Raw genomic sequence first — 576,716 nt, forward strand, 5'->3', positions numbered from 1 at the left:
TAACTTGACTTTTTTTTTTCCTGATTATAAAAGTAAAATATGCCCATTGGGGGAAAAAGAGACAAGCATTAAACAAACAAACAAACAAAACCTGTTACCATTCATAATCCCACACCCTATTTCACATCGGCGTTTAGGCATATTCCCTCCAGTCTTTCTCAATACGTCATTTTTGCAAGGACTCTGCTTTTTTTCACAACATACGAACATGCCTTTGTCTTAAAAAACTCACTCAAAGTACCATTCAAATACTGCTAGATATTTCATCACATGTGTGAGCAACAGTGGCTGTAGAACTCCAAAGAGTTCTACAGTAAGGAAATAAAATGCAGAAAGTCCAAAAGTAAAGCTGGATGTTGCCAAACACTACGTGGCCAACTAGCCCAGCAGGGCCCCCCAGCGGGACCGACAACCCTCTTCCTTCACTCTTGGTCTCCCCGCCCCGTCCCATCCCCACAACTCCCTCCCTTTTTTGCCCCCCTTCCTTCCCTGCTGAACTTGCTTTATGGCTCATCCTGGGAGAACAGCAGAGACTCAAATCCTTGCTGGCATCAAACTGGAAACAGCGCAGACTCGGCCTGAGGGCAGGCCTCCCACACACACCCCCGCAGCCCCAGCGCCTGCGGTTACTTCCTCATACACTCCTTCACAGCCTGAAACTGGGCCAAACCCACAGGCCGTTTTGAAATGTAGGACATTTCTCTCCCCCTCCGCGATACTGGGCGCCCATTAGCCCCGAAGCCCCACTCCTTCCTTCTCGCAGGCTCTTTCAATCCACTATACCCTTAAAACCTATTTTCAAAAAAGGGTTCAAAGCTGAGTAGGTACTTTAGTGACTAATAAGCAAGCAAAAGCTTCAGCTCAAGGGAGGAATGCTCCAACTGTGCAACCCCTGGAATCAGGGAGCAGTGGGAGAAGACGGGGTGGGGTGAGGATGGAGGGCTCCGCGCGAGGCCCACCGAGGGCTTTGGGTTTCGAGGGGGTCGCAAGGCCCCCGAAGGTGGCGTCTGGCAGGGTTCCCTCTCCCCGCCCCCCCGCCGTCCTCTGTGCCAGGCCCAGGCATCGCTTCGGGAGACCCCAGCTCGGGCGGCCGCAGAGGTCGGGATCGGGCCGCGCTGGGCGCTTCGGCCGCGGGTAGATGGGGTGGGTTGGGGGGGCCGGGAGGTCCCGGGCCGCGGTTCCCGGGAGCGCCGGCGCGAATGGGGGGCGCCGGGAAAATCCCCGCGGCGGGCGGGGCGCAGGAACTTGGCGGCCTCGCTGGGCGGGGCGCGGGCGCCGGGAGGGGCTGGCCTGGGCGCGGCGGCCGAGCCGGGCTCTCCTGCCGCCCGGGACGCGCCGCCGCCGCCGCCGCCGCCGCTCTGGAAGAGGCAGGCCCCAGCGCCCTGCGCTCGCCATGGCCACCTAGGCGGCGACGTGAGCGGCTTGGCGACCCCGCGCCGGGGCCGGGCCGCGCCCAGAGCGCCGCTGAGGCCGCAGCGCCCAGAGCCCCGGGCCATGCGGCCGCCGCCTCTGTTACTACTGCCGCTGCTGTTACTGCTCAGTAGCTGCGGCGCAGCGACGCCCCCGGCAGGTAAGCGGGGCCTGGGCCCCCCACCCACCCAGAGGCCGGCCGGAACCGTTGTCGCACGGGTGGGTGTCAGCGGGGAGCCCGGAGTAGGTGGGGTGCCCACGGGAACCCCGATAGGTTGGGGGTAAACGGGGGTGTCCCTAGCAGCTGGGGTCCGCAGGGAACCTGGATCGGTTGAGGGGCTACAGGGCTGCCCCGATCGGGCGGGGTCCGCGGGGAGCCCGAAGTGGGTGTGGGGTGGTAGGGGAGAATTCCGGGCAGTCTCGGGGCGTGGAGGTGGCGCAGCGGGAGGAGCCGCTGGACGCCGTTCGCCTCTCCCGGCGCCCTGGACATCGCTGGCAGGAAGGAGGGGCTCAAGCTGCCCCTGCCTGAATCTGGACACACGCTAGCTCCTTCTCTCCCACCCCCGCGCCGCCGCCCAAACTCCAGCGCGGCCCGACTCCGAATGTCTCAAAATGAACAAAGGAAAAACCGAATCCAGGGCTCGAGGAAAGGCCGCCTCTGCGGGCCACAGCGTCTTCTCCTGGGCCGCCTGAACGTAGCCCCGTCTGGCACGTCCTCCCCAGTGGCCTGAGCTGGAAGCAGGTCCCAGGCCTGCCTTCCTGGCAGCTGCGTGCCGTGGAGGCCAGCCACCGGCAGGGACCTCCGTCTTGGAGGTTGTGACTGTAACTCAGTCTTACTGTGGCCGGGTGTGTTTGATATCGGTGTGAAACCCCGATGGGGAACGGATAGATGGGGGGGGAAGGGGGCGGGGCGGGGCTGCGCTGCGCTCGGGGCAGGACCCAGAAATGTCGCGTTGCGGGTAAGGAGGTCGGTCAGCTGAACCAGACTGTTAATCCCAGCTCCGTTCCCATCTGGACGGCCCTTTAGCTGAGATCGGCCATCTGCTTACCTCTGACACTAACTGACCATACTTATGAGCGAAAGAGAAAAACTACAAAAAAAAGAGAGAAAGAAAGAGAAAACAATGGCAAAGGTGGATGTGTGAGAACATTCTGTGCATGTCCACGTGTTTGTGTTTTGCTGGGTTCTTTCCTGTAGAAAAGCCGGCATCATAGATTGGGTAACACTTAAGAAGTCTCAAGAATTTAGAAGTTTCCTCCCACTTGAATTCTCAAGGTGTTGTTTGCGTTTGTTTCTTTTATCAGCATCCCTTGCTAAAGCCCTTAAATGCCGTAGATCCTGGCTGAGGGGAGCCTTGCATATGGGGATGTGTGCTCCTGGTTAAATGGCTGTTTCCCCTGGGAGTCGGACAGATGGGTTTGAATCTCGACTCCGCTCCTCCCCAGCTTCAAGCCTTGAACAACCTATGTCTGCCCCTTCCCTGCTTCCTTCACATGAGATTTGGGCACTCGTAAAATGTTAGTAATTGCCCAAGGTGGTCCTAGGTCCATCTTTCTAGTGATTATCTTTGATTGTATTCTGCAAAAGTTTGGGTCTCTGTGATGCATTGGAAATAAGCTGGCCCTTCACCACAGATCCTTTGCAAAGCAGCACCACATTATACTAATCTGTTTTTTGTGACTATTTGAAATTTTGCATAGTAAACAATTGAAAACTAACCGGGATATTTTTAAGAGAAACTCTTTGTTGGTCAAAACACAAAGTGAAAAGATTAACGATTATATAGTAAACGGGTAGTAAGTAGAAAAATTTCCAGACTTCTCCATAATTTACAGGTGTCCTTCAGTAGTCACGTAATTGCTTTTATGGTCAGAGGGGGGAAAAATACAAGTACTGGAAACAAAATTTTTAAAGGGGCACTTGCAATATCTACCCCTTCGAGTTGTTGGAAGGATAACATATGTAAAATACCGGACCTGACCCAATCTGTAGTAGGTGGTGCTTTAGATAGAAGCTAATCAAAGCATTAAAGTGCAGTAAGTCAACCCACTCTTTAGTAATTTAATTACCCGAATGTTGAAGAATTAAGACTTCTATTTGTAATTGTCATAGCTGCTGCTTATTGTCTAGCAGATTGGAATGTCCTTAGGCCACAAAATTTTCTCACCATGACTTGCTGGCTTGAACATCGAAAGCTTCTCAGAGCTTAGAGACCACTGAGAAAAACCATAAATCCCCGACCACATAAAAACCATTGCAGATAAATGTGTATTAAGTAACTCCTGTTTGTCCATAATCTCAACAGTGGAAACTACTATGTAACTGGAATGTTTGGGGGCAAACTCTATAAATGATAGTAATGTCCACCATTTAATGGGCTACTCTTTTAAGTCAGACAAGCTGTTAAGTGCTTTCTACGCATGATCTCTCCTAATTTCCTCACCCATATTTTGAAGTGGATAAGAGCCCCATTTTACTCCCTGGGAAACCAAACCATCCTTTATAGGAAGAGACAATTGGTCTAGGTAAATAAGCTGATGTCCAGTATTTACAGACGAGAGCAGCTTCCTGGTTATGGGTGAGGATTCAGGGAATGTCTTTTTGACTTCTCCTCATCTGCAGGGAGGTGAGATCATTGATGTTCATCATAATGACCCAGCCATGGGAAGATTCTGAAGGGTGTTCGATTGTCAAGATTAAATGATTAGGGCTTCCCTGGTGGCACAGTGGTTGAGAGTCCGCCTGCTGATGCAGGGGACGCGGGTTCGTGCCCCGGTCCGGGAAGATCCCACATGCCGCGGAGCGGCTGGGCCCGTGAGCCATGACCGCTGAGCCTGCGCGTCCGGAGCCTGTGCTCCGCAACGGGAGAGGCCACAGCAGTGAGAGGCCCGCGTAACGCAAAAAAAAAAAAGATTAAATGATTAATTTTGATGTTAGCAGTACTTTATTTTATTATCTGTGTGTGATGTGTGTTTATCAAACTATGCTGTTAAGACCCAGGAGAGACTATTCTTAAAAATGTATAAAATCTCAAACACCTGGATCCAGGGTGGATCGGAGGTGACCGGTTGGGGCAGGAAGGTGGAACAGAAGGAGCTGTGGTTGTGAGGTACAGAGGACACACTTGGCACCTCCCTAGGTTATCTCTTCTTACCATTAACAGTTATTGAACCATTGCCCCAAAGACCATGGAGAAACAAGTAGAGTGGGGCTTTGTACACGCTACTTAGGACTGTGAGCTTTTATCTTGTAGGAGCTGGGGTGTCATTAAAGGCCTGGTGTCCACCTCCAGGGACTGTATTAGTTTCCTGTTGTTGCTGGAACGAATGACTACCAACTTGGCACCTCAAACATGTTCGTCGCCTAACTAATTGGCCATCAGGCGATTTTGCTGTAAAAGATAAAATAACTGGTTGATAGTTTGGTTTCAAGCGGTTGAAATGTGTCAGCAGCATTTCTTCCAGTTAGTGAAGTTACTGATGACTTTATCGAGCTGACCGATGATGATGATTTTGTTTCTGATTTTGAAACACACTACCCTGGAAGAGAAAGAGACCAACGGCCTTAAAGGTGCAGCGTTGAACCAACGTTTCCCATAGAACTAAACGTTTCTCAAGGGACACGTGACAATGTGCCAAGACCACACAATAGCGTAGAGGCTTTCACAACGCAGTACAAAGCTCAGTTACAAACATGCATCCCAGTGTTCAGAAACTGACACCTCGCTTAATGCAATATGAAATCTTAGTGAAAAAGAGAAAGCATGAAACAAGTCAATAAGCACAAAACAAAACAAAACAAAACAACGTATAATATGATGAACGAAAGACTTTGAAGACAAGGGCTTTGTAAAGCCCGCAAAATAAAATCAGTTGTTTGCGCAGCATTGCCATGCATCTACACACATTTTCAATGGATTCAAATATTTTGTATTTTGCAATAAAGTCTTCTAAGTTTCGTCATCACTTTTCATGTTTCATTATGTCTTATGCACTGTCTCTCTTTTATTTTTCATTATTTTACTTTTTAGAGCTAAATCGCCTCATGGCAAATTAGTTATTTGGCAAAAATGTTTGCAGTGAAAATGCTGTGGCAAAAATGTCTACGGCAAAGAAGCTTATGGTGAAGATGCCTAGAACCAAATTTAGTGTCTTGCAGTTCAGGAGGTCAACAGTCAGATGCAGCTTTCACTGGGCTAAAATCAAGGTGTTGTAGCGATGTGCTCCTTTCTGAGGGTTCTAGGGGAAGAATCACTTCCTTGCCTTTTCCAGCTTCTAGACAAACATCCTTGTGGTGACATCGGGTCCACCCAAATACTCCAGGATAATCTGTTTTTAAGTCTTCTGATTTGGACTCTAAATTTCTTTTTTTTTTTTAATTTTTTTAACATCTTTATTGGAGTATAATTGCTTTACAATGGTGCATTAGTTTCTGCTTTATAACAAAGTGAATCAGCCATACATATACATACATCCCCATATCTCCTCCCTCTTGCGTCTCCCTCCCTCCCACCCTTCCTATCCCACCCCTCTAGGTGGTCACAAAGCACCAAGCTGATCTCCCTGCGCTATGCAGCTGCTTCCCACTAGCTATCTATTTTACATTTGGTAGTGTATATATGTCCATGCCACTCTCTCACTTTGTCCCAGCTTACCCTTCCCCCTCCCCGTGTCCTCAAGTCCATTCTCTACATCTGCGTCTTTATTCCTGTCCTGTCCATAGGTTCTTCAGAAACATTTTTTTTTTTAGATTCCATATATATATATGTTAGCATATGGTATTTGTTTTTCTCTTTCTGACTTCCTTCACTCTGTATGACAGTCTCTAGGTCCATCCACCTTACTACAAATAACTCAGTTTCGTTTCTTTTTATGGATGAGTAATAGTGCATTGTATATATGTGCCACATCTTCTTTATCCATTCATCTGTCGATGGACACTTAGGTTGCTTCCATGTCCTGGCTATTGTAAATAGAGCTGCAGTGAACATTGTGGTACATGACTCTTTTTGAATTATAGTTTTCTTAGGGTATATGCCCAGTAGTGGGATTGCTGGGTCATATGGTAGTTCTATTTTTAGTTTTTTTGAGGAACTTCCATGCTGTTCTCCATAGTGGCTGTATCAGTTTACATTCCCACCAACAGTGCAAGAGGGTTCCCTTTTCTCCCCACCCTCTCCAGCATTTATTGTTTGTAGATTTTTTGATGATGGCCATTCTGACCAGTGTGAGGTGATACCTCATTGTAGTTTTGATTTGCATTTCTCTAATGATTAGTGATGTTGAGCATCCTTTCATGTGTTTGTTGGCAATCTGTATATCTTCTTTGGAGAAATGTCTGTTTAGGTCTTCTGCCCATTTTTGGATTGGGTTGTTTGTTTGGGGTTTTTTTAAAACTAAATTTATTTATTTTACTTATTTATTATTTTTTAGCTGTGCTGGGTTTTCGTTGCTTCATGTGGGCTTTCTCTAGTTGCGGTGAGCAGGGGCTACCCTTCGTTACAGTGTACAGGCTTCTCATTGCGGTGGCTTCTCTTGTTGCAGAGCACAGGCTCTAGGCAGACAGGCTTCAGTAGTTGTGGCACGCAGGCTCTATAGAGCAGGCTCGGTAATTGTGGCACACGGGCTTAGTTGCTCCGCGGCATGTGGGATCTTCCCAGACCAGGGCTCGAACCCGTGTCCCCTGCATTGGCAGGCAGATTCTTAAGCACTGTGCCAACAGGGAAGCCCCGGTTGTTTGATATTGAGCTGCATGAGCTGCTTGTATATTTTGGAGGTTAATCCTTTGTCAGTTGCTTCGTTTGAAAATATTTTCTCCCATTCTGAGGGTTGTCTTTTTGTCTTGTTTATGGTTTCCTTTGCTGTGCAAAAGCTTTTAAGTTTCATTAGGTCCCATTTGTTTATTTTTGTTTTTATTTCCATTTCTCTAGGAGGCGGGTCAAAAAGGATCTTGCTGTGATTTATGTAATAGAGTGTTCTGCCTATGTTTTCCTCTAAGAGTTTTATAGTGTCTGGCCTTACATTTAGGTCTTTAATCCATTTGGAGTTTATTCCTGTGTATGGCATTAGGGAGTGTTCTAATTTCATTCTTTTACATGAAGCTGTCCAGTTATCCCAGACCCACTTATTGAAGAGACTGTCTTTTCTCCATTGTATATTCTTGCCTCCTTTATCAAAGATAAGGTGACCATATGTGCATGGGTTTATCTCTGGGCTTTCTATCGTGTTCCATTGATCTATATTTCTGTTTTTGTGCCAGTACCATACTGTCTTGATTACTGTAGCTTTGTAGTATAGCCTGAAGTCAGGGAGCCTGATTCCTCCAGGTCCGTTTTTCTTTCTCAGGATTGCTTTGGCTACTCGGGGTCTTTTGTGTTTCCATACAAATTGTGAAATTTTTTGTTCTAGTTCTGTGAAAAATGCCATTGGTAGTTTAATAGAGATTGCATTGAATCTGTAGATTGCTTTGGGTAGTATAGTCATCTTCACAATGTTGATTCTTCCAATCCAAGAACATGGTATATCTCTCCATCTGTTTGTATCACCTTTAATTTCTTTCATCAGTATCTTATAGTTTTCTGCATACAGGTCTTTTGTCTCCTTAGGTAGGTTTATTCCTAGGTATTTTATTCTTTTTGTTGCAATGGTAAATAGGAGTGTTTCCTTAATTTCTCTTTCAGATTTTTCATCATTAGTGTATAGGAATGCAAGAGATTTCTGTGCATTAATTTTGTATCCTTCTACTTTACCAAATTCATTAATTAGCTCTAGTAGTTTTCTGGTATCATCTTTAGGATTCTCTATGTATAGTATCATGTCGTCTGCAAACAGTGACAGTTTTACTTCGAATATGTTGAATAATAGTGGTGAGAGTGGGCAGCCTTGTCTTGTTCCTGATCTTAGTGGAAATGGTTTCAGTTTTTCACCATTGAGAGCAATGTTGACTATGGGTTTGTCATATATGGCCTTTATTATGTTGAGGTAAGTTCCCTCTATGCCTACTTTCTGGAGGGTCTTTATCATAAATGGGTGTTAAATTTTGTCAAAAGCTTTTTCTGCATCTATTGACATGATCATATGGTTTTTCTCCTTCAATTTGTTAATATGGTTCATCACATTGATTGATTTGCATATATTGAAAAATCCTTGCATTCCTGGGATAAACCCCACTTGATCATGGTGTATGATCCTTTAAATGTGCTGTTGGATACTGTTTGCTAGTATTTTGTTGAGGACTTTTGCATCTATGTTCATCAGTGATATTGGCCTGTAGTTTTCTTTTTTTGTGGCATGTTTGTCTGGTTTGGATATCAGGGTGATGGTGACCTTGTAGAATAAATTTGGGAGTATTTCCTCCCTCTGCTATATTTTGGAAGAGTTTGAGAAGGATAGGTGTTAGCTCTTCTCTAAATGTTTGATAGAATTTGCCTGTGAAGCCATCTGGTCCTGGGCTTTTGTTTGTTGGAAGATTTTTAATCACAGTTTCAATTTCAGTGCTTGTGATTGGTCTGTTTGTATTTTCTATTTCTTCCTGGTTCAGGTTGTCCATTTCTTCCAGGTTGTCCATTTTATTGGCATATAGCTGTTTGTAGTAAGCTCTCATGATCCTTTGTATTTTTGCAGTGTCAGTTGTTACTTCCCCTTTTTCATTTCTAATTCTATTGATTTGAGTCTTCTTCCTTTTTTTCTTGATGAGTCTGGCTAATGGTTTATCAATTTCGTTTATCTTCTCAAAGAACCAGCTTTTAGTTTTATTGATCTTTGCTATCATTTCCTTCATTTCGTTTTCACTTCTTTCTGATCTGATCTTTATGATTTCTTTCCTTCTGCTAACTTTGGGTTTTTTTTGTTCTTTCTCTAATTGCTTTAGCTGTAAGTTTACATTGTTTATTTGAGATGTTTCTTGTTTCTTGAGGTAGGATTGTATTGCTATACACTTCCCTCTTAGAACTGCTTTTGCTGCATCTCATAGGTTTTGGGTCATCATGTTTTCATTGTCATTTGTTTCTAGGTATTTTTTGATTTCCTCTTTGATTTCTTCAGTGATCTCTTGTTTATTTAGTAGTGTACTGTTTAGTCTCCATGTGTTTGGTTTTTTAACAGACTTTTTCCTGTAATTGATATCTAGTCTCATAGTGTTGTGGTCAGAAAAGATACTTGATACAATTTCAGTTTTCTTAAATTTTCCAAGGCTTGATTTGTGACCCAAGATATGATCTATCCTGGAGAATGTTCCATGAGCACTTGAGAAGAAAGTGTAATCTGCTGTTTTTGGATAGAATGTCCTATGAATATCAATTAAGTCCATGTTGTTTAATGTATCATTTAAAGCTCGTGTTTCCTTATTTATTTTCATTTTGGATGATCTGTCCATTGGTGAAAGTGGGGTGTTAAAGTCTCCTACTATGATTGTGTTACTGTCAATCTCCTCTTTTATGGCTGTTAGCATTTGCCTTATGTATTATGGTGCTCCTATGTTGGGTGCATAAATATTTACAATTGTTATATCTTCCTCTTGGATTGATCCCTTGATCATTATGTAGTGTCCTTCTTTGTCTCTTGTATTAGTCTTTACTTTAAAGTCTATTTTGTCTGGTATGAGTATTGCTACTCCAGCTTTCTTTTGATTTCCATTTGCGTGGAATATCTTTTTTCCATCCCCTCACCTTCAGTCTGTATGTGTCCCTACGTCTGAAGTTAGTCTCTTGTAGACAGCATATGTATGGGTCTTGTTTCTGTATCCATTCAGCCAGTCTATGTCTTTTGGTGGGAGCATTTAATCCATTTACATTTAAGGTAGTTATTGATATGAATGTTCCTATTACCATTTTCTTAATTCTTTTGGGCTTGTTATTGTAAGTCTTTTCCTTCTCTTGTGTTTCCTGCCTAGAGAAGTTTCTTTAGCATTTGTTTGTAGAGCTGGTTTGGTGGTGCTGAATTCTCTTCGCTTTTGCTTGTCTGTAAAGATTTTAATTTCTCTGTTGAATCTGAATGAGATCCTTGCTGGGTAGAGTAATCTTGGTTGTAGGTTTTTCCCTTTCACCATTTTAAATATGTCCTGTCTCTCCCTTCTGGCTTGCAGAGTTTCTGCTGAAAGATCAGCTGTTAACCTTATGGGGATTCCCTTGTATGTTAATTGTTGCTTTTCCCTTGCTGCTTTTAATCTTTTTTCTTTGAATTTAATTTTTGATAATTGTATTAATATGTGTCTTGGTGTGTTTCTCCTTGGATTTATCCTGTATGGGACTCTCTGCATTTCCTGGACTTTATTGACTATTTCCTTACCCATCTTAGGGAAGTTTTCAACTATAATCTCTTCAAATATTTTCTCAGTCCCTTTTTTTTTCTCTTCTTCTTCTGGGACCCCTGTAATTCGAATGTTGGTGCGTTTAATGTTGTCCCAGTGGTCTCTGAGATTGTCCTCAACTCTTTTCATTCTTTTTTCTTTATCCTGCCCTGTGGTAGTCATTTCCAGTATTTTATCTTCCAGGTCACTTATCTGTTCTTCTGCCTCAGTTATTCTGCTATTAATTCCTCCTAGAGAATTTTTAATTTCATTGATTGTGTTGTTCATCATTGTTTGTTTGCTCTTTAGTTCTTCTAGGTCCTTGTTAAACGGTTTTTGTATTTTCTCCATTCTATTTCCAAGATTTTGGATCATCTTTAATATCATTACTGTGAATTCTTTTTCAGGTAGACAGCCTATTTTCTCTTCATTTGTTAGGTCTGGTGGGTTTTTCCCTTGCTTCTTCATCTGCTGTGTATTTCTCTGTCTTGTCATTTTGCCTAACTTACTGTGTTTGGGGTCTCCTTTTCACAGGCTGCAGGTTTGTAGTTCCTGTTGTTTTTGGTGTTTGTCCCCAGTGACTAAGGTTGGTTCAGTGGGTTGTGTAGGCTTCCTGGTGGAGGCGAGTGGCACCTATGTTTTGGTGGATGTGGCTGGATCTTGTCTTTCTGGTGGGCAGGCCCACGTCTGGTTGTGTGTTTTGGGGTGCCTGTGATCCTATTATGATTTTAGGCAGCCTGTCTGCTAATGGGTGGGGTTGTGTTCCTGTCTTGCTAGTTGTTTGGCATGGGGTGTCCAGCAGTGTAGCTTGCTAGTCGTTGAGTGGAGCTGGGTCTTAGCGTTGAGATGGAGATCTCTGGGAGAGCTTTCGCTGTTTGATATTACTTGGAGCTGGGAGGTCTCTGGTGAACCAGTGTCCTGAGCTTGGCTCTCCCACCTCAGAGGCTCAGGCCTGACACCTGGCCGAGCACCAAGACCCTGTCAGCCACACGGCTGTGCACGCCCTGCGTCCTCCTCAGAACCCTAAGTTTCATCCCCTCCCAAAGATATCTGTGTCCTGTGAATACATTAGGACACAGACATCTTTGGGAGGGGCCACTGTTCTGCCTACAGCAGGGTCATACCATTGAACACAGTGATCAGCATGGGGCTGGGCCCTCTGTTGCTGATCACTGAAGGCAGGGTCTGGGTATTGGGTTGCGGCTCGCCACCTGCAGAAGCAGCCATCCATCAGATCACCCTGAAATGGGCACGTCTTAAAATTCACACTTAGGCAGCAGTGTCTGGTTTGCCTTTCATTCGTGGTCCTGCATTTGCCCCTCACTCCATCTCTGGGAGAGATGGTATCATTTCATTATTCATGGGAAAACTGAGGCTCAGGTGGGGTCGTGGTAGGATCCCATGGCTCTAGGTGGCAGGATCAGGATTCCAGCCAAAGCCCTTTGTCCAGAAATTCTCTTCCCTTCCCACAGAGCCTTTGTCAGCACTGTTGACAGAAGGTGCTATGGCCCTAAGTATATTGACCCTTTAGAGCCATCCAGATAAGTCCATGGTCCAGAGTTATACCCACTCCCTGCCTCAGCCACTGAGACCAGAGAAAAGGCAGGACTTACACATAAAGCAAGGAAGAGAAAGAGAGACAGAGATTAGCGTGGGTTTCGGGTGGACAAATGCAACCCTGAGGACACAGAAACTGGCTACATAATCCCTGAAGCAACTCAGGCCGCTGGGCTGCAAGCCACTCGCTCCCCAGATCCTGCGTGCCTGGTCCTCCAGGCACTAGGGATGAAACAGCCCCCACGTGTGGCAACACCCAGCCCTCCTGGAGCTCGCTGCTCTAGTGTTGGGGGAGACTGTCAGTGAGCTGCTAGCAAGGAGGAGAGGAAACGATCACGTGGTGCTCGCACTGTTCTCAGCACCGCATGTGAAACCCACTCATTCCTCATAATAACCCTTTGAAGTCTGCACTGTTTTCGTTTCCATTTCGCAGGGGAGGCAACCAGGCACAGAGAGGGAAACAGCTTGCTCAAGGTCCCGCACAGAGCGCGTGGCTTTGAAACCAGGCAGTCAAGTTCTGGAATCCATGCCTCTCACCACCGGGGTGTAAACAAAGGACGCAGGTGGTGGGAAAGCTAGGAGAAAAGGAAAGCAGGGATCGGGAGTCCCCTGCTCTGGGCTTCGTAGGCAGGAAGCTGCTCAGATAAGGTGGCATCTGAGCAGAGACATGAAGGGAGCGGGGGAGAGAGCCTGGCACAGGGGGAGAGAGGCTCCAGAGAAGGGCAGCAGCAAGGGCAAGGCGAGGTGGGAGGGTTCCCGGCGCTTCCCAGGAACAAGGTGGAGGCCACGGGAGGCCGTGGAGGGACGGGCCTCCTGAGAGGCGTGCAGGGCCGGGGTTGAAGCTGTTGGTGTTAATGAGTGGGCAGCCTCTGGTACTTCACTGTGAAATCTACAGCCGTAAGACTCATTTTCTTCTCTGAATGTGGTGAGACAGGGGAGTCCAAGAAACTCAAATACGAGAGCAAAACTGCAGGTTCTCTCTCCACACCTCAGTAAAATGAAAGTTGAAGAAAGTGGAAGGCTCATCCGGAGACCCCAGCTTTTCCAGAAGGCTTTCTTCTGGTCCACATGCCAGCTGGGGTGGAAGACTTCACTGGCCCCCTGCCGCGCCCTTTCTCAGCTGAATGTTTAGACGGGGGGAGGGTGCCAGGAGAAGGGCGGAGGGGGCGGGAATGCCTCTGGCCCCTCCCCAGAGATGGGGAGATGGGAGGAGCCCTGGGACAGGCCGAATAAGGGTCCCCAAAGGTGTCCACATCCTCATCCCCGGAACCTGTGACCACGTTATCTTACATGGCAAAAGGGATTTGGCAGACGTGATTAAATTAGGGGTCCTGAGCTGGGGAGATTATCCTGGATTGTCGGGCTCTGTGGGCCCAGTGCAATCACAAGGGTCCTTGGAAGATGGGAGAGGGAGGCAAGAGAGTCAGAACCAAAGAGACGGCAGCACAAGAAAGACTCAGCCCAGCATTGCCGGAGGCAGAGGCCATGAGCCAAAGAATGTGAGCAGCTTCTAGGCAAGGAAAAAGGCAAGCTTCCAGAAGGAACAGAGCCCTGCCGACACCTTGACATGGGCCCAGTGAGACCTACTGCAAACTTCTGACCTCCAGAGCTGTAAGGGCATAAATCTGGGTTGTTTTAAGACACTACATTTGGGGTCATTTCTTTCAACATCAGTAGGAAACTGGGGACTTCCCTGGTGGCGCAGTGGTTAAGAATCCACCTGCCAGTGCAGGGGACACGGGTTTGAGCCCTGGACCGGGAAGATCCCACATGCCGCGGAGCAGCTAAGCCCGTGCACCACAACCACTGAGCCTGTGCTCTAGAGCCCGCGAGCCACAACTACTGAGCCTGTGTACTGCAACTACTGAAGCCCGCGCGCCTAGAGCCCTTGCTCCGCAACAAGAGAAGCCACCGCAATGAGAAGCCCACGCACCACAACAAAGAGTAGCCCCAGCTCGCCACAACTAGGAGAAAGCCCGCATGCAATGAAAATCCAATACAGCCAAAAATTAATTAATTAATTAATTGTTTAAAACTAGGAATCTAATATAGACAGTAGAAGGTCTCCGGTATGCTCTGATGGGTGCCCAGCCCCAACCAAGCACTCACCCCTGAGACCCTGCGCATCCCTCCCTGGAAGCAGAACTTCATTTCTCAGCTCAGCTTTGGCATCCACTGGGCTATAGCAGCCACAGTGAGCGGGATGGGCCTGACCAGGAGACCAGCCTCCCGCCATGCTGCGCCTTTGGCCCAGCTTCCATGAGGCCTGGTATGAGTTGGCAGCAGTGCTGGTGAGCTGCTTGAATTAAGATCTAGAATGGAGGTCAGCCCAAGGTCACAGCTGTGAAGACAGTGGACATTCTGTAAGTAAACAAGTGGCCACAGACTCTAGGTAATGTACCTTTCAGAAGAGAGCAGCGGGCCAGGCTATCAGCTGATCCGGGCATCCTTCTTTGAGCTTGGATGCGTTTACTGAAATTGTGTGGTTTGAGTTTCCTGCTTTGAATTCTGGAACGGCATGTTTTTCAAACTTTACTTTCCACCTCTGGGTGTTTCTCATTAATGTTTTTTTTTTTTGTCTGCTGCGTCGGGTCTTTGTTGCTGTGCGTGGGCTTTCTCTAGTTGCAGCGAGCGGGGGCTACTCTTTGTTGCACAGGCTTCTCATTGCGGTGGCTTGAGCACGGGTTCTAGGCATGCAGGCTTCAGTAGTTGCAGCACACGGGCCCTACAGCTCACGGGCTTCAGTAGTTGTGGCGTTCAGGCTTAGTTGCTCTGTGGCATGTGGGATCCTCCCGGACCGGGGATCGAACCCATGTCCCCTGCGTTGGCAGGCGGATACTTTACCACTGCGCCACCAGGGAAGTCCCCATTAATCTTTAAATCTCAGAGAAAGTCTATCATTACGGTCTGTTTTCTAACTAGAGCAAAGGCTCCCGTGCGGGCAGCCTCTAGCCCAATCCTATAAAGCACCTGTTTGGGGTTGTGTCTCCCAGGTCACCCCGAAAAGGGGGATTCAGATCTTGGTGGCAGTTCCCTGGGGAATGTGTTATTCTGTTGTTTGTAGTTCTCAAACTTCAGTGTGCATGAGAATCAGCTGGGAAGCTTGTTGAAAATGCAGAACTCCTGGTCTGGGGTGGAGCCTGGGAATCTGCATTTTAACTTCAGTGCTTGCGATGTTGGGGGGGGTCTTTGAGAAACACAGCGACTCTGATGAAGCCCAGAAGACAAGTCCTCACCCTCCCAGGTGTCTGTGGGCTTTGCATGCCTGGTTTGGGGTATGTTTCTGTGTGTGTGTGTGTGTGTGTGTGTGTGTGTGTGTGTGTGCGCACGCGCGCGCGCACCCATGTTTGTGGACGTTTACCAAACACTCCTTTGGTATAAGTCTGGGTCTAATGCATGTCAAGTAGTCATCAAGTTAACTTTCTCCACGGCCTTCTGCAGTCTACTGTTACTTATTCCTTACTCCTGACGAAGAAACAGAAGCCCGGGCTGTTAAGTTACCCACACTTACTAAACGTAAAACAGGCATTCTGGTTCAGCCAGACCCCATACCCAGGACCCATTCATAAGGACTGGAACCTGCAAGTGGAAAGGCATCCCCAAGCCCCCCTTTTTCCCATGGTCTGTGTCAGTGGTGCCGTCTTTAGTCAAAGGCTAAAGGAGTAGGGGAGAATGGGTAATACCAAAAACCGAGGCGTAATGGGAAGGAAATCCAAAAGAGGGGATATATGTATATGTATGGCTGATTCATTTTGCTGTACAGTAGAAACTAACACAGCATTGTAAAGCAACTATACTCCAATAGCAATTAGTTAAAAAAACAAACAAACAAAAAAAACCAAGGCGTAGGAATGGTCTGGTAGAGTGCATTGGAATATTTTTGTAATCGATTTTTCTCCTCTTGACCCTCCCTTTCTCTCCCGCCTCTCCCCCCTTCTCTTATTCTCTGTCCCCGTCAAGACACCCCCTTCCAGCTGCCTGCTCCTCGAAACCTGAAGGTTCACCTGTACAACGCCCAGCAGGCTCTGAGCTGGGAGCCCGTGTCCCTGAACAATGATGCAAGGCCGGTGGTCTACCAGGTGCAGTATAAATAGTAAGCGACATTTCTGTTGGCATTCTTACTGGGAGCTGGGGTTGGGAGGTTGTTACGGAACCTGAGGCCAGCTGCCTGTTCTTGCCTCTTGGCAGGATTGTAAGCAAATCCATGGGAAGCAGATAGTTCTCTTGTACTTTTTACATCTCCAAGGACAGAGATTTCACAACACCCCATGTATCTGAAGGCTGAAAGGACCCTGGCCATCAGAGAACTCAGCTCTCTAACCACATGACTGCTTAGTTTGGTGAAAGTTGATTCATCAGTTTCAAGAGAAGATGTATAAAAAGCCTTCCTGTCTTGAAAGGGCAAGAGGCATCTTTTGGTCTTCATCTCTTTCAAGTGTCAAAATCTGGTTTATTTAGGCTTGTGGGCCAAATTTGGTCTAATAAGGAAGTTATTCATCTAATGAACTATTAATTCTCAGTTTCTAAGCTGGTGTTCCATTTTGCATTTTTTTCCGGCCCCTCATTCTGTCTCTAACCTTCTTTTCAAGCTTTTTTACAGTTTGCCATCACTTGATTTGCAGTATAGACACATAGGGGAAGAAGAAAGGCAAAATCCAAGTCCTTGTTTACCTTGTTAAATGAATTAAGTGGAGACTAAGTTAAAATTATTGTGGGAATTCCCTTGCGGTCCAGTGGTTAGGATTCCACTCTTCCAATACACAGGGCGTGAGTTCAATCCCTGGTCGGGGAACAAAGATCCTGCATGCCACACGGTGCACACACACACAAAAAATTGTCGGCTAAGTCATGTTTAGATTACTAAATAAGCAAAATTAAAAAAAATAGGAATGCTAGGGGCTTCCCTGGTGGCGCAGTGGTTGAGAGTCCGCCTGCCGATGCAGGGGACACGGGTTCGTGCCCCGGTCCAGGAAGATCCCACATACCGCGGAGCGGCTGGGCCTGTGAGCCATGGCCGCTGAGCCTGCGAGTCCGGAGCCTGTGCTCCGCAATGGGAGAGACCACAGCAGTGAGAGGCCCGCATACCGAAAAAAAAAAAAAAAAGGAATGCTCAGTGCTTTTGAGAATGTGGCTGGTGGATGCAGTGCTGGATCAGGATCAATTATGAGCAAGGCCCCCTTAGAAAATAATTCTACTCTTCACTTACAGTCGTAGGGATTTCCATGTTACTTTCATCCTAGGCAGACAATACGACCCCCCCATCAGGAAAAAAAACCAAACTTTTATTCATGAAGATATACTGATACATTGAAGTGTCTATTCATGTCCATTAGCAGGAAGGTGGCAAACTGTGTCAAGTTTTAACTTATGGATGAACCGTTAGGTGACCAGTAAAAAGGGTAGTTATGTGTCACATGACAGCAGGTGCAACTGTATGCGACATGGAATGAGTCTGTGGTCAAGAGCAGGCAGGCAATGTAGAAAAATTACAGATGGTTAATTTGTTAGAGGAGTAGTTTCCAGATGACTTCGTTTTCATCGTGAACTGTCCATTGTAACAATACTTGCTTAACAAAAATAAATTCTGAACTGGGATTTGAGTACTATCTCTGGATTGCATTTATCTATTTCTTAAGTAATTATAAATTACAAACATGATCATCTGTAATAAAAGGACCAGTCCATGAGGACCGGCTACATAATTTGCAGGGCCCGGTGCAAAATGAAAACATAGGGCCCCTTGTGCAAAAACTATTGGGAATTTCAGGATGGTAAAGCAGAGCTTCAAACCAGGTGCCCTCCTAGGAGTACAGCTTTGTGCCACTGCGCAGGTCACGTGCCCATGAAGCTGGCCCTGCTCGGCATTGAGTAAATATGGTATCCTAGAGCCACACAAGAAGATTTCAGTAAGGGGAAGTTACAGCTGATCTGTTGACTAGCATTCCTTAGCCTTGACTGGGGAAGTACATTTGTGGGTTGACAGAGCACCTCTAAATATTAGAAGTATTTGTTAAAGCCTTTGACAGTTTCACATCACAGACCAACCTGTTTCACTGTTTTCTATTTGGAAAGCATTTTGTAGATATTTTGCCAGGTTAGAGGTTGGTTTGGGATGTGATGTGTTGAATGCGAATGTCCCTATTTGTAAAAGCTGAGGGGGTCACTGAAAACTCAAACAGAAGCTAATTTTGTTTTCTTTTCCAATTACAGATTTGATCATGGAAGAGGGCCTTTGCTTTTTTTGTCGGTTTGTTTCTAGGTACTTTAACATGTTTAGGACATTTTAGTTACATTAAATAATTTAATTTTGAGGCTCCTGGGACTTAAAAGTTTCCATTCTGTTTCTCTCCAGTAAAACATCACTATAATTATAAATAAACGTGCCTCTGTTTTTTGACAGTCACAGTAGCAAAGCCAAAATTACATAGAGCACTTTGTGGGAAAATTTTAAGTTTAAATCAGAAGTTGCAGATCATGTGGCCTAAAGTCTGTGTTTGGTCACAGTGTTTAATTTTCTTTTTCCAATTAGTGCCCACATTTAAACATCTGGAGAGTTCACTTAAAAAAAAAAAAGAACCGAATTTCTGTTTGTTCTTGAAAATAAAAACAGGCAGACAGCAGGGCCCTTTCTAGGTCACACCCCACTTGCCCAGTCTTCCCAATGCATTTTTTAAATTTCATTGTTTTATAATTTTAATAGCAATACATTTTCTTTATAGAAAATGTGGAAAATCCAGAAAAGTAAAAAGAATAAACTTAAAACGACCTGCTGTCCAAGAAAAATCACTATTCTCATTTTAGCGTATTTCTCTCTAGACATTTTTTTCTAAATACACGCAGTTGTTTGCAAATGTGCCTGCATGTGTGTAAGACTGAAACAAAACGGGCTACGCTTCTGGGTCCTGTTTCCTTGTTTTCTTTCCTTTTAACTTAATGTAGTTAAGCATGTAGCCACTTTTTTCATACAGTTATTTCTGTGTGAACATTTTTATTCTATGTTCTGTTATATGATGTATCACTCAGGATTTTTTAAACTTTTCCTCACTCACGAGTGGTATAAATAGTTGACAGTTCGTGACTGTTATAAGTAATGTCCTCAAACATAAACTGTGTCGGATTGTTTTCTTACATTTCTGGCCGATGACTTGCTGGGTTCAAAGGGAAAAAACTTCATCATTTTTGGAAGTGATGTAACAGAGGCTGGACAGTGAAATCATTGGTTGCCCAGGTGTTTAACAGACATTTAGATGGTGGTTACTAGGCACCAGGCCCTGATCCAGGCACTTTCCTGGTGTCCACTGTTTCAACTGTCAGGACAACCCTGAGAGTCAGATGCTATAGTTCATCCCATCTTATAGATAAGAAGACTGAGGAACAGAGAAGTGAAGTAACTGGGATTTGAACCCAGGTAATCTGGCCCCAGAGTCCATGTGTTTAATCATTATGCTGTTCTCCCTCTCATGATGAGGTTGCTTTCAAAATTAGGTAAAAGGGACAGAGGCCATCCACATGAGTACATTGCCAGGAGCCAGGACTACTTGCTGGGTAAGGCTCAGACTGGCTGATTCAACATAAGCCTGGGCAAGAGGGTGGGAGTCCAGACATGGGGCAGTGCCATGCTCGTGAGGCTGTGTCCATTTCATTATCCATTTAAATGGGGCCCACAGCACCTTATTTTTGTCCTTTGCAATTAGATGGGGAGGCCACCTTCCAGAACTCCACTTCCCCCCACCCCCGCAAACTGCTGACCTTCATGTGTCAGCTCTCATTTAAATTTGTGTCAGCTCTCATTTAAATTTGGATGGCTTATGCCCTTTTAAACACCTTTTTTGAGAAACACTTTTAAAAAGTAGTTCTGAAATTCAGCGGATTTCTGTGTATTGATTTTGTAACCTGCAACTTCACCAAATTCAATGATGAGCTCTAGTAGTTTTCTGGTAGCGTCTTTAGGATTTTCTATGTATAGTATCATGTTATCTGCAAACAGTGACAGTTTAACTTCTTTTCGAATTTGGATTCCTTTTATTTCTTTTTCTTCTCTGATTGGCTAGGACTTCCAAAACTATGTTGAATAAAAGGAGCGAGAGTGGACCTCCTTGCCTTGTTCCTGACCTTAGAGGAAATGCTTTCAGCTTTTCACCCTTGAGTCTGATGTTAGCTGTAGGTTTGTCATATATGGCCTTTATTATGTTGAGGTAGGTTCCCTCTGTGCCCACTTTCTGGAGAGTTTTTATCATACATGGGTGTTGAATTTTCTCAAAAGCTTTTTCTACATCTATTGAAATGATCATGTGGTTTTTATTCTTCAATTTGTTGATTTGGTGTATCACACTGATTGAGTTGCGTATATTGAAAAACCCTTGCATCCCTGGGATAAATCCGAAAGGGGCAAGCTTGGAGGTGAGGGGAGGAGATGGAACATGGGTGGTCAGTTCCCTGGCAAATCAGGGAGAGGGCCTTTTGCCCCAGTTCAACAACTGGGATTGACAGGGAGAAGGTTATAGTACCTTTAAGTATCTGTATAACTTAAAAAAAAAAACACTTACCCCCTTGTGAAGCACAGCACCCCCAGACTGAGAGGGGCTGCCTGTGGTTTGTGGTCCCTTCCCCATTAGGGCCTGTGGCCCCAGGGCGTGGAGTATGGTGGGCGTCTTCTGTGGAATCCCTGGCCACATGTGGCTTTCATCTGGTCACCCGCCACATTAGCAGAAGATAAGTCTCCAGGCAGGGTCAGAGGTACACTTAGAAGCACATGTGTTGTGTGAGAGCTGGTGGCCGTGACCCCCTCAGCCTCATTTCTCCTGTCTCCCCTGGCCTTGCTTTCCAGGCCAGAGTTGCTGTCCAGGGCACAGCCTGTCCCTAGAGGGGACAGTGCCTGCTGCCGCACTACTGAGGCTTCTAGAGCTACCTCCCTGCCTTTCCTCAAGTCAGTCACCTAAGGACAGAGCTCAGAGTCAGCGGGTAGAATCCCACGTGGGCAGGTGGCATTGGGCCTCTGGGGAATGCATTCTCACTTACAAGGATGCATGGCCTTACATTTGGCAAAGTTTTCATGTGGCCAAGACTCTCTTTAAATGGGCAGCTATGGGGTAAAAACAAACTCTACACCAGCAGGAAGTATGGGTATGGTTTGTATGAACACAGTATCATACATATAACACCTATAACAGCCTAAGACATAGGCTACAGAGGCTGAGTTTGAAGCATTAAAATCAACTGTAGAACAAAACGGCAGAAAATGTTTGCAAATCATATATCTGATAAGGGACTTGTATCCAGAATGTATAAAGAACTCTTACAACTCAAAATTAAAAGGCAAATAACCCAATTAAAATATAGACAAAGGATTTGAGTAGACAGTTCTCCAAAGAAGATATGCAAATAGCCGATAAGCACGTGAAAAGATACTCAACATCATTAGTCACCAGGGAAAATACAGCCACTTGGATGGCTACAATAAAAAAGGCATGGGCTTCCCTGGTGGTGCTGTGGTTAAGAATCCGCCTGCCAATGCAGGGAACACGAGTTCGAGCCCTGGTCCAGGAAGATCCCACATGCCGCGGAGCAACTAAGCCTGTGCGCCACAACTACTGAGCCTGCGCTCTAGAGCCTGCAAGCCACAACTACTGAGCCTGTGTACTACAACTACTGAAGCCCGCGCGCCTAGAGCCCTTGCTCCACAACAAGAGAAGCCACTGCAATGAGAAGCCTGCGCACCGCAATGAAGAGTAGCCCCTGCTCGACACAACTAGAGAAAGCCCGTGTGCAGCAATGAAGACCCAATGCAGCCAAAAATAAATAAATTTATTTTAAAAATAAAATAAAAAAGGCATAATAACAAGTGTTGGTGACGATAAGGAGAAATTGGAACCCTCATACATTGTGGGTGGGAATGTAAAATGGTGCAGCTACTCAGGAAATCAGTTAAAAATAGAGTTACCATATGACCCAGCAAGTCCACTCCTAGGTATACACCCCACAGAACTGAACATAAGTTCACAAAGAAATTTACATGTGAATATTCTTAGCATTATTCACAATAGCCAAAAAGTGGAGACAACCCAGGTGCCCATCAGCAGATCAGTGGATAAACTAAATGTGGTATGTACATACAATGGGACATTATCTGGTCATAAGAAGGGATGAAGTACTGATACATGCTACAACATGTATCACGCTTGAAAACATACTAAGTAAAACAGGCTAAGTGAAGGGCACTCGTCACAAAAGACCACATAGTTCATGATTGTATTTCTGTGAAATGTCCAGAACAGGCAAATCCAGAGATAGAAAGTATATCAGTGGTACCGTGCTTGGGGGGTGGAGGAAGTGGAGAGCGACTGCTGTAGGTGCAGGGTTTTTAGGGGATGATGAACGTGTCCTGAAATGGATTGTGCTGAGGCTGCACACCCGTGTGAATTTACTGAAATCCATTTTAAATGGGGGTAGTGGTACCACTTTCAATGGGGGTAGTGTATGGTATGTGAGCAATGTCTCAATCAAAAACATCGAATTAAAATCTCATCTCTGGGGCTTCCCTGGTGGCGCAGTGGTTGAGAGTCCGCCTGCCGATGCAGGGGACGTAGGTTCGTGCCCCGGTCCGGGAAGATCCCACATGCCACGGAGCGGCTGGGCCCGTGAGCCATGGCCGCTGAGCCTGCACGTCTGTAGCCTGTGCTCCGCAACAGGAGAGGCCACAGCAGTGAGAGGCCCGCGTACCGCAAAAAAAAAATAAATAAAATAAAATATAAATAAATAAAAACTCATCTCTGGGGAAACTGTTAATATGTGATCAAAGAGAGACTTGTGCAAAGTAAAATCCTTCTTCCCTTTGCAGCAGCACTAGTAGTACCTGGTATGACGTCAACAGAAAAGACAGCAGGGTGGATTGTACGAACCGCACCGGGACAGAGTGCAACTTTACCGCAAACAGCCTCTCGGAGGGCTTCCCACGGCATTTCAACATCACTCTACGCCTCCGAGCTAAGCTGGGGGACCTCGTCTCTGCCTGGGTAGAGGCGCCTTGGTTCGAACACTATCGGAATGGTAAGACGACTTGGGTACAAACTTCCTTTAACGTTTGCAGGTTTTCTTCATTTTCCTCTTCGCTGAGCGGTACTGACTCCACGCCCCTCCGTCCTGCTTCTCACCCTAAATAACCAGCCCCCAGGTGGGTATGATCGTCAAACCCGAGTACTGACCACGGAAGCTGGGGCTAGGGGAGGGTGATTTGCTAGGCCTGGGAGTTGTCAAACCGCAGCCTGCAGGTCAAAATCCTGCCCACCAACTGGTTTTTGTAAAGTTTTATTGGAAAGAAAATGTGTTATATATGTACAATGGAATGCTACTCAGCCATAAAAAAGAATGAAATAATGCCATTTGCAGCAACATGGTTGGACCTAGAGATTATCATATAAGTGAAGTAAGTCAGAGGAAGAAATATTGTATGATATCACTTACATGGGGTATCTAAAAAAATGATACAAATGAACTTATTTACAAAACAGAAACAGACTCACAGACACAGAGAAAAAACTTATGGTTACCCAAGTGGAAAGGGGGGGAGGGATAAATTTGGAGTATGGGATTAAGATATACACACTACTATATATAAAATAAACAACAAGGACCTACTGTATAGCACAGGGAACTTGTAATAACCTATAATGGAAAAGAATCTGAAAAAGAATACATGTATAACTGAATCACTTTGCTGTACACCTGAAACTAACACAATATTGTAAATCAACTATACTTCAATTTAAAAAAAAGAAGTTTTATCGGAATGCAGTTTCCCCATCTTTTCATATACTGTCTATGGCTGCTTCCAAGCTGCAACAGGCGAGCTGAGTAGTCGCAACAGGGGCTGCATGGCCAGTCAGAGCCTCAACTCACTCTGGTGCTTTACTGAGAAAGTCTGCTAACCTTTGTGCTGGAGGGAATACTAGCATATTGGCTTCACTGATCACTGTTACATGGCACAACTTCTTTTACGTTCAGGAATGATTTTAGTTCAGCCTTGAACAGTACCTGGCACATAGGAGAAAATATCTGTGGAATGATTGAATGAACAGATATGCTCCCAGATGTTGGAAGGGAGCATGAGAGTCGTCAGACACTAGTTTATAGATGTGTTCCTTCAATTATTCATTTTTCACATGGTCAGCCATGCCTAATGTTTCTCCGGTGTCTATGCAAACACAAAGTATGGAACTTCGTGGGATCCTGATTCAAATTAAACAAAGGTATAAGACAATTGGGGAAATGTGATCACTGTCTAGATCTTTGATGATTTATAAAGCAATTGTTGCTAATATACTTTAGGTGTTGTAATGGTATTTTGTTATTTTTTTTAAAAAGGCGGAGAGTCTGGTCTTTTCAAGATACATACTGAAGTATTTACAGATGCAATGATGTAATGTCTGAGATTCCTTCAGAATAATCCAGAGAGTGGGAGGGGCAAGGTGGTCCTTACAAGGTGGATGGGCACAGGAGAAACAAAACTGGTCAGGACTTGATGGTTGCTTTAAAGTTGGGTGATGAGTACATGAGCTTTCTTTACAGTCTTCTCTCTACTTTCTATATGTTTGAAATTTTCTGTAATAGAAGCTAAGAAAGGGACTTTCCTGGTGGTGCAGTGGTTAAGACTCCACACTCCCAGCACAGGGGGCCCGGGTTTGATCCCTGGTCAGGGAACTAGATCCTACAATGTAGCGTGCCACAACTAAGAGTTCACATACCGCAACTAAGACCCAGCACAACCAAGATAAATAAATAAATTTTTTTAAATTATTTTTTAAAAAAAGGTTTTTGCTGGCAATTTGAGGATGGTACGGTACGAGAAGACAGTGCAGTCCCTGCTGGCTGGTCTTCTGTGGACAAGTTATTTGTCCTTGAGTGGAGAACCATCACACATCTGAGCTATCAAGCATTACCTAAGTGGGAATTAGTGGAGAAAAAAGTAATGGCGGTATCGGAAGCAGGACCTGTCATCAAGTTGCTGGTCCAGAGTCAGCCAGCTGCTGCTCTCTCTCCTCCCGGCCAGAGTTGGGCAGCCATGTCCTCGGTTAGTTACTGGTGGGGAGTCACTGGTAAACTTCAAGACAGTGGTGTTCTCAGAGCCCATCGCTGCTTTCAGCACTTGCGGTCAATCAGGATGGGTAACCAACTTGAAGATGCTTTACTGAGGGTAGAGGGATGAGATGGTGCCTGAAGGGGGCAGGCTTTGGCATCACATAAACTTGGGTTCAAATCCCAACACTGCCACTTACCGGCTGTTACTCTGGGCAAGTAATGTCCCTCTGGGCTTCAGTTTCCCCCTCTGGGAAATGGGGATGGCCCTCTGTGGTTGTTACATAGATCTGTGTGGACACGGATGTAAAGTCCGTGTTGCCAGGTTTAGAGTGATCGCTCAGTCTGTGGACACTGCTATCAGTAATGACCCATAGATCCACTGAGCCCTCCTTCAGGGCCCAGAGAAAAGGCAGACTGTCCGCCTTCGAGAGACAGACTCATCACGTTGGTATCAGATTCTCCATCTGGCATGCCCTTCAGAAAGGCAGGTCTTTCGGTGCTGACCTTTCAGCGGTTAAGTGATTAGTCATCCAGGCTCCCATGCCCACTCCGGTGGGTAAGTCACAGAAAAGTCTAGAGAATCTGCTCAGCGGGGCCCTGGGCCTGCAGGTCCACATGTTGTTCCATGCTCCAGTCACTTTGCTTTCAAAAGCGTAGCTTGAAGACGTGAGTGCCAGCATCTGTGAGCGGGTTTAATGAGAGCTTTTTGTTACCCACAGCTAATCCACTAACATCGCTGTGGCTTGAGGTGGGCCAGGCCCGACCCTGTATCTGTCTGGACTTAGTTCCTCCACCAGAACAAAGGAGATCAGAGGGCATGAGTGCAAACCCTGCAGGGACCAGTTACTTTTACAGAGAGAGAAAGGTGACCAGAACACATGCCTAACCCTCCCCAACCTGGGAGAGCCCAGGGTGGAGTGTGGAAGCGAGAGAGAGAAATCCAGCCCCACTTTGGTGAACGCAGAACTGGTCACCGTGATATGATCATCTGTGTGTATAGAAGGTGCAGAAACAGGCCTCTTAGAACTTGGAGGACACAATCTGTATTTTGATCTGAGTTCCTCTGGTTAATTATACAATTTAAATGCTCACCTGATAAATGCCGTAATCTTCCTTCTAAGAGCATATTATGAGCCATAGTCCTTGGCTGTCCTGTGACTTATATGAAAAGCCTTAACAAATAGATGTATGATGGTAATATTTCTCAGTTATTATATTTAATCATTGTATTAGAAAAAGCTAGAAAGATACACGTATTTAAAAGTTTTTAAACACCACTTTTGGTGGGCTAACAAAATCTTTTCCCTCTCTGCATGAAAATTTGACTTTTGGTTAACCTTCCAGCTCTCTGGAAACCTGACAAAGGTGGCATATGAACCACGTTATTTTTTTTTTTCTTTTCCTTTTTTTATTGGGATATAGTTGTTTTACAATGTTGTGTTAGTTTCTACTATACAGCGAAGTGAATTAGAGTTCCCCATGCTATACAGGAGGTTCTTGTTATCTATTTTATACATATTAGTGTATATATGTCAATCCCAATCTCCCAATTCATCACACCATCACCCTGCCACTTCCCCCCTTGGTGTCCATCCGTTTGTTCTCTACATCTGTATTTCTGCCTTGCTAACCGGTTCATCTGTACCATTTTCTAGATTCCACATATATGCGTTAATACACGATATTTGTTTTTCTCTTTTTGACTTACTAGCATTGCTTATGGTCAGAAGGACCTCTGGTTGGTAAATAGCACTTCAACCAGGCCAGTCTTAACCACCTGGTAGGAAACCGTGTCTGGGGCATTGCTGAGTGAAGGGGTTCTTGTAACTTGGGCATGTCCCTTGTGGGGACTCTGGAAACTCTTCTTGTAGAATTGTGATGAGAAATACTGGCTCTTGTGGTTGAGCCAGGGAGTGCCCTGTACCTGCCCGATCCTTGCACCTGAGCTGTCTCCTGGGGGTGGGCAGGCGCGGCCATGTGGACAACTGTGAGGACCCCTCCTTCCGCGAAGGCCAGAAACCCCTGGGGCCACTCTGTAGCTCCACTGGGCTACCTGCCCTGGAGCCTTCCAAGTAAATCTGGTGCCCAGAACAGCCTCTGGTAGTCTGAATGCAATCTCATGGCATATATAAATATATGCATGTGTGTACCATACTAAATATAATTACATGTACAATATACATATTCTGTATATATATATGATGTACATGTGTATGTATATATATGTATCTACGTATATACATAGACTGATGGATTGATTTTGTTTGTAATTCTATTTCAGCCACCATCGGGCCTCCAGAAGACATCTGGGTGACCCCAGAAGAAGGTTCCCTTATCATCAGCTTTTCTTCTCCCTTTGAGGTCCCTGCCTCCGTGGCCTTTTTTTGGTATTATGTCTACTACTGGGAAAAGGGAGGAAGCAAACAGGCAAGAGCATTTTTCTTCTTTGTTTTTGATTTTCATTTCTTTGGAGTTTCTGGATAGCAAAAGAAAGTCTACTTTAAAGTGGCCGAGGACACCAGGGTGTCCCAGTATCCCCTTAGGGGCTGAGCCTTAGCGGTTTTGATCTTTCCCTTCAGGACCTCTGCTTCTACTCACTGTGCTGAGACTCCCCTCCCACCAGACCCATCTGCAGGGCCCTCTCTGCCTGGTATCACATGGTCCCCATGGTCTGGGTCTGGACTCAGCCGGTGCCCATGGTGCCTTTGCCACACTCTGGAGTTTGGGGAGCTTCTGTGGGCCTGTTTCTACAGCAATGAATTTACTACTGCAGTCTGCAAGGTTTAACTATATGAATTCTCTGGTTTGCATGGTTTGCAAAGAGGGCAATATGAATAGGTGAAAAGTCTACTGGAAGGAGAGAGAGTGTTCTAGGGAGAAGGGCCAGTAGGTTGGAAAAGGCTCGGCACATTTGGGGAACTGCACGTGCTCGGATCCTTTAGAAATGCAGGCCACGTGAGGGGCTGGGGCAGGGTAGGGTTGACAAAGGTGGGTCAGACCAAAAGGGGTCTGGTCAGCCCTGGGTAGCACAAGAAAAAACTGACGGCCTTTAATCACCTCCAGTATCTGATTATCCAAGCTACATTCTTTTTCCTCTATTTTTTGGCCACGCCACACGGCATGCGGAATCTTAGTTCCCCAACCAGGGATCGAACCCACACCTCCTGCAGTGGAAGCGTGGAGTCGTAACCACTGGACCACCAGGGAAGTCCCTCCAAGCTACATTTAGTGATGTTTTACTACCTGTGTAAATTCGTGATTTCCTAAGTTCAACATTATTATAATTTTTTATAAGAATAAGAGCTTATGTTTATCCAGAGCTTTCTTTGTGTCTGGCACCTGGCCCAGGCACTTTAGATACATCATCTCATTTAACCTTTACACCCACCTGTTTCACAGAGAGGGAAACCAAGTGGTTAAGTAACTAGCCCAAGGCCAGCAACTGACAGCAAAGCAGAGGAGACATCTAGCCTCAAGGTCCATGCTCTTAATTGCTGTTTCTCTCCCACATAGTTGATGTTTGCACTTGCTCTTCATTTCTTTGTGGTGAGTGTAAAAACACCGAGGAAGGCAAAACTCACTGAGAACAGACTCTTAGCAAATAGGGAAGAAAGAAATAATCGTTTCCAGGGACCGGAAATCCTGAGGTCAAGGTCTGGTCAACTGGAATAGAGAACGCCTGGAAGAATGCAGAAGGGATTCCCCTTTCTCCCTTTCAGCCAGAGCATGTATACTTTGGACTTTCATGAACAAAAGATTCTGGGGCTAAAGTAACTCTGAAAGCCACCTGTACGATCTCCTTTCCAGCTGTGAGTCCGTATGTCAGGGGTCCCCAAGTCCAACCCCTAGATTTGCTCGAAGGATGCATGGGACTCAGTGTATAGTTGTACTCGAGGCTGTGATTTATTCCAGAGAAAAGACACAAAACAAACTCAGCAAAGGGAAGAGGCACATGGGGCAAAGTCTAAAGGAATCCAGGCATAAGCTTCCGAGTCTTCCCCTGGAAGTCACCCAGGACACACTTAACAACAAGAGTGACGTGACAGCACGTGTGAAATCTTATCTACCAGAGAAGCTCGTTAGAGGCTCAGTGCCCAGGGCTTTTACTGGGGGCTGGTCACACAGGCACCCTCTGCCCAACATAGACACCAAAACTCCAGACTCCCAGAGGGAGAGCAGGTGTTCAGCATAAAGAGCATTGTTTATACAGGAAACCACCCTTATCAGTCAGGGAATGGCGGAAACACTGCTCAAATCCAAGTCCCAGATGCCAGCCTTGGGTCAGCCTTGCAAGCAAGCCTTTCTAAGGACAGCGGTCTCAGGCCTGCATGGTAGCTCTTCTCCGCAGTCTGTGATTCTAACTTTTGGAATAGCCAACTGGCTGCCAAAATAAACTACTCAAAAAGAATGTTGTCCTTAAAATTGCTTTATGTGACATCAGGAGTAAAACTGTTTCTCCTCTGCCATGGCAGTCATCATTTCAAATCGGAGGGAAAAAAAATTAAAACTCATCTCTAATCCTACTATTCAAATATAATATGATCATTTTGTATTTTTAAAAATAAGATCATGGGACTTCCCTGGCGGCCCAGTGGTTAAGACTCCGCACTTCCACTGCATGGGGCGCGGGTTCAATCCCTGGTCGGGGAACTTAGGTCCCGCAGCGTGGCCAAATAAATAAATAATAAGATGATGTTCTATATACTGTTGAAAATTCTGCCTTTTTTCAGTCAACATACGTAAGCAGCTTCACCTCCATGTTCCGGAGTGTGTGTGATATTCCACCATTTCAAATGGCTATAGTATATTCTACTGTAGTATCTCAAAATCAGAAAGCAGTCCTGGGGCTTCCCTGGTGGCGCAGTGGTTGAGAGTCCGCCTGCCGATGCAGGGGACACAGGTTCGTGCCCCGGTCCGGGAAGATCCCACATGCCGCGGAGCGGCTAGGCCCGTGAGCCATGGCCGCTGAGCCTGTGCGTCCGGAGCCTGTGCTCCGCAACGGGAGAGGCCACAGCAGTGAGAGGCCCGCGTACTGCAAAAAAAAAAAAAAAAAAAAATCCGCCTGTCAATGCAGAGGACACAGGTTCAATCCCTGGTCCGGGAAGATCCCACATGCATACCTCAGAGCTACAGAGGCCACACACCGCAACTACTGAAGCCCGCACGCCTAGAGCCCATGCTCCGCAACAAGAGAAGCCACCGCAGTGAGAAGCCCGCGCACCGCGCAAAGAGTAGACCCCGCCCGCCGCAACTAGAGAAAGCCCGCACGCAGCAACGAAGACCCACAGCAGACAAAAAAAAAAAAAAAAAAATGAAAGCAGTCCTTTATGAGAAATCCTATATAGCCGTAATATAGTGTTTTTTTTTCTCCTTTCCCTGTGGAACAGTGACAGTTTGTCTGAGGTGAGAGTGAGGAACCATTGACTGACCATGTGGAGGTGACAAGACCCGAGGGAGGGTAGCAGCAGGGAGGGAAGGAGGGGACAGAATCCGCTAAGAATTTGGGACCCAACTCTTTCCTGATGACATAAATCACTCAGATCATTTTGACCAAAACTATAAAAGGAGTCAGCACATTTCAGTGAAAACCAGAAGCAGATTGGGAACCAAAGGAACATTATCTCCTAGAATGACTTTTTTCCTTTATTTGTTGACTAACTTCAAGTATCTAGATGAGATTAACCATGAAATACAAAATGTTCCTTTGAAAGGAGAAAATTTCGTCCTAGAAACTGGGATTTGCTAAATTCCAGCTTTGGACCCTCCATTGCTGTGATGGGGCTTCGGTTGGGCCCTCGGACCTCACAGCCAGAAACACAGCTCTAATGCCATCAGCATCTTTCTTGACGTTCCTCACCAATTTTCACATATAAAATTTGTCTGCTATAAGCATATGTGATACACATAAAATTGGTATTGTTTGTTTAGAAACAGAATTACCTTCTTCTTTGGTTATTGTGTTCAGTGTGAATTTGAGGAAACATTGGAGAAGATGGAAGGGGCTTGACCATATCTATGTGGGTGATTTTCAGGTGTGGTTCTTGGTGTATTTTACGTAGGTGACACACCGTTTCAGGAGCAACTTCATCACGTTGAATGATTTAAAACCCTTAAGAGTATACTGTTTCCAACTCAAGGCAGAACTGTTTTTGGCAAAAGAAAACATCTCTAGACCTGGGCATTTAAGCAACATATCTTGCTCCGAAACAACAGTGGATGGTAATGTATGCTTTCTTAAGTCCTTTCTGAGATGGGAACAGAACACTCCTAAAATAGTGCAATCAGGGATTCCTTATTAGGTGGAGGGTGGTGAGAGTGCGGAGACCCAGAGAGAAGGGGCTAGGACAGCACTTCACTGTAGACATAACAAGCTCGTGCTGAAGTCTCCAGTAGCAAGAGCTGCCAGACAGCTAACACTTGCTTTGTTTTAGGCTTGCCTTTACTAGCTATTAATTAAAGCATACAGGGCTGGGTGGAGGAGGGGCAGTATCCATCCAGTTTACTGGGACTCTATTTATTGCAGTGGTGGCTGAGAACTCTATTTATTGCAGTGGTGGCTGAAAAATTACCCGATGTTTGTATCATATGTAGGATGGTCATCTTGTTCACTTTTATGTCACCTGTTTAGCCGCTACCAAGCTTCAACAAGTCATCCTGATCTCTATGGGAACCTTTTTGTTGCTGTCAGTGCTGGTGGGGGCCTGTCTCTTCCTGGTACTGAAATACAGAGGCCTGGTTAAATACTGGTTTCACTCTGCACCAAGCATCCCATCACAAATAGAAGAGGTATGTGTGTACACATTTAAAAGGGTGACATGTCAGCCTTTCATGCCCCCCTGGTAACGCCTAAGAGTAGAGCAGTGGACAAAGCCATGACACTGAGATTTGTGTTAAAAGCAGCACTTGGTTCTTTGTACACCCATGTTCATAGCAGCATTATTCACAACGGCCAAAAGGTAGAAACAACCCAAGTGTCCATCGACAGATGAATGTATAAATAAAATGTGGTGGGAGTTCCCTGGCAGTCCAGTGGTTACGACTCGGCGCTTTCACTGCTCTGGCCTCGGGTTCAATCCCTGGTCAGGGAACTACGATCCTGCAAGCCACAGGTGCAGCCAGAAAAACAAGAGAGAGATGTGGTGTATACATATGAATGGAATATTACTCAGCCTTAAAAAGGAAGGGAATTCTGAGACATGCAACAACATGGATGAACCTTGAGGACATTATGATAAGGGAAATAAATTAGTCACAAAAAGACAAATACTACATGATTCCACTTATATGAGGTGCTTAGAGTACTCACATTCACAGAACCAGAATGTAGAATAGTGGTTGCCAGGGTCCGGAGGGAGGGAGGAAATGGGCAGTGAGTGTTTAACGGGGACAGTTTCAGTTTTGCAAAATGAAAAATGTTCTAGGGACTTCCCTGGTGGTCCAGTGGTTAAGACTCCACACTCCCAATGCAGGGGGCCCGGGTTCAATCCCTGGTCAGGGAACTAGATCCCACATGCTGCAACTAAGACCCGGCACAGCCAAATAAATAAATTAATTAATTAAAAAGTTCTAGAGACAGATGGTGGTGATCATTGCCCAACAATGTGAATAGACTTTACACTACTGAGCTGTACACTTAAAAATGGTTAAGATGGTAAATTTTATGTTATGTGTATTTTACCACAATTAAAAAAAAATTGGGGGGCAACTTCCCTGGTGGTCCAGTGGCTAAGACTCGGCACTCCCAATGCAGGGGGTCAGGGTTAAATCCCCGGGGTTCAGGGACCTAGATCCCACATGCCGCCACGAAGATCCCACATGCGGCAACTAAGACCCGGCACAGCCAAATACATTAATTAATTAATTAGTTAAATAAAGTAAAAATTTTTTTTTTAATTTTTTTAATGGCACGAGGTTGGCCAAAAGGTGGCCTGGTCTGGCCCGGACAGGAGATCGGCCGCAGTAGGTCCCTCTGGAGACAACACGAGAGTCCCGGGCTTTTGGAGCCTGGCTGGAGGGGACATGGACCAGTGGGGACAGCAGTCAAGAGCATGAGCTTTGGGTCAGACAGTGTGCAGGCAGGAGGATTCTAGAGTAAACACCCAGAGCCGTGAGTTCAAAGCCTTGCACGCCGAGTACACAGGGGATGTTACTAGTATTTTAAAGGATTTAAGAAAGAAAAGTGGAGTGGGTAGGTCTTATGGAAAGTCCTGTTTTCCTGCCCAGCTCCAGCGACCCCCTGAGGCTCTGCGAGGGAACCAGGCCCTCTGAGGAGACAGCCGGGACGTTCTTGGGATCAGAAGCTAGCTGATACAAGCATATTTGGAACCATTTGCTTCTGGGGGTTTATCATTCTGCAGTAAGATCAGGGTCAAAGTACTGGAAACAGAACCTTATGTTGTTGTATCTAGTCTGTAAAGACAGAGTGGTGCTTCTAGAAAGAGCTATAGTCACTTGTTTTCCTTCATCTGTCATGAGGTGTTTAAAGTACACAGACGTTATGCGAAGCACATGTTAAATTCCCTACTGGAACCTCCATACAAATGCTGCAGGATTCCACTTCTATCAAGAATCTAAATAGAATAATAGTCAAACTCATAGAAGCAGAGAGTAGCACAGTGGTTACCAGGGGCCAGGCGGCAGGAGGAGCGGGGAGTTGCTTTCAAATGGTATAAAGTTTCAGTTATGCAAGATGAATAAGTTCTGGTTTCTGCTGTACAACATTGTGCCTGTAGGTAGTACTGTGTTGTGCACTTAAAACTGTGTGAAGAAGGTAGAACTCATGTTAGATGTTCTTACCACAAAAAAAAAAAAAAAAAAAAAAAACCTTCCCTGGTTAATACTGTCACAACGTAACAGGTCTCAACTCAGAATTTTACTTGCATCAATAATTTCTGTCTCGGGACTTTCCTGGTGGTCCAGTGGTTAAGGCTCTGAGCTTCCACTGCAGAGGGCACAGGTTCAATCCCTGGACAGGGAACTAAGATCCCGCATTCCACGTGGCACAGGCAAAAAATTTAAAAAACAAACGAACAAATAACTCTGTCTCACAGAACTAGCAGCAGGACCCCAGTAAGTGAATTTAGTACTAGTTGTTCCTTTGGTGCTTGAATCTAAAACATAAAGTGTTTCGGTTCACTTTTCTGAGAAAGTGTGAAAAGTCTATATCAAAGGTCACTGAAGTTACATGAGAACAATGAATCAGGTTTCACTTATATTTTTGAGGTTTCACAAGTGCGCGTGATTCGTGGTTATTCGTCTTCTCATCAGCCAGCTCTAAGCTGACCGTATTTCAGTATCGTTCAGCATTTCCAAGAGCCAGGCAGTTGGTTCTTGGTAACTTGGTAATTGATGGCTAAGCGCAGAACCAAGGCAGGAGGGCCAGGGCAAGTTAAGGCCTGTGGACCGGCACTTTGCCTTGAGGACCTGCGCTTTCTGGTTCGCCCAGGGCTGCATAGCACAGATCCTCTGCACCCCGTGTGTTGTGTGAAGTAGAACCAACCAGTGGGTGGAGTGGCTGAGAAAAATGCTTGTGAACTTTCCCTCTTTGCCCCCATGGTAGTTGAACAAGAGGCTCCATTTCCTCCTTCCCTGAAAAGTTAGAATTCCAGAGACATTTTAGGATTGATAATCCACAAGCCCTCATCCAGTGCAGCAAGTCAGAACTTGCTTTTCCTGAGTTACGCTGCCCTTTCGTGCTTTCAGAGTATTCCCTGGGTTGGCCCTTGGATTCGTGTGAGTTATTGAGATGGGGGGTGAACAGGGGTCCGGTTTTAGAAGTTACTTCGTTGGTGGACAGAATTGGAAGTTATACCTGAATGAAATAGGATTATGCCAACTAAAACTAAAGTATGAAGTTCTGGTATTTGGAACTGCTAAACAAATTATGATAATGGTGTTCAACCTTTTCAAGTATTTAAAGGATCCAGCTCAGCCCATCTTAGACGCCTTGGACAAGGACAGCTCGCCAAAGGATGATGCCTGGGACTCTGTGTCCATCGTGTCGTTTCCAGAGAATAAGCAAGAAGACATTCTCCAAAACACTTTGAACCAAAGCACGGATCCAAGCCACCAGCCCGTGGAAGGAGGACCCTGAGACAGTGAAGCTGCGGATGTGCCTGTCAGGACTTGATGGAGCCCACGACTCCTTATTCCTGTCATGAAAAGACCCGGGGGTGCCTGGGGAGAGGTCCTGGGTCCTGTGGGAGAGAAAAACTTACTTTTTTTAAACTAAGAATTTCCTAAATCCTACAAGTTTCTAGCCCGATTCTACATACCAAAAAAATTAAGGTTTCTCTTAAACACTAAAAAGGCCCATAATTATTTGTTATCAAAATGGCTGTGGCACCCCTCTGATACTTTGTACATTGTGGGTGGGGCCAGGCGGTCAGGAGACGGGGTCCTCTCCTGGCTATGGCAAGGAGCTTGGGCCCCTTGGGCAGGTCACCTAAGCTGTCCCAGCCTCTCCCTGTAACAAGGGACACTGAGTGTCCTGGCTTAAAATGTGATTAATCCTGTAAATAGTTTCCTATTAATTTAAGGGTCATTTTTTTCTTTTCAAGCTAGAAGTAAAAGACTGTATAGTTAACTTTTTAAAAGTCTGTGAAGTTTTTCCTCTTCACCTTCTTTATTTTGGTCTATTTTCTGCAAAGTTTCAACTTTTAAAAATGACTATATCTAAATTTTTGTTTTCTTAAATAACACCCAGTAGAGCTACCCAGAGGCCTCATGGTCACACAGCAAGAAATTTTGACCTGTGTCACTTGATTCCTCGAAAAGTTAGGAAGGGGATTCTCAGAAGCTGCATCAGCGCTGCATTTGTACGTGATATGTCACACGTGTTGAGCAAGGCATGTAAAGAGAACTAGGCAATGGGCAATAGTGATGGCCACTGGGCCTGCAAGTCTTCTGATGATGCAAGTACTGATGGGTTATTTTGTTCAGAGGATATTAATTAAAAGTCCATTTATATGGGGGCTTCCCTGGTGGTCCAGTGGTTAAGACTCCACACTCCCAATGCAGGGGGGCCTGGGTTCGATCCCTGGTCAGGGAACTTCATCCCACATGCCGCAACTAAAAGATCCTGCGTGCCACAACTAAGACCCGGCACAGCCAAATAAATAAATAAAAGGAAATATATTCTAAAAAATAAAATCCATATATATGACTCTTAACGTTTAGGAGATGGATGCGTAGCTTCACTCCTCCCCTCCAACACGCACACAAAGTGACATGTTGCCGTAAGGTTGCTTGAGAAAGAAGCCCCTACTGGCAGCCTAACCTTGACAGTGGGAAGAGGCGATGCTGACAGGAGGTACATGAAGCTTCCAGCACCGGTCGATGGAACCACCTTCTGTGTCTCTGTTGGGGCCCTGTGCCTCTGGTGAGGAATTGGCTCTTGGGCTGACTTTCTAACCAATCATTGTGCACCCTTCCATCCAGGGTGACATGAGAGAAAAGGACACCCACCCACCCCCAGGCGAGTCCCCTTGTGAGATGTCTATTGATTAGGTGCACCTTGCGTTGGGACAGGTTTGGAGAAAGAGTTAGTAGAGGGAAATGGTAAAGACCTCCCTCAAATCATTTAGGAAATGTAAGATAGAAGAGCTTCCTCTGTTGGGCCACACGAAGCAGCCCAGCGAGGAGAGGAGGACATGTATACAGCAGGAAGAGAACCGGTTAAGAGTTTGAACCCAGCAGAAAGGGGGACAGATCAGCTCTGTTAGGAATAAGCTCTTCTGTGCCACCCTCCATAAAAGGAGGTGCCAGCTAGTCGGGGGCAAGCAGGCTGGCCGTGGGGACCAGATTCCGATAAGGCTGAACTGGGTTCAGGGTGGAATCAGTCCAGTGTCCTGGGGCAGACTGGGGTTCAGGCTCAGAAAGGCCCTTCTTAATTGCAGGCAGCAGCTTCAGTGAGTGACAGACTCAGAGCCCAAGCCCAGGGCCAGCACTATTTCCAGGTGCCACTCAAGGGCCAAACTCTACAAGGTTATTGCTTTATAGGGGAGGGGCTACAGGGGCCAAACTCTACAAGGTTATTGCTTTATAGGGGAGGGGCTACACTGACACCCAACTGGGTTCACCAAGCGTCCAACCATGCTTCTCCTCTCAGGCCCGCGCCATCCTTCCTCAGTAAGCATCCCCAGGGGGCATGGGGCTGGCCTGTTATCCAGCCCCAGGGAGAAAGGACAGGAATTATTTGAGCAAGTAAGATACTCCTTTTTAATAGTAGTTTCCAAAAAGAAACACCTGGTTCTACTTTGTCAAATAAATGACTAAGCAATGGGATTAATACTTATACTAACTTGGGACATTAATTTCTAGTCAAGCTAAGTACATAATCATGTTTGAGCTGGAAAAAGTCTATAAATTACCTGTAACAGGGCAAACTGCCGCCCACATGCCAAATCCAGCCTGCTCCCTGTTTTTGTACAGGCTGTAAGCTAAAAATAGTTTTTACATCTTTAAATGGTTGAAAAAATCAAAAGAAGAATAATATTTCATCACACATGAAAAGTATATGAAATTTACATTTGAGTGTCCATAAGTAAACTTTTATTGGGACCCTATGGCTGCTTTTGCGCTACCAGGCAGAATTGAGTAGTTGCAAGAGACTGTTTGCCTACAAAGCCTAAAATATTTACTACCTGAACGCTTACAGAAAGAGTTTGATGACCCCTGATCTGTACAATGCAGTGTTCATTGTATAGGAGAAAACAGACTCACTTCCATTATTTAGGTTTATACAGTTACAGAAGGTCCCTACAAGACCCCATTTGATACCGAGACTGTTTAATTCAAGGTTCATATATTATACGGGAGGAGGGGTATTTGATTCTTGCATGTATTCTATAAAGCACATTATGGACTATGTACCCTGGATACAATTTAGGAGTATGAAGATCAATGGAGGAAAGTAGGCCCTACATCAATAATAGGTCACCCAGAGACGATGGGTGAGTTGGATCAAGGACGCTGCCATTCCATAATGTACCGTTATGTGAATTAGATAAGACACCCATCTTTCAAGACACTTTGATTTGTGCCACGAATTTTCTTTTTAAGTGAACGTGCCATCTCCTGCGCCTCAGTGTGAATAGCGCCCCCTGGGGGTTCTGCAGTGCTCAGCTTGCAGATTGCAGACAACTTCAGCGCCCTGGGACAGGAAGCTGCTGGGTGAAGCCCTCTTGTTCTGGATGGTGCCAAGGCCAGCAGGGCGAGGAGCTGAGGGACATGGCGGTGGAGAGGGGAGGCCCCCAGGGGGGAGTTGGAGGAGGGATAGGGTCAGAGAAGGGAGACTGTCTCCATATCTGTAGGTCACTGGCTGGTGTACTGTAACTGGAGAAACTGCTGCTGCCCTCTCACCAGAAACTACCAGCGTGGAGAACGGCACAGGTCCTAGCCCGTGATTGGGGCATCTGCCTTTGTGACTTTTATTTCATTTACCATCACTTATCTCTGTCCATAGTGTTTTTTAGAAGTCTGCATAGTCACAAGTTATGCTGCTTTCAACTACTGGGAAACAACTGTGTATCCCTAAGGTGCCCCAGGGCCCTCCAAAATAACTTTGCTTTATGCCAGAAAGCCTGTATTTTAGGCGAGAACATCCTAAACCGTCCCAACTGTTTGGTGAGAGTTCGAATCCACACAGGCATCTCCCCGTGGAGCAGTCAGACCTCCCACTCCTCAGTGCTCACAGGCTCTCCTAAGAAGCAACAGCTCTCTGATGGGGATACAGTAAAAGTGACCTCTTCCTCCTTGCTTCCAGCTTGTGGTGAGGGAAGATGGCCAGCTGCCTCGGGAGGGCACCGAAGCTGGTCAGAGTGTATACTTGGAGCAGCACTTGGCTCCGGGGAGGGATCTGGTCAGTGCCATTTGCCGACACTCTAGGAAGACTGAGATGCCACCTAAAATTTCAAACCGATAATGAAATACAGGCAGGAGTGGCTTCTCCAGGCCCCCCGTTTATTAAAAAAAGGGGGGAGGCAGACCCCCCCCAGGGTTTCTTTACGTACATACCCCTGGTTAAAACATAATCGCTTGCAAAAGACATTAACTACTTTTCCCTTGTAATTAAATAGTGCTGTGAATAACAATTTATAATAAATATGAATTGGACTTGTTTCACTTTTGCATTCAAATGAATAGAACTATTTGATATCGTCCCTGTAGATAATAAGTGTACTTTTTGTAGTTGAGAGAATGAGAGAAGGCCTAAGTCCTCCAAGAACTGATGAGTCCACATAGGACTCTGAGGCCCTTGCCAATGGGCAAGTAAAGGGCCTGGCATAAAATTCAATTAACCAATTAAACCGATATGCTTCTTTACTAGCTCCTTTCTGAAGTGTTGCTGTGAACCTTAGTATGACTGTGTGTAACTCCAGCTACCCCAAACACTTCTCAAGTGGCCAGCCCCATGCTACAACTAAAAGATGAACACAGCACCAATAGTTAGGGCCATGTGTACGTTTGTATAGGTTGTGCACTGCACAACCCCAGGGGTGCCATTTACATACACAGAATACAAATGTATTTGGTTCCTTTGAGATTTAGAATTTCCTTATGAAAAACTGTCAAAATTAATGGTAAGGGGGCTTCCCTGGTGGCGCGGTGGTTGAGAGTCCGCCTGCCGATGCAGGGGACACGGGTTCTGCCCCGGTCCGAGAAGATGCCACATGCCGCGGAGTGGCTGGGCCCGTGAGCCATGGCCGCTGAGCCTGCGCGTCCGGAGCCTGTGCTCCGCAACGGGAGAGGCCACGGCAGTGAGAGGCCCGCGTACCGCAAAAAAAAAAAAAAAAAAAAAAAAAAAATTAATGTTAAGGTTTCCATGCTAACTTGCAAAATCAGTTTTAAAACTTATTACACACCAAAAAGCCACTAGTAGACTTTAGATGGTAACATGAATTTCTTTTTACTCTGTTTTCCGGCGATTTTCTAGAGAATATTCCTTTTCATAATGAAATAATGGGAATTCCCTGGCAGTCCAGTGGTTAGGACTCCGAGCATCCCCTGCAGGGGGCACGGGTTCGATTGCTGGTCGGGGAACTAAGATCCCGCAAGCCATGCAGGGCAGCCAAAATAAATAAATAAAATAAAATTTGATGAAATAATGTTACAAATTTTGTATAAAATGAAAGCTCAGTGCTCTGGTCCAAGAGACACTGGGATGGAAGAGACTGAAAACAGGCAGATTTCAGGATAAGGTTATATACTCACCCTCCCCCCACATCTGGGTTTTTCTTCAACCAGACAAGAAGCATTTATATATGTAAAGATTATAATTTGTTACACACAAATTGTATATCTCCTCTGTCATATCACAGGGCCACTTTAGTTCAAGTCTACATACTGCTGTTAGTAAAAATTACAACGAACATGTTCTGTTTGACTTATTAATCAGTCTCTCTCCACACAAGGTACTTTAATAATTATAAAGGAGAAAAATAGCTACTTTACAGTGGAGATACCTGGTGGACACCACCTTGGGCATCAAGGCAGGCAAAGTTAAAATCACCAGTACTGGGACAGATGTGTGCTTGCTTTGATGTCCTGAAAACATAAGCTCTGTGTTATTCCTGCCCGAACTGTATAACCAGAATCTACTCCTGATGGGACATCAGACAAACCAAAATTGAGGGGCATTCTACACAACAGCTGGTCTGCATTCTTCAAAAATACCTAGTCATGGGCTTCCCTGGTGGCACAGTGGCTAAGAATCCACCTGCCAATGCAGGGGACACAGGTTCGAGCCCTGGTCCAGGAAGATCCCACATGTCACAGAGCAACTAAGCCCGTGTGCCACAACTACTGAGCCTGTGCTCTAGAGTTCGCAAGCCACAACTACTGAGTCCACGTGCCACAACTACTGAAGACCGTGCGCCTAGAGCCCATGCTCCGCAACAAGAGAAGCCACAACAATGAGAAGCCCACACACTGCAACGAAGAGTAGCCCCTACTCGCCGCAACTAGAGAAAGTCCACAGCAATGAAGACCCAACACAGCCAAAAATAAAAACAAACAAATAAATAAATGTATTTAAAAAAAAGAAAAAGAAAACCTAGTCATGAATGACAAAGGTTGAAGTTGTCCAAAGTTAAGAGCCACTAAAGGGCCATGACAACTAAATGCAATGTGTGATCACGGACTGGATTCTGGAACTGAAAATAACTTATTTTTCTTTACTATAAATCATACTAGTGGGGCACTTGGCAAAATGTGAATGAAGTGCTTAGTGCTGTATCAACGTTAACTTCCTGATTTTGGTATTGTACAGCAGTTGTGATTTGGGGAAATATACACGGAACTATTCAAGGGTGAAGAGCCATCCTGTCAGCAGCATATTGTCAAATGTCTCAGAAAAAAAACAGACTAAATCAAGTGCGGTAAAATGTCAACCTTTGGGGAATCTAAAGTTTATACAGGAATTCTCTGAGTTATTTTTGTAACTTTCCTGTAAGTCTGAAGTTATTTCAAAATAAAGTTATTCAATCTCTACGTTGATAACTTCCATAACAGGAAGTAAATACACTTAGCCTCATACTGAATCCCTTTTTGTCACCTGGACAAGGTGCTCCTAAATCAAAGATCTGGTGATCTCTGCACTGACATTATCCATGGGGGTCTAGAAGGTTTGCCCTGCCACACTGACATGTAGAAATTTAAAATATCCTATTTGCTGCAGCTTAAAGAATTGAAGAGGCATATACTATCATCTAAAAACCCTACGTAGCAGTTTGAATCGTGGCGCAACGAAGCTGTAGGCGGCAGGTTCTCACTGGGTGTCTGACTAGTACTTTCTCTGCCTTGCTTGTTTGAGCTTCAGCAGAATTTGAAATGGCTGGCGGCAAGGCTGGGAAGGACTCCAGAAAGGCCAAGACAAAGGCGGTTTCCCGCTCGCAGAGAGGAAATACGGTGGGCCGTATTCATGGACACCTGAAATCTAGGGAGACCATCCATGGACGTGTGAGCGTGACTGCCGCTGTGTACAGCGCAGCCATTCTGGAATACCTTACCGTGGAGGTACTTGAATTGGCAGGAAATGCATCAAAAGACCAGAAGGTAAAGCGTGTTACCCTTCGTCGCTTGCAACTTGCTATTCGTGGAGATGAAGACTTGGACTCTCTCATCAAGACTACGATTGCTGGTGGTGGTGTCATTCCACACATCCACAAATCTCTGGGAAGAAAGGACAACAGAAGACTGTCTAAAGGATGCCTGGATTCCTTATTATCTCAGGACTCCACATACTCTAACAGCTGTCCAGTGCTGGTGATTCCAGTGTACTGTATCTCTGTGAAAAACACAATTTTGCCTTTTTGTAATTCTGTTTGAGCAAGTTGGAAGTTTAATTAGTTTTCCAATCAACCAAATTTCTGCATTCTAGGCTTAACCATATTTAAGTGTTACTGTGGCTTCAAAGAAGCTATTGATTCTGAAGTAGTGGGTTTTGATTGAGATGACTGTTTTTAAAAAACTGTTTGGATTTTAATTGTGATGTAGAAGTTACAGTAACAAACATTGGGTTTTGTACTGACATTATTTCCACTCTGGTGGATAAGCTCAATAAAGGTCATATCCACCCCCAAAATAAAATAAAACAAAATAAATGTTTAAAAATTAAAAAATTAAAACCCTATGTAAAATGACTTAAGCTGTGTTAAATCTGCTACCAAAAAAAAAAAAAAAGTACTGGCAGGTTCAAAACAAAAACCAACCGACTCCAGATTCTTTTTAAGGTGGCATGCCACCTTGTGACAAAAGGCCAAAAAGCCATCAAATGAGGAAGGAAAAACCACTGCAGGCAAAGCCACCAGGGAAAGAAGGACCCAGCTTTATTGATCACTTACTGTTTCCAGGCACCACGAGGCATTCCCTCATGTTAATTCTCAAACCACACTTACAGAGAGACAAACAGCCTCGGGGTCACATAGCTAATAAATAGCAGTGGCAGAATTAGGGAAAAGCAAATCAACCTGAATTTATAGTCCCCCAAGAATCCCAGCTCCAACACCAGAAATCTCCAGTAACAATGCAACTGGAAATACTCTTCCTCCTCTCTCCATCCTCATCTTTTCTCTTCTGCATGTCAGGCTGGCCACTGGCTTTTCCCAAGATCACAACATCCACACCTAAGTTTCCCTGTCCTTTTAATTCCCTGCATTCTATCTATTCTTCTAAAGTCACCAGAGCAGCAGTTTCCCCAAATTTTATTTCTCAACATGTTCCAGGAGATAAATTTCCAGGACTCAAGGATGGAAAACACCAAAGAATTGACACTTCCTTCCTGAAAACATACAAGACATAGTGTATAAAAAGCTCTAAGAAAAAAACTTTACAGGAAAAAAAATGTTTTAATCTAGTCCAGCCAAGGGTCTCCCAAGGTTCTCTGACCAGCGCACACTTTTTCCTAAAGCAACACCAAGGTTCTAGGGCTGCTCGGGAAATGCTGACTGTGAGAAGAGCAGGACTTCGCCCTCAGGAAGAAAGGGCCTGAGCTGTGATTCCGATCCATGGGCAAGTCACTTCACCTCTCCAGATAAAAGCTCCTACATCCAATTGTGAGAATGGAATGAGACAATACACAGCACATAGAAAGTTCTCAATACAAGTTAGCAATCAGCATTGAGCAGAAAAATGACATGACGAAATAGGGCCCTCCAGTGGGAAGATTTAGCTGACGGCAGAGTATTAAATGAGGAAAGAAATGATGGACCATGATAGGAATGATGATGAAAAAATGCTATGCTAAAGGAAGATCAGGTCAATCAGAGTTCTTTATAAACTGCGGTCGAACTTCATTATTTGCAAGTTCACTTACTCGATAAAACATTTATCTGTAACTCCCAAGTCAATACTCGTGGCACGCCCTGGTCATTTTCGGATATGCTTTGAGTGGTAATTGAGGTCGCCTGTCCCACAGATCCCCAGCTGAGGTGGAACGAGATGAAGCTCTGCCTTCTTGTTTCAGCTCTCATGCTGTAATGTGTCCTTTCCACAGCCTATTTTGTGCCACCTTTTTCACATTTTTATGTCTTGTTACTGATTTCACTGTGTAAAATGACCCCCAAGACTGGAATGGGCCTTACAGAAAAAATGCATGAGTTAGAAGCTTCCTTGGGGCATATGTTATAGTGCTGCTTTGAGCTCAAGCTTATGAATCAACTATATTAAACAAGGATTGTTTTTTTCTTTTTACTAGTTATCCAATACACAGTTATATTCAAGTGTCTCCAATTGTTCCAATAATATCCTTTGCAGTTTGGGGGGGTTTCTTGTTTTGGTTTTTTTTTTTAATACATCTTTATTGGAGTATAATTGCTTCACAATACCGAGTTAGTTTCGGTTGCACAACAAAGCCAATCAGCCATATGCATACACATGTCCCCATATCCCCTGCCTCTCGAGCCTCCCTCCCACCCTCCCTATCCCACCCCTCTAGGTCATCGCAAAGCACAGACCAGATCTCCCTGTGCTATGCTGCTGCTTCCCACAAGCCAACTATTTTACATTCAGTAGTGTGTATGTCAATGCTACCCTCACTTCACCTCAGCCTCGCCCTCCCACCCCATATCATCAAGTCCATTCTCTATGTCTACCTCTTTATTCCTGCCCTGCAACTAGGTTCAGCAGTACCATTTTTTTTAAGATTCCATATATATGCGTTAGCATACGGTATTTGTTTTTCTCTTTCTGACTTACTTCACTCTGTATGAGTCTCTAGGTCCATCCACCTTACTACAAATAACTCAATTTTGTTGCTTTTTATGGCTGAGTAATATTCCATTGTATAAATGTGCCACATCTTCTTTAACCATTCATCTGTTGATGGACATTTAGGTTGGTTCCATGACCTGGCTATTGTAAATAGTGCTGCAATGAACATTGTGGTGCATGTCTCTTTTTGAATTATGGTTTTCTAACGGTATATGCCAGGTAGTGGGATTGCTGGGCCATATGGTAATTCTATTTTTATAATTCTATTTTATGAAATTTCTCTCATCAATGTTTTATAGTTTTCTGAGTACAAGTCTTTTGCCTCCTTAGGCAGGTTTATTCTTAGGTATTTTATTCTTTTTGTTCCAATGGTAAATGGGAGTGTTTCCTTAATTTCTATTTCTGATTTTTTGTTGTTGGTGTATAGGAATGCCAGAGATTTCTGTGCATTGATCTTGTATCCTGCAACCTTACCAAATTCATTGATTAGTTCTAGTAGTTTTCTGGTGGCACCTTTAGGATTTTCTATGTATATTATCATGTCATTGGCAAATAATGAGTTTTACTACTTCTCTTCCAATTTGTATTCCTTTTACTTCTGTTTCTTCTCTGATTGCCATGGCTAGGACTTCCAAAAGTATGTCGAATAAGAGTAGCGAGAGTGGACATCCTTGTCTTGCTCCTGATCTTAGAGGAAATGCTTTCAGTTTTTTGCCATTGAGTATGATGCTTGCTGTGGGTTTGTCATATATGGCCTTTATTATGTTGAGGGAGGTTCCCTCTATGCCCATTTTCTGGAGAGTTTTTATCATAAATGGGTGTTGAGTTTTGTCAAAAGCTTTTTCTGCATCTACTGAGATGATCATATGGTTTTTATTCCTTAATTTGTTACTGTGGTGTATCACATTGATTGATTTGAGTATACTTAAGAATCCTTGCATCCCGGGGATAAATCCCACTAGAGATCATGGTGTATGATCCTTTTAATGTGCTGTTGGATTCTGTTTGCTAGTTGAGGATTTTGTTCAGGATTTTTGCATCTATGTTCAGCAGTGGTATTGGTCTATAATTTTCTTTTTTTGTGGTATCTTTTTCTGGTTTTGGTATCAGGGTGATGGTGGCTTCGTAGAATGAATTTGGGAGTGTTTCTCCCTCTGCAATTTTTTGGAAGAGTTTGAGAAGGACTGGTGTTAGCTCTTCTCTAAATGTTTGATAGAATTTGCCTGTGAAACCATGTGGTCCTGGACTTTTGTTTGTTGGAAGATTTTTAATTATGGTTTCAATTTCATTACTTGTGATAGGCCTGTTTATATTTTCTAATTCTTCCTGGTTCAGTCTTGGAACATTGTACCTTTCCAAGAATTTGTCCATTTCTTTGTGGCTGTCCATTTTATTGGCATATAGTTGTTTGTAGTAGTCTCTTATAATCCATTGTATTTCTGCAATGTCAGTTGTGATTTCTCCTTTTTCATTTCTAATTTTCTTGATTTGCATCCTCTCCCTTTTTTTCTTGATGAGTCTGGCTAAGGGTTTATCAATTTTGCTTATCTTCTCAAAGAACCAGCTTTTAGTTTTATTAATCTTTGCTGTTTTCTTCATTTCTATTTCATTTATTTCTGCTCTGATCTTTATGATTTCTTTCCCTCTAATGACTTTGGGTTTTCTTTGTTCTTCTTTCTCTAGTTGTTTTAAGTGTAGAGTTGGATTGTTTATTTGAGATTTTTCTTGTTTCTTGAGGTGAGATTGAATTGCTATAAACTTCCCTCTTAGAACTGCTTTTGCTGCTTCCCATAGGTTTTGGGTCATCATGTTTTCATTGTCATTTGTTTCTATGTATTTTTTAATTTCTTCTTTGATTTCTTCAGTGATCTCTTGGTTATTTAGTAGTGCACTGTTTAGCCTCCATGTATTGTTTTTTACAGTTTTTTTCCTGTAATTGATTTCCAGTCACATAGCGTTGTGGTCAGAAAAGATGCTTAATACAATTACAATTTTCTTAAATTTTCTGAGGCTTGATTTGTGACCCAAGATATGATCTATCCTGGAGAATGTTCCGTGTGCACTTGAGAAGAAAGTGTATTCTGCCACTTTTCGGTGGAATATTCTACAAATACCAATTAGATCTGGTCTATTGTGTCATTTAAAGCTCGTGTTTCCTTATTTATTTTCTGTTTGGATGATCTATTTGGTGTAAGTGGTTTCATGGCTGTTAGCACTTGCCTTACGTATTGAGGTGCTCCTATGTTGGGTGCATAAACATTTATAATTGTTGTATCTTCTTCTTGGATTGATCCTTTGATCATTATGTAGTGTCCCTCCTTATCTCTTGTAACAGTCTTTATTTTAAAGTCTATTTTATCTGATACAAGTATTGCTACTCCAACTTTCTTTTTATTTCCATTTGCATGGAATATCTTTTTCCGTCCCTTCACTTTCAGTCTATATGTGTCCCTAGGTCTGAAGTGGGTCTCTTGTAGACAGCATATATATGGGTCTTGTTTTTGTATCCATTCAGCCAGTCTGTCTTTTGGTTGGGGCATTTATCCACTTACATTCAAAGTTATTATCAATATGTATGTTCCTATTACTATTTTCTTAATTGTTTTGGGTTTGTTTTTGTGGGTCTTTTTCTTCTCTTGTGTTTCCCGCTTAGAGAAATTTCTTTAGCATTTGTTGTAAAGTTGTTTGGTGGTGCTGAATTCTCTTCGCTTTTCTTTGAAAAGATTTTGACTTCTCTGTTGAATCTGAATGAGATCCTTGCTGGGTAGAGTAATCTTGGTTGTAGGTTTTTCTCTTTCATCACTTTAAGTATATCCTGCCACTCCCTTCTGGCCTGCAGAGTTTCCACTGAAAAATCAGCTGATAACCTTATGGGGATTCCTTTGTGTGTTATTTTTTTTTTCCCTTGCTGCTTTTAATATAGTTTCTTTGAATTTAATTTTTGTTAGTTTGATTAACATGTGTCTTGGTGTGTTTTTCCTGGGGTTTATCCTGTATGGGACTCTTTGTGCTTCCTGGACTTGGGTATTTCCTTACCCATATTAGGGAAGTTTTCCACTATAATCTCTTCAAATATTTTCTCAGACCTTTTCTTTTTCTCTTCTTCTTCTGGGACCCCTATAATTCGAATGTTGGTGCATTTAGTGTTGTCCCAGAGGTCTCTGAGATTGTCTTCAATTCTTTTCATTCTTTTTGATTTTTCTCCTCAGCAGTTATTTCCACCACTTTGTCTTCCAGCTCACTTATTCATTCTGCCTCCGTTATTCTGTTATTGATTCCTTCTAGTGTATTTTTCATTTCAGTTATTGTGTTGTTCACCTCTGTTTGTTTGTTCTTTAGTTCTTCTAGATCTTTGTTAAACATTTCTTTTATTTTCTCAATCCACACTTCCATTCTATTTCCAAGATTCTGGATCATCTTTACTATCATTACTCTGAAATCTTTTTCAGGTAGATTGACTATTTCCTCTTCATTTATTTGGTCTTGTAAGTTTTTACCTTGCTCCTTCATCTGTGACACTTTTGCCATCTCAATTTATTTATTTATTTTTTTAAAGATGTTGGGGGTAGGAGTTTATTAATTTTTTTGCTGCGTTGGGTCCCCGTTTCTGTGCGAGGGCTTTCTCTAGTTGTGGCAAGCGGGCGCCACTCTTCATCGCAGTGCACGGGCCTCTCACTATCGCAGCCTCTCTTGTTGAGAAGCACGGGCTCCAGACGCGCAGGCTCAGTAGTTGTGGCTCACGGGTCTAGTTGCTCCACGGCACGTGGGATCTTCCCAGACCAGGGCTCGAACCGTGTCCCCGTGCATTAGCAGGCAGATTCTCAACCACTGCACCACCAGGGAAGCCCTCAATTTTTTTTTTAATGTGTGGGATTGTGTTCCTGTCTTACTGGTTGTTTGGCCTGAGGCTTCCAACACTGGGGATTGTAGGCTATTGGGTAGAGCTGGGTCTTGGTGCTGAGATGAGGAACTCCATGAGACCTCACTCCAATGAATATTCCCTCGGGTCTGAGGTTCTCTGTTAGTCCAGTGGTTTGGACTCGGAGCTCCCACTGCAGGAGCCTAGGCCTGACCCTGGGCTCGTGAACCGACATCCTGCAAGCCACCTGGGGCAGCAAAAAAAAAAATGAAGTAAAAAATAAAATAGACTAGGAAACTAACAGATATTTTAGGAAGAATATAAAAATAAAAATATAGACGAATCAACAACCGGAAGGTATATCAGTACTACAATAGTAAAAAAGAGGAGGAGGGAAAAGAAAGAAAAAAAACAAAACAAAACGGGGTAAAGGCCTTGGCTGTGGAGGGCAGGGTGTAAGCAAGGGTGAGGTTTCGGTGGTGGCAGGGCCAATGCTCAGGACCCACAGGGCTGGAAAAGGCCCTGGGGGCTGGGGGTGGGGTGGGGCTTAGGCTCAAGGAACAGAAGGGGCCCAGGCGTGCCCCCCACCCCTGGTCTCAGATGACGGGAGACCTCACCTGGGAGCCCAGCAAGCTTTCTGAGCCCGAGTGGGCAGGGCAATCGTCCTCTGCTCCTCTCCTGCTCCTCCTGGAGCGCCCCTCCCCCCGCCTCTCCTTAACTCCCCTCAGCCTCCTTCCTATGCCCCCAGGACCAATGTGGCCAGGGGGAGCGGTGGGGGGGGGGCTTGGAGGGCAGGGGACCAGCCTGGGAGCTCATTAGGCTCCCCGGACCTGAGTGGGTGGGGAAAACACCCTCCGCTCCTCTCCTGGTCCTCCTGGAGGGCCCCTCCCACCTGCCTCTCCTGATCTCCCCAGCCTCCTTCCTATGCTCCCAGGACCAATGTGGCAGGGGAGTGGAGGGGGCCTTGGAGGGCAGGGGACTGGCCTGGGAGCTCAGCGGGCTCCCAGGGCCTGAGTGGGTGGGGCAAATGCCCTCCACTCCTCCCAGAGGGTCCCTCCTGCCTACCTCTCCTGAACTCCCCGGCCTCAGGGGCGTGGATGCTGTCTGGCCTCCACTTCTCCTCCCCGTTCTGCCCCCACCACATCCCTATCGGTTCACTTGGGGGTTCCTCCCATCTCCTTGGGCATCAGGGTCCCCCATCAGCGGCCGGCAGGCACCCTAGTTGTGGGGAGACGCTAATTCGGCATCTTCCCACACTGCCATCTTGACTCTGCCCCAGGAGACCTTTTTATTAAGGGAATCACATGTATCTTTAAATGGTTACAAAGGACCCTATTCTAACTCACAATGTCTGATAGGAGTGGATACTAACATTATCTTTTTTAATGAGGAAACAAACAGGGAAATTAAGTGATTTGCTCACAATTAAAACAAATTCATGACAGAGTCAAAAACAGAAAAAACTGCCACTAGGCCTTCTGGATGGCCTTCATTAGCCTTCACATTAGCATTTCACAAATCTGAGTATAATATAGTTCTCCTGGAAATTTCCTGCTGGTCCAGTGGTTAGGACTCTGTGCTTTCACTGCCGAGGGCCCAGGTTCGATCCTTGGTCAGGGAGTTAGGATCCCACAAGCCGCATGGCATGCTCCACCGCCCCCCCCAAAAAATATATATATATATTTCTCTTTATTTTATAAAAGGAAACTGCTTCTTTGACCAGGTCCACTTGAGTAACTGCAAAATGAACAGCCAACCCACTTTTATAGTTCATTTTCTCCAACAGATTTAACAATACTAGAATGTGTGAGAAGTAATATTTATTGCAAGAGGTTAGAAGGGAGTGGAAACAAGTAATCAGTCTTAAAATTTGTTGGAAGCAAGACACAGGTTTTTTTTGAGGAAAAAACAACAAAGAAAGAAGTAATTAAACAAGATGGTATCTAGACAAAGGCACAGCATTCCACAACTGCTTCATGCTCTGTGCACAGTAAATCCTCAGAGAGGAGAGACATTAAGCAAAATAAGGCTTATATTAGAAGCTGCATATAATACCACTGATATTATTCTGTCTTACAACAAAAGGCTCTAGAAAAATCCCTCTGGAGGAAAAAAGTACAACACAAAACCTGTATAACAAAGGAAAGCAAAAGTAGAAATAAAGACCCAACTATCCCTCTGAAATCTCTCACGGGAATACACTCAGTGCAAATACAGTATTTCAAACTCAGCAAAAGAAGTTTTTGACTGGAGTAAGAACTTGCAGGTTAAAGATGTATTCTGCAGGAAGAGTTCACCTAAAGCTTGAGAGCTAGAGCAAAAAGATACTTGCAGTCAGTAACTGAGTGGATGAAATGCCTAATTTTTCACTAGGTCATAATAATCCCCTTTGGGAAGAAGTGCTTTATCTTGAAACTAATTGTTCCACTTTTTGTTATATGGTTCATGCTTTTAAGCTGCAGTTGTCTCAAACTTGCTTGATATAGAATTTTGTAATGTCAGATAATAGTAGGCTGTCAAAAGAGAACCATTTAAGCTGCTTTTGTAAGAAGCACGTTGCTGAGCTGCCTTACAGTCGTTTTACATCAACCATATAAAACTGAGCTTATCTGATCATGTATTAACCCTTCTCAAATAAAGTCATATGAGAGGAATTGTTTTTAAAAGAGGCTTTCAAACTAGTCCTTCAGGCATTTTTAAAAATCTTCATATAAAAGTCCACTTTATACATAAGAACAAACATTTTTCCTTTAAAAAAAAAATCTCATTTTTAAGCCAAAATAAATTACAACTTGCTGAAATACCTTTTTTAATGGCTCAGCACTTATTTCAGGTATATGGAGCTGTATTTTTTGCACATTTTGAAAATTAGAGATACTGAGACAAAGTAGTTAACTCTATAATTAGGTGATGATACAACCCTGGCTCAGGGAACAGATTAAGCTTTAAGTCTTCAAGAATAAAAAAACCAACACAGATCATCTCATCTATATAGTCTTATACTATGTACATATTAACAATCTATTCAATGAAAAAAAAAGGACAGAAATTTCATAAAATTATTTCAAAACTCAGAGCATAAAAGTGTAAAGAAACAAAACATTTAATGTACAATCTATTCCATTTGGCAATGTGTAAATTATATTGAGAGATAAAAACTTATCTACAAATAGAATATAACAAAAGGAAAATGTGATTTGAGAAGTGATCTCAGGTCCATAGCTCTTCAGTTCTTCCAAATTTATAGATCAGAGTGCTAGAAAGATATTAAAATAAATCATGAGGTAAAATCACATAGAAACGCAAAAGAGAATTTATTTTCTAAATATGCTTTGATGGGTACCTCACTGATCCCTTTGTATCAATTTCTAAAATTAAAGATTGTGGTGGTGTTGGTCTGAATTTGCTTGTTTTATAAAGCAGTTTGTTGACCTTGATGGTTGAGCTTAATTGAATATCTTTTCTTAAAGCCTGAAGTTACTAGATAGGTCACTTGTAAGGAAAGGGGGCATTTCTCATAGTAGCCGGCATGAGGGCCACTCACATCTCTACGATCCTACAATGTCTGAGCTACAAACACTGAAGCATCCTAACAGACCATGTTGAAATTCTTCGTTCATTTAACAAATAATTACTGTACAGAGTACTGGCTGGGCACCAGGCACCTAGCTAAGCACTGGGAATGTGACTGTGAGTCAAAACAAGACAAATGTGCTCACTAATGGGAGACAATCAAATTCCAACTCAATGACACACATGGTACCAAGAGAGGGAAATACAAGGATCTGATCTAGTTAGAGGTCAAGAAGGTTTTCCTGAGGAAGTAGTGACTGAACTGAGATCTAAAAGAAGAGTGGGAATTATCTCAGCAAGGTATAAGGGAAGGAGCGGGGCAGAGATGGGACACTCTGGCAATGTGAGTTTGAGCTGTGGGTATGCTGGAGGTGGTAGATTTGAAATGTCAGCCACCCAAGAGGGGATAAGTAAGAATCTGGATATGTGGTTTAGACATGGAGATAGACAGCTGTGACTCACTGGCATATAGGCAATAACTGAAGTCCCAAGCAAAAAGGACCTCACCTAGAGAAAGAACGAGTTGAGAAGAGGCTTAGAACAGAATCTTAAGAAACTTCAAAAGTTAGCGGCCAGAGGGTGGAGGATCAGCCTGCAAAGGAAACAGAGGAAGAGTGGCCGGAGAAGTAGGAGTGCACTCTGGTGCTTAGAAAAGGCCTGGCACACAGGAAGCACACAGCTGGCTGGATAACTTGCCAGCCTCTGGGCATAGCGCATCGCTGATGCAGTGGTCACTGCCCATGTGAGCACAGGCCTTTAAACATACAAGGTTTCTGTTCATCCAACTGTCATTTATATAGACTCCTCTACCACTACAAATGGCTGAATCTGAATTTAAACTTGATCTCTCAACAGTGCCTAAGGTATCTTCATGAAAATTCACTGTATTCCCAGAAGGCTGTCAGTCACATGCCAAGAAATACAATCACAAGGCAGCAGAAACTGTCGAACATCTTTAAAAACCAAGAGTGTCCAAGGCCACAGTGCAATAAGAGGGAACCCAGGCAGGGCACAGTGGTCTCCCGGAGTTGAGGAAACAGAGTTGAGAGTTCAGGGAGGCCAAGCGGCTGGAGTGTGCAAGGCGGGATACAGAGAACTAGAGAGGGGGAGCCCAGGAGATCGGTAGGGGGTTCCCTTTGAGGCTTCTGCCAAGTGCTGACAGCAGATGCATGTGAGGAAACTACCCAAGAAAAGGGCAGGAATCACTGGAAAGAACAATTCCCAAAGCTCCCACAGGGCTGGGAAGACTTCAGAATCTCATAGCAGAGTGGAAAACCTCAGACTACGTGGAGAATCAGGAAGAATACTCAAAAGTGTACTGCCTTAGTAAGGGGGACATATTAATTCCAGACTAAAGCTGCTTTGGTCCTGCCTAACGAAGCTTAAAAGCAAAACTTGAAAGGATTGAACTGTTTCCAAGTGACTGAGCTGCATCCAGAACAAAGCTCAAAAGCATTTAAAGGAATACCACAAAGTCCAGCCCCCAATCAGCTTCATGCAAAGAAGCAAACAGGGGAAAAGAGATCCAGAATGAAAAAAATAAGTAGAAATAATCAATAGGAACAGACTAAGAATTGACACAATTAGACAAGGACACTGAAATAGTTATAAACATACTTCATATGTTCAAGAAGGCAGAGGAAAGCATAAGTATGTTAGGGAGATACATGGAAATTGTTTTAAAAAAAATCAAGCTAATAGAGATGAAAAATACAATGTCTAAGATGAAAAACATACTGGATGGGAGTCATAGCAGATTAGACATGACAGAGGTAGAGATTAGTGAACTTAAAGATTTAACTATCCCAAATGAAATACAGAGAGAAAACAAGAAAAGAGAATACTTGATGGAGTGATGGGGTAAGAGTAGGGGTGGAGAGGTAGGGCAAAAAAAACCATGAAAAGAACTAAGCACCAGTGAGCTGTGGGATGACTTCCCACAGCCTAATATACATGTAATTGGAAGCCAGAAGGGCAGGGTGGACAGAAAAAAATATCTGAAGAAATAATGTCCGAAAAGATTCCCAATTTGATGAAAACTATAAATCCGCAGATCCAAGCAACTCAATGAACCCCAAACAGAAGAAATATGAAGAAAACTACACGACAGCACACCATAATCAAATTGCTTAAAATCAATGACAAAAACAAATTTCTTCAAGGCTTAGATCTTAATGCTTTTGTGAGAGGGGTATGGGGTAAGGGATATAATTTTATAAATGATGCCTAAAATACCTATTTTTACACTAAAAGACATTTCATTCTGGAAAGCAAAGGTTACAGGGCCTCATTTTGGAAGCTTTTTAGAAGATTGCCCCTAAAAAATACTTTTGATATTCTTTTATTTTTATACTTACTTTAAGTTATCTTAAAAACTTAATACAAAACCCAATTCACCAACCAGGTTTTGTATACGACAGGCATAGTATGTATTAATTCTAATTTCTTTTTTTCTTATTTTATGAAAGGTACATGATATGGTTTCTTAACAAAACACAGGCTATGGAAGCAGCAGTCTGGGTTCAAATCCCCGTTCTGCGTTTGCTAGCTAAGCGGCCTTAAGTAAGCTCTGAGTCTTATTTCCTCATGTATAAAACGGGAGCACCACCTGTTTTACATACTTAAGATAATTAAGTGGGAATTTAAAAGGTAACATATATAAAGCATCTAGCTGAGGTCTTGGCACATAGCAGGGCCCCTAATTAAATGGCTTGTGTACGCTTTTATGCAATAGTAGAATTTTCACCTTTTAAAAGAAGTTCTATACATTGTAACTAATCCAAGAGATTTATACATGTTCCAGTGCCTATGCTGCTCTTATAATAAAGATGATGTTTCTATAAATGTTACAGGTGTATAGTTAAAAAATTAGGCAACTTACCTAAAAAATATAAGTGCATTTTGAAAAAACACAGCTAGTCCTGGATAAACATCAGTATCTGCACACACAAAGTAAAACAGATCAGATAATTACAAAAGGCAAACGGCAGTAACTAAGTATTCATGCCATTCATAATGACATGCTCTGTATATTATAAAACACTACTATTATTAACTCTAAGAAATCTACAATGAAATTGAAGTAAGAAAATGACAATCTCATTCTCCCAATACAAAGGATTACTCTCACTCTGGATTAAAGACAATGAAATTATTAGGTTTTCTTTTTGTCTAAAGTAGTTGCTATGGTTTTAGCTGCATCGGAACTGCCGAGGAAGCAGCAGCTCACCCCTTCACTTCCTATGGCCAATACAGAAACACACAATGTTAGAAAGATACAAATTAAATTTTTGATGATGTAACAGTCTGTTCATTTTATTTTCTTTCATGAATTCAGGAGTTTTATTGCACAAATCTGACATATATGAAAAGAATCATTATAATTCATCATCATATTCTCCTGGAGAAAACAGCCCCTATCTTCATAGGAAGGAAAAAGAAAAATTTGGAAATTACTCAAATTTTTGTGGATATTTAACTTTTATAAAACTATCAATGTTGATTAAAAATACTAGTTGAGGGCTTCCCTGGTGGCGCAGTGGTTGAGAGTCTGCCTGCCGATGCAGGGGACACAGGTTCGTGCCCTGGTCCGGGAAGATCCCACATGCTGCGGAGCGGCTGGGCCTGTGAGCCATGGCCGCTGAGCCTGCGCGTCCGGAGCCTGTGCTCCGCAATGGGAGAGGCCATAGCAGTGAGAGGCTCGCATACCGCAAAAAAAAAAAAAAAAAAAAATACTAGTTGGGATGAAGAAATATTCAATTTGTAGCCTTTGATATCATAGCAAACAATATAGATGCATGGTTAAAAGCCCCAAGTTTGAGCAATACCCCTGGATTTGAATCCTAACTCTACCACTGACTAAATGTATGACCATGGGCAAATTATTTAACCTCATTATGCCTTACTTTCCTCATCTGTAAAATGGGCATTGTAACAGCACCTGCCCCACAGAGTGTGAGATGTGGACTATGCATAGTGCTCAGAACAGTTCCTGGCTCATAAAGTGCTATATAAATGTTAGCTGCTGCTATGATTATTAACAGTTCCAGAAAAATCTGTACAGTAAAAGATTTGAAATATGTGTTAGAAATGCTCTCTGAAGTCAGTTTACAAACTAAAAAGTATATATAATGAGCAACGCTGTAGAAATATGAAGGTGAGATCCATAATTGAGAAATTTCTCAGTATGTACTAGTTCTTTAAAGATTAAGATACGACCACTGAGGGAATTCCGTGGGTCCAGTGGTTAGGACTCTGCACTCTCACTACCAAGGGCACGGGTTCCATCCCTTGTTGGGGAACCAAGATCCCCCAAGCTGCGTGGCACAGCCCCCAGAAAAAAGAAAGAAAGTAAAAAAAGTACTTTCCCTCAAATAAGCTTCATGCTAGAACTGTGTGCTCCAGGGTATTTTTAATTAACTAAAATAACACATTTTAGAGTAGTATTAATTAAACATTAGACAACCACTGTCCTCTTGTACTGACTTATTTTGTGCAAAATGAAAGACAAAGGTATTCCCAAATCTTATACTGATCAATCTATGATACTTAAGGGATCCTATCAAGATATTAAAAGGTCAGTTGTGGGTCAGGACAAGATGTGACAGTTAAGCAGAGTGACAAAGAGATTCCAAAGATAGAGGCATCAGAAGATGAATAAACTGTTATCTGAAACTTATTCCTGTCTTTGGAGTGAAGGGAGAGCCAGTGAAAGAGGTTCTTCTGATGCTTCCAGAAGCACATGCTGAGACTGGGTCCTGCTTTTCAAAACCTCTCGCCATCCCCGTGATGAAAAGCTATGGTGAGTGGAACAGTCACAAAACTCAGAATGGTATACTAAGAGCTCACTCCATTGCATCACCAGTTTCAACATGAAGGCTACACACGTCTTCAGTCTTGCACTTAAAAAACTCCCCTTGTGAACTGACAGTGCTTCTCAGCACCTCTGCCCCCTAAAAAACAAAAATCAAAAAACAAAAAAAACCCTCCCCTTGTACCTATGAATGAAAAATTAGAGGTTGGGGTTGGAGAGAAGACGTATCAGTGGACAGAAAGATACTGGGGTCCACAACGCCTTACCTTGAAAACCTTGGGGCAAGGTATGTTTTGGAACTCAGGATTTTTCAGATTTAAAAATGGTAACACAGGGGGACTTCCCTGGTGGCTCAGTGGTTAAGAATCCACCTGCCAATGCAGGGGACACAGGTTTGAGCCCTGGTCCGGGAAGATCCCACATGCCACGGAGCAACTAAGCCCGTGCGCCACAACTACTGAGCCTGAGCTCTAGAGCCCGCGAGCCACAACTACTGAGCCCACGTGCCACAATTACAGAAGCCCACGCACCTAGAGCCCATGCTCTGCAACAAGAGAAGCCACAGCAATGAGAAGCCTGCGCACCACAACGAAGAGTAGCCCCCACACCCTGCAACTAGAGGAAGCCCATGCACAGCAACAAAGACCCAACGCAGCCAAAAATAAATAAATAAATAAATTTATTAAAAAAAAGAAAAACGGTAACACAGGGCATAATATTACATAGCACCCCCAACTATGTTTGGACCAGCATCCCACAATCAAATACAACCACATTCCTCTAATAAAACATTTGAATACTTATTAAATGAAATAAAGACTATAATGAGCCCTGGATCATTAGGTCAGGTTTTGCTGCCAAACTGGTTATGAAAAACCTGACCTTCAGCACTTTTGTGGATTTTAGAATTGTGTATAAGGGGCTGTAGCCCTGTACAGATTTCTCACTTTTACCACTACAACACTCAGTAAAAGGCCTCTGGTATAGAGCCCGGCTATCTGGGGTAAGGAAGGAAATCAGAACCTCTAGAGACAGCTGAGAGTTACCTGGTCTTGTCAGTGGCTTGGTTTTCCTAACGAGGCTATCCCACTGCACTAAATGACCCCACTGAGAAGTTTTATTAAATAATTTATATCTTCAAACAGAGACTTACCTTCAAGCTAAATGAATTATTAAACTAAATTTTACTCCACGGGGAGTTGACAGACTAAGCCAAATATAAAGGACATATCTGAATCTTTCCTATGAAATAAAAGAGGAATAAATACTTACTTTGGGTAACATATGCACCAAAAAGAATCCACATAGAAGCAATAAGTGACCCAAACATCAACATGAAACCAATGAAGAGCCAAACTCGAGCACCTGTGTGAAAAATAGGCTTTATGATTTTGCTCATTTCTACAGCTCTATGCCTTAGGAATACATAACACTAGAACACTGCTCATCTAATATATGCTATGCCTATCAAAGACAGTCACGTATTTATATACACCTGCTAAAACATTTAACTGAATGAAGATTGAAAAAAAGAAACTAAAACTAAAAGGTGTTAAGCGATACTTGGAAAGGGAAAAAGGGTAAGTTACCATTCTACTGGCTAGAGAAACTAACAGCTGAGTTAACTAAAGTAGGAAAGCTTCAGAAGTAATTATTTGACTAAACTGATTAATTAAACCCTAACTGAGGGCTTCCCTGGTGGCGCAGTGGTTGAGAGTCCTCCTGCCAATGCAGGGGACACGGGTTCGTGCCCTGGTCCGGGAGGATCCCACTATGCCACGGAGTGGCTGGGCCCGTGAGCCATGGCTGCTGAGCCTGCGCGTCCAGAGCCTGTGCTCCGCAATGGGAGAGGCCACAACAGTGAGACGCCCGCGTAACGCAAAAAAAAAAAAAAACAAAAAAAAAACCCTAACTGAAAAATTACCGTGTTGTATATATTATCAAAGTAATTGCTCTATTAGAAGTAGCAAATGTATTTCAGATAGCCATTACCACACAGGAATGAGAGAATGCAAATGAATAAGGACCATATGACTTCTTTTCATCAACGTTAATATCATGGTACTACTCAACATGGTACTAACAGCAACCATATATTCAATCTCTCTTATTCAGCCAAACTGTACCACATACCCTTGAAAAGTTCAAGGACAAAAGTATCTCTTCAACCCCCTACTGTATAGAATTTTAGAAGTTATACAACAGAATCTCAATAAAGTGATCATCTGGACACCTGAGTAGATTCAATACATTTTCAGGAAAGCAAGTTAGCATTTGTGCCAGACCCTGATCACAGGTATATTGACAGCCTGTCACCCTATGGAAGGGGAATATAGCTCCCCTGAAGTGAAAATAAAATCCAAGCCAATTTCCATAATAGCTAAATTTGCCTCAATTTCAGATATTCTGTTACTAACTGAACAGAAATTCATATATTTTAGACACCAGATATACAGGAAGCTCAAAGCTCAGAATGAGTAGAACAGCTGATATTTGAGAGAAATGGGTCCCTAGGTTATCTAAGTTTTAATACTAAGCAGATCTCCAGAAATATACAACAATGTTTACTTCCTTGGAGGAAAACATCCTCCAAATTCAATCACAGCTTTTACCTAAAGTGAATGAAAGGAAGTATCAAAAATCCTTGTAATTATTTTCCTTCATGTCCTTTATATATGACCACACAAAAATTTTTTAACAAAACTGAACAAGAAAAAAACTCCCCTTGAAAAATGAGTACACTTTTGTTTAGCAAAAAATAAAAAACTGTAACATTTTCCCTTTTTTGCTTTGACTACCAGGAAGCTCAGTCAAGGTTAATAATTAAGAGTATCCATTTTGTCCTAGAGTCTAAGTATCAATACATGATCTTCTTTCTACCTAGTTCCTGTTCCTTCTTATTTAACAATTCCATTTGTAGTATATCTATTATGTTAATAACACTTTCCTGCAAATTCCTCTGGGAATTAAATGGGAATAAATTACACACAAACCATTTAATTAGTATGAAAGCTTAGTGTGGCAAGAGCTGAGCATGCCTACAAGATAGTTTGCCCTGAATTTTTGAAGCACTAGACAGAACTTGCACTAAAGGTACCACGTATAAACGTAAACTGATGTAAACTGACTGTGAATTTTAACTGGGTAAGAAGTAATCGTGGAATAAAATGTTATAGTCACTACTGAGAGTAAAAAGTATGGGCTTTGGAACCAGACAGACCCAAGGCACATACAAGTTCTACCTCTAAGCTAAAAAGTTTTGGATAAGTTACAATGAAATTTTCTACAGAAAATAGATAATAGTAACATAATCCACAGCAATGCCTGTGGAATATTTTTGAAAGAAAAATGATCAAATACGTTAATGTGTGCTCTATGCACAACATCACTTGCTAATACATGCTTTTTTATTCTTTATTCTCACTCATTCCTGACATTACCTGCTGAAGCTGGGGCACAAGGCATGCATGTGTGTGTAAACATGCATGCACAGACACACACAATGCACTTTTAACTTGGGTTCATCTGTCATTTATCACTATTCCCATCCTCTCCCATTCTTCAAGGATCACAATGGAAGTGAAATTTTAAAATGTGCATCAGCATTTAAAGCATCAGGTACAAAAGAAAGCTAATTTGTTCCCCTGTAACTGGCTTACTTCACTTAGCATAATGTCCTCCAGGTTCACCTCTGTTGTCACATATGGCAGGATTTCCTTCTTTTTTAAGGCCCATTCCCCTTATGCGAGGTATCTAAGAGAGTCAAATTCATAGAAACAGAGGGTACAGTAGTGGTTGCCAGGAGCTAGGAGAGGGGGAAGTGGGAGTTGCTGTTCAACAAGTATAAAGTTTCAGCTACACAAGATGAATAAGCTCTAGAGTGCTGTACGACACTGTGCCTATAGTTAGCAATATGGTATTGTGCATTTAAAATTGTGTTGAGAGGAGATCTCATGTTTAGTGTTCTTACAAAAAAAATAAATTTTTTTTAAAGCTAAGCTCGTCAGCTCCTTGATTTGGTTTAATGTCTTATGATACTTTATGATTCCATTTATATGAGATTCTAGAAAAGGCAAAACTACAGTGATAGAAAGCAGATCAGTGGTGGCCAGGAGGTGGGGGAAAGGGGATTAACTACAAAGAGATATGAGGGAACTTTCCGGAGTAATGGAAATATTCTATATCATGATTGTAGTGGCAGTTACACAACTGTATACATTTGTCAAAACTCATCGACCTGTACGCTTTAAATTGAATTTTATTTTATATTTTATATAAGTTATCCTCAAATACACTGACACATATATATATATATATATATATATATATATATATATATATATATATGATACTGTAGACAAAGAGACTAAATGATTCTCGACTGGATACAAACATAGCATGGTGGCCAAGATCATGGGCTCTGGAACCAGATTGTCAGTGTTCAAATCCTGGTCCCACCACTTACTTGCTTTATGACTTTGGACAAGTTACTTAAGCTCTCTGTGCCTTAGTTCCTTAATCTAAAACTGAGGACAAGAGTGGTTACCTTATAGGACTATTGTGACAATTAATTGAGTTAATATGTGTAGAGCATTCAGGACAGTCTTTGGTACACACTAAGTATTCTACAAGTACTTGCTATTATTCTTAACCATCCTTCAAACTTCCTTCCCCACCTACTCCAAATTCCTGCTATAACCACAAGTCACCCCTCCTAGTTCTTAAAGGCTGGAAATAGAATGTCTAGTCCTGAGCTTTTTATATACAGCATGGAAATTCCACTAAAAACAAACCCCTGGATTCTAACAGAATGTGTTATAATCTGAACAAAAGAAAAATACTGTTGGATGACAAACCAAAAAAAATTCAAACTAAAAAAAATATGTATATGTAAACAAACAGCATGTTTCTTCGAAATACTTCTGTTGTAGCCTATGGGTGGTTACTCAGGTGATCAGAACTGAATGTGAAAAACACTGTAGTCCTAGGTTTGATCTCTTAATGTGTCCATACTTTGCTATTCAGTAATCACAGTCAGCCATCTTGTAAGTAATATTATTGGTCAACATTTGGGATAAGAATAAATCCATCATTAACACAGGAACAGTCAAGATCCATTGATTTTGCATGGTTACATTTTATCTATATACTATGGGCAATATAACATGACAAAAACCAGTAACCTCTGGCAGTAACTTTAACTTTCTTAAAGTTCTAAATAACACAGGAACTTTTTTTAAAAGTAAATTTTTAAAAATCCTACATAATCATTAATCATCCCTAAATAAAGACTCACTAGAGGCTTTGTTTTTTCTGCTGATAAATCCCTCTTTTGCCAGCATACATTAACAACTCAAAGTGCCCTTACCTGTTCTTCCTAAACAGCCGCTTTCATAGCTGTCACCTCTCACCTGAGCATTGGACACGGCATTTATCCTAGAACAATACAAAATCATCTAATAAGCTTTCATGCTGCTAAAATATTCAGAGATATTTATATATCATTTAGAAGGGAAGCATTTCCTATCTAAAGCCAGTATCTGAATAACTGAACATTATCTTTTAATTTAAATATCCTAGTGGATAGAAATACTATGCTAGTCTTATTTTCCTAAAGTAGACCCAGAAAACATACTTAATTTTTTTTAAATATCAATGTTTTCTATATATTGGTAATAAATATGTTGAAAACAAAATTAAGAAAACATTTCCATTTATAATAACATCAAACAAAAACATACTTAATTTTAAGGGATTACTATCACTTGTCTCCAAAGATGATGAAAGAGACCAATTTTCTGAGTTCTTTGTCTATTTTATTTTATATTTATACATGAATGACCCACCATGAGTTACCCCATTTTAAGGTTCTCATTATAACCAAGAGTTCAAAAGTTTCTCTTTGTGTTAAAAGTCAAGTGATTTTCTCTCATCCATTTCTCAAATTCAGAGAACATTTGGTATAATAAATAGGCCTACTTTATTCAGCTTCTCTTTCCATTCTTGTTAGAGCGGGTATATTTGTAGCAGGAATTGTCTTTTCTAAGCATCCTGAATGAATATAAGTAGTTCCATCTTCTACAATTTACCTTTTTGAAGCTCCTGACAGTATAAGAAAATTATGTAATCTTAATGTTTAACATATTTTTTTAAATTATTAAAAGACATCCATGAAAAGCTTCCAAACTCTTTTATGAAGTGAGATAATGGCTAAACCTAAATATGATTTAATAAAAAAGGAAAGCCATAGATCAATCTCATTTAAGGCCAGTCCTGCCCTCCCTCCAATACTGGCAAATACAGTTAAGTGACACACTTAAAAAAAATAACACTCCATGGTAAAAGCTGAATGTATTAGATACTCAGTGCTCCGTGGTGACCTAAATGAGAAGGAAATCTGGAAAAGAGAGGATATATGTATACGTATAGCTGATTCACTTTGCTGTACAATATAAACTAACACAATATTGTAAAGCAACTATACTCCAATAAAAATAATAAATTTTAAAAAGGATTAAAAAAAAGTTGGATGTATTAGAGTATTCAAGGATGACTTCCTACTAAAAAATCTAGAAATATAACATACTTCATTAAACCTAAGATGCCAATGATTTTTAAGATGCACCATTATTTTTTTATACTGCCAAGAAGGAAAAAATATTATGAATTATAAGATACCAATGACCACAAGAAGCACACTGATATTCAAAGATATTAAAATACAAAAAAAATCTTAAGATCTATAAAACATAGTAATTTGTCAGTTTAACAAATATAAGAACAAAAATCACATGATAATCTTTATAAAGTATAATAAAATTATCTGACTAAATTCAACACTTTTTTAAAAAAAATTTTTATTGGAGTATAGTTGATTTACAATGTTGCGTTAGTTTCAGGTGTACAGCAAAATGAATCTGTTATACATATACATATATCCACTCTTTTTTTTTTTAGATTCTTTTCCCATATAGGCCATTACAGAGTACTGAGTAGAGTTCCCTACGCTATACAGCAAGTTCTTATTAGTTATCTATATTATATATAGTAGTGTGTATATGTCAGTCTCAATCTCCCAATTAATCTCTCCCCCCCAAATTCAACACTCATTCTTGATTTTAAAAATCTTAATAAAATGGCAATATAGATATACACACATATATTTATCATGTTAAAGAAGAATCAATCAATGAAATTAAAAAGTTATTCCAGATAGCATTAAACTTTGAGGAAAAAATGTTTTTAGAAAAATAATCTTGAATTGAGAATTACCTTCATACTTACATGAAGAAAGCCAATGTGGAAAATACACCACATGTGTGAAAGGCATGGTTCAGCTGTTCTGGCTTAGGATATACCACGGCTGCATCAATCATTATCCACCAACCTGTAAAAAACTTAAGAAAGAACCCATGTCATTAAAATAACACTAACACTTTGGCTTAGCATGATACTGTTCCTTAACATTCCATGTTTTCTATGGACCATATAATTGAAACATAAAATATGTCTACTTTGAGGTTTAGATGTTGAACTATAAAAAAACAAGAATTCCTTGTTTACTTATTCTTTATAGCATATGAGGTGAATCTAATCAAATCCGTGTAAGATTCAAGTTCTGCTCTTAATGCAAGATGAAAATTTTATTACCTAGGAATGAATTTTCTGCTTCTTTTAACCACTATAAAATTATATACAACCAAAGCTCTCTTAACTAACCTCCAACTAACCAGCTCCCTGATTACCTGATGTGTTTCACTCTCTCGTTCATATTAAAAACAATGTGGAACATTCTTTTTTAATATGCCCAAGCACTTTTGCTTCCACAAATGAGCTCCCATGTCTCCAAAAAATATCTACGCTTGCTATAATTTTAATTATGTAATTTGATTAAATACTGCAAAACTGACTAAACATGAGTTTGCAAAATGTAATGTTTCTATGTAAACTAAGCTGAATAGAACTAAAGTAGACAAGTTACTAAGGAATTTCATAGACAAATTAAGTGCAGGCGAGGTGACCACAGAGAGCAAGAAAAACTTGGAAACACCTAAAAGAATTCTGCATGCATACTGCTTCACAATTCTAAGATGTTATGGAAAAACCTGAACAAACTTTTTGGCCACCCCAATATCTTTAGCTCCTGCTCCACTTTATTTCTTTATTTATCTTTTCTATTGAACTTCAGGTATAGAACCATATACTGGAAAAGATTAATTTAAATTAAGTGGAACATATACTGAAATTTGCTTCAAAAAGTGCAGTGGGGGCAGCGAGTACTTGATGGAATGCTAAAGCAAGATTGGTCATGATCTGACTTTTTTTTGAAGCTCAATGATAAGTACAGGGGGTGAGAGAGGACTCTATACCATTCTCTCTATTTTTGTGTATACTATTGATATTTTCAATAATAAAACGTTTTTTAAAAAATATTGGAAAGAAAATTAAGCAGTAGTTTCCTCCACAAATTTCTTCCTCTCGCTTCCTGCCTGTGCTGTGGCTGGGGTATGAAGATGGCAACCCTTCCCTAAAGGGCTGCAGGGCTTCAGTTCTAATGCAGCCTAAGGTTGTTACTACTGTCTGCACATCCTGAATTTCAATGAGTCACAACAATATTATTAGTTACATCAAATTCTGAGCCTTTGAGGATCCTAAAGGAATGACACATATTACATAACTTACTTAAAAAACTACTGCCTTCAAAAACTGTATTATCATGGGTATTCACAGTTCAAAGGAATCAAGATTAATTTTCAGGGCAAAAAGTGAAGTATAGGGCTTCCCTGGTGGCACAGTGGTTGAGAGTCCGCCTGCCGATGCAGGGGATGCGGGTTCGTGCCCTGGTCCAGGAAGATCCCACATGCCGCAGAGCGGCTGGGCCCGTGAGCCATGGCCGCTGAGCCTGCGCGTCCGGAGCCTGTGCTCCGCAACGGGAGAGGCCACAACAGTGAGAGGCCCGTGTACCGTAAAAAAAAAAAAAAAAAAAAGTGAAGTATAAATGTCACCAACCAGGCTTTTTCACTTACCAATATACCTGCTACTACAGAAGCCACTGCATTTCTTCTCTCACTCCAGTCGATACATTCACATTCTGGCCAACGGAAATTATCTAGGAAGCCTGCCATTTTCACCACTTAAGCATGGACTTTTCATTAAATACTATATTCTACAAATAAAAAGACAAAAATAATCGATCTAAGGAAATGTTTTTAAGAAGTGAAATATCTTACTCCTTTCTTAAAGCTTTAAACACAAATTTAACTTTAGGTCTAAATCTACTATAGTTAAGAAGAAAAATTCAATACTACAATGAATATCTATTGAGATATACATAAGACTGTCCTAGGACACAGAAGGAGCTTACTATTTGTTAAATGAGCATGGAGATTTTAAAACATGTCTGTCATAGAGAATGGACTTGAGGACATGGGGCGGGGTGGGGGGAACCTGGGATGAAGTGAGAGTAGCATCAACATATATATACTACCAAATGTAAAATAGATAGCTAGTGGGAAGCAGCAGCACAGCACAGGGAGATCAGCTCGGTGCTTTGCGACAATCTAGAGTGGTGGGATGGGGGGGGAGGGAGGCTCAAGAGGGAGGGGATATAGGAATATATGTATGCATATGGTTGATTCTCTTTGTTGTACAACGGAAACTAACACAGCATTGTAAAGCAATTATACTCCAATAAAGACGTATTAAAAAAGTAAAGTGTCTGCAAAGCCTTTGACACTTCTCCAATTGAGAGGTGGATCTATGTCCCTACCTTTGAATTTAGGTCAACAAAAAAGGCTGGTTCACCGATAAAGTAGAGAAAGTGATGCTATGTAACTCTGCCACACAACTTCTCAGACTAGATCATAAAAGACAATGCAGCTTGCAGGTGGTTCTCTGGAACACTAACACTAGAGCCCTGAGTTGCTTTGTAAAAAATCCAAGGCCACAGTGCTGTGAGGAGACCACGTAGAGGTGTTCTGGCCCACGGTTCCAGGTGGTGGCCCAGCCGCCACCTGCCAGATGTGACTGCTGCTCCGGTTACTAGCATTACTCCCACATTTTAAGACTTCCCTGACGAGGCCCCAGGTATACGGAGCGGACACACGTCATCCTGGCTATGCCCGTTCCAAATTCCTGACCCACAGGAACGGTAAGCATAATAAAATGGCTGTTTTAAACTACTAAGTTCTAGAGTTATCTGTATGCAGCAATAGATAACTGGAAGGAGAAAAATCACATGCATAAAAAACTAAATAAGGGTACAGCATGCTGTGCAAATTTTCAAAACAAAGAGAGTATGTTCAGATGTGATGATTCAGGAACACCTTAAGTTCCAGAAAGAAAAGGGGGAAAAAAAAACTCTTTTAAAGCACTAAAGAGTGCTGAAAAGCAGGCAGAAACTGGAGGTCATTTACCCCTTGAAAGAAAACACAATGAGCAAGATCCACTTTAATACAGCTTTTCCCCCTGAAGAATCCCCTAACCTCTCACTCCCAGCCAAGTGAGTCCCTGTGGTGCAGAATAGCTAAAACTTGAGCAAAAAATCAGTCTTTCTGGCTTCAGGTATCAGTGGATGCAGTTCAGGATGACAAGAGCAGCTGGAAATTGAAGGGCAAATCTTGGAATGGGGTAAGTCACAAGAGGGAGCCCCAAACACTAATATAAACTCTCTTAAATCCTGACTAATCCCTGAACAGCACATGCATGAAGGAGATTCCAAGGACCTCAGCAGAAAAAAATATCTGGAAGGCTAAAAGTACTAAACAGATTTCAGCTGCTATCCCCTGCAAGGCATTTTGGAATTTGAGTTCCACCAGGTCAGAGATTAGTAAACACCTTGGGATTTCCACACACTCCAACAAAGTATAAAACCAAATCTCCACAATTTCAGGGTGATGAGTCAGTATTTTAATTGCCTGTTAGAACAAAAAGTAACACTCTTTAGATGAAGATAACTGATCCAGAGTGTCTATAATGTATCATCCACAATGTCCAATATACAGTTGACCCCTGAACAACACAGGTTTGAACTATGCAGATGCACGTATATGTGGATTTTTTTCACTAAATACATACTACAGTACTACACAATCCATGGTTGGTTGAACCCACAGATGCAGAACTGCAGATACGGAGGACCAATGTATAGTTAAACATGAATTTCTGACTGCACAGAAGGTCAGCACCCCTAACCCCTGTTTTGTTCGAGGGTCAACTGTATAGTTTAAAAAAAAAATTACTTGACTTTTACAGAAGCAGAAAAAATGTGGTTTATCTTCAAGGAGGAAAAAAAAGCAGTCAATAGAAACAGACCCCCCCATAATTCAGATATTGAAAATTAGCAGACAATGACTTTAAAGCAGCCAGTATAAACACATCAAAGACAAAGGAACATGGTCAAAATAACTGAGTTAATGGAGAATCTCAGTAGAGAAACTTTAAAATGTAAATTTTATGACTGAAAATTATAATATTTGAAATTTAAAATTAACTAGATGGGCTCAGTAGGAGATCAGAGACAGTAGAAGAAAAGTACAGTAAGCTTGAAGAAAGATCAAAAGAAATTATACTATCTAGAGAACAGGTTTTTTTTCTTTTTAATTAGGGGGAAAAAATGAATAAAGCTTAAGGAAACTTAGGAACACTAATAACTGGTCTAACATATGTTTAATTGGGTCCCAGAAAAATAAAAGAATCAGGAAGAAAAAATATTTAAAGAAATAATGGCTGATAATTTCCCAAATTTGGTGAAAAATAATAATTTGCAAATCCAGGAAGCTCAGCAAACTCCAAGGAGGACAAACACAAGGAAAACATCATAATAAAACTGCTGAAAACCAGAGATAAAAAGAAACAAAGCAACATTAGGGGGAAAAAATAATCAACACATTACATACAGGGGTAGTAGAACAATATGTATGATGGCTGACTTCTCATCAAAAACAATGGAGGCCAGAAGAAAATGGAAGGACATTTTTTGACGTGCTTTTAAGAAAAGCAATCATGAGAATTCCCTGGCGGTCCAGTGGTTAGGACTCCATGCTCTCACTGCCGAGGGCCCGGGTTCAATCCCTCGTCAAGGAACTAAACTCCCACAGGCCACTCAGCACGGCCCAAAATCAATCTCAAATGCTATATCCAGCAAAAGTATTCCTCAAAAGTGAGGGTGATGGAAGTTCTACCCCTATCTATCTACCCAAGAGAAATGAAAACATATGTCTACACAAAAACTTGTACACAAATGTTCATAGCAGCATTACTCATAACTAAGCAGTGCAGCAACCCAACATATGTCAATTAATGAATGAATAAATAAAATGTGGGATACCATACAATGGAATACAAATTCATCAATAAAAAGGAAATACTGATACATGATACAACACAGATGAACCTCATAAACATTACGCTAAGTGAAAGACAACCACGTATGGTATATTCCATTTATATAAAATGTCCAGATGAGGCAAATCTATACACAGAAAGTAAATCAGCTGTTGCCTAGTGATGGGCAGGGGAGAGCGGAGTGTAATAGGGAGTGAGTACTCATAGGCATAAGGTTATAAAATTAGACTGTGGCGATTACTGCACATAAATATACTAAAAATCACTGAACTGTACACTTAAAACAGGTGACTTATCGTATCTTTATTGTATCTCAAAAAAGCTTTTTTTAAATGAGGATAAAATAAAAATATTTTCAGGTAAACAAAAACTAAGATAATTCATCATCAAATCTGCACTAAACAATGCTAAAGGAAATTCTTCAGGTTAAAGGGAGATGACACCAGATTAATCTCAGATCTATAGGAAGGAATGAAGAATACCAGAAATAATCAATATGTGGGTAAATATAAAAGACTATTTTTTATTCCTTCTCTTTATTTAAGACAACTATTTAAAGCAAAAATTATAACATTGTAAAGGATATCCACAAAGATAAACTTTCTAAATAGCATGTCAGTTACATTTTCAAATAATATGCTTAAATATGGATTTAAGTGAAATACCTCTAAATTTAAAGTAATGGGTCTAACTGTTAATCTGAAAAGAAGTACTATAAATATACTACAGAAGGTCCAAACACTGGAAACACAGACTGGGAGACAATATTTTCAAAACAAGTATCTGACAAAGGATTTGTACCTACAATATAGAAAGAACTCTTAAAGATTAATAATAAAAAAAAAACAAAATATAGGCAATAAAAAGTGTGCACGAGAGTTGAACAGACTTGAAATGGGCAAAGGACTTAAAAAGACAATGACCAAAAAGCATCTAAATAGGTATTCAACATCATTAGTCATCAGGGAAATGCAAAATTAAAGAAATATCATCACATCCACTAGAATGGTTAAGATTAAAAAGACTGACTGTTGGAAGCAGAACAACTGGAAATCTCATACATTTCTGGTTGCGGTTTCTTACAAAGTTAAAAATAATCCTCCCTATAACCCAGCAACTCCATCCCTAAGTATTTACCAAGGGAAGTAAAAACATATGTCCACACACAAAAAGACTTTTACAAGAAAGTTTATAGCAGGTTTATTCATATTAGTAGCAAACTGAAACAACCAAAATATTCATCAACAGAAGAATGGATAAACAAATTATGATGGATTCATTCAATGGAATACTATTCAGCAACAAAAAATGATGAACGATATATATAACCACACAGAAAAAAATATCTCAAAAACCTGATTTATGTGAAAGAAGGCAAACACAAAGTAGTATATACTGTATGATGCCATTTAAAATGAAACTTAGGAAGAGGCAAAACTAATCAATAGTCCCAGAGATCAGAACAGTGGTTGCCAATAGGGGCTGAGGACTGACTACAAGGGAACTTTTTTGGGGTGATAATAATGTTCTATATCTTGGATGGGATAGTGATTATGCAGGTACATTTATTTATCAAAAGTTACTGAAGTGTACACTTAAGATCTGTGTATTTTACAGTATGTAAATTTTACCCACAAAAAAGATTTAAAAATTTCATCATTTAGATATGCTTCAGCTGCACTAAAGCCTTACTATGTACGCATTATGGGCACATTTTATCAAGATAGCCTGCAGACACAGAGATGAACTGTTATCAAAGATTAAATATTAACTGGTTAAAAACAAGTTTAGGGAAGGTCACCATGAATTTAAGACAATGTCTGAAGGTTAAAACAAAAGTCATGGGACTTTCCTGGTGGCACAGTGCTTAAGAATCCACCTGCCAATGCAGGGGACACGGGTTTGAGCCCTGGTCTGCGAAGATCCCACATGCCGCGGAACAACTAAGCCCGCACACTACAACCACTAAGCCTACGTTCTAGAGCCCACGAGCCACAACTACTGAAGCTTGCGCACCTAGAGCCTGTGCACTGAAACAAAGAGAAGCCACCCCAGTGAGAAGCCCACGTACTGCAACGAAGAGTAGCCCCCGGCTTGCCACAACTAGAGAAAGCCCGTGAACAGCAACAAAGACCCAACGCAGCCAAAGATAAATAAATAAATTTATTTTTTTTAAAGTGACATTATAAAAACAAAAGTCATGTTTCCTATTATAAAAGTCATTTTGCATATATTAACCTATTTATAAATAGTTCTATAAGCAGAAAACATACAGTTGTCCCTCAGTATGTACAGGGGATTGGTTCCAGGACCCCCCTCGGATACCAAAATCTGTGGATGCTTAAGTCCCTTATATAAAATAGCATACTATTTGCATATAACCTCCTTTATATACTTTAATATCATCTCCAGATTACTTATAATACTTAATACAATGTAAATACTATGTAAATAGTTATAAATACAATGTAAATGCCCTGTAAATAGCTGCCAGCACTCAGCAAACTCAAGTTTTGCTTTTTGGAACATTCTGGAATTTTTTTTTTCCTGAGTATTTTTGATCCCTGGTCGGTTGAATCCGTGGATGTGTAACCCAAGGATACAGAGGGCTATTTCCACACACTAATTTCTGAAATGTCATGGTCTTCTCCCTCCTGGAGCTTAAATTGGAGGGTCAGGGGTTTGGGTGGGGCAGAGAAACATCAAAATAATACAAACAGTTACTATGAAGGAAATGCACGTGATCCTGATACAAAATAAGGGAGACCTATTTGAGAATGGTCAGGGAATGCCTCTCTAAAGAGGCAACACGTGCTAAAATTTTAAAACACCCTGAAATTTAAAAGCTGAGTAAAGTTAATTAGATTAAGGAAAAGCAAAAGAGGCAGAGCAGAGAGAGGGAAGATTACATACAAAAGCCACTAAGTCCCTTTGATACTAGCAAGGAAGAATTAGCTGGTACCAAAGAGAATAAGACTATAGTAAGTTAGGGGAGGAAGTGGCTTGGAATAAATATGGAGAGAGACAGGTAAGTACCAGATCACCTTGCAGATTGATGTGGACTTCATGATGGATTTGGGGTTTCACCAAGTGCAACGGGAAACCAAGTGAAGAACATTAGGATAAAAGGAGCAAAGGCACCAAGATGGTCACTATGGTAAACATTTAGGAGAGGGCTAGTATATTAAGAACTAACACTCTGAACTTAGAAGACTGACTTTCATATGGGTTTTCTTATTGATATTTACCAAAAAATAAGCACATTTTATCATGACAGTCTTGATTTAATAACAGCAATCGACAATACTAACACTGATCCCCTGGCTTAAAGTGGAGATAAGTATACAATATTTAACTTAAGATAATAGGCCTTTAGAGACTTAATGAAGGCAAAGACTACTTAGAGGAAATCTAAATGTTCAATAATAGAATAAATGTTTAAGTAAAATAGTTTACTTAATGCAGACATTTAAAAATCTATTTCTGAGGGACTTCCCTGGTGATCCAGTGGTTAAGACTCCATGCTTCCAATGCAGGGGGTGCAGGTTCAATCCCTGGTCGAGGAACTAAGATCCCACATGCCACGGGGCGTGGCCACAAAAAAAATTTTTTTTTAATCTATTTTTGAAAACCATTTAATGGCATGAGTAAATGGTAATGACTAATACCAAGTGAAAAAAACAGGTTATTAAAACTGTATCTAGGGCTTCCCTGGTGGCGTAGTGGTTAAGAATCTGCCTGCCAATGCAGGGGACACGGGTTCGAGCCCTGGTCCAAGAAGATCCCACATGCTGCAGAACAACTAAGCCCATGCGCCACAACTACTGAGCCTGTGCTCTAGAGCCCGCGAGCCCCAACTGCTGAGCCTGTGTGCCACAACTACTGAAGCCCGCGCGCCTAGAGCCCGTGCTCTGCAACAAGAGAAGCCACCGCGATAAGAAGCCTGTGCACCACAACAAAGAGTAGCCCCTGATCTCCACAACCAGAGAAAGCCCGCACGCAGCAACGAAGACCCAACACAGACAAAAATAAATAAATAAATTAAATAAAATAATTTTTAAATGTATCTATAGCATTATTTCCTTTTTAGAAAAAAGAATTAATAGTATATATATATATAAACACATACATGCATAAAAATATTGGAAGGACGAACACCAGTACTTTCATAATATTATTTTATATATGGGTCACAGGATGGTGTGTTTGTTTTGCTTTCTATTTTCAAAGTTTGCTGCACTGAGCATGAATTACATTTTTTTTAATGCAAAGTGATTTTAAAAGTTATTGTAATTAACACAATGAATTGTTGATTCATGCCTGTTGAGAAACCTCTTATATAATGTACTCTGTCTGTAACTATTTTAAATAAACTTAAACTTTTTTGAGATCAAGGAAATTACTGGTATGTTCTCCCGCAAAACTGACCCAGGTACCAATTTTTAAAAAAACAAGATTATTGAACTGAAATAATGGACCCACAAGTCCTATAATACATTAGATAGCAATTATTCCTATTACTAGAGAGGCAACTCTTTATAAAAGGAAATGAGTCCTTTTTAGAGAGCATTTTAAGTGATTCAACTGTGAAAATTGCAAACACTCAGTTTAGGAAACCAAAGGATAGCTGCAAAAAGCAAGAGGAGAAAACAACTACACACTTTAACATATAAACATGGTCTGAGTGATTTCCATATGCATCAAAGTCCAAATAACATACCTAATTCAAAATTTTTTCTTTTGACCAAACTTTCATGTTACCATCTGTTTGTTCATCCAGCTCTTCACTAGTTGTTAAATGCTACAAATGTTAGGCGCTGTGTATACAAAAATGATTAAGACAATCAATGTAGAAAACAGTCTAGTTAGGGACATTGTCAGAAGAATAAATAACTGCATTATAAAATGTGCTATACTATACATACACAAAAGGGCTATAATAGAAATATGAAAAGAGTGTTATAGGACACTACTTCCCGGGAAGAGTTGAGGAAAGTTTGATAAAGGAAGAATAAACTTGGCTGGGTTTTAAAGCAAGAAGAGGAGTTTGACAGATGAAAAAGAAGGAATAAAATATGTGAAATTATGTAGGGCCACAAGAGAACAGGGTAGAGTTTAAGGTATTTCAAAGAGTGATGCGATTAACATGTTTGGGACAAGATCATCAAGGATTTTTCAGCCTACACAAATTTGACCTCTAATCTCTAAGCCAAGGGATTAGCAAACTTCTGGAAAGAACCAGATAGTGTACATCTTTAGTTTTGCAGGCCAAACAATCTCTGTCACGACTACTTAACTCTGCTGTTGTAGCATAAAAGCAGCCATAAACAATATGTGACCTAATGAGCATGGCTGTATTCCAATAAAACTTAAATTTACAAAACAGGCAGCAGACCACCAGACTTGGCCCACAGCTCATAGTCTGCAGGCCCCTGCTCTAAGCACTAGGAAACTACCAGAGGCTTGTAAGCAGGGAAGTGACAAAATCAGCTCTGCGATTTAGAAAGACAATTCTGGTGGCAGCAGTATGGAGGAGGACTGAAGGAAAATGTTAAAGACACCCTCTAGAAAGGAAGAGAATAAGGATGTAAACTGAGGCCATACTCATACAGGCTAAAGAAAAGGTTTTTATTTGAGAAATATTGATGTGGTATTATCAACAAGCAAGGAAGAGCTAAGAATGACTGTTTGGGTACCCAACGGCTGGAAAGACACCATTAACCAAAATAGGGAGGGGAGCAAGGGAGAGTTTGAGCATAATGTGTTTGATATGACTGAAGGACATCCAGGTGGAAATGTATGTAAGACAGATGTACAGAAACCACTGAAAGAGTGGTTTAAAGCAGAAATACAGATTACAGGCTGATAGTAATTAAGTGGTAACTGAAGTCACAGGAGCAGCTAGGGTATCTCAAGGAGAAAATATGGAAGAGGGCTGAGGACTGATTCAGTGTTCATCTCTGACTCACTCTCTTCCTTCCTTGCATTACTGTCTGCCAGGCATTACAGCAGACTTACATATACAATGGTATTTAATCAGCACAAAACTCTTCTAGATCATGAATGAAATATTTACAGAACATGTCCTACAAGCAAGGCACTGTGGGGAAAATAAAGATGAATAAAACTTGGCCCTCATCATCAGATTTACAAACTGGCAGAGAAATCAATTAACACCTTTTAAAATTAAATTACAATTTGTATCATTAAAAAATCTGGGGGAATTCCCTGGCGGGTCAGTGGTTAGGACTCCCAAGCTTCCACTGCAGGGGGCACGGGTTTGATCCCTGATCGGGGAACTAAGATCCTGCATGCCACATGCTGCAGCCAATAAATAAATAAATAAGTTAGCAAAAAAAATCCAGAAATTAAATTTAAATATCGTGCAAGGCATTAGGTCTACATAGCCAGAGCAAAACAGCTGACTCAAATTAAACAAAAATAAAATCTACATCTTCCCTACTACTACTACTATTACTATTACTAGTGGCTCTTAGCTATAGGGTGCTTACAGGTTACAGGCAACTCTACTCCATCCTCAGAAAAACTCTTTTCATAGAGGATTCCCTTGAATCCTCACAAATACTCTAAGGCAGTTACTATTATCTCGCATTACTAAAAAGGTTTACAGAGTAACTAGCCCAAGGTCACACAGCTAGCAAGAAAGAAAGCCAGGATTCCACTGAAGTTCACATCTGATTCCAAACCTGTGCTCATGACCAATACACTGTACTGCTGCCAGACAGTTTCACAGCATTTCTCTCATTTCCATTTCGTGAGGAGAAAGTTACTATTCTACTGCCTGCGGTGAAGAAAGCAAGAAGAACGAGATGGAAGAGAAAGAGCCCCAATTTAGATGAATACTGTGATCACCTGGAAACAGAAGACAGCAGTCCAGTGAGGTCTACAATGACAGTGGTGATTACTGTTGATTCACAACTTGACAAAGCAGTCTGGAGAATACAGTTTTTCTTCTTAGGTTGCTATAAGCCTGGTGTCTAGGTAGTCACAGTGTGAATATTTTATAGGCCTTAAAATCCAACAGTATGATTATTCAGAGAGCTAAGCATTTTTGGAAAGACATTTTACATAATCTCAGGATGCTTATTTGCCTTCTGACTTGTAAATCATCTATAACAAGAATAAAATTTAGTAGGTACCACCAATTTTCATAAAAGATTTAAATCTAAAAACCAAAGTAAAAGACAGGGAGCACAGGGGGTTTCTTTTCTTTAATATTTATTTATTTATTTTGGCTGCATTGGGTCTTCGTTGCTGCGCACGGGCTTTCTCTAGTTATGGCGAGCGGGGGCTAGCTACTCTTCCTTGCGGTGCGCGGGTTTCTCATTGCAGTGGCTTCTCTTGTTGCGAGTGTGGGCTCTAGGCATGTGGGCTTCAGTAGTTGTGGCAAAAGGGCTCAGTAGTTGCGGCTCACGGGCTCTAGAGCGCAGGCTCAGTAGTTGTGGTGCAGGTTGTTGAAATGATGATATTGTTGAAAGTGAAGGATGATATGGGGACCTCCCTGGCTGTCTAGTGGTTAAGACTCCGTGCTTCCACTTCAGGGGCACAGGTTCGACCCCTGGAAGGGGAACTAAGATCCCACATCCCTCATGCCTCATGGCACGGCCACCAAAAATATAAATAAATAAAATAAAATTTAAAAAGATATGACTTGGGCTTCCCTGGTGGCGCAGTGGTTGAGAGTCCGCCTGCCGATGCAGGGGACGTGGGTTCGTGCCCCCGTCCGGGAGGATCCCACATGCCGCAGAGCAGCTGGGCCCGTGAGCCATGGCTGCTGAGCCTGCACGTCCGGAGCCTGTGCTCCGCAACGGGAGAGGCCACAACAGTGAGAGGCCCTCGTACCGCAAAAAAAAATAATAATAATAAAAAGATATGACTTCCATGACCTCCTGACTCCACGGCCAGATCTAATCCCCTTAGTACTTCATTATTAATCTTGTTATTTGATTAATACATACCTTCCCCTGAAGAGAGTAAAATCCACAAAGGACATTCCATGCCCATTTTTGCTCAATGTAGTTCTCCCAGAGCCTAGCACAGTGGCCTGGCATACAATAGGCACTCAAATACTTGTTGAATGACTATTTCGTCTTTCAAATTTTGAAATGCAATACCTGTCTCATTATCCTGTCACAAAAATAAAAACAGTCTACTTCTTTATACCTAGGTTTATTTAAACTGATAATCTGTAGACGCTGGTAAAAAGAAGCATCATTTCAATGAGGGAAATAAATCTTGCCAGGACAATATATTAAAACATATTATTTCTTTTTTTTGGCCGCACCGCATGGCATGCAGAACTTCCCCGACCAGGGATCGAACCCATGCCCCCTGCAGTGGAAGCGCAGAGTCTTAACCACTGGACTATCAGAGAAGTCCCTAAAACATATTATTTCTTAAAACCATTCTCCCTGCTTCCTCAAGTCCAGATCCTGCCAGAATTTTCTAAAACTCAGACCGGATTGTGCCTTTCATCAAAAACTTCCAACAGCCTGAGATAAAGTCCAAAAGATACAGGGTACTTACAGTCTCCCCTATTATAGCTTTCTTACCTCCTACTATCTTGATGTACTCTTTACTCCAGCCACAAAGAAATAAAAGGGAGAAGGTAGCCAGTACTTATTGAATACCTACTGTTAGGAAAACTGCTAAATAATTTTAATATATTTATTTACATATTTCTATATCTATTTCTATATGTCTATCTATGTCCTTGGAATGCCCCTTTCATCTCTTTGTCTGCAGACAAACTCCCAATTCAACCTTCAGGACACACATCAGCCAAGTTTGGAAATAACTGAACCAGATTACATCAAGGATCCCTTCCGTTGCTAAGATTCTGAGAACCATGACCCTTCTAGTAATGAAGCAGTCTCCAAGAGCGATATGAACTAGAAAGTTCAAAAGATTTCATCATTAATTTCATCTACGTCAAAACATACAATTAACAAACCAAGTGAAATGTGTAAACCTTTATTGATCCTGGTTTCCAAAAAAAAAATTTTTTTAAGGCAGTCTGGGCCAACTGGGTAAATCTGAATACAGGTCAGACAGAGAATATTACAGAATTATTTTCCCAGATGTGATAATGATAGTATTGTGGTTACGTAAAGAGAATGACCTTGTTAGGAGATGCATTCTTACATATTTAGGGGTGAGGTGTCGATGTCAGCAACATATGATCAAATGGTTAAGGAAAAAAAAAGTAAAGCAAATATGGCAAAATGTTAAAATGTTGAATGTACTGTTCAATTTTTCTGTATGTTTAAATTTTTTTATAATAAAAAGTTGAAAAAATAGAAAGCCATTACTATCATGAATTGCCACCTAAAAAAGATGACTGCTACACAATCCCAGAGCTGATCCAGCCATGGCAAAACTTCACTCACTCTCTGAGGCCATCTTTACCTAGGTTTCCCAGAAGAAGCCATGCTTAGGCATCTTTGCATCCTCTGGGATTGCTCAGAAAATTACTCCCCAGTTCAGAGACACTGGCTCCAGGGTCACAGCTTTGAACCACACAGGTGAAAGGGAACCCACCTGGCAAGCAGTACTGCGATGCCAAAGGCCTAGAGTAAGAACATTTCTAAGGGGCTCAAAGGAAGTGGATGCCTTGAAGTACCAATTATCCTCCTCCAGCATTAGCCGCCATGCAGGCAGCTAACAGTACAGGCTTTGGAGTTAGCACTGGCCTGGGCCCTCTCCTACCTTCAGCCTCTTCCCAGCTGTGCCTACTTGGCCATGTTCATTTATCCATTCCACTTTTAATGGAAGAGTCGCTGTGTGACAGGCACTGTTCAAGCTTTAAATGTCCTTGGGCTACGGTCCTCTGAGGTGTAAACTGGGGATATGACAGCACATCCCTCAGTAAGTGAGAATTAATAAGAAAAGCAGTGTCCAGCACATGTGATCACTCAATGCTATCAAGCACTACCTACCAAGAAGATGGTTCACATACATACGACTGCTTTTGTAGAGGGCACTCTGCTCCTGGCAGTACTGCCATTACTATTTGGAAGAGAAAAACGATTACCATCTCTGGGTGATGATGGCAGATGTACATAGCACCTCATTCTGCTCCCTCTTGAAACTTCACGAAAACTGCAATCAATAAAAGGAGTTTTTAAAAAGTCATAAACTCCTAACGATAGGGAAAACAGAAGATGAAACAATAGCAATAAAATTTTGAAAGCTGGAAAGCAGATGGACATGGTAACTGACTTAGCACACCCAAGAAAGCCGAATTCCCAAGCCAGTGGTGGGGAAAGCTGAGAACCAACACAGTGACAACTTGGGAGGAAGCAGGAAGAAAAGTCAGATCCCAGAACCAGTCCCTTTTCTCGTCATGGTACTGGCAACTGCTTCTTCCATATCCTGGCAGAAATCTGAGGCTTTTTCCCCCCTATGTCTTGTGTTCTGGACTGGGGGATACCAGGCACAACAGAAGATGCAGGTATCATACTGAAAACTGGACAGAAGGGACCTCTGTTCCTCTGTTCTGGTGCAGAAGACTAGCAGCCAGATCCTTTCCTTCCAGATAAGAATCTGGAAAGCTATGCAGAGACAGAAAACAAAATCACTATAACCTCAGAGATAAGAGAACATATTGCATTTTAAAGCAAGAATAGGATGCTATCATAAGAAACATTCAGAGACTAAAAAATAGCTTTGAAAAATAAAAACATAACTGTGGAATTTTTTTTTAATCCAAATACAAAGGTTGAGAAATAAAAGTTAAGAAAATCTAGCAGTGCGAATTCCCCGGTGGTCCAGTGGTTAAGACTCTGCTCCTTTATTGCCAAGGGTGTGGGTTTGATCCCTGGTCGGGGAACTAAGATCTCACAAGCCACGTGGTGCCCCCAACCCCCCAAAATCTAGCAGTAAGTAGGTGGAAAACAGAAGAAAACAGGTAAGAAAATTAGAAGACCTTTAAAAGGTTCACATCTAAATAAGAGGTGTTTCAGGAGACACTATAGAGAATACAAGGGAGAAAAATAACAAAATATTCAGGAAAATCTCTCCAGAATAGAAAGTACTGTATTTCCAGATTTAAAGGGCCCATCAGATACTCAACCTAATGGATGAAAATAGACCCACGCTAAGACAGGCCATTTTAAATTTCAAACAACTGGAGTCAAAGCAGAAATTAGTCTGCAGAAATTAAAAACAAAACAAAACAAAAACAAATAGCAGAAACTAACACAACACTGTAAAGCAATTATACGCCAATAAAAATTAATTTAAAAAAAACAGGTCAAATACAAAGGATCAGGAATCATAATACTTTGGAATTCTCAGCAACACGAGAAGCAAGATGACAATGGACCAATTACTTCAAAATTCTGAAAGAAAATTACTTCCAACTAAAATTCTATTACCAGCCAAAATATCAGTCAAGTATGAGGATAGAATCAAAACATATTCAGACAGGCAACGTCTCCAAGAAAACGTAACTCTTCTTGTCAAGAAGCTACTGGAGTTTGAGTGCCACCGGAGAGAGTAAATCAACGAAAGAGAATACAGGAAAGATCCCCACACAGGAGAGGTAAAGAGGATCCAGCTATGCCCCAGACAAGGACAACCAGGCCAGACTGAAGCAGTGTAACCAGGTACTATGCCAGCTTTTTTTTTTTTTTAAGTTTTTATTTATTTATGGCATGCAGGATCTTAGTTCCCCAACCAGGGGTCAAACCCGTGGCCCCTGCAGTGGAAGTGCAGTCTTTTTTTTGTTTTTAATACATCTTTATTGGAGTATAATTGCTTCACAATACCGTGTTAGTTTCTGTTGTACAGCAAAGTGAATCAGCCATATGCATACATATATCCCCATATCCCCTCCCTCTTGAGCCTCCCTCCCACCCTCCCATCTCACCCTGCTAGGTCGTCGCAAAGCACTGAGCTGATCTCCCTGTGCTATGCGGCTGCTTCCCACTAGCTATTTTACATTTGGTAGTGTATATATGTCCATGCTACTCTCCCGCCACCCCACCTCCGTGTCCTCAAGTCCATTCTCTATGTCTAAGTCTTCATTCCTGCCCTGCCACTAGGTTCATCAGTACCGTTTTTTTTTTTTAGATTCCATATATATGTGTTAGCATATGGTATTTGTTTTTCTCTTTCTGACTTACTTCGCTCTGTATGACAGACTCTAGGTCCATCCACCTCACTACAAATAACTCATCATTTCTTTTTATGGTTGAATAGTATTCCATTGTATATATGTGCCACATCTTCTTTATCTATTCATCTGTCAATGGACATTTAGTCTGGGAAGTGCAGAGTCTTAACCACTGGACCACCAGGGAAGTCCCTATCCAGCTTTTTAACCTGAGGACTGAATGCCCCATGAACCTGACCCAGATTCCTATCTGTACTCAGCTGTGCTTGGCTTGATCTTGATCATATGCTGGTGCAGTTCCTGCTTTCCTTCTGAACCCTGCAGCCTGCATCAGCAAAGGACATTCACTTCCTTCATAGAAGGTTCTACTTTGACCTACACTGATCACTGCATGCAGGCCACGGTGAGCAGCCTACTCCCTCAGTCTGTATTTCTGCCATCTTTCCAGTATTTGGTGCACACTAGAGCCCTCTGATGCCCTGACTGGAGTGAACACCGTAGCCAAGACTCCCTCGTAACACTGCCCACTGACCTCCTGAGAAAGGGCCCCTGTCAGGGAAACAGGGAAGCTGAAGCCATTCCGTCCTGCTCATCTTTCCTGGAAGCTTTCATCTAAAAGTGACAATATTGTCCTTTCCTTACACAGTCAGGTTTGTGCTTACAATTATGGAACAAATTTTTAATCTCAAATTGAGAAAGCGCTAGCATTTTCTAATAAGCCTGTTTGGACCTCATCTGTGCTCTGAGGAAAATAACTTTGTTATCACAGTTTATTTAATGAACAATCCACTGTTAATAAAGACACAGTTTATAGTCCTGTAAGGTTTCAGTTTAACTGCAGAAATTAATAAGGTGTTATGATTTTATAGTCTGGTAGAAATGATTAATCACAAGGTATTATGATTTTGTTGCCCTCTGGAACATTAACCAATTATATCTAACTCAGCAATTTTATTGAGACATTCCTTTCCCTATGGACTACACAGATATCTATTTCTTAAATCCTCTTAAAACCAGTCCTTTGTGGGACTTCCCTGGTGGTCTAGTGGTTAAGAACCCACCTTCCAATGCAGGGGACTCGGGTTCGATCCTGACTGGGGAACTAAGATCCCACATGCCGCAGGGCAACTAAGCCTGCGCGGCAACTAGTGAGAAACCCTAAACAAAGAGCCCTGTGCACTGCAATGAAGATCCAGTGCAGCCAAAAAAAAAAACAGTTCTTTGTGGCACTCTCAATAACTATAAAATAAAACTTTGAAACATGCTATGTGTATGAGAATTTTGTTTTGTTTTTAACACTTCACTCAAAACTAAATATACTGTTTATGTGTAAATATTTATATACGTGTGCATATATGTACATGTGTATATTTATGTATTTATGTGTAAAGCTTATTTAAAATTTATTTATTTTCTTCTTCGCCGCGTTGGGTCTTTATTGTTGCTCTCGGGCTTTCTCTAGTTGCAGCGAGCGGGGGCTACTCTTCGTTGTGGTGCGTGGGCTTCTCACTGCGGTGGCTTCTCTTGTTGCGGAGCACAGGCTTTAGGCGCACGGGCTTCAGTAGTTGTGGCACGTGGGCTCAGTAGTCGTGGCTCGCAGGCTCTAGAATGCAGGCTCAGTAGTTGTGGCTCGCGGGCTCTAGAGAGCAGGCTCAGTAATTGTGGTGCACGGGTTTAGCTGCTCCGCGACATATGGGATCTTCCTGGACCAGGGCTCGAACCCGTGTCCCCCGCACTGGCAGGCAGATTCTTAACCACTGCGCCAGCATGCAGGCCCTGTAAAGCTTATTTTAAAAAGCAAGGGAAAGATTGGAATTCCCTGGCGGTCCAGTGGTTGGGACTCGGCGCTTTTAGTACCAAGGGCCCGGGTTCGATCCCTGATCGGGGAGCTAAAGTCCCACAAGCTGCGCGGCATGGCCAAAAAACAAAACAAAATGAAAGCAAGAAAAAGATTAATTTAAAAAATCAGGGTAGAGGCCACCTCTGGAAGAAAGATCTAAATGTTTCATTTCTTAATTTGGTTGTAGATACAATGTTGATCATTGCAATAGTATTATTTAAATTATATATTTATATATATTCTGTACACGTTTTTTGGTACCTGAGATACATTTTGCAACAAAAGAACATCTGTTACTGTTGGATATTCCAGGGGATTACCACAGGAGGGTATTACACGGCCTCTGCTCAAATTTTCTCTTCCTTAAGGCCTTCTGTATTCATTCCTGCCAAGCTAATCAAATGAGTCAATATAACCTTAAAGTCAACACCATTAAGTGGTAACAAGGTTAATAAATTAACCATTATTTAACCTGGTCCTCAAAATTTTTTTGATCCAGTCTCTAAATACAAAAAGACACACAGATTCTAAGAAATGCATTTAAATCAAGCAAATTAACTACTGCTTTTAAATTATAAAATCCTTCAAGTTACAAAAAAAGATTCCTGGTAAAAAGAGCACTACCTGAAACTTATCCAACAATGCCCAAAAGATTTTCTTGCAGTAAGTCTTTTAATGGCTAAAACCCAGAAACAACCAAACGTCCATCATTAAGGGACCAATAAAATATATTAGAGTATATCTAAACAGCTGCATACTGTACAGCACTTTAAAAATGAGGTAGGTGCACACTGATATGGAGACGTGTCCTTATATTAAGTCAGTTGCCCAACAGTATCACGGTACTAACCCCTCCTAGGGACTGGAATTCAGGATGCAAAGTAAAGAAACAAGGAATTCTAACTTTTCACTTGATATACTTCTGTGCTGTTTCAATTTTTACTTGATATTATTCTGTAACATTACAAAAAGAGTTTACAACCTGCATATATTACCGTAATCATTTACAAAGGGCAGATAAGGATAAACTAATAAGATAAATTCTTTACCTCGCACTCCAGAAGTGAATTCAGAAATGACCAGCCAGTAATGGGCCAAGAAGGATGGGGGAGGGGAAGGCGTGTCTCCGGAAGAGGAACACTGCATCCTCTCCGTGCTCTCATTAACCCAGCTTTTCCTGTCGGGTCGATATTCAAGATAACTTTTGATGTTCATTTTAAGGACGAAGAGGCTTGCAACACTATTATCGGCAAAAAAATGTCTAATGTTTGTTCTACGTCTGAAAACTACGTTTGTCTGAAGATGATGGAAAAGAAGTGTAACAATCCTGGGAGTAAGAGGCTTGGTAATTGTTAAGGAAAGGAATTTATAGCGCAGGTAGGTGAACAGTTTGAGAGAAGAGGTGGGACACTCCGAAGAGAAATCCCAACACACACAAACACACACACACGCGCGCGGCGCCAGCAGCGGGGAGGGAGCGAGCACAGTCGATCTCAGCACTGCTTGGGCTTCAAAAGGTCATATATTTACCTTTCAAACTAAGCACCTTCCATTGATTAACTCGGAAGCCAATTTATTGGTTAAAAACCAAAATGGTCTTCCCCAGCACAACTACCTTTGCTACATGGGCAACTCTCTGCTGCTCTTTATCTAAAAAGGCACGAACACTTTATGATTAATACGCGAAAGAAGGTTGACCCTCTTCCATTTCCATTTCACACCTCTGTACCTGACTCTCCTACGGAGAGACTCGGAAAAGAGCGCCGAACACTGAAAACATTCCCAGCCATGGTTCAGAGCAAACGGGAGGGGCGACGAAGCACCTGAGTGGCCCCCTGACGCCCCGTGCGGGCCGCACATCGTCTCCCCACCGCCCGTCGCCCCGGGAAGCTGACAGGCTCAAGACGGAAACCTTTCCAGACCTTCCAGGGAAGCAATTCGATGGTGAGACAACGTGGCGGTGCGGCCCGCTCCGGCCGAGCGCCAGCCACCCTCGCCCGAGGGGACGCGGGCTAGTGCGGAGGGGGCGGCGGCGGCCCCCGCCCCGCAGAACGCCCGGACGCCCCGCGGACCCGCTCCGCCCGGCGGCGCCTCTCACCGGAGAGGCCGGGCAGGGCATCGCCGCACCTCGCAGGCCGGGCCGGACGAACCGGGGGTGCCTTCCTACGCGCGGGCGGCAAGCGCCAGCCCCTCGCACGCCCCAAACCGGCCTCCCGCACTCACCCGGCTTACCCGACGTCCAAGCCGACACCAGGCGCGAGCGCAGAGGAGGAGGCGGCTAAGCCGCGGCAGAGCCGGGGTCCTCGGCTCCACCTCAGCCCCCGGGAGCCGGTAGCAGTCCGCGGGCGAAAGGCGAGGGCGCCGGCGGGGCGGGGCGCGGCGCCGTGCGCACCGCAGCAGCCAATCCGCGCGCAGCAAGTGGCCGGCCGGGGCGGGGCGGGGCTCTAGGGGCGGGGCGAGGACGCCACGGGGCGGAGCGAGGGCTCCCGGGTTTTGCCGGCTCTCCGGGAGCTGGCGGCCAGGTTTGGCGTCTGTAAATTAGCGGACGCGTATACCTGGCCACTCATGTTGTCTTCCGGATGGCAGCACAGCTGCGTTCCTGCTCAGGGACTTCAAGTGCAGCATCCGTGAGATCACGTGCAGGGGGAGCCCAAGACCCAGGGGCAGGGGCTCTCTTTGCCTACAGGCCCAGCGGCGTTGACCACCAGCTGCCCAGTGTAGGGCACGTGCTCCAAGAGGGTTCTCAGGAACTGAAGGTCTGTAAAGATGTCCTTTTCTAATCCCCGCCACTCAGAAATGGAGGCCTAGAAAGGTGAAGTTACTTGTCCAAGGCTACCAACTAGTACTGTAACCCGAGGTTACCAACACAACTAACTAGTCTGATTCTGTCCTGAAGCTTTTCCCGGCCATCCACCAGATTTTGTTTTTCTTATTGTCAGGTCTCTTCCTACTGTATCCTTTAAAGACGCTACATCTTGAATTTTCAATGTAACTTCAACAGCCTTTGCAAGCCCCGTCTGTCTAAATTTCCTACGGAATATAAAATGTCATTTAGTTGCTTGGGGGAAAGGCATTGTGTAAGTCCAGTTATTATCAATAGAAATCTAAAAAAGCTTTTACCTGAAGTATAATAAAATAAAAGGTTTTGTGTCCCAAGTTATCACAAAAGGCCATCCTCTTCTACTCCTGTTACTCCTATAACTCTTATACGTGTAAGAGGAACAATCCCTAGTTTTTGATATTTTTTCCACTATCTCTCAGTTCTCATTTTCATGGATACTATTTTTCTATCTTTTATATTTTATATACACTTGCAGTTACATTACCCATCATCCTGATAACATGTGCTAGGATCTAGGTGCCCAATAAATATTTGTTGAATACATTACTTTTAAAATATGTGCAACCTTAAAATTAGTTAAATTGCTGACCTATGAAAGTTGACTTTTTAAAATAAGTTTTTAGGGACTTCCCTGGCTGTCCAGAGGTTGGAACTCTGTGCTTCCACTGCGAGGGATGCAGATTCGATCCCTGGTCGGGGAACTAGGATCCCGCAGGCCACAGTGTGGCCAAAAAGTAAGTAAATAAATAAAAGGTTTCAAAATCTATCTTCTTGCGGAGCATAGGCTCCGGACGCGCAGGCTCAGTGGCCATGGCTCACGGCCTAGGCACTCCGCGGCATGTGGGATCTTCCCGGACCGGGGCACAAACCTGTATCCCCTGCATCAGCAGGCGGACTCTCAACCACTGTGCCACCAGGGAAGCCCTTCTTTTTTGATTATTGTATTAGGGTTAGGTTTGGCTGCATGAAGCAGGGGAAGACAACCAGAAAATAAGAGTGGCTTAAACAAAAATTGGTATTTCCCTCTCAAGTTTTAGAAGTCCAAAGTTAGCCTAGAGCTGGCCTGGCACTTCATGGAGACAGATGCAGCATCCTTGTTGCAGCCAAGAAAGTCACACATGTATTTATTTGTGCTTTCAAATATACTTGTATTTGGAAGATATCAGCCTCCATTCCCAATGTCACTTCATGGTCTAAGAGAGCTGCTGGAGCTCTAGCCATTATACTTGCATTCCAACCAGAAGGTGAGAGGACAAAGGGAACATGCCCTCTCTTTAAGAACCTTTCCCTGGACTTCCCTGGTGGTCCAGTGGTTAAGAATCCACCTGCCAATGCAGGGGACGAAGGTTTGATCCCTGGTCAGGAAACTAAGATCCCACATGCCACAGCTACAGAGCCCTCACGCCTCAAGGAAAGGTCCCGCATGCTACAACTAAGACCCGACGCAGCCATAAATAAATAAATAAAGTGGTTGTACTATTTTTTAAAAAAAGAACCTTTCCCAAAGTTCGCATATACCATTTCTGCTTTCATTCTGCTGGCAAAAACTTAGTCACTTGGCTACACTAAACTGGAAGGGAGGCTAGAAAATGCAGTTTCAGTACTGAGGAAGAAAGGAAGAATAGATACTGGGGGACAAGTAGAAGTTTCTACCATAGTCTCAAATCTCATCACTGTTTAAAACATTAAGTATTTTAAGATTCTACTAGATGTTTTACCTTTATTACAGAAGAGTATCTGAGAACAAATGCTTACCCCCATTTATGAAGAAGGATGTTACTGTTGACCTGCCATTAGGATGCACGTGCTTTGAGTTGCCTTCCCAGACGTGAGGGGGGCCTTGCACTAATGCAGCTTGTTTCTCTATCATTCTGTAAGCCTCTCCTTCACAGAGAGTCAAACATGTATGTAGCTATGCTTTCAAAAATATGGGCATTTGAAAGATATTGGGATTAAGTTGCTGATGTCAACATTTCAGTGTCAGCATTTCAAATGTACTGATTTGAGTCTTTAGTAAACTTGCCGATCAGCTTTAAAAAAACTCCACATATGCCCTCATTCAGTTGGTATTCGATTATCTCTCTACCTAAGCGTATTTTCTTAAATTCCTATTACCTCCTAGATTCTGGAGTCTTTGTGACTTTAGGACCATTTTCAGGTTTGGGCCAGGACAGGTTCTAAAAGACCTACTTCACCTAAAACTGGACAGGTAGAATCCAGTCCAGTTGGTTCAAACCTACTAAGAGAAAGGAACAATCCAGGCTGTCCTTCACACCAGGTCCCACAGGTTCTGGTTTGTTCTTACTTTCTTGAGGCTGCTTCATGAACTTACTGTAATGGATGGCATTCATGTCCCATCTTTTAAGTACACCAAAGTATACTGCAGGAGCTATGTTATGTAAAGCATATTGTGTAACCATGTACTTCCCAAAATACTGTCTTTCTCTGTAAGCTTATTGGGTTGTGAAACAAAAAGACTTCCTGTTAGTAAGTCAGTTAGAACTGTTGTATTTGGATGAAGTTGACTTAAGACTAAGATTACATTCCTTTGGATCTTAAATGACCCTCTCCTAAAAGGATGGATATTCAGTATCAGTCATCTAGGTAAAAGATGGTCTTTTAGAGGGAAAACAGGATACCAAAGCTTGGAAGATCATTTGATTTAGGCAGAAGAGGAAACACTTCTTTCTGGAGTCTAGACTCTGATGACAGTGGATACATTTATCATTTGGTTTCTTTCAGTTACAAATAACATAAAAAAACAGTCTCAAACTGGCTTTTTAGAATAGTAAAAACAAACAAACAAACAAACAAAAAACCTAGTTTTAGAACAGAAAAAGGGGGACATAATCTCAGTTTAAATAGAGATACGTACAGAGAAAATGAGAAGTATGATACTCTCACAAATGAGTCAGGATTTTTTATGTGTCATGGTAAAATAACCATCTATGTTGTGACACAGGAAGAGGTGGTGATGAAATATTACAAGTACTGTATGTCAAGGATATATTCAGACACCAGTGTTTAAAAGACTGATACGGAGACAAATTCTTCAGTGGGTAACAGGGAACAGAGGATGGGTCAGAAAAATATACAGTAGTATAGTAGTATAAGAAGCCATAAAGGGACTTCCCTGGTGGCGCAGTGGTTAAGAATCTACTTGCCACAGGTTCAATCCCTGGTCCAAGAAGATTCCACATGCATCACAACTACTGAAGCCCGGGCACTCAAGGGCCCACGTGCCACAACTACTGAGCCCGCGTGCTGCAGCTACTGAAGCCGGCACGCCTAGAGCCTGTGCTCCACAACAAGAGAAGCCACCGCAATTAGAGCCCACACACTGCAACAAAGAGTAGACCCCACTCGCCACAACTAGAGAAAGCCTGCATGCCACAACTAGAGAAAGCCCGCATGCAGCAACAAAGACCCAATGCAGCCAAAAATAAATAAAATTTTTTAAAAAGAAGCCCTAAAGAAGTTAGATGGAAGGTCTCTGGGGACAGTATAAGACAGAAATACAATAGGTGACCCCAAAATTAATAAATCATTTCAACATGTAATTTTTATAATATAGATTGACTTTAATTATACTAGAAGGGTAACACATATGAAATGTTTTTTAAACAATGCTTATTGATGAAATTAATGAGATTACTGAGTTTCATGTATGTCTTCTGTATTAGTTATCTATTGCTATCTAGCAAATTATCCCAAAACATCAGCAACTTGAAACATCAACTATTTATCTATAATCTTGTACAATTTCTGAGGGTCAGGAATCTGAGAGCAGCTTAGTTGAGTTGTTCTGGCTCAGGACTCCTTATGAGCTTATAATAAAACTGTCAGCTGGGGCTGCAAACATCTGAAGACTTGCCTGAGGATCTGCTTCCCATAAAGCTTACTTACATGGCTGTTGGCTGGAGACCTTGGTTCCTGGGTACATGTGCCTCTCCACAAGGCTGCCTCAAGATATAGCAACTGACTTCACTCAGAGTGACTGATCTGAGAGAGAGTGAGAGCAGGAAGCTTCTAGCCTCAGAAGAGATATACCATCACGTTTGCTATATTCTGTTGGTCATACAGAGCATACCATCATGTTTGCTCTATTGTGGGAGAGCGCTACACAAAAAAATGTGAATATCAGAAAGGGGATTTTTAGGGGCCATCTTGGACACTAGCTATGACCTCCACTAATTTAATAACACTTGCTTCTAAATTAAAAGGGATCTCTGATCTCCACTGGTACATATTTGCCTTCAGCACTGCAAATGCAAACTCCAGTAGGCATGTAGTACTGGTAATTCTAATGCCATAAGCCATGGTGCCATGTTTTTCTAAAATGAGGTACAACTCTTGGTAATATTCCCAAGAAAATGAAGTACAATTTTCACAGTAGTTGTATTTATGGAAAAAAATGAGTGTATTTAAAATCATGCAAAATTATGTCATATTTGTATGTAAAATATGATCCCATTCTAGGCTTAGATGACTATAAACAGAGTATTCACTCACATGAATGTCTGGTGGGACATTTGAATGTTGAGCAGGACACGGAACAATTCCTCATTTTGGTCAACCACCTGTACATTGCAAAACACCCGACATCCCTGGCCTCACCTCCTGAATGCCTGTGGTCAGGGGTGATATTTGAAATACTTAACAACTAGGGACTTCCCTGGTGGCACAGTGGTTAAGAATCCGCCTGCCAATGCAGGGGACATGGGTTCAAGCCCTGGTCTGTGAAGATTCCACGTGCCACGGAGAAACTAAGCCCATGCGCCACAACTACTGAGCCTGCGCTCTAAAGCCCGCAAGCCACAACTACTGAGCCCACGTGCCACAACTACTGAAGCCTGCGCACCTGGAGCCTGTGTTCCGCAACAAGAGAAGCCACTGCAATGAGAAGTCCATGCACCGCAATGAAGAGTAGCCCCTACTCGCTGCAACTAGAGAAAGCCCATGCAACACAACAAAAACCCAATGCAGCCAAAAAAAATAAAAGAAGAAGAAGAAAAAAAAGAAATACTCAACAACTAGGGTTCACAGAGATAGCAAACAAATGTATGGCTACCAAGGGGGAAAGGGGGAGGGAGAAAGGGGGAGGGGGAAAGGGGAGGGGGAGAGGGGGAGGGGGAGGAATTGGGAGATAAGGATTGATACATATACACTACTGATACTATGTATAAAATAGATAACTAATGAGAACATATTGTATAGCACAAGGAGCTCTACTTAATGCACTGTGGTGACCTGAATGGGAAGGAAGTCCAAAAGGGAGGGGATACATGTATATGTATGGCTGATTCATTTTGCTGTACAGTAGAAACTGACACAGCATTGTAAAGCAGCTATACTCCAATAAAAATTAATAAAAATAAATCTAGGATTCCATGGACTTACCAACCAATCAGAATAGGTTCCAGCCAGCATGACATACTGGTCCAAATGGGCTAAACAGAAGCTCGGCCAGTAGTGCCCCTCTAATCACCTTGTCAACTGAAAATTCTCCCACAAATTTCCAAAACATCCTCTCGGGGGCAGTAATGCCTCTGCTGAGAACCACTGATTTACCACTGAGGACCGCACCCTGCACCCAGCACTTCATGTTCATCTTCTCAAAGGATTACAACAATCCTGCATTTGACAGGTGAGAAAACAGAAGCCCAAGAAGGTCTCATAGCTAGCAAGTGGAAAACCCTGGATCTGAGTTCAAGTCGCTCGAGCTCTGAAGCCCATTCATTTCCTCTCCCCTACATCACATTTCCTCTTGCTCGTCGGTGTTACAGTTAGTCAGGGAGGCAGGGACCTCGAGGGAAATAAAGGACAAGAATAATAATGCAGCTAGAAAACACACTGAATCCTACCTACTATACAGCACAGGGAGCTCTACTCCATACATATAGTAATGACCTATATGGAGAAGGAAGTTTTAAAAAGAGTGGATATATGTGTATGCATAACTGATTCACTTTGCTGTACACCTGAAACTAACATAACATTGTAAATCAACTATACTCCAATAAAAATTAAAATTAAAAAAAACCCGCACACTGAATGCAAAGCAGCCCCAGGAACCTCAGTGTCTGGAGTTCTGGAATCTTCACTCAGTAATGTGATCTGCTCCAGTTTCCTCTCTGCCAACACCATAGCTTGGTGTGTGGGTAACAACAGGGATCTGGAATCAGACCAACTATAGTCAGTCTGGATTCAAATCCCAACTCTGCCACTTCCTAGCTGCATGCCAAGTTATTTCATCTGTGCCTTAGTTTCTCCGTCTCTCAGAAACAGTTAATAATAATACCTATGTCATAGGATTGTCGTGAAGATTAAGTTAGTTAACGTAAGGAAGGTGTTAAACAAGTGTGGGCTTTTGTCGCCTTCTCTGTATCTCATACCTCATGGCTCGTTATTACGCCCCATCACCTTCCTGATTCATGATGACTTCAGCTTGCGTTTGCCCTCTCGATGCCTTGTCATCTGTCTTTGTGCAAACTTGCACTGCTATTTAATTCATTTGCTCCGTATTGGTTAGTTCTACTTTCCATGAGAGCATACAACAATCTCATGCTGGTTTAACAGATAATGAGATAGAGCTATATGTGTTGAATTGGAAAAATCTTGAAGCTATATCAATAGGCAGGTGAAGAAAAACATAAGAATATGTATAGTGTGCTCACATTTGTGTATTTTTGTGAAAGCAGTGGAGAGACAGTGTGGGTATGTAAATCACATACAGTTGACCCTTCAACCACTCAGGCGTTAGGGGTGCTGTGCAGTCAAAAATCCAAGGATAACTTGGATTTGGTTTCACATCCCAGATTCAACCAACTGCGAATCGTGCAGTACTGTAGTACACATTTATTGAAAAAAAATCCACATATAAGTGAACCTGCACAGTTCAAACCTGTGTTGTTTGAGGGTCAGCTGTGCAGAAATTTTTGAAAGGATATTGTGGTATCAGGTAATGGCCCCCCCAAATATGTCCTAATCCCAGAATCTCTGAATATGTTATGTTACATAGCAAAGGGAAATTAAATTTGCAAATGGAATTAACGTTGCTAATCAACTTTTTTTTTCATTTTTAATTTAATTTTTATTTTGTATTGGAGTATAGTTGACTTACAATGTTGTGTTAGTTTCAGGCGTACAGCAAAGTGGTTCAATTATACATATACATATACCCACTCCTTTTTAGATTCTTTTCCCATATAGGTTATTACAGAATATTGAGTAGAGTTCCATGTGCTATACAGTAGGTCCTTGTTGATTATCTATTTTATACATAGTAGCATGTATATTCAACTGACTTTATTTTTTTAAATTAATTAATTAATTTATTTATTTATTTTTGGCTGCTTTGGGTCTTTGTTGCTGTGCACGGGCTATCTCTAGTTGCGACGAGCGGGGCTACTCTTCGTTGAGGTGCACGGGCTTCTCGTCGTGGTGGCCTCTCGTTGCAGAGCACAGGCTCCAGGCATGCAGGCTTCAGTAGTTGTGGCACATGGGCTCAGTAGTTGTGGCTCACGGGCTCTAGAGTGCAGGCTCAGTAGTTGTGGCGCACGGGCTTAGTTGCTCCGCAGCACGTGGGATCCTCCCGGACCAGGGCTTGAACCCATGTCCCCTGCACTGGCAGGCGGATCCTTAACCACTGTGCCACCAGGGAAGCCCCTCAACTGACTTTAAAATAGGGAGATTATGCTGGGTGATCTGGATAGGCCCAGTGTCACCACAAAAGTCCTTAAAAGTGAGAGAGGGAGGCAGGATAGTCAGAATCGTGTGACATGAGAAGGACTCCACCTGCTGTTGCTGGCTTTGAAGACAGAAGAAGGGGCTACAAGCCAAGGATACAGGCAGCCTCTAGAAGCTGAAACAGCAAGGAATCAGATACTTCTCTAGAGCCTCCAGAAGGAATGAAGCCCTGCCAGCACTTTGATTTTAGCCCAGTAAGATCCACCTTGGACTTCTGGCCTCTAGAACTGTAAGATTATAAATTTGTGTTGTTTAAGCCTCTAAGTTTGCAGTCATTTGTTACAGCACCCATAATACAGATAAGCAAGAAATTGTTGATGAGGATTAGATCTGGGAAGTAGGCTCAGGAGGTCTGGATCTGGGGGAGTCTGGGGTAAAGAGGAACTCACTTGTTTATTGCCTATCCTTTTTCATTGATTGGATTTTTTACTATATACAGACAAATTTTAAAAATAATCTTTTTCCCCCAAATAAAGAACCTTACCTATTGAACTATGTAACACCTCATCATCCAGTTGATGATGATTGGCCCTGTCCTCAGGCCAATGGCTTTGGCCCCTGTGGGACTGTGGGCAGGCAGGCACTGTAATCGATACATTTAGAATGAGTATCTTCCAAACCTGTCAGGATACTCAAGTCCATAAAAGTGGGACCCAGAGGCATGCACACGTGCTCTGCCTTCCTCTGCCAGCTCCCTGTGTTCAGAAGGCCATGGAATCATGACTTCTTAGGATGCTTTTTCTTAGGGTTGGAGAAAAGAAAGAGAAGAGAGGGCAGGTAGGTTCCCTAGACCTCAGTTTCCCCACAGGCTGTGGGCAACAGGATGTGTAACAGGAAACAATGGGAATTGACATCGCAACTACTGCTTGATCACCTGCTGAGTTTTAAAGTAAAAAGTCTGTATATGTCATTAAAGACCACTCTGTCTCAGTCATTTTCACAAAATGTGCATTTGTTTTTATCTAGTTTTTCTCCACATTGTGGATTCTTGTTTAGGTAAGGCCACTGCTCAGTTTGGTAAGAGTAGCTATCTGTTGTAAGAAAGACACAGTAACAAAGGCCTGGGAATACTAGCAAAGTTTCGTGGGGTTTTGGCAGAAATTGGTAAGTAATAATCAATTTTTGCTGCAGCCATAAAAGCATCTAAAATAAAATTCTTAAAACATTGGCAGTCATTTCTCTGCTTAACACAATTTAAAATAGTTCTCGGTGTGTGTGTGTGTGTATGTGTGTGTGTGTGTGTGTGTGTGTGTGTGTGTGTGATGAATTGGGAGATTGGGATTGACATATATACACTAATATGTATAAAGTGGATAACTAATAAGAACCTACTATATAAAAAAATAAAGAAAATTTAAAACTCCAAAAAAAAATTAAAACATAAAATAAAATAGTTCTCATTTCCTATGCTTCTGAAGATATTTCTTGCCTATAGAAAAGTAGCAAGCAACCTACCAAAGGCAGAACCCCTCTGCGTTGTCCTTTACTGTTTACTTTTCTTAATAAAAGCTTTCATATGCCATAAAATTCACTCCTTTAAAAGGCACAGTTCCATGGTTCTTGGGACTTCCCTGGCGGCCCAGCGGTTAAGACTCCCCCTTCCGCTGCAGGAGGCGCGCGTTTGATCCCCGGTCAGGGAACTAAGGTCCACCATGCCGCGTGGCGTGGCCAAAAAAATAAAAATAATAAAAAAATAAAAGGCACAATTCCGTGGTTCTCACTATGTTCACAGAGTTGTACAACCACTACCACAGTCAATTTCAGAACATTTTCATCACCCCCCAAAAGAAAACCTGTCACCATTAGCAGTCACTCATTTCCTTACAGCCCTAGGCAAGCACTGATCTACTTTCTGTCTCTGCAGACTGGCCTACTCTGGACTTTTCATACAAATGGAATCATACAATTTGTGGTCTTTCTTGACTGCCTTCTACATTTTCATTTAAAGCCTGCAGCTAGCTGAAGATGTGACAGAGAAATTTCAGTCAATGCAGGAAACTGACTGAAACTGGCAAGATTTGCTTTGAAATCAATACTTCCCCAAGAGAAGAACTATGGAACTTTTTTTTCAACAAATCTTAAAAATAATAAAAACTTCTGTCTATTATTATATTAGCACAACAGGGTACATAATTTAATACTTAGGATGGAGTGCTCATCGCGTTTCATTAACCACACAGGATTCTTCACGTACAATAGATCACTGAATCCTCATAAGAAGCATTCCTGTTTACACCTGAGAAACCTGTAGGTCCGTGAGGTTTGGTCACGGATCATACACCTACAAAGTGGCAGAGCTGAAAGTTTAATGAGTCCACGTGCCCCAGGCCCTACAATCTAGTGTATAGTGCCTGTTTATCCCCAAACCATGAAATTCCCATGATCTCATCCGTATCGGTCACATTTCTTAGTTGCAAATGGCAGTCCTACCTCTAGCTGGATTAAGCAGAAAAGGGATTTATTAAAGGACACTGGAAGTTTGGGGAGGGTGGAGAAAGTGGCTCAAGGTTGTTTCCAGGAACAATGCCTAAAACCACACTGAAGAACTGGGCTGGTGAAAAAAACACAGGAATGGCTGTGGCCACCATGCACTAGAAGCCAGGAACTTGAGTGCCACTGCCACCAGCACTGACGCCACTTCTGGGCCAGCAGTTCCACCTGGCAGCCACTGCCTTCCTGTACCAGCCAAGTGCAACTTTCACAGAGAAGCAACGCATTTCCTCCCATGCCTCATTCTGAACACATGTCTCCCAAGGACAAGTCTTGTTGGCAGTCTAGGTCAGGCACCCATTTCTGAGCATATTTAAGTGAACTAGGATTTTCTCTCCTGCCAAGACCAACTTCAAAGGTCTGACTTCCTGTGCTAAGAACCACATCCTCCCCAGATGAATGACAGATGCCGTCATCAATATGGGTGGACTATTTGGAAGATGATGGCCAACCAAAAGTACAACAATTGTCTACTATCCATTTAAGCAAAGCTCACTGGGAATCTTGGGGCTCGGCTGGGCCAATCATGGCATAAACTGTGGTTGAATGGAGGAGCTGAGAGGATGAGGCCATGGAACCCGGTTCCCCTGCAGGATAAAACCACAGAGAGCACAGAGGCCCAGCTATAAATGCCAAAGCCAAGTTGCCACTGGACCATATGCTCCTCAATACAAGGTCCTCTTGGTGCACCAGGAAAGACCTCCCACCCCCTACACACATAACTGTGAGTAGGTCTCTTGTAACAATCTTAATCTTACTGGAGTGTATTCAGATGTTATCTGTCCTGTTGAAACCTTCAGGTAGGATCTGCCACTTAGTGGGGCTGGGGGGACATCAATCACCTAGGGAAGATGTGGGTCTTTGAACAGGAAGCCAGACCTTTGAAATCAGTCTTGGCAGTAAAGGAAGTCCCTTAAGACAGCAGTCACCAACCTTTCTGGCACCAGGGACCGGTTTTGTGGAAGACAAGTTTTCCATGGACTGGGGCGGCGGGGGTGGGGAGGGGATGGTTCAGGGCTCAGGCGGTAATGTGAGTGATGGGGAGCGGTGGGGAGCGGTGGGGGCGGTGGGGAGCGGTGGGGGCGGTGGCGAGCGGTGGGGAGCGGTGGGGAGCGATGGGGAGCGGTGGGAGCGGTGGGGGCGGTGGCGAGCGGTGGGGAGCGGTGGGGAGCGGTGGGGGCGGTGGGGAGCGGTGGGGAGCAATGGGGAGCAATGGGGAGCGGTGGGGAGCGGTGGGAGCGATGGGGAGCGGCAGATGAAGCTTCGCTCGCTCGCCCGCTGCTCACCTCCTGCTGTGCAGCCCGGTTCCTAACAGACCTCGGCCCGCTACTGGTCCGCAGTCTGGGGGTCGGGGACCCCTGCCTTAAGACCTTACTTTCCTAGCCTAGATGTGGGGGAGGAGAGGCATGCTGAGGGCACTTGAGGGCCCTGCCAAAAGTGGAAGAGGGGTGGGCTCTTTCCCTCCCCAGCAGGCTGGGGAGTGGGCTCCGAGGCAAACTGGAGAGGTTCACAAGCTTTATCATCCCATCCTAGGGACTGTCTTCCTTTCTTTTCTGTCATCCCTGAGCCTTGAGGAAAGCTGTGTTTGGATGTTCCAGTCTGGTCTCAGCCAGGCAAGAGGTATTATGACAACACCTCTGGGTCTGCCCTTAGGCCAGAGAAGGAGAGGAAGCCTAGTACCCCCGCCCAGCCCCCGCCCCTGGAGCTAGGTCGCAGTGGTAGCAGGAATACCAAGCAAAGTGAGTATCTGAGGGCTACATTTGGGGGTGAGGCATCCTTTTGCTGCACCCCACCCCAGTTACTGATTTCTGAGAATCCAGATGGTGGAATGGTGGCTTGCCTTGCAGGACTTCAGTAACCGTACGTTGAATGAACAGAACTTTGTCGAAAAGGAAAATCAGTATTTCTAGGAACAGGCAAATCAGCATGAGTTGTGCCTGAGAGGTATTGGAAATGTCCCAGAAGGTGGCTGAGGCCCAGGGATGGGGACTCAGGCAGTTGGTAGCAGGGAACTATGGCCCCAGCCATAGAGACAACGTTACAGGGGACACCCATCTCTAGGAGGGGTACCCCCAAACCAGGGCTATATCCTGGGAGCACGATGAAGAAAATGAATAATAATGTAGTAGTTCTATCAAGGAACTTAAAACTATAGTCCTGAGGGACCAGACTACTGACTGAGGCCGAACCTCAGGCACACAGAACAAGGACACAACTCAGAGATAAAAGCCTGTGATCTGTGATCTGAGGATCTATCCTCAAGCTGTTGGGTCACCAACATCCATGAGATGTTACGGAAAAACCGGAACAAACTTTTTGGCTAACACAATACATCAAAACAGAGGTAAGTGTCAGATTCCTATTCCACAAACTCCAATGAACCAGCCCAAATCTTTTTTTCTGGCCTGGAACGTAGTTATTTAAATAAGTGAATCTGTTTTTACATAGGCAAATTTGCCTTCTTAACAAGAATAGTCAAAAAAAAAAAAAAAGAATAGTCCATGTTTCAGTCAGTTTTAACATTATCCATAAAAAAGACAAAAAAGATTAACTTAGATGGCCAGGCAAAAATATGCTTTTTATTACTATTAGTTGTTTATAGAACAATCATTAAAATTAACTTTAATCATTAAAATTAACTTTATTAATTAACCTTATTAACTTTATTAATATAGACAACATTTACAAACATAAAGTGTGCTGTGCTGAAATTAGGAATTACTGGAGTTTCCTGATAACTTTGACTTCTCATTATCTAATAGCAAAAATGGTTTCATTCATATATGTTGCTGAAATGTAATTAGGTATCTAATTCTAATATTTAACAAGATTCACAGAATCATAGCCTTCTAAAATGTTTTGGAACTATAGCTTTTATTATAAACTCTTATTTCACACTGTTCACAATTGTATTTAGAATAATATATCATTGCAGAAGCTAATGATAACTCATTCAATAAAGTAATGACATATGCCAATTAATGCCCCATCATGTAAGCAGAAAGGTCTGAAATTTCCTTTTGAAGATGTAATTTTATTTAACTATCACACACTTTACAAAATAACTTGTTCTTCCAAAATCAGAGGGGCAAGTGACATGCTTCTGAGGCACTTCCATAGTACAGCACTCCGAATTAAATAAGGAAACAGACCTGCTCCTTTTGACCACTCTCCATTATCCTCTAGTTGCCCGATTCTGTGAATAGGCAGTTACACAAACCTAAAGAAGTCAGGTCTTTCTGAAAGTGGTTGAGACACAATCTCATGGATGTCAATCTCCTGTCATTTGCCAAAGGTGCAAGTGGGTACCTATCTTTGTTTATTAAAGGGTTCCTAAGACAGGAAATTGGATCCCTAAGACAGTAAACTGAGATTTTCATATCACTGAAAAAGCCTCTGGGGAGTTTGATACATAACAAAGAAAGGCTTCAGGTAGGTTTATGTAAACCTAACACTTCAACTCTGATTAGAGATGAAGCCAAAGGTGAAATCTTGTTTCCATTGAGCCCAAGGATTTTTTTTTTCCCCCACCTCTGAAAGGTCAGAAAATACTTTCAAACTCTTTAAAAGTGGACATTGGAGTCTATTTCTAGAATAGCTAAATCAGCTAGCTTGGCAGATGGATCTGCGCTGCTAATGGCTCATGAAGTTAGGCAGGAAAAAGTACAACCAAGATATTTAGTGGTCTCTTTATTCAGTACGCAGAGAGAAGGGCTTTATAAAAAAGAAGAGTGTCATAACTCCACTAGGCTAATTTTCTTATCCTAACATTTCCAACCATATAGAGAATGTCCCAAAAGTCTTAGAAAAATTTGTGCTTTAATAACCTCAGGTGTATAAATGCAGCAAACTTGTGAAAAACATACATTATTTGGAGGTTTAGTTGCCTACATTCCATACTTTTCATTTTGTGACCTTTCATGATACATTCTTAGTTGTTGTTGAAGTACCTATGTTTGAAGATGGCAAACAATAAATGTTTTTAAATTAGAGTTTAAAACTGCACTAAGACTTTGGAATACCCTTTATGATTCCCAGCCTGAGTCCCTATCCTAACTCCTTTCACCTGATGACCGACATTTACGAACTGAAATGTACTAAATTGTTTCCTTAAAAGTAAGTTCTCCTCTTGTTTTGCCATATCCTCAGAGCAAAGCTGGTTGAATATTTCTCTGACTTAGTTTCTTACAGCTCTCTCATCTACACATCACTGGAGACGTGACTTGTTTTGTGAAAAGTACAGAGGCACACAGTTCTCAGACTCTTGTGTTACAGAAAGAAATCTCAGCCTCTATGTGTGATGTCAGTACTACTGAAAATGATTGGGGGCAGTTCTGTGAGCAACGAGATGGTCATGTTTTAATAAATTGCCACACATTCATCCAGTTAAAGAAACCTGTCTTGACTCCAGGTGTTTTCTCTCCTTCTCCCTGATCAAAGTTATTTGGGTTTTTATCTGTGACTTCTTGTGTTTTTATAAGCGTCTCATATATTTCCTGGGCTCTGGCAATTTCTTTCTGTGCATCAAAATGGACTTTTTGCCTGGTCAGAAGGGGAACAATTAAATTAAAGTCATTAATTCGCTTGTTTAGTTTTTTGATGTTTTCTTGAAACTGCTCACAAACTTGGTTCCACTGTTTCTGTTCAGTTGGTGTCATTGGATTCCCAAGTTTTTTCCTTGACACTAAAATTGCCTCTCTGAGTTGATCAATAGTATCCTTTATTTCCTTTTGCATTAGGATCCATTCTGGTTGGTATCCATTATCTATCAATATTCTGTTCAGGTTGTGAGTCATGGGATCAATATATGAACAGCCAGAAAATTTTTTTAGAGGTTTTCCTTTCCCACTGAGATTGTCAAAGTCTCCTTTTGCCATTGATTCCTGAATGAGATCCTCCACCAAACGTTCTATTGCTTGAGTTATCTTTTGTTCCTTACTGTGTCTTACGTCTTTAACAGTTATACTATTGGTGAAATACTGGCTTTGCAGTTTCTGCTTTTGGTATTCCATCACTTGCTCAGTTGCACGGTCTGCTCTAAATTGCCTATACTGCTTCTCTCGTTGACTTGGAGTCCCAAAACCAATACCCTCAAAACTTAAATAATGCCGGTGTTGGGGTGTGTTATATTTGAATTTTTTTTCTTCTTCTTCTGTTTCTTCAACTTTACTCTGCCTGGCATTTGTTTGTTCTATCACGTGGGAAAGCACCTTCCTATAAGCTTCTTCGATCCTTATAAATGTTGCAGAATCAGCAGTATTAGAGCCACCATCTGGATGGTATTGCTTGGCAAGCTTATGAAAAGATTCCCTGACGTCATCTGCAGAGCATCCTTCATCCAGATTCAGCAGCCTATAATATTCTCTCATATTCTTTTTGGATTTATGAGTTGACATCATTCTAGTTCTAATGACACCAAGATATGGACCCATTTTCATTCGATTAGGAATCACTGAAGCATTTATCAGATGAGATCTTAAGATTTGAGCCATCATCACATACACTGTGTTCATTATTGTACCCAGAGTTCTTCCTAGCAATGATCTATAAAACGACAACAAATATAGGGTGAAGACAGTTGTATTATCAGCTAAATTCATATTTTCAGCAATAAGGATTAAATTACAGTACAACAAGGGGTAGTTCTTTCTAATGTTGCTGCCAAAATTCTTGTAGCTATATTCCATTTATGTTAGCAGAGAAATGGAAGTTGATGATGCTTTGCATTAACATATTATGATATAATCTGGATTCTACTCCTCACTAACTAACCACAGAATTTTAGAGCTGGCAAGTTCTGAGAGATCATCTAGTCCAATCTTCTCATTTTGTGAGAAAATGTAGGCCCAGAAGGTTAAGCAACATAACCAAGTCCCACAGCAAGTTGTAAGCAAAATGGTTAGGGTTAGGGCACAATAAGCCCCTTGCTTAATTGTCTGTATCCCCAGCAGATTATAAATTTCATTGGCACCACCATTTCTTTAGTTAGTGAGTGTATCATTGTCTTTATCGTCCCAAGGAGTCCTGTCATGAGAAGACATACGTGAAACAATCAGAGAACATGACAAAGTATGTACCTAGTCTGACACTAAATTGAATAGAATCAAGTGTCCAAAAGACTTTAAGCTCTACAGCTTGTTAGGAAGGAGCTATCTGCTGCATGCCGGAAAACCAAGATGAAAGGTGAGGCCTCCCAATATGTTCGCTATTATTTTAAAAATGCACGGTATAGGGCTTCCCTGGTGGTGCAGTGGTTAAGAATCCGCCTGCCAATGCAGGGGACACGGGTTCGAGCCCTGGTCCAGGAAGATCCCACATGCTGCGGAGCAACTAAGCCTGTGCGCCACAACTACTGAGCCCACGTGCCACAACTACTGAAGCCTGCGCACCTAGAGCCCGTGCTCTGCAACAAGAAGCCACCGCAATGAGAAGCCCGTGCACTGCAACCAAGAGTAGCCCCCACTCGCCACAACTAGAGAAAGCCTGCAGGCAGCAACGAACACCCAACACAGCCAAACATAAATAAATTTATTTAAAAAAAAAAACAACACGGTAGGGCTTCCCTGGCGGCGCAGTGGTTGGGAGTCCTCCTGCCGATGCAGGGGACACGGGTTCGTGCCCCGGTCCGGGAGGATCCCACATGCCGCGGAGCGGCTGCGCCCGTGAGCCACAGCCGCTGGGCCTGCGCGTCCGGAGCCTGTGCTCCGCAACGGGAGAGGCCACAGCGGTGAGAGGCCCACGTACCGCAAAATAAAAAAAAACCCAAAACAAAAAGCACGGTATAGTAGAGAAGAAAGTCTTGTGCACAGATAATGGCAGTTAAATGCTGGAAGTGGTTTAACTGAAAACAATATTTTGATGTATAAACGCTAAAACTGAGCTCCTGGGGACTCCACAATTTTCCGGACAATTGGGGTCTGGGAGTTTCAGAGTTGATTGGGATACTAGTGATTGTGCGAACTGTGACCGTCGCGGGGGAGTGGTCAGTCCCAACCCGGGACACGCCCCGCCCCGCCCCGCCCCCTACTCACCTCAGATGCTGGGAAGGGGCTCAGCGGCTCCCGCCCCCATGCTACGCCTGTGCGCATGCGTATGCGATGGGCCCTTCACTCCTCAGGCTTCCCCGCTGTGGCCGGGGGCAAGTGTCTCCGCTGGACTAGACCACGTGCGTTTTACACTGAGGGAACCCTCGGGGTGCGGAGGGCAGTATTATACCTAAGAGGAACAGATGTCCTACCTTATCAGGGAACCCCAGAATCTCTTTTATTAAACCAACTCTTCCCAAGAGGACACGAGCAGGACATTTCAAGATGATACGCCACTCCCCAGACAATCTGCTCCGCCTCCGCCTCCACCTCGAGTGGGAGGTGGATCGATCGACGGGGATTCTGGGAGCTGTAGTTTGCCGGGAAGTGCGGCGCGCGCAGAACTCTGCCGCGCGCCTGCGCCTGCGCCTGCCAAGAGGAAGGCGCGGGTAGAGCCGGGCTCCGAGAAGGTCGCCGTGCAGGTGGTGGAGACATATAGGAGTTACCGTAGGCGAATGTAGGTTGGGATCCTTCAAGTCCTAGTGGGTCGGAGGGCAGTGGCCCTCGGTAAATTGTTTTTTGAGGAGGGCAAGACAAGTCCGTTTCCCCGAACAGGACCTGAACAGCCTCTTCGGCTCTGCAGCCGGGGACACCAGCGCAGAGACGAGGAAACTACCCAGCCCAGAAAGATCTAGCTCACCCGGGTTAGAAACCTAGTCTTTCATTAGTTCAAGAACGTAGTGAGCAGCTCACTCTGCCTGGCGTTGGTAGGGGGTAAGCACAGTCGAAGACAATTAAATTAGGTGTTTCCTGGCTTTAAGTTCAGCCACTATCATGGGGATTTACTTTCCCCCCCTACTGTACGAGGAGATAATTGTAAAAAAAGAAAGAAGAAAGAAAGCGGCAGAAACTTGGGGAGTCAGAGCTGAGTTGAAAATCCTGTTGCTTACACTTGCCTTTTTTCTGTGTCTGTTTATCTGTAAAATGAAGGTACCAACTAATGGTAAACTGTATTTAGCAGTTACTTTTGGCCAAGCACTGTGCTAAATGCTCTATGTATAGTCTTTTCAAATCCTTACAACAGACCTGTGAGGTAATTGCTATTGTTTTCCCCATTTTACTGATGATGAAATAATAATTGCATCGAACTCACTGAGTTTTTGTGAGAATTACACAATGTACGTATGCCACTTTGCACAATGCCTGGCACATTAAATATATTTGTTATGATTGTGTCTCCTAAAAGAAGCCAGAAATAGGTACTAGCCTAGAAAGACTTCTGAGTTATAGACAGTGTAATAATTTGTTACCTTCTATGTAGGTGTGCAGAAAATGGTTAAATTCTTATTCGGAAGTATTTCCTTATAAGCAAACAATGAGCGTAGAAGAACTGTGCGAAAGAAAATGTTTCTACAAGTTTTAACTCTTCTAGCCAACATTTTAAACAAAGCTATAAAAGGGTAAAAAAGCAGAAACACAGTTTTAGAAACACCCGTACTTATATAGCACTTTGCATTTTACAATGCACTCATCACAAATGCCATTTTGATGTTCGCATTTTATAAGTAACTATACTTTAACCGCGAGCAGTTAAGTGACTTGGTTAAGTGACTAGACTCTGTAAGTTACTGGGACTCTAAGTCCATTTTCTGTTTTCAGAATGTCAATTCTATAGTGTGATTCTGTACATGTAGAAGGTGAATTGGAGTCAGCTGAGTTATCAGTAAAGCACGCTTTCAGCTGCAAAGTGTAAATTAGCTAACTGACTTGGGGGATTATTTTTCTTATTTATATGAAATGGTGGAGGTAGGCAGTTTCTGGTATTGGTTCAGCTACCAAGAGTTGCTTTACCATTTTCTCTGTTTCTCCATGTATGTATTTCTTTCTGAATTATTTAAAAGTAATTGCATATATTATGTTCCTTTACCCAAAGTACTTCAGTATTTTAAAGTAATTGCATATATTATGTTCCTTTACCCCAAAGTACATCAGTATTTAAAAATAATTACATGTTCTACGTCACTTTACCCTAAAGTACTTAAGTATTTGTTTCCTCAAAACAAGGGCGTTCTCTTACATCATCCTAGCACTGTTATCAAATTCAGCAGATTTAACATAGATACAATATTATTATTTATTTTTTTTGGCCATGCCACCTGGCTTGTGGGATCTGGGATCTTAGTTTCCCTCACCAGGGATGGAACCAGTGCCCCCTGCAGTGGAAGCGCAGAACCCTAACAACTGGACTGCCAGGGAATCCGCAACCCATGGACTTTTTTTTTTTTTTTTTTTAAACCGGTACGCGGGCCTCTCACTGTTGCGGCCTCTCCCGTTGCGGAGCACAGGCTCCGGACGCGCAGGCTCAGCACCCATGGCTCACGGGCCCAGCCGCTCCGCGGAATGTGGGATCTTCCCGGACTAGGGCACGAGCCCGTGTCCCCTGCATTGGCAGGCGGACTCTCAACCACTGCGCCACCGGAGAAGCCCCCCCTTCCCCATGGACTTTTAAGTCAGCAGGTCTTCCTCAGTTTAGTTATGGGAAGAAAGAGTCCACCATTTGAAAATATAGTTCTCATTAAAACAGGAAAAAGAAACAAGTAAAAGAATTAAAATATAGTTCTTTTCTTTTTTTTTTTTTGGCTGTGCTGGGTCTTTGTTGCTGCCTGTGGGCTTTCTCTAGTTGCGGCAAGTGGGCTTCTCATTGCAGTGGCTTCTCTTGTGGAGCACGGGCTCTAGGCATGCAGGCTTCAGTAGTTGTGGCTATGTGGGATCTTCCCGGACTAGGGCTCAAACCCGTGTCCCCTACATTGGCAGGCAGATTCTTAACCACTGCGCCACCAGTGAAGTCCTAGTTCTTTTCCTTGTAGAAGGTGCCTGCATACTCTGCAGTCAACAGTCCTAAAGATTATAAGAAGTGATCAGAGGATCACATTTAGAGTCAGAACCAAACACGTAGGTTGACTAGCATTTTTTTTGTTTTAATTTTGGCTGTGCCGCTTGTTGGCAGTTCCCTCGGCCAGGGATTGAACCCAGGCCATGGTGAAAGCGCCGAATTCTAACCACTAAACCACCAGGGAATTCCTGGTTGACTAGCGTTTTTAATGTGATCATGCTACCTCGCTTATTTGAACTCCATAGACTATTTTTTTAAAGATTTATTTATTATTTATTTATTTTTGGCTGCATCAGGTCCTAGTTGTGGCATGCGCGATCTTCACTGAGGCATGCGGGATCTTTTGTTGTGGCGCGCACACTCTTCATTGTAGTGCGTGGGCTTCTCTCTAGTGGTGGCGTGCGGCTTTTCTCTCTCTAGTTGTGGTGCGCAGGTTCCAGGGTACGTGAGCTCTGTAGTCCGCAGCACACGGGCTCTAGTTGAGGCACATGAGCTCAGTAGTTGTGGCGCGGGCTTAGTTGCTCCGCAGCATGTGGGATCTTAGTTCCCTAACTAGGAATCGAACCAGAATCCTTACATTGTAAGGCAGATTCTTTACCACTGGACTACCAGGGAAGTACTTCCACAGACTTTTAAAAACCTGTTCATTTTCTATATAAAATTGTTAACCACTTTAAGGTTATGTCATGATTCAAATCAACATGCTTGAACCTCAGTCTATTATTTTCCACAAAGTCTAATTATTACCTCCAGTCTGTCAGCCGGGTTGTAGTATAATCTTACACATAAGGGCTGGTTTTAAATTAAAGTGTGTTGGCTTAGATGTGTGTGACATTTCCTAGTCTGGAACATCTTTTTCATAATTCCATGCTCTCAGAATAGAGTTGAGCATTTTGAAACAAATTTCCCCATAAACAAGGGAGGGTAGAGAATTGGCATGAATTTAGTTAGCACACCAAAACTTAATCATTAATTCTGTTTCTGAGTGGGTGGGAAATAGATGTGTGATATTTTTTAAAAGTTACCAGAAAACAAATTTTCTTACCTTATAGTTATATTAAATACTTCACTGAGCTACTGCAAGAAGCATGGCACTACAAAAGTAACCTCTTTTCTCTTTGTACTCTCAGATGTAGTTTCACACTTTGACTAAAGCAAGTGAGGGCTCGAGACTTCCCTGGTGGTCCAGTGGTTAAGTCTCCGAGATCCCAATGCAGGGCGCCCAGGTTCGATCCCTGGTCAGGGAACTAGATCCCACATGCATGCTGCAACTAAGAAGTCTTCATGCTGTAACTAAAGATCCCGCATGCCGCAACGGAGATGCCACAACTAAGACCTGCTGCAGCCAAAATAAATAAATATTAAAAAAAGAAAATTAAGCAAGTGAGGACTCTGTTTTAATCCATCTGTTTCTTCTTTTCCCCTTTCTTTCATTTGCTGGTTCTGTAGTAACTGCAAAGAAGTTGATTTATTTCCAATAACTGTGGTGCCGTAGTAACCAAAATCATACTCCCCTGAAGATTGATTTATCGTTCCATTTGCATCCTAAAATCACATATTTTTCAGTGATGTTTGCGAATCTTATCTTCTGAAGCTACAATTCCCAGAAGCACTATGAAATATGCTTCTCAATTCATTCACTATGAAATATGATTCTCAGTTCATTCACTATGAAATATGATTCTCAATTCATCTGAATTAATTTTTTTGTTTATTTTATTGAAATAGAGTTGAGGTACAGTATTATGTTAGTTTGAGTGTATTAATTCATTTTTTACTCTATTTGATCAAGGAAGAGTTGGCTGTAGGCAGTGTCAGCTTTAAAAGAAAGACAACGAGGGAATTCCCTGGTGGCCTAATGGTTAGGTTTCAGTGCTTTCACTGCGGAGGCCTGGGTTTTATCTCTGGTCCAGCATGCTGCACGGTGTGGCCAAAATTTTTTTTAAAAAGGCAGTAGATTAACTTAATTAGCATAACAAAGACCTAAAGGCTAGGGGTGTTGGGAAAAGGTACCCAGGAAAAGAGGAGATTCACACTCATTGAGATATTTTTCCGTTTTCCCTCTTCGCAGGTGGGTTACCCAGTTATTGAACCATTCTAAGGTGGTCAGTAAGGGCCACACACAGGATTTGTGGACATTTGCTAATGGAAAACTGCCTTTCCCAACCCAGGATGCCAGTTTCCATATTTGGCATCGAATTAACATGTTGATTTATTGTCATTTGAGCCTGAATTATCTGCATTTGACTGGTGCTGATCTCTAGTGCCTTCTGTTCCTTGGAACTATGAATAATGTATATACCTCACTCTACTTGCAGGCTACTAATAGGGAAACAAATGCACATCAGCTGCCTGAGAATCAAGATTTGAATTGATTCCAACCCATATTATATTTACCCAACCTGTTTATCAAAATCACCGCTTTACAGCACAACACTATGTTTTTCTCATCCTTCAAAATTTGTTTCCAGCTTTATTGAGGTATAATTGACAAAAATTGTATACATGTAAGGTGCACAACTTGATAATTTCGTATATGTATAATTGTGAAATAATCATCACAACCATGCTAATTAACAAACTAACATATCATCACCTCACATAGTTACCGTTTTCTTTTTCTTTTCTTTCTTTCCTTTTTTGAGATTCCCAACTGCAGGGTGGAAAGCCTTCATCAATCCTTGGGAAACCTGGGACTTCATTTATAGGTAAAGAATTTTTATCTGAAGTTAAGATCCATTACGTTCTTTTTCTCTTATGCATTGGGTTTGTTCAACAATTAAAGTCCTGTGTGATCCGAATTCCCCTGGTATCTACTACCATGTACATTCATTATCTTTGGCTTTAAACATTTTGGCTCTGATGTGTCTGGATGTGAATCTTTTTGAGTTTATCCTGCTTGGAGTTCATGGAGCTTCTTGGATGGTAAATGAATGTTTTTCCATAAAATTTGGGATGTTCTCAGCCATTATTTCTTCAATTGTTTTTCTCATCCCTTTCTCTCCTTCTGACACCCCCATTATGCATTTGATGGTGTATTTAATGGTGTCAGATTTCTCTGAGGCTCTGTTTATTTTTCTTCATTCGTTTTTCTCCCTGTTCCTCAGGTTGGATAATCTCTATTTGATCTATCTTCAAGTTCACCATTTCTTCTGCCAGCTCAAATCTACTACTGAGAGGACTTCCCTGGTGGTCCATTGGTAAAGAATCCGCTTTCCAATGCTGGGGACTCGGGTTCGATCCCTGGTTGGGGAACTAAGATCCCACATGCTGCAGGGCAACTACCGAGCCCATGCTCTCTAGAGCCCACATGCTGCAACTACTGAGCTCTCACGCTCTGGAGCCTGTGCACACAACTAGAGAGAAGCCCGTGAACCACAACAAAGAGCCTGTGTGCCGCAACAAAAGATCCCGCATGCCACAACTAAGACCCAACATGGCCTAATAAATAAAATTAATTAATTAATTAGTTAAAAATATAAAAATAAAAACTTAAAAAAAACCCCAAATCTACTGAGTCCCTCTAGTGAAGTTTTCATTTCAAATGTTATATTTTTTAACTTCAGAATTTCTATTTGAATCTTTTAAAATAATTTCTATCTCTTTATTAATATTCTATATTTGATGAGACATTTTCATGATACCGTCTTTTAATTCTTTTTTTAAATATTTATTTATTTATTTAGGCTGTGCCAGGTCTTAAGTTGCGGCACGTGGGATTTTTGTTTTGGCATGTGGGATCTTTAGTTGCGGCATATGAACTTACCCACTGGACCACCAGGGAAGTCCCCCGTCTTTTAATTCTTTGTACATATTTATAATGGCTGCTTTGAAGTCTTTGCAAAGTGCACCATTCAGGCCCCTTCAAAGGCAGTTTTTATTACCTACTTTTTTTCCTGTATATGGGTCACACTTTCCTGTTTTTTGCATGTCTTGTAGTTTTTTGTTGAAAATTGGACATTTTATGTAATATATTGTAGCAACTTTGGATACTGATTTCCCCCCTCTAAAGGTGGTTGTTATTTACTTTGTTGTCTGTTTGTCTAGTGAATTGGCTGAACTAATTCTGCCAAGTCTATTTCTCCACAATGTGTAGCCTCTGATGTTCTTGCTCAGATATTCCCCTCTTGCTTTTCTGTTTTTTTTGTTTTGTTTTTTTGTTTTGTTTTTTTGCGGTACGCGGGCCTCTCACTGTTGTGGCCTCTCCCGTTGCGGAGCACAGGCTCCGGACGCGCAGGCTTAGCGGCCATGGCTTACGGGCTCAGCCGCTCCGCGGCATGTGGGATCTTCCCGGACCAGGGCACGAACCCGTGTCCCCTGCATCGGCAGGCGGACTCCCAACCACCGTGCCACCAGGGAAGCCCTTGCTTTTCTGTTTTAACATGGCTATTTAGGGGTTGCCTCTGCGTGGGAATAAGACACTTATTGGGCAAAGGTTGTGCTTAAGCCCTCCTAGCCAGTTAGATTTTTGCTCTTTACCGTTGTATGTGTGTGTGGCTATCATGGTTCAGGGAATTTATGTTTTTGCCTTATGTTCAGCCAGGGAATCATAACTTGGAGGTTTCCTCTCTGATCGTTCCTGAAAGGGCACAGCCTTGGACATGCACACAGTTTTCAGACTGCCAGGGATGAGTATGGTATTTTTAGGCCTGGCTTCCTGGAAGTTGCTTCTGGGTCAGAGTAGCTTGTTGGTGAACCAACGTTAGTAAGAGATCGTGTTTAAGCCTCTTGTGCCCGTGAGGCTTCTGCCCTGTATGGGCAGTTCTGTGTGACTTGGGGAACACTTTCAAGTTTGCTCACGTCCTGCTCTGATTGCTCCTGAGTAGGTGCAACCTGCTGTGTGCACATGATTTTCCCAAACTCAGAGTTGACTAGATTCCAGGAGGGTGCTTCTTGGCCGTCTCTTTCCCTGATTAACTCCTTGCTTTGCCGTTGTGTCCTGACAGATCTATTCAAGTGAAGCAGAGTGTTAAGTACATGTGCCCTGGATCCATACTGCCTTTGTTCAAATCTTGGATATGCCTAGCACTCGATGAATGTTCTTGGGCAAGTGACTTAACTCCTCTGTGCCTCAGTTTCCTCATTTATAAAAAGGGAGGGATGGTGGTATCCACCTGGTAATATTGCTGTATGGATTCAAAGAGCTAATGTTGTAAAGGATGTGGTGAGCACTGTGTCAGGGTTTGTTTTGAATTCAGTGTTTCAATAGTCAGAATCAGGAACTTGGAGGCTCTTTCCTTCTTTTGGGCTAATCTGAATTCGAGCAGAGTAGTGTTTGATGACTCTCTTCAGATTTGAACTGGGAGGGCCTAGAGCAGAGTTCTCACCCTATAGTGTTCAAAAGAGTGACTTGAGGAGCTTCTTAATAATTCCAGATGCTGCCTCTAGAGATTCTAACTCTGTGGTGCTGCAGAGAGCCAGAATCTGTATCTTTAATGCATTTTCAGATGATACTGATGCAGGGGTTCCATTGACCACATCTGAGGCAAACTGAGTAGACCCTGAGATCTGCAGTGCCAGGACAGCCCCTACAATAAAGAACTATCAGGCCCCAAATGTCAATAATGCTGAGGATCGGGGATTCTGCTGTGGACCATTTTTTCTCTCTTTTCTCTTTTTCCTGTATTTCCCCCTAGATCTATTATGATGTGCTAGAGTTGGTAATCAAGGAATAGAAGAATGTTGGAACTAGAGGGGACCTTCGAAATCATGTAGTCTTACTCATCTGAGAGAGAAAAATGACATGCCCAAGGCCATACAGTTAGTGGCAGAGTCTACTGCGCGATGTTTTCCTATGACCCTCCCCATCCAGAGGACAAACATGCTGAAGTGCTGCAGAAGGAAAAGAAGTGCTAGAGTATTTGCATGTCGGCTTGGCACATAGCTTTCTAAATTAACAATCTCAACTCTAGGAGAAATTGTTTCAAAATGTAGTTAGTAGTTCCAGACTGTTGTTAAGTCATTCGTTAGATTTTCTTTTCTAATTTATTTGTTTTATTTATTTATTTTTGGTTCCATTGGGCCTTTGTTGCTATGTGTGGGCTTTCTCTAGTCACCACGAGCGGGGGCTACTCTTCATTGCCGTGCATGGGCTTCTCATTGCGGTGGTTTCTCTTCTTGCGTAGCACGGGCTCGAGGCGCGCGAGCTTCAGTAGTTGTGGCACGCAGGCTCAGTAGCTGTGGAGCACAGGCTCTAGAGCGCAGGCTCAGTAGTTGTGGTGCATGGGCTTAGCTGCTCCGCAGCATGTGGGGTCTTCCTGGACCAGAGCTCGAACCCGTGTCCCCTGCATTGGCAGGCAGATTCTTAACCACTGTGCCGCCGGGGAAGCCCCATTTATTAGATATTTAAACATATTCTTTGTGTCCAAATCATCAGCTGACAAAAGTGTTAAGAATAAGAAATAATTTCTCAGCAAGCCTTTATTGCTGCCTCCTTCAGCTCTGGGGCAGGTTTGGGTACTTCTCTTCATATTATAAGATGTCAATGAAAAATGGACATTTTGCCGAAGATTAGAGGACACGGAGGGGAGGGTTCCATTCAAAGCCACCAAGCAAAACTTCCTAAAAGTTGCCTGTAGGCATCCTGTTCTCCTGCCTTACACCTCTCATCTCCTTCCTTCTCCCTGCCTTGCCTCTGAAATGCGCTCCAAGTTTCAAAACTTCATGTAGAAAATAGAATCACTGAAGTTTGCCATCCACCCAGCCTCTCAAGGACCATTTATTATCCTCAACTGGGTGCCTTGTGAAGGTGGGAGATGGGATGATGGTGTCTGTCTCATTTCCAATGCCGAGGGGTTTCTCAAAGGATTCAAACCACAAAACATTTCTCTTCTCTTCTCTAGGTACAGGAGTAAAATTCTGCTAGTAAGAAAAATCAGATTTTTTTCTCCAAACCATTAACGTGACAAAAATACTAAAACAAAGTAACAATGACAGAATGTTCTTAATCAATAAATTCTCCATTTAAAAGGCCGTGATCAGCATAAAAACAATTCACACAAACTTTAGGATCTTGATTACATCTGAAAATTTCAGGAAGAGGGTCCAAGAGTTTCATTTGAACCACTACTTATAAGAGCAAAAAAAGGCAGGGGGAATCAAATAACTACAGGAGATTGAAGAAATAAATTATGAGGCATCCTATCCTCTACAGCCTGTAAAAAGATTGACATGGATCTCTAGGCAAAGCCATGGAAAGATGGCCATTGTATTTTGTGAATAAATAAATATTGCTAAATTATGTTTGAAAGGGATGAACCACTTTTCACTACCAGCATATTGGTGATTGCCTGTTACTCTACACACACCCTTGATAATGCATTGAGTTAGTAATCTCTCTCTTATTTAAAAAAAATATTTATTATTTATTTATTTTGGTTGCACTGGGTCTTAGTTGTAGCAGGTGGGCTCCTTAGTTGTGGCATGCGAACTCTTAGTTGTGGCATGTATGTGGGATCTAGTTCCCTGGCCAGGGATCAAACCCGGGGCCCCTGCATTGGGAGTGCAGAGTCTTAACCACTGCACACCAGGGAAGTCCAGGTAATCTCTTTTTAATTTTTGCTAGTCTGACAGACTCATATGCACATATCTGTGTGTTCATGCACGCGTGCATGCCCACACATGCGTAAAATCTCTTTATTCTAATTGCTAATGAGAAATGAGTAAAATCTGTTTACCATCCAAATTCTTTTTTCCTCAAAGGCTCTCCAGAGATTTATTTATTTATTATTATTATTTTTAACATCTTTATTGGAGTATAATTGCTTTATAATGGTGTGTTAGTTTCTGCTTTATAACAGAGTGAATCAGCTATACATATACATATATCCCCATATCTCCTCCCTCTTGCATCTCCCTCTAGGTGGTCCCAAAGCACCGAGCTGATCTCCCTGTGTTATGCGGCTGCTTCCCACTAGCTATCTGTTTTACATTTGGTAGTGTATATATGTCCATGCCACTCTCTCACTTCGTCCCAGCTTACCCTTCCCCCTCCCTGTGTCCTCAAGTCCATTCTCCACGTCTCCGTCTTTATTCCTGTCCTGCCCCTAGGTTCTTCAGAACCTTTTTTTTTTTTAGATTCCATATATGTGTGTTAGCATATGGTTTTTTTTTTTTTTTTTTTTTTTTTGCGGTACTCGGGCCTCTCACTGTTGTGGCCTCTCCCGTTGCGGAGCACAGGCTCCGGACGTGCAAGCTCAGCGGCCGTGGCTCACGGGCCCAGCCGCTCCGCGGCATGGGGGATCCTCCTGGACCGGGGCACGAACCCGTGTCCCCTGCATCGGCAGGCGGACTCTCAACCACTGAGCCACCAGGGAAGCCCCTATTTTTAGTTTTTTAAGGAACCTCCATACTGTTCTCCATAGTGGCTTTATCCATTTACATTCCCACCAACAGTGCAAGAGGGTTCCCTTTTCTCCACACCCTCTCCAGCATTTATTGTTTGTGGATTTTTTGATGATGGCCATTCTGACTGGTGTGAGGTGATACCTCATTGTGGTTTTGATTTGCATTTCTCTAATGATTAGTGACCATCCAAATTCTTGAAGGATCAGTTTGTCTACTCTTCTAGTGCACAAAGCTGATGGGATAAAATTAGTTACTTTGATTTGTTTTGAAACTTTCTCTGCCCTGGCGGCAAAGGCCTATTTGAAGGGTGCTAAGAAAAGAAAAATAGAAGAGGAGAAAACATTTCCTAAATGTTCCTCATTCTCTGAGGTCAGTATTATCCTGACACCAAAGCCAGACAAAGACATTACAAGAAAAGAAAACTACAGACTAATATGCTTTATGAATATAGATGAAAAAATTTCAACAAAATACTAACAAGTCAAATCCAGCAGCATATTAAAAGATTATACACCATGACCAAGAGAGACATTCTAGGAAAACAAGGATGGTTTAGTATATGAAAATCAATTAAGCTACCATATTGATAGAATGAAAGGAAAAAAGAAACACATGATCATCTCAATTGATGCAGAAAAAGCATTTAACAGTATCTAACTCTCATTCATAATAAAAACACCCAACAAACAAGGACTAGGAAGGAACTTCCTCAATCTAGTTAAGGGTATCTACTAAAATCCACTTAAAAGGAAAGATTGAAAACTTGTTCCCCTAGCAACAAGACAGGATGTCAGCTCTCACCACTTATATTTAGCACTTTCTTTTTTTTTTTTTTTTTGCGGTACGCGGGCCTCTCACTGTTGTGGCCTCTCCCGTTGCGGAGCACAGGCTCCGGACGCGCAGGCTCAGCGGCCATGGCTCACGGGCCCAGCTGCTCTGCGGCATGTGGGATCTTCCCGGACTGGGGCACGAACCCGTGTCCCCTGCATCGGCAGGTGGACTCTCAACCACTGCGCCAACCAGGGAAGCCCTCTATTTAGCATTTTGCTTTAAGTTTTAACCAGGTAAATTAGACAAGAAAAAGAAATAAAAGACATATTTTTTTTTTTTTTTTTTTTTTGCGGTACTCGGGCCTCTCACTGTTGTGGCCTCTCCGGCTGCGGAGCACAGGCTCCGGACGCGCAGGCTCAGCGGCCATGGCTCACGGGCCCAGCCGCTCCGCGGCATGTGGGATCTTCCCAGACCGGGGCACGAACCCGTGTCCCCTGCATCGGCAGGCGGACTCTCAACCACTGCGCCACCAGAGAAGCCCAAAGACATATTTTATTTGGGAAAAAAGTGGGAAAGAAAGAAGTAGAACTGCATTTCCAATGACATTATCTTCTATATAGAAAATCCTAAAGGGTTGATAAAGACACTGCAAGACTTAATAAATGAGCTCAGCGAAGTTGCAGGATACGAGGTCAAAATACAAACGTAAGTTGTATTTCTATAAACTAGCACTGAAAAAGCTGAAAAATAAATTAACAATTCCATTTAAAATAGCATCAAAATGAAAAAAGAAAACAATTAGGAATAAACGTTACCAGGGAGGTATAAGACACTAAAAATTATAAAATAATACACTACTGAATGTAAAATAGATAGCTATTGGGGAAGCAGCCGCATAGCACAGGGAGATCAGTTCAGTGCAGTGCTTTGTGACCACCTAGAGGTGTGGGATAGGGAGAGTGGGAGGGAGACACAAGAGGGCAGGGATATGGGGTTATATGTATCCGTATAGCTGATTCAGTTTGTTATATAGCAGCAACTAACACAACAATGTAAAGCAATTATACTCCAATAAAGATGTTAAAAAATTATAAAATATTGCTGGAAGAAATGAAAGAAGACCCAAGTAAATGGAAAGACATCCTGTGTTCATTGATTGGAAGATTTAATATTGTTAAGATGGCAATACTCTCCAAATTAATCTTCAGTTTAAAATAAATTCCTTTCAAGATCTCAGTCGGCCTTTCTGAAAAAAGTTGACAAGCTGATCATGAATTTATATGGCAATTCAAGGAACACAGAATATAAAAAATACTCTCGAAAAAGAAGAACAGGGGACTTCCCTGGTGGTCCAGTGGGTAAGACTCCGTGCTCCCAATGCAGAGGGCCTGGATTCTATCCCTGGTCGGGAACGAGATCCCGCATGTATGCAGCAACTAAGAGTTCGAATGCCACAACTAAAGATCCTGCACACCGCAACTAAGACCAGGCACAGCCTAAATAAATATTTTTTAAAAAAAGAAAAAAAAAAAGTTAGAGAAGTCACACTTCCTGATTTCAAAACTCACTACAAAGCTACAGTAATCAAGACTTTGTGGTACTGGCATAAGGATAGACATATAGATAAATGGAATATAATTGAGAGTCCAGAAATAAACTCATACATTTATGGTCAAGTGATTTTTGACAAGGATGCCAAGACAATTAAATGGGGGAAAGAATAGATTTTTCAATAAATGTTGCTGGGACAACTGTATATCCACTTGCAAATGAATGAAGTCGAACCCTTGCTTCACATTATATACAAAAATGAACTTGGGATGGATCAAATATAGGAGCTGAAACTATAAAACTTTTAGAAGGAAACATAGGTGTAAACCTTTGTGACCTTGCATTTGACAATGATTTCTTAGATATGATACCGAAAGCACAAGTAACAAAAGAAAAAATAGAAAAATTGGACTTCATCAAAATTAAAAATATTTGTGCTTCAAAGAATACCATTGAGAAACTGAAAACACAAGCCACATAAAGTGAGAAAAAATTTTCAAATCATGTATCTGATAAGGGTCTAGTATCCAGAATATATAAAGGACTCTTACAACTCATTAATAAAAAGACATTTAACTCAGTTTTAAAATGAGCAAAGAATTTGAATAGACATTTCACCAAAGAAGACATACAAATGGCCACTAAAACATTAAAAGATGCTTAGTCATTAGGGAAATGTAAATCAAAACCACAGTGGGATACCCCTTCATACCCCTGGAATGGCTATAATCAAAATGATAGACAATAGCAAGTGTTGGTGAGGATGTGGAAAAATCAGAACCCTTATATATTGATGATGGGAACGTAAAATGGAACAGCCCCTTTAGAAGACAGTTTGCAGTTTCTTGAAAGGTTAAACATGGAGTTACCAATGATTCAGCAGTTCTACTCCTACCTATTTACCCAAGAGTACTGGAAACATGCTTCCACACAAAAACTTGTACATGAGTATTCACAGCCACATTATTCATGATAGCCCCAAAGTAGAAACAACCCACATGTTCATCAACTGACGAATGGATAAACAAAATGTGATATATCCATACAGTGGAATATTATTCAGTCATAAGAATGTATGTGGTACCAATACATATTACAACATGCATGGACCTTACAAACATTATGCTAAGTGGAAGAAGCAAAACACTAAGGTGAGTGAATGCTAACGGATAGGGGTTTCTTTTTGGAGTGATGTGAATGTTCTGGAATTAGATAGTAGTGATGGTTGTACAACTTTGTTCATACTCTAAAAATCACCGAATTGTACACTTTAAAAGTATAGTGTGTGAATTATATCTCAGTGAAAAATCAGAAGTGTTAATTTTTTTGTGTTAAGAAATTAGAGTATATTTGATATTTTATATAGTTGAATATTTAGAAACTCACACCTAATAGAATTCTGGGACAGTCTTAAACTATAATTGAAAATGTGTAATTGAGTAATTTAGACTTTGATTTGAAATTGAAATCTTCCTAAGTTTATATACATTATTAGCATATCTAAGAGAATTTTAGCCATTAACTTATTTTGTAAGTTTAATGTATCATAGTAATACTCAGGCTTTTTATTTTCTTAAGTCAGATAATAGAAGTATTTGGAAAGGAAAACAAATATAGAAAACTTAAAATTCAGCCTCAAATGTTTTCATTTGTTAATGGAATCAACTATTTTTTAAAATATTTATTTATTTGTATCAGGTCTCAGTTGCGGCTCACAGGCTCCTTAGTTGCACCATGTGAACTCTTAGTTGCGGCATGCATGTGGGATCTAGTTCCTTAACCAGGGATTGAACCCAGGCCTCCTGCATTGGGAGTGCAGAGTCTTAACCACTGCACCATCAGGGAAGTCCCTGGAATCAACTGTTAACTAAAGTTCCCTTAACAATGACAGTAAACGTTTGTTAAACTTATAAATAAGATAATAAGATATGTAAGCTGAATTTCAATACTGTAACTTTAATAAATTAATTATTAGTTTTAAAAAGCAAAATATGCCTGAAAAATCTCCCCTTTCTTTTCTGCCCCCCTCCTTTGCTGGGGCGACAGAACAGAGTTACTTGTGTCCTCATAGAGATAGTCTATACATAAGCGTGCTTGTTTACTCCCACCTTTTAATTCTCTCCCTTCTTCAGAATGACCTCTATGAATAGCCAACCCTGGACGGTTGTTGGGCTGGTCCTTCGCTTTGAGTGGCTGGAAGATGGCACTGCAGTGACAGCTGTCAGGCCCAGTAGGCCATCTGTGAACTTGCACCTCAGATTTGCAGATAATAGTTGTTAGGGGCTGAATTGGGCCCTTCAAAGAAGTGATGAAGTTAAAATGAGGCCATTAGGGTGGGCCCTAATCCAGTCTGACTGGTGTCCTACAAGGAGGAAGAAATCTGGATGTAGAAAGTGAAACAGGAGGGAAGGGGGCAGAGCACAACCTTTAAAAGAATGATATAGCCATAGGACATGACAAAAACTGGTTAGAACTAACTAGATCCAAGATGGTGGAAGATTTGACTTCCAGTGGACCTTGAGCCTCATCATACACTCATTGTAATACATTAGCGTAAGGTAAGTGACACACCCACCAGTGCCACGACAGTTCTGAGGCCAACCATCAAAGACCAGAAAGTGGGCTGTGGCCCAATTCCTGGAAATCTCTGCCCCTTCCCCAAAATAGTTGGAATAATCCTCCCACTCATTAGCCTATGAAATTACCCAGCCCATAAAAACTAACCTTGCAGGCTCTAGAGCGCAGGCTCAGTAGTTGTGGCGCACGGGCTTATTAGTTGTTCCGCAGCATGTGGGATCTTCCTGGATCAGCGCTCGAACCCATGTCCCTTGAATGAGCAGGCAGATTCTTATCCACTGTGCCACTGGGGAAGTCCCAAACCTGTCAACAAATTGATCTTGGACTTCCAGCCTCCAGAACTGTCAGAAAATAATATCCGTTGTTTAAGACACCCAGTCTGTGGTATTTTGTTATAGCAGTCCTAGCAAAGTAATACAACAGTTCTCTTTGATCTCATGCATTCTTTCAGTGGACTTCAGGAATTTGTATTATCCAAGCTGTTTCCTCTCAGATGGAAAACTCTGAAAGCAAGTTGAAGTTTTAGCTTTCTCCTTTCCCTCTTGCAGACATGCCCAGTCCTACAGGTCTCACCCTGGGGCTGCTGCTGCCTCTTCCCCTTTGAACTTTATTCTTTCCTTATTTTGCACACCTAGCACTTATCCTGAATCTTACAGGATGCTGTAAACACCCTCAGGGCTTCAAACGGAGGCACAGTTGAAAAGGCTGATTTGCCGTGAGAATAAGATTATTCTCTTATTTGTAGAGAATAAGAAATAACTTATTTACAAAACTGGAGGTTTTCCAGTGCTTGGCTTTCAGCACACCCTAATAGCTTTGTCAGCTGATTTTTTTTTTTTTTTCCATGTGGGATCTTAGTTCCCTCACCAGGGATCGAACCCATGCCCCCTGCATTGGGAGCATAGAGTCTTAACACTGGACCACCAGAGAAGTCCCTTAGCTGAATATTTAATTAAACATGATTTTTAAATGATAGATCTTGTTTCATTTTGGTTTTGCTTGTAACAGAAGCAGTCAAGGAATTGAGTGATACTGCTACACAAAACTTTTTTTTTTTGGCTGCGGTCTCGTTGCTGCCTGCGGGCTTTTCTCTGGTTGCGGTGAGCGGGGCTTCTCTTCATTGAGGTGTGCGGGCTTCTCATTGCAGTGGCTTCTCTTGTTGCAGAGCCGGCCCTAGAGCACGTGGGCTTCAGTAGTTGCAGTGCACGGGCTCAGTAGTTGTGGCGCATGGGCTTAGCTGCTCTGTGGTGTGTGGGATTTTCCCAGACCAGGGATGGAACCCGTGTCCCCTGCATTGGCAGGCGGACTCTTAACCACTGCAACACCAGGGAAGTCCCCCAAACTCTTTTTTTCCTATAAATTTTTGGAGGTTAGTGGTGCAGAAAAATTTAAAATGCAATTTGACTTTCATTGTCCACAAATATTTCAATTCATGAAACTTAAAAAAATGAAATCGATTTGGAATATTAAAATTTTCATGCAATGCTTTATTGCAATGCTCAGAATACAGATGGGGCTCGGGAGTTAGCATTTTTAATAAGTTTACCCAGGGAACTACCAGGTTAACAGATGGAGGCTTTGAGGATTAGGATTGCTATGCTGATGTATAGTCTTTAGTATGGTTTGGAAACCAGGGCGGGTGGGGTGGGGTGACTGTGGGGCTCCCGGGCATGGAGGCCTCTTTGTGCCCCCCTTTCCTTGTAGACCAGACTCCAGCCTCCATGACCTTCCCTGAGTTCCAAAGGGCAGATTCGTACAGTTGCTCATCAAGGGAGGAGCAGCCAAGAAACCGCCTGAGGTGAGATTAAAGGGACCAGAGAAGCTCATCCAGATTAAGAGACCCACTGCCTGAGACCCTGCTCACACCCTCATCTAACCCCACCCTTGGAGTATTGTCATAAAACTCCTCATCAGATCCTCCTGGGTTGGGACACATTTTTCGAGACAGCAGCCCGTTCTGTCCCCCTTTGCCTGGCAAAGCAATAAAGCTATCCTTTTCTATTTCCCCCAAAGCTCTTTCCGAGATCTGATTTGACAGCGGTGCGAAGAGGCCGAGCTTTTGGCATCAGTTTCCGTGACAAAGTGTGCAAGTCCTATCTGTATTCATTTAAGTGACTTCATGCTGAACGTGAAGTATTTTAAATGTAAGCTTGATGCATTTTATAACATAAGATTACATGTAATCTTGATGTATTTCAAAAACTATGAATTAATCTTTCTTCGGTAACTGAGAAGTTGTATCTCTCTTTTTTGGGGAACAGTTTTATTGAATATAATTCATATGCCACAGAATTCACCCATTTAAAGAGTACAATTCAGGGCTTCCCTGGTGGCGCAGTGGTTGAGAGTCCGCCTGCCGATGCAGGGGACGCGGGTTCGTGCCCCGGTCCGGGAGGATCCCACATGCCGCGGAGCGGCTGGGCCCGTGAGCCATGGCCGCTGAGCCTGCGCGTCCGGAGCCTGTGCTCCACAACGGGAGAGGCCACAACAGTGAGAGGCCCGCGTACCGCAAAAAAATAAATAAATAAAAAAAATAAAGAGTACAATTCAATGGCTTAGGTGTGTTCACGGGGTGGTGCAACTATCACACCATCGATTTTATTATATTCTCGTTACCCCCAAAGAAACATTGCATCCTTTAGTCATCATCTCCAAATACCTCTATCCCCACAGCCCTGGGCAACTATTAATCTCCTTGGTGTGTCAGGATTTGCTTATTCTGGACATGCCATATAAATGGACTCCTACACGTGCAGTCATGTGACTGGCTTCTTTCACTTAGCATAACGTTGTAAGGTTGGTCCACGTTGTAGGGTGTATCAGTATCTTCCCTTTTCACGGCAGAGTAATATTTCATTGTATGGATAGTCTACATTTTATTTTTCAATTCATTAGCTGGCGGACATTTGGATTATTTCTGCTTATGGCCTTGTGTTGTGGTTAATGTAAGCTTTACATGGCTTGAGAAAGAATGGCTATAAGGCTGTCTAAAAGAGAATAGTGATGGAAGAGGTAAAATTTATGTATTAGATAATTGGTAAAAAGCAGTTCAGGGAGATAAAGAAGCCAGGAGGAACTATCAGCAGAACGTGAACTTAAAAAGAAAAAACAAACAACTGGAATTTTATTAATCTTCCTGAACCACTTGCAGCTGCATCTATCAGGTGACCTGTGGAGCTGGACCTCTGTCAAATGGGGGCTGCTGAGCACGGGAATCCCTTGTTGTCTGGGGCATCCACCATTGTGTGAGAGGCAGTTTTTCTCGTGACAGCCCAAAGACCATTTTCCTGTTTTCTTTGACCCCCGGCCATGAGAGCAGGGTGAGAGACCTAGACTTGACCAATCAGATAATCCTGCCTGGGCAAGTGACCCAGAGATAGATAGAGGCATTCTGAGTGCATTTTGATTGCGGGAGCAGCTACAAATTGAATGCTCACTGAAGTAGGGCCGAAGGAGCTGATGTGGCCGTGGCAGCAGTGTCCTTGCCAGTCTCTTCCTGGGCGTGATTTTGGCCGTGGTTCTGGCTGCTTAGCATGGGACAATAGCCAAGAAAATTCTGAAAATAAGTAATGAGGAGGGACTAGCTGTACCAGTCGTTAAATTTTATTATAATTAAATACCATATTGTACTTTATTTATTTATTTTTGGCCGTGCCACGTGGCTTGCGGGATCTTACTTCCCCAATCAGGGATTGAACCTGGGTCCTCAGCAGTGAAAGTGCCGAGTTCTAACTACAGGACTGCCAGGGAATTCCCTGTACTTGAGTTATTTTTAAAGTTCATGTGCAGTAGTTAAAAATGGTAAAAAATTTAAGAAGGAACATTTAGAGACTAAAATCTCTTAGAAATTATTATAACATTCCTCTTTAGAACATTTGGCTTACTTATCATTTTAGAACTCGCATTTGAATCCTTTTTTGATTGTTGTGTGTAACCAGCAGAACTGATTAACAGTTGAACCCTCTTTCCCCTATCCACCCCGTATCTTTCTACCTGAACACGATGTAGGGGCTCATTTGTTTTACTCCTGCTTACACAAATAGAAACAGAGACATCTATAATAAAAGACAAATATCCATATTTATTACATTAATAAAAAACTAACATATTTTCACCCTTCTATGCATTGTCTTTTTCATAACTTAAATGACCTTTTGAGTATCATAAACCAACAGCTGCTCACACACTCAACATGTCCAAATAATATTGTTTATCACAAACTAGACAGTAGGACACCCTTTCAGCTGACTCCTCTGTCCTTTCAGTATCATCCCTGCTACTTTCAACTTTTTTTTTTTGGTTTCTGTCAACCACATATTTCAGACACACTTTGATTCTTCCTATCTGAAGATACTGAATCAGCTACCTTCCATGGTGTCCAGGTTCCTTTTAGTGGATATTAGTGTCTAAATAAGGGCTGGAAAATTGTATTTCTAAAGTCATAAACTCTTATTGATTTTTCTAATTTACCCTGGTACCAGCTTCTACTTTTATTACAGTATATGATTTTATCAACCAATAACATTTTCCTTTATATCTTCTAACTTTCTAAAAACTTCATAGGATAGTTTGGCATATACATAATAGCTTATTATGTTGAGTGAGCTCTCTAGAAAAAAGTGAGTCAATTGTTTCTGCAGCAAAGACACCTATGTAAAATGATGTACCTGGACATCATTTGATGACAGTTGCTGACTACAGTCAAGGAGAGGTAGGGTAATGTCGGCCAGCTGCCTGGGGAAACTGACTTGCACCAGAGGCAGTGATGAGGGTCTCTTGGCAAAGGTGTCTGTCCTTTTTTCTGGCACTCTGCTTCTCTTGACCCTCTTTCCTGTATTAAGGCGAGAGTTTACTCTCTTCTGTATATAACTACTGTAAGAGTCCTGTGCCGTTAAGTTTTGAGTTTAAACTCCAAGGAAGGACTTGAACAGGGCTTCAAGGTACCCTTCCAGTAAGGTGCCCCCCTGTTGGGCAGGCAGAGCTCTCAGGCCACCCTGAAGGTGGCTCAGCAGTCTAAGGCTGGCTGGCTGCCTATGGGCCAGGTGGCCATTCCCTGTTTGCTCAGCGATGACAGAAATGTGGTCCTATGTGTAGGGTCATGCACATGTGGCCCAGTATGGCAACCTAGACCTCCCAGTTCCAGAACTGCATATCCACATTAGAAATGACTGGCTGGAGTGGGAAATCATGCAGTCCCATTATACTCTTTACTAGTCTGAGTAGATTGCCTTCCATCCTCCCAAACTGTGAAGCGAAAATCTGGGTGTTACAAAAATTGTCAATTATTATAGGAATGTGTAATGATATTTCAAAGTACAAAGAACACTATCCCTCAGAAATGGGAACTACCTCAAAATTTTATGACACCAACTTAGGATCAGAATAATTAGAGAAGTCTCAATTCAGATCAGTACAGATATACAATATGGGGAAGAGATATTAACTTATTAGACTTATTAGCTCTTCGAAAACGAATATATAAGAAAGATTAAGTTTTGGTATCTTATTTGGCTGAAAGTAAAAGGAATTCTGAATGCCTGTTTTGATGATGAACAAAAAGGCCCCAAACAGGTAAAACCTGAAAGACCACTGGAAGCAATACATATATGTCTTAGATGTCTTTCAGGCTGAGTCCACGATAGAAGTCACCCTGCAAGCAGCTAGAATTCTTTCAAAGCTGGCTCCATTCTTGGATTAGGATGCTTCATTCCTCTTTGACCCAACAGATCTTGCCATTTTCTCCAAGCCGTACAGTTCCACTGGCCACCAGCTGGAGGGCTGAGGGAAATATTTTATGTTCTGCTAATTTTACTCTTTCAGATAGAGTTTCAACAGTGTCACCCCTCTTCACCGGAACAGCTTCTTGTAAAATAATTTGTCCAGCATCTACATCTTCCTGGAAAAGAAAAATGAGAAAGTTTTGAACATTACTTCTGCCAAGTACAATTTACATTAAATACTAATAAGATTTTGGTAGAAAGAGACATACTCACAGCTACAAAGTGCACGGTGCACCCAGTGACGGTGACCCCGGCATCCAGGACTTGTTCATGGGCATTTGAACCCTTAAACGAAGGGAGCAAGGATGGGTGGATGTTGAGCATTTTCCCTGGAAATTAATTAAAACATAGTGGTCAGAATTAAAAAACCCTATGTATTCTGTCAAAGGAACATACACTTTCCTGTCTAGAATCAGGAGTCAATAGGAGCAAGGTTTTTCTAGGATGGGTGTTTTCTTTGTCAAAGACAGAAATGAGGAAAAGTGAAACACACGTTCTCATCCAAGGGGGCCCTGGGAGCAGCAGGTTTCTGCCTTGCACAGCTGAAGACACACCAAGGGGCTTCTGAACAGGCGCCTGCACTGACTCAAAGCTGGATGGGAGGGGTTCTAATCTGGATCATAGGGCTCTTGAAGAAAATTCAGCTCGTCCCTGGCACATAATATTAGAAAGACAGGAGGTTCCTGCGTAGTGTCTATGTGCTTGACTTCTAACCATGAAGTGGCATGTTCACATGTGACTAATCCACAGATGCCGGATTAGTCAGTCTGTGTGCCTTATGTCACCAAAAGCATTGCCTGTGGTATATTACACCACAAGTGCTCTAACTATATTCACTTAAGAAAACAAACTCTCCGAAGAGGAAATACATTTATTGACCAAATATGTGCACAAAAAAGAACCACAGGAAGCAGTCAAAACTTCTGCGGGAAAGGCATTAACAGCAGACACTATGTTATCTGGCAACAATGCCTTCCTTTCCATCTTCTGGCAATGGCTCACAGTTCCTCAGAAGAGGAACTCTATTTTGGGATACAGAGAGTCACCTTCTCTTGCTTCTAAACAAGTAAAAAAGTCTCTTCCCAATATTTATCCAGAAGATGAAATAATATGTTTGCAGTAATGTGAAACCAACCTAAGCTACATTAGAAACCGTAATTACAGCAGGCCAAAGAAAACTGATAGAGACAGCAGGATAATAAATCATTATTCTTTGGGCTAAAGGCAAAGGAAATTCAGTTATGACGTGTGTCAGAATAAACCGTCACAGTAAATACCATAACTGGGATTGTTTGGCAAGTTCACCACCCTATAGCCCATTTTCAGTCAATTCCTCAATGTAGTATCAAACTATTTTTGCTTACCATTCCATTTTCTGACAAAGGGGCCAGATAAAATTCTCATGAATCCTGCAAGACAGACTATGTCTGTGGAGAACTCTTCAAGGACTTGGTCTACTGTAGTGTCAAATGCTGCACGATTTTTATATAATTTATGATTAATTACCTAGAATAGAAAAAGATAAGTACAATCCATTTCCAACAAATTACCAAAAATAATTTAAAACTCAACCTTTATATAGACTATACTTCACCTCCTTCTGAAGATACACTTGATGTCAAGAATTAAGGAATGGACAGGATGAATATAAAGGCAAGCCCAGCACCCACCCCAAATCCAGGCATCCAAAGAACACCTGGGGGCAGATTATGAGTGTAAGTAATCTTGAAAGATACTTTTCAAAGTAACTTACCCTGGTGGGAATTCCGGCTCTTTCTGCTTTATCTAAGCCAGACACTGCAGCTTTGTTGGAGATCACAACAACAATGTGTGCAGAGCTACTTGGCTCCCTAGTACTGTCTATGAGAGCTTGGAGGTTTGATCCTGAAAAAGGGAGAAAAGCACAGGTGAGTGCACACTTCTTTAAAACGTTTATACCATTTTGAATAGGGAATGGTCAAGATTTTTGAATAAAAATGTCTTAGAAAAGATTGGCAAAATATGTGAGGCTTTAAAATTCCGTTCCTCTTAGAATAATGGATTAGTATCTTACAAAAACATAGGCACTCCTGGTTCAAGGACACGTAATTGCTCCTGCAAAATAATATGATTTAGCAGACCAGTAGAAACAGTATAACATGATTTTAAGACTGATTGATGAGGAATAAGCTGCTTAATTAAGCAAAAAAATCAACCCTCTGAAGAAGAATAAACCACTATGACCCTTACAGTAGTTTCTTTGCTTTACCATCAACTTGGGTCTAAAGTATATTGAAACCTTAAAATAGACTTGTAAAGCAATTATACTTCTGGGAAAGTTAACCTAAAGAAATAACCAGCTATGCACTTACAAACTTATTGTATATTTAAAAGAATGTTCATAGCAATGTTACTTAAAACAGTGGACGGAATTCCCTGGCCGTCCAGTGGTTAGGACTCTGCTCTCACTGCTGAGGGCCTGGGTTCAATCTCTGGTCAGGGAACTAAGATCCCACAAGCTGCATGGCATGGTGCAAATAAAAAAAATAAAAGGAAAAAAGAATCATACTATATCCATCCATATGAGAGAATACAATGCTCTTAGGACTTTACCCCACTGTCCGCAGAGTCAAACACAAATTTTGTATTGTTACTATTAACAATTTAAAAAAGCCTCAACTGTCCTAAGACTTTTCAACTACAAAGCTATGATTCAAAAGAAGTTGGAATTTCCATTCTGTCTTTTCTAGCTTCTCTCTCTTCAACCATCTTCCCCACACCCTCTACTCTTCCTTTAGAAGCTGCTTCAAATGCCTGAGAAAGTGGAAAGACGGAGGATGTAGAAAAGATAACACTCCTTAATGATACCTAGGCCCCAGTACTGAGAGTGTTCTCAGAGTCGGAAGGAGGGTTTTTTTTTGGGGGGGGGTGGTGTGGGTGTGAGAAAAGGAAGAGCATTTCTACAGCTCTATAGTAAAGAGGAAGCCACATCTCACCTGTCCCAGATATTAAGACAGCTACTCTTGCCTTTTTTGGTTGAACAGAGACATGATTTTTCAGGGTGCCATTCTCCAATACTGATCTATTTATTTGCATGGTTTCAATCAGATGCTTGACTTTCACACGAGGAGAACCTTTGTTTCAAACACACCCAATAAATAAAAAAAAGAACAACTGTGAATTAACAGTAATATGGAAAGAGAAGTGTTCTATAAAAACTTTAGAGTACTGTATTTTATTCTGAAAATAAGATATGCAAGGACTAAAATAATACGTTCGCTTCACTTATCGTCACTCATTCATACAAACTTCCTGATGGTGAACATATATAACTGCCCACTTCAACTAAAAGGTACAGCACTATATCTAAACATAAAGTGGATATGTTACTGCCTGCCAGTGTTCTGTCTCCCCTTTCCCGCAAGTCTTGCATCCACAATAGTGCTATGACCTCTTGGCTTCAAGGGTAGGCATGTGACCCAAGCAAGGCTATTCAAAGACTCGATATAGGATGTTGAGAAAGAGAGGGCCTCTCTTACTGCAATGTGAGTTGAAGGATGTGGGCTCAAGACATCTTTCCGGTATTTGGAGAGCCTGCCTGAAAGTGAAAGCCACACAATAAAGGGATGAAAGGCAGATACAGACAAAATTAACAAGCCTTGACATCTCTGTTAGAGAAACTGAGTTGGTTTTCTGTCAATCTGCCAATTTCTAGTACTTCTAACAGAGTTCTAAGTCATACACAGTACTGGTCAGGGTGCTTGCTCACTACTCCTTGAATTGAGCTGAACCACAAAGCAGAGCCTGAGACAAGGTCTTACATGCGAGGTGATTACTTTGGGAAGTGATCCTAGGGAACCAGAATGAGGATGGGCAAGAGCCAATATAAGAGTGTGTTATTAAACTGGTAACCACTGTGGGCAATTGGGGCTTGATTCCACTGAGACCCTCAAAGGAGCCAAGTAGACTGCCTCAGAACCGCTCCCTTCTTCTGTCCCTAAAGTGGGCATTTATTCACTAGTTCTCACCCCGCTGGTCAAGGGCTGTCCTGCAGGGTGTAGTTGTGCATATGTGACTGCTACACAGAGGTGTCAGAGCCCTGAGGCAGAAATGAAGAGATGCATGGTATTACTGGCATAGGTGTTTTCATGTTACAGCTGCGTAAAGATAGTTGCCTATCAATGGCTTGAAACAGAGCAACTAAATAAGGAACAGTTACCTTCAGGACATGCAACCACTCTGCCGATCACCCAGGCTTCTTCCTTGTGCTGCTGAATATCCTGCAGAATCTGCTGTGTCAGATCCCTTGATACCACGAGGGCAGCCCCAATCCCACAGTTAAATGTTCTGGCCATCTCTTCTTCAGAGAGGTGTCCTTCCTGCTGTAACCACGAGAAGATCCTGGGGATCCTCCAGGTCTGGGCATCTGAAAACAGGCAAGAGTTGTTCAATTAACCTATTATTGACACAAAGTATAGAAGTATGTACATATACAAACCTATGGAAATTAAAACCAGCACTGCTATTTTATAGAGGGTAAAACTATAAACGGGCCTTTCAGAAGTTTTTTTGGGATCCATTTGTACCTCAGGCATTAAGAACACTTTTCTTGTCACACTTGGCCAGTATTCACGATTGAGTGAAGTTTTGTGCTGCGTTAACTAACTAGATTCTTAGAAATCCCCTAATGAATTAGATGCTCTAATGGCTGAATTCCAGTAAAGGTCGGCATACTACCCTTTTGTGAATGTGAAAAAAAAAAAATCTAGATTTAGGTGTAAGAACCTATCCTCTAATACAACAAAAATCTCTAATAAAAAATTTTAGGTAATACCTATATAGACACACACATAAAATTCTTTTTTTTTTTTTTTTTGGCCCTGCTGCATGGCTTGCAGGATCTTAGTTCCCTGACCAGGGACTGAAACCGGCCATTGCAGTGAAACCACTGAGCCCTAACCACTGGACCACCAGGGAATTCCCAACCAATAAGGTTCCTGAAACAGCAATCTTCACTCATTGTCTCTGTATCTCTGCCATCACCCCCCGCTCCAATATATGGGGGGGTGGTATCTATCCTCACCAAGCTGCTTTTTGACACTGCTAACCAGTGTCATGTTGAAATCCTTGCTCGGAGTTGATACTTTCACATGGTTTACTGCCTGATTTTGACTATTCTTTTTTTAGAAATTCTACCTCTGCCAAACTTTAAGGTGGGTGGAATATTGAGGAACAACCTTTTGGTCCCTCCTATTCTCTTTGTGATTAACTATTACTATCTGCATATAAGTACCCAACTTAACTTCTGCTCACAAAAACACTACAATAAATACTTCAAAGATGTAAAACACTGTATTTCCACTTCCTATTCCAAATCTACTCACCTACTAAACTAGAAACTTGGGACTTCTTTTTTCCTTCTGAGCACAAAATGGTTCTCCAATCTGTTTCCCTTCTCTATGCCTTGGTTCAGGTCTCCTTTATCCCCTGCACAGACTATTTAATAACTACCACTTCCCTTCCCAGCATGTTCCTGATTCCATCTTGATAGAGCTTGAGCTTACTGACCCCCTTGGAGAATCTGCTTAAAGAATTTCATCTAAGTCAATTACATGAGGACTTTATGCCTTATAAACATGGCTAATGAAGCGAGAAAAGGTGGAAAAGGTCAGTCCTATTTTTTTCCACAAGAAGCCCCAATGATCTGAGAATTTTCCAGGTAGGGACTTCCCTGGTGGTCCAGTGGCTAAGACTGCACTCCCAATGCTGGGCGCCCGGGTTTGATCCCTTGTCAGGGAACTAGATCCTATATGCCACAACTAAGAGTTCGCATGCCAAAACTAAAGATTCTGCATGCCACAACTAAAAAGATCCTGCATGCCGCAACTACGACCTGGCACAGCCAAATAAATAAATATAATATTAAAAAAAAGAATTTTCCACATAATCATATGTGTACTAACTACCCATAAAGTTTCCTTCCACAGTGTATTTTTTCTCATAACAGTTTTCTGAGCAAACGTTCTTTTTAGCAATCTTACCTAAATCCACCCCAAATTTCTGAGGTAGGACTCTGGGGATGTTTTCTAGCAATCCCCCACCGGTAATATGTGCAAAGGCCTTAACATGTCCTGAACGCAGGACAGGTAACAGTGAATGGCTGTAGATTCTGGTTGGAGTTAGAAGTAAATCACCTGTATATTAGGAAGATGAGACAAAAACTTAGTCTATGAATATAAAACCAAAACATACGCAGTTTGTTCCATTCTAACTTTAAGTAACGAAAGCCTAACCCAACTAAGTGGTTGCTCAGACATTCCCAAGCAGGAGAGTTTAAATGTGAGTATGTTTACCTAAGGCCTGGCCACCACAGCCATCAGGTGCTGGAGAGGAGTACTGAAGGGAAGATTTCGCTACAATTTTCCTCACAAGGCTAAATCCATTGCTGTGAAGACCAGATGAAGCTATTCCAATAACAGCGTCCCCTTCAGTGATTCTTTCCAGGTGAGGGAGTTTCTGATCCCGCTCCATTGCACCAACGGCAAAACCGGCTAGATCATACTCTCCAGGAGGGTACATGTCAGGCATTTCTGCCGTTTCACCTCCTGGCAGAAAGAGAAAACAAGAGCAAAGAAATCACCAAATATTATAAACCTGTCTAGGAAGTAGTGACACCAGCTACTCTTCATATGAACAATTAAACAAAAGCTGTATTCCGCAAACATCTAAGCATGATTTCAGGGGAAATAGTGCTAATTTCCACAAAGGGTGAGTATAGCCTCCAAACATCATTATTTTTACGGGATGAATACTCAGTTGAATATAACACCATTTCTCTAGCAGTTAGTTTCAGAAATGCTTTCACCTATATTTGATCTTTACAATCACTCTATGTTCCAATAATGGTACAGGCTTAGAGAAGTGATTTAATAGACCTGCCTAACTCTAAATGCCCTGGCCTGAAAAATATGTCATAGTTCATACTACCACGATACTGTGTAAAGACACGGTCTAGGCAGGCAGATCCGAATTAGGAACTGTTCTCAAAGATGGCTGAAAGGCAAGTTTGGCTTTGGGGACATACCTGTCCACAGAAATGGTAATATAAAATAGGTAGTTTTGTTCCTTGGTCAACCTACAAATTAATTGTGTTCAAAATCCTCATGTATGTATTTAATATTTCTGTAAACCTTGGGTACATTTTATTCTTAGTGTCATTTCTGTGGGAAAATAAGGCTTAAGTTAAGACTCAGAAAGCCAAGACCCGATCTGCCTCTGCTGCAGGGCCATAAGGAGGAAACAGCCCCCTACCCTGTCTGTCCAGGAGGCCACTGAGAGAGATGGGAGTGAAATGGTGGCTAAGGATCAGGGAGAAGATAAGGCCTGGGCGATGGTGGAGTATGAGTCTCAGTCTGGGGACCAAGCCTTGAGGGGAGGGTTCGAGGGCACAAAGGTCTAAGTTGTCCTTAGGTGGTGTCATCTATACTTTACTTGCCTCGTCTTGTGACACACAGTTTGTCTCGTTAGGTATACTGGTAACCGATCATGTTTGTACATAGGGCTGAAATACATAAGAAGGATGTGTGATTAAAATGGATGATCATACCGAGGAGAGCACATCCGGCTTTTTTACAAGCTTTAGCAATTCCAGCAACAACAGCTTCAGCTGTACTGGGGTCAAGTTTTCCACAGGAAAAGTAATCGAGGAAAAAGAGGGGCTCCGCTCCTTGTGCCAGAATATCATTTACACACATCGCAACCAAATCTTGGCCAATGGTTTCATGTTTATGGCACTGCTGGGCAATCTACGGAAGAATATAAACATCCACATAAGAGAATAAACTCCAACCTATATCTTGTCAATTATCAGTGGAGGCTAACAATATTACCGACTTTTGGCTAGGTGCTCTGAACACCTAAAGACAAAAGAACACTAAATTCCGATAAGCTACTTGGTCCGAAAGTATTCCCTTTTTTCCCCTAAGATAACCCTTCTATCCGGATATAGTCTCACCAACACTGTGTTATTAGAAACACATAGCTATTGTAGCCAACTGTATGATTACTTGGTGTGGTTCTCTTTAGTGCATATATGTCAAGAGGGGAAAGATATGTATTTTATTTGTTTATTTATTTATGGCTGCATTGGGTCTTCGTTGCTGCACGTGGGCTGTTGTGGCGAGCGGGGGCTATTCTTCATCGCGCCACATTGCAGTGGCTTCTCTTGTTGCGGAGCACGGGCTCTAGGCGTGCGGGCTTCAGTAGTTGTGCCATGCAGGCTCAGTAGTTGTGGCTTGCGTGCTCTAGAGTGCAGGCTCAGGAGCTGTGGCTCACAGGCTTAGCTGCTCTGCGGCATGTGGGATCTTCCTGGACCAGGGCTTGAACCCTTGTCCCCTGCATTGGCAGGCGGATTCTTAACCACTGCGCCACCAGGGAAGTCCCGAAAGATATGTATTTGATACACAGTAAATTCTTTCATGTCTTTCATAAAAGGCCTTTACTCACATAGGTGTCTGATTACCTTCAGTTTAGTTCCAACGCCGTCTGTTCCACAGGCCAGAAGAGGATCGTTGAAACCGGCTGCTTTCAAATCAAAAAGACCAGCAAAACCTCCAAGATCAACATCACAGCCTGTTGGAGAGAAAATTAATTACTTGCTGCATTTCAACAGCAAAGAGTTGATCAAGAAAGCAGATATTAAAGGGGTATACATATCCTTTTGAGTTTAAGGTCATGGGTAAGAAATGCTTTTAGTGTTAGAGATAAGAAAGCCGAACACTATGAGTTTGGCTTAAATGGGGCAAGACTTACAGCAACTTGGCATTAATCTGGAACATTTTCCTCAGTAAACTACAAAGCACAAATCAATACACAATGTTTGTCACAGTTAATGAACTAGCAAAGGACAGGCCCTGACTTACCTGGTCTGGAGGTGGCTTTTGCTAAAGGCTTAATTTTCTTGACCAGCATATTTCCAGCTGCAATATCTACCCCAGAGTCCTTGTAAGTCAGGCCCCTAAAGAGTTTAAAAAAACAAAGACATCACCTAAATGCCAGGGAAGAATTATTTTAACCTTAACATATTATTTAAAGCAGAAGATATCACTAGTGATTTTCATATCCCCCAATACGCTGGGCCATATCCAGAGATTTTGATTTAGCTGGTCTAGGGCAGGTCCTAGGAATTGAAATGTGTTTAAACAACCTCCTCAGTTGATCATCACTATTTGGAACTTCACTATTTGTAACTACCTCTCTAACTTAACTATTTCTTCCAGAAGTACTTGTCACAGGCAGTTAAATATACCAATATTTGGCCGTAATATTTCTCTGTTCAATTTTGGTATGGGAAGGAAAGGAGTGCCAAAACGGAGTCAAAAAAGTGGAAATTAGGATTATAAGGACTCTACAAAGAAATCCTCAATAATGAAACTGAGCCCTTACTGCAATAATAGAGAACTGTATGTTTCCTTATAACTAAAGACAGCAAGAAATAAGATTTAAAAAACTCCAAAAAAAGCAAAACCAGGTAATGATATTCAGTGCATCATTTCCATCTATAATAGTGCCAACAAGTTGGAACAGTACATTTAGAGATCAAGTTTATAAATGGCAATGTGACTTCATTAGTCTTGCCTTACAAAAATGACAACTCTGGATTAGTGGGATTCAGGGATACGTGAAGAAATATGTCAAGTTTTATTAGAAGCAAGGTGCCAGGGTACAGACTTGAGAGAAATGTGGCAGTTAACTCCAATAAAGTTAGCAGTCTGGGGTCATGCTTATATAGGAAACGAAGTTCTACTGGTTAAAAACAACTCTTTTGTCAGGTAGCAATTGGCACTGTAGCCTCTCATCTTCTTCATCTTTGAAGAATCAGATGAATATTAAGATTTCAAGTCACTTGAAATAGGTCATTTCAATAGAATCTAGTCATTTTAAAATAAAAAATAAAATTTTAGCATGGTATTTTAATGTTCAAAAAAATTCCATTATTTAACCTTAAAAAATTTGCCTATCAGTAACAATGTAACTTGAATTAAGTTGCTAAAAATTTCTCATTTTGTCCTAAAACATATTTATTTCTCATAGATGAACTCAATGAGCAATAGTAATTGTGATGAGATCAAAATACCCACATTTGCAGTTAATAGTTCATTGATTTTACAAAGGAATAGTTAGTTGTATATGACAATAAATGAATCAATAAAGGGTTTACAAAATACATTTCAGTAATAAATATAAATGCAGTGACCAAATGAGATGGCCAAAATTTATAGTACAATCAAATAAAGTTGCCAAGTTAGACAACCAATATTTTCATCCTGAATTCTTTGACAAAATCATGAACTAAGATAAATACAACAGGGATTTCTCTGGTGGAACAGTGGTTAAGAATCTGCCTGCCAATGCAGGGACACAGGTTTGTGCCCTGGACCAGGAAGATCCCACATGCGTGGAGCAGCTAAGGCCGGGCGCCACAGCTACTGAACCTGTGTTCTAGAGCCTGAGAGCCACAACTGCTAAGCCCGTGTGCCACAACTACTGAAGCCTGTGCACCTAGAGCCCGTTCTCTGTAACAAGAAGCCTGCGCACCACAACAAAGAATAGCCCCTACTCGCCACAACTAGAGAAAGCCCACGTGCAGCAATGAAGACTCAATGCAGCCAAAACTAAATAAGTAAATAAATAAATTTATTAAAAAAAGATAAATACAACAGTAATATATAAATATATGATAACTCAAGGAAAAAAATCCCTTCCCCCTTCTTTATTGATGAATAATTGACAACTGATTGCATATATCTAAAACGTACAATGTGAAAAAATCTTTCAACAGCACTGATCTTATTGAGCTTTTCAAACATGAGCTACCATGAAGTTTTTTCCATTTCATTTGAATATTGCTGTAACTAGTAGTTTCAATTCAAACTAAATGCAAATCAAAATCAGATCAGTCGGGCTTCCCTGGTGGCACAGTGGTTAAGAATCCACCTGCAGATGCAGGGGACACGGGTTCGAGCCCTGGTCTGGGAAGATACCACATGCCACGGAGCACCTAAGCCCATGAGCCACAACTACTAAGCCTGCACTCTAGAACCTGCGAGCCACAACTGCTGAAGCCTGCACACCTACAACCTGTGCTCCGCAGCAAGAGAAGCCACCGCAATGAGAAGCCCGAGCACCGCAACGAAGAGTAGCCCCCCCACCACAACTAGAGAAAGCCCACACCAGCAACGAAGACCCAACGCAGCCAAAAATAAAATAAATAAATAATTTATATATATATAAAAAAATCAGATCAGTCTCATAGAGTTAAGAATACAGAATGACTTAGTACAGGGTTAATGGAGTTTTCTACATCACCATTTATGCCAGTTCTGAAGCTGTGCTATAATCACCTTGGTCAGAAGTTTACCTGGGCTGCTGGAGGAAAGCTATGGCACGATAGCCAATGTCCTTCCTGTAAATGGCCCCCTCAAACTTTATAGCAGCTAGTCCTTTCTTGGCTTCTTCAAGGGCTGAGATGAGATTTTCCCGGATGGCCGTTACTGTAAGGACCCTACCCCCGTTAGTCACCACTTTGCCATCTTTTAGGGCAGTGCCTGCTTGAAACACCTCTAGTCCTAAAGCTTGAGCCTCAGGAAACCCTGTAAGAGAGCATATTTGACATATCAATTGCAGTAATAATATTCTACACTGTGGCTTATAATTTCCAGAAGTTTTTTTTTTAAATAAAATCTTTATTTCACTTAAATGAATTTTCACAAGAATCCTATCAGAAAGGAATTAATGTAATATTATAGTAAATACAGCCTTTCTCCTAAGAACAGTCTGTTCCGCTCTAGGGTGATAACTGTATTACTAAAACCTTGTGTTATCATAAATCTCATGTAAGAGTGATTATTTCAATAAGGAAGGAAAAAAAAAGCTAAGCCCTGAGAAGTTTGAAACTAGAAGCATAAAGTTATTTTCTCCCGAAAAGTTAAAAAAAAAAAATTAACAAAACCTAAACATCATGAATAAATCCTGCATTTTTTTTTTTTTTTTTGCGGTACGCGGGCCTCTCACTGTTGTGGCCTCTCCTGTTGCGGAGCACAGGCTCTGGACGCGCAGGCTCAGCGGCCATGGCTCATGGGTGCAGCCGCTCCACGGCATGTGGGATCTTCCCGGATGGGGGCACGAAGCCATGTCCCCTGCAATGGCAGGCGGACTCTCAACCACTGCGCCACCAGGGAAGCCCTAAATCCTGCATTTGATCACATTTTTTACTGAAGAGTAAAAGAATATCTTTTTGCTTTATCATAGCCAACTAAATAAAGTTGCTTTCTTCTTTAAAAAAACCAATAAGATCATTGCAATGCAAAACATATTCTTTTCCCTAATACAACAATTGTAAAATTTTAAGACAAATATGATTTAAATTAGGTTTAGGGCTCAGCCTAAAAGAAAATCCCTGGCTTCATTTTTTCTTTTGGCTGCGTTGGGTCTTTGTTGCTGTGTGCGGGCTTTCTCTAGTTGCAGTGAGTGGGCTCAGTAGTTGTGATGCACGGGCTCTACGGCATGCAGGCTTCAGTAGTTGTGGCTTGTGGGCTCTAGAGCACACACTCAGTAGTTGTGGTGCACAGGCTTAGTTGCTCCGTGGCAAGTGGGATCTTCACGGACCAGGGATCGAATCCGTGTCCCCTGCACTGGCAGGCAGATTCTTAACTACTGTGTCACCAGGGAAGTCCCCTGCTTCATTTTCTTTTGAATTAGTTTTAAGATCTCACATATATATTTTACATTTAAAATATTATTAGACTGTGTTTTCTAAATTCTGAAATGACCAACACGGACAGTTTATAAAAAGACAACCTCTTAATTAAAAAGAAATTTTTTTTCCTTATTAATTAATTTATTTTTGGCTGAGTTGGGTCTTTGCTGCTGTGTGCGGGCTTCCTCTAGTTGTGGTGAGCAGGGGCTAGTCTTTATTGTGGTGCACGGGTTTCTCATTAAGGTGGTTTCTCTTGTTGTGGAGCACGGGCTCTAAGCTCATGGGCTCTAGAGCACAGGCTCAACAGTTGTGGTGCACAGGCTTAGTTGCTCCGTGGCATGTGGGATCTTCCCGGACCAGGGCTCGAACAGATGTCCCCTGCATTGGCAGGCGGATTCTTATCCACTGTGCCAGCAGGGAAGTCCCCCCCAAAAAACTTTCATATCCCTAGTTTGTCCTTTTCCATTTCTCTTTTAGCACCATATTTGGTAATCTGTTAATACACATCTTCCTTAGGTGTTTTTTATTTTTTGCTGTATCAAATTTTCTTTAAAACATTTTTTTATTGTAGTTGTTTATAATATCGTGTCTTCTCTACGTGTTTTTATTTTTTCAAAATATTTATATATTATTTATTTATTTTGGCTGCTCTGGGTCTTAGTTGTGGCATGCAGGCTCTTAGTTGTGGCACGCGTGAGGGATCTAGTTCCCTGACCAGGGATCGAACCTGGGCCCACTGTATTAGGAGCACAGTCTTACCCACTGGACCACCAGGGAGGTCCCCCCAGGTGTTTTTATAACATAGGGGCGTTCAGTCACAGGTACTCAAGTATGTGGTGGTATCAGTAACACCCAATATTGGGGTGTCAGAAATAACTATGACACTTGTCACCCCAATCTTAGGGAAATTTCACCAATACAAAAGATCTTGATTCTATCCCTTTCCTTTCTCCATTTTAAAAGGCAATCAGCTCCTAACTGCCCAGCTGCCATGTGTGGGACGCACAGGGCAATGGACTTACTGTCTGGGTAAGACAGAAATAGGGTGTTTGAATCAAACACAGTATTGGGGTATTAAGACTTACTGTCTGGGTAAGACAGAAATAGGGTGTTTGAATCAAACACAGTATTGGGGTATTAAAATCCCTAGCAGGCTGCCAAATGACAGCCTGCTAGGGATTTTAAAGGTCTGGTGTTGGCCTTATCGTGCTGGAACTTATTTAGCATTTTAAAACACTGCTTTATCTAACATCATTTAACTAGATGCCTCACCTCCTATAAGGAGAAACAGAAGAGAAGGCTATACTTCTGAAACTTTTAATTCTGCCATCAAAGTGACCATGGGGTGCACTGCAAACTGGGGGGTTAATTTGTGATCATTCAGAGATCAAGCCCTGAAATTTTCTCCTTGATGTAATTTATATTAAAGTTCCTCCAACTCTCATACATTCCTATTATCTTCTTGGCTCTTGGAGGATGGACGAGAAAAGCAGCACTGGGTGATTCTCTGGAAACTTAGCTAGGCCCACTTAAGTCTTCGCTGTGCAGGAAGAGAAACGGACGGCAGTTCTTTAAATACAGTAATTTTGGATATCTGGACACCCGTATCCAACAAGCAACATGCTTATGTTAGAAACCCCTAAAAGGTTACTGATGTCTCTAAACCCTTAAAAGGAACACAACATTGAATGGGACAAAGGCCTACTGTGGTACTGGTCACCTGTCACATTGCAATCCAACCTTTTGTTCTCTGATATTCACCTGTTATCTCTACACCCTTGGTGTAGTCTCCTGGATAACCTTTACTTGCCATGACCACAGTTACGGCAGTGCGGTTGTCAAGCCAAACAGGCAGAGATGTGCAGAGCAGGCCATCTAAGGTAGACTGAATCACTTCATAAAGGTCACTTTTAAGAAGTGGGAGGATCACCTGGAAAAACATAATCAACATGGCAACTAAGAGAAACTTCAGTTGTCCTTAGACATTTTATTCACTGGGATACCAGAACTTGCATATGTTTCTCAAAGGTAATTATTTCAAGGCTGATAAATCCTAAGATTAAAACAGCACACATATTCTACAAAGTAACACTTTATATTATTATCTTTATTACTTACTTGGCACTCTGGATCACCAAAACGGCAATTAAACTCCAGAACTTTTGGGCCATCCTTGGTCAGCATTATACCAGCATAGAGGATACCTTCGTTAAAAAATGGAAAAAAAAAAAAGAGTCTATAATGAAGACACTGTATTGTGACTATGAAAATCAGAATATAAACTTATAGTACTGAAAGTTTTGGAATGGCCGTAACAAATGTTATAACAGTGGTCAATTAAAAAAAGAAAATGGTGGGCTTCCCTGGTGGCACTGTGGTTAAGAATCCACCTGCCAATGCAGGGGACACGGGTTCAAGCCCTGCTGGGAAGATCCCACAGGCCGCAGAGCAACTAAGCCCATGTACCACATCTACCGAGCCTGCGCTCTAGAGCCCGTGAGCCACAACTACTGAGCCTGTGTGCCACAACTACTGAAGCCCAGGCACCTAGAGCCCAAGCTCCGCAACAAGAGAAGCCACCGCAATGAGAACCCCGCGCACCGCAACGAAGAGTAGTCCGTGCTTGCAGCAACTAGAAAAAGCCGTGTGCAGCAACAAAGACCCAATGTGGCCAAAAATAAATAATAATAAATATATTTATAAAAAAAGAAAATGTTGCAAACTTACTTTATAAATAATGTCCACAATGACATCAATGCTTACCTGTGTATGGCACACCCTCCTGCTGCATGCCATCCACTGTCTTCTGAAGAATAGTATTTTTAATTTTTAGCAACAAATCCTTAGAAACCTAGGGAACATAGAGACTTATTTAAATGTAACTGGTATTTAACTGAAAAAGTCCTCGCCCACACTGAGGCTCCTTTGTATACTTATAGTATATTCTATGCATACCTCATTAGCCTATAAATTGAGAATCTAGAGTTTATAAATTAATTGTAGAAATTATTGCACATGCATGCTGCAACTAAGAGTCCACATGCTGCAACTGAGACCCAGTGCAGCCAAAATAAATAAGTAAACAATTTTTTTTAAGTAAAAAATATACGTAAATAAAATCACTTTTACCAAATGGTAGTTTTAATACACAAAGTCTAAAGTAAACCCTGTTTGGTTTTTAATCTACTTAAGAAAAATATCTAAAAGGCACTATATTATTAGCACAAACAATTATAACTATCAGCAGTGAAAGGAAATGGGTGAGTTTCTGAAGTGCTAATTTATTTATAATATGCTCAATGCATATTTTTCATAAACATTGTCAAGGAATTGTTTGGAAACATGCTCTATCCATTATGAAGTAGAAAGACTAGAAGAACAAATGGTAGTCTGACCTGGTTCTCAATTCACCATACCCACTCTTACTGAGCACTTGTGTATAGGGCCCTGGATATCCAATGATGAATAAGGAGGGGCTAGAAGGATCTGTTCAATCGATACTTAAGTTAGTTCCTCAAAGGCTTTTAGAAAAGGTTAGTTTTAGAGTGAGACCAGAAGAGACACTTTTCATTTACTAGGAAAACCAATTTGCTGATTAGTAATATCATTTACAGAAAAAAAAACAGAAAGTGCCTAAGAGCTCTTTGAGAAGACCAAAAAATGACTACTGAACTTCAGCTGAGCCTCTGTGAAGTACCTGAGGCGCTGGACAATAGGCTCCCATTCCCCCTGTGTTGGGGCCCTGATCTCCCTCCAGCAATCGCTTATGGTCCTGTGCTGGGGGCATGGGGGCCACAGTCTTTCCATCAGTGAAGCACAGACACTGTAGAGAAAACAAACGGTCCACTTAACCTTAAATGCCAAAAAGTAAAAAAATAATTTAATGAGAACTATATGTACCTTAACTCTAATTAGAGGAAAAGTTTTCTTTTTTAAAGTAAAATGATTTAAAACATAAATAACCCTAAGTTTCCTAGATCGAGAATCAAAAGATCCTGTATACTCTGTTCTGAAGGATCTGTAATTTTTGAGCTAGGTTGGGGGGGCGCGGAAATCAAGCTACTCTCAAAGTAAAAAATTTCAACCTTTCCCCTGTTTAAATAATGGGTGATATAAATCCAATTTGCCTACTGCTACACTGGGGATGATGTAAGTCCAATTTGCCTACTGCTACACTGGGGATGATTAAAAGAAGATAAATTCTTCGGACTTCCCTGGCGGTGCAGTAGTTAAGAATCTGCCTGCCAATGCAGGGGACACGGGTTCGAACCCTGTTCTGGGAAGATCCCATATGCTGCGGAGAAAACTAAGCCCATGTGCCACAACTACTGAGCCTGTGCTCTAGAGCCTGCGAGCCACAACTGAGCCTGAAAACCACAATCACTGAGGCCATGTGCCACAACTATCGAAGCCTGCACACCTAGAGCCCGTGCTCTGCAACAAGAGAAGCCACCGCAATGAGAAGCCCGCGCACTGCAACAAAGAGTAGCTCCGCAGCTCTCAGCAACTAGAAAAAGCCCGCGCAGCAACAGACCCAATGCAGCCAAAAATAAATAAGTTTATATATTTTAAAAAAAGAAGATAAATTCTTTTTTCATTTGTATCTGAAATACTAAACGTATACAAATTCCTGTGTAACTGCTCAGGTTATGCTCTTGGATGAAGCGACCAGAGTAAACCAAGCCTTTTTTGGGATCATAGGTCAGATAACACAGCTTATACTCTGTAAAAGTCCAAAAGATGAATATACATACAGACACCTCTTCTCCTTCAAGAAGTTCTTCAATGACAGTTGTTTCTCCAGCTTCTCCAAAAGCTTTATCCTTATTGTCGATAAAAACAAAACAAAGAGAAATAAATTATAAGCTTTTATTATTTACTTAATTGGCTGTTGTCATTTTGCACCATTTGTATTACGAACCAACGCACTAGTATTATAATTTCTCTTTCTCTCTCTGAAAGCTGCAAAGGAACATATATGAATGTTTCCTATTTTTATTTTATTTATTTATTTGTGGCTGCATTGGGTCTTCATTGGTGCACACAGGCTTTTCTCTGGTTGCCCCGAGTGGGGGCTACTCTTCATCGTGGTGCACGGGCTTCAGTAGTTGTGGCTCGCGGGCTCTAGAGCGCAGGCTCGGTAGTTGTGGTGCACGGGCTTAGTTGCTCTGCGGCATGTGAGATCTTCCCGGACCAGGGCTCGAACCCGTGTCCCCTGCACTGGCAGTCGGATTCTTAACCACCGTGCACAAGGGAAGCCCGAATGTTTCCTATTTTCAGAGTTGCAATGATGTAGAGTTAGCACTGGTACAGATGAGATGAACACATCATTTAAACTCTTCTGGGGGTCCAGCTTTCCAGTTTCAAATAAGGTTAACAGAAAAACAGATGTTTTCATCATTACCATTTAACTCTATTTCTGACTTATAATTATGTTTGCTTACAATAATTATACTAATGTCTGTGAAAACAGATTTCCACAAGGGGGAGAAACCCACAACAACCAAGAAGGATCATAAAAAGCAAAGTATATTAATTCATTGCTTCACTTTTCTTAGACCTGAGACACAAAGGATAAATACTTTTTTTGTCCTCATGGATTGTTGAGTGTTTATTTATATGTTCTGTAGTCTGAGGACTTTCTACCTTTCAGAGCAGACAACAAAGGATGCTAAACAGAACTTACTTGCAAAGAACAGAATCATAGTTTAGCCATCAGTGTAGATGTGTAACAACCCTTTTACAGAGATGGATTATAATACATAGTACTATGAAAAATAACTGTTTGCTATACGTTTTCCTTGCCTTGAGGAATATTTGTAAGCTTAACAGTATTTATTTATCCAGTGTGACTAGAAAATTATAAACTTTTTAAGAGCGATCAACTTACCTGCATAATCTCCTGTACAGCTTTGCAGGCCTCTTCTTTGCTCTTTGCGACAACTACCCCTTTCCCAGCTGCAAGACCACTGGCCTTCACAACCAAAGCAGGGAAGTCTGCACTGTGAAGACAAAGTAAATTTCAATATCCAATAAATCTTTAAGATTCAAAAGTTTAAAATGCTTTGGCATTGTGTAATAATATGCTATAGCAACAACTGAAAAGCAGAAAAAAAAAACCTGCTAACACCATTTTGATGTACTTCCTGCCAGGATTTTTTTTCCTATGTATTTCTTTATAGTTGTGGTCATATGGTATATACAGTTTTGCTTTTCTCACTTACCATGAGATCATATAAGCAAAATCTTTGGGGGAAAACAGCACTTGCATAGCATGCATATGGAATGACCTTTTAAGATACAATATAAAGTAATGAATCATGCTCTCCTTCAAGTAAAAGATGTAGCTGTATAAGACCAATATAAGCATGGATACACAGATCATTTCTCCAAGTACACATAAGAAACTGTTGTTGGTAGTTCCTTCTGTTGAGTAGAACTGGAGATCTAGAAGGAGACTTACCCAAAGTAAGTAACAAAATTGTTACTTGGAAGGTATCTGGCTACTAGGAAATAATAAAATTCAATGTAGGATGAAGAAAAAACAAAGAATGAAACTGACCCAACTAAAAAGAAAACATACCAGGTAAAAAGGAAAAGTGTCAACAAAAATAGGGGGCAAAGGCATGTATCTACCAACATTCATTTATTGCTCAATGTTCTCCATATAATAGAGAACAGGATGTTTAATTTTAAGATTTAGGATTGAACAGTGGTGGCAGAAGGCCAAGTGATGATTCCTCACTCTAGTTAATTATTGATGAAAAAAATCACCATCCTTTATGTGTCAATTTGGCTAAGAGGGAATGCCTATACAACCAAATGTATCCTTTTCCCCTAGAAACTATTCAGCAACAAACATTAAAAAAATTTATCTTAAAAAAAAAATTTTATCTTTCTGCAAGGCCGCAAGAGTAAATCCCATTTTATTTTGATGTTGGAAAAAGGCAGTCTACATCCTATGAGTTTTCCCCTAGAATTATCTTACTATAAACTCGTAACATAAAAGTGACCCGTATATTCAAATATCATATAACAAGTGCCCTTCACAGGCTATCTTCTATTTACCTCATAATGAAGCAGCAGGCTTCTTCAGCTTTGGTGAAAGCTCTCCACTGTGCAGTTGGGATTCCATGTCGGTCCATAAACTCTTTGGCAAACCTCTTGCTGGACTCTAACTGAGCTGCTTCTGCTGTGGGGCCAAAGCACCGCACTCCTGCAGATGTCAGGCTCCCAACAATTCCTAGGGATGGAAACAAGCAGCCGTAGCCCAGCTCTCTGCAGGGCCTTTTCATTCTGAAGAATTAGGATCAGGCTAAATATACATTGAGATGAAGCAAATGGCAGAGAATAACTACGTTTTTCATGTTTTATATAGGATATAAACAAAATGCTACTGACACATGATTCAAATCCAACAAAAATCATGTGTGATATTCAAATACATGGATTATTAAATAGACACCAGAATAGAGCAGAATAAAAACAAAATATTTCCTACAGCTGCAAATTTGATCTCTCATTCAAATTTAGTCTTATTATTCATACTACTGATGCTTGGGGGGGGGAATCCTGGAATCCATAAATTTCAAGAGGGTGAAAGCTTTTTCAGTGTATTATATTAGAAATCCTCATCTGTAAAATGTATTAGATGAGATGATCTCCAAGCTCCTGTTAGCACGGTGTATACCATAATAATAAACAGCAATGAACTTTACCAGCAGCCAGAGGTGCCTCTGGTCCAACAACTACAAATTCAATTTTCTCATCTTTGCAGAACTGTGCAAGGGCAGTGTGATCACTGATTGAGATGTCTGTGAAAAGAAAAAAGAAACAAACCCACCTTGTTTATAAAAACATTCTTTAAGTTAACTGTCTATCTGAAATGTAAGTACTATACTTTGGTATGCCTATTAATTGTTGGTTTTCTTTTACTGGTACAGATGGGTTTCACCATGAGAAATTCAGAGCACAGTACATCAGGCTAACCAACAAAGCTCAGTTCTCTGCTTTGTTATCACTACAGTGATAGCAGAGAACTGAGTAAGTGTTCCAAGAGCTATACTTTCTTGACTATGGTGTTCATGTTGCCAGTGCTGATTGTAAACAAAAAAGTGTACCAGAGAATATACTCAGAAACTGGTCTTTTAAATGTCATTCATTCAAGATTTACTGAGAACTGCTATATGCTAGATACTGTCCTAGTCACCAGGTTAAGATGTAAACACAAACAGGGTCCCTATATTTAAGATGCTTATATTTCACTGTGGGAATGTTGAGTTATAAATATCCAAGCAAAATAATACAAAGTGTGAACAATTAGGCAAATCTGATGTGAGGTAAACTGGGAGGCTATTTCTGATTAAGCCAGAAAGGGTCTCTTTGCAAAGACGTTTAAGCTAAGAACTGAAGGATGACTTTTAAGACCTAGCTCACTTCTCCAATGTACAAGCCAGGTAAATTTTCTTTCTTGATGGGAGTTCTAAGTAGTAGTAGGATCAACCATATATTAATCATGAGTAGGTTCTATAGGCGCTCTTCTGCTTCACTGTTATTTGGGCCACCATTCTTAAGCTGGCTGAAGTCTCTGTACATATGTGGTATTTGTGATGTGTAGGGGATAAGTGCAGAAAAGGCAGAGTTCTCAATCTACAGGAACTGCCTGAGTGGGATAAGGATGGAGTACCATGCACTCTGGGTTAGTAGCTGCAAACACAACTGGGCTGAACAGAGCCAACTACCTCAGCACAGCAAAGGGTGGCAAGAGGAAGATGACACACCTAACCTGTCACTACAAGTGATAGCAGCCTCATGACAATATTGGGAGATTTTCATGGGCTGGTCTGTATAACATCAATTGCATCTAGATAAAATGTGCCATTTCTTTAAAAAAAAAATACAATACCTCACTCCCAGAGTTAAGATCCCAGGGAAGCAGATATTTTCTTATCTTTTTCTTATTATTTTTGCTCCTATGTACACAATTATCTTCTCCCAGTTGGTACCTTGCTGGGTCTATGTTCTCTCCATAAATATTATGTGCCACGTAGGGTACTAGGCACATTGCACACAGTGCAAAATAAGACAGGAGACATGGGACTTCCCTGGTGGTGCAGTGGTTAAGAATCTCCCTGCCAATGCAGGGACACTGGTTTGAGCCCTGGTCCTAGAAGATCCCACATGCCACGGAGCAACTAAGCCCATGCACCACAACTGCCGAGCCTGTGCTCTAGAGCCCGTGAGCCACAACTACTGAAGCCTGTGCACCTAGAGCCTGCGCTCTGCAACAAGGAAGTCACCGCAATGAGAAGGCCATTCACCGCAACAAAGTGTAGACCCCGCTCGCCACAACAAGAGAAAGCCCATGCGCAGCAACAAAGACCCATCGCACCCAAAAATAAATAAATAAATTTATTTAAAAAAAGACATGCGACTTCCTTGCCCTCATGCAGTTTACATTCTAGAGCTTATGTTCTAGGAGGAAAATGAAGATAGGAGACAGACAAAAGTAAAAGAAGATACAGATAATAGTCCATGATTGAAAACAAATGAATTGGGGGGTGAACATGCTTTACTTAGAAAGTTTAGGAAAGTCCTCTTTGAGATGCTAACATAAGTTGAGACCTGAATGATGAAGAGCCAGTCATGCTAGGAGTGAGAACAAAGTCCAAGGCAGCTCTGTTTGGGATACTGGCAGGACTGCATGGTTAGGGCACAGTGAAAAGAAAACAAGGGCTATAAAAGATCAGGCTGGAAAGGCCAGCAGAGGCCAGATCACAGAGGGTTTCGTAAGGACAGTAGTTTGAGTTTTATACTGACTACTATGAGAAGTCACTGAAGAATTTAGTGCAGCATAAGAACCGATCATCTTTTCCTATTTACCGGTGGAAGAGATGAAGGCTGAGATCTATTATGGAGTAAGAATTGCCAGAACTTACATTTAATAGCACTGCTCAATTTTGCATTCCCCAAAATACACACCAAAACACCTTTAACCTATATTAGGCATTTTGTAACTTTTTCAGTGGACGTGTTTTGTAAGGTTTAAAATAATCTAAGGTAAGAAAATGATACACTCTGAACAACAGGATACCTTAAATTACAACATATGGCAAGTATTCAAATTACCACATAAATTTCTGGGTTAAAAAAAGCATTCAAATCTGAACAGCAATTGACCTTTATAAAGAAGAGATGTGAGTGACAGTTTTATCATTTATAATCGTTCACTTTTACTTCAAAAAAATGATTACCAGTGTTCGAAATCTTTTCAGAGCAGGCAGTGCCTGCATTTCCTGGGGTAACTAACACTTGTTTGACATGATTAGACTGTGCAAGTTTCCAGGCCAGAGTATGTTCCCTTCCTCCATTGCCAATTACAAGTACTCGGGCTGCCATTGCTCAGTCTGCAAAGCAGGAATTCAGCAGGAAAATGAAAGCTGCAGAAAGAAAACCACAGTTGATAGTTTAGAATACATATACTTTAGAAACCACGATTTCTAAATATGATTTAAGTAGTTATTTGTAATCATACAAATAACATTTTATCCCAGCAATTCATTTGTGAAAAACTAGGATTCATAATTTGAGAAATATGACTGTGTACTCTTAAGGATTAGAGCAGTACTTTAAAGCTCCTTATTGCATTAAAACAAAATCTATGAACAATCACCCTTCTTTGGGCTTCACTTTTATTTATTTATTTTGGCCGTACTGGGTCTTAGCTACGGCATGTGGGATCTTTGTTGCGGCATGCGGAATCTTTTAGTTGCAGCATGCAGAGTGCTGGCTGTGGCATGCAATGCGGGATACAGCTACCCGGACCAGGGATTGAACCCTGGCCCCCTGCATTGGGAGGGCAGACTCCCACCCACTGGGCCACCAGGAAGTCCCTGGGCTTCGCTTTTAGAAGATTTAAAAGTCATCAAATCTCAGTTAAAAATGAAAATGTTTTAACTTTAGACACCAAATTTGAAAATAACTGTTTTTAAACCTTTAGTCTTATAAATAATAGACTTTAAAGTTACAATAAATTCAAAGAAATGTTTAAGACTAGAGCCCATAAAGGGTCAAATAGTAAATATTTTCTGAGGGCCATATAGTCTGTGTTGCAATTACTGAACTCTGCCACTGTAGTATGAAAGCTGCCTTGGACAAGAGACAAATGTGGCCTGGCTGTGTCCAGTAAAAACTTACATAAATAGGCAGTTGGCTGTAGGTCATAGTTTGCCTACTTCTTCTCTAAGTAACAGGAAGCTATCAGAGGTTTATAAAGCATAACTGTGGCTGTGTTTCCATAAAACTGTATTTATGGACACTGCAATTTGAATTTTGTATAACTGTCATGTGTCACAGAAACATCACTTTTCCTTTTCTTCCCACAAACATTTAACAATGTAAAAACTATTCTTATTTGGTGGACTGTACAACAACAGGTAGTAGGAAGGATTGGCACAAGAGCAGTAGTTTGCTGACCCCTATTTAATAAGTTAGTGCAATATGCCAGAAAATTGGTAGAGAAGGCAAAAATCAAATTTGAACACGTCTTGCTTAGTTCTGGCATTTGATCCTGGGCAGGATAGGCAACTATCTCTCAAGCTAACAGTGTGACCCTGGTTAAGCTCTTACTACCTGCAATTCAATTTCTTCACATCATAAAAGGTGGAATTAAGAGAATTTGTCTTATGAGGCCTAGTAAGAATTGAAATGACATTTATAAACAATTAGTACAATTTCTTACACTCAGCAGTAGTAAATGCTAACCTGCTATATTTTATTTATTACTTTTGCCAAATTGATGCTTTAGGGAGAGAAAGAAATTCTAACAAGAAAAAAAAAGCCAAAGGAATGAATAACTTGTCACATTCATTTACTGATTTTCAGAAGACATGTAATTATGTAGAAGGCGAACTGATAACAGGAAAAACTGAAATCAGTTACTTCTCGTGAGATGCTAGCATTACACGTTTAAAGAAAAATATAATTTGCTAATATAAAGAAGATTTTTTGAGCACTAACTTCGTGCCAGATGCTATTCTAAATGCTTTTCACGAATTACTTCACTTAATCTTAAGAATTCTGTGAGGCAGATAGGATTACCATGCCCTCTTCGCAGATAAATAAGTAAGGCTCAGTTAGGTTATGTAACTTGCTGCAGGTCACATAGATAAGTGGGGATGTAGCCTGGATTCCAACGGAACCAATTTTGCTTCAGATACTCTTTAACAGTTGAAAATATGAGGAAGAAAAAAATTACTAAATTATCATCTCGGAGAAAAACACTATTTTAGCTTACTGGAAAAGACTTGCCGCGTGTATCGACATATCTAAAATGAACGTATCTTTAAATTTAGAGAAAACATTTATGTTTAGTTTGAATAAGAGGGTCAGTGAAGGGAAATTATCCTGATTACTGCCGCGGATCTCTGAAATAGGATTAGGACTCAGCCTGAGGGAATCTACACCCAGGAGTGGCTAGGAGGCCGCCAGCCAGAGTTGCCTAGGTTTGAGTTAAGGAGTTAAGACTTCCTAGCTGGGATACCTTGAGGGACTTAATTGGGCCTCAATCATCTAAATGGGTAACACGAGGAGAATTAGAGAGCCAGGAAAAGCCATTTCAAAGGACTTGGTGAATTGGGACTTCCCTGGCGGTCCAGTGGTTAAGACTCTGCGCTTCCACTGCAGGGGGCCTGGATTCCATCCCTAGTCAGGGAACTTAGATACCGCATGCTGTGCAGCATTGCCAAAAAAAAGAAAACAAAACAAAACAAAGGACTTGGTGAATAAAATAAGGTAGAAACCAACTACAAAATGGGACTAAGTAATCTGCTAGAGACAAACGATGCAAAATGAGAAAATATGCAATTTAGGTGCATGACCTAAAAAACCTAAAAAAGCAGAGAGATGCAAAAAGGCCCTGACACCTTACAAAGCAGAGAAAGTGATAGATACAATGTAAACCTCAGTTAAAACTGAAAAGCACATGGCCAACCCTCACCCATTGCGATTAAAAATAAGAGGACAATCCCTACCGCCAAACCAGTTCCTACAGTTTCATCCAATTCCTGATAGTAATCCCCAAACCAAACCATAAATGTAGTTTCCTGAAAAGCGGAGGAAACTTACCCACGGACCCAAAGCTCTCTGGGCGCTCGCACTTAGACCCTCGCTGCGCGCTCTGAGCCCACCCTCCCGCCGCGCGCCGGAAGTCGGCCGATGGGATCCGGCGCGCACGCCCCCCGCCCACCCGCCCCGCCCCCGGCTGGCTTCGCTTCCCCATTGGTCGGTGTGGCCAGTGGGCCCCACCGCGAGGTAATCGAGAGTGATTCCCTCCCGCTCTCGGGCGCGGCCTGAACCTCCCCCAGAGCAAAGCTCGCAAGCCCTAGCGAGTTTACAATGTAACACTGTAGGGTCAGGTGCCACGTAACGTCTCTTCGCTTCTTCCAGAGCCTCCTGAGCTCTGAGGAGGGGGAGCACCAAAATGCTTAACCCATGTTCAGCTAATTGTGTGTTGCTCACGAGTCAGGACTGACCAGCTACCGTGCAAAAGTCTCGTGACACGCCTGGCTCCTGACGAGATTAAAATGCACCAAGGTTTGAACACACGTGGTTCAGGACCTCTGGCCTAATGCTAAAACGAAAAAAAAAGCCGAGGCCAATAATAGGATGCCACGGGAGGCAGATGGCGGTAAAAACGTATTCTTCGTATGGGGGCAAGCGCTGATTAATGTTTTCCCGGATGGATCTCCCTGCCGAAACTCGGTGCCATCCGGGACAGTACCCGGTCAAACACCATGTTGCCCTCCTTGCTCCCTTTCCTCACGGAATTTAATTTAGGGTGTTTAGTGACCAAAATAAACCTCTTAAGGCCCCCAAACACTGTTGAAGACTGACAGCCTAAGCTGACAGTCGCCTCTAGAGAGACTTCTCCTGTAATGGCGCCTGCGTCAGTCACTAACATGGCGGACATAGTCGTGCGCGGCGCAAACGTCAGCAGCTCTACCCCAGACGCTCAGAAACAGCGGAGGAGAGCGGGGCCGTGCTCACTGATTGGTTCAGAGGCGGAGCGTGCCGGACTGGGCGCTCCCACAGGAGCCAATCAGGACGGCTAGAGACGGAATTGGCCGCTGCGCCTCCTCCCGAGGCATGCTGGGAGCCTGGAGGACTAGTGAGGAGGAGTTGAGAGAACGGAGCGGACGCCATGGCGACCAACATCGAGCAGATTTTTAGGTCTTTCGTGGTCAGTAAATTCCGGGAAATTCAACAGGAGCTTTCAAGGTAAACTCTTCCCAGGCTCTTCTGCTCCCAAGGGACCGATAGGGCCTCACGTAGCCGTCCGTGGCACCTTTCTTCAGGGACGCTGTCGTTCCTCGTCTCAGGCCCGGCTACAGCCCCGCCTGGGCCTGGGATCCATTTTCCGGCCCCCCCCCCCCCCGTCCGCTCCCTCCCTTCCCAGCGAGGAACTTCGCCCTTTCCGAGGTAATCCCAGGCTCCCTCTTCTAGAACCGAGTTAGGATGCTCAGGCTTCTCCCCCGTTTGGTCATTCCCTACCATTTAGCTACTGTAGGCCTGGTTGTCCACCAGGGACGGGCCTAGTTCCTTCCTCAGCTCCTCAGCCGCCGCGGCGCTTCCCCTCCCCCTCTCTGCCTCCGCGGATTTCGCCGGCCGGTGTCTTTGACCGGAAAGGGGTCTAACGGCCGTTTCTTGGGTAATCTTAAATCCGCTTTATTATTGCAAGCTTCAGACCATTTGGGGGTCGGGATCCTTTAATTAGATTATTTGGGTCCTACTGTTCTGTGGCTTCCACCAGGTAGCATTCTAATAGTTTAATAGATGGGAAGTTTAAATTAAAACAGCTCAAATTAATGTTAGCTACTTTGACAGAATATTCGAGGTGAGGATGGAAGGGGACTTTGCATTAGTGGTAATTTTTTTAATTTAGTCAGCGGAAAGTGGACTTCATGTGTAGCTCTAAATATTTTTGCCGCCCCTGACCCAATTGACATATTTGACCAACACGCTACTTTTGTCATTGCTACTGGTTTACCCTTGCTTCCCCACAATTTGAATGGGAAGAGATTTTCAAAGAAATACTTGCTTACTCAGAAACGAAAATCGCGTGGGTCATGTTATTCAGTGATTGCCTTTTTGCTTTGTATAACGTAAATATTTGTTCCGAGTTCAAATGTATTTGCTGGTTGTATTTTAAAAGTTGAGAGCAAGAACCACACGTAACGTGAATTTGAAAATCAGCCGAAAACGCATTTGTAAACTGAGCGCTCAAATTAACATAAGGTTACTGGGGCAGTGATACAGTATTGCTGTAATATTTTTCCAGGGTATATTGTTATTTCATTGGGAAATAGATCTTCTCATTGATTTAGTTGCTTTTTAAAATTTTGTTATATGCTGGTTATTTTTAGGATGATGATAAACGACCTGAGTTAAGGGAATATAATTTTCCTGAAAACTTTTTTATAGTTGCATATATTAAGTAGTTGTGTTTGCTGGTTGTAATGTCTTTTTTCTATACCTTTTAAAATTCAGTTTTTGTATTAGAAGTGTTATTGTCGTGGAAAGTTTAGGAAAAAAGAGGAAAGAAAATTTTAAAACACCACATGGTTATTGATCTTCATGTTCTTTCATTTTTTCCTTGTGCATACAGATGCACATATTTTGTCAAGTGTGATCATCTTGTTGTGTGTTGGTTGTTTTTTTCACCTATATATTGTGAACACGTTTGTGTTTTATCAGTCTCGGTAGTCTTTGAAACATTTTTCATGGCTCCATAGAATTCTGTTGTAGGATTGTATTGATGGATATTTAGTTGCTTTGAAATTTCCACTCCTTTGCAGCAGTTCAGTAAGCATCCTCACAGCTTTAAGATGATTACTTTGTTATAGACTGACAGGTTTTTTTTTTTAGCCCTACTTTTCTGATTTTTAAATCGTGGCCTTTTTAGTAAGGTACGCACTGTGAAAGTGCTTAGGAAAAATGTAAAAGAGCTCCAGGAAGAGAGTTTAAAAAGAATATTAGATAAAGCAGTTTATTACTAAGGGAATATTTAGCTTCTTTTCAAATACTATGCTATATATTGTCAGTATTAAAAGAAGTTTTTGATTATTTGCCATTTCGGTGAACTATAGTTCCTTTTTTTCTCACTTTTATGAATATGGGTTTGGGTGAGGAGACTGACTTTTAGACAGTTTAAGTTATTATATATAGATGGTTGAGTGTGAGCTCTGGTTTTGAATACCAGCTTTACCTCTTAATTAGATGTATGATGTACAGCTAGGTTTTTTTGTCTTCTCTGTGCCTCATTTTCCTCGTTTAAATAATCAGAAAAATAGTGCTGATCTTAGAGTTTTGTTAGGATAAATGAGTTTAAAAATGTAGAACCGTGCAACCCTAATTAATAGTTAATAAATGTTAAATACTGCTATTGTATGACTAATTGTATTAGAAAACCAAATGTTTTTTAATAACACTTGGTTAACTACTGAATTTTTTTGGGTTTTGACCAGACTTTTATCAGGTAGTGGAGCATAATTGTCGACCCATTTTGCTACCTAAAATTTAAGTTACATTAAGTCAAACGTGCTGTTTAAAGTATTTTTCAAAACAATTTTGTAAATTTACACAAAATAGTACAAAAGACTAAGTAAATGATATGTTTTTATGTCTGTTAAGATTCTTCTGTTCCCGTGAATTGAAAATATGTTAAGTGATTCATTTACTGTTATTATAAATGAGTTGTTTTACATGATTTTTGATAACTGGGTGAAAATTATATAAATGTATTTTTCCTTTTCAACATTATGGCATTTCAGCAAGTCTGATCAGTCTAAACCTGATCCAGTGCTACAAGTTACCGTTTTGACTTAATGTGTCAGTGGCTAAAGTTGTGTTCCTTGATACTGCTGATGGTGATTGTGATACTTGCACAAGTGTGGCTTTACTGTGGCTATAGCTTCTACCATAATGTTAGGTCATGTATTTTTCTTTGGTTTTGTGATTGTGATCTTAATAATAATTTTCCTCCCCTGAGAGAAATATGCTGGTTGGGGAGTATTTTGTTAAAAAAAAAAAAAAAAAAAGATGAGCTTAGAAACCTGTTTGAAAGACTTTTTCTTAACTTTCCCAGTTCTGAAAACTTTAATCGTGTGAAAATAAAAATGTACCAACTGTAAGTAGATAGTGTTAAGGAAGCACTTTTGATGGGGAATAGCATACAAAATAAATAAAAAATGGTGAAGTGTACAAATAAGATTGTTTTAATCAGTTGAGTTACAAATATTAATTTATTATATGGCATGATAAAAATATTAATGAATTTTGGTAACTTTTCTTGTGAAGTGGAAGGAGTGAAGGCCAGCTCAATGGTGAAACAAATACACCTATTGAAGGAAACCAGGCAGGTGATGCAGCTGCTTCTGCCAGGAGCCTACCAAATGAAGAAATAGTTCAGAAGATAGAGGAAGTACTTTCTGGGGTCTTAGATACGGAACTACGATATAAGCCAGGTAAGTTGGAGATAATCAGTTGTCTTGAAAACTTGAAGATTTTTTTTTAATAGTTGACAGTAGTATTTCTTGATTGCAGAGTATTTAAGATGTTCATTAGATTTAAAACTTCAGTAAGTTTAATTTTTAGTTTAATTGATTTACTGAAGATTTTCTTAAGTATTTTTTTGAAAATACAATTGTAATGGAACCATGAGCATCGATGCATTTGTTTACTTTGCTGGTGGAATATAACTATCTTTGTTTGGTTTAGTCTTACAGTGCCTCAGTGCCAGGATTTTGAATGTAGGTTTTCATTGAACAGTTGTATAAATGTCCGTTTTGGAAGGTACAGGAGTCCGGACCATATCTGTAATGATTCTAAAACCCTGGAAGGTTTTATTTTAAAGCTCAAGATTAGAGATGATCTTGTTTTTGTGTCTACTCCTCTTAAAGGTGCAATGAATGGAGAGGAATCATTGCTGGATATTTAGCATTTGGGGAATTGATTAAATAATTGATGCTTAGAAATGAAGGATTTGTGATCAGCCACAAAAATAACAATATTGTTTAGTTTTGTAAATGGGGGGCCATGGTATGGGTTTTGTTTTTTTTTATTTTTAGTATAGAGTATGGTTAAAAAAAATAGCATGGACTGTAGCCTTGCTTAGATTCATGGCTCTAGCAACTTTTTCTTGAAGTATAATGTAGCTAACGTTTGGTACATAATAAACAATTAGTGGAAAATGATTAATTTTGCTTTGGAAGAGGTCTTGTCATGTGTTGATTTGCTTTTTCCATAATCTTGGTGACCTGGATTTCCGATCACCTAAGATCACTAAGGTTTATCTAATATGATATTGGCATTAGAGTAAATCTCATCTGGTTACAAAGTGGATTATAAACCACTTTTTCTTTTAGATATGCAGATTGAAATGTTCTTAAGTTACATGTTAAGGGCTGTACGAATTTTCTTCTTCAAATGACTTTATTATCATTTTTAAAGTAGAAACATTAAAAAAAATTACTTCTTAGTAATTTAGAAGAGTATTGGGGGGAAGATGTTATTTTTATTAGAATGCAACATGGGTGAAAATTCAGGTTCCGTATTTTACATTTGTTGTTCAGACCTTATACTATAAAAGCAATCTCTAGCATTTGCTGAGGGCTTACTTGGTGCCAGGCATTATTCAGTGTACTTTGTATGTTTTAACTGAGTTCGTCCTCTAACTCTGGAAGACAGAGTGTCAGCGGTTTGGCCACGTCTATTCATTTAGTGAGTGGTGAATTGATTCAGTATCCAAAAGCAGACAGTGTGTTCCAGAGCTGGTGCCATGTTGCTTTCTGTATAAATAAGGATGATAAAATAGTTACAAAAGTTTTTTAACGTGTGTTTTTGTGGAAATTCTTAGAGTTAATAATATGAAAGATATTCATCATAACTGTAGTTTAAAAGTAATTTGCTGTATAGTGAGAGCTGGAGAAAGTAATTGTTTTAAATGAACTTAGTAAAAACACATCTTAATGTAATTCTAAAAGTTTTTGTAATAAATTAAGAAATTATTTTTAACCCAGGCTTCAGTTGTAAAAGAAGTATTGGAAAAGTGTCAGTCTTCAGATAACTGGTTTATGGAAAATAGTTTATTTAGTAACCTTTTGTTTAACAAGAAGTGTTATGGTATCTTAACATGGATTGTAAGTTTTGGTTTATACGACTTACCTAAATCTATTTTGGGGGATATTTGACAAAATTAATTTTCCTAAATTTCAGACTTGAAGGAGGCTTCCAGAAAAAGTAGATGTGTATCTGTACAAACAGATCCTACTGATGAAATACCTACCAAAAAGTCGAAGAAACATAAAAAGCACAAAAATAAAAAGAAGAAAAAGAAGAAAGAAAAGGAAAAAAAGTATAAAAGACAGCCAGAAGAATCTGAATCAAAGCCGAAATCACATCATGACGGGAACGTAGATTTAGAATCAGATTCCTTTTTGAAGTTTGATTCTGAACCTTCAGAAATGGCACTGGAGCATCCTGTAAGAGCGTTCGGCCTATCTGACACCAGTGAGTCTCCTGCACTTGTGCTAGAACCTCCTGTAGTATCTATGGAGGTATTAGAGCCACACACCTTAGAAATTCTGAAGCCAGCTACAAAAACTGCAGAACTGTCAGTTGCATCTACATCAGTAGTTTCAGTGCAGTCAGAGCAGTCTGTAGCAGTAATGCTGGAACCATCCACGACAAAGATTCTGGATTCCTTTGCAACAGCACCAGTGCCTACTACAACAGTAGTGCTAAAGTCATCTGAGCCGGTTGTGACAATGTCAGTGGAGTGTCAGGTGAAGCCTGGGCTGAAATCTTTGGAGAGCACACCTCCAGAGCCATCAAAGATCATGTTGTTAGAGCCTCCAGTAGCAAAAGTGCTAGAGCCATCAGAAACCCTTGTGTCATCAGAGACACCTACTCAGGTGCACCCTGAGTCAAGCACATCAACAACAATGGATTTTCCAGAGTCATCGGCAACTGAAGTGCTAAGATTGCCAGAGCAGCCTGTAGAAGTACCATCGGAGATTGCAGATTCATCCATGACAAGACCGCAGGAGATGCTGGAGCTGCCCAAGACCACAGCGTTGGAGCTGCAGGAGTCGTCGGTGGCCTCAGCGATGGAGTTGCCGGGGCCACCTGCGACCTCCATGCTGGAGTTGCAGGGGCCCCCTGTGACTCCAGTGCTGGAGTTACCTGGGCCCTCTGCTACCCCGGTGCCAGAGTTGCCAGGGCCCCTTTCTACCCCAGTGCCTGAGTTGCTAGGGCCCCCTGCGACAGCAGTGCCTGAGTTGCCGGGGCCCTCTGTGACGTCAGTGCCACAGTTGTCGCAGGAATTGCCAGGGCTTCCAGCATCATCCATGGGGTTGGAGCCACCACAGGAGGTACCAGAGCCACCTGTGATGGCACAGGAGTTGCCAGGGCTGCCTGTGGTGACAGCAGCAGTAGAGCTGCCAGGGCAGCCTGTGGTTACAGTAGCAATGGAGTTGACCGAACAACCTGTGACGACGACAGAGTTGGAGCAGCCTGTGGGGATGACAACGGTGGAACATCCTGGGCAGCCTGAGGTGACGACGGCAACAGGGTTGCTGGGGCAGCCTGAGGCAGCAATGGTGCTGGAGTTGCCAGGACAGCCAGTGGCAACGACAGCGCTGGAGTTGCCAGGGCAGTCTTCGGTGACTGGGGTGCCAGAGTTGCCAGGGCTGCCTTCGGCAACTAGGGCACTGGAGTTGTCGGGGCAGCCTGTGGCAACTGGGGCACTGGAGTTGCCTGGGCAGCTCATGGCAGCTGGGGCACTGGAGTTCTCGGGGCAGTCTGGGGCAGCTGGAGCACTGGAGCTTTTGGGGCAGCCTTTGGCAACAGGGGTGCTGGAGTTGCCAGGGCAGCCTGGGGCGCCAGAGTTGCCTGGGCAGCCTGTGGCAACTGTGGCGCTGGAGATCTCTGTTCAGTCTGTGGTGACAACAACGGAGCTGTCAACGATGACCGTGTCGCAGTCCCTGGAGGTGCCCTCGACGACAGCGCTGGAGTCGTATAATACGGTAGCACAGGAGCTGCCTACTACATTAGTGGGGGAGACTTCTGTAACAGTAGGAGTGGATCCCTTGATGGCCCAAGAATCCCATATGTTAGCTTCTAACACCATGGAGACCCATATGTTAGCATCCAACACCATGGACTCCCAAATGCTAGCGTCCAACACCATGGACTCCCAGATGCTAGCGTCCAACACCATGGACTCCCAGATGTTAGCCTCTAGCACCATGGACTCCCAGATGTTAGCAACCAGCTCCATGGACTCCCAGATGTTAGCAACCAGCTCCATGGACTCCCAGATGTTAGCAACCAGCTCCATGGACTCCCAGATGTTAGCAACCAGCTCCATGGACTCCCAGATGTTAGCAACCAGCTCCATGGACTCCCAGATGTTAGCAACCAGCTCCATGGACTCCCAGATGTTAGCAACCAGCTCCATGGACTCCCAGATGTTAGCAACCAGCACCATGGACTCCCAGATGTTAGCAACCAGCTCCATGGACTCCCAGATGTTAGCCACTAGCTCTATGGATTCCCAGATGTTAGCATCTGGTACTATGGACTCTCAGATGTTAGCTTCCGGCACCATGGATGCTCAGATGTTAGCGTCTGGTACCATGGATGCTCAGATGTTAGCATCTAGTACCCAAGATTCTGCTATGTTGGGTTCAAAATCTCCTGATCCCTACAGGTTAGCTCAGGATCCTTACAGGTTAGCTCAAGATCCCTATAGGTTAGGTCATGACCCTTATAGGCTAGGTCATGATGCCTACAGGTTAGGGCAAGACCCCTATAGATTAGGCCATGATCCCTACAGACTAACTCCTGATCCCTATAGGATGTCACCTAGACCCTATAGGATAGCACCCAGGTCCTATAGAATAGCTCCCAGGCCATATAGGTTAGCACCTAGACCCCTGATGTTAGCATCTAGACGTTCTATGATGATGTCCTATGCTGCAGAACGTTCCATGATGTCATCTTACGAACGCTCTATGATGTCTTATGAGCGGTCTATGATGTCCCCTATGGCTGAACGCTCTATGATGTCAGCCTATGAGCGCTCTATGATGTCAGCTTATGAGCGCTCTATGATGTCCCCTATGGCTGAGCGCTCTATGATGTCAGCTTATGAACGCTCTATGATGTCAGCTTATGAGCGCTCCATGATGTCCCCGATGGCTGACCGATCTATGATGTCCATGGGTGCTGACCGGTCTATGATGTCTTCATACTCTGCTGCTGACCGGTCTATGATGTCATCGTACTCTGCAGCTGATCGATCTATGATGTCATCTTATACTGCTGATCGTTCAATGATGTCTATGGCAGCTGATTCTTACACCGATTCTTACACTGATACATATACGGAGGCATATATGGTGCCACCTTTGCCTCCTGAAGAGCCTCCAACAATGCCACCATTGCCACCTGAAGAGCCACCAATGACACCGCCATTGCCTCCTGAGGAACCACCAGAGGGTCCAGCATTACCCACTGAGCAGTCAGCATTAACAGCTGAAAATACTTGGCCTACTGAGGTGCCAGCATTACCTCCTGAAGAGTCTGTGTCGCTGCCTGAACCTCCTGTGAGTCAAAGTGAGATTTCAGAGCCTTCAGCAGTGCTTGCTAATTATTCAGCGTCAGCATCAGAGCCTTCAATGTTAGCATCAGAGGCTTCCATGACTGTTCCAGAAGCACCACTGGAGCCAGAGTCTTTGGTCACATCAACACCTGTAGAGTCTGCTGCTGTAGCAGAAGAGCATGAAATTATTCCAGAAAGACCAGTGACTTATATGGTGTCGGAAACTCCCACAACATCAGGTGAACCGACTGTGTTAACATCAGAGCCTTCTGTTATGTCAGAGGCGGCAGAAACTTTTGATTCCATGAGGGCTTCAGGACATGTTGCCTCAGAGGTATCTATGTCCCTGCTGGAGGCAGCAGTACCTATTCCAGAGCCATCCCAGAGCACTGTAGATCTGCCAGCCATGGCTGTCTCAGAGCTACCAGCTGTGGCTGTCCCAGAGCAACCAGCTGTGGCTGTCCCAGAGCAACCAGCTGGAACTGTCTCAGAGCCACCAGCCATGGCTGTTCCAGAGCCACAGGCTGAGGCTGTGCCAGACCCAGCGGCTGTGGCTGTCCAGGACCCACCGGCTGAGGCTGTCCCAGAGCCCCTGGCCTTGTCTGAGCCAGAGCATATTACCGTTCCTGTGCCAGTTGTTTCTGCCCTGGAGCCTACTGTGCCTGTCCTGGAACCAGCGGTGTCAGTCTTTCAACCTAACGTGATTGTTTCAGAACCATCTATTTGTGTCCAAGAATCTACTGTGACAATTTCAGAGCCTCCTGTCACTCTCTCAGAGCAGACTCAAGTAATACCCACTGAGATGGTTTTAGAGTCTACACCAATGATACTGGAGTCTAACGTTATAAAAGGAATGAATTTACTGTCTGGCGATCAAAATCTTGCTCCAGAGATTAGCATGCAGGAGATTCCCATGCATTCAGACGAAGAGCCACATGCTGAAGGACACCTGAAGAGTGATTCTTATGAAACTGAAAGTGGTATGAATATAGACCTTAATATAAATAATCACTTAATTGCTAAAGAGATGGAACATAACACAGTGTCTGCTGCCAGCACTGGTGCTGTTGGTGAAACTGGTGAAGAGAAGATTTTGCCCACCAATGAGACTAAACAATGCACAGTATTGGATACCTGTCCTACTGTTAGTGAAACTGATGTAGGAGGGACTCTGTCTTCTACTGGTTCCCTTGCTCTTGAACCTGATGCACTGGGAACTGGTAAGGGTCTTGAATTTGCCACAGCATCTGCTTTCAGTTCAATTAGTAAATATGATGTTGAAGTATCGTTAACTACTCAAGATACTGAACATGACATGGTAATTTCCACCAGCCCCAGTGGTGGTAGTGAAGCTGACATAGAGGGACCTTTACCTGCTAAAGACATTCATCCTGATATACCAGCTAATAATAACTTTGTCAGTAAGGATGCAGAAAGATCATTACCTATACAGGAGAGTGACCAGACATTAGCAGTGGCTCTCAGTCCTAAAGAAAGTAGTGGAGAAGATAAAGAAGTACCTCTCCCTACTAAAGAGATACTGTCTGATTCAGGATTTTCTGCCAACATTGATGATATTAATGAAGCTGATTTAGTGAGACCATTACTTCCTAAGGACATGGAACGTCTTACAAGCCTTAGAGCTGGTATTGAAGGACCTTTACTTGCAAGTGAAGTTGAACGGGATAAATCTGCTGCCAGTCCAGTTGTAATTAGTATACCAGAAAGAGCTTCAGAGTCGTCTTCAGAGGAAAAAGATGATTATGAAATTTTTGTAAAAGTTAAGGACACACATGAAAAAAGCAAGAAAAATAAGAACCGTGACAAAGGTGAGAAAGAGAAGAAAAGGGACTCTTCGTTAAGATCTCGAAGTAAGCGTTCCAAGTCTTCTGAACACAAATCGCGAAAGCGCACCAGTGAATCTCGTTCTAGGGCAAGGAAGAGATCATCGAAGTCCAAGTCTCATCGCTCTCAAACACGTTCACGGTCACGATCAAGACGCAGAAGGAGGAGCAGCAGGTCAAGATCAAAGTCTAGAGGAAGGCGATCTGTATCAAAAGAGAAGCGCAAAAGATCGCCAAAGCACAGATCCAAGTCCAGGGAAAGAAAAAGAAAAAGATCAAGCTCCAGGGATAACCGGAAAACAGGTAGAGCTCGGAGTCGCACCCCAAGCCGTCGGAGCCGGAGTCACACTCCGAGTCGTCGAAGAAGATCTAGATCTGGGGGAAGAAGGAGCTTCAGCATCTCCCCGAGCCGACGGAGCCGCACCCCCAGCCGAAGGAGTCGCACCCCGAGCCGAAGGAGTCGCACCCCGAGCCGACGGAGCCGCACCCCGAGCCGACGGAGCCGCACCCCGAGCCGACGGAGCCGCACCCCGAGCCGTCGGAGAAGATCAAGATCTGTGGTAAGAAGACGAAGCTTCAGTATATCACCAGTCAGATTAAGGCGATCACGAACACCCTTGAGAAGAAGGTTTAGCAGGTCTCCCATCCGCCGTAAACGATCCAGGTCTTCTGAAAGAGGCAGATCACCTAAACGTCTGACGGATCTGAGTGAGTCATTTAAAAATTTAATGGTATTAGAGAATGATTTAAAGCTGAGTTTTTTTCTGTGAGTCAAATGGAATATTTGGGGTTATTGGTTTAGGATAAATATTTCTATCTTTAAATTTTTGTAGTTAGGTTTAGCTTCTGTTTAGAAAATGTAGGAATAAGTACATTTGTAATTAGCGTTTAAAAGACCTGCTTTGGAGTAAATTAGAACCAAGGTATTTCCATGCTTGAATGCTTTCTTTTTGCTTTAACCATATTCCATAACTAAAAATGGCAGGTAGAAGTCCAGTTAAAGACAAGGCTGGTATCTGCTCAGGTTGTTATTGTATGTATTCCAACATAAATTCTTGCAGATAAGCCTAAAATCAAATGTTTCTTTTTTAATAAGTTACATGTCTTAAACTGGCAATACAGTACTGTTAAATGTTTGTGAAAATAATTCTGATTGGTATAATGGGTGATGGAAGTGAGTAGGGAATTTTGCATATGGGGAGTTAAAGTGATTTCAGTCTGCCTTTTAAAAGATGAAGTGTTCTAATTTCTCCTAATTTTAAAAAGTGTGCAGAGGTGATTAAAACTTGATGGATCATGCGTGACTACCTGTAATAATAATGGATAATTTATCATTATCCCAGTGGATTGGACATTTCCAGGTCAGAGTTGTCTAAAGAAAAAGATCTTAACAGAACCGCAAGGGAGAATGCATTCAGTTCAACAAATGTTTCTGAGTTCTTTTTTTATTCAAAGCAAAAAACAGTATATAATTTCTGGAGTGATTACAAGTTAGTACAAGAGACACAGATAAAATGCATATATGTCTCTTTTACCAAATAGTAAAACTACCAAAAAGAGTAGAATGTGATGATTGCTGTAATTACTGGTATAGATTAGGTACTTTGGGAGCACGGTGGAGAGGAATGTTAAATTCTGACTTAAGACTTGTTACTTTGAAGAGGTGGCAGTTTTGAACTTGGGCTCAAAGAGTGCTTTAAAATGTTGTCCGAGATTAGAAGGAAAGTAATTTAAGGGGCGTGATAGTTGTGGAAAATAAAGTAGGTTTGGGCAGGTGTGTGTCTTAATGTGTGTGGCAGAGTGATCATTATAGTTGTGTAGTCTAGCTATTTTGTATAGTGTTTGAATGGTAAGCTAAATGTGGACTTAATTCTTTTTTAAATATGGGGCATTTGTTTTAAAACTTTGAGCCAAAGAGTGATTTCATCACAGCTGTAAGTTAGGGCAGAAGATTGATGCCTTTAATTTTGTTAGCATATGAAACATTAGATAATACAAAATGTACAGCCTTTTAGGAAAACTGCTTCTTATATATTCCTCTTGCAGATAAGGCTCAGTTACTTGAAATAGCCAAAGCTAATGCAGCTGCCATGTGTGCTAAGGCTGGTGTTCCTTTACCGCCAAACCTAAAGCCTGCACCTCCACCTTCAATAGAAGAGAAAGTTGCTAAAAAATCAGGAGGAGCTACTATAGAAGAACTAACTGAGGTAAGCTAGACAGAATTTGTCATTCTTAAATGGATTATTCCAGTGATGTTGACTCTGGAGCGTGCCAAAACCCGAATTGTGGGCTGAACTGATAATGGCTGGCACCGAGTGGCCAAAACCCGAAATACAGACGTGGCAGCGGCAGAAGCTCTATTTAGCAGGCCATTATCCGGGATGGCTAAGCTCCGCTAGCTAAAAGTTACTTCCCATTACTTTTGCTTTCCAGTTTTAGAAGCCAAACTGACTGAGGAGTGGGACGGTTCGTTTGAATGGAGGAGGTGTTGAGTGAGCAACACGCAGAAGCTCGCCTACAGTTTCGTTTCCATTCACGACGTGTTCACTGATCGCCACGAGTGTACTGCATATACGCAAAGACACAGACAATCTTCAGAAATGATCTTTTGCCACCGGAGCTTGGAAATTAATGAGAATAGCTGGCCATTGCCTGAAAGGAACTTCTTTCGCATCAACATTTCGGGTTTTGGCTGTTTGGTACCAGCCATTGGTGATAATGGCCGGCCATTATCAGTTCTTCCTGCGGTTCGGGTTTTGGCAGTAACATATATATTTTAAACACACTTATTTTTGTTTTTAAGAATTTGATCTTTTAAATTGAGGCTTTTTTTTTTTGTCTTTTGGCTTTATTTTATTAAAAAAATTTTTTTTTGGAGGACGCTGAAATATTGCTGCTAGGATCCAGAAATACCACATTGTTTCAGATATTGAAACTTGTTATTGGCTAGCCTTATGCCAGCCTGCCACTGTCAATATATTCTATTCCCCTTGGTTACAAGCTTGGTATATTCTGTGTTTTTGGCTATATGAGCTTTTTATCCTATTAAAATATTTTCAATTGATAAGGGATATGACAGACTCTACTGCTAGTATAGAGACATGTCCACCCAAATTTACTCTGACCTTTTTATAAAGCCAGGTAATGGAGTCGGTTCCTTTGCTTCTCAAGGCGGAATTGACTTTGCTTTATGTGTCAGACCTCATCAATTGCACCCTCCCCATCATGCCTTATATTCCATTCTTGAGTTCTGTTCCTTTAGAGACTCAACCTACAAAACATTTATGGAAAGACATGCTATCATCTAACCCAGTTGCAAGTGTTTGAGATTTTATTTAGCCATACATTTGGGGATCATATAGTTTCTTAATCTGTTTCCTTACTTAGATTTATTACAATTTTTTTTTTAAGTTTAAGGACCTAGTGAAGGCTTCTGTTGCTTGCTTATCAAATCCAAGCTCCTTATCCAAAACCTTGTGAACACTTAGTGTTTCCCTATATATTTTAGCCTCATCTTCAGCCCTCTGTCCCTTCTAAGTTTTTTCTCACCTCTTTACCACTACCTGACTAGGGTGACTTTCTTTTCCTTTCCCTGCTAATCCTTGTTCGTAACTATGAAAATCTGGCTTAGAACTCTGCGAGGAATATTCCTTGATTATCAGATTCTGCCTGATTCTGTTCTCTTAAGCTTTTGTTCTTTGAGCACTTATGTACTCAGTTTGTATTATATCAGTTTGCACTTGTTAATTGTGTTGCTCTGTAAAAGCGTTCCTCAATTATCTCATGTGTATGTATTCCGTCTATTGAACTAGATTGTAAGCTCCTTGAGAGCAGGGACCATGTCTTTTACTTTATTTTTTTTGTATTCCCTGGACAGTGCCCAGTACAGTGCTCTGCACATAGTAGGTGCTCAATAAATGTTGTTAACTGACTGACCAGCTAGAGTGTGTTTAAATAGTAACCAGTAAGCTAAGTTACATATCTGTAACCTATCATTAATCTTGTTTTACCTTTGAAAATTGATATTATGTGGTTTTGATTCTTTTAAGAAATTACATGTTACTCTGCATAAAGTGTAAGGTTTATCTTTTGTTTGTTTTTACTTTTTTAAGAAATGCAAACAGATTGCACAGAGTAAAGAAGATGATGATGTAATAGTGAATAAACCTCATGTTTCGGATGAAGAGGAAGAAGAACCTCCTTTTTATCATCATCCTTTTAAACTCAGTGAACCCAAACCCATTTTTTTCAATCTGAATGTGAGTATTCGTGTTTCTAGACTAGTGAAACAGCACAACTTGTAGAACTGTTTAAGTAAAATTCAAATGGAATTTAGTTTTTAATTTAGGTTAAATACTGTGTGAAATAATGAACAAAGTCATTTTCAGATTATGTTGAACATCTATTGAGTTTTAATTAAGCAAAACATTATTTTTTAGATTGCTGCAGCAAAGCCAACTCCACCAAAAAGCCAGGTAACATTAACAAAAGAATTCCCTGTGTCATCTGGATCTCAACATCGGAAAAAAGAAGCAGATAGTGTTTATGGAGAATGGGTTCCTGTAGAGAAAAATGGTGAAGAAAACAAAGATGATGATAATGTTTTCAGCAGCAGTTTGCCCTCTGAGGTAAGTAAAAGGAATATTATGTATTTTTTTCCTTTTATATACCTGAATCTGCATTTTATTGTTATTTTATATCTGATTTGGATTCTGTTTCACTCTTCTTAGGGCCGGGTTAAACGGCAGGGCCGGGTTAGACGACAGATGAAACAACCCGCAGCTTCTCATTTGACAGTAACTCGATGCAATTCACTTTGTGGAACCAAGCCACAAAGTGAAAAGCATCGAATTGCAGAGAACAGTGTTATCACATCCCTACCCAACATTGGGCCCTCCTTGCACTTGTGGGAAGGTAGCCCAAGGTACAACTATTTAGCTTCCCGTTTTGCTTCAAGGCTCTATAGCTCTAGATTTTGGTGGTAGCAAATTTATTGGGTGGAGGGATTGAGCAGAGAGAGGCAGATCCTCAGGTTCAACACAAGAACTGGATTGGAAAAGGCGTTGTAGGCTGATGTGAGCATCTTGGATACATAGCCCATTGCCCTTAAATAATGGTTTCTATTTCTCTGGGTTGTTTGTCAGATAGCCTTTAATTTTAATTATTTTCCCTTCCCTATGCTACCTTGGCCCTTTGGATTCTTGTGTTTAACCTAATGTTCAGCCTTGGTACTCCATTTCCCTTCTCCTTCCCCTTTTTGCTACTATTAAAAGTTGGAGAAGTGGAATTCACACCTTGAAATTTCCAGGAGGCTATAGTTGTATCTTGTCAAAATGACGCGGTAATAATGCCAAGTGTCAAAACAGCCCCATTAAAATGCCGCCTGATTAAATAATGTGCTGCTAAATATAGTGCACATGAAAACAGCAAGACTGTATATATATGTAAATATATATATATATATCTGTATCTTTGTATGTATCTCTGTATCTGTACCTTTGCTGTATCTTTTAATAAACAGTTTACTTTTATTTAACTTGTTGTGCAAAATCACGCTTGGGGGATCTGGGAGGGTGGAGACTTACTAGGGGGGTGGGAGTTTTAAATGATACCATAGACTAGTCATCACCTCTTGCCCTTCGTTTCCAAAGCCCAGACATTTGTCCAAGGACTGGATTAGATATCTGATGCCCTTACAATGTAGGAATTCTTCCCCAGCTCCTTTCCTTGCAGTTCTGGGATATGTGGGTCAGAGAGACCTGTACTCTTCACATACAGGTTCACTTTATTGGCCATATCATCGTCGTCCAATAAACACCTCTGATAATACAAATAAACAAATTCTGTTTATAAAGTTAAAAGTGAACAGAACCCAAATCAGAAACTTTGATAGTATTTTTTTTCCCCTGGGCTATTCACAGGTGACATTTTCACTGTGGTTTTCTTTTTACCTGTGGCATTTGAAAAGAGAGCAAGTTATATACAATGAAGCTGGACATAACTAGCCAGTGCAACTTACAGTCACTGTTGATGATCTATATTTACATGGGGGTCAACAATTGAAGCAAGTTATACCATCACCAGTGAGGGAGAGGATAGATAGCTTGTTGGGACAGTTTTTAGAGAAGCCAGTTGAATAGCTCAGTTGCTAATTCCCAAATCAAGCTACCTGCACATTTCAAGAGGGAAAGGTTAACTGACATTTGTAACTGACTTAAATCTTGTAGAGGCTGAATATAAACCATGGTGAGAGGGCTGAACAGACTGACTTAGAAATTCTGATACATACGCTTTTAGTAATTGCTTGAAGATTAAGCAATTAACAGAAAAAAAACATAAGGGAATTATTTATGTGAGAAAAATTTTCCAACAGAGTGAAGCCCTATAAATATTGCAAAATTCCAAGGGATTTTCCTGGGAAGATAAGTGACCATAACTATTTTGACTTCAGTTGAACATCGGGAGAGTGCTTAGTGAATCCTGGTGATTATGGTTCTTATTGATTGAGAGCTTATGTGTAAATATATATATTTCAGTATTTAGCCATTTTCAGCTTTAACACTAAAACCGTGGTGCCTTACATTGTCTGTCATCAACAGTGGTTGTCAGATTTGAATGAAAAGTTGGGGGGAATTATTCCAGAGAAATCCTACGGGGGAGTAGGTGGGTATTCAGATTTTATAATAAGTAAAGGAGCCTTTTATTAAAGCAGGAGGGGAAAAAAAGTTTTGTTCATGAAGCAGATTTCTCCTGTGGGGAGGATATATACAGCTATTTGATATCAGAACTCTAAGCTAGTTTCTTAGATGATTAGACTAAAAAAAATATATGTTAACTATAATTTCAAATAAAACAATCCCAAAATTTTAGGAAGGGACAGAATTTTGCTCTTGCTTTCAGGTCTTCGTGCTTTTACCTAGCAGTAATATGAAACACCTAGAGGAAATGTTCATAATATAAAATGTTTAGTTCCATTTATTTAGCTGTATCTTATAAATATATTTGTAAGATTAATGTTCTATATTCCAATGTTTGTAGAATACTATTGGTGACATTTTATGGGAGCATTGACTCTTGATTCCCTGTCAGGGGTTGAAATAAAGAATTTATAGAGAAAAGGAAAGTTCTTCTAAATGGTCAACATTTTAACTGAATAGTACTTTTAATTTTTTTTACCTGTTAGTCTTTTTCATTTTAATAAATGTAAACGGAATTTGCGGTTCTTTAGTTTTGAGCATGAAACATTTAGGCAAAGATCACAGATTTGATCTCAGCTTTGCTATGATCCTTAATCCCCCCAATTGTTTTGCACATGAGTGCTCTTTGACATAAGTATGAGTGGATAAACGTGGATGGATCAGCATAAATCCATATCTTACGGAATATCAACTCATCAGACTGTGTGCCCTACTGCCATAGCATCGTCTTCCTACCCAGAAGCCAACCAGCATCATCCTCAGTAAGGAGTGGCTGCAGAACCTTGATCATATTTGTGTCAATTTGATTTATAAATGAAATCAAAAGTGTTGGAAAACATTTTAAAAATTGTCCTCGGGGGCATTAATTCTTGGTAATAAAGTTAGCAAAGACTTATTGGGTAGAAGATATAAATGTAGTCTCTGACGTAAAATTTCCTTGGGTTAACTATTTATCATAAATGTCCAGAGGTAGCTTGTCATTAAGTCTAGTGATTGTTTACATGTTAGGACAGTTTTTGTCTCTGGCAACTGTGCTTGATTTGTTACTATTGAAGAATATTTCCCTGTCCAGTGGAGCTAAAATTCCCTTATATTTAGAAGCTCTAAATTTTTGAAGTTTAGGAAAGCTGAGTTCTTGTGGTAAGACGAAAATTTTAATTGAAAATAAAACTAGGTCCTGGCAGTGCTAGCATGTGTTAAGTACAGCTTTGTTGTTCATTCTTCTCTCCTTAGATTCTCTTAGGTGATTAACATGGAATTTCTTTACCATTTAATGATTTATCTGTTTCTTATTATGATTCATTTGGATTAAATGTACAAGTTAACTAAGAGTTGCACTAAGGAATTTTATGTGAAATAATGAAAAGGTTCATAAATCAGTTTTTAAAACCAAGCCACGTAACAACTTTACGTTGTTACGTACTTTACGTAACAACTTTACGTAGTGTGTATTTAGTGTGGCTTTTGTTTCTGTCGTTTTCATTTTCTACGTGAACCTCTTTGTATTTTATTAATTTTAGCTAAATATTTTAAAATCATGTTTTGTATGCAGGTTAGGTGCTTTCTCTTTAATTCTATTTTCTTACAATTAAAAATTTCCTTTTTTACCATCTTTTAATTTGAGATACCTGCAGTTACCTCTGTAGAAAATAATTTGCCTATTACAGGGATTATTTTTTCCTTACCTGACTGACCACCTTCTAATGTCTTTAGTTCTTTTATATACTTTCATTGACTTTATAGGAAATACTTAAGATAATTGTTCTATTTATATAAACAGTTGGGTTAACAAAGGGGGGAGGTAAATTGACTTAGAAGGGTTTTTTAAATGAAGATATAGAAGGTACACAGTTACAACTTAGGCCATGAAATGCATGTTACATGGTGTCAATTATATGTGTTTCATTAGTCCTGACAACTTTTTAGGTTATAGAAGTAGTAATCTGCTGTGTTACTGATGTAGAGGGCTGAAATAACTTGGACAGGTTTTTATTAATGTGAGAAGTGGAATTATAATTGAGGATAGTCTTTTATGTGGATTTCACCTTTTAGAACAAGTCCTAGGGAGAAGGAAATTAAACATTTCCCCCCATTATAATACTTAGAGTATTACTACACATTACATAGAAAGTCTGTCTTGTATTAGTGGAAATAAATAAGGCTTGATGATAGTTTGATAACAGTATTCTGTACAGTTTAAGATAATTTCCCCCCCAGTTTTTAGCATTCTAAAACTTTTAGCATCATTTTGGTACCTTTTACACATTACTGTTTTTGAGCAACATTAAAAGATGATTAAGACTCTAAAGCCCTGCTACACTGTATAGTTTACTATATACTATATATGCACAAATGCTATACAGTCCAATACAGTAGTCATTAAGTGAACCACTGAAAAATCAGTTCTTTAATTGCACTAGACACATTTCAAGTGCTCATTAGCTTTCACTGTAGAAAATTCTGTTGGACAGTGCTGTTCTAAAGGGTAGCTGTGATATTTTATGAGTGTTTTAATACTGATGCATAACATTTGGTGTAGTCCTTGAATATTACTGCTTTGGGGCTTTTTATTGCATATCCTGAGTTACCTTGAAAACCTGGAAATATGCTTTTTGATACAAACTCTTGAGAATCCTTAAGAGATTAAGATAATCCTGATTGATTATACTTTGAGTATATTTTTCCACATTAAAAAGTATGAATATGAAATTAATAGTCAAATTACTATTTGTTAATACAGTTTTGACATGAACTTACAGCTCATTTGGTAAGCCTGTTGAAGAATAAATGAAGTTGTATTAGGAAAAAACTAGTTGTAATTTTATCTAAAGTAAATTTACATTAAATCCCAATGTTGATATATTAAATAAATACTATTTAAATAAATAAATAAAAATTCCTTTCAAAGTGAGATGTGAATTTAACGTATAATATTACTGAGATTTGAATGAAGTTTCATCCTGAGGATGATGATGGGGTATTTAGGTTACCTACTTACTTAATAAAGGTTAAAAGAGAAAAAAGTATGAAGATATAAAAATGTCTTCAGAAGGAAGAATTCAGAGATAGGTATGTTAATTTGCTTTCCAGTTGGGAAGAAGTAATTTTATTCTAGAAAAGTTGGGAGTTTTCGGAGCCATCTTAACTACATTTTTATGGCTAATTTACAGATGGAAATTGGGGGATCGGAGCTTGGGGTGGTAATGGGTAGGTGCATTTTCCTCAGTATCTCCTCTGTGTTTTGACTTTTTAGAATAAAAACATTATTTTATACCTAAATACTCTAACACTTAGATTTGTAGATGGGTATGAAACCTGGAGTAATTCTGGCAAGGTTAAAGAACAGTACTTGAGATATATTTAGTGGGCTTTCAAAAATTACTTCGATGATCTTAACATCTAAGGCCAAAGGAATGTACATTTTGAACTAAGATATCTGGGTTCCCACTTAAAGTCCCAGCAGGTGATCACAACTGTAATAGAAGTGAAAAGTGAACCTACTAAGTTTTCTAGTGTTTCAATCTGGCTTTGCTTATATAGCCCCAGAAATATTCTAATTAGTGTGGATAATTTACTAAGTTGACTAAGAAATTAGGACCTTTCATAAATGAGATATGTAAGCAGTCTAATAAACAGTTACAGAATGAATTCAGATTAATTCTGCTTTCATTTTAAGAAGGCAAATATATAGAAATCTGTACCTTCTGGTACCTTGTGGAAGAAAAATTGAGTTTTGCTAAAGGAATCTTACTAGGTGATTCAGCAAGATAACTAAGAATGATGGAGTGATTAAGGGGTTCTGAAGATAGGAAAAAGGAAGATTACTAATCTTTATGCATGAGGTATAATTATTCTCTCAAAGTCATACACCCTTCTCAACTATATAGGTCTTATTTTTAAAAGAAGTATTTCATACTCAACTACACAGTCAAATTACAGGTAACCTTAGTTTAGCTTTTTAAAAAAACCTGTGTTATTTTACTGACTTCCTTGTATTTGTCACATCCATGCAGTACTTACTAGTCATTCTTTGTAAGTGAATTTAGGAATACTTCATGTCAGATAAGCGTTTTCCAAAAATGAATTTTCTTGGGTGAAATACTAGAAAATATTAATGGGTTAAGTAGTGTTAGAAGAAAAACAAGTATTAAGAATTGGTGAGTTGACACACATCAGTCAACCTAACCTCTTAATGTTAGAACCAAAAACATCAAATTTTTCTTTCTCTGGTTGAGCCCTCCACAAATTTGGCAAATACGGTATTTGCTCTAAAGATTATCCTTAAAAATTTCTTGGACATTATGATACTTCTTAAAAAGTTAAGTCCCATCTGCTTAGCTTAAGCTTTTTACAAGTAGAATATGAGCTTTGAAAAGGAGGACCTAAGACATTTCAAACGTATTTTAAGTGCTTCAATTAATTATGTACCCCACAGAAATATTTTAACTTCCACCATAAATGTACATAAACTGAAAACAAAAGATCCACTTACTTATATAGTAAATATATTCTTTGAAGAAACCCGAGTTCCTAAGACCAAACTATATGAACAACTGCAAGTAGGTGAAAACATGTGCAGACAGACGAGTGAAGGAACGATCACTGATGTGATAGTGGTTTTCTGCTTATTTAAGAACCTTGCTTATTGCTTTTGAGGGTTATGCTGAGAAGTAGGGTAAAATGAAAAATGCTAATGAGTTACAAAATTAATTGTTCAAAAATTCGCATTTATTATAAATGACTGTTTTGTTAGTGAAGGCCAGAGATTAAGTTCTTCATGGAACTTTCTATGATTGTAATTTGATGTAGTAGAAAGAAGTCGGATTTTAGGTTGAGTTCAACTGCTGCCTGATACTTTGTAATTTACCTTAAACAATCCTTGTCTGTTTTTCAAGGTTAGTTTCTTCTCCCTACTTTACAAAATTTTAATCTATAAAACTTATTTTGTTTTTGACATGAAGCAACTAAAGATATGAGCATTTTTCAGAATTTAGGGGGTCTGTTGTTATTTGAGATAATTATCTGTATTTTCTTTCTTAGCCTGTGGACATCTCTACAGCAATGAGTGAGCGGGCACTTGCTCAGAAAAGACTCAGCGAGAATGCATTTGACCTTGAAGCTATGAGCATGTTAAATCGTGCTCAGGAACGGGTATGTAGCAGTTTTAATGTCTACATGATCATTTATCTAGCAAGCTCACTTAAAGTGATTTGGGGCTTGATCATTCAGTATATGTTGTGTACTGTGGGGCAGGAGCTGTTTCTTGAGAGAATAAAAATAGAAAAAATTATCTGCCCTCATAGAATTTATAATCTAATGTATAAAAATAGCTAAGTGCCCATAATAGCCCTGTGAGGTGTATTGAGTTTCCACTTTCCATCTGAGAAGACAGGTAAAGAGTGGCTAAATGAGGCCCAAGGTCACAAAACTAGTTAAGTAGGGAACTGGGATCCAAACCCAGACAGTCTGAATCCAGAGTCTGTGCTTTTTTAACAGTAGACAGCGGCTCCATAGGCTGCTTTTCTATGGTAAATATATGGAAGCAGTAAGTACATGTTCAGAGAGAAAATAAATTGACTGACAATACCGGGTGTTCAGTAAATATACTTTGAATGAATGACAGCTAATTCTTTAGTTATCACAGTGTTTGAACAATTTCCTATGTTTATTATTCTCTAACTATGTATCTTGAATTTATTCTCGATTTGTAACACTTCAAAGAAAGTAATTAAAAATTGAGGTTGTCAAATTAGCATGCGTTTATGAGATATGTAAGCAGGAGGGCAAGGATCCTTTGCCATATGAGTGATTTTCTATATTTTTCATGTATCCGTGTGATACTTTGAAGAATGAGTGTCAGCTGTGCTTTTTAGTTGTTAGCGATATCTCAAATTTTATCAGTGGGATCCACTGAGCAGTTACTGAATTGCTGCTTTGGAATGTTTAGGAAAACAATTTTAAAGATGTACAAATTCAGTATACTGTTTTTGAAAAGTTGAATATTTAAGTTTGTTATTAAGCCTTTTTGGGAACTAAGTAAACCATTTCATTTAGGGAATTAAATTAATACCAGTAGCACTTTAACTAGAGAAGTAATTTTACTTAATTGAGGCCTCTTCTTTTCTTCAGATTGATGCCTGGGCTCAGCTGAACTCTATTCCTGGCCAGTTCACAGGAAGTACGGGAGTACAGGTTCTGACACAAGAACAGTTGGCCAATACTGGTGCCCAGGCCTGGATTAAAAAGGTACACAACATATGCACATACAAAAGTGTCCATGTACAAAGTTAAAATTTTTAAGAAAATGTTTTATTAAAAGTGCAGAAAGAGGCCAGTGAATCTAACCAATTTCATGGTAAATTTGCTATGTGTATATATATCCTCCAGGATGGACACTGAAGATGGATCGATTGATGAGACAATGGCTAATGTATAAATATGGCTCAAGAGCCACTTAATTTATATCCTGCTGCTCCTGGGTTTTGTGGGGGTGGTTTTTTAAACTGTGTTTTGAATGCTAACAGTGTATATCAGGTGCTGTTCAGAATATTCCACAGTTCCTGTTGGACAACCAATCTAATGATTTCAAAGCAGTGGTTCTCAGATTTTTTCTCATCATGGGATACTTTATTACAGGTTTATTTTTGGTGCACTGCCCCCAAGAGCCTTCTGCCACCTGATTTTCCGTTCCTCTATTCCTGTGCCCTTCTTCCCCTCTTCCTTAGTGCCTGCGCCCTCCTGTAAGCTCCCTTGGCCCCTAGTCCTCATTCCTGTTGTGATCTCCAGCCCCAGGTCCCCATGGTTGTCAGCTGTTGGTTACAGCACGTGGTTGGGAGGCCCCAGTGTTAGTGCTGCATGTGGTGATCTTGCCAGGGGTCTGGAAAGCTGGGGAGGATGGCTGAAGTGTTGGGTGGGCAGTGCTGAAGGGTGGGGAATCGGGTGGGACGGGGATGGCGAATACTATCTGTGGACCACCATTTAGGCCCTGGTGGCCTCTGGTGATCCACAGGTTCAATTTGAGAACCGCTGATCTCGTGAAAAAACAGGATATGTAAGACCTAAATTCAAGGGAGAGGACGGACGCCTCGTGCTGTGAAGATGTAGGTGCTCCTGGTTTCAGATTCCTCCTGCAGTGAGACGTGTGCACTCCACCTACGGCTGCCTCGTTGTTGGGGGAGTCTTAGGTGGTTACAGAGGGCTTTCTGAAGAAAATGTATTCTGGTGAAGGGAGTGGCTTGGTTGGATGGGTGATGGGGAAATTTGTTTCAGGAGTACTGGCAGCATAGCAGTGCTGAAACTGGGAGGCTGTGTGGTCTAATGGATTGGGAAGGTTTCTTTATCCTGCTGTACTCCTGACTCCTTTTGTGATTGTGGCAAGTAATTACTTGGAATTTCAGTCTGCAAGTGCCTTCTTCCTGCCTCGCAGGGTGGTGATCAGTAATGGGATGGGTACCTATAGAAAACTGCTGAGAGTGCCAGTGAGTGAGCTGAATTTCTGAAAAGTCATATTTTTTGTTGCTTTGGACCTTTTAATCTCATAACTTTTTTTTTCAATTTTGATAGCATTATCTCTGGTGATCTTCTTATTAACAAATTAATGTAAAGCATATCCTTACTTTGCCTGCCCCCCTTTTTGGGGGAGGGGGGAATAGTTGCACCAATATGTATATAGTGAGTACACAATCAAGTTGGTTAAAAAAATTACAACTTACTTAGTTTACTAGGGGTTGATGTTGGAAAAAAGATGAAAATCTAGCAAAATATTTTTAAGCTTGAATTAGTTTTGGACTAATTATATTACAGTATTTAAGATACCAAAGTGATTCATGTAGTGCTTGAAAAATGGCTTTCATCTCATTGGGAATAATTATAAATGTACATCTATTTCTTTAACAATTTTAGTTCTTTAATACTATTTAATGTTGAAGTTGAGTACTCCATATTTCAGAAAGTTAGACTTGAAGTTTATGTGGGTGTTTAGCACATAATAATTAAATAGTCATGTACATTACTAGGTAGAAACTTCAGAATGTGATTCCATTGCAAAGTTGGTCTTCATTTGTACAGTGAAGTTCGGATCCATATATAATGCTACAGACTTCTAAACGTCATCGCTTTAACATAACTCTTACAAAATGATTAAATTGGTTCCCTGTAAACTTTCCCTTAATTTTTTTTGATTTCCAGTCTTGTAGACAGTTGGCAGATTTTAAATAATTTACATCATTTAAAATGTAGACATAAGTCATTTTTGATAAGTTATCACAAGAGAAAGATGTGTTCATTCATCAGACCAAATTTTTAAATAATTATAGAAGAAAGCAGTGTTTTCAGTTCCATTTGTATGTTACTGAACAATATATGCTGCTAATGTCAGTTAAGGCCAGGAACATTTTATTTATAAAAATGAGCAAAAACATGGAAAAAGTCATTAGGCAGCTAGAAATTTAACATTCATCTTCACTGTCAAGTATCACAAACTGTCTACTTGTTTCATTTAGAAAATTTTTTCAGAATGTTCATTTGGTGTTTTCTTGCCTTGCTGTAGGCCAGCACCCTCTTTTAATGTTACAGAGTACATGGAATGCCAACATTCTCCATATTCTTTTTTACTTTGCTGCAGTGTATTCTTAGATGAAAAAGTATGAGACTTTATTATTAGTAAAAAAAAATTTAAATGGTTGTTGATTTGAAAGAAGCTTTATTTTCTGGAATGAAATGATTTGGACATGACGTGATGAATATTGTTTACTTTTGTAGTCTCATTAATTAGCTTTTTGTTGAACTGTATACACACTGGTGTAAAGATTTGAAGATATTAGAGAATGGAAACAAAATCGGAAACCTGCGTTATTGGGGATTTGTATTATACTCTGCACAGTTGCCCTTTTTTTTAGGAGTGTTTCCTGGAAAAGAGGGGCGGATGAACCTGGAAGTAAGTAAAAGTAATTTTAGGTGTGTAGCAACAAGGCAGTTGGTATCCAAGCATCAGCTAACTTTTCTCTGTCCACCAACACTGCATGGCCTGCACCAAGTAAGGAACTGAACCAGGGGTATGTTTTTACCTCCACAGCTGCCTCCTTCCATCAGAGTACCATGTTGAACTTAATGTCTAGTCACACTTCATTGGCATGTTTTCTCCCCAGCAGATAATTAAAAAGCTGGGAAAAAATAACAGTACACAGTTTTACTATGGTGTAAAAACCAAGATTTAAAAATTCAGTATTAACTTATCAGTAGAGGAGATTAATGTATACTATTTCTAGAGCTACCAAAAGTTTTGACTGCCTCTGTTGATAAGTTAATGACTTTTGCTTACATTTGCTAGAGAATGTAAATCTAGACTGTTTAATAACAAGGGGAAATAAAACATGATTTGGATATGTATGTTATAAATTTAAAAAAAATGGACATAAAGATCAACAGTAGAATTCAGTGGTTTGTTACATGTACATGGATGCCCTTTAAAAAGAGGCATCACATAGTTCTTAACGTGTGAAAATAACTGTTGACCATGCTAATGTATATAGTTGTGCATCTTACGACATTAAGTGGTTTGCTGCTTTGATGGAAATTATGGTTCAGTGGGTTGGATACAAGAGAGATGACTGTTCACAGAATAACCTGTGAACTTTCACCCCTCTGTATGGAAACTTGTTTCAGGGCCAAATCCTTGTAGCTGTCTTCTTGCCCCGGTCAGTGCCAGCCCTACTATTCACAACACTGCTGCTACCGAGGCCTAGGTATGTAAACGTTTAAGGAGTTTTTTAAAAGTCTTTTTAACATCAAGTTAGGTTTTAAAAGAATTCAAAATTCAGTTTGGTATAATTACAGGGTATTTTATGTGTTATCTTTTTGCTTCATAGGGATTTTCTAAGTAAAAAATTTATACTTGATTTATGGTAGAATGGGGGGAAAAAACTTTGGATGATAACAGTATGCTTCTTCAGTGTCCAGACTATTTCTAAATGATTTCTAGGCTTTATTCATTAACTAGGTACACCTGGGACAATTAATATTATTGACTGTTTTAACATTGCCTTCTTTTTATTTTGCAAGCTAAGAAGAGATACCAGTGAACCTAAATAGTGGACGAAAACAGGAGTGTTCTAATTTTTTTTTGGAGGGGGGCACAAGGGCCACCGTAAAACCTGCTATTTGACTTATTTGACTTTGAAAATACTGTTATGTTTATGTGAAAATAATTAGAACATACACACTACAGTATGTATATAAGTATAGAAGCATTTAATTTCTGTAACTATAACAGATCTAGAAGTAAAATAAGCTTTCTTTCTTTAAAAAGTTGCACTGAGTTTGTAGTCAAATTCTAACTATAAAATGGGGATATTTTACCTTTCTTTCTTTGGATAGGATCAGTTCTTAAGAGCAGCCCCAGTAACTGGAGGAATGGGAGCCGTTTTGATGAGAAAAATGGGCTGGAAAGAAGGAGAAGGATTAGGAAAAAACAAAGAAGGAAATAAGGAACCTATTCTAGTTGATTTTAAGACAGATCGAAAAGGTAAGTTTTTTTAGAATGTTTATTATACCTCCTCTAACATTTAGGATTTCATTACTATCATAAATTCTTCTGATGCCAGTGATCCTGAACTGGAGGCACTTCTTACAGTATATATAGCTTTTTGTTAGGAAAAAAATGTTTAACCCATTTTCAGAAGCTTTATATATAGATGGAGACACTAATTTGAGCGTAAAAGGCAACAACCTTTGTTATGTGCAATATATGATTAAGTTTTTAATTAGATTTCATATTTAGATAGAATTTCCATTTTGTTTTCTCTTGACAGGGAACATGTGCTTGTTTTTGTTTCTAGGATTTATTTTTTCTTTCAAAGATCTTTATCCCACATATTCTCATTTTCCTATTAGAGAGTTCTGTTTAGTCTTCACTTTCTAAACCCCTTTTGCACATCCCTTTTTTCAAGCTCAGTAATTGAGTTCTGTTGGGTTGGGACTGGAGAGTAGACCCACTGCTGACAGCAGTATTACCTCTTCACATTGCATTTCTTCCCTTGGAATAATGTCTATTGTAGAATCACATGGGGCTGCCAGCTAAATGTGATTTCAATAGCTTGTTTAAAGCTGATTTTTAAAAACTGGAAAATTTAAAACTAATTTATTTTCCTTATCTTTGTAATCAGAAAGTTAAGTTGAAGTTAATTCAGTTAAATTACTGTCCTAATGAATTTGGAAACCAACTAGCTCTGACCAAATTATGTATTTTAAAAAATGTTTTGTATCAGAATTTCTACATTGTCATCTACCAAGAATAGTATGTTGCCATTTTATTCCAAATTGGAGAGAATTTATTGTAATAGTGATACTCGGCAATAACACAATCATCCACTAATGCAGCATTAATGCAAACTTTAAATTAGAAAACGACATTGTACTTATTGTCACATTGACATTATACTGCTTATATAAGTTGCATAGATTCTGTGTGTCATAAAAGGTGGTTTATGAGAAGACAACATCTGTGGGTGCATTGCATAATTCCAGGGAATAGTTCCTTTGGAATTGTGCAGTGTGGCCTGGGTTTGGGAAAGCATAGTGGCAGAATTGGCAAAGAACCGGTTGAAAAATTCCCCCTAGGATTTAAATGGAAAGCATTGATTTTAGTTAGGAACGTAGCTAAATAAACCCCTTTTGGAAAGTGAGGCTGAGGCTGTTGGTCTTTTGAGTACATCTCATGTTTGAAGTCAGAAAGGGCTTGTTAGCTGGAAAAAGAAATGGACCCATTTATCCATGAGAGCCTTTCTCACTTTTTTTTGGCCTAAAATCCTCGACTTCTGGGGAACATACTTAAACTGAGCATCATTTTTCAAGGGATGAGAAACCTTTAGAAAATTTGCAAAGAGCCACTACTTTTTAAACTTAGGAAGAAACAGATCTGGAGTTGTTGATAATTATAGCAATTTATGTATTCACATTAACTTTTCTGAAAATTTTAATTTTGTACAATTTCCAGTACTAAGATAAATGAAGACAATGTATAGATTTACGTATTGAAACAACAAAATAGAAGTCAAGATCAAGGGTGGTAGTGGGTGGGTGTTGACTTCTATTTGAGGGCCTGGATTGAGGTTCAGTTTCCTATAGAGGGAGTAGTTGTTTTGCTATACTGTAATTTTAATGCTTTGAAATTTATTCAGTGATCATTGTTTTTTTTTAAGGTCTTGTTGCAGTAGGAGAAAGAGCACAAAAGAGGTCTGGAAACTTCTCTGCCGCAATGAAAGATCTGTCAGGTGAGAGTACAGTTTTGAATTTCTTCTTGTTCCACCTTCCCCTTGAATTCAAGTTTGTTGCCTCAGATGTGGAGATAATTATAACTGGTTATTTTTTTCTCTGCAGGCAAACATCCTGTGTCTGCCTTGATGGAAATCTGTAATAAGAGAAGGTGGCAACCACCTGAATTTCTCTTGGTCCATGATAGTGGCCCTGATCATCGCAAACATTTTCTCTTTAGGGTAAATATGAATTTCTGCATTAATTGTATACATTTGTTAATTTGATAACTTGATGTTAGAGGGTGAGGGATCAGCATTATATGATCACAGGATTAATGTATTGTTTGTGGGTTGGGAGTGTGTATATGTGTATATGCTTTAATGTGACCTGTTAATATCCTATTATTTTTTAAATGTTGGCGGGAAAGATGTGGGCAAAATCTGGTGAACAATTTGTTGACCTTTTCTAGTGGAATGTGGGGAACTAATTGTTTTTATCAGGCTTCCCTCCTGCCGTGTCCCCCCCCCCCCGCCCCCCGCGCTTCAATTTGGAGACCTGCTCTTAATTTGCAGTCAAGTCCCTTTTCCCAAATGATTTGCTTCTTTTAGGGTTGAGATTTATTTGACTTACATGGTATGGGTTTTATATTTTTGTAAATTATCTTTCTAGCATTTAGTGAAAAAATTACAAAGCTAATAGATATTAAAGTTTGATGCTGTTCTTATTGTATGTTTTTCTTGAATAGGTATTGAGAAATGGAAGCCCTTACCAGCCCAATTGTATGTTTTTCTTGAATAGGTATTGATAAATGGAAGCGCTTACCAGCCCAGCTTTGCCAGCCCTAATAAGAAGCATGCTAAAGCCACAGCAGCTACTGTGGTTCTTCAAGCAATGGGCCTTGTACCAAAGGACCTCATGGCTAATGCCACTTGCTTCAGGAGTGCCTCACGTAGATAGATTGAGGTTTTATATTAATCATTTCAGATAATTTTACTCTGCATCAAAATGTATTTCCTCTTTAATGTTGTAAATATTTGGCAATTTAAGACATTGTGTAAAAAGCAATCTGTACAAACATCTCCAGGCTTTGATTTTTGTACCATGGAAATTGTATTTAACCATACAAGGTTTTGGTATGTTTATATTGTTTACCTTAGTGATGTATTTGTTTAAGTGGCTAACATCCAAACGATTGTTTGAAGGCATCCGTAATCTTCAGTGTGGAATGTTAAATAACGCTTTTATACTGTATTTTGTACTATGATGTCAACTCCCCTTACTTATGGCTAGGCTGCTGTAACACTTGCCTGTAGTCAGTGAAGGGCTGTGCACCTTGTACTAGTTCACAATGGGTTCTGCTGGACAGATACTGGGCCAGTGTTATTGAGGTAATCAAGCAAGATCTGTTCCACAGGGCTAACGCCACTGTATCCCCTTTAAATTTTGTAGAGGTTATAAAAAAAAGAAAGTGGTATGTTGTGTGATGGTCAGCACTAAGTCCTGCGTTTCTGTCAAAAGCCACTTGGGCCATGAATGAGAAGGGAGTTAAAATGAAGTCTGACTAGAATTTTACTGCAGAGGCCAAGTACATTTAGTATGGCATTGAGTTGTGATATAGTTTTACTTTGATGTGCATTTTGAATTTCAGCTACACCTAGATAGACGTAAAATGATAATTAAAATGCTGTAACCAACTTATCTAATAAAATCGGCACCCAGCCACTATTTTGTTGACTATGAGAAAGTTTAAGTTTATGTTAATTTTTAGGGTCTGATAGAATATTTCATGTGTATTACAGTGGTATTCATATGCTATGTCTCTAAACTTTATTTTCAAAAGCTTAAGGCCCAAATATAAACTTCTCTGGAATAAATGTGGTGGTTTATTTTCTGTATTACAAAGTGAACACATACTTCTTCACTACTGTTACTTCTTCACCCAATGCTTTTGATTTCTAAGCACTTTTATTTAAGAAAATTTGAATTATATATGTATATATACACACACATACACAAATACCTACAAGAACATATTAAATACTACTTTGTCATGACAGCTGAGCATACTTTACAACTCTTAACCCTATTCTATATGGAATACAAAATACCCTCATCTGAGTTAACATGCATTAAAACAAGTAATATGTATGGAGAATAGAGGAATTGTAAACAGGTAGGAAAACAACTAAGGTGGAAGCGTCAACAATCAGCTCAGTAGATACTGTCTACATTTGTTTTCTACCTTTATAACTAGAACTTGCTAATAATCCTAAGGAAATTGTTAAAGATAGTTTTGCCCTGATGCTGTTAGTCACAATGGCATGAGATAATTGATACTAAGCCTCAACTTCCATTTGCAAGGAAACGCTCAGTTTTCTACCCAATTTATAATTAGGTTAATGGATCTAGAATTTTCATTCAAGGTTTTTGAAGTTTTTTTTTTTTTTTTTTTTTTTTTTTTTTTTGCGGTACGCGGGCCCCTCACTGTTGTGGCCTCTCCCGTTGCGGAGCACAGGCTCTGGACGGGCAGGCTCAGCGGCCACGGCCCACGGGGTCCAGCCGCTCCGTGGCATGTGGGATCCTCCCGGACCGGGCACAAACCCGTGTCCCCTGCATCGGCAGGCGGACGCTCAACCACTGCGCCACCAAGGAAGCCTGGTTTTTGAAGTTTTTAAAAAGTTTATCTTCATATCTGAATATTTAATCAAAAAAGTAAAAACAAATGTTGATTTTGAAACCTTAATCCTATTTACTGCTTAGTGCATGTAATAAAAGTATTGTAAAAGGTTAATGTTTATAAACATTTGAGTATTTTTAAAGCTATATTCCTTTAAACTTCCAAAGTGAACTTTAAAGCCAAAGATACAAGTATCTTGAATTTCCTTGCTAGAAGGCTTTTTTCCTCAAAGATTCCTTTTAGGCTTACTTTGGTGTTCAGGATCTCCAATTATAAATGTAGTCACTCATTGCCACATGCCGTAAAGATGATTTCCCCAGTATCGGTGTTTGACTAAGGTGGTCCAGAGTTTTAGGGTGCAATCCACAGTTGGCAAGCTCCTCATGAACAGCCTCCTGTGGAAATATGTATGCAAGTCAGTAAAAAGCACTGTCAGAGTCCTTGAACACTGATGAGTTTTTAAAATTACCATGGGCTCTTTGACAAATAGATGCCTTATTCAGTAAGGGCAAATTCATTGTTATCATTATCAATAGAAGCTCATCCTAAGAATTTCTGCATAATGACAGCATCCAAAAATAATAATTTTGGTTATTTTTATAAGTCTGGCAAACGGATAAAAATAGTTTTAAAGGTCTCATTACCTCTAAGTAAAAAGCTATATGTCCAAAATTAAAGGCAGATATGTTGTAAAGCAGCTACTTCAGTTATATTAAAGTGTGGATACATATCTAGAAACTGCTGGATCACATGAAACAAGCAGCTCATCCCTCCCCGAATCTAAGAAAAAGTTCTATAGAAAAAAAGGCCTATGCAGCTAAATAAACACCCATAATTATTTATTTACCCCCGCCCCCACAGTAAGCAAGCAGGCACTGTTAGGTTCTGGATCTGAGAGAACAATGAAAACTTGCCTTTTGTTTGGGAAGTTCTTTAGTCAGTGTTGAATACAACAGCCTGAATTCATAAAATTTACCTCACACACAAAAATACTTTATAGTCATTATCCCTTCCCTCTTAGTAATTGTAATTGATAATATTAAACAGTACAGTTTAATAACTTGAAACACCAGTTTGGCTCATCATAAATGACTGACTTCATCCATTTAGTTTGAGAAAACTGCAACTAAATGTGTTTACCAGCTGTCTACTTACCTTATCCAGTACTTTATCCTTTGGTGGGCAGATATTAAATACAGCAGTTGGCTCATGTGTATACAGTCCTGCAGAAAATGACCCACTCTGTGAAGATCTGAGTAGCATAGTCATTGAATGTAGAGAATGAGGCATGATAGGACCTGTAATCTCCAAACTAAATTGATCTCTGTATCCAGAAGGAGCTTGTGTCTTCACGTTTACACTTCGCGCCTTCAAAAATAATTTAAAGAAAATTATGGTCATCTCTCAAGCTTTTGTCCCTAACTAAAAATGTGATCAATAACTTCTCATTTGGGTATTCCTCTCTTTAACAGTTAAGGAACAAAAGTAGTTCATAAGACATCAAAAGAATGTTACATGAGTAAAAAATGTTCAGTAATTCTGTTTCCAGCATCCTCTCCTCCAAGTTATGAGGCTGTCAATTTAAGTATTAGTTCTAGAGAATGTAACTTTAATATGGTATCCTTTCTGATTAATGCACTTTCAATGCATAATATTAGGAAAATAAAAATTAGATTCTGTTGCTATTACCTTCAGCATATGTAACACACATGAAAATTACATGTGTAATTCTTCAACAATATGGGTATATAGTTATTCTTTTCACTTATCCATGATCCAGTTTTTGAGACCACCTATAATTTAACATAACATTCTTGGCTCTATTCTTTCACTGGTTATGAAAGACAAACTTTAAGAAAGCAACTTTTCCTTATGGCAATAATTCAAATATAACTTTTCATATAATTCCTTTGATAATAACTTTATATCAAGGAATTTTTTTACTGGGAGGAAAGAAAAAGAAAATACGCACCATGTAAAAATGTCAGGAGTTACTAAAATACAGAATTTATCGTATCAAAAAAGGAAAAGTATGTCTTTAAAAGCTAGGTTATGAGGATCAGTGTAGAATTTCTTTTTTTTTTTTTTATTACCTTAAGCATTTGCATTGTGGCGCCTCGGAAAGCTATAGGTGATAAGAGGGTTGGTGGAAGTCCTGCCTGGGGACCTGAGGTAGCGATTAAACTCTTACAGTTGATCAAAAAATTTAGCAACGTAAAGGTATTCGTTCCCTTCACCAACACAACAGACTCGGGTCTGTGATCCATTTGTACTTCATGTATCTCTTTACGCCTGGACATGACAATCAAGGAAACTGCAAATGCAAGTCCCGTACCAAAAGGAACAGCAGTTATCTTAATCCTGAATCACCTGGAACCCTCTTCCCCCACTCCAAACTGGAAATGCTCTTGCTAATCCTCTTCACTGCAATTATAAGGCATCTGAATGATCAAAATGATTTTTTTGACCATCTGAATTAGCTAGAAATTGATACCTAACAAAAACTGATTTCTCCTCTAGTCAAAAATATGTTCCAGTTCCCTCACAAACTTAACCAAAATAGAATATTTTCACTTAAAAAAGTTTAATAATTGTTCATGGCTTTTTGGTACTTAGGGGTTTTTTAATGTCATGATGGAGTATCAGTTTTAATATCTTAAAGATAGTTTAAGTTTATAGTTAAATAAAACTGTCAGTCAGTATTACATTGCTCAAGGGAATTCCCCGGCGGTCCAGTGGTTAGGAATCTGCGCTTCCACTTCAGGGGGCAACTGGTCGGGGAACTAAGATCCCGCATGCTGTGTGGCACGGCCAAAAAAAAAAAAAAAATTACATTGCTAACTTAATTCAATGAAAATAAATTCTAGTTAACAGCAACTGAAAGGATACAGCTTGATAGAAAGTACATCTGGTTTTTTAATTTTATCTTGCACACCCATCTCTTCCAGCCAGGAAAAACTTTCTTCTTCATCCTCATCGCTGACTGCTTGCTCCCTAGGAAATAGCTATAGTTAGTCAGGGTTCCCATTTCCTAAAGCTATTTCCTCTACACTGAATCCATAAGTCACCAGATGATGTAAAAGGTTATTTTAATCACATACTCCCCATGTCCCAAGCTTGTTCCAGACGCTTTCCTCTTCTCATGGCCACTTTCTTTTATTAAAGGCAAAGAAAATTCAATACCTACATGAGAAAAGAAAAATGTAACTATGTTTTCTTTAATATAATCTGAAGGAATTAAACAGGCGTGCCCGACTTGTAGAGAGTATATTTGAAAATGAGTTTTTACTCCTGATGTATTAAAGCAGTACTTTTCATGCTTTCTTGACGGCAGCTCACAACACACATATCTCCTTGAAACAAATGGTTCAGGACAATACATAGTCTCACTACATGTGGTACTCTTTCATCAAGTATATACTACTCTATTTCATTTTTTTATAAGGTGCTGAATGAGTCCACTGAATAGATTTCATGACCCACTAATGAGCTGAGCCTCTTTAAGGATCATGTTATCAAAAGGGGGTAGATAATTTGTATTATAAAAGAATTTCTATAGGAGTATATTCAGATTGGGACATTCCAGCTTGATATATGTTTAGAGATCAGAGAAGGGAACACAACTTAAAGCTATGTATAATGGACAGCTTAATTAAACGCTGGAAAAAAAATTAAAAAATGAATAAAATAATTCTTAAAACAATTAGATAAAACTGGTAGAAGATAATTCAACTGCTAAAAGACAGTTCAAATTTTAGCTTTTAAGGAGTGTTTACTATATAGTGTGGTATTCTCACTTTAAACCTATAGTTTTACCTTCGTTTTTCATAGCTTCTCTTATACCTCTAGTTGTAGGAGACATGAGAGCCGTGATTACATCATCTCCTGCTAATCCCGCTGCGCGGAAAAGGATAGTAAACTGATAGGTACAAACGTAGAAATAGGGGCAAAGTTTTGTCTTCAGCAGATTATACAGAGAAGTAAAGCTCACACACCTATGAAGAAAAACATTTTTCTTTAGGCATTGTTAAAACTAACTCAACATCTAAAATAGTTTTTGTATAATTTAATTTGATACTCACCTGATTTAAAACACAAATATTACAGATAATGGTCTGAATTTTTGCCATGACATAGAACTTGGCTTTTTATTAAAGGACTGAAATTGGTCACAGGACTCACTGATGACTTCTAAATACTTTAACGAACAGTGTTTACCATTTAAACACTAGCCATTTTGTCTTTAAACAAAACTTAATTGATAACTGGTTGCTGACTTTTGTTTTTTAAATAAATTTATTTTATTTTATTTATTTTTGGCTGTGTTGGGTCTTTGTTGCTGCGCACGGGCTTTTCTCTGGTTGCAGCAAGCGGGGGGCTACTCTTTGTTGCGGTGCGTGGGCTTCTCATTGCAGTGGCTTCTCTTGTTGCGGAGCACGGGGGCTCTAGGTGTGCGGGCTTCGGTAGCTGCGGCACGCGGGCTTCAGTAGTTGCGGCCCGCCGGCTTAGTTGCTCCGCAGCATGTGGGATCGTCCCGGACCAGGGCTCGAACCCGTGTCCCCTGCATTGGCAGGCGGATTCTTAACCACTTCGCTACCAGGGAAGCCCTGGTTGCTGACTTTTTTAAAGCTTTTTTTTTTTTTTTGCGGTATGCGGGCCTCTCACTGTTGTGGCCTCTCCCATTGCAGAGCACAGGCTCCGGATGCGCAGGCTCAGTGGCCATGGCTCACGGGCCCAGCCGCTCCGCGGCATGTGGGATCTTCCCAGACCGGGGCACGAACCCGTGTCCCCTGCATCGGCAGGCGGACTCTCAACCACTGCACCCCCAGGGAAGCCCTGGTTGCTGACTTTTAATAAGTACCTTCCACTGATGGGAAGGGAAGCAGCTACTGGCAAAAAGTATAACAACGTTAAAGAATTAGGTCTCTATATATTTATCAAACACTTATATATATATTCCACAACTACGTAAAGAGTGAACAAGAGCTGGGAATTCCCTCCCCATCTGGTGGTTAGTACTCTGCGCTTCCACTGCAGGGAGCATGGGTTCGATCCCTTTGGTCAGGGAACTAAGATCCCACAAGCCGTGCAGTGTAGCCAAAAAAAAATTAAAGTTAAAAAAAAGAGTGAATAAGAGCTAAAAAAAGTAAACAATTAACATTTTTTTTCTTTTTGGCTGCACCATGCAGCATGTGGGATCTTAGTTCCCTGACCAGGATTGAACCTGGGCCACAGCAGTGAAAGCGCCAAGTCCCAACCACTGGACCGCCAGGGAATTACCCAAAAGTAAACAATTTAAATGTTAGTTATTACAGTTTAAATAAAATAATTCAGAAGGACACAGAAATCCATCTACTACTGCTCATCTCCACATCATAAATAAAATAAGGAGAAAATACTGCGAAAAGGGGTTGCACAAATTTTTACTAATCTTACCAGTCACTCATTAAAATGTGTTGCAGGGTTTCATCATTTGACCAAGGGTTTGTCTTTCCAGCCATTTTTCTGTCAGCTCCAATACGAGGGAACAATGGTAGCCAAGACAAGGCAGGGTGGAGCCAATAGATAAGGCTCTGCTGGAAGGCACAACGGAGCTCAGTGGAGAGTTTGGGATCCTAAAATACAAAGATGATATTGGACAGTTCTTGCCCCAGTAGAAATACAGAATTTAATTAAAAAGACACTGAATATACCAAACACTTATTCTCAGGATCTTTACTGCTTCCTGTAAGAAAGTGTTAATAACTGTTACAGGGGCTAAAATGTAGTTTATTATTGTTTGGGAAAACCTTCCTTCCCACCCATTACAGTCTGTTAAACCACATACCAGAAGGGATGCTTAGACGCAGATGGGAATATTCGCCTGTCTCTACCATCCTTGAGAACAGTGACTATCACTCTTTATCACCAGGGCGGGTGGTGGTGGTGGGGAGTGGCGGCTGTGGCGGTGGTAGGTGGGTGGCTGGATGTGTGTGTGTGTGCGTGCGTGTGTGTAACACTATATTCAACCCCCTCCCCTCATAGCACTGTTTCAAAAGTAGCCAATAAAAACCGATAATCCCAATCACAAATCATATGGATCTATTTATCAAAAAACATGTACCAAGGCCTCTTTCAGGTAATCTCTTTTAACCTAGTTTGAGTTGATGAGCTGCTTGAAAGTAATGCAATTACATTTCTCTAAAACCTTTCTAGCACTCATTAACTCTTGTAAATTTACAACAGACCATCACCCAGGTGGTAAGAATTAGTGCATTTAAAAAATACAGTATACATTATGTGAGAAAACCAGTAAAATAACCAATCTGTCTTTGCAATCCTACTCCTCAATTGCTTTTCATTTCCTTATGTTTTCTTTCTCAAAAGGCCTTAGAAAAGGATAGTGTAGTTCAAACAATTCCTGCCTGCAGCAGTGACTAATTCTCAGAACAGGTCTATAAATTTAACAGGCAGTTACTAAATCTGATTTAAAAAACAGTATGAAAGCAGCATTTGGGAAACAAAAAATTTCCCAAGCCTCTGTGTCTTTAAATGTCAAAAGAAAAACTTAATGGAAGGAAATATCTCTGATATTTTGCAGAGAAGTACATTTTACACTTAATTTGTTACTTTTAAGCATAGCTATTTTCTTATAGAATTACCTGTATACTTTGAGGCAAAGTAACTTCTGTTGCCCTACAATGCTGGATGACACCTTGAGCCTCTTCCTGTGCTTTCAAATGATCTGCCCAGGTAAAAGGTTGAGAAGAGGCGAAAAGGAGTCGAGTTTTAATACTCCAGTCCACAGGTAACTCAGTACTTTCTGAGGACGGAATATCAGATTCGGAGAATGATACATGAGGAGTCTTTCAGAAAACAAAGAACACAAAAATTAGTAGAGTACCATGGAAAAAACCCCTTCAATCTATAGAATTCATCAACTAACATACTCATGACCACTGAAATTTCAAAATGTTATGAACGGTACAATAAATAACACTGAACATATACTACACACTGTGAAAGAGTCTGGAAAGAGCCACACTAAACCATTAACAGTGATGTTATCTCTGGAAAGTGGGAATTTCTTGTTGAGGCTGGTGGAAGGGCAGGTTTCACTTTTTAGTTTATTATAGTTCTATATAGTTTAGTTACAAGAGACGTACTATTTTCACGATCATGATTTAAAAACATCTACTATTGATACTGCTATCAAAGCAGAAATCTTCCAAGTATTTTTTAAAAAGCACTTTTTAAGCCTCTAAAACTCTGGAACCAGGTCTAAGTTGCTCTTGCAGGTAACTTAGGTTGGGTTCTTAGAGGCCATATTTAAGAAGCATTTGCCGACCTCAAAAATTCCTCCCCAACTGTTTTGCTGTCAAGTCAGTATTCTCCACGTTACAATAATTCTTCTAGATGACATTATTAAAAAATAACGGGGAAGAGGGAACTATTTCCAAGAGACCCAAAGGCCATTTATTTGCAAGGAAGGGAGACTGGGTCTTGGGAACTCTTCTAGCCTGCTCCCATTAGGACAATCTATGCATTTGTTAAACTATCACGAAAGAAGCAGCTGAGGAATGGAATCAAGAAGCGTTTCTGTGTGTATGGTGGTGGTAGGGAGGTTCAGTGATATACCACAACCTGTGGAACTAATTTGGGGATTTGGTTTGAAGATGCAGTGAAGGATTAAGTTCAAAAAGCAGCTGAGCCTGGAGGCACTGGCTCTGAGTGATGAGCTGGAGTTGTCACTACCTACAGAAGAGCGTGAAAACTGTTGGGGGCAGAAAGAAAACCCACATCTACGCCTGCTTTGGCACTCGTGCCATTATAAACATTACCACAACAGAAAAGTCCTTTACCAAGGCTGACGCCTGCCATCTTTTCAACCCTGGTAGAGATGATCACTTGGGGCTCTCTGTGAAACTATTTTCCAAGTAAAACACTTCTGAGAAGTATACACTTATGTTATAAGAATATACACTCTAATGACATTTAAAAAGTATTACCTGGGGTAATTCAGTAACGGCTGTTCTTTCAGGAATCTTCTCTTCCCAGAGCAAATCATTTTCTTGATTAGAATCTAAAAACTGAGGTTAAAAAATGGTCCTTTTAAATTATAAATGATGCTGGAGTTCGCTTTAAACATGTAGACCTTCACCTGGCATACAAGTTTCTCAGCAAGTGCAGGAATTCACGTGAGCGCAAATCAGTATAACAGAGGATTTCACTTGTTTTGTGCCTTAACTTTACTATCAAAATGGACCAAGAAAAGGGCAGGTGATTTGCGCAACTAAGAACTCAGTAATCAATAATCTCAGTTCAAAAGATCCAAAAGGTTGTGGGGTAAGACAAATACTAGTAAATTCTGACCCCATCAATACTCAACATTCCCCCAACCCCAGAACAATTTTGAGCGTGTGAGAAGGCAGGCACTGAATCACGCAGGAAAGAGGGTCCTGTAACCTTCCCATCAAACGGTGGCCTTCCAGGAGTAGTGCCAGGATTACTCGAAGCTCTCTTCCCACTGATCTCCAACCCCCCACCAGACGGCTGCAGCCCAAACTCCCCCGCCGCGCGCCGGGCGGGGCGGCGGGGTCCACTCCTCAGGATGGGAAGGCCCCGCAAGTCCCGCGGCAGCTTGTGAAGCGCACTTCACGCCGCCCCGACCTCGCAGGCAGCCACCCCCAGGGCTCGGGGCCCCCTGAGGCCGCGGGCGGCTTCGGCTTCGCGCCCATTTCGCTCCTGGAACGCAAGAACCCGCCATCTCTACTTCACAGCCGAATCGACCCACGAACTACGAGAGCCCCTCGGCTCCCAGGCACGAAGACACTCACCGGGCCCGGCGCCTCCTGCTGGCCGCGGGACGGCACGCTGGGAGGCTCGGCGGCGGCCCGCGGCCGGTTGTCCAGGCGGGCGAAGGGGTTCCTTCGGGACACGGCCGGGCCGCCGCCGCCTCTGCCCGCTGCCGGGAAAGGGCGGAGGGGCAGCCCGGCCGTCAGGGCGGCGCGGCGGGTCGCCGGCTCGGGCCGCTCCTCGGTCGGAGAGGCGGCCCCAAGGCTCCGGCCCCTTTTCCGTCGGAGCCGCAATGTCTCTGGCGGCCTTTTGAAACTGGGCGAGTAGCCGGGCACCGACAGTGCCATCACGCGCCTCGGAGGCCGAGAACCCGACCCGCAGCAACCCCTGGCGCTTCCCGCGCGCCGCGGCCCCGCCCCGACGTAGCCCCGCCTTCGCGGCGTCTCTCGGCGCGTGTGCCGTACGGCGCTCGCGAGGCCCCGCCCCCGGCTGTGTTCCTCTGAGGCCGAGGGCACGAGAGGGCCCTGGGCCTCGCCGGACGCCGCGTTGGCGGTCTGGTTGGGTCCTCGGCTGTAGTCGCGTCGCCGGGTGCTAGGTGGCTGGGAAGCACGCGGTCCTGCGCACCGGAATAGATGAGCGCTGTTCAAATCCGCAGCAGGGTGTGATGAGCCCCAGGCACGGCGCCAGGATGAAAACGAAACGTCACACTTGAGCTGCCCCTTCGATAAGCTTCCAGAGCGCAGCGGCGACGTCCAGAGCTGGAGGGAGGCCTGGGCCTCCTTCCCCTTCCCCCGCAACAGAGAGCCCCAACAGGAAATCAGCACGCCGGCTACGCAAGCGCAGTCTCCCGCCCCGCTTCCCAAGCATCGGCACTGCAGCCTTCCACGCAAACACTGCAGTGGTCACGGACGAGTTACCGTGATGCTCCCGTTCGATCCTGAGGAAACCCTGGAGTGAATGAATATTTGAAAAAAAAATTTAGCTTTCAATGGGCTAGATCCTTTGAGACTTGAAAATATATTCAAAGTATTAAATTACGACAGCAAAGGATGTTAAAGAAGGAAGGGGTTGAGAATGGAGTTGATAACAAAAGTAATGTTATTTTGACATAGCAAGACTCCAACAGCTTTATCAGAGTAGCGTGGCTTCTGCTGAAAGCAGTCTTCTTCATGTAAAGAATTTTGTAAGAGGCAAATATATAGGAACGATAATTTAAAAGGCTTTCAGAATATTCCCTTTAGATGTTAAATTTTAGAATTGTCTTGAACCGTCTGTACGTTGTTTCCAAATACTTTTCAAATACTTCAGATAATTCTGAGCATCGTGTCTCAGCAGGAAAACGTGCTTAAAAACATAAAAATTTGCTTTTATCTTCCTTGACTTTTCTGAGCAATTTGCAAGGAAACTCTGGCTTCAATACTGGAATAGGTTCATCCAACTGAGGTCTGAGAAAGAACAAAATTAAAATTGAACAACTTGCTTCTTTCTTCCTTGATTTTTCTGAACAACTTCCATGGTAACTTTTGCCTCGTATAGTGGAATGGGTTCATCCAACTGAGGTCTGAGGAAGAATGAAATTATTAGAAATGTCTAGTTAAAGATGAACAGAGCACACAGCATAGTAGTTTAAAGTTGCTATAGTTCAACTCTATTACTTTAAATCAAATTTGTCCATTTCCACTGTTAAAAGCAGTTAAATTTTGAAGGGGGGAAAATACCTATTTTATGCATTCTCTCTTTTTTGATAAACAGATCCAGCTGAAAAAAAAATTGTACTTTCTTGTCAACCTGTAGGTTATTTCAAGTTGCTTTGGAAGGGGTGATGAGGATAAGCAAAGGGTGAGGTACAGTATGGAATGGAGTAAGGAAAACTAACGAACCACGTCTATCTTAGGGAATGCATTCTGGTGTATATACACTTCGAGAAATACTAAAGAGCAGCTATTTATCTAAGCAAAATAATAAAATATGGAGGCAAGAGGTGTACTGAGAAAGCGGAAACAAAAATGGGAATGCCCATTTTATCTCCTGGAGAATAGAAAAATAAACAAGAACAATAATTTGGTCATTTAGCATACCTAAAAACACCAGTTGATAACTTCTCCATCACATCTTTTAAGATACGTAGCTGGAAAGACTGTTAAGGTGGCAACGTAAAGGAGAGAGGAGTAAATAAAACCATTTGATAAGCAGAAGGTACTAGGCAGGTCACCTATTTTTTTTTTTTAATAGAAATTCTGTAAGCTGTCATGTTTACCTCTAAAACAGGAAAATGGGGGAACTGATTTGAGAGAGACGGTGACATAATAGAGCCTAAACTTCTAAGGACAAGAGATGAAAGAAGCCTAATGCCTGTCATAAGTAATGACTAGTGTTATCCCAAATGGATGGTAACAGAATGGGGTCAGGGTTTCATTTTAGCGCCACTTATGTTATTTTTAGTTAAAAAACAATTTTAGCACTTATCTCTCTTACTTTGGGTGCACATTTATTTATTAAACCAGCTAATAAATACATATGCAGGAAAGTTAATAATCTGTGTGTGTAATATACGCCACTAAGAGAATTAAAAAGCAGGGTAAAATTTAAAACTCTAGTCATTTACTTGAAATTATAATATTAGAACTGAGAGTCTATATAACTGCTAGTACAGGAGAATTATTTATGGCATATAATCACACAACTGGAAGGAGATTGCTATGTTAAATCACAAGCAGCAACTGGCTCATGTGTGATGCAACTGAGGGGGTGTGCACAAGTGAGGACTGAAGTCTGATTCAGGAAGTTTAACATTTCATATGAACATGGCACGTTTCAGTATGGTCCATGGATTTGTCAAATAGGTTAAAATCTCATGGTGGGGAGAAAGGGGAGCAGGTGAGAGATTTAAGTTATTAAGTAACGCAGGCTTAGCAGCCAGGCTACCTTCTGACATGAAAGATTCAAAACATACTAACTTATGTTACTTTTAATACATGGTCTCTGTCATTAACATCCCATGGTATTCTTGATAATTACAATGTTATTGAATGTGTCATTATTTAAAGTTGAAATTTAAAGAATTCTTTTAGAAAGTTGAAAATTAAGTTTATTTTCCAAATTTAATATGAAAATATTTAATCAGAAATACATTAAACACACACATTCACTACATTAAGGGGACGTCCTGGTTTTGAAATGTGTACTCTTTAAAACTCAACATATGCAGTATACTAATTAAATATTATTCAACTATTTGAAAGCTCTGTATTAAGTCTGCCATTGCTCTTAGAGGAGGCTGGCCTTTGTACACGTCACGCATTTGTAACAATGCACATTTAATAAAAATAAAGAATGATATTCAGTGAGACAAACATACGGTTGTGCAAGTCTCTTTCTTCACGCACAATTATATTCTATTAAGTAATGAGAACTTATTTTTTATCCACTATATTAAAGTTTTTACCAAGTACAGCTGCCTTTAAAACAGGCGTCTTAGAAATAAAACGTTTATTCTTAAGTTGACCCTGCTCTAAAGAGGTTTGGACCTTTCTTTTGGAACTGCTCTCATATTCTCAAGAAAACTCTTCATTACTTTTACCAAAATGGAATGATCGATTTCATTCACTAGATTTGTTACTGAATCACTTCCATTTAAAAAAATCAAACCCATCTTCATTTGATGAAGATTTCCTAGTATTGATATTCTTAAAAACACCCCACATGGGACTTCCTTGGTGGTCCAGTGGTTAAGACTCTGCCCTTCCAATGCAGGGGAGGCGGGTTCAATTCCTGCTCGGGGAACCAAGATCCCACAAGCCGCGCAGCCAAAAAAAACTCGCCAAAAAACAAAAAAAAACCCCACAAACTCTTAATTTTGGTAACTATTCTGAAATGTTTAACACAATGGCACCACCATAGGAGTAAAGATGCAGCCTGTCAAAGTGATCTGTAATTTCCATAATGCCGGGTTAAAAACGAAGCAAACTCTTCCATGTATTCTATAGTTTCTCATTCAGAAACGAGCGAGACTGCCTGGGTGTGATTCCTGTCCTGCCACTTGCTAGCTACATCCTTAGGCATGTACTAACCTTTCTGTCCTTCAGTTTCTTTACCTGTGACACAGGGATAATGTAGTACTTAACTTTCACAGGGCTGTTTTAATATTTAAATAAATTAATACCTATAAAGCACTGCGAACACTGTTTGGCATGTTCAATGAAAGTTAGTTGCTATTATTATTAATTATTATTATTAAAGAACTTAATGATGAGAATACAAGGTAAATTTCAAGCCAGAAACTCAAGTCAGTAGAAAAAAAGGATATAAAGATATTTTCCCTGTTGTACATTTGACAAATTCCAAACTTCATCATTAAGGAAAGCCACCGTCGCTCCCTTGAGGTAAAGGCAGTGGCTATCTGGAGGATCCAGCTTGGATAGAATGCACAAAGAATGATCAGTTACTGTGAGTTTAATAGCAGAAGAATGATTGGCATCTTCAGCCAGAAAAGCTTTTACACAAATTAAATAATACCCAAATCACAAATAATCAGCACACAAACTTTAATAATAATATGTATACTATAATGTTTTCTTTTCTAATGCATTGTCCAAAATGATGAAACAGCAAGGTCAAATGCAAGGCCAATCTAGAGGTGATGAAGCAGTAGTAGGTATATGTGTGCGGGGGTGTGTGAGAGAGAGATATTTCTCGTTGCTACTCACCAGTCATCTTCATGAGGAAGTTGGAAAATTGGTGAAGATTGGTACATGAGAATTATGGTATTTGCATATCAACCATGATAAAAATACTTGAATTGAATTTTGTTGAGAAATGTAACTTTGGAAGACAATGTGTATACACACACATACACACACACACACATATATAGTAAATTATAATTTGAATTAGGAAATTGTCATAATTTTATATAGAAATATTTTAAGTATATGTCAACAAGAATGTTTGTTACTAAGGAAAAAAATCTTATTTGAAACACTATTAAAAAATTCATGTCACTACTTCCAAACCACTAAATAAAAGTTAAATGAACTCCTTTGCTAAGCACTATATTTCAACATTTGGCCAACAGCTAGAAGTTAAAACAAATAAAGCTACATTTCTTTAAAAATAGGATATAATTCAGAATTTATACAAATTTAGCCACATCTTGCTAAAAGACTTAAGCATTATTCTTTGTTAATTGCATCCTTTTGGTGTATCAGTAATGCTTTATTGTTTCTGATAATACCTGCAGGTTTTCTTCTGTCGTTACCCAGTGGCCTCCAACACCAAGAAGGGTGATGATATCATGTTTATGTGGTAGTAGTTGTAATTTTACAGCTGGTTCATCATCTTTACTATATAATCTCACTTACAAAGGATTTGTTTAAAGAGAGAGAGGGAGAGAGAGAGAAAATGTATTTTATAGTAATCTGATAAAAATTTATTCTTCAAACTAGTTCTCTTTACTTTTTAATGTAGTAACAAGGAAGCATTTTGTATTCAGACACTTAAAATATATTTTTTGCATTAAAACTGGTCATACACTTTAGATTTAATTATAAGTGATATAACTAAAGATAAAAAGTCTATTTTAATTTGAAAATCAGGCAAGATAACAGCACATAACTAAGTCTGATAGTTTCAATCATAACATTGATAGCTTAACACTTTGGGAAAAGTTGACTTCTGAGTAAGGAACTCAGATTCAAGACAGTCATACTGGGACTTCCCTGGTGGCACAGTGGTTAAGAATCCACCTGACAATTCAGGGGACACAGGTTTGAGCCCTGGTCCGGGAAGATCCAACATTCCGCGGAGCAACGAAGTCTGTGCGCCACAACTACTGAGCCTGCGCTCTAGAGCCCGCGTGCCACAACTACTGAAGCCCGCGCGCTTAGAGACCGTGCTCCATAACAAGAGAAGCCACCACAATGAGAAGCCCGCACACTGCAATCAAGAGTAGCCCCGGCTTGCTGTAACTAGAAAAAGCCGTGTGCAGCAACAAAGACCCAATGTAGCCAAACAAACAAACAAAAGACAGTCATATTTTGACATAATTATTGAAATGTCCATTTGAAAAGTTAATGAAGTATACATTCACTTCCACTGAAAGATTTTTCTGAGTTAATTTCGAATCTTGAAAATACTGGCTAAAAAGGAATACATATGGTCATAGCTGTATTCATTATGATTCTTAGGATAGAAGATAAATTCTAACGAAGTATAAACAGAATCCCTTTGCAGGCTTGTGAAACCTGTTCTTTAGGTGTGATGGCACTACCTAAGAGTGTAAAGATTAGGTGTTAAGTAGATATTGGTTAAACTACAGAAGTTCAAGCAAGGTGAAAATGCAACAAAATTCTGTGCACTTTCCAAACAAGGACTGCAGAAGTCTACCATCCAATAGAGGGCAGCCATACATAGCAGAACTGACTAATTAAGCAACTGGCTGAGACCTGAACTAATCTAGGAACCACTGAGGAGATCATGTCTGCAGATTTCTTGTAGAGATACTTAAAGTCCAATGCCTACACTTTAAAAGGCAAGTATGTTCTCTCTTCCAGACAGTGCTTACAATGGGAATAAAATGAAGAAGCGCCAATTTAAATAGAAAAGTTCAAAAATAAAAAAAACGCTACACATCAATTTAATAATATATAAATAAATACTTCCTGGTTATATATTTTTTTTTCCCCAGGAATTCACCCATCACAATAAAAAAACTACAGAGACTACTGATGTAGTGAAGTACCCACCTCCAGCATCTAGGACAATATCTACTCCAAGGCCACCTGTTTCTTCTAAACAGCTTTCAGCAACCTGGGCTTTCCCATTGGACACATCGATCACTCGGGCTGTAAAGGACAGGAAGTCAGGCAATCTGTGTGTGATCAACACAACTCAGAGAAGAAGAGAAAGAAAAGCAAATAAATATTTCTTCTCTGAAATGAATTAAATGGTTGAAGCAATTACTGAATCAAATTATACTTTTTCTCATCTAACCAGTATTGCTAAGGATCAATTTAAATGAAGGAACTGGTATATTCAATAAAATAAAAATATGAGCATTTTGTGGATAATGTGTCCCAACGTTGGTTTGTTGACACAGAGGATTGTTCTTTACAGCTAAAGGATATTTTGCCAGAACTGAGAATCTCTAAACCACAGAGGTACATATATATGAAGATGTGGACTGAAAGATTAAGCAATTTCTTAAGTATGTTCAGATTTAATAGAGTTTAGAGCTAAAAAGTACAAAGATATATTTATGTGATTTGGTACTTCTCTGTTAGAGGCCGTTTTAACCTTTCTCAGTCATAGAGATCCCAGCCCACACCCGCATCTCCCGACTTTGCCCTCCAAAACAAAAAAAAATCCCAAAGGTGAAAAAAAACCCAGGATTATTTGAAGCAGGGTTAGTAAAAATTAAACTAATTTTAACTGGTTGCTTTAATGTGTTAATACAACAAGCCAGTGAGAGAACTAAGAAAAAAAATCTCAATTTGAATTGGCAAACGAAGACACATGTTTATATTTCATTTTTGTATCTTTTAACACCTTCTCAGTAAAGAGAATTCCTCTCAGAGATTCTCAGATTGGAGGTGTTTTCCAGTGGTGACTGAAGTCTCGGGGGATGGAGGTGAGGGTGGGGGGACTCGAGGGAAAGGGGGCTGAAGCACCTCAGAAGGGCAGGGTTAACCAAGAGGGAACCGCTCCCTTCAACAATACTATTCATGCTACCCACCCCCTTCCATTTTCAATCTCTCTTCTACCTTTTTTTTCTTATTTTCCTCCTTTCTCCAGCCCCTGTTTTAACCTTCCTTCCATTTCTTGGTTATCTCTGCCAGAAGCATAACATAACTATGGAAATAACACAGGCTTTACTATTAGGCAGGCTTGGGTTCAAATTCCATTCCAGGCCTAGTGGTACATCTAGTGGTACATCCTTGGACAAGCTAAATTCTGAGATGCTGTTTCCCAGTTAGTTGACACTGGGTTGTTGAGGATTTAAGGAATTATCATCCATATTAACACTCAATGAACCTTACTTTCCTTCCTGCCTGCCCCTCACTTACACTCTGTTCATCTTCTTTTCTCTTCATCTGTTAAACTCCAACATTAATTCAGTTAACTCCAGTCTGTAAAATTCCATTCCTATCTTTCTTCTCTTCTTTTTCAATCTCTATTTTCTTTCTCCTTTCCATATTCATCACTATTCGTATACGTTCAATCTTTTCAAGAGTTCCCCAGCCTCTACCATGTCCTATTTATCCTAAACTATATCTGACCTGGGTTTCTGTGTAAGTGGCTCATCTCCCTTCCTAGTGTATCACAGGAAACAGACAAATTTAGAGGCATATCACTGGGTAAAAGAGGTTGAGAAACATGAAAAGTGATGCAAAAATATATTGATTTATTGACTAAAACCAAAGAGGCATCAGGTGTTTCTCAACCGTGTCAAAGTTCACCTAATTCAAACTTGGGTGAGTTGGTAACAATGAGGCAAAGAAGAAAAAACACTGAAAAATGTAGGTTTAAGAAACAAATCATTAAAATTTAAACTATAACTTATGTAAACTTGGACTTAGCACAGATACTAAGTGCATTTTTTAAATGACATGCATTTGGCATTTTGCAGTTTGTTGGTTGTTTTTTTTTTTTTTTTTTTTTTGCAGTATGCAGGCCTCTCACTGTTGTGGCCTCTCCCGTTGCGGAGCATGGGCTCCGGACGCGCAGGCTCACCGGCCATGGCTCACGGGCCTAGCTGCTCCGCGGCATGTGGGATCTTCCCGGACCGGGGCACGAACCTGTGTCCCCTGCATCGGCAGGCGGACTCACAACCACTGAGCCACCAGGAAAGCCCTGCAGTTTGTTTTACAAGTGCAGTTTTTAAGGTGATATCTCTTCAAAATTTTATGTTTTAAAGTCTGTGTTGAGTACTATTACCCACCTATAGAAGGCCTACATCTTTCAAGACACTGCTTGTCTTCAAGGCTGCACGCTGTTGAAATCACTTTGGCTCCTCTATGGTGTGCTAACTGAATAGCTATTGTTCCAAGTGCCTGTGTGGAAACAAATACACGATGGTGTTATAGATATAGGGCAGAGGCCGTATCTATAGGTTTATAGGTCGTTTAATAAACTGTAATAATTTAGTGCTACCTCAGTATATTTTAAAATGTTGTCTGATAGAAAAAGAAAAAAATACGGATAAGTTTAGAAGTGGAAACATTTGACACACTCTTCCTCAAGAGGGGTGGTGGAAAAGCTATGTGTGCCACAGGCTCTCAGCCAGTCTGACTGCAAGCAGCACACAATTTCAAGGACAGAGGCCGAATTCAGAACACGGCCTTGGAATGAGATAAATGGGCCATTAAGGGCCTTGCCAGCATAATGTACTAAGCTAATTATATAATATCAATACATATGCAAGTCCAGCAACCTCAACTTCAAAAGTTCCATCCTTTTGTTGACCTGTGGAGTAAGTTCAGGGAAACACTACTATCCTGATGTAGGACATAAGGATGAAGCCAATGCTGAAGACAGTTATGCCTTTTTTCCAATGAAAAGCAGGGGAAAAAGCATTTTCATCAACAGCCAGTTAGAAAATAAAACTATAAAATCACCCCAAGTTTTGTGACATTTTCTATTATAATTATATTTTATGTAATCTCTTTTAGTATCTTGAACTATATTTTGAAGATGTAAGTAATATGTTTAAATTAGCACAGTTTTGAGCTTGTGTGATCTATCTATAAATGTAACACCTTAATCACATAAGTGTAAGTATGAGGGATATGATACAAAATTGGCAGGGAGTCCTGGGGTCTGGCTTCAGACTATGAGCTATTTCAGGCTTTGTGTAACAGACATGAATAAAAATGGCTTGTCTGCTTTTTTAAAGTACTAGCAGATTCAAAGTAAAAAGAAACTAAACACAGTAATGCTAACTTTTATCTCCTTGATAAAAGTTGCTTATTTTAGAAAATGGGAGTTTGGTAAATGTATCAGTGAATAAGCTAACTGGCAACAAATTATATTAGCAAATGGATGGCCCATTTCTCAATTCCCTAAGTTTATTTGTATTTTGGTCTGTTTCTTAACAAAACCATTAGCACCTACACTTGCTCCGTCCATTATCAGCACTGACTTTCCAGGAGAGAGATGAGAAAGATAATGCAGAGCTGTATAGGCTCGTACTCCATCCCGAATGGTTCCAGCAGCTTCTGTCCACGCAACTTTTTCTGGTTTGTGAACTACCACAAAGAAAAAGAGGAAACAATCTGTTAGCAAGTCCCATTAGATCTGCTTCCTGGATTTGTTTCCCTCCATCTCTGCTCCCACCATGGCCCTGGTCCAAGCCTACTTCTAGTATCTCTCACCTACATTACAGTTTCTCTGTTTCCATTCTTACCCATGCATACTCCACTTTCAGCATAGGAGTGTGTGTGTGTGTGTGTGTGTGTGTGTGTGTGTGTGCGCGTGTGTGTGTGTGTGTGCGTATTTTTTAAATGTTTTATTGTTAAAGTAAAATGTATGCAGAAAAGTACACGAAATAAAGTACAGCTGGATGAATAAATATGAAGTAACCACCATCCTGGTTGAGAGAGAGGACACAGCCCTCACGCCAACAGCCTCGCCTCTCCGGCCAGAGATGTTTTTTTTTGTTTGTTTGTTTTTTTGTTTTGTTTTGTTTTTTTGCGGTACGCGGGCCTCTCACTGTTGTGGCCTCTCCCATTGCGGAGCACAGGCTCTGGACGTGCAGGCTCAGCGGCCACGGCTCACAGGCCCAGCCGCTCCGCGGCATGTGGGATCTTCCCGGACCAGGGCACGAACCCATGTCCCCTGCATCGGCAGGCGGCTTCTCAACCACTGCGCCACCAGGGAAGCCCCAGAGATGTTTTTTAAAAAAATTGAGATATAATTGACATCAGAGGTCACCACCATTCTAATGTATTTTCTTATTCACCTTCATAGTTTAATAACTCAAGTATCCATTCCTAAACAATATAATTTTGTTTTGCCTGTTTCTGAAATTTATCTAAATGCAATTGTACCATACACATTTTTTCTTTTTTGCTGAACATCGTTTTTTAAGACACATCCTTTCTTGTTACATGTGGCTATAGTATAGTGCTTCCATTTTTTTTTGTTGTTTTTTCGGTACGCGGGCTTCTCACTGTTGTGGCCTCTCCCGTTGCAGAGCACAGACTCCGGACGCAGGCTCAGCGGCCATGGCTCACGGGCCCAGCCGCTCCACGGCATGTGGGATCTTCCTGGACCGGGGCACGAACCCGTGTCCCCTGCATCGGCAGGTAGACTCTCAACCACTGCGCCACCAGGGAAGCCCAGTGCTTCCATTTTTGATGTCTTATGGCAACATCAAATTCCATTTCATAGAATGGATTGGTTATCCACTCTCCAGTCAAGGAACATTTGTGTTTTTTTCCCATTTTTGGTAGTTAAGCATTCTTAACTAAGAATGCTCTTGTATAAAAGTTACTCTTACACTGGTACACAGGTTTTCTCCAGGATATTTACTGAGGAATGGAAATCCCAGCTCCAGGATATATTACCTTCGACTTTATATTTCCAAAGTGGCTGTATGAATTTACTCTCCCACAGCTGCTGTTGTGAACATCCTTGTCAACCCTGGTATTATACATTTTTGCCCATCATATGGATGTGTAATCGTTTCTTACATGTGATCTTATTGATAATTTGCTTTCCCCTGACGACTAATGAAGTTGAGTACCTTTCCGTGTTTGTTGGCCATATGGAATTCCCTTTGTGAAGTGACTGTTCAAGTGTTCTATTAATTTTTCTATTGTTGTTGACTTTTTCTTATTGATTTGTAAAAATTCTTAATATATTCTAGATGATTCATTTGCTTGTTTATGTGTTATAATTATTTTCAACTTTATGGCTTCTCTTTTCAATCTCGTTAGTGGTGTCTTTGAAAAACAGAAGTGTCAGAATGATCTTTTAAAAACATAAATGACATCCTAACACTTCTGTGTTTAAAATTAATCAATGGCTTTCTATTGCACTTGGAACAAAATGCAAACTCCTAATATACTGTAATTTAAGCCATATTAGCTTTATGTTTTCTGACCATTAAGCTGCTCTTTAATATGTTTATTTAATTTTTATTGTTTTTATGTTTGTACACTGAATGTGATTTTTTTCACAGTATAGGCAATACTTTCTCATTTTACCTACAATCAAGTTTATAACACTTTCTGTAGTCTTTACCAGGACTATTTTTCCTCTTATGTCAATAGATTCAGATGGGTTAGCATGGCCAGTCAGCATTGAATTTACCAACTAATTAGTGCCATCTAGTGGGGAAGCAAAGCATCCAAGCACATGATGAAAATGTTCAGACAGACAAGCAAGGCATTAAAAGAGTAAAACAGGGGATATCTCACACAGTACTTTATTCCTTACCAAACTCAAGATAGCTATTTTCCCACTTTTACTGATTATGAAATGGGGTTCAGGGTAATTAATTTGTCTGAGGCCACAAGTTTCAAAGTGTGACTTTAAAGCCCATCTACTCTAACAGTGCATGTTCAATCTATGTAAAATTTATTTATATGGAATTTTTTGGGAACACCTTTCATCATAAGAATTGGGACTACCTATACTTTCATTAGGAAATAACAAATTCAGTGCTTAAAAAATTCTAACAGTAATAAAACTACATTTAAGATTGCAGAGGCTTTAAAATTATATGGTTGGACATGGTTTAACGTTGAGATTCTTGCTTTTGTGTTAGGTGGTACACAAGTGTTTATTATGTCATAAAAACTAAGAAAATAAATAGAAGAGAGCCATGTATGGATCAATAATAACAGTATGTCAGAGCCCAAGAATTACAATTTCAATTCTTTCTACCTCAGGTCCAAAGGAATAATGCTGAAAATGTGTGCCAATTTTTTAAAAATTTAACTTTTATTTTATATTGGAGTATAGTTCACTCACAACATCGTGCTTGTTTCAGGTGTACAGCAAAGTGATCCAGTTATACATATACATATATCCATTCCTTTTCATATTCTTTTCCCATATAGGTCACCAAAGAATACTGAGTAGAGTTCCTTGTGCTATACAGTAGGTCTCTGTTGATCATCTACTTTGTATGTATCAACAGTAGTGTGTATATGTTAATCCGAAACTCCCAGTTTATCTTCCCCCCAAATTTCCTCTTTCGTAACCAGAAGTTTGTTTTCTAAGCCTGTGAGTCTGCTTCTGTTTTGTAAATAAGCTCATTTGTATCATTTTTTTAGATTCCACATATAAGTCACATCATATGATATTTGTCTTTCTCTGTCTGACTGACTTCACTTAGTATGATTATCTCTACGTCCATCCATGTTACTGCAAATGGCATTATTTCCTTCTTTTTTATGGCTGAGTAATATTCCACTGTATATATGTATCACACCTTCTTTATCCATTCCTCTGTTGATGGACATTTAGGTTGCTTCCATGTCTTGGCTATTGTAAATAGTGCTTCAATGAACACTGGGGTGCATGTATCTTTTTGAATTATGGTTTTCTCCAGATTATGCCCAGGAGTGGGATTGCTAGATCATATGGTATTTCTATTTTTAGTTTTTAAGGAACCTCCATATTGTTCTCCATACTGGTTGTACCAATTTACATTCCCACCAACAGTGTAGGAGGATTCCCTTTTCTCCACACCCTCTCCAGCATTTATTATTTGTAGACTTTCTGATGATGGCCATTCTGACTGGTGTGAGGTGATACCTCATTGTAGTTTTGATTTGCAGTTCTCTAATAGTTAGCCATGTTGAACATATTTTCATGTGCTTTTTGGCTATCTGTATGTCTTCTTTGGAGAAATGTCTATTTAGATCTTCTGCCCATTTTTTGATTGGGTTGTTTTTTTGACATTGAGCTGCATGAGCTGTTTGTATGAAAAATAAAATCAGAATGGCTTGAGAACTGAAAGCACAAAAGGTCTGGAAGAATTACTCAACTTTTTACCTTTGTCCTCAACATTTTGAAACAAGATTAATAAGACATCTTTTGGGAGTTGTTTGGAGCCTGGTTCTTTGGTTTGGTAAAAGAACTGACTTACTAGAAGGTGACTGAGTTGTGAGCTTTTATTTTAAAAAATCATCAAATAATTAACAGGAACTAAAATAGAGTCATGAACTAAATTATTCCAGGAACTAAATTATAATTATAACAGGAACTAAATTATTTCTCCCTGCAAATCTTCAGGGGACATACTGAAATTATTTTCTCTTTCATAGAATGTTAGAGCTACAGCAGAGATTAGAGGTTATCTAGTTTGGCATGCTTGTTTAAAGACAAAGTAAAATGTGCCCGGGTCTTGCCTAAAGGTCACACAGTTAGCGGTCATTCTTCTTTTTTTTAATTTGAAGTATAGTTGATTTACAATGTTTCAGGTGTTAGTGGCCATTCTTAAAGTACTTCTTTTAAAGAAACATTTTGTTGTGTTTCCCTTCTAAAGGAATATCTATCAATAGAATTGCTTTCTCTGTATATGTTGGTGGATTTTGGGACTATAATCCTCCTGATTTGTAGGAAAATAAAAGGTCACTTGTGTGGTTCTCTTGTCTTAGATTAAGCTTTATAGCTAGAAAATTTTGATGTTCCAGTTTGCTGTTCTTCTTCTGGTCCATCTTATAATCCTCCAGTGTTCAGCAATGCTTAAGGAAATGCACCTTTTTTATTCTTGGTTTGTTTTTTCAACAGTTAACTTTCTATAACAATTTAATTTAGCTTACTTTATCAAAACTCAAGCCTAGGAATCCAAACTAAAGGTTTTAGTTGACTCCATATTTACAAGGTTCTCAAAAGAACAGGGACAATAAGGGCCCAAGGGGGACTTCCCTGGTGGTCCAATTGGTTAAGAATCTGCCTTCCAACACAGGGGACGCAGGTTCAATCCCTGGTCGAGGAACTAAGATCCCACATGCTGCGGGGCAACTAAGCCCGAACGCCGCAACAACTGAGCCCGCATGCCACAACTAGAGAGAAGCCCACACGCCACACCTAGAGAGGAGTCTGCGCAATGCAACAAAAGATCCCACAAGCCACAACTAAGACCTGATGCAGCCAAAAATAAATAAATAAATAAATATTTTTAAAAAAAGGGCCCAAGGAAATTCTGGGATTAAAAATAGTAGAGCTTCCCATAAAAGAGACAGCAGCCGTCCTCAATTTTCAAACTGCATTATATCAAAATAGTCATGGATCAGAGACTTTCACTGCACGGTATTTGGAAGTGAGATTTATCTTTGAAAGGAAGACACATAGTTGGCTCCATATGTAGGCTTAATATATACATAAATAAGTACAGGCCTCAGACTTCTGGAAAACTGTCTTTTAAAGTTAATTTTTAAGGGACTTACCTGGTGGCACAGTGGTTAGGAATCCGCCTACCAATGCAGGGGACACGGGTTTGAGCCCTGGTCCAGGAAGATCCCACATGCTGCAGAGCAACTAAGCCCGTACACCACAACTACTGAGCCTGCGCTCTAGAGCCCGCAAGCCACAACTACTGAGCCTGCGCGCCACAACTACTGAAGCCTGTATGCCTAGAGCCCGTGTTCCGCAACAAGAGAAGCCACCGCAATGAGAAGCCTGTGCACCGAAACAAAGAGTAGCCTCCTCTCGCCCCAACTAGAGAAAGCCTGCGCGCAGCAATGAAGACCCAACGCATCCAATAAATAAATGAATGAATGAATAAAATTTAATAAAAAATTAATTTTTTTTTTTTTGCAGTATGCGGGCCTCTCACTGTTATGGCATCTCCCGTTGCGGAGCACAGGCTCCGGACGCGCAGGCTCAGTGGCCATGGCTCACGGGTCCAGCCGCTCCGTGGCATGTGGGATCTTCCCGGACCGGGGCACGAACGTGTGTTCCCTGCATCGGCAGGCGGACTCTCAACCACTGCACCACCAGGGAAGCCCAAAAATTAATTTTTAATAAAACAAGATGGTATTACTTGGAAATTTTAGACATAGTAAATGTCATTAATTTAAATATAAATTACTTAACAATTTATAATTTCAAAAATGAAATGCCAAAGATTTCCTACCCTAGTTCAAGTTACTATATAGACTCAAATTTACTACTTTTAATAGTCCAAAATCCAAATTGGCCCATATGGTCTGATTAGCATTTGTATCATTCAAGAAAGAACTTAGGAAAAATTTTAATAAAATAGTTCAAGAACACAAAAGAATGTATAATAACCTATAGATAAGATATGAAAAACAACACGAATCCCAACATAAGGAATAGCCGACTGGCAGTACCACTGTAGTCCCGTGGATCTACTCTGATCACATCCTCTTGCCTTGCCCACAAAGGTAACTTCCACATGACTTTTCATCCCTACCTGTTCCTTATATCCTTAAATAACACATGCTTAATTAAACTTTGTATGTTTTTGAACTTCATAGAAATGAAATGGTATCACACTGTTCGTATCCTTCTGCAACTTGCTTTTTTCACTCAGCACAGTTTGTGAGGTTCATCTGTCTTGATATGTTTGACTGTTATTTATTCATTTTCACTGATGAGTTAATTAGAAATATCTTATCCATTTTCCCAGGAAGAACATTTGGCTGTTTCTCTTTTTATTCCACAATTACAAACCATGCTACTATGAACTCTTGTGCATGTGCTACTGGTACACATCAAGCTTCTCTGGTGTATGAAAGTACCAGTGGAATTACTAGGTCTGAGGTGTTAATACATCATTAATTAGATCATGCTAAGTTATTTTCTAATGCATTTGTACTAATTTACACTCCCAGTGCATAAAAAGTTCTACTGCCCCACATCCTTGCCAACACTTAGGATGGTCAAACTTTATAACTGTCATTCTCATGGATGCATAATGGTATCTCTAAATGGTTTTTTGTTTTTGTTTTTGTTTTTTTGTTTTTTTGCGGTACGCGGGCCTCTCACTGTTGTGGCCTCTCCCGCTGCGGAGCACAGGCTCTGGACGCGCAGGCCCAGCGGCCATGGCTCACGGGCCCAGCCACTCCGCGGCACGTGGGATCCTCCCAGACCGGGGCACGAACCCGTGTCCCCTGCATCGGCAGGCGGACTCTCAACCACTGCGCCACCAGGGAAGCCCTCTAAATGGTTTTAATTTGCTTTCCCCTGATTACTAAGGAGATGCAGCATCTTTTCACTATGGTTTCATGAAGAGTGTCTGTGTTTATACATTTATTCATTTAAATTTAAATATTTAAGAAGTAAATTACTGTAGAAAATTTTTAAATTAACATTTAAGTTACATTGAATACTGGTCAAAAGATATTATCAACAGAAACAAGACTAAGTGTTTTTGAGTCTTTCCTGACTCAGACTCTACATGTATTGTCTAGATTTTATACATTTAAAAATTTCAATTAATAACCAAGAATAAGAAGTAAAAAATTCTGGTTACTGATATAATTTCAGAGCCAAGGAAGAAATGGCTTTTCAAACCTCTTACCATGAGCAGTGTAAGAGAAACTTAAAGGTCTAAATACTGTTTAGCTTGAAAATGAATTTTATGGATACAAAATATAAGCCAGAAGTAGTCATATGTCCACCCAATAGTTATTTCCTAGGTACACTCACAGCAGATAAAAATAAATCATACTGTTACTAAAAGCCACACACATCTGTGAAATAAGGCTTACATGAGTTCCAAAACACTGGACTACCACATACCCAAGTAATGTTCATGTACTCGAACAGCTTCACAAAGTCCAGGGTCTTCAGAATCCAAGGGTAAAATTCCTGAAAATTAAAACGAGAAACTTTAGGGGCACAATCCAAAAATGAATTCACTCCTAATGAGATGCCAGTAAGCATTAGTCTAAATTTTCCTCAGTGGGATTTTTAGGAAGGTTCCAGTACTAGTGTGGAGAAGGGAGAGATTTCAGAACTAAGGAAGGGAAGTAGATAGTTTATTTTCTGATACGAACACTATAATACCTGTACTACCTCTTTCTTTTTCTTCCTCTTCTCTCACCTCTGAATGATGATAAAGACGATGGCTGATGTACAGAACAAAGTCAGAGTCCTGGGGGCATCTGTGCTCCTCATTAAACTTGTCCCTGATTCACGGCTCCCTTCCCAGAGTTTGGTTCTATAGGATAGAACCAAACTCTTGCTTCCAGTAAAATCCCATTTTCCCCTGAGCTAATCTGATTTTATTTTTGGTCTCTTACAAAAAGGATCTTGTTCTTTTTGTTTTTTGTTTTGCAGTACGTGGGCCTCTCACTGTTGTGGCCTCTCCCATTGCGGAGCACAGGCTCCGGACACGCAGGCTCAGAGGCCATGGCTCACGGGTCCACCTGCTCCGCGGCATGTGGGATCTCCCCGGACCGGGGCACAAACCCGTGTCCCCGGCATCGGCAGGCGGACTCTCAACCACTGTGCCACCAGGGAAGCCCCAGGATCTTGAATAATACAATGTCACTGACTTCTTGGGCAGATAATAAAGATAAGATAGAAATAATAAATTCTCAAAGAAAATACCCAAGTCAAAGGCAATTGTGTTAAAAGCTGATGAAAACTTTCCTATAAATTTATTCTTAACAGCTTCAAGCATGCTGTAAAGCTATACATTTTCTAAGTCTATATGAATATTTTCCTATGAATATTTTCTACAGAGAATTGGCAATTTCAAAGACTACTACTAAATGCATACTTTATATTTGTGTGAATGTCTAGGACACAAGTATAAATGTATATTTTTGCAAAATGGTATTAATTATGGATTAAAAAAGAAAACCAATAAATTAAATGTCTCCAGTCAATTTTTAGTTTTACGAGGGTGGTAAGGGAGCAGCTCTGTACAATGCAAGTCGGATGTGGAGAGAAGAGCTTCTATGTAGCCAAGTCAGTCAGTAGTCTTCAAGCAGGTGGACTGTGACTTTTCTTTTCTCTGGAGTCTTCAGTCTAACTATAGACCGGGGTCCTGCCAGTGAAGGGCTGCACCAGGGACAGTAACAACTATGGTCATCTTTCTATCGTATCTACAAATATTGAAAAGTTTTAAACGTTCTGCTATTGTGATCAAACTCCCAATTCTCTTCATCAATGGATATTTGAGAGTAAATTCCAAAACTTAGGTAAGTACTTGTATATGAAGAAAGGTCACACTAAGCATCAGCAATTGTATAGAAAAAAAGAAAAAGAAACAACAGTAAGACAGACGACTTGAAATAGGACTAGGACCTATAACTTACCAGCTACTTCATCACCTGGTTGAAAGAATGATACCTTGCTTCCAACTAAAGAGTGGAGAAAATTAATAATCATTATTTTGAGGTTATTAAATATAACTGAACAATTAAAATGAATTTTAAAAGCCATGGATTAATAAAAAGTCACTAACTCAGAGAAAAAGTTCAGAACTTCTAGGACATTTTGATAGTCTGTAAGGACAGTAGGAAAGAACATATCAAATCTGAATTTTCTCCAATATCTGGGCCATGTGGTTGTTGACACCGTGGAGCAGGATATCTCTCTGTTCAGCTAAGGATGAAGGAATAAAGGAAAATAATCCACTCCACAGCTCTTATGATGATGACATTGGATACACTGGGTTCCACCCCTCCTGAGGCTCGTCCAATCTGTCATTGTTTGAGTTGTAAAATCTCTGACGCACAGTGGGAATTCTGGTTAGAATCACATATAAACTACTTTGATTTGGGATTATGGAAATAAGTTCAGAATGGTGCCAAGAAATTTTGGGGACTATACAGAAGTGATAGTTCCATTTTCTCTTTGTGTGTAGAGAAAAGTCCTATACCATCAGTCAATTCTTTAGAATATTTTTGTTCAAATAGTTACAAAAGGAAATGGGAGGAAAAATCCCAAACCTCCATGAAGGCCTACTTGTGCCCAGCATTTTACCGTGTTATCACATTTAATCTTCATGGCATACCCATTAAGTACCTATTATTACTCCTATTTAACAGACAAGGAAACTGAGGTGCAGCAGTGAAGTAAGGTAGAGCCTGAAATCTGGAAGCGGCGCCTCAGGCTGGCTCTGTCTGCAAAAGGGCCCCAGTTTGCTGCTTCTTTGGATCTCTTCTGTGCCATTATCCCCCAATAATTTTGGCTTCTGTACTTTTCTTTTTCCCTCCTGCTGAGGATTCTTGTCTACCTGAAATCACCCTGATCCTTTTTTCTTGGCTTCCTTCGTACTCCTCTTAATTGTCCCTCAAACAGTGGCATTGCTAAGGGTTCCATGCTGTGTCTCCTTCACCTCAACTCTCTCCCTGGATGAACTCATTACCCTTCTATAGTTTCAAACACAACCTATAAGCTGAGAACTTTCGAATGTAACCAGAATCTTGTAAATCATTTCCTGCTTTTACCTGTTTTTAATTTCCCTGTTCCAGTCAATTATTAAGTTCTGCTGGCTTTACTATTTCTTGAATACATTCACTACGTCTGCCGCCACTGTCTAGGTTATGGACTTTGTCATTTTTTGTTTTTAATTAATTATTTATTTTTGGCTGCACTGGGTCTTCGTTGCTGCGTGCGGGCTTTCTCTAGTTGCGGCGAGGAGGGGCCACTATTCGTTGCGGTGCACGGGCTTCTCATTGCAATGGCTTCTCTTGTCGCGGAGCACAGGCTCTAGGCGCGCGGGCTTCAGTATTTGTGGCATGCGGGCTCTAGAGCGCAGGCTCAGTAGCTGTGGCTCACGGGCTTAGTAGCTGTGGCTCAGTTGCTTTGTGACATGTGGGATCTTCCTGGACCAGGGCTCGAACCTGTGTCCTCTGCACTGGCAGGCGGATTCTTAACCACTGCGCCACCCGGAAGCCTCATGCCGTTTCTTGCCTGTTGGTCTACTACCCAAACAGTCCTCTTGCCTACAGCCTGGTTTGCTTCAAATCCACCCTTCTTATGGCCACTCTAATACTCTCTCTACAACCCAATCTGAGATAGGAGGCTCATCATGAGTCTGGCCCTTGCCTACCCTCTTGTCTCATGTTTTGGGGGGGAAGGAATCAGTGTTCCTATCATCATGAAAAGATTCTGTTCAATATCTTTTATTCTGTGATCTCTGAAGGAGAATTTTCTTGACACAGTGGTTTTTTTCTGCCAAGTACCTTGCCTATGACTCATGCCCAGAACTTAATTTTGCTCTAGTAACACCGAACTCCATAATTCTTACATACATCACGTTATTACCTGCTTCTGCGTCTTTGCTCATGCTATCTTCTCTGCTGAGCGTGATTCTTGGAGAAGAATTCTCCTCCTGCCCACCCCTTACTGTCTGGCTAACTTACTCCAAGAAGCCTTTCCTGTTTCTGCTGGCTGGTTGGGCACCTCTCCTTGGAGCTTTCAGAATGAATCTGCCTATACGTGTTTGTCTGCCTCTCCCCTAGACTGTGAACTCTTGGAGGGCAGGGACTGTCTTATTTATCTTCACATTCCAAGCACTTTGCAAGTGCTCATTAAATGATGAATAAATAAATAAATGAATGAATGAATAATTGATCATCTTCTGGCTATTATAATTCTTATTTTTATTTTCGTACAATCCAAGCAGAAGAGAGGAAATAAAATTATGATTTAGTTATGTTAGAAGATTACATTAAGAGTATCAGATGTATTATAGATTAAATTTACAGATGAAATTCAAATAGTCTAACCCACGTGATAATGCTCATTCATCCACTCACATATGCAAGAAGAGCAACCATAAACTGATTGATCATGAACTATTAGCAGAAAATATGAACACTACGTTTACTCAGAAATTATTTCAAGTCCTTAGGCTTACTGTTCTGCATGTTAAGACCATTATTTACTAAAATTTTTCTTTATTTAAGGCAATCATAAAATATTACTGGTTATTTCTCCCCAGAACCAATTTCAGATGAGCAAACTGTTTACCTTTTAAATACTCCATTTTAGGCATACTTTAAAAATTTAATGTGAACGTAGTTACTGACCATTATATAAATTTTGGCCCAAAGTCAACTTACACAAGTAATTTATGCTGGTCTGCAAATACCATAAAAAGGACAATACTGGTCATTCTATTCAATGTGATTACTCATGGATTTAAATACATAATCTCTAAATATTTACTAAACTGTAATAAGCTCTTCAATTATAAAATACCAATATTGTTCTAGTTTTCTTTTTAATTAAAAAAGGGAAAACACTTCTGCATAATTAACTTTTGTATTTGAAGAAGTGTGTATATTTTATGTGTCAGTAAACCAATTAGCTACCATTTAATTTCTTTTACCTTAGAAAAGGAATACAGATACTTACATCTGTAAACTTACCATCTAACACAATTCCAGCAACTTCTCTCCCAACAGGAAAGAAATCCTTCTCCATCTTCATTTCTGTTAGAAGCTAAATAATGACAAAGGCTTGAATTTATTGTCAAGAATAAATCCGAACCTCTTTCCATACATGAGGAAAGCAGGAGCAAAAACCAAACCACATAAAAAGCAAATATGACTCCATTTTTGGCATCAAGACAAAAAGCAAGTAACTTCACAAAACAGGTTCCTCTATAGAGTAGGAAACCAAGTTTGCTGAGGAATTAGTGGACATTAGGGCTTAGGTATGAGTATTACCATTCAAACCACCATCAACATACTTTAACATCTTTATTCTGCCAAATATGAAGGGAAATTATAGCCAGAACAATTCTCAGTTGGCTAAACACTTTGTACCCGTCACCTCATTTGGGTGGGGTGGGTCTGAGTGTTTCTCACAAGCCTTGGGTTAGGGAGTAGGTGAGAAGTCGTGATGGATATACACAGGGCAACTGCGACATAATCTCAGGCTGGAGTTTCTTCTTTTAAAGGATAAATTATTTATTTATTTTTCATTTGTTTATTTAATTTATTTATTTTTGGCTGCACTGGGTCTTTGTTGGTATGCGCAGGCTTTCTCTAGTTGTGGCGAGTGGGGGCTACTCTTCACTGCGGTGTGCGGGCTTCTCATTGCGATGTCTTCTCTTGTTGTGGAGCCACGGGCTCTAGGCGCACGGGCTTCAGTAGTTGTGGCACTTGGGCTCAGTAGTTGTGGCGCACGGGCTCTAGAGTGCAGGCTCAGTAGTTGTGGCGCACGGGCTTAGTTGCTCTGCGGCATGTGGGATCTTCCTGGACCAGGGATCGAACCCGTGCCCCCTGCACTGGTGGGAGGATTCTTAACCACTGACTACTAGGGAAGTCCAAATTATTTATTTTTGAGAGATTAGTATGTTGTTAGATTCTGACCACATTCAGCATTTGATTTTTAAAGTGACAAGAGTGTACATAGATAAGCCTGTAGTTTAAGCTCCTTTTATACTTTTCTAAAAGTATAAAAGTTACTATACTTTTATAATAATACTAGAGATGCTGAACATATTTGTAGATATGTTAGTATTTTAGGAACAGTAAGTAAAAAGAAATTGAAATAATTTTCTTGTATATTTCCCTTATTTTTCAATTCTTTGATCTCCTATACATACTTCATTGCCAGAAAAGTCTCTTTCTCAATGTGGAACTTTACCCTTTTCCTAAGATGTTCACATAACATTCTTACAGAAATACTCGGTGTTTTACAGTGTTTATTTTTTATGCAGAGCTAAAATCATGGTTATGGCAATTGCACCCTGTTCTCCTTCACTTACCATAAGCATCTTCTCACATTCCTACAGTTTCCATAATCATTATGATTAATAGTTGTTGTAAAATCAAATTTATTTCACTGTAATTTACCATTTCTTTCTGTTAGACATGGAGATAATTTCCTAGACCAGCATTTGAATGGATTTTTTGTAGTTTTATAAAGAACATCTTGGAAGGGCTGAACACAGATCTCTCCAGATAAGGAACTGTAGATTATTCCCAGTGAAAGGACTTCAGGGCATCTCACTAATTCACTTCTCAAGTCATGCTCATGTTACAGAATTGCCCAGTGGAAGCCTATACCTTTGTTCTGTAGTTTCCCTAAATGTGACTTTACTGAAGAAAACTTTTAGATCCCTAGAAGTTATGCTGACATTATAAGCCAATAAGTTAAGGGTCCAATAAAACTATAGTATTCCTCTTTATAAAACTGAGTAAATGGGCCTGCTCTATTTATCATGGCACATTTAACCATACTTTATTTATTTACCATTTGAAGACTTTCCATGTACTTCGTGGTCAATAATGGAAGATTACTGTGGGGTGGTGTGAGGTGGTGTATGAGAGAGAGAGACAAAGAGAAATGACAAGAAGAATATGAACCCTATCAAGACATTGACTAGAAATATCTACAGACTAGAGACTTAATAAATTAATTTTAGGTTTCTAGTTTCTATTTTTACTATATTTAAACAGTCACTTCTTCCTTGATTATAGGCCTTAGTAATTATAAATTCTCAGCTTTTCACAATGTAAAGGAGTTTATAAAATATTTTCATATAATAATATAAAATGCATGACTTCAATTAGGCTAATAATTTACCTTAATATAGAAATACACAAATGAACATTTAATTTTTTCCTAGCTGTTCTATTCTTCTAAGAATGATAATTTCTTCGTACTCAGAAGTCAGTTGTTATTATTATAATTTTTGTACACTAAATATATTGTGAAACTCTCATTTGACTTTTGGCCAAAATAAAAGCACCAATACCTTTGTATTTATACCTTTGTATTTATCTGGCTCAGAGCACAAGCTTTAACTTGAAGCTTCACATAGTTATCCTCTGTAACAGGAAGATTTTCCTAGAACCAAATAATAAAATAATTACACATTCCTTTGAGAATATGCCTTCGTGTCGCAAAAATTTTCACACATAATCGAACAAAATCAAACAGACTCCAAATCTTACACCTAACTTAACTGAAAAAGGAACAAGCAATTATCCTATAGCATATAATACAAAAGAATATAGGGAATTTGGGGGTAAAAATTTTAAAAAGCCTTAGTTAGGGTACATATTTTGAAAAGGTACTTAAGATACTGACAGGGATATATGTGTAGGCAATGAACACAGGATAACGAAGTAGAGCAACAAATACTGTACCTCATTTTAATTTAAATAATCTCAAAGCATCAAACCTTCATGCAGGGATAGCCTTAAACACATACACATAATATATACAGTGTACTGATTATGGAATTTTCTTAATGCTATAAATAAAGTTCGTTAGTGTCATTTATTAATCTCTGCCTTATTTAACATCTTTTTGGACATTTCAGCATGCCCCATGGCACTCTGGGGTCAAAATACAAATTTAATAGAATTTAATTATTCCTCATATTGCACAGCTAGATATAACTTCAAAGGCAAAGATATTTCAGACTCAGGTACTCAATGTCATCCACCAATGACACCAATAATTAAAATGCTTTCTTCAACCCCTGATATGCCCAATATTAGATCAAAAGTTGGCTAGAACAGCTACTTGCACAGTGCCTCCTGTGTTCTATCAAAGGGATCACTGTGTTTAATTTGATATGAACACAATACTCTGGGCTATCCCTTTTTAAAACTCAGATTTGATAATTGGTGATAACACGAATATATTCAACAATATCGATGAATTTGTGGATTTTACTCATGATTGTGTGAACCTGGTGATGATTGCTCCTGAGAGCCAATCAAAACTCTTAGACCTTTCATCCTGACCCAATGGTAGAAACCAAGCTGTCTGAGGTTTAGAGTCCTAACTTAAATGATTTTGGAGCTGTAGAAAGATAACACAGGAAAACTGGACTGTGTTCATGAGCTGGAAATTTTTATTACTACTATGAAATATACAGGCACTATGAAATACATATAGCACTTAGTTTTCATCCCTAAATTTACAGTGCGATAATGACTCTGGCCTGCCACAAACCTTTCAATCACCAATGTATGAAAATTCTACTATCTATGCTTAAAGTGGTAAAAAACTGGAAACCATTTAAGGCTTAGTGAATGAGGTAACTTCGCACAGCTCAGAAGTTAGTGTGAAAAACAATGCTTTTCCACCTCTTTCATTTCCCAATATGAGAGAAAGTATTTTCTCAAATATGCCTACAATCTGAAAACTCACTTTACTGTGGTCTTCAGAATAAACTGGGTTAATTTCGCAACACATAAGACTACTGAAGTTGTTCTGTTTTCCTAATATCTTTTATGCCACCACCCTGAGGACCTAAAAACTCTTTTGTAGCAACTCTTTTAAAAAATATAGTTATACCACAATATGGACCACTGTTTTCACATAAGATTAATTTATAGGGTTTCACTTAAGTAATTTTCACTCATTTAGTTCAACTCAAAATAATTTGTAATAGGCCATTTAAAACTGGGTCTGTCACATATGGAAAATACACTATCTTGTTTCATTTAATGATTAAACAATTTTTCTTACCCTTTCTTGGAACACAAATGTTATTTCTTCACTTGTAGAACTCTGTTGAAAATATAAGCCTTTCATAGTCACCTAAAAACAAAAAAAAGAAAAAATATACATGAAATAAACTAATCAACAAAACGTCTTCCAGATCAAATGAAAGTAAAAATTGAAAAATAGTGCTGGCAAAGGATAAAATGACAACTCTAAGTGTTGTCTTCAAACGAATTCAGGTAATAGTTCTTGAAAGCAATCAAACAAGATAGTATGCAACAATCTCTGGTACGCATTTGAGAATGGGCTTATAGTTCAGCCTTTCACACAAAGGTGAGCATGTGCTTAACTTCACTTTACTGTTCAATAAAAAGTTTGAGATGTACTTGAAAAAATAAAAAAAGCCTTATGCAGGCCAGAGGGATCAATTTTAATAACCAAAGGTGTCAACGAAAGGGCTTTCGAAGTCTTAAAAAAGACCATTAAAAAAGGAAAAAGTGGACAATCAAGACACTCATTGAAACTGTACCCCTAATTCCTCTGTATCAGTTTATAAGCCATTTAATGGAAGTATTTAAACCTGTATTCTGCAGACTTCTTGAAGCACCTCTAAGGATTCACAGCCGTTTCTTTAATGTTCATAGTAATTGTATGACAAGACTATTTTTTAAATGTAAATTTTATAGAAGTACTGTATAAAATACACATAGAAGGGCTTCCCTGGCAGTCCAGTGGTTAAGACTCCGTGCTTCCAATGCAGGGGGTGCAGGTTCGATCCCTGGTCAGGGAACTAAGATCCCATATGCTGAGTGGTGCCGCCAAAAACCCAAACAAACAAGCAAAGGAAAACTTACCAAAAAAAAATTAACTAAAAAAAATACACATAGAAAAGTTCACAGATCCTAAGTGTACAGCTTGCTGAATTTTACAAAGTGTTTGTGGCCTTGTCATAGCAGGAAACACATCACTAGAACTCCAGAAGCTCCCTGGTTCCCCTTCTAGTCACTATTTTCCCCTCCTAAGGACACTCAATATCCGAGTTTTAAGAGCAGGTTAGTTTTGTCTGTTTTTTACTTTATATAAATGAAATCATGCTCCTTTATGTTTAGTTTCTTTCTCTCAGTGTTATGAATTTCACTCATGCTGTTGCCTGTAGTTGTATTTATTTCATTCATTCTCATTGTTATCTGGTATTCCATTCACACCATTGTTATATGGTATGAATAAATAACTATTATCCATTCCACTAAAGATAGACATTTGACTGTTTCCAGTTAAGGCTTTTACAAATTATCCTGCTAAGAACATTCTTGTACATATTTTTTGGTGAAAGTAGTATAGTATTATTGAATTTATTTTACGGATGAGCAAACTGAGACTTACAGAGGCTAAGGCACATACCTGGGGTCTCAGAGCACCCGCTGGGCTACAGCTGAGACAAATCAGGTGCTAACAACTCCAAAGTCATTTTTCTTAACCATTATATTTAATGGTTTTCTATCGAGCTGCTAACGTTAGATGTATCACTTAAAACTAGAATCCTATCTCCTATAGTTTAGGATTGATAATTAAGTGCTTGTTGACAGAACTAGCAACCCAACTTGTAAGGCTCACTGAAAAATGAAAATGTGGGGAAACTTGTCCAGAAATTATTAAAATTTCAAGATGGTGACAGCCAAGCATTTAAACCAAGCCTGAGTCCCTTCTGAGTGTGAGGTCCATTGTGACTGCATAGGTCCCGTGCTCATGAAGCCGGCCCTGAAAGCAGAATCTTAGTGGATCTAATGGAGCTGTATAGTGGATTTTTACTGAGCAGTTCAGTTAATGGTTGCTTTCTAGAAGGTAATAATCAAATGCTGGAACTAAGAGAAATGAGTACACATTCCAGACATTTATAGAAATTATGTATGTAGCATCTATCAACAAAGTACATAAAGAAAAGAAGAGCCAGGTAGGAAGATTAAATTAAGTCTAGCCCTCTGGTTAGAGAAGCCCTCTGGGGTGGGTGTGTGCGTGTGTACATACATCAATATGTTTGCTGGGGTGGAGGGGAGAGGGGAAGAACCTAAGCACAGAACAGAGGCTATGCATTCCCTTTTATAGAAATCTAAGCTCTTCTGCCTAGTTGTCAAGGCTGTCTAGATGCATACCCACTGTCCCTAGTCTATCTTACTCCCCCCATTTTTCCAACACATACCCTGTCTGATCTAGTCAGCATGACTTCACACCATATGGCCACCGCTGTCTCAGGGCTCCAAGGCACTGCCTGCTCTCTGAGACTGCACAGTACTTACGCTATAGATTCTGTGAAGTAAATAAAGCTCAAGTCCTATTCCCTATCTGAAATCACCTCCCAGTGACTTGCAATCTACCCCATCTGTCCCATGCTTCTAGATTTCATTGTTACATACTAACAAACAAAGCCTTGCTTTATTCACTCACTAACTAGTGGGTTTTCCCAGCTATTGCTTCAAAGAATCAATATTCCTTATTACGAAGTAAATAAACCTCTGCTCCTACTCAGTCTGGAGCTACTGGAGTTGCCTTTCTGAGAAATGAAATAATTACACATCAACACCTCGATTTCAAAGTGTCTCCCTTTGTAATTCTGGAAGCCACTGTCTTCCCTGCCCATTGCATCTGAGAACATACGGCATGTCTCCCAGATCAGCAGTCACGTGGATCTCATACTGTATGCACCTCCAGTTTCAAAGACCCTGGAAGCTGTTTGTGTGAACCCCTAGTGTCCCTTAAGACAACTGTTATATACATAATACTGCCAGTATTTTTGGTCTGATCATCCTAAATAGTTCCTCCAAATTAGATTACAATCAATCTGGCTGGTAGAAAAAAGTAATGTTTAGTTGGTCCAATGAGGAAACATGTGGGAGCAAAAAAACCCCTCAAAGTTACAAAGTGAAGAAAGAGAAGTGTTTTTACAAAAGTGGCCAGAAGAAAATTGAGGAACTATTACTTGTTTTGCAACCCCAAAAATGAGTACTAAGCTCTTTTTTTAAAAAAAAATAATTAATTTATTTATTTAGGCTGCGTTGGGTCTTCGTTGCTGCACAAGGGCTTTCTCTAGTTGCAGCGAGTGGGGTTACTCTTCGTTGCGGTGCATGGGCTTCTCATTGCGGTGGCTTCTCTTGTTGCAGAGCATGTGCTCTAGAAGCACAGGCTTCAGTAGCTGTGGCAGGCGGGCTCAGCAACTGTGGCTCTCAGGCTCTAGAGGACAGGCTCAGTAGTTGTGGCGCACGGGCTTAGTTGCTCTGCGGCATGTGGGATCTTCCCAGACCAGGGCTCAAACCCGTGTCTCCTGCACTGGCAGGTGGATTCTTAACCACTGCGCCACCAGGGAAGTCCCAACACTAAGTTCTTAACAGGGAGAAAATGGTAGAATGGATGATATTCAAGTCCCACTAAGTTTCTTAGGCACTGGTCCAGATTAAATGGAACACTTAGTCCACTATTTAACAAAATTTTTATTGAATGTAAAGATATTTGCATACAGAAAATAAAATAACTGAACACCTCATAAAATAAAAGTATAAATTAAATGTATATTATTTATCATGCCATTTCCAAGGATGAATGTTATGCAACCTCAAAATTATATATTCTACTGTAAGCTTTCCTTTATCAAAGAAGAGCTACGGGGCCTCCCTGGTGGTGCAGTGGTTGAGAGTCCACCTGCCGATGCAGGGCACACGGGTTCGTGCCCCGGTCTGGGAACATCTCACATGCTGTGGAGCGGCTGGGCCCGTGAGCCATGACCGTTGAGCCTGCGTGTCTGGAGCCTGTGCTCCGCAACGGGAGAGGCCACAACAGTGACAGGCCCGCGTACCGCAAAAAAAAAAAAAAAAAAAAGTACTACGTAAAACTTTTAAATAAAAATAAATCTGTTTAAAAATATAGGCTGATGTAAAAAGCCCTATAAAAAGCATAAAGATTTTAAAGTTTTCCAGGTACATCTGATTTTAAATATATTTGACATAAGTCCACAAATTGAAGATTATGGTTGTAATACTTTAAATTTTTATAATGGTAACATATTAAAAATTTGGAGAAACAAACATTAAGACCTCTATTTTAAATAATTTTTGGTACAAAGCAGAATAAGGAATTTGCATAAATTAAACATTTACCATAAATAACACCAAGAAAGTAGTTAAAGAAAGTACTATCTTTTAAGGAATTTCTAAAAAAAAAACAATGGGAAGAAATTTCAAATGGTTTCATCTTAGTTATAACAACATGAACTCCACTTGCTGTTCCCCTGCTACACTATGCCCCAAGGAGCTCATCTATTAATAATTGTAAATAAAACCTCTACAGATCATTCCTTATCTACACTTTCAGACCAAAAGTGTTCTGAGTATCAGATCAACCTCAAAATCAATGGACATAAAACTAGACTCGTTTTTTTTCCCCCAAACAAGATTTTGCTGTACCAAACTTCAGTAATCGAGGACATTTTAGAATCTATCATAATTCCTTCCTCTGCATTAAGTTATCAACCATAAGGCTTCCTTTTCCTTTATAATGTCCTGGCTTACCTGCTCATTTTATTTGTTAGCACAAGCGATGGGCTAACACTGCAATGCCTCAGGCTTGCGCTATGGCCACAGGCTGCTGAATGGCTTTCTTTCTTTCCTTCATCCAATACACCTGTTACTCTATGAACAACTTAAGCCTGAAAGTCCAAACTCTTCTTATATGCTCAATTTTCCATTTCTCCTCAACACAAACTTTACAATTTGGTGGCCACTTCAGGTTCGGGATTCAGTTGTTTTTTTTTTGGTGGGGGGATATGCAGGCCTCTCACTGCTGTGGCCTCTCCCGTTGCGGAGCACAGGCTCCGGACGCGCAGGCTCAGCTGCCATGGCTCACGGGCCCAGCCGCTCCGTGGCATGTGGGATCTTCCTGGACCGGGGCACGAACCCGTGTTCCCTGCATCGGCAGGTGGACTCTCAACCACTGTGCCACCAGGGAAGCCTGGGATTCAGTTTTAATGCTTCTAACCCACCCTAATTTATATTTTAAGGAAAGCACAGATACACTGTCAAGCAGCTAGGCTGCCAAAAAAACCAGATGAAGTCAACTCTGAAATGTTGGCCCATCATGCTGGGCCTAGTGTACAGCATTATGATGCTAGCTGGATTGTTAGGGGTAAATCTTCAGTTATATTGAAGAGGTGACAATACTAAGTTTTAACAATGTTCTTACCCATCTGTGGGACTTTTCATACATATCTACATATCACAGAAAGAAGTATGTCAAACCATGTACCCGTAAAACATATGGTCAGCATAATCCAAGTAACTAATGGAGGTTTGGTTCAAATACCATACTTTGCAGGTTGTGGAGGAGACTGGTAGTCCTAACTAGATAGGCCAGCTCTGCTTCTTAAAGAGGAAGGCATATCTCTACATCTTGCAGGCAACAGTCTCTAGAAATCCGTATATTTCAAGGACACTTTAGATAAGCAATGAATACACAGGTGTTTGGCTACACACTGTACTGTTCTCCTGGGTCTGTTACAAGATGGGCATGGGAGACACTGTGATAGTGGCTCATACCTAGCTAAACCTGGAAAGCATTTCTAGCTAATAACATGTATTATGAGAAATTTTTTTTTTTGCGGTACGCGGGCCTCTCACTGTTGTGGCCTCTCCCGCTGCGGAGCACAGGCTCCGGACGCGCAGGCTCAGCAGCCATGGCTCACGGGCCCAGCCGCTCCGCAGCATGTGGGATCCTCCCGGATCGGGGCACGAACCCGTGTCCCCCACATTGGCAGGCGGACTCTCAACCACTGCGCCATCAGGGAAGCCCCTATAAGAACTTTTTATTTCACATTTTAGGTATATGATTTAAAACTTAGGAAAATGCATGAAATTGCAATGGTTCCTCTTACTAGATGGATTTAAACTAGAGGCTGGATACACATTTACAGTGGCATCATAAAGGAGATTCAAGCATCAGTTGAGGGGGTCGAGGGATGAGATGACCATAACAGTCTCTTCTAATTACGAGAATCTAGATTTATATGAACATTATCAAGACATACTCAATTGAATTTATACAAGTGACGCATAATCTTTACAACTCACACAACCTGAGATCTAAAGATAGGTGAAGAATTAGGAAAGGAAAAAAAGTTTTTTTGATATGGGCTTTAGGTGGACGCAACAACAAGAGGCATTTGATTGGATACGTCAAATTGTTGGCTATATATGCAACAAGTGGCTTCAGCAATGACCTCTTCCGAATCGCAAAAGAATTTCTGATTAATTCTCCTGCCTCTAAGAGAGCTTAACTATTGTTATTTGTTGATTTACAAAATACCTTTTCACTTAAGAATTCTTACTAGTAGGACCCCCTTGCTAGTACTGCTGGGAGGTGGGTAGTGGGTTGATTGGGGAAGTGGGATGGTTATTAATTGAAAGATTAGAAATTTTTGCTACAGTTTCTATTTGATGTAGGGCCATTTAATACAGTAAGATCTAGAACGACAGAAACTTAACCTTCATTTATATTTCTGAATTAGCATAATATTTTCCCATATTGTACTACTGGGGAACAATGGAGCCAATGGTGGCATGAATGACAGTCATCCCTTCCTGTGGCTTAATCATGTGACACTGGGACAATGAAGGTGATGAGGAAGACAAGCAATTGAGGGATCCTCCCTATATCTCTAATACATTCTCCCTCTTCTCCAACTGACTTAAGGGATGTTCTCCACAGATTAACATTATTGCAGTTTGTCAACACTTAGTTTTCTAAATCACTATAGGATTTTAAATCAATTCTTACTTCAGATGCAAAGTAGGACATGTAATTTTGATTAAATATTTACTAATAAATTCACAATCAAGGGAAAATAATACACAAGATGTCATCTTTATTATAATGTATAAAAAGAGAAGAAAATTATTTTGCAAAATACTACATTTTAGCATTATGTGGATATGTGTGTTTTTGCTTTTCTACTCATAAAACTGTCATTAGCTCAACGTATACTGTTTATTGGGTCTAGAAAAATCATAAATAAAGCTGTCTTTGAACTATTCTATGTGAAGTTCACAGGAGCAAGAAAACATTTTTATCAATTAAAAAAATATTTCACCAAAAACAACCCCCCAAAACACTGTGATTCCATAGTGAAACATTTTAAGAATTCCCAAGCCTTCCCTTTTTCCTCCTTCAAGGAGGTACACAAATGAACCAAGACACATTACTGTCCAGGGTATAGTACTGGTTCAGAGGCCTATATATTCCTTGAGGTTTTGTGCACTCTTCTTCAATCTAGAACTGTGATTTTGAATGCACAGCACAAAGAGTTGTAAAACTACCAAAATATTTCACTGCAACTGACAGGCAACTTTGCCTTGTATGGTGAACCTTCTCTTTCAAATCTGAATGTCTCATCCTCTGCCATCTAGAGCAGAGGCATCAATAAGTTGAAATTAGTGATAAAAGGTAATAATTAGACACTGCAGTGATTGATGGATACAGTTGAGAAGTCATAACTGACCCTACCCTGAATCCTGGCTTTCCTACTTATTCACTGTATGACTTGGGCTATGTAATTTTAACCCTCTGGGCCTTAGATTCCATATCTATAAAACAGGAATAATAACAGTAGTTACCTCAAAGGGGTACTGTAAGGCTTAAAAAAATACATGCAAAGCCCTCAGTACAATACCTGGCACACAGTAAGTGCTCAATAAACGTTGACTGTTTTTACTATTATTTCTGTAAACTGAGCAGAGAACTTGTAAAATATCAAGAGTTCCAAAGCCCATCTCACAGAGCAGTGAGGGGTTCTGTCCAGAGCAACTTGAGTTTTAACACCTTTTAATTTTGGCCGTGGGCTATGATATCATCTAGATCTGTGCCACTAGCCACCAAGGAGCCCTTGAACTGTGCCCAGTCAGAACTGAGATGTGCTGTTAGTGTAAGATGCACATCAGATTTCGAAGACTTAATATGAAGAAAAAGAGAATGAAGAATATCTCGATTTTAAAATGTCTGATTATGTATCGAAACGATAATATTTTATTTTTTATCTTTGGCCATACCGCGCGGCTTGTGGGATCTTAGTTCCTCAGACCAGGGATGGAACCGGGGCCCTTGGCAGTGAGACCTCGGAGTCCTAACCACTGGACGGCCAGGGAAATCCCGAAATGGCAATATTTTAGACATCCTGGGTTAAATGAAACTTTAAAATTAATTTCATGTTTCTTTTCTTTTTTCTTTCTTTCTTTTTTTTAGACGTGGCTCTCATTAAATCTGCACTCAGAGCTGATGGCGAGCTTGTCAAACTGCAGATTCTCAGGACCGCCCAGACCTACATAATCAGCATCTGCGCTTCAGTATGATTCTGAGGTGGTTCTCACGCACTGCTCCAGTGTTCCTCTGTTGAGCTTACTCTGGAGGACAAACCTGGCCCTACAGTTACATAAATGCGAATACCCTGGCTTTAAGTAAGTGCTCACCGAAAAAGAAAAGTGGAGGAGAAAGCGGCGGGAGGGAAGGAGTAAGGTAGAAAGAAAAAGAAACTCCAAGTAGAGGAACAAAAAGATGCAGGAAGGGGAGAAATCCAACCTGGGAGATTCAGTGGAAGGGAACTTCCAGACTTCTGCCTCCATAAATGTGGAGAGAGATACAAATTGAGGTAAAATCTACCATCCAAACCTGTAAGGACCAGGAAATCGTCAGTCAATTCAAGTCTTACCCGCCCCTCAGCGGCCTCAGCTAAGCGAGGCCTGGGCCCGAGAGATCTGAGGACGGTAACCACCATCCGCCCCAGGGCTCGACGGTTCGCCGGGGAGTCTCCCGCTCTCTCCCCCAAGGCCCGGTTGCCCAAGACACGCAGCACGTTTCTCGGCACTCACCTGCCTCGGAGCGGCTCCAACGGCCTGCACCTTCACCACAGCCACCTTCGAGTCCTTCTGCAGAGGGCCCGCCCCCTCTGGGCCAGGGGCTGTTCCCATTGGCCAGGCCGCTCGTCTGTCTCGGAGGCTCTCGGACCCCCCGAGGCTGTAGGGAACGCCATAGCAACCGAACATGGAACTACATCTCCCGGCATGCTCTACGGCGATGCACTCGGGGCTCCCAATAAATGCGCGAAGTCCTAGTTGCCGAAGGGTTCAGTTTTATGCAAATATCAGTTAAAGACCACACCCTTCCTCGTTCCAACCGTATCCCCATCATCTTCTTTGGACTGTGCCCCGCCTCCCTTTTGCCTCCACATTGTTCTTTCCTTTAACACTTTCCGTTAGTTAGTTGAATGCATCCTAACTAGTGTCTCGCCTCGCACGGCAACGGAGAAATGCACCGAAATCGTGAAACAAAATATGCCTAAGCCCCGTCAGGAATATCCCAGACCTGACGTCTCTAGTTACGCCTTCAGGAAAGGGGATGGGGAGGAAGGAGAGCCCAGGTCACGCCCCCTTTGCACTTGCTGATTGGTTTATTCGGCTGTCACTCCGTCCTCTTTCATTTTTTTCAGCTGCCCCTCCTTTGGTTCCCCGCGGTGGGCGGGGCTAGAGGTAGGGGGCGGTGAGGAGGTGTAGGCCCCTTCTTTCGATTGGTAGATTTTTTGTCCCCACCCACCCGGGGGCGGAGATGGAGGGGTGGATGGGAGCAGGGGAGGCAGCTGAGGGAGATGAGGAGATAGGCGGGAGCGAGGGAGCAAAGGAGGTAGAGAAGAGCGGAGGAGAGGGGAGGGAGCGCAGCTTGGTTGCTCCGTAGTACGGCGGCTCGCAAGGGAGAATCCCGAGCGGGCTCCGGGACGTACGGAGAGGCGGGCGGGCGGGGATGGTGTGCGGGGCTGCGGCTCCTGCGTTCCCTCCCGCTGCGAGTGAGCTGCACTGATTTGTCCCTGGGGCGGCAGCGTGGACCCGCCTGGAGATGAGGTGAGGAGCGGGCTGGACCGCGGCGGCCTGGACCGGGAAGGCGGCAGGGGCGGGGGTCGGCGCGGGGGTCGGCGCGATGGCCGCCTGGGGCGCCCGTTCCCCGGGCCGGTGCGCGTCCCTCCGGGCGCCCTTCACCCTTTGCCACACGGTCGGGAGGCGCGGCACCCGCAAACCCTGTGCCTCGTCCTTCCTATTCTCCCGGGGGCTGCGGTGGGGCGGCCGGCTGGCGGGCGCCGGGAGGCCAGGGCTCCGCGGCGGACTGAGGGGGTGGCGGCTACGGGACGGGCTTCGGGTTGAATGGGCGTCTGCAGCCGTGGCCGGCGAGCGGAGTCCCTCCTTCCTCAGGGTGGACGTGGGGCGGTCGGTCTTTCCAGGGCTGACCTCGCTGCCCTCGGCCGCCTGAGCCTGGCGGGCTGGCCAAGCCTCGCTTCCCCGCCAGCCTCCCGGGGATCCGGAGCTCGCGGGGAGCGGCGTCGCGCCTCCCGCCTTTCTCCCCCGGCCTTGAGTCCCCGGCTCATCCCCTTTTCTCTCTCCTGTGCCTTCAAAATCCCTGTCAGTGAAGGACAGTCAATGCCGTTTGGCCCTGAGTCCTCCTGCTGGGGCTGTCTCTGATGGTATTTAACGGAAAGCGGCTCTCCTTTCAGTGGGAGCGCGTCCCCGGTGTCTGCCGTTCCCCTTCCTTTCTTTACGCACAGACACGGCTTTACGGTGTGGACCGAAGGCACAATTACCGGCTCTTGCTTGAACGAGGAAATGTAATCAGAATCCCCAGGAAAAGGAAACCAACGAGGAATGGGTTGCGCCTTCCTTTACTCCTTGTTTGCCTTTGGATTAGAAGGCAACTTCGTAGATTATATTTCCTATAGACATCTTTTGTTGTGATTCAGACTAAAGGCGTTGCTTTTGAAGAAATAAATTAGCGGCTTCTATGTTGAGTTGAAGGCTATGGAGATTTTTGATGGCCTCTTAATATGAAAGTTTCCTTTAGAACTTTACCATCATCATTGCTATTCTGAAGGCAGCACCAGCCTGAAATTTTAAATACATGCAGACTCCGGACAGATGTGTTTCTTTGTGCTTATCTGCTGGCATCCTACTCTTAATGTTTCCGTGGTCGGAACGAACAGATAATAAAAACAAGTACAATAAAAAGTATAGATCCTAAAAACAAATACCATACCAAAAAATGCATCTGGAAAATCTCAGTTCTGTCAACGGGGAGGCAGTTTTTACTAATCCCTTTGAAAGGATGAAGACCAGGCTCAGAGATCTCATGGATTATGTGGTGGACAGGATCTGAGGGAAGGAACTGGGGCCATGGATCCAGCAGGCCAGCTGGTTTATGTAGTGCTACTCTTAACCTCTGAAATAGGAGGAATGTATTTGTTGGGATACCTTTATTTTTGGATGACTTAAGGTGCAGAAGCTTAAACGCCCCCAAAGTTATGATTTCTACCTGTCACTGAGAACAAAATACTATGTGTTTTTGTTCTCAAATTTTTAATAGTTTACTTGAAACATTTATGTTGTTTTGATGGTTGTTTGCTTATTACTAAAGAAAAAACCATTTTAAAATATTGAGTTCTTTCTGTAGGAGGTTTGTAAAGAACCCAGAAACTTTAGGTAATCTAAATTGAGAAATGAGGGACACTAGTTGAGTGATGGTTTAAAAACTATTTAAAACTTCTTTAAGTAGCTCCAGTAAGGAGCATTTCTGATACAACTTTTTTTTAAAGGCTATTTCTTTATCTAAGAATGTTATCTATTGAAATTGCTGAGGCACATGGTACCTTCACAAAACTCTATTATTATTCTGCCTGAGTAAGAGAGGAAATGAACAAATTTTTGATGTACTTTGGAACCCTGTGGATTGTTCAGATACTAAGCATTGTGAAATAGGGCATAAAATGAGTGGTAGCAAGTTAGTTCCCTGAAATGTTTGTCTCTCTTAGCTAATTTTCTTTTTTGCAGTTGACTAGCAATTTCCTTTTTCTTAATGCTTATCCCTAATATTGGGAGTAAAATTCTGCTTAGGTTCATGTTTTCCCCAAATAACTAGATTAAGGCAAACTCAAATCTATAATGGGGGTTAAGAAGGCGGTGCTGGTAAATCCCTCTACTCTTACTCAGCTTTTTTTTTTTTTTCCGGTACGCGGGCCTCTCACTGTTGCGGCCTCTCCCGTTGCGGAGCACAGGCTCCAGACGTGCAGGCTCAGCGGCCATGGCTCACGGGCCCAGCCGCTCCGTGGCACGTGGGATCTTCCCGAACCGGGGCGCGAACCCGTGTCCCCTGCATCGGCAGGCGGACTCCCAACCACTGCGCCACCAGGGAAGCCCTTACTCAGCTTTTTAATTTGCTAGATTTGTGAATTATAGGGAATTAATTACAGGTCGGTTGGGTTTATATTACTCAGTTCACATTCCACTGCCATAGAGCTTTTCTCTTCTGAATGATCATTCTCTTCTGAATGGTTCCACTTACTGGCGGGTTTCTCAAAGTCTGGACCTCAGAACACTTATATCAGCATTGCCTGAGGTTCTTGCTAAAAATACAGACACCTGGAATCTGATTTCCAGCAAGTCCTCCAGTAAGTTTTCTTGCACAGTAGCGTTGGAGAACCACTGGCATTGTGCTTCCTTCTCACTGAGCGTGTCCTAAGACCATGTTTTGAAGAGGATAGCAAGTTTTTTCAAGAGACAATAACTTTTATCCCTTAGGCTGCTAATAAAAAACTATGACATTCAGGTATGTGACACATCTATAATATAAATTTCAGAAGGGCAGAGACTTTGGTTCATCATTGTACCTCCAATGCCTAGAAGAGTGCCTGGAGGAGCTTCATGAAACACTTGAGTGAATTACATCACAGTGAGGCCACGTCTTTAAACCTTTACTTGTAAAGTTAATCTTATCACTTTGTAGTCATTGATTTTAAGCTTGGAGCCGCAAGTACTGTACCCCAGTCATTTCTGTAAGTTTGGTTGGCTCTGAAAGGAGAGGATCTTTCCCAAGCTTAGACTGCTCAAGGCGATAAGCTGGAAAGAAGGCTCCTAGCAAAATGTTTGCTTAGGCTCAAAATATAAATATAAGTCACAGTATAGTGGTAAATTACTATGTTATCACTACATTAAAATGCCATTTTATAAGCTATGATAAGCCCAACATAATGCAATAAAAATTGGTTTCCAAAAAATGTAGAAAACTGGTATGTTTTCTGATTTTATTTTTCATCCTCGTAACATATGACCTTCGCTCCTTTTTTTCAGAGTCCAGCACAAGACTCAGTCCCATAAATAACAGCTTCTGTTGTGTAGTTGAGGGGATGGATAGTTAAGAGTGCAACATCTAGAGAATATTGGGTTTGACCACACATAGTCTGTGACTTTGATCTAGTCACCTAACCTCTCAGTGCCTCAGGTTTCTCAGCTGAAAATGGGAATAGTTGTAGTAAAATTTAATACTTCTAAGTGCTTGCTTAAGTTCTTCAGATCCATTCATTTAATAAATGGTAGTTACGATGATCATAAAAAGTTGAGGTATATAAAAATATATGAAACTCTAGCTAGTCCGCTCAGTTTTTGTACTACTGTACTTTATGGTAGTAAATAGAAATCCATTGCTTAAAAAAGAAGTCTCTTGCTAATTTCTTGGCACTAAATATGTATAATTTTTAAATTATAACAATAACTAAACATTAAAAGTATTTAATAAAACATCAAGTTCTATGCAAATTTTTTTCTAAATAAAGATAAACCTGTCATCACTTTCAGCTTAATAGTATTATTTCAGAAAGAAACTAATAATCAGTTTAGATAATCCCTTGTATTTTAAAGAATCGCATATTTATGGTAGAACAATTGAAATACAGAACAGCAGAAAGTAGAAAACCATAAAATACTTAGAGGTCCACTACCTGAATACATTTCTCTCCAGACCCTTTTTCTGTGTGCATGTGGCTATTTATATACAGTTTTTGGTAGCAAATATGGGATCCTGCTATACATGATTGTTTTGTAACCTGTACTTTTTTTCTTAACATCTTACATGAATCTTTTCATGTCTGTATAGTCAGTTATAATAGTAGTTGAATAATATTCCATTTTATGGGTCTGTGATAATTTAACCAATTTGTTTTTATTAAACATTAGTTTATTTTTTTCCCACCACTATAATCAGTATCTCTGCAATGACTATCCTCCATGCATCTCTATATATACTTTTGAGATTTTTTATCCTTAGGATAAATTTCTAGAGGTTTGATTGCAGGATCAAAGTGCATGCTATGGTTTAAGAGTTTTTGATACATATTTCCAGTTTGTCATTTTGAAAGGTTGTAGCAATTTACACTGTTAGCATGGTGTATGAGAGTTCCGTTTCCCTCCCCCTTCCTTTTTTTGGGAATGACTTAACCAGTGACAAACCTAGTGAATTGTTTTCATTTTTAGGAAGAAGAATGGGATGTTATTGTGACCAGTTTGATGGTGTGATATGGAAAGTCAGAAAATTCATACACCTGTCACAATGATAGCTAACTTTTTTTTTTTTTTGGCTGTGCTGGGTGGATTGTGGGGTCTTAGTTCCCAGACCAGGGATTGAACCTGTGCCCTCTGCAGTGGAAGCACGGAGTCCTAACCACTGGACCGCCAGGGAATTCCTGATAGCTAACATTTATTGAGTCCGTTTACAACATTTTATAAGCATTAACTCACTTAATTTTCAAAAATTCTCTGTTCTTTAGATGAATATGACTTGGAAACCAAGGTACCTGCAGTTAAGTAACAGAGAGCCAGCAAGTGGCTATGCAGATTTGTTACTCTAGAGCCCAAACTCTTAGCCACAGCGCTGGATTGCCTATTTCCTGCACATGTTGTATGGCACTGGGGGTACTTTTTACATTCCTGATTTCTGTTTTGAAATAACCTAGCAGTTTCTTGGCGTGCATTAATTTATTAAGTAGGTGGGGCACAGATTTGAAGCCCTCTCATTGAGGAGTTCATCGCATAAGTTAGCACATAAACAAGCCTCATGTCCTGTCTAGCACCCACCTCTCAAAGCAGTGTGCTACCCTTTCCTCTGTAGTGGTTTTCCTAAAGCACCCCTGCGTGAGAAACAGGATTAGAGTCACAGAGAACACTAGCGAAATTGGAAAAGGCAGTTTACTTGTGGTGTGGACTTGCCTTGGAAACACGAGACAACGTACAGAAGTGTGATTAGGGAGACAGCCGGGAGTCTGTCCAAACATTTCTGTGTTGGCCAGTTTGGAGATTTGAAGTGCCCAGTGGAAGTTCAGTTCAGGAATGCAAAGGCCTCACTGTAGAGAGCTGTCACCCATCCACTGGGAGACCATTTAAAAAAAAAAACCCTTCTATTCATAAGTGTGATGGTAGAATATCATTAAAGTTTTGTTGCTCATGACTGTAGCCCTCTAACAAGGTGAATTTCCAGTAAGCTAATCTGTTTGAATTCATCATTGCTCTTTTCACCTTTTTCTAGTAGGACTAATGATTGGCAGCTTACCTGACTAGCTTATTGCCCAGAGAGAGGGCTGGTGAAATCATTTTGACTTCAGCTCTCTGGCCTGAGTTTGAGCTGCTCAGTCAGGCAGGACAACCACCGCTCAGTTTTAAGCTGGACACCAAAACCCACTCTCACTGTTGTGAGGGCTGGAGCTCCACCCAGGCCGGGTGGGAGTGGTCCTGGGGGCACTTTACTCCTCATCCAGTGGTGGAGCCAGGAGGTGAACTGAGGGATGCGATAGTTTCGGATTCAGCTGAATTTGAGAAAATATTGTTGGCCAAAAAGCTCATTCGGACTTTTGCATAACATCTTACAGAAAAACCCGAACGAACTTTTTTGTGAACCCAATAACAAGGTCATAGCAGTTGGTCAAAGTTTTTTTTAATCCTTGGTGGTTAAAATTAAACGTCTTCTCCCTAATGCAGCTAAAAAAAAAAGTTAGCTATCATTGTGACAGGTGTATGAATTTTCTGACTTTCCATATCACACCACCAAACTGGTCACAATAACATCCCATTCTTCTTCCTAAAAATGCAAACAGTTCACTAGGTTTGTCACTGGTTAAGTCATTCCCAAAAAAAGGAAGGGGGAGGGAAACGGAACTCTTGTACACCACGCTAATGCAGGAGGGCCAGCTTTGGGTCCTGTGTGCCTTGGTGAACACTTTGACTTATTTCTCTGTCAGGGATGGTTTTGTTCATCCCAGCATTTTGTCTGCAAGTCCTTCTGGTGACTGGTGGATACAGGGAAATGGACAAGGCCAACTGGCTTTTAGTGTCATGCTTTCACCAACCTGGTTACGAAGGACACTGATTCTTATGATAAAACCTTGGAAACAAGGTGTCATCGAGTCATTCGTTGTGTGTGTGTGTGTGTGTGTGTGTGTGTGTAGAGGGCTAATCACCTCTCTCTGAGGCAAATTTCCCGAGCAGTTTTATTCTAACAAGGGTAATGTGTTGTATTATAAGACATTGTATAAACACACACACACACACACACACACACACACACACACACACACACACACACACACACACACACACACACACACACACACACCCATTCCTGTGCATTATCTATAATAAGAGTGTTGTGGAGCCACTGTTTTATAAAAATCAATTCATTTCTGCTGTAATCTTAGGATAATAGATTTTAGAAGCAAGTAATCTTTCAGTTTCTGGAATCATTTGAAACTCAACTGTTCCATTCTTACAGAATTAGGGTATTCCACTTTGATCACTGACATATAAAAGCTGTATAGCTAGTAATGAGAGAAACCTTGAAAAGTTGACCAAAAAATTAGTACCATTCCTGGTATATATACCAAGTTTCAGTAGTTAAAGGTACACCCTCCTTTATTTCTCCTCTTTCTTTCACTTACAATAAATAATATTAAACAAAGTCAGTAAATAATAATATGTCTCTTATAGGTAGTACTGCTTATTTTCAGATACCTTGAGATATTGTCATTAAAATTGCTGTTTTAATATTCTTTAAATGATTAGAGAAATTGAGGAGGGAGAGAACCTGGTAGAGGGGTTGACTAAGGTGTGAGCTCCACGAGACAGGGAGTTTGTCTGCGTTCCTCTCTGCCTTATCCTCAGGGCTTAGAACAGTGTCTGGTGCACAGTGGACACTCAACAGTCGCATGCTGGCATGTTGAATAGATTAGTGTTTGAGGCTCTGTTTACCTGGAGGCCCGAGTCACCCAGGTCAGGTGAGCACTGGAGAGACAGGTGAGGAATAAAGGAGACAGGAGCTGGTTTGGATTTTATTCAGAGTCAGTGGAAGTAGGAAGCCAACATCAGTGGTTTTTTTTGTTTTTTTTTTTTTGTGGTACGTGGGCCTCTCACTGTTGTGGCCTCTCCCGTTGCAGAGCACAGACTCTGGACATACAGGCTCAGCAGCCATGGCTCACGGGCCCAGCCGCTCCGCGGCATGTGAGATCTTCCTGGACCGGGGCACAAACCCGTGTCCCCTGCATCGGCAGGCGGACTCTCAACCACTGCACCAACAGGGAAGCCCCCAACCTCAGTTTTAAGCAGGGGAGTACCTTTTGTTTGAATAGATTCCTCTGGATGTCATGTGGGAGTGGATTGGAGGAGAGCAAGAGAGAAATGTTAAATTGACCCTGCTTTCAGTTATCTGAAAGTTGACATTTCTACCTGGACTTGTACTTTTTCTTTGCCATGAGGGTAATAAGATTTACTCTTTGATGGGGTGAGATGAATAGTGATTTGTATAAACTTTTGAAGTTCTCTGAGGAAAAGAGAACCCCATAAAACCACTATTCTTATGGATCAAATAAAATAAAACAATGTAAAATAAAGATCAGGAATTATTTAACTTTTTAACCATTAATTTAATTGAGGTTATGACTATAGATTTCTGATAGGAAAGATTTTTCGGTTTACATTTTTTGGTGAAAGAAACTTTAAATATATGGAAATGAATCCTTAAAAATAGCTGTTTTATGAATTGAGTGTCTATAGAAGCTATTCATTTTGAGGAAGATCTTATTTGTAAAATGCTAATATTGTCTGTCCAATCTGGTGTTTTAATTAGTATCAAAGGGAGGGAAATACTGCAGTAATTGTAACCTTACGTTACTTCCTTAGTTCTGTTAGTTTTAAACCATAGTCATTATCTATTATCTTTAGTTGTTTTGATCTCATTAGATTAAGTGATATTGCAGTTGTGATTTGGCAATTTAAAAAGTAACATGTTTTTCTTACTACAAAAGCAATACATGTTTATTGAAGAAAACTTTTGGAAATTCAGATAAAGTAGTAAAAGAGCGTATCTGGAATCTCACTGTCCAGAGATAATGACCATTTGTACCCTGTGAGGGATCAGCTTGCTCAAATTACCTAGAAGTTTAGTTGTATTCAGTCTGGGGACATGAAGGCATGTTAGGGACTCTGGGGACTGAAGATGGTCCCATGGATGGGGCAGCCCAGGGCCAGTCTGCCCAGACATTTGTGGCCCTGGGAGGATGCATCTTGGTGCTACTACACCTTCTAGCTTTTTAAGAGAAGCTGGAAATCTAGAAATATGGATTTAATAAGAAATCTCCCAATTTTTATGTTGGCCACAATTTTTAATAACACGCTGGGGTTCAAACAAAGCATACCTGAGGGCTGCATTCAGTCTTTTTTGCCTTGCCAGTTTATAACCTCAGGTATATATAGTTTTGTAGCCTGTGTTTTTCACTTAGTATATTGGAATATATTCCCAAGCCTTAACCGTATGCTACCTCGGCAGTGTGTACCTGTCTACTGTTTCCTTACCAGCATTGGGTAGAACCATCTCAGAAAAAAAAATCTTAGCCAGTTTTATTAGTTTTAACTCGCATTTTTTGGTACTGCTGATGAGTTGAACATTTAAATGCTTGTTGGCCTTATACAGATTTACTTGGTAACCAGCCACCTTGCTAGAACTCTGAGTTCCAGTAGTGCTTTGGTCATTTATTCAGTGCTTCTCAACCTTTCTAACATTATATAATATTTGTACCACATCAGTCCTAGTAATTAGTACTAATGGCAGGCATCATTCCCTAAACCTGAGGGCATCAGTACCTTGAGCACACCTCTAACCCATGTTAAAGATCTACAGGTGAGAAGTTCTGAGTTTGGTCAGTGGCGTAGTGAATGTTTGAGCACGTGCTCTGTGCCTGGCATTGCTCTAGGTGTCCAGCCTTGAACCAAGACAAAGGTCTCAGCTCTCCAAGACCTCATGATTTTTTTCATTTCTTTTGAGTTTTTCATGTAGACCATCATATTTATAAAAGATACTTTTTATTTCTAGAATTTATAATTAATTTTTTGGCTTGTATTTCTTACTGACATGAACTCCCCAAACAGTGGTGAATGCTAGTTACCCTCTCATTTCTTAAATTCAGTTAATTCTCTTAAGTTCTATTAAACTCTAGACTTTGGTGACCATTTCCTTTATTTTGATGATGAGAAAACCAGGGTACAACCCTGGGAATGTGTAATGGGAACTTTTGGAGTGTCTGCCTGACTCAACACGAATCCCTTAACTGTCCTCTAACCTAGACATCCACTCCCCTGCATACTTCTTCATTCCCACAGAAGACACAGAGGATTGAACCAGGTTTAGGGACCCTGACCCAAGGTAGTCCAATCAGTGTCCTTTCCTGGAGATTTGACCTCAGTGTGTTCACGGGCCATAACATAAAAACTTGGGAGTTATAGGCAGTTACGTTCTGCTGTTGTGTCTGGGGACAGATAAAGGTGGTTTGTGGATGGAGAAAATAAAGCAAGTATCTAGAGAGAAGCAGGAAGAGAGAACTACTACCTGAGACTGATAACTTGAAACATCTCTTCCAGTTTTTACTGGAGCTGGTTGCATTCCTGTTCCTGAGTTCTGTGAAGTCCTCCTATATTCTTATGATTACATCCCCCCTCCACCGAACACACGTGTTAGTTGAAGCCAGCTGATGTTGGGTTCTGTTACTCTGATCTAAGCCTTCTCTTCATTTTCAGCTCTATATTCTTTTTATAATCCTACCTCATCTCTTGTATTTCTTGACTATCGTCTGAGGAAGTTGTGAATTTAATATTATTTTCTCCATATAACAGCAACATCAAAAATTAAGGATACACTACTATATATAAGTTAGATGGGACTTCCCTGGTGGCACAGTGGTTAAGAATCCACCTGCCAATGCAGGGGACATGGGTTTGATCCCTGGTCCGGGAAGATTCCACATGCCACGTAGCAAGTAAACCCATGCACCACGACTACTGAGCCTGTACTCTAAAGCCCGCGAGCCACAACTACTGAGTCCACATGCCACAAATACTGAAGCCCGAATGCTCTAGGGCCTGCATGCTGCAACTACTGAGCCTGCGTGCTGCAACTACTGAAGCCCACGTGTCTAGAGCCCGTGCTCCACAACAAGAGAAGCCACCACAATGAGAAGCCTGTGCACCGCAACAAAGAGTAGCCCCTGCTCGCCACAACTAGAGAAAGCCTGCACGCAGCAACGAAGACCCAACGCAGCCAAAAAAAGAAAGATAATCAACAAGGACCTACTGTATAGCACAGGGAACTCTACTCAGTATTCTGTAATAACCTATATGGGAAAAGAACCTGAAGAAGAATGGATATATGTATATGTATAACTGAATCACTTTGTTGAACACCTGAAACTAACACAGTATTGTAAATCAACTATACTCCAATGTAACATAAAAATTAAATTAAAAAAATTAGGGGCTTCCCTGGTGGCACAGTGGTTGAGGGTCTGCTGCCGATGCAGGGGACACGGGTTCGTGCCCTGGTCTGGGAGGATCCCGCGTGCTGTGGAGTGGCTGGGCCCGTGGGCCATGGCCGCTGAGCCTGCGCATCCGGAAGCCTGTGCTCCGCAACAGGAGAGGCCACAACAGTGAGGGGCCCGCGTACCGCCAAAAAAAAGAAAAAAAAAAAATTAAAGACAGCAAGAGACACAAAAGTGCAGAAATTTAAGCTAATTTAGGCAATTATGATTTTATTGGAAAGGCCATTTTGCAAATGTGGATGCCCCCTCTGACCTCTTTTAAGCCAGTTCAGATCTCTAGCTGAGGGAAAACAGAAAAGAAGAGATTTTGAACTTAATTCCAAATGCCCTAGAATTTCAGTGGAGTTACTCCCCTTCACATACATATAACCGTTTGACCTCATGAAAAAAATGATACTGCATCTGTATAGGGGGTCTGTTCAAGCGTGTTCTGTTCCAGCCAGTGAAAGAAGACTCAACTTTAATATCTAAATATCAAGAAATTGAATCACAGTATAATTTACCTGGGGCTAGACTTAGATTAACTTTCTGTCTCATGGTGATGTCATAAGTACTCAGTGCTAAGTTTAAATATTCCACTCTACTAAAGGCATTGGATGGGGAGGGGAAAAAATGAAGAATGATAGGAAGAGAAGGAAAGAGTTGTAGTAGAGAGAAGGAAGAAAGCTCAGTGCTGTAATTCTCCTTATTCATATTGTATTTATCTGAACTTTTTCATTTGCAAGCAGAAGAAGCACAAATTGTCTTAAGAAAAAAAGGGAAATGTATTGACTCACATAACTGTCAAGTCCAAGGGTTCTGATTGGCCTGGCTTGATCATGTGCCTGAACCAGTCACCATGGCCAGGGGAAGGCAGGACTCTCATTGGCTGTCCTGGGCCTTTGGGTCCACCTTTTGTACCAGTTTGTAAAGTCAGTAGCTAGACTCCTGGAATTAGCAGAAGGAGGGAAAGTGGGATCAATTAGGGGGAGAAAGAATGCCAGGCAGGCTAACACACTCATCGTATACAGTGATCCGACAGAAAGGGGCTGATGGTGACCCTCTTTTTTCCTTTTGAGTGATAGTCTTTAATAAAACAATAATACAAAGACATCAAAGCAATCCAAAGTATATATGCACTTTCTTCTCAATAAAGCTTTTTAAATTTAAATGTTCAACATGCTGCCCAAGAATCTGTATTGTTCATTCATTTTAAAACAAAATATATTTTACTATCCTGTGATTGCTCTAGATATGATGAAGTTTGGGCAGCTCATCTCTAATCTGGTTAGATCACCTTTGGTTTAGAAGTGTGGACATTATTTCACTAGTTTGACTACTTCTGTAATTATAGATTTTGTCAGATTATTTTCCATGCCTAAAGGTATGTTAGTATTCTCTCTTGGTGTGTATTTGGAGGCTTTCTAACTTACGGTTCATCTGGAACTGCTGGGGAAATGTGTATACTATGGAAAAGTTGGAGCTGGAAGGGGATATCCTTTCTTCAGCCATCTGCTTTTTTAAATTAGACTCCAGGAAAGATAGCAGTTTGACCTTTTTCAGAAGGGCATGGGTCTATTTTTAATTGTTTTGTTTTGTTTTATTTTGTTCTAAGAGACCGATAACGGTAGGTGGTGAGAGCTTATGGTATCTTGAAAAATGTTGCACTTTTTAAAAAAAATTTTATTATTTATTTATTTTTTGGCCACGCCCCATGGCTTGCAGAATCTCAGTTCCCTGACCAGGGATTTAAACCGGACTGTAGTTGTGAAAGCCTGGAATCCTAACCACTAGGCCACCAGGGAACTCCCACTTATTTTTTAAATTATATATCTGCAGCATGATTTATCAATATTTCACATGTTATGATCACAACAATTCCACCCATAAACTCTAGTTCCTGGACCTTCTTCCTTTTATCTCAGATTGTCAGTCTCCCCCAGTTTCATTTCCTTCCACCTGCAGCTGGGACCTCAGAGTGGGTCACCCCAGCTATTTCCTTGCCCTGGTGTCCTTCTGTCACGTCTACCCCGCAGACCTCCATTGCTAGACCAAGCCAACTATCTGTGTTCTGTTTCCTGTATCTGTGCTGTTAAAAGTCAGCTGACAAAAACTGAACAAACTTTCGGACTTTTGTCCTTACCCATTTAGCTGCATTCTTCCTGAGCTTGTATTCTGCTAGGAATTCTTCCTCCACTCTCTTTCCATTCCTCACAGACACTGTACCACATTTGCCCCTTTCCTCAAGCCTCCCTGCTCCTCTGAACCTTCGCTCTCAGGAGCAGTTCTGCCTCCTGGCTGGGCCTGCTGCCCACTTCCCAGGCAGGTATCGTAAATCTATCTGACTCACACTTGCTCTTTGCTTCTTGAGATAAGAGGGTGAAGGAAGAGGCAGGTGTCTCCTTCCCTTCCCCTGGTTCTAGATGCCATCCTCTTCGGTTTCCTCTGAGGCTCTGAGCTCAGTCCCTCATCAGAGCCACAACTCCATCCCGCTTGACTGCTGTGTGCAGGTGCTGTGGTAGGAGCTGGGGAGACAGTAGTGACAGGTCCCTGTCCTCACTCTATTTATATTTTACTAGGGACAGACAGACATACCCCACGCCCCCCAATCACAGAAATAAATGATTCCTAGCTGTTGTAAGTGCTATACAGAAAGTGTCCAAGAGGACCTAGTCTAGTTCTAGAGTCCAGGGAAGATGTGACATTTCCTTGGCATCTGAAGGATGTCTAGCAGGTCATCAGGGAAGGAAAGAAGTTGTTTGACTGAGGGACCAGAACGTGACAGGGCCTGTGGCATAAAGAAGCACAGTATATTTGAGTAGAAGGCACCGTGGCCGCCATGAAGAAGCTGGAGAGGGAGGTAAGGCCAGATGTGCAGGACCTTGCAGGCATGTACAGAAGGGTTCGGTGTCCATCTCAGAGTCCCGATCTGAATCACGCTTGCTCTCAGCCTCCCGTGTCCTCCATGCCCTCCTGGTCTCTGCTCGCTCCTTCACGCCGCTCAGCTTTGACCCCCTCGACACTGCACTGTCGGCATCTCACATCTTCCTCTAACAGCCTTGTCTCTTGGAAGAATAGCTGTGCTGGGTGTCTGCCTTGTCCCTGTTGCCTGTTGCAGTCTGGGTCTGCCTCTACCCCTCCATCGTTGAGTCCCATGCACAATTTCCTGTCAATTCATTTCTCTATCTTTCTGTGACTTTCAATACGTTCTGTAGAAACACTCTTCTGCTTGGCTTTCTGTGTCTTCTGCTCTGTGTGTTCTCCCCTCTCACATCTAGGACTTCTTAGTCTCCTCTGAGGGCTCCTTATCCTTATACGTTGCTGTCCCCAGGGGTGTTTTTTCTACCCTCTTTTTTTTTAAAAAATTATTTATTTAATTTATTTACTTTTGACTGCGTTGGGTCTTCGTTGCTGCACGTGGGCTTTCTCTAGTTGCGGCGAGCGGGGGCTACTCTTCATTGCGGTGCGCGGGCTTCTCGTTGCGGTGGCTTCTCTTGTTGCGGAGCATGGGCTCTAAGTTGTGGCTCACGGGCTCTAGAGCGCAGGTTCAGTAGTTGTTGTGCACGGGCTTAGTTGCTCCGCGGCATGTGGGATCTTCCCGGACCAGGGCATTGGCAGGCAGATTCTTAACCACTGTGCCACCAGGGAAGTCCCCTCTACCCTCCTTTGACCCTACACTGTCCTCCAGGACGGTCATCTCCACTCTTAGTTTTATCTGTCACAATTAAGTCCTATTGTCTGCATGTCCATACCTGGAGCTCTGTCCTTTCTTCTGGGTTTTGACCCTTTATCTGAGTGCCTCCTGTGACCCTTGGGCACTTCCAATGCAGTGTGTCCAAAACAGAGCTCACCACCACCTTTCTTCTGACAACCTCTTTCTCTGCCTGTATTTCCCATTCTGGTGAATGATACTATTATCTGCCCTTTTGTTCATTCTTTCAGCAGTTGTTTATTGAATACTGTTATATACCAACAACTATGTTATCAGATATTCTGGTGTAATTAAAAAAAATACAGTTAGTCTTTGTTTTGGATTCCTGTCACAGAAAAACCTTTGGACTTTCCTGAGTTGGCAGGAATGCCTTTTGTTATCCAAAATGAGCCCTTTTGGACCTTACCTGAATTTATGCTAATGAAGTAACTTTCAGCTCCCCACTACCATCACCTTCAGGGAAGAGGAAGAGGGAAGGATGAGATCGAGGTCAGTCACATGGCCAATGATTTAGTCAGTCATGCCTGCATGATGGAATCCCATATAAAGATCCTAGAATGATGAGGTTCGGGGAGCTTCTGGTTTGGCGAACACTTAGCTGTGTGGAAAGGAGTGCACCTGTATTCCATGGAGGAGGAGAGGAAGGTGTGGAATCTCTGCACCTCCCTTCCCCCATACTTTGCCCTATTAGCCCAAATGGCCAAATGGTTGTTCCCGAGTTATATCCTTTATAATAAAACTGTAATCACAAGTATGGAGCTTTCCTCAGTTGTGTGAGTTGTGAGTTATTGAACCTGGGGCAGCGGGGGTCAGTGTGGTCATGGACCCTGCGAGTTTGTAGCCTACATGGCAGAAGTGCTGGTAGCTTGGGGATCATTGAGACTTGGGGCTGGCGTTGAAGTGGGACTGAGCCCTTAACCTGTGGGGTCTGCGCTAGATTGAACCGTAGGACACCTAGTTGATGTCAGAGAATTGTTAGAACACATATTCTGGGACTTCTCTGGTGGTCCAGTGGGTAAGACTCCACGCTCCCAATATAGGGAGCCTGGGTTCGATCCCTGGTTGGGGAACTAGATCCTGCATGCATGCCACAACTAAGAGTTTACATGCCACAACTAATAAGTCTGCATGCCGCAACTAAAGATCTTGCGTGCCACAAGTAAGACCCAGTGCAGCCAAAGTAATAAATAAATAAATATTTTTAAAAAAACCATACTCTGACTGTAGAGTCTGTAGATGTCTATACAGTTGTCCCTCGGTATCTGTGGGGTGGTGAGATTGGTTCCAGGACCCCCCACGGATACCAAAATTCCTGGATGCTCAAGCCTTTCATATAAGATGGTGTAGTGTTTGCATATAACCTATGCACATCCTCCCATATACTTTAAATCATCTCTAGATTATTTATAATACCTGATACAATATAAATGCTATGCAGATAGTTGTCAGTGCTCAGCAAATTCAAATTTTGCTTTTTGGAACTCTCTGGAAATTTTCTTTCTGTGTATTTTCGATATGAGGGTGGTTGAATCCACAGCTATGGGACCCGTGGATACGGAGGGCCAACTGTATATGGTGTAGACTCAGTACCTGTGTCTAAGCCAGAAAAATGGACAGTCAGTTACAATTCAGCCATGCAAGCAGCAGCCTGGTCTCTTTCTGATTCTGAAGTTGCTAGGTCTTGTCGATTCTGTCTCCATAATATCTTTTGAATTCACCCCTTTCTCCCTCTCGCCGTTGCAGCTGTCTTAGTCCAGGCAGTTACCGTTTTTCACTTGACTGCTTTGCTCTTACTGGCTTCCACTTCCTGACTAGTCAGGCTTCCTTCATCCACTTCGTCTCACCCGCATGTTGTTGCCAGAGGAGTGTATTGGTTCACATGCTGCCTCACGATGAAATCTGCCCCTGTGGTTTCATCTCTTATGGGCATGGGTTTCAAACTTTGGTATCAGGACCCTTGTATACTCTTAAAAGTTATTGAAGACCCCAAGCAGATTTTCTTTACGTGTGTTTTATCACTATTTGTCAGATTAGAAATTAAAACTGAGAGAGTTATAAAATATTAATTTATTTATTGAAAATATCTGTAATAAACCCATTACACACTCACATAAAAAACAGATATTTATGAAAACTGTTTTACAAAACAAAACAGAGGGACTTCCCTGGTGGTGCAGTGGTTAAGAATCCACCTGCCAACGCAGGGGACACGGGTTCAAGCCCTGACCCGGGAAGATCCCACATGCGGCGGAGCAACTAAGCCCGTGGGCCACAACGACTGAGCCTGTGCTCTTGAGCCCGCGAGCCACAACTACTGAGCCCACGTGCCACAACTACGGAAGCCCGCACGCCTAGAGCCCGTGCTCCGCAACAAGAGAAGCCACTGCAATGAGAAGCCTACACACCACAACGAAGAGTAGCCCCTGCTCACCGCAACTAGAGAAAGCCCGCGCGCAGCAACGAAGACCCAATGCAGCCAAAAATAAATAAATAAATGTATTTTTTAAAAAAAAACAAATTTAGTGAGAAGAGTGGCACTGTTTTACGGTCTTGTGCTTTAATGTCTGACTTAGTAGAAGACAGCTGGATTCTCATATCTGCTCTGTAGTCTGTTACGAAATGTTGTTTTGGTTGAAGTAATTGATGAAAATCTGGTCTTAGACAGATATGTAGTTGGAGAAAGCAGGAGTCTTTTAATGGCATTTTCCAAAAATTGTGGTTATTCTTTGATACTATACCAGCATTTGACATTGGTAGTTTAAGGGTTAGTTGCAGTGTGGAATCCGAAGTTATATTAGTAAACTCTTCATGCTCTGTTAAAATAAAATCTATTGATCCATCTTGCAATTTGAATGGATGTTTTACTCCTCTGTGATTTTGTAACATCATGTATTGGTCATTTGGAAAATATTGCTCCACTAAGTTATGTGGGTCTTCCAGATGTTGATACATTTCATTAAACAATATCACGAAATCCCATTTGTTAATTTTACCATCCATCTTATTAGAAAATTCTCTAAATTTGAGGGAAGCAGTCTAACTCACAGTAGCAGATACTAGTTTTCGAAATTTAAAATTTTTACCCCGAAGCTTAACTTTTATCATCAGCAACAAATACTGTCAGTCATTTTTCTTGAAGCAGCAGGTCCCCTTCATTTTTGAGAAACCATCTGCCAGATACTCAAGTCTGAATAACCATAGTTTTTCTGTTGTCATTCTGCTGAACAAAAATTGTGTTCCATGAAAAAAGTGGCAAGTTCAGCTTGTAACTCATTTGCACAAGTTTGTTACCTGGAGATATTGGTCATATTCTCTGGTGTGCCATAGAAGTGTCCTTTAGTCACACCAGTATTAAACACATGTACTCAACGGCCGAGATTTAATAAAGTAATACTTTTTAATAACTCATCAAGGATATTCTGAGGTGAAATTGTTGTTTAATTTTTTTTTTTTTTTTTTTGCGGTACGCGGGCCTCTCACTGTCGTGGCCTCTCCCGCTGCGGAGCACAGGCTCCGGACGCGCAGGCTCAGCGGCCATGGCTCACGGGCCCAGCTGCTCCGCGGCATGTGGGATCTTCCCAGACCGGGGCACGAACCCGTGTCCCCTGCATCAGCAGGCGGACTCTCAACCACTGCGCCACCAGGGAAGCCCTAATTTTTTAAAATTAATTTATCAGTGTGTGGCAGTGAAGAATAAATAAATTAATAAAATAAATAAATTAATAAAAATTAATTTATCAGTGTGTGGCAGTGAAGAATACAAGGACCACTAGTACAGTTTGGTCCCTCTGCTAAGGTGGCTGTAGTGTCCCCCACCCTTGTTTTTGTATCAATGCAAACATAAGAAAAGGGAAAGTAATGTCTGAGTACTATTATGATAATAATTTTGAACTTCAGGATCCCCGAAAGGGTCTTGGGAACTCCAGGGATCCACAGACCACACTGATTGCCACCCTATAGGATAAAGTCTAAACCTTTATGCACAGTCTAAAGAGTCTATGCTCTGTCCCTATTGACCTTTCTAATTTTTCCTCTTCTCCAGCTATACCTCACCTTTCCCAATTCCGGCCACCTGCACCTCAAAATGTCGTCCTTTTGTCACATGCACTTACCTTAACATTTCGTTTCCCCCAAGCGAGCATTTTCCTTTGCCCTCTTCCTCTGCCTCCCCTACTCTGATTCTGGCTGATACCCTTCTAGGCCAAACTGGACCTACCTGAGGCGGAAGGTCCTGCCACAGCTGTTAGTCATTTTCTCTCTGATTCCACCCCCTCTCAAACTTTTTTGAGTGTACCTCTTTCCATCTATTTCCCAGGTCCCTTGATTTACAATTCTTAATTTCACAAGCCTGTCATAACAGGAAAGCATTTTACATCCCTCTTGTGACTTAAGCTTATTCATGCTAATGTTTTACATGTTGAACCTTCTTAGCCATAATTCAATGAAACATTTGAACAAACGGGGTGAGATATTTGTTTGGAGCCTTCTGCTCTATCAGAAATGGTATTATAGATTGGTCTACCCAAGGAATAACCTGATTTCCTTTAATAACTACATGAATGATACCCATTTTCCTTATTGGGAAACTCTTCTGGTATCATCTAGATTTGGGGTTATATATGCCTAAGTTAATCAGATAAGTGATCTTTAGATAAGTAAGCTGAGTTGTGCTTAGCTTATGTAAAGTATGCTTTAGAATGACTTCTGGTTTTATCTGACCCACACCTGTCACTATCCGCACCCCCTCCCCCCATGCACACACCCATACTGCCCATCCCCACACACACAGAGGAATGCTTACTGAGTACCTGTCCCAGCTCAGGTATTTTACAAGGGACTTTCACATATCCCATCTAATTTGTTTTCCACAATTCTGTGAGATAGATGGTAAATACCCTTATGTCACAGATGAGAAAACAGAACCTCACATTTGCTACATTTGTAGTAATGAAAACATTATAAGTCATATTGGATAGCTGAACTTAAATAAAAAAATTCTTGAGTTACCGCAAAAGTAAATAGGAGGATAACATTATGAACTGACACTTGGTATAAATGAACATGTATCAGGTAGGCACACTTCAGCGCTTTGGTCCACCTTTTAATTCTAGAAGAAGCAAGAGTTATTTGTGAAGGATTATTCTAGATATGGCTTAAAGTTCCTTCAAATTCTGAGGTCCCATAACTCTAGGCAGTTGCAGCAATGTTAGAAATATCAGGAAGTTATGGCTCTAATTATTGCTCGGAAAATGAAATCTATAAATTCCAGTTTTGTGTTCATATTGGTTTTATTATGAAATATATTACCTTTTAGATTTCTTCTCAAGTTTGAGATTCAGTTTGCAAAGCCATTAACTGCTGTAAAATTATACTGCAAATTATGGGTTTGAGTTCGATGGACCTTTAGGCACTGGCTTTGCTGGTAACTGTAACCTCTTATAATTACTGTCAAGATGCAATCCAGATGCTCTTGGAAATAGACTGTTGAGTCACATCCTGAATGGCCTTTGTCAGATTCAGAAATCTTAGAAAAGACCTAAGTTGGAATGATAAAATGACATTCACCCCTTTGGTTTTCGGCTTACTTCTTTGTGACATTCCTAAGCCCGATTAAAGAGTTCTAGAACCAAGATTTGTGCAGACAGTGGGGATTGGAACTTGAAAGTGACATATCAAAATGTAGCTACTAGCATTTTCTAAAAAAGTTCTCAGGCATTCAGGCAAGGCTTGTTATTTCATGGTTGAGAGGTAGTCTAACAAAGGGATTAAGAGCGCAAATTCTGAAGCCAAGCTGTTCAGCTACTGATTGTATGACCATAAGCCAGCTATTTAACTTTAATGCACCTATTTCCTCATTTATAAAATGAGGTGGATCACAGTTCTTGCCTTGTAGGGTTACTGTGAGGATGTTAAAGCACCTAAGACAGTGCCTCACTAAATAGTAAGCACTTTCTGAGAAATGAATATTATTATTTTATCATCATCTATGATTCAATCCTGGATTTATAATTTAAGACAGAAATGAAGGTGTTACATAGTATTATTGCCAATTGATTCTGTGACCTCTTTTAACTTCTTGGTTGCTCTTTCTGTCATCTGGAAGGTTGGCATTTGTCTTAAGCTTGGTAGAGAGGAGAGATCCAGATGCCTGGTAGGTTTAAAGTGCTTTCATCTACTTACAGAAAAATAGTTAGACGTAAGAACTCTTACATCCAGCAACACAAAGAAACAACCTAATTTTAAAAATGGGCAAAAGATGTGACTAGGCATTTCTGCAAAGAGGGTAGTATGAACACTCAACGAGCACATGAAAAATGTTCAATGTATTGATATTTAGTCAATAGGGAAATGGAAATCTAAAGTATGAGATGCCACTTCACACCCATTAGGATGGCTATTAAAAAACAACAGAGGGCTTCCCTGGTGGCGCAGTGGTTGAGAGTCCGCCTGCCGATGCAGGGGACATGGGTTTGTGCCCTGGTCCGGGAAGATCCCACATGCCGCGGAGCGGCTGGGCCCGTGAGCCATGGCCGCTGAGCCTGCGCGTCCGGAGTCTGTGCTCCGCAACGGGAGAGGCCACAACAGTGAGAGGCCCGCGTAATGCAAAAAAAAAATAAATAATAAGTAAATAAATAAATAAAGTTTTGTCAAGGATGTGGAAAAATTGGAATTCCTGGTAGGGATGTAAAATTGTGCTACTGTTCTTCCTCAGTAAGCTAAACATAGAGTTATGTGGCCTAGCAATTTCATTCCTAGGTATATACCCCAAAGAATTGAAAACAGGTGTTCAAGCAAAAACTTGTATGTGGAATGTTCATAGCAGCACTATTCACAGTAGCCAAAAGGTGGAAATAGTCATGTCCATCGACTTTTGTTTATCAATAGACAAACAAAATTTGGTATATTCTTCTAATGGAATAGTATTCAGCCATAAAGAGGAATGAATGATACATCCACAACATGGAGGAAACTTGAAAACATTATGCTAAGTGAAAGAAACCAGACATAAAAGGTCACATACTCTATGATCCATTTGTATGAAATATTCAGAATAGGCAAATCCGTAGAAAGCAGATTATTTGCTAGGGACAGGATATGGGGTTTCTTTCAGAGATGATGAAAATGTTCTGGAACCAGGTGTTTGTTGTACAACATTGTGAATGTATTACATGTCGCTGAATTGTCCACTTTAAAATGATTTAAATGGTAAATTTTACATTCTGTGTTTTTAAAAAAGGGAGAAAATTAGACATGACATTTAGTTTACCCTAATGGCAATTTTGTCAAAATATTTTCTTAAACTATTTTAAAAATAATTTTAGGATGTGATCATTTTCATTTCGTATATAGTCCGGTGAAATGTATTATAATTATTCTCTTGTAGATCTAGAAAAGGTAGAAAATGAAAGCAATGAGGATTTTGATACTTGTTCTTTCCTTAGTGCAGAGGTTCTCAAAATGTAGTTTGGAGCCCCTGGGGATTGTTGAGACCCTTTCAAAGGATCTGCAAGTTCAGATTATTTTGGTAATGATGGTTAAGATGTGATTTCCCTTTTATACTTTCCTTCTCCATGTGTTCAGTGTAGTTTTCCAGTGGCTTTATGCATTTGATGACATCATTCCTTTGATGGCTAATGTTTTATGTGCTTATATATGTCTATTTTTTAGAATTTCCTAAGGTAAGCTCTTTGGATTCCTCACTAATTTTTAAGAATGTAAAAAAGTCCTGAGGCCAGAAAGTTAGAGAATCAGTATCTTAACAAAAATGTTATGTGCTAATAATTTTTTAAACATGTATGAAGTACCTACATTATGCATTTTTGAAAATAGAGGGAAAATAATTGTAAGCCAATTTTTTTTTTGTTTTTTGGCTTTTTTTGGTGGTGGTGGTTTTATGTCTTTATTGCTCAGAGCTTATTAGATTTGGAACCAGGGTGTTCTTTTCTGGACACTGTAAGTCTCCAGTTTAGGAAAAGGATCTCGGTTATTGGTTAAGTCTATAGTTTTTAAATTTGAACACATTTTACAATAGGAATGATATTAGATATGTTGATTAAGGTTACCATATTCAGTTCCCCCAAACTTGTGTAACCCATAATGTATTTGAAGCTTCATAATAACAGCTGATGTTTACTGAGTGCCTACTATGTGTAGGCAGTGTTCTAGGTCTTTCCCCATGTGATAACTCATCTAATCCTCCCTATAACTCTGCAGAATAAGTACTGTTATAGTGGTTAAATAATTTACCTATGATTCCACAACTGGTAGATGGCAGATCTAGGTATTAGGACCCACGCAGTCTGGCTTCCAGAGTCTTCACTATTCGCACTATGCTATATACTAGTTTATGTATGCATTCTGTATAATAATAACTCACTGGGAATATATAGAGACAGTTCCCACTTGGAAGGCCCGCCCACACTTCTACCTCATTGTAGTGCTGTGTGACAGTGGTGCTAGGGTTGGGAGGGGGCCTGGGTCTAGTGCCTAGGGCAGGGTCTCCAGCAAAGAAGTGGTTCAGGGAGACATGGGGAGCAAGAATAGGAGGTTGGGGAGCTGTAGGGTGCCAAACCTCTTGCCCAGGATGCCTCTGGTCCAGTTTTCTAGTTGGATGTTTCCTTCCTAGGGATTGGCTCAGCTTATGGCTTATAGGAGCATCTCTCTCCCTTTCTTCAGCCCTTTGAAATAAGTTAGGTTTTCACAGTTTTCTCTTAATCTGTCTTTGAGTCATGCATTTACCCCATTTGAATGATTCTGCGGGTTTTTACTACCAACTAGAAATGAGAAAAAAGGTTGGGGTGGGGGAAGGTGTTAAAGACAGCCTTTAAAAAAGTAACTTTTAAGGGACTTCCCTGGCCGTCCAGTGGGTAAGACACCCATACTCCCAATGCAGGGGACCTGGGTTCAATCCCTGGTTGGGGAACTAGATCGCGCGTGCGTGCTGCAACTGAGTTCTCATGCCACAATTAAGAAGCCCACAAGGGCTTCCCTGGTGGCGCAGTGGTTGAGAGTCCGCCTGCCGATGCAGGGGACACGGATTCGTGCCCCGGTCCAGGAAGATCCCACATGCCGCAGAGCGGCTGCGCCTGTCCCGCATGCTGCAACTAAAAAAAAAAAAAAGATCCTGCATGCCATGACGAAGATCCCACGTGCTGCAACTAAGAACTGGTGGAGCCTAAGTAAATAAATACTAAAACAAAAAACAGAAAAAACAGTTGGCTAAGATTAAAAAGTAACTTAGAAATAGTAGGTACAGCTATTAATGGTGATAAGGGTCCTTGGGATTCATATAAAGGAAAAGTTACCAACCTCTAAGAATGTCACCTGCCTTGGTGTGGGCTGCCCCAGGCTTGTCACCACTGGGGCAAGGAGAGGCGGAATAACCCAGGCCTCTAGCCCTGGACTACAAGGGGAATGTTGCCAAGAGATCTGCCCTGGGGCTCAAGGATGTGCCCTCCCATCCCACCTCCTGCCTTTCTCTCTCTCTCTCTCTCTTTTTTTTTACTTATTTTTTGTTTGTTTGTTTTGTTTTGTTTTGGCCTCCACATGCGGTTGCGGGATCTCAGTTCCCTGACCAGGGATTGAACCTGGGCCACGGCAGTGAAAGCCTGGAATCCTAACCACTAGGCCACCAGGGAACTCCCTGATTTTCTCTTCCTAGTATCAGTCTTACTGCCCCGGCTCCCTTTCTAGGTCCAAGATATGCACTGGGGTGATGTAGGAAGCAGGGGTGGGGCCTGGTTCCAGACAGTTTGTGTGACGGGGTGGCTCCACTAGTGTTAAAAATTGGGCGTTTTTGGACTCTTCCTTAAGAGACTTTCTTTGCTGCGTGGCCATATCCGTTCCTCTGTCCTGAACTCTGGGAGGGAAAGCACGACCCTGCGGGGCCAGTGAGAGGCAGAGCCTGCCCAGGAGTTCCTGCAGAAACCTGCCACGGGGCAGTAGGTGGTCCCTCCTTCCTGCTTCTTTGAACATCTCTGATTTAAAAGGTTTTTGAAGCTGAATCCTTAAAAAAATATTGTATGGACTCCTTGAAGATGCTGGCTGAAGGAGGCCTGGCAGGGGGTGGAGGGGGGAACGAGGGCGGATACTGTCTCTCCTTTTCCACTTTTGGTGCCATGGAGTGGACTCCAGTCATGTTCATGACTATTGTCCAAACGTCTGGTTTGTTAACATGTATCAGAAGCAGTGAGAGAAGAAGGTATTTTTCACTATTATTATGTCTGCATGAAAAAGGGCTGTATGTGCTGGTAGTTTCATTTAAACTTTTATGTTTCTGGGTTTATTTTCTACTTAAAAATTGTTTTTATGACGCAATGGTTATGGTATTAAAATTCCTCTGAGTGGCATCCTGTATATTCAGCTGCCCAAGTCAGAAGCTTATACCTCATTCCAGGATTCCTTCCTCTCCCTTCGCCACTTGTAATCCAGCACTACTGACTTGGTTCTCGAAGTTCCCTCACCCTACTCAGGTACTGCTCTGGTTTGTGACCTGCTCCCTCTCCAGCCAAAAGTGCCCTCCTTCCTTACCTTTTTCTATAAGAGCAGCAGTTTGCAAACATTTTCATCTTAGGACCCCCTTCACGCACCTAAAATGTATTGAAGACTATCAGAGCTTTTGTTTATGTATTCTTCATTGGTATTTCCATATTAAAATTGAAACAGAAAAGTTACCTATTTTTAACACTTTTGCTTTATTAATTCATTTAAAAATAATAAATTCATTACAAGTGAGCATAAATAACTCTTTAATGAAAATAACTCTATTTTTCATAACAAAGAATTGTAGAGAGATAAGTGGCCCTGTTTTGTGGTTTTGCAGATCTCTTTAATGTCTGGCCTAGTAGAAGTCAGCAGCACTCTGATCACTGCATACATTCCTCGGGTCACCACAGCTCTCAGCCTTGTCACACCCAGCACTGCCTTTTTGTAATGCTTCCTTTAGTCTCATGAGGTAAATTCATCAGTAATATACACATAATTTCAAAACTCTCAATGTAATGCCCCAACTTTTTTATAAAGAAGCAATCACAGCATTTCTTTGGCATTTGAATATGTCCGAGCTTGGTCTTGACTGCACCAGAAGACACAGGAGTGAGATGCTCACTGCGAATGCACTGGCTACCGGTGTACCCTGTTGGACGTGGTTCAGATATTGAGAAGGGCAGTATAGTTAATGACGTGGCTTTTCCGAAATTGTGAACAACTTTTGGTAAAACTGAAAACAATGTTCTTTTGACATATACTGCTAGCACCCTACTAGGGTTAGGGTGTATAGTAAAAACTTGTAAAAAGTACTTTGTGTTTATATGTAAAGTGGAATTTGGTTCTAGGTTCGGAGAGTTATAAATGGATTTTGTTTCCCCTACAGGAATGTCTAGACAGACATTCGAGTCACATGGGACAGTTCCTTGTGTGGGACTGTTCTCAGGAGCCTGTTAAATGCCAGTGGTGCCTCCCAGTGAATGTGACAACCAAAAACACTCCCACATGTTTCCGAACATCCACTGGGGAGTGGTACAAACCTGTGGAGAACTACTGATTAATGGAATCTTGGCTGGGTTAAAAAAAATTTTTTTAAATGTTGGATGATCATTTTTAAAAAATAATTTACATTATAAAAGAATTTTGAATTGGGACAATAATCATCTATAATCTTCCCATTCAGCATAATCAGTATTAATATTTTTGTTCCATATTCGTCTTGCCCTTTTTTTGTTGCTGTTGCTTCTATAGATAATTTTTCTCATTCAAAAGCAGGATCATTAGGGGACTTCCCTGGTGGTCCAGTGGGTAAGACCTCGCGCTCCCAATGCAGGGGGCCCGGTAAGAGTCCGCATGCTGTAACTGAGAAGCCTGCATGTGGCAACTAAACGTGCCGCAACGAAGATCCCTCGTGCCGCAACTAAGACCTGGTGCGGCCAAAATAGATGGGTAGAGAGATAGACAGACAGATAGATAAATATTTTTTAAAAAAGCAGGATCATTAGAAACTACTTTTTTTTTTCTTTTGCTGTGACGCACGCGGCTTTAGGGATCTCAGTTCCCTGACTGGGGATTGAACCCGGGCCATGGCAGTGAAAGTGGTGAATCCTAACCACTAGACCACCAGGGAACTCCCTGATAAACTCCTTTTTTTTTTTTTTTAAACTTTTTCTTTTTAAGGTAGAGTTTATTAATTAATTAATTTATTTTTGCTGTGTTGGGTCTTCGTTTCTGTGCGAGGGCTTTCTCTAGTTGTGGCGAGTGGGGGCCACTCTTCATCACGGTGCGTGGGCCGCTCACTATTGTGGCCTCTCTTGTTGCAGAGCACAGGCTCCAGACGCGCAGGCTCAGTAGTTGTGGCTCACGGGCCCAGTTGCTCCGAGGCATGTGGGATCCTCCCAGACCAGGGCTTGAACACGTGTCCCCTGCATTAGCAGGCAGATTCTCAACCACTGCGCCACCAGGGAAGCCCTAAACTCCTTTTTTTAACTTGGCCTGATGCCACTTGATTTTACCTAATTGTATGTCCCCTTTTTAATAACAACAAAGTCGCTTTTATTCTTGGCTTTATTCTTAGCACAATCTCATGTAAGATGCGACAGTGCATACTCATGTCTCCTTTTGGTGCCAACATTAGGGCCAGGATGGAAGGGCAAGAGCAGAGCCTGGACTTGTAGGGAGTTGGGTGGCCTTGAACAAGCGACTTAACCTCAAGTATTAAAGAATGTATTAAAGTTTCTGCCCTGGGGTGAGTGGAGGTCCTGTCTGGACTCCGCCAGTCTCCAAGGGGACCGCAGGCTTCTGGAGGGCAGGAAAGGTACTTTAGACATCATTTTGTCTCTGGCACTAGCTTTGTACCTGGCTCTTTGAACAGATGAATGTGGCAGAAAAATTTGGTACTTCATTGGGCTGTGAATAAACTTTGTTTCATTTCTCTCATGGTTATACCTCCATTACAAGTAAACAACTATATTAATTGTTGTTCACATCAAACGCCAGTAGACCTTGCCCCAAGTGGGCTCGCTGATTAGTTCAGGTGAAGATGTTTCTCAAGTTTTTAGCACACCTGATTGTTGTATTTTTTTTATCTGTTTTGAAGGACAGTTATTTCCTTTGGCCTCATTATTTTTTATTTTTGCTGTTTTGGATCTTCATTTCTGTTCGAGGGCTTTCTCTAGTTGTGGCAAGCGGGGGCCAGTCTTCATCGCGGTGCGCGGGCCTCTCACTATCGCGGCCTCTCTTGTTGCGGAGCACAGGCTCCAGACGCGCAGGCTCAGTAGTTGTGGCTCACAGGCCTAGTTGCTCCGCGACATGTGGGATCCTCCCAGACCAGGGCTCGGACCCATGTCCCCTGCATTAGTAGGCAGATTCTCAACCACTGAGCCACCAGGGAAGCCCCCTGATTGTTGTATTTATGTCTAGATATGGCTTCAGTATTGTTTTTACTGAGGAGTCTGGTGGATTGTTTGATTGTGAAGCCCTGCCTTTGACACTTGTAGTTAAATGAGTTCGCATTTAGCGTGTTCCTTGAGGAGGCCAGGTGTGTCAACCTCAAAGGCCGTGGAAGGCTTGAAGTGATGTCTCTAGGACTCACTGGTACCTTTAAGACATCTCTACAGGTATGGTTTTCTTTCCTTGTTATCTTTTTATTTTTCTTTAAAAATTTTGTTTTCAGCTGTTACGATTAGAGATTTAGCAGCTCAGTCCCCTTGAATGGTTTAATGTGTTACCATTAGAATTCTGAAAGATATAATTTGAAAAATGATTTGACTGTCTAGGAGAGTCAAATCTTTGAAGACCCAAAGATTATAGGCTGAAACAGTGGTTCTCCAACTTTGGCATGCATCAGAATCACCTAGAGTATCATGATAAAACTCAATGTTGGGTCCCACCCTGTTTCTTATTCTCTAGGTCTGAGGTGGGGCCCAAGAATTTGCATTTACCAGCTCCTTGTTTATGCTGGTGCTGTAGGTCTGGGACAAGACTTCGGGAACCACTGAGCTAAAATGTTGAAGTCCATTAAAGGTATTAACATGGAGGGAGATATGGGACCCAGCGTGTTTCAGGAGAATTCCTTTGTGCTCCTCTAAGCTATTTAGAATAATGAAGAAAAACTTGTTTTGGTACATGAAGAGAAGGGCATAAACCCTTGAAAATACTGTGTGATAGTTGTAACGGTCATTCAAATTAAGATAAAATTGGAAAGTAATTTTTAGAAGTTTGTTTTACCTTTTTAAAAAATAAGTAGTGCATGTTCATAATGGGAAGTGTGTAAAATACAGAGAATTTCGATTCTAGAAGTGATGAAAAATTTCGCAAAATTATATTTTATCACTTGAAAATATCTCCTGTTAATTTTTTGGTAATTTCTATTCAATATGCATAGGACTTTTATTTTTGTTTTTCCCCCCAAAATGAAGTTTTTATTATCAAATAATATATGCTCATTATAATGAAAGAAAAAGATCATAAAGAACACTTAATTTTTCTAGACAGAACCACTGTTAATTTCCTATAATTTATTATTAGAGATCTCTTTCTATGAATATGCCTATTGCTATGTATTATCCTGACCACGATTTTAAAACCTAATATTTATTTTGAAACTTTTATTTATGTATTTAAATATCTTTATTGGAACATAATTGCTTTACAGTGTTGTGTTTCTGCTGTACAACAAAGTGAATCAGCTATATGTATACATATATCCCCATATCCCCTCCCTCTTAAGCATCCTTCCCACCCTCCCTATCCCACCCCTCTAGGTGGTCACAGAGCACTGAGCTGATCTCCCTGTGCAGCAGCTTCGCACTAGCCATCCATTTTACATTTGGTAGTGTATATATGTCAATGCTACTCTCTCACTTCGTCCCAGCTTCCCCTTCCCCACCTATGTCCTCAAGTCTGTTCTCTACATCTGTGTCTTTAGTCCTGCCCTGCCACTAGGTTTATCAGTACTATTTTTTTAGATTCCATATATGTGCGTTAGCGTATGGTTTTGTTTTTCTCTTTCTGACTTACTTCACTCTGCGTGACAGACTCTAGGTCCATCCACCTCATTACAAATAACTTAGCTTCGTTCCTTTTTATGGCGCAGTAATATTCCATTGTCTATATGTGCCACATCTTTATCCATTCATCTGTCGATGGACACTTAGGTTGCTTCCATGTCCTGGCTATTGTAAATAGTGCTAAAATGAACATTGAGGTACATGTATTTTTTTGAATTATGGTTTTCTCAGGGCATATGCCCAGTAGTGGGATTACTGGGTCATATGGTAGATCTATTTTTAGATTTTAAGGAACTTCCATACTGTTCTCCATAGTGGCTGTATCAATTTACATTCCCACCAACAGTGAAGGAGGGTTCCTTTTTCTCCACACCCTCTCCAGCATTTATTGTTTGTAGATGTTTTGATGATGGCCATTCTGACTGATGTGAGGCGATAACCTCATTGTGGTTTTGATTTGCATTTCTCTAATGATTAGTGTTGTTGGGCATCTTTTCACGTGTTTGTTGACAATCTGTATGTCTTCTTTGGAGAAATGTCTATTTAGGTCTTCTGCCCATTTTTGGATTGGGTTGTTTTTTTGATATTGAGCTGCAAGAGCTACTTGTATATTTTGGAGGTTAATCCTTTGTCAGTTGCTTCGTTTGCAAATGTTTTCTCCCATTCTGAGGGTTGGGTTGTCTTTTCGTCTTGTTTATGGTTTCCTTTGCTGTGCAAAAGCTTTGAAGTTTCATTAGGTCCAACTTGTTTATTTTTGTTCTTATTTCCATTACTCTAGGAGGTGAGTCAAAAAGAATCTTGCTGTGATTTATGTCATAGAGTGTTCTGCCTGTGTTTTCCTCTAAGAGTTTTATAGTGTCTGGCCTTACATTTAGGTCTTTAATCCATTTTGAGTTTATTTTTGTGTATGATGTTAGGAAGTGTTCTAATTTCATTCTTTTACATGTAACTGTCCAGTTTTCCCAGCACCACTTATTGAAGAGGCTGCCTTTTCTCCATTGTATATTCTTGCCTCCTCTGTCAAAGATAAGGTAACCATAGGTGCGTGGGTTTATCTCTGGGTTTTCTATCCTGTTCCATTGATCTATATTTCTGGTTTTGTGCAAGTACCATACCGTCTTGATTACCGTAGCTTTGTAGTGTAGTCTGAAGCCAGGGAGCCTGATTCCTCCAGCTCCATTTTTCTTTCTCAAGATTGCTTTGGCTATTCGGAATCTTCTGTGTTTCCATACAAATTGTAAAAATTTTTGTTGTAGTTCTGTGAAAAATGCCATTGGTGATTTGATAGGGATTGCATTGAATCTATAGATTGCTTTGGGTAGTATAGTCATTTCCACAGTGTTGAGTCTTCCAATCCAAGAACATGGTATATATCTCTCCAACTGTTTGTTTCATCTTTGATTTCTTTCATCAGTGTCTTATAGTTTTCTGCATAGAGGTCCTTTGCCTCCTCATGTAGGTTTATTCCTAGGTATTTTATTCTTTTTGTTGCAGTGGTAAGTAGGCATGTTTCCTTAATTTCTCTTTCTGATTTTTCATTTAAAACCTAATTTTTAAAATCCAATATCTTTTCATGTTATTAGATGTGATTCTGAAGCATCTCTTTTTTAGGTGCAGAATATTCTAATCTGAAAAACATAATTTGTGCTGAAATCTTTTGAAACAAACCCCCGATACCCCTGCCTTTTGGATGAATTCCATGAAGCAGAATTGGTAGGTCAAAGAGCTTCTAAAATCTATGGCTCTTGATACATTTTACCAAATTGTCTCCAGAAAGGGCTTAGTAATTACTGCCCAGGTTCCAAGTCTATGCTCATTGCCATTTTAATATTTATGAGCTCGATAGGGAAAAAAATAGTATCTCCTTGTTTTAATTTCTTTTGCTGATAAGTTTAGCATTTTTTAATGTGTTAATTTAAAAAATTTTTTGTGTTAGTTGCTCATGTATATTATTTCTTCTCTTTGGAATTTTCTCTTGTCCTTGTCACATTTTCTTTTGGAGTTAATCTTTTTTCTTCATTTATGTGGGCTCCTTGTACTTAGGGATATTTCTTTTTTTTTTTTTAAATAAATTTATTTATTTATTTTTGGCTGCATTGGGTCTTTGTTGCTGCATGTGGGCTTTCTCTAATTGTGGCGAGTGGGGGCTACTCTTCGTTGCGGTGTGCAGGCTTCTTATTGCAGTGGCTTTTCTGGTTGAGGAGCACAGAATCTAGGTGCATGGGCTTCAATAGTTGTGGCAGGTGGGCTCAATAGTTGTGGCACGCAGGCTCAGTAGTTGTGGCACACGGGCTTAGTTGCTCCATGACACATGGGATCTTCCTGGACCAGGGCTCAAACCCGTGTCCCCTGCATTGGCAGGTGGATTTTTAACCACTGAGTCACCAGGGAAGTCCAGGGATATTTCTTTATTCCCAGTTTTTCATTTGCTTTTAAAACTTGTGGTGTTTTCTTTTATAGAAGTATTTACCTGCCCCCCCCCGACAATCCACCGTTATTTTCCATTTTTAAGGATTTCTGCCTGCGGTCAAATGAGGAAGTCCTCTCTCATGCCAAGATTTTATGAATATTAACCCATATTTTCTTCTAGCATACTTTCATGGTTTCATTTTTTTCACTAGAATCTTCAAGCCATCTGTAATTTGTTTTGGTGTCAACAAATTTATTCTAGTGTAGGCAAATGTGATTTACATTTTCTTAATTTAATTATTTGTCTACACTATGCAAACATTAGGCAAGTTTAGGTAGCAAGTTGGAGGTAAGCATTAAGTTTTCACACTGCTCTGGGGAGCACTGGGATTTCTGAGAAGTCTTAAAGGGTTTGCCGTGGGAATAGAGGTGTGGGAGGTATATGTGTGTTTCCAGCTCCAACTTCTCCCAAGAACTGCAGACTGAGGTGGTCAGCTAGGCACCATCTAAGTAGGCAGGTCTTCTTGGGAACATAATGATAGGCTGTTCAAAATTAACATGGTCAAAACAGAGTTCTTTTTTTTTTTAATTTATTTTATTGAAGTATAGTTGATTTACAATGCTGTGTTAGTTTCTGGTATACAGCAAAGTGATTCAGATATACATATATATATATATATAATAGTTTGCATATGGTAATCCCAAACTCCCAATCTATCCCTCCCTCCCCCCCTCCCCCCTCCCCCCCTTGGCAACCACAAGTCTGTTTTCTATGTCTGAGCCTGTTTCTGTTTTGTGGATAAGTTCTTTTGTGTCATATTTTAGGTTCCACATATAAGTGATATCATGATATTTGTCTTTCTCTTTCTGACTTCCTTTAGTATGATAATCTCTGGGTCCATCCATGTTGCTGCAAATGGCATTTCATTCTTTTTTATGGCTGAGTGGTATTCCATTGTATATGTGTATATATATATATATATGTATATATATATATATACCACATCTTCTTTATCCATTCATCTTTTGATGGACATTTAGGTTGTTTCCTGTCTTGGCTATTGTAAATAGTGCTGCTATGAACATTGGGGTGCATGTATCTTTTTGAATTATAGTTTCGTCTGGATATATGCCTAGGAGTGGGATTGCTGTCTCATATGGTAGCTCTATTTTTAGTCTTTTAAGGAACCTCCATACTGTTCTCCATAGTGGCTGCACCAATTTACATTCCCATCAACAGTATGGGAGGGTTCCCTTTTCTCCACAACCTCTACAGCATTTGTTATTTATAGAGTTTTTAATCATGGCCATTCTGACCCGTGTGAGGTGGTACCTCGTTGTAGTTTTGATTTGCATTTCTCTAATAATTAGTGATGTCGAGTGTCTTTTCATGTGCCTATTGGCCAACTGTAAAAACAGAATTCTCGGGCTTCCCTGGTGGCGCAGTGGTTGAGAGTCCGCCTGCCGATGCAGCGGACACGTGTTCGTGCGCCGGTCTGGGAAGATCCCACATGCCGCGGAGCGGCTGGGCACGTGAGCCATGGCCGTTGAGCCTGCGCGTCCGGAGCCTGTGCTCCGCAACGGGAGAGGCCACAACAGTGAGAGAAAAAAAAAAAAAAAATTCTCGATGCTATGCCCAGTCTAATCTACACACCCCAGACCTTTCCGTCTTAGCAGATGGCGCCCTTATCCACCCAGTTCTCCAGGCCAGAAACTTCACAGCTCTTCTTGATTCTTCTGTCTTCTACCTGCTCCATATCTATTCCGTTAAGTTCTGTGAGCTTTCTGTTCAAAGTACATCCCGAATCTGACCACTTATCATCATTTCCACTGTTAAATGTTACTCCTGGCCACCACTGCCTCTCACGTGAGTGTCTGCCATGATCTCCTCGCTGGTTTTCTTGATTTCACTCTGTCTGCGTGGAATCTGTTCCACACAGCACCTTCTACGCTAAAAATCAGATCCTGTTATTCCCTTGCTCAAAACCTTTCAAAGACTTCCCATTACACTTAAAATAAAATCCAAGCCTCACTTTAAGAGATGCTTGTATTTTGGTCTCTGTTGCCTCTCCCGTTTCCTCTTTCTATGCTCACTTTGTTCACTTTGCTCCAGCTGGACTGGCCTCTTTCTCTTCCTTGGACAGTTTCTTTTCCTTCCATGGGTCTTTCCACTGGCTGAACCCTCCCAGAAAGAACCCCAGTGTCTTTTTAGAGAGGTTCTCCTTGACTACCCAGGCATACAGAGAAATCCCAGATACCACCTCCAACCATCATCTGCCTTGTTACCCTACCTCATTTCCTTTGGAGTGGTTCTCTGTGTGTGAAATGATCATATTTGTTTGTTTACTTCTTTATTAGCTTTCTCCCCATTCTAGAATGTAAGCTGCCTGAGGGCAGAGACTCTGTTTTGTTCCCTCCTGAATTCCCTGTGCTTAGCCCAGTGCCTGGCTCATGGTGCTCCTTACTGGTGGGAGGTACTTGGTAGCCATTTGTGGAACTGCTCCCACCCTGTGGCCCTGCCTTACTTACACTTTAGTCATAGCAGCTCAGCTGTTCAGTCTTGAGCTGGGGTGAGGTTTTGTGTACAGAATGTTTTGTTGGTTAACAAAAGTTTGAAGATAATTTCCTCAGAAGATAGGAATTAACTCTGAGGATATATGAGGAAGAAGAGGTTTTAATTTGACATTTCTGTCAGAGTGTTGCATTCACTTCCTAAGTATATTGGTGATATGGTTCCTGCCTTTTCAACCTGAAGGGGCAAGCATGAGTACAGCATGATTTTAAACATTTCCTGCTCCAGATTTTAAACATTTCCTGCTTTTTCTTTACATACTGAACTGCATACTATAGATTGTTTTTAATCCTATAATTAGGATGATTATGAGATTATAGCATCTCATATTTACCCTTTTAAAAGAGTGCTTCCTGAATCTCAAGCCAAAGCATTTTTTGTTGTTGTTGTTGTTTTTTTGCGGTACGTGGGCCTCTCACTGATGTGGCCTCTCCCGTTGTGGAGCACAGGTTCCGGACGCGCAGGCTCAGCAGCCATGGCTCACGGGCCTAGCCTCTCCGCGGCATGTGGGATCCTCCCGGACCAGGGCACGAACCCGTATGCCCTGCATCAGCAGGCAGACTCTCAACCACTGCGCCACCAGGGAAGCCCCAAGCCAAAGCATTTTATAGCTTTATTGTGTAAATATTTTATGTTCCACGTGTGTTATTCATACATATAAACATATCTTCGCCTTGATCTATATGTATATGGTAGTGTAGTTTATGACTTCTGTGCTTCCTGTTTAACTCCTCACTGTTTTGATACTCTATACCAGGTAGCTGCTCCCTAAATATTAGTTCATTTCTGTGACAGTTGTCCTATGACAATTTCAGTATTTTAGTTTCCGGCTACTCTTATTAATTAGAAACATCCCAGTTGTTTCTTAAGTTATTGCTTTCTACATTTTAACCAGTAAGTTCAAAGAGATTGCCTCTTGTTTTTGTCTAATGTGTTTTCATGTTATAGTATTGGGAGTATAAAGTTTTACAACTGTTCTTTTCATTGTAGATTATACATCTTATGAAAATAAAAAATTTTTATTGTATACAGCTTTTTCCTTGAAGTGGTACTTTATTAAATTTAATAACTCTTCCTTTCTTTTTTGTGTTTTTTTTAAATTTTCAGTCTCTGTCTTTTATTTTGTTATTATTTTGGCTGCGCCACGCGGCTTACAGAATCTTAGTTCTATGACCAGGGATTGAACCCAGGTCCTGGCAGTGAAATTGCCAAGTCCTAACTGCTGGACCACCAGGGAATTCCCTCTCTTGTTTTTATTTCAGGTGTATTCTAGTTAGCTTGGCCTGCTCTTTTCACAGCAGACTATTGTTTAATAGATACAGTATTCTTCTGCATTTTATTGTTTCCTAAGCAAATAGCTTCTAATTTAAAAAATAACTTATTTATTTATTGATTGATTGATTTTGGCTGTGCTGCCGCAGCTTGCAGGATCTCAGTTCCCTGACGACGGACTGAACCCAGGTCATGGAAGTGAAAGCACCAAATCCTAACCACTAGACCACCAGGGAACTCCCTATAGTTAACTTCTGAAAATCGAAATATAATTGACATATAGCAGTATATTAGTTTCAGGTGTACAACAATGATTCTTACAGTTAATTTGTTTCAAAAGAAAGTAGTAGATTTCATTCCTCTGGACGTTGCTTGTTCTCTTGTGTCCTGTAGAATATTTTCATTGGTGCCATATTTTGCAGGTTTTCTTTAAGGAAGGGAATTTCATACCTGTGTAAAGGGTTGAATTAGAGGACAACTCCAAATGCCTGAAGTGCAGCAAATTGGCCAGCCCAGACGTCTAGAGAGAAAACAAAGCAAAACAAAACAAGCAGTGGGCTAGTGATATCCTGCTTGGGGTCAAATTGTCATATACTTTGCAAGAGTAAGTTAGAAACTATAGAGGAGGTTACTTATTTCTTCCTCCTGCCCATTGGTGAGTGACGGTCTTTAATGTATCAAAGTTTAGTGAAGGGTATATGAATTCGTCAGCTTTTGCTAAATTATGCTGTAGTAACAATCCCCAAATCTCAGTAGCTTCCAACAACAAAAGTTTATTTCTCACATTAATATACTTTGTGGGTTTCATTCCAGGACCCAGGATGAAAGAGTGGAAGGAGCCATGATAGACCCTCCCCATGGCTATTAATGCTTCTGCTTAGAAGGTGACATTTGCCATTGCTACTCATACTTCATTGGCCAAAGCAAGTCACGTGGTCAAACATGGCCTCAGTGGATAAAAAGTATAATCCCCTACAGGGATGAACGGGTAGGGAAGGACCCGGTAAGGGAAGGAGAGCAAATATTTTCACAGTAACATTGCAGTATATTTTTGGATGTAGTGACCTTACAAAAAGGTTTCCTAGGGGTTTTTTTGAGGGGTATTCAGAGTTGGAGATGGGGCAGGAAGGTTTGCAGCCTACATTTTTAAGCACCTTGATAGTGAGAATTGACTAGTGTATCTTAATTACATTTTGGGGACCTCAGCAGACAGTGGATTTAATACATGATAACTGCTTAGTAAACGTTTGTTGGATTAGTGGACAAAGACTTCTAACAATAGTAAGAAAATCAATCTTTTCATTATCTTTAGTGCCTTTTGCAGCTTAGCTTGAAAGAATTTTATAGAGCAGGTCCTATAAACTACACGTGTTATGTTATTAAATGAAAAATGCTTTCTCGGGGGTCTTTTTTGCCATGTAAGAAATTGTTTTTTTAATGACCTACATATTCATTATAGAAAATTTTGATTGCATTAAATACAATCAAGGAAAGGATAATCTTCTATCTGGCTACTCAGGACCACTACTGATAATGTTTATTATATATCCCAGTGTATTTTCTTTTCCTCCTTTTATTCTCCATATGGATTTTGAACGTTGTCCATATTTATAGTCATATTGTGATTACTTATTTTTGTACTTTCTGCAGTATCTCTTGCTTAACACATAATGTTGTGAATCAACAATTGTAAGTGACATAGATGATGAGTATTATAAAATTAATTTTAATTTTCCCTCTTCTCCTCTCTTCCTGACTGTCCTCTTTCATATAAACTATTCACTTAATCAGAAAAGTCACACCCTGTTCCTATTCTCTCTCACCGAAGCAAGCATGGAAATGAGCAGAAGAATGGTGAAAGGTAGACCAGAGGCATGAAAAATAAGGTGGGAAGGTGATTCTCAGACTAGATAATCAGCTCCAGGAGCATCAAGCTCATTTTCTTTTTTTTGTGTGTGTTTATTTGTTTTTATATTTTGTTTTGTTTGTTTTTGTTTTTGGCTGGCCTGCGGGATCTTAGTTCCCCAACCAGGGATCGAACCCGGGTCCCTGGCAGTGGGGCCAGGGAATTCTCATTTTCTTTTTTAATCTTTTCTTTTTCTTCTTTTACTAAGAAATCAGTTTTTCATATCTTGGAGTTTTCAGTCTTTTGAAAGTCAAAAACTTGATAATAAGTTGGTTTCAGTACTATTATGTTTTTGTGATGTACTAGATAACTTTAATGTGAGTCGTTCCAGAATGTAGCCCCTACTTGAACCTATGATTTGAGTGCCCTCTTTATCTAAGGTTGAAGCACTTTTTAGTTAGCAACTGAGCTTTTGTAAGCAACCCATTGTAAAAGTTCACCATGCCTTGTTGTTTTGTATCATTAATCATGTTCCCTCTAAGCTTTGGAAACATGGCTGACTCTTGAGTCATCTGGTCCTTTGCAGTGCTGGAAATCCACCCTGCTGAGGTGAATGCATGAAATATTTGCTGTCTCAGTAGAGATCTAACTGGTTTGTCTCTTGTAATGCATAGACTGAATTCCTTACACGTTACTAAAAGATACCTTTTGTGTCCATTTTACAAAGGGATCTGATTGGGGCTATCAAGAGCTGCCATATAGATGACATGATTAACCAAACTATTTATTAAACTCTTTTGAATACTCCTGTACTTAATGTAATTTCCAAATAGTTTGAAATACCAAATGTAGACTCAGGGAGCTCAGTGACCAGTTTTTGAATTTTGGTGAATTTTTCTAGTTTAGTTTTCATAGTTGTCCAGTTTTGAAATGTCTGCTCTGCCGAATAGGTTCGGAGTATGGGCAGAGCAACAGTTTAAATAATCTGTTTGCTGTTGAAGCAGATGTCTCTAAGTAAAGCTCCCAGATCCAAAGGAGAAAGGGGGGAAAAGCAGGAGAATGAACCCCACCATGTAACATATGTTAGAGATAATGTGAGCCTTGCAAGTTTTTCTTCGGTTCCCACCCTAGATTTTAATTTTCCCAGTTCTATTAAGGTATCTTGGTAAATTCTGTATGAAAAGAGTGCTGATAACTTCTTAAAGAAATGCGATTCAGTGATAACTTTGAGTTTCCATGTGATTACTTATCTAACATTTATCTCCTTTAAGAAAAGTATCTATTATTAAGGTCAGTTCACAGGTCAGACATTAATCTTGGTTGTCAGGTGTCTCAGATCAATTCTGGAGACTAAAGTGATCTTGATGGCACTCATCAGAGTACTGATTCTGTTGAGTAAAAGACATCAGGGCTTTGGTCTCTTTTGTGTTGCAATTTTTAGCAGAATTTAAAAGAATGAAAATTTCCAAATATGGACTAGCATGATTTATGAGAATACTTATCAAGATTAAAGTAATATGTTAAAAATCAGCTTACTTTAGTTTAATCTAAGCTTAACTCTTAGAAACTGATGTAAAGGGTAGTTTAAAATATGCTAAGCTTCATTAAAAGTCTGGATTTTGGGGTAGAAACAGTTTCCCTACGGTATCTCTTAATTTCCTTAATTTTGGAAAGAGTGTCTTTTGTCGGGATGAAGAAAAAAATGACCAGTAATTCTTTTTAATCAGGTTTAATTGCAATGACAGATAAAGGAGAAAACAAGTTGTTAGCACAAGTTTGTGTGCCCGACACACAGTGAGGCCAAACAAACTAAAACGTAGGAGTTTGGGGCAGAGAAAGCTTTATTACAGGGCCATGCAGGAAGATGGGTGGCTCATGCCCTAAAAAGCCCCGGCTCTGGGAAGGGTTTCAGCAAAGCATTTTCAAAAGCCAGGTGAGGGAGGGGTGTCACAGGGTATGTGATCAGCACGTGCACAGTTCTCTGATTGGCTGATGGTGAGGTAACAGGGTGGTGTCACAGGGGTTAACATTATCAGTCCTTAGGCTCCAGGAGGCCTGGGCCCATGTGCTCATGGTCATCAAGTAGTTAACATCTTCCATTTGGTGGGGGGTTTTCCCATCTGTAAAACAACTCAGGAAATGTGCATCAAATACTGTTATCTAGGTACTTCAGAGAGGAGCTAAAGCAGAGGATATGGGGAAAGGCCTGTCCCGGGAAGACCCCATAGGGTCCAGCTCGGTTACAATAGCAATTTAGAGACAGGTAACTTCTTAATTCATCCTTTCACACCTGTGTGAACAACAGAAGAACCATAGGGTCATTCTAATTGTTTATGACTATAAAGAATTTAGATAATTCTTGCTATATTATATTCCTTTAGAATTCTCAGCTAAGTATTTCTATAAGCTGGTCTTATAGAAATAGGCTAGCTGAGAGGCATGTGCTTTCTAAAACTAGCTTTCTTCTCTTTCTCTGTTTAACCTTTTATTATGAAAAATTCCAACAACTACAGAAGTGGGGGCAGTAGTAATCCCCATTACCCAGCTTCAGCAGGTGTTAACTCTCATCAGTCTTGTTTCATCTTTCCCGCCAGCCCCAACTCTAGATTATTTTGAAACAAATTCTAGACATCATATCATTTCATTAAAGTGAATTGCTTTTGATAGTGACTGTAGAAGCCATTTTCCCTCTTGGCACTAGCACAGACTCTCAGGGCTGAATAGAATTTATAAGGAGACAGACTCTGCATTGAAGAGCTTACCTTTTGAGAAAGGAGCTCATATTTTCACTGGATACTTTCTTCAAGTTTCTCTTGTCTTTCAAATAGGCATGTATTTGCAAAGTTCTTAAGTTCTTATCTGTTTGGAAATTCCTGTAGCAAGTTCAGGTTTAGTCATCCTGTACTGCTTTGGCTGTGCCTTATCTAAATAGTATTGAAGGGAAGAAAGAATTATTTCACCCGGAGTTGGCTTTGAGAGGAGTTAGATATATTGGGTATATTTAGGAAGTGCCCCTTAGTGCTGTAATAATATACTAGCTTTTAAAGGTACCTCATAATAATAGCTTTTAAAAAGCACAAATAAAACACTTAAAGGTGATCTCTTTTCCTAGCCATCAGTGGGACAATTTAATTCCTTTTTTGAGTTAAAATAAAATATTCTTTCAAGTACCTGAGATCTGCAAGTATTAGTTGACTCATCTTTTGTTTTTAAACCTATTGGTTTTCCAGGCCAGTGTGTCTTTTTGTATATTTTGACCTTGCACTTTAAACTGAATTCCTTTCATCCTTTGAAGGAGGCATAAAACTGTCAGTTTATATTGGTGAGTGTGAGAAATAGAATTTTTACTTTTCTCTGTGATTTCTAAATTTCAAGTAGCTTTAATAACCATCATAATGGTTTCTCAACTTCTAAAAGTAGATTCCAAAAAAATTTAAAAAGTAGATTCAACAGATTAAATAGAATACTTGAACTGTTTTCCTTCAAAAACTAAAACCAATTTTGACTTAATTGTTAGAGTTTAGTTCTTGAACATAGGGAACTGTGGGGTTCGTTTTTATATTTTACTTGGTTACAATCCCTAGGGTTATTGGTGACTTGGCTGTATGGGATGCTGAAAGTGCTGGATTGAGCCAGATCAGAACTCTAATTTGCAGTGTGATTAAATATGTCTACTTTTCTTCAGTAGCTAAACAGAAGTACTTATATTTACATTCCACCTATTTCACAGAGGTGTTGTTAGAAGTCCTATAATTAGATTATTTTTAATTTGCAAGAATATTTGAGCTGCTTCACAGATAAGTGCTATATAAAAGCAAGGTGTTATTAACGTCTCATTTTTCTTGATTTGTGTTTTTGACACTAGAAGCATGTATTACTTTTCTCTTTTCCTGGTGCAGGTTCTGCTACATGTTTTGAAATTTGTTCTCTGAACATTTTTAGCAGCTGGGATGCTATAAAAGCAATCTTGTGTCCTATTTTTAGTACACAGTGATGAGTCTGGATAGATGGCTCAGGTAATGGCAAGGTAATTGAACTGAGCACTAAGTGCTCGCCTGTGTATCCTCTGGCCTCTCCCCTTTCAGGGTAGAGTTACTGTTTACAGTGACAGTTTCACTGTCTGTGACTGGGTAGTCTGAATCAGTTTGCCTGCTGCCTGGCTGTCTCGAATGCAATTTTTGTCTTATCCCCTCCCCCGCCCCAGCTTTATTTTATATCTTGCATTTCAGTGTAGATGATCTACTTGGCTAACTACTGCAGTGAGGCTTAGTGCTGTCTAATAAAGTCAGAATGAAATTCTTCGTGTTAGGCGACAGGAATTAGAGAGCAGATCTGTGACGAGAGCCATGTCACTAGACTCCTCAGTTTTTCTGGGCTTATTGTGCACTTATGGGTGAAAGCGTTCTCTTATCAGGTTTGGGTTGTATTGTTTGGAAAAGTTTGGACATGCTTCATGTACATTTAGCAGAAGATTCATTTTCTTTTAGTCCCAACCATGGTTGGCCAACCTTGTACTTAGTTAAGGTTGAAGAATTCTAACTTTGGTACTACTTAAAGGATTCCCCAGCCTCATTGGGATGCTTCTGTAGGCATGAGCTTTTCACATAAGGAGATGAGCTGTGATATATTTAGGTTTTGATGTTTCTAGTTTATAGAACTTGAGAGCCTGAGGATTTGGCTTGGTGGTTCTTCAGGGAACAGGAGCTTCTCTTTCTCAGAGGGTGGTCCCCTTCGTTACATTGTTATATTGACCTACTCAAAGGGTTTGGTTTCTGTTACGTTTGGAAATGAATTAACTTTTTTTTTTTAAGATTTATTTTTTAATGTGGACCATTTTTAAAGTCGTTATTGAATTTGTTACAATATTGCTTCTGCTTTATGTTTTGTCTTATTGGCCTGAGGCATGTGGGATCTTAGCTCCCTGACCAGGGATTGAACCTGCACCCCCAGCATTGGAACGTGAAGTCTTAACCATGGGACCGCCAGGGAAGTCCCTGAGTTAACTTTCAAGACCAAGTGAGATGACTTGCTTAGGAGGGCATTCCAAATATATAGGTAGGGACAGTTGTCAGTGGTCCTCATTGTGTCATACAACTTGAATTGGCAACTGCGACAACTGCCTTGCTTTGAAAAGGTCCTTAAAAAACAGGGATGATGTACTTTGGTACTGAGTAAATAAAATAAGCAAAGGAAGCCTCTGATGTTAAACTGAATTTATTTGATTTTAGGGCCAAATAAATGAAGACTGTTTCTAAGAGAAACTTATGCCCTGTACAGATAAAGAGAAAAACCTCCTAAGAGTTTTGATTGTTGCTTCCAAAATAGCAGATTTCTAGAACATGATTGTCTGGTTTATCTTAAAAAAAAAAAAAAAGCTGCCTTGCCTCTGTTAAAATATTAAGTTAAAAAGTCATCAGTGTTTTCATTCATAGCTTTTTTTTTTTGAAAAGGCATTTGCTTGAGCATCAGCTTCATTAGTTGGTCTATGTTTTATGTATTTCTGTCTTAACTCCAGATAATTGATTTGAAAATTAACATGGCTAATATAGTACTGTGAAATGTAGGGAACAAGTTCATTTCTGTTGTATTCCTTGGGATTATTTTTATTCCTTGGAACTTCTAAAATCAAGATTTGGTTTTTGCTTTGATATTTGTCACTTTGGAAAATTGAAATTGGTCTGGCTCCTGAACATTTGCAGGATTATACAATATCAGGAATCTGACTGGGGAAAGACTCCTTGTTTAGTCCTCAGTTTATGCAGGTGACCCCTGAAGGTGGAAGGGTGATCACATGGAATTCTCAGTATTTACTTCATTCACTCGTTCTAAGACCTATTCATTCGGTACACATTGTGTGTCATTCATGGGCCAAACCATGTAACAGGTGCTAGAAATGCAGAAACAAGTCCTTGTTCTCAAGGGACCAAAGTCTTGTCTAAGGAGCACGCAGTAAACAAGCAGTTTACAGTGGATTTAGTTCTAAGCTTAGAGCGTGCAAAGGGAACAATAGAGGAAATCCACTTAAAACCATTCCAGCCTCCAAACAGGACATGTGGCCCAAGTTTAGAAGAGCAGGAAGAGTTAGCCAGGTCAAGAAGGGAGGACAGAGAGGGAGCGTGGGTAGAGCCCTACAAGGGGTAAATTCAATTCTTTTATAAGGATAGTCCAGTAGTTAATAGTTTCCAATCTGTAATAGTTGTACAGTAAATCATTATGGTTGCCTAATGTTGACATATTAATTTTGGCTCTTTTTCCCTTGGTGTGTTTCTACAAACTGTCTGTGCTCTATTTTTTTCCCTTGTCCATTTTGTGCTTGTTGATGGGAAGTGTCTACATTTTCTTGCCAATTACATAATGTGCGTTTATTTGGATTTAAGCTGCCACCTCCCCAAATCCGGCTTCTTAGTTGCTGGAGAGGGACAGACTGGAAAAGGTAACTCCGGTCCTGGCACGTTCCTGTTAAATCTTTCAGTAGCTCCCTTGCCCAAGTGTGCCAGTGAGACATGGTCTGGTCTCAACTCCACCCTTACACCTTTGCCCTTGGGATGGCTTCCTTCTTCCTGAGTGTTCATCCTCCACCTTGAAAGTGATTCTGCAACTTCTCTTCCTGCTTCAAAGCCTGTCTGGTGACCCTTCCACTACACTCAGTTCATCAGTTTCTCTTCTCTGCTGCCTTTGTACCCTGACCTGCTGTCCATTGTTGTATGAGCACATGTAGAGTGATTCTCTGTTCCTGTTCTAAATTTAAGCTCTCTGAGGCAGGCCCTGTATCGTTCTCTCTTTGGGTCTTTATGTTTATCACAATAACTGCTGTGTAATAAATAGCCATTAATTGATTTAAGCTGAACAGTTTAGCCTTTAAACATTTAGTTACTCTTTTATATTTACTGGATGATGATCGTGACTGAACAAAAGTGTAGAAGTTAATGTTCCAAGTGTTTTATTTATATTAAAACTCATTTTATCCTCCTTGTTAAAGAAAAACTTATTCTGACACTTGTTAAAACTATAAGGAAGACCTTATTGAAGACTATTGCAATAGAGGAGAGAGAACAGGCTCAACTCTGAGTATAACAAAGATGAGTGGGGATCTGTAGCCAAGGAGCAGGGTGAAGGGGGTCAGTGGGTTGAAGTTTACTAAGAGGAGACTTCAGGGTAGGGGGATTCTTGCTAAATTGACCTAGTACAGGGACTGGTACATCAAAGGCTGGAGATGAGGAACTCGATCAGATATCAGGTGTGATCAGATATCAGGGGTAGGGAGGTTCTGTTCAATTGACTAGCAGGATTCTTGCTAAAACTGGTCTAGGCAGACTGAAGACAGCACAGGGCCAAGGCTGAGGCCTAGTCCAGAAGAGGGCTCAGAGCAGCCTGACTAAAGTTTGGTCAGGGGAAAGTCTTTGTCATTATGAGCTTTTAAATTAGGTACTATTATTATCTGCATTTTATAGATAAAGAATCTAAAGCTTAGAAATAGTCTAAATAGCTTACACAAGGTCCACAGCCAGTAAGTACCAGAGCTGGATGCTTGCTGGTTGCTTTCCATCTGAAGGCTTCAAACTGTTGATCATTTTCTGGACTGTGTCCTGCCTGTGATGGCTCAGTTAATTTTTGCTAACCTACTGTGAGAGTCAGTAGAAGTTTGCCTCTCTTTTAGAATGACTCGTGGCCTTGCTGCTGTCAATGCTGTTGTAAGGCCCATGATTTCCACTGGAGCAGCATACTCAGGTTGCAATAAAGAGGGATTTAAATGTTAGCGTTATTAGAATTCCAGATAGATGGTGTGACTATTTATACACATTTCTATTTTCTTATATATATATATATATATTCAGCAGAATAACATTTTTCAGCCAGATTTCTGGATCTCACCTATTGAGATATAACCACAGAAGGGAGAAAAATCAATCTATTTCTCTGCCGAGCTCTTCACGTATGAGTGAGTTACCTTGTAAACTTTATGAATGGGCTGTTTTCTAAATGGTAGTAATTGAAAAAGACCATTTTTGTGTGATTTCTCTATTTTCTATGAGAAATAAAAATTAAAAATCAAGTAGCTTATATAGCTGCTGCTTCTGTGGTCTGTGTTCAAAGGAAGCCCGCTTTAGCATGAAGACAAGGTTCCTTAGATTGCAAGACATTTTGGAGGTTTCTCTCCACTACTGGGTTCCCATCCTATGTATAACATTTCTTATATTCTCTTGTCCCTTTTCCGTTCCTGCCATTCAGAATTATTGACTAGTCCTTGGATGCCTATTAAACTTTTATATGGTGCTTTGCCCATGCCCTTCGTCCTGTTCTTTAGTCTAGAATGCTGTTTCCTATGTATCTATATACTGCTAGTAATTTCAGTCACACTCATTGCTAGTTGTTCTGAAGAGTGACTTATTCTCTTGGGTAAGTTGGTAGCTTTTTTCTCTGGGCTTTCACAGTCCCGTGGGTTGTTTCATTTGATGCAAGGTATGGGAAGTAGTGACTGTGAATCATTGCACAAGCTTTAGATGAAGATTATTTCAGTTCTTAATTGTGAAAAATAAAGTCACAGTAAACATCTTTGGCTATAGGTCTTTGCATTTTGGATTATTTTCTTAAGGCAGATTCCCAGGAGTTGAATTATTGGTTACATGGTTAAAGAACATTTTTCACTCTTGAAGCTTTGCCACATTGCTTTCCAAAGGAGATGTAACAGTTCGCCCTCCCACCAGCAGTGGGAGGGGGGCTCTAGTGGCTATACGGTTATTAATATTGGAAATCTGCAATAATAACCTTATTTATTTCGAGGTTTTACTTCATTCCTTTGTGGTGAGCTTTCAAGCTGGATTGACCTTAATTAAATTGGCTCAAATTCCCAAGTAAAATGTCCCTCTGACAAAAACTTTCTAATGTCCATTTTAAAGGCTGAGGTGTAAAGGAAATAAGAAAGCTTTGTCAGAGAGGGAATAAAAGGGTTAGTTTATAATGTCCACGTAGATGAACGTTAATCAGTGAGCTGCGTATTGAATGAATTAACTTTTCTTCTCTTCAGTAACAATAGTTATCTTTTCAAAATCTTTTGATCGTTATTCGGAATTGTAAAGCTTAGTAGCTCTACTGGATTTCACAACATTGAAGTCAAATGCAGTCAACTTGACATGTGCAAACATGCCTAAATTCTAATTCTAGATAAACTGAATTGGAATTCACATTTTGAGAATAAAATTGGCTTCTACAAAGTTTTTCATATTATGAGAAGTTGAACCTTTTTAAAGAAAATACGAAATTGAGAAAAACTGGGATTTTCTTCTTTTTCAATTTTGTTCCAGACCACGGTGTATTTGTGATTTTGTGTGTGTGTGTGTGTTTACCTTCTGAAAGCATCCTTTTTTTTAAAAAATTATTTTACTTCATTTATTTTGGGCTGCATTGGGTCTTCGTTGTTGTGCACGGGCTTTCTCTAGTTGTGGCGAGCGGGAGCTATTCTTCTTTGCGGTGTGCGGGCTTTTCATTGCAATGGCTTCTCTTGTTGTGGAGCACGGGCTCTAGGCACGCGGGCTTCAGTAGTTGTGCAGGTGGGCTCAGTAGTTGTGGCTCGCGGGCTCTAGAGCGCAGGCTCAGTAGTTGTGGCACACGGGCTTAGCTGCTCTGCGGCATGTGGGATCTTCCCGGACCAGGGCTTGAACCCGTGTCCCCTGCATTGGCAGGTGGATTCTTAACCACTGAGCCACCAGGGAAGTCCTTTTTTTTTAACATCTTTATTGGAGTATAATTGCTTTACAATGTTGTGTTAGTTTCTGCTGTATAACAAAGTGAATCAGCTATATGTATACATATATCCCCATATCCCCTCCCTCTTGCATCTCCCTCCCACTATTTGTGATTTTTAACAGAAACTTCCAAGCTTCCTTTCTGTACTTTAATGGTACAGATGGATCTACTTAAAGAAATTGAGTGAACTCCTCAGTAAATAATAATGACCAGGATTCTTTTCAGGTTTTCTCTTTTTTCTCAGGCTTGAATATATTTCAGTGTAATTCAGTCAAGTGAAGTGAAATTAAAGATTGGAATCATGTATCTGTTGCCTTCTGAAAACTCTGGTTTTCTGTTGGCTTCTGTCTGTTGAGTGTTTTAGTGATGCTAATGTTATTGAACAGTTTTTTAGTCCTAAAACTTCCTTGTGTCGATAAATCTTGTGTTGCATAGAAGTCCTCTAGGTCACCTAGCAGGGTGCAGTTGGTTTTTGTTAATGACTGCATTGTCCTTTACTCGCATTCATGATACTCAGTGACTTTTCATTGATGTTGCAGTAAGGCTTTTCCCTTGGACTTCGCCCATTCTTTACACGTTGGTAAATAATCTTCAGCTGTAGCAGGAGGCAACCAGCATCTGTGCATGGATCAGGTTATCAACAGGTAGCTCTGTAGATTTCCTTTATCTTCTGATTGGGGAAACACTTACCAGTCCTTAGCAAAGACTCTACTAAGAGATTAAAACAAATCTCCCTTGAAGTTTCCACTTGCTGGCATCAGGAGTTGGTCTAATTGTCGTTGTTGTCCATTGTGGCACACTGCATCTGTGAAGATGTCAAAGGTGTGAAATATTCGCTGGTTTCTCAGTTGTGTACTCGTTATCAAGGCTTACATGTAGCCAAATTTAATTTTGATGAATATATTCAAATGCAGAGCATTTAATCAACACTAGCACATGGTTTTTTTTGTACAGCATGCGTATGTTTCCTTCTTCTTTTACTATGATCTATAAACTCATATTTAATTTATCCGGTTGCAGCTGTTGCACTATTTTTGTTGAACGAGGCTTAAAAATCTGGCAGGAGGCCTTCCTGCTTTCTTGCTCTTTTCAGTGTTGCAGTGCTGTTTTGCACAATCGGTGCTTTCTGGGTAGTTCCTTGACTTCTTTTCCAATGCTGAGGCTTTCTCTAAAACTTTTCTCTGCCTATGGTTACCACTGTTCCTGCAGCTGAACTGGTAAGACCAGGCTTGGTTGCTGCCTGTATTTGGAGGTTTACAAGTTAATTATCTAGCGATAAAGGTGAGAGTAGTCAACCGGTACACTGTGTTGATTTAAGACTAAGTGTGATATTATTTCTGTGCTACGACATGGAAGGTTATTTTAATATTTTCTTTTAAGTGTGCATGTGCCTTGTAATGTGTTGAGAATTCAGTTTCTAGTTGAAAGAAAACCTTTCGATCATCTCTTTTTAGTGACCACCATATTTATCCACATGACACAGAGGACAACATTTTGTTCTCCTGTTACCTAGTTTGTTACTTTTTTTTTTTAATGTGGTAAGTATTTACAATTACCTGTGAAATTTCAATTTTTGGTCACTTACTAATTTTTATTTGGGAAGCAACTGGAAAGTGAGTTAATAGTAGGTTAAATGTATATAATCTCATTAATTTGGCGGATAATCTTGAAATTCCAAAAGTTTTATATTTAAAATAAAATTTAATCTGAAATGCCCTTCTCCCACTCATTGATTCTTTATTGTTTGCTCTTTGGTTTGGGGTAATCTGCTCTTTTCCAGAAATTACTTTTTCAGCTTTCAATACCTTTCAGTGATAATGTTTTATTCTTAATGACCTTCTTGAAAATGAGACCTTCTGGAAGAAATAAAGTCCCTCATTTATTTTATTGAAGGCTTATGAATGGTTATCCTGTCTGCAGCTGTAGTGCTCTAGAATCTGATTTCTTAAAAAAAAAGTTAGACAAGCTATAAGTTAATGACTTACTTTTCAGATGTGACTTTGGTCTAGAGGTGCAAATAAGCTTCAAAGAGGCGCTGGTTAATTTCCTTTTCTCTCTTAGAACAAGAATGCCTTTCTCTGTCTCTGTTCACTGTCCCTCATTTTTCAACTTTGTAGCTAGTTTTGGTTTTATTGCTCCCTGATGAAATCTCTCCTATTGCACATATTAAAGGAAGGGTGATTTAGAAGAACTGAGGTTAAAATCTGCTCATTGAGCTCTATAGGCGACATTCCTTGGCGTTTCTCTTTGTGGAAAGTAAGCAGGAGTAAATGGACAAGTCGGCTAAAATGCCAGTGAGTGTTGCCAAGGGATGTGCTGACAGCTGGGCCTGACAGTGATTGCTGACCACTGGTCATTCCTGATGCATCCCCTTCTCACCTCTGTCCCCTGCCACCAGCCCTTCCCCCAACAACAAAAATCTGGGAGGCACGCCTGTTCTCTTTTGAGAGGACAACTTGAATATTCACTACAGCTTCTCAGACAACGTTGACAATGTCTCTTTGAACTTAGTCCTCTTTTTCATTGGGTTCTTCACCCTTCATGCAGTTTTAAAATCTTACTCATGAACAAGCTGCACGTCCTTACAGGTCATCTTGTTCAGCTTCAAACAGTAGCACATTTATAAGCTACATTGGAGGTCCATGACTTCAGACATGACAATTCGGCATTGATCAGGTTGGCTGTATGTTTGGGATTTGTCAGTTTCTTTGTCCATTTATTGTGTGGCTTTCAGTACCTTTTCTCTGTGTTTCAAAAGAGCTTTGTTTACATCCTGCCTTTATGTGTAATCTTACAGGGCAACTTTCTGCCTTTTGTTCACCTCCTGCTCATTTTTCACAGGAGTGGAATTTGGTGTAAGACTTGCTTATAAAGCAGGGGTATAGGCTCTTCTAGTTGTTTTCCATTCATTGCAGACTTTTTTTTTTTAATAAAAGAGATTTCCTTTTTTTTTTTAAGGTTTTCTAATTTATAATTTTTAGAAATGTAAAGGCCTCCAAAAGTAAGAGGTGTGGGGACAATAGTTTGTTTTTATTTTTTGTGATTCCTTTTAATTTTTATTCTAGAACAGGGATGAATATGGGCAGAACAGTGCCTTAAACCAGACCGTCACAACTCTCAAATATGAGACAGTATCATGATATGAGTATATTATATACTTTTATGTGTTCCTGAGAATATTTTTATATTTTTCAAGATATTTATACATGTATTTTCATTTTTCTCCCACATTTTGACACTTTCCTTTCTTTCTCTATGTTTCATTGATGCCAAATTGCTAGAAATTTACAATTTCTATTCTGTACCTTCCCATCATGTAGGTCCTTTCACCTAAAACTAAACCTTTTGATCAACTTTACAACAAAATTAAAAAAAAATTTTTTTAATAAGAAGTGAATTTAAAGTTTATTGCCTTAGTACCATGAAAATCTATTTCAAATAAATTAGCCTGAATATTGGGAAAGGACACTGTGAACTGGGTGTAGACAATAGACCTGTTAAAATGCAGGCCAAAAACTAAGTCTATTTTAAATATGAGGAAGAATAGGTCTTTTGTTTCCTTACCTCTCTGGCCTCTGATACCTTCTAGCCAGCTTGCCTTTCTGTGGTGATGAAAGTAGTTTCCTGCAATCTAGAACTGTTGGAATACTGTACATTTAAGGAGAATAGGTGGGAGAATGTAAGCCTAATTTGTTTATAATGTTCCATTGTACATAAAATGCCTTCTCTACCAAGAGTATATCTTTAAATATTGAGACCAGGTGTTCTCTGGTTATGAATCCAGCAACATAAGTCAGTGTGGCGTGTTCACAGCACAGCCCAGGTCTCTGCCTCTCCTATAGCCTTTGCTTGCTAATTGTTGGGACTTGTTTTCCTTACGTATATAAGATGATTCCAAGATTCTGCGAGGGAATGGGCATTAATTAAGTAAAAAACAGATACTGTATATTCATAATCTCCTTTTGGTCTTTCAGTCATTAATCCTTAACTGGCCCTGCTTTGGTTGTTAGAATTCTGCTAATTATTAGAATTGCGTAATTGTGAGGATTTCTTTTTCTGTGAATGAGTATATGTTTGAATTATCTCATTTCATCTCGATACTTCTTTTTATATTTACCCTTTCCCCCCTTTAATTTTAAAACATGTTAGAAAATTTTCAAACTTTCAGGAAATTCAGAAGAATAATGTGACATACTTGTTTTTAAAGACATCTTAAATAGTTTAATTATTTAATATAAGGTTAAAAATTTTAAATTATGCCAATAATTGTTTAGAAATTTTATTCCTCATGATTAGTTTTTGCCTTTTTTAGTATTTTAGTGTCTAAAATTTTAGTGTCTATTGTGTGCTAGAAACCAGTTATATACACGTTTCGTATTTTGTTTTTTGAAATCATTTAATATTTTCTGAATAATCTCCCTTTATTTATGATAGCAAAACATTGGAAATCAAATAACAAACCTGTTTTAACAGTTTTTTATCATGCAAAGTGACATTTTAATAAATACTGTTTTAAGGATTATCTACCTGTTTTATACATACACATTTATAGAGGTGTCTTCTACTTGAAATACATCAACATTTGGGATTTTAATGTACATAGTGAAACTAGGGGTCATACTTATTTTTTCAGCTTTCTATAATCAGCTCTCATTTCTGAAGCTGAAATGAAGAAAGAGTGAAGACTTTTCTCAACCATGTTTTAGCTTTTGGCTTAAAAATCCTAACATTTAGCCAAGCCTTTCAAACCACTATTTACCTGTTCCTTGATTACTCAATATGTCTGAGTGTTTTTCTATCTTGTATATGTAAATATAGGAGTGTTTGCCTCACTCTGAAAATTAATATCTAAGCCAGCAATGTGTTTATGAAAGGTTTTACTAACTTTGGGAAAGTATGTATTATAATGTAAAGTGTCCAAAAGAAGGCACAGTTGTATATTGAGGAAATACAAACACTAAGCTGTTAATAAAATGGGGTGGGCATGCTTGTGTTCGTGGTGGCTACCTTCTCTGCCTGTATGAACAGATCTTCCCCCCCGGAAGCACTGCATCAGCTGCTGAGCTTTCTGCACTTGTTCTGGGGCAGTGGTCCTGCCTCTCTGCTTCCCAGGCAGTAGGGCCAAGCACCGTAGGGAGAAGAAAACCCTTCTCTGTTTTCTTCCAGGTAGATTCCTACGTTTCTGTATGTTTTCATTGTAGGTAACACACCGTACCCTGCTGAAATCCCATCATATGGGTTGAACTTCTGCCTTCACTCACTCCTTTTTTGTTTTTTTAAACTGCTCTGTTAGTTTTTTTTTTTTAATATAAGACTTTTAACTTCCGTTTGATAAATGCTTACATTTTACTTTTCATATAAGAAGTAAAAGCTCTTTGGACTTACCTGGCAAAATTCTATTAAACTTATTTCCTGCATTCAGTTTCCTCTGTGGTCTGCTATGACACTTTAACAGGACTTCCCTGGTGGCGTGGTGGTTAAGAACCGCCTGCCAATTCAGGGGACACGGGTTCGAACCCTGGTCCGGGAAGATCCCATATGCCGCGGAGCAACTAAGCCCATGCGCCACAACTACTGAGCCCACGTGCCACAACTACTGAAGCCCACGCATCACAGCTACTGAAGCCCACGCGTCTAGAGCCCATGCTCTGCAACAAGAGAAGCCACCGCAATGAGAAGCCTGTGCACTGCAACAAAGAGTAGACCCGTTCGCTGCATCTAGAGAAAGCCCGCGGAGCAGCAATGAAGACCCAACACAGCCATAAATAAATAAATAAGTTTATGAAAAACAAGCAAACAAACCCACTTGCTTTCCCTTCCCTCGTTTTTTTGATTTCCAGAGCTTTTATTGCTTGGGACAGTATCCTCTCACTCCCTACCCCCAGCTCCACCCTGGAAGGTTTACCAGGCTAACTACTTCAGGAATATTCCATTAAGTTCTTAATCCTAAAAGTATGAGGTTATACACGAGCACAGAAACAAGACTGACTCTCTGTTCCGTCATTTAGAAAATTTTCAAACCTTCAGGAAATTTGAATGACTATATAAACTGTGCCTTTGTTTCCACATCCCTAAGATGGGATAGTAATATTATTTAACCCATAGTGTTGTCAATTGGATTAAATTGGCTAATACAGGTCAGGCATGTTAGTAGCATTTAATAATACAATTTTAGTGAATTATTATGTCACCTACATTTTCTCTCTCCCTCTACCCACACACATACACACAGATTTTTGATGTGATTTTTCCATCCCCTGTTTAATTATAAACTCCTTTTTACCCCCAGCTCTCTTGAGGTATAATTGACAAATTAAAAGCTTATATATTTAGGATGTACAGCATTCAGTATGTGTATACATTGTGAAAGGACTACCACAGTCAAGCTAATTAACACATCCACACCTTATCTACCATTTTTTTGTGTGTGTGGTGAGCACACTTAAGATCTATTCTCTTAGCACATTTCACGTATACAAGACAGTATTATTAGCTGTGGTCACCATGCTACACGTTAGATCCCCAGAACTTACTCATCTTATAACTGAAAGTTTGTATCCTTTGACCAGGTCTCCTCATTCATTAGTGAGATCACATAGTATTTGTCTTTCTGTGTCTGGCTTATTTCACTTAGCAAAATGTCTTCCAGGTTTAACCATGTCACAAATGGCAGGATCTTCTTTTATTAAGGCTGAATAATATTGCATTGTATATGTATCCCACATTTTCTTTATCTGTTTATACATCCGCAGACACATGTTGTTTCCATGTCTTGACTATTATTAATGATGCTGCAGCAAACATGGAAGTTCATATATCTCTTCGAGATAATGATTTCATTTCCTTTGGATATATATCAAGAGGTGGCATTGCTGGATCATATGGTAGTTCTATTTTAATTTTTTGAGGAACCTCCCTACTGTTTTCCACAATGGCTGCACCAATTTACATTTCACAACAGCAGTGCACAAGGGTTTCCTTTTCTCCACATCCTCGCCAGCATTTGTTATCTCTTTTTGATAATAGCTATTCTAACAGGAGTGAAGTGATACTTCATTGTGATTTTGATTTGCATTTCCTTGATCAGTAGTGATGTTGAGCACCTTTTCAGTGTACCTGTTGACCATTTGTATGTCTTATTTGGAAAAGTGTCTGTTCAGGTCCTTTGCCCATTTAAAAATTGTTATTGTTGTTGTTATTGTCTGTTCAGGTCCTTTGCCCATTTAAAAATTGTTGTTGTTGTTGTTGTTATTACATTATTTTTCTATTGAGTCAAATGAGGTCATTGTAAACTCCTTAATTATATTAAGTATTCTTGCTCAAAAGCCGTATTGTCTGTCCATCATTTCTTCTATCCCTTCCATTTTTTTTTAACTTGAGCTTAAAGTTGAGTCTTTTTTTATGTGTGTTTTAAAGATAAAATACTTGTTGAAAGTTATTGGAAACTCTCTTAAGAGGATAGTCCAATGTAGATATTCTAGTTTGTATTCAACTACTAGGATTGCCAAACTCTTGACTTTTAGTTTTAGAATTTTCTTTGTGGCTTGTGACCTAATGGGAGGTATCAATACACTACACTGTATGTATTTAAAGTGCACAGTTTGGACTTCCGTGGTGGCACAGTGGTTAAGAATCCACCTGCCAATGCAGGGGACACGGGTTCGAGCCTTGGCCCGGGAAGATCCCACATGATGCGGAGCAACTAAGCCCGTGCACCACAACTACCTAGCCTGCGCTCTAGAGCCTGCAAGCCACAGCTACTGAAGCCCGCGCACCTAGAAGCCCTGCTCTGCAATAAGAGAAGCCACCCAATGAGAAACCCATGCACTGCAACGAAGAGTAAAGCCCGCACGCAGCAACAAAGACCCTATGCAGCCCCCCACAAAAAATTAATTAATTTTTAAAAAAGGGCACAGTTTGATCAGTTTTGACACATGGATATACCTGTGAAACCATGACCATTATGACGATAGCAAACATTTCCATTCCTCCCCAAAGTTTTCCTGTGCCTCTCTGTAGTTTTACATTCTGTCCCTTCCCCTACTGTCATCTCCTGGCAATCACTGATTGGTTTTCTATCACTATAGAGTAGTTAATATTTTCTGCAATTTTTACAAAAATGGAGTTATACTGTGTGTGTGTGTGTGTGTGTGTGTGTGTGTGTATACCTGCTTCTTTCATTAAGCATAGTAATTTTGACATTCATGCATGTTATTGCTTATAGCAACAGTTGGTTCCTTTTTATTGCTAAATAGTATTTCATTGTATGGGTATATCATTGTTTATTTATCCATTCATCAGTTGTTTGGGTTGCTAGTTTTTGGCTCTTAAAAATAAAGTTGAGGGGCTTCCCTGGTGTCACAGTGGTTGAGAGTCCGCCTGCTGATGCAGGGGACACGGGTTCGTGCCCCAATCCGGGAAGATCCCACATGCCGCGGAGCAGCTGGGCCCGTGAGCCATGGCCACTGAGCCTGCGTGTCCAGAGCCTGAGCTCCACAACAGGACAGGCCACAACAGTGAGAGGCCCACGTACTGCAAAAAAATAAATAAATAAAAATAAAGTTGATATGATATGTGTAGAAATCTTCCTGTGGATAGAAATCTTCATTTCTCGTAGCTAAATATAGAGAAGTAGAGTGGCTGGGTTGAATGGTAGCTGTATAATTTTTTTTTTTTTTTTTTTTTTTTTTTGCTGTACGCAGGCCTCTCACTGTTGTGGCCTCTCCCGTTGCGGAGCACAGGCTCTGGACGTGCAGGCTCAGCGGCCATGGCTCACGGGCCCAGCCGCTCCGCGGCATGTGGGATCTTCCTGGACCGGGGCACGAACCCGTGTCCCCTGCATCGGCAGGCGGACCCTCAACCACTGCGCCACCAGGGAAGCCCTGTATAATTTTTTAAGAAAACTGTTTCGCAATGTGATTATACCATTTTACATTCCTACCAGCAGAGTCTAGCTGTTCCACATTTTTGTCTGCACTTGGTATGCTCAGTCTTTTTCATGTTTGCCATTCTAGTGGAAACATAGTGGCACATGACTTTGGTTTAGTTTCCCTAATGGCTAATGATGTTGATCACCTTTTCATGTGTTTCTTGTCCGTTTCTGAGAGTTATTTTGTGAAGTGTCTGTTCACATCTCTTATCAATTTCCTCACTAAGTTGTTTGTCTTACTATTTACTTTTAGGTTGCAAGAGTTCTTTATATATTCTGAGTACAGTTCCTTTGTCTGATGTATGTGTTGCAAATGTTTTCTCCCAGTCTATGGCTTGCCTTTTTGTTTTCTTAAGGAGATAACATTTCACTTTGATGAAGCCCAATTTACTGTTCTCTCTCTTTTTTAAAAAATAAATCATGCTTTTTTGTGTCCTAAGAAATTGTTGCCTAGCCCGAGGGTCACGAAGATATTCTTGTTAGAATTTTTTTGTGTAAAACTATATGGTTTTAAATTTAGGCCAAATTTAAATTTTGATCCATTTTGAATTAATTTTTGTGTATTTTGTGAAGTAGGATCGGTGTTCCCCCCTCCCGCCTCCACCACCTCCCCATATCTAGTTGATCTACTTCAGTTTGTTGAAAAGACTTTTTTCCTCCAGTGATTTGCCATTGCCAAAAATGAATTCACCAAACATGTGTAAATCTATTTCTCAATGCTTTGTTCTATTGATCTGGTATGTCTGCCTTTACATCAGTCCCAAAAGGCCTTGGTTATTACATTGCTTTTTTAGTAAATCTTGAAATCAGGTAGAATAAATTCTCCAATTTTGTGCTTTTTAGAAATTGCTGTGGTTATTCTAGGTCCTTTGCATTTGCAAGCAAATGTCAATATCAGCCTGCCAATTTCTACTCAAAAGCCTGCTGCAGTTCTAATTGGGATTGCATTGAATATATAGATCCATTTGGCAGGAATTGCCATTTTAGCAATATTGAATCTTTCTATTAACATAGTATATCTCTCCATTTATTTAGGTCTTCTTTAATTATTTTTTAAGCAATATTTCATAGTTTTCAGCATAGAGACCTTGGCCTTGGATGTCTTTTGTTAAATTTATACCTAGGACTTTTACATTTTTTTGACACTGCTATAAGAGGGATTGTTTGTCTTCATTTCAATTGCCAATTATTGTTCATATATAAGAATTCAGTTGATATCAACGTTTCATCCTGTGATATTGCCAAATTCACTTATTGTACTATTTTGTAGATTTCTTGGGGTTTTCTATGTAAACAATTATATCATCTGTAAATAGAGTTTTATAGATTTTTTAAAAATCTTTGTCTTTTTTTTTTTTTTTTTTTGGTCTGTTTGTTTTTCTTACCTTATTTCAGGGCTAGAACCTTCAAAACAATATTGAATAGAAGTGGTAAAAGTAGGTATCCTTGCCTTCTTCCTGATCTCTGGGGGGAGAAATTTAGTCTTTAACCTTTAACTATGATGCTAGCTATAGCTTTTTCATAGATGCCCTGTATCTGTTTGAGGAAGTTTCCTACTAATCTTAGATTCCTGAGAGTTTTTATCATCCCTAGGTGTTGAGGTTTTGTCAAGGCTTTTTTTCCCACATTTATGGAAAAACGATTATATGAGCTTTTTGGTTTATTCTGTTAATATGGTTGATTACATTAATTTATTTTCAAATGTTAAATTAACCTTGACTTCTGCATAAACCCTTGGTTATGTTTTTGCCAATGTATATCCTTTGTTATATATTTTTGAGTTTCAGCTTTGAATTCTTCTTTGGTGAAGAATTTTTGCATGTTCTTTACAGTCTTGTTCTGTAATTTTGGGGGGATACAGCTCAAAAGACGTATGACTTGTCAATTTCAACGAATTATGAAGATTAAGTGAGGTGGAAAACTAAAATTTTTTGGAAAATTATCAAGCTTACCTACATAATATATTGACTGAGAAATAGTGGAAGAACAGAATAGCAGCTGTAGTTTTTAAAGGGAATTGGCAGTGAGAAGTGGCCTGCTTCATCACTGGACTCACAGACTTTCAGTTCATTGTGGTGGCTTGACCACATGTGTTTTCTCTTCTCCTTCCCTGATGTCTGCCATAATCACATAGGCAGCTAAAAGATGTAAACTCCTAAGGAAAAAGATAACAGTAGAGAAGATAGTGACAGAAGATTTTTTTTTTAATATAAATGTATGTATGTATTTATTTATTGGCTGTGTTGGGTCTTTGTTGCTGCGTGCAGGCTTTCTCTAGTAGCGAGCAGTGGCTACTCTTCATTGTGGTACACGGGCTTCTCATTGCAGTGGCTTCTCTTATTTCGGAGCGCAGGCTCTAAGCGCGTGGGATTCAGTAGTTGTGGCACACGGGCTCAGTAGTTGTGGCTCGCAAGCTCTAGAGCTCAGGCTCAGTAGTTGTGGCGCAGGGGCTTAGTTGCTCCGTGGCATGTGGGATCTTCCCAGACCAGGGCTTGAACCCGTGTCCACTGCATTGGCTGGCAGATTCTTAACCACTGCACCATCAAGGAAGTCCCCAGTGACAAAAGATTTTGACAATTTTTTGTAAAGAGAAACATAACTTTGGAAAGGAGTGTTAATTTGAGTTCAGAGGTAGATAAACAGTGCCTACAAATAAAGATGAGGTCAAGCAGCTTGTCCCAGGCCCAGAGTACTTGGAGGCTCCTGGCATTCCTAGGTCAGTTTTGCAGCTGAAAATCGAAATTCTTCAACAGTCTGTGTTTCAGACATTTTGAACCATTCTCTCCTGCACCCCAGCAGACAGGTGATTACGTCAGCCCCCTTCCTCTGGGGAGATGTGAAGAGCACTAGGCCAGAGATGCTCCAGACTAGAAGGGTGAAACATGGGGTTGAAAATAAAGGGATTGTATACAAGTCCACCCACTGAAGTTAGGCCCCTCACTTCTTTCTCCCTTCTCCACTCCTCTCCAGAAGCCAGCTGGAATACCACATCTAGCTGAATATAGCTTCAATAGAAAAAATCTGACATTTGGAGATCTCCCAGTGAACAGGTGACTAGATATATCTGATCATCATAGGGAGAAGCCCATCAATTAATAAACCTGCCACCCATGCCCAGCTTCTGAGCATTGTTTTAGTGCCTCCATCTTAAATATGAAGGTACATCCAAGGATCACCAGATATATGAGCAAAGCCTCAAAAGTGAAAGAGAATGACCCTAAACGAACTATCAGTGAGCAAACAAAAAAGGAATCAAATGATGCAAGAAACAGAAGAAAACTAAAGAGTAAAATGAAAACAAAAAATCAGAAGAATAAAAGAAGTTGTGTCCATTTAAAAAGAGATGGAGGAGAACACTAGGAATAAATAGTTGAGAACAAGATAGAGCTTTTGGAATTTTAAAATTCCATGGACAGGGCTTCCCTGGTGGCGCAGTGGTTGAGAGTCCGCCTGCCGATGCAGGGGACACGGGTTCGTGCCCCGGTCCGGGAAGATCCCACATGCCGCGGAGCAGCTGGGCACGTGAGCCATGGCCGCTGAGCCTGCGCGTCCGGAGCCTGTGCTCTGCAATGGGAGAGGCCACAACAGTGAGAGGCACGCGTACCGCAAAACAAAAACAAACAGACAAACAAACAAAAATTCCATGGACAGATGAAATTGAGTATTAGGGCAAAGGGACTCTCACTTTTTAATTCTAAATTTATCTAATTTTTTTCTGTTACTATTTAGTATTCATTTTTAACTGTGTGCATTTACCATGTTGTTTAGTTAAGCATAAGGAAAATATTAAGTTTGGATTTTTTCAGTTGGGGAAGAGGACTGGCTTGGTTTCACGTTGACTGTTCATGAGCAAATAATGCCTGATGGGGATATTTGAGCCTGGGTTTGTGTTTGGTATTCTGGGCAGACATTAGTGTAATATGCATTTTAAAACAGCAATCGCAGACAATGTTTTTCATTAAAGCAGCACAGGCTGTGGAGTTTGCTTCCCCTGCTCAAATCCAGCTTGGTCACCAAATGTGTGATGTTGTTCTAATCACTTCGCCTCTCTGATTCTCATTTTCTTCGTGTATAGTATGGAATGGTAATATAGTACCTATGTCATAGGGCTGTGATACTATGGAAAGAGTTAAGGGACTTCCCTGGAGGTCCAGTGGTTAAGACTCAGCACTTCCACTGCAAGGGCACAGGTTTGATCCCTGGTCAGGAAACTATTGCGCATGATGCACAGTGCAGCCAAAAAAACCCCCAAAAACGGAGAGATAAGACAGTGTGCAGCATGTACTAAGTGCTCATTAAAAAGAGCAGTTGTTGTAACCATGAAGCAGATGGAGTAGTATATGTAGATGGTTAGGAAAAAGATATATTTAAAAAATAACAAATACAACAATACAAATAATGAGATAATAGGCTGTCCCGAGCTAATAGTATCACTCCCCAGACTGAAAGCTTCTTGTTGCTGGAGAGCCTTTCGTTCACATTCCTCAATGCCCATCATTGTACCTGGGACTGAGAAACTGCGCAGAGAAGGAATGAATGAATGAACCCTTAGTTGTAACATTCATTTGCAGTGCTATCCCCTAACTCTAGTATCAGTCTTCAGGTCATTAAGACAGCATGTTAGTGTGTTTATAAGTACCTAGGAGTGAAGTTTTCATAAACTTAAATGTTGCATTTCAATTACAGGCGTCCATTAGCAAGGTGAAAGTAACAGAAACATGGCTCAGTTTCCAACACCTTTTGGTGGTAAGTTTTCAAAGATTTTCCTTTTTTAATGTACTTTGGAATCGCATTTTTAAAAACTTAGTATTATGGCAAATTTCAAATATTCACGTAAGTAGAGGGAATAATATAATCAACCCATCATATAGTTTCAGTGATTATCAATCAACTAATGGCCAATATAGTTTCACCTGGATTCTTTTGAGCACCTCTCATACATCAGATCATTTCATTCACAAACATTTTAGTGGGTGTTTCTAAAAGATAACACTTTTAAAGATATAACTACAATACTGTTACCACTCCTGTAAAGTTTCTAGTAATTCCTTAATGTCTTCAACTATCAAGTCAGTGTTAAAATTTTCCCTGATAGTCTTTAGATATTTTTCGTTGTTGTTGTTATGGTTGGTTGGTTCAAATCAGGATCCGAACAAGACACACACATTACAATTAGTTCATGTGTTTCCTAAGTTGCTTTGTTAGTGAACCCTTCTCCATCCCTGTTTTTTTGGTTTTTTGTTTTGCAGTTTATTTGTTGAGGTGACTGGGTCATTTATTCTGTACTTTTTCTTTAGACTGGATTTAAAGCATGACATTTTTGTTTTACTTTAGTTAATCTGCTTGAAACATCAATCTGCATAAGATGTGTTTTTCAGGTAATTTCCCCTAAGATTATTAGGAAAGTGTTAAATGTTGGTTTTGCTTACTGGCCAAGTTTTGTTTTGTTTTAAAGAGAGCATGCCATATGACTGAATTTCTCTTGGCCGCTGTCAAACCTAGCCACCGTGAAGAGAGTAAGGCAGCATAAAGCCCCATCCCTGGGATTACATCTGTAAAAGTCTCTGTGAGCTTCTAGTACAGAAGTCTGCAACCTTTTCAGAACCATTAGTCTTACTGTTTTATTTTCTGTTTTGTTTTTGTCCCCCTTCTTAGTTACTGAGCAAGTTTTTTGTTTGTTTTGTTTTGCTTGTTTGGTGGGGTTTGTTTCTGTTTGACAAATTTTGACAGGGCAATAGAAGTTGCAGGACTGTAAGGCCTGTGAGGGTAGGGATCTGATCTATTTCGGTCACCATCTTATCCCTAATGTCTAACACAGTGTGTGGCACATAGGAGGTGTTCAACAAGTCTGTTTTCAGTGACTGAATGAATTGCTGCTCTGCCTGTCGCTGTCATATCAGACCCTGCAGAGAAGGGAGATTTCAGTGTTTAGGCATTTTGCTTGTATGCTAGGCACCTTCACATACTGTCTGTTCCCACCTTTTGGGAAAATGTCTGAACTTTTGAAAACCTTCTACCTGTGTAATCTAGAGTTATTTGGTGAATTTGTTTGAGAAAACCTAACACTAAAGTGAGGAAAATCCCAGAAACAAGGGGATATCTGGTCAGTCCAAGAACTGAAACTGAAGGACTTAAACCCTGTTCCCTCTGGTTTGCCATTGTTTTTTTCAGGATACCCATTTTTAAAAACAGCTTCAGTGAGTTATAATCTACATGCCATAAAATTCACTACAATCTAGTATTTGAATATTTTTATCACTCCAAAAAGATTTTCATGGAATCACATAGGATACTAATTTAGTGAAGCTCAATTTTTCCATAACTTTCACTTGTGGCATTTAAGATATCTGAAAATACTGTTTTAAATTAGACTGTTGATTTGTAAATCAGTCTGTTTATGTAAATAAATGATGATTATTAACATGTCTTCATACAGTCCTGCTAACTACAGGGTTATAGGACAAGTTTTTAAAAAAAGAGTTTGTGCTAATATCTTTTATTTTTTTTGGCCTGCTTTACTCTTAATTTTCTTTTTTTACCCCTTTCTTTAAAAAATTTTTATTGGCATATAGTTGATTTACAATGTTGTGTTAGTTTCTGTTGTACAGCAAAGTGAATCAGTTATACATATACATATGTCCACTCTTTTTTAGATTCTTCTCCATATAGGTCATTACAGAGTATTGAGAAGAGTTCCCTGTGCTATACAGTAGGTCCTTATTAGTTGTCTGTTTTATATATAGTGGTGTGTATATGTCTACTCTTAGCTTTCTAACTTTATATTCAAAACTTCCAAGGACAAACAGATGTTAACTTATCAAATCATTTATAACATACCGACAGTATCTTAAGGTACTATGGAAACTGTGCGTGTGAGCACTTTGTTTTTATTTTCTCATTGAATAATTTCTTTGTCTTTTCTTTGGATTGTAGGTAGCCTGGATATTTGGGCCATAACTGTAGAGGAAAGAGCTAAGCATGATCAACAGTTCCATAGTTTAAAGCCAATATCTGGATTTATTACTGGTAATTGGAGTCAGTATTTTTACATTTTTACTTATCATAGTGCATATATCTGTGGAAAATCTATTATGCAGAGCGAAGGTGGGCACATGTGATCTAGGGTACACTTTGCCTATTTTGCCTTAACCTGGAGTCTGTATTTTTACAGTTGCTTCTCTTCCAATGCACTCAAGTCTTTTTTACAGTTTTTAATGAATGCCAAGTCACTGTTTTAGGCATATCACTGTTGGGAATTGTTTAAGATTAATGGACCACATTCTTTAAGTAATTGTAGCATTGGACTGTGGTCCTTGAGCAAAAACACTTCCTTAATTCTGATCTTGAACTGGCTTGAGTAAATTAACAGATTATGAACATTAAAAAAATTTTTTCTTATTGCTATGTCCTTAAGGTCCTTTTGTACTTTGCGTTTTCTAATCTCTTTCCTGTTTGATTACTCTTCAGGAATTAGCTTTAGAAAAAATGGGATCTAGATTTCCTGGGAACTTGCTTTTGTGTGTATTTGTTTCACTTCTCTTTAACTTACTAATTCTTAGTCCTCGATGTGATTCTTTTAATCATTGTTACTAACTCTCCATAAATATGTTAGAAGTACCAAAAATCTGAAGTGTAGGTAAATGAGAATGGCAAAGAACTCTTTTGTAAAGTAGAAGTATGGGTCATCAGTTTCTTGAGGATTTCTGTAGGTTCACTTGGTTGTAATGTGTAGCTGTTACCATCTTAATTACTAGCAGATTAATTAAAGTGGACAACCTACCCCTACACAATGGTAGGCCCTTTTTGAGATGATTTTTTTTTTAAGTGTTACATTCTAAAGTCAGTGCTGATGGATTCATTTTATTGTTATTTATAAACTTATCATTTGGCTTTTAAAATGTATTCAGTTCAGTATTTACAGGATTATTAACCTCTTTCTTTTTGTAATTTTGCCATAAGTGGTTTTCTGTCAGCTGCTGTTTTCTTCTAAAACTTTTTCCATTTCATTTACAGGTGATCAAGCTAGAAACTTTTTTTTTCAATCTGGGTTACCTCAACCTGTTTTAGCACAGATATGGTAAGTTGGAACTTCATACAAGCAGAAGGTTATAAACTAGTCCAGTAATATCCAATCTCAATTTCTTAAATTACAGAGGAGAACATGTATTTCTAGTCTGAAATACCCCACTACTTCTTACCAGAGAAGTACTTCTGAAAAGTGTCTTTCTGGTATGGAACTTTAAAAAAAAAAAAAAAGTGGTGACATTTGCAAGATAACTGTTACAAAGTTGAATTTCCAGTTGAGAAATCTACATTTTGATATTTTCTCACCACTTTGGTTTTTTTGTTTGTTTGTTTTCTGGGGGTTTTTTGGCCACACCATGCTGGAGTGTGGGATCTTAGCTCCCTACCAGGGATTGAACCCATGCCCCCTGCATTGAGAGCACAGAGTCTTAACAACTGGACTGCCAGGGAAGTCCCTTTCTCACCACTTTGTTTTACCTTCATCCACATCACCCATATTCATCTAAATGGTCCACATTTCCTGCTTTATAATGTGATAGTTCTGTATCTTTCATTGAATAAAAGGTAAAGAAGATATTTGAGGTTAATAATGGAATAACCAGTGAAAGAGTGAAATAACCAGTATTCATTACAGTGTTGTGCAAGGTGAGCACATAAAAAATATTGTTGAATCTCTTGATTAACTAGCACAAATAAGTGTTCAGTCTTTTGAAACCACAGGAAAGAAAGAGAATGAATGAAAAAGACTGGCAAATACAGTTTTGGGTTCTAGGTTTATGACTTTGGGAAGCCATGCTGAATTCTTTGGCCAAGAAGCCATGTTTTCCTGCAGTGTATGGTTCTTACAGTTAGTACACCATTTCCCTGGGTTCGTTAGTATTGTGGTGGGCAGCTTGTTATGGTGAAAAGAACACATGATTTGTAGTTGAATCCCATCTGTACTACTTTCTATCTTTCTGATTTGGAACATGTACTTACCCCCCCCCCAGCCTCAGTTTTCACATCTAGAAAATGGGAAGACACTTGTTTCCTTACAGGGTTATTGAGTGGATTAGCAGAGAAACTGTACGTAAAGGACTTAGTGTGGGCCCTGGCACATAATAGAGCCTCAAAACAAAACCCCAGAAAGGTACTGAGCTGGCCAAAAATGTTCGTTCGGGTTTTTCTGTAAGATGTTACGGAACGCAAAAATAAAGATTGACATAGTTCCTTGTTGCCTTTAAGCAGAGTCTACAGAACATAGTCTAAGCTTGATTATAAGTGTTGTCAGTATGAAAATCATTTACTATGTTCTGAAATAGCAAAACTTTCATGGGAAATTATATATTATTTGTGTGTGGATTTATTTGAATTGAAATTAAATGATATCAGATTCCTGTGCTTTTTTTGGTGTCTGCTTTATTTTCTTTTTCCTGGTTGTCAGCATATGGGCTGCCAGACTGTCTCTTTCAACTATGATACCCTTTTAGTGCTAATGTCTCATCTACTTTGAAGTAGAAAATTCAGATAACCAAGGTTTTTGGAATTACTTTTATTATTATTTTTTAATTAATTAATTAATTTTTGGCTGCGGTGGGTCTTCGTTGCTGCGGACGGGCTTTCTCTAGCTGTGGTGAGTGGGGGCTACTCTTGGATGCAGTGCACAGGCTTCTCATTGCAGTGGCTTCTCTTGTTGCGGAGCACGGGCTCTAGGCGCACAGGCTTCAGTAGTTGTGGCACGCGGGCTCAGTAGTTGTGGCGCACAGGCTTAGTTGCTCCACGGAATGTGGGATCTTCCTGGACCAGGGATCAAACCCGTGTCCCCTGCATTGGCAGGTGGCTTCTTAACCACTGTGCCACCAGGGGAGTCCCTGGAATTACTTTTAAAGTAAAGTAAAAGACACACACACACACACACACACACACACACACACACACACACACAGAAGGAACACTCATGTACTTCTGAGCACAGGGACACTGACCTGTTGGTTAAGTGCCTAAGTCTAAATGCAAGAAACTTGTGACATCTGTGTTAAATTTCTTTTTGCTTTGTGTTCTGCTGTGTGATTGTTTTTCACACCATCAGCCAAGATCACTCACTAGAATCTTCCTTTCCCAGACTTAGCTTCCTTCACTGAATTCTGCTTTTATACTGTATTTCCAGTCTATAAAGGTTCATTCAAGAAGCAGTCTTGTAATGAATACTCTGCTGCAAGGAAATCTATAATAAATTAACATTTATTCATTCAACAGTGGAAGAATATTTATCAGATGTCTACTATGGGCCTGTGCCTGTTGTAGGTGCTGGGAATACAGCTGTGAACAAAACTGACAAAATTTGTGCTTTCATCGAAATTGCAATCCAGTGGAAGGAGATGGTCAATAACAGCATAAAAACTGTCACATGTTAATAAGTGTAATGGAGAAAAATAAAGTATTATTTAGTAAATTTCAGTTCTTTCAATTAAGACAGTTAATTTTTTGTTTGTTTTTTTGGGTTTTTTTGTTTGTTTTTTTTTTAACCAGAGTATACCAAAGTCATTTTTACCAACTTATTCTTTTCATTGTGAAAATTTTTTAACAGTGAATATAATGAGTCTGCAGACTTAGGTTAAATCAAAAGTGTTCTTTGTCTTTAATTTTTTTCTGACATTTTGTTAAATAAATTTGTGATGGCATATTTTACTTTCATCAAGAATTGCTATCAGGGGAAAAAAAACAAAATGAAACACACCTCTAAGAATCTTTTCCCAAAAGCAATATCTCTGAAAAGTCGTTAGAAATTTCTCGAGCCACAGATGTCCTGCTAAGATGCTGGAATGGTGTGGTGCAGAGTGTGAGGAACATCTGTCTTTTGACACTAGCTCTGATGCTTCTTCACTTTGGAAGCTTGAGCAATACTTCACCTCTTCAAATTTCGGTTTATAAATTTATAAATAACAGCTGACCTAATGAAATAGTTTTCCCTCCCTATCTCTCATGCTAATCTTGTGTTCTCATGTGGTTTTTCTGATGGGATCACAGGGCAAGTCCAATGCCACTTTTGGTAGAGAGAGAAGTGGGTTTGAGTCTAAAATTTTAGGCAGTCCCTGTGTCATTCCTCTGGGGAAGAAGAAAATTTTGGATTGAGAATTAGGACCTTTTTCTAGTTTCTCTTTCTCTCTGGGCCTTACTTTCATTTGCTCTGGACCATTCAAAAGTGTGAGTGATGTGCACAGCTGGGAAATATCTGTTGGAATCCATGTAGAAATTATATTCCAGTTAATTAATTTATGAGCTTTGGAACTATAACCTACTAATACTTTGGAACTACCTATCTCTCCAACCCAGTTTCCAATTAAGAATACAGGAAAACCTGAATTCTCCCTCAGAATGGAGTCAAGTCAGTGTGTGTAATGCCAAATTATAACTGTGGCCAAAGATGATATATCTTCCTAGAAATTGTCTTGCTAATAAGGAACTGGAAGGAACAGGGCCAATATCCTATATCCTTTTGGCAGCTTAAATGCTTAACATTGTTGCAACCTTGATCTGGTGTGGAGACAGAGAAGAAGAAAGCAGAGGGCAATGGACAAGAGCCTTGAAGGCGGAGGAAAGCAGAGGTGGAATGAGGACTTTGGAATCAGAGGCAGTAGGTAGGGGCCACAGAAATGGGGATTAGAAGCTCTTAAGGAGAGAAATGAGGGGAAGAGAGGCAGCACCACCTAGAAATGGGCCCCAAGAGGAGGAGGAAGCCAGAGGCATAAGGGCAGAAATTAGAACATCTTGGTGATCTGGCTCAAGGATGGGGCAGGGGGCAAGGCTAACGCCTGTGTGACACCTTTGGATGCTATCTTAGGATACCACTGAGCATATGTCAGGAGGGCCTTCAGCCCCCAGCAAGATCAGTTTGCCAAAGTCATTTACCCCCAGAAAAAGTCATCCTGGACATTCCTGAGTCTTCACCATCTCAGTTCATGGCATTGAGCATCTACCCGGCTGCTGGAAGCCATGCCTGATTCCTGTCTTTTCCTTACCCTACACAACCAATCCATCAGCAGGTACTTTTGACTCCATTTACAGACTGTATCCCCAATCTGGCCATTTCTTTCTGTATCCTTTGCTACCATCCTAATTTGTCATAGTGGGCCTAATAGCTGGGCCCACTATTCGAGCGTTCTGACTGGAGTCTCTCACACTTGCCTGTTTAGATTCCATTCTCCAAACAGCACCCCAACAATCTTTTGAAAAAGTAAATCCATTTAAAACTCTCCATTGATCAGAAAACCCAAAGTCATGACCAAGGCCACAAGGCCCAATATGATCTGGCTCTTGCTTTTTCCCTCTTCTCTTATTTTGTACCACTCCCTTCCTCAATTTTTGCACTCTGGTTTCTCTGACCTTTTTTCTATCTTTAAATGGGTTCCTTTGGCCTCAGGGTCATTGCACTTGGCATTTTCTCTTCCTATCATGCAACTCTTCTAGATCCTCACATATTTGGCCGATTACCCTTCAGGTTTTGGTTCACCTCCCCAGAGAAGGGCTTCCTGACCACTAATCTAAAGCAGTTCCCTCTCCCCACCTGCTCTGAAGAACATCTTCTCTTTCCCATCACCTTGCTTTATTTCTTTTTTTTTTTAATAAATTTATTTATTTTATTTATTTATTTTTGGCAGCATTGGGTCTTCCTTGCTGTGTGCTGGCTTTCTCTAGTTGCGGTGAGCGGGGGCTACTCTTCGTTGCGGTGCGCGGGCTTCTCCTTGCGGTGGCTTCTCTTGTGGAGCACAGGCTCTAGACACGCAGGCTTCAGTAGTTGTGGCACACGGGCTCATTGCAGACTGTAGAGTGCAGGCTCAGTAGTTGTGGTGCACGGGCTTAGTTGCTCTGCAGCATGTGGGATCTTCCTGGACCAGGGCTCGAACCCATGTCCCCCCTGCATTGGCAGGCGGATTCTTAACCACTGCGCCGCCAGGGAAGGCCTTGCTTTATTTATTAATAGCACTTACCGTGTGGAATAATCTGACTAGTTTTCTTGTTGAGTGTCTGCTTGCACTGAAACAAGCTCTGAGGGCAGGAACCTTGCCTGTCTTTTTCTTAGTTGTAAGCCTAGTTCCTGGATAGAGACCTTAGTAGGTGACCTGTTCAAAAATATTTGTTGGAGAAATCCCTGGTGGTCCAGTGGTTAGGACTCTGTGCTTTCACTGCGGTGGTCCAGGTTAAATCGGCCAAAAAAAAAAACTTCGGATGAATAAACAAACAGATGGGTGAGTGACTGGGCCTGGTTAATCTGCACAGTGGGAGGTGAACAGCCTGTGATGAGCCTTTGTGGGTGAAGTAGGCTCCTAAAGGAATCTGTTGGCTTCAGTTCTGGTGTAGTGAATGAGACTGAGCGAGAGGAGGCCCGCCTTTTTTCTCTGAATCCTATGATACAAACAAGATAGTTTCAGAATTTCTACACTCCCATCCACCACAAACAACAAACCTATTCAATGGCGTTCAAGGTTACTTCATAGTTCTTTTGTTTATAGCCTGAGGATATATGAAGTACTGTGTTCAGAAGTTATTTAGATTAGTTTTTTTCCCTTCTTCCTATGTGGACATGTTACTTATTTAAAATACTATTAGGTTGATTTGGTTTTTTTGCTTGTTTTTTGTTTTTAATTAATTTTTATTGGAGTATAGTTGATTTGCAATGTTGTGTTAGCTTCAGGTGTACAAAAAGTGTATCAGTTATACATATATATATATCCACTCTTTTTTAGATTCTTTTCCCGTATAGGTCATTACAGCATACTGAGTAGAGTTCCCCGTGCTATACAGTAGGTCCTTATTAGTTATCTATTTTATATGTAGTCGTGTGTACATGTCAATTCCAGTCTCCCAATTTATCCCCCCCCCTTGGTTTATATGTTTTTGTTTTTATTTAGTTTAGGGATCTGCTCTCATCTTTGTGAACTTAATTTTATGTTTTGAATATGTAACACATTAACAAGATTCCAAAAGCTAAACTCTACAAAAGTGTGAACTCAGAGAAGTGTCACTCGCTGTCCTATTGTTTCATCCCATTCCCACTTATTTTATTAGCTTCTTATTATCCTTTCTTTGTTTATTTCTGTGGGGAAAAAGCATGTCCATAATATGTGTGCAAATTTATATTTAAATTATTTCCTCTTCCTCCTACTTTGAAAGTAACCTCCTATAAATGTTCTTTTGTTCTTTGCTTTTCTCACTTAACAGTGTATCCTAGAAATCGCTCATAACATTCCATAGAGATCTTCCTCATTTTCTTTTTACAGTTATATAATAGTTATTGTTGAAGATATACCATAGTTTATTCAGCTAATTTCCTGTGTTTTCTGCATTTGGGTTATTTCTAATATTTTGCAATTACAGATAATGCAGCAAAGAATGAGTTAAAGCATGTTTTTTTCCTTTGTTTTTTTTTGTGGTACGCGGGCCTCTCACTGTTGTGGCCTCTCTCGTTGCGGAGCACAGGCTCTGGACGTGCAGGCTCAGCGGCCATGGCTCACAGGCCCAGCCGCTCTGCGGCATGTGGGATCCTCCCGGACCAGGGCACGAACCCGTGTCCCCTGCATCGGCAGGCGGACTCTCAACCACTGCGCCACCAGGGAAGCCCAAAGCATGTATTTTTGTATTGTTGGAAGTGTATCTTCAGGGTGAATTCCTAGGATTGAATCACTGTGTCAAAGAGTAAATGCATATGTAGTTCTGTAGGTGTGGCCAGATTTTCCTACACTTGGAGTTGAAGCACTTTTTCCTGCTGACAGTATGTAAGAGTGCTATGTGGTTTATTTGTACAAATCAAACAGAAAACTTACCCTTAGTATTCAGCATACTTGTGGACCTTTCCTCATCTCAGCCATGCCTGTTATATATAGATTTTTTTTTTAATTTTATTTATTTTTAGTTGCATTGGGTCTTCATAGCTGCGTGCGGGCTTTCTCTAGTAGCAGCGAGCAGGGGCTACTCTTCATTGCAGTGCACAGGCTTCTCATTGTGGTGGCTTCTCTTGCTGAAGAGCACAGGCTTTAGGTGTGCAGTCTTCAGTAGTTGTGGCGCATGGGCTCAGTAGTTGTGGCTCGCGGGCTCTAGAGCACAGGCTCAGTAGTTGTGGCACATGGGCTTAGTTGCTCCTAGGCACGTGGGATCTTCCCGGAACAGGGCTTGATCCTGTGTCCCCTGCATTGGCAGGTGGATTCTTAACAGCTGCGCCACCAGGGCAGTCCTTATATATAGATTTTAATATCAGACTAAACACTGTATTTAAGATCAGTTTGTTTTCAGGAGTCATAGATAGCTATTTTGTCTTTTTTTTTATTAAAAATATTTTTTATCATACTTTCTTTTTAGCTTTGGAAGTTTTGTGAATTTCAGGATCCTCAGACTTTTAGTTAGTCTTTTGGGGAGATTATTAGAAATGAGTAAACTGGGCTTCCCTGGTGGCGCAGTGGTTAAGAATCCGCCTGCCAATGCAGGGGACACGGGTTCGAGCCCTAGTCTGGGAAGATCCCATATACTGCGGAGCAACTAAGCCCGTGCGCCACAACTACTGAGCCTGTGCTCTAGAGCCCGTGAGTCACCGCTACTGAGCCCACGTGCCACAACTACTGAAGCCCGCACGCCTAGAGCCCGTGCTCCACAACAAGAGAAGCCACCACAATGAGAAACCTGCGCACCACAACGAAGAGTAGCCCCCGCTCACCACAACTAGAGAAAGCCCGTGCGCAGCAACGAAGACCCAACACAGCCAAAAATAAATAAAATAAATTATAAAAAAAACCTTTCATTAAAAAAAAAAAGAAATGAGTAAACTGAGAAATAACTATAAATAAGAGATGAACTGGACAGCAGAGCTGAAATCATATTTTGCAGAGAAGATTTGAGAAATCGAATTCCAAATCTACTCCAGTATATTAGGAGGGGGTGGGGAGAGTTGAGCTTTGTAGGAGTAACTGCTATAGTTCTAAAAGACCTTTGAGTTTTTACTACAAAAGGAGTCCCAACAGTTATATTCTGTTAGTTGAGCAAAAGAATTTTTTTAAAAAGGTCACACAAAATTGTCAAAAAAGTTTTGGAGTTTTGGTGGATGTCTAGAACCTGAGCATTATGTGTTTCCTCTCCTCTCCTTTTGAGGCTTCTCCTAATTAAACCATTACTAGAAAGTCTCTTCTCTCATAACCCACTCATTATCCCACACTGGGTATTTTTGTTTCTCTCTAGAAAACATATTTTGGGGACAGTAGTGTGGGGAATAGGGAGTGGGAATCTATCTGCCTGATTTTTTTTTTTTTTAAGTATGCATGTCAATGTTGATTGTTGGGAGGTTTTTTTTAATCCATGAAAACCATATGAAATAGCTGAATATCTTTTAAAAAATATTTTGGGGATGTCCCTGGCGGTCCAGTGGTTAAGACTTGGTGCTTCCACTGCAGGGGGCACAGATTCAATCCCTCGTTGGGGAACTAAGATCTCTCATGCTGCGTGGTGACGTGAAAAAAAAAAAATTTGGTAAAAGAGAGAAAGCTCACCATTTCATTTTATTGATTTAGTTTCCTTTATAAAACCTGAAAAACAGTACAAACGTAAAGCAGCCGGAGACCAGTCTCAATTATGATCGTAGACACAGAAAATCAAAACAAAATCTTAGCAAATAGAATTCCACAATGTACAAAAAGTATGACCAACTTGAGTTTATGCCAGGGGTGCAAGATTGGTTCAGAATCAAGGAATTCCCTCAACATTATTATATCAGGAGATAAAAGGAAAAAGAAAATGTGGGATCAGATCAGCAGATGCTGACTAAGCATTTGATAAAGAGTATAGTAACCACTTCTAATAAGTAGAAAAGGGAACTGCTTAAATATGTCAGATTACTTTCTAAAAATCAGTACCAAATATTATTCTAAACAATGAAACACTGTAGTCATTTTTTTAAAAAAACCATTTAATTTAAACTCAAAACCAAGCAGGGATGCTCACTTAGTAATGTCATAGAGGCAGTAAGACCAACAGGAAAGAGGAATGGTGGGGACTTCGCTGGTGGTGCAGTGGTTAAGACTCTGAGCTCCCAATGTAGGGGGCCCGGGTTTGATCCCTGGTCAGGGAACTAGATCCCACATGCCGCAACTAAGGAGCCCACGTGCCACAACTAAGGCCCGGTGCAACCAAATAAATAGAAGTAAATAAATATTTATTTATTTACAATAAAAAGGAATGGTATAAATATTGGAAACGAAAGTGAACTCTCTTTTTTGCTAGTTATGTGATTGTGTAAGATTCACAGAAGTTTGGTAAGATTGCTCAATACACCCAGCATAAATGATTATTAAAAGCAAAATTCTTCTCTATGCTTGAAATAAGCACCTAAATATGGAAATGGGGGACATGTTCTATTTAAAAGAGTGACAGAAATGATAAAATTCCTAAGAACACATTTAACAAGAAAAGTAGTTACTTATATTGAAGGAAGTGATGTAATCTTATTAAAGGAAATATTAGTAGAACTGAACATACTATTTTTCTGAACTAACTATCATAAAAATGTCAGTTCTCGGGCTTCCCTGGTGGCGCAGTGGTTGAGAGTCCGCCTGCCGATGCAGGGGACACGGGTTCGTGCCCCAGTCCGGGAGGATCCCACATGCCGCGGAGCGGCTGGGCCCGTGAGCCATGGCCACTGAGCCTGCGCGTCCGGAGCCTGTGCTCCACAACGGGAGAGGCCACAACAGTGAGAGGCCTGCGTACCGCGAAAAAAAAAAAAAAAAAGTCAGTTCTCTAAAAATTCATGTATCTAATGCAGTTCCATCTTGATTTTCATTAGAGTTGTTTATAGAATAGATAAATTAAAAGTTAATAGGGAAAAAGAAATGTCTGTGAATGGCCAAACAAGTTTTTTTTTTTAATTGGAGTATAGTTGATTTACAATGCTGTGTTGGTTTCAGGTGTACAGCAAAGTGAATCAGTTATACATATAAATATATCCACTCTTTTTTAGATTCTTTCCCCATATAGGCCATTACAGAGTATTGAGTAGAGTTCCCTGTGCTATACAGTAGGTCCTTATTAGTTATCTGTTTTATATATAGTAGTTTATATGTGTCAATCCCAATCTTCCAATTTATCCCTCCCCCCGCCCTTACGCCCTGGTAACCATAACTTTGTTTTCTACATCTGTGACTCTATTTCTGTTTTGTAGATATGTTCATTTGTACCCTTTTTTTAGATTCCACATATAAGTGACATCACATGATATTTGTCTTTCTCTGTCTGACTTACTTTACTCAGTATGACAATCTCTAGGTCCATCCAACAAGTTTTTTTTAAAAAAGCCTTGCCAGATACCAGAACATACCATAGAGTCAGTGGGATCAGATTATTGTCACATTGACCTGGGAATTGTTCAGTCAGAGTAGATAATCCAGAAATAGATCTCCTTTCATATGGACGTTTAATGAACCCCAAAAATATTTCTTTTTACTTCAATGAGAAGAGGATGGATTGGTTAATAAACATTGCTGGGAACCCTAGGTATCCACCTGAAGGAAATCTGGTTGAACCCTGGGGTAACATACCACACACATATATGCAATTACAATTGGTTTAAAGATTGAAATGTAATAAAGTAATACCATCTTAGAAAAGAAAGCTATGTGATAAAAGAAATATTTTACACATATAAAAATGTAGAATTTCTGTATGCTAAAGATATTACACACAAAATGGACAGAGTTTTAAAAAATCTTTCAACAACTGACAGATAAACAGTTGATATGTAATATACAATGAGTGCTTTTAAACTGACAAGGAAAAGACATGCAGTCCATCAGAAAGCTTGGCAAAGGATGTGAATGAGCAGTTCATGGAAGCACGAGTCCAAGTGCCCAAGAAACATGGCAAGCGATGCTCAAGGCCACTAGAAATGAGTGAAATTCAGATTCCACTGGTGTGGTATGCTGAAGGCGGTCATTGACCACAGGAGGCCTGGGGCACTCCTATCTGAGGCAGAAGGGTGGTTTCTGTAGCCATGGGGTTCCCTTTATGACTTTATGACCATTAAAATTTTTCCTGAAGAATAGTGTTGACTTTTACAATTCTTAACATGTTTAAAGATTTTTAATCTTTGTTGTATTATTACACTTTTTACTGTGCCTCATGTTTTCTTACTTTGAGTTAACTCTAGAAATGTAGGGTTATTTTCTATGTAGCTTAATTTTCTTTTGAGGACACAATCTTTATGTGGCTCATTTAAAACATTGCCAATGATGGCATTGTAATTGGAGTAGCTGGTCTTAACATTTGAAGTTTCAAATAAAACTTTTCTTAAGAAAGGATTAAAAAATGAATCCTTATGCCCTTAAAATCTAGACTTCAACAAATGAAATCTGAATGAACATATTTTGTGCAGAAGAGGTTAAATCATGAATATGCACAGTTTCAGTTAGCAAAAATGTAGTTTCCAGTTGCAAGTACAAACCCCTTTCTTCCTTCCTCTTACTCTTATTTGAGAGAAATGCTTTACATAATAACTCATTGGAAATTGACTTGACCGTTTGTTTGAGTACCACTTTCAAATAGTAAGTGCATTTGTAAGGTCATTTAATGAATTTCCAGAGCTTTGAAAGTATGCTAGTATTACAGTATAGTAGAGCATAGTGTGTCACATCCCCATGGTGAGGTTTGTAGAACCCCACAGAGGAGTTGATGCAATCTAATCAAGTATCTAGAAATAAACTCTGTTTCTAAATACTTTTTTCCTCCTAATAGCTTTATTGTCACATAATTCACATAACAAAAGTCGCAGTTTTAAAGTGTATAGTTCATTGGTTTTTAGTCTTTCCAGAATTGTGCAACCATCACCACTACCCAGTTTAGAACATTTTTCTCACTCCAAACAGAAACCCCATTTGATGTCCATAGTATATATCCTGACATTCAGACTGAAAATTACCATGTGTATCGTAAAAGTAGAGAGTAACACAATAAAACATATTTCATATTTATATAAAACCTTTTCAGTTTTTCCCTACAGCTTGGTAAACAAGTTTTGTTTTGTTTCGTTTTCCCCGGGACCGAGGGAGCTGATTATTTAGTTTTTGTGTGGGTGGGAGTGGTGGTTTGGGAAAGGTTCTTTTAAGGTCACAGTCATTCTAAGCCCATGCTGTTGGTTTGCAGGGCGCTTGCTGATATGAATAATGATGGAAGAATGGATCAAGTGGAGTTTTCCATAGCTATGAAACTCATCAAACTGAAGCTACAAGGATATCAGCTCCCCTCCGCACTTCCCCCTGTCATGAAACAGCAACCAGTTGCTATTTCTAGTGCACCAGCGTTTGGTGAGTCTGAAAAGGAGTTGGTTCCTATATTTCATTACATGTTTTTAAAATAACTATTTCCCTTCTCCCACCCTCCTCTCTCAGTCTGTAGCATTGTGAAGTTCTAGGAAGTATTCTGTCTGAAAAATGATGGCCCTGTGCAGAAAGATAATGATGGAAGGGAAGAAGCATGGTCACATTCTAACCCTGGGATGAGAGTAATCAAAATGAAAGCAAATAAATAAATTTCACAGCTTACATCTCAACCAGTACAAAGGCCTGGGATGAATAATAAAAACACCTGAATTGGGGGCTAACTCCATAGCATACAATATATGAATTAATCATCCCACTGTAACAAGTTTGATATCTTTGAGTCATTGGCTTATGAAAACTTAGACTGAGATTTAATTTTGTACTTTATAAAAATGTGGACTAAGTTCTAGTCATATAAATCTCATTGCAGGATACATGTGTGTGTAATCTGTGAGGTGTAGTGCCCTCTGTGACGTTTCACAGGACTCAGCTATCCAATTGATTTCTATAACAATGCAGAATAAAACTCAGGTCACTTTGAAATTAAGATTAATCTTTTCTTTTTAAACATCTTTATTGGAGTATAATTGCTTTACAATGGTGTGTTAGTTTCTGCTTTATAACAAAGTGAATCAGCTATACATATACATATACATATATCCCCATATCTCCTCCCTTTTGCATCTCCCTCCCACCTGCATCTCCCTCCCACCCTCCCTATCCCACCCCTCTAGGTGGTCACAAAGCACCAAACTGATCTCCCTGTGCTATGTGGCTGCTTCCCACTAGCTATCTATTTTGCGTTTGGTAGTGTATATATTAGTCCATGCCACTCTCTCACTTCATCCCAGCTTACCCTTCCCCCCCCCCATGTCCTCAAGTCCATTCTCTACATCTGTGTCTTTATTCCTGTCCTGCCCCTAGGTTCTTCATAACCCTTTTTTTTTTTTAAGATCCCGTATATATGTATTAGCATATGGTATTTGTCTTTCTCTTTCTGACTTACTTCACTCTGTATGACAGACTCTAGGTCCATCCACCTCACTACAAATAACTGAATTTCGTTTCTTTTTATGGCTGAGTAATATTCCATTGTATATATGTGCCACATCTTCTTTATCCATTCAAGATTAATCTTTTTTGATTCATTTAAAAACTAGCTCCCCTCCCTTTTTGTATTGGGGTGGGGGAGAGGATTTCTATAAACTTCAGCCTCCAGTGACTCACATATGCCAAAGATTTTCAAGGAAATTCATATTATATATTTTAAAAATGATTTATGAACATTACCCACCAAAAGAAATAAATGTTTCCGTCTTGGGAAGATACCACCCATTACCCTCTAACCTGAGAATCAGAGCTCTAGATTCTATTTCTACCTTTACTATTAAACTCAACCTTGAAATTGAGCTTGATTAACTTTTCTGTGCCTTAGTTTCTTCACTTTAATATAAAGTACAAAGTTTACCATATGTATTCATTCTCTCACCTTGTAGAAATGGTCATTCTTAATTTAAATTTGGTTCTCACCCTTTAAAAAATTGTAGATGGGGCTTCCCTGGTGGCGCAGTGGTTGAGAGTCCGCCTGCCGATGCAGGGGACATGGGTTCGTGCCCCGGTCCGGGAAGATCCCACGTGCCGTGGAGCTGGGCCCGTGAGCCGTGGCCGCTGAGCCTGTGCGTCCGGAGCCTGTGCTCCGCAACGGGAGAGGCCACAGCAGTGAGAGGCCCGCGTACCGCAAAAAAAAAAAAATAATCGTAGACGGAAAAGTGATTGAAAACAGTTTTAAGAAACAAACATGTTTTCCTCATAAAATATATTATAATCTGATTTTCCCTTCTTATTTGCTGGTGGAAAAAAATGGAGAAAATGTGCATTGTCTTGTGCCATTTTGTAACATGGCTTTCTCAGGAAAAAGACCACTTTGAATTGTAATATTTCCTCAGATAATGCAGTATGGGTGTGAGGACCATTGTTAGTTCAGTATTGTATTGATCCTATGTGATTTCTTTTTTTTTTTTTGCGGTACGCAGGCCTCTCACCGCTGCGTCCTCTCCCATTGCGGAGCACAGGCCCCGGACGCGCAGGCTCAGCGGCCATGGCTCGCGGGCCCAGCCGCTCCGCGGCACGCGGTAACCTCCCGGACTGGGGCACGAACCCGTGTCCCCTGCATCGGCAGGCGGACTCTCAACCACTGCGCCACCAGGGAAGTCCCTATGTGATTTCTTAGTTAAAGGAGCTTATCAAACATTTTAAGGATTCTCAGTGGAAAACATGAATAAAACACTCTAAAGTATTAGCAATCTGCCATACTTAGAGTCCTCAGTTTTCAGTTGCAATGGGCAAGTAGTCATTTAGGATTGATAATTAACATAAGTTTCTTATTCTCTCACCTCCTTAGTACTATAGCCAAATACCATTTAATTTATAGAAAGCTTTTCTTTATGGTTCTGTTTACTTGCTTTATTATACATCTGAAGGTAACACTTAAATTGGGCAAATACACCAAAGCTACAGGAATCTTTTCCTGGCTTTCAATTTGTTGCCACCATTTTAGTCCTGCAGGTGGTAAAGCGTCTCCTCTGGGCAAGGATTTCCCAGGAAGGTCCCAGCAATCTCCATTAAGTGCAGTGTCTTCCTCCTTTGGAAGGTCTTTTTATGTTTGAAGTAGACTAATTGTGAGAACAGACAGAAGGTATTTGCAGGTTGCTTTACCAGCATGAGTCTTGTTTTTCTGGCTTAAAATCTCAGAGACTGCTAAATTATTCTATAAGAAGGTAAGCTTTAATACAGAGATTAACCTCATACTTGTTGGTGAATTGTCTTTAAAATTTCTATATAAGATGCAAACCTGTTTTGTTGCTGTAGTGCTTATTTTTCTGTATTTGTTTACACATTAAATTCTGACAGAACACCAACAAAAAATGAAATCAAAGGTGCAGATTGTCAGGGAAAAAGGAACAAACTTGCAGTGTCCTGCTGCATCTTCTGTTTCTTTCTTGCTCTTATTGGATTCTTGACCTTTCACATTGTCACATACTTCCTTTTGAAAAGTTTTGTGTTTCCAGAGCATCTTTGTGTTTCCTTGTGCTCCTTTTCTTTATGGTATTAAGAAATATGTATTTTATTCACAGTAATGAGGCAATTGGCCATATTAAGTTTTTTTTCTTTTTTTTTGCCACGCCGCGTAGCACATGGGATCTTAGTTCCCGGACCAGGGATCAAACCCTCACCCCCTGGATTGGAAGTGCCGAGTCTTAACCACTGGACTGCCAGGGAAGTCCTAAGTTATTTCTTAGAACAAAATTCCACAGGGAAAAAAATCCATTATTATCCCAATTTAAAACATAATTCCATAAAAAGCTGTCTTTTAGTCAGATGTTTTTCTTAAAAATTAAATGGTAATTAGTCAGCTAAGATCACCAACAGTTCTGATTTCTTACCTGTTCTCAACCTAGACTTTAATTATTTAGGTTGATTTAAAGATTACAGTAATCAGATCCAACATCTGATTCATGGGAAAGTTCTTAGACAGTTTAAACAAAACACAAAAATTGTGGATAGAGTTTCCTTCTCTCTCTTCATCCTGATGTATCTGATGACAGGGAGTAAAGTGAAGGAGGTTTGGGAGGGGACAGTCAATAGTCATTCAGGTTGTCTCTGATACAATTAATGATAAGCTGAGATAAATGAATGCTATGCTTTTACTTAAAGGTTCACTATGAAAAACAAACAAACTATGCACTGCCTTTCTTTTGGTGAGGTTGAGCCGCAAGTCTGGATATTTTAACGGGAAGGTTACAGGTTTTGGGTTAGGCAAGTAGGACACTGATCCAAGAGAAGAAGGAAAACTCAAGAAGTCACGTGAGAGCAAAGGCCAGGAAGAGCAGAGGTGAGCAGTGCCATAGGCTGCAAGGGACCAGGGCCCCTGTTGATCTTGTCCATCGTGTGTTCGCGGTTTCTAGTCCTCAGTTAACCAGCTTAGTTAAAAGTAGAAGTTACTCTGAATCTCTGAAGGGCCCTGTAGCCAGCGTTTGGTCGAAACCCAAAACAGCTAAAGGGTGTTTGGTTTTCTTTTGGCCTCCCTTCCGGGGCTGCAAGAAGAAACCTCGGAGTGGAGAAAGGGTCGGATAACCACAGGCATCCCATTGCCTCTTTTTCCCAGAAACCCGGGTGTCAGTAATTCTTCCTCTGACATATAATATGTCTCGTCTTAGTCCATCCTGCTATAGGAATTTCAACGCTAGGGATAGTGCCGATTTATTTTCAGGAGGGGTGGCCTCACTGCCCAGAGGGTTTTACAGTCAGCTGAGTAACCTGCCCTGGCCTCTAAGGGAAGCCAGGATTTCTTAGCTGCCCTCCTGCCAGCCAGACCTTAGCTCTTACCCCCAGCTTCTCCACTGCTTTCCCTCCCCTCCTTCTCGTCACGTCACCCTTCTCAGTAAACTGTTTTCAAGAAGATAAATCATGAGGGAATTATAGAAAATAAAGAGAAGTTAAAAGTACATGGTCTTAATCCACTTTGCCCAAGTTTACTCAAAGATCTGGCCTTTGGGGCTTCCCTGGTGGCGCAGTGGTTGAGAGTCCGCCTGCCGATGCAGGGGACACGGGTTCGTGCCCCAGTCCGGGAGGATCCCACATGCCACGGAGCGGCTGGGCCCGTGAGCCATGGCCACTGAGCCTGTGCGTCCGGAGCCTGTGCTCCGCAACGGGAGAGGCCGCAACAGTGAGAGGGCCGCGTACTGCAAAAAAAAAAAAAAGATCTGGCCTTTGCCAAGGTAATTTTTTTTTCTTATACTTCTTCTGGCTACTTGAGAACATAATTTATTACTATTATTATTTTCTAATTAATATTAGACATTATCTGACCATGGGTTTCCTAGCCCTGTGGTCTGTCTTTACATATAGTATTTTATCTGGTCACAACAGTAACCCTAAAAGTATGCAGAGATTATTGGCTCTCTTATACAAACGAGAGACCTGAGATTCCAAGAAGTTGAACAGTCTGCTTGAGACCATGTTTCTGAAAGGGAGGTGGAGCCTGTTCAAACTCAGTTTTCCTGAAGGCTCTTGGTTTCCTTATTTCCTTCTCTCTTCCCACCTTCCTTATCACTAAATCATGAGGGTGACATGGGGCATTGTCACTCTTCCAAGGTTAATGCAAATGTTAACACACTGTGGAATTAAGGCTGGCTAGGGGTTGGATAATCATTTTTGTTAAGAAGAGGAAAATGGGGTGCAGTGATATTGTGATTTGCCAACTGTGTTTAAGGACATTCTGTGAGTATGCCTCATACCTTCTTCCTTCAGTGTATTTGCACACAGCATCATTCTTCTTATACTCTGGACTCAACTGTTTCAGGGGGAGGTTGTTGCTTTTGTTTTTGCCAGAGTCCATGGTTTTATTAAGTCAGACCAATCAATATTTTTAAGCCCTGATTGTGTGTCCTAGTTGCTGGGAAGATGGTGGTGAGCAAGACATCATGGCTCCTGTTGCTATGGAGCTTGTTGACAAGTTGGGGGAAGCAAACAAATAATTCCATAAAATGGGGTAATATGATAGAGACAAGTAGGACCCGGTGGTTAGGGGAGAATTTTCCGAGGAGATAACTTTTGAGCTGACTTAAGCATGAGAGCCTCGTGAGGGGAGAAGACCCCCAGGCAAAAGCAACAGGTCCTAAGGCAAAGCTTGGTGTGTGAGAGGAACAAAAATGAGATACTTCCCTTGTAGCTGAAGTATCCTTAGGCCTTAAGGTCAGGGAGGTAAGGCAGGAGGCAGGTGGTTTGGGGCCTGATAAAACCACTAAAGAGTTAGCATTTTTGTCTAAGTGCAGTTGAAAGCTTTGAAGCAGGGGTGTGACATGGTTGATAGACACTTAGAAAAAAAAATCTGTGTTATCTGAAGACTATTTTTGTTTCTTTGGTGTTGTTATTTTTTGTTTGTTGTTTTGTCATTTGTATTATTTGAAGACTGTATTGCAGGGGGACAAGTAAAAGGGAAATCAGTAAGGAGTCTTTTTCCATAGGCAAGAGGTTATGGTAATTTAGATCTGGGTGGTGATAATAAACGTGGAAGATAGGGTAGAATTAGATTCATGATATCCTGTATTGTGGAGAAAAAAATAAATCAGATTTTGACCATTTCAAGTTTGAGGGGCCTCGTTGATTTCCAAGTCGAGATGTGAAGGAGGCAGGTGAATCTGTATGTCTGCAACTCAGGAGGGATCCGTCAGTTCTGGGTGAGTTTGGGTGCGGATGGCATTGAAAGCCCCGGGGCTGGATACGGTATCTTAGAGAGAAGTGTGAAGATTTCAATCTTAAATGGAACCAGAGGATATAAAATGGAGAATCTCATGCATGGGTCCTCAGGAAAATGAAACTTAAGGACCAAGGGACTGGTCAGGCATTTATAGAAAATCAAAACTGATCCCTTGACTAACGAACATCCTGCAAAAGTCTCTTCTCCTCCTCAAGCCAATGAACTTGCTGCTTGGACTCTAATTGAATTCCCTCCTCTTTGTGATCCTTGCCCATGTATCCAGCCCACCCCAAAGCCTCAGAGGTCTCACTTGTAGCTTACCGCAGTTGGCGTGTCCAGAATTGCAATTCTTGGGACTTCCCTGGCGGACCAGTGGTTAAGATTACACGCTTCCAACGCAGGGGGCACAGGGTTGTCAATCCCTGGTTGGGGAACTAAGATCCCACATGCCGCGTGGTGCCCACCGCCCCCCCCCACCAAAAAAAAACCAGGCATATCAGAATTGCAGTTCTTCTGCTATGCCTGCATAAACTCAACTTCTGGTAATTCAAGTTTGCCTCAGTTTCCCTCTTTACTTAGGTTGATGAAGTGTAGCTTTAGAGTAGGCGGAAGACCTAGGTCCAGGCCTTGGCGGTCTGTGACATTTAAAGCTCTAGTGAAAGGGAAGAAGCCAGAAACAGAGTGAAGTGGGAGGAAGTTGGTGTCCTAGTAGCCAAGGAAAAGTGTTTCGGAGGGGAGTGCCCCATTGTTCAAGTTGCTTCTGAGGGACTGAGTAAGAATAGGACAGAAAAGTAATTGGATTTGGCAAGACGAGCTTGGACCTCACCTTGACGAACTCCTTGGAGTGGTAGGGACAGAAGCCTGCTGGAGGCTTGGAAGAGGGGAGGGTTTAACTGTAAGGGGAGCATGTCAGCTGAAGAATGGTGTGTTTATGGTGGGAAGTGCTTCCGTCAGTGGTTGAGGAGAGAGGGTGAAACTTCAGGAATTGAGACTTAGCACCGTCATGAGGGATGGCATCTGAAGCACAGCCTCTGGTAGGTGTGTTTATTTAGAAGTATTCAGAAAACACTCATTCATTCAGAAAAGGCAGTCAGTTGGTACAAGGATGATAGTCTTTGCAGTGGCAATTTAGGAGCTGAGTAGGTAACTTAAAATGGAAAAATTATGATGTTAGAGAATAAGAAGACCTGCAAGATCTGGTCCCTGTGAACTCTCAGCACTGGCCCAACAAGGCTGCCTTTGGGGACAGGATCTCACACTGAGGAGAAGTGACTGGGAGTGGAATAAAAATTAAGCAGGGCACCGACACAGAGACAGAAGGAGGAGAAGGTCCAGACCAAAGTGGGGGAGGAGAACGAGCCTGGAAATCCCAGGAGTCAAGGCTCATATCAAAACGAGCATCAGGCAGTATCAGGCCAAGGTCAAATCCCACACACGGTTATTATTAGAAAAAAGAGGATGAAGAGCCGAGTAACACCCCTGTGGACGATGACAGCACATCAGTAACCTACTATTTCAAAACAACCTGAAAGGTACTAAGAAAATGATGCGAGTCATGAAAGACTAACAGAGATCAGAATTTTAAAACCCCAGAAATCAGGTGACCACTCAGGAAAGAATGAGACATAAAAGAAAGAGTCATTTCAGAAATGAAGAGTGAGCCAGAAGCAACACAAGAGAGACTATCTGAAAGGAAATAGAAGGTAAAAAGAGGAAGATTTCAAACATTAAAAGGAAATGAAAAAAGAGATACAAAGAATTTGAGAAAAAGTGGCAAATGTTGAAGGCAAAGAGAATTGAGTAGGTTAGTTGGGGTCTCTGAAGAAGGAAACCAAAGCAAGGGAACAGAACAAATGGCAAAAACTAGTTCAAGACAGTTTCTTGACATAAAAGGTTTGAAGCTAAATTTGAACGAATATATATAGTATGTGCCCGAGAAGATCGACCTGGAAAGATCAACACTAAGATACATTCTAGTAAGACAAAAAATCATTTGGGCCCAAAGAAAAAGAAAACACATGGCTAATGAGAAAGAAAATTAGAATATCTTCAGACTTTTCTGCAGCAGTGCTTCATGCTGGAAGGAAATGGAGTGACATATTTAGGATTCTCAGGGAAAGAATCAGCCAAGAATTTTGTGTCCAGAAAAACCACACCAACCAATTTTCCAACTCTCCGGACACTAACTTTATATCTTATAATTAAATTCAATTCTGACGCTAACTCTGGTAGTCAGCGTCAGATTCCACAGGTTTAAGCGTTCGGTCTCACAAGACTGCCCTCACTTCAGACTTGAGTCACAAGTAATGGGCCACAGGGTACCCATGCTCTGTCCGACTTGACTAAAAATCAGAGGCTCCCACAAACTCTTCTCCCGTTTTCTATAATTTGCTAGAACAGCTCACCAAACTTAGGGAAACATTTACTTACATTCTCTGGTTTGTTATAAAGCATATTATAAAGGATACAGATGAACAGGCAGATGGAGAGGTGCATAGTGTAAGGTCCGGACGGGTCCTGAGTGCAGGAGCTTCTGTCCCCGTGGAGTTGGGGAGCGCCACCCTCCCAGCACGTGGATTTGTTCACCAGCCTAGAAGCTCTCCAAACCTTGGTATGTAGGAGTTGTTATGGAGGTTTCATTATGCAGGCATAATGGATTAAATCGGTAGCATTTGATTAGCTCAGTGTCCAGCCCCTCTGCCTTCCCCTGAGGTCTGTGTGGAGGTGGGAGTTGGGTGGGGCTGAGAGTTCCAACTCTCTAATCATGCTGTGATCTTTCCCGTGACCAGCTCCCATCCTGCAGCTATTTAGGGGTCCCCAGCCATCAGTCACCACATCAAACACACAAAGATACTCTTACCACTCTAGAGATTCCAAGGATCTTAAAAGCTCTGTGTCAGGAACCAGGGACTGAGACCAAATGTTTTGGCAAAAGATGTTCCTATCAGTCAGGAAATTAAAAGGGTTTTAGGAGCTCTGCCAGGAATCAAGACCTGGGGACAGAGACCAGATATATATTTCTTATTATATCACCATATCACAAGTTAGGATAGAGAAACTAAAAGAATAGAAACATCTATTTTAGTTTCTATCGTTTCTTCATTTTTTGGTTAGAATACTTCTATAAAGAGAAACTTTCTCATCAAATGTTTGATTACTCTGAGGTTCAGTCAATAAAAGAAAGGCAGGATAAATGTTTATTTTCTGCCTTTATGTACTAGTTTTCAAAATAAATTGATTGCCTATGGTGACCAATTAGGATTAAAAAAAAATCATTGTGAATTGAATTCTCTTTGGTGGCTTTCAGTCCACTGCAGTTATTATTCTTATTGATCCTCAACTTTGGCCAGTAGATCCTTCTTTAAGTTGGGTCTTGAGCCCTTTTGATATGATCCTTGACAATTTTTACTCCCCTTCAAAATGATTAATCTGAATTCATATTTTAAATGGAACTGTATTACAACTGGAAAGGGATTTTCTTCTCCATGCAGTCCTGGATTAATTATCATTGAATGTTGAAATGTGGTTCCATGTGAATTTTGTTGGGATTTTTCCCTTCATAGGTATGGGAGGTATCGCCAGCATGCCACCGCTGACCGCTGTTGCTCCAGTGCCAATGGGTTCCATTCCTGTTGTCGGAATGTCTCCCCCGCTAGTATCCTCTGTTCCTGCGGCAGGAGTGCCTCCTCTGGCTAACGGGACGCCCCCTGTCATACAGCCTCTGCCTGCATTCACTCATCCTGGTACGTGACCTGCTGAAGCCACAGGCCAAACTTTTACCTGTATTTTACTCTTCATTCTCGTTTTCTGTCTTCACGTTCTGATTATATTTAAATGGTATTTTATTCCAGAAGAAATCATCTTCAGTTTTTTCTTTTTTCTCATTTAATGTCTCATTTTGGGGATGAGCTAGGCTAGAGAGAGGGAAAGGAGAATGAAATTATGAAGCTTTGGGTGCCATTGTACACAGAGGTGAACTCAACAGCTAAAACCAAGAGCATAATTTCCTTACAAGGCCTTGATGAGAGCAGCTCAAGTTTGAACAGTATTTGAACACTTTTTATTTCCATGTATCATTTACTACTTTTCTTCAGCTGCCATGAATTGCTAATAAACAAGCCAATCCCTTAGGAGTAGAATTATGTGGGAGGAAAAAAAAGAACATTGCCTTTCTTTTTTTTGAGGAGGTGGAGTGAATCAGGCATAGAGGGGGAAGGAAGTCTATTGAATGGCTAAATATATTAAGGTTATAGTATTACATGCTTGCTTAATTGAGACTTTATTCAAAGTCTTTTTCCCTTTAGTTAAAGAAAAGCATAGTGTAGATGTAGATGGTCTTAGTCTAACAAATCAGAAGGGATTCATATCAATATGGAAAGGTTTTTTTTTTGTTTTTTAAGTACTTCGGATATGTCTGAATAAATTCGTAAGTGACTGACAGTGTGGGTTTGAGCCTTATATATGAATCTGCCTAGGCCTCCGCATTTATTACATCTGTCAGGATGTGTCTCTAAGTTATAGCCACAGAATCCAAATCGACCTCTTGTTTTTAAGATGTTCTTTTCACAGGTAGTTTATCTTTCATAGGAGACCGTGACTGCAGGTGTGATGGCAGCTGAGAAAATGCTTGTAATTATTTTTCCAGTAGTAGCCATGAATCCCCGCACTGTGTCTTGTTTTCTTTTGTGGCGAATGTTGCAAGACAGTAGGCAAGTTTGAAGGGAATGTTGGTTAAGGCTCGAAGTTTTTCTCCTGACACACAGCTAACCAGCTTGAATGAGACTCAGACACAAAAGCTGGCCCTTCCTGGCATTACGTGTCATCTGGCCAAGACAAGTCTGTGACTTCTTGGCTCTTACATCTGGAACTAATACTTCAGCTCCTTCAGTGCAGTTAAGAATATGCCAGCTATCTATTTAAGCTGTTACTTCTTTAACTATTGGAACAGATCCTCTAAAATGTGATACTAAGTGTCTAATGAAGAGTCAGATTTTATGGATGTAAACATTACTACCGAGTAAGGTGGTTTTCTGAAGGAACTAGTAAAACACTTTTGGCTAGAGGGCAGGAAGCAAGGAGGGAATAACTTTTTGAGTCTGGAATGGTAAGAAGGGAGGAATAATTTCTGCCTCAGATTTGATAACTATGCATTTTAATTTTTATAAATAGGGAAATGTTTCTTACTTTTGTAAAATTAAAATTATTCAACATTTATTTATTTTTTCAGCAGCCACATTGCCAAAGAGTTCTTCCTTTAGTAGATCTGGTCCAGGGTCACAGTTAAACACTAAATTACAGAAGGCACAATCATTTGACGTGGCTAGGTAAGTTTGCTTGTTTTTTTAAATGGGTGGTTTGGTTCAACCATTATCTGATTGACTCATACATTTGAAAGTGAATTAGCTCTGTGTTCTTTATTTGTCTTGTTTTAGTTTGCAGAATGCTAATAATTTTCTTAATTCTGGATAATGTTACTAGGTTTTATTATTTATTTGTTGTAGAGATGACAGAATCAAGAACACTACTTTTCCTTTGAAAGCGTTGCATGTTGATTTTTTTTTTAAAGAGGATGATAAATAGGTAGTAGTAAATGTTTAAAAAAATAGAACTCTAGGTATGAGGGAAAAAAGCACATTAACTGTTTTGTGTCAGTCATTTAAAAGTTTATGTATAAAAAATACTATATGAAGATTAGAGACAAAACGGGCTCTAATTTTATCTCAGACAATCTTATGGGCTCTGTGTGGATTGTTAGAAAAACTTCAGATCAGGTTTTATGAAATGAGTTATTCAGGTTATGGGACAGTTGTTATTAAATCAAACATGTGGCTCAATTTTGGGTACAGCTTACATGACCTGTTTGCTTCTGTTTTGGCCAATCTTGGTTCATATTATCTTTCATATTTTTATTTTACCCATTTTTTCCCCTTGCATGCTGCTGTACTAAAATAAAAAATTAAGTCTCTTGATAAGCTGTCTCAGAGCTTTCCAAATGAAAAGGAGATGTAAATGAAGATGATTCCATCTTTTCTTGTTTCAGTCCTCTTTAGGAATCTTTCCTAAGTGAATTGAGTCATTTTTCCTCTTTAAAGAAAAGAGCATGTTGAATATAATTCAATAATTCACTGCCTTTTAAAAAATAATGTAAAGAAAATCCATAAACTGAAAAACACTGTGCCAGATGCTCTATGCGCATTAACTCATTTAATGCTCACCTTCTTCCCCATAAGATGACTGATTTTCTGTGTTATAGATGACGAGGAGGCTCAGAGACAGGAGTGACTTGCGCAGGATAACTTATCTCCTAGGTGATAGGGCTGAGTTGAACTGAGATCTTTCTGATTTTAAGGCAGATGTTCTTAAAATTTGCCCTGAAAACTTCGGTTAATTGTGGTATACAGGTATTTGTGTTCCATTTAATTAAAGTTTTACTCCTAGGATGCAGGAATATTTATTGAGTATCTGCTTTGACTCATTAATCCCATTTAACCCGCACAACCACCTGTAGGGTAGTATTTGGCTCAGAATTGTGAATGAAGAAACACCCGGAGAGGTTATATTTCTCACCCATAGTTTACAGCTTACTAAACAGCAGAGCTGAGATTTAAATTGAGATCATCTAACACTAAATTCCATGTTTTCTATTCTTTCTCCCATATCACGCTGAACTTTGAGTATTCTCTGACTTTCCACAAGTGATTTTGAAATCTGTCTTAAAATTGACTTGTGACATTAAAATGAACAAACAGCCAGTATTAGCAAAATTAATGCTATTAAAATGTTGGGTCTGCTCGCCCATGTGCAGTAAAGCCAATCTACTGACACCAGGTTGTAAGGCACCAGACAAGGAGTCCGGAGCAGCTAATGCTCAAAAAACCTGAGCTCCCCAATGGGTTTTAGGGGAGCATTTTTAAAGGCAAGATGAGGGAAGGGAGTCACAGGATGTGTGATCAGCCATTCTCTGATTGGTTGATGGTGAGGTAACAGGGCAGTGCCACAGAGGTTAATGTTATCAATCCTTAGGCTCCAGCTTCCCTTTGGTGGAGTTTCAGCATCTGTAAAACAGCTCAGGAATGTGCATCAGATACTGTTATCTAGGTACTTCAGGGAGGAACTAAAGATTCTGTGACTGCCATATGGCTGACTGTTTACATTGTTACCAGTTCTCCTGGCCCAGTTGCTGCTTTTGTCACTACACGTTCATGTACTTTCAATCATTAATTTTTGAGTCAGCCTTTTGTGACTCAGGGGAGGCCTGGGAGACTACAGCTTTTCTACAAACAAGAGATAGGCTGAGAAAAAAAAATTGAGAGAGGCAGGCAGAGGACGTGAGGGGAGGGGTCTGTCCCCAGAAGGCCCCATAGGGTCCTGCTCCGGTTATAAAAACACTGGGGTTTTTTTGGTAGTTACCTTTCAATAATTTAAGTTTCTAGCAAGTTTTTATAATGTGGCATCTAACTTTTTGGTTAATGCATTTTTAGGCCTATTTAAATTCTCAGGAATTTGGTAGAAAACTATGATTGGATAAGTGTAATCTTGAACACCTTCTGTGTAATACCCTACATTCCTGGGGTGCAGGAGAGATATAATTAACTTCTTGACAAATAGGCAAGAGTTGGAATCTTCAAAATATTAGTTTAAAATGAGAGAGTTGTTGCAGAAGTATGCACAGCAGATTAGAACTTGGTAAATGTTTTTATTAAGAAGTTTATAAAAATTGAAAAGATAAATTTTTATAGGTACTTTTCAAGTGTTTGGGAGCTGTTTCTGTGCTTTGAGAAGTGTACATAGTAAGTATCAGTGCATAGGTAACATACATAAATGATGATTAAAAGGTCCAGTTCGTGATTAAAATTTCACTGTAATCTGTGAGAAATAGATATTTTTGTTGAAATGAAAGGAAATTGCAAATGGGGCATTAGTTGTAATCTGTCCTGGAAGTGGAATGCCATTTTTACTGCCAGCTCAGCCATCGTGTTTAAATTGCCCAATTGAAACATCTGGCTCTCAAGAAGCCATGGGTACCAACCAGCATGATACTGTGTGGGAACTAATCGGAGGAACTGATCACCAAGGAGGTCTACACCCGAACTGGCTGCCAGCAAGGGGTTTCCTGAGGTCAGCTGCATGTTGGCAAGGAAAGGTCAGCACTGGATTGCAGTCAGAAGCAGAGCTCCTTCCCATACTGCACTGCTGATTTGCCAGCCACCCTGGGAATGTTCTCTTCTCTCTGGGAAACTCCATTTTGGGCATTTAAATTCTCAGAATGAAATAACTCCATTTCATTAAGAAATACATTCTGTATTTTGGTGTAAAGAAAGTTAAACATTTTAAAGAATTAATACCTTTAAAAGCAGTTATTTGTTTTCTATCATCATTGCTTTTTGAACCTAAAGAGGACTGTTCTAGAAGTTTAGAGAAGCCTGGTCATTACTGTATCACCTCAGTTCCGAGGAGATTTTCCATTCTTTTGTAGAAACTTTAAATTAGTAAATTGTCCATATAACTTGAACCAGCCACTTGGTCTGCTGTGTTTACCCTTGATTTGGAAAAAATAATGAGCTTATCTGGAGAGAAAGGTTTATAACCTTAAAAAATGGAAAAAATCATTATAGAAAATTCAGAAAGTGATTAGGAAGTGAATAAAATATTAAATCTAGTTTTCTAGAGAAGTTCTTAGTTTACTGTTTTTAGAGAACTTAAATGTGATTTTCCTTACTATTAACCCTTTTTTCCTCTCCTTCCTCTCTTTGCCCCACAGTGTTCCTTCCGCAGCTGAATGGGCTGTTCCTCAGCCATCCAGACTGAAATACCGACAGTTATTCAACAGTCATGACAAAACCATGAGTGGACACTTAACAGGTATTTACAAATGAGAATTAAGTTAGTGAAACATGATCTTTGTTCTAAATGCAAATTGTTTCTAGATGTTGGGCTGAAGATTTTCCCAATGTCTTCCTCCATTTACTGTACTTCTTTCTAAACAGGGTTTTTGTTATTCCCCTTACCTCCAGTTCTCATCTACTGATAAGGCCATAGTTATTTTATTCTCCAGTGCCTCAGGCTTTTGCTTCTTGGTAAATAGAACCTAGACCAAGGATCCCCCAGCACCCTAGATGCCACTGTTGTGCAAATCAGCGCACTTGCAAAGAAACACTGCTGTGGACAAAGCCTGGTTCACATTCTGAAGTTCAACTTAGTAGATGAACTTGAAACTGTCTACTCAAACAATCAGTGTTTATGGCAGGACACAGGGTGAAAGTTAGTAAATGGCTGGGGAGTTTAGAACCTAGCTTTGCCACTAACCAGCTGGAGGCCACTTTACGTATTTGGATCTTATTTCTTCATGTATAAAAGGCCAGAGTTAAGGTATGTGGTCTCTATGGATTTAAAAAAAGATTGTTGTCTACATTAGAAGGATTCAAAGGATTTTATGATACTGTCCAGAAACCTTTCTAATAAGGGGTTAAAACACTTAAAATTGTTAGAGAGTTATAAAGAAAAGCATAATTTTAATAAAGGAAAATAGAGATCTCCAATACAAACATTAAGTGTAAAAGGGGGGAAATATAACTGCTCTTTAACAAATATGAAAGGAGGGGAGAATGGGGTCATTTTCCTGAGGTGGAGAAGCAGTGATATTCAGCAAAAAACATTTTAAATTTCTGATTCTTACTATCTTTTTTTTTTTTCTATCACTTACAATTGCAATTTTTACTTCCAAGAGAAAAATTCATCCTTGTTTAAAAATGTCAGGATTGGGTGAGACTTCGAAGGGTTCTGGTCTAACCTTGAACCCTATCCCAGTAAAGAATCTCAGCAGTCATTTCAAATAAGCGTATATTTGTATCTGAAAGGGCGAATTATAAGTATGCACAAATTCTCTGTATGCCTCTCTCACTGTGCTAAAGCGGTAGCTGTCACTTTTATACATAGCATGAAAAACCAGGCCAGCTTATATGGGCACTGAAGGGATATTCAAAAGTATAGTTTTAAGTACTGTTTAACATGATTTGACACCAGCGTATCATATAGACCCAGACCTGCATTGTCAGTGAATCTGAAAACATTTTTTAAAGCACTGTTGGTGTTTGCTGGGAGTTACTTAAAATAGTATTCAGATGCGATGTTGATGCCGAAATTCTCTTTTCTTGGTAGGCTGTGTTTTATGACCGAAGTATAGTATCAGGTAGAAGGTATATGACGCAGGAACTTAAATATTTAGAACTTATAATATCTGAGGCAGAAAATAAAATTTGAAATATACTGGATGGATGAGCAGATTTTTGCTACTGTTTAGCTGTATACTTATTACTGTTTTGTCCTGGAAGGAATTTAAGGTGGGAATTTCATTTTCAAATCTTTGTATAGTCATGTCAAATAGAAAGAATAATTTATTACAGTACATTTTAAAATAGTAAATAAAAGACATTTAATTTGTTTTCCCTTTGTGAGGAATCAATATAAGGTGTGTTTTAGGCTAAATAAGACTGTTGATGGAAGCAGAGCAGGTTTTGCTGAGATGAAATACAAAGATTATTTTCATGATCACAACTGTGAAAATAATTGTGTGAATCCTCAACCCCTAAAGCAGTTACTCAGTTCAGCTTAAGAATTGAGTAAGATTAAGAAGAATATCAAGAAAGTTGAGAATAGTTCCCAGAATGGAAAGAGGCAGAAGTGAAATATTTAGCAATGGCACAGTTTACCCCATTGATTACCTGGGTTGATTTCGCTGATACACCTGGTTAGGTGGGCACCCTCTTGTTCCTTCCCAACCTGATGTATATGCTACTGCACGCTCTTAAAAGAGACACTCTTATAAAAGAGAGAAGGAGTCCTTCCTAATCTAAGTTATGTAAGTAGCTCTAGAATTCTGGTAATGCTATTCTTGCTAGTCCACTTCTCAAAGAGGTATTCGATTATCTCCTTGCATTCTGAAACAGTGCATATGTTATTTGGTTATTTATATGCTAATTACAAAATGCTAAAAGTCTTAGTCATTGTTTGAAGTAAAGCATTAACTTCATTTAATTGTCTCTGTTCTTTCCATTCAAGCTTCCCTACTGAAACATAGCTACCCACTGTAGGCTTTGTGAACTTGAGATTTGTGTTTATTCCCTTAATGTTTCCTTATAAGCCAGTCTGCCTTTCATGAATGTAGGCTTCTACAGAATAGTTCCGAACACTCAGAGCTTGATTTTTATGTTGTCCTGTTACTATCTTTGCTGTTGCTGATCTAATTTAATGTTTCACAACCTTGTCTTAGGACTTAGAGTCAAGTATTAGAAATTGCAAAAGACAGTTGGAATCTTTTAGTGCAGGGGTCAACAGACTTCTTCTATAAACAGCAAAATAATGTTTTCAGATTCAGTGACAATGCAGGTCTGGGTCTATATGACACACTGGTGTCAAACCATGTTAAACAGTACTTAAAACTACCTTTAAATATTCCTTCAGTGCCCATATAAGCTGGCCTGGTTTTTCATGCTATGTATAAAAGTGACAGCTACTGCTTTAGCAGAGTGAGCGAGGCATACAGAGAATTTGTGTATACTTGTAATTCGCCCTTTCAGATACAAAAACATTTTAGACTTGCAGTCATACACTGTCACTGCTCTTCAGCTTTGCCGTTGCGGTATGAAAGCAGCCGTATATCGTGCTTAAATGAATGGGCATGGCTATGTTTCAATAAAACTTTATTTACAAAAACAGGTGGAGGGCTGGATATGGCCTATAGACTGTGGTTTGCCAATCCCTGTTCTAGATCATTTTCCTCATTTCAGAGATAAAAGAACTTCCTAAAAGTAGTTTTGTTAATGTCACATGTCATTAGGGAGTGGAAGAGTCAGGACTGGAATCCATATGTCCTGATATCCAGGTCCAGGGTTAGTTCTTTTCATTTATTGTTACACTTTTTATTGAATAGATGAAATATGAACTTTCTTTTATATAGTTCTGAAGTGGGCAGAATTGTTACAAGTATAAATTGAAGCATTCACTAAACTTTTGCTAATTCTACTTTAATGTTGCCAACATTCTAAATACAATGTTAGAGACTAAATAAAATGATCAATGAACTTTTCTCATTCCAGTATACCACAGAACAAGCAAAATTTTATGCGTGGTAATCTTCCTAACACAGTTGCTACCACTTTCCATTCCTTGGTCTTCATGTCATCCTGGGACCACACCTTGGGAGTCAGTGATGGACATAAGACATTTATCTCTCTCCTCCTAACACTAGTTTATTTAAACATTCAAATTCTTACATTGTAGCCTTTCTGGTATCTAAGGCTAGTTTCATGCCAAAACTGAAGATATATACAAGTATTTTAAGAAGTGAGAGCTGATTCTGAGATGAGAGTTGAAATTCCAGAAATTCTTCTTTATCACTAACCTAGGAAATGGCTGCGATAATTGGCCATTTATACAACCTTGAGCAAGTTTTTTTTATTTAGTTTTGTTTTAGAGTCTGTATAATGAAATGAGTAGAAGAGTTCTCTCTAAGGTCCCTTCCTCCTCTAAGATTCTCTGAATCTTATCTGAATTTGATAGTCATCATGGTGGAGGAAGCAGGTGGTGGCCAAGATGCTGAATTTAGAGAGAATAAGTTTCAGCTTTGTAAATAAAAGCCTGATACGAATAGAGACGGTAACCTGGACAGAGGGGCAGGTTATATTTTGAAACTCTAATCCTTTACATACTCATTCCTCATTAAACATCTATTTAACAAAAATTTATTGACTGTGTGCCAGGTGCTTTGTGTTTCTTGCCTTTTTCATTGGGGCTTAATTTCCTTTTTAAAAAGCCCCTCGGGTAATAGCAAATATCGTTTAAAGCACTGTGATTGCATGAGATTACATAGTACCTATGTGCAGAACACTGATCAGTGAAGATTTGCTGATTCATCTTTATATTTTTTTCCTGGTTTTTGTTTAGGTCCCCAAGCAAGAACTATTCTTATGCAGTCAAGTTTACCACAGGCTCAGCTGGCTTCAATATGGTAAGGAATGAAAAAGTTCCTTGGTTTGTATAAAGAGGAAACTGTATTTCTTGAATTGATATGGCTCATGGGTCTTTAGATTAATACCGTTATTTCTAAGGGGGATATATGGAGTAGGCTTAATTTTCCAATGAGTTGTTATGATTACCCCTCTTACTTTCCCCCCTTTTGATTTTGAAAAATACAAAAGCAGAGCAATCAATATAATGAATTCTCAAGAACTCATAATACAGCCTAAATAAGTCTCAACTCATGACTTGTCCTGGTTCTCCCCTCCTCCTTTCAATTATTTTAAGCCAAATCTCAGTCATTATATCATTTCCATCTGCACATATTTCAGCTTGTATCTCCAAAAGACATAGGGATTTTTTCCCCACATGACTGCAATACCAAAAGTCCACTTAAAACTGTTAAATAGTAATTCTTATCATTAAGTTAATCAGATGGTGTTTAAATTCCTTAGATTGTCTCATAATTTTTTTATAGTTGATTTGTTCAAATCAGGACTGAAATAAATCTATATTTTGTAACAATTGGTTGATACATCTTTTAAGTCTCCTTTAACCTATAAACTCCCCCTTGTCTTGTTTTCCACTCCTCCCCCACCCCACCCCACAAAAAAACCCCAGATCATTTGTCCTATAGTTTCTTATAGCCTAACTTTAGCTGATGGCACCCTTGTGGTGTTAATTCATTCTTGTATTTCCTGTAGATTGGTAATTAGATCTTGAGCAGGGTTCTGCACCTCAGTGCTATTGACATTTTAGGCCCGAGGACTCTGTGGTGGAGGCCTGTCCTGTGGACTTTTGATTGTTAAGTAGCATCTCTGGCCTCTGCCTACTGCAGCAGCATGAGCCCCGCCTCCACTTGTGACAATCAGAAATGTGTCCAGACATTGGCAGATGTTCTTTGCAGTACTAAATCAATCAGTGGTTGAGAACCACTCATCAGATTCAAGTTTGAATTTTTTTTTTTTTTTTTGCAAAATACATCAGAGATGATACCGAGTACTTTCATCAGTAGGTACATTTATGTCTCTTTGTCTATTTTGTAATGAGTTTTAGTAGCTATTGATGAGCCTTGCCTAATCCTATAGGATTCTTTACATTTAAATATTAACTAGAATGTTAAATATTTAATTTTAATATCTAGTTAAATATTAACTAGAACACACACTCTTCAGGAGTGTGTATCTCTCAGTTATGCATTATCCATTGATTCCACCTGGAAGATAAACCCGGTCTGTACCACTTACCTGCTAGGTTCAAGATTTTGCTGCAGGCTCATTGATGTGGTTGTTTCATAAGTGGTCAAGCTCTAGGGCTGCTCCCTTCACCCATTATAGTCCCTTCTGCTTTGCGTTAAAGGGTCAGCCTCTTGCAATAGCATAATAACAGACCAGTTAGCAAGCATCTTATATCTATGACACATCTAGACCTCTTTAAGTCTGGGTGTGTACCAATATCCTAGGGCCCTCTGGAATAAAAACTAAAGACCTAACATTTATGGACGTTGGTTGTTCTTATGACACTAGAATATAATGAAATGTTTAAGTTTCTCATTTATAACCTGCCCTCTTTGAAAAAAATACTTGAGTCTTCTCCTACTAGAATATTATATTCTCTTTCTATATGATAAAAAGATATTTAATTAAATGTGTACAGCCTTTCTTCAGGCAAGTATGGGGAAAAAACCAAATAGGAATTCCACCTGCCTTTGAATTGCATTTACCTAGGAGTGGGCAGTGGAAAGGAAGAGAGAACAAGGTAAAACAGGCAGAGTTTTCATTTGTGGCTGTGTTCTACTTAAAAACAGGAGTCTGGCACCTGGAAAAGGCAGAGGTAGAGGGACAGAAAAGAGATCAGTGGTTGCCAGGGCCTGGGGGCAAAGGAAAGGGTGACTACAAAAAGACAGGAATTTTCGGTGATGATGAAACTTCTATACATTGTAGAGTTACACAACTGAATGTGTTTGTCAGAGCTCGAAGAATTGTACTCTAAAAGGGGTGGATGTTACCGTATGGATATTGTACCTTAAAAAAAAAGAGTTTATGCCACCTGAGGAAATTTCAGATTTAAGAGGAGTTTCTTGATTTATCGCATCAGCAAAGCCAGTTAGTTGCCCAGTGTAGCATCTGTCCTATTGGTATTTTAGTGAACAGTGTTGTGGTCTTGCATCCTCTTTTGGTGTCCAGAAGTTGTTAAGTAAAATCACATTCTTGGACTTGCTAGAAAAATCTGTTTACTTTAATTAGCTACCAGGGCAAGTTGATTATGAAGAACAGTGACGATTGAATCCTAAGATTAAGGAACAGAAAACACCTTGCCTCTGTGGCTGGAGGCCGTAAAGATCCACCCTTGGAGGCCTAGATCAGGGCTTGGTCCAGTGAGCTGAATCTGGCCTGCACCTGGTTTTGTTTTTTAAAACAACCGTGCCCATTTGTTTCTCTATATATTGTCTGTGGCTACTTTCCTGCTGCAGCAGCAGAATTCCGTGTGATAGAGATTGTGTGTTCTGCAAAGCTTAAATATTTACTATCTGACCTGATAGTCTGCAGAGCGTAGTCTAAATTAGACACATGCAATGTATGATACATTTAAAATGGGTTGCAATGATTGAGAAGAGTGTAATTATAATCATAGTTAACATCTGTTGAATGCTGAACACCATCCCAGCTATATGGATTGTCTCATTTTGTCTTTGCAATGGTGGTGTGAAATAGGTACTATTTTTATAAACTGAGGCACAGAGGAACTAAGTTGGCCTAGAGTCAGAATAAGAAAATAGAACGTTTAAATCACTCATGAATAGTAACAAGCATGCATTTTCATGAAGCTAGATTACAATGAACTTTTTGTTGAATAGGAATCTTTCTGACATTGATCAAGATGGAAAACTCACAGCAGAAGAATTTATCCTGGCTATGCACCTAATTGATGTAGCTATGTCTGGCCAACCATTGCCACCGGTCCTGCCCCCAGAATACATTCCACCTTCCTTTAGGTAAGGAATATTTGGCTCTCATAAGAAATTGTGCGCTGAGTATGTGAATTTCAAACTTGGCTTTGTTGCCTGTGTATCTTATAGTCATTTTTTATTCTTGGCAAGTAAATGAAATATCTATGAATTCAAGCAAATCTTCTTAGGTAGGTTTGTGTTAATCTTTCCCTGTTCTGTTCTTTAAAGTACTCATAGGATATTAGTAAAACAGTCAAGTAAAACATCACAGATTTTGTGATTTTTGAGACAATCCATATAATCAAAGCTCACCCAAAACTTTAGCAGTTTAAGTGCAATGATATCAACCTGTACATAGAAAATAAAGCAAGGAGATTCTGCCTATGAATTCTACACATTCCAGACAGAGGTAACAAAATGCTGGCAATGTAGAAATTATAATCAGGAAGATTATTAAAGAAAATTTTCATGGTCTGAAACATAACCTCAATGGAGACATTGAGAGGGTAGTTCAGGGTCCAATTGGGAAGACTCTGCAGTTACTGGTATCCTCCGCCTACACACAACCACGCATACACAGCCCTCTTGGACAACTGTGTCTCAAAGCTTTAACTTAAAAGACAAATTTGAGATCTTACGAGACAAAGAAGAACAAAAGAAGCGCAGATAAGAATTTCTGTCCTAATTCCTCACAGGAAGGACTGGGGGAAAAGTCCCCATAAAAGTATGAAACATGAAGCCATCACTGTCAGCACATACATGGTGCAGGGGGGAGCTGAGAAAACTGTGAATGTGTAGGAAGAAACCGGTAGCTGGACAGTTTGCCCACAAAATCTCACAGCTTCAAGAATCGCTACAAGAAACACAACACTGGAAGCTGATAAAAAAGCATAAAAAGAAGATAGGTAGATCGGTTTAAAAGAGCAAGATTAATGGTGTAAAGTGAAACTAACCAGTAAACTAAGTGATTTGTTTTAAGAACTATAAAGTATAGACATTTCATGTGTTTGTTAAGAGATAACATGGAGAGACTTTGTAAAGGGAAAAAAAAAAGATGCTCTCAATTAGCTGAGCTGCTAATCTTCCCTTGGAAATTTAATGTTTCATAGGAGGGTTATGATCGGAACAGCAAACACTTACTATGTCCAAGGTACTGCTCTAACCACTTGACAATTGTTCATTGATTTAATCCTTTGGAATTGTCCTACTTTTGGTGATGGTTCTAAACATTTGAATGAATATGGCACTCAGAGTCTGATGACGTTCAGATACTCATTTTTAAGAAACTCTTGTAAATAGAGAAGACCAAATCTTTATCTTTTCCTCACTAAAAATGAAATTTGCTCCATGATATGTGGCATAATCTTAAAAAAATTTTTGTTTCATAGTTTACCCAATTCTACCTAGACAGCTTTACATGAATCCTTTTTTTTTTTTTTCTTTTTTTCCACAACTGCAGAAGAGTTCGATCTGGCAGTGGTATATCTGTCATAAGCTCAACTTCGGTAGATCAGAGGTTACCAGAGGAACCAGTTTTAGAAGATGAACAGCAACAACTAGAAAAGAAATTACCTGGTAAGACAGTCCTTATATTTGAATTATAGCATATTAGAGATTTTCTATCTCTAAGGCAAAGATGGAGGCAAAAATAAATTTAGCTTTTGACATTCTTGCTATGTTTCTTTTTTTAAATTTTATTTATTTTATTTTTTTGCTGTGTTGGATCTTTGTTGCTGTGCACAGGCTTTTCTCTGGTTGTGGCGAGCAGGGGCTACTCTTCGTTGTGGTGCGCGGGCTTCTCATTGCAGTGGCTTCTCTTATTGCAGAGCATAGGCTCTAGGCGTGTGGGCTTCAGTAGTTGTGGCACGCGGGCTCAGTAGTTGTGGCTCACAGGCTCTCTAGAGCTCAGGCTCCGTAGTTGTGGTACATGGGCTTAGTTGCTCCACAGCATGTGGGATCTTCCCGGACCAGGGCTCGAACCCGTGTCCCCTGCATTGGCAGGCAGATTCTTAACGACTGAGCCACCAGGGAAGCCTTTGCTATGTTTCTTTAACTGACCTTAGTCAGAAAGGAGACACTTTTCATATGCTTTTGGATTTGAATATATGTATAGAAATAAGAACATTATGTACTCTGCTAATGCACCCTTGTTCTAGCTTTTAAATTGAAATCTGATTATTTACCACTTAACAAAAATTTTATAAATGTTATCTATAAAATGCTCAAAACTGATAAGCCTTTAAGGTGGTTGCAGAAATAGAATGTAAAATTGCCTACTGTTGTTTTCTCATGTTGTTATAGAATCGGAAGCTCCTTGATAACAAGAAGTTATTTTAAATTTAATATGAACCTAATTTAAATTATCCTCATTTACAAAGATAAATTCATCATACTATTAAAATATTCTATGGTAGCTATGAATTATTAATGATGAGATGACAATTGATACTGACACCCTAATGAAATTTATTATGGAACCTCTTTATGTTTAATACTCTGTCAGTGTCATTTTGTTGCATTTAAAGTGCTCAGGGGATAATTGACCTGCTCAGGACACTAGGTCTCCTAGTCTCCTCTTTAACTAAATTACTTTTTGTTCAGTGATAAACTGCTTACTGAAAATGTTCTTTGTTCAAGTGTGTTGAGTACAGTGAAGAATCTAAATGTTAATAATACATGGTCCATGCCCTCTGGAAGGTTATAATACAACTGAGGATTTAAGACATCCATATAAACAATCATCAAAGCAGTGCATAAGTATGATAAATTCCTGAAGACAGAATTATAGATGCACAGCAGAGCTTACTTATAGCTGGTTGGCATAGACTGGGAAATACACAAGCAATTAAATCTCTATGGAAGAGGTCACAGTTGAGTTGAGATTTGAAGAGTAATTGGGTCATTACAAGTGGAAGGGAGGAACATTTCAGGTTGATAATAATGGGAGTAAAGTCTTAAAGCAAATAAGGACAGGAATCCTTAGAATTTGGAATTTTCTTTTTCTGTTGGTAGAAGACATTCATTTAAAGTTTTGAACAGGATGTGACAGTATTAGAGTTTTGGGTTAGTGCATTCTTTCTTTTAACAACCATTTATTATGTGCCTCTGTGTACCAGAAATAGGGCCAGATTTTGGAATTAAAAAGATGTATAGGGACTTTCAGTTTTTTTCTTTTTTTTAAATCGAGGTAAAATTTACTTAAGATAAAATTGATCATTTTGAAGTGTACAGTTCAGTGGCTGTCTAAGTCAGCTTGGGCTTCCATAATAAAATGTCATAGTCTGGGTGTCTCAAACAGCAGAAATTTATTTCTCACAGTTCTGGAGGATAGGAAGTCCAAGATCAGGGTGCCATCCACTTCCATTCCTGGTGAGGGCACTCTTCCTGACTTGCAGATGGCTGCATTCTCACTAGGTCCTCACATGGCCTTTCCTCGGTGTGTGCACATGGAAAAAGAAAGATAGCTCTCTCTTCCTTTTCTTATAAGGCCACTAATTCATAATGAGGGCCCCATCGTCATGACCTTATCTTAACTGGAATTACAAAGTTCCCATCTCCAAATACCAGCCCATTTGGGGGTTAGGGTTTCAACCTATAAATTGGTGGGGTGGAAACCATTCAGTCTAAAACAGTGGCCATACCTAGTTACTCTCCATTCTCCCTTTTCCCCAGCCCCTAGAAATCACCAGTCTGCTTTCTGTCTCTTTGGATTTACCTCTTCTGGATATTTCATATAAATGGTATTATGCAGTGGGTGACCTTTTACATCCAGCTTCTTTCACTTAGCATAGTGTTTTTGAGATTCATCCACATTGTAGCATGTATCATTACTTCATTCCTTTCTCTGACGGAGGGGACTTTCGATTTTAAGGTGGCAGAGTAAAATGATTGCTGCCTGTTCTGAAATCACAAAAGGAGCCAGAAGAACAAGAAAATAAAACTTGCTTGCCATCTCTGATCTCTAATCTAACTACAGTATGTAAGGAAGGTCTGTTTTCAGTGAAGGCCAGACAGGAATGTGGGAAGAAGCCAAGAAAGGATGCTCACAGCTACACATCTCAAGACAGTGTGTGAAGTGACGGCCCTTGAAATAGATTGGGAACAATGGGAATGACATGCTGCACAGGCTGGCAGTGAGAGCTTCCCTTGTCTGGGGCTGGCTCCAAGGAGAAGCGTGTGAGGCAAACACAAAACTGAATAGACGCTGCTGAAAACATAGTAAGGGATGTGGTGGATGGAATTTTTTTTTAAAGTAAAATAAAATGGATCTAAACAGTGTTAGCAAGGATCAGAGAAAAACAATTATTGACCTGGGGATAGTTCTAAAATTCATAATTGGTGTTCTCAAAGAAGGAAACTGAGTAATGGGTTAGAAAAAATAACTTACGGAGTATCATTTCCATGATGATTAGGGCACAACCTGCTCTTCAGTGTGAAACCCAGGAGGAGACTTACCTTCTTACCTCTGCATTCAGAAACTGTCTTGTTTGTTAAAATTGAAGACACAACAGCACGGTTTTAAGCAAAGAAAAAAGAGGTAGAAAGGGAAAGATTCATGGTACAGAAGTGACAAGGGGTCAATTGCTGAATCCAGGTCATAGAAAAGGGAAAGGGTAGAGTGACAGGGAAGGTATGGAGGTTGGGTGATGATGCAGAACTGCTGTCAAAAGATTATTCCAGAAACCGCGTTTGGCATTTTGAACACTGTGATGTGGTTCATCTGGAGGGGAGAGTATATAAGCAAGAAGCTGGGTGAAGGGCACGTTCATAGTGTTTATCAGTGAGGGCACAGGTGAGAAAGAAGCTTTGGGAGTTCAGGTTTGCAGGTACACTACACATTTCCAATATGCCATTGAGTTTTCCCTTTGAAAATACTATGTTGAAAATCATGGCTTTTCCTAATCGTTATGTCTTGTTTTAAAGTAACCTTTGAAGATAAGAAGCGTGAGAACTTTGAACGTGGCAATCTGGAGCTGGAGAAACGGAGACAAGCGCTCTTGGAGCAGCAGCGCAAAGAACAAGAGCGCCTGGCCCAGCTGGAGAGGGCGGAGCAGGAGAGGAAGGAGCGGGAACGCCAGGAACAGGAGCGCAAGAGGCAACTGGAGCTGGAGAAGCAGCTGGAAAAGCAGCGGGAGCTAGAACGTCAGAGAGAGGAGGAGCGCAGGAAAGAAATCGAGAGGCGAGAGGTGAGCAGCTGGGGAGCAGCCCCGTCATGAACACGCGTGCTCTTCCAGAGCTGTTTAAGTAATATATTAACACAGTCTTTTTTTCTTTTTACAATTCAGTAGTTTTAGTTATTCACAAAATTGTGTAACCGTCACCACTAATTCATCACCCCAAAAAGAAACTCCTTACCCATTAAGCGGTTACTCCCCATTCCCCCTCCTCCTGCCCTTAACAACCTCGAATTTCCTTTCTCTCTCCATAGGTTAGCCTATTCTGGACATTTTGTATAAGTGGATTCACATAATATGTGGCCTTTTGTGTCTGGCTTTCGATTAGCATGTTTTCATGCTAAGTTGTAGCGTGAATCATTACTTTATTCCTTTTTGTGTTTGAATAGTATTCCATTATATGGATAGACCACATTTTAAATTTATCCATTCATCAGTTGGTGGACATTTGAGTTGTTTCTACTTTTTGGCTACTTTGAATACTCTTGCTATGAACATTCATGTACAAGTTTTTGATAATACAGTCTTGTAACAAACCACTGATAGCAGTTAAGTATTTTTTTCTAGCCTTTTTTCTGCATTCACATACAAATATAGAAACAAAAAGGTTTATATGGTGGGGAGGTTGAAGGTTTAGTTGAAATTGTTTTATGAAACCACTGTAATGGTATCACGCTAATTTTATTGTTCTGCATCTTTTTCTTTTTCCACTTTAGAAAATATGTCTAGTAATCTTCCCTGTATTTTATGGATGGCTTCCTAAATTTGGTGCCATACCTGGATAGGGGCCAAGCCTATCTCCTGTCTGTCTTTCCAATTTTAGTATATTGTTTTTTTTAATTAATTAATTAATTTATGGCTGCATTGGGTCTTCATTGCTGCGTGCGGGCTACTCTTCGTTGCGGTGCATGGGCTTCTCATTGTGGTGGCTGCTCTTGTTGTGGAGCACGGGCTCTAGGCACACAGGCTTCAGTAGTTGTGGCACACGGGCTCAGTAGTTGTGGCTCGCGTGCTCTAGAGTGCAGACTCAGTAGTTGTGGTGCATGGGCTTAGTTGCTCCATGGCATGTGGAGTCCTCCTGGACCAGGGCTCGAACCTGTGTCCCCTGCATTGGCAGGTGGATTCTTAACCACTGCGCCACCAGGGAAGTCCTAGTATATTGTTACAGAAGCAATGACATGATTCTCTTGTGTGGATAAAATGTATTTTAAAGATGGGGGATTTGTCTTTATAAAAAAATAATACTTTGGTTTCATCTCCTGATGATTGCTTCAGAAAACTTGTAGCTATAAGCTCCCTTTCATTCGGGCAGACACACACAGATACTAACAGGATTTTCATTTCCAGGATGACAACCAAAAGGTAGACAGCCTTTCCTTCTTCAGTGTTTTAAAAAAAAAAAGTATTTTAGAGTGTTTATTCAAGATTATTTAATTGACATTTACCATGTGCCAGGCATTGATAGTCCCTGGAGATATGGTGATAAACAGGAACTCCACCTGTCCTCCAGGCCCTTACAGTGTAGTTGGAGCACAGGTATGTAAGAAGCAATTACAATACGATAAAGAGTGCCAGGTGCTCCCACAGTTACTCTGCCTAGCAGCCATCAGAGTCAGCGTTGAAGAGAGCTGACATTGCCAGAGAAATTACAGAACCTTCTGTGCTAAAAAGGAAATGAATGATTAGGGAGATGGGGGTTACAGACTTTTAAAGCTTGAGACAAATAATAATCTCTCATGTGACAGAAGAAATAATAATTACTTGTTTGATGGAAGAAAGCTTTTTTTGTTTTGTTTTTTGTTCTGGGGTTTTTGGCTTGATTTTACTAGATTAATTTTCCTTGTTTTTTATGAGTCCGTAAATAAGGAAGAGCAGCTTATTTTAGCACACCAAGCATCCTTAGCAGCGTAAAGAATTGAATGTCAGTGGTGAAACAATCCAGTCTGTTCTCAGCTCATGTAAATATAATAGCCTTTCTCAATATTCTCTGTTTTCCCATAGAAGGAATATTATATTTGTATAAAATTTTTCTGCTATATTAAAATAAAAATTTCTTGTAATGTTTAATAATATTTCACCCCTAAAAGAAAAGACTTACTAGATGTAATGCTTACTAAGAGACCTTGAAGAGTGTAAGAACTGAAGAATTAATAAATCGTCTGTGTATGTCATAGGCTGCAAAACGGGAGCTTGAAAGGCAACGACAGCTTGAATGGGAACGGAATCGAAGACAAGAACTATTAAATCAAAGAAACAAAGAACAAGAGGACATAGTTGTGCTGAAAGCAAAGAAAAAGACTTTGGAATTTGAATTAGAAGCTCTAGTGAGTAGTTTGATTATGCTTTGGGAATCTACTTACATTGAACCATTAAAATGCTAATAATTCTTATTATTTTTCATTTGTTAAAGAATGATAAGAAGCATCAACTGGAAGGAAAACTTCAAGATATCAGATGTCGATTGACAACCCAAAGGCAAGAAATTGAGAGCACAAACAAATCTAGAGAGTTGAGAATTGCTGAAATCACCCACCTACAGCAACAATTACAGGTGAGAAAATATGTCCCTTAAAAGCTTTTTGGCTTACATGCCTTTCTCTGATTCATCTCATTCATTTATTCACTCAACAAACATCAAGCATCTAATAGGCACTGGGAAGCCAAGATGAAGTAGATAAGGTCGTTGCCTGAAAATAGGTTGTCTAGTAACTCAGCACACTTGCGGAGACTGCTACATGCCAGCTCAATGCAAGCTCTGGTAAGCACTGAGGATCCAGCAGTGGACAGCAGAGACAGGAACCCCGCCCTCACAGAGCTTACCTTCTGTTTGCAGGGGAGACAAGCACTAATAAAATAACAAGTATGTACTCTATTAGAAGATGAAAAGTTGCTCTGGAGAGCAAGTAGGGAAGAGAGTCCCCAGTAGTAAGGAGAGCTGTGATTTTGAGTAATGTGGTCAGGACAGGCCTCTCTCTGAACATGCTTTTTGAGCAAAGACTTGAAAGAGATGAGTGGCTGAGCCATGTGAATATCTGGCAGAGCAAGTTATAGGTAGGGAAACAATAGTGCAGAAGACCTGAGGCTGTAGCTGGTCTCTGGGATGCCAGTTACAGCAAGGAGACCACTATGGTTGGAGCAAGTGGGGGCTGGATCACACAGGGCCTATAGTCCATTCATGGGACTTTGGCTTTACCGTGATGAGCACAATAAAGAAGTGCAGTTAAGTATATTAGGGGGAGTTCCAGAAATGTATGTATACACAACAGTTGGAGACAGTGGAGTACTCTAAGCAGTTCTGCTTTCATTTTATTACCTATACAACCTTGACCACCAAGTTGTTACAGTATCACCTGGTTTGGTTTCAAGTGTTGAGCTAGGGGGCATCAAATTCATGTAGATATTGTTCTGCATATCATCATGAAATATGATCAGTTTTGAGCATTGTGACTTTTTTTTTGTAAGTCGTTTTAAAACCTCTGTGTTCTCAGAGACGTTTTCTTTCTTTCTTTTTATTTATTTATTTAGGCTGCGTTGGGTCTTTGTTGCTGCACGCGGGCTTGCTCTAGTTACGGCGAGCGGGAGCTACTCTTCATTGCGGTGCTCAGGCTTCTCATTGGGTGGCTTCTCTTGTTGCGGAGCACAGGCTTTAGGCATGCGGGCTCAGTTGCTGTGGCTCATGGGCTGTAGAGCGCAGGCTCAGTAGTTGTGGCGCACGGGCTTAGTTGCTCCACAGCATGTGGGATCATCCCGGACCAGGGCTCGAACCTGTGTCCCCTGCATTGGCAGGTGGATTCTTAACCACTGCCCCACCGGGGAAGTCCCTTGAACATTGTGACTTTTATTTCAGCTTCTTCCTCTCTGCATGCTTTTTTTGAGATTTATCCGTATTGTTGACTGCATCAGTTGTTTGTTCCTTTTCATCACTGAGTAGTATTTCCTTATTTATCCCCTCACCTGTTGAGGGACATGTAGGTTTTTTTCCAGCTTGGGACTGTTTTTTTTTTTAATTTATTTTTGGCTGCGTTGGGTCTTCATCGCTGTGCGCAGGCCTTCTCTAGCTGCAGCGAGCAGGGGCTACTCTTTGTTGCAGTGTGCGGGCTTCTCATTGCAGTGGCTTCTCGTTGCGGAGCACGGGCTCTAGGCGCGCGGGCTCAGTAGTTGTGGCTCGCGGGCTCTAGAGCGCAGGCTCAGTAGTTGTGGTGCAAGGGCTCAGTTGCTCTGCGGCATGTGGGATCTTCCCAGACCAGGGATCAAACCCGTGTCCCCTGCACCAGCAGGCAGATTCCTAACCACTGTGCCACCAGGGAAGTCCCTGGTTTGGGACTTTTATGAATAAAGCTGCAATGAGTATTTACTTATACATCTTTATGTGGAAATGTGTTTTATTTCTCTTGGTTAAATTTTAGGAGTGGAATTACTATGTCATGTAAGTATGTGCTTAACCCTATCAGGAACTATCAAATTGTTTGCAAAGTGGTTGTACCATTTTACATTCTCACCAGGAGTGTATGAGTCCTTCAGTTGTTCCTCATTCTTGTCAACACTTGGTATTGCCATTATTTTTAATTTTAACATCTCTGGTGGATGTGTAACAATATCTCATTTGGCTTTAATTTGCATTTTCCTGAAGGCTAATGATGTTGGTCATTGTTTCATATGTGTATTAGTGTGCATCTTCTTCTGTGTGTCTTTTGTGAAAAAATCTTTAGCTCATTTTTTAGTAGGTTGTTTAGCATATTATCAAAGTTCTTTATATATTCTCATAAGAAATCCGTTTTTAAAAAAATATTTATTTATTTGGTTGTGCCGGATCTTAGTTGTGTCAGGCAGGCTCCTTAGTTGCAGCTCACAGGCTCCTTAATTGTGGCTCACTGGCTCCTTAGTTGCGGCACGTGTGCTCCTTAGTTGTGGCAGGAGGGCTCCTTAGTTGCAGCTTGCCGGCTCCTTAGTTGTGGCATGCAAACTCTTAGTTGCGGCATGCATGTGGGATCTAGTTCCCTGACCAGGGATTGAACCTGGGCCCTCTGCATTAGGGACGTGGAATCTTAACCACTGTGCCACCAGGGAAGTCCCAGAAGTCCTTTGTCAGATAGATGTTTTGCAAACATTTTCGCCCAGTCTGTGGCTTACCTTTTCATTTTTGTAATGGTGTTCTTTAAAGGGCAGACGTGTTTAATTTTGGGAAAGTTCAATTTATTCATTTTTTTCTTTTATGGTTTATACTTTCCGTGTTCGATGCAAGAAATCTTTGACTATCCCAAGATTGCAGATATTTTCTCTTATCTTTTCTTCCAGAAGTTTTACCCTTTTATATTACATGTTTAGGTCTGTGATCCATTTCAGGTTGGTTTTTACTTAAGTGTAAGGTAAGGGGTGAGGTTCGTTTTTTTCCATACCAACACCCAGTTGTTCTACCAACATTTATTAAAAACACTGTCCTTTTCCCCCATTGAATTGCCTTGGTAGCTTGTTGATAATCAATTAACCACATTTGTAAAAAATCTTTTCTAGATTCTCTTCTGTTCCTTTGATCTATGTCTATCCTTTCACCAGTATTTCACTCTGTTGATAATTTTAGTTTTATAATAATTTTTGAAATCAGGTAGTGTGAGTTCTTCAATATTTTTCTTTTTAAAATTATTTTGGCTATTTTAGGTCCTTTACATTTCCACAGAAGCTTTTAAAATCATCATGTCAGTTTTTACAAAAGTTCTTAGAGTTTTTATTGGAATTCCATTGAATTTATAGATCAGTATGGGAAGAATTGACATCTTAACAATACTGAGTCTTAATAGTATATCTCTTAATTTTATTTGGGTTGTTACAAGTTTCTTACAGCAGTGTTTTGTAGTTTTCAGTGTACAAGTCTTGTACATATTTTGTAAAGTTTAGCCCTAATTTCAAGGTTTTTGATGCTATTGTGTATTACATATTTTAATTTCAATTTACAGTTGTTTGATGCCATTATATAGAACCAGAATTCATTTTCATATATTGACATTATATGTGTGATATTGCCTAACTCATTTATTAGTTCTAATAGCTTTATTGTAGCTTCCTTAGAATTTCTACATGCATAAACATTGTGAATAAGGATAACTTTATTTCTTCTTTTTCTTTTTTTTTTTTAATATTTACTTATTCATTTGGTTGCGCCAGGTCTTAGTTGTGGCAAGGTCTTAGTTGTGGCAGGCGGGCTTCTCAATTGTGGCATGCGAACTCTTAGTTGTGGCATGCATGTGGGTTCTAGTTCCCTGACTAGGGGTTGAACCCGGGCCCCCTGCATTGGGAGCATGGAGTCTTCACCACTGTGCCACCATAACTTTTTTTTTTCCAATCTATACACCTTTTATTTCTTTTTTTGTCTTAACTGCGTTGATTACAACCTCTAGTACTATGTTGAATAGAAGTGGTGAGAGTCTTGTTCTTGATCTTAGGAGCAAAGCATTGCTCTCACCATGAAGTATGATGTTAACTGTAGGGTTTTTTTTGATTGATGCCCTTTTTTTTTTTTGCGGTACACGGGCCTCTCATTGTTGTGGCCTCTCCCATTGTGGAGCACAGGCTCCGAAAGCGCAGGCTCAGCGGCCATGGCTCACGGGCCCAGCCGCTCCGCGGCATGTGGGATCTTCCCGGACCGGGGCACGAACCCGTGTCCCCTGCATCAGCAGGCGGACTCTCAACCACTGCGCCACCAGGGAAGCCCTGATTGATGCCCTTTTTAGGGTGAGGGACTTCCCTTTTTTTCCTTGTTTGCTGACAGTTTTTATCATGAATGGGTGTTGAATTGGGTCATATTCTTTTTTCCTGCATTTACTGAGATGTTTATGTGGTTTTTTTCTCCTTTATTTTGTTAATATGGTGATATTTGAATGTTAAACCAACCTTCCATTCTTGGGGTAAACTGCACTTGGTCATGGTGTATTATTGTTTAACAAACATTTTGCTGGATTCAACTTGCTGTTATTAGGGGTCTCTATTGAAATTCTTGAAGGATATTAGTTTATTGATTTCTCATAATGTCCTTGTCTAGCTTTGGTATCAGGGTAATAAATAAGAAACTAAGCTGTAGGGTATTCTTTTAGTTTCTAAAAATATATGATGGTAGTCTTTCCTTGATATCTGTGGGGGCACTGGTTCCAAGTTGCCTGGGGATACCAAAATCTGTGGGTGCTCCAAGGCCTTTATGTAAAACCGATAGTACAGTAGTTCTTCCATATTGGCATATTTGAATTGAAATTCGATCCTAGGCTGGTTGAATCCAGATATGGTGGACTGACTGTAGTGGTAGCTACCATTTATCCAAAGCCTGGCATGTGCCAGTGTGCTCATGCTAAGACCTTAATGTGGATATTTAATAGAGTCCCACAGTAATCTGGTAAGGGCACTATCATTACTCTCATGTTATACGTGAGAAAGTGAAGATTCGAGAAGGGAACATTCTAGAATCAGTTTCTGGCATTCAGTTTCTAGCTGGGAAATAGGAATCCAAATTCGAATCCAGATCTATGTGACTTCAAGACTTTACATCCAACCTCAACCTTGACACTACACTGCCTTCCTAGCTAACCCCATCAGCTTGTCTCTTAAAATCCTGTATATTTCTATAAAACTTTCTCTCACCCCCTGGAATAGCTATCTGGTTCCAGTATCAGATCAGTTGGTCCAAATGTGCAGATTAAAGGATTCGGGAGGCTGATTGCACTATGCCATTTTAATATAAGGGACTTGAGCAATCTCAGATTTTGCTCTTGAGAGGATCCTGGAACCAATCCCCCATGGATACTGAGGGTTAACTGTGTTTCTTCCTTAAATTTTTGGTGGCATTCACTAGTGAAGCCTTCTGGGTCTGGAGTCTTGTTTGTGGTAGAACTTCTAATTGCAAAATTTATTCAATAGATATTGACACAAGGCTATTCCAGTTTTCTATTTGTTCTCTGGTCTGTTTTGATAATTTTGTATCTTGCAATGAATTTGAACATTTCATCTAAGTTAACAAATTTATTTGTATAAAATTGTTTATAATATTATCTTATTATTCTTGGCAAGTCTGTAGTATCTGTAGTGATTTTACTTCTTTCATTCCTGATATTGGGAATTTGTATCTTTTCTCTCCCACTCCAATTCCTCCTCTCCTTCTTCCTTCTCTCCCTCCCCTTTCTCCTTCTCTTCCTCCTCTCCCTTCCCCTCTTCCTCCTTTACTCCATCAATCTAGCTAGGAGCATATTGGGTTTATTGATTGGTTTTTTTAAAAACGGTTTTGATTTTATAGATTTTTTTTTTTCTCTGTGGTGTGTCTGTTTTCTATTTCATTGACTTAGGCTTCTTATTATTTCCTTCCATCTCTTTATTTTGGGTTTGATTTGCTTTTTTCTAGCCTCGTAAAGAGGAAGCTTAAATTATTGAGTTTGGATCTTTCTTCATTTCTGATAATGTATAACATTTTAAGCTATATAATTCCTTCAAAGCATTGTCATAGCCATATGAATATGTTGTATTTTTAAATCCACTCAATTCAAAACCTTTTTTAAAATTTCCTTTGTCATTTCTTTGATGGATTATTTAGAATTATGCTGTTTAGTTTCCAAATGCTCGGATTTTTTTTCCATTTGTCTTATTGATTTCTGATTTATTTATGATATGATCTGTGAACATACTCTGTATGATTTTAACCCTTTTAAGTTTATTGAGACTTATGTTATGGCCCAGCATTTGATCTGTCTTGGTGAATATTCCATGTGCACTTGTAAAGAATGTGTACTCTGTTGAAGTTGGGTAGGGTGTCCTGTAAATGTCAGTCGATCAAGTTGTTTCATGATGTCGTTCATGTCTTCTGTGTCCTTACTGATTATCACTGAAGTCCTAATCAATTTGAGATATTAAGATATGACGTATAATGTAAACAGTATCAGAAGTTCACTGCTAGAAATTGTTTGAAAATACTTTAAAATGCATGCACCTTTTAAAAGTGTATTCTTTTCTGTGGTAACTGTTTTTCTGTGTCTTTCATTAACTATTTATGAGAAGTTTCATAAAACATTCCGTTGAAAATTTAGAAGTGAAGGCCATGTGTTTATTATCTCACTGAATGCTCTGTGTCCAAACATATTTTTATTATTTAAGATTGATGCTTAGTATATTGTTATTGATAATAAAATACCAATCAAGTTTCCTGAAAAAGTAGTGAAGTTAAAAATAATACATGGTTTGAAGAAAGGCAGGTACATAGTAGGCCGTGAGAAATCTGTTTCCTTTCTTTACAGTAATTAGCAAATTCTTGCTCTGCAAATGAGTCAGGTAGCCCTTCATATTGGTTTGACCTATTTTTGAAACTCAGGTAGTCCATTTAAAAGTAACGTTTAAATAAATGAAACAATCTGAGTGATCTGAGCCAGGCTTCATCTTGATCCTTCATTGTTTGTCCTGGTTCAGGAAAGAATCTTTGGGATTGGGTAAGAGGCCTTGCCTTAATTTAGCAAGGAGAACAAGAGGAGAAGCTTAGTTGGCTATGCTTTTTTGGGAAAATGATCGACTTTTGTATTGTTTTGTTCAAATTTTGGGGGATGGGGGGTATATGTGTTTGTGTGGATTATTCATATGAAAAGATGCTACCAAATCCTCTCCATTGAACTGTATCTACTGTTCAGACATATAGTACACAAAGATTTATTACACACAAGCCAGTCTATATCTAAAGGTGGTTGTTCCAGAAAGGGACTGGTTCTTAGCCTCTAGTGAAAATTTTTAATTGACATTTTAATTTTTTCAAACCAAAAGTTAATATACAGAGATTTTTTTCTCAAATCAGAGTAAAAATAAAAGTCAAATATTCCTTAATAAAGCCTGGAAAATCTGTCCTTTTCCTAAAATGTGTAGAAACTATATTGAATAATTTCAGCTGAACTTAGGCAAATACAATTGCTTGTCAAGTCACCCATGAAAACTCCAAATAGGCTTGTACAATGTGGTTTAGCTTTTATCTATGTCAGTTAAAAAATAGTTGGTTCAAGATTTTTGTGTAGCTGTTTAAAATTGTGCCTCTATCCTGAGTGTTGGACAAACATATATGGCAGCTAAGATTCTAATTGTTAAAAGTCCTTTTTTGATTTCTGTTTCCAACTTCAGGTGTATGGTAATCCAGTTCAACCCTATTAAGGCTCAAAGTTCAGGACAGAACAGTTCCTGTTTAAACTACTGAGTCAGTTTGCAAACAGCAGGGTCACTGCATTTGCATTTGATCCCAGTGCAATTGAGAGATCATTGCTTTCCATTTTCTCTGCTGAGTTGTGAAACCACCCTGACAGTTTCACTGTAGAGGATTCAGGTTGAGATTAGGAGAGTCTTTGAGGGATGAGGAAACATGGTGGTTTTCTCCATCATTCATTGCTGTGTTCTCTTTCTCTCCTAGGAGTCTCAGCAAATGCTTGGAAGACTTATTCCAGAAAAACAGATACTCAATGACCAATTAAAACAAGTTCAGCAGAACAGTTTGCACAGTAGGTGTTTTATAAAAGTTGACTTTTTCCCTTTTTACTGGCAATAATTTTCTTAATTGAAATGAGAACGTTAAAAACCATTTTTCCTCACTGCCAGTTTGTTTTTCTTATCTTGCGATGTTTTTCTAAAACAGGAGATTCACTTCTTACACTCAAAAGAGCCTTAGAAGCAAAAGAACTAGCTCGGCAGCAGCTACGAGACCAACTGGATGAAGTGGAGAAAGAAACTAGATCAAAACTACAGGAGATTGATATTTTCAATAATCAGCTGAAGGTAACTATTCTGTGTGTGCCTACATGTATGTCTTACTTTTTAATTTCTCTAACTGGCCAGATGATTAGCTGATATTTGATCCCAGGCAGAAAAATTTATTAGGCTGGTTTGTCAGCCTTCATGAAAGCCTTCACATTTATGGATAAACATTAAACAATCTAAGTTGAATTATTCTCCTTTAAAATATAAAAATGAATGTGGCATCTCTAAATTAGGGCTGAGTGAATGGCCCCAACATGACATCTGTCTTTTACCTGAATTACATTTTTACACATCTTCATCCTTTTGTATGTAGAGAACTACATCAAGTTGAATTTCCAAAAGCTAGGCTCCAAAAGCTTCATCTTTCTTATGTTCTTTGAAGACTACTGAAAAGGAACTGTTGTCTCTTTTAAAACTAAGAATTTTTCTTACCTTCAAGATTGTACTTGAATATAAGTCTTTATTTTGTCACCTCACATTTTAAAATATTATTGTTTAATGGAGTAATTGCTTTTGTCTTTGTGGCAGAAGTGGTGTATGGTTTTGTCATATTTACACAGTAAAACTCAGGAAAATGCCAAAGCTCTTAGGGAATGTAAAAGTAGTTAGATCACAGCCTTTTTCTGATTTGGTGCTTTTGATTTAACTTTAGAACTTTATCATCTTAAGAATGATTATTATCTTGTAATAAAATATCTTGGAGTGCAAACAGCTCATTTCCTATCAATAACAATCATATACTGTAGATTTAAGTAGATATTGGCATTTTTAATCAGTTATGTTCTTATAAAAAGTTGGATTTTACACTTGTTTTTCTCAAATATTTTCTTTTTCCAACCTAAAATCCTTTATACTTGATTCTGACCAATTTAGCTTTTGACACTAGGAAAAAGTTAAAATCCTATTCTTCATTAGTAGAAATAGAAAAACAAATTAGAAAGCATATTTGAGATTTTTAGTTGACTTTTGAATTGTGATTCTAGGCCAAATTGTCTAGACATTTGAGTTTGAAGTATTTGTACTGTTTTTTCAGAGTAATAAGTAATAAACTTTTCTCAATTATACAATTCCAGGAAAGTGATCTTAGGGGAAATATTATTTGAGTAAACTTAGTGTTTGGGGGTTTTTTTTGCTTTCATGCTTACACAGAATATGTATTTGTGTACATGTGTGTATGTACTATATATTTTTTTCTATATTCGTACACATATGATTGTGTCACATGTAAGTATTGGAAGTACAGCTATCAGTTCTCCTTCTCTAGAATAAGTACAGTAGAAACATGTTAACTCTCTTATGACTTGTCACTATTTCAAGCAAAAGGAATATGGCACTAGTGCAAGCTTGTAGTCCTTTTTATTTTTTATTTTTATTTTTTGTGGTACGCGGGCCTCTCACTGTTGTGGCCTCTCCCGTTGTGGAGCACAGGCTCTGGACGCGCAGGCTCAGCGGCCGTGGCTTATGGGCCCAGCCGCTTCACGGCATGTGGGATCTTCCCGGCCCAGGGCACGAACCCGTGTCCCCTGCATTGGCAGGCAGACTCTCAACCACTGCGCCACCAGGGAAGCCCTTGTAGTCCTTTTTAATAGTCTCTTGGATTATAAACTGTTAAGTATTCAGGTATCTTCTGAACCCAGGCAGTACTCTAGATTTCTGCCTTAATCTTAAGATTCCTTCCTATAGAAGTTCGACCCAAAACAAGGTTCACACATTTTAGAAAATAATACTCTGATGAATTCCCTGGCGGTCCAGTGCTTAAGACTCGGCGCTCTCACTGCCAGGGGCCCAGGTTCGATCCCTGGTTGGGAAACTAAGATCCCACAAGCTGCAGTGTGGCAAGAAAGAAAGAGAGAGAGAGAGAGAGAGAGAGAGAGAGAGAGAGAGAGAGAGAGAGAGAGGGAAAGAGAGAGAAAGGGAGGGAGGAAGGAAGGAAGGGGGAAGGGGTATTCTGGTGGATTATTTTTTTCTTTTTTTGGTTGCACTGGGTCTTAGTTCTGGCAGGTGGACTCCTTAGTTGTGGCTCCAGGGCTCCTTAGTTGCAACATGCAAACTCTTAGTTGTGGCATGCATGTAGGATCTTGTTCCCTGACCAGGGATCGAACCCAGGTCCCCTGCATTGGGAAGCACAGAGTCTTATCCACTGCACCACCCGGGAAGTGTCCCTGGTGGGTGATTTTTGATAACGCCTCGATGACTTACACATTATTTTGGCTGTATTTCGGCTATTGGATTACTGTTGTCATTGCTATAGAGAACACTCTTAAAATGTGGTGTTTGTCACTGTTACTGTGTTTAGTTGACTAATGCTGCCTTCAGTATCAGAGAGTTGCTTATACAAAGGCTAATTTTTTAGCCCTTTATTCCACTAGCCCCTTTTCCAAATATACTTATTTTTAAAATAAGAAAATTCCTTTCTGTTGTAATTTTTATTTTAGTTTTCCATTATTACTTTAAATTTAAGTCAATGTGGAGAGTAAAAAACAAAATCACAAGCCAGTATGTAGCTATATTGTTTTGTTATTTAAAACTCATTTGGAGGACTTAGTGACTATATTATGTTACCTGACGGATATTATTTCTATTATTCCTCTCAAACCTGGTGAGACCAAAGCAGAAACAGTTACATTGAAGAATCAAAAGATTTATAATTTGATTGAGACAACTCAGAGGCAGATTTAAGTATCCATTGAGTATCTCCTGCCAATTTTTCTTTGTTGTAGTGACCTTGGAGAATATGAAGCTTTTTTTTTTCTGACTTTAGAGCATATATTCACTAGCAGCTGTAGTTTCTTGTGATGGACCAAGAGAGCCACATTCTGACCCTTTGGGATTTCTTCCATGTCTCCCTTGATACAGCAGTGCCTTTACAGCATCTTCACTAATGATGCAAAAATTACTTCTACCTTGCTGACAGTGAAACAGTTCAACTGCCCAGTCATTCCACACATCGAATTTGATGGTGTGAATTTGCTCCATCCTAAACCTTCCTCTCCTAAAAGGAAACCAGCCTGGAGAGTAGAAAAAAGAAATTCGGACTTAGTATTGTTTTATATTCGTATAGAGTATTCATCTAGAGAAAGAAAGTTTAATTCACTCATTATCAACTAATATGGTGACACTGGAGAAATACCTTATGGAGTGCAAAGATTTAAAATTAGTTGATTGGAACATTAAACCTATATTCAATGGCTGGCTCCGTAAATGAGGGTTCCGTTTAGCAAAATCCAACTCTCATAGTTCCTTTGATACAAAACCGCTTACAATAAGCCATTCACTTCTTTTGATGCACACTCAAGGTCATGTCCAGTTCCTTAGGGATAAGGTCATGGGAACAATAGCACCCTGCTTTAGCCCAGATTCTTAAGCATAAGACTGGGATTGGGAAGTATAATTATATTTAGTTTCTTGAATGAGAAAGAGTTTAGGTATGCTTTTTCCTTTTTTTTTTTTTTTTTTTTTTTTTTTGCGGTACGCGGACCTCTCACTGTTGTGGCTTCTCCGGACGCGCAGGCTCAGCGGCCATGGCTCACGGGCCCAGCCGCTCCGTGGCATGTGGGATCTTCCCGGACCAGGGCACGAACCTGTGTCCCCTGCATCGGCAGGCAGACTCTCAACCACTGCGCCACCAGGGAAGCCCTTATTCTTTTTTAATATGCAGTCTGGATTAGTTCTGTCTACCAGGCGTCTAGTTGAGATTCATTCTTTTGAGAATCTCTCCTTTTTTCTTCAAACAAGAACTGCACTTACGCCTCCTAATTCAATATCTGATAACCAATGATGGAAATAACTCAAGGCATTAATTAAAGAGGAAAACAATTACTTTTGCAGTTAGATTAACAGGTATTTGTTTCATATTGGTAGCAACCCACTGAAAATATAAAGCATACTTCAGTTCTGGGGACGTGTTATTCAGGGCTGTGGAACATAAGGTCTCTAGAATCTTGGACCTTTACATTTCTATCTGATATCATGGAAATTGAGGACTCTTTTTCTCCTTTTAGAAAAGGCTATTTTTCCATGCATTTTGGTAGATATCTTCCTTATAGATACAATATTTATGTTTTCCAAAATTGATCCCAAGACATAAGTGTCTTTCTAATTTATCACCCAAAGCGAAGAATTACTTAAAAAAGGAAACAGAGGGAATAAACTTGGCTTTTGTAGATCTAGCAAAAAGGGGGGAAATGATAGCACTCTGATATTGAAGCTTTTGTGCTCAAATTCCCAATTGATAGATTTTGTATTTTTACTGCCTTTTGTGTGAACAGTAAATTTTTGATGATCTAATGAAAAATTTAACCATGGAATAGTTGATTTTGTTAGTAATTATTGCCAGGATGAATTAACCCTTCTTGAAGTAGCTTTAATTCAGTGGACCAAATTTGTTTATCAAATTTTCTGCTTTTAAAATGTGTTATATATGCAGCAAATATTTCTCATGCCAAGGAATAAAAAGTCTTCTCATGTTCATGGCCTAGAAACATCAATTTAAAATTATTGATTATTGGGACTTCCCTGGTGGTACAGTGGTTAAGAGTCCGCCTGCCAATGCAGGGGACATGGGTTTGAGCCCTGGTCCGGGAAGATCCCACATACCACAGAGCAACTAAGCCCATGTGCCACAACTACTGAACCTGTACTCTAGAGCCCACGAGCCACAGCTATTGAGTCTGTGTGCCACAACTACTGAAGCCTGCGCACCTAGAGCCCATGCTCCGCAACAAGAGAAGCCTGCGCACCGCATCAAAGAGAAGCCCCCGCTCGCCGCAACTAGAGAAAGCCCGCATGCAGCAACGAAGACCCAACGCAGCCAAAAATAAAAATAAATAAATTTATTAAAAAAATAAAATTATCACTTATCTATGACTTTTCTCTTTTTACCTTGTTTTACAGGAAAATTAAAGCTCTCGACATTTTTTGGAGAATCTGTCTACCTTTTAGGCACATAGAATCATTCTGATAGTTATTTTTCTTATATACAGTGCTTAGCTATAGGTGTAAAATTGTGGCTCTAACAAGTGTCAAATACCATTACCAGTAGGGACTTTTTAGACAGCGGCGTTTGACTGCTTGCCTTTGGCAATGTTAGTAGTTACTGTAACAGTTTTCCTTGGCCCTGATAGCTTAATGTTCCATACTTTAAAGACCACTGTGATAACAGAGCAGCAACATAAAGTACAGCTTATAGTTTTCAGGGCTCCATTGTCAGCCAAATAAAGAGAATCCAGGCAAAGAGGCTAGATACTGTGTTTCATGTTGGTAAGTTGAGTCCTTGTTGGTTCCCATCTAGTCACTGTGTGCTGGCCAAGTCCTAACGTGAATGGCGTTTACATTGGAGCATTTCTTTCTTCCAGTCAGTGGCAATGCAGGAGGCAGTGTTGTAGTGCCTGGCAGTTCTCCTGGGCAGTGTCATCCACTTAGACTTCTTTCTAAAGGTCTCCATGCCCTACTCAGGCAATGCACATCTTTCTCAAACTAAGAATGGTGAACCATCTCCAGCTCTGTGCTTCAGTTTTCCCTGTGCAGATGAGTCCTCAGTGTCTAAGACAGCATTTACCATGAAGCGCTAATCCTTTTTTATAAAAGTTAATAATGATTAGTTATTATACATCATTGGAGTATGAGTGAATCTTTCCTCTTGACAAATTGTGTGTGTGTGTGTGTGTGTGTGTGTGTGTGAGATGAAAGCTCTGAACTACAAGCTGGATAAGGTACTGTATACTGTAGTCTTTATAACAAGCATATTTTAGATCATTGAATTTGCTATGTGGCTGCAAAAATTTGAAAGACAACACTTAGTCATTATTTAGGTTGATATGCAAATTTTCATCATCAGATAGTATAGTCAGTATACTATTCCAAAAGGGGATAGTATTTTATTTCTTAGAAAAATGTATTTAGGACTAATTCAGAATTAAGAATTATATTCCTTAATATATTTGGGAAATCCGGGCTTTGCAAATTGAACACAAGAGGCTGTTAGAAATATAAACTCTGCTTGTAATGATACCTGTCCTAAAAATTGCTCCTAGGAACAGAATTGTTGTTGAAATGAGAATGCCAGTTACAGTAAATGAGGTTCTTGGCTTAACTAAGGCTTTTATGCTCTTGGTTTCTGACACTTGCTTTCATGGCAGCCTCATTCATTTTGAAGGCAGTGAAAGGCAAAATGTTTAGCAACCAGGGGAGAAAAGAAAAGATCTGGAGAAGGAACTGCAGAATGAGAAGTCAGGAAAAAAATACATGCGAAGGGAAACAAGGAAGGAAAGAAAAAGATCCAGAAAGAGGAGATGCAGAGACAGCAAGAGAAATCAGTGTGAATTCAAATTACAGTGTTGCTTTCTTATGTTAGTAGATTAATGTTTGGCTGTTTCATGGTTTGTTCAAGATTAAATTTTATTTTTACCTCTATGATCCTTTCGAAAAGACCTCTTTTGCACAGAAGTAATAAAATGCTCTAACTCTCATTCAATGTACCTGTGATTGTGGAAACTTTACACAGATTCCTTCAATGTAGAAAAATAATTAGAACACTCCCAAGACTCAAAATAGTTAACAGACATTGTACATCAGATTCTGTTCCATACCAGTAGGCTTGTTGGTTGGTTGAGTTTTTAGTAATAGTGTGGGTTTTTCTTTTGAGGGTTTTCAAAAATACTGAACAAAAGGTGATTTGGGAAAGGGACAAAAGCAGAACTCAGTCTTTGAAAAAGATGTTTTCTTTTGATTCTCTTCTTTAGCCAACTCAACCCCCTTGACAATTTTATCCTTTAGAATGACATGTATTTAAAACAATGGGATATTGCTTTATAAATAAAGTTGAGACATTTTGGGGTAAACAGATTTTTCAGGACAAAATGGAGTCCGTTTTCTCTTTCTGGGATATATGGGTGTCTAGCAAAGGCTCTTGGGAGATATCAGAAAAGATTCTTAGTTAGCTATTTCTTTTGCAGAAACCACAGGGTTTTCTAGTTCTCCCATTTTTTGTTCGCCTATCGCCTCACCCTTCACAGACACATGCACCTACACGCTACCCAATTCATCCCTCTTTGGCTCTTCTATAGCACTTATGATACATTCACTGCCGCCTTGTGCCGTGGGGAGTTGGACTTACTATCTGGTTGAATTACTGACTACAGATTTAGAAGTAATATTTAAGGATGTTTTTAAATGTTAGTATACCCCTTTTTGGAATTTAAATAACCAATCAATATTTTTTTATACTCTGATTTTTCTTGCATCAAGAATGAATACATTTTCTAATTTTGCAGTAATGGAATATCAGTTTACCTTGATATGGGTAAAATTTCTCTTTTGAAATGGTCTTTTTTCAGATTTTTCCACACAGATAGGAGTTCCCCTCTCTTCGTTGGGTTTGTTGATTGGCTTTCTTTAATAACTTTCCATTTGTTTCACAACCACTTAATTGGGATAAGTTACTATATTTAAAGACTCAAAAGTCCTTTTAAAAATTCTGATATTGTGTGCTACACAATATCCCTGGGTGAGAAGTAAAGTGATGTTTATTTATACAAAAGCACGCCTATCTGTAAAATCTGTAACTTCCCCTCTCCCCCTAACATTTGTATAGAAACGGGACAGTTTACAAGGCATTTCCTTCCATATGGATTCACTTGTTTGCTCTTCATAGTGCCTTCCCTTTCCTGTAGGTAGGACAGGTACTACCTCCCAAGTCTTGCAGATGAGTAAACAGAGGCTTAGAGAAGGACCTGCCAATTGCACTCTTCCTTTATCAGGCTGACTCCCAGGGACAAGAGGGTCTGGAGACTTTGAGATTTCTGCCATTTATTGAAGTTTTTTGTGGAAGCCAGGAAAGATTCAAGCTGAGTGTCCTGGGTGGAGTGTGGGGGAAAAAAATAAATAAAAGCACTTCTGCTTCTAACTTTCTGTAGGTATTAGGTCTAGACAAAACAAACGCCTGCAATTTCTGTTGCTGGTAACTAAATTAATTTCCTAAGAGTTCCATTTAATATTAACAGTACCAAGACTGTTGTAAATAGGAGATGTGTCCTCCACAGTTTTATTTTGATTTATAGTGTTGAGTTCATGAATTTCTAGTAATTAATCAAGGTATGTTTGGTTTTGTGTTTCTTTTCCAAGAGATAGCCTGAGGCAAAAACCAGAAGCAGTGTAATCCTTCAGAAAAGTTAGATGACCAAATTAGCAATAAATATATTCTCATTAACTGCTAGTCTTTTTTAGCCCCCCCGCCCCCCGCCCATTGCTCGCTCATTTTTTTTCTCTCTTCACAAACCTTTATGCAATGTCATGTTTATGAAAAGGAAAGCCGTACATATTGTTCAGGTGGATACTTCTTTTTTTTGACTTTTATTTTATTATTTCTTTATACAGCAGGTGCTTATTAGTTATCTATTTTATACATATTAGTGTATATATGTCAATCCCACTCTCCCAATTCATCCCACCACCACCCCCTTCACTTTCCCCCCTTGGTGTCCATATGTTTGTTCTGTACATCTGTGTCTCTGTTTCTGCCTTGCACACCAGTTCATCTATACTATTTTTCTAGATTCCACATATATGTGTTAATATACGATATTTGTTTTTCTGTTTCTGACTTACTTCACTCTGTGTGACAGTCTCTAGGTCCATCCACGTCTCTACAAATGACCCAATTTCGTTCCTTTTTATGGCTGAGTAATATTCCATTGTATATATGTTCCACATCTTCTTTATCCATTCGTCTGTTGATGGGCATTTAGGTTGCTTCCATGACCTGGCTATTGTAAATAGTGCTGCAATGAACATTGGGGTGCATGTGTCTTTTTGAATTATGGTTTTGTTGGGGTATATGCCCAGTAGCGGAATTGCTGGGTCATATGGTAATTCTATCTTTAGTTTTTAAGGAACCTCCATACTGTTCTCCATAGTGGCTGTATCAATTTACATTCCCACCTATTGTGCAAAGTGCAAGAGGGTTCCCTTTTCTCCACACCCTCTCCAGCATTTGTTTGTAGATTTTCTGATGATGCCCATTCTAACTGGTGTGAGGTGATACCTCATTGTAGTTTTGATTTGCATTTTTCTAATAATTAGTGATGTTGAGCAGCTTTTCATGTGCCTCTTGGCTATCTGTATGTCTTCTTTGGAGAAATGTCTATCTAGGTCTTCTGCCCATTTTTTGATTGGGGTGTTTGTTTTTTTAATATTGAGCTGCATGAACTCTTTATATATTTTGTAGATTAATCCTTAGTCCATTGATTTGTTTGCAAATATTTTCTCCCATGCTGAGGGTTGTCTTTTCGTTTTGTTTATAGTTTCCTTTACTGTGCAAAAGCATTTAAGTTTCATTAGGTCCTATTTCTTTATTTTTGTTTTAATATCCATTACTGTAGGAGGTGGGTCTAAAAGATCTTGCTGTGATTTATGTCAAAGAGTGTTCTTCCTATCTTTTCCTCTAAGAGTTTTATAGTGTCCAGCCATATACTTAGGTCTTTAATCCATTTTGAGTTTATTTTTGTGTATGGTGTTAGGGAGTGTTCTGATTTCATTCTTTTATAAGTAGCTGTCCAGTTTTCTCAGCACCACTTACTGAAGAGGCTGTCTTTTCTCCATTGTATATCCTTGCCTCCTTTGTCATAGATTAGTTGACCATAGGTGCATGGGTTTATCTCTGGGCTTTCTATCCTGTTCCATTGATCTATATTTCTTATTTTGTGCCAGTACCATATTGTCTTGATTACTGTAGCTTTGTAGTATAGTCTGAAGTCGGAGAATCTGATTCCTCCAGCTCTGTTTTTTTCCCCTCAAGATTGCTTTCGCTATTCGGGGTCTCTTGTATCTCCATACAGATTTTAAGATTTTTTTGTTCTAGTTCTGTAAAAAATGCTACTGGTAACTTGATAGGGATTGCACATTGAATCTGCAGATTGCTTTGAGGTAGTCATTCTCACAGTGTTGATTCTTCCCATGCAAGAATATGGTATATCTCTCCATCTGTTTGTGTCATCTTTGATTTCTTTCATCAGTGTCTTATAGTTTTCTGAGTACAGGTCTTTTACCTCCTTAGGTAGGTTTATTCCTAGGTATTTTATTCTTTTTGTCGCAATTGTGAATGGGATTGTTTCCTTAATTTCTCTTTCTGATCTTTCATTGTTAATGTATAGGAATGTAAGGAATTTCTGTGCATTAATTTTGTATCCTACAACTTTACCAGATTCATTGATTAGCTCTAGTAGTTTTCTGGTTGCATCTTTAGGATTCTCTATGTATAATATCATGTCATCTGCAAACAGTGACAGTTTTACTTCTTCTTTTCCAATTTGTATTCCTTTTATTTCTTTTTCTTCTCTGATTGCCGGGGCTAGGACTTCCAAAACTATGTTGAATGATAGTGATGAAAGTGGACATCCTTGTCTTGTTCCTGATCTTAGAAGAAATGCTTTCAGTTTTTCACCATTGAGAATGATGTTTGCTGTGGGTTTCTCTTATGTGGCCTTTATGACGTTGAGGTAGGTTCCCTCTATGCCCACTTTCTGGAGAGTTTTTATAATAAATGGGTGTTGAATTTTCTCAGAAGCTTTTCTGCATCTATTGAGATGATCATATGGTTTTGTTTTTTTGTTTGTTTTTTTGGTTTTATTTTTGCGGTAAGTGGGCCTCTCACTGTTGTGGCCTCTCCCGTTGCGGAGCACAGGCTCTGGACTCGCAGGCTCAGTGGCCATGGCTCACGGGCCCAGCCGCTCCACAGCATGTGGGATCTTCCCAGACCGGGGCACAAACCCATGTCCCCTGCATCGGCAGGCGGACTCTCAACCACTGCGCCACCCGGGAAGCCCGATCATATGGTTTTTATTCTTCAATTTGTTAATATGGTGTATCACATTGATTGATCTGTGTATGTTGAAGAATCCTTGCATCCCTGGGATAAATCCCACTTGATCATAGTGTATGTTCCTTTTAATGTGTTGTTGGATTCTGACTGCTAGTATATTGTTGAGGATTTTTGCATCTATATTCATCAGTGATATTGGTCTGTAATTTTCATTTCTTCTAGTATCTTTGTCTGGTTTTGGTATCAGGGTGATGGTGGCCCAGTAGAGTTTGGGAGTGTTCCATCCTCTGCAATTTTTTGGAGGAGTTTGAGAAGGATGGGTGTTAGCTGTTCTCTAAATGTTTGATAGAATTCACTGTGAAGCCATCTGGTCCTGGACTTCTGTTTGTTGGAAGATTTTTAATGACAGTTTCATTACTTGTGATTGGTCTGTTCATATTGTCTATTTCTTCCTGGTTCAGTCTTGGAAGGTTATACCTTTCTAAGAATTTGTCCATTTCTTCCAGGTTGTCCATTTTATTGGCATAGAGTTGCTTGTAGTAGTCTCTTATGATGCTTTGTATTTCTGTGGTATCCATTGTAACTTCTCCTTTTTAATTTCTAATTTTGTTGATTTGAGTCCTCTCCCTCCTTTCGTTGGTGAGTCTGGCTAAAGGTTTATCAATTTTATCTTCTCAAAGAACATCTTTTAGTTTTATTGATCTTTGCTATTGTTTTCTTTCTTTCTATTTCATTTATTTCTGCTCTGATCTTTATGATTTCTTTCCTTCTGCTAACTTTGGTTTTGTTTGTTCTTCTTTCTCTATTTCCTTTAGGTGTAAGGTTAGATTGTTTATTTGAGGTTTTTCTTGTTTCTTGAGGTAGGATTGTATTGCTATAAACTTCCCTCTTAGAACTCTTTTTGCTGCATCCCATAGGTTTTGGATCATCATGGTTTCATTGTCATTTGTCTCTAGGTATTTTTTGATTTCCTCTTTGATTTCTTCAGTGATCTCGTGGTTATCTAGTAACGTATTGTTTTTTTTTTAACATCTTTATTGGAGTATAATTACTTTACAATGGTGTGTTAGTTTCTGCTTTATAACAAAGTGAATCAGTTATACATATACATATGTTCCCATATCTCTTCCCTCTTGCATCTCCCTCCCTCCCACCCTCCCTATCCCACCCCTCTAGGTGGTCACAAACCACCGAGCTGATCTCCCTCTGCTATGTGGCTGCTTCCCACTAGCTATATATTTTACATTTGGTAGTGTATATATGTCCATGCCATTCTCTCACTTTGTCACAGCTTACCCTTCCCCCTCCCCATATCCTCAAGTCCATTCTCTAGTAGGTCTGCATCTTTATTCCCATCTTAACCCTAGGTTCTTCATGATCTGTTTTTTTCCTTAGATTCCATATATATGTGTTAGCCTACGGTATTTAGTTGTCTCTTTCTGACTTACTTCACTCTGTATGACACACTCTAGGTCCATCCACCTCACTACAAATAACTCAATTTTTTTCTTTTTATGGCTGAGAAATATTCCATTGTATATATGTGCCACAATTTCTTTATCCATTCATCTGTTGATGGACACTTAGGTTGCTTCCATTTCCTGGCTATTGTAAATAGAGCTGCAGTGAACATTGTGGTACATGACTCTTTTTGAATTATGGTTTTCTCAGGGTATATGCCCAGTAGTGGGATTGCTGGATCGTATGGTAGTTCTATCTGTAGTATTTTAAGGAAACTTCATACTGTTCTCCATAGTGGCTGTATCCATTTACATTCCCACCAACAGTGCAAGAGTGTTCCCTTTTCTGCACACCCTCTCCAGCATTTATTGTTTGTACATTTTTTGATGATGGCCATTCTGACTGGTGTGAGATGATATCTCATTGTAGTTTTGATTTGCATGTCTCTAATGATTAATGATGTTGAGCATTCTTTCATGTGTTTGTTGGCAATCTGTATATCTTCTGTGGAGAAATGTCTGTTTAGGTCTTCTGCCCATTTTTGGATTGGGTTGTTTGTTTTTTTGTTATTGAGCTGCATGAGCTGCTTGTAAATTTTGGAGGTTAATCCTTTGTCAGTTGCTTCATTTGCAAATATTTTCTCCCATTCTGAGTGTTGTCTTTTGGTCTTGTTTATGGTTTCCTTTGCTGTGCAAAAGCTTTTAAATTTCATTAGGTCCCATTTGTTTATTTTTGTTTTTATTTCCATTTCTCTAGGAGGTGGGTCAAAAAGGATCTTGCTGTGATTTATGTCATAGAGTGTTCTGCGTATGTTTTCCTGTAAGAGTTTGATACTGGCTGGCCTTACATTTAGGTCTTTAATCCATTTTGAGTTCATTTTTGTGTATGGTGTCAGGGAGTATTCCAATTTCATACTTTTACATGTAGCTGTCCTGTTTTCCCAGCACCACTTATTGAAGAGGCTGTTTTTTCTCTACTGTATATTTTTGCCTCCTTTATCAAAGATAAGGTGACCATATGTGCATGGGTTTATCTCTGGGCTTTCTGTCCTGTTCCATTGATCTATATTTCTTATTTTGTGCCAGTACCATACTGTCTTGATTACTGTAGCTTTGTAGTATAATCTGAAGTCAGGGAGCCTGATGACTCCAGCTCCATTTTTTGTTCTCAAGACTGCTTTGGCTATTTGGGGTCTTTTGTGTTTCCACACAAATAGTGAAATTTTTTGTTCTAGTTCTGTGAAAAATGCCAGTGGTAGTTTGATAGGGATTGCATTGAATCTGTAGATTGCTTCGGGTAGTAGAGTCATTTTCACAATGTTGATTCTTCTAATCCAAGAACATGGTATATCTGTCCATCTATTTGTATCATCTTTAATTTCTTTCATCAGTGTCTTATAATTTTTCTGCATACAGGTCTTTTGTCTCCTTAGGTAGGTTTATTCCTAGGTACTTTATTCTTTTTGTTGCAGTGGTAAATGGGACTGTTTTCTTAATTTCACTTTCAGATTTTTCATCATTAGTGTGTAGGAATGCCAGAGATTTCTGTGCATTAATTTTGTATCCTGCTACTTTACCAAATTCATTGATTAGCTCTAGTAGTTTTCTGGTAGCATCTTTAGGATTCTCTGTGTATAGTATCATGTCATCTGCAAACAGTGACAGTTTTACTCCTTCTTTTCCTATTTGGATTCCTTTCTTTCTTTTTCTTCTCTGATTGCTGTGGCTAAAACTTGCAAAACTATGTTGAATAATAGTCGTGAGACTGGGCAACCTTTTCTTCTTCCTGATCATAGTGGAAATGGTTTCAGTTTTTCACCATTGAGAATGATGTTGCCTGTGGGTTTGTCATATATGGCCTTTATTATGTTGAGGAAAGTTCCCTCTATACCTACTTTCTGCAGGGTTTTTATCATAAATGGGTGTTGAATTTTGTCGAAAGCTTTCTCTGCATCTATTGTGATGATCCTATGGTTTCTCTCCTTCAGTTTGTTAATGTGGTGTATCACGTTGATTGATTTGCATATATTGAAGAATCCTTGCATTCCTGGAATAAACTCCATTTGATCATGGTATATGATCCTTTAACGTGCTGTTGGATTCTGTTTGCTAGTATTTTGTTGAGGATTTTTGCATCTATGTTCATCAGTGTTATTGGCCCGTAGTTTTCTTTTTTTGTGACATCTTTGTCTGGTTTTGGTATCAGGGTGATGGTGGCCTCGTAGAATGAGTTTGGGAGTATTCCTCCCTCTGCTATATTTTGGAAGAGTTTGAGAAGGATAGGTGTTAGCTCTTCTCTAAATGTTTGATAGAATTCGCTTGTGAAGCCACCTGATCCTGAGCTTTTGTTTCTTGGAAGATTTTTAATCACAGTTTCAATTTCAGACCTTGTTATTGCTCTGTTCATATTTTCTATTTCTTCCTGATTCAGTCTTGGCAGGTTGTGCATTTCTAAGAATTTGTCCATTTCTTCCAGGTTGTCCATTTTATTGGCATATAGTTGCTTGCAGTAATCTTTCATGATCCTTTGTATTTCTGCAGTGTCAGGTGTTACTTCTCTGTTTTCATTTCTAATTCTGTTGATTTGAGTCTTCTGCCTTTTTTTCTTCATGAGTCTGGCTAATGGTTTATCAATTTTGTTTATTTTCTCAAACAACCAGCTTTTAGTTTTATTGATCTTTGCTATCATTTTCTTCATATCTTTTTCACTTATTTCTGATCTGATCTTTATGGTTTCTTTCCTTCTGCTAACTTAGGGGTTTTTCTGTTCTTCCTCTCTAATTTCTTTAGGTGCAAGGTTAGGTTGTTTATTTGAGATATTTCCTGTTTCTTAATGTAGGATTGTATTGCTATAAACTTCCCTCTTAGAACTGCTTTTGCTGCATCCCATAGGTTTTGGGTCATTTTGTCTCCATTGTCATTTGTTTCTAGGTATTTTTGATTTCCTCTTTGATTTCTTCAGTGATCTCTTTGTTTTTAAGTAGTGTATTGTTTAGCCTCCATGTGTTTGTATTTTTTACAGATCTTTTCCTGTAATTGATATCTAGTCTCATAGTGTTGTGGTCAAAAAACATACTTGATACGATTTCAATTTTCTTAAATTTACCAAGGCTTGATTTGTGACCCAAGATGTGGTCTATCCTGGAGAATGTTCCATGAGCCCTTGAGAAATACGTGTATTCTGTTGTTTTGGGATGGAATGTCCTATAAATATCAATTAAGTCCATCTGGTTTAATGTATCATTTAAAGCTTGTGTTTCCTTATTTATTTTCATTTTGGATGATCTGTCCATTGGTGAAAGTGGGGTGTTAAAGTCCCCTACTATGATTGTGTTACTGCCGATTTTCCCTTTTATGGTTGTTAGTATTTGGCTTACGTATTGAGGTGCTCCTATGTTGGGTGCATACATATTTACAATTGTTATATCTTCTTCTTGGATTGATCCCTTGATCATTATGTAGTGTCCTTCTTTGTCTCTTGTAACAGTCTTTATTTTAAAGTCTACTTTGTCTGATATGGGAATTGCTACTCCAGCTTTCTTTTGGTTTCCATTTGCATGGAATATCTTTTTCCATCCCCTCACTTTCAGACTGTATGTGTTCCTAGGTCTGAAGTGGGTTTCTTGTACAGAGCATATATACGGATCTTGTTTTTGTTTCCATTCAGCCAATCTGTGTCTTTTGGTGGGAGCATTTAATCCATTTACATTTAAGGTAATTATCGATATGAACGTTCCTATTACCATTTTCTTAATTGTTTTGGGTTTGTTATTGTAGGTCTTTTCCTTGTCTTGTGTTTCTTGCCTCGAGAAGTTTCTTTAGCATTTGTTGTAAAGCTGGTTTGTTGGTGCTGAACTCTCTCAGCTTTTGCTTGTCTGTAAGGGTTTTAATTTCTCCATCAAATCTGAGTGAGATCCTTGCAGGGTAGAGTAATCTTGGTTGTAGGTTTTTCTCCTTGATCACTTTAAATATGTCCTGCCGCTCCCTCTGGCTTGCAGAGTTTCTGCTGAAAGATCAGCTGTTAACCTTATGGGGATTCCCTTGTTATGTTATTTGTTGGTTTTCCTTTGCTGCTTTTAATGCGTTTTCTTTGTATTTAATTTTTGATAGTTTGATTAATATGTGTCTTGGTGTGTTTCTCCTTGGATTTATTCTGTATGGGACTCTCTGTGCTTTCTGGACTTGATTAACTATTTCCTTTCCCATATTAGGGGAGTTTTCAACTATAATCTCTTCAAATATTTTCTCAGTCCCTTTCTTTTTCTGTTCTTCTTCTGGGACCCCTATAATTCGAATATTGGTGCCTTTAATGTTGTCCCAGAGGTCTCTGATAGTGTCCTCAGTTCTTTTCATTCATTTTTCTTTATTCTGCTCTGCAGTAGTTATTTCCACTATTTTATCTTCCAAGTCACTTACCGTTCTTCTGCCTCAGTTATTCTGCTATTGATCCCTTCTAGAGTTTTGTTTTTTTGTTTGTTTGTTTGTTTTTTTGTGGTACGCGGGCCTCTCACTCTTGTGGCCTCTCCCATTGCAGAGCACAGGCTCTGGATGTGCAGGCTCAGCGGCCATGGCTTACGGGCCCAGCCGCTCCGCGGCATGTGGGATCTTTCCGGACCGGGGCACAAACCCGTGTCCCCTGCATCCGCAGGCGGACTCTCAACCACCGTGCCACCAGGGAAGCCCCCTTCCAGAGTATTTTTAATTTCATTTATTGTGTTGTTCATCATTGCTTGTTTCCTCTTTAGTTCTTCTAGGTCCTTGGTAAATGTTTCTTGCATTTTCTCTATTCTATTTCCAAGATTTTGGATCATCTTTACTATCATTATTCTGAATTCTTTTTCAGGTAGACTGCCTATTTCCTCTTCATTTGTTAGGTCTGGTGGGTTTTTATCTTGCTCCTTCATCTGCTGTGTGTTTTTCTGTCTTCTCATTTTGCTAATCTTACTGTGTTTGGAGTCTCCTTTTCACAGGCTTCAGGTTTGTAGTTCCCGTTGTCTTTGGTGTCTGTCCCCAGTGGCTAAGGTTGGTTCAGTGAGTTGTGTAGGCTTCCTGGTGGAGGGGACTAGTGCCTGTGTTCTGGTGGATGAGACTGGATCTTGTTTTTCTGGTGGGCAGGTCCATGTCTGGTGGTGTGTTTTGGAGTGTCTGTGGCCCTATTATGATTTTAAGCGCCTCTGCTCTGCTAATGGATGGGGCTAATGGATGGGGCTGTGTTCCTGTCTTGCTAGTTGTTTGGCATAGAGTGTCCAGCACTGTAGCTTCCTGGTCATTGAGTGAAGTTGGGTGTTGTGTTGAGATGGAGATCTCTGGGAGATTTTTGCCGTTTGATATTACGTGGAGCTGGGAGGTCTCTTGTGGACCAGTGTACTGAAGTTGGCTCTCCCACATCAGAGGCACCGCACTGACTCCTGGTTGGAGCACCAAGAGCCTTTCATCCACACGGCTCAGAATAAAAGGGAGAAAGAAAGAGAGATAGAGAGAGAGAGAGAGAGAGAGAGAGAGAGAGAGAGAGAGAGAGAGAGGAAGGAAGGAAAGAAGGAAGGAAGGAAGGAAGGAAGTGAGGGGATAAAATAAAATAATGTAAGATAAAATAAAGTTATTAAAATGAAAAATAAAAAATAATTATTAAGAAAAAAAATTTTAAGTAAAAAAAAAGAAAAGAAAAAAAACGTACGGACAGAACCCTAGGACAAATGGTGAAAGCAAAGCTATACAGACAAAATCTCACACAGAAGCATACACATACACACTCACAAAAAGAGGAAAAGTGGAAAAAATTATATATCTTGCTCCCAAAGTCCACCTCCTCAATTTGGGATGATTCGTTGTCTCTTCAGGTATTCTACAGATGCAGGGTACATCAAGTTAATTGTGGAGATTTAATCCACTGCTCCTGAGGCTGCTGGGAGAGATTCCCCTTTCTCTTCTTTGTTCGCACAGCTCCTGGGGTTCAGCTTTGGATTTGGCCCCGCCTCTGTGTTTAGGTCGCCAGAGGGCGTCTGTTCTTCGCTCAGACAGGACGGGGTTAAAGTAGCCGCTGATTCGGGAGCTCTGGCTCACTCAGGCCGCGGCGGGAGGGAGGATACGGATGTGGGCCTAGCCTGCGGCAGCAGAGGCCGGCGTGACGTTGCACCAGCTTGAGGCACACTTTCGTTCTCCTGGGGAAGTTGTCCCTGGATCACAGGACCCTGGCAGTGGCGGATTGCACAGGCTCCCGGGAGGAGAGGTGTGGATAGTGACCTGTGCTTGCACACAGGCTTCTTGGTGGCGGCAGCAGCGGCCTTAGCATCCCAGGCCCGTCTCTGGTGTCCGTGCTGATAGCTGCGGCTCGCGCGTCTCTGGAGCTCCTTTAAGCAGCGCTCTTAAATCCCCTCTCCTCGCACACCAGGAAACAAAGAGGGATGAAAAAGTCTCTTGCCTCTTTGGCAGGTCCAGACTTTTTTCTGGACTCCCTCCCGGCTAGCCATGGCCCACTAGCCCCCTTCAGGCTGTGTTCATGCTTCCAACCCCAGTCCTCTCCCTCTGATCCGACCTCCGAAGCCCAAGCCTCAGCTCCCAGCCCCCACCCATCCCGGTGGGTGAGCAGACAAGCCTCTTGGGCTGGTGAGTGCTGGTAGGCCCCAATCCTCTGTGCGGGAATCTCTCCGCTTTGCCCTCCGCACCCCTTTGCTGCGCTCTCCTCCGTGGCTCCGAAGCTGCCCCCCTCCGCCACCCGCAGTCTCCACCCGCAAAGGGGCTTCTAGTGTGTGGAAACCTTTCCTCCTTCACGGCTCCCTCCCACTGGTGCCAGTCCCGTCCCTATTCTTTTGTCTCCGTTTTTTCTTTTTTCTTTTGCCTTACCCAGGTACGTGGGGAGTTTATTGCCTTTTGGGAGGTCTGAGGTCTTCTGCCACTGTTCAGTAGGTGTGCTATAGGAGCAGTTCCACGTGTAGATGTATTTCTGATGTATCTGTGGGGAGGAAGGTGATCTCCACGTCTTACTCTTCCGCCATCTTCTCACATCTCCCAGTAACGTATTGTTAAGCCTCCATGTGTTTGTGTTTTTTACATTTTTTTCCCTGTAATTCATTTCTAATCTCATAGCGTTGTGGTCAGAAAAGATGCTTGATATGATTTCAATTTTCTTAAATTTACTGAGGCTTGATTTGTGACCCAAGATGTTATCTATCCTGGAGAAAGTTCTGTGTGCACTTGAGAAGAAAGTGTAATCTGCTGTTTTTGGATGGAATGTCCTATAAATATCAATGAAGTCTATCTGGTCTATTGTGTCATTTAAAGCTTGTGTTTCCTTATTAATTTTCTGTTTGGATGATCTGTCTACTGGTGAAAGTGGGGTTTTGAAGTCCCCCACTATTATTGTGTTACTTTCAATTTCCTCTTTTATAGCTGTTAGCAGTTGCCTTATGTATTGCGGTGCCCCTAGGTTGGGTGCATATATATTTATAATTGTTATATCTTCTTCTTGGATTGATCCCTTGATCATTATGTAGTGTCCTTCCTTGTCTCTTATAACATTCTTTATTTTAAAGTCTGTTTTATCTGATATGAGTATTGCTACTCCTGCTTTCTTTTGATTTCCATTTGCATGGAATATCTTTTTACATCCCTTCCCTCTCAGTCGTATGTGTCCCTAGGTCTGAAGTGGGTCTCTTATAGACAGCATATATGTGGGTTTTATTTTTGTATCCATTCAGCGAGCCTGTGTCTTTTGGTTGGAGCATTAAACCATTAACATTTAAGGTAATTATCGATATGTATGTTCCTAGTACCATTTTCTTAATTGTTTTGGGTTTGTTTTTGTAGGTCCTTTTCTTCTCTTGTGTTTCCCACTAGAGAAGTTCCTTTAGCGTTTGTTGTAGAGCTGGTTTGGTGGGCTGAATTCTCTTAGCTTTTGCTTATCTGTGAAGCTTTTGATTTCTCCTTCGAATCTGAATGAGATCCTTGCCAGGTAGAGTAATCTTTGTTGTAGGTTCTTCCCTTTCATCACTTTAAATATATTGTGCCACTCCCTTCTGGCTTGTAGAGTTTGTGCTGAGAAATCAGCTGTTAACCTTATGGGAGTTCCCTTGTATGTTTTTTGCAGTTTTTCCCTTGTTGCATTTAATAATTTTTCTTTATCTTTAAGTTTTGTCAATTTGATTACTATGTGTCTCAGCGTGTTTCTCCTTTGGTTTATCCTGCCTGGGACTGTCTGCGCTTCCTGGGCTTGAGTGGCTATTTCCTTTTCCAAGGTAGGGAAGTTTTCAACTATAATTTCTTCATATATTTTCTGGGGTCCTTTCTCTCTCTCTTCTCCTTCTGGGACCACTGTAATGTGAATGTTGGTGCGTTTAATGTTGTCGCAGAGGTCTCCTAGGCTGTCTTCATTTCTTTTCATTCTTTTTTCTTTATTCTGTTCCGCGGCAGTGTATTCCACCATTCTGTCTTCCAGGTCACTTATCCGTTCTTCTGCCTCAGTTATCTGCTATTGATTCCTTCTAGTGTATTTTTCATTTCAGTTTTTGTATTGTTCATCTCTGTTTGTTTGTTCTTTAATTCTTCTAGGTCTTTGTTAAAGATTTCTTGCATCTTCTCAGTCGTCGCCTCCATTCTTTTTCTGAGGTCATGGATCATTTTCACTGTCATTATTCTGAATTCTTTTTCTGGAAGATTGCCTATCTCCACTTCATTTAGTTGTTTTTCTGTGGTTTTATCTTGTTCCTTCAACTGGTACATAGTCCTCTGCCTTTTCATTTTGTCTGTGTTTCTGTGAATGTGGCTTTCATTCCACAGGCTTCAGGACTGTAGTTCTTCTTGCTTCTGCTTTCTGCCCTCTAGTGGATGAGGCTATATAAGAGGCTTGTGCAAGGGACTGGTGGTGGGTAGAGCTGGGTGTTGTTCTGGTAGGCAGGGCTCAGTAAAACTTTAATCTGCTTTTCTGCTGATGGGTGGGGCTGAGTTCCCTTCCTGTTGGTTGTTTGGCCTGAGGCGACCCATCGCTGGAGCCTACAGGCTCTTTGGTGGGGCTAATGTCGGACTCCGGGAGGGCTCATGCCAAGGAGTACTTCCCAGAACTTCTGCTGCCAGTGTCCTTGTCCCCGGGGTGAGCCACAGCCACCCCCAGCCTCTGCAGGAGACCCTCTAACACTAGCAGGTAGGTCTGGTTCAGTCTCCTATGGGGTCACTGCTCCTTCCTCCTTGGTCCTGATGTGCACACTACTTTGTGTGTGCCCTCCAAGAGTGGAGTCTCTTTTTCCCCCAGTCCTGTTGAAGTCCTGCAATAAAATCCCGCTAGCCTTCAAAGTCTGATTCTCTAGGCATTCCTTCTCCCATTGCCAGACCCCCAGGTTGGGAAGCCTGACGTGGGGCTCAGAACCTTCACTCCAGTGGGTGGACTTTTGTGGTATAAGTGTTCTCCAGTTTGTGAGTCACCCACTCAGCAGTCATTGGATTTGATTTTATTGTGATTGCTCCCCTCCTACCATCTCATTGCAGCTTCTCCGTTGTCTTTGGATGTGAGGTATCTTTTTTGGTGAGTTTCAGTGTCTTCCTGTTGATGATTGTTCAGCAGTTAGTTGCGATTCCCGTGCTCTGGCAAGAGGGAGTGCGCGCACGTCCTTCTACTCCGTCATCTTGAACCCCAGTGGGTATTTCTTTATACTTTATGTAACATCACTTCACATAATACATTTATTTTTGAGTGTTTCTAAGACCAAATGAAGGAGAAACACTCACAGTTTTTTAATTAAGTGATTCTGTGCCACTTGCATAGCAATAGAACAACTGTCTTTAGTAAACTTGAAAGTGAGCCATATTTCTCAGGGCAAAAAATGGGATCTTCTTGAGTATTCAATTTGTGAAGCATATTGCTTTTGAAATACTTTGGCTGTATGCCACAGATGTTTTATGGTGCAAATATCTTAATTCTTTAGGGGAAATAAGTGACTTTTCCCCCTTGGTTGAAGGAAGAAATTTAAAAACAAGCTGATTTTCATTAATCTTAACTAATATAAGACAGAGTCTTTATTTGCCAATAATTTTCTTATTGTGGTTTATAATCTGTGTTTGATCCAACACCCCTTTGAGAGTCAAATAAAAGCTATGTGCCTTCTCAGCAAGAAAAATGCCAGTATACTCCAGTTTGCATGTAATTTCATAGTGTTCACAGAGCCAAAGTTTTTTCATAGATCCTGGATAAGAAACTCTGCTTTATCTTAGAATTCTGTAGATATTATTGGTGGACAAAATCTTATTTTAATTTATATATACTATGCATTTTATAGGAGTTTTATTTTTCCTATATATTTATTTGTAGCTAAAACTTATTGAATGCATGCTTATTTCTTATTTATTAAGAAAGTCACCATACTTTATTAGGAGTTAATATTAAGCTATTGTTCAGTATATCTAGTGTAAAACATATACCCTTGAGTAGAACTCAGAAGAAAGGTCAACAAAGTTGTACACTCAATACCATATTGCTAGATAAATATACAGCCAATAAATAAATATGTGATTGTAGAGTTACTTACTTTAGAAAAAAGTAAGTTAATTTGAGGAAGAGCTACAAGTGAGATACTTAGTTTTGAATGGCAGTAATTTCTTATTTGTTCTGCTTATCTTAGTTATAATAGAGAAATAACCGTGACAAGATTTAACAGAATTTGCAGGGTCACTTACATCAGGCTGATCACCAGGAGAGTTGATACGATTTGTGTGGGGAAGTTTTTCTTAGCTACTTCTCCCAATAGTTCTCTTATTTCCTAAGTAAATAAAAAAATTAATAAAACACCAGATTTATTTGTCACCTGGAAAATGTTTTCCCTGAAAGGATTAAAAGGCAACTTGTAAATAACTATACTTATACTTGAATTTCTTAAACGGTATTGAAAAGGAATGAAGTAACAGGGCAGCCCTCAGCTCCCATGTGAAAGGACCCGTTGCTCCTTGTCATGCACAGAAAAGCAAGTTGTTAGCTAGTTTTTAGTTTATATTCCTTCATTCTATAGATTGCCATCTCAGAAGTTCAGCTTTAAAAAAAAAAAAAGTAATCAACTGAGGAATCATACGTTTCCTGCTTATTTTAGTTCATGCCATCTTAAACTCCCAAGTCCAAGGAAAGAGAGGAAAACCCAGAATGCCTTACTATTCATAGCATCTTGATTTTCTTACACTTGATTGTGTATCTCAGCAGTATTTGACTTGGATGAAGGAAATGACAGAAAAACTTTGCAGTCTTCAAATCTGGATCAGAAGATGTCAGAGCCTTCTGTTACCTCATTTGACATCTGTTATTTTATGGCTCCTGCAAGCTCCATTTCCTTGGAGGTACTTGAAACTGCAGCTTATTTAGACAGTTTCGAAGACAGGTTCAGCTTATCCTCCAATTCTCTTATACTAAAAAATAAGTGTGCTTTAAATTTTTAAAAATATCTTCCTTCATGTATTTGAAACATTTAAAAATTGTTTTCAAACTCTCATTAGCGTGATTTTTTTCCTATAGATGCTTTAAGTTTATTTCTTATTGCTTTTCATTTTATAGTCCCTCATAATATGTTGCTAGCTTTATTTCCATCTGTCTTGACTTTGTATCTGGTAATTATTGATCTATAAATTAATATCCAATTACTAGAGCCCAATATAGAAAGGAAATATGCAGTATAATTCTTTGTTAAAATGAAAAATCTTCATTTGTGCCCCGGTCTACCTGATGCATTGGTACATCATGGCCAGCGTCCATTCTAACTGGCCAGCTCTTGTGCAGTAAGTATGTGTTGTTAAGTGTCTTGAATATCACTATGCCTAAAATACATTTTTCCTGGATGAAGTAAGAATTTTTCTGTTTTAATATACAATCAGATTCCTCCTCTGTCATTTCTTTTTTTAAAAAAAATATTTATTTATGGCTGCGCTGGGTCTTCGTTGCTGCACACGGGCTTTCTCTAGTTGCGGCGAGCGGGGGCTACTCTTTGTTGTGGTGTGCAGGCTTCTCATTGCAGTGGCTTCTCTTGTTGCGGAGCACAGGCTCTAGGTGTGCGGGCTCAGTAGTTGTGGCGCACAGGCTTAGTTGCTCCACGGCATATGGGATCTTCCTGGACCAGGGCTTGAACCCGTGTCTCCTGCATTGACAGGTGGATTCTTAACCACTGCGCCACCAGGCAAGTCCCCTCCTCTGTCATTTCTTACTCTTTTGTTTTAATTTCAGCTTAGAATTATTTTGCTTACTGGTTATACCTTTAATAAGAATAAAATCCTAAATAAAAGAGACACAGATAAATAGAGAATAAATTTTTATGGTGATGAACAATGTCTAACAATTTAACAGATCTTAAAACTAAAAACTAAAGATTGTCTACTCTGATTTAGCTTGTGGTGCATATCAGGGACCTGAGATTAAAATCCTGGTATCTTTGTTCCCAGTTCAGTACCTTTCAATTATAGTCTGTTGCCATAAATTATTTTTCTGAACCTATTTGAGAATTTTGTGCAGTTGAAGATGAAATTTGAAAATAGGAAAAAAAGTAAATTTTCATCACTTCTTACCCTTCTTTTTAAAGAGTCTCAGCCATTGGGTCAGTGACAGAGTGGGCCATCCCTGTCTATGCAGAGGCAGACTTTTGACTTCCTCTCTTAGGACATATAGAGTTTCGATTAATAGCATTCCATTGCAGTTTTCCTTTTCACGTAGATATTAACTTGAACCAAGAGTGCGAATAACTCTAACAGAAATTGACCCTTATTTTCCATTTGTCTCTGAAATATCAAATCCCAGATATTAACCAGATTTTTTATTCATGTTTTTAGAGATTACTATTTATGCTTGATTCCAAATTACTATGAAAAGCAATACTGCTGAACTTTTAGCACATTAAAGTTTTACATCCCATGGTATAGCAGTGAGAAAGATGATGAAAAATGGAATTCTTTTTTTGTGATGTTGATTTTTGTCTCTTAGAACTGTAAACAGACCAAGGCGTCATCATTATGTTCCAGTTTCCATTCTTGGCCTTCCATGGCCCCTCTATAGCTAAACTCCTGTCTCAAGTACGCATCATAATTTGGAAGTCACATGCCCATGGCTGCAGCCACAGGGAATAGTCCTTCAGTTTGTGCCTTACAAAATTGTGTCTTCCTGCTGCATCCTGTCTGGTTATTCCCAGGCTCATCTGCTGGGTTCTCTACTGAAGCCCCTTCCTTCTTTCCTTCCTTCCCCCTCTTCAAGTACCTCCTTCTCTCCAGTCCTTCCTCCTTGCCCAGTACATGCTCCCCCTAACCTCCTGATCTCCAGTTAAACTTTTTCTCATATCGCATTGATCCCTTTTAGGACCTCTCAATGTCACTTATGGTATACAGAATGCTTGTTACATACATTCTAACTTTATCTTAAGAACGGTCTAGCTAGTAGGAAAAGGTTAGCCTCACTTTAGGGCATTTCTCTAGGAATAAGTGCATTTTAACACTGATCTTCTTCAGACAATCTCTCTACCTTTGATGTCTGATCTGTGAATGAAATCTAAAGGTAGAAATAAGGCAGGAAGAAACCTACCCATCTGGACTTACCAGTGAGCAAATCAAGAGAAGACAGGGCAGGCCTTAGTTCTTTTTTTTTTTTTTTTTTTTGTGGTACGCAGGCCTCTCACTGTTGTGGCCTCTCCCGTTGTGGAGCGCAGGCTCCGGACACGCAGGCTCAGCGGTCATGGCTCACGGGCCCAGCCGCTCCGCGGCATATGGGATCTTCCCGGAACGGGGCACGAACCCGTGTCCCCTGCGTCGGCAGACGGACTCTCAACCACTGCGCCATCAGGGAAGCCCAGGCCTTAGTTCTTAAATCTCACCATATAGACCCCTTGGCTGCTCCCCTAGTTAGCCAGACCAAGAAGTCAACTGGAACTTTAGTCTTGGTTCTACTGGACACTTTGACTTGTCTGATTTATTGTTAACACAAGTAAGAAGAGATTTGGTGACTGAATCTGTTAGTGACCATTTGATTCCTATGGAATCAGAGGGTTTTCCCCCACCAACAGGCATTTCTTTGTTCTTCATATTTTTGGATGTTTAAACTTCTGACTTGAGTACTTTAAATATCATAAAATACACTTTATTTTCAGTAGCATGCTAAGGAAATTACTGTTATTCCTGTGTTAGTATCAAATGAGGAAATCGGATCCAAAGTGATAATCAAATTATAGCTTTTTACTTTCCATCTGACTGCTGGCTTAGTTTGGGGCAGCTGTCAGCTTCACACATGGTTTTAATAAGAAAAGATGCTTCGGAAGAGGTATGATTTGAAGAAAAATATACCCTGGGGGGAGACTCAAAGCTGTGGAGGAGAAGGATGTCGTTTTGTTTCAAAGCAGCATATCATAAGAAGGAGGTGAGGTTGTAATGGTTTAGTGGAGCAAGTGTATGAAGAAGTGTGTACATCTTCAAAGTCAGTGGAGGTTGGTGTTGATTATTATCAAAAGAATCTTAAGATTCCATTCATGATCATCACCGTGTCTGAAAATTGGTTGAGTTCCATTATTGTTGCTGAGCCCTGAGCAGTATAGTTTTTCTAATGCTCGTCCCTAGCAAGCTCCTTCTAAAGCACCTCATGGACCATGGTGCAGTGTGTTATGGCTCACTAAAATATGATCTCAGACAGCTTCTGGAGATCAGTCATGTCAAAATGTAGAGTAATTTTAGTTTTCCAAGTTAACGTTTTTCAAACCTGAAGCATTATCCCTACATGTCTGGGCTTCCCCACTATGAAATGTTGCATGCTGATAAACAGTGGAAATGTCTATCAGCGCATGTCATTACATGAACTGTTTCTTGATCATTTATAGGAACTAAGAGAAATACATAATAAGCAGCAGCTACAGAAACAGAAGTCCATAGAGGCTGAACGACTGAAACAGAAAGAACAAGAGCGAAAGATCATAGAATTAGAAAAACAAAAAGGAGAAGCCCAAAGGTGAGTCTTTTCAGTGGATTGTGGACCCTTCTGGAAGGAACTTTGAGTATTTACTATTCTTTGCCGGGCTTCTCCAAGTTCTTACTGCACCAGAAAGAGCCTTCAGTCTTTAATGTGTGTGTGGGCACATGTATATATAAATCTTTGCATGTATAAGTACCCCCCAAAGTTTTTGGTTGGTGCCCAGAGCTCTCTCAGGCTACGACTATGTAGATAAATGTAATTATACAAGAAATTGGGACACTTGGTATGCTTGTTTGCATGCCAATGACCAAAATACGTTTCCAGTTCACAGCCTTTTAATAACAGTGGCCATCAGAGTCCTGGGTTTCAAATCAAAGTCCCTGAGCTCAGTGGCCACACAGGGTTTCTCCAGTGAGACAGAAAGTATACCACGCCATCTTCTTTCTTCTTTTTTTTCAACTGCAAATGAAACTCGAGTACAAAAGGAGAAAATTTGCTGTTGCTGCTGCTGCTTAGGACACAGACACATTTTTGTTTGAATATTTATGTCTGTAGTCTTTTATTTGTAACCTTTCGTAGTAAATTGTAGAAATTTATTGTTTCCCTTTTGGTGTGTCTGATTTTGTTATCAGATATTTGCTTTTTAAACTACAAATTGATTTTAGACTCCCAAGAAACAAAAGTGACCAAATATCCCAATGATATAGTGTAAATTATAAAAATTGGTTATTGAAATTAGACTAAAAAGATGAAGAAACTCATACTTTAGGCAAGTCACTGTCTTTTACTGGCCTGAGTTCAGTTTAACTGCCAGGGTGCACATTTTCTTTTTTTAAACATTTATTTATTTATTTATTTTAATTTCATTTTTGGCTGCATCAGGTCTTAGTTGTGGCATGTGGGATCTTTGTTGCGGTGCACGGGCTTTTCTCTAGTTGTGGCATGCGGGGTCCAGAGCGCATGGGCTCTTTAGATTGCAGCATATGGGCTCTCTAGTTGAGGCAAGCGGGCTCAGTAGTTGTGGCACATGGGCTTAGTTGCCCCACGGCATGTGGTATCTTAGTTCCCCAACCAGGGATCAAACCCGAATCCCCTGCATTGGAAGATGGATTCTTTACCACTGGACCACCAGGGAAGTCCCCAGGGTGCACTTCTGCAGCACTTTTTATTATGGGTACATATTGTATTTTGCATTTGGTGTTTTGGTCTTTTTTATCATGCCAGTGGGTAGGTAGGGTTTCAAACCAATTTAGAGGACTATTTTATGGTTCTCTCGGTGGAAGGAGGTAGGTCTAGGATTATGTCCCAGGGATTAATTCCTTGGATATGTTGATTAACTCCATCATTTTCTTATCTTCGAAGTTTATTATTCACAATATACTGCACCAAAGTTTCACTTTCCTACAGAGTAGAAATACACATACATTGTCATGATATAAAAGTTTAAATTTTCTGCTTACAATTGTATGATAAATAGCACCCAAAATTTAACTTCAGAAATTACGTGGTTATATGCTTTTATAAATGGTGGCCTTTATTGGTGGAATATGTTAAGCAAATTTTATTTGTTGTTATGAATAACAATTAACATTCCTACCCCTCCAAAAAATGTCTGTTATGCTTTCTTAAAAGATGTTTTGAAAATTGTAAGTGAAATGCTTGATTTAAATTGAAAAGAATTCTACTGCAGTAAAGCTTCACGTTTATACAGAGTAGAAATAAATATAATATTTTTTTAATGGAGAATAAAAGTTTTATTTGTTTATATCATGTTCCCTTAGCAGTTTCCTAGTTCCAGGAGATGACCTTTGTGCGTTAGCCATGTCACAGGCTAGCGATTCATGCTGTAGACTTTAGAACCAGGCTGCCTGAAGTGGTCCCCAAGCTGGTGTGGCTTGTGACCTTGGACAAGTCATTCACTCCCTCTGCCTCATTTTCATCTGTAAAATTTGGATGATAATGATAGGACCTACCTACCTAGTGTGAGGGTTAAAGTAGTTAACAAACGTGGAGGACTAGTTATTATTAACATGGTATCATTTATTATTGTACATTAGTTTCTTTCTTTCTTTATTTTGTTGTACCATGTCATAGTTGCAGTGCATGGGCTCCTTAGTTGCGGCAGGCGGGCTCCTTAGCTGTGGCAAGCAAACTCTTAGTTGCGGCATGCCTGTGGGATCTAGTTCCCTGACCAGGGGTCAAACCCAGGCCCCCTGCATTGGGAGCTCAGAGTCTTACCCACTGTGCCACCAGGGAAGTCCCACATTAGTTTCATTTAATGTGTGATCATTTAAAGTGTTTTCTGATTTTCTAAAATATTATGGAATGAGGGAAAAATCATCCCTGATCTTTTCCTATGGATTTCAGGTTGAGGCCATCATATTTTTCAAGGCCTATATTTAATTGCACTTTGTGTCAGCTAGTTTAAAAAACAAAGCAGTCGAATTCAGTAAGATACATAGAAACTGTTGCTTAGTAAGGGTTGGTTACTACCTGAAGGGTTCAAAATAACCTGTTGGTTCCCGCTTCAGTTCTGGGGAGCTACTTGTGTGCGTGTACATACAGTGTGTCCCCTCAGTGATCTAATTGTTCATGGACTTCTTTAAGCAATATTTCATTTGCAGTGCTGGGTATACTTTCTCTTCATGGAAGTTATGTTCCTATGTTGTATGGCTTTTATTTTTCTTTGCAATTATATGCCAGTTTTAAAACCGAGAAGTATTTTTGTGATTTTTTCTAATCACTTTATAAGCTAGCTACATCAGGAATTTTCTTTCTGTGTTTTTCTACATCATGTGATTTCATCTCACTCAGAAAGGGAGCCCTGAGAGCCTCTGTTTCATTGATTCCGATCCCTCCATCTGAAGAACAATATCCCTTGGTGTTTAGCATCCCATTGACTAGATGGAGCTCTTTGTGCAAAGAGGCCACACAGCAGTGTTAACTTGGGAGTTGCTTCCCTGCTGTAATCAGGCATTTTGTTGACAGACGAGCTCAGGAAAGGGACCAGCAGTGGCTGGAGCACGTGCAACAAGAAGATGAGCATCAGCGGCCAAGAAAACCCCACGAGGAGGAAAAACTCAAAAGGGAAGAGAGTGTCAAAAAGAAGGAGAGTGAGGAAAAGGGCAAACAGGAAATGCAAGACAAGCTGAGTCGGCTTTTCCATCAACAAGAGCCAGCTAAGCCAGCTGTCCAAGCACCCTGGTCCACCGCAGGTATGAGAGGCCAAAATTATTCTAGCAAATAAGTCCTTTTCTACACCTGAAACTAACACAACATCGTAAATCAACTATACCCCAATATAAAATAAAAATTAAAAAAAAAAAATCCTGTTCTCCCAGATCCTCTTGGGAAATATTCATGTCTTATCAGGCTCTATCTTGGCTGTGTTCATAGCGATGAGAACGTCAGCGTCTTTTTTTGGATGGTGCAGCTGTTCATCTTCTAGCATCATCAGATGTCTGTTTAGTTCTCCCCACACCGTGCCAACCTTTGGCATCCAGAAGTCTTTTGCAGACGACAGTGGCATGAAGTTTCATTGCCAAGCCCCATTCATACACCTGTATTCCAAATGGAGGTCGTAACCCTTACTGCTTCTCTGTTTTGTTATGTTCTCTGGGAACTTCAGGGCTGTCTCAAAAGCAGGAAGTGGCACTTCTTCCTCTTGCCTATAGTGACGTGACATTCACTGTCCTCAGTCTGCACTGCGTACAACTGTGTTCTTACCTTTTGAAACTTTTTTTTTTTTTTGCCCTTTGAACATAAGTTACGTCTTTATAAATAACGATAAATGAAAGACTTTGAAATAGCTAGAAAATGTTATCCCTTTTATCAGATGCAAACTAGAATGTATTTTTTAAATTCTTGTGTGGCTGTACGATATTGTAAAGCTTAGGAGATAATACTCAGCTGAGGAAAGTGATGGCCTTTTCCTTTGTTTGGCAAATGACAAATGTTTGTTTCCTGTTTGCACAGTGGGCAGGGATGGGAGTGAGGGTTCAGAGTTGGCCGACACCCTCCCTGCCTCAAGATGCATGCAGTCCAGGGAGAAAGACTGGCAAGCCATCAGATCCACACAGGAGCCTGTGCCATACGAGGACAAAATATATGTTTTAATATTTTTTTTGATCTGAAAATTATTTCACCATGACTTGATCTTAAGTTCCTTATGCGTCCTCTTGGTATAAAATGAGGATTTTTTTTCTCCTTTGGTCAGTGGGAAATTATGCACATCATTCAGTTCAAGATGACACAAAGATAGTACTTTCACAGCTTTTCAGAGAAAATAGGTGTGTATCAAAATACTTGCAGCTCTTGGGTAAAAACAGTTCAGAGGGCTGTGAGTAGTTATTAATCAGGATCCAAAATATCCTCTGCTCACATGCATTTTTAAAAATTTTACTTCATTGAAAAGCTACATGATTTTCATCTAGGGTCTGTCCTTCGTTCATTTTTTTCTCTAGGACGTGTAATTCACCAGGAATTACAATTGAATGATCAATAAGAACGGTTCTTGGTGAAATCAGCACTTATGTTTTACATGACCACATTGAGGGCCTAAAACATCAACCTTTCCATGTCTCTTAATATGGAAAGTTAAAGTTGTGCTTCTTTGCCCCCTCCCCTATGAGTTGGCTGTTTCAAATTTGCGTCACATTCAAACTGCTGCATCGTGCTAGACACCCTGCATGAGGGAAAGAGGTCTGGATGCTTTATAGGTGTGCACTGTTGACACCTAAGCCAGGGAGCAGAGAACAGGGACTTCAGGCAGCCTCACTGCACTCAGCACTGGGATGACCTTGGTTTAGCATCCACTAATGACCTCTCTGATGGGTTCTAGTTGCTGACATCAGATTTGGCTCTCCTTTGGTTTCAGAACCAAACACATCCTCACTATGTGTTCCAGAAATTCCTTGAGTAGATGTAAATTGTTCAGATGTTAAGATAGGCAGCAGAGGAGATAGATGTCTGTAATTTGGCTTGTGTCATGCATTTGTGTTCCGTGTAACGTTTTATTTTTGTTCCCTTCTCCTTCTTTCCTCGTAAACAGAAAAAGGTCCACTTAGCATTTCTGCACAGGAGAATGTAAAGGTGGTGTATTACCGAGCACTCTATCCCTTTGAGTCCAGAAGTCACGATGAAATCACGATCCAGCCAGGAGATATAGTCATGGTAAGAAAGACTCCAGCGAAAGCGTGCTTTCTGTTGATGGTTAGCATCTGTCCTCTTTTTGTACTTTATTTGACAATTGTAAAATGGTTAGTGAGTGTGAAATCCAGTAATCCAGCATTTGAGTTTTTGAAGTATAGCCTCACTCTTCTTCCTTTTCTATTAGAATGAAAGTTGGCACTTAAAAACGTATCCCAGCATCACTTTAAAATAGGATTGTTAAAGAAAATGGGTTCTTAACATAGCCTTGCATAATTTTAAGTGTGTAAAGCTCTGGTAATTTTAGAGTTTAGATTACTACTTAGATATTAAAAGTGGTCTTTCAGAAATAGTTTTAAATGCAAAATGCTTGATCATCATTTTCATAGTTGCCACTGATAATTTTTGTATCTTTGGGTCAAAGCATCTTTTTTTCCCTTTGTGTAAACTTTGAATTGTGTGAAGAGTAATGAATTAAATACAGTTAACCTGCTTTCCTACTCTATAAATGAACAGATGAAAGAGTTTAGAACTTTGCTTGTTACAGCTTGTTTAATTATAATAATCTTATGATTGTAACTAAAACTATAGTAACTAGTTTAAGAAAGAATAAAGCAATGTGGTTGACCTAAATTATTTCCTAAAAGAAAATAGTAGTTCCTCAATCCAGTTATTAACATAAGTCTTAGAAGTGGTTAAGCTTTGCATTACTGTTGGCTTTTTTTTTCTTTTTATTATGGAAATGGTTCAGAATTTTTTTTAAGAACTATGAAAGTTAAGAATTGAGACAAACACACTTCCCATAGTAGGACCCATGTCTTTGAAGTATAAAAGGGTGTCATGCAGTCACTGTAATTACTCATGCATTCATCTTCCATTTATGCATCGTATCTGTATTTAGAGTATGTGATCTTTCATGGGCCAAAGTATATAGAAAGAACAGTGTGTTTGGTCCTCAAAGAACTCAATCCCTTCTCCCCTTATTTTCTGATAGCTTTTTCTCTAGTTCTTATGGGCTGGAAATAAGGGAGTCGTGCCCAATGCTCCAGAATTTTTCAAAGTCAACATCTCCCTAACAGTAACGAAACCCTCTTCCAGTAATCTCTCTGCCTTCATCCAGCACAGAGTTTTGAATGCTTGGGCGCCAGCCTCACTCATTCTTTACAGAAAGAACTGCTGGTTTCTCTCAAGTGTGGACGCACCACACTGCACGTGAATGGTGACCCGGGCCGAGTGTTTCGCAGCTTCTTCCCCATCTTCTTTTTCCTAATGGCCTGAGGCTGCTTTATTCCTCCTGCCTAGTCTTTGAAATATCTTGTGCCTTTTAAAGCAGATTAATTGGAAATTATCTAAATACCATGCAATAGCAGGAATCTAAACATTATGAAGGTACAATGCCATAGCAGAGAAGACCTCATTACAAAGTTGATTTTTATACTGCTTTAAAAAAAAAAAAAAGCCTAACATATTTGAAACTGGATTTTGTTGCAACACAAGGTGCAGAAAAGTAATGTTCTCTTCCTGAAATAAGGAAGTGTTACCAAATATTACTATAAGGAAATGTTACAGATGATCTATATTTTAATGAGTATATATTGCTATTTTTTTTGAAACATAGTCTTGTTACAATGGTACTGAGTCCTTTTCCTCAAACTGACTAGTTAAGCACCAGCCCCACTAGAAGAATAGAGTGTAGATATACCATGAGAATGAAACATTTCATTAAACATGTATTTTGCCTTGCTTTCAAACTTTGCTTTCCTGGTGGAGGTTAAAGGGGAATGGGTGAGTGCCTTGTGACTGTCAGGAAGTCTGCATCTTATTAAATGTTTTGTTCTCTTAAATCAGTTTAATTCTGTGTAAGTACACATATCTTTGGGTGTTGTCGTGGCACTAAAAAGATGTTTTGAGTTTGTGTAGTAGGTTGTGCTTAAAATAGAAAATGAAGAAAAAGGTGTAAAAGTTTGTGTTACCAGGTTTCTGTTTGCTAGATTCCATGAAAGGACTAACTTGAAGTTTCCGTATTGGCAAATTATTAGGTCCAGTCTCTGTCTCAGATCATGGACAAAAATAAGTTCCAAGTAGGTTAAACTTAAAAGTTAAAATTCTTTTTTAAAAGGCTTTTTTTTTCCTTTCTTTTTAAGGAGAATATTGGAATAGTTTTCTAAGAAATGCCTTTCTGAGTTAGAACTAGAAGCCATCAATGACAAATATGGACAGATTTGACAATATTAAAAAATTAAATCCAGTAGATTGCAAAATTCATAGGAGACAAAGGGTCACTATCCATATTACATAAACACTCTGAAAAGTTAATATGAAAGAAACCCACAGCTTTAAAAAGTTGGCTGAGGATATAAAGAGACATATACAGATGAAGAAAAGTAAATGATTTTAAAAAAAATACAAAAAGGGGCTTCCCTGGTGGCACAGTGGTTGAGAGTCCGCCTGCCAATGCAGGGGACACGGGTTCGTGCCCCGGTCCGGGAGGATCCCACATGCCGCAGAGCGGCTGGACCCGTGAGCCATGGCCGCTGAGCCTGCGCGTCTGGAGCCTGTGCTCCGCAACAGGAGAGGCCACAACAGTGAGAGGCCTGTGTAATGCAAAAAAAAAAAAAAAAAAAAATACAAAAAGATGCTTCTTTCTTTGGTGATCAGGAAAATGTAAATATTAAAAATGAGATAGCATATTTCATCTCTCCAGATAGCAAGTTTAAGAGTTTGATAATATTAAGCTTTGTCAAGAGTGTAGGAATAGGAAAGTGCATACAGTATACATCGTCAGCATGGTTGTATGAATTGGCTAAGCCATTTGGAGGGCAATTTGGCAGTACCTATTCAAATTTAAAATTCTCATTCCCATTGACCTAGGAATTCTGTTACTCTCCCTCCTCTAGGCTGTTTTTAGCAAGTGCACAAATAATGTGTCCATGGATGTTCACTGCAGCATTATTGGTAAAAGCAAACAAGGAACAGCCCAGTATCCATCAGTAAGGGAATAGTTTAAATAAATTGTGATACAGCTAAACAATAAATATAATGAAGATGTTTTTAAAAATTACACAGATCTACATATACAAATAAACTCTAGTAAAAAAGCAGAAACAATATGTATAGCATAATTGCATTTGGTTAAATAAAAAGCTCTGTGTGTATGTATGAATGTTTTTACGTATATAGTTTACAGTCTCGCGGTATAGGCATCAAACTGTTCACAGTGGTTACCACTGGGCAGTTAGAGAGGTGTCTTTCATGTTTAATTCTATGTAATTCTATATTCATGTTTACAAATGTATTAACATTTGTAATTTTTAATGAAACACTAAAGATAAATCCAACTTTGACAACTATTAACAGAGAATGTGTCCCCAGGCCTGGAATGGTGTTTATTTTATCTCAGACATCCCACATATGTTAGCGAAGGGGCTGTGCTGTGAGGTATACTATATTCTCTTGCGGAGGGGACAGCGTTGGTGTCTTCATTTTGTACCACAAGATGCAGCAAGACACCTCAAATGGCATTCTACTGTATTATGTTTGTGAGGCTAATGATCGGTACCCAACAAGTGGAAATGGACATGTAATCGTAGCAATTTTTTTATTTCATGAAGTTTGCAGTTGAGAAACACGATCATGGAAAATATGCAATAGAACATTCCTAGCAATCTGTCTTGGTTGAATAATCAGGAGTTCACTTACTTTTGTGGGCACAGTAATCATCGGCTTCTCAGATTTCTCAAACTTCTCTGAAAAGTAGCTAACTATACCTGTTAGATTTTAGAAGTCTAGCAATGTTTTCTGTTTTAATGTAGGCAGTCTTGGAGGGGGCTTTAAAAAATATTTTGTTGTTAAAAAAACTTGATTATCAGCGCAATTTTCTCCAAAAATTTTTTTTCATGATTAACAAAAATTAAAGTGGTATTTTATATATCATCCTGTTCTAAATGTTGTTGATAATACAAAAAAATATAAGATAATTCTCCCACTCATATGTTTAAAATCTCTTTAGAAAAATAGGGAGAAACACATGAAAAGGCCATTGTGTGATGAAGTTCCCAATGAATGCTCACTAACTGCTAGGAATGTAAAAGAGGAAAGAAATCAGAGTGAACTAAGGTGCTCAGGGAAGACTTCTGAATGGAAACATCTTAATTGAGTTTGACCTAGACAATTAAGGCTTAGATACTTTGAAAATCTATGACCTCTCTTCTGATCTGGAGGTCCCAATACCTGGAGGGTGAATAAGTCCAATTTGATATCCACAGTGTATTGGAATAGCATAAGAGATTAGGGACTCCCCTGGCAGTCCAGAGGTTAAGACCACACTTCCAATGCAGGGGGCGCAGATTCAATCCCTGGTCAGGGAACTAAGATCCCACATGCCACGCAGCCAGAAAAAAAAAGAAATTGGAACACCTCTGCTCACTGCCATTTTGTTGAAGTTTATCTTAAGAATACAGGCTGATGATCTACTCAGCTGGTTTTAAATGGTGCAGGGCTGAGTGCATCAATCCTGCTCAGGGACCTTAAAAAAAAAAAAAAAACCCACAACCAATCCAGGGCTCACCCCCAGAGACTGTGGGAACTTTTCATCCATATTTAGGATTCAAAATCTTGTCCAGGTGGTTCTATCAGGGAGTCAGTTTAGGGAACCACTGATCTAACCTAATCTCTTTTCTGTCTGGACTAATCCCAAGTCATTCTGGGAAATATCCTCTTCTTAGAGATATCCAAAAAAGGAGACTTCTTTAGGGGCTGTCAGTCATCAACCCATTAGTTCATTCAGAAAGTTGTTTATCTTCTAATTTAGTGTTTCTTTTGTAACAATTTAAACTCATTCTTTTTTCCTTTCCTTTTCTTGATGGAGAATTGTTTTGGGGTTTTTTGTTTTGTTTTGTTTTGTTTCGATGTAGTCAGTACCTTTTATTTCCTGCCTTTCTTAGATTTCTATAATCTTAACATCTGAGCCATTGCTGTGTTGAGGGATCAGCACATACCTGATTCCAGGGGTGGACCAAATCCAGCCCGTGCCTGTTTTGTAATAAAGTTTTATTGGAACACATTCAGGCGTGTTCATTTACATATTGCTTACAGCTGCTTTTGTGCTACAGCTGCACAGTTCAGTCGCTGCGTAAGTTAAGGAGAATTTTGCCAACCTCTAGATTCGCGCTTTAGAAAACAGTTTTAATATCCTCATCCAGGAGCTTAGGGGGAAACCTTTTACTTCCAAACTAGCAAATGTACGAAACGTGCTTCTCCCTACATTCTGCAGCACATCCCAGGCAGCTGCAATGGTGGGTCTAAGTTGGTACACAGTTTAAACCTGTTTGCTGTCCATGCCCTTTGTCCTGCTTGTGAGGGGAGAGGGAATTTCTGTTACCCTTCTTTGTGACAAGGTCAGAGGCTTTAAAAATCTTAGTGTCACCATGAAGATGGCGGTCATGAAGCATATGAACATTGAGAAAAGAAATATTATTGGGTTTCAGCCACGTGTACTTGAACCTGATACGCTGTGTGCATTTGACTGTTGCATCAGTGCCCTACAGTATGCAGTGCATAATTATTAACAGTTCGTAGACTAGATCTGTAACATATTCCCAGACATTTAAGCAACATTTGGGGTTTGTGCTTCCCACTTTGATGTTTCACTAGAATGACCCCAAATGCTTTGAGGTGTTGCTGTGGGGCTGATTAAATGAAATTGTATTAAGACCAATATTGTTGGGCTTCCCTGGTGGTGCAGTGGTAAAGAATCCACCTGCCAATGCAGGGGACACGGGTTCGAGCTCTGACCCAGGAAGATCCCACATGCTGCGGAGCAACTAAATCCGCGAGCCACAACTACTGAGCCTGCATGCCACGACTACTGAAGCCTGCGACGCCTAGAGCCCGTGCTCCGCAACAAGAGAAGCCACCACAATGAGAAGCCCATGCACCGCAATGAAGAGTAGCCCCCGCTCACTGCAACTAGAGAAAGCCCACGCGCAGCAACGAAGACCCAACGCAGCCAAAAATAAATATAAATCAATTAATTAATTTTTTAAAAAGACCAATATTGTTAATATCAAAATCCCCCTGACTTACAGCCACCGATAGATGAATCTACCCTATGTGTGTATAAGTCCACATTATAGCCAGCCACATTACAAAGAAGTTTGTGTGCTTGACTTTGCTTATTCTATCCTAATTTTATGTCCCGTTTTTCCACGAGGGGATTGGCATTTTGAGTAAAGCTTTTCAAATCCAGGAAGGAATATTTCTCATTTTCATATGAGACCCCTTATGCTTTTTCTAAGTGGATAATTTAATGTTAGGAGGGAATTTTTATTATAACCTCTGAACCTTAAAATTAAATTTTAATTACTCATTAAAATTAATGGATTCATATAAGAATAGATCAAACTAATTGAGATTATTGTTTGTTCAAGTTGACTGATGGATTTCCTTGGTTAAAAGTGAAATACTGATTTCACCATTGCCCTCAAGGATGGCAGAAACTCTTATTTGCAGGGATAAGGAGCTGATGTGGCACCCTCTCCCCTTCCTGAGTACACACAAGCACCTTTCAGTGGTGAAGCCTGCTTTCTGTCATATCAGGGGACAAGGCTGGGTGTGATCAACTAGGGTGTGAGCTAGACGAGTCCATAGGGTGGAACATTTCCTCAGGGCTTCAGATCCAATTCCAGATGTCAACCAAAAGTCTGGTTAACCAGGTAAGACCCATGTCTCAAGGGAATGACAGTGGGTCACAGGACATAATTAAGTAAAGCAGCTGGCATTCAAGGAGGTCCAACTAGCTTAGACCAGTAGGAGTTTGATAGGTCGTGATCAGGGATCACATTCCAGCCCCTACAGGAAGATAGGAAGGCCAACCCCGAGGGCCTAAGGTGCTAGACGGGTTTCTAGAGCAGGGAACTCCCCATAGAGAACCAGAAATCTCTGTTTACCTAAAGTAAACAGGGTCAAATAGAGGCCAGGCTTTTAGAACAGGGCAAAAGAGAACTGCAGTAGAGTCAGACCTGGACAACAGGAGAGATGGCTTTAGAAAATCTGTCATTAAGCACGTCTCATATGCCAAGCAGTGTTCTAGATACTTATCATTCTTTACAACAACTATTATAAAACAGGTACTGGTATTATCCTTCATTTTACAGATGAAGAAACCAAGGCACCAAGAGATTACACTTTGCCCAAAGTCAACCAGCTAATAACGTAGAAGTGGTGTTAAAACGGAGGCAGTCTAATTGCAGAGCCCTGCTCTTAATCATGACACTTTGCAGTCTTTTTTTTTTTTTTAATTTATTTATTTAATTTAGGCTGTATTGGGTCTTCCTTATTATGGTGCACAGGCTTCTGATTGTGGTGGCTTCTCTTGTTGCAGAGCACGGGCTGTAGGCGCGCGGGCTCAGTAGTTGTGGCTCATGGACTCTAGAGCACAGGCTCAGTAGTTGTGGCGCAGGGGCTTAGTTGCTCCACGGCATGTGGTATCTTCCCAGACCAGGGCTCGAACCCGTGTCCCCTGCATTGGCAGGCGGATCCTTAACCACTGCGCCACCAGGGAAGCCCCACTTTGCAGTCTTGAGGCGGAGCGATTGTGTCTGGCTCCAGGTCCTCACTCACTGCTGCCAGACCTTACCTCTGGTCCTGGGATGTGTGGAAGGGACAGGAACTGGGCTGTTTAACCCACTGAGAAGCTGGGGAGGCCCCGGCTCAGCCTGACCTAGAAACAGCTGTGTTTCCAGTGCAAAACAGCAATAAAGTTAAAGTGCGTTGTAATATCACCAATAAATATAAACAAGAGAGAAAAGGCATCTAGCCATTTGAGTTCAGCAGAAAATAAGATCCAAGTGGGAAAAAAATGTCACCTTAAATCCTCATCTGGAGAAACAATTCGGGCTGCCCAGAAAAAGGAAAGAAAGAAGAAAACAATGCTGGGCGGCTGAATGAGAAGTGGCCCACGTGCTCACATTGATACAAGTGTTAGCACCAGAACTGTAAAGCCAAAAATAGAACCTTTGGAAGCAGCGGCTATCTCGGGGAACTCCGTTTTGGAGAATTCTCAGCTTTAAAAACTGCTTTTACCCATGACAATAGGGTTCCTAAGGTAGAGCAGCAAGGAAGCTCTCCTACAGACTGAATATTTTATAAATAACATGCAGAATTAAGTAGGAAGTCCTGTATTCTACTTTCTCCACCCCTACCCCAGGCATTTTTTTTTTAATTCAAATAAGCTAAGAAACATTATACCATATTACTCTACACTGAATACAAACAGATGTTTGGTCCCATAGTTATTTGCTTTGGGTTTTTTTTTTTTTTAACTGAATATTTGAATGGGTTAGAAAACTGGTATTTTTGCCCCTTTTTCCAAAATCATTGTTAAGACCCTACATACTCATTTCTGTGATTTCGAAAAAGCAACATTAAGGTCCAATGTTTTACTCCTTAGGCAGTATATTATGCAATCAAAATAGGATAAGGTCTCTGACAGAACCTTATTTGACTTATTGTAATGAAAATAATTTCCTACTAGTGAATGTAATTGTCCTCATATTGATCTCCTGTTGCTCATAAAATAGTGAGGGTAACTTCTAAAGATAAGTAGAATCATTCTGGGGATTTTGACTAATCCTTTTGGTCAGAATTAAAATAAAATGCAAGCATTAAAAACACGGGTGTAATAAATCTCTGAAATTTTTTAACAGCGGAATTCTATATTCTCATGTGCATGTTTGTGAATATTAAAGTGAAATTTATACAAAAGAAAACTCTAGGACTTTAATAAAATTAATTGTTGCTGTAAATAATCATTTCCTTAATTTTCTCGTCATGTGTCTATGGAGCTTTTAAATGGCTAAACACAGCAGCCAGTTTTACTTGCTGTAGAAACCATCTAAGGCTCTGTTTTTTATCTCCTTGTCCCTATGCTGAATAAGTACTGCTTAGTTTAGAGATTTTTTTCAGAGTGCTAAATTCATATTGATTGCACCCTTTGCTTTCAATTTTAAATAATAAACCTAAGTCAAATTATTTCTAATAATTACATGACTTCCTGAGTGATGAAGTCTGTCAATCACTTTCTAATTCAAAGTAGCTCTAAAAATTTAAACTGTAGGCTTTATTAGGATTCCTTATTGGTCTTAACTGCTATTATTAGGGGAAAAAGAAGAAGCTAAACAGGCACAAAAGACTAAGAACTTGAATTATAGCACCTACTGTTTCCTCAGAGTTAAAGTTTAGAGACCATTTTTCCAGACTCTTAGACTAAGAATAAAGTGAAGAAATGTCTGTGCCGTGTGTTAGTCTGACCGGGTCAGAGGCGGGGGCTTTGTTCTGGTAGAGTGTTTGGTGTCTTTAGGGGTTGATTTAGTTCCACTGAATTAAACTTTATGACTTTCCTGCAGGTGGATGAAAGCCAAACTGGAGAACCGGGTTGGCTTGGAGGAGAATTAAAAGGAAAGACAGGATGGTTCCCTGCAAACTACGCAGAGAAAATCCCAGAAAACGAGGTTCCTGCCCCAGTCAAACCAGTGACTGATGCTGCCTCCACCCCTGCACCCAAACTGGCTCTACGTGAGACCCCTGCTCCTTCCGCGGTGACCTCTGCAGAGCCCTCCACAACCCCCAACAACTGGGCCGACTTCAGCTCCACGTATGTGTAGGATGCTACTTCTGATGATTTTTGAAATCCCAGCTTAGTGATCTTTTAAGTGTTGTTATAGTCTTGGGTTGTACCTCTGAGTAATTTTCATGGCCACTTTCTCTGGTCTTCTGGCAAATTGTGGATTGCATTCTCTGACCCGGATTTAACTATATCATTGCTCAACAGTGATTTGCCCTGGGATAAAGTTAAGCCTATGACCCTTGTTTTGTTCAATAATTTGTCTGTATCTTACATTCTTGTGGAAGAAATGGAGAAATACAGTTTCCTAATAATGTGCTTGACACCCATGACAGCAAATATTTAGAGTCATTTCCTGCACGGAAATAGCACTTTTTTTTTCCTGGACAGAAACAGAAATTGAATTTAGTCATGTGGTTTTGAATAAGATAGAAAGCTGTTTCCTGTGAAGCTTTTCTCTTTCATCAGTCCTGTACAAACGTACACCAGAGCGAAGAGATGTGTACTCTTGGCCACTGTTCGTGCTATGCCTTTGGTCATCAGGAAATGGCATTAAAAACAGTGTGTAAGCAGAGGTTTGAAAGCAGAGATGAAGCCGCTGTCCACGCTTCCAGTTATAGGACTGGTCTAGGTGTGCAGTAGTCTAAAAATATTTTATACTGGCTTTCAAGTAAAAGGGACGTAAGAAGTGTTTAAAATTTGTTTTCAAGTCTGATCATCTTTCAGAAGAAACAAATTGAAGGCAAGGAGTCAGGGCTTAATGTTGGAGAAAGACCAGGTGGAGGAAATAGAGGAAAGAGAGGTGAGTGATGACCAAAGGCAGGAGGAAGTAGAGGGAAGGATGTAAGGAATAGCAAGTTTTTCATACTTACATTTTCACATAAATGGTTGAAAGTGCTAAAGAAGGTCCTCCCTATCTAATCTCTGCTAAAAAGTAGTCTTTTATTAGATGATTGAAAACAAGTTGAAATTCTCCTCTCGATTTTTTTCTTAATTGAAGTATAGTTGATTTATAATATTGTGTTAATTTCAGGTGTAGAGCAAAATGATTCAGTTATATATCAGTAAGTCCCCTCATACGAACCTTCAAGTTGCGAACTTTCAAAGACGTGAACGTGCGTTCGCATGTCCAATCACATAAGTCAGTTCACGCGTCTGGCGTACATTGTCACATGGTTGTGTTTTTGTGTACTTTACTATACTGTACTGTATAGAGTACAGTAGTACAGTATCTTTATTTCAACCCCAGGATGTCGGGAAGCAAGCGTAAAAGCAGCAGTAATGTAGCTGGTACTGAACTGTACTTTTCAAGGTATTATATTGTAAGATTAAAAATGTTTTATTTATTTTTGTGTTTGTTTTTTATGTATTATTTGTGTGAAAAGTATTATAAACCTATTACAGTACAGTACTATATAGCCGATTATGTTAGTTGGGTACCTAGGCTAACTTTGTTGGACTTATGAACAGATTGGACTTTCGAATGCGCTCTTGGAACAGAACTTGTTCATATGTAGGGGACTTACTGTATATATTTTTTCATATTCTTTTCCATTATAGGTTATTACATGACATTATAGTTCCCTGTGCTATATAGTAAATCCTTGTTGCCTATCTTTTTTGTGTATAGTAGTTTGTATTCCCTTGTCCTGATTTTGATTGAAAAGTTCTGACTTGGGCTTCCCTGGTGGCGCAGTGGTTGAGAGTTCGCCTGCCGATGCAGGGGACACGGTGTTCGTGCCCCGGTCCGGGAAGATCCCACATGCCGCGGAGCGGTTGGGCCTGTGAGCCATGGCTGCTGGGCGTGCGCGTCTGGAGCCTGTGCTCCGCAATGGGAGAGGCCCGCGTACCACAAAAAAAAAAAAAAAAAACAGTTCTGACTTTTGAAACTAAAGCTTACACTAAAATTTTAAGAAGACAAGTGCTGTGTTTTCCAGGATTTTGTTTTGCTGTGGATCCAGTCAGTGTTACTCTCTTGCTCGATAAATGTGTGGTCTGCAACTCTCCTGCTATAATTCCAGGCTTCTTATTTTCCAAACCCTGAATCAGGATGTGCCATCTATCAAAGGAAATATTCTAATTTTCAGATTTATGTCTTATAAAGATTTTTAAAAAGTCAATTGAATTTAAATCTGCACTGACACAGATGTGTTTATTTAAAATTATAAAATCGCAAAATTAAAACCATCCCTGATATCAGGACAACAGGTTGCTGTAAGGATACCACTGGTAGTTACCATGGTATCCAAGCACATGGCCTGGTGCTTGCTGTGTGATGATGGGACAGAGAGATGCACCAGCCGCTGGGCTGGCATGTTTTCATATGTGGTGCGAAACTTCTTTTTGCTTATTTAGGATTGTCGTTACAAATGAAGATAATGATCACGAGAGGATGTTTCTCTGGTGCTTTCTCGTTGCAAAGTACTTCTCTATGTGGTATTTCATGTGACCCTCACAACTAACGAGAGTGGCACAATATTGTTCCCATTTTATCAACGAGGAAATCAAGATTCAGAGAAACGACTAGAATTTGCCTGAGACCCATTGCTAGTGTGTGACGGTCAGACCCAAACCCAAGTCCAGTGCTCTTTCCCCCCTCCTTGTTCTTAAACAAGCCCCAGGCACATCCTGGGTGTATGTTTATGGGGGGAGAAATGTCGGTGCATCAGGAAGTCCTTGCCACTCATGGTGGCGTGCTTCGCCTTCCAGGTGGCCCACCAGCACGAACGAGAAACCAGAAACCGACAACTGGGATGCATGGGCAGCCCAGCCCTCCCTCACCGTTCCGAGCGCCGGGCAGTTGAGACAGAGATCAGCCTTCACTCCAGCCACAGCCACGGGCTCCTCTCCATCTCCTGTTTTAGGCCAGGTAACAGCATCGATGGGAGCAGGGAGGACCTCAAGTGCCTGTGTGGGGCGGACAGATTCAGCCAGTGCTTGTTGTCAATGTCATTTAGGAGTAAAGCCTCATTATATGCATCTGGGTCGGCTGGCAGGGCGGGATCCAGTTCACATTTTCCCAGTAGAGGGAATAGTGACAGTTCAGAGGATGGAGTTCAGACATTTGAACTCCATCTTGAACAGTGGGTAAGGGCTTCTTAGGAAACGGAGAGGGCTGGCATGTCAGACAGAAAATACTGTGAGGGTGTCACAGCATTTTTAATCAGCTATACTCCAGTATAAAATAAAAAGATAAAAAGAAAATAATGTGAGGAGAGGCTTTAGGTAGGAGGTCAGAGAGTGTTTCAGGAAAGTCGTGGGTCAATCCATTTGGCTAGACCATTGAATATTTACCCAAAAAGATAGACCGATTACAGATTAATGGGAAGCTCTTAAATGCCTTGCTAAGAAAGTAATTTCTGAAAGGATAATAAGTAAAGGAATTTATTCCCTTATTTATTTACTTAATAAATAAAGGAATGAAATTTCTATAAATAGTCAAACCAAACAGTGAAATTGCCCATCTGGCAGGCATTTGGGGTCAGGGACAGTTTCTGCTCGGGGAACAGCCAGAGTGAACACAGGCTCCGGGCAGATTCACATGGAGGGTGGTGTGTGCAGGAAGATTCGAGTCGGGGACACAGGGGCACTGACAACAGTTGAAGAGGGTGGAGCCCCAGTGCCTGTGGGAGCAAAAAGGAAAGGAAAGGTCTGGGACTGAGAAAAAGATTTGACTTTACAGGGGAACAAGGAAGGCAGAAAGAGAAATTGATTTTTAGCGAAAAGAAGTTGGGTTTTAGACGTGTTAATTTTAAGGTGAGAGGGGGACAGCCAGGTCATTCTGTCTGGCAGGAATTGGGACATAGATCAGATCTCAGGAAATGAGTGAGCTCTTCAAAGGAGAGAGAGTGCACGAAGATGGAAATTGCACAGAGCGTGTGTCTTCTCTGACCTGGAAGTAGGGCAGCTCCTGAGAGGAGCTGTTCCTTTTCTTTGCATCTGTCCCAGCTCAGCAGGTGGCACAAGTGTCATGCTCAGCCGTGGTGACTCTGGTGGAGGAGGGCTCAGGACCAGGAAAATGAGGCGAAGTTGAAGGCTGTTTCCAGAAAGCGGGGGTGGTGGTGCTCATATTATTAAAGGCGGTGGTCCGGGCAAAGAGGCAAGTAGAACATATCTGTGAACCTAAGTGGGAGCAGCATTAAAAGCACAGAAAAGAAGACAGGCTTCTTTTTCTTCTGGGAGAGGAAGGGTGAAGAGAGGTTGGAGAAAGAGGGAAAGGAGTTCAGGTTGTGCTCTGGGCAGCTTTTTCAGGAGGGGCGCCCGAGGGCCTTCGGAGCCTGCATAAAAGGAATTGCATAAAGAACGATGAAGCCTGACGTGGCTGAATTTAACCTGAACGTGTAACTGGTCATCACACATTATCTTGGCTTTCTCCAGCAATACTGCACAGTTTGGGACTAGAAATAATAATAGTAACATAAGCCACCCCTGTTAAGATTATTACTCTCATAGCTGCTCTAAAGATAGATCCTGTTACACTTTCTTAACCACCTTTTGAAGAAAGTGTCTCTGTTTTAGAGATGTGGAAACTGAGGCCTGGAGAGATTAAACAGTTGTCCAAGGTCACACAATTAGTAAGTTACAGACTTGGGGTTCAAACCCAGAGTCCGTGTTCTGCCTGATTCCATGCTGGTTATTCAGGCGTCTCCACATGGAAAGATGGACAGGGCAGGTGCAGCAAAGATTTCTCGGGGTGAGAGGTTATGAAATACTGGAGCCCAGGTGAAATGGCAGAGACTAAACGGAAGTGATGGAGAGGATTGGGCAACACAGAAGCACTGAGATCCACGGCTCCGGTGTGAGGCTCCCTGCAAGCACGAGGTGGGGACACGGTGGGCAGAGACTCTGTGGTCCTGGGGGGCGTTTGGAATCCAGAGACCCCTCCTCAGTTCTGAAGACTGGGTGGAGTGTACAGTCGAGATGGAAAGAAATAGGGATGTCATAGGTCTAAGAAGGCGAGAACCCATGGAGACCAACATGGAAGCCGAAACTCTTCGACCTCTCATAAATTCTCCACTTGTCAGACATAATCACAGTTAAATGTCATTATGAAAATATCTTCTACAGGCAAGTCCAAGTTGGTTCTGAATGAACTGTCATTGGGCATTATCCCTTGTTCTTGTCCATTTACGTATATAATTGAAAGTTGATGTTGTTGTATTTTTTAGTACTGTTTTAAGATACTGTAACTGTTTTATGTTACAGTCTTAAAAAAGGTAATAAATGCCTCACCCCACCTTTCCAGCCTCATCTCCTACTCCACCCCTCCATGAGACTAGGCCACATGCACCCCCAGATCGCGCTTCTCCTCCTGGACCTTGCGGGACAGCGTCGCGCGGCTGTGCCCTCTGCCTGGAGTGCCCCTCCTCCGAAGCCCTAGCTACCAAAATCCTTCTCATCCTTCAAGGCTCAGCTCAAACGCTGCCTCCTCTGTGAAACTCCCCGTGTTGCCCTCAGGCAGCATTAATCCCTCTTTTCTCTCTGTTCCGGCAGTGAATAGTTGGAACCTCTTCTTAGCCTATTTCATTCTGCCGGGTGGTAGGCATAGTTGTTTGTATCTCTTTCTTCCTCATTAATTATGAGTTCCTTGGTAATAATATCATACTGCCCATTTTTATAGTGCTTTCTGGTTAATAAAGTGTTTTAACCTAAATTATTTGGGGGAGGCAGAGATGGCATTTTATTCATCTTTGTATATGGTTTGCATATAGATGTATTTATAGTAAATGAGGATTACAGTGGATTTATGCTTGCCAAACCACTGTTCCTCTAAAAAGGAACTGAAACAAGCCTAATCCAATGCAAGGTGTATTTCCCTGTGTCCGCCTAAACTAAGATATCAGTTAATTACCTTTTGAGATTTTATAAGGTTTCTGCTCTGGTATTAATCCCCCACTAAACACCCAAATCCGATTGGAAATTGGCAGGAATGGGAGTGCCCTGGGCAACTTGAGACTTAAAATAGAACCCAAACAGAAAAGGCACACAGCCGGGTGCAACAGAATAAACACGACCTCCTGGCTTGTTTAAATAGAGAATTCTAGATGGCCCGACCACGGCTTTGTGAATAGGCTAGCAGATTTTCACCTCCACTTTTGGAAATAAACAGTCACTGAAAACAGTGGAGCATGTGGCACCAGTGCTGTGCCGAGGCAGGGTCCTCTGTGGCTGAGCATGTGCCTGCGTGTGCCCGTCGCAGGGGAGGAGCCGGTGTTCACGTCACCTGAATGGATAACAAATCACAGAGTGATGAGAGGTCCTTTATGTTCTTCCACACAAGGGCGAAAAGGTGGAGGGGCTACAAGCACAAGCCCTGTATCCTTGGAGAGCCAAAAAAGACAACCATTTAAATTTTAACAAAAATGATGTCATCACAGTCCTGGAGCAGCAAGACATGTGGTGGTTTGGAGAAGTTCAAGGCCAGAAGGGGTGGTTCCCCAAGTCCTACGTGAAACTCATTTCAGGGCCCATAAGGAAATCTACGAGGTATGTTTGTATTTATCTGCTTCTATTGGATGAAAACCATGTCAGGCATGAAATTATTGTTTGCACTAGTTAAGATTCATAGATACGAGTTGCAGGATTGTTTTGTCTTTAAACTGGATCTTTTAACTGCAAAAATTAGGGTACATGGCAACAGGGGAGAGCCTCTTACAGATAAATGGTCATTTTTTTCCTTGCTCATAGAAACCTGTATATCCTGTTTTTCATTGACTTATGCATGAGGGAATTCTACTCTGAGACCTGGAACATTCTTATGGATTTGTTGGAGATTATGCCCCTCTTCATGCTTAGTATCCAGTACTGTTCCAGACGTACAGGACTACTTAGAGGCCCAAAGCATTTGGGAAAATTTATGGAAGAATGAATTATCTTTTTCATTAGGAAACTTATAGCATGCAACCTTAACATAAAGGTTGTTGTTTAATTGTTCTAACCATGTAGGTGGTCAAAACAAATTATGAGCTTCAAGAAGAGATGAAGAGCAAAATTACTGAATGAGCATCTGTCAGTCATGCTTTGAAATAGACCAATACGTTAGCTGTGTATCCAGCAAAGCAAAGTGCTGACAAACAAGGATGTGAGCTTGGAATCAGGCCTCTGTGGCCCCTTGTGATGTGTTTTGACTTAGCTGAGTGCATCTATTTCAGCTGTAGATTATCAATGCTTTAAATGTTAAACAGTTTTTAAAAAGAAAAGTCAGTGTCATTTGTACTGTTTTCTTTGAGGGTGAAAATTAAAATACTTTCCCCCCTCTTCCAGCATGGATTCTGGTTCTTCAGAAAGTCCTGCTAGTCTAAAGAGAGTAGCTTCCCCAGCAGCCAAGCCGGCCGTGTCAGGAGAAGGTGAGAACCTGACTCAGATCATGTTCTTTAGAAGGTGGAGGGAATCGTGTAATACAGTGAATGTTGGAAATGAAGATGGATTTCATGTTTAAATAGTTTACATTAATTTACGTTCATTATATTAAACTCTAAGCTAAAATGAGGTTTAGCTCTTCACAAAGTCATAGTACTTTATGGAGACTTTCAAAATACTATCAGATATATTGATCATAAAAACTGAATTTTCTAATTATGTTTGATTATGAGCCCTTTGACTCTTGAAAGAGGCCCATCACAGTCACTAAGGACCAAGTTCTCTGAGCATCTCTACAGGTAATTTGTGGTAGTTGCTATTTTTCTGACTTTATACAGGTAAGTATTAAGGCTTAAAGCCATAACTATACAGTTCAGTAAAACTGTCACAGTAACGTCAGTGCCATTTGTACCCCAAATGAAACAGAAGTTTCATTTCTGTGTTCCATGTAAATAACCACAGCAGATTATTTAGGCCTAAAAATTGTATTTTGAGTGTTTATTACACAAATAATTAATTGCTTTATTTCCTCTTCTTCATGACATAATCTTTTCGATTATATATGCCAATATATAGTATAGGTTTAAAAATGAACAAAACCTACATAATTCAGGCTCTAATGGTAAAAATCTCATGTCTTTTCTTCATTTGGTCCAGCCATTATCAGAGTACTAAGTGAAGAATGAGCGCTACCCAAGTTAGACAGGCTTTCCATGTTGAAGTATGAACAGTGTTTGTAGCTAACAGATGTCTACACAACTGTATAGTAGTTTTTCATAGGTTCCTTGAATAAATTCCACGAGGGTGGAATCTTTCGTTCAGTTTGTTTGCCATTATGAGACTTACATTCCTTAGAAACTTTGCCTTATGAAAAATAGAATTATTAAAGCAATTGTTTCAAGGGAGACAGCAAGGGTTAAAATTTAATGGTATTTCAGGTAGTAACAAAGTTACTTTTTCAAGAGGAATTTCAGAAGTAAAAATTTTTTTTGGTTTATAGGTATAGCTGTAAAACTTCATCATCACTGAACAAATCCAGTATTTTATTGTATCCAGTTTTTGCCATTACTGCCAAAACAATCATTAAGATAGTTCTCTTCATACATTTTTTGTCATCTTAATGACTTTTTTATCCACTGTTAGGAGAACAGGCAAGAAGGTCTTTTAAACACAGCACGTGTAGTCAGTATTATGTCAGGCAAATTATATGTGCCTCCCGTCCCCCCAAATTCAGTGTGTTATATCCATTCAGTCTCACTGGAGCACCAGAGTTTGTATCCTGGCTCTCTCACCTAGTGACCATTTACTTTTAGTCATACCTTAACTCCCTCATCTGTAAAATGGGCATAATAATCACCACTTGAGGTAGGAAATTATTACAAGGCTTATGAGATAGTAGTGTAAGCTTTTGGAATAAAGGTCAGTAAATGTCTGCTACTCTTATTTCCTTTTTGCTTCATTTCCTGGATTTATCGATAGTCACTTAAAGCAGTGAGCTTTCTCATCCAAAGGCTGGGTTTTTTTGTTTTTGTTTTTAGCATCTTTATTGGAGTATAATTGCTTTACAATGGTGTGTTAGTTTCCAACAGCTGGGTTGATGAATGTTGATTTGTTTTGAAACATTGTACAGAGAGAGGCCTCTACACTTGAGGCCTCAATAAGTAGGTTACAGATGAACCACACACATCCTTAAAGTTGGGCAACAGAAGAGAGTTAAATTCTAACCTTGGTTGATATTTATTACATCCATTTTGAAATGATTTAGATATTAGAAATTTGAGGAGAGATTGCTGACTTTCTGGAGGGGTGTGGGAGGGCACTGACATCTGAAATTCTGAGAAAAGATACTTAATTTTATTAATGGACCACTTATCAGTACTGTATTAAATGTAATCAGATTTCACGTAAACCAGAAACCAGATTAAATAGATGGTTAATTTGGTTAGCTCTTAAAATATGGGCTTGGGAATTGCCAGTGCCCTGTGTTACATGTCTGGGGAAGAGGGTCTGAGTGGTGAGGAGGCCCCGCATAGCGGTCCTCACGTCTCCCCATTTTCATTGAATCCAGAAGGTCCTCGCAGATGCCTGCGTGCACACAGGGCAAGTAAAGCCACAGTCTTTCCTGTCTCCTTGGTATCTTCTGCTGCAGTGTGAAGTTCAGCTAGAGTTCACGCTTCTGAAGTTTCTTAAGCATTTCGAAAGTGACTTCAAACTTTGGATCCATTTTAAGAAAGTGACTTTTAAGTGCAGGAATCACTGGGAAAAGGATTGATTGCCAAGGATCCAATCTGAAATGGCCAAACATGAGCTAAGGAACAAGTAACGGAACAAAATGAAAAGGGAAGGGTCAGAATGTTGAGAAATCCGAAAAAGGAATATATTAATGAAAAAACAATGTCCTTATTCAAGCTGCCAAACTTTGATTTCCTTGTGCGGGAAATCATTTTTCCAGTTTTAACTGTGGAGGTGTGTGTCACCAGTGCTGGAGGGCTAAAGACAGAGAGGCTTCTGTTCTGCCTTGTACATTTGGATGACCTTGTATCTCGGGGTCTGCTGGCCTCAGCCTACAGGTCAGCACAGGGAGGCTGAAGCAGCCCCTTGGAGAGCTGCCCACATGAGCATAAGCATTAGGAGGGTTTGTGTTTTTTGGTGTTTGTTTTAGCTTTCATTAGTGCCTCCTGCAGAGGCTCTTATAATTAGGACTAAATTAATTTAGTCCTCCATACTAAATTAATTTACATTAAGCTCTGCATTTAAGGACTATCATATGAAATTTTAGCAAGAAACACTCCATCCATCATCCATCATAAAATGAACTTTTCCGGTAAATGGTGTTTTTTTGTTTTGTCGTTTTTGCTTTTTAAAAAATACACAAAGGCCTAGGATAAAATGGACAAAAAGTGGAAATAAGAAACGTATGTTCATCTTTCTGGAAATCTTTTATTCTCTACCTAGTGTAGTGTCTAGAACTTTGTGTCAAGTGATCTTTCTGAGAGTGTGACTTGGTTTCTAAGCCTTAGTAAAGTCAGCTGTTTATAATTCAAAAGAAAAACTTCCTCTGGAATGCACATCCTTCACATTCAGGACAGTAAAGAACATTAATTCTTGTCCTTTACGACTAAATTACATGAAAATCAAATGTAAGAAACTGTGATTTGTCTTTTCCACTTGTTCAGAAAAGCGTGATTATTTTCTGGGATTGGGTAGACACTACTTTTGTCAGCAGTCCACTCTACCTGTTTATACTTGAATGACAAGTAGGTGTCCGTTTTTAACCAAAGAATATATATTTTAAATTTTGTGTTCTAACAGCTTCCTGCCATCTGTGTATATGGCACAATAGGACTTAAATTTTCACCGAGGCACTTGAATAATGAAAAACGTGTCTTACTTAATTTACATAAAGGATATACCATGTCTAAAAGGTTTCTAAAATGGTGACTTGGTATCTTCAAAAGTGAATCACAGATATTTGACGAGGTCACCAAGGAGCCTGGCATGTCAGTGCATCTAACCCAGTGCTCAGCATGACCTAGGTACTCAGTAAATGTTAGCTAAAAGTGAACGTGAAAACCATTTTCATGTAAAAAGAAACCATGGTGTTAAATCGGGGATCACTGTCAGTACTGGTGTTGGTGGACATGCAGTTGGGTTTTTTTTGTTGTTGTTCCTGGTCCTGGGTCTTCACAGGAATTGTCTCCCCGGCTGCAGTTATTGAATTTTTATGTGCAGTCGGGGAATTTGGAGCCCAGGGGGTTCTGTAACTCTGCATTTTATCAGTGACTAGCCTTTCTCTTGAATGGACCTTATCCTAATAATTTCCTTATTCATAATCTTGCTTTTGCAAAGTTGTCTGGGATTTCTGTAAACGATCAAGCTCTCTCCGTATCTCAATATTTCTCCCCACCAGAATTTATTGCCATGTACACTTACGAGAGTTCTGAGCAAGGCGATTTAACCTTTCAGCAAGGGGATGTGATTTTGGTTACCAAGAAAGATGGTGACTGGTGGACAGGAACAGTGGGCGACAAGTCCGGAGTCTTCCCTTCTAACTATGTGAGGCTTAAAGATTCAGAGGTAAACCCACATTAACTGTTTCCTCTCCCTTTCTGTGCAGCGATTCTCTTTTCAGGGAGTCATGATGTTTGCCGGTGGAACATCATTGTTGGGTTTTGCTAAGTTCTGGAACGTGACAGCAAATACAGTGTGACCTGTAATTGTTTGAAATTGTCTATTGGTGCCGCAGGGTCAGCCTTGGCTTCCCAGAAGCAGAAGAACCCCCCCGGGGCTCAGTGGAGACTGCTCATAATGAGGCTGGTCTGCGTCAGCTGGGATAATACTCAGGATTCATCTCTATTCCTGAATGTAACTGACTTAGGATTCAGAGTAAATATTCTAGATTTAGTCTTCAGGGTCACTGATTTGAGAAACTTCAAGAAAGATACACAGCAATATCATGCCCATGTAAACAAAAGTATTTTGGTGATACTGGCCCCAGAATATTGAGCAGTAGAGTTTTTAGAATTTGTATTTTTGCCTACACACTAGGAAGACTCAAGATCTAAGAAATTGGTACACTTTGGCTAGAACTTAGTATCTCCGTTGATCAGAGACTGAATTTATTTATTTATTTATTTATTTTTTGAGGTACGCGGGCCTCTCACTGTTGTGGCCTCTCCCGCCGTGGAGCACAGGCTCCGGACGTGCAGGCTCAGCGGCCATGGCTCAGGGGCCCAGCTGCTCCACAGCATGTGACATCTTCCCGGACCGGGGCACAAACCCGCGTCCCCTGCATCGGCAGGCGGACTCTCAACCACTGCACCACCAGGGAAGCCCCCTGGACTGAATTTATTTTAAATGCTGTTATCCTTACAAATTGGAAGTGGCTCCCCATTGTTGTTAATGGGGCCCTAAAAATTCAGTTGCATGAAGTGGCCTTGAGATAGCACAAGATTAAGGAAATGGTGGTGTGGGCCTACTAGAGTATGGGAGCCTATCTCGTAGTGGCCAATTTCAAGTTAGTGGGAATTTCAGGTTATAGATGTAGTCATTTAACAGACCCATGGCTGCCTGGGGAGCGAAGCTGGGCCTGGTGATAAGCTATGGTAGTTCTTCCATGTCAGCCTTCTCACCTTCCCTGCAGTTCCTAGGAATAGTTTTATTTGCTGCTTTGTTTTTCTTTTTAAGGAATGTCATTGTTGTTTGGGGAGTTTTTGGTTTGTTTTCCCTTGCTTTGGTCTTGAGAGCAGCTTGCTGAAATTCCCCTGGAGGGATTTGCATAAGTGTTTTACCCTTGGAGAATTTGGCAGAAGCTGGAAAGAAAGTACTTCTTTTCTGTAGGACTGTCGTTGTATTGTCCTCTGCAGACCTGGAGAGGGAAAATTCAGCTCTTCTCCAGGCCAGCCAGTTATATCCAATAAGAACCATGGAGATATTTCAGGGGAGTAGAGGGAAAACATTAAAAACTAAACTGGATTTCTGCTCCCATGCACAAAACCTCTTAAAATGGCTTTACCTTTGGGATCAGTTAAACACAAAAGCCATTGACTTGCATTAGATTTTAATAAATTAGAGTTTTCTACCAAAAACCATCCAAAGTCAGTAAGTTTCAAAAAATGCACTGTGACATTTTCTAAAGGTAAGTTGAGTTGTAAAGTGCTTTCTTAACCGCAGCCTTAAATATCAGCCACAGAAGAACTAACAGTGCCAAAGATTTTAGACATTTAGCAACATTAGTTCATAATAATGAAAAAATCAAAAAAGGCAGCTCTTTCATCCTACTTGGACATAGACTTCAATATTATAAGGCCATATCCCGCCAAACTTAAAAACCAGACCCAGCTTCAGATACCAAAATTGACCCGTGGACAAGGGGGAGGTTGTCCTAAACCTGCTTCCCTTCTCTACACGAGCAGGGCTGGGGCACGTAGCCTGGATCAACTTTTCTGCTGCATTCTTAAGAAACGCCAGGATGGAACCTGGCCATCTGACTGCGTCTCAGCTTAAGTGCTGGCTGTGGTGTTTAAAAGGGAGCACATTGAAGCTGCTTGAATTCTACCACTGGCTTGCTAATTGCTTTGTTCTTTTTATGGAATAGAGAGAGTATATTTAAGCCTATACTGGGAAAGTAACTGGTCATTTGGAATCTTGTATCATTAGTGTTCCTTCATTTTGATATGCAGCCTATAAAAATTGCAAGGAAGATGGGTATTGTATAACTTGGTTAATACAGAAAGCATAATCAGAGTAAACATTTTAATTCAAACTTTCCCTGGTAAATGGTTATTGAATTTCAGTATAAATATAGGTAGGGACAATGATAAGTTGTGTTCCTGGTAGATAATTACATATTTTTATTCTTAAAGTTACTCTCATTTAGTTAATTAAGCCTTTTGTTTTATTCTGTTTTAATTGGAATACTTAATTTACTGGAAGATAGGGACACAAGAGTGAAAATTAATCTGGAATAAAGCACTTTGCAAGGACAGATTACGGCCTGGCCCCTGTCCCAGCTGAGTCTCTGCTGGCTTGGCTTGCTCAGCTGGTTTAAAATTCCATGAGTATCTATGAAGGAATTCAACCCCAGAGCACTTTTGAAACACTCAGTAGTTGGGGAAAAAAATGGTCTGCTTCTATGGGCTGTGTGTCCAGCATTACAAGAGAAATTTCAGTGTTTAAACAGTGTTAAGGTTTGGGTAGAAAGGATATACAGGAGAGTGGCTGCCTCTTCAGATAATGGGATGGGGGAAGGGGTGTTTGAATTGCCACTGTACTGTTTTCCTTCTTTAAAAAAAAAGAAAGCCCTAAAGCAAATGTACCAAAATATTAATATTTCCATGTATTGTTAATTTAATTAAAATATTAATAATATTAATATTTTCACATATTTAGTCTTTAGTATATGGAGACTATAATAGACATCCATTGCCCTCATGGATGTCTATTATAGTCTCTGTACATTTTTTATGTGTGAAGTGTTTAATAATTAACCATTTGGACATCAAGCATGAGCTTAGTGTTTAGGCTGTAGACTAACAGTCTTCCTGGCGGGGCAGCCCCTGTTTCACCTGACCCAGGGACAGGATGCGCCCATGTTACACACAGTCAATACCTGAACCCTCTGGGGTCCTACAGTGCCACTTACTTTGCTAATTTTTCTCTTAAGAAGAGAGTAAAAGCTACATGCTTTTAAAGTACTTATTTCGCCCCATGTTTTCCTTGATACAGATCATAATGTCAGGAGATACAATGCTATGTTTCCCCAGAATGAAAAGGGGAATTTAGGGGCTCAAGCGGGTTTGTGTCATCATTAATCGTTTTTTAAGTTGCTTGACCAAAACTCTTCAGTATGCAAATGAGACCTTCTGCTCTGTTTTAAGGGCTCTGGAACTGCTGGGAAAACAGGGAGTTTAGGAAAAAAACCTGGTAAGTGACAAACCCTGATGCTTATTTTTCAATATTTTAAATGTAATTGATAGTTGCTCCCAATCTTTGTTTATTGGGGCCAGAAGCCTTAAAAAAGAAAAGAAAAGACAAAAGAATCTGTCCGAAGAGTGGTTGGAGGAGATCCTTTCCTTGGAATCCATTAATAATGTATTTATAGATGGTTATGAAATGTGGCTGTTGCCTCACACATGGAGAGTAGGGACATTACCAGACAATGTTCTCTTGGGATGTGAAGAAATAATTCAGGCAAGATGGTGGGAAGTTATAATGCATGAACCTGTAGGATTTGGGGTCAGCAGCTGCTTAGTCCTCCTCTCGTTAGGTTCAGGAAGCCCTTGTTTGTTTCCTGGAAGCATATTTAGTCCCAGGACATAAATAACGGAGGAGATGAGAGAGCAACACGTATTATCAGAGTGCAGGTCCTATTAATTTAGAAGCCATTGGGTGGTTTTCCTCAGGTACACGGTGAAGGTACAAAAATCACAGCCATCCCTCTGAACTCAGAGTGTTTTAGTTTATTTAAACAAAATCACATATTCTATACATACAAGCCTGAAAGAAGAAAGAAGCAGATGTGAAATCATACGGTTGTATGGCCTGTCTTCCTCTCTAGGTCATTTGAGCTTTTGTGCTATTACAGCCTTAAGAAATTACAGGTTGAAAGAGTCACCGCAGTGCTGACAGGGATGTGTATCTGTGTCTCGTGCTCAGCTCCAAATGGGCTTACCTGGCAAGGAAAGGTGGGTTTTTAGGCAGTTGTAGGGTTTTAGTCTGACTCAGATGTTGGACCACCCCGGTCAAATGTCTGTTTTAACCAGGAGTATGCTACATTTTGAATTGTCATTCCAAAGGGTCCAGAGGGGCTTAACTTTGCACTGAAACCAGCGAGCTGCTCAAAAAAGCTGGAAAAGACAGAAAAGAGTGTCAGGGCAGGTCGCTGGCTACGCAGGCCAGGTCCTTTGAGGAGCAGGGACATCAGGGGCCAAATCGGGCACTGATTTGGATCTTTTCCAAATGGAAAACTCGTGGAGTTTAGAACTAGTCCTTGGCATGTTGGGGGAGAATTCTCATCCCCAGCACAGATTTCCCAGCTTGAGCTCTCAGTGGAGCCCACGTATGTGTACGCTGGGCTCTTTCTCGCTTCGCCTGAGCTCTGGGATGCATGTGTCAGGGCCAGCCCGCACCGGGATGGCCTGGTGCTCCTAGCCTGGTGGCCGCTTATTACAGAACAGTGTCCTAGGGGGCTAATGTGCCTTCAGGGAAGCAGGAGCATGGGCCTTTCACCTCTTTCCTTCTGTCTGTCTGTCTTTACTTCATTCCTTCTTTCTTCATCTCTTTCTTTCAAGAACAGTTATGATGGGGAGAGAGTGGAGAGGAATAGAACAATCTGTTCTGTCTTGCTTCTAGAAGTTCACAAGGCCGTCGCTGCGGATACACCAGCATTCGGTCAGAGGAGGATTTTGTCCTTTCGTAGTTGAACTCCTGTGCCAGGAGAAATGTACTTTTCAGAGCCTGGTCTGTGGTACTGCTGGAATTTTTCCCATGAGACTGTTCACATTCAGGAAAAGTACAGAACTGTTTACATTTTTTGTTTTCTGTGCTGAATTGTTGTTTTGCATAAAATCCCTCCTCTTGACTGCAGGATCGTCCTCTAACTTGAAGTAAAAAGAAGTAAACTTACATTGATGTGATTCCTACCTGATATTCAGGGATCACCCTCAAAATGTGAGCCTCAAAGAAAATGGGCTTGTGGGTAGAAGAGAGAGTCTAAAGAAAGTCGTAACATAGAAAGAAATTAGCTAGTGCACACTCCTGGTGGTTTCTGAAGAAAACAGATTTCTCTTTCTACTGTACTTGGCAGGTGGAAAAGGTTCATTTGAGTTCCTTGATTCGCTCAACGATCCTTGACTGGACCATGTGCTAATAATAATCAGCACTATGTGAGGGCGGAGGGCAGTTGGGGATGAATGAGGCCCAGCTGCTGCATCGGGGGGTTCTTGGGAATTGGGGCAGTGGGGGTAGGGTGCGGACTTGGGGGAGAGTGGGAGGTTGTGGAGGCAAGTTGGTACGGTCTGAGAGATGAGGGGGTCCTCGAGCAGACTGGGCAGAACCGGAAGACAAGCCCAGCTCCTGAATACTGCATTTGCCGTGTGGTCAAAGAAGGGCCACCGAGCCTTCTTCGTTTAGTAGAAAACTGGCCCGTACACCGGCTTTGACGATGTTGACCCGTGACCCTGGGAGGTGGCTGTGTCTTCTTAGGCTCTCCTTTTCCTGACTCTAATGGTGCACTGCTATGTTTGGTCTTGTTTTCCAGAAATTGCCCAGGTTATTGCGTCCTACACTGCTACTGGTCCCGAGCAGCTTACCCTCGCCCCTGGTCAGCTGATTTTGATCCGAAAAAAGAACCCAGGTGGATGGTGGGAAGGAGAGCTGCAAGTCAGTGTCTTTTCCATTTGTTTAAAATTCTCTGCCCAAATTTCAATATGCAAGATCTCAAAGGGACACCGTTTCGTTGCAAAGTACAGATAACCCTGCACCACCTAAATCCTGCGTTTGTGTAGTGAGAGATGCCATGTTATCTGAATCCATTTGGTTCCTAAGCTTTGGGCAGCCAGGAACAGAATTGTGAGAGCTAAGAATGCTTCTGAAGATGTATCTAAATCTATTGGATTCTTGAGTTCAGACAGTGAGTGGTAGGATAGTGAGAATTCATGACGGAGTCATCCTTAAGTCACAGCGTTGTAGGAGCGGAGCTTTCCATGAGTGGTGCTATAAGGTGTGGTACCAGAGTAGCCTTTGCATTCAAAGCCACATCTGTACAGCACAACAGTTTTAGTTCCTGTGTGTGTGTGTGTTTGTGTGTCCTCAATTCATCATTCTGTCAAGGCAAACCTTGGTCAAGAAGGCAAAGGTCTATGTTGTGGTGAGGTAAAGAAATACAGCACCTTTCTGTGCAGCTAATTAAAAACTAAAGTGCCGGAGTGAAGAGTGAGCTGGTGGACTGAAGAAATGTATCTTGGCTGGAATAGAAGGCACAGCCTGGAGTACCCAAAGGCAAAAGTTCCCCTGGGAGCTTGCTGGTGGGCAGCCATAAAAGCCCTATCGAGCAGGGAGGACGAGATACAGTTTATTGGCTTAGGATTCCATTGGGGTCCTGGCATCCACCCCCCTCCCCTTTTTTTTTTCTAATTTTTTTTTAAGTGATTGAGTGTTTTGGCTGCATGGCTCACAGGATCTTAGTTCCCCGACCAGGGATTGAACCCAAGCCCCAGCAGTGAGGGCGCCAAGTCCTAACCGCTGGACTGGCAGGGAATGCCCTCCACTCCCCCTTTTAATATGTCTCTTCCTTCACTGGGTAGGAGGAGGCCTTCCTCAGACCGGTGGGTCTCATTTCTTGTAGAGAGTTGCCACCTCATTGGCTTTCCCATCCATATGTGACTCCCCTGTTCTGAAGACTTAAGGGGTGTCCCCTTGACATACATACACTAATATGTACTAAAATAGATAACTAATAAGGACCTGTGTATAGCACAGAGAACTCCACTTCGATGTACAGTAGAAACTAACACAACATTGTAAAACAACTATACCCCAATAAAAAATTTTTTTAAAAAAAGGGGGTGTCCCCACTGGCCCTCCTTATCAGCCTGCTGGCCAAGACTCCCCTCAGATGCCCTCTTCCCCTTCCAGCATCCGTCTTACCAGTCTGACCTCTCACAGAGACATCTCTACTTCAGCCTCATTCGGTGATTTGCTCTCTTGAAAACAAGCAGCAACCATCAGACCCCGATGCCTCACTGCCTTTGCCCATAGCGCCTCCCCACATGGTCATCTCCACCTCTCCCCTGTCCAAGAGCCGGCCAAATCCCACTTCTTCCGGAAGCTTTCTGTGACCATCCCACCAGAAGCGACGTCTTCTTCCCGTGAACCGTGGTGGCCCCGATGCCTGCACCACTCTTGGTATTTCGTGTTGATGTGGGTATTATTACTTCCATGCATATTTCTTACTTCCTCTTGTAGGCTATCAGCTCTTTGAACGCAGAAACCGTATTTTTTCATCATCACGTTCCTTGTACCTTGCTCAAAAGAGAGTCCTGAGTGGCTCTTGCAATCCATAATTGCCGTGCCCAGGGGGACTTCTGGTGCTTTCACCAGCCCTTCTCCCCTGTGGATACACAAATGAAGAAATTGCCAGTGAGCTCTGTGTTCCACCCTTGTGAAGCTGCAGGGATGGGAGAAATGGTGGAGTTGTTGTGAGACCTACGGCAGTATATGCTCAATAGATTAACATGGGGGAGCTTTTAAAGGAGTGGCTTCAACCATTGGTGGATTACCAGTGGATTAGAACTTTAGTCCTTGAGCCAAGGGCATGAAATCTATGACTCCAAGGAAAGTGAAATTTGATCGGCATTCTAAAAGTAACCCAGAAGTATCCCTCTTGATAAACTGAATCAGATGAGAGGGCAGAGGTAAGATGGTGGGAAGTTTCCTTTTCTCTTAATTTTATTTCCTTATTTTGGGAATAGGTAATATATTCACATGGTTTCAAATTTTAAAATTACAAGGGACTTCCCTGGCGGTCCAGTGGTTAAAACTCTGTGCTTCCACTGCACGGGGCGCGGGTACAATCCCTGGTCGGGGAGCTAAGATCCCACATACTGCGTGTCGTGACCCCCAGAAAATAAATAAATAAATAAATTAATTAATTAAAATTACGAAAGGGAATTCAAATGTCTCCCTCCCACCCTGTCCCCAAAGGCAGCTGTTTTTATCAAAGCCTTGCTTCTAGAGTGTGTGTGTGTGTTTGTGTGTGTGTATACGTGCTGTAAGTTAAGTTCTCTGCTCCTGGTGATGTGCAGAAGGGTAGTTATAACACTTATCATCATCCCTAACTAGAGTCTTCATCTCATGGAATTGTGTCAGGAGTGCAAGTCTTCGTTCGCCAACTTCATTATAAGTTCCTCTGTGTCATATACTATCCCCTTCTAACAACTCCCGGCATGTAAACACTCAATGAATGGATTTTGTGTCGAATTAGATAAAAGTGAAGGAGGCAGGAATGGTGGTGGAAAATGTGGCTGATCCATCACATAAGCCTGATGGCTTTTGAAAACAAGGTGAAGTTTAGACTCCTTGTGTCCTCCATATATTGCGTGTATGTCATCTTGTATATGTACAGTTATTCTCCATAAGAAGATCGCAGATGTGACTGTGAATCTTGACTTGCCACTGATTAGCCTGTAACCTTGAGATTGTCACTTAACTTTTCTGAGCCTTACTCTTTTTATCTGGGAACTAGGAATAGTAATAGTGGGAAACGGAAATAGTAATATCCTTCTGGAATTGTTGTGTAGGTAAATGCAGATAAGGTGCTTCTCACAGACCTGGCTCATAAAAGGCACCCAGCACGTGTTGACTGCCATTATTATCATTCCTAAAATCCATATATAACATTGGCATAAACCATAATCTCTACATTACCTGAAAATGACAGCTGAGAGCTGTTAAATGAGCAGAGTTTCCCATCCTGTACATACTACATAGTGCTCTGTGATCCACACAGTCCAGCCCATGCCAGAACATTCTAGGCTTTGCTGATTGATAGCTGCCACAATTTGAATTTTAGCTGGCATGTTTTCATTTTGTAATACAGTAATCCGTAGATTCTACTATTGATGTCATTTGTTTTTCAGTTATATGTAAACTTGGTATAAGTGCAAAGTATAACATGAAAGAACATGAACCTTTGAAACATTGTAATGTAATTTTTTGTTATTAGGCACGTGGGAAAAAGCGCCAGATAGGCTGGTTCCCTGCTAACTATGTCAAACTTTTAAGCCCTGGGATGAGCAAAATCACTCCAACAGAGCCACCTAAGCCCGCAGCATTCCCAGCAGGTAAGCAGCTTATACTCTCTGCTCAGAAAATGGTCTATGCGTCATGGTAGCCTTTCCACTCAATTTTTTTAGCTTAGATTGTCTTTCACACCGGCTGTAAGCGCTTCTTGTACTTGCTGGGGCTGACACCCAGCTAATGTGATATGGAGTATGTTTTTCAAAAGGACCAAGTATCGAAGCAGCTTTGCTGTGCTGGGTACAACAGAGCCCTTGTTGGAACCGGCTTCCTAAAGGGGCCCTGAATGCTATGCCATTGAAGCCAGATTTTTCTCTTGATTTCCTTCCAGCTATTTAAATTGGAATTTGGGCTAGGGGGCGAGGGGACAAAAAGGGCCTCCTAAAAATAAATGGCCGGGGTCTAAATAGGTCAGGAGATTGAGCTGGGAGGCCCCAGGGCTCTGTTGGTTGTAATGTGCTGCTCAGTTGAGACTGAAATAGCTCCCCTGCGACATTTCCTGTGAACACAGGGGCTGCGCTTAATGGACAGGATGTTATACACGCTCTCCTAAAGGGCTAAAAAGGAACAGAGGCTCGGCAGCTTAGATGGTTGGCTGTTTTCTGATTGAAGAGACCAAATTAGATGCTTCGGTAATAGTTGAGATGGGCAAGGTTAGGGGAGCAGACTTCTGCTTTAGGTCTTTAAGCCATCAGTGCTTGGGTGGCACTTGTGGAAAATGCAGAATTTTCATTCCAGTACCTTGTGGTTAAATGTCTATGCTGTACATCCCCAGCAAAATCAGATTAAAACCTGGCAGCCTTTGCAAGAAATGAAAGGACTGGCCAACACTGTGACTGGTTCCCAACCACAGCTGGGCCCCTTTGCTTGAGCCGTGGCCTCATGTGGGCAGAGGGGTGTGGTACCAGCTGGATTTCCTCTCCCTTGGGGAGGCCTGGCGGCGTCCCCTTCACCAGGTTGGTTAAAACGTGCAGAAATAGTTTGCTGAGGTGATTGGATTAGCTGGAGCATCTTTAAAGCCTGAGACTGTATAGAGGTTGGTTAGGAAAGATTAACTAGGGGTAAAACCTAACTAGGCAAACTTTATCTGAAGTGTAAAAATGCCAGGGAATAAAGGCAGTGTAACCTCCTACAGTTTTGAGGGAAAAATGAGAAAAGAAAAATTGTTCTTGATTGTGGAAATTGTGTGTTTCTTTGAGAAAAAATTTTGAGACACAAAGGTACAGCAGAATAAAACACTGATTTTACTTTTCACTAAGAGTCGAACTTTTTGGAGGTCAGATGATAATTACCTTCCACCTTAAAAAAAAAAAACAAAAAACAGAAAAGAAATAAAGAGCAACAGTGAAGTCCCCATGATATGCAGCTGTGTGTGAAGTTGGGCCAATGTTCAGAGTCAGCATTTTGAAGGAGTGCCGCTGCACTCAAATAGAAATGATTCCATGGAAGCTTTCAGTTATCACTGTACATTTTCTGCTGACAACTAAACGTGTAAAAGAGGAAGATATTATAGAAACTCAAGGCTTGGTCTGACATTTTTGCTGTCGTCTTGGTTTTCAATCCTCCGTCTTCCTCTACTGCCCCCACTACACAAAGCCCATCAGAGCCCTCCACTTACTTCTGTCCTCTTCGGAAAGGACACAGATGAGACACAAGAGTACCTAATACCCCCAGGTAGCCCGTCCCGCGAGCCACGCAGGTGTGCCGCCGCCCCTCACCTGGCCTGTCTCCTGCAGTGTGCCAGGTGATCGGGATGTACGATTACACCGCGCAGAATGACGACGAGCTGGCCTTCAACAAGGGCCAGATCATCAACGTCCTCAACAAGGAGGACCCCGACTGGTGGAAAGGAGAAGTCCACGGGCAAGTGGGGCTCTTCCCGTCCAATTATGTGAAGCTGACCACAGACATGGACCCCAGCCAGCAATGTAAGTGCCCTGGTGCCTCGGTTGCCTCTCCTCTCTGGTGTCTCATGGTGAAACATGCAGCATTGCTCTGATTCTGCTGAGCTTTGTTTGCAGAACTTAAAGCTAGACCATTGCTGCATTCGCAACAGTCTCTTTGAAGACCTTCTGTAATGCAAGACTTTATCTCGTGGGGTTTTTGTTTTGTTTTGTTTCTTTAAAAAAAAAATCATTCCTTCTGTAGCATGTCCCCTCCCTTCCCTCCCCCCCTTTTCCTTTTTTTTTTCTTTTTAATCATTTTGGCACCATGCTGTTTACATGCCTGACTCATTTTCCTAGCTTGAATTTTGCTCATTGTTTTGTTTTGCTTATGTGTTGTTTTCCTCCTTTTTCTAGGAATCATATGTTGTCCATCCCCCCCTCAGGCTTGAAAGTCCTCAAAGAGACCCACTATCCCATATCACTGCCCAGAGGGATGATGGGAGATGCAGCCTTGATCATGTGACTTCCAGCATGATCACCTACTGCCTTCTGAGTAGAAGAACTCACTGCAGAGCAGTTTACCTCATTTTACCTTAGTTGCATGTGATGGCAATGTTGAGTTATTACTTGCACAGATAGAAGCAAAAAAATTACAAAAATACACAGGGTAGTGGGTCCTTTTGTGGCTTTCCTAGTGACTCAAATTGACTTCCCCCCACCTTTGCACAGGTGCTTCCAATAGTTTTCAAATTATTTTAAAATAAATAGCCTTTTAATAAAAAAAAGTGAATTACTTCTTTGCTATTTTGGTTTTGCAAAAAGACCCACTATCAAGGAATGCTGCATGTGCTATTAAAAAATGTTCCAAATGTCCATAAATCTGAGACTCGATGTATTTTTTTCATTTTGTCCAGTGTTACCAACTAAATTGTGTCGTTTGGGTTTTTGACCCCCTACTATAGAAGTACAGAGGAGTTCAGTATATCTGTTTTAAAGACGTGTAGAACGAGGCCAATTAAACAGAAGCTGTTTTGTGCTTGTTTGTGTGTATCAGATGTACCTTGTTAAGCATGTAATAATACATCCTGTACATAAGAAATTAGTTCTTTCCATGGCAAAAGCTGTTATCCTGTATGATGCTCTAATCACATTACATTAATTTTATTTTGCACAGTGACCTTGTAGCCACACGAGAAAGCACCTGTGTTTTTGTTCGGTCTCAGATTTATCTGGTTGAGTTGGTGTTTTCTGTTTTGGGTTTTTAATTTTGCGTGTTTTCATACCATAAATCCGTAGACAACACCACTGAGGTTGTTACGATCAACAATATCTACAATCTCGCCTTAGTCTCTGTTACACCAAGTTTTATTCCAGTGACTTTTCATGGAATGACGTATTTTGAACAAGTAATTTTCTTGACAAGAAAGAATGTATAGGAGTCTCCCTGCAATTAATTTCCAATGTTTACATTTTTTAACTAGACTGTGGAATTTCTACAGATTAATATGAAATGGAGCTCATGGTCCGTTAATGTGTTGGATATGTTGTAGCTGAAGCCATGTTTGTCTTTTAAACACTAGTTGGAAGCTCTCAATAAAAACGCCGTTGCCGACAGCACAGAAAATGGGGCGGGGGGCAGGGAGCCTCAAGCACAACCTAGCGGTTCTACTAATGACTTTTTAACAGTAGTGAACTTCTGTTTCTACGTCTCTCCCCTTGGGGATTCCATGCTGGCGATTGTGTAGAGGTCTTTCTCCACTCACATGGTGCCGAGAACGAGGACTCCCCCTCATTCACTGGCGCGTCAGTATTTTCATGGATATGAATGTAAAATATATAAATATATAAACCTGCGGCTTTAACAACTGTAATACAACTTTTGAATTAGTTATGTGTATAGATAATTAAATTCTTCATATAAAAGTTAGATGGAAATGTCTCTGTGTTCTTGATGTTGGAAGCTGGCAGTGGTGACGGGGAACAAGCAGACTGGACGTGAGCAGGTGGCCTGCTGTCCATTGTGATACAGACACCATGAGAGCCTCACTGAGTCTTCTTTGAATGGCCCTCCCTCTTACCCACCCCTCCCTGATCAATCTGCAAACAGTTAACCCTCATAATACTGGTTTTGAAGAATAGAACTACCACCCAGCTTCGTGCTTAACTGTCTCATTGGGCTTTTGGTACATGGTGCTGATACATTGGCAGGTGTGTGATGTGACTCAGAGTATAAAACATTTGTCCAAAAGATATATCACGATAAGGGTCTGTTGAACATACAGATGTGGGTAAATACGGAAACTTTCACATCTTCCATACTGTTGTTCTCCATCCGTTTCTGCCTTGCACACTCCAGTCTCGTTGCCTTTGCAGAAACAGACTGGTGTACACGTTGATGGAACTGTTGGCTACGATGACCACGTGCTTGATTCCGTTCAGGAACTTCACGTATTGGTCCTCCCCTGCCATTCAGTGGAAAAGTGATTTCCTTCATCAATTCACCAAATATTGTGGGGGAGAGATCCATCGGGTGTGGACGCCCCTCTGGGTTCTGGGGAGAGCGTGCTGCTCCGTCAGTAGAGACAGGGTCCCTGTCCTCATGAAGTTCATGTTCTAATGGGAGGAACAAGCAGAAAACCAAACTACTGCATAAGTATCTGTACATAAATATATGTGGGGTGGGTGTGTGCGTGTGCGTGTGTGTGCTAAGGTGATACGTTCTATGCTAGGAGAAATATGGACGCCAGGTAACACTGAGCAGGACATCCAGAGCCAACCGGGCGGGGAGGGCGTTGAAGGGAGGGATCAGAGAACCCTTCCAGGAGAAAGGGATGTGTAAGCTGAGACCGGAAGGATGGGTAGGAGCCGGATGAAGCCAGGAAGAGAAGTGGCTGTTTGAGGCAGAGATATCACACGGAGGCCCAGAGGTGGGCGGAGAGATCCCTGTCACTGTCCCCCAGCCCACCCCCCTGTGAGCAGTCTCTTGGCCGGGACCCCTTCACCTGTATAAGTCAGTGTTTCCAGCCTTGAGCTCGGCTAGCAGGGTCGCAGTTGCCAAGGTGGGTAATGCTCTCTAATACTCTCTATAACTCTCTCCAGGCCCCTCTCCATAGATCATCCCTCTAGGCTGTGTTCTGAGTTTGTTGACACAGGTTGGTCCCCAGGAAACTGCTCTTTCCCCCTCCCAGATCATTCAGTTTGTACTGGATTGTGGAGTAGCCATCTGACCCAGTGCTCCTCAACCAGAGGGAGGGAAGACCACGGCATCCAGTGGGTAGAGGCTGGGGATGCTGCTAAACATCCTACAGTGCACCGGACGGTCCCCCACAGCGACAGTCCCCCTGGGGCCACAGCGATCCGGCCCCAGGTGTCACCAGTACCAAGGTTGAGAAACCCTGGTCTCATCCCACTGGCTGCTGTGGGTAATGCTCTCCTGGTTGCTCTGGGTGAATATACTTGCGACTGAACTTTGGGTACAGTTTTGCCCCAGTGGCATGTGGACAAGAAGAGGACAACGTGCTTTCCTGTGTCCGCCTGCCCCACCCATGCAGAGCAGGACCCAGAGAGCTGAAGGCAGCCACGTGGCCCAAGCTCCAGGCTGCCTCTGCATAAAATGGTATCTGGGAGAAGCCGATCTAAAGCAAGGATTCATTCCCCTGTAAAGTTACAGTGTATTACATCATTGCATGTCCACCCTGTTCTGGAATTAGGCCCAGATCCCCTAGCAAGTGGTGACTGGGTCCTCTCCACCTTCTCTGATGGCATCAGAAGAAAAACCTGCTAACACTAGCTTAGGAAAACCTTCGAAGTGGTGGGTTTAACTGTATGAAGTATTTGCCAGTACTCCTGTTTCTGACCTATAAAACGGCAGTTTCATGTGGTTCAACCCAATACACTGTATGATCTCTGGGCACATACTAGGGTAGGTGCTCAAGAATGCCTGTCCAGTGGGTGGGACCGGGAACTAGTGAATGAGAGGAAAGCACCGACTTCCGGTTCTTGGGTCGCAGTCTATCACCCCCGGAGAGGAGAGGAGAGGCCGGGCTGTCTCTGCAGTTCCCTTCCGCTTTTAGGTGTGAGCTTCCTGAGAGCAACAGTCTCCTTAGAAGGGGCTGCTCCTGAAGCCTCTCGCTCATTGGTCAGTGCAGGAGGCTGAGGACTGGGATGCCAGGGCATCTTCCCCTGCGTCTGGACCAGGTCTCCATGCCAGCCCGGGTCTCATCTGGGGAACAGGCCTAACAAATCAGTCAGTCCTGTTTCCTGGCAGAGTGAAAATCACTTATGAGAGAAAGTGAATATTCATTTTTCCTTCTAGCAAAATTGTAAGTTAATCCTATTCATTCTTTTTAGTTCCCAAAATACCCAAGAGAATTTTTATGGAAACGACATGGAATGCCAACAATCCCAAAACTGCACAGAAAAATAGCCCTTTCTTCAAAATGTCTGATATTTTGGATCTGGTAGGATAGGGAATCATAATGGGGTCAAGGATCACGATAGCTTGATGTGAACATCTCACTTCAGCCAAACTTCTCTTGGGCCTTTCTTTAGGAAAACTCCACACATAAAAACCAGACTTCCAAAATGTTTCCTGGTGTGTGGCGATTCCATATCAAAGGTTTCCATTGCCTCTTAGGAAGGTTCTGTTCTTGACATTGAAAACTCCCTGGGCATTTTTTAATAATATAACTTGAGTCACAAAAACTGAAGGTTTTGTTTGTAGAAAATGAGAATCAGCTATAAAATTGTATCAATGCAACTTCCTGTTAAGCATGCTACCTCTTTGAAGCTACGATGTTATTATTTTATGTTGTCAGCAGACTGGGTGTGTGTGTGTGTGAGAGAGAGAGAGACAGACAGACAGACAGACAGACAGACAAAGAGAGACAATGATTTACAGGTGATTTAAATGCCCACGTCAGTAGCTTGGTAACAGTGGGTGAATGGTGAGCTCGTAGTACCACCAGTAAGCAGACAAGTATCACTCTCGAAGATCCTGGCACAGGCTGACAGCCGCTGTTCCCACATCTGCTTGGCACATAATGTCAGATGATGCCACAAGCTTCCAAAGAGGAAGCATCCCTTCCTTTGACCCAGCCCATCATGTTTTTAAAAGTTGGACAGAGTCTCCTCTGTGTATTTTCTCCTAACTGACACAGGAGGGGGAAAGGCACTTTTGAGCTGCCATTTTTCATCAATGATGCTGCTTCACTCAGAGTACTGAACAACTTGACTCCCCTTACATGCTCTAAGCTGCCCCTTCCCCCCTCGGTCCCTGCCACACACAGTCCCCTTTGGTCCCAGTCCACTTAGTTGCAGTCCAGGCCCCACATAGGAAAAGGTCTGCGGTGGCCGCAGGTACATGCAGAGGTACTACCCCCTGCCCCCCGGAATTATTTGAGGAGGTTGAAATCTTGGAGAACACTGGGCACACGCCCTGCACTTTGTAGCTGAGGGCACTGACGGTCTGGGAGCTACAGTGACATTCTCAAAGGCAGCTCCCAGACTCTCTGGCTTGTGCATTTGAGAAGAGCAGCCCTATCTCTGCCAGGGCTTCAGAGCCACCCACCTCCACATCATCAGTGACTGCATCTGTGGAAAGATGGAGAGCGAGTTCCCCTTCCCTTGTGTGGTCCTCCCACTCCTGGGGCTGCCGTGGGAGGGAAGGATTCCAACATATTGCTGCCCCTTTCAGCACATGGGCTCAAGACGCCACTGGCTTCCTCAACCGTAGTCCTTCTCACTGCAACTGCAGGCAGATTTTCCAAAGACACAGGCTTGCCCTCACTCTGGACCAACCTAGGAACACGTGTTGCTGTAGCTTCTCAATTTTCATTCCCTGGCCGCTGTATATAATAACACAACGTATCTACAAGTTTAGTGTAATATTTGACTCCATTTCTCTTAAAATTTTGGAACACTTGCTTTTCTTTCTTTCTTTTTTTTGGCTGTGCTGTGCAGCTTGTGGGATCTTAGTTCCCTGACCAGGGATTGAACCTGGGCCCACTTCAGTGAAAGCGCCGAGTCCTAACCACTGGACCATCAGGGAATTCCCTGGAACATTCTATTTGGGTAGATAGTAGAGGGGAGCGTGGGGGATCCACATAACTGTATCCTGGGCCCTTTTAGAGGCTAGGAAGCAATACAAGATGGCAGTTCAGAGCAGGGGTTCAAATCCCAGCTCTGCCCCTCACTGGTTGTGTGGTCGTGGGCAGATTACTTAACCTCTGTGCTTCATTTTCCTCGTTTACATATGGAGAGATAATAATAACACCTAGCAGATAGTAAGCTCCCAATAGATATTAGCTTTGTTGTTACTGTTGCTGAGGAGAAAAGGCATCTGTGCCTGGTCGGTGAGCATCACGGAATCCATTTAACTGGCTTCCTGTTTTCTTGCATTAAACCCAGACAGCACAGGATTGTGTGCATTTAAGACTTTCAGAAAACACGCTTTTGCAGATGGGGATTTCAGAGAAAAAAGCTTGGACAGCTTCCCTGAAAACTGTCAGACGTCTCATTCATTTGTGCACAAATCGGGGCCCTTCTCAGTTAGCAGGAGGCTGGCCCATGTCAAAGCAAGCAGCTTTTTCAAACACCTTCCTGTGCTCCCTAAACGTGCAGGGACATTTGGGATTTGGGCCACAGTCTCGGCAGATGTCCTGGCAGAGGGGGAGAAGCCGCCCTGGGTTTCACACGGCTGGTTGGCAGTGGGGAGACCAACAGAGCCAGTGGAATGCACAAGGCTTTTAAATGTCACGTCTGTGGACTGTGTTGGCAGGCCCATGCGGCACTCCACAATAAACCTGTCACACAGGCATTGAGTCACTGGGTCCTTTATTTCTCATCACTGCATTCTGTGGCCTTGTGTTCTCTTGCCAGCAAAGATTGGAACGTTCAGCCCCCAAATATGCCAGAAGCTCGTTGTTTTTTAAAGCAACCATGTAGCTTGCCTAAGGGATGTGTATCACTAGGGGCTGCTTCCCCAAGGTACTGTCTCCAGAGCGACCACCCCCAGCACACTTGAAGACTGTAGGTTAATTCTCTCCTACCCCCCTGTGCACACCCTGAGATGCTTCTCAGGATCCAGAGCTTTGGGCCTTGGGCATCTCTGCCCTCTTTGCTGGGCCTCCAGCAGACCGCAAGCCCTACAGTCTGCCCCAGCTCAGGAGGCAAAGCCAGGATGCCCCCTCTCCTCTCTGGGGCGTTGCCTTGGGGTTCTGAGGCCCCCTTGGGAAGGGCCCCATGCATCTGAATCCCCCGCTGATGTGACCTCCTGTAGGAACCTTCACCCTACCCCATCCTCAAGGGGCAGAAGTACATCCTCTCCGTCCCTTTTCCCCCTGACTGTATCACAGGCTCAGGACACCGCCTGCATGCTGATTTCCAGCAAGCACCTCCTTTCCCGCTACTTCCTTGAGAATCTCAGCTGAGGAATACGGATCCAGGCGATGAGGCTGGGCTCAGCAGAACCCCAGCAGACAGGGTGCCTGCTCTCCGAGCGGGAAGAGGCCACCAGCAGACAAATAAGCAGAATCGTTTCAGCTAGTGGTGGATGACCTGGGACAAGTGTGACGGAAGGCCAGGGCTATAGCAGATGGCCTTTCTGGAGAGGTAACGTGGAGGGGTGGAGATCTGACTGCAGAAAAAGAGTCGGCATGCAAACGTCAAGGGGAAGCGTATTCCAAGCCCCAGGAACAGCCAGTGTGAAGGCCCCAAGGGTTGATGAGTTTCTCCTGCTCCTCCCGTAAGGATGCACTAGTCTTCTACCCGGTACCTGCTCCATGCTTGCCATCTTCCAGCCTCTTCTCCACACCATGGGCAGAGAACTATTTTAAAAACCCAATTAATTCTGCTTAAAATCATCCAGGGAGGTCCCTGGGATAATGACCCAAATCTTGCATTTGGTCCATGAGGCCCCGCTTGATCTGCTCCCTTCTCCTGCCCATGCGCAGCCCCTGCCCTGCCCTCTCATCATTTATTCCTACCTGTTTGCCCATTTTGTGCTCAGCCTTCCCCAACCAGGGTCTTCCTTTCTGAGCTGCTGACGGGACCACCATTAGTGGCCTCTGTCATCTACAAACCTTCCACGTTTCTGGCATCAGAACGGGTTGCGGGTGCAGGGGCTGCAGCTACTCTGGCTTCCAGGAGGAGATACTGATGCTTAAAGAGGTGCAGTCCCAGGCGGGTGTCCAGCATCCTGGTGTAATGTTCTTTCTATTTCCTTCTGCTACCTTTTGGGTCACCATGATGACCCTAAACAGAAGTCTGGGCTTCTGTTGGCCCAGTGGGTTTCCAGCTGGCTCTCTTGAAAACTGCCTCCTCTGACCTCCAAATTACTTGACGGAAAGGTCCACTTTTGGGACTTCTCTGGTGGTCCGGTGGTTAAGACTCCACGCTTCCAGTGCAGGGGGCACGGGTTCAATCCCTGGTCGGGGAACTAAGGTCCCGCATGCCGTGTGATGCAGCCAGAAAAAAAAGAAAGGTCCACTTTCATCACTGGTCCCCACTGTGGCATCCTGGCTGGGCAGACAGCATGGACGTGGAGCCTTTCCCTGCCTTGTAGATCACACGGCTCAGCCTCCCTGAGCTTCGTCTTCCTCCCAGGGTTCTGTGTGCCTGCACTTCCTGGGGAGGTGGTATGTGCGCTCGGGTCCATGGACCCCCATCACCGGCCCCGCCCTGCCTGTCGAGTCTTACGCAGCCAGGCCTTCTATCACCACACTTTCCTCACCACCTCTCCAAGATTCTTGCATTCAGCTGAAGCCACTGGTGGGCCCCAGCTGGAATGCCCTCACCCCATCTTTCCCTGCTGTGTCTGCCCACCTTCACCCCTCCTTTCTCTGCTGCCTTGGCCAGCCCCTCTAACCCGCCACGTCTGAGCTCTTTGCTGAATACTAGTTACTTTCCGTACATAAGCTGAGTGGATGGAGGCTGATGCATAGACAGAGATACTCGTACCTCCTTCCTCAGACTGTGAGCTTCTTGGGAGCCAGGTCCTATCCCATGAAGACCTACAAACACTAAATAGCAAAGGTACCTGCCTTTGTATTTAGTACTGAATGATGCCCAGTCTCCCCATCTGCTTAGAAACTGGAGGGCAGCCCCTACCTCTCACACTTGTGTATTCCCCACGGTACCTCACTCTCGGCCGTTGCTCAGGAAGTGTCAGTGGTGGACAGTCTGGTGTTGCCCCCCTGTCGTTCCGCAGGCTTACTTCTTCATCCCCAGCGAGGCTGGAGGGAAAGGACGCACCCCAGTGTCCAGTCTCCCCGCTGTGTGTGGTCTAGAGCCTTGCACCAACTGCACCTGGGAAGGCACCGCTCTGAAAAGATAAATCCACATGAGGGAATTCCCTGGCGGTCCAGTGGTTAGGGCGTGGCGCTTTCACTGTCATGTCCTGGGTTCGACCCCTGGTTGGGGAACTATGATCCCACAAGCTGTGCGGTTGCAGCCAAAAAAAAAAAAAAAAAAAAAAAATCCATGTGAGAAGACCTTAGAACAGGAAATGAGCTTGTTAATCATGAGACTTATTATTCACCATTCTTACGCCACCCTGAATAATATATATTGATTTTGTGTTTGGTTTTATGTCTCCCCTCCACTAGAATGGAAGCTCCATGGAAGCAGGGACTTGAGGGCATCTCTGCAGTTGCTAAGAAAGAGAACGAGATGTCATGGGCTCGGGTGGTCTCTTGTGTTCCAGTGGGGTCAGTTTGCCAAGTTAGGAGAGACCACAGGGGACCAGGTTGTTCTTAGACCCTTGTGAAGAAAGTTCCACTGGGATGAGAAGTCCACCCATGCCCTGTGGACCACCCAGGGCTGGTTTGGTGTCCGGAGCTTCCCATGGGCTGGGGCTGCCCTGGGACTGGTCAGCCAGGGTCATTTTCAGAGGAGACCTGGCAGCCTTGACCCAGTCTGGTTGCCACCAACCCCCACCAGCCTCTGGCTCCGAGGACAGGAGTGTCCTCTCAACTGGGTCATCCAGGAATGGACTGGGAGAGCCATGGGTATGGGCCACCCTCAGCCCCTACTCTTTCAAAAGCTCGTGGTTTCCTTGTGAGTCTCCACTTTCCAAGACAGCAAGAGCAAAGGTTTTATTCCTGATCTCAGAAGTCACCGTCCGTCTCTGGACTCTGCTCTCCCATCCATAAAATGAGGGCATCAAGCAGACTGATCATACAAGCTCTAGCCCTGGAGTTGGGGGTCAGGTGGTGGTGGCAGTGTGGCCTCCGGGAACAGAGCATCAGAGGTTCTCTGGGCTCTGGGGTGTGGATGGCCTTAGAGGATGGCATTCTGTGGTTACGGCCATCACATCTCCTTGGACAAGTGGCGTGAGTGAGCTGCCTTGGGCTGGAGTCGGTTCAGCGGTTGTGGCCACTCTCATCCTGCATGTGCCTGGACAGATCTAGTTTCTGAGTCTTACTCCTTCTTCACGCCAGGCGCCTTGTTTCCAGGCAAGCTCCCCTCTCATGGCGTGGTCCTCACCGTTGGCTGCGCATCAGAACCTCCTGGAAGGTTTACAAGTCATGGACACCCGGGTCGCACCCCAGCCAGTCATATTCGATGAGTCTGCAGTACAGCGGGGACGCCAGGCTTTTTAAAGGCTCCGTAGGTGATTCCGACGTGCAGCCAAACTCGAGAGCCACGGCCCCCTCCATCCTCCACGCAGCTGCTACAGACACCCTCCCAAAATACAGCCAGACCTTCCCTGGCTCCCCAAGCAAAGACGAAAATCCAGACACCTAGCTACATTGTTCAGAGCCTCCTCGACTGTACTTCCCCACCTGTTAGGGGTGAATTGTGTCCCCAAAATTCATATGTTGAAGCCCTTACCCTTATTCTTCATACCACAGAATACGACTGAATTTGGAGAAGGCGCTTTTAAAGAGGTCATTAAGATGAGGCCATCAAGTTTGGTCCTCATCCGATCTGACTGGTATCCTTACTAAGAAGAGGAGATCTGGGCACAAAGGGTCGCCAGGGATGATCGCACAGAGAGGAAAGGTCATGTGAGGACACAGCGAGAAGATGGCCAGCCGAGGAGAGAGGCCTCAGAAGACACCAGACTTGCTGACACCTTGATTTTGGACTTCCAGCCTCCAGAACTGTGAGACAATACATTCTGTTGTCCAAGCCGCCCAGTCTGTGGAACTTTGTTACAGCAGGCCGGCTGACTGATGCATCACCCTTCCACCAGGCGAGAGGCATAGTGATCAAGAGAAAGAACACTGGGGTAAGATCCCCTCTGCCTTTTATTAACTGAGTCCCTGGCAAGTTACTTTAACTTCTCTGTGCCTGTTTCCCTGTTTGTTCAATGGGGAATAACAGCAGTGGCTACCACATAGGATTACTGGGGAGGATTTCGTGAGTCCGTGAACGTACAGCACTTGGAACCATGTGGCTCAGAGTAGCATCCGTGTGAACTTTCCGTTCTCCCTGGTACCCCAGCCTCTGCTTCCCTCTTCCACACCTGCCTTCTAGCCCTACCACCCCACTCTTGCTGCCCTTTTCTCCGACTGCCCCTCTGCTCTGATCCCTAACTCCTACTCACCCACCCTGACATTTGCCTGAGGAAAGCTCAACTCAAATTCCTCCTCCTCTGGAAAATATTCCCAGATCCCTCTCATCAAAACTATGGCCTTGGGACTTCCCTGGTGGCGCAGTGGTTAAGATTCCGCCTGCCAATGCAGGGGACATGGGTTCGAGCTCTGGTCCGGGAAGATCCCACGTGCTGCGGAGCAACTAAGTCCGTCCCCCACAACTACTGAACCTGTGCTCTAGAGCCCATGAGCCACAACTACTGAGCCCATGTGTCACAACTACTGAAGCCCGTGCGCCTAGAGCCCGTGCTCCACAACAAGAGAAGCCACCGCAATGAGAAGCCTGTGCACCACAAAGAGTAGCCCCTGCTCTCTGCAACTAGAGAAAGCCCGCGCACAGCAACAGAGACCCAATGCAGCCAAAAATAAATAAATAAAATAAATAAACTTATATAAAAAAAACACTATGGCCTCCTTCCTCATACTGCAATAGAAATGTGTTTGTACTTCTAACACACCGATCTGCCTTGTGTACTCAAAAGATTTATTTACGGCGGCTAGTAAGGACCCCTAAAATACTGCAGGTTAGAGCACATTGACAGCGGGAACTCAGAAAGAAAGAAAAACAAGGATGGTGACATAAACGGGGCCAGGAATGAGCTAACAAATGCAGACCATGGGGCACTTGATGCCACGCCAGGAATTCCAACATCGGTTATAAAGCCATGAATGATATGCCTTTGATTAAAAAAAACTTACTAACATTCTTTTTGATGCAAAATTAAGAGATGATTTATCCCTGAGAGTAATTTGATTTTCGCCACTTCTCAACAGTCATTAAATTGCCCAGCAGCCCATGTAGCTGGATTCTCCTTCTTGGGAGACAATTAAGCTTATCTGGAAACCACATTGGCGCTTTTAAACTTCCGGGTTGTGACTGAGTGCAGCTGAGCAGAAGGCCCTGATGAGTCCCCGGACAGGCTGCAGAGGGATGCCTGGGCTCAGCTGGACATAGCTCAGGGGCTCTTTGGTGCCATCCGGTAGCATTCCCCCCACCTCTCACCACAGGCCTCCGTGCCCACTTGGCATTTCTAGACCCCCATCAAAATCCAGTCTTGGGCTTCCCTGGTGGCGCAGTGGTTGAGAGTCCGCCTGCCGATGCAGGGGACACGGGTTCGTGCCCCGGTCGGGGAAGATCCCACATGCCACGGAGCGGCTGGGCCCGTGAGCCGTGGCTGCTGAGCCTGCGCGTCTGGAGCCTGTGCTCCGCAACGGGAGAGGCCACAACAGTGAGAGGCCCGCGTACCGCAAAAAACAACAACAAAAAAATCCAGTCTTAAGGATTTGCACCTCTGAGGTCTCAGGGATGGATGACAGGGTGTATGGTGTCCTCTGTGAGGTACCTGTGAATCAGCAAGGACCAGAGTGTGGATGGGATGCCCCAGCCTCCAGCAGACTGAAGCTCCTGCAGGACAACAGCCTGTCCTGCTCCTTCATCAGTGAATCCCAGCATCAAGCACAGTTGCGGCCATAGCGGGCCACAGCTTAGAGAAGAGGGGGCTTAGACATCGGCTGCAGGGCAAGGACGAAGTGCTCTGACCACAGAACCTTCTTGTGGTCACATCCATTGTGGGCAATAAGGGCAACACGATTAGATTCATTTTCCCAGGAGAATCTAGTGTGGCCTTGAGGGAAGTGTGCCCACCTGGCAGGAGACACCAGGGCCATGAGGCTCCCATTTCCTACATTCAGGCCAACCCTGGAGAAGCCTTCTGTGTAGACGGGAGCTCCAGGATCCCAGTTAATATGGATCGTGCTGACCCAGGGCCATTTAGCAGAGGATTTGGACCGAATGTCCCCACAGACACTGGTAGATCCTTTCCCTTAAAGATGAAAAACCATAGCCCAAGCTTCCATACTGCTTCTCCCCTGTCCCTCTGGCATCATGGCCTCTGTAATCTACTTCCCACCTTATCTACTGTCTACTTCCACACTTATCTTCCATAGCATCTCTGTGTTTACCTGGCATGCTGGCCCACACGTCCCCCACATAATGGCCCCATCCTCCCTGGCCGTATAGAAGCCTGGCGCAAGGAGGACCAGGTCCTTGTACAACCTTCCTCCATCAGGATGGAGTGCATCTCATTTTCTGAGTTGCTGCATTCTCCACCGTTGGCACAGCCCGCAGGACCATTCTTTGCTGCTTGCTATTTTAAATATAATTTTCATGTCCAGTCACCCCCAGGGCTGAGTTTCCTTGAGGACAAGGACATTACCTTGCTTATTTCTGTGTCTCTTGGACTTCAGGGGGAATGCAATGCATATTTATTGACCATCTCATTGTATATTTTGGCCGTTTCATAAGAGGAATGAAGCCTGTTTATTTGCTTTGCTCTGTGGCCAGCTTGCTGTGGGGCCTGGTTTGGTTTTAAAAATTATGGTCCCCGCTGGGAAAGGAAGTAGAATGATTGGGGTAGGGAGAGGGGGCTTTTTACCCTACATCTCGACACTTCGTGTCTTTGGAACTGTTTACAATAAGCATGTGTTCGTGCATTACTTTTGTAAAAAAGCAATTTATTTAGATTATGCTGTTCCTATGAGCAATGTCCCACTGAGGGGACAAGATGATCTTTGGGGGTAAGATACTTTTCTGCAGTGCCCCAGACTCAAATCCTTTCAGAGGGGCATCACAGCTCTCTCTGTTCTGTAAATGTGTCTAACTATACGAAATTATAAGGGACAGCACACAGATTAGGAATTTTACATGGGTTGTAATTGGGGATCATTTCTGACTGCCTGGAGTCATTTGCAATATTATTTCAGCTGCGAGTGGATTATAGTTAGTTATAAGAATCCCTCCATCATGCCGAGATGTCCACGAAATTTATTTGCTGTGCTTTGCCCTCTCGTTTTTCACTGGGAAAGGAAGCCAGCAAAGCATGTTTATTCTGGTTCCCAAAGGAGAGAAGGACCACATCCCTCCACCCCTAAAGAAAACTCTCTATTTGAAATGTCTTTTCCACTTACCCTGCTCTGAATAATGGAGTTTCTAAACTCTTTTGTTTTTCTAAATATTAAATTTTCAAAGGAAGGATATTTTTGAGTTCAAAGCACCTATTTCAAGTCTTTAATGGTTCTCTTGGTCTGGCATTCATCAGCAAGAATTTTTAAAACAGCATCCTGTGGGTCAGTTCAGTAGCTGAAAAGACTGTTCCAAGCCAACATTGTTGGCACATAATGCTGAGATGAATCTCCCCACAAAATCTTTGCTGTTCATTGGGTTCTGGGTCCTGGAGAGGCCATCTGGACCATCACTCTGTCTCCAGGCAGGCTGGTTGGGGGGCCAGCACAGGGTGGGATTTGTTGGGGCAAGTAGCCTAGAGTCACACAGCACTGGCCCCCCATATTTCTCAGCCTGCTGGGTGGATTGACCGAAGGCTGGAGCTGCCGGGAGTAGGACGCCATGCAGCCTTCTCATGTCCCCCACCTCCATGAGCAGGAGATGGTCAGTTCACCCTGAACTGGCCTCAGCACCTGGGATTCTTAGACCAGTGGCCCAAAATCCACCCTGGACCTTCTGCTGTTGCTCTGGCTCTGAGCTTCTTCAAAACCACACTGTGGGAAACTTGAAGACTCAGAAGAATGAACTTCTGAAATCCAAAGCAAGCCAGTTCCTGTCATCTTTCCTCACAGGTCCTTGTGTCCGGTTCCTCAGTCGTTCTGTGTGTCTCTGGTCACGTGCACCATCCTTGCTGCAGAGTTATCAGTTTCTAGGAATGTCACCGTTTCTCAGTGGGGTGCTATTGGCACTGGAGGTGGGCCATTCTCTGCCCTGTATATTGCAGGTCATCTAGCAGCCCTGGTTCAGCCCCCCAAATTCCAGCAGCCACCTCCAGTCATTATGACAACCAAGAATTCATTCTCAGCCTGGAGTTGAGTGGTGGTTGCAGTGCAACCCTCAGCCTGGTGGGGAGCAATACCACCCTCAGTCTGTCTTCAGCCTGTAGGTGGGGCAGTACCGTCTTCAGCCTGTAGGTGGGGCAGTACTGTCTTCAGCCTGGGTGAGGGGCAGTACCGTCTTCAGCCTGGGGGAGGGGCAGTACCGTCTTCAGCCTGGGGGGGCAGTACCGTCTTCAGCCTGTAGTGGGGGGGCAGTACCGTCTTCAGCCTGGGGGAGGGGCAGTAGCATCTTCAGCCTGTAGGGGGGCAGCACCATCTTCAGCCTGTGGGCGGGCAGTACCGTCTTCAGCCTGTAGGAGGGGCAGTACCGTCTTCAGCCTGTGGGGGGGCAGTACTGCCTTCAGTACTGTTGGGGGGGGTGGCATCACCCCCAGCTGACGACCCCAGGGTTCTTAGCGCTATGCTCTGGGGGTCAGGCGTTTCTCCTCTTCCATCATGAATTCCCAGCACCCAGCACAGTAGGATATCAGTAAATATTTGTCAAAGGAATGAAGGAATGAGATCCATGAGCAAGCTTCAAGAGGGTCTGCAAATCCTTTAAAATTGTGTGCAGAATGTGTGTATTGTGTGCATTGTATGCATATGTTTTCTGAGGTAAGAGTTCATAGCATCCACCAGATTCTGCAAGAGGAATTGTGACCTACGGGGACATTTGGAAGACTGTTCCAACCAGTGTCCACTACTAGCCCGATGTTTGTGTCCCTGCAAACGTCACTGCACAGTGTGTGGGAACTGAGTTTTAGAGCTGCTGGTCTGTACCAGTACTCATATCCCTGAAGAAAGGAATGTCCTGAAAATTGCAGGGGAGACTCTGCTTCCCTGAGTTCATACAAGTCTGTAATGCAAGGGCTGTATTCTACCCTTTAACAAGAAATGGACTTACCCCTGGGCCCTTGGACTCACTAACAGGAAAGTTTGGTAAGAATAAGGCAGGAATGAGATATTTTCCTCCCAAATTCAAGAGTGTTTCCTGGGTGGCTTTCCTAAAGAAAGCTAAAGAAACTGGTGACATCACTCAGCTTCCGGTAAGCCGGGGCTCACGCGTCACCTTGGCAGAGGTTGGCTGAGCCCCCCAGATGAGCAGTCATGACTTGCTTCCTCCCTGAGAATTCATTGTTGATGCAATTGTTTTAATAAAACACAGTCAATGCACCGAGGCAGGAAGGACAGCTAGACCAAGCTGGTGGCTGAACAGAGGGCCCGAGTCCCAGAAACATCTGCAGACCTACGCGAAGGCTCATACTCAGCCCGTGGCCCTGTGGAATTGTAGTTTAGCCGCACTGCCATGGCTTTGAATGAGGTCTCGGATGGAAGGGCGTGGAGGGTGTTAACATGAAAGCCTTGATGCTTTCCTGGCATCCATCTGCCCATCCTGGGATTATCCTGTCCCAGGAAGAGAAGCTCCAGCATTCTAGAGAGGGCATTTGGCCAGGGGAGGGGACAACTGAAGGCTGGAAGCGCCAGCTCAGAGTTAATCTTGGGCCTAGTGAAGCATTTACCAAGAAGTCTATGATATCATTCGCCCCAGAGGGATCGTTCTATTTGCAGAAGCTTCCAGCATATAGACTAGATCAGTCACGAGCCTAGAAGCTCCCTCGGGGGAAGATGGAAACTCTGAGGAACCCCTGATAGTTCAGAGCAGTCTTCTCAGATTTGAGTGTACCTAAAAAGTTACCTGGATAGCTTGTTTCTTTTTTTTTTTTTAATTAATTAATTTATTTTGCTGTGTTGGGTCTTCGTTTCTGTGCGAGGGCTTTCTCTAGTTGTGGCAAGCGGGGGCCACTCTTCATCACGGTGCGCGGGCCTCTCACTATCACGGCCTCTCTTGTTGCGGAGCACAGGCTCCAGATGCGCAGGCTCAGTAGTTGTGGCTCACGGGCCCAGTTGCTCCGCGGCACGTGGGATCTTCCCAGACCAGGGCTCGAACCCATTTCCCCTGCATTGGCAGGCAGATTCTCGACCACTGCGCCACCAGGGAAGCCCCCTGGATAGCTTATTATATCAGATTCCAGGCCCTGACTCCACAGTCTAGTCAGCAGGGGCCTGAGCATCTGCATTTCTAATAAGCTCCCAGGTGCTGCTGATGCTGCCCGTCTAGGGACCCGACTTTGAGAACCACTGGTGTCCAGCAGGGGGTTCCGCACTGTGCTCCACAGCACCCCCTTGTGGGGAGAAGAAGGGATGCGGAAAGCAAGTGAATGGGACTCAGCGCCTCACCCCCACCTACATCCAAGACACCTCCCAGTCTTCTTTACAAATCTGGTTTTGGTGATTAAACAAAGAACCCCTGATAAAAAGGACAGGGCTGAGGGGACCACTGACCTGGAAGAGGCAGGTCCAGACCTGCAGGAGGGGTACTCCCTAGAGCCGCGAGCTTCCCCGCCCCTCATTCCAGTGTGCCTGGGGCAGGGGACAGCCTCTGCCCAAAACCCGAGAGCATCCAAAGCAGACCAACCCCAAGTAACCGGCTGAGTGAGCAGAGGCCAGGGCGGGCGCCACCTGCTGTGCCTGCCCCACCCCACGTCAGCAGAGCCTACTCCTCGTGGACCTGCAGCCAAAGCTGTGTCCGGCCATCTGCACCTGGAGGAATTCCCTGTCCGCCTGTAGGTTCACTGCTCAGCTCCCGTGAGTGCAGGACAGCAGCCTGGTCCAGGAGAGTTTGCCCAGCAGCGTCTGGATGTGCCCCACCTCTGCCCTATCCCCGGGCCCATCAGGAGCCTCAGCACCGCCATTTCATCCTCCAAAAACCAACCTCAGGATAACCATGTGCCCTCCTGTAGCTCGGATCTAACAGCAGTGATCTGGGGTAGAGCCCAGTCTCTGGGGTCAAAGTGTCAGGTTCCCATCTCAGCTTCTCCACCACCCAGCTGAGAGAGCTTGGGTGAGGCAACCTCTCTGACCCTCAGTTTCCCTGTCTGTACAATGGGGATGATTTTAGTGTCTATGTAAGCATTAAACACAACTGTCAGTGTTCAGCTCCTGGTAGAGCACCTGGCATGGTGAGAGCCCTCAGGAAATGTCAGCCAGTTGTTACTAAGTCTACTCTGTTTAGTTTGTTTGTTTGTTTGTTTTGGTTTGTTTTTAGGCCGCCCCATGTGGCATGTGGGATCTTTGTTCCCCGACCAGGGATCGAACCCGTGCCCCCTGCATTGGGAGCACGGAGTCTTAACCACTGGACTGCCAGGGAAGTCCCCACTAAGTCTTCTCTCTTGACACTCTTTTAGTGGTTTTGCTGAAGCAGGAGTGTGAGGCCTGTAATAGCTTCCTGAGGCTGCGGTAACAAATGACCGCAAACTGGGTGGGCTTAAAACAACAGAAATTTATTTTCTTGTAGTTCTGGAGGTGAGACGTCCAAAATCAAGGTTTGGGCCGGGCCATGTTCCTTTGCAGGCTTCAGGGGAGAATTTATTGCATGCCTTTCCCTTAGCTTCTGTTGCTGCCAGCAATCCCTGGCATTCCTTGGCTTGTAGACACGTCACTGTAGGCTCTGCCTCTGTCGTCATGTGGCGTTCCTTCTGTCTGTCTCTGTGTAGTCTTCTTATAAGCATGCCAGTCATATTGGACTAGGGCCCGCCCTAATTGAATATGACTTTGTCTTAATTAGATTGCATCTGCAGAGACCCTATTTCCAAACAAGTCCCCTCAGAGTTACCAGGGATAGGGCTTGAACATATTTTTTTAGGGGACAACACTGTCTAACTGGAGTGAGACCACGAGGCCACGAGGACCCTGGGGATCTTCCCCATGAAGCTGTACAGGCTTCCCCAGACCTGGACTAAATTGTCCCCATGGTTGTGTTTTGCAGGGTGTTCAGACTTACACCTCTTGGATATGTTGACCCCAACTGAGAGAAAGCGACAGGGCTACATCCACGAGCTCATTGTCACGGAGGAGAACTATGTGAATGACCTGCAGCTGGTCACGGAGGTAAGGGCAGCTGGGGGTGCTGGGGCAGGGTGGGGGGCACTGGCAGAGGGTGGGGAAGGCAGCGACTCTGTCAAGGAGGGCTGGGTCCTGATTCCCAGTGTGAGAAGCTTTCTGAGGTACGGGAGCATCAGGACGGTACATCACAGAGGAGAGTCTTACCCAAGAGAAGATGCTTAATTCTCATCCGCGGCCACGGACTCAATTCTCATCTGTGAGTCCTACCCACAGAGGGGCAGAGACCCTTCAAGCCAGGGATAGATGAGCCTGTGAGGAGTGCATGAGAGGGGACACACGGGCTGTGAGGTGGGAGTCTGAGCTCGGCTCAGAGAACTTGCAGCTCAGCCACCAGCTAATTGATGCCATAGAGCATCATCTCCCTGGCCCTCAGCAGTGACATCTGAAAGATGGCAGTCATCTGCTGATATCTTGGTTATTCCTCATGCTACATATTACCCACCAGAAAAATCTGTTGCAGAGAATGAAGATGTTTCCTCCCGGCACCCCGTGCGTACCCTCCCTCCCCCGTCCTGGACGATGTCTCATTTTGGCTCTCCTCCCAGGGAGCTGTTGAAGGGCCTTGTCTGCCTAGTCCAGAGGATGGGGAGGTGCAGAGTTGGGAAGTTCTGCTTTTCAGGAAGCCTTTGGTCCATACTCATGGGAGGTTGCCATATTAGGAGACAGGGGTTTGCAGAGCTGGACGTCGGGGTCACCCTACAGTTTGAAAAGTACCATCATCGTTTGGGAACCCCTGTACCCCAACTATTGTGAAACCATCTCCTCTGATAGTCTTAACGACCCCGAAAGGCATTGCTCGGTTACCCAGTGTTGATGAGTACAGGATGCAGGATGAGTTGATGGCCCCCAAGGCCATCATTCATGCTTAGGGAGCATCGGTATGAAGAGGTGTCCCTTTCTCAAGACATGTGACTGTCACTAAATATACAGTCTTGGATGTCTAGGCTGTGAATGTCACCCTCTTAGATACGGTACGTTGTGCAGTGGCCTGGTATATGCCAGGTTCAACATCGGCTTAAAGACTCATGAAGTGCTCTGGGCTCCCAGGGATCAGCCTCAGCCTGCCCCGGTCCCTAAGTTACCTTCCAGCGAGTGGCCTGCCTGCAATGGCAGCTATGACCTCTTTCTAGGCAGGGGCTCACCACGTGGGGCTCAGTCAAGACCTGTGGTCTGCTGTGAGTTGCCCACCCACGCGGAGCTTGGTGACGCTCCTCAATTTCCTGGAGCCCCGGAGGGGGGCAGCGCCCACCTGGTACCAGGCCTTCACTCACTGGCTCCGTCCCAGGCCCAGCCCAGGCTGCGGGCAGAGCAGAGGAGTCCATCCTGTCCCCAGGCTGCTGGTTGGGGGCCCGGCTGCCAGGGCTGCTCCCCTGGGCTTCCTGAGGCTTGTCTGTGCAGCCGATGCTGGGAGCAGGAATGCGGGAGTGCCCCCCACCCCATGCATCTCTCGGCCCTCCACTTCCCCCCTGTGCCCAATTCCCCACCGTGGCAGGTGAGGGCTTGAGTGCCTTTGTCCAGACCCCCTGCTGAGTCCTGGCGGAGTTAAGGCCTGTCCTCCAGGGTTTAGTGGGCCTCCTTGTAAAACAGTGTGGGCCTGATGGGAACCCACCAGCCCCCATAGACCCCGGCAGAGGGAGGGCCACCTGCTTCAGAAACTCTGCAGCTTCTGGGCCTCCCAGCCAAAGCTGCAGATGCCTCGGTCCTTCCCGTGGCTCTGAACAGGCCGGTGTGTGCGTTTGAGTTTTAAGCTAACTGTTTGCTTTCTGTACTGCTTCGTTTTCTGCATCTGTAGATCTTTCAGAAACCCCTGATGGAGTCTGAGCTGCTGACAGAGAAAGAGGGTGCTATGATTTTTGTTAACTGGAAGGACCTGATTATGTGTAATATCAAACTGCTGAAGTAAGCCTCTTCTCTACCCCAGCCCGCCTTAGCCCTCGCGCACCGGCCCTGCCACGCGGCTTCGTCCGTGTGTCCCCTCCGTGCATGCCGCCCTGTGTTTCTTTCTGCCTCTCTTCCTCATTTCCACTCACGAGAACCATCGCTCTTTCTTGCCCTGGTGCTTTCTGGAAACACACCCCCAATTTTTCACTGGGGAGAACGGATTGCTCAGGCATCCCGGTTCCTGCTTTTACCGTGGTTCTAGAATGAACAGAGCTGGGCCAATTCTGGCTCCTAATCGCTGGCCAGCTCCATCCAGGCGGGGGGCAGCCCCCCATGCCTCAGAACCTGGTTCCATTGGGGGAATGTTGGTCTCTTGAGACTCTCTTGGCTCCTGAAGATGGGAAACGGTGGGACCGTGCATGGCCACGGTCAGCAGCAGTTCTCAGCATAGGCCTCTGAGGAGCTGGCCTGGAGCGGTTGCTATTTTATTTATTCCTGTTTTAATTCTCAGAGGCAGCTGCAGGGCCAGGGAGAAACACTGGGCCAGGAGTCTGGAGACCTGGGTTTGGAGCCCAACTTGCTGCCCTTCCTCAGTTTCCCCACCGGTAAAAGGAAGGGATTGGATTACATCATCACAAAAGTCCTTTCCAGTTCTTAAAAGAACTTCCAAATCTGTGTCCACCAGGCCCTCGGTATAACATCATTTGCTAGAAAACAGATGAAGTCTGTGGTGATCCTGGGGGCCAGGAGGAAGCACAGGCCCTGGGAACTGGTGTCCATTCCAGCTCTCTAGGTTCATATAATCGGGAAGCAGCTATTCCCTGAATGTGGTCCCTGGGATTTTATAAAGGGATTTCAGGTCCCCACTTTCCTGAGTGTGTTTGGGAGTCGATGAAGGGATGGACAGAGAGGTGGATGTGAAGAAAAACTATAACGTCTTCTGTCTCTATGTTCTAGAAGACGTTAATCAAAGATGACGGCATGGGGGTGGCTTGGAGAAAGTATTTCCATTACCCCCCTTGAGAAGCATATTGTAGAGGTTTCTAGCGTAGGTCTGGGTCAGACTCTTGGGCTCACACCCTGCTGTTGCCTACCTGCTTTGAGCAAGTCGCCTATGCTCCCTGGGCCTCAGTGTCCTCATCTGTAAAATGGGGGTGATAATAGTATCTACCACGTACGGTTCTCCTTAGGGAGCATTTAGACAGCGATTGCCTGGTCCCTCGTAAGTGCTGGGCTTGGGCCCCAGGGTGGGCTGAGCACCCACTCTTGCCTTGGAGAGAGGCTGCCTTGTCACTTGGGGCAGGTGGGCTAGTTAACCCCTGAACCTACAAGTACTAAACCTCAAGTGTTGGAGACAGGTTGTTTTGAAATAGATGAAGAGGTTTTCTGTTGAACATATACCTACAAGTTAACACCTCTTTCCTTGGGCGGCTGCATGGGGGTGGGGAGGCAGGAAATGTGTCTGATGTTCCCGAGTGACACCCCTCCCCAACCCTCCCAGCATCGGCGCTCCCCATGCCTTTCTGTTGTCTCTGTACTTTTAACCCTCCGTCCTGCTCCTGTCAGGAAAGCAGAAGCCCCTTTCCTGAGCTCTGTCAGGGCCAGGCCTGCGTGTTCCTTCCTCCCATTAGCGCTGATGGGCTCCACAGCCCCGGAGGTAGGAATTGAGAACGCTCTTGCAACCGCAGAAACGAGGCTCAGAGAGGTTGAGTGACTTGTCCAAAGTCACACAGAAGGCGATCAGGGTGCCCCGGGCTGCTCAGTGGACAACGCCCAGGGTCCCACTAGGGGTTCCACCCTGTCCTGCCCTCGATGGAAAGAAGGTGAGACCAGGAGGCAGACGTCTCAAGTTTTCATCTGGGCTCCAGCGCCTTCTAACTCGTTTTGGGCAGTTACCTCAGGCAGATAACTCCCCACCCCTTTGTTTTAGAGCTTGTAAAATTGCAGTCAGGGCGCCTGCCCTGTCTAGCATGCAGGGTTATCCCAGGGAGCAAGGAGATCAGGTGTACAGCTGGCGTCCTGTCAATCATGGCACCAGTGGGCACAGACACCCCCTCTCCCGTCACAGGTACGCTCTGCGCCTTCCTCTGATGACCTGATTGGTTAGTTGGGCTGATCTTTTCATTTTCCAGATAAAATACTTGTATTTAGCAGGAGTTTTCCAGGGACCTGATTTCTTTCTTCCTTTCTTTTCTTTTTTTTTTTTCCTTTTCAAGATCTTATTATGAACATTTTCAAACATACCAGAAAAAATTGGAAGAATTTTATGGTGAGCGCCCATATTGTAGATTATACAATTTTGCTGCATAGACTTAATTTCTTTGTGCAAAGGACTAATCCCAATGATGGGAAGATTTAGGACTCCTGGCAGGATGGAAGAAGATGAAGAGAACTTAAGGCAGCTCTCCCTGGAAGGCTGCAGTGGGCAGCCACGTATCTCTCACTCCTGATACAAGGGCCAGCGACTCCTTGTACTTAGAGGGGGGACGTAGGATTTATCAAACAGATAAATAAGAAACAAATAAAATGATCATAAAAGGGATCTACCTGGGGCACACAGACTTCCTACTAATGCCGCCTCTGGTTGGGGGTTAAAATGGATGGTTGACTGTCTCACCTGTGAGCAGAGAGCTGAGAAGTTTGCCTTCAATGAGCAGAGTAGGGGAGAAGAATCTAGAACATTTTAAAGTTAAGAGCTAGGCGCAGGCCCCTAGGGGTGGCTGTTAGAAGTGATAGCAGTAGGGACGCAGAAGTGAGATAGGGTGTGTAGAACCAGGTACTGCAGCTGTTTTTTTAATCAAGATCCTTTCCTGCCTCCTTGCTTGAAAAATAAATAAATGAAAGAGCTTCTCCCCCCCAAAAAATGTTTTTCTTAAATATTAAGTATTCAGTGTTCTTTTTAACTTAAGAAGAACAGCCATGATTTTATTTTAGGCAGAAAAACAAAGAAAACTAAAAAGTGAAAAAGATACCTTGTGGGGTAAAGACAGGGTGGGGAGAAGGAAAGAAGGGGCTTTGGGTGGGAGTGGGCAGGGTGAGAGGAAAGGAGGGAGAGGCTTGAGGAAATGAAGAGGAAGGACAGAAGGGAAGGGAAGAGCAGAGGGGCCGTGGAAGCCCCCCTTGGTGGGATGGCAGGAGCTGCTTCTGGAGCGAGGACAGGCCAGGAGCCCCGAGCAGCTTGAGGGGAGGCGGGGCTGGGCACGGTGCTTGTTCTCACATGCGGTTCTTGCAGACTGTGGGCTCTGGAGACCAGGGCTTCCTGCCACCCATGAGCTGTGTGACTCTGGTCAAGTCACTCGATTTCTGCATGCCTCGGTTTCCCCAACTGTCAATAGGGATAAGAAGTCATATAGGTTAAAAAAAATTGTTTGACACATAGGACACCTTCATAAAGGCCAGCTCTCTTGACCATCCCCTTGATCTGAGAACTTCATAGGGCTACTTTTTCGGTCAGCAAATGTCAGGCTCTCTGATGTGTTCATTAGCTGACCTTGACTCCATAGACCTCTATATGAGATGACAAATCAGCTCACCCAAGGGCGGGGCTGAGGCTGCAGCAATGGACTCATGTGACCCCTGAGCCTGGTGACGTGCCCTGTTTCAACCCACTCCAACTCAGTCCTCAAAAGCCTTGCCTGTACGGTAGAACATCCCAGAAGTTGACTCACAGTTCAACCTAACGGGTGCCTGGTCCACAGCAGGGGCCTGATTTTAGGTCTGTCTCGCAGTTGAACAACTCAGGTCTCCAAGCGTGGGCCTCCAGAACCCAGGAACTGGCTTAACTTCCTCAAGACAGGGATGATCTGCGTGTGATCTTTTTTCTTTTCCCTTTTTCTTCTCTCCCCATCATTAAAAAAAATAAATAAAAGGAGGGGAGCAGGTGAACTTACTCTTATTCCCTTGCAGAAAGATTGTGTTGCTCCTCATTGGAAAATCATGGAATGATGGAATTTCTTCCCATTTCCGTCCATAGCAAGTTTGTAACATCGTTATTCAGCACTCTCCTCCCCCAGAATTGGTAGTGACGTAACCCTTGAGCAAATTTCTACACACTGGGAGATATTCCACACCAACCCTCCAATGAGCAGTGGCCACCTGGCCATCCTGAGGGTACCAACCTGCCACTCCTCACACCCCAGGCAGCCAGCGCAGACCAGCACCTCTCCCCACAAGGTCACCTGCTTGAGGGGGAGTGGCTCATTGTTTGGACCACATAACGCACTGTCCCTAAAGTTTTTCTCCTTGGCTTGTTTCCCAGTCCAAAGATTTTTTTTTTCTTTAACCAAAAATGTAGGAGAAAGAAAATAAAGTGATCTGAAGTTTTTAATACAAAGATTGCAGATCCTTCTTAGAATTATATAGCCCTACCCATGACCTTGAAAGCAGCCAGAGGAATTCATAGTAACATCCTCCCAGCCTTATGTAAAAATCCCATATCATACCATTCTGTTCCTTCCATCCATCCATCCATCCATCCATCCAGGCATCCAGCCATCCAGCCGTCCATCATCCATAATCACCAGGGTAGGCAGAACACACCCATGGCCTCATATGTCGAGGTCCTGCCCTTATAGTACATTGCTATCCTTGCTGCATAAAAGCTTGGTGCCACGCCCTTCTTATAGATGCTGGGTTAGGAGTTGACATACGAGTTAGAAGGGTGGGATGCACAGTCCTGATTGTTATGGTCTTGAACACTCAGATGCAGCTGGACTCCTGAACAAACACTTTCCAGTCCCTCTAGTCCCTTCTCAGCTTCCAGGATATAAATTGTTTGAGTCTATGACCCATTATCATATGAATAGGCTTCTCTCTTCAGAACTCCTCTTAATCCAGTCAACTTCAAATTAGCCACAGCGATGGAGCAGTGAACCAGAGAATGGCACAGATTGTTCAGACAATCATTTATACCTGGCTTTCGTGAACATAATGGGATTGTTTTTCTGTGGCAGTTGATTTACCATCTTGATTATGTTTTGTTTGGTCTGAAATTGAGCCTCCATGGCCCCTGGCAACAGCAGCTTCCCTTGGGTAGCACTGGCCCCGGAAACAGGTTCAGTGTTGGGGCCATACCAGCCTGGACAGATCAACCATAAAGTGAGACATCCACCCAGGGATCCTGTCTGAGTTATTCAAAAACAGGATTCCATATATTTCCACAAGAAAAAATTGTCTTTTATGCTGACTTGTTCAGCAAAGTTGTGTTTTTTTATTTGAAGTTTTTCTTCCTAAGAGCCAGCAAACAGACTTCATGTCAAAGAAAAATGCCCCAGTGATACCTCTTTGTAGCACTAGACTCATTTCTTTTCCTGTTCCTTGTCTGCCACATAGATGCTTTAGTGGCCCTGGGTTTGTGCCCCTCACACACATCCCATTTCTGTACCACCTAGAAGTGTGCTGTGTACACGTCAGAGAGCGTGAAGAGGGCGCTCACTTCTCGTGTTTCTGTGCAGAGCGCTGAGAGTTCGCAAGAAGATGTCTGGGGAGAAGATGCCTGTGAAGATGATCGGGGACATCCTGACTGCCCAGCTGCCACACATGCAACCCTACATCCGCTTCTGCAGCTGCCAGCTCAACGGGGCTGCCTTGATCCAGCAGAAGACAGATGAGGCCCCCGACTTCAAGGAGTTTGTCAAAGTAAGGAGCCCAGGCTGAGCTGAGTCTCTGCCCCCGCCGAGTGGCCGTCTTCCAGCAGCTGGGCATGTGAGGGGCTGATTCACACATTTACAGAAGGCCAACAAGGGTGAGGTCCCGGCTGAACAGTAGGGGCTGCCTCTTGCTGGCGAGTGGCTGGGACCAAGGGGGTGGGCTTGGAGAGGAGGGACCAGTGCTGGCCTAGAAGCTCTGCCTTGGCCAGGTGTGAGTGGTGTTATTTGAATACACGTTTAAATCCTCCATCTCAATTTTAGGCCTAGGAGGGCTGGTGGGCCTCAGGTTTCCTATTCTGTTTAATCTGAGCATCCTCAGTTCTTTGCTGCTCTCTGCCCTTCACCTGCAAAGGGAATGGCCAGCAATCCCAATGGACCCTTTGTTTTTTTCCCAATTGGTTCTTTTTGATGGGCTCAAGCTCTAAGAAGCCCATGGGGGTGAATGTGGGATGCCAGGACCTCTGCCTTGGAGGATAACAAGGGTCTGGAGAGCCATGTGCCCACCAAGGGACATTGTGGGGAAGTGGGCCCCATGCTGCTGGAGACCCCAGGCTTTGGGTCTACTGCCCTTCGCTGGGGTGGGTCCCTGCTGGCCAGGCCAGCCCATGCAATCAGCCCCAACCTCTCCCAGAGGGGAAGAAAAAAGAGAATAAAATAACGTCTGCTAAACAGGCACATTTTGATGAACAGACAGCAAAATAATCATACTAATGACAGGCTTATCTTTGTACCTCCTGCATTTTGGGGGCAGGCCTTTCCCACTCCCCTGAGTAACCAAGTTTGTGGAGTCATCACTGGGAGGGGAAAATGCCATCTCTTCTCAGCCGTAGCATCAGATGTTCATGTTCTTTCTTTTTCACCCTATTTCTCAATATTAAATGCTCTGATTTTCTACCCAATGAGTGGGGCATCTAAGGGAAGAAACACTGCTATGAAGTAGGCCTAGGGTGGGCTGGAGACTGGAGAGCAGATACTGGGCTGCCAGGTGCCATGGGCCACCTGGGGTTCCAGCCAAGGGCCGCATCCTCCCTGGGTGCAGGCAGGATGAGTTCATCACTGGATGTACTTGAACTTGAGGAAAATGCTGACACCAGCCCAGGAGGGGCCTTGTTGCCCCTCCCCTTCTCACCCCTCCCCTCATCCCCTCTCCCTGCCTTATTCCTGTGGGACTTTGACATGCCTTTGCCTGCTGCAAAGTGTTCCTGGAATAATGGTGTCCACGGATGGAGCAGGTTCAGGCACTGACAGGTCCCAGGGCTTGGGGTCCAGGTCATGGCATTAAACCTGTTCCTAAGACATTAAACCTTTGAGAGCTGTCACCATATAACCCCTGTGACTTGTAGACAGGGTCACCTTTTGGAGGTAAGAGGACTCTTGTCCTCCAGTCAAGTTGACAAAAGTGGTGGAAGGAAAGAGGCAGGGAGTCCAGAGTGGAGATAACCACAGCCCCTGGGACTGGGGGCCTGACCCTCATGTCTCGGCTTCACCATCCCTACCCTTCTGGGGCTCCCACCAGTGAGTGCAGGCTTCACCCAAAACAGACAGTGAGATCTGGCCAGGCCTTCCAGCATCTCTGGGACTTAAGGGGGATTTTTGTTCTGACCCTACAGTCTTGTGACTCTCCTTGCTCCTGGGAATGTTATAAAGTTTTGGTAGGTATCCAGAGGAAATATTCTCTGTAAAGCCAGAATCTCATCTCTGGAAGTAAGGAACCGCATGTCCCATGGAAGGTCCACTGGATCTGGGGAGCAGGGGTCAACCCTGCAGCTGAGTCACGTCCAAGGTAGATTCCCACTCTCCATCTGGAACGTGCCTCCTCCTGGCTTGGGGATAACCAGCCCGGCTCTTCCAGCTCCGGGATCCTCAGCTGTCATTCAGATAAATGAGACAATGTGATGGGTGGGGAGTCCTGAATAACATCGATGTTGATGTCACTGACCAGATTTTGCAAACTTCTTAAGTACATTAAAAAAAATCTCTTATTGCAGAGACTGGCCATGGACCCTCGCTGTAAGGGAATGCCACTCTCTAGTTTTATACTGAAGCCTATGCAACGGGTAACGAGATACCCACTGATCATTAAAAATGTAAGTAGCTGTCTTGCCTTTTCAAGTAGAGGAATGCTTTCCCAGCAGGTCAGGAATCTGGGGCCATGGGCAGGTTAGCCAGCCAACACACCTGGTATCTATTGTGTAGAAATCTTATACCAACAGGCTGCAGGAGGCATCTACTTGGTAACTCAGAAAGAAAAGCTGGCTTATCATGAAAAGAGCTAATAATACACAGCCTTCAGCTGTGCAACCAAGTGGCCTCCACCTTCTAAGTCGGAACATGAGAGCTCAGTTCTTTTCCTAATACAGGCAGAGTGTCTTTAGGCCTTGGTTTTCCTAGTAAGAAAGAGAGAAAGAAATATAGTTTACACCACTCATATTCAGAAAGCCATTGTGAGATACTCTATGTTGATATTAGATGATTGTTTTTCTCCTGTCATTTTAAGAAAGCCAATACCAAAAGGAAAGAATAGAAAACTTAGGGTTTCAGCGTGCCCATCTGTAAAGTGAGTGAGCAGACTTAGACATCCTCTGAGCCTGTGATTCTATAACCGCAGGGAGGAAAGCTCCTGGAGAGAAGTTTTAGATCTGGTTCCTTTCAACGGAGAATTTAGAAACCCAGATCTAGACACTGGTGTGCTCACTGATACTGAGGTGTTGTTGCCTTTTGAGTCTCTCAGTGGCCAAGCCAGGCAATATATGTATGTGTATATATTCATACCCACATATTTACATAAGTGTGCAAACGTATTTATTTCAAGATTTATATATATTATAATATGTATTAAAACCCATGAGTTTACACCAGTACTTCCTGTTCTAATCTAGTATCATGGAATTTATTCTAGCCTTTCCCCTTTCTCTGTATATAACTCTCTTCTCCATGAGAAGGCCTGGCTCTCGTTATCCTGAATAGATTTACTTATTTGCTGAATCCCCTTATATATAGCAAATTTCCCTCTCATATACGCCAGTTCCTCAGTCCAAGCCCAGTTTGACCCCACAAAATACACTGTGGCCACATTGGTTGAGTTAAAGAGTTAGTTTTTGTTTGTTTGTTTTGTTTTGTTTTTTTGTGGTATGCGGGCCTCTCACTGTTGTGGCCTCTCCCATTGCGGAGCACAGGCTCCGGACGCGCAGGCTTAGCGGCCCTGGCTCACGGGCCCAGCCGCTCCGCGACATGTGGGATCTTCCCGGACCAGGGCACGAACCCGTGTCCCCTGCATCGGCAGGCGGACTCTCAACCACTGCGCCACCACAGAAACCCTAAAGAATTAGTTTTGAAAGAAGCTTTCAATCTACTGTTTCCTTTTCTCCAACTTGACAGTTACTGTTAAACTAACTCAACACCTTTCTTTACTTCCCCCAATATTTAGTTGGGAATTGAAGTTGGAAACAAGCTTTTTAAGTTCTAAGGGCTTCCCTGGTGGTCCTGTGGCTAAGACTCCACACTCCCAGTGCAAGGGGCCCAGGTTTGATCCCTGGTCAGGCAACTAGAGCCCACATGCTGCAGCAAAGATCCTGCATGCTGCAACTAAGACCTGGAGCAGCCAAATAAATAAAATAAATATTAAAAAAAATAAAATAGGTGTTCTAGATCTAGCTAATGGGGAGAAAAACAAAAACAAGAAAAGGACTGAGAGGCATAAATGTCAAAAAAGAAAAATCAAATTATCATTCTTTGCAGAAACATGATTGTTACCCTAGAGAACCCAAAAGAACGAACTGAAAACTAGCAAACCTAAGAAGAGAATTTTTAAAGTTGGCCAGTTATAACACACATATGGAAAACTGTAAAAATACTAAGATTAAATATTCTTTATAATACTGAGGTGGAGAAATTCTTAGCATGGCACCAAAGACAGAACTTTAAAGAATTTAGAGTTGTAGCAACTTGAAAAAAATTTTTTTTCCTCTGGGAGAAACCTAGATGTTCATTAAGGAGAGTAGTTAAATAAAGTGGTGAGTCTATACTATGAAAGAGACTTTTTTATATTAGCTGGAATGATATCTAGAAAATGCTGTTAAGTTAAAACAAAACAAACCAAACAAACAAACAAAACCCAAAAACAACCTTTCACAAGCAATCCTACAATATGGTCCATTTTGCAAAACTGAGGAAAAACTCTGTGTGACTGTTAAATGTATGTAGAGCATCTGAAGGGAACTAAAGGGATGCCCTTAAGCCTGGGTACAGTTACCTCTGAGGCAGGAGAGCAAAGGGGATAGAGCACAGTTGTTATCCATACTTCCGTGTTGTTTGACTCTTGCATATCAAGAATGTGTTAATATTATTTGAATAAACATTTTTCTTAAAAAATGTTGTGTAACAAAATATAATGAACATTAAAAGACAAATGACAGATATAAGCTGAGTAAACAGATTTTAACTGTATATAAGAAGATACTGAAATACACATGGATTATCTATCTATCTATCTATCTGTCATCTCAAGCACTCTTATAACTCAGAATGAAAAAGACAAATACCCTAATAGAAAAATAGGTAAAATATACAACTAGACGTTTCTGAGAGGAGTGTAGAATAGCGGTAAAGAACATGCTGTCATCTTCAATGAGGTGTCGTGCAGAAGTCTGCCGTGGAATCTGTGATCTGACGCGTTAGACACAAAGCCTCTGCACACGACCCCCTATAAGCACATGAAACTGGACTGAGAAGAAGAGTCACAACTATTGCCCTCGAGCTGAGGTGTCACTGTCACCATTTCCCATGAGAAAGTCTGGTCTGAAGTGCAGGGGGGAGGCCTCTGAACGTGGCCGTCTATGAGCAAGTGGAACTAGACTGAGCACAGAGGAAAAGAAAAAAAGCCGTGGGGCCGACAGGGTCTAGGTGCTCCATCTGGGTGTCAGGACTGAGCCTCTGAGATGGGAGAGCTGAGTTCAGGACACTGGTTCACCAGAGACCTCTCGGACCCACATAATATCAAATGGCGAAAGCTCTCCCACAGATCTCCATCTCAACGCCAACACCCAGCTACACTCAACAACCAGCAAGCTACAGTGCTTGACGCCCTATGCCAAACAACTAGCAAGACAGGAACACAACCCCACCCATTAGCAGAGAGGCTGCCTAAAATCATAAGAAGGCTACAGACACCCCAAAACACACCACTGGATGTGGTCCTGCCCACCAGAAAGACAAGATCCAGCCTCATTCACCAGAACACAGGCACCAGTCCCCTCCACCAGGAAGCCTACACAACCCACTGAACCAACCTTAGCCACTGGGGGCAGACACCAAACACAATGGGAACTATGAACCTGCAGCCTGGGAAAAGGAGAGCCCAAACACAGTAAGTTAAGCAAAATAAGGATGCAGAGAAACACACAGCAGATGAAGGAGCAAAGTAAAAACCCACCAGACCAAACAAATGAAGAGGAAATAGGCAGTCTACCTGAAAAAGAATTCAGAGTAATGATGGTAAAGATGATCCAAAATCTTGAAGATAGAATGGAGAAAATACAAGAAACATTTAACAAAGACCTAGAAGAACTAAAGAGCAAACAAACAATGATGAACAACACAATAAATGAAATTAAAATTTGTATAGAGGAATCAATAGCAGAATAACTGAGGCAAAAGAACGGTTAAGTGATCTGGAAGATAAAATAGTGGAAGTAACTACCACAGAGCAGAATAAAGAAGAATGAAAAGAATTGAGGACAGTCTCAGAGACCTCTGGGACAACATTAAATGCACCAACATTCGAATTATAGGGGTCCCAGAAGAAGAAGAGAAAAAGAAAGGGACTGAGAAAAAATTTAAAGAGCTTATAACTGAAAACTTCCCTAATATGGGAAAGGAAATAGTTAATCAAGTCCAGGAAGCACAGAGAATCCCATACAGGATAAATCCAAGGAGAAACATGCCAAGACACATATTAATCAAACTATCAAAAATTAAATACAAAGAAAAAATATTAAAAGCAGCAAGGGAAAACCAACAAATAACATAACAAGGGAATCCCCATAAGGTTAACAGCTGATCTTTCAGTAGAAATTATGCAAGCCAGAAGGGAGTGGCAGGACATATTTAAAGTGATGACAGGGAAGAACCTACAACCAAGATTACTCTACCAGCAAGGATCTCATTCAGATTCAACAGAGAAATTAAAACCTTTACAGACTAGCAAAAACTAAGAGAATTCAGCACCACCAAACCAGCTTTACAACAAATGCTAAACTTCTCTAAGCAGGAACTTCAAGAGAAGGAAAAGACCTACAATAACAAACCCAAAACAATTAAGAAAATCGTAATAGGAACATACATATCGATAACTACCTTAAATGTAAATGGATTAGATGCTCCAACCAAAAGACATAGACTGGGTGAATATATACAAAAACAAGACCCGTATATATGCTGTCTACAAGACACCCACTTCAGACGGAAGTCTGTAGGGACACATACAGACAGAAAGTGAGGGGATGGAAAAAGATATTCCATGCAAATGGAAATCAAAAGAAAGCTGGGGTAGCAATTCTCATATCAGATAAAATAGACTTTAAAATAAAGACTATTACAAGAGACAAAAAAGGACACTACATAATGATCAAGAGATCAATCCAAGAAGAAAATATAACAATTGTAAATATTTATGCACCCAACATAGGACCACCTCAATACATAAGGCAAATGCTAACAGCCATAAAACGGGAAATCAACAGTAACACAATTATAGTAGGGAACTTTAACACCTCACCTTCACCAGTGAACAGATCATCCAAAATGAAAATAAATAAGGAAACACAAGCTTTAAATGATACATCAAACAAGATGGACTTAATTGATATTTATAGGACATTCCATCCAAAAACAACAGAATACAGTTTCTGCTCAAGCATTCATGGAACATTCTCCAGGATAGATCATGTCTTGGGTCACAAATCAAGCCTCAGTAAATTGAAGAAAATTGAAATGTATCAGGTATCTTTTCCGACCACAGCTCTATGAGATTAGAAATGAATTACAGGGAAAAAAACGTAAAAAACACAAACACGTGGAGGTGAAACAATACACTACTAAATAACCAAGAGATCACTGAAGAAATTAAAGAAAAAATCAAAAAATACCTAGGAACAAATGACAATGAAAACATGATGACCCAAAACCTATGGGATGCAGCAAAAGCAGTCCTAAGAGGGAAGTTTACAGCAATACAATCCTACCTCAAGAAACATCTCAAATAAACAACCTAACCTTATACCTAAAGCAGTTAGAGAAAGAAGAACAAAAAACCCCGAAGTAAGCAGAAGGAAAGAAATCATAAAAATCAGATAAGAAATAAATGAAAAAGAAATGAAGGAAACAATAGAAAAGATCAATAAAACCAAAAGCTAGTTCTTTGAGAAGATAAACAAAATTGATAAACCATTAGCCAGACTTATCAAGAAAAAAAGGGAGAAGACAAATCAATAGACTTAGAAATGAAAAAGGAGAAGTAAAAACTGACCCTGCAGAAATACGAAGGATCATGAGAGATTACTACAAGCAATTATATGCCAATAAAATGGACAACCTGGAAGAAATGGTAAAACTCTTAGAAAATTCTACCGTCTGAGACTGAACCAGGAAGAAATAGAAAATATAAACAGACCAATCACAAGCACTGAAATTGAGACTGTGATTAAAAATCTTCCAACAAAAGCCCAGACCAGATGGCTTCACAGGTGAATCCTATCAAACATTTAGAGAAGAGCTAGCACCTATCCTTCTCAAACTCTTCCAAAATATAGCAGAGGGAGAAATACTCCCAAACTCATTCTACGAGGCCACCATCACCCTGATAGCAAAACCAGACAAAGATGTCACAAAAAAAGAAAACTACAGGCCAATAACACTGATGAACATAGATGCAAAAATCCTCAACAAAATACTAGCAAACAGATTCCAACAGCACATTAAAAGGATCATACACCATGATCAAGTGTGGTTTATCCCAGGAATGCAAGGGTTCTTCAATATATACAAATCAATCAATGTGATACATAATATTAACAAACTGAAGGAGAAAAACCACATGGTCATTTCAATAGATGCAGAAAAAGCTTTTGACAAAATTCAACACCCATTTATGATAAAAACCCTCCAGGAAGTAGGCATAGAGGGAACTTATCTCAACATAATAAAGACCATATATGACAAACCCACAGCCAACATTGTTCTCAGTAGTGAAAAACTGAAACCATTTCCAGTAAGATCAGGAAGAAGACAAGGTTGCCCACTCTCACCACTTTCATTCAACATAGTTTTGGAAGTTTTAGCCACAGCAATCAGAGAAAAAAAAAAGAAATAAAAGGAATCCAAATTGGAAAAGAAAAAATATAACTGTCACTGTTTGCAGATGACATGATACTATACATACAGAATCCTAAAGAAGCTATCAGAAAATAACTAGAGCTAATCAATGAATTTGGTAAAGTAGCAGGATACAAAATTAATGCACAGAAATCTCTTGCATTCCTATACACTAATGATGAAAACTCTGAAATAGAAATTAAGGAAACACTCCCATTTACCATTGCAACAAAAAGAATAAAATACCTAGGAATAAACCTACCTAGGGAGACAAACGACCTGTATGAAGAAAACTGTAAGACACTGATGAAAGAAATTAAAGATGATACCAACAGATGGAGAGATATACCATGTTCTTGGATTGGGAGAATCAACATTGTGAAAATGACTATACTACCCAAAGAAATCTACAGATTCAGTGCAATCCCTATCAAATTACCATTGGCATTTTTTACAGAACTAGAACGAAAAATCTTAAAATTTGTATGGAGACACAACAGACCCCAAATAGCCAAAGCAGCCTTGAGGGGAAAAAAGTGGAGCTGGAGGAATCAGACTCCATGACTTTAGACTATACTACAAAGCTACAGTAATCAACACAATAGGGTACTGGCACAAAAACAGAAATATAGATCAATGGAACAAGATAGAAAGCCCAGAGATAAACCCATGCACCTATGGTCAGCTAATCTATGACAAAGGAGGCAAGGATATACAATGGAGAAAAGACAGTCTCTTCAATAAGTGGTGCTGGGAAAATGGACAGCTACATGTAAAAGAATGAATTCAGAACATGCCCTAACACCATACACAAAAATGAACTCAAAATGGATTAAAGACCTAAATGTAAGACCAGACACTATAAAACTCTTAGAGGAAAACATAGGAAGAAAACTCTTTGACATAAATCACAGCAAGATCTTTTTTGATCCACCTCCTAGAGTAATGGAAATAAAGACAAAAATAAACAAATGGGACCTAATGAAACGTCAAAACTTTTGCACAGCAAAGGAAACCATAAATAAGACGAAAAGACAACCCTCAGAATGGGAGTAGTTATTTGCAAATGAATCAACGGACAAAGGATTAATGTCCAAAATATATAAATAACTAATGCAGCTCAATATTAAAAAACAGTCAACCAAATCCAAAAATGGGCCGAAGACCTAAATAGACATGTCTCCAAAGAAGACATACACATGGCCAAGAAGCACATGGAAAGCTGCTCAACATCACTAATCATTAGAGAAATACAAATCAAAACTACAATGTGGTATCACCTCACACCGGTCAGAATGGCTATCATCAAAAAATCTACAAAAAATAAATGCTGGAGAGGGCATGGAGAAAAGGGAACCCTCTTACACTGTTGGTGGGAATGTAAATTGATACACAGATGTCGAGAATGGACCTGAGGATGCAGGGAGTGGGAAGGGTAAGCTGGGATGAAGTGAGAGAGTGGCATGGACATATATACACTACCAAATGTAAAATAGATAGCTAGTGGGAAGCAGCAGCATAGCACAGGGATATCAGCTCGGTGGTTTGTGTCCACCTAGAAGGTGGGATAGGAAGGGTGAGAGGGACATGCAAGAGAGAGGAGATTTGGGGATATATGTATATGTATAGCTGCTTCACTTTGTTATACAGCAGAAGCTAACACAACATTGTAAAGCAATTATACCTCAATAAAGATGTTAAAAAAAATAATTACAGAAAATGATGTCAGGCACCAGGCTGCTTGTATTTGAATCTTGGTACCACTCCTGTGTGCCCTTGGGCAAGTTACTTAACTTCTCTGGGCCTCAGTTCCCTTATATGTAAAATAGATATGCTAATAGTACCTACTGCATAGGGTTGTGAGAAATCAACTGAGTGAATATATGTATGTCTGGCTCCTACTAAGCCGTATATAAATGTTAGCTTTATCATTTAGCATACTTATGTACTAAGTGTACACAAAATTCAAATTCTCTGGTAATAAAAGAAATGCATAAGCAAACAAGAAAATACCTGCTTTTGGCTTGCCAGGTAGGCATATATTGAAAAGATTGTGAGTCCTCAGTGTTGGCAAGTTTGCTTGTGGAAGGTAGACTGGTTCAGCCTTTTGGAGGGTGATGTATACATCAAACTCCACGCTCTCTTTGGCTCAGCACTACCATCCCTAGGAATTTATTCTAAAGAAATAATCAGAGAAATATTGAAAAATTGGAAACATGAAGTTTTATGGGAAGGAAGCTGTTTAAATGCATTGTGGTTCATCCTTACAATGACATATTATAGAATCTTTAAAAATGATGCTCTATATACTTCAATTAAAAAATAATAAAATGATGATCTAGGTCCATATAAAGTGGACACTAAATGCTGTGCTATAACTGACATGAAGTGGGAAAGAAGCAAGTACAAAATGGTACAGTGTAGTATGGTAGCATGATCCAATGTTTATTTTTTTAAACTGTATGTATTTATATCTATGCAGAGTGTATTAATGAATAGATAGGCAGAGGTTATTTCCAGATGGTGCAATTATGGGTGGTTTTTAGGTTTTTTTTATAACTTTCTAAATTTTCTAAATTTTCTACAATAATAATTTTACAATGAGAAAAAACATAAACCTATTTTCATTTTGAAAAACAAAAAACAAACAAAAAAAGAATTCACACAATTCAGCTATGTGGGCTTCCTGTCGAGAGCAGTTGTCCCCAGTCTTGGCTGTACATTAGAATCACACAGGGAGCTCTAGAAAATTCCGATGCTTGAGTCCCACCCCTGGGGATTCTGATATGGTCAGAGTTGAGGCATCAGAACTTTTCAGAGGGACTCTATGTACACCCAAGATCCACCCGGGGCTGGGGTTGTTTGGAGATGATTGGTGGACACACAGGACCCAGATTGGGTGTTTTCCTCAAATGGGGTGCCTCCTTAGGACTTTAAACCAAAGTATACCCTAGGGATGAGATATTATTCAGGGTAAAACCCACTTGACTTATTTGTATATGGACAAGGCCTGGGCAAGTACACCCTCCACATAATCCTAGTACATTGCAAAGATGGGTTAGGATCTTTCTTCATTCTTAGTGTCTTTCCTCAAGATGACTGTTCTCAATGTCCTCAAAGTCCTTTGAGAATCTGATGGTAACTGCTGTCACTTACTGAGCACCTTCAAAGGGCCAGGTACTTTGCAAAGTGCTTTACTTGTATCAAGCCATTTAGTCCTCCAAACAACCTTACGAAGGAGGTGCTATTAGTTTCCCCATTTTTCATATTAGGAAAATGAGGCTCAGAATATTTATGTGACTGACCCATATCATGGCTGGTCAGTGGCAGGGCAGGGATTTTAACCCAGGAGGTCTTGCTCTAGAGCTGGCACTTTTAACCACTGGCTTGGAATAATTTATCCAGAAAAATGCCTTTGCTCAGATGCACCCATTAGCATGGAGTTCCATGGGTCCATAGATGCCTACAGCTGTGCATGGACCCAGGAAAGAGCCATTCTCCAGGGAGAAAGCCACATGTGGTGCGATATTGCCCTTGCTGTAGCCACGGCCCTCCTCATACCCCAAGTATAGATAATGTGGCAGCCCCTGCCCCCCAAGGGTCCCCTGCCAACAAAGAGTGGTCACCTCTCTCCATGTCATTGCCAAGGTGCGTGCTTAGAGCTGCAGTTGCTCTTGTGGGCACTGTTCAGGAAAGATCTGTGCTATGCCCTGCCTCTGTTGGGTCTGGCCCTCCAGGACAGTGAACCGCAGGCTCACCCACACTGCCTAAGGATGTTGTCTTCTGTTCTCCAATATAGATCCTGGAAAACACTCCTGAAAACCACCCAGACCACAGCCATTTGAAGCACGCCCTGGAAAAGGCAGAGGAGCTGTGCTCCCAGGTGAACGAAGGGGTGCGGGAGAAGGAGAACTCGGACCGGCTGGAGTGGATCCAGGCCCATGTGCAGTGTGAAGGCCTGTCTGAGGTAGTGCCTTAGGGTGTGACCTGGGTCTCCCCCACTGAGCCTTGGCAGCTGGCCTGAAGGAGGACGAGAAAAAAAACATGAATTGTCCTCCCTATTGGCCTCCAGTTTGCTAATTCTCTCTCCAGCTGCTTCTAATCTGCTGTTTAATCCATCTACTGAGTTTTTTTAATTTCAATTATTTTGTTTTACCCTTTCCAGCATTCTAGTTATTTTCTCTAATCTGCTGGTTTCTTTCTTGTCTTGGTCCTTTCACAAATGACCATGCTTCTCATTTGTTTCCTAACACATTTAAAATCTATTCTTGTATATTTCAGATCTGATCATTCCATTAACTCAGGTTATGAGTTTCACTGTTTTGTCTGTTGCTTCTGCTAGCTCTCACCACACATGTCTGTTTCTCTGTATGCACTTTGATTTTTGATTGTGAGCTCAACATTCCTTGGAACTTTATCTGTGGGATCTTTGAGGTCTGAAGTTGTATTCCTCCTGCAAGGGTTGCTAGCTACCAGGATCACCCTAAATTAGATATAGAGGGGTTTTCAGATCACACTAGTGTGTGAATTGTGGTTGTAAACTTAAATGAGAACTGCATTGTGGTTACAAATTCTCAGGGACATTTTTTTTTCCCTCCACTTACACCAAGTTCAAAAACAAGCAAGTTTTCTTGGTCATCCCTTCTGTGCTGAGTTTACTTGTCATTCTTCCTTTGGAGTCCAGCGTTTTGGGATCTCCTGTTATCTCATGTGGGCCCTGGATATATCTCCTGTCTCTTGCACCCTCCATAGCCTTTAAAATGGAAGCTTAAGGTCACCAGATTTAAGAAAGACTCTCAGGACTAAAGCCAGCTTAGGGACTTGTTTATCTTCCAGGGTTCACATTTTCATGCTGTTTTTGGCCTCTGCAAATTTCTTATTTTCATTTTTAATTTTTACCACCTCACTTGCATTTAAAAACTACAGTTCTATATTTTATTTGGTTTTGACATTTTTCACTGGGTGAGTCTCTAGTCCACCATACTACCAGAAACAGAGGCTCTCCTGTAGTATTTGATTCTCTTCTTGTCCCTTATCTTTACTTTAGTCTCATTCATTCTTTCTGCCTGTTCTCACTCTCTTTCTCTTTGCCTCTGTACACACACACAGATACACACATACATACACACATTCATGCACACACACCATTGACTAGGGTTTACCAAAATGCCCAGGCAGACTGTCTCCCTCACCCACTCTCCCTGTGGCTCCTTCCTTCTTACAAGCTTCAAAGGCATTCACTACCTGAGGAAGTTACACCACTGCTTCCTCTCTGCCCTGCCTCCTGTCCCCCTTCCGTGAAGGTGTGGGATAATCAAAGTTATGGAAGTAGCCATGTGGAAACCAAGGTGATGGATGTGGGTTCCCATTTTGGATCTGTGTTGATAAGCAATCCAGGGGCATTCACTGGTTGGTTGGCTTACTTATTCATTCATTCATTCAATAAACATTTACTACCCATGTGCCTTGCTCAGTACTAAACACTGAGGACATGGAAATCAATAAGATGTGACCTACACCATCTCAAAAAGCCTACAGTCCTGGACCAAGTAGAGGGATCAAACCAGTATTTACCACACAGTGTGAGACATCATGAGGCAGATCTAGGTGCCAAGTGCTGTTGGACACTCATGGAGGAAGGAACCGTCGTGGAGGGATTCAGGGACATGTTGGAGAAGGTGACACTCGGCTGGGTGTTGAAGGATGAAGATACCTCTCCAGGAAAGAATCCAGGGGGAGGGCATTTCAGTGGAGGGCACAGCCTGTGCAGGACTTCGGTGAGCAATGTAGGGTGACAGGTGATAATCTTTAAGGCAAGTTGAAACCAGGGCAAGGAAGGGCTGTGTATCATTCCAGGGAGCATTAACTTGATCCTGAAGACAGTGGACTTGAACAGCTCCTGAATCTGCCAGCCTGAAGTGCAACTGTGCACTTTTTCTTATTTTTTTCAATGTTCCCTATCTTTTTTCTTCCTTCCTTCCTTCCTTCCTTCCTTCCTTCCTTCCTTCCTTCCTTCCTTCCTTCTTTCCTTCCTTTCTTTCTTTCTTTCTTTCTTTTTGCTACACCGCGTGGCTTGCAGGATCTTAGTTCCCTGACCAGGGATCGAACCCAGCCCCAGCAGTGAAAGTACAGAGTCCTAACCAATGGACTGCTGGGGAATTCCCCTCACTGTGCACTTTTAAAGGGGTCCTTCCCTGAGTCTCAGGGCTGCAGTCATGGGACTCAGTGAGGCCTGTGTCTTCATCTTAGAACATTAAGAATAGGGAATTCCCTGGTGGTCCAGTGGTTAGGACTCCACACTTCCACTGCAGGGGCATGGGCTCAGAGGACTAAGATCCTGCATGCCACATGGCACAGCAATAAAAAACCCCTCAAAACATTAAGAATAAAATAAACTCTTGTCATTTGCTTTTTTGGGATGTATATACCCTCTTTGAAATAGACTGTTGTCCTTCTTTAGTGATCGATCCTTCCTGGCTGTTGTACACTAGCTTTCTGTATGGTCTGTTTTGTCTGTACAGTCAGGGTTCACAATCGTGGGGAGGGGGCGTGTTGGCTTCTGTTTCCTGGCCCAGATCTGGACACACACCGGTGATTAAGTTTCAAATAAATGCCGTCTTTGGCATTCTTGTCTTAAGATCAAGAGCTATCAAGTCTGTTCCCAATTCACATATGTTCAGTGTTAGCCTGGCCAGTTGGAGGCTCTAACCTTTGAGTGTGAATAAACCACATCAACTCTATGTCATCCGAGTGAATTGCCAGATTCATTGCCCCCAAGTGGCTTGAACTCTCTCTTGGTGAGTAAAAAGGGCTAGATTGACATCCTTTGAAGGCTCTCTTTGTGGTGTCACCTTCAGTCTTTGGGGCTCCCTCAGAACCTCAGTGGGAGGTTAGAGGCCCTCGTCCCTCCTTGTACCTGAGAACAGAGTGGACTGGTCACTCTTCCTTGCTGCCTATAGGTCTCTGGTCATAGAGGCCCCACTGATTCTTTCTCCCACACTGGAGGCAGACAGGTGGCCAGCAGCATCTCTTGGGGAATGTGTGTTTTGAACGGTCACCTCTTCATTAATACTCTTCTCAGGGAGGTCTGTAGGGTTCATAGCTCTGGAGAGAGCCTCAGCCTTGAAGGCTTCTGGATGGAGGATACCCCTGGGACCCAAGTGTGGGCAGGTGGAGACCCGAAGTTCTGACTCCTGCCTGGATCGTATCACTTCCTGGGCACAGCTGTGGCCTTCCCCTCCTGCAATCTCTCCCCTGCTATCCAAAAGGGTGGCCTTAGTGGGGTCATATCTTCTACAGTCTCCCCCTGCCCCTTTAGAACCTGCTCACAGTAGATGATAGAGCCCCGGGGGGGGGGATGATAGAGCATGAGATGATGGAGCCCAGGGGGATGACAGAGCTGCGTTTCCACACTTAGATCTGTCTCCAAGTTTTGGGGAGTGGAAGGAAGAGAGCTGCCTGTCCCCTTCACATTTTCAGGACCAGTGAATTGGGTGAGATTTAATGGGCACCAACAGTGTCTGTTCTGCTTGGCTTCGAGGCATCTGTCAGCACCACTGAGTTTTGTAGTCCACCCATGTGGTAGGGGCCTGGACTCAAGCTGCACCTTGGAAAGTAGCATTTGTCCTGTAGAACTGTACAGAGAGAGTCGCTGCTGCTTTCCAGAACCGCGTAGGACTGTCTGAGCCTGTGCAGGGCCATCATTGGAGCTGGTTCACGCCACCTCCGGCGGACTAGCCTGCACACAGCACATACCCATCAAGGAGGGAGAGGGCTGAGTGTTTTCTTCCTGCTGCCCAGTTTCCCAAATAAACACAAGGGAGAAAAGCACCAGTCGCCCTGAGACACTGAGCAGACCTCAAGGGAAAGCATTTGGAATTATAGCCAACGTTCATCTTGACACGTGGAACCTCCAGAACCACGACTTTGACTTCTTGGCTCCAAAAGTCCCTGCCTGAAGTTTTCAAAGCAGTCCTTGATGTGAGCCTAAGTTACAGGCCTCAGATTCTGATGGAACCCATGCTTTCAGATGCAGAAAAACAAAACAAAACAAACAAAAAAAATGACCTCACTTCATCGTGTCTTCTTTGGGTTTTGTTTTCCTTTCTCAGCAACTTGTGTTCAATTCAGTGACCAATTGCTTGGGGCCACGCAAGTTTCTTCACAGTGGGAAACTCTACAAGGCCAAGAGCAACAAGGAGCTGTATGGCTTCCTCTTCAACGACTTCCTCCTGCTGACCCAGATCATAAAGCCCCTGGGCTCGTCGGGCACCGACAAAGTCTTCAGCCCCAAATCAAACCTGCAGTATAAAATGTACAAAACCGTAAGTTTGATTCTAGATTGTACCATCAGGGTTGATGTTCGGGGGGAGGAGGAAGTTTCCAAAAGGAGCATTTCAGCAGGGTTTGGGGGCTGTGGCATACAGGAAGTGCAGGGGCTGAGACAGGATTTAGGGTGACCACAGCATCACGGGTCCAGCAGTATCAGAAAAGGAACGACGCTCAAATCCATTGACAAAACATCTATTAGCTGTCAAGTGGCTACTGTGGGTCCCCCAGATGTGTTGAAGGTATGCCTTGCCCTGGTGGGGTTCCCGGTCTGGTGTGGCAGGTGTGGGAAAGTTCGAGACTAGAACTCAAGCACCCACTTCCCGAACATTCCCAGATCTCCCTCCCAACTTCTCCAGATTGTTTGGAACATCTGTGCCCCTCACCTTTTTCCAGCAAAAGCCAGTCTAAATAGTCAACGTGTAGAGAATTTTCCTAAGCTGTTTATGTGGTCTGCTTCTACGTGCATGGCTGTGTTTGTGTGTCTTTGTGTCATGGGATATTGTTTTTCTGAACTTGTCTCTGTGTGGGTATTTTCACAGAAGAATTTTCTCTGAAGCAGCCGTTAGCTTTGTTTTGGGAAAAAGCACAATGTACTTATGTAGATTGCCACTAGCAGCTTTGTATGAACAACTTGGAGAGAATTGCTTGGAGGTAGAGTTGATGGAAACTGCTGATTAGGATATACTATGAGAAAAACAGACCCATCCGTTCTTATTCTGGAGGACTTTAAAAATACCTGCAAAACGGAGGGAGGAAATCCATATTTATAATTTGCAGTATCTGAAAGTTAATATGAACACAAAATCATTATTCTGGTATAGTTTACTGAAACATCCTCCCACCCCCGCCACAGACACACACACACACACACACACACACACACACACACCCTTCACCCTCAGTCTAGTTTATTAGAACACGTGCACGTAAGCACACACACGTACTCATAGTTTATTGCAATACACGGCCCCCAGTCTGGTTTTGTAATGGCTGTGCATTATTTTTCAGCCTATTTTCCTAAATGAGGTTCTAGTAAAATTGCCCACTGACCCTTCCGGGGATGAACCCATCTTCCACATTTCCCACATTGACCGAGTCTACACCCTCCGAGCAGAAAGCATAAACGAAAGGTAAGACCTGCCTCCTCACTGGCACTGGGCGCCCAGGTCCCACCAGGTGTAGGACAGATGTGGAACATTTAATTAATCAGCAGGTCCCAACGTTCCTTCAGTTGCAATGCCACCCCCTCTGGCTGGAGGTGGGGTGGGGGCATGGGGGTGGGGCGGTCTTAATACGTTTTTCTAGAGCCTCTCGGAAGTTTGACCCATGCCATGAATTTTGCAAAGTAAAAGACATTGAAATGAATTTTGCTTGAGAATGTTTTAAAAAGCAATTTTCAGAATTTGAGATAAATGGAGCATCTCATTTCCCAAGGTTTCCCAGGTGGCAGAAACCAGTAGGAAAGTGATTTGGGGATGGATAGGACCACCTAATCCTGACCCCCTCCTCAGCTGGCTCCCCTGGACAGACGTTCTGGATCCTAGAACTGTGGGCATTTTTGCTTTAATCTCTTCTTCAAGGTTCTGCCCCGGAGCCAAATGAAACAGATTATTTTCTGAAGGGTGAACTTGACATACGACCTACAGCATTCCAAGAGCATTTGTGCCAAAAAGCAGGAAATTGGCTAAAGTCGTCATGCATATGCTTCTCAGGAAAAGGAAGGCGAAAACATGGCGCCAAGATGTTGGGGAAAGCCAAGATGCTTTCCCCAGCGTGTGTGTGCTCTTTCACAGAAAGTGGTTCCTTATCTGGGAAATGGTTTCTTTCCTTGGATGGTTTAGTAAGAGAAATCCTTCTGGCCTTATTGGATTAGGCAAATATGTGATGCTTTTCAAGAAGGAAGGAAGAGGTGTTGTTGCCAACATCTCCTCCAGGGCAGCATTTATCATCATAGATTTTCTTCCATGGGGCCGCAAACTCAGGTCTTGAGTACATCAGTAAAAATGTCACTCGTGCCTTCGTTGTGCATGGTAGAAATCATGATTAGCACCATGTGACATAAAACCAGACTTTCTTTGCTGAGCCTTTGTTGTAAAAATCAAACGAGCAAGGCAGAGTCCTAGAAACTGAATTTGTACAGACCTGAAGCCTGAGTTCTGTTTGGCACCGTTCTGTCTCTCCCTTTCCAAGGACCGCCTGGGTGCAGAAAATCAAAGCTGCTTCTGAACTCTACATAGAGACGGAGAAGAAGAAGCGGGAGAAGGCGTACCTGGGTAAATACATCGCTGAGCAGAGGGGCCCAGGATCCCGCAGAGTGGCAGCAGAGAGCCATTTGGTTGTGCCTAGAACCCTTAGAGCTGGAAGATGGGCCCGGGGGTAGGGGAGAGCCTGAGGGGGCAGGCAGGCGGAAGAGGGAGAGCGGGATGCAGGGTGAGGGGTAGAGGGTAGATTACAGGATCAAGGAAGCGAGAATTCAAGGTGGAGTAGGGGTGGGGAATTGTTCTTGCAGGGGAGCATAAGACAGATCATGAGGCAAACCAGAAAGGCAGCAAATCCTAAACGGGAGCATTCTGTGTTGTTTCTCTTGCCGTCATAGTCCGTTCCCAAAGGGCCACAGGCATTGGAAGGTTGATGGTGAACGTGGTTGAGGGCATTGAACTGAAACCCTGTCGGTCACACGGTAAGGACCCAAGAGGCCCCCTCTATCACATATTAGTGGTGGAAGCCTTTTCTGCATCCCCTCCACCTGGCTTTAAAACGAATGTGCTGTTTCCATAATCCTCAATTTCCTTCCAGACTTGGTTTTTGTAGCACTTGTTAAAAAAAAGTTTTTTTTTAATTCTTTTCCACCGTTTTGCTTTCGAGAAAGATCTGAGTGGCTGCCCTTTCACAGTACAGTCAACCCCTCTGTATCTGCAGGTTCTGCACCTGCGGATTCAACCAACTGCTGATCGAAAATATTCGAAGAAAATTTGAAAAATTTCCAAAAAGCAAAACTTGAATTTGCCACACACTGGCAACGCTTTACATAGCAGTTACATTGTATTAGGTTATTACATGTAATCTAGAGGTGATTTAAAGTATATGGGAGGATGTGGGTAGCAAAGACTATACCATTTTATCTAAGGGACTTGAGTATCCGAGCATTTGGGTATTTGTGGAGGGTTCTGGAACCAGTCCCTGTGGATACTGAGGGATGACTGTGGTTTTGACACAATCTAGGGCTAAAGTGAGGAGACAGGAAAGGCTTGGTTTTGAAGCCCACTAATGTAATTATTTAAGTATTATGAATATTCAAGTAGTATACTTTAAGTGTGATGCTGGATTGTGTGAGTTTCCGCCTGGATTCTCCATTTATGCAGCTTATTCAGTGTGGCATTGGAGTGAGATCAAAATGAGGGGTGTGGCGGGAACGGCTGCCACATGACTGTGACCCCGCCACGCTCACCCAGAAGAGCTGGGCGGCAGGCAGGAGTCAAGCAGACTCTGTTCCCTCTAGGAAAGAGTAACCCGTACTGCGAGGTGACCATGGGCTCCCAGTGTCACATCACCAAGACAATCCAGGACACTCTGAATCCCAAGTGGAATTCCAACTGCCAGTTCTTCATCAAAGACCTGGAGCAGGAGGTCCTCTGCATCACCGTGTTCGAGAGGGACCAGTTCTCTCCAGACGGTGAGTAAAAAGCGGCCCCGAGGTACCCTTCCCCTTTCGCTGTCACTTGGCTTTCATGGATAAATATTTTCTACCTGGGAACTTGGTGCCCAGAATTTCTTGGGCTTCCTGCCAGAGAGATGAGGCTGGTATTAGACAAGACTCAGCATCCCTTGGAAAGAGGCCTTCACTGATGCCAGGTTGTCTCAGAGAAGGTGGACAAAGCATGCTTGGTCTAGAGTGGTCCAGCTGCCCTAGACAAAGACCATGGTCCCGTGTTTCCCCAAAGCAAGTAAATGCAGAGAGAGCTATACCACAAAGCCTCCACCCAATTCTTTAGTCCTTGGCTAAAAGCTATGGTGAAAATTCATAAAATTAGCCAGTAGAGCAAGAAGAACATTAGCCCACAAAAAACGTGGCAGAATCAATCAGTGCCCTTTGGGTGACATTTCTGGTTAATTAAAGGGATGGGATCATGTTGGATGCATCATCCCTTCAACCAACTTTCTGTTTCTGCTTGAGCCTGGAAAAAAAAATGGGACTGGCAATGATTCTGAGAAACTTCTCTCTCCCTTCCTCAACGCAACAAAAATAAGAGAGTAAGTTTAAAGATTGCGGTCTCAACCTAATTATATTCAAAGGAGTAAAATTAAGTGCTAGGAGTGAGGGTCCAGTGCAGGCATGATCTGTGCAAGGCTTAAATTGCTCCACGTGGCTTTTGTCTTTTCGTACTTTTATATGAATTATCTCATTGTGAGTTAGTTACTATTAATTGTTCCCCAGAGATGGTCACATAGCTGGCTAGATGTTAGAACATGACCAGACCGATCTGACTCATAAGTCTGGGCTCTGAAGCACTGTGTTTCAATGGCAATTTGGTTTTAAATTTATTTTATTTATTTATTTTTGGCTGCGTTGGGTCTTCCATGCTGCGCACATGCTTTCTCTAGTTGCAGTGAGCGTGCTCGCTAGTTGTGGCTTACGGGCTCTAGAGCGCAGGCTCAATACTTGTTGTACACAGGCTTAGTTGCTCCACGGCAGGTGGGACCTTCCCAGAGCAGGGATTGAACCCGTGTCCCCTGCATTGGCAGGTGGATTCTCAACCACTGAGCTACCAGGGAAGTCCCTCATTGGCAGTGTTTATTCTGATAAATAAAGGCTTGAGGTTGGATTTATTTTAGTAGTGAAATACCACAACACAATGGCAGCTCCACTAGAGTTTAAATTGCAAATCCTAGTATTGTTCTTACTTCAAAGATCATTTCCATGAAATGCACAAGGGGAAAAATAAACCGGTATCTTCCACCAGAAAAAATTCCCAGGTTTTAACCGTTGAAAGAAAAGCTGTTTCCTGTACAAGTGTTCCTGGATCATAGTATATTCCAAAAACTAATCGTTGAATGAAAAAATGAAGGAGTTAATGGTCTGGAGGCCCGTTTAACACCCTTGTGCATTTGCACAGCGTCAAAAATTGTTTCAAACACGCTCACGTCCATTCTCATACTGACTCAATATTTGATCAAAAGTGGTGTTGAGATAGTCCTGGGAGCATGGCTGGAAGCACGCAGCTCCCGTGCTGTCACCTCCTCCCCACCCCCTCGAGTTTGCTCTCTGGCACTTACAGTGGTGCATTATAAGGACCAGCCCTTGTTCACCATCCTTGACTTTTCGAAAAGGAGTGTAATATCGCGAAGCATGTTCCTGGGTCAACCCCTGGGAGAAACTACTGTCCAATTTTTGTCCCAGAGATAGCTGACTTTCTTCTGGGCAATTTCTTTAAATTTCATGTAAGTTGCAAATTGTGCAGCTGATAGGACATCTGGTTCTGCATTGCCTCCCAGGAAGCTCATAGCCCTTTGGGGGTCCTCAAGTGTGAGGAAAGTCTGTGTTTTGAGCTCCTTCTGGGCTCTCCTTCATCCCCATCCTGGTACCTTTTTGTTTTCAATTCATTTAAAAATTATGCTGGGCTTCCCTGGTGGTGCAGTGGTTAAGAATCCGCCTGCCAATGCAGGGGACAAGGGTTCAAGCCCTGGTCCGGGAAGATCCCACATGCCGCGGAGCATCTAAGCCCGTGTGCCACAACTACTGAGCCTGTGCTCTAGAGCCCCCAAGCCACAACTACCGAGCTTGCATGCCACAACTACTGAAGCCCGTGTGCCTAGAGCCCGTGCTCTGCTACAAAAGAAGCCACTGCAATGAGAAGACCCTGCACTGCAACGAGGAGTAGCCCCCGCTCGCCGCAACTGGAAAGGGCCCGCGCGCAGCAACAAAGACCCAATGGGGTCAAAAATAAATAAATAAATTTATTTAAAAAAATTAAGAAAATAAAAATTATGCTGTCATTGTAGTCCCTGGATTCTCGGAAACTGACCTAACTCCCTTTTGGAAGAAGGAAGAGTATAACAGTTTGCTGGGACATTCCCCATATGCCAAGTACCTGCCTTGAAGAGAAGGCATCCTCTCTGAGGAGGGTCTGTGTGTTTCTCCTTTCAGATTTTTTGGGTCGGACGGAGATCCGCGTGGCTGACATCAAGAAGGACCAGGGCTCCAAGGGTCCAGTTACAAAGTGTCTCCTGCTGCATGAAGTTCCCACGGGAGAGATCGTGGTCCGCTTGGACCTGCAGTTGTTTGATGAGCCCTAGGGAGCCGGCCCAGGGTGTGCTTGGCAGCGCTCCAGCCTGAGGCAGCGGATGCTGTCTGGAAATGGTGTTACTTTTCGAGGACCACTGTTTGGTGTTCAGCCACAGGGCAACAGGACAGCAAAGACAGGACCCTCAAAGCTTCTGGGAATACTTCTTGACAATCCTGCCCCCTAAACAATTTCCCATTTTGTGAAGCGAAACTGTGTTTTCCTTTGTTTTCACTGCAGGACTCATCATGGCTTCCAGGGTCTTTGAAATCCCATCGCCCCTAGCTACGTTCGGTTGGCAGTCTGACCCGTCCCTGGGCCTGAGGCTTGGGTCTGGTTACTGTAAAATAGATTTATAAATGCCATGTCTGTATTTTTGGAGAACTCATGTAATCCTCCTGTTTCTTACCTCCACCAGCCTCCAGGTAGGCCCCCTGACCTATGATGCCTGAGTCCTTGGTGTGTTTAGAAATAATCATGATGATCTTGTTATTTCTTCAGAATCTCATTCTCCCACTGGGACCTTATTTGAAATGCTCCCCTGCATCTGATCACTCGGGAGACGGTCGCCTGATCAGACACTGGTCTAGCTCTTCGAAGAGCTGGTCCATGGAAGATTCCAGCAGTTGTGCTGTTAGAGCATTTCCAGTCTCCTCCAGGTCTTTTATTGCTAGACGTCAATGAAAACTATCACTGGCTACTATCAGGTGATCTGATTCTGATTTCCAGCATGCTTGGAAGGTGGTTAAGGAAGGTTGTTACCTACCAAGTTATACTCTGCTGGATTAGATCACTGCAGGTCACCTGAAAGGCTAATTTCCGACATTATGGGGTCCTGGTTGCCAGCCCGGTTGGAAAATGCTCTCTTGGCTTGGAGGTCCTGTGATGTTTCACAAGAGTAGTTGTTGGTGACCAGATCTGAGCCTACTCCTGCCTGATTATCATGGGAAATTTCTGCAGATGTCTTTGGTACGTTCCCCACAAAGGCATCCCCAAGGTGTGAGAAGGAGAAGTGACAATCGGTGGAGGAAATCTATTACGTGGTGGGGGAGAGACCTGAGAAGCATGGAAGCCCCTCAGTTCCAGGGAAGAAGACCTGAGACTCCTTCCCAAACCCTGCTGTAACACAAGCAACCTCTCAGTAACGGAAAAATACATGGCGCGTTGGCAGTCAGGAGTGTATGAACACGTGCGAAGTCTGGCTTGTGCTCTTTGAGTTTCTCTCCTTAAATGCCAGGAGATAGGCTGCTTAACCACATAAGAACTTGATTCGCTAATGAAAAGCGTGGGCCGTATTTTGTTTGCATGATAATGTTCTCATCATCCCAGTTCGTGCTTTTCATCTAATGTTCTTTGCGCGTTCTCTCGGTCCTTGAATCTAGCTTTCCTGTGTGAGATGGCGTTCTCTTTGATTGCAGGTCCTTAGAATTTAATTAGGGTTGTAGAAACACTTTTTGAAGATAGCATCAACCTAGTGGCAGAGTGAACTACCCACTTTGCTGGGAACTGAATATGTCGTGTCATCCTTTCCCATAAGAGCCCTGTCATTGTTCAAGCGATTTTTAAAATGTGTGTGTCAGAAAAGGCAACAAAGTTTACATTTCATACTTTTAAGAAACACTCTGTTATTTATTTATTAAAGATAGTGTAGACTTTTGTATCAAGAACAACAGACATAAGTATTTTTTGAAGCAAGCAGATATACCCTTTAGTTAGAAACTCTCAACTGAAGACCTTAGAGACCAGGTTCAACTTCAAGCATGCATTCGTTTACCACTTTCCAGCAGCAGACATGGTTCAAATACTTTAAGTTTATATTTTTTGATGTTGTTAGGAAACTGTTTTAAATTAAATCTATGAATAGACCTACCAATCATGCTTTCCTATTCTATAACAAATACAGTTTGTTCAGTGTACTTCTGAAGAAGGACATATTACTATGGTAGAAAAAGAAGGGTTACCTGTGAAAATGGGGTCATATTGGGTCACCATTCCAATCCCTTTCTTTCTGTTCTCCCTTTTCTTCATCGGCTTTCTTTGCGTGTGAATGCCGGGCATCTCGGTTCATGTAGGGAGGATGCGATGTGCTCAATGACAAACATCTTGTCACCTTTCTAGGTCCACCAGGTCCCCCACCCGCAGAGTCCCATTATCGGAATTAATGTAGCATGAAGAAGCAATATGTGAATTTTTTTCCCAAGTGACTATACTGAGCATCCTTTAGATGCTCCTCCAGGGTAGCAGTTCTGTCCTTTGTACTCACTGGGGTAATTTGTGAGGTGACTGATCCTCCTTATGGATGAGATAGGCTGGCCCTCAGATCCAGGTGTGACTCGTGAGTCATGTGTGATACAGGAATGTGGGTGATGCGTGGAGTCTCAAATTCTTTGACCTCTAGTCCTTCCCTTCTACCTTTTGGGCTGCCCGGGCTGTGTTTCATAGAGATGAAATGTCCATTGCCAATAACTTTCTATCTCCTAGCTCTTTGCTTTTTTTTTTTTTTTTTCGGTACGCGGGCCCCTCACTGTTGTGGCCTCTCCCGTTGCGGAGCACAGGCTCCGGATGCGCAGGCTCAGCGGCCATGGCTCACGGGCCCAGCCGCTCCACAGCATGTGGGATCTTTCTGGACCGGGGCACGAACCCGCGTCCCCTGCATTGGCAGGCGGACTCTCAACCACTGCGCCACCAGGGAAGCCCTAGCTCTTTGCTTTCGAAACACAGGGTTTCTCCAGGCCACTACCTCCTGGCATTCCGACCCCAGCCCTCTAGACACCCCCACAAGCTTCCCTTTTCTCTGAGCTACGCTGACCTCCTCTAAGCCCAGCCAGGGGCCTTTCTGCTCACAGGGCTGTGCCCTGGGCTTCATTCAGACCCAGGGCTGGCCTGACACACAGAGAGAGACCTTTCTAGGCTGGGGTCTCCACGGATGCTTGAGAAACTGGGACCAGGCTTCCTATGTGCCCCTGACCTCTGATGGCAGAGGAGAGAGCTATGCTCCCAAAGAACGTTCATGTTAAAAGGATCATTCTTTTCTTCTTCGGTTTTTGAACAATTTAAACATGACCTAAGTCTATGAAAGTAACTGATTTCAGCTGGTTGAGTGGCATTGAATTTAGTTGGAAAAAAATTCCATCGGAAAATGGATAAATTGCTCACTTGCATTGTCTCGGTGACCTGGTACCCCAAACTCCTGTCTCTCCAGGAGTTGGCTGGTGCAAGCGTAAAGCCACTGACCACAGCAGAACAGGGGCATTCTAGAATCTGATGGGACTGGAGAACAAAGGGGAGTGAATGAAGTCTTCTGGTTCTATTTAAAAGGAGATCCTTGGAGTCTGTTTGAGAGTTTGCCAGTACTTTGTATGAGCAGAAAAAGACTTCTCTATCTCTACTCCAAATAATTTTTTCCTAATTGGTTGGGCCTTTTTGATTCGCAAGAAGAATATTTGTTTTGTGTATGTAAAGATTTGAAGAATTTCCATTGGGAACAGCAAGTAGTTTTTCATTTTATTTCAATTCACTGCATTCTCCCTTCTCTTTGAGGCTGGAGATGAGCTTACAGCGGACACTAGCACTTTGAAATGGACGCCTGCATACTTTAGAGGTGGCAGGGTAATTTCAGACTTGAAGTTAGTGTGAGGTTAGCATTGGGTCTGCCTACTCCAGATGTACTTGCTTTGAAAGTTCAGAGCTTCCTGTGCAGAACGTGAGGAGATGACAACAGATGAGGCTGGATATTCTTGTTTGGATTTTAGGATTAGAACTTTAATTCCTACCAGGTGGAAGCATAATCAGTGAATCAGTGACACGGTGAAGCCCTCAGATGCTGTGGCCTGAGCCACCCTAAGGGGTATCTGGTAAAACTAATACCGCCTTCTCTTTGCACTCAGGGGCTTCTCCTGACTGCAGGGAATGGCTCAGATCTGATGCCAAGACTCAGCTGGCAGTGCCCTGAGCCATGTTTTATGGGGGCCACTTAGTATTGTGTCAATATGGTTGGGATGTTTATTGCACTTGGAAAGCAGCTGTTTATTTGAGCTAGAGGAAAGGAACCTTCTAGAACTCCCATTTCTTCACCCTGCATTGTGTCAGTTCCAGGATATGTTTGTAGGTCACCAGGCTCAGCTAAGGTACATAACCTGCTATCTTTAGGAAACAAAATCTATTCCTGATAAGCATGGAAAACTCATGCCACATGAAAGAAAACTTCTAATAGCTCCCTATCTTGGAAGCATTAAAACCCAGATGCCAACAGTTGGAAAGTCCCATCTCCGGGTTGTGGCCTCTCAGTAACACAGTCAACACTGTTAATAGCACGCTGTTCATTCAGGGAGTCCCCATTCTGGACCAAAACACCATCCGAGGGACTGGGAGGTGGTGAAGAGGGGCCTGCCGTTGTGGCTTTCACAGACTAATTGTAGATCTAACTTTAAGTCATTTGAATAACAGCCAGTGCTTGTAAAAATTCATCTCCACCTCCAAATAATTATTTCAGTGACACGCATGTTCAGTCAGTTCCTCCACTGAAAGGAACCCTCTTTAATCTGGCCCCGGGGAACCAGAAAACACCCACATAATAACTTGTTCATCACTACGTGTGGTTGTCATATTTCAGGGTAAATTTGCCCCTAGTGTATGTCAGGGTGTTTTGTGAGTCATTTTTTAATAAGATTTTGTTCTACTTTCTATACCAGCCTACATTGTTAAAATCATCTGAAGAGAGTGAATATTTTAGGATTCAAAGCCCACCAAATAAACTGTTCAGAAGTGGGCTTACATGGTCAGCCTTGAAAAAAGTTGAACGTTTCTCTGATATTTACTGAGAAATATCCAGTAACCAGGGTTTCTTTTTATGCAGTGGAAAGAATGCATATTTTTCTTCTAGGAACTCTGCTTTTGTACTTTTTTCGTTGAAAAGAATAACATTCCTATGCGGCGGTGTTCCTAAAACTGAGTTCCTTTGCATTTTTCCTCTCATACTCAAACCCCTTATTTCCTCCCATTTCTCTGTCTAAACAGAATGGGGCCTGGAGCAAAGAGGGTGATGCAGGAGCCAGAAAAGGGGTGGGTGCTGGTGGAGTCTTTGCAGTGCCTGGTTGAGGAACCAGCAGCTGCCGTTATACCCACTATTACCGCTAGGGGGCGATCTCCCTGTTGGAAACTTGCAGGTCCCACTGGCGGATCCCTGGGCGCTGGCTCCACCTACTGAAGCTCCCGGGCATTGCTCTCGTGTAAATCACGGAACGAACTTGCTGGGTCTGAGACGGAAGGGGTGGGGGGAGGGTTAGAAGCCGGCGTGAGACTCGAACCCAGCACCCCTGGGGTACCTGGTGACACCTTGCCTTTCTCTCCTGCTGGGGTTGGGGCTATAAGGGGTTCTTAGCCTTCCTGCCTTTTCTGCATCTGCTTTGATGAAGGCCCCTGAGATTCATCCCAGCAGGGGCCTTAGTTGCAAGTCGGAGGTGTCCCCCCACTGCTGGGCTGACGCGGGGCGGGTGCACTGGGTGAGGCGCCCTCTCCCCAAGAAGGGTTCTAGCAGTAAGGTCCCCTCTGCTTGATTGGATAGCAGAGTCTCTACTTGGAGACTGTGACTTCTGGGCTTTCGGATGTAAAGGGACTGTTGGGGCCATGCAGATCATTGCATGGTGTGTGTGTGTGTGTGTGTGTGTGTGTGTGTGTGTGTGTGTGTGTGTGTGTGTGTGTGTGTGTGTGTGTGTGTGTGTGTGTGTGTGTGTGTGTGTGTGTGTGTGTGTGTGTGTGTGTGTGTGTGTGTGTGTGTGTGTGTTGCGTGTGCACCGGGAGGAATGAGTGGATATGGGGATTGAACAGGAAAACAGGTTGGTCTGACCATCCCAGAGTCACACTCAGGACCCGCTACATAATTTGTGGGCTGAGTGCAAAATGAAAGTGTGAGGCCCCTTGTTCAAAATTATGAAGAATTTTGAGGTGATGACAGCAGAGAATTAAACCAAGAGCAGGCCCCCTTAAGCACAGGGTCCCATGTGACTGCACAGGTTGGACACCCGTGAAGCTGGACCTGGTCACACTGTATTTTCAGTTGATTTTTGAAGCAAGTGGGGCTTCACCTTTGGCTTCTTACTTTGTAAAGGCACAGATGGTCTGGACCAATCACAGGGTACAGGACCCAAGCCTCTAGCTGACAGATGCGCCTGGTCTCCGGGCTCCAAGTCCAGGGCAGGCCATGTGTGCCAAGAAGCCTCCAAGCCTTTACCATTTAACCCACTGATTTGAAATAAAACCCTTCCTTTCAGTCGTTAGTCATCCACTGGGGGCTTGTCTCCTCTTTGCTGGTAGGACAGAGAGGCTTTTCCAGCCTTTGCCTTTCAAGTGACCATCCAGGTGATGGTAACAAGAATGGGGAACTGGCGGGGGTAGGGTAGTGCTCAGTGCCCCCTCCCCTGGGGCTGGACGTTGCACCTGCATCTCCACTCCCTGGAGAGAGGGAAGCCCGCTGCCACCCTGCCCAGGCTGGTCCCTTGCTCCACAGGTGTCCGGAGGGCTCCTGCTTCAGAAGGGCAGCAGCTTCCCAGCTGGGCTCTCCCCCATGGGATCCCATCCATGAGCAGGGTGATGTGGGGAGAGAGGAACGACCCCACTGCGTGAGTAGCCTCGAGTTCTAGAAGACCACGTGCCGGGGAGGCAGCTGACCACGGAGTTGCCCCTCCTGCCGTGTGGTTATTGTTACTTTCTTTCGCTAGTGTTTTCTAGCACTCGGCTGGATGCTCCAAAACCTTTGCACTTCTGCTTTGTCTTTGCAAATCGATTTCACTTCTACACACACAGAGCAATAATCCTGTCTATGTTTCCCGATTCTGTCTGGGATTATAAAGTTTGCTAAGTAAAAGTGTTGAAAGAAAGTTGAACAGAAATATCAAATTCACCTTGCATGGATTTGATGGCGTCGCTCTGAACGAAATAGCAAATTATAGCTTTGTTTCTACGTGTAGTGCCATCGTCCAGACTACTGAAAGTTCAGAAGTGTTTTCTAGAAGCATTTAATTAATATTGTGTCAACGTTAGTTTTCACGAATGAACATTTTGGTGTACATTTTACAAATCAACATCCTTATAATGTCATCTGCTAAATATTCACTATTGGAAAGTAGATATTCTAGCAAGATCTTTGGTAATGATATTTATTTTAACACATGGATTTAAAACATACATTGCCAATAGCCCAAGTGTCTTTGAACTGTAAAACCAACTTCAGATCTTGTCTGCTGAAGCCCAGCAGGCTGAGGTCTGTATCCTCCTGACCCACTTCTTTTACCCCTTCATAGCCCTGCCTAGATAGACAACTTGGCAATCAATCATACAATTCATGTCCTATTGCCTTAGCTACATCAGCTTTGTACGTTCACATCTATAGGTGGTCAACATATGTGTAAATACATGTAAACAGATGAGAATCTGCAACAAAAATGTCCTGTGTATGATAATCAGTTCTTAGCTTCTGATTTTCTGCGTTTTATACAGTTTCCAGCTAAGAAAAATGCAGAATTCCACTACATAAAGTGAAAAAGTTACGCTCTTTAAATGGTCTGTCCAGAAATCTCTGCTGTATGTTTATGGGAATGTCCATGACTAAATGTACATATAGCGTGTAAGAGGCTATGGTTAAATGTTGCATAAACTAACACAGATTCTGTAGTTATAAATATTTAACTTGTTATTGTAAAATGTGATTTGTCATTGAGAGATTATTTTTCTGTATGTATATGAGAGTATTTTAGGAATCTAATTTAAGTGCATAAAACTATAGAAAAAAAATTAAAAACCTATCCCAGGAGTAGAAAATACTTAATCAGATTACTTGGGTTCAACCCAACTAAATTTCTTATATTAAAAAGAAAATCCGAGTTACATACGTTAGAAATTCAAAGAAGTCATTTTTGAGGGGCATAGAATGTGATGAATTTAAATAAAGTGGGTGGTGTTGTGATAAACTGATAAGCACCTTCTAGCCATGACCTTGGATGAGACCCAGGTATTTCATTAAACAGGTAGGACAGGAGGATTGAGAGCCTGTTTCCCATCAGATCTGTGTGATGTGCTCCAGAAGCTTCCATGGGTTCTGGCATATTGGTCAGGAATCTTGGGTGGACCTAACCATCCTTCTAGAGAGTTCCTGACGTGGGAGGGAGGCCACCCCCTGACCCACCCTGGCTCACCCTTTGCAGTTCTCTTTCTGCATAGATTCAGCACATCCCTTTGGTGTTTGCGTTTTCCATGAAATTTCCTGGGGCACCTCACCGTCTTCGCCTATGGCACTGCTGGGTGGGGTGAAGGATGAAGTTTGGGGCTTTGTGGGCTAAGCTGTTTCTGGCACACAGAACAGGCAGCACAGAGCAGCCTCCGAGGTGCCTGTGTCCATGGAGACCCCTGGGCAAGAGGCCTTCCTCTTTTTCCCTGTCCCAGAAAAGGGTCAGAGGTCCAGGCTACCTCTGGGGCACAGACTTTTTATACTTTGCTACCAGAAATGTCCCCGCAGGCCACGTAGGGAGGGATGGAATGCAAAATCCTGTGAAACTCAAGGTCTAAACCCCTGAGAGGTACATTCAGAGGTCATTTCAGGAGGTGGCAACCCCGTGAGTGCAACCCCTCCCTTAACAAGCTGGGAATGATGAAGTGGCGAAAACAGCCAGTTCCTGGTGATCTGGGGGTGTTGCATGTGGATCACCATTTGTGGAAAGTTGAGGGCCATGGCTTGAAAGGACAAATGGGGAGTGCGTGCCTTCGGTGTTCAACAAGTTGTGTGCTTCCTAATAATGTCAACCAACAGTCAAAGTCCTTTTTCGACATGCCTGAAATTGGCAAATGCTGGAGTCCAAGTGACCTCCTGGACTTCAGGGGTGTGGGGAGCTGTGATTTCTGGAAGCTTCCTGGAGTCTCTTGTCATATGAGTAATCTGCAAATCTCCTTGAGGAACTGTCCATGTGGATGTAACTGACTTTATTTCCAAACATGGAGCTGTTTAGAGATCTCTTTGTTCAAGGTGGCCAGGGAAGGCCATCTAAAGCCAGCCAGCAGAAGTGGACAAGCTCCGGTCCACTCACCCAGGGTAAGTCCTGACCTTCTTCCTGGGCACCAAGCCCTCGTGGCTGGTGTGGCAAGAGGGCTGTGAGTGGGAATGAGTCAGCTGGTCAACCGCCCTTTGGGCCCTGGTTGTTGCAAAAGTCTGGGGTCAAGAAAAGCCAGAGGATGTGGGGTCCTGCCCAGTAGTGACTGCTTCAGGCCATTCCACTTAGCCTTCATCTGTTTAGAAAAGAATGTATCAATCCTGACATGAGTCCTTTGTGTTTCCAGTGACAAATGGGTCACAGTGCTGGTGGCATATTGCTCCCCTTACAGCCCTGCCCAGAGGTGGGACTAAGCCACCCCTGATGGACGTCCTGTTGACTGTAATATACTTCTGTTGCCAAATAATGGTACTGTTTAATTTCCCATCAAAGGGAGACTATATTGTTTGATGTGTAATGTCAATGGAGTTCCAAAAATTACTAGACACTATTATAAATTGTAGAATTACGTATTTGTCTAAGGTTTGATGAAACAGGGCCAAAACATTAGGTTTCTTTTTTGTTTGAAAGAAGCTGAGGTTACTTTTGCTGTCTGAGCATTCCTTTGGCACCTTATTTATGTAAGAAATGTTAAATTTTACTGGTCAAGATTATGATAACTGAGTTTTTTTTTTTTTCCTTCTTTAAACCAGTAGTAACATCAATACAGATGGCTATTCCTGTGTATCTTGAATCTAAAAAGAAGAATCTCTTCCAAACAACTCTTTGGTCATTTTGACCTGTATGGTTTAAATTCACATAGTTCATGAATAAAAGGAGAAAAACCAACCCTGTTACAGTGGATTGATTTGGGTTCTTTCTGCCCCACCTCCTTTCTGAGCAGACTGACAGCTGTGCAAATGGCATCTCTTCCTGTGTGTTTCCTTTTCCCACAGACAAGGCTATAGTTGTGGAAGGAAATTTATGCAAAAAGAAACACAAAAAACCAAACCAAACCAACCACCCTTTCAACCCCCCCCTCCCGTCTTCTTCAGACAAATGTTAGCACAAAGTAGAAATGGATTTCCTGTACCAAGTACTTCTGAGAATTTCAGAAGTTCTATGTTGTGTATCATGAGACATGCCAGGGGATGTGAAGGGAAAGCAAAAGTGAATATTGTCTTACAGAGACATTCAGAGGGATTCCTCGGGCTTTCCCCAAAGAAGTTTCCAACACAAAAACTCCACATGTTCAGAACTTTGACTTAACTCTGGGTCGAATTAGCAAACCAACATAGAATTTTATTGTAACCTAAATTTCCATGGGAAAGCTCTAGCATTTTCTTAAGTTCTGGTTTTAAGGTAATTCCTCCTTATTTCATCACTGATTTATCTAAATATGATCAAATCTCTTAAATTCGCTGGTTGGCTTGGACACTAGTTGAATTATTATAGCACATTAAAAAGACTGATTCTGAAGCAACAAATCTTTGTCTTTTTTAAACCAGTAGGCCCCATTTTTGACAAACATAAAAAATCTTAGGCCATTTTCTTGGTTGTTATTTGAAGTTCTAAAAATAAATTAAACGTCATTGAAAAACAAAGAAAATAAAGTACTTTTTCCAAACTACACCTAGTTTTCTGCGAGATTGACAAGGTCCCCCTTGGTGGGTGGAGAGAATCACTGGTAGGAAACATGTTGAATAATTGCCTATTTCACTACATTTAGTAGCCAGCATAATCAAGGCAATATTTTGTTCTAGAATATCTATTGCTTTCCTTCTAATTACAGAAGTAATATTTGTTAATGCAGATAATTCAGCAAACACAGAAAAATACAAAGGAAATAAAATCACTTAATGGGGTATTCTTCCACACAAAAATAAATGTTAGCATTTTGATGCACACTATTCCTGTTATTTTTCTGTGCGTGTGTGTGTGTGTGTGTGTGTGCATTGCATTTTAAATGCTCTTGTACTGTTTATAACCAATAAACTTGAACAATTCCCTTATGCAAGGCCCTGTTCAATTACACAATTTACATAAACCATCTCACTTATATTTTGATTGCTTTCTTTTCAATCAGATCTATATCTATATCTATCATCTATCTATATCTATCATCTATCTATATCTATCTATCATCTATCTCCATTCTTCAACAACTTGATTTTTAAGAACTTCATAGTATCCCATTGCCTGAATGTATTCCAGTTTACCCTAATTTTTAAAAAGAATCCTGAATGGTTACATGTTGAGGCTGCTTTAAAATTTTCACCATGGTAAAAATGTGCCTTGAAGAATACCATTGTCCACAGATCTCTGGGTTAATCTCTGATGACCATGTAAGGCAGTGTTTGAAGCATTTCACCATTTCCCCCCATTTCTATGTGCTTAATTTACAGGGAGGTTGTTGAGTTTGATTCTGAAGGATATGGGCAGTATTACCCCCAAAGATATTTTGTCTATCAGCCGTCACATATCTTGGAAACTTGTGGGTTGACAGGGGTATGCAGTGTGTGATGCCCTGTCTGGTGCAGTGTGTGATGCCCTGTCTGGTGCAGTGTGAGCCCTGCTGCCATCAGGAAGCAAGCCAGGAGGAAGGCAGGTGAGTCTTGGCGAACCAGAGTGTTGGCTGGGTTACAGACGCAGCTACTGAGACTTAGAGACCCATCATCCCGTGGCTTCAATGACAGGTTTATTCTCCTTCATGTTAACAGCCCAGAGGTCCGAGGTCAGGCCTGGCAGGGCCTTGAAATCACTTAGCTTTTACCTTGAAGTGCAGCTGCTCCAGCTCCCGCCGTCTCGTCCGCATCTAGCCAGAGGGAAAGGGAATTGTGTGCCTGGTTCTGTGAGGCCAGTCGGGAAGGCACACACATCATTTCCTCTCCTCTCATCTGCTGGAACTTAGCTCCGTGGTCACGTACCTCAAGGGAGGCTGGTAAATGTAGTCCCCGGCTGGGTGGCCAGATGTCCAGGTGAAAGTTAGGTGACTGGATACTGGGGACACACACCAGTCTGAGTACTCCCGGCTCCTGGGAAAGAACCGTGGAACCCAAAGTGGTGTCTCTGTCAGTGGATATGTTAGGTGATTGTGGAGCTGGTTTGCCAGGAGGAGGCCAGATTTTCAGCAACGTGACAGCCAGGAGGGAAATGTCATGGCAGATGGAGGGCACATTGATCTGAGCCCTAGGATGTGGCCCTGGGTCCCTCATTGCCCTGCAGGACTTCCTACCTGCCGTCGTCCTGCCCCTGCCCACCCAGAGGTAGTTCTGGGAAGAGAATCAGTTTGCTGTCCAAACACTTGGAGGGTGACCAAGGAATGGGCGCCTGCGATGGCTGTTGTCTGGACCACTCTATCTTCTCTAACAAGGCCCACAGGAGGGAAAGTGTAGGGGAGAGCTGACCTGGGTTAAGGGGTGAATCGGGAGCATCTTAGGGACAAAGTGGGAAGGGACACAGGGACTCACCTAAGATTAGCTTGGCTTGTTGGCTCCAGTGATGAGGGACCATGTGCCAGGGGGTGGCCAGTGACAAGCTGGAACAAGCACAAAATGGGGCAGAGGTGGGGGCAGGCGTAGTGAATGACCTGGGCTCTGGGACCTGTCCCACTAGCCATCCAAGCCCGTGGTCCTGAGCAAATCTCTAAGGCCCCTCCATCTCTTTCCTCATTTGTAGAGTGGGGTGATGTCTGTCCCACCTGGACCACAAGGCTGTTACAAAGCTTAGTAAGATATACATGAAATGGCCTTGAAAACTGCAGAGCATCCTTCACTTAGGGGTGTTATGTCAGGATTAAGGGCATTTTACTGGGGAGAGACTTCCCTGGAGGACTGATGGAGCGAGTCATCCTAATGATCTAGTAGGAACCAGGAGTTCTGAATGACTGTTGAAGACAGGAGAGTCTGGCAGGCAGAATGACTTGCCAGATGACCTTGCTTCAGTGACTACTACCTGTCAGGTGCAGTGTTTAACCCCCGGGGCCAGATGGCCCAGAGATGTCAGAGGCCTTTGGACCTTAGTAACCAGCACCATTTGCTGACACCTTTACATCTGTGAGACCTGGTACTAAGCTCATCATAATCTTGCTTCACTCTAGCAGCTACTCAGGGAGTGGGCATTACTGCTTCTTCCATTTACAGGGGTGGAAACCGAGCCTTGAAGGTGGAACGCTTCATGGGTTGGAACAGCAGAGGCCTGCACGTACACCCCCCAAATGCTCCAAGGTGCGTTCTCAGTCACCTCGTCTACTGTTGCAGAGAGCAAAGCAGTGAACATCACAGGGCTCACCGCGGACAGCATGTCATATCCCCTTATGAAACTTCCTGTTGAACGAGTTTTGTAGAGTGGTTATTACTCCCGACTAGGTCACTCTACAGTCTGGGAAAGGGTTACTACCCCAGTGAAGTAACACATTCACTGCGGGTGCAGATGTTATAGTCCTGTCAGGATGTATTTTATGACCTCAAGTATGGCGGCCGCATGTACACCAGGTTGTGTTTGAGATATCTCTTCGGGCAGTTTCAGGATAATTGTAATTATCAGAGAAGCAAAAAGATTTATTTCAAGTTTGGCTCCCTCAGCCTGGCTGGAAAGGCCTTAATTGGCAGGACCAATGGGCGGAAGTTCTGCCACACATCAGGGACTTGCATTTATTTATTTATTTACATTTTTGGCTGCGTTGCGTCTTCATTGCTGCATGCAGGCTTTCTCTAGTCGTGGTGAGCAGTGGCTTCTCTTGTTGCAGAGCACGGGCTCTAGGTGCACGGGCTTCAGTAGTTGTGGCATGCAGGTTCAGTAGTTGTGGCGCACGGGCTTAGTTGCTCCGCGGCATGTGGGAAGACCGGGGAACAAACCCGTGTCCCCTGCACTGGCAGGTGGATCCTTAACCCCTGCGCCACCAGGAAAGCCCCAAAGAGCAGTGACTTCTAACCGTCGGTGTACCTTCCATTGGAATACCTGCTCCCAAGAGGGGAGAAAATCCTGTGATTCCATTCTGTCTAGACACCCCTGGCCATTCCTTGGTTCAGAGGACATTCTCGGGGGCTGTGACAGCCGGCTGGCTGAGAAAGCTGCCATTCCGCTGCCTTCCCTTGCGAAGTGCACAGCTCTGATGGGGACCCCTGTGCTCAGTGGGGCTGAGGGAATGAATGCTTGTTAGCAGAGTAACTGCGTTTAGATTTTCTAGATTCTAGACTAGAGGCATCTTTTCGGAAATAATCTCTCTGAAAGCTTTTACAGAAAACATTACTGCCTTTAAAAGTAGGATAATGTGGAGGGTGGGACTGTAGGCCAAATCACTTTGGGCTCAAACAAGTCCGAATGCACACGCTGGAAGTACGTGTTAAGAGTTCAGCAGGTGAGCACAACCTGGCCCTATTTGAAGGACTCTGTGCAGCCCAGTCACCTGGCTGACATGGGACCCCAGGGGCACAGCAATAGGGGCTGGCCCACGTGCTGCAGAAGCTGCAAGAAGCGTGAAGCAGCAGAGGAGGAGCAGCTGCCAGTGTCTGACCAGCGTGGGCTCAGGGACCACTTTCAGTGTCTGACTAGAGATGGGCCCCAGCACTTGAAACATGGAGATGACAACCGGTTTGCTTTACCTTAACTCCACGTGCAGGCTCAGGCCTTGAAGACAAAGGAAATGAGGTAAGATACATGAAGTACTTAACAGTCCCTGGTATAAAGGTTAACTTTTTCCTAAGGGATACAAGCTTCCATAAATTCCTAAGAATAATCGACACAAACTAAGTTCCAAAGGGCCTTTTAACCTTTAAACTAAGGGGATTGTGAAAGATATAAAAATAAGGCTCCCTATATTTCCACTTTAAAAGACAGCAAACATAGTATATTCTGTTCAGGAAGCATTTTATTGTTGCTCCAAGTTTAAGAACTTTCACTTTTAGGAAATCAACACTTTTAGAGAATCTCCCGCATCGCTTTGCTCAGCTTCTGAATCTTGGTTTTTGCAGACATATCAGCATATTTCTCTCCAATACGGACAATCATTCCACCCATGATTGATGGATCAACCTAGGAAAGAAAATAGGTTGGAAATGTGAAAACACATTGACATTTCATTAATCAAAAAGAAAGATGAAAAAGTGCTCTGAAAAGTCTATGTGCTACATAACTGTAAGCGGTAACAATTATATCTAGAAAATGACAAGTCAAATTGTGAATGGACTCAATAATCATTTATATTGAATATAAATATGAAGGTTCTACTATAGGCAAGTTTTTACATAATCAAATCTAATTTTCCACTTTCTATAGCCATTTTAGGTGTCAAACAACCTGAGGAAACGTACCGTACGTAATTAAAAACCTACCTTAACTTCCAATTTCAATACTTGGCCTTTACTTAGGAAGCTCTTCAGGACTGTTTTTAATTCGGTAAGAGTGGCTTCATCTAAAGGCTAAAAAAGGACAAAACCATCCTTTAAATTTAGATAAAGCAAAACAGAAAGTTACTATAGTTGAAGGAGAGAAAAAACATCCCTCTGGCAACGTATCACCAAGACAGGCCTTGTGAATTCCTCTCTTAGATATCTGAGGACCCATCCTGGAGTTGTGCCGCAATGGTCACTCATCAATGCTGGTGTCGGGGTGTGTAAAGGCCCTGCCTCACAAGAACACATGGGCAGCTCACACTGGGAGGTTAGGTTCACTTACTGCCCATCTCTGCTCCATGGTACTAGCAGTACAACTTGGAAGTAACGATTAGTAACCTGAAGTTTATAATGCCTGAGGATGCAGGCCTCTCCTCCGTGCAGCTCCGTGCAGCTCCTCCGTGCATAAATAATAGACTGCCTGAGTCTATTATTCCCCTGGATGAAAAGCTGCAGTTTGACCTGGGATCTGCGGGTACCAGGAGCTCTGGCATGCCACTCCACTCTCTGCAGCTCACAGAGAGCCCGGGCAGGCGGCTGGCTCCTGAAGTCAGTACAGCTCTGTAATCTTGTTCCTACAGAGCAAGTGCCCTGACCATCCAGACAGTGTTCTCTCCTTTTTGCCCCAACTTTTACCCCTGATTGGGTGAGAACGGCAAATGTTGCTGAAGGAGCGGCATTTCACCTGTCACAAATCCTACCTCCCAACCCACACACCCAAGAGTCCAAAAGCTAGCAAAGAAGCCTTTCAGCTCTGCAAAGATCCGACAGTGTCTTTTGGGGGGTGGTGGTGGGGAAGTCTATCAGTGCTCCATCAATCATTCGCTGAGGCTCTGAGGTTAGAGAACTCAGAAGTATACGCCCCACCTTCCATTCAGACACATGCTGTGTGCTAAGCACCCGTGTGTGCCAGGCATTTTATACCACCATCTCCTTTAACCTGGACAACTCCGGGAGGTCAGGAGTTATTGTTCCCATTTTACGTGTGGGAGAACTGAGGCTCACAGTGGTTAACAAGAACTCACCTGGGCAGGAGGGATAAATTGGGAGACTGGGATAAACATATACACACACATATATATATACCTATAAAAAATAGATAACTAGTAAGAAACTAGTGTATAGCATAGGGAACTCTACTCAATACTCTGTCGTGCCCTATATGGGAATAGAATCTAAAAAAGAGTGGATATATGTATAACCGATTCACTTTGCTGTATACCTGAAACTAACACAACATTGTAAACCAACTATACTCCAATAAAAATTAATTAAAAAAAAAAAAGAACTCACCTAAGGTCCCGCCAGCAAGTGAGGACTAGTGCCAATATTTGAAATCAGTCTATTTCTAAAGTCTGTGCCCCTAGTCATTAATCAAGGTGTGTGTGTATGTGTGTGTATATATATATATATATATATATATATATATATATATATATATATATATATATATTTTAAGGGTGGAAATTATTTACCCGGGAGACTCAATGTCAAAAACATTAGCATCAGTTGGTTCTAAGAAACTTACAAAATCATGTCCTTGTAATCACTGAAGAATGACCTGCACCAGTGCTTGGCCATGGGGATGGCGTGACCATCTGGCCAGGGAAGCCTGGTCTGAGCTCTATGGTCAAGGAGAACCAGTGCAGTCACGGTGGGCTCCGGAGAACATTTGAGCTATGTTGACTCTCAGCCAGGAATGTGCTTTGGGGGCACCAACTACTGAACTACAAATGTACGAATAGGTACTATGTGCTAAAATGTCTCCTTCACGTTATGCTCTTTTAGAGAGTTAGAATATCTTTTCAACACTAGAAATGTTAATCTAGGTGAGGTCAGGTGCTGCGTACCCCAAGTAAATCTACCACGCTCTACTGATAATTAAGCCCCACAGACTGTTTCCCTACCTTGACTGAACTACAGTGGGAAGAGGATACACGCTTAAGACAACAACAACAAAATTAATTCTGGGGAGGTAGTGCCGATTACGGAACACGGACTTCTGAGAGAGAGGCCTGTGTTCAAATCCTAGTTCCACATTCTGTGACCTCGAGCAAGCAACTTATTCCCCTGGGCTTCAGTTTCTTCACCGGTAAAATGAAGATAGTAACACTTCTGCTTCACACAGACCTTTGATATTAAAATAAAGCACCCAGAATAGTGTAGGTTTCAAAATTCAGTCCACTTCAGCAAGTCAGTAAGACCAAAGGGCCCTTCCGCCTTACCCCTTCCCACTCACCACCGCAAAAGATTAGACACGCATTTCAGTAAACTACGTAGTGTGATATTTACAAAATAACTTAAACCTTAATGGAACATAAACCAGTATTTCCCGACACATTTTTAACTCAATCTACACTCTTTAGGAATAATCACTGGTTAGGGAAGCACCAAGAAGACACGCTGGCCCTTGCAAAGCAGAGGTTCACAGAAGCTGGTATAAATGAAGCAAACCGCCCAAGTGCCAAGTCGCCTGTCCCGATTTCTTGATTTTAGCCTTTTTCTTTTTGTTCTGCAAAATGTGACACAGGGGATGTCAAGGCAAATGCAGCAGCAACAGCCCGTCACCTACAGATGCGGTGGTAACTGTGCAAGACACTTCTCCCCGGTGGACACTCATCATGGTGGAAAAGGCAGAAATGACCCCAGCGGTATTGTTCAAGCGACCATTTTCAGCAAGCAAACCTGGGAAAGTAAAGGTATTTCACTTAAATCAGGTCATTCATGAAGCATTATATTCACCTCGAACGCAAACTTAGATTTGTGGCCTTAAAATTCAATGTCATTTAAGAATGTGAATGGAGAAGACGCAACTTATTTAAAAAGAATATGCAATGTTCAAAAAAAAAAAAAGACTGAACAAACAAGGATTTAAATTTGTAAGGGTGTGTGTGTCTTACATGGATTTGCAGTAGATTTCTTGATACGGCTTTCAATCTGATTTTCAGGTTTATGCCACAGATACCAGTGTTGGCCATAAATCCTGAAATTAACACACTGTCTATATTCATTACACGCTTTCTTTGAATTCTGAGTGATCATGGGATTTGAAAAGCAACTCAAATGTACCAAAGAATGCAAATGTCTTCAAGGACAGGGGCACAGCCACTGGTTACAAACCATTTTCTTGGTATGAGTCCCACTGGTCTCGTCCATGGGTTGAAACTGTGCAATCAGACATTCTTGCATCTTAATATCCTTTAGACAATGCTCCTCAAACTTTAACGCCCAAACAATTCACTTGGGGAGCCAGTTAAGATGTAGATTGTGACTCAGCAGGCTGGGGGAGACCAAGATTCCTCACTGCCGAAAGGCAGGCGGTGCTGGGGCTCCTGGCCCATGCAGGACAGTTTCAGTAGCAAGATTTTCAGAGACTTCAATAAAAAACATCTAATACTTACTGATCAGGTTGGACGTGAGGGGAGAAAACTTCTCTTTTGCTGTCATGTCATTTAGGCTTTTCATTTTAATGGAACGCTTTACATAGGGATTCATGACAGAAGCAGCCATTTTGGGTTCCTTCAAGATTTGCTAAAAGTACCAAAAAATAACTTCTTAAACTCTTTAGGCCATAAATGATCCTAGCTGTCGTACACATATGTTCTGATGAATCATACATTTCATAAATAAAATTAGCACTCTCAAAGCACATGAAGGGAAGTTTACAATCACAAAATTTTCTTTGCTTTTAAGATGATTTTACACAGGATACAGTATTTCTTGAAAATACTTAAAACCACTTTAATGAAGATTCTTAAATTTATTTTTGCCTTTCAGGAGAGATTATAGAAAACCTAAGCAGCCAAAAGATTCAATTCACCACCTACTTTAATGTACCTACTATGGGTAATACTCTAGTTTTTCCCATGCTAAGAGGACGCTAATGATGCCCACACTCAACCGTAGACCTGACAAGATGTGCTGACTGCAGGCGGCCTCCTGGCCTTTCCCTCTCAGGCTGACCCGGCTTCTGTCCTGCCCCTCAGAGAGCTCAGGAGAACCAACCCAGCGCTGTGCGGGAGCTCTGGGGCTTCCAGAGCAGTCTCAGCCAGTCTGGGAGGAAAAACGGTCAAAAAACGGGAGTGCAACTACCATGAGAGACACAACTTTGTCTCCACTATGTTACGTCACCAACGCCTGGTCAGTGGTCACGTGCAGCTTCCAGCACTCTGCTCCCCTGAGTGTCAGGCCAGAGCTCCAGCAAACCAACGGCTGTTTCCATTTGGGCATCTTTCAGTCATGCACCTCTATTAGCCCCTCAACCCCTCTGTCAGCACCCTCTCCTGGGCTCCTGGACAATTTCTGTCTCTGATCCTAGCTACCTGCCTACACTGCCATCTAATGCTAAAACTTCAACTTGAGCGACCCCAAAGAAACAATATTTTTCCATAAAAACTGCTAGCTTATACAAACTACAAGCATTCTGGAGTTGGAACCATACAGTTTTTCATGTTTCTTATCTGTTTTTGCTGCATCACCCATGGACAGTTAGTGACACCTGGGCAGCATATTTTCCTCTCAGTGCCAAGAAATGGCTGATTTTCTTTTATAAAGAGTCTTAAGGTAATGGCCTCCTCTGTATGTCTCCACGTCTTAACCGACTTCAAGTTTTAATTAAACCCCATTCTAACGTCCACAAGCCAGCCACTGGCCCCTTGGCGAGCACCGGTGCTCAGGTCTAAAGTGGGTGCGTGGGACGAGCGGCGGGCAGTCACCGTCACCTCCCGAAAGCCTGTGTGTGACCCTGTCTGCTCCTGCTACCCGTCCCCCGAGTGTCTCCAACAGTAAGTATGATTCTGTGAGGGTCAGAACAGTTGACGGTACCAACTGAGATCAAAAGCGTTATCTGCAGAGATAGATGGACGAAGGGAGGAAAACAGAGCTAAAATTACTGTCTGTTAGGACAAAAGTTCCCACAAAAGCTCAAAATGAAAAAACGAACAAAACTTATTGTTCTATACAACTAGTCTGTGAAGGTTTTTATCCCCTCTAACAAACAGTAAGATTAAAAAAAAAATCTTTAGAAGTTGTTTAAAAATTATAAGAAATTCTTAAAACATAAAATCAAAAAAAAGAACACAACTTTCTCTGGACAGATTATATACTAGCTGTACATCCCCCTTCTTTAATGCAGAACTTACTGCCAGAGGTGGGAACTAGAAAGTAGTGTACTGTAGAGTACAGTATCTTTATTTCAAGCCCGGGATGTGAGTGAAATTGCAGCCCTCCGTCTCCTGTTGCTGACGATCCTTCTGCTCTACCATCTCCCACCTCCTCTCCCTCCTCCAGTCAGTAGCTCTTCTTGCCTGTTCACTCGATGCCAGCCCCTGGATGCCAGCTGTTGCACTGTACTACTGTACTTTTCAAGGTACTGTAAGGTTTAAAATGTTCTGTTTTTTGTTTGTTTTTATGTATTTGTGTGAAAAGTATTATAAACCTACTACAGTACAGTGCTATACAGCCAATTGTGTTAGTTGGGTACCTAGGCTAACTTTGTTGGACCTATGAACGTGCTCTTGGAACGGAACTCGTTTTTATGTAGGGGACTTACCGTAAAAGGAGCAGGGGAAGAAACAAAATGTGTTAACTAGAAAACTCAGGGGAAACTGCAGTGGGGATTCTTCTATTTAAGTTACACTGTAGGCTTTTGTTAATTCAGTTCATTTACTCCTCTTTTCATGTTTAAAAAACACGTAAAAATAAACTTTCCCCTGTAGCCTTGTGGTCTTTGCCAGTTCTCTATTATCGTCATGAAACTCTTGCACCTTCACTAATTTTGCTGCCCAGCGTGCTCTGCTCATTTTCTCCTCACAAAAGGCTTCAAAAGGAAAATAAATTCCCAGTTAAACAAAATCATAATATATTCTAAAGACTGTTTTGGAAATACCTGGAAATACAAGCAAAGATTATCAAGGTGACTTTTCAATTCTCTTTTGAAATGACAATGTTTCTTAAATTACCATCGTAAATTTAGATTTTCTATTTCTTCTCTGAGCCCCAAATCTTGGTTCCTAATATTAATATCCTTACCTGCGTCAGTTTGTACCTATTATACAATAGGTTCAGAACGATAATACCCAGTATTATTACTATCAACATCATTACAGAAAATATGCTTTTCCTTTTTCTTGCAACTCTTTCTCTTAGGATACACCTCATTAGGGATGCAGAGTCAAATATCTAAGCAAAATATATACAATGAGAACTTAATAAGTAATGAACAGGAAAGGCTACTTACTGCTACTCTCAACAATTCCTTTTCTACTTGTTCCAGTTTATTCTGTTTAGATGCAGCAGAATAAAGAGCAGTGGCATAGCGACCTTCGATACCGTATACCTGAACAGGTGGCTTTAAAAACAAGGGTGGAGGAGGGGAGGAAGCGAAAAGGAAAATCAGTTAAGACAATACTACGGTATCAATAGCAGAAAGAAATATTTATAATTTTAAAAATACATCTTTTATAGCACAAAACAGTTTAAATATGTCATCAAAGAGCTATCCTGAATGACAAGTCTCAAAATGAGGGATGTTTCCTTGGCCAGGTCACTCTATCTGTGACCTTCCAATTTCTCACCTTAAAACAAGGGGTTTAGGAAACATGGTGTCTGAAGTCCCCTTCTGCTCTAACTATCTATAATTCAACTATGTTAATTATGAGATGAGCTTAGGATTCCTTTGAATTCAATAACTACTTAATTCCAAGTTTGGGAGGTTTTAAACACTGATAGAAGGCAGTTTTGAACATGCTAGAACCAGGCAAACACGTGTTTATGAAACATACACAAGCATACTTTTATACATTTCAGAGTAATACTGCAAATATCCCTTACAGAGCTCCATAAATGTTCAGTTTAATGGAGCCCTTTAGCAATTTACTAAGTGCCTGAGGCTTGAATTATTTTTTACAATGAACCACTGGCTTTTAAAACCACACTACCATCAATGTATGACTACATATGCTTAGTGGTACTGTGTGATTGTAGTGGAAAAGCTGCGGCTTTGGATGAGCAAGATTTAGTTTCAGTCCAGCTTTAAGACTAAGCTGAATAACCTTGGGCAAGTTTTCCCAAAGTCTGTTTCCTTTTTTGTAGAATGGGAAGACCAGCTACCTCCCATCACTGTTATCGGGTTTTAAGAAATTCTCCTACTTAAAGGTTATGCATGGGCCTGTCCCATGGCAGGCATTCAACATTATTCCGTCCCCTAGCCCCTCCACCCCCATCATATTTGGGGAACCACAGATCATGCAGAAAGGTTCAGGGGTAACTATACAAAATCCATGCCCCTAAGTGTACTGCTGTCTGATTCACACACACTCATCTGCTTTACAATCACAAAAGACATACCCTCACAAGCTTGGCAAACGGCCTGACCACAGATGTACTGAAGCATCGCACCTTTAAAACAAAGAGAAAGGAGATCCAAATGAGACTACTTAAAGGATTTCTGCAGTTAAACCTGCAATAATAAACAGTAAACATGACTTCTAGATGATTCGCTTCTCATGTTTCCTTGTATCATCACATAGATTACATGAGGGTGAGCTGCTCTTTATTACCTAGGAGTAAATTTCCCCACTGGAAATCATTCCAGGTTGCTTGGGAAATTGCTTTTCTACTTCTAACTTCCTGGTTTCCTAGGAGTAGGCTGAGGCAAGCACACCACTGAGAGAGAAAACACTAAGCTTGGTGAAATGTGTCTTCCAAAAATTTTTAACAAGATTTTCGGCATTTATATTACCACCCTCGAGCATGATTTTAATAAAAAGTGGGAGGATTCCAGGCATGATCTGCAAGAGATGGACCTTCTTAGAATCGAAATGCTATCTGAAAATACAGACGAATTCTTTGGGTACTCCAGCCGCCTGATGTGAGAATAGGCCCTAGTACCTTGTCTATCAAAATACTACCTTGATATTGTTGAGATGGTATCTTGTCTATCAAGAGTTGGAATCCAGAGTTTAAAAGGCACCTGGCAAAGGCACAGGTCACCTTCAGATAATTCCAGCTCTAAGTGTACTATACCGGTTGTGAGGGTTAAAAGACTTTATAACACTTATGGAAAACTTACGGAAGCTGTACGCTGTCATGATACGTAAAGCATCATGTAATACAAAGAGCACGAATTTTCTTTCCAACTCTGTGGATTCGAATCTCAGCTCTACCCCTTATTGGCTGAGCAGCCAAGGACGAGTCATTTTAACTTTTCGGTCTCACTTTTTTATTAAAACGTGAAATGTGCTTTTACAAATATTCCTTAGCATTACTGGTGACCCTGGCCAGGTGTGACCACCGCAACAAAGAGCGATCCCCCTTCACCTGTGCCCTTCAAACCAGCTGCTTCTCGGGGTTGTGCTCACAGGACGCCAAGGTAGGACACGCGCAGCCTCAAGCCCACCGGCCCGCGCGCATCCCGGGGGGAAAGCGGGGCTGCCCAGGCCGCCTGGCGTCGCCCCCCACTCGCCTGGCCCCGCGACCTTGAACGGCGGCCACGCTCCCCAGCTGTGGCCTGGAACCGTGGAACTTAGGGGTCTGGTACGAGTCACCCCAGGAGGGCTTCTCCCGCTGGCTTTCAGGACCTTCGTTCTCTCACCTGCAGGGAGAGCCCAGACACTACCGGCGCGGCCATCTTCTCCTGGCGGCTGTAGGTCAAACCAGAGTTGGCAACAGCGACCAAGAGCGCACGCGTGCGTCAGCGTAGCCGCTCGGCCTGCTGGGAAATGTAGGCGTAGGTCGTCAGACCGCATGCGTAGGGATCTCACTCAGACTGGGAGTTGTAGTCCTTAGAAGCGAGTGGTCAGGGCTGGACCCACAGGGCTGGGGGTTGGGACTAGTGGGCTCAGACAGCACCTGGAAATGAAATTCTAGAGTTACTAAGTGACCCTTATTGTAGAATAGATATAGTGCCCTTAGCTTAAAATTTCCATTTAGATAAGTACGGTGGCATTTGTTCCATTTCACATTCATCACTAGCATCATTAGCGTGTTTACCCTTTCTTCCTACCACGCTAAAAGGTGATCAAGCGCAGTTCCTCGCGCTGTATGTATATATAAACCCCGAGCCTTACAGCTCCAGCAGCGGACACTACGTCCCCAGTGCCTGGGCCGTGACTGCTCCTGCATACCTCTATCCCACCTCCGCCCCATCTCACCTGAGTACAGCGCTGACCTCTTGGTTTGTGCGGACGCGTGAGGTTCTGGTGTTTAAACACTTCCTTCTGGGTAAGGCAGAGTGATTATCTGAGAACCATACCTAAAAATAGAACTGGTGTTTGAGCAAGTGTGACATTGAAACTGAGAACCCAACACTAGCTTTGGCTAGTTTCTCTGCATTCATAAAAACAACCTATTTTCAACCCACTTCCCTCTAAATGGAATTTACTCTAATTTTCTCTTGTGTACAGAAGAGAGTTGGCTGTTGGTTGGAGTTTCCTGGTTGCAGTAATGGCGTCCTATGGTCAATTAAGATGTCTTTCTGCTCAGATCTATTATAGGAACACAGATTAAGTCCTTAATTTACCCTTTTCGAGTGCAGGTTTCTCATCATTACATAAACTTGTTAAAATGCAGAAAAGGAGAAGGGATGTAATTGCCCTCTTTTCGAACACTCAGAGTGTGTTGTCTCCCATTATTTTTTCAGATAGTAGCCTGGACTGCCCAGGCTTGAATCCCAGTCCTTTCATTGACCTTGGCCCAATTAAATAACGTCTCTGTGCTTCAGTGTTCTAATCTATGAGTATTAGAATAGCCCCTACCTTAGGGCTGTTAGGAAAAATGAACAAGTTGTATATCTATCTGTCTATCTATCCATCTATCTATAGATTTAGAACAATTGTCTGACAGACTGGCACTGAATAATATTCTCTATTTTGTTTTTATATTCTGTAACTTAATCATTCAATAATTTTGAACATAATTCAGATGGTTGCCTTTTTCTTTCTCTCCATTTTAAACAACACTTCATCTCCTGAGCATCTTTAGACACAAATTTTTTTTTCTTCTTCCTTAGGATAACTTCCAAATGGATTTCCAGAGCTGGTACAACTTGGCGAGAGGGTATGAGCACTTTAAAAGTCTTTGATGAATGAGGCCATGCTCTTTTCAAAACTTTAAACCAATTTATGCTTTCACTAGCAGTGCATAAAAACCCTTGTTTTACTTTTCTCTGCAAACTCTTTTGGGAGGCTGTCTTCAAACATGTCTAATGGAAAGTATATGCATTATGCAACACATTTTATTGAGCACCTATTATGTGCAGGCAGCTCTTCTATACCCTGGAGGTACAGCAGGGTACAAGACAAGGTGCTTGCCTTCATAGACCTTGTATTCTATGTGGAACCAAACCACAAACCCCATGTTTCCTAATGTGTGGGTGTTATTAAATGTAATTCAAATCGAAAGTTCTGGGGCCAAATATACTTGGAAAATTCTGGACTACCTCATTAATAATTAATTATAAGGAAGCGGTAAGGTTGCATAGCAACAGGGAGAGTCCCTCTATTTCCTTTGTATTTACCCCCATCTCACTTCAGCCCTTTGCATTTTGCCAAAATAATAGTTTGTGGTCGTTTGAATTTTAGGGTTTATCAAATGGTTGCACATGTATGGTTTCATTTTTATTTTGAGTCTCAGGATAACTCTAAGATGTAAGTAGTCTGGTACTCCCCTACTTTATAGGTGCTGAAACTTCTTGGATCCTGTTTGGGCAGCTTATCTAGGAAATGGCAGTTCTGGGTCTCAGGATGCATTTCCGGGCGTCAGATTTTGATGCCAGTGTACGCTGCTTACATCTTGGTGATCTGGACAGTTGGAGAAACACAGGAGCAGCCCTGATGCCTGACGCCTCCACAGTCAAGCCTCCCTCCACCTGCTCATGGATTCCTGGGTGTCTGCTGAAATCTCACAGCAGGCAAAGCCCAGCAATGACCAGCCAGGACCTCAGAGACAAACTCTCACGAGGGACCCTGACAGCAGTTTCCCAGATGGGGGACTATCGAAACTTCTTAAATGCAAGAAGAGAGAATTTGAAAGAAAAAAAGAATTTTGTCCCACAGAAGAAGGGAAAAGACTTAGCACTTTACTTTTATAGTGCTTTCCTCCTGTACAAACTTAAATTGTTTAAAAAATAGTTATTTTATCTCTGAGGCTGACAGAGTCAAAGGGACTTGCCCAAGGCCACAGTCCAGGGCTACAGCAGTAGTGAAATCCAGACATCAAATCTCAGCTTTTTTGTTTTAAGCTGATTTTCAATTCAAAACAAATATATTTCTCACCATTTTATTTTCTCTTTAAAGGCACCATAGGCTGTCATGAAAACCAGCAGCGTGGTGTCATGAGACCCTCAATTGCACATGTTTTAAAAAGTGAAGTGATTTTCCCCTTGACCCAGAAAGAACCTTCTAAAACTCAGAAATCTGGATGAAGGTTAATATGCAAAATGTTCACTGCACTCACTTTAAAATGGCAAAAAATTGGAAACAAATGTCTGAGCATAAGAGAATGGTTTTAAAAATGGAACACTGTGCAGCTGATACCGTGAAATTTTCGAAAAGTATTTAGTGACATAGAAAAATATTTAATGACACTGAGGAAAAAATTCCAAACCACATTGTGTATTTTTCTATAATGAGCACGTGTCGCTACCATAATCAGAAGAAAAAAAGGGAGGGGGGAATACCGTGATCCTGTCCCTTAACTATGTTCCCAGTAAAGAAGAGATCCATCCACTCTCCTTTCTGATAATGCTCAGCTTCTGACCTGCAGGGAAATGCTTCAAGTTGACGAGTTCCATGAGGGACCAGGCTCCAAAGTTGGACCAAAGGACTTCTAAGATTTCTTTCCAAGATTAGCTTCAACTAGACTCCACCAGCCCAGGGAACATTTTCTTGAGCTTTGCAGAATCCATACTAAGGATGTTATCTTCAGGGCAAAGGGTGTTAAGATTTTCCCTACACATTTTGTTACACTGAAAGGACCTGGGAAGTGTTTGCTTTATTCATATATTTGTTTATCTTGGAGGGAATTTCCATCAGTTTTCTCTTTCTTTTAGTTCTCTCCCCCTCCAAGTTTATTTTGAGAACTGTACATGGATCCTTTACAGCAGACCAGAGCCACTCGCTGTCCTGGGGACCCAGGCTGGCAGCCCCGATTTAGAACTTCATAGGTAGCTTGTCTTTCCATTTAAACCTTAAGCATGGGAAAGTGACTTTGGTAGCTTTCTACACATGTCTATGGCGTTAAAGGGGGTTTAAGGCCAGTCCTGCCAATCAGCAGAGGCCCCTGGGCTGGAACTGATCTGGCTTTGAACAAGAAAAATTGTTGACAGTGGGACTCCAGGTGCTGAGACCATATGATTTTAAACTGTTTATCCTCGGGATTTGATGCATCTACTACAGAAGAAAAGAGAGAATAAAACGCATGAAAATGGCTTGGTGATATTTTTGAGTCTTTGGAGAAAGCTGCGTTAGATGGGTCTGCAGCACAGAGCCGGGACCTGGACGGCGACAGAGGGAGAACCAGGTACTGCGGGAACCGGTTCCCCTCCCCGGCCACGGGCACCTTCCCGCCCCTTCTGCAGCGGTCGTGCCTACCTTGAGGCATCAAGGTCACTGTGCGCGCTCAGCCTGGTCCAGGTTTCCGAAGCATCATCCTGACACTGGGGGGCGCCATCTCCTCACGTTGTCAACTCAGACTCTGGCCTTGGAATCAATTTCTTTCTAGAGCTTTCGCCATTCAAACCCCCCGTGTCACAGCTCACACAAGCAAGTATGAATCAGAGTATTGTGAGATTGACAAACAAACTGGTTCCTGAGAGATGCTCTAATCCGGGCTGCTTGTGTTTCGGGGCTCACAGTTTCTTGTTATTGTCACCCAGCCTCAGTGGGGAAGCCGGTCTTAGGACCCCCAGGGACACTCCCCCCTCCCCCTCCCTCCCCCTCCCCTCCCCCTCCCCCCTCCCCTCCCCCTCCCCTCCCCTCCCCTCCCCTCCCCCTCCCCTCCCCTCCCCTCCCCCTCCCCTCCCCTCCCCTCCCCTCCCCTCCCCTCCCCTCCCCCTCCCCTCCCCTCCCCTCCCCCTCCCCTCCCCTCCCCTCCCCCTCCCCTCCCCTCCCCTCCCCTCCCCCTCCCCTCCCCTCCCCTCCCCCTCCCCTCCCCTCCCCTCCCCTCCCCTCCCCTCCCCCTCCCCTCCCCTCCCCTCCCCTCCCCCTCCCCTCCCCTCCCCTCCCCCTCCCCTCCCCTCCCCCCCCCTCCCCTCCCCTCCCCTCCCCTCCCCCTCCCCTCCCCTCCCCTCCCCTCCCCTCCCCTCCCCTCCCCTCCCCCTCCCCTCCCCTCCCCTCCCCCTCCCCTCCCCTCCCCTCCCCCCCCTCCCCTCCCCCTCCCCTCCCCTCCCCCTCCCCCCTCCCCCTCCCCTCCCCCCTCCCCTCCCCCCTCCCCCCCACCATGTTCCTTCCAGTCGGCGCGGGCCGCGCCTCCTGCTCAGCCCTCACACTTCCTGGGGCTGGCTCCGCGTTTGCTTCCACAGGCTTTAGAGACCATCGCTCGTGGGTTAGAGCGGACTGAAGTCTTTCTTATCAAAGTCCTTTTTCTTTCTGGGTTTGGGGCAGTTCAGGGAAAAGTTATACCATTCAATGGGTGCCCTGTTCCGGGAGGTGGTAATGACGGAAGGAACGAGCAAATGATAAATGCAGAACATTCTTCTGTTTGTTGATTTGATAAAAATGTTGACAGTAAACAGTGTATGTTTGGGGGCCTTTCTGATGTAATGAAGCGCTCCGCAGCTCCCATTCTTGCTTCTCTTTGGTGGTCCAGCTGGGGCTTTGGGGGCGTGGGAGGCCCTCGTTCCCTGCAGTTTGGTCATTGTCTGCTGTTCCTGCAGAGGTAGTGCCAGGCTCTGCAGCCCCGAGGCCCGGCCGGGGTTGGAATCCCAGCCCTGCCACTCACCAGCTGTGTGGCTTGGGTGAGTCCCTTAACCGCTGTGCCTCGGTTTCCCCACCTGGAGAATGCAGATAGGAACCATACAGGTCATGTGAGCTAACCAGTGCGCCATGGAGTTGAACTGTTACTCTCCTCAAGACCATCTCTCTAAATAGCATCTCTCCATACAGAGGCAGGAGGAACACAAACCTGGGTCATTCTTCATTATGGAATTTTAATTCTTATTTTCATCTCCTTCTTGTGCTGTGGCCCAGAACGTAGAGCAGAGCTTCACTGTGGCTTCTGAAAGCTGGGAAATTGTTATCGTCAAAAGCAGCTCCTTTTTGAAGGAGCTTGCCTGCAGGGGGAAGGGCCATAGCTGGTGAGTCCCAACTGGGTCTCCTCATGTGGGAGGTTACAAGAGAAGACGGACTGGTGTTTTTAGAACAATCGGCTCTCAGGATATACTGGTGAACAAGAAAGCATTGAACACTGATTACTTAAAAAAAAAAAAGCAGTATGTATATTTGGTGCAAGTAAAAATGTGAGAATAGTGAAGGCTTTGTAGGAGTTTGGTGTGGAAAAGGAAATTATTTGATAAAGAAAAAAATTATACTTTTTTTTTTCTTTGCACAGTTATTTAGCTGTAGTAAAAGGGAAAATAAAAGTCAGGGAATGAAATGTATACAGAGAGGAGGGGAAGCGTTCTCAGAACACGGGAGAGTGTGTGGTCCAGTCAGATTTCGAAATGCCCAGTAGAGAGATGGGATCATTCTGGATCTCACAGTGGGATGCAGCACCCAACAAAGTGTTGATGAACCCTGGTGGCAGACCAACCACTGTGTCGTTTTTATCAATAAAGAAGCACACAGGGAGGAACGCTTACTTTGAGGTTCCTGGTAAATCGGGCTGGAGCTGTTTGGGGTGGTGCACTTTAGTACAAGGAAGATGGAGAAGAACAACGGCCAGTCCAGTCTCATGGAGCTGAGCGCCTGGGAACAGTGTACATAAGGTGACTTCAGAATAAAGGAGGCTTTTTTCCACCTCCGAGTTTAAAGACAGCCACTGTCTCTGTAGCAAATGAATTAGTGTGACCTTGCAGATGGCCCTTGTGACCTGGAAGTGACAAGGAATAATGAGACTTTTCGTTTTGCTAACTGGGTACTGGGAAAGGAAGCTCAAGATGGAGTCAGTATTGCTAAGAGAGCTCTCTGAAATGGAGCTGGGAGGACATTGAGAGGGTGACTTGTGCATGTCTCAGCCTGGATTGGATCTGACCTGTGACTTGATCAAATCATCCAGAGCATCTACCAGAAACTCATGACAGTCTATCTAATTCTCAGACCCCTACCCTAAAACAGACTATGATTCCTTAAGGACAAATATTTTCTGATTTGCATCAGAGCCAATCATAATTCTCTCCAGGCAACTTTTTAATAACCTTGTGATTTTTGGCTTTATAAGCTCCTGACTTTTTTCCTTCCCAGAACACTCTTTCCAAGTAACCTGAATCTGTGTCTTCTGAATTGCAATTCTTAAGACCCCCAAATAAACTCTTTTTCTTATTTGCAGCATCCTGCGTCATCATCATCATTATTATTGTTACTTCAGTTGACAGTACCTCCTAGGGGGAGACTGGTGACTTATTTCTGTGGGTTTTTGATTCTGTGCTTTGAATTGCAAGGCTGAATAAGAACACTAACTATTTTGAGTTTTTCAGTAACGGGGAAGTTATTGGTCGGGTGGTCTTTGGAGATTAAGGCCAATCTGCAGGAAAACTGAGTAGTTCAGACCATTTATACTGTATGGCTTGAAGTGGGATAGAGGACCATCCCCTAATTCATTAACTCATTCTTTCAGGCATTAATTCATTTACCAAACATTAGCTGCATGTTAGAGATCATGATAGATGCTGTAGAGAATGAAGGCAACCAAGAATGACTTTGCCTTCAAGGAGCTGTTGCCAGCTCCCTTTGAATGAGTTTTTCATTTATTATTTTTATTTTTTAAAAGATTTTGGCTGCATGCACTGCGTGGCTTGTGGGATCTCAGTTCCCTGACCAGGGATTGAACCTGGGCCACAGCAGTGAAAGCACTGAATCCTAACCACTAGGCCACCAAGGAACTCCCAGTTTTTCACTTTTTAAAATGACCTCCCCTTTGTTCTACACATTGGAAAAGAAATTGGTATGGTGTTTGGCTAAAAATCAAACTAACTAAATTGCAACATAATTTTATAAACTCTGGGCTATCTTTAAATCTTTTTATTTTGTAGGAATCCCTTCTACATCTGGGCTCCTAAGGGACAGCAACCTCCTCCTATCATATCTTGGCAACTAATTGAAGCAACGAAAGGGGAAGAAATGATAAAAATAAACCATTCCAGCTGGCAAAGCGTCACTGTATAGTTCTCAAAGTGGCTGTTTATCAGAAATAAAGTTGATACCCTGTTGGTGGCACTGGATCAAATTGGTCCACTTTTTTTAAAAAAATAAATTTATTTATTTAATAAATTTATTGCTGAGTGTGGGCTTTCTCTAGTTGTGGTGAGTGGGGGCTATTCTTCATTGTGGTGCACGGGCTTCTCGTTGTCGTGGCTTCTCTTGCTGCAGAGCACAGGCTCTAGGCGTGCAGGCTTCAGTAGTTGTGGCACGTGGGCTCAGTAGTTGTGGCTGTGGGCTCTAGAGCTCAGGCTCAGTAGTTGTGGCACACGGGCTTAGTTGCTCCACGGCATGTGGGATCTTCCCGGACCAGGGCTCGAACCCGTGTCCCTTGCATTGGCAGGCGGATTGTTAACCACTGCGCCACCAGGGAAGCCCCAAATTGATCCACTTTTGACGATGACAAGAGGACCAATGTTCTTTCTTCTTGTGATCTGTGACAGTGCTGTGCACCCTGGAATCAGCAGTTTTTGTAATCCAGATTTGTTGACATTCTTGAGGCATGGAAATTTTCCTCATTTGTATTCCAGCTCCAGAGGTTTCCTGAGAGAACATCCTAGAAGTAGCTTTTCATTGTGGTTTTTCAGCCATCGGTCCTGGCTACTGATTGGAATCAGTTGTGGAACTTAAAAAACTACAGATAGCCACCGAAGACATGTGAATTAGAATCTGCGTGTACATTTTATTTTAAATTAATTATTGAGCTTGAATGTTCAGTGATTGGACAGGGATTAAATAACATGTAGTATGTCTAGATAGAATACCTTGCTGCCATTTAAAATTATAGTGAGGAATATTTGCTGAGCTGAGAACCTATTCATAATGCATTGCTAAGTTAAAAAAAAAGGAGGCTGAAAAGAGCATTTGGTGTATAATCTGATGATATTTTATTAAATAATCATGTATTTGTATGCATCGTACAAAAAGCCAGAAGGAACCGCACAAATACGCCTAAGGTGGTAACCACCGTTAGTCTTTTCCTCGGTGCTTTTCTGTCTTTTCTAAGTTTTAAGCATCAATCGTATATTGTTTTTGTACTGGGGAAAAATTCCTTCAATAAATGTTAGTGGTTTCCCCATCAGGGACAATGTGGTGAGAAGGAGCAAAGGAAACTAGATACACATGACTGTCTCATTCATTCATTCATTCGTGATTTCTATTTAGCCTTTAAAAATTTTCTATTAATATTATTTAATGTTATTTTCTATTTATTAAGGAAAAAAATGTCTTAAGCACCTGCTGTGTGCTACACATTGACAGTTTTAGGCACTTGGGCTGCAGAGGCTCAGTTTCCTCAAATCCAGCAGAAGAGGCTGTGAGGACCTCGTTGACAGGCATGTTCCCTCCCTGGAGGTGCCAGTGAAGTACATCTGGAGGGGGGCGGGGCTGGGAATTGCCCATGTTAAACAAACACCCTGTGTGGTTCTGACAGACTCTCTGGTACCACCCTTTGGGAACCTGTGAGGAGTGGGCCCTTGACCTTAAATAGCTTAAAGTCTAAAGATGATGAAAATGGAGAATGTGAAAACCTGATTTGTTGGTTTCATCATGGAATGTCTACTAAGTTCCCCCAGGATGTCCTTGGACACATGCTCCTTAGCTGTCTTATTTTAGAATGTGACATATCTAAGTGGGATGACAATCAAAATATACCCAGCCAGATTGCCAGCCTCTGTGAGGGTCATTTGATGAGGCAAACACCTTCCTTCCTTAAGGACAGTCAGAGAGCAACAGCACGAGGAGTCATAGCAATTCTGACAGCAGCCACTGCTTAGGAAGTGGTTAGTGCCTGCCAGCCACTTGCCTAAGCATTTTTAAATTTTTTTATTTTTGGCTGTCTTGGGTCTTCGTTGCTGTACGCGGGCTTTCTCTAGTTGCGGCGAGCGGGGGCTACTCTTCGTTGCGGTGTGTGGGCTTCCCATTGTGGTGGCTTCTCTTGTTGCGGGCTCTAGGTGTACGGGTTTCAGTAGTTGCGGCACGCAGGCTCAGTAGTTGTGGTGCACGGGCTCAGTTGCTCCGTGGCATGTGGGATCTTCCCCGACCAGGGCTCGAACCCGTGTCCCCTGCATTGGCAGGTGGATTCTTAACCACTGTGCCACCAGGGAAGCGCTAAGCATTTTATTGAATTCTCTCAAAAACCCAGAGGTTACCTACCCCATTTTACAGATGAGGAAACTGAGGTTTTAGAGAGATTAATTACCCTGCCTGAGATTACGTGGCCAGTCAGTTGGCTTGTCTCCAGGAAAGCCTGGGCTCAACTACTATGTTATCCAGCCTCAAACTCGACCCATGGCCACTGTGCAACCTCTCGTTGTGAGGCTGCCTCCAGGGCTCAAGAATATTGAGACTCAGGCAGCTTGCTGCTCGGCGACCCCGGTTGAACGTTTTCTGGTGTGAAATTATTAACTTCAACCTTCGAAAACTGTGCCCTTCATGGTCCCAGCCAGTACAAAGTTAAAAACACTTGATAAAATGCATAAAACACAGCCAGCAGCATATTTCCAAATCACGTTGTAAGCCAGGCAGCGTTCTCCTGAAACATTCTCGGGGGCAAAGCAGTTAAGAGAACTTCCACAGAAGTCTGTGGAGTGGGGTGTCCATTGAACCAGGGAAAGCTGGGGATTTGGGGAGGCCAGCCCCTTGCAGTGGGAACAGCTAAGGGAGGGCTTTGGGAAATTTGGGCAGTGACAAGGATGCAGGGAAATATACTACAGTTTTTGCCTAGGAGTGAAACTCACATTTGAAAGAAAAGCTATCTTCTACTCTACTCCCAGGCATGTTTTTTTTTTCCCCACTCTTATTTGTAATAAAATGATGGGGTATTATTATTATCTCAATTTTTAATTTTACTGAGATACGGTTTACATACCATAAAATTCATGTACCCTTTTAAAATGTACATATCAGTGGTTGTTAGTATATTCACAAGGTTGTGCAACTATCACCACTATCTGATCCGAGAACATTTTCACCTCGGCAAAAAAGAAACTCCATACCCGTTACAATCACCCCCCCCATTCTTTGCCCCCAACAGCCTCTGGCAAATTATGATGATTTTTAATGGTTATATCTTTTCAACTAGATTACACGAGACCATGGAACTCATTACTCTTCCTGGCACAAAGTAGGTGCTCAGTAAATGTTTTTTTCTTGGTGATAAAGTTCTCAGCCTTAAGACTCTCCTTTCTTTCTTGGTCTGTGTGGTAATTTAAAAATTATAGTAAATGACTGGAAGAAGAAAACATGCAGCTGAGTTTTCCCCCCTCCCCTTCCCATTTAGGAAGGCCTGAACGCAGAGGTCTCATGTCAACCAGATAAATGTTTTATTGGACTTTAAAAAATTCAGTTTGATTTAGGAAAAGACAAAGACATCTTGGGTCTTATAATGTAAAACGAACGTTGACAGTTCAGTGATAGTTCATGTTTTTCTGGCTCATAAGAATACAGTGAGGAAATGAACAGCTTGGACTGTGGGAAAAAGAGAAGTTATGCTGAAGCTCTGATAGGAATGGGTCTGAACTGGTTGTTTACACAAAGGCTGAGACGCAGCTTCCGTCATGCCTGGGAATCTACAAACTCAATGCCATCTCATTGGCAGAACATGAAAGCTAAAGATTATCCCCTAATCCTGTGGCATTTGCTGCTCAAAAATTTTCACTTGAAGTCACACACTCTTTGGAGGTACAAATATTTTGTGTACCCCTGCAGTATCTATGGAAAAACTTGTCAGAATGTTGTCTATAATGGTTACCGCAGATGAAGTGGGTTTTGTCACCATCCGGAATTGACCATGCTCTCTCCACCCAAAATTTCCACTTCTTTTTAAATTCAAATAGTGGAAGCTTATGTGACAGCTTTACCTCTAATAGCAAAGAGAATAAGATTCAGTGCACTGCTGAAAAGTGGAAACAACCCAAATGTCCATCAGTGGATGAAAAGATAAAAAAAAGTAGTCATATCTCTACAACGAAATAGTATTCAGCCATAAAAAAGGAATGAAATCCTGACATGTGCTACCACATGGACAGACCTTGAAAACAGCATGCTGAGTAAAAAAAGCCAGACATGAAAGGTCACAGGTTGTATGATTCCATTAATGTGAAATGTCCACAAAGAGGCAAATCTATAGAGACAGAAAGCAGATTGCTGGTTGCCAGTGGCTGGGGAAGGGGAACTGGGGAGTGCCCGCTGACGGCTACAGGATTTCTTTTTTGCAGGTGATGAAAATATTCTGGAAATTAGATAGTGGTGATAGTTGCACAACTTTGTGAATATACTAAAACCCAGTAAATTGTGTGCTTTAAAACGGTGAATTTCATGGTATCTAAATTGCACCTCAGTTAAAAAAAAAAGTAAAAAGAAAAAATTTGCCCCCAAGCCTCCCAAGGGTTAAAAATAAGAAGAGTAAGGGGGACAATCTGATGTGATCTTGCTGGTGCCTGTGTGAAGATGATTTAGCCGCTCTCCTTGCGAGGCATTTGCTGGAAAAAACCACATGCTTGCCACGGCAACACCCTCCTTCAGGCCTTTATCATTCTTGCCTAAAGATAAAGGAACTAAAGAATTTTGACAGCTGAAAAGGACCTTGGAGAGTCTGGTCTGACTCTCTCACTTGGCAGGTGAGAAAGCTACTTGCAGGCAGTAGAAGTGACATGTTCAAGGTCATCTTGTTAGTGGTTGAGCTGGACCTGAAACCCAGTGTTCTTTTCACTTGACCTCTTTTGCATTTGTTTTTTTCCCTCTTCTCTGTCTCTCCCTGTGCAAATATAGTTGTGCATTGCACAGACCTTAGTCTTCCTGAAACACAGATCATATGCCACCTCCCCCTAAAAAACCTTCATGGCTCCCCACTGTCCCCCATCTCCTCTCTGCCACTTTGCTCCTGAAATAAACTGTCTTTGTGGGCCCAGCGCGCAGTGTACTTTCCAATATCACTTTCTTGTTCATGTTCTGTCACTAAACTTTGTATATATTCAAAGTCCTCAGCTAAATCCTGAGTTTCTTGAAGACTGGGATTGTGTTTTACGTGTCTTACGCATCTTTGACCTTGGGACACAGGGCACAGTGCAGTTCCTTGAACTTGGTAGGGCTCAGGAAATACTTTTAGAAGAGTTGATTCCATTCAGGACTACAGCTGTCTTTGCCCAGATACATGCAAGGAATATCCCAGGAGTTCTGTCAGTAGGTGGCTATTTTGTGCTTCATCTCTTCTGTTGGAACACTGAGTTTAATCTTTGGCTGTAATCTGGACAAAAAGATTCTAGAACCCTCTCATGAGAATAGATTTAGTCTCAAAAAGGCAAAACTCAGTGACTTAAAAAAAAATAACCCAACATTATTTTGAAATAAACTTTTTATTCATTACAGAAGTAATTTGTGCTCATTGTAGAAGATTTGGAAAATTCTGAGAAAGTTCCAGGAATATAAAGGAGAAAATAAAAAGTGCCCCTAATCCTAGCCCCTAGGGAATGTCTATCGATAGCCTTTGATCTGTACAGCCATTTTTCTACGCACACGTATACACCACAGGTAGATTGTTTACAAAAACGAGATCCCGCTCTGCATGCTGTTTTGTAACCCGCTTTGAAATTAAATGGAAAATGAAAATTTAAAAGCACTGCATTAAGTGGGAAGAATTTTGTTGCCGTCAACTCAAATGACTCATGCTGATGACATGGAGAAATGGCAACTCAATATTTGTTTTGCTTCTTTGCTTTTCTTGGTGCAGGAAAGGGTGAAAGAGACAGGGTAGGAATAGTTCCATGAACTAAGGAATAAGTGCCTTTCTAGCTACCAAGTCACTGGGGGGCGAGGAGGTGCTTCGCCTCTTTGGGTCTTTGTCTTTTCACCAGTTCTATGAAGGAATTGTGTCCATTAAGGTCCTTTCCTAGCTCTAGACTCTTGTGAGCTTTAAGTTTCTCCTTGTCCCTTCTTTGTCCTTGGATATTTCAGAGCCCTCTATGTGCTCAGGAAGGCGGGGAGTGTGACTACTTTTTCCCTGATTTATGCCAGCACAGTCCCTGGCAAAGAATTGACACTTAACAAATATTTGTTAATGAATGAATGGATGAGATGCTCATGAATGATGTCCTTTGTCACAAACATCATTAGACCACATGGTCCTCTTTTGGAAGCACCAAATAGGAATTCTATATTTAGGTTCTTGGAATTTGGATAAAAATAAAAGTGAGTAACATCGAATATCAGTTGGTTAATGGAAAATATTTTCCCATTCTTCAGATCCCATTTGGCTCTCTCTGTAGCTCCATGAGGGAGATATGACTAGTTCCGTCCCACAGGTAAATGGATGGCCAGTTTCCTCTGCTGGCCTCTTGATTCCAGGTCCCAGGTCCCTTCTGCTACTCCTCATTGCCTTTCAGACACCCCATTTCCTCTCTGGTTGGAAAAGTCACTCTACAACCACTCAAGCAAGTTGAAAGTAGAAGTTCTCAAACTTTAGTGTTCTTAAGAATTGCCCAAGGCATAGTGATCCACATTTTAAATAATTGTTCAGGGTGATTTTGATGCAGGTGGTCTGAAAAGCACACTTTCAGGAATACTAGCTTAAAGTATTTCAGGTGTAGTATTTTGTCAAGCAGAGGAGGCTGCCAAGAGAAGAACGTCAGGCTTTTCATCAAGCATCAGCTTGCCCAAGCTTTGGTTTCCAAGGACACTTGGAAATAACAACACAATGGTTCATGTTCATTACACATTTACTGTGCCAAGAGCTTCTCTAAGTGCTTTACATACATTATGTTCTTTACTGCTCCTAAAAGCCCTCCGTTGTAGGTCCTGTTATTGCCTCTGTTGTACAAGGAAACTGAGGCTCAGACAAGTATGTTTGGCTTATCTATGATCAGGTGAAGTTGACAACAGGATTAAGTAATCAAGTCCTACTGTTGTCAGGTTAAGGAAACCTAACGCTTTATTATTTTTATAAGAGCTGGGAGAAACTGGTGAATGCCATCGGCTAATAGGGAGAGTAATTCATATTTTGGCTTACATACTCATGTCTTTCCTCATGTGTGGATGGCTCTTGGCAATTGTGAAACTGGAAAACGAAACAAAACAACACAGTGAAACGAGTGAAATTCATTTCTTCTTCCCCTGGGTAAGACCAGCCCTAGGACCAGCCCCTGCCATGTTCTGAATCAAATGTTACTTTTACCTAAGAACTGAACTATTCTATCAGGGAAACTTGAACACTGATTACTGACAGGCTATTTGCTGACATTAAGGAATTATCAGTACTATCATCTTAGGTATGATACTGATATTGTGGTTATGTTAAAAAAGAGTGCTTATCAGAAATAGAATCACAGATGTAGAGAACAAACTTGTGGATACCAAGGAGGGGAAGGGGGGGATGAATAAGGAGATTGGGATTGACATATATACACTACTATGTATAAAATAAATAACGAATGAGAACCTACTGTATAGCACAGGGAACTCCACTCAGTGCTCTGCGGTGATCTAAATGGGAAGGAAATCTAAAAAAGGGTGGATATATGTATATGTATAACTGATTCACTTTACTGTATAGCAGAAACTAACACAACATTGTAAAGCAACTACACTCCAATAAAAATTAATTTAAAAAGAGTGCTTGTATTTTATAGCTCTATACTGAAATACACAGAAATTAAATATTAGGAGGTTTTGGATTTTCTTCTAAAAATCCAGTTTGGGGAGGTAGATGAATGAAACAGGATCAGTTTTAGGATGATAGTTGTTGAAGCTGGCTGATGGACACATAGGGGCTTATTATACTATTGCCTCTAGTTTTGTATGTTTGAATATTTTCATAATGAAGAGTAAAAAGTAACTTCCTGTCTCGTGTCCCTTACTCTCTACGAGTGGATTTAATACGTGTAACTAAAGCACTCGAGGTTAATAATGGATTAATATCTGATTGCTGTAAGAGAGCATTTACATTTTAAGCAAAGATCTTTAATGTCTTAACGAAGAAATACATTGTTATGACAAAGTAAGAAATACTTTGGAAATTTCAGGCATTACCCCAACCTGATAGGAGAAATATTTTGTATTAGCTCACACTTTCTCCTTCCCTACTTTGTCTATGTGCAGAATTGGTCCTGATCCCTGCCTTTGGGGACACATTTTTTTTTTTTTGGCAGTATGCGGGCCTCGCACTGTTGTGGCCTCTCCTGTTGTGGAGCACAGGCTCCGGACGCGCAGGCTCAGTGGCCATGGCTCATGAGCCCAGCCACTCCGCAGCATGTGGGATCTTCCCGGACCGGGGCACGAACCTGTGTCCCCTGCATCGGCAGGCGGACTCTCAACCACTGCGCCACCAGGGAAGCCCTGGGGACACTTTTGATCATCATTATTTTTTCTTTTCTAATAATGCTCTGTAATAACATGGTGTTACGTAGTGTTCAAAATGCTTTCATTTGCTACTCCTAGACCCTCATTCCTTTTCTGTGAATAGACAGTGCGTATCGTTAAGCATGGGAACAAATAAAGGTCCAAGAGGTTAACTATCCAGTTATTGGGCTGGTTAATTAATTCCTTTTTTTTTTTTTTTGCGGTACGCGGGCCTCTCACAGTTGTGGCCTCTCCCGTTGCGGAGCACAGGCTCCAGACGCGCAGGCTCAGCGGCCATGGCTCATGGGCCCAGCCACTCCGCAGCATGTGGGATCTTCCCAGACCGGGACACAAACCCGTGTCCCCTGCATCGGCAGGCGGACTCTCAACCAGTGCGCCACCAGGGAAGCCCCTGGTTAATTAATTCTTTTGTTTATCTCTCCTCCAGACAAGAAGCATGCATTGAGCATCTACTATACATCTGTTAAGATGCTGGACTGACATGATACAGACACGCATAAAATAGTGCCTGACTTTGAGGTGCTCATACCTGGGGAGGGAAAACAGTGCTAAGTGAATAAGTGTACAGAGTTGAGGGCTTCACTGAGAAGAAGAGACTTGTGCTGGGCCATGCAAAATAAGCAGAAGTTCATCCCACTCCCAGTGAATGTCAGAATCAGAACCAGAACCCAGGGGTCCTGCCGTCTGTTTGGTCCAGCACAATTTCTGTGTGGCAATTACGCTTCTCTTTTTTTTCCTGAAAATCCCAATTTCCTTTGTTCCTTATAACTCCTGCAGGATTTTTCTTAAAGCCTTACAATGATGCTGTCATCTGTGCTGCACAAAGTGAAGCAGATCTCTTTGTCAGGGATACAGGGAGCAGTTCGCTGCTGAAAAGGAACGGGTGGACGGCAGAATGCTGACCGGGGTACTGTCCCTTCTAGCATGTAGCCCAGGGGCGTTCCATTCCTGCGTGATACAAATGACAGCATTCTCACATTTGGTGGCTTTCCAGGCGACTGATGGCGTGGAGAACCTCCCTCCTGTTTACCTGTTCTCGCAGCCATTACTCACCTCGTCCCACACACCCCGACACTTGCATACAAAGCCACAGAGCGACTTCAAGAAAAAAAAATCAAAAACCTTCCCCCAACCCCATTCTAAAATGTCAAGTGTTTCAGTTTTGAGAAGAAAGAAAGCTGAAGAAAGGATGACTCATGACAGGGCTAACAAACAACTATCTGAAGGTATGCTGGTGAGTCACGGCGTGGAGATTTGCCTTTATGTTGTGGAAAGGGCCTGGGATTGAAGAAGCATCATGGGACCAGCCAGTAAAATTCCACTACTCTCTGAAGCCGCTTTGGAGGTAATTTAAAAACCCTGGGCTTTTTTCAGCCCCAGTCTAGTGCAGGGCTCTGGGTACCCTCAGGTATGTTGATCTATACAGGAAATCAGAAAGAATGATTATTAATAACTGGAACAAAACCATTATTATCTTTCCATGCCCAATGCCATGCTGAACCAGCCCTGCTTGCTTCTTCAAGCCAGCGAGACGGCTGGATTTTCTTGAAGGGTATTGGGTTGCTAAGCAACAGCGCTGGCAGCATCCATCATGCCCAGCAATGTCAGCGCTGGAGTGTGGCCGGCAGAACACGCCTCCCCCTCGCCTTCCCTCGAACCCCTCCCCCATGAAAGCATTAATTTGCATCTAGGGTACAGGACCTGTGCCAGGTGATTCTGTGTATAAAACACCACAGTGCAGCACATGAAGCACAAATATTGTTTTTGGTTGCAAAGCAGGGCGTGTGACGTAGTTGAAAATACATACTCATTTGTGTACACTCTTCACATAAAGAGTGTAGGCATAATTTAAAAGCCTGCATGTCAAATATGCCGGTGTTTCTGCCTTTAAATCATTTTCTTTTCTCTCTGCCCATACAGCATCTTATTTATACCCTGTTCTGTCCATATCTTTCCCCCTCCCTTTGTTCTGTGGTCTCCTGTATGATAGAGCTATTGTTTGTGTGTGGGGCTGTGTGGACAAAAGGGAGCCTGTTTCTACATGGGAGGCAGCCCTGTGGTTAACCGTTGGAGGCTGTCGTTTACAAGGCCTGTCGCTGTGGCTGTTTTGCTCCGGAAGTGCCCATTTTCTGGGTAGGGTCTCTACCTGGGCCCCATCTGTCGGTGCTTTTTACTTCCTTTCGAGGGGCAGCAGGCCGAGTAGCTGATCCAGTGCCAGAGGCAGAGGGATGGGCAGGAAAGGGTATCAGCTTTGGGGTTAGACAGACCTACATTCAAATCCTTTCTCTTCTGCAACCGGCTCTGGCATCCTGGCAAGTTTCTCTCCCCATTTCTGAAAAAGATGTTAATAAAACCCATCTCACTGGGTTTTGGGGAGGGCTGAGTGTGGCAATGCATCAATATGCCTGGTTCCCAGTGTTTACTAAGTGGCAGGTATTACAAGGATTGAGCGAATCATAGATGATTCCCAGTTGGAAGGGAATTTAAGATGTCATCTGGTTCAGCCCAACAAGGAATTCTAATCCCTCTACTTCTTCCAGTGGATCATTGGGGCAGGATCCAGCTGGATTGTCAAAGTTGATGCTTGGTGATTGGGTTGGGTTATAAGTTCTCAGACTCCTGGCTCAGTGATCTTTTTTCTGGGCCCATTATGATATCTGTTTGCCTTCCTTAAAGTTATCCCTTGGCTTTGGGGGCCTTACCCTGGACCGATGTTCCGCCTTATAGGACTGAACAAGGTTGGTTGGCAGGAACCCTTGTCTGACTGTGAGATTTTGGTGGTGGTCAAGACCTGGAATTTGATGGAGGTCTGATGAAGCTGAAGGATGTGCCCCGGGAACCTGGGAGGATGACTTTGCTGGGTCCGACAACTCCAGCACGTTATGCTACCTCTGCTCTGAAGCTGTTAGAGCTGTGTCTAATGCCCCACAGAGGTTGAGATCTCAAACAGGAAATATGTGGGCTGCCTTATCTGAAGGTGACTTTCTGATTCTAGCTTTTAAACTGCAACCACTGAAGATGGTTGGTTCCAGTAAGTCCTCCTCAGTTGGTACCCAAAATACTATTTTGTACATTTAAAGACTCTGCCTCTCACTCCCAAGAATCTGAACCATTTGCTCTTAGAGAAACCACTCCCTTTGAAGGAAACCCCGGGGGCCTTCCTGGTCTGGTGTTACCAGCCAAGGAAGGGCCAAGGAGACAGTCCTCAACACTAGCCTGAGGCAGCCACATCCCATGGTCCGAGGGGTGTGCCACTCCTTTTTAGGAGACTGGGAAGAGGAACAAGGGATCAGTCTAGGTTGACTCCAGGTCAGAGTTGAGTGAGAAGACTGATGGGCAAAGTAAATTCGAAGGAGACAGGTAGGTCAGTGCATTCGGGAGACCCTGGCTATGTGGAGGGCTGCACCAATGGCCAGGAAGAGGGAAGTGGGTGAGGAGGGGCTCTTGGGAGTCCTACCAGGGAGGGTCTCCCCTACTCCCATTGCCACCCAAGAGTGCTTTGGAGCCCCGAACCATGAAAAGGTAAGAAGCATTCCTCCAAAGGCAGGACACTCTGTGCAGTAGAGGTGACTTAGAGTCCAGGATCAGTGACAAAATATTCACATCTACAATGCTGGTCAAGGAACATGAGCCAGACTTACTAGCTTTCAGTCCTGGCTTTGTCACTTCCAGCAAGACATATAACCTCTTGGAGCCTCATCAGGGAAAACGGGGATAATAATACATACCTTTGGGGTTATTTTGAGACAAATGAGATAATCCATTTAAAGCACTTTGTACAGTGCCTGGCACACAGAATACTCTAGAACTGTTAACTCTTTTTTGTGTGTGTTGTTATGGCCTAAACATCTCTCTGGAAAAGAAGCTGTTTACTCACACTTGTTCTTTTGCTACGGGTTAAAGATGACAGTGGGTTGTAAGAAGCCCCAGTTCTACCTCAAAATGTGAAAGCCTGTTCACTCAACCACAGGGAAGTGGTCTTCAGGAAACTCACCACCATGCTCTGGGGTCGAGTCCAGCTCCCTGGGAAGAACTACTGTTTTCCCAGCCTGCCAACAATTTCCTAATTTTGGGTGGCCTGGGGCGTAGCACTGGGGCCTCATGGGCTGTTGAAAATTAGGACACAAGAAGTACAAGCTGTACCCAGGGATTAAACCTGTTCTTCCTTCACAGAGGTGTGACCTTGAAGGGGATCTCACAAGGACTGTGGAGGCAGGGCAACAGGTGGGAGTGGCTGCCCTCACAACCACCTTCTTTGCACACCTGTCAGCAGGGCTTGGCAGCCTAAATCCCAGACTGGCTATAGCAGAAACCTGGGGCCTGACAGGGGTGAATGGAGGCTCCGCAAAGAGCTGCCAACCTCATGGGACCAGAGGTGGGTCCTTAGAGCAGCCAGGCAGTTGGTCTCTATCCAGTTGGGCAGCAAGAATGTGGAATGTATTACACCTGGGCGTCTTAGCAAAGGAAATGCAGGGAGAGGGACTTCCTCCACTATGCTCCCCTGCCCCTTTGGTGTTAAGTGAAAGTATTTTCTCTCTCCCTCTCTACTCTCTCCTCTTCCATTCCAACCAAACATCATCTTTAGACTGTAAAAACAGTGTCAGGAAGACTTTTCACCCCTTGGTGGGGACATGGAAAGATGATGGGGCACGTTATGAACCATGTAACCTAGTGACACTTCTGTTGCAAAACCTCCTGATGTTCTGGATGAACTGTCAGGCACAGCCTTTTAAGTGTAGATCTAAGGTCATAAGAAAGTAAAGGAGACAAATAAAGAGGGAATTGCAAGATAGCGCATCAAGCATATGACTAAAGCAGTGACATCCCTGGGGATGGGGGTAGGATGTACAGGCTGCTTTTGTTAATATAGACACTTGGGTTTGAAGGTTCATCCACAACATTTTGTGGTTTCCAGTTTGGGGATACTATGAACAGTGCTGCTTTGAACATTCTAGTACCTTAATTTTGGTTGTACATAAGACATTACTGTTGGACAAATATCTAAAAGAAAAATTATTGAATCTTAGATATTCATAAGCTCAGATTTGAAGGACACTCTTATACAGTTTTTCAAAGTGATTGACCATTTAAAATTCCCAGTGAATGAGCATTCTAGTTGCTCCATATTCTCCCCAACAATAGATATTGTCTTTTTTCTTCTCTGCCTCATTTGAGCCACTCTGGTTGGATTTGAGATTCCATGATGACTAATGAGAGTGAGCACTTTTTCATAAGCATTTTGGCAATTTGGCATATGCTTTTGTGAAATGTCTGTTCAAGTATTTTTTTCATTTTTCTGTTTTTTCTTACCTGATTTATAGTTTTTATATACTTAAAATATAGATCTTTGTCAGGTACCTGTATTGCAAATATCTTTTCCTATTCTGTAAGTTGTATTTTCATTAACCTAGTGATGTTTTTTGATGAATAGATGTCCTTGATTTTAATAAAGTCCAATTATCAGATTTTCTTCATAGTACTTGCTTTATGTGACCTATTTAAGAAATTATTGTTTTCTCCAAAATAATAAAGATATTTCTTATGTTTCCTTTTGGAAGCTTTATTGTTTTATCTTTCACATTTATATCTACAATCCATCTAGAATTCATTTTTTGTATATATAGATTTTTTTAATATATGTAGAGGTTGATATTACTTTTTCACATCAAGTTATCCAATCGATCCCAACCATTTAATTAAAAAAAGAGTATTCTTTCCTCCCTTGTACTGCATTGTCACCTTTGTAATAAGTCAAGTGACCATATATGTATTGGTCAGTTTCTGGATTTTCTATTCTGTTCCGCTAGTCTGTTTGTTTACCCTTGTGACAATATCACATTTTATATCATTACCTAGCTTTATAATGAGTCTTGATGACAGGTGGAGAGAGTCCTTCAACTTCTTCAAGCTTGTCTTGGTTCTTCTATTATTTACTTATTTATTTTTCTTTTCGGCTGCACCACACAGCATGTGGGATCTTAGTTCCCTGACCAGGGATCAAACCTGCACCCCCTGCATTGGAAGCACAGAGTCGTAACCACTGGACCACCAGGGAAGTCCCTGTCTTGGTTCTTCTTGATCCTTTGCATTCATGTATAAAGTTTAGAATCCACTTGTCAATTTCCAGGCATACTCACTAAACCTGCTGGGATTTTTTATTAAGATTACTTTGAACTAAATAACAAAGATATCACTGAAGAAATCAGAGGAAATCAAAAAATACCTAGAAACAAATGACAATGAAAACACAATGACCCACACCCTATGGGATGCAGCAAAATCAGTTCTAAGAGGGAAGTTTATAGCAATACAATCTTACCTCAAAAAATAAGAAACATCTCAAATAAACAACCTAACCTTACATCTAAAGCAACTAGAGAAAGAAGAACAAAAAAATCCCATATTTAGCAGAAGGAAAGAAATCATAAAAATCATATGAGAAATAAATGAAAAAGAAATGAAGGAAACAATACCAAAGATGAATAAAACAAAAAGGTGGGTCTTTGAAAAGATAAACAAATTGATAAACCATTAGCCAGACTCATCAAGAAAAAAAGGGAGAAGACTCAAATCAATAGAATTAGAAGTGAAAAAGGAAAAGTAACAACTAACACTGCAGAAATAAAAAGGATCATGAGAGATTACTACAAGCAACTATATGCCAATAAAATGGACAACCTGGAAGAAATGGACAAATTCTTAGAAAAGCACAACCTTCTGGGACTGAACCAGGAAGAAATAGAAAATATAAACAGACAAATCACAAGCATTGAAATTGAGACTGTGATTAACCATCTTACAACAAACAAAAGCCCAGACCAGATGGCTTCACAGGTGAATCCTATCAAACATTTAGAGAAGAGCTAACACCTATCCTTCTCAAACTCTTCCAAAATATAGCAGAGGGAGGAACACTCCCAAACTCATTCTATGAGGCCACCATCATCCAGATACCAAAACCAGACAAAGATATCACCAAAAAAGAAAACTACAGGCCAATATCACTGATGAACATAGATGTAAAAATCCTCAACAAAATACTAGCAAACAGAATCCAGCAGCACATTAAAATGATCATACACAATGATCAAGTGGGGTTTACCCGAGGAGTGCAAGCGTTCTTCAATATACGCAAATCAATCAGTGTGATAAACCATATTAACAAATTGAAGGAGAAAAACCGTATGATCATCACAATAGATGGAGAGAAAGCTTTCGACAAAATTCAACACCCATTTATGATAAAAACCCTCCAGAAAGTAGGCATAGAGGGAACTTACCTCAACATAATAAAGGCTATAAATGACAAACCCACAGGCAACATCATTATCAATGGTGAAAAACTGAAACCATTTCCACTACGATCAGGAACAGGACATGGTTGCCCACTCTCACCACTATTATTCAACATAGTTTTCAAACTTTTAGGCACAGCAATCAGAGACGAAAAAGAAATGAAAGGAATCCAAATCGGAAAAGAAGAAGTAAAACTGTCACTGTTTGCAGATGACATGATACTATACCTAGAGAATCTTAAAGATGCTACCAGAAAACTACTAGAGCTAATCAGTGAATTTGGTAAAGTAGCAGGATACAAAATTAATGCACAGAAATCTCTTGCATTCCTATACACTAATGATGGAAAATCTGAAAGAGCAATTAAGGGACCACTCCCATTTATCACTGCAACAAAAAGAATAAATACCTAGGAATAAACCTACCTAAGGAGACAAAAGACCTGTATGCAGAAAACTATAAGACACTGATGAAAGAAATTAAAGATGATACAAACAGATGGAGAGATATACCATGTTCTTGGATTAGAAGAATCAACATTGTGAAAATAACTATACTATGCAAGGCAATCTACAGATTTAATGCAATCACTATCAAACTACAACTGGCATTTTTCACAAAACTAGAACAAAAAATTTCACAATTTGTATGGAAACACAAAAGACCCCGAATAGCCAAAGCAATCTTGAGAAAGAAAAACAGAGCTGAAGGAATGAGGCTCCCTGACTTCAGACTATACTACAAGGATACAGTAATCAAGAGAGTACAGTACTGGCACAAAAAAAGAAATATTAATCAATGGAACAGGATAGAAAGCCCAGAGATAAATCCATGCACATATGGTCACCTTATCTTTGATAAAGGAGGCAAGAATATACAGTGGAGAAAAGACAGCCTCTTCAATAAGTGGTGCTGGGAAAACTGGTCAGGTACATGTAGAAGAATGAAATTAGAACACTCCCTAACACCATACACAAAAATAAACTCAAAATGGATTAAAAACCTAAAGATAAGGCCAGACACTATAAAACTCTAGAGGAAAACATAGGCAAAATACCCTATGACATAAATCACAGCAAGATCCTTTTTGACCCACCTCCTGAAGAAATGGAAATAAAGACAAAAGTAAACAAATGGGACCTAATGAAACTTAAAAGCTTTTGCACAGCAAAGGAAACCATAAACAAGACAAAAAGACAACCCTCAGAATGGGAGAAAATATTTGCAAATGAAGCAACTGACAAAGGATTAATCTCCAAAATTTATAAGCAGCTCATGCAGCTCAATATCAGAAAAACAAACAATCCAATCCAAAGATCGGCAGAAGACCTAAATAGACATGTCTCCAAAGAAGATATACAGATTGCCAACAAACACATGAAAGGATGCTCAACAACACTAATCATTAGAGAAATGCAAATCAAAACTACAATGAGGTATCACCTCACACCAGTCAGAATGGCCATCATCAAAAAATCTACAAACAATAAATGCTGGAGAGGGTGTGGAGAAAAGGGAACCCTCTTGTACTGTTGGTGGGAATGTAAATTGATACAGCCACTATGAAGAACAGTATGAGTTTCCTTAAAAAACTAAAAATAGAACTACCATACGAACCAGCAATCCCACTACTGGGCATATACCCTGAGAAAACCATAATTCAAAAAGAGTCATGTACTACAATGTTCATTGCAGCTCTATTTACAACAGCCAGGACATGGAAGCAAACTAAGTGTCCATCAACAGATGAATGGATAAATAAGATGTGGCACATATGTACAATGGAATATCACTCAGCCAGAAAAAAAACGATTGAGTTATTTGTAGTGAGGTGGATAGACTTGGAGTCTGTCATATAGAGTGAAGTAAGTCAGAAAGAGAAAAACAAATACCGTATGCTAACGCATATATATGGAATCTAAAAAAAAAAGGAAAGCCAAAAAATGGTCTGAAGAACCTAGGGGCAGGACAGGAATAAAGACACAGATGTAGGGAATGGATTTGAGGACATGGGGAGGGGAAAGGGTAAGTTGGGACAAAGTGAAAGAGTGGCATGGACATATATTCACTACCAAATGTAAAATAGATAGCTAGTGGGAAGCAGCTGCATAGCACAGGGAGATCAGCTCGGTGCTTTGTGACCACCTAGAGGGGTGGGATAGGGAGGGTAAGAGGGAGAAGCAAGAGGGAGGGGATAAGGGGACATAGGTATACATATAGCTGATTCAGTTTGTTATACAGCAGAAACTAACACACCATTGTAAAGCAATTATACTCCAATAAAGATGTTAAAAATAAAAGATTACTTTGAAAACTCTAAATATATCAAATGGTAGAGTTTTTATATCTTTACAATTTTGAATCTTCCAATATATGAACATGGTAAAGCTCTTGTACAACTTCCATTACACGAATACCTAGGTATTTGATGTTTTATTGAAGCTACTGTAAATTCCTCATGTAGGTTCAAGGTTCAAATGTACACTACCCATTTGGTCTGGAAATTTCCAAGTTGAGAAGCTAATATAAAACTGTTCCCAAGCAGTGATAATATCCCTGCAATGCCTGTCAGAAGGAAATAAAGAACCTCCTTGGAGGGATATGCCCTCAATCCAGGGAGCTCAAGATTGCTAAAGTAGAAGCATACTAAATATGAGTTCACAAACCAACATTCCAAAACATGTAATGAACCAAAGTCCAGCATGAGCTGGAGTCAGCAGATAAGCAAGTGCGAGATTAGGTCCCAGCAACTTAAGATAATAGAACTATCAAATAAACTATAAAATAAATGTATTTAAAATAAGTACTTAAAAGACAGTATTAAACATATAAAGAGAATTAGGCATTATTAAAAAGAATGAGGCAGATCTGAAAGAGAATCTAATAATACTAATAAAAATGTAAACTATATAGTCATTAAATTAAAAAGTCAATGGGCAAGTTAGGCAAAGCTGAAGGAGAATTAGGAAATCAGAAGGTAGAGCAGAGGATATTTCACAGAAAGCAGCTCAGAGAGATTAAAAATGGGAAATATGAATGAGAGGTTAAGAGACAGGAGGACAGGATGAGATTTTCAATACAGGTATAATGGGATTTTCAGAAAGTAAGAAGATAGATAATGGGGAAGAAGCAGTACTCAATTTGATAATGGCTCAACAAGTTTTAGAATTGATTAAAGACTTGAATCCTAAAAGCCAGGAAGCCCATTTAAGTCCTGAGCAGAATTAAAAAATATGTATCTGTAGTGTAGAGGGAAAGAAAAATCAAGAAAACTCAAACAATCCAATAGAAGGAGAAAAAGAGAAAAGAAAAGGTAGGGTAAGGAGAAAAGTACAAAATAAGGCAATAGTAATAAACCTAAATGTATGAGTAATCATAATAAGTATATATGTAGAATACATTATTCAAGAGTAAAACAGTAAGGTTGAAAATAAAATAATGAGAAAATATACACCAACAGAATACTAACCAAAAGAAAGTTAGTGTAGCTATAATAATATGAGACAAAATAGTCTTTAAGTTATGAAAGCACTATTGGGGAGAAAAATAGTCACTACATATGATGAAAGGAACAGTTCATTAAGATGTGTCCACCTGGATTGCATCTAACAAGATCACCTTAAAATATATCTAGAAAAAACTTATGTAATTACAGGGAAATATTGACAAATTCATGATCATGGTGGGAGATTTTAACATATCTTCCATAGTAATTGATAAGCCAGGAAGACAGACAGTAAGATTATAGGAGATTTGGACAACACAATGAATAAGCTTGAACAATAATCATACCCATAATTCTATACTCAGCAGTAGAGCATATATGTGCTTTCTAAGCAAGTATGGAAGATTTATAGAAGTTGACTATATACTAGGCATTTACATTATGAGGCCATTTTATGTAATGTTTAAAAACTTGTAAAACTATACTATACAATATTTGTGAATATTACACATATTAAATGTGTAAAACACATGGAAGCAGTAAGTCCCAAGTTCAGGCTGCTGTTTTTCTGGACACGAAAGGAGAAAAGGCGGATGAGAGAAGGACGTATTAGGGTATAGCCAACAGTATCTGAAGTGCTTTTAAAAATAACTTAAAGAAAAGAAAAGATCAGCTCCCTGTCCTGGTACAGATGGAGTGTACCTTCTAAGCCTATCTCTCCCACTAATTATACCCAAAATGCAGGACAGAAGGAGTAGCTATGAGAGGACTCTCAGGTAATTGCGATCAGACTGGGGAGGGAAGTAAAAACTTGAAGAATGACTCATTCAGGGGTGAGAGGTTCATTTTTCCCCCTTTCATGTCTCAACTTTGATCAGAAGGCAACTTAGTTGTGGGCAAAAATTCTGAGAGAAATCCTGTCTTCTGGCCAGAAGACTGAGAAAAGGGATGCGGAGCTAGAGAGTAGGAGAAATTCTGAAGAGGAGAGAGCCGGAGAAGGGGGTCCCCTAATTCTCTGTGTGAACCAACACAAATCCTGGGCTTGGTCCAGAGCTGCATATGCCCAGGGCAAACCTAAAAGCAGTGCTGCAAAGGCTTTGACAACTGACCTGACAATGGAACCCCACAAACAGAAGACAAGACAGCACTTATGATCTGAACCCAACTGGATTGACTGCCTGCGTAAACAAAACAAAACAAAAGCCAACATTCTGTAGAGGTTTTTGGTTTGCTTTTGTTTTAAACAGGATCTAGAGTTTTACAGAATAATATTCAAAATGTACAGGATACGGTGCAAACTTACTTGACATACAAAGAACCAGGAAAATGACCATTTCTCCAAGGAAAAGGCAATTAATGATGCTAATCCTGAGATGGCCCAGATGTTGGAATCATCAGACAAATACTTTGTTATTAGAATCATGCCCATAAAGTAAAGGTAAACACTCTCAAATGGAAAGACATAAGTGGTCAGCAGATAACAGAAACCACTGAAAAAGAGTGCAAGAGAAGTTTTAGAAATGAAAATGATATCTGACATTAAAATATTCATTGAATGAATTCAGTAGCAGAGTGGAGGTGGCAAAGTCAGTGAACTTGAAGATAGATTTAAAAAATGATCAAATCTGAAGGATAGAGAGAAAAATGATTAAAAACAAATTTAACAATCTCAGGGAGCCTGTGGAATAAGATCAAAAGTTCTAATATTCTTGTTGGAGCACCAGGAGGAGAGAGGAAAGAGATTGGAGCGGAAACAAAATATGTGAAGAATTCATTGCTGAAACATCCCAAATTTGGTGAAAAACATATATTTGTAGATGCAGGAAGCTCAACAAACCTCAAACAGGATAAACAAAAGGGAATCATGCCTAGATATATCATAATCAAACTGTTGAAAACCAAATACAATGGAAAATTCTGGAAAGCAGCCAGAGATAGGTAACGTATTGTACGTAGGGGAACAATGACTCATATGACTGAGGATTTGTCACCAGAAACTGTGGAGGCCAGAAGATAGTAGAATAGTAAAGTGCTTAAAGAAAAGAAATGTTAACCCAGAATTCTATATGAAGAGAAAATATCCTTCAGGAATGATGGTAAAATAAAGACATTCTCAGATTAAGGAAAAGTAAGAGAATTCTTTTCCATCAGACTTGCTTTAAAATAAATGCTAAAGAGAGCTCTATAGGCCAAAGGTAAATCATATCAGAGGGAAACTTGGAACTTCAGGTGTGAAGGAAAAGCAAAAGAAATGTAAACATCCGGGTAAATAAAATAAACTGTTTTTCTCCTCTTAAGCTCTTCAAGTGTGTTAGAAAGCAAAAATTATAACATTAGTGGGGTTCTCAGTGTATTTAGAAATATTACATATGACAACAATTGCAGGAAGAGGGGAGAGAAAAAAAGATGTATATGGTTGTAAGGTGTCTACATTTTACTAGGAAGGGGTAAAATATCAACTTGAAGTAGATTATGAAAGGTTAGAAATGTATATTGTAATCCCTAGAACAGCTACTAAAAAAATAGATGAAAAGATATAGCCAAACAGTCAACAGATATATTAAAACAAAATAAAAAATTTCAAATAGTCTGAAATAAAATGGGTAAGAGGGAATGAGATGGAAAAACAGAAGGTACAAACAGAAAACAAATACTACAATGATAGACTTAAATCTAACCATACTGATAATTACATTAAATGTAAATGATCTAAACACACCAATTAAAAAAGAGAGAGTTTCAGATTGGATAACAAAGAAGACCCCAAAATAAGCTGTCAACAAAAAAACCCCAGTTTAAATGTAATGACCTAGGTTAAAAAAAAGGAAATGAGATAAAGCAAATAGGATAAAATAATAAAACCAGGTGGTAGGTACCTTTGAGTTAATTCTATTGTTATTATACTATAATGTGTGAAATATTTATAATAATAACAAAAGAGTTTGGAAAAATAAATTTTCTCCAAACCCTTCCATGATTCCCCTTGCCTCTGAGATAAAATCATATATGATCTCAAGATGTCTGGCCCAAATCTGACCATCCCATCTCATTTCTCTGTAGTCCCCTATATAACTACACCAGTGTAGGGGCTAAGTGCCTAGGATTTAGAGTCAGGAAAACTTCTTGTTGGCTGAGCATGGACAAAGAACTCAACCTCTTTAAACCTCAGAAGGCTTCAACTGTATAATAGGTATACATTACCTAACCCTAAGTGTTTTATTTTGAGGAATAAATATAATATTGTACCAAAGTACCTGGCATAATGCTTGGCACGTTGCTCAATACATATCAGCCATTATTAGCCAGATTGATTCACCTGCTGTTTTAAAAACTTACTGTATATCATCTTACCTCCCTGCCTTTTCTTACTAACAAATTGCAGATTGCAACCTATTAATCGATAGTGAAATCCATTGAGTGGATTATGACCAGCGTTTGAAAAAACTTGGAATAAAAATGACATAGAATAGAATAGAATGAGATAGAATGGAATGGAATAGAACTGAATAGGCTAGAATAGAATAGAATTTTTAAAAAGTTGAACTGTGTGTAGTTAGGGTTATTATTGTTTCTGGGTTTGGGTGTAAAATCTCTTTCTTACTGTGGGTTTTGGCCAAAAGGAGTTTGAGAAACACTGGTTTCCATGAATCCTTTGGCCTGGAATGATGAGCTCCTTGCCCCTCTCCAGTGGCTACTTCCAAGACCCACTTAAGACCCACCTTCTCTGAGAAGTCTTCACATGATCCTCATTGCTGTGGGCTGCCAGTTCTGGAATGAGTTCTCAGCTCTGGACCGCGCCCCCCACCCCACCCCACTATGGAGGAAGCCATTTGACATCTACCTGCAGTACAGCCTCAGCTCTGATTAGGGTCAAACCTGCTTTTGTTGACGGTAGTTTCTGAAGCTCTGTGAAGCAGTTCTGAGGATATAGAGTATACCTCTGGCCTTATGTTCCAGACTTCTTAGCTAGGTTTCTGTAACTCTGCCCTCATCTCTGCTTTGACTTTAGTTAACAGGATTTATAGACTCCCAGCATTGAGCATGGGTGGGTGGGAGGCTCTCAGGGTAGTAGTGTGGCTACCAAATAGCGAATGCTTAGGCAGCTCTTTCCTGCTCGCTCCTGGGGTGGCCCTATGAAGGGTGGTCCTTGCCTTGCTCCTCTAGAAGAGAATTAGCAAATAATGCATCATTGCCCCAGCAGAAAATCAGGGTTAGGTTCCTGCAAGCCTCTGGTCACAACATTTTCATGGACACAACACCTAACCTTATTTTGTGTGTGTTTCTGTTTAAAGACACCATGTATAATACACGTTGTTGACTCACTGACATTGAACTCGTGCCCAACAGAAGACCACAAGCCTGAAGAAGCTTCTCTAACATACGTTTTTTCTCCATAAGGCCCATCCCAGCCTTCTTGTGTGTAGAGACAGTAGACAGCATCTCAGCGGTGTGCTTGGGGGACACTTTAACAGTGAGGTCACCAACAGAAAGTACCAAATGTGAAAAGTGTGACAGTGAAGAGCCCGGGAAAGGGACACTTGTTTACAGCCTGAGAGCTGAAATAAGAACCAAGAGCCCTGCCTTGATCAGCCTCACCGGGAACATATGCAGAGGTGACACAAACTCTTCACCCGTCCTCTGTGCATGACTGGTCATGAAACCACCACAAGTGTTGATTTGGGGGTTACAAATACATTTTAGCAAGTAGGAGAATTTCAAATATGGGATCCATGAATAATGAGGATCGACTTTAGATCCAGAGTCTGTTTGCCTAGCGCCCAGGGTAGGGGAGCTGATCAGACGGCAGTATATACAAGCATGGTCCTTCCCTCATGGGGCCTGTGGACCGCTGTGGGAGAATAAACACAAGCCAACAACAAACAGTACATCTATCCTTTCAAATTGTGCAAAGTGCCGTAAGGGATATGGAAGGGTCCAGACCCCTCTGAAACCAGACGGTTAGAGGAAGATGGTACAGAGAATGTTCTAGGCTGTGGGAACTGTACACGCAAAGGCCCCTAGATGGGAAAAAGCTTAGAGTCTCAAGCTTTAATTCAAGTCCTTCCTACTATATCCAGAATCGTTCACTTTTCACCACCTCCTTGGACCACCCTGCCCCCAGGAATCAAAGGAGAAAAGTGTGGTCGCAGCACAGAAGGGAAGGGAAGTGGCCTGAGACATTGGCAGGGGCCAGATCATGCAGGACTTGGGAAGCCCTGGAAAAGAGTTTGGCTGAACCTGAAATGCAGTGAGAAGCCATATAGATGTAGGTTTTAAACAAATGAGTGATGAGATGTGATTTATATGCTAAGACCAGGAACTCTTGAGAAGAGGAAGCATCAGGGGCAAGTAACAGCAGAGGTGAGTTCTGTGGTTGTCCCTGGGGTGCTGGTAATGAAGAAGGAAAGGGACAGGTGGATTTGGAAGGTATTTCAGAGGTAGAAGGGATGGGACCTGCTGGTGGTTGCGAGGTAGCGGGTGAGCGGTCAGGGAGCAGCCCTGGGGCCCTCCGCACTTGGCCTCGTGGGCTCCGCTCGTCCTGTTCTTGGCCAGTCTGTCTGCTTTCCTCATCCTCAATCCTCCAGGCTTGGCCCTGGCCACTCCCCACATTCTGACACCTGACTTTGAACTCCTTTCAGATTTACCGTCTTTGTCTCTTTTCCATTCTCGTCACACAACGTCCAGTTCTGCTTGAAGCTTCTGTGTGTGTCTTATCTCCAGGTGGACCAAAGCTCTCAGAGGGTCCTTTCCTCTTGTGTCCCACATCACCTCTGAAGACGCCCACATAAGTATCTCCCTCCCCCAACTCCAAAATTCATATCTCCAGCTGCCCACTTGGTGCCTCTGTTGGAACAACTAAGAGGCATCTCAGACGTAACCTGTCCAAGACTGAGCTCCTAAGATGCTTCCAAACTGCTCCTCCCCACACACTTCTCTTCTCGGTTGATGGCAACTTTATTCTCATTATTCAGGCCAAGAAGCTTGGAGTCATCCTTGTTCCTCTCTGATGCCCTTTCCTTTGGGCTTTACCCTCCAAATGCATCTGCAGTCTGACCACTTCTCACCATCTGCCCGTCCCACCCTGCTTTTTTTTTGGCTGCTTTAGGTCTTTGCTGCTGCGTGCAGGCTTTCTCTAGTTGTGGTGTGCGGGGGCTACCCTTTGTTGTGGTGCACAGGCTTCTCATTGCGGTTGCTTCTCTTTGTTGCGGAGCATGGGCTCTAGGCATGCAGGCTTCGGTAGCTGTGGCACGTGGGCTCAGTAGTTGTGGCTCGCGGGCTCTACAGTGCAGGCTCAGTAGCTGTGGTACATGGGCTTAGTTACTCCATGGCATGTGGGATCTTTCCGGACCAGGGCTCGAACCCGTGTCCCCTGCATTGGCAGGCAGATTCTTAACCACTGTGCCACCAGGGAAGTCCCCACCCTGCTTTAAGCTACCACCATCTGTCACTTGGATAATGAGGATGGCCTCAGATGGAGTCCTTCAGATCCTCCTCTTCTCTGACGTCACCTGATGTTGCTCTGCCCTCCCTAACTCCCCTCCTGCCCCGTGCTCTTTGGCACGGTGGGCTGGCTCCCACTCAGAGCCTCTGTATCTGCTGTTCCCTCTGCCTGGAAGTCTTTCCGCCACATACCTGCACGGCGCATCCCTTGTCTCTTTGAGTCCTTATGCAAATCCCCCTTCTTGGTGAGCTCTTCCCTGATCATCCTAATGAAAATAGCAAATAACCCCCCTTTCCTGACCCCCTACCCCACCTTCCTGATCTATTTCCCCCATAGCACTGATGATCTTCTACTATTCTCTCTCTCTGTTTTATTAATTGTCTACCTCTTCTTGCTGGAGTGTAAACCCCACGAGGGTATAAATGTTTGTTTATTTTGTCACCGTTGTGTCCCTGGCTCCTAAAACACTGCCAGCAGAGCCAGCTTCATGGCCAGCCTGTGCAGGCATGTTGGCCTTGTGCTCACAGGGCCCTGTGCTTGGTTTAATGCTCTGCCGTCCATATCTTGAAATCCTTAATACGTTTTGAATAAACCCTCTCACCTATTTTCATTTCACATGGAAATTATGATGGCCAGGCACACGGTCGGCAGTCAATAAATAATTCACCCCTCTGCCAGGTGGAGTCCAGTTTTAAGTTATCTCTGAGGAATGAGAGGCCGTGCTCCACCAAGAAGGACTTTTAAACCTCAGGAAGCAAGTGGTGAGGCCCTGGGATAGGCGGGGACCCCAAAGCCCTGAAGTCACCCCCAAATCTGTCCACACATCAGGCCAGGCCCCAGAGAATAGAAATGGAAAAATAGTCCTACTTTTGGCCACAAACTCTAGAAAGCCGTGAAAAGCTAGGGAAATCCATTTTGAGTGACACCTCTTAGAAAGAAGAGAAAATGAAAGAAGTTAATCATAGGATGAGTTTTGTTAGACAAAACTGGCAATTCAGGTAGAAACACACATTTAAAGACTCCTCAGTGTGCACAGATGACATCTCATGGGGGTGGGGTTAAGCCAGAAGTTACCGTCTGCATCCTTGGTAACATACAAGCTAAAAATGGGGACCAGACTTAAGTTATGAAATACACAGAAGACCAATGCTACAGGAGCCAGAGGAAATATGGCAATTCCAAAGCTTTGACCTTGGCATTTGTCTTCGTGATTTCATTTGAAAACGGAGTATGCCTGAAATTCTCAGAATTTACAAAATTTATGAAATACATAAGAATATGATATAGAATATAAATATGATAATCAATAAAAGTATAAAAATATTCTCTACATAAGTATAAATACAATGAGTAATAATATGACATGTAATATTATGTAAGGATATAACATATAAAGTAAGAAATAGGTATAAGAAATAGAAGTATTGAATTTGTGAGCTGGCTCTTTTCACTCAGACCCACTTCCCTATGGTATTAGGATGCTTTAATTGGCAAGTAAGAGAAAGTGAACCCAGCCTAGCTTAGGACAAAGGGGGATGTTACTTATTTATTTATTGCTTCTGCTCGGGAATGAGCAGGGTTGGGAGTCTGTCCACCTCCCCTTGGTCCCTGCAGCTTGGCTCTCCCAGGCATCATACCTTCCGGCTCTGTCTGCAGACCAGCGTCCTCTGACCAGAGAAACGTGATGCCTCACTCCCAGGTCGCTATGGCTTGATGCCCAGAGGAGCAAAGGAAGCATCTCTTTCTCCCAGCAGGGACATGTGAAATTGTGGACGAGCTGGACGGCCCTGCTTGGTCACATGCCTCTCCCTTGGCCTTCCAGGTTGGCAGGAGCCAAGGGGGCCCGTGATTGGCCAGACCTGCGCCATTGTCACTACCTTCTCAGGGGGCACTGAGACTCAGCCCTGCAGAACCACATCAACTTGGGGAGAAGCAGCTCCTCAAAGGAACAGGGAAAGGAAACAACAATCATAATCTGAGCCTTTTTTCCCCATGCTAACAAAAGACATTTTCTCTCTGAGGCTGATACAAAGCACTGCTTCTTAAAGAATGTTTATAGAGCCCTTTCGCCTGGATGTTTCCACAATCCAGGTATTTTGCGTTCCAGTCAAAGACTTGGATGAAAAACTCCCCAATCTAAAGATCAACTTATTTTTTTATTTGGGGAGCGGTTGATAAAATGTGGGCTCTGACATTAAACAAAAAACTTCTGCACAGCAAAGGAAACCATCAACAAAATGAGAAGGCAACCTACTGAATGGGAGAAAATGTTTGCAAATCATATATCTCATAAGGCGCTAATATCCAAAAAATATAAAGAACTCATACAACTCAATAGCAAAGAAACAATCAGAGGGGCAGAGGGGCTTCCCTGGTGGCGCAGTGGTTGAGAGTCCGCCTGCCGATGCAGGGGACATGGGTTCGTGCCCCGGTCCGGGAAGATCCCACATGCCGCGGAGCGGCTGGGCCCGTGAGCCATGGCCGCTGAGCCTGCGCGTCTGGAGCCTGTGCTCCGCAACGGGAGAGGCCGCAACAGTGCGAGGCCCGCGTACCGCAAAAAAAAAAATAAATAAATAAAAGGGCAGAGGATCTGAAGAGACATTTTTTCAAAGAAGACATACAGATGGCTGAGATATACATGAAAAAATGCTCAACATCACTAATCATCAGGGAAATGCAGATCAAAACCACAGTGAGATATCACCTCATACCTGTTAGAATGGTTATTATCAAAAAGAAAAGAAATAACAAATGTTGGCCAGGATATGGAGAAAAGGGACACTCTTGCACTTGTTGGTGGGAATGTAGATTGGTGCAGATACTGTGGAAAACAGTATGGTGGCTCCTCAAAAAACTAAAAATAAAACTACCATATGATCCAGCAATTCCACTCCTGGGTATTTACCTGAAGAAAACGAAAACACTAATTTGAAAAGATATATGTGCTCCCATGTTCACTGCAGCATTATTTACAATTGCCAAGACATGGAAACAAAGTGCCCATCAACAGATGAATGTATAAAGAAAGTGATTTTATATATATATATATATATATATATATGATCTCATGTTTTCTTTTTTTAAATTTATTTAAATTATTTATTTATTATTTTTTTAACATCTTTATTGGAGTATAATTGCTTTACAATGATGTGTTAGTTTCTGCTTTATAACAAAGTGAATCAGTTATACATATACATATATGCCCATATCTCTTCCCTCTTGCATCTCCCTCCCTCCCACCCTCCCTATCTCACCCCTCTAGGTGGTCACAAAGCACCGAGCTGATCTCCCTGCTTCCCACTAGCTATTGGTTTTACATTTGGTAGTGTATATATGTCCATGCCACTCTCTCACCTTGTCCCAGCTTACCCTTCCCCCTCCCCATATCCTCAAGTCCATTCTCTAGTAGGTCTGCGTCTTTATTCCCATCTTGCCCCTAGGTTCTTCATGAACTTTTTTTTCTTTTTTTAGATTCCATATATATGTGTTAGCATACGGTATTTGTTTTTCTCTTTCTAACTTACTTCACTCTGTATGACAGACTCTAGGTTCATCCACCTCACTACAAATAACTCAGTTTCATTTCTTTTTACAACTGAGTAATATTCCATTGTATATATGTGCCACATCTTCTTTATCCATTCATCTGTTGATGGACACTTAGGTTGCTTCCATGTCCTGGCTATTGTACATAGAGCTGCAATGAACATTTTGGTACATGACTCTTTTTGTATTATGGTTTTCTCAGGGTATATGCCCAGTAGTGGGATTGCTGGGTCGTATGGTTCTATTTTTAGTTTTTTTAATGGTTTTTATGGTTTTTATGGTTCTATTTTTAGTTTTTTAAGGAAACTCCATACTGTTCTCCATAGTGGCTGTATCAATTTACATTCCCACCAACAGTGCACGAGTGTTCCCTTTTCTCCACACCCTCTCCAGCATTTATTGTTTGTAGATTTTTTGATGATGGCCATTCTGACTGGTGTGAGGTGATACCTCATTGTAGTTTTGATTTGCATTTCTCTAATGATTAATGATGTTGAGCATTCTTTCATGTGTTTGTTGGCAGTCTGTATATCTTCTTTGGAGACATGTCTATTTAGGTCTTCTGCACATTTTTGGATTGGGTTGTTTGTTTTTTTGATATTGAGCTGCATGAGCTGCTTATAAATTTTGGAGATTAATCCTTGTCAGTTGCTTCATTTGCAAATATTTTCTCCCATTCTGAGGGTTGTCTTTTTGTCTTGTTTATGGTTTCCTTTGCTGTGCAAAAGCTTTAAGTTTCATTAGGTCCCATTTGTTTATTTTTGTTTTTATTTCCATTTCTCTAGGAGGTGGGTCAGAAAGGATCTTGCTGTGATTTATGTCATGGAGTGTTCTGCCTATGTGTTCCTCTAAGAGTTTAATAGTGTCTGGCCTTACATTTAGGTCTTTAAACCATTTTTAGATTATTTTTGTGTATGGTGTTAGGGAGTGTTCTAATTTCATTCTTTTACATGTACCTGACCAGTTTTCCCAGCACCACTTATTGAAGAGGCTGTCTTTTCTCCACTGTATATTCTTGCCTCCTTTATCAAAGATAAGGTGACCACAGGTGCATGGGTTTATCTCTGAGCTTTGTATCCTGTTCCACTGATCTATATTTCTGTTTTTGTGCCAGTAGCATACTGTCTTGATTACTGTAGCTTTGGTGTATAGTCTGAAGTCAGGGAGCCTCATTCCTCCAGGTTCATTTTTCTTTCTCAAGATTGCTTTGGCTATTCAGGGTCTTTTGTGTTTCCATACAAATTGTGAAATTTTTTTTCCTAGTTCTGTGAAGAAAGCCAGTGGTAGTTTAATAGGGATTGCATTGAATCTGTAGATTGCTTTGTGTAGTATAGTCATTTTCACAATGTTGATTCTTCCAATCCAAGAACATGGTATATCTCTCCATCTATTTGTATCATCTTTAATTTCTTTCATCAGTGTCTTATAATTTTCTGCATACAGGTCTTTTGTTTCCTTAGGTAGGTTTATTCCTAGATGTTTTATTCTTTTTGTTGCAGTGGTAAATGGGAGTGTTTCCTTAATTTCTCTTTCAGATTTTTCATCATTAGTGTATAGGAATGCAAGAGATTTCTGTGCATTAATTTTGTATCGTGCTACTTTACCAGATTCATTGATTAGCTCTAGTAGTTTTCTGGTAGCATCTTTAGGATTCTGTATGTATAGTATCATGTCATCTGCAAACAGTGACAGGTTTACTTCTTCTTTTCCGACTTGGATTCATTTTATTTCTTTTTCTTTGATTGCTGTGGCCAAAACTTCCAAAACTAAGTTGAATAATAGTGGCGAGAGTGGACAACCTTGTCTTGATCCTGATCTTGGGGGAAATGGTTTCAGTTTTTCACCATTGAGAAAGATGTTGCCTGTGGGTTTGTCATATATGGCCTTTATTATGTTGAGGTAAGTGCCCTCTATGACTACTTTCGGGAGGGTTTTATCATAAATGCGTGTTGAATATTGTTGAAAGCTTTCTCTGCATCTATTGAGATGATCATATGGTTTTTCTCCTTCAATTTGTTAATATGGTGTATCACATTGATTGTTTTGCATATATTGAAGAATCCTTGCATTCCTGGGATAAACCTCACTTGATCATGGTGTATGATCCTTTTACTGTGCTGTTGGATTCAATTTGCTAGTATTCTGTTGAGGATTTTTGCATCTATGTTCATCAGTGATATTGGCCTGTAGTTTTCTTTCTTTGTGACATCTTTGTCTGGTTTTGGTATCAGGGTGATGGTGGCCTCGTAGAATGAGTTTGGGAGTATTCCTCCCTCTGCTATATTTTGGAAGAGTTTGAGAAGGATAGGTGTTAGCTCTTCTCTAAATGTTTGATAGAATTTGCCTGTGAAGCCATCTGGTCCTGGGCCTTTGTTTGTTGAAAGATTTTTAATCACAGTTTCAATTTCAGTGCTTGTGGTCTGTTCATATTTTCTATTTCTTCCTGGTTCAGTCTTGGAAGGTTGTGCTTTTCTAAGAATTTGTCCATTTCTTCCAGGTTTTCCATTTTATTGGCATATAGTTGCTTGCAGTAATCTCTCATGATACTTTGTATTTCTGCAGTGTCTGTTGTTACTACTCCTTTTCCATTTCTAATTCTATTGATTTGAGTCTTCTCCCTTTTCTTCTTTATGAGTCTGGCTAATGGTTTATCAATTTTGTGTATCTTCTCAAAGAATCAGCTTTTAGTTTTATTGATCCTTGCTAAAGTTTCCTTCATTTCTTTCCATTTATTTCTTATCTGATCTTTATGATTTCTTTCTTTCTGCTACCTTTGGGGGTTATTTTGTTCTTCTTTCTCTAATTGCTTTAGGTGAAAGGTTAGATTGTTTATTTGAGATATTTCTTGTGTCTTTTTTTTTTAAATATAAATTTATTTATTTATTTTTGGCTGTGTTGGGTCTTCATTTCTGTGCGAGGGCTTTCTCCAGTTGTGGAGAGCGGGGGCCACTCTTCATCGTGGTGTGCAGGCCTCTCACTGTCATGGCTTCTCCCATTGCAGAGCACAGGCTCCACACGCGTAGGCTCAGTAGTTGTGGCTCACGGGCTTAGTTGCTCTGCAGCATGTGGGATCTTCCCAGACCAGGGCTCGAACCCGTGTCCCCTGCATTGGCAGGCAGATTCTCAACCACTGCGCCACCAGGGAAGCCCTGATATTTCTTGTTTCTTAACTTAGGATTGTATTGCTATAAACTTCCCTCTTAGAACTGCATTTGCTGCATCCTATAGGTTTTGGGTCATCATGTTTTCATTGTCATTTTTTTCTAGGTATTTTAAAACTTCCTCTTTGATTTCTTCAGTGACCTCTTGGTTATTAAGTAGTGTATTTTTTAGCCTCTGTGTGTTGGGTTTTTTTTTTTTTTTTACAAATTTTTCCCTGTAATGATATCTAGTCTCATAGCTTTGTGGTCAGAAAAGATACTTGATAGGATTTCAATTTTCTTAAATTTACCAAGGCTTGATTTGTGACCCAAGATATGATCTATCCTGGAGAATGTTCCATGAGCATTTGAGAGGAAACTGTACTCTGTTGTTTTTGGATGGAATGTCCTATAAATATCAATTAAGTCCATCTTGTTTAATGTATCATTTAAAGCTTGTGTTTCCTTATTTATTTTCATCTTGGATGATCTGTCCATTGGTGAAAGTGGGGTGTTAAGGTCCCCTACGATTATTGTGTTACTGTCAATTTCCCGTTCTATGGCTGTTAGTATTTGCCTTATGTATTGAGGTGCTCCTATGTTGGGTGCATAAATATTTACAATTGTTATATCTTCCTCTTTGATTGATCCCTTGATCATTATGTAGTGTCCTTCTTTGTCTCTTGTTATAGTCTTTGTTTTAAAGTCTATTTTGTCTGATATGCGAACTGCTACTCCTGCTTTCTTTCAATTTCCATTTGCATGGAATATCTTTTTCCATCCCCTTACTTTCAGTCTGTATGTGTCCCTAGGTCTGAAGTGGTCTTTGTAGACAGCATATATACTGGTCTTGCTTTTGTATCCATTCACCCAGTCTATGTCTTTTGGTTGGAGCATTTAATCCATTTACATTTAAGGTAATTATTGATATGAACATTCCTATTACCATTTTCTTAATTGTTTTGGGTTTGTTATTGTAGGTCTTTTCCTTCTCTTGTGTTTCCTGCCTAGAGAAGTTCCTTTAGCATTTGTTGTAAAGCTGGTTTGGTGGTGCTGAATTCTCTTAGCTTTTGCTTGTCTGTAAAGCTTTTAATTTCTCCATCAAATCTGAATGAGATCCTTGCTGGGTAGAGTAATCTTGGTTATAGGTTTTTCCCTTTCATCACTTTAAATATGTCCTGCCACTCCCTTCTGGCTTGCAGAGTTTCTGCTGAAAGATCAGCTGTTAACCTTATGGGGATTCCCTTGTATGTTATTTGTTGTTTCTCCCTTGCTGCTTTTAATACTTTTTCTTTGTATTTAATTTTTGGTAGTTTGACTAATATGTATCTTGGCGTGTTTCTCCTTGGATTTATCCTGTATGGGACTCTCTGTGCTTCCTGGACTTGATTAACTATTTCCTTTCCCATATTAGGAAAGTTTTCAACTATAATCTCTTCAAATATTTTCTCAGTCCCTTCTTTTTTCTCTTCTTCTTTTGGGACCCCTATATTTCGAATGTTGGTGCATTTAATGTTGTTCCAGAAGTCTCTGAGATTGTCCTCAATTCTTTTCATTTTTTTCCCTTTATTCTGCTCTTAAGTAGTTATTTCCACTATTTTATCTTCCAAGTCACTTATCCGTTCTTCTGCCTCAGTTGTTCTGCTACTGATTCCTTCTAGAGAATTTTTAATTTCATTTATTGTGTTGTTCATCACTGTTTGTTTGCTCTGTAGTTCTCCTAGGTCCTTGTTAAACGTTTCTTGTATTTTCTCCATTCTATTTCCAAGATTTTGGATCATCTTTACTATCATTATTCTGAATTCTTTTTCAGGTAGACTGCCTATTTCCTCTTCATTTGTTAGGTCTGGTGGGTTTTTACCTTGCTCCTTCAACTGCTGTGTGTTTCTCTGTATCCTCATTTTGCTTACCTTACTGTGTTTGGGGTCTCCTTTTCGCAGGCTGCAGGTTCATGGTTCCCATTGTTTTTGGTGTCTGCCCCCAGTCACTAAGGTTGGTTCAGTGAGTTGTGTAGGCTTCCTGGTGGAGGGGACTAGTGCCTGTGTTCTGGTGGATGAGGCTAGATCTTGTCTTTCTGGTGGGCAGGTCCATGTCTGGTGGTGTGTTTTGGGGTGTCTGTGGCCCTATTATGATTTTAGGCAGCGTCTCTGCTAATGGGTGGGGTTGTGTTCCTGTCTTGCTAGTTGTTTGGCATGGGGTGTCCAGCACTGTAGCTTGCTGGTCGTTGAGTGCAGCTGGGTCTTGGTGTTGAGATGGAGATCTCTGGGAGACTTTCACCATTTGATATCACGTGAAGCTGGGAGGTCTCTTGTGGACCAGTGTCCTGAACTTGGCTCTGCCACCTCAGAGCCACAGCACTGATGCCTGGCAGGAGTACCAAGAGCCTGTCATCCACATGGCTCAGAATAAAAAGGAGAAAAGAAGGAAAGAAAGAAAGAAGATAAAATAAAATAGTAATTAAAATAAAAAATAATTATTAAAAAAATTTTTTAAAGTAATAAAAAAAGAAGAAAAAAGAAAGAAGAGAGCAACCAAACCAAAAAGCAAATCCACCAATGATAACAAGCTCTTAGAACTATACAAAAAAACCAGAAACACGGAGAGACAGAACCCTAGGACAAATGGTAAAAGCAAAGCTATACAGACAAAATGACACACAGAAGCATTCACATACACACTCACAAAAAGAGAAGAAGGGGAAAAAATATATATATATATTGTTGCTCCCAAAGTCCACCTCGTCAATTTAGGATGATTCGTTGTCTGTTCAGGCATTCCACAGATGCAGAGTACATCATGTTGATTGTGGAGATTTAATCTGCTGCTCTTGAGGCTGCTGGGGGAGATTCCCCTTTCTCTTCTTTGTTTGCACAGCTCCTGGGGTTCAGCTTTGGATTTGGACCCACCTCTGCGTGTAGGTCGCCAGAGGGCGTCTGTTCCTGCCCAGACAGGACGGGGTTAAAGGAGCCACTGATTTGGGGGCTCCAGCTCACTCAGGCCGGGGGGAGGGAGGGGTACAGATGCGGGGTGAGCCTGCGGCGGCAAAGGCTGGCATGACGTTGCACCAGCCTGAGGCGCCATGTGTTTTCCCGGGGAAGTTGTCCCTGGATCCTGGGATCCTGGCAGTGGCGGGCTGCACAGGCTTCCGGGAGGGGAGGTGTGGATAGTGACCTGTGCTCGCACACAGGCTTCTTGGTGGCGGCAGCAGCAGCCTTAGCATCTCATGCCCGTCTCTGGGGTCCGCGCTGTTAGCCACGGCTCGTGCCCGTCTCTGGAGCTCCTTTAAGCGGTGCTCTGAATCTGCTCTCCTCGCGCACCAGGAAACAAAGAGGGAAGAAAAAGTCTCTTGCGTCTTCGGCAGGTCCAGACTTTTCCCCGGACTCCCTCCAGACCAGCCGTGGCGCACTAACCCCCTGCAGGCTGTGTTCACGCCGCCAACCCCAGTCCTCTCCCTGCACTCCGACCATCTCGAGCCTCAGCTCCCAGCCCCGCCTGCCCTGGCGGGTGAGCAGACAAGCCTCTCGGGCTGGTGAGTGCCGGTCGGCACCGATCCTCTGTGCGGAAATCTCTCTGCTTTGCCCACCGCACCCCTGTTGCTGTGCTCTCCTCCGCGGCTCCAAAGCTTCCCCCCTCCGTCACCCACATTCTCCGCCCTCGAAGGGGCTTCCTAGTGTGTGGAAACCTTTCCTCCTTCACGGCTCCCTTCCACTGGTGCAGGTACCATCCCTATCCTTTTGTCTCTGTTTTTTCTTTTTTCTTTTGCCCTACCCAGGTACGTGGGGGAGTTTCTTGCCTTTTGGGAGGTCTGAGGTCTTCTGCTAGCGTTCAGTAGGTGTTCTGTAGGAGTGGTTCCACGTGTAGATGTATTTCTGATGTATCTGTGGGGAGGAGGGTGATCTCCGCGTCTTACTCTTCCGCCATGTTGAAGCTCCTCCGGCTCGCGGTCCCCAGGACTCCTCATGTTTTCTTTATAGATACATAATGGAATATTATTCAGCCAAAAAAAAAAAAAAGAATGAAATACTACCACTTGTGAAAGCATGAATGGACCTTGCGGGCATTATGCTGAGTGAAACAAGTCAGACAGAGGAAGACAAATATCATATGATCTCACTTTTATGTGGAATCTAAAAAAACAAACAAAAAATAGAACTCATAGATACAGGGAGCTGATTGGTGGTTGCCAGAGCCGGGGGAGGGGAGCAGCTGGGCAAAATGGCTGAAGGGGTCAAAAAGTACAAATTTCCAATTATAAAATAAGTAAGTCTTTGGGATATAATGTACAGCATGATGACTATAGTTAATAATCCCATATCACATATTTGGATGTTGTTGTTAAGAGAGTAGGTCTTAAAAGTTCTCATTACAAGAAAAAAGTTTGTAATTGTGGATAGTGATGGATGTTAACTAGACTTATCGTGGTCATCATTTCACAATATATAAAAAATATTGAAACAAATATAATGGTATGTGTTAAATAGACCTCAGTTTAAAAAACAAAACAAAATCAAGCAACAACAAGACATGGGCTCTGAAGTCAGACAAAACTAGATTTAAATCTTGCTTCTGCTGCAGAGTGTAGGAACTTGGGAACATTACTTAGGTTCTGTTGGCCTCACTTTCCTCCTTTGTAAAATGCGGATAAAATTATACCCCTCTTATTTTTATGGTAAAGATTAGATAACATAACATGTATTACAAAATAGCACGGGGTCTCAGCAGATGTTCTTTTATTTACCTTCCCCTTCAAGTACCAAATGGGTAGTTCTTTACCCCTCGGGAAGCCTTAAAAAAACAAAATCTCACAGCTTGTAGTGATGCTCTACGCATCCTCTCATCACTTGTCGCATTCATTATACTAAAAGAATCCATTCAAGTCTTTTTCTTTCCCATTGGAAGGCAGGTCTCTTGAGACCCAGGGCCATGTGTTACCCATTTTTATGTCCCCAAACTCAGTGCCTGGAAAACAATAGGAATTCAATCGATGCGGAGCTGCTGAACTATTGAACCTCCAGGCAGAGATTCTGAGGGTGGCTGATCAATGGTGCCTTTAGAAAAGTGAGAGATGTGGGTTAGATGCACAGAGCAAATAGTTGACTATTTTCTGGACTTGTTTAACTTTGGGTATGTGTTTATTTGGACTCCAAAGGGAATGTTTATGTGAACATGTCATCTTACTGGTTAGAGGCAGCATAGGAAGGTGGAGTTACACTGCCTGGGTTTGAATCCTTATTCCATCACCTACTTGCCTGTGGGATCTTGGGCAAGTTTTTTGATATATTTGTACATCAGTTTCCTCATCTTTAAAATGGGACAGCAGTGGTACCAACCACATAGGGCTATTGGGAGAATTAAATGAGATAAGGTAAAAAAACACTCATTACATAGAATGCACCCCATATTACATACGCTCAGGATAAAAACTACTGCCCCAATACATCAGATTTAGGCTGTGGGAAGGGGCTTGATCTGGGGCCACAGCGCTTGCTCAGTAGTTACTGTATTTGTAGGAGTACTGACTTGGCTGCTGTAACAAAGACATTCCAAAGTGTGGTAACTTACCAAGATAGAAGTTGATGTTTTTCCCATGTACCAGTCAGCAGTTCAGGGCTGTTGGGTCAGCTCTTCATCCTCTACTTGGAGAATGGCTACCTGGACCATCTTTGTGCTCTGAGAGTCTGCTCTAGTTCCTGTCATCTCTTTACAGCAAAGGAAAGGGGGAAAGGGACTGGGAGTGGGGAGGGGATTATCCTTCCAATTCTTTGAGGGCAAGGTCAAGAAACGACCCTCATCGCTTCTGCCAACCTTACCTAGTCACGTGATCACGCCCACTGTTGGGGAGGCCGGGAAATGTGGTCTTTAGCCAGATGTCCATGTTGCCAGCTAAAATGTTACATGGTGAAAGGAAAGAAGAACTGAAATTGGGGGACAATCAGCAGCCTGTCAGAGCCTCTCAGGACCTCATTAAAAAGGCAAGAGTGATACATTTCAAGAGGGCTCTTTGCTGGATTCCAGCAGCAGCAGCAGTACACTATACAACGCTCAACTCCCCACACACCAGGGGGGAATTTAGGAAATGATTCAGGCTCCCTGGCTGACTCATACATGGAACATCCTGGAGAGAAAAGTAGCTGTACACCCATTTGAGGCTTGGGGTTTAGTTTATAATAATAATAATGACTTTGGCACAGAAAACTTCCTGAGGGTTAATGAATGACTGGCTTGGATTAATAGCCCAAATCGCTGCCTGAAGTGTATCAACTCCTTCCAGCTTCATTTAATCTACAGGAAATTCTTTGTACGCCCAGCTATTACTGCTTCAGTCTCACAAAATAAAAATGAATGGATGCTTCATTGGAAGTTGGGGAAAAAAAAAAAAAACTTGATCACCATTGTGTGTGGCCACCAGGCTATTATTTTTTTTTTCAGGCACATTTCCTGCATTTTCTTTCCTTCTCTTTCTGGCTTCCATTTGTTGCGGTGGCAGCAACAGCAGCAGCAGCTGGCCCTCTAGATTAGCTTTAACTCCCTTGCTATTTATAGCACACTCTGCAAAGCTCATCACACTTGTGATTCCCTATTTAAACGTGCCTTCCCAGCGAGATTGGGAGCTCTAGGAGGTCAGAGACGACCAGAAGACCCTGCGCCCGGCAGAGCCTGGCCACAGCACCGCTCAGTAACGATTTGTTGATTTAACCAAATAGAGTAGCTGCTGAATTTTGAACAAGTGGCCATCAGTCCGGTGGATTCCTCAAAGCAAACCTGGGAATCTTTGCATTTAGCTGGATTTAAGATAGCACACTTTTAGCCCATAAGAATTTGATCAGAGTTTCCGAAGAGGGCAACTTGAAACAGAAAGGCAAGGTTGTAGAAGTCGTTGTAGAAGATGTTGTCTAATGCCATCAAGCTGTCAACTGTGGAGAGAAACCAGGGATGTGCCAAAGTAACTGGTGACTCTTCCTGCCTGTAGGGATGCCCACTGCTTCCCTGGCCTCGGATTCTCTGCCAGTAGATGTCATTGACAAAATAAGCATGTTTCCCTCGGCAAAGTCCTCTGGTTCAGGGAATTAGAATTTAGGGATGGCTCTAGATATCCTCCGCCATGCTATTTAAACTCCTGCCTTCTTGTCTGGTATGCGGTCAGCATCCGTGAGGAATTGCCAAGCGAAAGGTGCAGGCCCTGAGCAAAGATCTCCTCAGCAGATCTTGTGATTGTCGCTCATTGAGCCGACCTCGTCTCAGTTGAGGATGGCTACCCCAGCCATCAATAATCTACCTTGATTCCACACTGGTCCCCCAAGGTGGGCTTCAGACAGCTTCCCACCTCAACCCCCCTAATTAAAACAAGCCAAGTGGGTCCCAGCTACAGAAAATTCCTGGCAACAGAGATGGTGTTGGTGGCTTTTAAACCAGCGGTGGAGTTTGAGTTAAAGAAACAGGAAGCCAGGGCTTCCCTGGTGGTGCAGTGGTTGAGAGTCCACCTGCCGATGCAGGGGACATGGGTTCATGCCCCAGTCCGGGAAGATCCCACATGCCGCGGAGCGGCTGGGCCCGTGAGCCATGGCCACTGAGCCTGCACGTCCGGAGCCTGTGTTCCGCAACGGGAGAGGCCACAACAGTGAGAGGCCCGCGTACCGCAAAAAAAAAAAAAAAAAAAAAAAAAAAAGAAACAGGAAGCCTGGCACAGTCAGCGAGGGAGGTTAGGTAGGCATAGGATTAAGTGTTTAGAAAATGCTTGTTTCCTTCTGTCGTCCTTATGAGAGCTGATAGGGGATTTCAGAGTTTGGGAGGTGGGGAACCCTGGAAAAGAATGAGAGAGTTTAATCAACTAGAGGGACCTACCCAACTTACATTTCTCAGTGTTTGTTACTTGGTATGTTTGCCCAAGTTAAAGGTGCCAAAAATAGAAATGAAAGCCCCTTCACATTAAGCTTTGACACGCTGTCATCTTCTGGCTAGGGGTCTTTGACTTTTATTTGTTCTCTTTAACCCAGGGCATGAAATGTGCTGTGATCCCTCCGATAATACTGTGGTATCATGTCCAAGTAGTATGTATCTAACCGGCCTTTATTTATACATAAACATATACATTATTAAAGCTAGGTGAGGTCAAAATTTCTGTATCAAAGGGAGTCGTTTGTGGAGAAGCTTTCATATGTAAAAGAATACTGACTAGCTCAGCAACAGACAGGCTTTCCTGATAAATTGTTTTCTCAGAAGATGAGACAAGGACAGATACTTGCAGTTCTTCCATTGAGAGCATCCAGAAAGTCAGAGGAGCTTCCCCCACTCCTTCTAGTGAGCCCTGGAGCCATCCTTTCACCTCTCTGGGCCTCAGAGTCCTTGTTAAATTAAATGAGGTACTTTCTCAGTCTACCATTCCTGGGGTTTTGGAGGAGCTAAAAATGAAAGAGAAAATTCAACACGAGTCAGGTGAACAGGCCTCAAGGATGGGCTCCGGCACAAAGGTGACCAGCGTCTATTCATGATGTGCCTGCCTTCTGATCAACTTCAGGAAAGGCAAACGTTGGAGTTCAAGACCTTCCAAATGAGAACCCTTGGTGGTATCCATCCTACTCACATTCTGTTATTTAGCAGGACTCTCAAGGGGCAGGACCTTTGCTTTCCTGCAAACCTTTCTTTAAGTCCACTGCTGGAGGTGGGCATGTGAGGTAGACAGGACCAACAAAGCACAACATTGAGCTCAATGATGGCTTTTAAAAATGACTCGTCCTAGTCAAGTTTTTATCTGGTGCTTCTCAGTTTTCCATTGGCTACGGTTTGAGGAATGAATGCAGTTCAATGATATGTTCTCTTTCTCATGCTTCTCTCTCCTCCTGCTAATAGCGTGTGTGTGCATGCGCAGGTGTGTGTGTGTGTACACATCCGCATGCTTACTTATCTGTTTCCCAATTATTGTATCGCAAACTGCAGCAGTCTCAGAAGCAACGTGGTGTAACAGAAAGAATGTGAGGCTTAGGGTCAAAGGCCAGAGTGTGAAGTCTAGCTCCACTTACTTGCTGGGTGGCTTGAAGCGAGTCAGAGTAAATTTCCCTGTTTACTCATTTTATTAGTTTCCTATTGCCACTGTAATATATTACCGCAAACTTGTTGGCTTAAAATAATACTCATTTAGGGCTTCCCTGGTGGCGCAGTGGTTGGGAGTCCGCCTGCAGATGCAGGGGGCACGGGTTTGTGCCCCGGTCCGGGATGGTCCCACGTTCTGCGGAGCGGCTGGGCTCGTGGGCCGTGACTGCTGGGCCTGCGCATCCGGGGCCTGTGCTCCGCAGTGGGAGGGGCCACAACAATGAGAGGTCCAATTACCGCAAAAAAATAATAATAGTACTCATTTATTCTCTTAGAATTCTGGAGGTCAGAAGTCTGAAATCAAGTTCACTGGGCTAAAGTCATGTGTTGGCAAGGCCACGATCCTTCTGGGGCCTCCAGCAGGGAGTCCGTTTCTTTGCCTTTTCCAGCTTCTAATGCCATATTCCCTGCATTTTGTGGTTCTTGTCTCCCTCCTCCATCTTCAAACAGCAAAACATCTTGCTTCAGTGGTCACACTGCCTTCTTTCCTGTCGAATCTCCCTCTACATACCCCTTTTTAAAAAAAAAATATTTATTTTTGGCTGCATTGGGTCTTCATTGCTGTGTGCAGGCCTTCTCTAGTTGCGGTGAGCGGGGGCTACTCTTCGCTGTGGTGCGTGGGCTTCTCATTGCGGTGGCTTCTCTTGTTGTGGAGCTCGGGCTCTAGGCGCACGGGCTCAGTAGTTGTGGCGCACGGGCTCATGAGTTGTGGCACACGGGCTTAGTTGCTCTGCGGCATGTGGGATCTTCCCAGACCAGGGCTCGAACCTGTGTCCCCTGCATTGGCAAGCGGATTCTTAACCACTGTGCCACCACGGAATCCCCTACTTCCCTTTTATAAGAACATTTGTGATTGCATTTAGTGCCCATCTGGATAATCCAGAATAATAGCTTCAAGACCTTAACTTAATCACGTCTGTAACAGCTCTTTTTCCATATAAGGTAATAGTCACAGATTCCAGGGATTAGGGCATGGACATCTTTGGGGGCCATTATTCAGCCTACCACACTCATTTATTAAGCAAAGATAGTAATTCCTATCCTAAAGGACACAAAAATTAAAAGAGGCAACATTTGTGAAAATATACATAGTGGAATTCAATAAATGTCACTGAGTCTGGAAGAGCAAGGAGTTGCCCTCCCATTGGCCAGTCTCTACCCCAGATGGACACAATAAAGAGTGACAGGGCCAGGACTGATGTGGGCTGGGGAATGTTCAGGGTCTGAGTTGGCTATAGGTGCCAGTGCCCTTGGCCATAGAATGACTCCAGGAGCAAAGTTCAGAGGAAGGCAGAAGATGCTTCAAGAAAGAGACCCAGGTGCTAATGACCAGAGAAGTCCAGGCTTTCTGACCTTGCCCGAGCATGACGACGATTCATTTCTCCCAAGTGGGAAGATTATTATTTTTTTACTGCTTAGAGATCTGATAGTACCTGGTTACCTTGTAATGCCAGGAGGTGTCAGGTTGAACACCGCCATCAAGAGTCTTAATGCATTTGGGGCCCCAGCTCTAGCCACAGCGGCAAATACCTTCTTCCTTTTTCTTGAGCTGGATATTCACCAGGCAGTTATGATGTTATTATATAGGAAGAGAAGCCACACAAACGTCTTTTGTTTCCAGGAAGGCAGTGTGGTCACTGCCTATGGAACCCTGTGGGCTCTTGATCTTTACATAATCCCTCTTCCCCGTGGACCTTTATTATCCTGGGGAATGAGATTACTCCTCAGCATTCTTAGGGCAGGGGGGTTGGGGCCAGTGTGTGCAGCCACTCCCCTGGAATTGTCACCATCCTTCTGGCCTCTGGTGGAGAGCTGCCAGAGTGCTCAGAGATGGAAGTATGTTGGGAATTCCATGGGTGCAGCCAGCAAGAATGGGCTCACAGGCCCGTGGTCAGGAGAGGGGGCAAGGCCTGGAGAGGGGCTCTCCTAGGGAACACGTGGGTCCCCCAAGTCTAGTCACGGAATGAGGAATTACAGTTGGGCTTCTGCTCGATGCACCTGTGAATTCCTATCACAGGAGCTTTGATGCATTTGTCATCTGCTTAAGTGCCTGAGCCCGAATGATACTCTTTCGGTCCCTGGAAGGGAGGGAGATGAGGCAACCATCACCCCCTGCCCCCACGGCTCTTCCTGCCTTACCAGGAGCCTTCCGAGAGTCCCTCCTTTGACTCTTCTGGTAACTCAGGGGATGGGTGAGATGTAACATCAGAGGTCTTAGTCTCCACTCCACAGGAACCGGGCTCAGAGAGCTTGAGTGGCTTTTCAGAGACACGCAACACACGTGGCCAAGCCTGAGTCCAGGGCTCTGTTCATGACGCCAAGAACCAGGAACTTGCCTGTTTCTGACTCCTCTTATGGATTTATTCAGTTTGAAGACTGTATTTTATGGTCCTCAGAGCCATCTTGTTGAGGTATAGGGTGACCGGCCATCACCGTTTGCTCAGCACTAAGGGGCTTTCTGGTCTGTGAGGTTTTCAGTTCTAAAACTGAGCAAATTGAGACGACTTCGTCACCCTTTGTACGGCCTCCCATAAACACCCAATCCCCTGTGCAGAGGGGACCGGGGGGGAGAGTGCCTGCGTCTGGCCTGCATTCTCCAGGAGCTGCACAGCCCTTGCGTCTGTCAAGGTCCAATTGGGGAAATAGGCCTTCTAAGTATTTAAACAAGGGAACATACATAATCCAGGAAATTGGTGGGAAAACTGAGAAGCCAAATAGGGAAGAGTCAGACAACTCAGAGACTAGCAACAACAGATGCCACAACCACCCCTAGGCTGCAGGAAGGGGGAAGGGCTACTGGACCTGGGGGTTGGGGTCACCCTTGGGTGCTGGAGCCAGGGTGGGCCTGACACGTGGAAGCTGGAGTCACCAGAGACCCAGCCACCAGTGCAGACGCTGCTGCCGGGCCAGAGGGGGGTACACACGCTGGCAGCTCCCCACCTCTCGCCCTAGCCCTCGGTCTCCCAGCAAGAGTTTCTCCTCTTTTGTGGAAGGGCCAGGGGTGGGGATGTAAGTTAAGCCTGGCTCATTGGCCATGCAGGAGAACGTTCCCCATGCCTGGGTTTCCCGTCCGGGGGAGATGCAGGCTTCTTCACATGTCAGCTTCAGTGCTGACACACGCGTTTGGAATCAATCCCCCGTGACAATCGGCTACTTTAATCAAAGAAACTCAGAATCATCAAACATTTAAGCTGAAAGGCATCTCCAAGATCATCAGCTCAGATGGGGAACAGAAGCCCGGGCTGCTGATGGAGGGATGGTGGTGCCAGTGTCAGGACCAGAACGGGGTCCATCCGCTGCTCAGGCTGCGGCAACTTCCGCCACCGGCCGCCTCGGCCCTCAGGACCACGGGGGCAGGAGGCTGTGGTCCCACTGCGCAGGCGCCGATGGAGTGTGCCGACTCTAGCCCTTCACGGTGACAGTGGGGACATCGGCATGAGACTCCTGCCTCTAGGAGGCTAACAGCTGTAATTGCAAATGCTTACTTCAAGAGAAGGAAAACTTTTTCAGGAAAATAAGTCATGGCTAGATGTTCTGACTCCACCTTTATCCAGAACACAACAGGAGGGAGTACCAAAAAAGTTAATGCTTTGATTTCAGGGGATGATGGGATTTAGATGAGATAAAAAATTTTTTTCTTCTATTTTGTTCTCCAACAATATTATGTTGCTTCAATAAACTGTACATCTCACATATACGATATGTGTGTTTATTCAACAAATATTTATTGTGTTCCTACCATTCAGTCATTCCACAAACGTTCATTAGATGCTTAATATTGACTGAGGAATTGTGCCAGTGATGAGCAAAGCGGACGTGTTTGGCGTTCTCTCCAAGCTCACCATCTGTGTCCCAGGTACTGGCGAGGGCTCTCCCTCTGTCTTTGTCTTCTCACTTCCCTCCTTTCTTTCTTTCCCAAGCCCCACCACCCTGGGAGGTACGATGCTATGCTGTGAATAGTAACCGATGGTGTTTCTTCCACGTTTGCCTGTGCCTGCTCTTGCAGAATCTCCCACCACTCTGCAAAGCCCACCTCCAAGAGTTTACTGATATATCACAGGAAGTGTAGCTTTAAAAAATTCTTCCCGGGCTTCCCTGGTGGCACAGTGGTTTAGAGTCCGCCTGCCGATGCAGGGGATGCGGGTTCGTGCCCCGGTCCGGGAAGATCCCACATGCCACGGAGCGGCTGGGCCCGTGAGCCATGGCTGCTGAGCCTGAGTGTCCGGAGCCTGTACTCCTCAATGGGAGAGGCCACAACAGTGAGAGGCTCGCGTACTGAAAAAAAAAAAAATCTTCCCTAGCTGAATTTTTTTTTAATTACTACTATTTTATTTATTTAACGTTTTTTCTGCGTTTGAGTTTTCGTTGCTGTGCGAGGACTTTCTCTAGTTGAGGCGAGTGGGGGCTATTCTTCATTGTGGTGCACGGACTTCTCATTGCCGTGGCTTATCTTGTTGAGCAGCGCGGGGTCTAGGCACATGGGCTTCAGTAGTTGTGGTGCGTGGGCTCAGTAGTTGTGGCTCGCGGGCTCTAAAGCGCAGCCTCAGCAGTTGTGGCGCATGGGCTTAGTTGCTCCGCGGCATGTGGGATCTTCCCAGACCGGGGCACAAACCCGTGTCCCCTGCATCGTCAGGCAGACTCTCAACCACTGTGCCACCAGGGAAGCCCTGGCAGGTGGATTCTTAACCACTGTGCCACCAGGAAAGTCCTTTCCCTAGCTGAATTTAACTCCTATCTTGAACCCCCACTTTGCCATGTCATGTTAGGGTTCCCATGTTTCCCCTGGGGATATATATGTTCCAGGGGGCTTTGATGGGTCAAGATATGTCTGGGAGTCCGTCCAGTCCTTGCTGATTTCCGTGGAGTTGTCTATGGTCGTTGGTCCACACAGGTTGCCAGGATCCCTCCCCTGCTGCAAGCTCTGTTCAGTCCATCAGCTCTGTGTTTCCCATCCACACTTGGGTGCACGGTAACCTGCCACTGCTTCTGCCCTACAGTGGGGGCCAAGGTCATTTTACCTAGCAGTTTTTCCTCCTCTGGGGTCTAGGCCCTGCTTGTTGGGTGCTACCTGAGCAAAGAGGCCCAGGATTCCCCTGCTATCAGAGTCCACATGGAGGTTGGTCCAGCACTTGGCCTGGGGTGGGGATGGAGGGCTCTTCTCATTGGGACCCATCAGCACCTGCGGCCCATTGCTTCCATGTGGTCCTCTTTCTCCTCCCATCCAGAAGAGCTTTACTTAGACTGGAACACGTGTTCACTGGATGCTCTTCCCAACCTGTCACCTAGGGGTGATCTTGGTCCTTTCCATGTCCCTTGGAAACTCCAAAACTAGAAGATATTCTATTATCACATCCCTTCGCTGAGGCACTGGGCATCAAATGACTCAGCTGCTCCCTCTAAAGTTTGGAGGAAAGAAGAGAGGGCTAAGGGTACAAGGAAATTGTGGCTAAGATCTTTGTTTATTATTTCAATAATATTATCCTCCCGATGATACATATACTTACATGTGAATAACATAAAATTCTATAAATTTATATTTAGGTGGTTAGATCATTTATAGATGATATCTGTTCATAGACTACAGATGATTTTTATTTTCTTTCTAAAACTTACGTGTATTTTAAAATTGTACACATTTTTGTTAGATGAATTTCATCCATATCCCAGGCTTTAAATACCATCTATAATGTGCTAATAATTCCAAGGTTTATGTCTGTAGCACAAACCCCTCCTCTGGGCTCCGACTGCAGAAGTGATGGTTCCACTCGGAGGTCTTACAGGTGTTATCACTTTAAAAGTCTACAATGGACAATTTGAATCTGCTTTCTCCTGTCCCAAAATTTAGAAATGTGCTCTTTTCTGTGTCTTTCTCATCTCCGTCAAAGGCACCCCCAGTCTCTCGTTAAGTTTTTTTGAGTAATCCTCGATCCCCACTGCAGATTTCCTATCCGGTCTGTTTGTAGGTGAGCTGCATTTCCCTCCAAAATACGTGTCCACTCCACTCCACCTGCACGGCCACCACTCTGCTCCAAGCCAATGTCATCTCCAACTTGCATGACCGTGCAGATTTTTACCCCTACTCTAGGTGTAGTTTTCTTCATGGATTACTAGGGAGACAGGGTGATCATTAACCAATGTTGAATAAAGAGACCCCTGAGGTTTCTCACCCTGGGGCACACGGAAGAGTGTCAGGAGAGAATCAGTGTTGCTGTCAACCATTAGCTGCCATAGCAAATGTCCTTGTGACCTTCCATTTCTCCCTCCTATTGGGAAACCTGGTTTGCTTTCTCTGAATCTTACTAGACACGGCATGCCTCTCCTGGTCAGTTGCCAGGTGGGTCCCGCTGGCTCAGCTTCAGCTGCCCTGGAGGATGGCTGCTGGCCTGATTCCTTTGAGGTCTGCCCAAGGCTCCCCAAAGTCAATGACTCACATGCCATGGAGCCCAAGCTTAGGTCGTTCCAAATACACTCCTGATTTGATGAAAATCTGGTCACTTTTTCCACATGAAGATATTCATCATTCTTTAATTCTCACTCCTTCTTTTACTTCTAACCTTCCATTTGGGGTAATTCTCCTTTTCGTTTTAGATGCTGATCTGCTGGTGGTGAATGCCCTTGGGATTTTGCATTTTATCTTGTCCCAAAATGTCTGCATTTAACCTTTATTCTTGAAGGATATTTCCCATGCCTAGAGGATCTGGGTTTTTCTTTTGGCAAATTGAAGACATCATTGCATAGTGTTCTGGCTTTCATTGTGGCTTTCGAGAAGTCAGCTGATTGTTTTTCTATGGCTTCTTTAAAGGCAATCTCTTTTTTCTCAGGCTGCCTTAAGATTTTCTTTTCCTCTCCCTCTCTTTCTGTCTCTGTCTCTTTTTCTCTTTTCTGAATATGAGTGTCTTTTTCATTGTCTTGCTTGGGATTCATTGGTCTCGATTCTGGGGATGAGTGTCATTAGTTCTCAATAATCATCCATCATCAGATATTCAAATATTTTTTTCTGTGTCTTTTCCTCTTTTTACTCCATCTGATACATACATTAAATGTTTATTAGGTTTATTCATTGTATACTCTATTACCCTCTCTTCTGTCTTTATAATCTTTTTATCTTCCCATACTATAATCTTGATAGTTTCTTCTGCTTGAGTTTTGGTATACAAATTCTCTCTTCAGCTGTGTATAAAAGTGTGGTTAAAATCATCCACTAGGTCCTTAATTTCAGCTAATGTATTTTTCACACCTAGAAATTCTTTTTAACATCAATTATGACCCTTTTTATAGCTTCCAGTTCTTTGCTAAAATTTTCAAACTTGCTGATTATTTCTTTGACAGAATTGTTTGAGTCTGTGTCTAGTAATTCAAATACCTGAAATCTTGGTGTTTCTCTTGTCTGTTGGCTCTCACTCCTGGTGTCGTGTTTTCTTGTATGTCTGGTTGTCTTTGAATATGACCAGCTCCAGTTTTTTCTGGGCATGCCGAGAGGGCACACATCAGGGACATAACCTGTCCACGATTCCCCAGCGTTCTGCTTGGTCTTCCTCTCCTGCCCTGGTAGCCCTCAGTCACGTTCAAGGAGAAGCCTCTGCCATCTGCAGAGTTGCGTGAAGTCACCTCATGTTTGCCTTCAGTGAAAGTTGCCTCCCGCAGGTCATTGCCTCTTCCACAGACAACCAATGTCACTCTTGCTTATTGTGCCAAAACACTAAGTGACGCTCAGAGGATCCGGGTGAGTCTGTATCCTCTGAGGTTCTCAGAAAGCTGCAGCCCCACAGCTATCTGTGCAACAGTGACACACGTGGGTGGCAGAGGCGGTGGTGGGTCCCTAAGCTGCTTGGGCCAGTTTTTAATATTTTGAGTAAAACAACTCCTTCCATATTCACTTGTAGTTCCTCTGGCTATAGCCCACGTGGACAATTCTGGTCACAGGGATCAGAGTAGACTGTAAATATAACAGCCCCTCCCATTTGCTGATAGTGGTTACGTTTTTTTCAGAGGGCAGTCAATCTTTTCAAGCCTAACTTTCCCTTCCTTTCAGGTACTCACTTGAGCGACGCGGTGCACGCAGGTTAGCTTCTGGGGCGGGGGTGGGGGGCACCTCACATGCTGCCAGACATTCTCAGACACATGGAACCTGGGAGGGGGACGTGGGGGTGAGAATGGGGGTGGGAGGATTTGAATGGGGAGAGCCACAGAACCTGCTTTATAAATTACCGAACCTGACACTCACACACACACACACACACACACACACACACACACACACACACACACATTCACTCACACCTGCTACTCATCTATTTTTGGCCTAAGTGCCTTGAGCTCTTCTTCGGGAAAGCACATGCACTCTTTCGAGTCCCCAGGTTCCACTTGGTAAATTTCCTACAGCCACACTCTGAAAGTCCCTGCCACCCTCCTCCCAGCCTCGGAGCTGGTGTGCCCGGGCATGCCTGCCTGCCCACTTCCTGTTTCACCTAAGTGGACTGGGAGTCAGCTGTGAGCTTGGGGAGAGGGGCACCCACAGTCCCCGCCCTCCTAATCCCGGACACTCTATGTCCAGTCCCAGGGACTTCTCCCAGAACAGTGTCACCCTCTGTGCTTGTCCCTTGGGACTCACTCCTGGACTCCCTAAAAGTGCAGTTTATTCCATTTTCATTGACAAGAGGGGGCTCCACCATCCTAATATCATATGAATGCCTGAGGAATCACATCTTACACCCTCATGAAAAACACAGCAGCTTGTCACGATGAACGATGTTACCGTGAATAATGCAGTTTTGAGCTGAAGCTCCTCTTATTCCAAGAATCAGTAAATTTCCCATTTCTCCTGTATTTTCTCCCCTCCCCCATTACATGTAGGTTTAACAAGTCATGAATCATTGAGGTTTTGCTCCTGGGTAGAATTGTTTTTTCTACTGTTATTGCATTGCCAACTGATGGAAGCATGCAAAAGGAATCTGATTAATTAGTAATTTGAGATGAACTTAAAATCTCAACAATCTTGCAGGGAGAATGAACTACAACTAATCAAAGATGCTAGAATCTTCAAGGAGAAAAGGACTCATGGGATACCAGCTTAGTCCTTTTACAGGACTAGAAAGAAAACTACGGTCCAGAGAGGAAACTGGCTTGCCCAAGCTCACAAAGCAGGTATCTGGTGGCACCAGTGCTAGAGTTCAGATGTCCTGACCCCCGACCAGCAGCCTTCTTGTGGTTGGAGAAAATGGAAAAACAGCTTATGTTTAAAATTTTAAATCATGCCAACACAAATATTTGTATTCTACAAACAACAAGCATTGCTGTGTGCTGCTTGTTACGCATTTCATAATTATTATCTCTAAGAGTTCACAGTATTTTACGTATAGGATTCCATTACTTACCATCTCAGCCTTTGAGGCATTTGAAGGGACCCCACTGTCCAGGGAGGAAATTGGATTTATTGATTAGTAGGTGGGTGGTTTGGGTGCCTGGGGACCCCTACCCTTGTCTTTTGATATAAGACTGCATTGTAGGGCCACATTCATTCTCTCACTAAGCCACTGTATTGAGTGAGCACCTACTGTGTGCCAGGAGCTGGAGAGAGAGTGGTGAGCAAAACAGAAAAAGCCCCTGTGCACACAAAGAAGAGAGAAACAATAAAGAAGCAAACAATTGCACTTGTAACGTAACGCCAAGTGTGGGAAATGCCACAAAGAGAAAAAAAGCAAGGGAGGATGCCATTTTGGAAAGGGTAGTTAGGGGAGGTCTCCCCGAGCGCAGGCCTGCAGTGCTGGGAGGGTAAGTCCTGAGAATGTCTGGAGGAAAAACATCATTCCAGGTGGAAGGGAGGATGTCAACTGGAAGGCCAGGATGGCTAGAGATGAGGAGGAAGGGGGTGGGCTGGGAAATGAAGTCAGAGACAGAGGCTGCACCAGATCACATAAGGGTGCAAAGAACATGGAAGGAGTTGCCTTTTTAAAAAAATTGTGGTAAAACACAAATAACGTAGCATTTACCATCTTAACCATTTTAAAGTGTACATTCAGTGGTGTTAAGTGCAGTCACATTTTGCAACCAATCTCCAGAACTCTTTTCTCTTATAAAACTAAAACTCTGTACCCATTAAACAAAAATTCCCATTCCCCCTGCCCCCAGCCCTTGGTCACCACCATTCTACTTTCTGTCTCTATGAACTTGACTACACTAGGGACCCCATACAAATGGAATCATGCAGAATTTGTCCTTTGTTTCTGGCTTCTTTCACTTAGCATAATGTCCTCAAGCTTCATCCATGTTGTAGCGTGTGTTAGAATTTCTTTCCTCTTTGAGGCTGAATAATATTCCATTGTATGTATATATATCACATTTTGCTTTTTCATTCATCTGTTGTTGGACACCTGGGTTCTTTCTCTTGACTATTGTGAATAAAGTTGTTATGTATGAACATGGGTGTACAAATATCTCTTCCAGACCCTGCTTTCAAATCTTTTGGGTATGTACCCAGAATTACCAGATCATAAGGTAATTCTGTGTGTGTGTGTGTGTGTGTGTGTGTTTTTTTTAGTGGAACCACCATACTGTTTTCTGTAGTTGCTTGACCATTTTATGTTCCCACCAACAGTACTCAAAGGTTCCAATTTCTCTCCAACGTACTCTCCAACAGTTATTTGCTAATTTTTTTTTGATAGTAGCCATCCTAAGTGATGTGAGGTGGTATCTCATTGTGGTTTTGATTTGCAGGTGTTGGATTTTATTCTAAGGGCGGTAGGGAGCATTCAGTGGATGAGAGGCAGGCTTGAGGGTAGGAGAACAGGATGCTCAAATTCAAAAGGATCTCACTGGTCACTGTGTGGAGAATAGATGGTAGGAGACCCCGGAGATAAATTGGGAGGTGCTGGTAGCTTGGATGAGGATGAGAGCAGAGGAGGTGGGAAGTTGTCAGATCTGGGTGTACTGTGAAGGTAGAGTTGACAGATTTTGCAGATGGATTGAATACGGAGTTTGAGAAGAAGAAAGGAGTCAAGGATGATGACAGATTTTTGGCCTGATAGGGAATGGTAACACCATTAACTGAGACGGGGACCAGAGGGATGGGATAGGTTTCAAGTGGGGAGGGAAATCAAAAGTTGTGCTTAGAATGTTACATTTGGAAAGTCAAATACACATTAGACATCCAAGTGGACATGGCTGAGGTCTTTGAAGCTCAGAGAGAAGTCTGGGTAAAAGATAGGAATTTGATTTGTGGGGTTATCATACAGATTTAGCATTTTTAGCCCTGGGGACCCAGTGAGATTGACGAGGGTCGGCAAACTATTCCCCACGGGCCAAATCTAGCCTGCTGCCTCTTTTTGTACCCATGGTTTTTACATTTTTGAATGTTAGAAAAAAAATGTTTAAAAGAATAATATTTTGTGACGCATGAAAATTATATGAAATTCAAATTTCGGTGTTCACAAATAAAGTTTTATAGGAACCCAACTACGCTCATTTGTTGATGTATAGTCTTTTTAGTTTTTTGAAATTTTCAAGGAGACTTTGCTTTCTGTATAAATTTTAAAATAGGAACTCAGTTCATCATCGTCTGTGGCTGCTTTCTTGGCCTAGGGAATGAGTGAGGGAAGGAAGAAAGAGAAGAGATACAGGGGCTGAGGCCTGGGCAGGGCTTGTCAAGGGTCAGCCACTGTCCCTGTGAGGCCAGGGCACCAAGATGGTACCACCTTTATGAGCAACTGCATCCAGGGGCCCAGCAAGCCAGGCTAGCTTAGCATCTTCTGGACAGCTGAGGTCATAGCGGCTCATGACAGGCACATCCATTAGCTGGAACCATGTGAAATGGCTGATGTCCAACCTTGTTTTCCTCACTGTACTAATTTCCTAAGCCTGCCGTCACAAGTCACCACAAACTGGGTACTTTAACATTTGTTCTCATAGTATTAGAAGGCGCACGCCTGAAATCAAGGTGTCAGCAGGGCCGTGCTCCTGACAAAGGCTCTGTGGAGGGATCCTTCCTTGCTTCTCCTCACCTTCTGATGCCCAGTCTTTGGCATCCCTTGGCTTATAGTTGGACCACTCCAATCCCTGCCTCTGTCCTCACATGCCTTCTTCCCTGTGTCTCTGTGTCCAAATTTCCCTCTTCTTATAAGGACACCAGTCATGGGGCTAGGGCCCACTCTCATTCAGTGTGACCTCGTCTTAACTTGATTACATCTTCAAAGACCTTATTTCCAAATAAGGTCCCAGTCACAAGTACCGGGGTTAAGACTTTAACATATCTTTTGGGGGACACAATTCTACCCACTATACTTGCAGACGCAGATGTCACATGGTTTAATCTAAGAGTGCTTGAGTTCTAGAGACGTTTTTTATAAGGACACAGCCAGGCGACTGATCTTGGGGAGGAAAAAAAGAAAAAAAATCCCTTTATTGGTTTTAAGATTCTCACCACTCCCCCACTGCCTTTGGGCAGACCAGCTGCCTCCCCATGGGCAGAATTTGGACAGAAGAATAACACAAGCTTCTCTGATGTCATCACCGAACTCAGGCAACCCGTTACGGAGTTTCCTGAGTTTCGGGCAGAGGTTTTCTGCCAGGGATTCCGAGGCTCGGGCCTGAGATGCCACGTAAAGAGGCAGCGAGGAGATTGTGGGAGAAGGAGCATTGAACCAGAGTCTAGGGGCTGCCACCGCGAGGCTGTGTGACCTGCAGCAAGTCCCTCCTCCTTGTTCCCATGATCCTCAGCTTCTCCTGCAGGAAGGAAATCACCACGGCTCTATCTCCCTCTCGGTGCTGCCATGAGGACGAGAGGAAATCTGAGGACTTGGACCCAGCAAGCACTCTGCAAACGTGATGCTGTTTCCAGATGAAGCAAACCTGACATCATAGAATGACTGAAAGCTTGACACTTAGCATTTCATCTGTCATGGATCAAGTTTCTTTTCAATGAATCAAATTTTTCGACCTGGAAAAATTTCTGGATAACTCTTTTTTCAGTCTTCTTTTGTCTCCCCTCCAGTTGTAGTAAAATACACACAACTGAAATTTTATCATTTTAACCATTTCAAAGTGTACCATTCAGTGGCATTAAGTGCATTCTACTTCCAGAATATTTTATCATCCCAAACAGAAGCCCCGTTCCTGTCAAGCAGTAACTCACCGTTTCTGCTCACCCGCCCCCCTGCCCCTGGCAACCACAAGTCTGCTTTCTGTATCTACGGATTTACCTATCCTGGACATTTCCTTTAAACGGATGCATGAAACGTGGCCTTTTATGTATGGCTTCTTTCACGTAGCATAACGTTTCCAAGGCTCATCCATGTTGTAGCCTGTGTCAGTATTTCATTTTTTATGGCTGAATAATATTCCATTGTGTAGATATGCTACATTTTGTTTATCTATTCATGCACTGGATGGACCTTTGTGTTGTGTCCGTCTTTTGGCTATTATGAGTAGTGCTACGATAAACATTCGTGTATAAATTCTTGTTGGAACACTTGCTTTCAGGTTCTTTTGGGTACATATCCAGGAGTGGGATTGTCGGGTCATATGGTAACTCTATGTTTGAATTGTTGAGGAATTGCCTGACTGTTTTCCATGGTGGCTGCATCATTTTGCATTCCCATCAGCATGCATGAGGGTTCAGTTTCTCCTGGGTAATGTCTGAACACTTGGTTTATTAAATGCAATAACCCCTCCTGGGCCAGCCAGCTGCTTGCTGTCTGTCTTTCCTGCTGTAGCCGGAGGCCCTGGGAGCAGCTAGCAGGTCACCCACTCTGGTCCACTCATTTGGGCAGGTCTTCCAGAACCACAGAGATGACCCTAGAGTGAGGATATGGGTGCAGCTGACCAGAACCTCTGCGGCAGTCATGGGGGCAGAGGACAGCTCTGTCCAGTGTGGGGACAGTCCCTGTGGTCCTGGACTTGATCTGAATCAAGTTCCTCTTCCTGGCTGCCTCCTGCCTGGCCCTGCTGGCTGAGGAGTCAAGTCGAGGGGATCTGTTCACCCCCAGCCCACATCTTCTGGCAACTCCTTACTCTGCTGCATTGGTCTGCTGGTCCCTTCGGGTTTTCTCTTTTTTTTTTTTTTTTTGCGGTACGCGGGCCTCTCACTGTTGTGGCCTCTCCCGTTGCGGAGCACAGGCTCCGGACGCGCAGGCTCAGCGGCCATGGCTCACAGGCCCAGCCGCTCCGCGGCATGTGGGATCTTCCCGGACCGGGGAACGAATCCGTGTCCCCTGCATCAGCAGTCGGACTCTCAACCACTGCGCCACCAGGGAAGCCCCCTTCGGGTTTTCTCTTGTCCTGGACACTTTCTTCTACTGCCCTCCAGCTCTTTGATCCTCAAAGAACATTCCACAGTCTCTTAGGGGAGAAGAAGAGGCATCCCAGTTTACATTCAGACACGCGCCATGAGCTCACACAGAACCCACAGTAACCATTTATACACAACCAACCGGGCTGAGTTATGTAAGTACACGTATTGTTTACACTCAGTGTTCTAGAGTGATGGAAAGAACGTGGGGTCAAAGGATCCCTCTGTCTGGTGGTGTGAACTTGGGCATTCATCTCCCCTTCTTCTTCTCTTATGTGGGGATAAAACCCCCACAGAACGATGCCTCCGGGTCACTGTGAGGAAGTAGATGAGAACACCTCTTTCATGTGGCAGCATTTTTATCCCCTGACAGAATGGAGCCATTTCTTACCATGCTTGCCTTGGATGACCAAACAGCCCACCGCATCTTCCTGCTGGGATGTATTTTGAAGAACATCCTGGAAGTGGAGGTCTGGCCCAAAGCAGCTTTGAGGCTGGGCGCCTGCCTCAGGAGGACGTAGAGGAGGTGGTAACATCTGAGGAGAATCTGATGAGAATCATCTCGGTCTGGGGAATGCGGCAGGAGACTGTTTCTGGCGCCTGGATGCATTCCATTTCGGTTTTTAGTTCTTCACGAGCTATTATGGGAAACGATGTTTTCAAAAACAAAGTTGTCCCTGGCCTGGTAGCACCGGGTCACTCCACGCAAACAATCCCCACCGGCCTAGGGAAGGTCCAAAATATGCAGGCACATGAGCGATACCGCTGAGCACATGAGGCCGCATAATTTTCGCGGGCCCCTGCCTCGGAGTTCTGGTGAGAGCCTGGCTGTCTGTTCAGGAATCAGCCTCCAGGTCTGGCTTTTGGCCTTTGCCTCACCTGTGGGGTCTGTGCGGGGCTCAGGATTCCAAAGGCAAAGGACACGTTGCTAGTACCGCTCACAGCCCCCAAACGTGTGTACTTCACTTCACGTGAAATCTGTCCCCATCTCCGAAGCTGTGCTGTAGGCCTGGCGTAGATTCCGCACAATATTTTATATTTGAAGATACTGGGGAATGGAAGGGACTTTAATAGTGGGAGGGTCCGTGTCATCTTCTGCTTTTATTTTGTGTGTGTGTGTGTGTGTGTGTGCTTTGGTCTTGCCAACTTTTTTCTTTTTCAGTCAAAGGAGACAGATGTCTGCTTTTTGCTGCAGGGCCCAGAACTGAACCACTTGCTAAGAAAATGTCAGCTCACCTCAATTCTCCAGGTTGACACTTGGCACAGGGTTTTAGGGGCAGGAAGGAGAGGGAAAGGAAATGGAGAGGCATCTTGGAAGGTTAGTATTGCTTTCCTTCTGTCTCTTCCGTTCTCTGCTTCTAAGCTGATGGGAAGATGAATAAAAGTAGTTTGGCTTGACGGGCCCTGGGTGGAAGGCGGGTGGGGTAGAGAAGAGGCTTGAGGGAAGCCTTTTGTCCCTGAGCTTGCCTGCTACACGGCCTCCTTCCCTGCTCTGGCTCCCACTTACCCCCGAATGCACACCCCCTAAACAACCCCCCCCCACACACAGTACCACCCCCAACACCACACACACACACACACACACAGACACACCCCCACACCACACCATACACACCCCGCACCCCCCACACCCACACACCACACCACACACACACACCCCCCACACCATACACACACCCACACCCCGCACCACACCCACACCCACACACCACACCACACACACACACCCCCACACCATACACACACCCACACCCCGCACCACACCCACACACCACACCACACCCACACACCACACCACACACACACTCACCACACCACATACACACACACCACACCACACACACACACACACACACACCCCACACCACACACACACACACACCACACCACACACACACACACCACACCACACACACACTACACACACACACCACACACACACCACACACACACACCACACACACACCACATACACCACACCACACACACACACACACACACACCCCACACACACATGCACCCCACACCACACACACACCACACCACACACACACTCACCACACCACACACACACACACACACACTCACCACACCACACACACACACACCACACCACACACACACACCACACACACACACCACACACACACCACACACACACACCACATACACCACACCACACACACACACACACACACACACACCCCACACACGCACCCCACACCACACACACACCACACACACACACCACACACACACACCTCACACCACACACACCCACACACACTCACCATACCACATACACACACACCACACCACACACACACACCACACACACCACACACACACACACACCACACACACACCACACCACACACAACCACACACACACCATACCACACACACACAACCACACACACACACACACCCCACACCATACACACACACACCACACCACACACACACACACACACACACACCACACCACACACACACCACACCACACACACACACCACACACACACACCACACACCACCACACACATACCCAACACCACACATTCCCTTATACCACCCACCCCCCTCCACACCACACATATAACCAATACCACACACATACCACCACACCACATGCACAGCACACACCACACACCACACAGACAGACACACACACACACACACACACACACCACCACACACATACCCAGCACCACATATTCCCTTATACCACCCACCCCCCTCCACACCACCACATATAACCAATACCACATACATACCACCACACCACATGCACAGCACACACCACACACCACACAGACACAGACACAGACACACACACGCCACATGTCCTGTGGGGTTGTGTAGGGAGCTCCTCAGGAGAGCTCATATTCCTAGATAATTGTTTCCTAGGGTTCCCGTCACCCAGCCAGCAGTTGCTTGTCTGGGAAATATGGCAAATCATTACTTGACAGGATTGCCAGGTGTATTGGTTTGCTAGGGCTGCAAAACAAAGTACCATGGACTGAGTGGCTGAAACAACAGAAATTGATTGTCTCTCAGTCCTGGAGGCCAGAAGTCTGAGATCAACGTGTGAGCAGGCTTGGCTCCTTCTGAGGCTGTGAGGGAGAAGCTGTCCCTGGCTCTGCCTCCAGCTTCTGATGGTTTGCTGGCCATTTCTGGAGTTCCCTGCCTTGTAAATGTATCACTCCGTCTCTGTCTTCATGGTCACATGGTGTTCTCCTCGTATGCATGTCTGTGTCCAAATTTCTCCTTTTTATAAGGATACTAGTCATTTTGGATTAGGGTTTACCCTACTCGGGTATGACCTTATCCTAATTAATTATATCTGCAATGATCTTATTTCCAAACAAGGTCACATTCTGAGGTCCTGGGGGTTAGGGGGTCAACACATGAATTTTGGGGGACACCGTTCAGTCCATCACACCAGGTATATGAGTGCCCAGCTGCTGGGGCTCATAGCCCTCTGGGGCTTTGGACTCTAGAGGCAAGACGTAGGGCTTCTTGACTATATACCTGGCGACCAAACAAGAGGCCCAGGATTTTGAGCAGGTTAGGTGCTTGGTATTATGAAAAATACAAAGGTAAGTAAAGACCTGTGTGTCCCTCGGTCCTCAAGAAACGTACAGTCTGGTCATAATAAAACTTGACAATTGCCTAACGCATCATAGCTGGGAAGGTATTTCCATGCTTATTATCCATTTGAGCCTCACATCTTGACAACCTTGAGAGGCAGGTCTGGCAAGAACTCTTATCCTCATATCCAGAGACAAGAAGTAACTTGTGCAAAAATCATGCTGTTGGTTGGAATCAGGACTTGGGTCCTCAGATTCTGCTTGGCCCTCTCAGGAGGTAGAGCCAGGTACATGGGGGTGAGAGTGCTTGGGGAGGTTCACCTTTGGGGGATCCAGAAAGGCTTCATGACGGAGGGGACATCTGAGGAAGTTCTTAAGAAAAATCTGAGGAAGAAGGGAGCTTTCTAATTACAGTTATGTGCAAAGGGCTGTCAACTGGAAGTGTCCCTGAGCTGCACAGTCCTTGGGCAACGTGGTTTTCTCACCAGATAGGCATCATCCATCACTATAGTCTGAATGTTTGTGCTGACCCCACATTCATATGTTGAACTCTTAATGCCCAGTATGATGGTATTAGGAGGTGGAGTCTTTGTAAGGTGATTAGGTCATGAGGGTGGAGATCTCATGAAAGGGATTAGTGCCCTTATAATAGAGAGCACTAGTAGAGTGCCACAGGGAGTTTGCTGCCCCTTCGACCATGTGAGGACACAGTGCGAAGTCTGCAACCAAGAGGAGAGTCCTCACCTGACCATGCTAGCACCCTGAGCTTGGACTTCCACTTCCATAACTGAGAAAAAAAATTTCTGTTGTTTATAAGCTACCCTGTCTGTGGTATTTTGTTACAGCAGTCCAAACAGACTAAGATACCCACTTTCACCCATGCCTTCCCATTTACCCCAACTATTCAAAAATAGAAACTCTTACAACTTTCTCTCCATGGGGCTCATCTAGTCCTTGAGACCAACAGAACCGATCTTCCTTTAAATACTCCTCTAAATTTTCCTCCTTCAACAAGATTCTCCCAGTGGCCTTGGTGAGTGCCAATTAATGCAAATAAACACAGAGGATGACACCAAGCTGGATTTGGGGATCTGTTAGGGCACCCTCTGCTACCCCATTGCTCAACCCCCTTCTGGATCACAGCACGTCCAAGGCAAGATTCCCACCTACAATCCCTCCAACCCTGGGAGGAAAGTGACCTCAGCTCTGTCATGCTGGCTCTGGCCTCTAGGATCCTTCCCACAGCAGAGCCACACTCTTCTCTGCACACTGCCCAGGCCTCCAGCCCTCCCCACTCCCCCCACCCCACAAGCTAGGATGGGCCTTGGAGGATGGGCAGGACCTTGGCAGGCAGGAAAGTGGGGGAGAGGGGAGGCTGCAAACGGTTGAAGAGCTCAGTGCTATTCCCAGGTGCTTTCTGGTACATTAGCTTGTCTGCTTCCTTGAAGAGCTTCCTTGGCAGACTGGGCCAATCCTATTCTTGCCATTTTTAGAGCTGGGGAAAAGAGCCCTCTGTGACTTGCCCAAGGTCCCACAGTCAGCAAGCTTCAAGTGAGACTAAACTCATCTCTTCTGATTCAAGTTCAAGCCTCCTTTCCCAACATGACATGGCCTCTGGGTGGAGGCAGCTTCTTGACAGAGGACGCATCTGATATCCCTGCAGAAGAACCCTCCACAGAGACTGCTTGATTTGCAAAAGGATGGGGGTGGGGTGGGGTGGGTGCTGTTAAGAGCCTCAGAGTTCCCAGGAGGGTCTGCAATCCTCCCATGAGTCATTTTTCTGGGGGAAAAGATGGTGTCTACCAAGCTTGGAGGAGAGGCTTTGTGGATTGCATTTAAAACTAAGAAGAAAGGTAAGGCTTGTGGAAATGGGTAACTGATTCGGTTAAGGACACTTACCAGCTCTCCCCTCAGTCTCTTCTGGAACACATGCACTGTTTTGCCTAAGTTTAAAGCAAAGCCCTTTTGCTAATCACTTCTTCCCATTTAAGCGCAGGCTCAGGTGGCAGGTAAAACACTTCAGGTGGCTGAGGGCCCAGCCTGCTGACAAGTGAGTGTGTCTGCTGTGTGACATCTACAGGGGAGCAAGACGGAGTCTGGTTCCCAACAGCTGATGACCTCAAGATGGCCTCGGGCTGAGAGCATGGGGTCTGAGCCCAGAGACCCCAAGTGATCAGTGAGGAGCTGGGGACACACAGGATGACCAGACAGGCAGGCTGGGAAGAAGGCTGTTCCTCTCTCTGAAGCCTCCTTGTGGCAGCAGTCAGCTCAGATTTGGGGCCATCACCCTAGCCAGACACCAGGTCCCAGATGCTGGGTGTCAGACCCTAGGTAGCTGAGGACATTGTAAGGGGTTGACCCAGGCTGTGCTGATGAGTTTCCCACTTCCTCAAATGCAAATTTCAAGTACAGGTGATGTTGTGATGATGAAATACCAATTTCAATGTTTTATTAACATACCCTCATTCAATAGATCCTCACTTAACATATGCTAACATTTAACATGTATTAAAGTATAATGAGGACAAGTTAAATTATTTGATACGGCTATGGGCTGAATTGTGTCCCCTCTCCAAATCCACATGTTGAAGCCATAACCCCCAGTAGCTCAGAATGTGACTGTGTTTGGAGATGGGGGCCTTTCAAAAGGTGATTAAGTTAAAATAAGGCCATAAGGGTGGGCCCTAATCCAACTGGACCAGTGTCCTTATGAAAAGAGAAGATTAGGACACAGAAAGGCACAGAGGAATGACCATCTGAGGACACAGCCAGAAGATGGCCATCCACAAGCCAAGGGGAGAGACCTCAGGAGAAACCAACCCTGCAGACACCTTGATCTTGGACTTCCAGCCTCCAGAACTGTGAGACTATAAATGTCTGTTGTTTAAGCTGTCTAGTCTATGGCAGCCCAAGCAGACCATTAAACGGGTTGTCCTGCTTGGAAAGGCTGTCTAGCACTTTCTCACTTTTGGCTACATGTGGAGTTAAGGAGTCACGTGGTGGAGGCTGGAGAGGCTCACTGGCTAGTCAGCTCCCCTCCACACCCAGGCACCCTCAGGACATACTTGGCATTGATACTCTCAGTGTGGAGATGCTTGGCCTTGGTGGGTAGACCCACTCTGATCACAAACCAAGCTCATAAAACAAACCAGAAGGCTGTGGACAGGACAGAGGAAGCCAAGACCACAGCCAGGACCCTAGCCGACCACTGCACACCCACCCTGGACACTGGCCCTCGGTTCTGTTCTGCAGCGTGGAGGCCTCTGTGGCTGCACTGGAACAACGTCCTGTGGGCTCTGCTTCTCACCATCACCGCTCCTGAGTCAGACTCTGGATGGGCTGAGCCCTGGCCATATGCTTAAGCCCTAATGGCAACATTGGCTGGGAAGGGGGGGTAATTTGTGTTTTCAGCTTCTGTTCGAGGACATTCTTGACCTTGTCTCCCACCAGATGCATCCATAGGATGAAGCAGCCCCCAAATTCAGAGATGCCAGGCAACCAAAATAATCACAAATGCTCTCTGATGTTGGGATGAGTGTGTGCATGCACGCATGCAGAGAACGGGGCTGGTAATGACCTCAGATGAGTAGAGTAGCTAAGAGGGTGAGCTCTGGTATCACACAGATGTGTCTGAGTATCAGCAACCTCACTTAATAGCTTTTGATCCTGGCTTTTTACAACCTAAGCCTCAGTTTTCTCACCTGTAAAAGGGGAATAATAATGCCTACTTCATAAAATGGAAGCCATTATTTTTATCGTTGTTGATGTTATTATTAGAAATATCACGATAGCCATGTTGTGACACATCTGTCAGGGCCTAACTACAAGGTCTGATTAGATCAATCTTCCAGGTTTTTCACCTGTCTCTCCGGATGCAGAAGGTCAAGTCATCTTTTTCACCTTAAAATGAGAGCCATCAAAATCCTTCGAAAATGATTAACTTAAGCTTGAAGCATAAGGTTTTTTTTTTTTAATAAATTTATTTATTTTTATTTATTTATTTTTGGCTGTGTTGGGTTTTCCTTTCTGTGCGAGGGCTTTCTCTAGTTGTGGTGAGCAGAGGCCACTCTTCATCGCGGTGCGCGGGGCTCTCACTGTCACGGCCTCTCTTGTTGGGGAGCACAGGCTCCAGACGCGCAGGATCAGTAGTTGTGGCTCACGGGCCCAGTTGCCCCGTGGCATGTGGGATCTTCCCAGACCAGGTCCCGAACCCGTGTCCCCTTCATTGGCAGGCAGATTCCCAACACTGCGCCACCAGGGAAGCCCGAAGCATAAGGTTTTTACTGCTGTTTTATCCTGTGGTGCGTGGCCCTCAAGCACTGTTTTATAAAAATGATGGCTCGTTGGGTATACCAAAGTCCTCTGTAGCTCTAACTTTCAGAAAAATAAATAGAAGGGGAAGGAAATTGAAAGAGTAAGCTAAAGTAAAATAAATGAGTTTCCCACTAGAGTTTGCAAGAAGATGGAGTTTGGGAGTGCGAGAGCTGGAGGGGTAGGTCGCTGGCTGGTTTTATCAGCAAACAGGCCGGTACAAGAAGTCAGTGGAGTTTATTGACATGAAAGTGTTATACGGTGGGCACCGAGGCACAGACAGACCCAGAGCATGTGGAGGGGCAGCGTGTACCCAGCTCACGCACGCAGCACCCTTTCAAGTGGGTCCTTTAACCACGGGACCTCTCCTCTGTACCTTTTGTAAACAGATAATGCCTCTCAGAGTGATCCTGGAGCCACGTAGGGGCCATGTAGATCCAGAGCAAAGAAAGTTCCGCTCGCTTTTGGTAGGTTTTTTACTGTGAAGTGTATTTCATTGTGTTCTAATTCTTGGAAACTTAGGGAGGAATGAATGATGTAAACAGCAATTCTCTATCCACCACAGTGTTTAACAGAGCAGAATACCCTGTTCTTCTGCCTACTCAGATATTTACCTGACTAATAATAATAACTAATAGTTACCTATAAAGTTTGCACAGCAGACTCTTTTTCTTTTCTCTCTTTTGTATCTAGGGAAAAATAAGTACATGGTCAATTTCTGGATTGTATCACAGTGGAAAAACTTTACCTAAACTCCAAACCAGTATATTTGCACCAAAATTCCAGATCAAGACAGAATGGTAGGATGAATAGAGATTTACAGAAGGTGGCTTTTCATTCTGGTACTTACCTTCGTCTTTACTTGAGCAGTAATCGAATGGATTATCAGATCATATCTGCTTTTGTGCAGGAAGCTCCTGAAATGATTGCTTTATCCAAGCATGGGTTTGCTTCTTCTGTCATGTTTGACTTAGTCACGCCATGGAGACGTGGAAGCAAGAGGAGAGCACTATTGGGGATAGTGCTGGGAGGGGATGGAGAGAACTGGTAGAGGAGGTGGATTTTGAGCAACAGGTTTAAAGGATTGATCCATATAGTTAACAGATAGCTCTTGAGCATCTACCATGTGCCAAGCACGGTCCTAGGTACTGGGGATACAACAGAGAACAGAATGGACACCATCCCTGCCCTCATGGTAGGTGTGTGGCTTTCAGGTTATTCTAAGCCAAAAGAATGAAAGTTGAGAAAGTTGGAGGAGAGAGTGAGTGTTGTGTAAATGAGCTGCATGTGGACTTTTTTCATTTGTACTTTCTTTCCACTCCTCCAGCATTTACTGATCACCTGCCATAGACAGGTTTTGTGCAAGACACTGGGGATACAGTGATGAACCAAGCCCCATTTCCAGCACTTGAAGAGTTCAAAGTCTGGGAGGATAGAGGTGTAGATATTCCAGGACAATATATCTGAGCTCTGGTCAAAGCAAGCTTGGAGGAAGAAGATGCAGACCCTGCTGGAGAGGGTGTAGAAGGCTTCCTAGAGAGGGAAGGGGGGTGTAGGTCTCCATCCTAAATGGAGAAGGAGAGCTTGCCAGATAGCGTAGGGAGGAGAAGATTCCAGGAAGAGGGAATGGAAGACATCCATTGCGGGAGGGGGACACAAGAAGTTTCTTAGGTAGGGGAAGGCTGATGGTGGAGAGCCTTGATCGGAAACCTGGTTTTAATTTAATTTGAGACATGATGGGGGCAACAGTCAAGTTCAACGAGTAACTCAATGTAAATGACACTTGAGGTTGAAGACGTCTGTGTGCTTGCTCAGGATCATGTCCTTAAACAGGGAATGCCTATTAGCAAGCTAATTAAGGCCCTTAATAAGTAGGACCATAATTGGTTGGGTTTTAGAAGACTTAGAGGCTGGGGAACAAATAATAAAAATACTGATTGAATTTTGGTTTGTCAAGAAATTCAAGAGTCTATACCTCACTAATAAAAATGAAGCAAAAATATTTTTTTGATAAGACTAACACTAAGGTAGTGATGACTATAATAAATCAGAAATCCTCTGTCCACAGACCAGTTTGGTTGACAATAAGAGATAAAACATTACCCTAATAGTAAGGAAATTATTAATAGCTGCTACTTATTTATAGCCATTTATTGCCAGTCTCTGGGGAGGGAGAGGAAGCAGAAAGGTACAGGTGCAGGTGGCTTTGAAGGGGGTCGGTAATACCTGGTCCTTCTCCTTTCTCTTCACCCCACTCCCTTTTCCGAATGAAAAAGCTGTACACCATGCCCAGGCGGGCTGGAAGATGAGTGAGGAAGGCAAGAACAACAGTTTGAATTCTTTCTGTAGTTCTCGGTATATCTTTACTCTCATTTTAACTTTCTACACCTGTGAGTTAGTGGAGCTGGAGCTCCAAAGTATCATCATCTCTCTGGACATTGCCTCCAGCCCTGGTTGTCAGTCTTGGCAGGCATCAGAATCCCTTAAACAAAAGGTTGGAAACTGCACATTGCCACCTCACCCCCTTTCCTGGGTGTTCTGTTTACCTAGATGAGCAGTGGAAATCCAAAATCTGTATTTTGTAAAGTTCCACGGGGATTCAGGTATCTCACCTGGGTTGAGGTATTGACTTGGAGGCTCATGGGTGCTCTTTGGCGTTCTCTTTTAAGTTGTAAATAGCCCTGGGGAGGTGGCGCTGCTCTGGACTTTACCCAGCTGCCTTCCCAGACACGCAGCGGGGTTCGAGTGGCTTTAGGGTGTGGGGTGTTGGGGGTTCAGAGGAGGGCTCCGAAAGAACGTTCTGGAAGGAGTTTGGACCATGGCAGTATTGGGCGTATTGGGGCAAGGAAGAAAGGGACAAGGTAGAGAAGGTCTAGGTGGTAGGAAAGGCTTCCAGAAGGAAGAAGAGAAGACACCAAAGACGCCTCCAGCTGCTGGGGATTTGCTGGGCATGCCCCGCCCCTGGACCTCTGAGAGGGCTCATTTCCAGCCTCGCCCCTTCCCTGTGGTGGGTGGAGCATGTCGGCCTGCTAAGGAAATTCCTGGAAGGAAACCCTGGCGCAACCACCTAAGGTCAGTACTTTTCCACTTCATGTGTTGATCTGTGCTTCTAGAACTCCTGGCACGTCCTCCCCTACGATGGCATAGAGGGCTGGGGCTCCACGCAGGGACTTTAAGCTTCGGCTGCCCCCTGTTCTGGTGATGCGATGAGTCTGTCGGCGTCACCACAGAAAGTTTTCCTCCTCTGAGTCATTCTCCATCATTGGTTCTCCTCAGTCTTGTGTCCGCCGAGCTTCAGCAATTTGTGATGAAAGGATGTGTTTTTCCACTGTGGCCTGCGCTTGCCACCTGCCTCCCAGTTTTCCTGTTGCTTTCAGAAACTAGTTAGTTTTTACAAAGGAGCACTCCTCCCTCCAATCCAATCTCAAAACAAGTATGGTTTTGGCATACTGAGCCTGACTACTCTAAGGTAACGGCTGCTCTCCTGTACCAGTTGCTGTCACTTCCTTCACGTGTGCGAAGCATGTGTTTCCTCCCTTTGTTCCTCTTTATTTCTCTGCCTTTCCCCCTCTGTGGGAATGAGGGTGGGTGGGACCCCTCCCATCAGGCCCTGCATATCTGATCGGTGTCCCAGAACTGACTGGTGGAAGATTCTGATCATGTTGAGCTCCTCCTTCAAAATCTCCACCGGCATCTAAGATTTTTGCTGCAAGACAAAGACTGGTTTCCTGTCTATCATCCTTATTAATGTCTTCTCTATCTGGGGTGAGTCTGGTGTGCATTGCTTTAGTTTTGTCAGTTCCAATACGTACTCTGTGCTAGGGGTCCTGAGGGAGACAAAACGGAAGGGGACTCATCCCACTTCAAGAAGAGATTTCAACATGATACAATTTTCTTTCTCATGAAATATCTTGAGAATAAGCAGTGAGCAACCCTTAGTGTCAGGACAGGAAACCCAGGCTCTTTCTGTCTTATTGCTCTGCCCCCTTTGCATGATCTAAGATACCTATCAACGGTTTCTTGATCCAGGCAGTAGGAGACCCTTTAAGGGCCTGAGGGAGAAGTTAAATATATCACTTCTGTCATATCCCAGGTGCAAGCGGTTAGTCGCATTGCATGACCATACCTAGAGGCAAGTGAAGCTGGGAAATGTAGTCTTTTTCTGAGTGTCTGTGAACTCAACTAAAACCTCTATTAATTATTAGAAGATTTAAAAAAATAAATGTTTCATGCATATGTGAGAAGGCTGTGCATTTTCTAATTATTTGTTGCAGAATTCTGTATATGGTCATTAGGTCAAGCTTGTTAATTGTGTTGCTGGTTTTTGTCTGCCCAACTTTTCAATAATTGGGACCTACCAATAATTGAAATCTCCCTCTGTGTTGGTGGATTTGTCAATTTTCCTATGAACTTCTTTTTTTTTGTATTTTGAGGCTAGTTAATTAGATGCATTCATATTATGAATTGCTATGTCTTCTTGGAGAACTAACCCTGTCACTGCTATTGAGTGATCCTTTCAAGTCCTAATTATGCTTTTTCTCTTGAAGTATGTTTTATCTAATATTGACATATGTCTGTTATCTTTTTTCATTTTTAACTTTCTCATGTTTTTAATGCTTTTGATCTATCTTACAAATAGTACATAGATGGATTTTGTTTTTAAAATCTAATCTGAAAACTTTGATTTTTTAATTGGAAAATTTAGGTCATTTATATTTATTTAATTTTTGATGTATTTAAATTTTTTTCTGTCTTCTTAATTTTAATTTCAGTAAAAGATTAAAAATTAAAAATTCCTGTTTCAGTTATTTAGAAAATTTCATACCAATATCTTTTATATAGCTTTAGCATGCTTTCATACCCTCTGAACATATCTTCCCCATGTTAATATCCACAGCAACAACAAAAATTCCAAGATGTGTGATCCCTTTCATTTTGTGTATTTCTTGCAGTTTCTTCTGGATTTTTTTTTCTTTTTTTTGAGTATCACATCTTCAAAAAGTTTTAATGTGAGTCTTAGCATGGCTGATTTCCTCAAGCCTTGTATGTTGGAGAATATTTTTTATTACATTCTCTTATTTGAATGACAACCTTAATGGGAATGGAATTCTAGGTTCAAAGCACTTTTTCCAGTGCTTTAAAACTAATACTCTGGTATCTTTTTGCATTCAGCATTGTGGTTAAAAAATGTGATTCTTTATCCTTTGTGTGATGTGCTCTTTTGGACAGTTTTCAGAAGTTTCTCTTTGAGTTTGGTGTTCTTAAATTTCATTCAAATGTGTGTAAGTGTTGGATTTTCCTTATTTCTCCTTTTGGAATGCTATGCACCCTTTCAATTTGAAGTTATTTGTCTTCTTTAATTTGGGGGAATTTGTCTCCATTAATTCTTAGAATGTGTCCTTCTCTCCATTTCTATTTTATTTTATTTTTTCTATTCCATTACTCCTATTTTCTGGATGCTTCTACAAATTACATTTTTCATTTCTGAATCTTTCCCTATATTCTTTCTGGAGATATATATACTCTCATCTGGTTTTCCAACTCACTAATTTATTCTTCAGCTGTATTCATTTAACCATGTAGCAGACTTAATTGTGTTATTTATTCCCATTATATAATTTTCATACCTTGTATTTCTCCCTATCTTTGTTTTATATACCTTTGTTGTCATGAACAAGGAGAGAAACAGGGGAAGCCCAGGGAAAAGCCCCAAATAGGACACCCCCATTTGGTATCATCCAGCAAGCAACTCTTGAGACCAAGTCTTCTTCTTCAGATTGTGAGGGGGAAGCAGCTCTGGGAAGAGAAACTCACAGATTATCATTGACCAACCCTGGGTTGGGGGAGCAGGGAATGCAGAGGCTACTCAGCCTTCACTTGTGTTCAGAAACATTTTACTGGAACGTGACTTCTGAGCTGCTCCAGTTTTGCTCCTAAACCAGCAGTCTGGGCTATTACTATTACTTTCTAAAGGGGAGGGGGAAACTATTGATAGTCCCAAGGCAGTGGTAGGGAAGAAGAGCAGAACTCAAGCTGCTTTTTCTACTTTATCCTCCTAGAGTGGCACCAGCTGCTGTCCCTGTCCCAGGCTACCACACCCCTCTCCCACCTAACACTCATATATATAGCAGTCGTTTTCCAGAGTTCTCATAGTTTTTCCTTTGTTTCTTGGATTTTGGGTTTCCTATCTCAATTGAGTTGACTCTGAAGGAGACAGGTGTGAATTCTCCATTGTGGCATGTGTGGTATGTGTGAATTCTCCACTGTGGCAGGAATTGGAACCTCAACAGAGCACTCTGCAACCATGCTCTATTAATCAGGCCAGAGAAAGGATATATGTATCCTTAAGATTTATATGTATATATAGAATAAGGAATTATAAGATACAGGGTATGTAAGGATATATGTTATATTAATATTTTATATATATAATAAGGAATTATAAGATTTATAGAAGTTAAAATAAAGTATAGATATGTCTTATTTATATAGGATACATTTACATATCTTATATAAGATTTATTTAAATCTTATATAAAATATACATATATATGTATATATTTATATTTATTATAAGGAATTTTTATAAGATTTATTATAAAGAATTGGCTCATGTGATTATGGAGACTGGGAAGTCCAAAATCTTCAGGGTGTGTTGGTAAGCTGGAGATCCAGGGGACCCAGGAGAGCCAGTGTTCCAGTTTGAGTCCAAAGGCAGTCTGCTGGGGAATTCTCTCTTGATCGGGGGGAGGTTGGTCTCTTTTCAATTCAGGCCTTCAACTGATTGGGTAAGGCTCACCCATATTATGGAGGGAAATCTGTTTACTCAAAGTCCACCAATTTAAATGTTAATCCCATCCCGAAACACTCTCACATCCAGAATACATTTTTGGCCAAATATCTGGGCACCTCACGGCCCAGCCAAGTAGATACATAAGATCAAGCATTATACCTGTTATTTAAAGTATAGTCCAAGGAGCAGTGTTGGCCTCCCCTAGGAACTTGTTAGAAATGCAGAGTCTTGGGGCCCACCACGGAACCTACATTTTTAAAAAATGCCTGTATTTTAGCAAGACATAAATCTCAATTTATTGAGCCTGAGCTTCACATCTGTAAGATAAGGACTTTGGATTACATCAGAGGTTCTCCTGGACATGCAAGGACATTTAAAAAAATATGAACACTATCTGGGCTCACCCGAGACCAGTTGAAACTGAATCTTTAGAGCAGGCCACAAGCATCTGTATAGTATTTTAAAAAACTGTGTTGGTGATTTTGCTACCCATTGAAGGTTGAGAACATCTAGAGCAGTGTTTTGCAAAGTGAAATATGCACACAAATCACCTGGTGACCTTATGAAAATGCAGATTGTGGTTCATGGGATCATGAGGCTGGAGATTGCATCTGCAGTATGCTCCTGTCATACTGATGCTGCTGCTGTAGGACCACTCTTTGAGTCTGGAGATGCTAGACCGGATGGTGAGCGAGGTCCTGTGCAGTTCTGAACTGCTCTGATCCCTGCAAATTGGGAGGGCTTCACAGTTTCACCAAAGTGAGCTCCACCCAGGATGTGTCTTAGTAACCAACCAGCAAATAAGGCCTTGCCCTTTGTGGTTTCCAGCATCTTTTGAATTCCCCATGTCAAAAAATCAGATGTCTTCCTGTTGCTATTACCCACATGGAAGTGACTGTACTGTTCCTATGGAAAGATTGGCTCTATACCCCATGACCAGGGTATAAGGCTGTAGAAGACAGCAATTATGCCCCCCACGGGGCTGGGGAGATTGAGAATGGTTATTTGGTATCAGACTAAACTCATGTGGAGACTGAGAAATTCAAGTCAATGGGAGACAAAACTCAAGATGTGTTCTGGACTTCCCTGGTGGTTCAGTGGGTAAGACTCAGTGCTCCCAATGCAGGGGGCCCAGGTTTGATCCCTGGTCAGGGAACTAGATCCCACATGCTGCAACTAAGGAGTCTGCATGCCACAACTAAGAGTTTGCATGCCACAATGAAGATCCCATGTGCTGCAACTAAAGACCTGGTGCAGCCTAAATAAATAAATAAAACACATATTTAAAAAAAAAAAAAAGATGTGTTCTACCTGCAGCCTCAGGCTTGGCCCCTGCTGCAGCTCCGTTGAATCCTCCCATTTCCTCAGCTGGAATAGCTTTTTCTCACTGGCTGTTTTCTCAGCCTCTAATTTAAAGCTCTGTTGTAAAACTTAACTGGAGCACTCTGACCTGAGTTCTAGGGATTTTGGGTTTGCTCCTTCTCTAAATCGAGATGTCCTTCAGGGAAGCCACCACAGCCCTTTGCTTCCCTTCTGGCCCTTCCACCACCTATCCCCAGTGGCAGCTGAGGTGGACCTCAGAAAGCCCAAATGAGCTCAGATCACTTCCTGTGCTTGGTGCCCTCCAATGGCTTTGCTTGTTGCTTTGAGTAGAATCCATACTCATCACCATGGGGCCCTGATGACCTCCCAATGTTGTTCATTACCACTTTCCCCCTTGCTCGCCACGCTCTGGCCATGTTGGCCTCTCCCAGCGCTCCGAGCTCACTCCTGCCTTGGCTGTTCCTTCTGCTCAACACACCCTTCCCCAGGTCTTCCTGTGGCTGGCTGCCCCTTGTCATTCATTCCACAGCCCCTGTGTCACTTCTTCTGAAAAGCTTTCCCAGACCACCCTTCTAAGTGGCCTTCCCCATCCCAGTGTGTTTCTGTGCCCCATGACCCTGTTTTGGTGTCTTCATAGCACGTATGACCATTAGAATGATCTTATTTATGGATTTGTCTTCTTATCTACTGTCTGCCCCATCCCCACTAGATTGTAAACTTCACAAGGGACTCTGTGGTTTAATCACCTTGTTCTCTCTAGTGCCTGAAACTCTGACATTCAGGAACAGGAGGTATTCAATTATTAACGGAATGAATCGTGACTCTTTCACTGCACTTAGCTCAGTTTGTTCATTTAACAAAGCTTTAAAAAATTATTATTTCAACCAAAATGTGGATATGATTTTGGGTGTTTTCCAGAAAAACTAGTTCATGGAGAAACGTTGCAAAAATAAGGCACATTTGACAGGAATAGTATGGGACTCAGTTGGATCGCATTTTGCGTTTGTAGGGGCACATGTGGGGTCCTGAGTTATGGCATGTTTGCCTGTCTGATTTAAGGAGCTCATGCAAAGTTCAGAATAAGCTTTTGCTTGTACCCCGCACTCTAAATTCCTCTTTCGTGCCCAGTGGCAAGCTGGCAAGAAGCAGCTGATGAGGATGTGTGGCAGACAGGGTCAGTCCTGGAGCTCTGCCTTTGCTCTGATACCCCAACAACTCTGGCAAGATAGCAGCTCTCAGCACCTGGCCTGGGGTCTCAGGGAAACCTTGGCACAGTAACCCAAAATGCCAGGCTGCTGCACAGGCAGGAAAGGCACCTTCAGTGAAGGAGGCTGGAGCTGACAGGGACATCAAAGTGAGCCAGGGGCCAGCTGGAGATTGTGCCGGCAGTGGCTGGGAACAGGCTTGTGTCTCCACCAAGGTTTCAAGCCGCCCTCTAACATCGCTTGTCAGGGGTTTTACCAATCTCCCAGGTCTGTGTGATTCAACCCAGCCCGCCTGGCAAGGTGGAGGGGCAATGAGGTGTTTCCCTGGTGCTGTAGCTTCACCAGGCTCCTGTGGTGGTCCCTGGGCTTCTCTAGGTGGTCTTGGGTAGGTGGAAATTGGCATCCAAATCACAAGTCAGACTGAATCTACTTTCTTTTTTTAATTTTTATTGGAGTATACTTGATTTACAATGTTGTGTTAGTTTCAGGTGTACAGCAAAGTGATTTAGTTATACATATATCTATTCTTTTTCAGATTCTTTTCCCATACACGTTATTATGGAGTTCCCTGTGCTATACAGTAGGTCCTTGTTGATTATCTATTTTATATTTAGTAGTGTGTATATGTTAATCCCAACCTCCTAATTTATCCCTCCCCCACACGTTTCCCCTTGGAAACCATAAATTTGTTTTTGAAGTCTCTGAGTCTGTTTCTGTTTTGTAAATAAGTTCATTTGTATCTTTTTTTAGATTCCACATATAAGTGATATCGTATGATATTTGTCTTTCTCTGTCTGACTTACTTCAATTAATATAATCTCTAGTTGCATCCATGTTGCTGCAAATGGCATTATTTCATTCTTTTTATGGCTGAGTAGTATTCCATTGTATATGTATATATATATACCACATCTTTATCCATTCGTCTGTCAATGGACATTTAGGTTGCTTCCATGTCTTGGCTATTTTAAATAGTGCTGCAATGAACATTGGGGTGCATGGATCTTTTTTAATAAATGTATTTATATACTTATTATTTATTTTTGGCTGCATTGGGTCTTTGCTGCTGCATGCAGGCTTTCTCTAGTTGTGGTGAGCAGGGGCTGTTCTTCGTTGCAGTACACGAGCTTCTCATTGCAGTGGCTTCTCTTGTTGTGGAGCACAGGCTCTAGGTGCGCAGGCTTCAGTAGTTGTGGCACACGGGCTCAGTAGTTGTGGCTCACGGGCTCTAGAGAGCAGGCTCAGTAGCTGTGCAGGCTTAGTTGCTCTGCAGCATGTGGGATCCTCCTGGACCAAGGCTCGAACCCGTGTCCCCTGCATTGGCAGGTGGATTCTTAACCACTGCGCCACCAGGGAAGCCTGCATGTATCTTTTCAAAGTATGGTTTTTCTCTGGATACATACTCAGGAGTGGGATTGCTGGATCATATGGTAGGTCTATTTTTAGTTTTTTAAGGAACTTTGAAACTACTTTGGAGGTGTTTTTCCCACTAGAGATGTAAATTTCCATTAAAAAATGCAATGTGAGCATGAAAACAGAGCCACAATGAAGGTTATTTGTCCAGAAAAAAATCCCTAAGCTATATTTTGTGTGTTGGGGACTAAAGGGGCATCAAAGCGTGAACAAAGGCAATTCAGGACTTCAGCATGTAGGTGGTTTTTGTGGTTTTGGCTTCACCGAAAGGTCCCAGAGATGAAGTGGATTGGGTGATAACTATGAGGGGTCTGGTGTGGATGACTCTTTTGGTTCAGCTGAATTTAATTCAAGTAAGAACCACGTGCCTGCTCTGTGCCAGGTACTGTGGACAGGAGGCCTATCAGTTCCCACCCTCTTGAACCTTATTATGCCGCGGGAGATGCAAACAAACGTTGCTCCCGTAGTAGTGTGACGGCAGACAGAGGCAGCTGCCTCTTCCTCAGGGAGGCCCCGGGATTTAGAATCCCAAGCCTCAGTTCAAGTTCCTAACTCACCAACCTCTAGTTCTTTGACTTTGGGCCAATTATTTAATATTTTTAAACTAAAAAATGAGGAAATTACATCTGCCTGCCCTGTCCATGTCATGGGCTGTTATGAGGATCTGATGAGATCATTTATTTGAAAGCCCTTTTGAACCCGTAAGGAGAAATTTGAGTTGTTATTGAGACTACCAAGAACTCAGTTTTGGAGTTTTCAATGATAATCTCTTGCTGTTCACTGCCACATTGTGACACTCTCTGTTAGCAATGGGATGTGAAAATCTGAAGAAAGGTATAGAGATGCCCTGTCCAGTATGGGAGCCACTAGCCACAGGGGGCTGTTGGACACCTGAAATAGAGCTAGTCTGAACTGAGATGCACACTAGGATGTGAACTTTGTAAAAAAAATTAAAAACAAACAAAGAAAGAAAAGTTGTAAAATATTTCACTAACGATTTTTTAAAATATTGGTGACATGTTCCATTGATAATATTTTGGATATACTGGGTTAAATAAAATATATTAGAATTGATTTAAAACATGGCCATTAGAAAATTTTAAATGACGTGTATGGCTCACATTATATTTTCATTGTAAGTACAGCTATAGAGATTCTCTTTGGAAATGTTCTTTTGTACACAGTACACATAAACATTCATATAATTTCAGAGGTATTGCAGACCCCTTGAAATCCCAGCTATGGAACTCCAAAATGACTATTTTAAAGGTTGTTTTCCATTTACACTCAAAATACGCACAAAATGTGTTCCTGTGAAATTAGATCACTTTAGTGAGAAGAATTACTGTGCTCCTCTAGGCAGGAAATGGCTTCATCATCATGATCGTCAAAGAGGCTGCACGGAAGGCCCCCTGTAGAGTGCGTGCAGTGCACTCAGATCTAGATGGACAGAACTCTGCAGAAAGGCGGCTGAAGCATCACTACAGCTGTGTGGTTAGAGTGAAGACACGCCAAAGCTTCAGTAAGGAAGAGATTTTCCAAGTACCAAGTGAACAACCTCAGTTTCCTCCCACCTTCGAATCTTTTTCCCTCTCATGGAAAAAAGACAAGACAGACCCATCCTTTAGTTCTCTTTTATGTTCCCTAGCTCACGGAATTCACCCCCAAATCTTTTGAGGTATTATCCGTGCTGATTTTATCAGTTGAGGAAAGGAGAACAGCCCAGAACAGCTCAGAAACTTGCCAGCGGTCATGTGGGTAGAAGGAGAACTGGAATGCAAACGCTTTCCAGGGTCAGTCTGTTTCTGCCACTAGCTGCTGCCAGAGGAAGAGGGAGGAAAGTACAAAGTGGGGAGGCAGAGGCAGACATTGGCCACACCCACCCCCTGACCTTTATTCTGAGAAGGAAACCATGACATTTGATGGTAAGAGAAGATCAACCACGGACCAGGTCTAGGGGATTCCTTGTAGTTCTTGGGGAACCATCTTTTCTTTTCTTGGCTTTATATTAATTTTGTTCTGTTTGTTCTTGTTTTTTTATTTTTTTAAATTGAAGTACAGTTGATTTCCAATGTTGTGTTAATGTCTGGGGTACAGGAAAGAGATTCAGTTATACATATATACATTCTTTTTTTTATATTCTTTTCCGTTATGGTTTATCATAGGATACTGAATATAGTTCTCTGTGCTGTACAGGGGAGCCATCTTTTCATGGCTTCCTTTCAGAGGAAAACTCCTGTTAGATGCGTAACAGCAAAAACAAAGCCGCAAACAAAAGACCAGTCTATAGAATTTACACAGCTTGGGTTAGTCGTGGTTCCCTGTCTAGAGAAGCCAGGGAAACAACCCATGTCCATCCATCAAAGATGGGCTTGGAATGCTGTCAACCCTTAAACACGACACTGCTGAGGGCTTCTGAGTTGACTGTGATCTAATGAAACGCTGGTGTCAGTCAACTCCTGGAAGAGTTTGCTGGCTGGCCTGGTCCCCAAGCAGAAGCAGCAGATCACTGCCCAAGTTCTACGAGTGGGATGACCAGTGGCAATATAAAGGGCAAAAAGACAAGAGAGTCTTTCTTTCTGAGAATGTTTCCACTGCAGTTAGGTTAGAAAATGATCCAGGGAAGATATAAACTAGCCCTTTCATTTAGCAAAATAAAATGCCTATCCATTTGGTAATCTGCACAGTAGACATCCCAGCCAGAATCTTGTTTTTAAAGGTTTTATTTAATTTGCACCACCCCCGCACTGCCCAGCATCAGCCAGGACAGGAAGAGAGGGGACAGTGGCCTGGCAGATGCTGCCACGTGGTATGTCCTTGTAGAATAGCTTCCATGGCATTTGTATTAAATAACCACCAGAAAAAGGTGAAGTGTTGATGATAGGAGGTGTCTGGGGTTTCCTGGGGTTTTGTTCCAGTTTTAATGAATATGGATAATGCATGGAACGTCTCAATTTTCAGAGCTGTGTTTTTTCATTAAACACTGTCACTCTTCACGGGGAAGGAACTAGACATTCCTGACATGATTTGGCCGGTCTCAATCACAAATGCTCCAAAATTGGCTTTCAGAAACCCATTCCAGATTTGGCCCAGACTGTCAAATCTTGTCCAAGCATCAGTTGGGAGAGGACTGGCCAGAGGGGCCTGATCAGAAGGCCATGCTCTAAAAAGTACTTGCTGAGTCTCCCCAGGGAGTTCGGTTGAGGAGGGCCAGTGATTTGCTCTTCAAATGACCTTTCCTTCCTTGGAAAAGAACACATGGAATGAAAGTGCACAAGGTGTTCCTGGTGTCCCCACAAGAGTTTCACACAAGTGAAGGCATCAAGGACCCTCCATGCATGGACCAAGTGAAGAACGTTTTGTCCCATCTCTAGGATACCTGTCCTCATCAGCTAATTAACTACAGTACAGTTGGTGACACCTGTCCAATGAAAATTGAAATTGCCTTTAAGGTAAAAATGCATTATGTTCAAGGTTGGGGCTGTGTCTTCTTCTGAGTTGTGCCTCATCCAGCATTTCTCAAAACATGATCTTGAGACATTCCTGCATCAGAGCCATGGGATCTGTTTCAATAGCAGATTTGGAGTCTCCTAATCACCAAATATGTGAGAGTGGGAGCCCAAAGTTTGCATTGTACCAACCCCCAGGCAATCCTGATATACCCCAAGGTTTGTGAGCCACTGGATATGAAAAGAATGAGATTGGTTTCTTTTTGAACTTGTTTAATTGTATGTCTGTTGGAAGGAAAGTTTGAACCACAAAAGACAGGGATCACTCTAAGTCTGTGTTTTTGCTGACTGATACGTGTATCTTGTCCCTTCCCAGTTAGGGGTCATCATCTGCCCAAGAACAGCATTTCTAAGAGGTTGTTTCTGTGTATCTTCTGGAAAGAATTTGTCCTTCAATATATGTGATTGCAACATGTTGATAAAAGCAAGAGAAAAACAATAAAACTGTTTTGTCGAGTTTCTCATTTTTCTGAAGCAAACAGTTTTTAAGTGATAAAAAAGCAATTCAGTGAAACTTACTGTTCACGAGTTTACACGACAGAATGGATATGTACTTGTGTATTCATATACTGATCCCTGCACACATGATCACCCAAGAGTCTGAGTTGCCTGGTCCTCAAAAAACATGCTTTTTCAAATTTACACCATACTCAAGTCTAGAATGATGTTTGTTGCTTAAAGGACACTGATGTCTGATCAACGTAGCAAGAAGTCAAAAAGTGCATTGACCATTTCTGGATAAATTTCGGTGGATCTGAATTGCTTATGTTAGGACAAATTTAGTTTTAATTTTAAACTATCTGGTTACCTTAGGCAAAGTTTATTACATTAGAGAGCAATGAAAACGAATGGCAACCCCTCCCCCACAAAGTAACAAGTGGATCTTCAACCAAATAGTCCTTAATTACTGCAAAACAACTCTAGTTCTCTAAAATACCCCAAGCCATGACACCTAGGGACCGGCCACATGAAGTCAATAAGACAAAATGAAGACGCCAACATTAAACCAAAGGTACGACATTTCTTCTTATGGACAGAGGACTCTTTTAGCCATCAAGGAAGCTCTTTGTAGTTTGTCTAGTTAACCTAGAAATACCAGGGTGGTGCCCTGAGACTTCCTAGTGAGAAAGAAGAATGTTGCCTCCTTCACTGTGTGACCATGGAGAGTCTTGCAAGTGTGTAGCCAACAAATTTGTTAGTTTCAGATGAGATACACTGAATGTTTTTGCTGGGGTTGTTGATCCAGGAGGTTCTGTAAAGTCCAGCCATGCTTCTCTAGACCGTTCTCTCAGGTCCTCTTATTACTTGATCATAGTGATGGGGATCCACCTTGTTCAGCTCCCATATTCCAATATACTCTAACCGTTATGATATAAAATGAGGAGGACAGATGAAAAGTGATTTCAAAATGTATGTGTTTCCTTTTCTCCATCTGGATGAAAATGAAAAAAATCAGGTCTTAAGGCATTGCAGAGTTTAATCAGGAAATGAGAATCCACTCAGTATTTTAAATAGAGGATATTTAATACAGGGAATTGGTTAAGCAGGTGATGAAAGTTCTGAGAAGCCGAACAAAGGGCCAGTGAAGGAATCCAAAAGCAGGAGGCCGCCAGTCCCCTAGGCTGGGGAATCAGAGGAAGGAGGGGTGTTAGCAGAGCTAGGAGCTGGGTCATCCAGCACCCATGGTGGGCATGTCTGGTGGGAGCTGGAGCCATGCCAGAGATTGCAGCAGCAGCTGCTGAGACATCCCATGAGGCAAAGAGAGAAGGAGAGCGACTCCCTGGCTTCTCCCTTCTTTCTATTCCTCAATCTTTTTCCGTTGCTGTCCTTCAGCCAGACTCACCAGGAAGCCTGGAAAACACAATTGGCAGGGGTTAGTTTCCATGTGATCAGCTCATGGGAAGGAGGAGGGATGGATTTAACCAGCACATCACCCCATTGGGAATACGGCAGGACTCACTCCTTGCTGTCAAACATGGAAGTCATTGAACTATGGAACTCTGGCCCAGCATCTTGACCACGCCCTGTAGGGCAACTTTTCTTCTGAACCGTTTATTTGCTTGAGTGGGATATGCCATGATCATCAATACAGATAAGGCAAATGCAGACCTTTATCCTTGCGCTGGATAACTGCTATCCTTGGTATCTACCTGCTGTGGCTGGCTGGGCCAGTGTGGTGGTTCTGAGTGGTTAGAAATGGAACTAGAAATGGAACTAGAAGTCCTTCGAGGGCCGCTAGGAAGAGGACAACAACTTTCAGAGATCCTTTTCAGGAATGGGCTGTGAATCTGGGGTGGAGGCTCTTTATTAAGCCAAACTGGTTTTTTCCAAGGAAAAGTATATCCCTTTGGATAGTTGTACTGGCTTATACTATTTAACTAAAATATAGCAATTATTAGCACAACAATCCACCTATAAAATGCATTCTTCCTGGGAAAAAATTCATGTTGAGAACTGTAAATGCTTTCCATTTTCTGCACTGATCCCCTCCTCCCCACGTCACCCCAACACTGGGTTCACCTCTTAGTGGGTGTTGAGCCAAAAGACATAACCAAGCCAAAGATCAGGAGAGAGAAGGATTTATTACTTGCAGCAAAAGTAAGGAGGACACCGGGGATCTTTCCCAAATCAGCGTCTCCCTAAACAGCAAAACTGGGGAAGTTTTAAGCTAAGGACATATGCATGAACAGGCTTGGGCTGGTGACAGAGTCCAAGCTTTAGTTGATTGAAGTCACGAGGGTCAGAAAAGGTCAACGTCCTCCTCCCTTAGTTTCCAGTCGATCTGGTGGTGAAGCTTCAGGCTAATCTTCACCATTGAAACAGAACTAGGAGTCTTTACAACTGATACTTTATCTTTGCTATTGTTGGTTCTCTTGTCTGGAACCAGTCGTTTGTTTCTGTATTCTTTCGTTCCTTTAAGATCAGTAATTACTCAGATCTGTTCAAGGACGAGCACTGTGGCCAGGCTCAGATCACAAAATGTCTTAAGCCAAAATGGCTTCTCTTCTGTCAAGAAAGCCATGCTTGGTTCTCTTTCTCTGGGGACACCCTACCCTATCTGCTTACACTTCCTTTCTGGTACTACATCCTGTATCAGGCTCATCTTGTATATTTCCTGCTCCAGACCTAGAATCAACCATTTCTCTAAGGAGACCTGGATCCTTATATTGGAGAACAGTTTTAGAAACCAAGATCTAGCTGCTAGATGTGCTCAGTTTGGCCCACTTTTAATCTATCCATCCATTTCCTAAATGCACACCTTTCCCAGTGTCAACTTTGGGCAAGACTCTGGAGCAGATGAGACAAATGAAGTGCAGGTAATTCTCTTACTCCATGGTCCAAGAGAAGCACTGCCCACAGGGTATGAATAGAGCTCCATGATAACTGGAAGGAGATTTCCAATTGGAGATCCATATCACAGAAGTCTTTGTTCTTGATTCTAGACTTTACCTCCTATCTTCCAGGGCCATATCTTAGTAGCTTGGCTCATAACTACCCTTCCACATGACAGTCTATAATATCAGCCTGACCTGAGTTTAAATTCTGGTTCTGCCACTTATTAGCTATGTGACCTGGAGCCAGTGTCTTAACTGCACTGTACCTTGGTTTCTTCATCTGTAAATTGGGGATGGTGATGCCAAAAGGACCCACCTTTAGAGGGCTTTGGGAAGATTAAGCCGAAGGCATGTGGAATGCCTGGCACAGTGTCCGGTGTAGTCAGGCACAACAAATGCTGGGAAGCAGAATGGCAATGAAAGCTGCTGTCCTTCTTGGAGCAACGTGTCTTGAGTGTCATCTCATTCTTAGGGATGCAGAAGAGGCTGTAATTAACACAGTTTGTAAAGGCAGAGCCAAAAGACGTGGCTGTGGAACAGGCTGACTCCTGGGGTCACAGTCAGGTCTGTCCTGCAGATGACATTGTTTTTGAGAAGTAAGCCGTAAACGATAGAGGTCTTGGGGTCACCTGGCATTTGGTGGCTCAGCACAAAGTTTAGCACCAGGAGGTGAGGCATCTGCTGCCACCACCCCCCCCCCCCCCCGCTGCCACCCCACCACCACCACCCGCCACCTGTGATTCATGCTTATCAAAATGCATTAGCATAGCCTCCAATGTCAACATATGCTTGACATTCCAGAAGGGAGCTTCATGCTAGGGTTCTCCACCCCAGAGCTGCTCCCCCCAGGCGGTGATGATGAGCCTAACAAATGTTTCCTGTTCCGGAAGGAAAACAGTATTTAAACTAAGTTGTTTCAGAGAGTCTTAAGACCTTTTAGGAGCAGGTGAAGCATAGATGTCATGAACTTTCCCTGGAGTTAGGTGTGTCCCCAAAGTCTTAAAATCGAGCTTAATATAGAGGTTGTGGTGGTTCCATTTGGTGTTTTTCTTTAACCTGAGAAGCATCTAGAACAGTGATGCTCAAGGTGTGGCTCCTAGACCAGCAGTATCATCAGCCTCTAGGAACTTGGTAGAAATATAATTCTTGGGTCCCATCCCAGACCTACTGAATCAGAAATTCTGGAGGTGAGCCCTGCCTCTCTCCCCTGCCTATTACAATATATGTTTTAACAAGCCCTCCAAGTGATTCAGATGCCAGATATAGTTTAGGAACCATTGATCAAAAGGATGCAGGACTTTCCCAAACTTTCAACCTTAAAACTAAAGGCGTTTTGAACTCTAAGAACCTTAAGAGACTGACTCTCTCTAATGTATGACACTAAATAGGTACACATTAAACATTTATTGAATGGATGAATTAAAAAATACTGAAGTGGTTAAAATTCAAGACACTGACAGCAGCAAGGGCTGGTGAGGATATGGAACAAAGGAACTCTAATTCATTGTTGATGGGAACGCAAAATGGTACAGCCACTTTGGAAGTCAGTTTGACGGTTTCTTACAAAACTAAACATACTCTTACCATACAATCCAGCAATCCCACTTTTTGATACTTACCGAAAGGAGTTGAAAACTTATGTCCACACAAAAACCTGCACAGGTATGTTTATAGCAGCTTTAGTCGTAATTGCCAAAAAGTGGAATCAACCATGAAGTCTGTCAGTAGGTGAATGGATAAATAATGTGGTACATCCAGACAATAGAATATTATTCAGCAATTAGAAGAAATGAGCTATCAAACCATGAAAAGATATAGAGGAAACTTAAATGCATATCACTAAGTGAAAGAAGTCAATCTGAAAAGGCTACAAGCTGTATGATTCCAATGGTATGACGTTCTGGAAAAGGCAGAACTATGGAGACAGTAAAAAGGTCTGTGGTGTTCAGGGGCTGGGGGAAGGGAGGAATAAAAGAGTGGAGAACAGAGGATTTTTTTTTTAATTTTTTTAATTCTTGGCTGCGTTGGGTCCTCGTTGCTGCGTGCGGGCTCTCTCCAGTTGCGGCGAGCGGGGGCTACTCTTCATTTTGGTGCATGGGCTTCTCATTGCAGTGGCCTCTCCCGCTGTGGAGCACGGGCTCTAGGCACGCGGGCTCCAGTAATTGTAGCACACGGGCTCAGTAGTTGTGGCTTGCGGGTTCTAGAGCGCAGGCTCAGTAGTTGTGGCACACGGGCCCAGTTGCTCCGCGGCATGTGGGATCTTCCCGGACCAGGGCTCGAATCCATGTCCCCTATACCGGCAGGCAGATTCTCAACCACTATGCCACCAGGGAAGCCCCAGAGGATTTTTAGGGCAGTGAAATTTCTCTGTATGATACTACAATGGGCAATATGTATCATTATACATTTGTTCAAACCCATAGAATGTACACACAAAGAATGAGCCCTAACGTAAACTATGAAATTCAGTTAATAATGACGTATCAATATTGGCTCATCAATTGAAATAAATGGACCACACGAATGCAAGATGCTATCATTAAGCCTTAAACACACTGGGGTCAACCCATCAGGTACATATGTAACTGGTTTAAGAGCATCCTGTTTCCTTGGAAGCATAAATTCTTCTCAGTCTCTTATCCAAAGAGGGGGGGTCTTTTTTCCAAGAAAGAGAAAGAAGAGGGATCTTTCTAGCTGCTAAGGGTAGTGGTGCAGTGAGCCCTGGATGAATTATGCCTGTCCTCTTTTTGAAACCCGAGATCCTTAGGAAATGCACTGGGAAATTGGTGCATGAATTTTGATAGTTGGGCTGTTCTGGTGGATAAAGGTCTTGGATTCTGCTCCTCATGGGGAGAATCAGTCATTCTGAAGAAGTTCAGTATTTCCTTAAGATGATAAGTGGGAGCTTCTCTGTGACATGACCACACTTCAGGTGCATAGGAATGTTCCAGTAATACAGTGTGGCTCTTTTAATCTTAAAGAATGATATTGCCTCAGCAATGCTGGCAAAGGGGTTTGCTAGAGAAACGATGGAAGCTGCAGCAGAACATCATTTTTCTTTAAGGTTGGACCCAGCAAAAATTCTATACTTTTAGCCAGAGAGGGCCCTGTGGCAGCTCCAGCCAATGAGATATAAGCAGATGTTGTGTGGATGGGGCTTCCAGGTGAACTCTTTAAAAGAGGACAGAAAAAAAGGTGGAGTGGTGGGGGTGGAATAAATTGACATGAACATTTTGTCCTCTGTCTTTTTCTTTCTTCTGCCTGGAATGCTGATGCAATGCTGGAGGTAGAGTTGCCACCTTGTAGCCATGAGGTGGCCATGAGTGCAACGTCCACAAACTAAGGATAGGAATGCAGAAAGATAGAAGAAACATCATTTCTAGAGGGTGTTGTGCAGCTGCCGTACCAGTCCTGAACTACTTACCGCTGAATTTTTTTACATGAGAAAAAAAAACAACAACCCTAATTTGTTTAAGTTGATATTTTGGGAGTTTCTGTAACTTGCGGTCAAATCCAACATCTAACTGCATGAGAGGTATTTTTAGTCTACGCTCATGGATGAGAGTACAGACTTTGAGGTCTGACAGACCTAGTGATGTGTTCTGCTACATGACTTTGAACATACTCAACTTTGGATACTTCATCTATAAAATGGACTCAATAGCAGTTCTGACCACTGTATCGTTTTAAGGATGACTTGAACGAACATATTTTAAGTGCTATTAGCACAGTGCCTTGCACATATTAAGGACAGAATAGGTGGTACAAAACTGGAGTTGCCTCCCATTACAGATATAGGGTGTGTCATCATTTGCAAGAACTTAAAAAACAGAGGAGGATCTGGCAGCATTGTGTCTTGGATACTCTGAATATTATATAATGTCTGGATTTCGTTGTCATGTGCTAAATCAAGGTCTGATCCACTGATGCCAAGTGGATCTTCCCAGGCTTAACTCGAGACTGTTATTCACTCCCTCACCCACTTCTAGGGCTTGATGCCTACAGATCCCTCTAGGGAAATGACCCCTCCCCGCCCCCACGCCCCCCCCCCCCCCGACTCAACACACAGCCACTTATGGAGCAAGACAGTTATGCAGAGAGAAGAGGCTGTGATTCATGCCCCAAGGCCATTGCCTCAGACTCAGCTGATTGCACCGGAAGTAGACTTCCAACCAGAAGGGGCACACTCTGTAGGCTGGCCAGAGGCCTAGCAAGGGTCCTAGTGAGACAGTTCTTCCCACAGGGGACAATAGCTAGAGAAAGACACAGTTCTGCTGGCTTGTCACCCCCTATGAGGGACCTCAGTGCTGCCTGGCAAGCTGGTTCCATGTCATGGATCCATACAGTCTCCTACCCTCTGAGATGGCCATTTTGAGTGTTTTTATCTCCCCTCAAAACTTCTTCCCCTCCCCATTCTCATCTGATGATTTTAGTGAAAAAAGAGAAGCAATTGGAAGGAACTGTTTCTGAGTCCTTTGCACTGCCTTCCCTCCTATTACCTGGGATGAGCTGTGCCTGCCCCTCGCAGAGGTCAGCCCTCACCTGTGTTCTGGGGCCTGTGTCCTCTCGCCACCCTAGAACATCACTCCAGAACAACGCTCTTTTCTCTCTCCTGTGTCATAATGTTCAACTGTCCCTCTGTCCTGGATCATGCTCTATGCAAACGTGTGCTAAGATTCTCATCTTGAAACAATGACAAAATCCTCCTCGAGCCTGAACCCTCTCTACCCTCCACCTCACTCCTGTGCTCCCCTTTTACAGCCCACTTCTGCCCTGTCCTCACCGTTTCCAGTTCATCACCTCTTGATTTCACTCGAGTCAGGTTTCTGTTCCTACCGTTCCAGGGAAACTGCCCTTGTCACCCAATGGCTTCTTCCTTGTCAAATCTGATGGCCAATTCTCAGTCCTCAGCTTACTCAAGCTTTTAGTAGCATCTCCCACAAATGATTATTCCTTTTTGGAAAAAGTGTCTTCACTTGGTCTCTTCGGTGTGGGAAATAGACAATAACAAATGCCTTTATGATATGATGAGAGCTCTGTTAGGGCAAGGACTTTATTTCATTTACAACAATATCCCCAGTACCTGGGATGGTGCCTG

General features: G+C 41.9%; 10 protein-coding genes and 1 long non-coding RNA gene across 39 annotated transcripts; 5 read left to right on the top strand and 6 right to left on the bottom strand.

The window, feature by feature from the left end:
* Positions 1 to 1,306: 1,306 nt before the first annotated feature.
* On the top strand, positions 1,307 to 35,912 carry IFNGR2 (interferon gamma receptor 2). Its single transcript, XM_060150856.1, has 7 exons — positions 1,307 to 1,570; positions 16,214 to 16,346; positions 23,091 to 23,299; positions 27,609 to 27,754; positions 31,387 to 31,546; positions 31,956 to 32,113; positions 35,238 to 35,912. Exons 1-7 carry the CDS (start codon positions 1,495 to 1,497, stop codon positions 35,418 to 35,420), a joined length of 1,065 nt encoding a protein of 354 aa, XP_060006839.1. The 5' UTR covers positions 1,307 to 1,494; the 3' UTR covers positions 35,421 to 35,912.
* Positions 35,913 to 42,069: 6,157 nt separating this feature from the next.
* On the top strand, positions 42,070 to 42,801 carry LOC132520713 (histone H2A.Z-like). Its single transcript, XM_060149439.1, has one exon. The coding sequence runs from the start codon at positions 42,158 to 42,160 to the stop codon at positions 42,653 to 42,655; it is 498 nt and encodes a 165-aa protein (XP_060005422.1). The 5' UTR covers positions 42,070 to 42,157; the 3' UTR covers positions 42,656 to 42,801.
* A 7,900-nt stretch (positions 42,802 to 50,701) lies between these two features.
* TMEM50B (transmembrane protein 50B) lies at positions 50,702 to 85,976 on the bottom strand. Of its 8 annotated transcripts, XM_060149444.1 has the most exons (10): positions 85,839 to 85,956; positions 84,656 to 84,783; positions 79,587 to 79,656; positions 74,348 to 74,444; positions 66,309 to 66,448; positions 64,567 to 64,679; positions 62,651 to 62,718; positions 58,555 to 58,647; positions 55,351 to 55,408; positions 50,702 to 52,152 (listed from the first exon to the last, which is right to left on the bottom strand). In XM_060149444.1, the coding sequence occupies exons 5-10, from the start codon at positions 66,405 to 66,407 to the stop codon at positions 52,107 to 52,109; spliced, it is 477 nt and encodes a 158-aa protein (XP_060005427.1). In that variant the 5' UTR covers positions 66,408 to 66,448; positions 74,348 to 74,444; positions 79,587 to 79,656; positions 84,656 to 84,783; positions 85,839 to 85,956; the 3' UTR covers positions 50,702 to 52,106. The 8 variants fall into 8 exon arrangements, with proteins under 8 accessions (XP_060005427.1, XP_060005425.1, XP_060005430.1 ...); XM_060149442.1 differs by lacking the exon at positions 84,656 to 84,783 and having other exon boundaries at positions 85,839 to 85,959; XM_060149447.1 differs by lacking the exon at positions 79,587 to 79,656.
* Positions 85,977 to 99,345: 13,369 nt separating this feature from the next.
* DNAJC28 (DnaJ heat shock protein family (Hsp40) member C28) lies at positions 99,346 to 103,992 on the bottom strand. Its single transcript, XM_060149449.1, has 2 exons — positions 103,719 to 103,992; positions 99,346 to 102,231 (listed from the first exon to the last, which is right to left on the bottom strand). Exon 2 carries the CDS (start codon positions 102,198 to 102,200, stop codon positions 101,040 to 101,042), a length of 1,161 nt encoding a protein of 386 aa, XP_060005432.1. The 5' UTR covers positions 102,201 to 102,231; positions 103,719 to 103,992; the 3' UTR covers positions 99,346 to 101,039.
* Positions 103,993 to 104,134: 142 nt separating this feature from the next.
* On the top strand, positions 104,135 to 136,281 carry LOC132521313 (uncharacterized). The gene is made up of 5 exons (XR_009540809.1): positions 104,135 to 104,229; positions 109,251 to 109,313; positions 127,213 to 127,345; positions 134,165 to 134,314; positions 136,114 to 136,281. It is a non-coding gene; the product is annotated as an uncharacterized LOC132521313 (long non-coding RNA).
* Positions 123,909 to 151,645, bottom strand: GART (phosphoribosylglycinamide formyltransferase, phosphoribosylglycinamide synthetase, phosphoribosylaminoimidazole synthetase). Of its 8 annotated transcripts, XM_060150858.1 has the most exons (22): positions 151,492 to 151,591; positions 148,620 to 148,805; positions 146,085 to 146,180; positions 145,435 to 145,609; positions 144,257 to 144,368; positions 143,121 to 143,189; positions 142,064 to 142,189; positions 141,130 to 141,217; positions 140,485 to 140,570; positions 140,128 to 140,296; positions 137,029 to 137,260; positions 134,531 to 134,625; positions 134,131 to 134,240; positions 133,216 to 133,414; positions 131,963 to 132,214; positions 131,651 to 131,803; positions 129,829 to 130,035; positions 128,606 to 128,743; positions 127,384 to 127,514; positions 126,995 to 127,136; positions 125,844 to 125,959; positions 123,909 to 125,746 (listed from the first exon to the last, which is right to left on the bottom strand). In XM_060150858.1, exons 2-22 carry the CDS (start codon positions 148,762 to 148,764, stop codon positions 125,555 to 125,557), a joined length of 3,033 nt encoding a protein of 1,010 aa, XP_060006841.1. In that variant the 5' UTR covers positions 148,765 to 148,805; positions 151,492 to 151,591; the 3' UTR covers positions 123,909 to 125,554. The 8 variants fall into 8 exon arrangements, 7 of the variants coding, with proteins under 7 accessions (XP_060006841.1, XP_060006840.1, XP_060006843.1 ...); XM_060150857.1 differs by lacking the exon at positions 148,620 to 148,805 and having other exon boundaries at positions 151,492 to 151,645; XM_060150860.1 differs by lacking the exon at positions 142,064 to 142,189.
* An 875-nt stretch (positions 151,646 to 152,520) lies between these two features.
* Positions 152,521 to 183,697, top strand: SON (SON DNA and RNA binding protein). The gene is given in 14 exon segments (XM_060150865.1): positions 152,521 to 152,643; positions 155,722 to 155,888; positions 157,639 to 163,581; positions 164,920 to 165,080; positions 166,986 to 167,132; positions 167,313 to 167,501; positions 174,612 to 174,722; positions 175,701 to 175,817; positions 179,946 to 180,093; positions 181,769 to 181,840; positions 181,947 to 182,062; positions 182,622 to 182,750; positions 182,752 to 182,808; positions 182,811 to 183,697. Coding segments are annotated over 14 exon segments (7,620 nt in total). The 5' UTR covers positions 152,521 to 152,566; the 3' UTR covers positions 182,997 to 183,697.
* On the bottom strand, positions 173,591 to 194,187 carry DONSON (DNA replication fork stabilization factor DONSON). Of its 5 annotated transcripts, XR_009540810.1 has the most exons (13): positions 193,317 to 194,186; positions 192,489 to 192,569; positions 191,142 to 191,345; positions 189,937 to 190,115; positions 188,317 to 188,495; positions 187,602 to 187,683; positions 187,390 to 187,494; positions 186,594 to 186,792; positions 185,656 to 185,868; positions 184,750 to 184,895; positions 179,928 to 180,010; positions 178,637 to 178,732; positions 178,263 to 178,500 (listed from the first exon to the last, which is right to left on the bottom strand). XR_009540810.1 is itself a non-coding variant. In XM_060150868.1 (11 exons), the coding sequence occupies exons 1-10, from the start codon at positions 193,620 to 193,622 to the stop codon at positions 184,758 to 184,760; spliced, it is 1,686 nt and encodes a 561-aa protein (XP_060006851.1). In that variant the 5' UTR covers positions 193,623 to 194,187; the 3' UTR covers positions 173,591 to 173,672; positions 184,750 to 184,757. The 5 variants fall into 5 exon arrangements, 2 of the variants coding, with proteins under 2 accessions (XP_060006851.1, XP_060006849.1); XR_009540811.1 differs by lacking the exons at positions 178,263 to 178,500; positions 178,637 to 178,732 and adding an exon at positions 173,655 to 173,672; XR_009540812.1 differs by lacking the exon at positions 179,928 to 180,010 and having other exon boundaries at positions 178,264 to 178,500; positions 193,317 to 194,187.
* Positions 194,188 to 194,421: 234 nt separating this feature from the next.
* CRYZL1 (crystallin zeta like 1) lies at positions 194,422 to 228,626 on the bottom strand. Of its 9 annotated transcripts, none has more exons than XM_060150875.1 (14): positions 228,537 to 228,588; positions 228,247 to 228,336; positions 219,661 to 219,732; positions 217,945 to 218,022; positions 215,592 to 215,664; positions 212,526 to 212,570; positions 211,000 to 211,068; positions 203,386 to 203,519; positions 202,214 to 202,325; positions 200,019 to 200,117; positions 198,509 to 198,630; positions 197,582 to 197,687; positions 195,354 to 195,399; positions 194,422 to 194,836 (listed from the first exon to the last, which is right to left on the bottom strand). In XM_060150875.1, the coding sequence occupies exons 3-14, from the start codon at positions 219,724 to 219,726 to the stop codon at positions 194,737 to 194,739; spliced, it is 1,050 nt and encodes a 349-aa protein (XP_060006858.1). In that variant the 5' UTR covers positions 219,727 to 219,732; positions 228,247 to 228,336; positions 228,537 to 228,588; the 3' UTR covers positions 194,422 to 194,736. The 9 variants fall into 9 exon arrangements, with proteins under 9 accessions (XP_060006858.1, XP_060006856.1, XP_060006852.1 ...); XM_060150870.1 differs by lacking the exon at positions 228,247 to 228,336 and adding an exon at positions 194,994 to 195,033 and having other exon boundaries at positions 194,737 to 194,836; positions 228,537 to 228,625; XM_060150874.1 differs by lacking the exon at positions 228,247 to 228,336 and adding an exon at positions 194,994 to 195,033 and having other exon boundaries at positions 194,751 to 194,836; positions 195,354 to 195,403; positions 228,537 to 228,625.
* Positions 228,627 to 229,367: 741 nt separating this feature from the next.
* ITSN1 (intersectin 1) lies at positions 229,368 to 459,757 on the top strand. 3 transcript variants are annotated; one of them, XM_060150881.1, is made up of 39 exons: positions 229,368 to 229,559; positions 290,528 to 290,587; positions 292,775 to 292,867; positions 293,855 to 293,918; positions 306,017 to 306,177; positions 316,015 to 316,194; positions 317,679 to 317,775; positions 321,213 to 321,313; positions 325,394 to 325,457; positions 328,323 to 328,460; positions 329,875 to 329,990; positions 333,339 to 333,601; positions 335,764 to 335,913; positions 336,000 to 336,140; positions 343,998 to 344,085; positions 344,220 to 344,359; positions 371,425 to 371,552; positions 374,505 to 374,731; positions 376,567 to 376,688; positions 386,069 to 386,316; positions 388,996 to 389,155; positions 392,567 to 392,772; positions 393,550 to 393,632; positions 397,556 to 397,722; positions 401,025 to 401,070; positions 403,406 to 403,527; positions 406,871 to 406,988; positions 408,681 to 408,872; positions 428,136 to 428,257; positions 430,065 to 430,171; positions 435,607 to 435,790; positions 437,790 to 437,888; positions 447,971 to 448,138; positions 452,283 to 452,495; positions 453,511 to 453,632; positions 454,693 to 454,775; positions 455,099 to 455,182; positions 456,002 to 456,175; positions 458,648 to 459,757. In XM_060150881.1, exons 2-39 carry the CDS (start codon positions 290,560 to 290,562, stop codon positions 458,794 to 458,796), a joined length of 5,148 nt encoding a protein of 1,715 aa, XP_060006864.1. In that variant the 5' UTR covers positions 229,368 to 229,559; positions 290,528 to 290,559; the 3' UTR covers positions 458,797 to 459,757. The 3 variants fall into 3 exon arrangements, with proteins under 3 accessions (XP_060006864.1, XP_060006862.1, XP_060006863.1); XM_060150879.1 differs by lacking the exons at positions 428,136 to 428,257; positions 430,065 to 430,171; positions 435,607 to 435,790; ... (6 more) ...; positions 456,002 to 456,175; positions 458,648 to 459,757 and adding an exon at positions 409,245 to 410,757; XM_060150880.1 differs by lacking the exons at positions 397,556 to 397,722; positions 401,025 to 401,070; positions 428,136 to 428,257; ... (8 more) ...; positions 456,002 to 456,175; positions 458,648 to 459,757 and adding an exon at positions 409,245 to 410,757.
* A 13,894-nt stretch (positions 459,758 to 473,651) lies between these two features.
* ATP5PO (ATP synthase peripheral stalk subunit OSCP) lies at positions 473,652 to 483,400 on the bottom strand. Its single transcript, XM_060150882.1, has 8 exons — positions 483,345 to 483,400; positions 482,786 to 483,042; positions 481,540 to 481,590; positions 480,431 to 480,541; positions 477,594 to 477,723; positions 476,765 to 476,877; positions 474,133 to 474,219; positions 473,652 to 473,833 (listed from the first exon to the last, which is right to left on the bottom strand). Exons 2-8 carry the CDS (start codon positions 482,819 to 482,821, stop codon positions 473,720 to 473,722), a joined length of 642 nt encoding a protein of 213 aa, XP_060006865.1. The 5' UTR covers positions 482,822 to 483,042; positions 483,345 to 483,400; the 3' UTR covers positions 473,652 to 473,719.
* Between the last annotated feature and the right edge of the window lie 93,316 nt (positions 483,401 to 576,716).

Source organism: Lagenorhynchus albirostris, chromosome 5 (assembly GCF_949774975.1).
Source record: "Lagenorhynchus albirostris chromosome 5, mLagAlb1.1, whole genome shotgun sequence".
NCBI classification, from domain to species: domain Eukaryota; kingdom Metazoa; phylum Chordata; class Mammalia; order Artiodactyla; family Delphinidae; genus Lagenorhynchus; species Lagenorhynchus albirostris.

Excerpts from the sequence above, each read along its gene's own strand:
- IFNGR2 (XM_060150856.1), top strand. The coding sequence starts at position 1,495 with ATGCGGCCGCCGCCTCTGTTACTACTGCCGCTGCTGTTACTGCTCAGT. Across the intron at positions 1,571-16,213 it reads CGCAGCGACGCCCCCGGCAG|ACACCCCCTTCCAGCTGCCT; the intron begins GTAAGCGGGGCC and ends GTCCCCGTCAAG. Across the intron at positions 23,300-27,608 it reads GTTCGAACACTATCGGAATG|CCACCATCGGGCCTCCAGAA; the intron begins GTAAGACGACTT and ends ATTCTATTTCAG.
- LOC132520713 (XM_060149439.1), top strand. The coding sequence starts at position 42,158 with ATGGCTGGCGGCAAGGCTGGGAAGGACTCCAGAAAGGCCAAGACAAAG.
- TMEM50B (XM_060149441.1), bottom strand. The coding sequence starts at position 66,407 with ATGGCAGGCTTCCTAGATAATTTCCGTTGGCCAGAATGTGAATGTATC. Across the intron at positions 62,719-64,566 it reads TCCACATTGGCTTTCTTCAT|GATAAATGCCGTGTCCAATG; the intron begins GTAAGTATGAAG and ends GTATTGTTCTAG. Across the intron at positions 52,153-55,350 it reads AATGCACTTATATTTTTTAG|CACTCTGATCTATAAATTTG; the intron begins GTAAGTTGCCTA and ends ATATCTTTCTAG.
- DNAJC28 (XM_060149449.1), bottom strand. The coding sequence starts at position 102,200 with ATGAACACAGTGTATGTGATGATGGCTCAAATCTTAAGATCTCATCTG.
- GART (XM_060150857.1), bottom strand. The coding sequence starts at position 151,645 with ATGGGGAAGCGAAGCCAGCCGGGGGCGGGGCGGGTGGGCGGGGGGCGT. Across the intron at positions 125,960-126,994 it reads CTTTGTCAGAAAATGGAATG|GGAAAATGCTCAACATCCAC; the intron begins GTAAGCAAAAAT and ends ATTAATTTCCAG. Across the intron at positions 125,747-125,843 it reads GCACCGTGCACTTTGTAGCT|GAAGATGTAGATGCTGGACA; the intron begins GTGAGTATGTCT and ends TTTCTTTTCCAG.
- DONSON (XM_060150868.1), bottom strand. The coding sequence starts at position 193,622 with ATGGCACTGTCGGTGCCCGGCTACTCGCCCAGTTTCAAAAGGCCGCCA. Across the intron at positions 192,570-193,316 it reads AGCAGGAGGCGCCGGGCCCG|TTTTTAGATTCTAATCAAGA; the intron begins GTGAGTGTCTTC and ends TTTTAACCTCAG. Across the intron at positions 187,684-188,316 it reads AGAAGCTATGAAAAACGAAG|GTATTGAATTTTCTTTGCCT; the intron begins GTAAAACTATAG and ends TTTCTCATGTAG.
- CRYZL1 (XM_060150869.1), bottom strand. The coding sequence starts at position 219,726 with ATGAAAGGCTTATATTTTCAACAGAGTTCTACAAGTGAAGAAATAACA. Across the intron at positions 215,665-217,944 it reads TGAGCCAGATAAATACAAAG|CTTCTAACAGAAATGAAGAT; the intron begins GTATAAATACAA and ends GTCATTATTTAG. Across the intron at positions 211,069-212,525 it reads ACCAGGTGATGAAGTAGCTG|GAATTTTACCCTTGGATTCT; the intron begins GTAAGTTATAGG and ends TTTAATTTTCAG.
- ITSN1 (XM_060150881.1), top strand. The coding sequence starts at position 290,560 with ATGGCTCAGTTTCCAACACCTTTTGGTG. Across the intron at positions 408,873-428,135 it reads CATGGACCCCAGCCAGCAAT|GGTGTTCAGACTTACACCTC; the intron begins GTAAGTGCCCTG and ends TGTGTTTTGCAG. Across the intron at positions 453,633-454,692 it reads GCAGAAAGCATAAACGAAAG|GACCGCCTGGGTGCAGAAAA; the intron begins GTAAGACCTGCC and ends TCCCTTTCCAAG.
- ATP5PO (XM_060150882.1), bottom strand. The coding sequence starts at position 482,821 with ATGGCCGCGCCGGTAGTGTCTGGGCTCTCCCTGCAG. Across the intron at positions 481,591-482,785 it reads TGTCTGGGCTCTCCCTGCAG|GTGCGATGCTTCAGTACATC; the intron begins GTGAGAGAACGA and ends TTTGTTTTAAAG. Across the intron at positions 477,724-480,430 it reads AGGAATTGTTGAGAGTAGCA|CAAATCTTGAAGGAACCCAA; the intron begins GTAAGTAGCCTT and ends TGGTACTTTTAG.